Raw genomic sequence first — 519,288 nt, forward strand, 5'->3', positions numbered from 1 at the left:
AGTACCCATTTTGTCTGTATATGATTCTGGTTTTAGAACAATCTTAGTGAGTTTGCTCCAAATGAGCTTTTCTTGAAATGTGTAGAACTTTTTAGGAAGAATCTTGTTCTATTCTTAAAATGCTCTCAAGTCTTACTCTAACTTTTAGCAAAATGATTCTTCCCTAATTTCACATAACCTGTCTTGTCTGTGGTATTTCTAACAGTTTTTTGTTGCATTTTTAGCTTCTTCAGTGCTATCATATATAAACTTAGCCTATAGAATTTAGCTTTCGTGTGATGCATTCATTTTTGCACCTTGTTTAAAATTTAATATATACACAGTAGAAATAAATATTAGTAATTATATTTCCAATTTTTGAGTCACATAATTGTAAATTGGATATTTTCCAAGTGTTTATTTGGTCTTTTTCTACCAGACTCAATTTCTAGTTTTTGTTTGATAGCAGAGTTTATGATTAGTTTGGAATTACTTATAGTCTGATTAATTTGAGTAATCCCACGCAAAGAATGGAAAAGAAAAAGTTTGTAGGGAATTCCATTCCTTTTGACAGTTAGCATTGTATTATGGATGACAAGTATTTTTAGATTATTTTTGTATCATTCTTCATGATTAGCGTTCATAAAGGCATTTATACAGATGTAATACATATTTTAGATGCAAGTTGTTGGCTTTGCTAGAGCAAATAATATTTGCTAGAGAATAACATTATGAATAGAACACATGTAAAATGGATTTAAATCAGCAGAGAGACCTCACAACAGAGCTAACAATGGGAAATAGTCTTTGAAAGTCAGTATTTCTGGTAGGGTAGAAAAGTATTATATTCTTCAATATTCTTATCAATAATGTAACATAAATATTGTACTACCACTCAGAACATTTGCCAATGACAAAATGATTATGGCTTAATAAGCATTGACAAGGACAGAGCCATTATGCATAGTAATACAGCTTGTAATGGTAAGCATTGACCATTATAATAAACTACATGTTAATGCTCCTGTAGTCAAATGTATTCTTGTAGAACAGGGAAAATAGGTTATAACTGCAGAATGGATGCGATGTCCAGGAAGGAAGTGACTTTGAAAAGGCTTTAAAAATAATGGTACTAAATGACTCAACAGAAAGTCCCAGCAAATGCTATGTAATACAGGCTAAATTGGATAATAATAGAAAAATTACTTTGTGCACTGCTGAGACTAGTATGTTTTTGGTTTTGATTCTGCAGTGTATTCTCATTAATTCTAGTATTTAAGTTGGGAACAATGTTGAGGAACTTACAGAACACAGAGAAGAGCTTCAAATGTGAGTCAGGCTAGAGAAACACTTGTAAATTAGAGACTTCAAGGTTGGCTTGCTAATCTACTGAAAAAGAACTTAATAGGCTAACTGTTAGCATACAAATAACTTCACTGGATCGAGGTTTGTGTGCTAAAGTCTCTTTAACACAAACACAGCAAGGACTAGAATCTCAAGCAAAGTAAATTTATAATTGAAAACTGAAACAAGCAACCAGAGAAAGCGATGGCTTTTCTTTCTCAAAAAGTCTTCAGACGAAGTCTGAATTGCTTTACTCTAAAGTATGAGAGCTCATACAAGGCATATAACAAGTTGCTGGAATTAAAGACTGATATTCTAGGACTGTGACACGGGAATCAGAATAGCTCGTTTAAAGTAAATTTCTGCCCTTAAAAATATGTGGTAATTTCTGAATATTGTTGCTCTGATTATAGAAATTTGTTTTAATTTACTGGTTAATTTACTAAAAAGGCATGCTGAAAAATGGCTGGAGAAAAATAGCACCTCAGGAGAAATTGGAGGAGTTGAAGGGAAAATACCCAAACTGTTTGCTGTGGTGATTTAATCTCTTTTACAACAACCTACAAAACTGTTTTTACTTAGACTGGGAAAGAGCTGATGGACATAAAAGAGCGCAAGAAACTGAGCTGAATTGAAAGAGATTTTCTGTTAAATGAGAAACAGCAGTCACTGAAGTGAAGCTAAACTGAAACATAGCCCCCTCTTCTCCTTTTATTTTTTCCACTGAGATTGCCTAAAGAAGCCAGCTCTGTTTAAACTAGAATGTAAGAAAAATCTACATTTAGATCACTTATTGTTTTAATATTTTGGAAGTTTTCTATCTACTGCTAAAGATGACTTTTGGCTCTGAGGACTGCTATGTCATTTTATACCACTTAATACATATCTCCAGAGGAAAAAAATTCAAATTCTGAAATGTAGTCAGACTTGAAGCTGGATACATAGAAAATTATGGCTCAGGGCTGAAACTTGGAGATAAATACAAAGTTCTCTGCATATGAAACAACAGGGATAGAGGTTGCAGTTGGTCAGTGTCATAGTTACTCCATTTTTCTTTCAAATTCTCCATACTCTCTTTCGGTCTTTTTGACTGAAAACATAATGCTGGAACCCAAGACACTTAGTCTGTCTTTTCTGTACAAACTCTTCAAAGTTTAAAATTCAAGAAAAACAGTAACTGCAGCTCTAGTTGTAAATAGTCACAAGATCTATCTGTGGCATTTATTTTAACTATGTCTGTTGTTCCACATTATTTCCATGGAAGGTATGTTAATAACTAATTTGTTTAAAAAAACCCCAAACTACCAGTTTTTTGTAATCTGTGTTGGAGGATTAAATTTTTCTTTCTTACTTCTGCTAGAACTCAATAATAGTTGTAATATGTACATTTTTGAGTAAAGGTATAAGAAGTTTGAACACTTTAAACAGCTCTTTCTAGTAGAAGAGACTTCAGAGCCCTCCTTTCTCCCCTGTACGTAGAGAACACTGCCATCTGGAGAAAAAAAGGAAGAGAACTGTATTACACCTGATGGCAGCAAACAACTAAAAAATCAGAGTTCAGTAAGTGACATGGGACACATTTTCTTGGGGCAATCTAATAGGCTGTGAGGACAGCAGGGCATCACTTACACAAGAGCAGGACAACTGTGATTTTGTTGATGGAGTGTCCTCAGCAGGGCATCTCAGGTTTCAGGAATGGTCCATGCTAACAATAACTGTCTTTCTGAGACTGTGAACTGCCCTGAAAATGAATATGAGCCCTTGCAGCATAGAAATGAGGAAGTTCAATTTCTGCTGAATCATTTTTCTATGTCTTGGAAGAGAATAGCCATGATAGATGCAATGCAGTGAAAGAAAAGGAGCTTCTGGAGTTCCATGCATATCAACAAGTTCCAAAACTGCTATCCTTCCATCTTTATTATGATATAAAAGCTATCAAAATCCAAATACCTCCTCTCCCACCTCCTTTCAACATTATGGAACTTAATACATAGCATAGTTTTTTAGTTTGATAGTATTTTTATAATACTGTTGTTCGTACCCATCAATGGGATGATGCACACTTGCAAACCTCATAAATAGGGCTGATATCCCCATTTGTGAGGACAGAAAACTCAACAAGGAGGTTGTGACCTGCCCAAAATCACATGAGATTTAGGTATCCTAGGTATCAGAGGCTAGCTTTAGTCCACAGATTTACTGCTGCAAAGCCTGTAAAATCAAGAGTTTTCAACTTAAGGAAAAAACATTTGAAGTAAAACTGTATGTGGGAGGGAAAACATTAAGTAAATTTTCAGGATGGTTCTACCCAGTCAAGACAGAGGACAATACTTCTTTGAAACTGTCACCTCAGTGTTGCTGCTATGTCCAGTGGCCACTCATAAAGAGAAACGTAAAACTTAAGAAACAGAAAACAAAAAATGAAGACACCCATCTGCTAAAGCAAAGCCTTACTAGTTATGAAGTTCACATATGTCTTGTGTCAGGAATACCCTTACTTTCAATAGCTTTTTGGAAAACCAGAAAAGTTGTAAGAAGACCTTGAAATAATCGGCAGTATGGGGCAGTTTCCTTACAAGGATAGACTGAATAGACCAGAACTCTACAGCTTGCAGAAGAAATGCACGCAAGGTGATCTACAGAAGGCTGGTAGCATCGTGAATGATTTGGAGATGTTTAGAAAACAATTTTTAGTTAATTTTTCATAGCACCGTAGATAACAATGTACCAGAGCATTATCAGGCATGAAAGAGATTAGTATCTCTAACTGTGGAGTGAGTTTGGGTTTTTTTCAGTTCATTTGGTTTTTTTTTCTTCCAGAAAAGTAGTGTCTATTCATTAGTCAGAGAAGTGGAATAATTTTAAGGGTCTGTGAGTAGGCAGTCAGTTTTAAGTTGTTCCTAGTTCTTTCGTTCTGTCTTTAACAGTAGAATTTTAAAACAATGTTTAGCAATGTAGATACTTTTTTTTTTTTTTTTCCTTCCTCAGTGAATGCTAAGAATGTTAGTATGTTGAATCTTGATCATAAACCCAAATTCTGTATTTCTCACGTAAGGGTTTGGGGTTTTTTAGAAGTTTGCACTTATTTTACAAAAGGCATTTCCTGAGCCTTTCAGGTTAGATCTAATTCTAAGGACATAGGACATACATCATTTAGGTTTTTCTATATTTTCAAATCTTTATGACGCTACGGTGTCCTTAACTACTAATTCAGAGAAAAGAAAAAAATCCAACCACAAGAATATTTAATTGCTGTAAGTACCTGCTAACTATTAATCTCTCCTAGCATACAGTAATATAATAAATTTTATATGGATATACTGATTACCACCATATGATTATCACTCAAATTACTTATGATCAGTGCTTTTCCAGTGGATTCAAACACACTGCTGCTAATACTGTACTAAACTAAGTAATGAAGTGATTTGTTCTGGAGTTCAATTGTCAAATGCCAAAGAAGTCACTTCTCCCTCGGGAGTGGCATATAGCCTCCATGTAAGCAAAAGCTCGTTGTATGTTCCTGGAATACGTAAGCTCTTTAGTCACTATAGGATTAAAGTGATTCTTCAGTGGAACTTTAGATTTAGTGATATCTACACAAAAGATTGTTTTGGTTCAGATCTCCATCTTTTTTAAAGTAAATGTGAGTGGATGAAGGAATGCTGAAAGCTGTGGTTTATAAAAAAAAAAAAAAAAAATGGAATATGTCTGTGTCTTGAAAATGCCACGTATTAGGCATAAGGACTGTTGACAGGCCGTGATGGAAACGTGTTATATCAGATTATAAACTAGCCTACCCTAACTTCTTTGACCTTAACTCCAAAAGAGAGCATATTTTCTGCTTACCTTAAAGGTAAAATAAATAATTTTGTATTAGGCAGAGCATTATCATACAACATTGGGAGTCAGAACGGAAAGAGGCTACAAATAGGGAGGAAGAGTGTGTAATGATATAGCCACTATTTTTGAAAAAAAAAAAAAGCCACTGAGGAGACAAACTGCTAGTAGATTACAATTGTCATTCTTGATAATATGAATCTTTCTTGTGTTGTAGTATCCTGTTGTCAGTCACAGCTTGTATCAGATGATTCCCTACTGAAATCTGCTGAGGTGCTTTTTTTGATCTTTGTAAATACTTTCAGGACACATTCTTTTTAACATCAAGGTCTACATTAGATGCACAGCTCCTCTGAAAGTCTTAGTCGAGGAGCTATCATTCCTCTGAGCTACTAAGATGCTGATCACCCCCAGTAGGATTTGTGTGGAGACAACACTTCAGAGAAACACTTTCTATTAAGTACGTGGGTTTTGTTAAAAGAATATCTTACAATCATCTTCTAACAAAAAATTTATCTTGAAGAGATGTAGTTTTTTTGGTTTGGGGAAAAGATATAAAACCTTCCTAAAAATTGGTAACAATTGCAGATGTTAGCAATTTTTGTAGAGATGTGTGGTTCCATGTTAGTACTAGTAAGATCGTTGTTTCTTGTCATATCTGTTGGAAATGCACTTCACAGATTAATTATAGTTTGGTTTTGTTTAAAAAGAGTGGTGTTTTTTTAATTTTAAATATACTTCCTTTCAATTTGTTGCCTCTCTTACGAGAGTAAACAGAAGCACTAGAAGCACTTGATTTACCTTCTTATATGTTTGCTATTTTATCTCTTTATCATGTCTTTTACTCATCTTTAAAGAAAAAGGTCCTATTTTTGACTCTCATCTTATATTTTTTTCATAGCTCTGATCGTTTTTGTTGCTCTTCTCTAGAGCCCTTTGGATGGTTCTGTGCTTTTTCTTTTTTTTTTTTTTTGAAAGACAGTGACCAGAACTGAAGACAATAATGGAGGGAGGAAGCTGGTTTACTCATTTATGAGATAGACTCACAATAACATACCTTCTGCTAGCAAAATAAACTTGCTTGACTAAAGAAAAAAAAAGATTTAAAATCTCAAGACTGCTTTGTAAGCATTTAGTATTCTTGGTAGATTTATAATACTGCCCAGACTTCACACTTACACTTTTTTTTTTTTTCCTTTGCTGCTCAATATCTGATTAGATTAGGATTTTCCAAGGATTTAAAGGACTTTATGGTACCTTTCTCCCATTGAATTTCAAACTCCACTAGACTCCTTTGAATAGCCCATTCTTATCGGAAGATATTTTCCTACTATCTCTTTTGATTTGAAAGAAATAATGTAAACAACTATTTCTTTTAAGGATTCATTCAGGATTTGGGCTCTTACCTGTATATTTGTATAGATATGTATTTTAATTCCAATCCATTGCTTTTACATGGAAGAATTTATTTTAATATTGAAGATGGTGAACACTGAACTTAAGTGTGCAAGCGTGATAGTCATGTCTGGAAGAATTACCTAAAACCTCCATGTCAATACAGAAAATTTTTCACACTTACTTATTTTTTAAATTATGACCTACAAACAAATTTTGTAATTCTTAATCGGGTAAGTGTCATGGAAGTATACTTACTTGTTCCTGTTGTGTTTTATAATTATAGAGAGATATATAGAGAGAGAGTATACTATACTTTATATTTCTCATCTTCTCCATCCCTAGAAGAGAACTCCCTTCTTTTCCTCTTCCTGTTCATTAAAAAATAAGATTACTTGGTAATGCCAATGTTCATGGTTTTGGCTCGTCTGAATAAAAAATAAGTATGAAATTTCCAAAAATATTGTGTCCAAGTGACTTGGTAGAGGGAAAAAAAAGGATTTCTGATTAAAAACCAAGACCAGTTAGGTATGCAAGACTGCATCTAATTTATGCATACAGTTGCCATGACTATGTATACGCATTGGATAATTGCTAGCACAAATGACTACTGGCATTTGCACACACATTTATCCAATTAGTATGTGCAATCAAAGTAATTTCATGCACAAATTAGCTGCACAATTGTGCATGCCTTCTGCACATGTAATTGTATGCCTAATCGGTCTGAAAGTCTTGTTCACAATGTGTGTCTTGATTTTATTGCAATATAACATAAAAAACAGTGAGTTTTATTTGCAGAAATGCACATTTTGCATAACGTTAGCATTTAGAAATAACTCCAAACTCTTTTTACTAGATTGCACAAAATAAACATTTTTCTGTGTGCTACCTGTAGGCAATGTGCACTCACATTCCATAAATTAAATGACAGTTGAAAATTTAACTTGCCTTGAGTTTTTAATAATTATAACCTTAATAAATCCTATAAATTATTATATCCTTTGTGTAGAAATAAGGCCACAAAATTGCACCATTTTTGTTCTGTATGTGCTACGTATAACATTGAAAATACTACTTTATTATGAATGCTTGCATGCAAAAGAGATTAAAAATATTGCCACAGTTTGATATTACAAGAATATGTATTAAGCATTATATTTAGTTCATATAAGCATGAAAGCACTATAGAAACAAATACTGGAATCAGTGAAGTCATAATTTTGTTTGATGTAATTATTCCACATTTGATCATATACTTGAATCAGGACTTTAAAAGTGAGTTTGTTTAGTTTATAATCATATCTACTGAAATAAAATTTTAATATCTTGATTATAACAAGGAAATCAAACATCTTAGGAAGGAAGTGCTCTTTTTCTTTAAAAATACCATCAAAATGGTAAACTTTGACCAGACTGTAAAGTAAGCAGCTACCATAGAGAAATTTCCTGAACATCTATAACATACCTAATTTTTTATTATTTATAGTCCATTTAATTGCAGAAGTTTTGGCATTTCTTTTAATATTTCAAGTAATGTGGTACAGTATTTTCTGTGTTTTCTCATCTTGCCAGCAAGAGGTAAACAGAGAGATTACAGATGGAGATTATAGATTGTGGCTTGGAAAATGTTAAAAAAATAGCAACAGAGATATTGTCTGCTTTTGAATTTCCCTGGATTATTTTTTAAATACTTTCCTTGGTCTGGAAGTCCTAAAAGCTGTTTTCCAAAACTAGCCCAGGTATGAAAGAAAGGTAAAATAAGGGAGGAGTGGATCTACTTGCTTTTCCAAAAAGAAGATCTCTCAGTTAAGCGTAGGATATCAGGGAGAGGTAATAGGTCATCAGGCACTTATTGGCAGATAAGGGAAGCTGATAGTAATCTTCAGGTACAAAAGAGCTTTTCTTATCTACCTTGGATATGCCCTAACCTTAAGGCCATTCTGGTGATAAAAGTGCAGTTTTTTGCTATTTTGTCCAAAGCCACTGTTATGCCACTCTCACATTGTTCCGTGCCATTCTGATAGCGTGGCAGAATTTCCGAACCACTCTCCAGATGGGCAGCTCCCAAGTCAGCACCAGCAGCACACAGTAAACCGGCACCTCCTGGAGAAAGGCAGAATCCAGTTGTTGACTAAACCACCATAGCTACAAGGAGCAAAGCATCTGCGGCAGTGCTGGCCAGATGGACACCCCTCACGTGACTCCAGTAGCCAGTCTCCTGGCTACCTAACTACTAAGCCAGTTAGTTAATGTTTGAGAGATGGGACATGCAGCATCCACAGGGCACGCTATGTGCAGCGGAGAGCGTGCCGTAACTTTGTCTTTGGCCGTGCTTTCACATGAGGATATTCAGGTATGCCCATTTAGCATCTGGACCAACAGCTTAAAGTTACCTTCTGCTGCTTCCAGAGTAGTCAAGCTAGTGATATGAGTGCTGATGGCTATCAGCCTGGTATTTCAGATTCAAATCCCGATAAGGATGCTTTGTTTGAAGGTATTCGTGCTTTTGTTTTTAACAAAATGAAAGAAGTAATAAAAATAATCCAGCGTATTAGACAGCTAAATTGCAGAGTTCAATTTTCTTCTGTTAATACATGGTATGTAAAGGTAAGAATCCTGTAGCACAGGGCCTCTTCAGTCTGTGTGCAGGTAACTGGTTTTCAGAGAGTGACAGACATTTATGCTGTGAGTTTGTTGCCTGGGAGCACAGTCCTGTATTTACACTGGAAATGGCCAGTGCGCTAAACAAACAAAAAAATACCACAAAACCCCAATAACTCCAGAGGCCTGTAAGTGAAGTTGGTCATGTCCTCTCCTTGTAACAGATTTTGCATAGAGTACCTGGCGAATGTTTCAATCTTGGCAGGTTGTCACCTAGAAAAAGACAGTTCAATTAGGGGTACTTTGAGATGCACACTACTAGATTTTTTAGGGCTGCAAATGAACTTAGTATAAATTGGAAATACTTGCTTCTCTTGGAAAAGAGGCAAAAGTAAACATGACTCTCAGTTCCACTTTTCCAGCAATTCATTGTGTTTTGCAGTGTATTACTCTGTCTCTGTTTGTCAAATGGGATTCATAATGTAATTTTATGTTCTGGGAGAACTGGGCATATAAGGTAATTAGTACTTACAAGAAGACCATTAGCAACACAGTTCAAATAAAAGACCTCAAGGAAGCGGATGGTTCTTTACTCAGTTTCTGCATGAAGTAAATAAAGTAGGGAATTTATAAAGACTGAGAGAAATGTTGGATGTTGGCCTGAATGAGCATGCTTTTGTCTTCTGCACTAGATAAGGGGGGAAACAGTATGTGGTCATATAATTAAATATGGAAGGATGATGTGTAAAGACAAGAAAATTAAATTAGCGTTGCTGGTACAATATTATTCTGCTGCCTAGGTTTTCTTTTTGAATAATTTATAATCTTAAGAAAATGAAAACGAAATGTTACTGTCCGTATGTTCAGGGCTTCCCCTCATACATATGAAGAAAAGAGGGGGAAAAGTGACAGAACTTCTGGGGTGAGAGAGGACTGTCTGGACACAGCTGGTCAAATTTTGTGAAAATTTGTAAGCATAGTCCCACACCTTTGGATGATCTCAGGTCCTTAGTTGGCCTTACGGTTCTATGTAGCCTTGACCTTACCTATTCCAAATCCTGGCTCAGTTTTGTTTGTTCTTTTTCAATAAATGAGTACTTCTGTTTGTTCCTATATTTAATAGTTGTATGTTGCCAGAAAAACAGGCAATCTCCTGCTATTCTGCTTTTGCTGCTCATCCAAGTTCTGCGGTGGAGGTTGGGTTCCCGCCGGCAGCGCTGCCTTACACTGACATCTGCCGGGGCAGGGGCCGGGGCACCACCGCTCCTCAGCTTTCAGGGCTACGCTGTGTTTCCCAGAATATATGCCAGAGCATAGCTGGGTCCGAATTCGCTTGAATTATTGCTTGTTTCGGCAAATTATGCCTGAGCAAGAAATACAGTCCAGCGTATGAGTGGTGCTTCTGGGGGGGAACTGGGAGAAAAAGCACAAATTCTGGAGTGACGTAAGTTAAAAACACACAGCAACAGAAAACTTAACTCCTTGCAAACTAAGGTTAAACTGTATGCTACAGATTTATCACTGTCTTCTATACCACTTTGTATATATTTTAATATTATTTTCTGCCTTTACTCCGATTTAGTGTATTAAAGTGATGATAATTCAAGCACAACCTGCAAGTGGTACATTTAAAATATTTCAGTAGGTAGAGGATGAAAAACTTAATTTTACGTTGAAATTTGTGACTGTCTGCTTTTATGGTTGGTTTGGTTTTAGTTTTTTTTTAAAGGGAAAAGTAAACAAGTAAAAAATTGTACTAACTTGGGCTTTGTTGATCTTTTAGGTGAGTTAGATGTATTATGCCTAAAATGGTTTAGATGTTATTTGTCTGGCCGTGATAGATAGGGCGATTTATTGTATTTTCTGTAACAGTGTTTTAAATTAATTTGCAATGGTTTAGATAACTCATTGAGAGACTGAGCATAGATTAGACTAAAATTTTCTTTTGGTATTCATAGGTAAGATAGTTGAAATGCATTCAGTGCATATACCTACCTCTTGCAGAAATAAGTATAAACATCTCCTGATTAAATTAGCTCCATAGTCTGATAACTGAAGGGACTAAAGTATAAATGGATTAAACAAAATTAACAAAACAACTTTAGGTCACGTAATATCAAAAAAGGTTCTCAGTTGCATTATGGCCCACAAGTAGTAAGTTCATTGTACAAAATGTACCCTCTATAATATCTCCATGGAAAAGCTTAGTAGTAAACAGAATTTCTTGATGCAGTTCTTGAAATGAAGTAATTTAAGAGTAAGTAGTTCAACCAGACACAAAGAATATTGAAAATAACTATTAAAATACTAAATAATCAGATTCAAAGGACTAGTTAGTGGCATGAAAAGATAACTGAGGGCAAAATTTTGGTTTTATTCTTTAATAAGAGTTGTCTTGAATATTTAAACTACATTAACAAGAGAATTCTGCATTATGAAACAGCAATGATTATTACATAGCCATGCTATCAAAGCAAGAAAATAAAGCCACTGAGCTGTCCATATCTTTTTTCCCCTCTATGCATGCAGGTGCACAGACCTGCTGTGCCACTTCCACAACCTGAGTTCTTTCCTAGTCCCCTCCCATCCCAACGTACCAAACCAGCCTGCAGCAGCTCCTCACTCATCTTAAAGCTAAGGAGTACCAGGAATTCAAAGGATTTTTATATGTCAGGATTCTCTTTGCTTCCTTTAAGGATGATGAACATATCTCTATATACTTCACTTACAAAGCAAAGAAACAAAAATTACCACACAAGTATTGTAGTTTACCTTTTCACGGACCACATCTCTATTTTAAATTATTAACATTCTGTAATGCCTCTGCTTACAACATTTAGTTAAAGTTTAGTTGCTGAAGTTCTGTTCTCATTCACTTCTAAAACCACATGTAAAGCAGGAATCTTTTCAGTTATCCAGAGATGAACTTTTGCTTATTTGGAGCAGAAAATTATGACGAGAGCTGACTGTGTCACTGCTGATTGTGTTTCTTTAAATGAGTCATCTCCTACCCCTGAAGGTACAAAGCAAATCCTATTTCTTTCTGCTTGTTTTTTTAAAGTTGTTTTGGGAATGCTTATGACAGCAAAAGCCAGCCTGCTTGCACATGTAGAACTGAGAGCATTTTAATACTATGCTTTCATTTGACCAAAATCTGTTCTTATGGAATCTACTAGTTAGCAGAAGAGCTGGATGATTGCAGATACTGCAGCTGATGAAAGTGTGAGTTGCCTCTGGGCATATTGGATAAAAATCTCATTTAAAAAAAACCCCAAAACCAACAAACCTAAACAAAAAAACCCTGCATATGTAGCCGTTACACATTTTCAAAACTGTTTTTTGACAATGAGATAGCACATGCTATCCTAAATAGGAATCTTGCATTTATCTTAGCTCATGCACTATATTTCACTTTGAAGACTGATTTAAAAAATGACTTTTAAACATTTAAAGTCTAACCATAATGTCCTAAAATAAAAGTCACACTGATACCAAAGAATGGTTTTTGTTGCAAGTAAATACTGGAGTTTTTGTTAAGAGTATATAACCAGTGTGTTGTGGAGCAGACCGTTACTTTTGGTATTTATAAAATACTACTTTTTGCGTATTGAACTGTAAGATAAAATGTAATTTCAAATGTGAAAAATCGTAAGGTACATCCTCATAATTGCAGAAAAGACTAATCATTAGTTTGTACTGTAGGTGTTTATTAATCTCTTAGATGAACCTTACTGTAGATTGTAGGAACATGACTGTTCCTTTTAGGAAAGCAGATGCAACGTTCAGGGACTATTACAGTTAGGCCTGACTTTCATCATAGATAAAGCATAGGTATAAACAAGCAAAATAAAATCAAATTGATCTCATACTTGATTTGGAAAAGACATCCAAAATGCATGGATTCAGATTTTACTTTTAAGTTAACTTTTGTGGTGAACTTCTGATCCAGCTGAATCAATGGGCAAATTTTTGTGTGGGCGTAGAATCACTTAGAATGTATTTTGTGAGCTGAACTCAGAAACATCATTGTGCTGGTGTAACTGCTTAAGGTGTGTCTGTGTGTTGAACACTGACGCTGGTCACCTCAGTTTAAGAAAGATGCAGTGGGACCAGAAAAGAACCAGAGAAGGATACAGACCAGCAGTGGTACGAATGGCTTCTGTATGAGGAGAGCCTGGATGGCTGAGGATTGTTCAGCCTGGGAGAGAGAGGACAGAAGGGGGATATGATAATGGGCGATACAGTGAAGAAAGGATTGAAAGTAAATGCAGGATGATTAATCACAGTCTTGCTTAACCAAAAAAAAAAGCAGTTAATTATCAGTGTTATGCTTTAAAATGAGTAAAAGGAAGTACTTTTTTGCAACCTGTAAAACTTTTAGGATTAAAAGGACCAGAAGAGATTGGAAAAATTAGCGAAGGCAGAGTTGATCAGTTGTTATTCAATACAACAGAGTAGATGAAATCTTGGTCTCAGACTCCTGGTTATCAGAAGCTATGGCAGAATACCTGAGGAAAGACCACACTGTCTAACCTGATTCTTACACTCTCTCCCCTAAGGGTTTGCTACTAGACATTATAAAGACAGGATACTCGGATAGATGCAATGTGCCAGTCCTCTGATGCCCTTATTTGATTGATTACGCTAGTTCCTGAACCTTAATTCTTGGTGCTTGGAATATATTTTTCATGGGCTGACCCCTAAGATCCAAAGCCTAAACATAGACATGGTCAGAACAGAAATAAGGCTTTAGTACCTAAGAAAATTGGAACAGTCTATCACTGAAATACTAATACAAGCTAAACATTGACTGTTTCACCTGAGGTTCTCATGCACAGACTGCTATGTTGCTGGATCTGGTCTATCCAAATACAAAGACAGTATGCCCTTCAGTATGCCTTTTGGTTGTTTTGTTGCTTTCTCAGATAATATTCTTCCCTTTGAATATGCTTTACAATCCCCTCTTTTTGCTGAGCTGGAGGTTAGTATAGTGTTTTTCTTTTTTTAAAAAAAAAGTGTCCCATGAAAAATACAGGTTTTTTGCTTATCTTGAAAGTATTTCTACTTTCAGCTTTTGATCTACAACTACTTAAGCACTTTTTTTTTTTTACAAGAAAGGAACAGTAGAGGGAGGTGTTCTCTAACTTTCTTACTATCAACTGTTCTGAAGTATGTAATGAAAATCAGTTTAACCATGTGATTTGAATGATATCTGAATACAACAACTATTACATTGCGCTTTAAACATTTTGTGTTTAAAAACAGAAGTTGAAAGACTGTTGAAAGTGTCCAAGATACTTAGCATATGCTCTGGGACTGAATTTGAATGTGTTTATTCAGACACTTGGAAGGCTTTATATACATTTGAAGGGAGACAGTTCTGGTTCTATAAACGCAAAAAATCTTACCAAGATTGACTTTAAGACAAACGTTTTAATGGAACTGATTTTGATGTGCTTTCTGGATTTTGAGTCTCTGGAAAAAATGGGATCACTCTGATAATTTTTAAATTTATTTTTGAAGTTCGGATTAATTTTTTTAATGTAATTCCAAATTTTGGTCTCCTTGTGGCTCCTTGGGGCCAGTTTCTGTATACTTGTCATGTATCTCAGGATGTATTGAGCTGCAATTTTTTCCCCTCCTTATTACTGTCCTTTTCTACTTCCGTTTTCTTTCACTGTCCCAGCAATCCAGTGTGTTCCCCACACCTCCCTGCCCCGTCTTGCCCACACTCTGTTTTCTCCTGTAGTCTCCCTGCATTAATCTGCACATAGTTTTCTCTTTTGGACTCTCCTTATTTCGGGGTTCGCAGTCTCATTCTCTCTCTCCTGTCCTGTCCCTGCCTCTGTGCCTTTCTGTTCACTTACTATCCTCTGTTGTGCGCCGTTTCCCACAGACAGGGACCCTCAATTTGATACGGTCTCTTATCAACCACTTCCACCTTCAGATTCATGTGCCTCTCTCTGCCATCCGCCTTGCTGGATTTCCTAACAACGGGTCTGCTTTCACTGAACCTTGAGGGAAATAACATCACATTCTTGGAAGGTATGTAGTCTCAATCCCAACGAAAATAGGACAGTGTGTAACCATTCTGAGCAAAATGTTCACAGAAAAACTGTAATAGTTTGTGATAAACTAAATATTTACACTGAGGCTGGTGATAAAAATGTACGTGTCTGCACACCGTGTGTAACCAGAAACATACATTTGTATGAGTTCTCTTTCTGAGTGTCAGTTAAGTGGATGAAAACAGGTTTTGTCAGAACAGACATATGGATCCCTTCCCAGCTATTTCCAAAAGGGGTCTTGTCCAACCTCTCAGTAACCTCATTTGTAAAATGGAGGAACAATACCTGCTGCCTTCGTATGGTTTTGCTCAGTAATTGGGCCTTTGAAGCATGGTCTTTTGGCTTCCATCCCAGTGCACCTGTCCCTTGGTGAAAGGGTATTTGATGGGGCTGTTTGTCTCTGTCTCTCAAATTGCTGATACGCTGGTCAGACACTTTCCCAGCTGGGGAGCCATATGTCGCAATTGCTTATGTTCGGTGGCTTTGATTAGGCATTTTTCTTTCAATTAAATGAAAGTTGACAGATTTTAAACAGAAGTATCAAGAGTGTCCATTTGTAGATAAAAGGTGAAGTCTGTAGGAGCTGTGAAGTAAGCAAGCAGTGCAAGTTTACATAAAATGGGTACAAAAGTTGAGACCCAGCAGTACAGCTGAGAAGTATAACTTTTGATAATAGCATGAACATACCCATTATGAATACTGTAATGGAATTTTATAGACTAGGGAATTATTACCTTTGTTTTGCTTTTTCAGAAGAAAACAAACAATTTAACCTTGTTTATTCTTCAAGTTATGAGTTGTTTTATATGCAGATTACAGTATGACATTTATTTTCAAGTGTCTGTTCTTTCCTTTACAGATGTTTTTACACAAAGATGTTTAGGACACGTTCCCCTATTAATTTTGGGGTATGAAAGTATGAAAACTGTTGGTACATGGATGCCATTCATCTCTGTAAATTCATAGTAAAGAATGTAAAATTAGCATATTTTTTTTCCGTTTTTAGTCACATTTTTAAATTATTCCTGCTGCATTGTTCTCAGTATTGGGGGCATTGATGAATGCAGATACCTGAAGCAATCTTCCACCACTTTTCACAAGACAGAATGTTTAGATGAAACCATTTTGCAGCATAAAGATTTATGCAACTTTTACTTAAACAGTAGAAAGTATATATAGGCACCTTTTATAGAAAAGTGTCTACTTCTTGCTGGGCTTTTTTCCATTAACATTAGTAAAAAATCAACGGTCAGCCATGGTAAGAGTGAATGCTTACTACTTGAGAAAGAACACTGCATTATTTTGACTTTTAAAAATCAGCAGAGAAATGTCCATAATACTTTGTTGCTGATAGGTGAACAAGGATTATAAAAAGACCAGGACTATATTTTCATAGAATTTTCATGTGCAGTTACTTAATTTAGGATTGTACTTATCATGTCTACTTGATACAAGTCATGTAATTGCATTATACAGATACACCTTTATATACAATTTTTATTTGCATCCAGAAAGAAAATGTCATTAGGGGAAATAATTTCAGATCAGCTACTTTTGCATGTCTTCCTGGCACGTAAGTGGCATTTGACTAGTGTGGAATATCTGATAATGAACATAGCAGCATCAAAGTTTGAATTAAAAATCCACCCCCTAGAATGAGTAGCAAGGCTTAAATGATGGAAGCTAAACTGCTGGGTTTTATCTTATATGTAGTACAGAAAACTTATGTTTCATTTCTGTGATATTTCTGCAGAATCTAAAAGTTGTTTGGTTTCTTACAGGAAAAGCTATCAAGGACTGAGTTTTAACTATGTCTTTCCCTAGTCCTTGATAAATTGGATTTTGTGTTGCATGCAGGGCACTTCTTTTTAGAAGATTTAATGAGGATCTTCACAGTAATGTCAAATTAGGAATGAATGGGCTTGTGAAGAAATGCCTACTGGCCAGCTGGTAAGTGTAGCCTTCTTAATCTCACAATTTGGTTAAGGAGGAAAAAGATCTTGGATTTGAACATAGCATACTAGTATGGTCCTGTTTGGACACTAGAATCATAAAATCTGCCTGAAAGAAGCAGCTTCAGTGCTTCAGCTTGTGGCAACAGTTGCTGCTCATCCATTACTGTTGGCTGTGCCTGCATGTGGTGCTTCAGGTGGAATTACTGTCAAGTCTCTCTCCAAGAAGGCAAATTCATAACCTGACTCACAATGACCACCGGACCAAAATCTGCACAGTTTAAAACAGTAAAGAAAGTGATATTAAAAATATCCCAAACATCAGATGTGTAGGAACTCTGGAACCTCAGGCTCTAGCGCATGTTTGTTCCACATGTCTGTCAGATCTGAATGTGTTTTTTATGACATGTCAGTAGGACATGTCATTTAAGTGTTGATTTTTGGGGAATAAACATTTGAAAGTGAACAGGCTTGCCACTTGCTGAAGTATGCTTGAATGACAGCTGTTCGGTTTTTCCCAAATCTCAACATGAAAACTAGCTTGAAGTTTTCAGGAGATAAATCTGTCAGCTTTTTGATACAAAGGAAATTTTGAAGGGCTGGAACACTGACAGAAGTGGGGGTGGAAGCACAGTTGCAGAACAAAAATCAGAAATAAATATGGATTTACTTTGCACTGTAATTTACATTCTAGCCGTAATTTAGAACCCAGAGCAGAATAGGGGTACTTTAAGGCCACTTCTAGTAAAAAATATTTTTAAAAGTCTGTGGAAGTACGTAATCTACCTCCCTCACTGCATCCAGTGAAGGTCAGTGTCAAGGCAGAACGGAGAATGCAAGGTGAAGATGGCAGAGCTGTGCCTGTGCACCCTCAGCAGGGGGGACCAAGCTAGAACCAATCCTGCGCACTGCACTTGCCATCGGTTTATTACACTTGTACGGGTGATGGTATCCTCACCATTCTCAAAACCCTCAGTATCTGGTGCATGGTTATAAATTAATAATGGGTATCATATCTTTGCTTCTGCAACTGCTGCTAATGAAGTTCTCTGTGTGCAGATTTTATTTAAATTCTGCTTTTCTTTTGATCTTGCTGTTAGTATTTGAAGTTGACTGATATTTATCACTGTGTTCTCACTACCTGCCCTAGTTTCCCTGGTGCATACCCCATGGCCCTCTTGCTTAATGCTGAACTGGCAAAGATGCTGGCAAACGTATCATAGACAAGCTGATGAAGTCAGACTAATGACTTAGGCTGGGTTCTGAACTTAAAGCTTTTGCCATTTTGGTTGAGGTATTTTTTTGTTTTGATTTTCTTTGGGAGGGGTAAGGGGTGTTACACCCAACAAAAACTCTTAGTATGGAAGCAGCTACTAAGCTAGCATAGCTAGTCTGGCAAACTGAGCTTAATATTTGGTGAGCATTCGATACATCATGGAGGCCTCGAGCAAGTCAAATGAGTATTTTAATTCATAGTTTTCAGTGTATTTCTCCTACTGTTAGGTTACTCATTTTAAAAGTGGCCATATTTTACTGTCAGTATCATTTTAAAAGAAATAGCGCTCATTTCAGTATAAATGAAAGGGAAGTGTTACCATAAGACAAATTTGTGATGAGTGTTCTTCTGTTGGTACAGATGGCATCTGTGTATTTTTATCACTATAAATCGCTCACAGTTGGAGTCATACTTAGTCCAATATCTTGCTTTATGTTTATTAAAATAATCACAGTTTTAGAGATGATATTAGTCACTCAGTTCTTTGGAAACATTTGGATTGGTAGGTGAAAAAACATATTTATTTTGAGAAAGCAAATGATACAATTCTTTTCCACATATTTATAAATTTACAAATAATAAACTATATTGCAAAGCAGTGAATTAGTAGGCTGAAATATTGATTTGTAAGTCTTATTTTTCTCATACAGTATATAGCAGGTGTATGATAAATTGGGACTTCAAATAGTACCAGTAAATGCACTTGGGGATGGTTATCTATGTTTAAATACAAACTATATATTTTTTTCCCAAAAGTCCCAGTCTGTTGGTAAGATTCCTCAAAAAGTTTAGAACTTGTTTTTGATACCGTGATGACTACAGTTGCATTCCAGCCCTGAACTGGTAATAGTCCACAGCTGTACTAGCCTAGAGGGGAGGATAAGAAGATTTTAAAGACTAGGTTTTCAGCTAGAAGACAGCTACTTGGATCTAATAGATTAGGATCAAACTACCTTTTTATTTCCCTTCTTCTGGGGGTTGCTGACGACTTGTTTGGCTGTTAGCATAACCAAAGCAGTTTACAGACTCTCTTGCATTATCTGGGTTACCTGTGCTCCAGAGACGTCCGTGCTCGGGTTAGGAGTGCCCTGTCTATTCCTCCAGTGCCTGAGCCAAACCCCACAAGCACAGAATGGGAGAGCAGAGCCGTAAGTGCCTACATGCTACCACTCTTTGCTGTGTCTGGTGAGTTTGTCTAACTTGTACTATAATATCTACGTAAAATGGACTACGAATCCCTGCAAATGATGTTGGCAGCGTTCCATGTAGCAGTAGAAATGAGCTGTGAGCTGTGCTGCCCTCCGTCTTTGCAAAATGGTAAAGAGGCAGCAGATTCACTCCAAGCTTTCCAGACTATGAGCTGCAGCCTGAAGGAAAACAAAAAGAATCATGTCTTCGTTCTCTCAAATGAAAACCAGTTGTCCCCTGCTTTCCATAGGATATGGGAGGGAAGCGGGCCTGCATGTACAACAGATGCAAAGTGATGCCAACTGGTTATATAACCTATGTGACCTGATCAAGATAGACAACTTCTTACTCAGTTACTGTTTTTTTCATGATTAGTGCAGTTTTCCTGTTCTGAACCTCAGCAATTACCCAGTTGAAATAACTTTTAAAGAATGGTATTCAAACTATGAAAAATTTAAATTCAACTAAGATGTAGCCAGATAATCTTGTAGCAGTAACATTTATTGAAAACTATAAGAAAATGTATGTTTCTATAGGCAGACACACCCAACCTAACCAGTTTCAAATTTGTACACACTTGCATTAGCAAATTGTAGCTTGCTTTGCTCAACTGAAGTATGAGTCATAAAGATATCAAAGAAAATAACATCCAAAATTCCACTTTAAGAGTAACACATAATTATAAAATTGGTTGACTCAAATGAACAGTTGTCTTCATAAGCAGAATTATCTTGAGTGACCTTCTATCTAAATATGCCTTTACACAAAAGGCCAACACTTGCTGTCCCTGTTCATGTGAACCCTCCGAGCATGTCAGCAGAATTATTCAAAGGGCAGGGTTACGGAGTCAGGATGGCTTTAGCACTGCTGAGCTACTTGCGTGTAAGAATATGGGAGGTGGGCTTTTTGGTTTTTTTTGGTTTTTTTTTTTTGTTCCTGTAGTACATATAACAAGTGTACTTTACTGGATATGCCAGGAGAACACGACATTTATATTCATGGCGTAAAATGTAATTAGAAAGATTTCTCTGTCTTCACTTGATTGGTAAAATTCAGTTGCCTCTGTAATGGAGAACGGACAAGTTTTTCACTTTGTTCTGACGGGAGTAATTCCATTAACTTCAGGGCAGTTACTCAGTACTTACTGCCATGTAACTGAGTTCAGAATGTGCCCCCTCAGATTTGAAAACACTGAGAAAACAGTTATGAGAAGATCATGCTGCAGGAGATTGTAATGGGGAGAAAGGAATATTTCAGAAAATAATTTGCCTAATCTATTTTATAAATTCATATTTACACATATATACATTTATATTTACATATTTACACATCATAGAAAAAGGGACATCAAAAGTCACCCAATTCAAGCCACTGTGATGAGCTGGGATCAGCTTTGCCTAGAGCATGTTATGTGAGAAACAATAGTTTGCTATCAGGATCACCTGAAATGGAATTTGTAATAAAGTGCAGGCAGTAGATATGAATGTTTTACCTCAAGTAACCTAAAATTTGTAACAGAACTTGAGAGAAAAAATGATTATCCCGTATACACACGTATTTTCTTATCAGCTAAAAATCTTCACTCTCTTACCATTTTAATGATGGATTTATCATGCTTACCCACTGGCAGACTCAAAGGGATTTTTCTGTTTTGATTTGGTTTTTGTGTAGAAATGGATTATAATACTTTACATATTGAGGTGTTATTAATGTTTAGAATAAACCTAGATGTATTAAATATACAGTATTATCCATGTCTGTAAACACAAATTAATGTCATTAAGAGATAATTGGATATACTTGTAATTAAGTAACATTCTCTAGTGAACTTACATGCATCATACTTCCTATATTGGTTCAAATGTCATTAATATTAAAATGCATGGCAGACATCCTTCAAAAGAACACCATGCAATTGTACAAAACTTTAGTTTTTAAAAATGAGTTACAAGACAGTCACTTTTCTGACTAAAACATCATGTAGCTTTGTGTATAATAACAACCTGCATAGAATTCAGAGGGAAGAGCTGGAGCTGTAGGAGCACAGAACTGAGGTACTACTGTGCAGTTCTTTTGGAACTTCTCCGTGGAAGAATAAACTTCAAACATGTCTTGTAATGCCCTTCTAATCACGGTTACTTCAGTAAGGCACTTTTTCTGTGTATTTCTTTACTTCTTTCTTCCACTTCATCAGTCAGTACAGATACCAGCCTGCATTAACTTACTGTATAATCTTTAATAATGTCATGATGTAATGATATTATATGTCCCAGAAAACACTATGGGAACTCCATATGAAAATACTGTATAATTATTTCTTGCACTTGATTATAAATGTGGAGCGAGTCTAAATCAAAAAATCATATTTAATTCACACACACAAAATATTACTGGAGTTACAAATTAGAAGTTGTCAGATATGAGAGATCAAAAGTTGCTTTCCCCACATCTGCAGGAATGCACTCAGTGAATTGATAAGGCAGATCACACAATTTTTCTACCAAATTTTGTAAGATTGCTATTGCAAGATTTCTGCCATCTGTAACTCATTTTTGTGAGACCAGCTGTTCTTGTGTTATTTTGACCACATCCATTTAATAATTGCAAAATACATCTCTCTTTGGTTTGGATCTGATCCAAAATAAAATTTGTAAAATGACAAACTGCGACACTAGATCCTACCCTGCTTGTCCCTCTCCACTTGGAACACAGCGGCTTTTACACTTCGTATTCTGGTTTGACTCATCTGTAAATGTGAATGCATATACAAAAATACTATCAGAAGCACTTTTTAACTGTTGTTATGGTGTATTTATAGCAATAGGTTATACGATAATATATCAAAAAATTTCATTAAATATTATTGAAGGAAGGTTTTATAAATCTGCCTTAGACATCATGTAACAAAGATATTTAACATATGGGGTAAAAAGCATAAGTATTACAATGATTTAAAAATTATTCTTGGTAACTTGTTGGCTTGAATAAAAGCATATGGTGAAAAGGGTGCATAAACAAAATTATTGGCATGTATTTATAATTTTTATCAAGAATATAGTTGTTTAGACGTTTGATGTTAGAAAAATATAACATACTGGGTATGAAACAGTATTAAAGTCTACATGTGAAGTACACCAGTGTAATTCTTCTAATAATTAAACTTTCATATACTCTGCTATTCTGTTTAACTAAAATGTTATTTCTATAAAGACTTTTCTCCCTATAGGTAATGTGTACTAAAGACAATCCTAATTATTTATCTTGACACATTACTTAGATGAAAACCTATAATAATCTGTTGTTTGCTAGGATTATAACCATTTTGCTATTTATATTTGCATACATAGGCTCAACTGCTTGAATACTATGACTCACTCCATTGGTAGGTGAGTACGATCTTTCTTCCTACATTTTTTTGTGGGTTTTGGCAAGTATTTTCAAATCCTGATGCCTGACATTAACTAAGTAGCCTAATCTTCAGACGTAGTGGCTTGAAATCCATGTTGCGTTAGGGAGTATTCAGTAGTTTTAAATGTCATGTTACTGGCTTGGAATATTATATAGTTACCATCTTTTCTACTGAAGCTCAAAAATGTAACCTGTGTTGATTTAATTTCTTTGACATTAGCTACTGAAGACGGGGAATATATCAGATTGAATAGTTAATCCAGGGACTGGTTTATGTTTTTGATAATGCAGCTTGTTCTGCAGTGGCTATGGACAGGTTACAGCATGCCTATAATTATATATCATATAAACACATTACAGCAGTAGTTTCTATAGGCACAGTTCCAGGAACAATCTGGGTTTGTTCTAAATAACAAATATAACACCATTGCAAAGTGTGGGAAACAGTGCATAACATCCAGTAAAAATGCTGATGCTGGTAGGGCTATCACTTGGCTGTTATGCACATAAGAACATAAGAAAAAAATAATTAATTGGAGATTGTTAGGAAGGGGTTGGAAGTAATTGTTTTGCCAAATAGTAGTCTTGAAGATAAGACCAAGTTCACTAGAAAATTCCTACTGTCACTATTTGGCAAGAATATATGAAAGGGAGATTAATTGGCTGTTCTTTAAAATAACTGAAAAAAGCCTTTTTTTTGAGAACACCTCCTTCCTACCAGTCACTATTCCTTGCCTAATTGCCAGCTGCTGAACTAGCTGATGTTTCAAGTGTATCAAAGGGAGCAATGGACATGTATGCAGAATATGCAGAAGCGGTTTTGGTTGATTACATGGACCAAGCTAGGAGATACTTGCAGCTCTTTGTGACTATATTCCTTTCTTTTATTCTGAGAGTGAATTTTCTCTACGGCAGGGTGGCTCCTGGAATTCAGACATTAGCTTATGTTACATCTCTGCACTCAAAAATAAAAAAATATATGACGGTTTCTTTTAATGATTCTTCTCTATTACTGTTTTTATCCTTATGAAATCTGGTTGGAACATAACGGATACCTTTCTTTTCCAAGAACTCTTCATAATAGTCTAAGAAGGATTTCCTAACCAATAATAAGGTTAGCACTGGTGGTTTTTGTGCTTGTTGGAAGTGGCTCACTGAAAAACAAACATACAAAACCTCACAACAAAAGAAATGCACTTCAAATAATTATCTATTATATATGGTGTAAGGAACTGAAAATGCACAGGGAAAAGAATGTAATGTCCTGTCAGCTTCGTCATAACAGGCACAGCACTTGCTCTGTGGATAGAGTTTTAGTGTAGCTCAAGTGGACTGGGCTCACCCTTTTGTCTGAGCCCTGCAGCTCAGGAAGAGCTCAAAAGGTTCCAGCATGGTGTCAGTGCTTGAGTGCCCAGAAAGCCACTTAAGGGCAGACACAAAACTGCAGTAGGAACTGCTGAGGTCCATCGAGTCATCCTTTTCCACCCCAAGTACTTCAAAACATGCACTTTTTTTTTTTCTCTCTACAATATGAATTATGGCAAAACTGATCAAATGTATTAATCTACATTCCTGTCATCTTTTTATTGGTTTTATGTTTAACTCGAAACGTCTGGGGGATAGGGTTTAATTTAGTGAAGGCCAGTGGATTTTATAATTACTGTACTACAGAAGAGAGGAATGTATATATCTAATCCAGTTTCTTATGTGGCAAAGGAAAATGGTGTAAATATCAGAGAATGAAAGTCAAGATTCTTATTCTGGGTCTGCAACTACAATATTTTATTTTGTGGTGAATCATTTAACATCCCTTTACTGAGTCTGCCTCCTGTAATATGGTACAAAATGAAAATTTTTCCTGAATGTGTATTGACTAAAACAAAAAAAATTATTTCACATCTTTATAAGGATAGCCAGACACAATACAATGGCAGAGTATAGTTGTTTCGTTTAATGAGTAGGAACTGTGAGATTCCTTGCAAAGTTTCTCTTTAAAGAAAGAAATTTATCAGGATATGTTCCAAGAAAATATTTTGGACAGTACTTACAGTCTTGAACAGCTTGTCTATAGTAACTTAGCAACTTTTAGAAATATTGGGCATGTGATCTTGGCTTGCTCTCATAATAACTTTGGTGATGATGCTTATCATTGTTATTACTATTATTATTTTTATATAGCTGATTAAATGTCATAACACTTGGAAATTAATGTTCTATTTAATTACAATAGAAGGACAGCTGTTAGGTGTAGCGATGACTGTTCTTTATTTCATCGTCTTTGAAGTTTAACTCCTAACTCCACCCTACAAAGCACCTTCTTCCTGATTTATATCCATAATTCTCTCTGTAAAATGCTTGCACAAGATTGATGTGTATTGCCATCCACTCAAAACAATACCAAGGTTACAAATCAAAACTGTTTGAATCTGAGTCACAATAAAATTGCCTAGTCACTTATCTTTCCCAGTGCATTGGGCTAAGATACTTCTGAAATACTTGCATTTCATGCTCTAGTCTACAATGAATGTAGCATGGTCCATTCTGTTGTTCTAGTGTTATCAGACTATAAACATGTGAATTATGAAACTAATTGCATACATTTTTTTAAAAATTAGCCAGATCACTTATGTATGATACTATATTATTTTGTAACTTTTCTATATTTTCTATATAAAGACCTTTAAGGTAATTTCTGTCAGCTCACTTACTTTCTCTTTGCATTGTATTTTGCTCAGTCATTGGCCCAACGAGTAGTGGCAAAGCTACTTCAAATTCAAGAGTTATTTTCAAACTCTGTTCATATTTTAAGAATCCCAGAATCAGGTAACTTCCGTAAATTATAATACAAAATTGATCTCAGTGAGAGAAGGTGCAGAACAGAAAATGAAATCCATAATTTGTAAAGTTTAGGAAAAAAGTTGAAGATTCTCAACATTATATTTTATTGTTTGTCTTCAAATACTACGCAAACAGTAAAAACTACCATCATTACAGTGATGCTGTAAGTTTGAGTTACTGTGCAAGACTCTATTAGCACACACAACTTTTGGAGGTAATGAACTCAGCATTCTGCAACAAATTCTGAATTCTTGTGAAAGAATTTAGAAAAGGAATTACGACACCGTGCTGGCCTTCATTTTGCATATAAAGGCTCTGAAGCTTAAATCTGAAATGAAATGTCATCCTCTTTCCCGTTTTGAAGACAGCAAGTTGGAATGAAGCACTCTGCTTTAATACAGTGATGGGGCTCTTGCTGGTTTTTTATAACAAAGATGATAGTTCCTGGTTTAACAGTCCCTTGCAGGTCGCTCCCAGAGAAGGGAAGGGTCACTCCCAGCAGGAAGGCAACATCACATGGAACCAGGTAACCTATCCCTGTGCAATCAGCTCTCAAACATCCTGTCTGACCTAAGGGCGGTTCGTAACTTCTTGAGCAAACCCAAACAGCTTCCAGACTAAGTGTAGAGATTTTTGGGATTCTTTTTGAGTAGTTTTGCAACCCCTGACTAATTCTAAATGAGTGTGTTTGGTTTGCCCAAAGAGCAATAGCCTGCCAAGGTAGTTGATGTCTCCTTTTGGTACTTTTTCAGGTATTTCTAGAGTCTCTGCTTTGTTTTGATTTTTTTTTTTTTTTTAAGTGGATATTTCTTTGAGACTATTAACTTTGTTGTCTTACATTCTTTAACCTGGGAAAGGAAATAGCATTTTTCTGTCTGTTCACCACAAACAGTTCTAGAAATAATGGTCTTAAGTGGCAGCAAGAGAAATTTAAGATAAACTTGAGGAAAATACTCTGATGACAACAGTTAAGCACTGGAATAGATTGTCTACAGAGGTTATGCTGTTCCTAGAAAGGGAATGACAAACTTTAAGAAGCATTTAGGTATAGCTGACCCTGCCTTGGCACAGGTGAATGTATGAAATGACCTCTCAAGGTCCCTTCCACCTTCCATTGACGATGAATCGATAAAAGAAATAAAGTGTGCCTCATTCCTTTTCAGCCTCAGCAGAGGCTGACTTAGATTTCTTTCCTTTCCTTGTCAAGGTAGAAGTTATGACCTGATATGCTTTTATTCTGTTGGTTTACTGGTTTATTACCTATTCAGTTTGTGTGGCTTAAAGAAGCAGGTTTTGCAATTGTATGCAACAAAGATAATCATGGTGCTTTGTAGTTCTCTTTCACTTTTCTTCTGACAAAGGATCTGTACAATATGAATGAAATTATAAGTCATTCTTACAGACTTGAACTGTCATATCCATAAAAATACACCAACATATGTAAGTCCACACAGAAATGTAACAGGAACAGAGACGAGTTTTGCATCCTCAAAATCCTGTCCCTCAAAACTCTGATTAGTTGGAAAAAAAACCCGACTGTTGACTCTAGGAAGCTATACTGCATTCTTCCCTTAAAGTCTATGTCATAGACAAATTCAGAGTTTGTCATTAGAACTCTGAAATTCTTATCTCTAAAGCCAGGACAGTTTTTCCAGGTGGAAAGATGTTTAATTCACTGGGATGGGGGAATGGTAGTTAAACTCTTTTGACAGAGAGAGCTCTCTCATGTCCGAAATCCTAGAATGAAATTCTTTGCACATGTTCGTGCATTCGGTGAAATCAGAGGTCTTTGTACTGTGTTTACTGAACAGCTTTTATGAGATATAAATACCAGCACATTCTGCTAAATTTCTTACAAACAGAATGGTCTACTCAATCCCAATATGGTCCTGTGTTAGAGCAGATTGGATAGTACACTTCAATGATGGGAAATGCATTTAAATTTTATCCAATGGCATGTATGGCTTATAAATTTAGATACATTGTGGGTGTATAGAAGCTGATTGTATAGCATTATTCATTACGTGCCTTATATCAAGTTTTGGCTCCTATTCTGTTCAATGATTGCACATTAGCATTCTTCTTGATCTTTGGTGCATGAAGCTTCCTGCAGAACTGGTTTGAACTAGTCACTCCTGCTTAAAGAATATTCTTTCTTCTGTTCCTGTCATTAGAAAAACTTATTATTGATAGGTGATGATTTTCCAGTACTCTTCCCAGTTCATAAAACTACAGACTGGATGCCCACAGACCAGCCATGTTGCTGAAACAGCATTGGGAGGTGGATAGATAGGGACTGATGGACCATTTACGAAAGGCTCCTGGTGATTACCTTCTACTTTGGCCACAGGTAGAAGGTTCTTCTGTGTCTTTCTGACGAATCAGTTGAGTTATCAGCTGACTTGCAATTAAAATAATACAGTAATTATTAAGTCAAGAGTTCTGGAAGTGATAGTCTAAATTGCACTGACCGCAGAATTAGTAGCTTGTGAATTAGTAGCTTGTGGGGGAGAACACAGTTATTCTCTCTCTTCACTCTCACCGTCTGCAAAGCACATGCCTCTTCCTACTATACTGCGTTTATTTTAGCCATGTGCTCTTTGGTGTAAAACGCTTTCATTCTACTTCGTGGATAATCTTCCTTAGAGACAGAGAAGTTGGGCTGCTAGTAGTGGGGGAACACCTTTTCTGATACAGTTAAGATGGGTATTAGTAGTATTATTATTATGGTTATGGGGTGAGAATTTTACCAGTAGCTTTAATGACTGATAAGAATAGCTGATAAATGAACGAAGACAGGTATGGCATAGACCAGGTACACAGACAAAGACCTAGTGTCTGAAACTTGCCACCTCTTATTTATCCTTCTGTTTTTACTTTAGAAAAAAAAAAATCCAATATCTGTATCTTAAAATAATAAATCTTGTTTTTCAGATGGTATAAATTAGCATGGAAGACCAATATCTCCCTTGTACAGGAAGTAAACGTTTCTCAAGTTGATTACCTTCAATAGCCTCTCACGTCAGAACGGCTCTCATTACAGGTATTACAAAATATCTGATGTTGCCTTTAAGATTTTATGAAAACAGGGTAGTCTTAAAACAGTATCTTTTAAGTTTTTAAGCCTCTTTTTGGTTTAAAGCCTGAACCTGTTTATGACTGAAGGTTCTAGCTTGTTCACTGGTCTAATAGCAGCTGGGGAAGGGACCTATTTGGCAAATATTCCAAGATACTTGTAGGTCACTGACTAAAGGGACTAAATACAGCACAAATATTGCTGCTGACTTCAGCTGCCTTGAGGTTAGGGCCATGCACACGCCTCTGGATACTTCTTCCAGCAGTGTTCAGAATGCCAGTATTGAAAGAACAGTATTGGACAACCTGACTCTTCATGCAACAGAAGTAGCTTAACACTTGGTTCATAAGCTGCCGATGTAACAGATACACTGAGATTGAAAAGTTTTGTCTTTCTGAATACTGAAAATGCACTTCAGGCAGAATGGAACTACCGTTTCACACAATACGTCCCAGAAGCTGTTAACTTCTGAGAAGTTTGTAGGAAGGGTTTATGTTACACCATTGTTACAGGACAAAAGAAACTGAGAGTTAAAGCAGATTCTTTAGAACTTAACTAATGCAGCAATATTACATATCACGCATAGGCTTGTTTTAATGTGTGTGTGTAGGTACGCTTGCTTTTTAGTATGCATATACCTGAGAAGTTATGCAAGTAAAGACTTCTTGACAAATATAGTAATGCACAAATAAAAATAGTTGTTAAAGAACAGTTACGTGTGAACCAGATAGAAAGCAGAGCAGGAAAGCTGAAGTATTACCTTTGTGTGAATAAGTTAACATAGAAAACAGAATCTGTAAGATTTAAATGCATCTCTGTAAAATGGAAAAATGTTTGAGGAAAAAGTAAATAATCTGATACAAACCTAAAAGCATCAGCTAATGTAGATTGAAATAACAGCATGAATTTTAGGTATTGTGCGCATGTAAACTACTATATCTATGTAAATCATCAGTATTCCCACAACAGGGAACCTCTTCAGAGTGCTACTTGCTTAGAAAAAACAATATCCAGAGATGGTAGAAACTACTAATTTGTTAAGCTGCTTTAACTGAGGAAACAGGAAGGCAGCTAGTGAAAGCCAAGACTCTTTAATCTCTCACTGCTCAATGGACTTTGTTCTTACTCTGTAGCCTTGTATAGAAAACGTGTGTATAGAGACCTACCTTGGAGGAAGGTACAAAGTATAACATTATTCATAATAAAAGAGTAACCCTCCATATCATGATAGGTTGTTTTAAAACATTTACAACCCAACGGAATGTGGTTGTCTAGGAGAAGGTGTATGCAGGGGGTTGCACTTACAGAATTAAAATTTTCATTGTTTTGTATGACTTCTTTGAATATCTGATCCAGAAGGAAATGTACAGAAGTTGAGAGAAGAGTAACTGTTTGGAGAGGTTAAAACTAGAAAATGCTTTCTGAATCAGTTACAATACTTACCAAAATGGTGAGTTGTATGTGACCCTACCATGTACCTACATGATTCCTGAAATGTCGTTAAAATCAAAGAAGTTTGACAGTCTGGTATGACTCTGAAGCTAGTACTCCTCTTGGAGAACTAGAAGTAAAATCAACTCTGCTAGCTGATAGCCCGGGATGACTGAGCCCCTGCTTTTTCTGTCAGGAATGCTCTGTTCCCTTGTCTGATGCACGTTGCTGATGCACCACCGATCATTAATCATCCCGCTTTCAACTTTCATTTTCACTGACTCATACTGTACATAAATAAGGGTGAGATACTGAAGTGAAAGAGTTGCAAGACAAATCTCTGTGCTTCCTAAAGCCCATTTCTAACACTGGGTACATTTTACTGGCTCAAGGCAGTTACTGATTTTACTAGCAGCATGGTAATAGAGTTAGCTTTACCTTGGCACAATTAATTCTTGCATTCTAGTTTGGGTAGAAGGACAAAACAGACTGGCCAGCTGCTGTGTTTCCAGTAGGCACAAGTAAAGCAAGTGTGAGCATAGACAGTTAGTGGAACTGGGCAAAATAAAAATGCCTTCCTCAAGAAAGCCCAGCAGCTGTGGTTTTAAAACACAATCTTTCAAATCGTCAAATTAAAATTAAAATATAAATTTAACTGAAATGTTTTGATTTTGATTTTTTTCCAACTTTAAATGTAAATTAAAAGTAGTTATAAAACTAAGTGTAACAGCACAGTCAGTCCCTATCAGCACAAGAATCTCACTTTTTGAAGAATAAGTTAAAACTCGTCAGGTGTCTTGTGGACTTTAAAAAAAAAAAAAAAAGAAAAAAAGAAACATTGCCTTTCAGTGTATTCTAATACACACCACAAATCATACAACACAATCAGAAAACCAAATATTAATCGCTTTACGTAAGGCTCCTATCCGAATTCTTTCTCATGCTAGATAAACAGTCTTCACTGCAAAATGGTTTTAAAAGATAACAAAAACTTTTGTGCTTAAATGGGTTATAAAAGCCATAAAGCCTTACACTAAATGAAAGCTCTCATAAACAAAATATCAAGTCCTGTTTAAAAGAACTGTTTCATGTTGTTTATGCTGCCAAGTTGCTGATCGTGCATAAAGTTGTTCTCTTAATAATGAGTTAGTTAGAGTAACGCCCATCATCCAAAAATGTGTTACCTTGTAGGAGATCTACATTTTAATCAGCTGATGAAACAGATGTGGGAGGATTGTCATGAGCTCTGTTTCTGAAATCAGAGAAAAGCAACTACAGATTTATGGCAAAAAAAAGCGCTTTCAAGTTGGTTTCTTGCTTTCTACCTGACCAGTAAGAGACAAACTAGAAATGTAAGCTTTCTCAAAAAAGAAGGTCCTAATTTAAAATTGAATTGTCAAAATGAATATTTTTTTAAAATTAAATCTTGCATAATGTTTTACTTAAGCAAAACCAAAACTTTGCTAAATGCATTTATAACCTGGAAACTTTTCCATGTCACATAAAGACAAAACAGCATAAACTCTGTCTTCACAGAACTAGTTGAAATTTCGGGTATAAATTACAGGAATAGAGCAAAATTTGGTCACTCCAAGGAAGAGGAACTATGAAAAAAACCCTCTAAATTTCATGACAAAAAGATATATGCTTATAACTAAATATATTTAGCCAAATGATATGGTATAAAAGAGGATATATAGGTCATAACGTGGAGACAACGTATTTCAGTTTGCCTGACTGGATACTAGAACAGTGTGGCCACAGAAGCAGGTTAACTTGTCCCTATTCCAGTTTCTGTCACCAGACTGCTGGAGCTGTTTAGATATTTTGTTCTAATCTCTGTGTAGCAATGACATACATTGACCAAAGAACTGTCTATTGATTACACTTGTTATTTCTATCATCCTTCATACTTGGCCATAGAAATTTTATAGCAGTTTAATAATGTGGAGATGATAGTGCATCTGAAATTAAGTATATCTTAAACCATTCAGGTTATTGGGTAGAAAAATAGTCCATCAAATCTATAGTAGATTTTATTTACAGGTGTTAAGAACTTATTCCCTTGCTTTTAGTAGTTTTATCCAGTTTTTAAATTTTTTTAGACAAATTCTAAACTTTTCTGTTACTTGCTTATGATTTCAGATTTTCTTTAAAGACAGACCAGTCGTTTCTGTGACATGTTTTTAGTCATGTACAAGTAAAAGCAAAGATAAATAAATACCCAAATCCCTGTCTTGTTCTCCCTAAAAATTCAAGATACCAACATTTATTTTAAAGTATGTCACAATCGCAGCTCCTTTATCTCCTTTATTAAAGAGGATTGTTCCTTAGGCAGTCTGTCCAGGAGAGGGAAATGCAAATTGTTGCTTTGGAATTGAACTCATTTCCTGCTCTTTGGTCATAATGAATGTAATATCTTTCCTTGGCGTGAAACTTGAAAGTATCTAGCTCCACAGATCAGCTGTTCCTTACCATGCTCCACATGACTGCAGGCCCTTTTGCTTTATCAGTTTTCTTGGAGCACCACCGAACTATAAATTAGAACTGGCAGCATAATATAGATATCACTGATAGGTGCTCAAAACTTTTGCCATCATCAAGAGAGGAAAGTTTAGCATCGTCTTTTGTTATTTATTTTGCACTAAGCCCTATTGTTGGATAAAATTCTGTATTTAGCATACAATGTTATATCCTTAAGTTATTTTTTGCAGTCAATATTTGGTAAATGATGACTGGTAATGTTTCATTAAAATGAGACATTCACTCTTTAGCATGCTGAATAATGTCTTTAATGGATAGGAGAAAAGTTGCTCAACGTGTTTTTTTTTTCTTTGATCACCAATCTCATGAATAGTATTAATTACCTGAAACAAAGTAAATTGACTGTTAAATAACCTCAACAATTCAAATGGTTAGAACAAAAGAGTGACTTCTGCTTAAGGGTAAGTACAGTACTGTAGTATTTTGCTTCATAGAATGATATACAATCTTTTGAGCTTTTGAGTTGTTGAAGATACTGACAGCCATCACAAAAACAGTGTCCTTATAAAAGTAATTTTATTCTGCTTTGCCACTCCATGTACTGCTGTTACACTATAATACAAAGATTATTTTTCCCCTCTGCTGGTATAGCAAAAGTAGGAGTGGATTTGCATGTTCCTTGACAATTTTAGATTATAAATCTTCGTAGCTTATTAATCATTAGATGCAATTTTTAAGTCTAGATTTTTTGGTATATTCCAAGGATTTGTGTTTCTTTTTGAAGTGTATAAACTTCAACTGATAGCACAATTTATTATAAGGAACGTATTAATGGGATAAGAGAGTTTTCCTTCAAACTTACAACAGTCACTTTGTGGTCTGATCATTAGTTGATGCCATCACAGTAAATGATAGTCTTTAAAAGATACCCTAAACTCTATTTAACCCTTTCTGCTTGCTGAATTTTCTTACCACTGGAACACTGGAATGTAGAAAGAGAATTAAAATTCTGAAATCGCATGAGAAGCTTTTCAGATTCAATCTTGCTAGCTATGCATTGCAAGATACCTTATTAAAATACATTTCTAAATAAAATAATACAGCAGATAAAAAGTCATTGTGGATGAGAGTACAGTAATGCTTATATGAAACATGAAATTCTGGGCTCTGAGCAGCCTATTACTGCTGTAGTGCAAGACTCTTGGTCATGACAAATAACTCCAAGAAAACATCAGCTTAGTAGCAGTCAAAAAAAGCAAATTAAACATTAAGCTATTAGGAAAATAATAGAGAACAAAAATGTAAACATCACTGCACCATTGTATAAATCCATGATTTTTCCATATCTGGAACACTGTGCGATGATCTATTAGAACTGGAAAAGGGTCATGGAAAGGGCATTAATCACCCACAATATGGAATAACATCTCTACCAAGAAGATTGAACAGGGCTGGGTTTTTTTCTAGCCTGGAAGAGAGAGGGCTTAATGGAGAAATGATAAAGTGGTACAGAAGAACTAGGGGCTGTTGAACTTGGAGCCAGAATCAAAAAGGAGATTCTTCATGCAGCAGTAGCAGATCTGCTGAAGTTCCAGAGGACTTTGTGAGTGCAAGAAGTTTATATAAATTCAAGGGGTGGATCTGAGCAAGTCCATGTATGTGAGATTGGAGGTTACTGGTGAGAAAATAACATGTTGTCCTTACAAAATACCCAGAGTTGAAAATAGTTGGTGAGTGGGGAAGAACTGAGAGAGAAGTGTTTCACTGGCTTGTCCTCTTCAGACACTTTTTGGAATATACTGATGGTTCTTTAGCATCTGCCGCTGCTTGAGATCTAGATGGCATCTTGATCTGAACTGGTGTAGTTGTTCTTATGTTTTTAATTATAAATAGCCAGCTAGTGCTGTCCTAAAACAATATCAAGGTATTTCCTAAGAGGTGCCTTTTTTTTTTTTTCCTCATGGGAAATGGAGTATGTTGTGATTGCAGAGGCATGAAGCAGAAAGGCAAAGGATCAGACAGTACAAAGAACAACCTATCATCCTTTCTCTCAGTATTCTCTAACCTGAAATTGCTATGGAAATGTGGCAGATGGGGCTCCAGGTGCCACAGAGCCAATGCTCGCTCTACACTAGCTAGGTTTTCCCCAGTCAGACCTTTGCTCAACACTCGTCTGTTTTTTCCCCTTCCCTGCTCATCTCCTAGTGACTCCTCTAATCCCCTCTACCCTCTGTGTGTTTGCATGATTACAGACACACAAATATATCACAAGATCGGACATCATGATGTTCCAGAGGTTTCTGTATGCAGAGCATCTGTGGTTGTTTCATGAAAGAAGGAGGAATTAGAGGACAAAAGATACTCTAAAACAGGTAAACAGTTTTATTACACCATGTACCAGCTTTGCAGTCAAAGATCAAATTTTCTGTTTTCCCAGGTGTCAGGCTGCCACCTGTGTTTGCAAAAGAGTAGATTTAACTTCACTGCTTGGAAGCATTTATATTCCTTCCCCTCTCCCTGACCAGTCACTTCTCCATCCGTATATCTTCATATTATAAGCAAAGTCTAATTTCTTTCTTCTGTCTAATTCGTTCTGCCTCTGTACTTCCAGTAAAGTATTACTCTGTATTCTGCCTGATGACAAATGTTACATATCCATACAGAATTAAGAGGGGAAAAAAAGCAGTTGAGAACCAAAAGGGGCGGGGGGGGGATGGGACACACCACACACACACACACACACACATTAAAATCAGTGCAATCTGCTTATACCAGCAGTTTCATAAAAGGCAAGATCATGAAGCCTGACCTGCATAAACTAGGCTGCGACCATCACCAAGGCATTGTTGCTATAAATACATAAATTTTCAACTTCTGATTTGACAGAGCTGATCTTTTAAAAAGAGAATGATCTACTTATGGTTTAAACAGCAAGGTCTAGACACTTGCTGTCTTGTCTGAAAATACCTTGCTTCATCTGTATAGGTAATTAATGGTAAGCTTTTGTTGGTTAAACAAGAGCAGAGCTCTGTAGCCAGGCTGTCCCAGGCATTTGGAATGAGGAGAGGCGGTGTCTTGCTTAGATTCCTTTCTCTGCCAGGTGTTGTCCCACTATCAGCCCAGTCTGACCCAGGTAGTGCACGGTTAAGAGGTTAACAGGAACAAAGTGGCTGCACTGGGCTATCTGGATCAGTGTCTGCAGACAGGCACCTTCCATCAAACCTCAAGTGCATTACAGCTCTTCCTTCAAAGGGAGGATCAGAAAACCGAAGCCTCTGCTTACCAGCTGGGTCTGACTTCCCCTTCCATCTCTAAAGTCTTCCTTTCAGCTGAAAGCAGATTTTTATCTCTGCCTTATCAAGTTGCTTATGGGGTGCAACTGCCTGCCAGTTTGCTGACTTCTTAACCCTCTCTTCCTCAACCCCTTCAGACAGTTTTTCAACTTCATATGACAAGTAATTTAACTAATTTAAGTGTAGACATCAGAATACAATGTTTCTTGTAGTGGTCTTCCCAAGTGAGTATTTTTCTCTGCTATTTTATACCAAAACACAGTTTATTCCTCCTAGCCACAGCTGTCACAAGAAGAACTCATATCAAACAGGTAACACCCTGTAAGATAGAGAATGCAGTATCATTCTTGGTTTTAGATGTATATAAAACTTTGGTCACATTAAAATTCAAATGCTTTGTTTGAGGCTCTTTTCATTAACTGGTACAGATCACCGTGCATATATTACTTACTGTTATTATTTATGACTCCAATAATCCTCGCCACATCTACAAAGTTTTCCGGAAGTTATTTTGTATTTCCATTACAATAGGATGACTTAGGGCTTGCTTTCTGCTGACCCTTGTAAGAAATTTCCAAGACACTCTTTATTAAACAGGGCAGTATACTGCACGCGGGTAAGACTCCTGAGCTGGCTAACCAACAGTCTTTTCCACATTTTACATTACAGCACTTTTTTTCCCCTGAGGAGTATTGCTGTAGTTTCTGTAGTTTCCTACTGAAGCATAAACCAGTTTCTTATGGTTTGTGTAAAATAGAGACTGGGCTGTTGTATTTTATTGCCTTCCAAGAGATGGTCTTTTTGCAATTGTTTTTTGAGAATCCATCAACAGCTTTTCCAAGCTGGTGAACCAAGAATGAGGTTTTAGGAGAACATAGGTTTTCTTTGCATATAGTTCCTTTGAAACCAGTGGGATAGAACTTACCTCAAATGCTTTTTATATACACTCATATGTAAACTAGATGTCTGTTTGGGTTTAATACCTGAAAAAGTGAAGCTTTTTATATTTGATATGTCTCCAGATGTCACAGTACCTTAAAATCCTGAATTGTTGTAGGACATCCTAAAATTCATAGCTTTCCAAGTGCCTGTTGAGATCTTGTAGCCACTTTTTAATTTCTGAGATGGAGCTTTCAGTGAATGGCCACCGTAACACCACGTAAATGCAGCCAATATTGCTCCATTACATCAAAGGTGTTTTGCCGTAACATGGTACTGTAGAAACTGTTTTTTGTTCTGTATGACTGTACTGTGTGACCTGAAAGCATAGTGAGCATGTAGGGGAAACAAAATGACAAAATTAAGAATCTAAGGTTTATTATTAAGGATAATATTTATTACACAAGGTTCTACAATTATGTTATTGCTACATGACCTTGCAGAACAAAGTTAAGTTCTCAGTTAGGGCTTGCCTGATGCAGCCACAGGGACCCGAACCAAAATATGCTGGATTGAGAAACTAGCTGGAGTTCACATTCTTCTCGAGGGAGTGAGATTTTGGGTAAGTAGCCAACTCCATCCTTTCTAGATCAGCATGGTGTTGTCATCCCTCCATAATGCTCAATCTGATTGCGGAAGGCTGTGGTGCAGATGCAGCACTGCCTGCATTTAGAAAATATACCCATTTCCCAGACAACTGCTGCTACTGCCAGTAGTTGAGGGGAGAAGGTGATGGCTCCTGCAGATGCAAAACCCTCTGAGGAAAAGTTTATAACGCCCTGTGAAAAGTATTCCAGTCCTTTAATTGAGTAGCAGGCACCTCTGTGTTTACACTCCCCCTACACACGTTGTAAACAGATTAATAACAAAGGGCTGAACACCCTTTTTCTTTTTTTTTTTTTTCTTTCGCCAGCGCGGTCCCCTCACCTCGGGTGCGGGGAGCCCCGCGCCAGGCCCCGCCGCCCCCCGCGCTCCGCCATCTTGCGCCCCTGCTGCGCCCTCCCGCCGCCGCGGAGGCCAGAGGCGGCCCCGGCCGCTCCCGACCCGCCTGGCCGCCCGCCCGCCCGCGGAGGGGGAGGCGGCCGCGGGGCTCTGCCGCCCGGAGGTGTGTCCCGCCCTAGGCGCGGCTCTCCCGCAGGTACTAATCGCCGTCCTGCCCCGGCTCCCTGCTGCAGTTGCCGCCCCGCTCCGCCGCCCGGAGCCAGCGGTCCCCGAGCCCGGGATGTTCGGGGGGCAGCAGCAGCTGCAGCCCCTCACGCTGCCCCCGCATCTGCAGCAGCAGCAGCACCAGCAGCACCACTACTATCGCCGCCAGCAGCACTACAGCACGCTCCCCGCCGGCCGCCGGCCCCTCTCCTGCCCGGAGCCGCTGCCCCGGCCCCTGCCCTGCCGGGACCCGCCGCCCTGCCCGGAGCCGCTGCCCCGGCCCCTGCCCTGCCGGGACCCGCCGCCCTGCCCGGAGCCGCCGCCGCGGCCCCCGCCGTGCCGGGACCCGCCGCCCTGCCCCGAGCCGCGGCCGCTGCCGTGCTTCGAGCCCGCGCCCCAGCAGCAGGAAAGCAGCGTGGCCTACGACCGGGTGCGGACCTACGGCCCGGGCTGCCGGCGGGTGAGCACGTCCTGCTCCTCCCGGGCGGCCTCGCCGCTGGAGTGCTCGCACGGTTACCAGCAAGTCCTCTCCGGCTGCGACCCGCTGCAACAGGTACGGCGGGGACCGCCGGGGCTCCTGCCCGCCCTCCCGGGGCGCTGCTCCCCCCGCCTGGCCTGGCCTGGCCTGGGCTGCCCGCCCGCCCCGCGGCTCCGCTTCCCCCTTCCCGCCCGGGCTGAGGCGGCGTCGAAGCCAAAGGCCGCCCGGGGGGGCAAAGGCGGCGCCGGGCCGTGAGGCAGCCGGGCAGGGCGAGGAGGCTGCGGGGCTCCTGCCCGGCGCAGAGGAGGGTCGGGACGGGTCTCCAGTCGCGGGGTGGGCCCGGCCGAGCCCGTCGGTACCCGCCCCGCGCCCGCGGGTTTTCCTTTCAAAAAGTCCTTTGCCTCAGGTTGAGCCGAGAGACAACGTCGCGTGCCCCCGACGGCCTTTAAAAACGCTCCGTCCTTCCACAAAAAGGGTTTTTCTTGGAAAAAACCCACAGATCTTCCGTCCCGCCGCGGGGGCAGGGGCGGGGAGGGCCGGCCTGGGCCGCGCGCCGCCGCCCTGAGGGGCCCCTCGGCGCGACCCGGCCGCTCCCCGCGGAACAGGTCGCCCTCAGGCCTCACTGGGGCTTCTCCTTCGGCCCCGCACCCGTCGGGGTTAAACACACTAAAAAAGGGGTTAAATAAACAGATTTATTTAATCTGTTAACGGTGGGCAGTGGGTTATGAGGGGGCGGGGGCGGCCCTCGGCAGCGCCGGCCGGGCTGGGAAGGGCGGGAAGGGGCTCGCTGGGGAACGGGCGGCTCACGGCATCGCGCCCGGCCCCGCCGCGCAGGGAAAGCTTCGTGCCTCAGCAACCCCTGAATCTAGAACGCTTAAAATTAATTTCCCTTGACATTTCTCCTTTTCATTTGAGTTCGAATGGATCGGTCAATCCCACATTTGTTTCCTGTTTGGCAAGTCCAATTTGCCTTTTTTTTCTTTGTGTTGTTTTGTGGGGTTTTTTTGTTTTAACTTGAACTTCTAAATACCTTATTCTGTTGCTATATTTTTGCCCGTTTTGTCGATGAAGCAGTAAAACCCCAGCCGGAGCAGGGGCCCAGTTTGCCGCTCCTGCAGGCTGGGCGCTCCGGTTCCCACCCATGGGATGTCCACACAAACACTTCTGCTTTCTTGGTGCTGCTCATGTAAATGTAATATAAAGGTGTGTGTGCTTCACCCTTCTCTTTGAATCGATGAGGCTAATAACGTACGTGAGTAAGCGGGTAGGGAAGTGATGGAGTTCATTTAGCTTTGCTTTGAAAGCCTTCACAATGTAGTTTAGCAGGTTCGTTGCTGTGCGTATATTCAGGGAATGGCTTGAAGGTATTGATGGAATTTAATATAAATATACACCATTGATATCTTAAGTAAACCTTAAAACCAAAACTAGAAACGAGTGACTTAAGAACAGGTTTGATTATAAATACAGAAGAGCAGGTCAAAATTTCTTCTTAACCATTTGTGTGTCTTATACATTATTAGACTGTCATTAATATCGATAGAAGTGGGACTGGTGTGCTATACTCAGTATGGCAACCTGTATTTGTTTCAAGGTCACTCTTACTTGATCTTCTGTGGTATAAAAATATTTAATTATGAAAAAGAAGACGGATTAAGACCAATACAAAGTCTGATTTCATTCCAGAGCTGTATTTGCATAGTCCAATGGCTGCGTGCCTCTGCAGGATGGCTTCTGTAAATTCTGTAAAGTGAGTGGCTTCGCTAATAGCTTTATGTGACTTGGATAGGACGACACATTCCTGCTGTACCAAAGCGGTTAATCCCTCTTTTGCAAGGGCAGGAGTGTAAACACTGGTCTCTCACCTCCCAGATAAGTGATCTGCTCAACTAGGCTAGATGATAGTCTGAATTGCGTTCAATTAATTAAATATTCATTAGAATAAATACTGCAGTCCTAATCTTCCTCTACTCAGATAGTATGTACATGAACAATTTGATCATAGACTCAAATGCTGTCTCTGCTCTACGAAGTATGTTTAATTGTCAACAACTGTTTTAGTCACTGAATCCATTAAGTCGTGCTGATGAAAATTTCTTGCTGAAGTGTTTTGCTGGATTAGGCTTTAAAGACAAAAGAGGGTGTAGTTCAGATCAGGCTTTGTGTGGGTTGCAGTTTTAATGGTGGAGAGGGAAGGTGCTTAATAAGGATTATTAGGAAGTTATTAAAGAAGAAAACAGTAACAAATGGGGAAGGTGGCTGGGAGTAGACAGAAGTTGTGTATGTGGTGCTGAATGGGAGTTGTCAGAAGTGCTGGGAAGAGTGTAGGAAGTTTTCAAGGAGTTGATTCAGTTGCTCTTTGAGCAGATCATATGTAGCTGCATAAACTGAATAATGATATGATACCTAACTCGCATAGATGTTTTAACTTACCACTACAATTTTCAGTTAATGGCAGCCTAGAGCTGTAGTTTAAACTGTTGATAAGGCAAAGGGCTATCTCTGAGCAATATTTAATTTATTTCTGCAGAGCTTTTGTAGATTTACGATAACAGATGTCTACATCACCGTTGATAAACAGTCTTATTATTTAGTCACATGGTTAGTGTGTTTATGTATGTTTTTAATGAGTTGGAGGGAAGATTTGAAACTGGTGTGTGCATATAGGACACATGACTTCTTTGTGCTTCAGGATTCACTTTTCTTTACTTTTTTTGGTTTGTTTTATACTTAATGCCATGGCAAGTTTCATTTGGAGTAATTCATGGCAAATTTTGCTCTTGTCTGCTTGATCTAAATGAAGAATGTTGTTTAGAATAAATTTTCTTCCAGTATGGCTTACACGTATGAACCCTCTCACTGTGGCCATGAAAAAATATACATGAAATGGCACACACAAGACGTCTGTTGTCAGTGCAGAGGGCAGAATCCTGGAAGCCTTTGTAGGAGCTTTCTATCCATGTGAGAAATTCTGTAAGATCTTTTCATGTCTGGGCTCAGTTCTGTGATGTGCTCAGGGCTCTCGCCTACCCTTGTTAAAATGGTGTAATATTAACCAGCTTGTAAGATTTGTCTGTATTGTTTGAAACAGCCCTCAAACGTAGCCTGCCATTTCCGTATTTCAGCTGCCAAATGTAACTCATAAATTCTGATTAGATGACTGGATTGCTTGTAATTAACAAGACAATACGTTATGGATAAAGGGTTTTGACATAGATTAAATTCTCACCTTAATCGCTGGTTTGTCTGAAGCTAGGAGGAACTTGTTGAAATAAAAGTTAGTGTACTGATTGTTTTTAGCATAAAATTTGCACAGGATAACTGTGCAATCTGTCAAATAACTGAAAAATCTATCAAATGCTTATTTTAAAATTTTAAAATCTTATTTAAAAATCTAAAAGAGTAGCAACAGTCATAATGAAAGTGTTAGCATGTATCTTTTGAAACTATCCTTATAAATGTAGACCCAGAACAACGGGTCAGGCCGTTATAAATCCTAAACCCAGTCATGCCACTGAAATCCACAACAGCGCTGGGCTCTCCCCTTTAAAATCCCACCCTCCTCTTCCTTCTCTCAGTTACAAAACATTGTATCTCCAAAGCATGGTAGGAAATTGGAGAGTAGCCTGAGCTGTGCCCCTTGGGAATGATGGAAAAATGAAAATAGCCCAAGGTTGTTGTCCGTGGCAGCGTACCTCCTGCGGCACTCGCGCTGCCGAGGGAGCAGCTCTGGAGGCCTTGGAGATGGCATCTTGTGGCAGGGAGCTGCCTGTGGGGAGTCCGGGCTGGCACAGAGTCACGGGGTTTCTGGCTTCTCGGTTCCCAGCCTGTTGCAAGTCCAGCCTGCTTGGCGGGTACAAGAGGAAGGGCAGGCAAATCCCTGTTTGTAGAGGAGAGAGGGAAACGTATCTGCATCAAAGTTCTCTGGAAATGAAAGAGTTTGGGTATCCTAAAAATAAGCATAATTTTATCCAAGCAAAACATTCTTAGGTTCTGTATAATATTCCACATATGATTAGACTGTCCTTTTGAATATTGTAAAAAGATATTTCAACTTAATGCTCTAGTCTTCTCAGTTCTGAATGTATTCCTCTGAGAACACGTAGGTAGCTAGATAAAATAATTTTACGCGTTATCCTCTCTCAACTAGGCAGCGTGAGTTACGTATCCCAAAGCCCTGTGGCAGCATGATTTAGTTCAGGCAGGTTTGTCCCAACTTTTCAGTAAATTGATGTCTTCTAATTTCATGCACAATGCTCAGCTTGTTTTCATGTGCCATACAATGGTAGTCAGCTCTGACTCAGAACAATTGCTGCTCTGCCATGGATTGTCATAGCACCGGAGGGCTCCAGGACAGGCAGAGCCAGCGGTGTGAGGAGGTACTGGGAGACAGGAGTATGCCTGCTGTCAAACAGGTGTGAAGGAGGTTCCTGTGGGCATTCATTTTTAAAGTATTTTACTTTTTAGTTCAAATTCTGTAGGTGTCAGTGTGATGTAGGAATTGGGCTGTATGTTCTAGACGTCCATATTGTTTCTTTTCGGTGTTATGCCCCAATACAGAGAGTTCTGTTGGGATTGGTGGGTTCCCTTCCTTGACGGACCTACCTCAAGGACACAGCATGTGGGAGGAGGAGTAATCAGCTTTCTAAGATTTCTGCAGCAGTTATAATTTTGAGATTTCTTAATTACGATGATAGCCACTAAAACAATTTCTTTATTACTTTGATTTCTTTTTCTTGATGCTGTTATGTATGATTCACTCTTGGGAGATTTGGAAAACCGCTTCAGGCTTCCTAAACTTATGCAACAGTTTGCAGCTGGAAATCTGACCTACTTGAGAGCTGCTCGTACCCAGTTAAGTATGTCTCTGAGACTGAACTGCAGCAATATAAACTTCCCAAGCACTGCCCACGGTTAAGGGAAGAAATGATTTGTTAAGAAAATTGGAAGTTTGTACTGTGAGGAAGAATAAATAGTACGCTGTAAACTAACCAATTGCCTGATCCTTAGATTCAGTGGGAATTTTGCTTACTTGGATAAAGAACTAGATGTGGAGACTTCAGGCAGCGTGAACGATTTGGTATAACTGGTGGTGCTCCACAAAATGGAAGCCAGTGTCTGCAATTGCTTGTGGACAGTGCTGGGGGGAAAAAAAAAGTGAAAAAATCTATTTTAAAATCAACAAAACTGTTACCACTTACAGATTTCTGTAATTTAAAAAGGCATTTTTAATTCAAGAATGTTCCCTGTGACATCAGGTGTCAATTACAGAGTTTTGTGACCGCTTTTTGAAACAATTGCCACTGCTTGGCGTGTTGGAGAGTGACCTGATGTGGTTTGTTGGCAGTTCCTCTGCCCTTTCTTTTCAGTGTTTAAGCAAAATCCAAATTGTCTTCCCTTGGTGAAACAAGAAGTGTTCAAGATGTACATCTATTTACCCCAGCTGACCTTGATATGTAAGGTGAAAGACCATAAGTAAAAGACTGTCTGTGGAATAGGGACATGTGATCCTTGAAGACCAAGCCCAGTATGTCCACTTTGATGTATATCCTATTCTCTTAGCACTTACAGAAAATAAGGACAATTTCCTCAGACCTGCAAGAGGTGGTGGAGAAAAAACAAACTCTTAAAACTGAGAGTGACAGATCGCGTACTGCCATGCTGTATCTGGGTTATTCCCTTTGGGGTGGAAAGGCCCCACCTTTAAAACATTTCTAGGTGATTGTGGCCAGTGGATCTCAGTATGTTTATAGCTGATGACTATTTAGATTACTTTGGGCATCCATGTAAGCCTGAGCTCTGAGCGTAAAAGGTTTTAAGAGATTAAAGGACAGTAATCACTGAATCTTTGCTTATTTTGTTCCTTGCAGGGCACTGTTCGAAGGATCATTATCGAGAATCCTGATCAGGTAGGAAAAATGTTCAGTGCTGGAGTTCTGCTTGTGTAACTCTTCTGCCCTTAATTACCCCGATCTGGTGAAGCGCTCAGCTACCTCCAGCGGGGGATGCTCAGTGGCTTGAAATCTCATGGCCTGTACCTCTGATGGTGAGACATTGAAAATACTACAGAATCGCCAGTGGGGCTTCCCACCTCTCAGCAGTTAAGTCTCTGGTAATGTGCTCCATTAGTATTGCTAGTGGAGATTAATTTCTAACTCTCTCTTACTATGTTTATTTCAAATATTGTCTAGAGGGAAGCACAGTCACTTTGTTTCCAAATGGACATACACTCAAATGTACATATCTTAAAGAACTATCCTGAAGTATATGTGTCTTCAAATTACAAAAAATCCCTTACCATTTTTTAGTCAAAATTACAGTAATTCTGAATTTACTGTTTGACAACATTTATGAGAGTTTTTATTAAAATGTTTTACAGGAGCCGTTATCCCCATTTCTTAGAGGAGGGAACTTCTGTCCTGGAAATAATGTCATCTATGAAAAGACAATAAGGAAATATGAGCTATTAAATCCCCACCAAGTAAGTTGGTTGTTTATATTAAAAGAAAATTGAGGTGGTAGCAGAAATTTAATGTTTCTGGGTTGGTTTTTTTTTGGGGGGGGTGGGGGGGGGCAGTACTCCTGCCAACCTGAGAATTGCCTTGTTGAGGTGTAGGACATTCTCAAATGAAATAATTTCCATATGTGAAGAGAGCACAAGTTGTAACACTTGCTATATTTTTACTAAGAATTTATTATTTCAGACTAACAATGGAAACTGCTGTTGTAGCTCTAGCACTTTCAGTCTATCTGAATATTGACTGAGAGTTAGTTTCTTGCAGTAACTCCACAACAGAACAACCAATAAAAATTTTTGCAAAAAATGAATTGAAAAGACAATTATTTTTTTACTCATTCTTCAAAAAATGTATTTGGCAAAGCTGTCTGAAATTTCATCTTAGAATTGGTGTTTTGTCAATAGCAAAAATATTACTCCTTTTTTATTGCTCTGAAACACTTATTTTCAACAGGAAAGAATTTGAAATTAAGGGTATTTCAGAATGACTTACCTGGGTTTTGTTTTGCTTTTTAAAACTGAAGTTTTCATGCCATTCTGGATTTTAGATAGATAAATTAGGTGTGATACCCATTCTCTGAAGCAGAAAGGGGAAAAAAGAAAGAGGTAATTATGAATAATAGCTTCTTTCTTTCCACAGATGGTGTACAAAGAAAATAATAAAAAAAGTGTGAAGTCTAGTCCTGGAAACCATATTTCTACTTCTGTTTTGTTTGTTTGGGTTTTTTTTACCCAGGGTATAGCTAGTTTTAAGTCAAATCAGGAGTGTAGTTTTGATGAAAACTTTCCGGTCTCCTACCACATATCACTCTTTGGTTTACACTGCACTGTGGTCTTGGACCCTGCAAGCTAGATTTCTTCCAGGTGAAATGAAAGTGTTGCAAGAGTGCACCCAGTGTGCTCCCACTGCTGCCAGGCGCGGAGCCCCTTCCAAACCCGGTGTAAAACCCCCTCGGATCGGAGGGTGTCAGTCCTGGGTCCTCGCTCTGCTCCCCCAGTGTCGCTGTGGGATGCGGATGCAGCACAGGCGCTGTGCTCTGATTTTGGTGCAGAATTAGGGGTTGGTCCAACCTTTTAAATGTAACTGCAGTGTGAGTTTTAAGTCAAAATCACCCGCAGGATTTGCATTTATATACTTGGATGCAGAATGTGTATTTTTTGAAGTAAACGTGTGAAAACCATGATTGAGACCAACAATTAAGTTTGCTGAAATCAGTAATTTTCAGTGTTTTGGCTGGAATGTAAACTAGTTTCTAGTTTATTGTTTTGGTAGGTGGTTTTGTAAACCTCACTTTTCTAAGAGGCATGTGTCCCTTCTGTATTGTACGCTCTGAATCTGGAACTGCTGAAAGCATTTATAGAGGAAAATGTCTTGAGCCATTTCCTATACTAATTTTTTTTTCTGAAATAATGAAAACTGAGGAGTTCAACTCTTTTTTAATCTCTAAAATGCTTAATGAAACAGGGTATGCGTGTGTTTTAAATGAAGTAATAGAGGTCCCCATTGCCTGAGTATGTTAAGAGTAACAACATGGAACATACAACTCAGGAAAAGTGTCTCTCTTGTGCTTTTCATTTGGAGCTCCTAAACTTTGAGGTCTTGATGACTTAAAACCTTGAAGTATGAAAGTGAGAGGCAAACTCATGTTCGGTTTGAAACAAAGCAATTTTATTAGGATTATTAAAATATCTGAAACTGTCATCAGTCTTTCCATGCAAAACCACATTTCATTCATTTCTATATTCATATTAAGCTTCCATCTCGTTGTGTCCAGCAGCTTAAAAAACTCCATTCTTGTTTCTAGGAGAAGCAGTATCAGTTTTCCCAGCAGTGTCAGGTTCCCCAGCAGGCCGATCAGTGCCATGTTGTCCAGCCCTACCAGCACTCCGAGCAGCCCCAAGTCACTCACCAGTGCCAACAGACCCAGACCAGTAGCCCTTGTGAAATAATTCCAGTCTCCGTGAGCGATGACTGCAGAGGAAATACAGTGAGGAGGGTAACAGTTCAAACCTGTGAACCGGTAAGATTCTTACAATTCACAGGGTGGTTTTGTTTTGTATGCAGAGCACAAAACTTTACAGATAGATAAAATTGCTAATCGCCAGTCTCAAAAGTCTTTGTTCAAACTCATAGTAGGGTAATTAAGCACCGTACACTTGTTGTAAGTAAACAGCAGAGTTTGTGTGTCTGTTGCAGGTAACTTCACACGCTGTGATTGCAGACATTGTCTAGAACTGTTTCTCACATGCTGTTAAGAAAAAAACCTAAACCAACCTGTTCTGGGTGTTGTATCCTATTTCTTGTTGGTATAGACCGCGCTTAGGTGTACTGACTGATCATCCTTCTGTTGCCCTTTAGACGTGTTAGGTCTGGCTGGTTTGTTTGGGGTTTTTTCTTTATCTGGGAGTGTTACCAGTGATTGAGTCAGGTTTCATCTGTCAGTCTTTGTACAATTGAGTAATGTAAGGTTTATGCCTCTAGTTTTGGAGAAAAGATACATTCTTTTATAAACCTGACATACATCAATTCAGGATTGCTTTCTACCTAAACCGATCAATAAGGACTTCAAATATATTTCAGTTTGATATAGAAGTATTTGACAGAGATTCACTGGAAGCACAAAACCAGCTTCCTTTGCCCTTCATTTTATAGCAGGCTGCAAGTTATGGAGCTTCCAGGGGCTGCAGGAGGTTTGTCGTGGGTGGATACTACAATTTGAGCTGGGGGAGGGAGTGTGGCGGCCCTTCTGTCCATGTGTTCAGAGTATAGGTGGCAAGACAAACGTACGTGCTGACCTCAGGGTTAGACCTACGCGGAACCTTCCACAGCCAGATACTCCATGGACCCACGTGGGTTCGCTCAGTTTGGGTTGCCCTTGAAATTCTTTTATTGTTCACATACGTAAACATTGAACTGTGGCAACTCAAATACCATTTCTGCAGTGGGGAGTCTTGCACCCACCTGGTTTTATCTGGGTGCTGCCCACAGGTGTTTTATCCACTACCACTACAGAAGCACATTTATTAATGAGAGTTCCTAATTCTCAACGATTTCCATATTACTGCAATGATGATATTGCTGTAGAACCTACTACTTTACGTATATCTTGTTGTACAGGAAGTAATTTATTTATGTATAGTTTACTGAAAACCAAAAGATACGGAAGACTCAATACCAAGAAAAAGAACAATGTAAACAAATTGCAAATTACTAAGAGCAAACAAAACTAAATCCATCCTACTTGTAGCATTTTCGTGTTCGGCTTTCACCCCAAAGAAGGGAACTCAATTATGACCTTCTTGCATACCTTCTGCCAGGTGAATTGCTCTCAGGAAAACAATGACCAGCTGGACTGCCGCTACTTCGGTGAGCTCCTTGCTGAACTGAACCGCAAGACCAACGACTTGTACAGTTGTTTACTACAGCATGTGGAAAAGATAGGAGGAAGGTACTGACGTTACGTCTGTTCTGTCATTTCTGCACCCCAGAAATCCTGGTGTTGCACAGCTGACAGTATTGTTTGCAAGTTGGTTTTCTTTTTTCCCTGACAACTAGAACTGACTGGCTATTTTACACATTCATCTAATTTCCTGAGTAGCTGAGGATATAAAAATGCTGTAAGCCAAGTAAATTTATTGAACTTGATGCTTTTTCAAATTAGACTAATATGCAATTAAGAATTACGTATCCCATGCCTGTTTGCATGGGATACAAACAAGTATACTTACAGCATGCTCTGACATATATTTAATGATACGATTCTATTATTACATCTTATTATTACATCCTGAAGAAACAACCCAAATGTCCAAACACGTTGCCCTTTCCTTTGTTCTGTCATGGTGTTAACGTCATGGATCAGCAGATGGCCGCCATAATGCGTAACACCCAGTTCCTACATGCAAAGGGATGTTAAGCGTGTACATGGCAGAGCCCTACAGACGGTCTTTGAAAGGAATGCAGAGTCACAGCAGCCACTAATCCAAGTCCTCACGATGTTCTTACCCTTCCCTCACCTGCTTCATTCTTCCCCCCTCACTCCCAGTCTCGAGTGGTGCTTGCCAAGCCCACTGAAATAAGGAAAATGGTCCCGTAGAGGGGAAAAGTGGAATTTAAGCATCACAGAAAGAAAACCTGACACTGCAAAGTAAACACCTCGGGCATGTCAGTATATTGCGGCATAGCAGAACTATGGGTAAACCATTATTTATCTGGGTAAACCATGACCCAGCCAATTAAGAATGTAATTAACCGAACATAACTGGGATAACTGCCCAAAGAAATGGAGATGGTTGGCTGTGTCAGCTGTCCTGCTGTTAGCATTCCTGTCTCTTCAGATAGTTCTGCGTGGAGTCATATTCAACAACCTGTGTCGCCTACCACCTTAAAAGGGAGGGGACAGCTCTTCATCTGATAAAGAACCTTCTTGCTCTGTATTTTAAAGATAATCTTTTAGTAGTTGTGAATGCGGGCAAGAACTCTTAAAAGTTCTCAAGAAGCTTCCTGTTAATTGGTCCCTTGGATTTTTTCTGTTTTACAGGAACCACGACACTGAGTTTACATGTCAGGTAAGCATCAGGCATGCTCCCATCAAGCCGTTCCCTGACATGCAGTGTTAATAACAATGGTGTGGATCTCCAGGAAAATTAAGCCAAGCCAGCTTAAACAAAGGATGCGGATCTTTGCTGGTTAATGATTCCTGCTTGTTAGTAACATTCAGAGCCTGAAACCTACTGCTAGGCATGTATTTGCAAATGTGATAATACTGAAAGGAAACTTTAATAATTTGCATTATTCCAGTATGAGAGTCAAATTTTGCGTCTTTCCTGTTGTGCCAATAATGGTTTCACTGTAAAACACTTACACGGCTGCGTGTATTTTCAAAGGATCCTTCACTCTTGCCAGTAAAGCTGCTGTTCAGCAGCGTGTGCTGCCAGGCGCTGCAGTGGCTCCTCCTGCCTCTTGCAGAGGGGAGGTGAGCTGGCGGAACAGACTGCCCGTGTCTACAGAAAGCTCACGTTGGTGAGTTGGGCTGTGACAGCATCAGCAGCACCTCCGTTCTCTTTCATGGTGGAGTGTTTATGGCAGAAATACTGGTCTAGGATGATATTGCACGAAGCAATGCCACTTAATCAGTGGTGGTATCTCCTGTGACACATCGGTCATCTTTAGTTTCTTGACAGTCTTCTTTGTTTAGAAACAGGAGATTTGCTTCTATCATAAGCTGCTGGGAGTTGTTTTAGTGTCAGCTTTTATTTTTTGAGAGAGGATTGTTTTGAATACTGCTTCTAAAATAAATGTTAAACTAAGTGATTTGAATATATGCTTCATGTATCGCTTCATCTCAGTTTTTATATGCCACACATACATAAGACTTTGGAAATTTTCTGGATACACTTTGATCTATTTTCATTCCTATTTGCCTTGTACTAAACATGTTTTTCATAGCAGACACGTGTAATTAATGAAGAAACCACATTATGACCTACCAGGCAAAATTCTTAATCAAGATGTCTCCCCTTTCCTCCCTTCTTTGCGTAGACTGAAGAGATTGAAGATTTAATTCCCAAAGGACTGTCTGAGGCAACAAAGCAGCAGATTCGTTATCTCCTCCAGGTACTTGAGGGGGGGGGAGGAGGTGTGTGGAAGCCTATAGTAACTTGAAACAGTGGAAGTTGCCTTACACGTGCCAGGGGTTTTGTACATCACATACTTTGCTCTATATTCTGCTTATTCCATTTTTTTGTGTAGAGGGTGTGGGATTGTACAAGTGGCTTCAAGTGACATGTGGCAGTTGGTTCCACAGACTGCTTGTGTATTTTAAACTGAGCTTTACTGGTGCTTTCTTGCAGTTTCACTGGAAACCATCTTGGCTTTTGATCAGGTACAGGAGCACACAGACATTTCATCTTTTTGTGTTGTATAGCAATGCTTTACTTCAAAAGCTAAAGGCAAATGGCAGGTGCTTTACTGGATATTGAATTGGGTATCAATCGCCAGCTTGTAACTCAGGTCTCACCTTCTACAAACGTTCGGCTAAAAACCTCCAACATAGCACTGGGTTCTGAGGCGTGCTCATGACATTTGGTAACGACACGTAACCACTTGGGGTTTGGTTCCGTTGTGTCAGTTGTGCTCTTGCTCTTCAGCTCCGCAGCCATCTCGCCACAGGGTTTGGCTCTGAGGCACCGCGGCTCCACGCTTCTGATCACGGGGGTTTGTTCTGTGGCTCCCCAGCCCTGCGCCACTGCAGTGTGTGTTTTAGAAAAGCACTTGGCCCCTTCACGAAGTGCTCTGAAAGCTGCTGGGAGTCGGCCCCTGCCTGTGACAGAGCATTAAATCAGCACTGCAGCGTGAATCCCAGTGTCGGCTCCAGGACGCTGTGGCACGGAGGCGTGTCAGAGCAGGATCCCACCCCCGCGTGCTCAGCAGCTCTGGCTGGCTCTGCTCTCCCTGGGGTGGGGATCACCTCATCCCCCCTGGGAGCTGCAGCTTCCAGTCACCTCCTGGTAGAAAAATCCCTTTGAATGAAGCGGTGTCTGATTGCACGGCTCATCCTGCTTTAGGCAGGAGGGTTGGACAACGTGACCTCCCAAGTCCCTCCCAACTCGAGTTATTCTGTGATTCTTTTACAATGACAGTGGACACTGACACCAAAATACTTCATAAGCTCGTGTTAGAACACCAGCCCAGGAACCTGGCTCAGCTCACCTGTGTGAAAGAGCCAAAACGGGTCTTTCCTGCTTTCTGTAAGTCCAGCTGGTTTTACATTCTCACACCTGTGCTTCAAGAAAATGCAGCCAAAATGTCCTTTGGGGAACCGGATTTTGTCAGCACCCGCTCAGTGTGCTCTCAGGCCTCTTGGACAGAGCTACATGGGGTTTGTTTTTACAGCCCAGCAGGATTCTGAGTGAGCTGTCCAACTGCTCAGATAAAGACTCTGCCGGGTGTGCCCCGAGGCTCGAGTCCAAGAGCATGGAGAACTGTGCTCAGAAGTACAGGACACCCCTGGAATCAGCAACCCCTAGCACTAGGCAGTTGCTTAGTGGGGATTTACTTATATTTTTCTAGTCTAAATTCAACCATTTTGACTTAATTCCTCCTTCCAATTTACTCTTACAATATACTTCACAATAAAACCATTAAGTCAAAACTGAAATTCCCCTTTAATTGAAAAAACAAAGAACAGGTGAGTTAGTTACATTAGAAATGTTTTTGAATCCTGAGTCATGTAACAGCACCAGGGGGATAAAAAACTAGGACAGGGGCTAATCACCACATTGCTGGAGATCTTGATAGCTTTCTTCAACTCGAGTGATTGACAAATAAAGTCAAGGGAAGGTATCGGAGGAAGAGCAACAGACAGGAGGATTTCGCTTCTGTCCAGATAGTGAAAAACACATCTTTTGTACAGAATATTCAGCCCTTCCAGATGAGTCAAAACTTGAGGAATTCCTTGGTGTGTTCTTTCAAAAATCTGTTTTTCTTCTTTCAAATCTTAGAAATGTATCATGAAATGAAACAGTTGGTGTTTCAGGATGAATCAATACACAGCTGTTAACACGCAGAGAACAGTGTTAGGCTACTGTGTGCTACTGCCTCTCCTTTTCATCCAGTTGACTCCTTTAATCTTGGGATCTTTTTCCTTTTAAAGGGAGGAGTTGGTTGTATGGCTTTTTCTTATTTAAATTTTTAAAAATTTTAATTAAATTCTCTTGCCCTTGGGCTGAAAGTGTGCTTTGCCAGATCTCACAGATGATGTCTCATTCCTCCGTGGCTCCTCAGGTAGGGTAGTAATTTTTTTAAATCAGTCTAAGTGACAAAGCTCTTGAACGCTCAAAGAATGGTTGTGCAATATTAACACATTTGTTTTCCCCTTTATTGGTGTACAAATTCAGTTTGTTCTTTATTCTCTTGTTCTTTCCATTTAAAAAATATTATCCTGTGTTACGAGGCAGTAATTCAAAAACTGCCATTTGCAGAACAAAGTGCATGAAAATTTATTTCTTTGTAGAAACTGTGGGTGCTTCCAAGAATGCCATGCAGTACTTCTAAGACAGAAGTTATTTTTAGCTGTATAGCAGTTTTCTACCTCTTGTCAAGCACGTTGTAAACTGAGCTTACTCAGTAATCAGAAGTGTACATTTTCATTTTTTCCCCTCCTAGATGAGAGTGACATCGGATAAATCTTTGAGACTTGTGCTTTCCACTTTCAAAAATTTACGTGAGGAGCTTTGCCACCTGCAGGACGACTTGGGGGTAAGCTGCATTTTTCAGTTCCCACGGCCTCATCCGTTGGTTTTTGCCCGTCAGTAGAAAGTCCGTTATGATGAAATGTTAAGTTGTGAAGCCCGGGCTGTAGGTGCTTTCCGTGGAAATGGCTGGTTCATTAGTGAACTTGCACGATTCGCACAGTGGATGAGGTTTGTTGAAGCCTAAAAACCCAAATACTTCCGCAGGAAGAAGAGACCCCGCTGAGGGAAAGGCGATGTCAAGCTCTGCCTTGGCGTACACCGCGCATCCCTAGACCGTGCGGTGTGTGGGTGTTTGGAGCTGCGGGTTCACCCCAAGGGCTGTTCCCTCCGTTCCACTCGCTCCCCAGGAAGCTGCTGGTGGCCCCGAGGGCCCCTGTGGGTCCCCAGAGAATCACCCTGAGCAAAGCTCCAATGTCTCCCACCCCAGCCCCGGCGCTCAGCCCCGCTGCGAAGCTCACAGCATTCTCCTGTGAAATGCAGAGCACAGGGAGGGGAGAGGGGAGTTGGAACTGTCACCTTCACCGCAGAACCAGGCGGTGAAGTGCTCTTCGCTTTGGGGGTTTTGTTGGTTTAACAGCTACAAAGAATTCTTTCTGGGACAGGCTGAGAGTGCAGTGTCTGGGATCCCTGTGCTTACCACAACACAAAGCCACAGATCCTCCAGCGATGGGCAGCTGTGTGCTGTGCGGTTAAAAGCCCAGAGCTTTAAGGAAATGGAGGATTTTCTCAGTTCTAAAGCATCCCTCACAAATGACTCCGTATGTTGCACTCTGAATATGGGAAAAGTTTACTGAAATATTGCAGCTATTGACCGTAAACACTTTTGTCTTACAGAAGTTAGAATCTGACAGTGTCTTACTTAAGAAGGATTTGGCTTTTAAAGATTCTCAAGTAAAAGAATATGAAACTATGTTGACTTCTCTGAGAGAGAATAATCGTCAGCAGCAGGTAAATCTAAAAACCTATTTTCAGTGTAATTACATGTCAGCCAAAAACTAGCCAGTGTGCTGGCCTTGGAGTATCCTGGTGATCTCCTCACACAACCCCATCCATTCTTTCCCCTTCTCTGCTCCCCAGCAAGGACTCAGGGAGAGTACTGCCAAATGCCGCTCTCTGGAGGAACAGCTGCTCTCGCTGCGGCTCAGCGAGGGGGAGAAGGAGTGTCAGCTCAAGGAACTGGAGTACTGCAAGCGGGCCCTGGAGCAGGAGATCCAGAGCCTCAGGCTGCAGGTGACAGGCTCACGTGTTCTCTGTTCAACAGCTGTTCTCCACAGATACAGGTGCATTAATGTATGAAAATGAATGACAAAACCCCTCTTTTTAAAATAAAAAAATACTTCGTTTTCTGTAGACCTGCTCTAATCCAACACTACAGACCACCACAGATGAGCTCTCCAGCCGTTACGTAGAGATGATCAATAACTTGAGAGAGGACAAAGATCGTGAGATCCGCAGTCTTAGGGTAAGCTGTTTAACTTGGTGTGTGTGCATTCCTCACCTTGTACGACTGCATGTAAACAGCTGCTTTTTAAATTAAGGAACAGGAAAGATCTACCGTAGGTACTTTTGAGGTATCTTTTGGCTCTGCAGTTACTTTATACATAGACACTAATGATGGCTCAGAAACCCTTACGGTAGAATATGAAACTGTGATTTTTAAAAAAAATGCAATTCCTTAGATGTAGAAACTGTGGAGCAATCAGATTAGCAGTCTTTCCTAAAGGGATATTCTGTGTGTCCCGATAAAGTAAGAAACTAGCCAAAAGACCCCCAACAGAAAACAAAAATAAATCCCAGTCAAAACTGTATGTAGGAACCATCTCTCATTCAAATCACTGTAGTAGTGTTTTACCACCCTGGAAGCCAGTTCAACTTGTTCAGTGTTGTATTAGTTTCACTGATTTATAAAATGGTTAAATTGATACTGGCTAGAATTCAGTCCAGTTTACACTCTCTGAATTTACTGTGCAACCCAGCAGTCTTATCTGAAAATGGTTGGGTCTTACTGTTCATTATTTTAATGAAAAAATACATCCAGAGTCCTAGATACCTACTGACAGGTCACCTGCAAGGAGCACCAAACTCCTCCTCTTCCTAACGTGTCTTTTGCAGTCTCAGTTGTGCCAATTCCAGCAAGATATATCAAGGAGAGAAGGAAGTAACAGTGACCTGCAAATAAGGCTGCATGAACTGACATCCATGTTGGAGGAGAAAGATGCTTTTATTAAACAACAGCAAGAGGTAAAATAATACAACTTACTTCTCTTCTGAGAATTTTTATGTTTAAGCCTCCACTTACTGGGTGGTGGGAACCTACTAGGAGGCCACTCGTACTCTCCTGGTTCAGGAATTGGGGTCAGGATTTTTTTTAACTGAATGCTGTTCCTCTGCCAGTCTTTCAGAAGGACAGACTTTTTTGGGCTACTCTTTGAGAGGAATTTCTGCAAATATTTTGTTGTGACTTCAGTGAACTAATACTTCAGAAAACATGATTTCATTTGAATGTTTACTTTTGATTTTCTCAGGACCTCTTCAGATTGAAGCATGAGAAATTATCAGGCAGTCAGTCCCCTGGTGTAACAGCTATCATCACTAAGAAGTAACGTAGTTATTCACCTTTCTTGAAAATACATCCTTTTGATTTCCCACTGTACAGCCTCTGTTAACCAAGTTATTCCTGCAAATGTCTTAACCTTGCCTGTTCAACTTAACTTAAAGGGGGAACAAGTTGAGACAGGTTTTGCCATGTGGGGAGGATTCAGTGCTGAGCACTGCACGAGCAAGTGGCGGGGTGGCCAACCAGCATCGAGGGACATTTAAAAGCCTGTATGAGCCTTTTAGTTACTAGTGACAGGCAGGGGATTAATGACTGGGAGGACTTTGGGGTGAGATCAGAGTAATCTGGCCACGGGACTGCAGTTTACAGGCATGCAACTCTTCTTCCTCCAGGTACCGGAATCAGTATCCTATTCTGGGTCTGCTCTCTGATGACTACAAGGTTACGTCGCCTGTCAATAAATCCCAAACTATCGTAATTGAAAGGACTGGCGAGATATGGAAACACGTAAGTTCACCCAGGGATTGACTGTTCAGTCTCTGCCATGCCCAAGTACGCAGTTTAACTTCAAAGAAAGTATGAGCCAAAACACCGAGAGAAAGCTGTAGTGTTCATTTAACTGGGCTGCAAAAAGCAAAGTGACAGATGAAAGTCCAGGAACTGTTACTGTCTCTTGTGAGAGGGCACTAATTGTTGGGTGGAGTATAACTAAAATAACCTTCTGTTGTTTTCTCTGTCACGGAATTGCCTGTCACAAAGGAAGTGGCGTTGCTCTAACAGCAGCCTCTGCCTGTATCGCGCTGCGGCGAGTCACTCGGGCGGGAGGTTTTTCCGGGTTGTGCTCGCCGGTGAAGGAGTATTTAGGGCAGGCAGCGTTCCTCTGAACCAGGACTAGTAATGACTCCAAACTACTACGGAAATACATTAACTGCCACGTCCCTGAAACTTACACTGAGGCAGGGCAGTGACTAGCCCAGGAAATGCAGAAGAGTGGTGGCATGGTAAGGAGCGATTCACAGTAAAAACAGAAAAATGGGACTGCAGAAGGTATTTACGTTACAGGGCACGAGGTCACATTGCCAAGTCTTCCAGGAGGTAAAGGCTTAGGAGAGATCAGTGGGGCCAGTTCCTACCCCCGCGTTCTGAACAAGGGCACCACGGGTTCAGCAAGTGGCTTTGTGGGGAACGTGACCAAGAGCAAGACAATGAAGTGAGCAGGCCGGGTAGATGAAGGGTAAAACATCTGGCGAGTTCTAAGAGGCTGTGTTACCTGGAGTAGGGTTAAGGAAACAAAAGGTAGAGGTCTCTGGTAAGCAGCAGTTTATTACTGATCTCAAACTCATCCAGTTGCACTGCAACCTAGGGAGATGTCAAGGAATTAAACAGTAATAAAGAAATGCCACTCTCTCTCCTAGCTTACTTGAAAAGTTACCCATAATTTTCATTATAAAAAAATGGAAAAGATGAGTGTACTCTGCATTTGAAGAGATCAGTATCATTAAACAAATGAGAACTGTTTGTATTTTAAGTTTCCCAAGGTCTCTATCAATCCCTAGTGCAAGTTCCAGCTGAAACAAAATTGATTTGCTGCAAGATAAACTTGATAAGTTTGAGAAGTGCCAATTCCACCTTTACGCCACGAGTACTTTTCTGTGTTTATGTACTCTCAGCCAAATCTTTCTATCTGCGTTCATTATCGAATAGTAATGCTGACAGGTATCTGCACAGTGTGGGGTTTATTCTGAAAGCAAGTAGCCTGTACGTGTCTTTCAAACAGTGATTAGTTATCATGCTCAGTCCTTTGATGCGCAAGTGAAAGTACTGAAACGTTCAGTGCTTTCAGTGTCAGTCCTAGTTGTGTTAGAGAAAACTTTTACAGTAGAAATGGTATAATAATCTACGATTTAGGTACCTGGTAACTTCCTGTTCTTGGTTGTTTTCCTAAGTACAAAAATGCTTCTGTCCTTGGGTTTGTGTTTCCCGGAGCCAGGGAGTGGCACCAGCTCCGACACCTGCCCCTGGCCAAGAGCTGAGGGGTACGTCCAGCGCTGAGGGGCTGCGCCTCGCTGCCCGCCTGGGACACCTGAACAGCCAAACACAGAAGAGAAATAGATCATTAAACCAGACATGCTTTATAGACCAGGCAGCTTTGGTTTATATACAGAAGTAAGTTTGTGTATTTTCTTCTTATGTGTATTTTCTTCTAACAAGCTGCTTGTTTCTTTTAGGAATGAAAGAAATCTCTAAGCCATCAGAGCTGCTCAGAGGAGTTCACGATGACTAAAACTGCTTTACTCTCTGCTATTTCGCATCCAAAAAAAGGTTCAGTCTGACAGTGGGAAAGGCTGGGGAAAAGTCCTTCCATTAAGAACATGGAAGCACGATGACGATGGCAAGCACTGCCTCACCTCACCACGAACAACTGCGTCACCCCGTCCATAATCTGCCACTAACACTGGGGTACAAACGTTATTTGTACTTTTTCACACACTTACTTTTCGCTCGAGAGCGGCACGCCACGCTCCTGTGCGCTTCCGTTCTTGACATGAGCAACTTCTGTTCTTCAGCCAGTCCTGAAGCGACAAAAGGAAGATGTCTGAAACCTTTTCCTCTTCATACTATCGTCCCTATTCCTCTGTCCTACCTCCTCACGCCGAGCAGTGAGAGCGATGCCCGTTTAAGCCCCGCACACAGTGATGGCTGCTTTCAGGACAGACTCCCCGATGGCTGTTCCATCTGCTACTGTCTAACGAAGGAAACCCCAGGAACAACCTTCATGGGGAACTTTCAAATACCTCACTGAAAGCGCTGACCTTACACCTGCTAGGTCTGGGAAGCTAAAACACAAAGGAAAATAACTTATACCAGATAAACAACTCCTCAAAATTAGCTACTGAATTGGCAAATACCAGTTATTGAGTTCAGTGACCTTACTGGGCAAATGCTAATTTTAAAGAATGTTACTGACCTCAGAGTTGATGTATTTTCAGCTTGAACCTTTACAAGCCCCCAAACCAGTCACAAGTATTTACTTTGCTGTGCTTGAAAATTTCAAGAACTTGGTATATTTTTATATAGAAAAGCTTAGTATGAAAATAGCTCATAGACTAAATCTCATTATCAGACCAACCTTCCATTTACAATTTTTGCTCCTCGCAGGACCACAGAAATTCTCTCAGAATTAATTGGTATTAATAATTAAGCAGTTGTCTAAGCAACACTGTCCAGAGACTCAGAGGGGAAATTTTAAGCTACGCAATCAAAAGGTGCTAGCTCTGTATCATGGGGTTCCTGCTTTGCTTTATTTCTGCAGACATGTATTTCTCTTCACAAATAATACATATAGACAATGTTTAATGGTGATAAAAGGCTGTAGGCTATGTGTAACTGAAATAAACCCAAGTAAACTTCCTGAATCACGTCTGTCTGTACTGGAAACAGCTCGTGTCTACGTGATAGGCTGGAGGGGGGTGTTTCAGGTGGTGTGATACTGCCTTTCTTTAGACAACTCGTTCCTCTAAATGCATCTTTACAACTAACGGAGTCATGTTTCCTTGCTCCTGCTGCCAGCCCTGCACGCGGTTAATGCTGCGATGTCAGAGACAAGCTCATGCTCTTCATAACGGGGAGAAAGGGACAAGTGTAAAACCTGCTCCCAGCACGTGTAGCCACCCCAGATGGGCCTGCAGAAGCCAGGCAAGAGTCTGCACCATCAAACAACAATGACTTTAGCCTAGCACTACAGAAAGAGGTTTTCGTTAGTTAAAAATTAAATATCCTTGTTTGAATGAGGAGTGCCTTGCCCCTCTGAAATCAGTAATAGATTCTAAAATAACCCACTCGTTTGTGTGCAGCAGTTAGAGAGAAGGTACATACACACACAGTTAACATGCTACTGACACAGAACACTGTCAATGTATTCTGTCCCAATAAATAATGTTAGTTACACTGTCATCTAATGACTTTTCACCTTTGGCGACCTAAATGATAAAAACAAATGAAAGAGGAGGAATGTGGCACTTGTTTGATGCCATCACACCGTTACCTGTGCATAACCATGCAGTTACCCCGACGGAAGGAGACGCAAACTGATGTGCTGACTTACTGTGCTCTTTGCCACCATCTCAGCTGGGCTTGACTCATCAGAAGCGTCACACAAACCGCTCAGAAGAAGCTACGAAGAGCAGGAACACGAGTTATTAACAGGGACACCATGTGCTCTGCAGCCACTGCAAGGGTGGGAGGGTGCATTCACTGACCACCCAGCAGCACTGACCAGCGTTTCACTAAGAGTTGGGACCATGCAAGAGCGTAGCGCAGGCACTGACCAGCCTTACAGGACAGAAACGGGCCCCGGCTGTTGGGCCGGGGGTGGAATTTCACAACAAAGGCCAAGATCAGGCAAATGAACTGTTCTGCATGTACAGCTGGTGTGATGGTAAAGCTGGAAACACTTGATTGTTCCCCGTACTTGAAGAGATGGGTAACGGACATCGTATTTAAAAACCAGTTTGCCAATCGGGAAAGACAGGTGTCAATAGCGTGTTGTGTAGCAAGGATCAGCTGCTCTAAGGCTTGGTAAGAGTATTTTAAGACTTCTGTACACTGTAAATGCCGCAGCGCTGATGGCTGTAGCACCACATTTTACTCACAGATAACATGAAGCAATAGATACTAGTCAAAAAGCTAGTAAATGAAACATAATGGCCATTTGGGGCTGGTTTTGTTTTCAAATCAGACTTCTTCAAAAGCAAATTTAGTACTTTTTATTATAAAAGTACATGTTATTTGCTGTAATCTTGGCTATTGCCTCTTTTCTGTTGAGCAGAACCCAATTTACCTAACATTATTTCTGCTGGAGTTTACAAAACACATTTTTCTCATCCACTCATCTCTGTAAATGCTAGTTATTGCCCTAATTATAAACAGTACACATTAGTTAGCTTTTCACCTCAATTTCAGGTAGGTCCACTAAGCCTTCTACATTTTTTCAGGAACAAACCAGAAAAATCAAAGACAGCATTTACTTCATGTATTTACAACAATATCCATACTGCCCCGTTTGACTGTCTTTATCAACAGTTACTAAACAAAGCCTCACTGCCTGAGCAGATCTGACAGCACATGGCCTTTCTTGTTCTTGCACTGAAGAGCAGGAGAGAACTGGCTTCTGCTTTCTACTACTGACTCTTCCACACAACTCAGTATGTGGGAACAGTTTCTCTGCCTCAGCTGTAAAATAAAAGCCAGAGAGCCCTGGTTCAGAAGTTACTGACATCTCTAGCATTCTGCCTGAAGAGTGGACGTAGACATTGAATAGCACATCAAGGTAACTCACCTTGACCTTGAGAGCACTCTGCTGGCGTTCTTCCGTATTTTCTCTCAATTTCATTACCTTTAATTGTGGGCATCTGAAACCTGAAGAAAGAAAAATACAGATGATCAAGACATGAATCACTTTTAAGCACTCCTGGCTTTTAGGAGTTCCGAAGTCTGTCATTCAAATTAAAAGCCACAGTAAACGAATCTGACATTTTAGAGCTACCCTTCCATGTTTGTGAAACTCTCTGCTTGCTCAAGCAACCATGATGTGTTTGTACATCACGTACAGCACCGCAGGAGTGGGCAGAGGAGAAATCCAAACACATCAAAACCAGCTGGACCTCCTCGGTGTTGTGCTCCCAGCAGTGACCAGCCCCACAGCACACGGCACCTTCCCTACTCCTGGCACTGTGGCGCGACACCCCATCACCAGTGCTGGGGAAGGTCACGCACCCTGTCAGCTCGCACTGCTGAGGGGCCGATTGGTAAGAATTCTGACAAGCCAGGACTGTTTTCACAGCAAAGCTCAAAGCCCTTTCTGAAAATAGGGCAAAAGCAAGACAAGGAAGGCGTGTATGCGTGAAAGATGATCACATCTACTAAAGAGCACCTCTAAAAGAACAGAGATCGTGCAACTTCACCGCAGTGATGGGAGACCATTCCCAGTGTTCAGGACAAGTAATGAAATACAGTACCACCAGCTGTTATTCAATTCAACACTGGAGTCAAAACACTTGCAAGGCTTACACGTGGTAGAGTCTCTCTTTCACCTGCTTCCTACCACCACGTAGGAGCTCATCTGCTTTGAAAATGAGTAAGCAGGTCCTGCCTGGAGAGCACTTCATCCCATCCTAAAGGCTTCATCTGTTAGGGGAACCGAAGGCGGTTTGCTGCCAGCTCAGGGGAGGGAGCCAGGCAGGGCAGAAGTACAGACTATACAGAGCAGGGATCTGTGGAAGTACTGAGATACAAATTTTACTGTGATTTGACATGAAGCATTTTTTAAATCATGACACCTCCATGGTAACAATACAACAGCCATCATGAATTCTCTTAAATATTTACTGGGAAAATGTACTGAAAAGAATCTAGGAACTGTGCCTCGAACTGCTGAGGATTCAGGTGAAGATTTAAAATGCTACTTTCTAGTAAAACCTTCTGTCAAGAATACGAGCCAACTGCTTGCTTTAATACAGAATTTCAGTTACTGGGGAAACACGGCTGTAGGAGGTAAAAAAGAGGAAAAAAACAAGGTTCTACCTGAGTGTTCTTGGATGAATACATACACAAGAGAAATATAGAAAGATCCTAAATTACTCAAACATACACAAAGTAAGAGCATGGCATGTAACACCACTTCCTCTCAGGTTTCTCTTCATCTACCAGGCACATTCCTTTATTTCCCCTTCTCTAACCCCAACTTCTACACCCTCTCCTCCACAGCCCCAATGTCTTGCCTGCAACACACCGCACAGGCCTTGTTGATTCTTTCCTCCTTCCATCCATCCATCCCAGTATTACTTTTTTCTTTTTTAAACCACCAGAGCCTTCTTAACATCTTCCACCCCACTCCTTTGCCTATTCACCATCCAGCTGGACAGTTATAGGAAGCTCTGACACCCACAGCTCTACAGAAAGATGTCAGTGCTGGAAGAAGGAGCAGAAGCACGGGCAGGAATTTCAAACTGCAGAACAACACGTTAAGTCCAGCCTCAAGTAATCAACTCTAAGCAGCACTGGACAGAACCAGCAAAGGGCCGAGCTGCAGCACACGCTCACCCAGCAGTAACATAAGCTACTGAATTTTGAAACCACTGCTCAAGCAAAAAGTCTGACAAACTTACTTCTTTGAACTGTTTCAAATTTAACAACATACGGGTAGTAAACCATTAACCTTAACCTGTGTGGGTTAAGTCTTGAGGCTTTTCCTCTCTTTGAGAGACCTTGTTTTCACAGTCCTTCTTAGTTAGGTTGCATTGTCCATACGCTGCCAAGAGAAGAGGAGACAAACAATTAATATAAAGAAAGAAACGTTCAAAATGCTAATGCGTAAGCCAGCCGAAGAAAAGTGGCAACTCATCTTGAGACCTCACAGGGGACAAGGTTGTGTTTTTTCCAACCACTATTCCCTCCCTCACATCTTGAAAAACATGTTCCTCTCAGATTTTCATGTTCCAAGAATATGACTTTTTTCCCTAATTAAAAAGAAATGTCATCAGGTGGACTTAAGAGACTGTTAAACCTCAACTCCAATTTCAACTTCTGTAATACAAAGTTACAGAAATTAATCATTCATTAATATAATGCTGAAGCTGTGAATGAATTAAACTTTTATCCAGCACCCATCATCTACCTTCTATCATTAAATATGTTAAAAAAAATTTTTGTGCCCTTTACGGTATGTGGTTTTAGGGCAAGAAAAAATGATACACAATAGCAAATCTAGGTAACGAAACCAATGCCCCACAGTGTACCACGCTCTTAACAGTAGATACCACTCACTGACTTTAACTAAGCAACCACCTGAACAACTGTTCATCACAGAAAGAATTAATCCACGTACATAATTTTAAACTATCAGGTATGTAAAGGTCAAAGCCTTTCACTGCATTCCTTGGAAGAAACACTACTTCAAACATACACTGTAAGATGTAAATTTTAATATAGTTCACCAGTAAATACCAAGAATTAACAATAACATGTATCAAAACATGATCTGAGTGCAATGCTTAAACGCATTATGCCCAGATTTCATATACTATCTAAAATGCTGGCTCTCCAAAAGTCTAATTTCTGTCATTTCTAGCCCCCACATCCTGTTCTGTACCCCATGAACTGTGATGGACGCTTCGGCAATGTGGGATTAAGTCTTTCTACAAATCTGGCTACAGAAAATGTTCACAATACTCAAGTACCTGATTATTCCGTCCTTCTGCAGGGTGGAAAAATGAGCCAGCACGGATGTGTGCTTTGTCACAGAGTCAGAACGATCATCTTCAGTCTGCTATGAAGAAACTCCTTCAGTCTATATATTCAATACAACATTCAGGAATAAAGCATTAAATTTGTCAAAACCCCACAACTTTAATCTCCAAGATTTTTTTGAATGCTACAGCCTCCTCCTTTGATTGCTGGGCATATAAAAAAAAAGTAGTATAAACAAAACCCACATGAATAGGTTCATGTCTGCATCACTTCTGGTTTTTAGTGCAAAACCTACGAGCCCACTGGACAAAAGCCCGTTGGAAATCCTTGATGAAAAGTTCATTTAATATCACATTATATGCTTACAGTTGTTAATCTATTACTGATGTCGTAATTCAAGTACTCTAAAAGGAGAGGGAAATTAAGATAGCAATATTTTTAGTATTTCATTTTGCAAGCTGTTCTTATTACAGATAAAAAGACAAAACCTACCTGGCTTTTCCCAACATGTGTGAGAAGCTTTATGTTCTCTTCACTTAAAGGAAAAAAATGTCAAAGGAAAAATGTCAAAGGAATGTCAGTATTATTTTAGAAATAAGCACAAATACGTTACCTGTAACTTTAAAGGGTTAGTCACATAAAATCCCAATATTCTCCCCTCAATAGTCTGATAAATATACCTCAAGTAACCTGTTTACTTGAAATGTTATTACATCTTAATTAATGAATAATGTATAATTAAAAATATTAGGCAAATTTACATAGCATGCGACCTTCCTAAACACCATAAATGAAAAGCAAACTCCAAAAAATTTGGAGTGCAAGAGATGCGTTTTATTGTATGCCCGTTACGATGAGTAACACATTTAGAAATAATAATCCCACATAACAGTGACAATCTTATTTTACAGCGTGTACATCATTTTTTACAGCCACATAAAACACGTATTTTTCTAAGAGATTTCCCAAATTTAACTTTCTGAAGTTTAGAAATATAAAAAAAATTTATTCTCAAGGAACTGATTCTCATCTGGTGCAAAAACAAAATATGAACATTATCTGAAACACAAAGCCACAATATAGCATGAAGTTACAATTTATCATGTGAACAGCTGTGTGCAAACATGAAGCAACTAAAAAAGTAAAAAATACACATTATATGCATAACATTTATGAACAGGTTTTTCATTAAATAGCCCTAGACCAGCTTGTTATATTAAGCGCCATTTGATTTGCAGCATGCTAACACAAAGCATTGTTTAAAGGGATGCATATTTTAAATGTATACACTGTAAACTGAAGATCCACCTCCAAACTCTAGTGGCAGCATATTTTTCTGGTTAAATACTGCATATATACTTTCTTACAGATTGAAAATGCATGTTTATAGTATGGTATAGATTTTTTTAAAGAATTGATTAAAAGGTGCAATTTTATGTCTATATTGAAAATTTCCTATTAGGAGGTAGGACAATAATAGTCATACCTGTTAAGAACAATGCCCTAAAGAACTTCTAAGTACTTTGAATTTTAATTAAAAAAACCCTACATTTTTCAACTTTGTTTTTAATATTCTTTTTAGAGAAGATTTTAAAGTAGCGAGAAAAAACATTAGTGTTGAGTCACAACACTATGAGCTGCATCCATTTTATCCTTTAAAAAAAAAAAAGTCAAATTCAAAGTTAATTTTGTTATATGTGCCATACTGAACAACATTCAACTGTAGTTTCAGATAAAAAAGGGAAATTATATACATACACATCTTTAACCCTAGCACCAGAACACCACCTTTGAGATCATAACATAATGCTATATTTTAAACATCATATCCTGCAATAAAATAGGTTAGCAGCTTTGAAAACCATTAAAAAAATTACTTGTTGGACCTAAACTAATAAAGGAAACAAAAAAGTTTCCCAATGAAATTTTTTTTTTTTTTAAAAAAAAAAAAAAAAAAAAGGGACAACCCCCCCTGGTTTGACCAGTTCTGGAATTTAATTTCCAGGCACGATTCAAAAACGCTATGATCAAGTGACTAATACTCTCCTTTCAAAACTGCACAAGAAGTTAAGACTCAGTTGCCTTTGCAAACAATTTGTAAATAACCCCACCATATATCTGAACTGTTTTCATATTGGAGACAAACGCTGTTACTGACAAAATGGATAACACAATCATCTTTGTTTTGTCTTCTATAGCTTAACAATGTGTAATACTATTAGTTTGAAGACATTCATCCATCTTTCTGCAAATTTAAGACATTCATCCATCCTTCTGCATTCTATAGTGCTCTTTAGGTTCTGATAAGCAACAATCATAGGGCTATGATATCCCCTGTCAACCCTAATACTTTTTAAGACTTTTAATACAAAGAATGTAAAGTTATGATTTAATATCAAGCTTTGAAACCAGGAGAAACAGTTCATGAGATTTTTTTTTTCCCCAATTATCATATCACAGTTTCTAAATTGCTTCCTTCTTGAGATCATATATTACATTATGGCCTCTTTGTGGTGCCTCATTATATGCTGATTTTTTTCAGATGGTCTACGGAATCCCTTTTTGCAATACTCACACCTATGTGGATAGTCTTTTGTGTGTATTGATATTACGTGCCGTTTAAAGCCCGACGCATCCGTAGTGCTATATTCACAATACTGGCATTGATAAACTTTTCTTCCACTGTGGGTCTTCATGTGCTTCTTAAGTTCATTTTGCTGCCTAAATCCTCTTTTACATCTTTTGCATTTAAAAGGCAGGTCCTTGGTGTGAACTGAGAGGATATGCCCACTAAGTACAAAAGGATCTGATGTTTTGAAGTCACAGTGTCTACACTGATGTATCTTTTTACCTTTATGGGTTTCACTATGCTTTTTGAGCTCAGATGGACGATGGAAACCTTTTTCACATACCTCACATTTGTGGGGAAAATCCTTTGTGTGAACTGAAATAATGTGTCGCTTCAGGTCACTTGAATTGGTGCTCTTATGGTCACAATGTGGACACTGATGAGTCTTATGCCCTTGAAATAATTCTGTGTGCTGCTGCAGTTCTTTTTCATCTGTAAACGCCTGGGGACAGTGCTCACATTTAAAAGGCAAATCAGTGCCGTGTTTGGTTTTGATGTGAGTTTTCAGATTGGACTGATCAGCACACCTGAAGACACAGTGCTGACACTGGTATGGCTTTTCCCCAGTGTGGGTCCTCATATGCTTTTTCAGCTCTGATGGGTGACGGAATCCTTTCCCACACTCCACACAGACGTGAGGGAAGTTCTTACTATGAACTGCAAGCAGATGTCTATTGAGTAGTCCCTGCTCTGCAGTTTCATAGTCACAATATTTGCACTTGTGTAGCTTAGGCTCCTTGTCCCTCAGTATTAGTTTATTAGAGCTCAACGGGCTTGCTTCTCTGTATCTTCTTGTATATTCTGTAAACTCATGGGTTTTATCAACTTTATTTATAAGTTTATGGCTTTCCAGATGATTGTGGAAACTTACTTTTTTGTTAGTTGTAAAGTCACAGTCTGTACACTGGTATTTCTTCTTAATCATATGATCTGGATGATTCTTCATATGCCTTTTCAAGAATCCTCTGGATTTAAATTTTTTCCCACAAATATGACAAGGGTAAACTGTTAAGGGCTGTCCATCAGGACCTATTATAACAGCTGTTTTTGAACAAACAAAAACAAGTTATGAAGGAAACACATTTACTGATTAAGAAGCTTTAAATCAGCCAACTGCTCTTCAGATTCATGCACTTACACTTGCAGCAGACAGAGAATGGTTCAGTAGTTTAAAAACAACCAATCCACAGCACCTATAGTTTATATAGTTTTGTTTTAGAAACTGCTCAAACAGATCAGTAATATTGTATGTGCAGTGAATATATCCATGATTACTTTTTAATAGCTTGCAAAATTCACATGAACTGCATCAGTCCTAAGTGTACTGACTCTGAATAGCAAAAATTACTACATTTTCTATGCACAGAATTGGAGGGGGGAAGGACACAGGAAATATGCAAATCATCATTTATATTTTTTACTTCTGCACCAGCTTGAAAGAAAAACAAAAAAAGGAATAGTACAGGAGTAAGTGCCACTCCATGACAATACGCATAACCATACAGTGTTTACCTGTTTGCCATTGCCTGGCCTCTCCTCTCCTCCTTTTCTTGGTTTTTTGTTTTAGCACTCTATTAGTGCTAATGCTATCACAAATCTGCAGGTATTGTGTTGCATTACCGTTTTTGTTTTCTAATCGTGTATCCAAGTTATTTCCTAGAAACAAAAATTAGACACCATAAAAAACCTTAAACAACTTTTTTCTTTGGGATTGATGACTGGAATTGCACAGCAGCATATTTACTTTTTTTAAAAAATATTACCCATTCCTCTACAGTGAACACATACAAAAAAAGAACAGTGCCAATATAAAGCACTATCTATCTTTCCTGGCAAAAGTCAAGAATATAGTTGTTTAAACATTGATTAATGTTAAAATATATTCCTTGACTTCTCATACTTCTCAAGACATTCATTTCTTGTAAGTTATGCTGGTTGTTTCCTTTTATTTAACTTGGGTTTACTTCTTAACAACTACATTATCTCTTTCCTGACTACAAAACTATTAAAAAACCTGGCAGATCCTCCCAACTTCCCCACCCCCTCTGAACGCCTACAACACATCTAGAATTGTTTTCATTTCAAAATAGCAGAGAAAGACTGTGGAGTCCTTCAATATATACTTTATGGATAATTTTTGGCATTCACTGATTAGGAGAACTGACACAAAAATTATGTATTTTCAAAGACAGCAAGTTAGTTTTAATGCTGTACCAAGCACAGTTACATGCTCTTACCTGCCGCTTGACCATCTTCGTATCTTCTGGGTAGCCTTCTTTCATCTCCTGCAGAAAATGGTATTTTAGTCATAAATTAAAATTGTTTTTAAAGATGATGGCTTTGAAAGTCTGATAATAAGAGAAAACTAACCTAGCTAGGAAGTAACAGCTTAACTCTATCCAAACTGAGATGTGCAGTACACAATCAGTTCAGTATTTTGTAATTATGAACCCCAGGAAATAAAAATCACATCTTTGTGAATAGTTAATATCCACTAAAGCTGTGTTTGCATGCTTACCCTGCTGACTGTCTTTCCTGCTTTTCATAATTAATATGATTGTTTCTGCAAACTTTAACCTGATATATAACCTCAGATACCAATTCAGAAACAACGTTATCTGAAATCCACCATTTGTTCTTGAGATCAAAGTACTTTATCTTTCTGGAGTAGAACTAGGCGGAACACTTATCCCTTACCAGCCACTCAGCACTCATCTATATGAGGCACTACAAAGTTCTAGGAGACACAGAATTAACACCTTAAGATTATATTCCTCATTTTGGATTGCAAGTGTTTACTGCTATTGCCAAGGCTCTGTGGTTCTAAACCGCTTTATCAGCCCAACTACTGTGCTCAGAAATATTACACCAATGAATTTTAACTAACTTGCTTACTTAATTAGAACGTAAACCATGGATGAGCTGATACCCTCTTAATATACATTTAACATGCCAAAATCTGAGAAAAGATTATGAAATAAAAGAATATTCAGAATTCACAATATATCCTGATAAGACACTTCTGCTGTTTGAAGCCTGGTGGAAGAGAACAAATTACCTTTTTTCTTTTCGTTTCTAACCTGAAGGACCAACAGGCTTAAAACAGGCATATAAACTTAAATTATTAGAAACATGTTTACACTTTTATTCCTACTATTCCCTTTTAAAAGTTTTTCCCCCTTCCTCCTAGCTAATGTAAAATACTTAAGGCTATTCTTAGTTTTGCAAGATCTTCAGCAGTCAACTTAACTGTTTAAAACCACGCATTCTGTACATCTGAGCTGGAATCAAGAACAGTATAAAAATTCTCCTAACAGCTTTCATTTCTACGTCTTAAAACTCAACATATAGCAATCCATTCATTATATGCAAGACAATCAACTACTCAAGTAATTGGTAAATGTTTGACAGGCCAGCATTGGGGAAAAAAACACCAAATGTAAAAATGAAATTGTTTTCTTCGTATTGAACAGCAAAAAAACTAAGGACCTTATGTGTAAAAGGTCACAAGTGATGTCAAAATAATTTTTCAAATCACTTAACTCCACTGGCACTAAAAGGTCAGAAGGAGCTGTTTCCAAACCCCCTGGGAAAGGTGAGAGACCATCGCATTTGTACAGAGATTCTGGAAGCTAGATGAGGGAAAAAAAAATGGAAGGGATTTTCAGAAAATAAGCACACTGATTCCTACCGTAAGCAGCAGCCCAAGCAACAGGGACAAAAGTTTTATTCACGCCAGAGTCTTCCAGCTGTGTGTCAGGAAGTGATGTAGCTTCTTCTTCACCTACAATAACTTCCATATAAACTTCATCTGCTATTTCAGCACAGCCTGGATTAAAGGAGAAGAATAAATCTTTAATTTTATTCTGCTCATCCTAAATTTTCCTTCATTTAATTTGCTCTCACTCTGACTGATACCCGTTATAAATTACTTTCCTTCCTTTCACATATAGAACCACCCCTTCCCTTAGGGGATCATTGTTTATTCAGACATTCCTTAAAGAGAGAAAACATATCAATAAATACAAATCCAAACCAAATACCAACATAAACTCAAATATACAAACTTATAAACTTGTAACTGATGACATTTATTTGCCACTTGCCAGAAAGCTGATTAAATAAGGCAATTCACAGTAGGAAAACAGAAAAATGAGAAATTTGACTAACCTCATGAACTTCATCCATGGACATGTTAAATTTAATATAAATAATGAAATGATTGCATACAGTATGCACAAAGTGCATTTATCCACATCACTTTAAAATAATTATAGCCTGCTTTTTATTTTTAGGGAAGATGAGCTTAGTTTTCTACTACTTCAGGCTGAAGAATCCTTCAGAAAAATTAAAAAAGTCCTTGAGAATGATGTTTATATTGTTGTACAAAACAGCATGAGAAACAAAAATGTTTCTTATTATGCTTACTAATATCTTCATCTTCCTGAGAAGAGTCCTTAACAGCCATGTAAACCATTTTTTCTCGCTGCATTCTACCAACACCTCCTTGTTCAATTACTCCAGCTACAGAATGTCCATTGTGAAAGTCACTCTCTGTGACAATTTCTGTTCCACCTTTAACAAAAAGAAGTTAAACACATTAAGTAAATGTAAACAAAGCCACTGTTAAGATACATTTCAGATTTAAGTATTTTTTTCTTATTTACAACAAAGCTGTTTCGTAAAACTCCAATTAAATGTTTTTACATCTATGTCTGTCATAAAATCATGCAGGTTTGATACTTTGGAGCAGATAAGGAAAAAGATCTCTTAGTTTGTTCTGATAAATTCAAGACTGGACGACCGCTAAACAAGAAGGATCAAGAGCCTTTTATGTGTGCTAGCAGCCAACTCAGGTGCGACTGGAAACACACACCTGCCCATGCTCACTAATAAAAATGACTGCAATTCTAACTTGCCCCAAACACAGGCTTTAAATTACCTCTTGAGATGTGAACAGTGAATTCTTATCCCTCTTCCTCTCCCCAGATCCTACTTACTTACCTTGCAAAACCTGATTCTTAGGTAATTTTTCCTACAAAGATTCTAACTCATGTCCCAGACTCATTACATGGGACTGAGTAGTAACTTATACTGGGGTCACACTTCTCAAAACCATGAAAGAGCAAACGTTACTGTCAATTACTTCAACGACAAGAATATTATCTAGAGAGAAAGACGTTAAGGGCCTGCAGAATCCCTGGAGACAACACAATCTGAAGAGTAACGGTTGGAAAGGAGAAAATGAGAACAACTGCCCATATGGCCCCTCTCCGGGTGACTAAGAGGCTTTGGCCCACTGACTTACTTGAACAGAGGCAAAAGAACAAGTTCCAACCTGGAACTTGCTATTGATGCTTGAGTCAGAGAGAGGTGGCAGATAAATATTGATGTGCCTGCCTTCCGTGCATTGCAGGGACTGAACAGGGAGTAGAGAAGCTGCAGATTACAGCAGAACAAGCTAACACCTGGTACGCCAAGAGTCCTTGTTTGCTACTAGGAATGGTCCTGATCAGACATACTCAGCTAGGAGGCTGAGTCCAAATCAAATACATTGATCCGTCACTCCCTGTAAGTGTTCTGTAAATAGGAGGTTTTGCCAAACATCCTTCTTCCAACCAAACAGAAGCAGCTCTCCCTCTGCAATCAAAACGTGGATTTTCAGTATTCCCAAGCTTGATGAAAACTGATATAATATTAAAGTCACTGGGATGGGTGATGTCTCTATGGAATACAGTGTCCAGAGATCCTCATGCTTTTGAAGGCAATGGTGGCCAAAATGTTTTCACATCCTCTTTTTCATACTTGAAACGAATTAAGGATCCAATACTGAAAATCCCAGGGCCTTACAGAAATACTCACTAACCCTCAGCTGAATCAGATACTGTCAATTCCAAACAGGATAGTAAAATATGTAAAGTTACTTTGGCAACCTTGTGAAGGACTTGATTAATAGGCTCCAAATTTTGTATTATACTGCAAAAGACATCAAGCAACTTATAAGACAGTCTTAACTAATTCTGAACCTACCCTAAGAAAGAGAGAAAACCAGAGACAGCTGCCCTATTAGCCAGAAGTCTGATCATCACTGGAACAATCCTTTTCTGCCATTAACTTGAGCTGAAAAGATGACTTACTTCTCAGAGAAGAAAAATAAAAGCATCATATAGCTGAAAATTTCCTGAAGTAGCAATTCAAGCTACTTGAAAAACAGCATCAGGACTGTTACTAATTGGAGGACTTTGCTGATCTAATCCAGCAAAGTTCTGTCTGAAGTTCCAGATTTTCACAGCACAGCCAGGCCAATGCTAGCGGTTCATGGGAGATGAACTCCCTTCCCCACTCCAGGAAGAACAGAGTCAGGCTGATTTGCCCTGTGAACAGCTCTGGGGCTCCAGGCCATGTATGTTCCAGTGCGGCGGAGTTTCAGTACCTTAATGCAAAGGGTAAAGTGGAACAAGCCAGAGGTTTCAGCTCTGAGAACAAGTGTAAGGGGTCTCTGCTTTTACAAGTTACAAAGCACAGAACATGGGTTAGCTGTATGTCCACTTCAAAGCTCCTGGAAGTGCTGGATCTACCCTTTGCAAGAGAGACCTGCAGAGCAGTTCTGAGTTTCTTGGTTAGGTTTGGAAATGACTGTGTGCCTAAAGCCCCAGCAATCTTTCCCTCTCTCTGCATCAAGGCCACCAAAGACTGTTCAATGAGAGGCATCCGCTCTAGAGGCCTTTCTCTGCTGACACCCAGCCTTGCAATGTCAGACAAAAGCAGCAGCTGAAAAACAGCTGCAGGCACCCAACCGCTTCTACATTTGGGTTTTGGTTGCCTGCAAATAAATACTACTAATCAAAAAAGAACTTTAGACTAATACACACCCAGAATTTTACCGCATACGGGCAGCACCCACAAATGTCACATTCTACAAAACATTCCAGTCAGTGGATTACATGGAATTAAGAAAACAAACAAAAACACCCTGGAATACTTCATATTACTGGAAGACTACATAGAATTTAAAAGGTACCTATTTCGACATCATCTTCAGCTTCAGCTTTAAATATGTACACTTTGATAACTTCTGAACCAAAACCGTCATCTTTAGCAACATCATCATTCGTCACCTCAGTGCTGATTTTCAAGGGAGTGCTTCCTATATGGTCCAATTTTTCTCCAACATCATCCACTGTAAAGATAAGAGAATAATAATGAGGTTCAAACACATTTTTTTAAAAGTCAAAGTAATCAGCAGCATGACTTTCTCCACTACTATCCCCATGCATAGTAAAGGTCTGTATTCATAAATGGCCTTTACAAAACAGTTCGTCTCAAAATACTTAGAAGAGATTCCAGAAGTTCAGTACTTATCCTACTGCAACTCAGGAAACACAGCAAGAAATAGAGAATGAAGAACACTAGAGGGAGCTTGTCACCAAAGAGCACGTGGTAACTGGTTCTGTCTGAAACTATTACACTTCAAAAGCAAAAATGTATCAGTAAGTAAAATTAAACATCTATACAAACATGTTCAAAATTAGCCCAGAATTGTCTGTTACAGCTTAAGAGTCCCAAAAAGTTTCACTACTCTAAGATAGTGGTGACAAAAATTTAGTAGCTGAAACTCTTATGAATATGGAAAATAGTCACAAAAATGTGACTACATCTTCACCCTAAAGGAAATTATGATTTTATCCACTTTATCACTTGAAAACGTATAAATTAATGAAGATGATTGTATAATATACAGCTGGTTAAACGATGCAGTGACAATAAATCCAAATACTACTAGCTGAAATGGACTTCTTTACGTATGCAACTTAGTCACTCTGATTATTTGGTCTCTATATTCAAAATGCTCATTGTATTTATACAACAAAAATTACATTCAAACTATTAGAAGTGTAGAAGCAGCACTATTTTGGTAAAAAGGGTATTCACATAGATATCTACATATATATACCTCAAATGGCCAATACAGAGGCCACTGAGCTAAGCATCTTCCTGAGATATGTATTGCCAACACACTTCTCTCAGTGGATAAAATTAGCTCCTGTGCAGATGGCCAACACAAACCTGTGCAATGCTTAACACCCACTGAAGTCCTCTAAATAGAGGAGAATTGCACAAAAATGTAAACAGAATCTGAATTAAATACATTCCAGGGAAATAGCAATTTACTGCATACATAACGTTAAAATATGTGCATACTAGGTAAAAAAAAAAATCATTAAAATTAATATTAAAGTAACAACAGTGTTTCATGACTAAGAATAGAGCGTACTCAAGAGGGACACTGAGGGCTCCGATCCTGAGGAAAGGCCTGTCTTACCTTGGGATGGCTGCAGTGGTTCCCAATCCCCCTCTAAGCTTCCTGCCCTCAGTGCAGCTCTGAGTGCTCTTGAAGAGCTGCTTTTAACTGCTTCAGGCTACAGCCTGCTGTACTGAGGTCAACTGGAGTCAGTTTAAGCTTTTAATACTCCAGGTAGTCATGCAAAGTGGGTCAGAACCTGCTAGAAAAGGAGCAGATGCCTTCCCTGCACAAGGGTGGGAATCCACCACAGCAATCCCAAACTAAGCTCTTCCCACTCACGGACAGGATTCCAAGGAAACACCTATCCAACTAACACTATTTTTCATCCCCACATTGATGAACCTTCTTTCTATTTCACAAATCTTGGACTGCATCAGAAAAGTATAGAAGTTATTGAGGACAGAACTAGATACAATTCAGGTTTAGTACAAACAAGGATTCAATTTCATTTTTAGAACCTCTGAAAATTATGTATTTCGATGAAAACTAAACAAACATTAAAAAATGCTATGTTTTAGCTGTTTCTTTTTGTAAATAAGAGATTAATTGCATTGCTGACAAATATCAAAACTTGGATCAGTAGAAAAAAATAAGAACGTCCTCAGGAAAACAGGCTTTGGGTTTTGAGCAAAAAACATTCTAAATCTCTATTAAAATCAATGCCAGCAACATCAACACCTTAATCTGTTCAAATCTGACACGTACTGCATGGCGTTCACATTTCCTTAAGGACAATGAGAAAGGTAAGACTATGAACACCACAGACAAGAAAGCCACAACAGAGAACCTGGCATACTCCTCTGACACTTAAATTTACCAGCATCACATTATTAGCCCACCTTTACAGCCAGTATGGGAGTGTTACTGCATCTGCTAATTGAAATTTTTTATGCTTCCAGAATGGAGTTACTAGAAGAAAGGATTATGCACCATCTACTAACAGCAAAAGGGAAGATGCTAGAAGATACTTATCTTGGCAAAAAGTATTTCCATACATTTACTATGCTTGAATTTATTAATGACCATTTTCTTTTCTGCATGGCTTTTAACATTTATAAAAGTTTCTTATTCACATGCTTCAAAATTATAAACATACGTTTAATTTTCGTACAATGAACATTTCCACTGCACGTATCCTTGCATGAGCCTTTGAAGGACTTGAGGTAACGAACAGGACAAGGCAGGAGTGATTATATATATAGCTGTATGACTAGACATGCTGCCAAAATGCAGAAAGAATATTTAAAGGCTGTGTGGAAGAAATCACTAATTGTAAGCTGTTACTGTAATTTTAGAATTGGTAGGTGGTAGTAGAGTTATCTTCAAATCTGCAACTCAAGCAACACCAGCTTCGTCTAAACTCATACATTTTATAAACATAATGCATTATCACTTTAACACAAAAAGTAAGTATTTCCATACTGGAAGGTTATTTAACAACAGAAATTTCCTACTGAACAGTAATCACATATATATGTGACAAGAAGTTTTCTTTATGGCAAAAATTCCCAAGTATTTAACTAACACTAGGTGACAATGACTGTACACCAGTATGTATCTGGTGAAATAACATAAGGAAACACCACATCATTTTAGATAGTTGCCTTACCAGGACATCAACTGCAATACCACAAAGATTACATAAAGAAAAAAATGCGGCATTTTGCAATTTTTATAAGAACAAATATTTTCAGCCAAAAATATAAAGTCAAATACACGACTATAGCATGTATGCTCACATGCTGCATTTCACCATTTCAAGTAAAGCCCTCAAAGCTTCAATATCCTTTAAAAAATGCGGAGCCCTGTCATAGAGGGAAAAACTTACAACATTATTTTTAAAATTAGTGGTTATTCCCACAGCATCAACCATCCTGTGTATTTTCAAAGATCTTCAGTCTCTACAATTTAAGCTGAAGTAATGGAAACACATCAGGAAGCCTCTGTACCCAGGGCCTCTGGAAGCACTTTTCTAAAAAAGCAAAGTGTAATATAACACAATTTGAAAAATATAAACTGAGAAAATGATACTGATATAGACTGTCTTTTGTAAAATGTTGCCTTTTGTTTCAAATACCTCAACAAAAGACACTGAAGTGGCAATTGCTACTGCTTAAATTACTGTCTTAGATGAAGTAAATTTCACAGTTTCAATCTTTTTTAAACACATTTATATAAGGGGAAAACAATCAACACAGCAGGACATGTAATCTTTGTCAAGTTGCATTATTAGGACTTTTTTCAAAAGCAGATTGTGAAAATACTCTATTGTCTAGGGAAGATAACTGAAATCACAGCTAACCCATCAGTGCTAAATCATCTGATGACTTTTCCCAGTGATAGTTCTCAGGAACAGGAATGCTTACTTTATGTCAATGGAATATGAAAGTGTCTTCCAGATCTGACTCATCCACCAGAAGCACTACATATTATTATCTCGTCACTTAAAATTAACTGAAAAAACACAACAGAGAACCTTTGTAAATATATGCTGAATCCTCCTGAATAAACAAGGTTTAAAGGAAAACTCAGCACACTTCCAATTTTAAACTTACCTTACTTGGCTGTTTTCAGGTGTGTGATGTCCAGATTCACCGTGGATTGCCAGCTCCCACTTCATGTGATGCCTCAGCATGCACTATGCTGGTGATAGCACACCCACCATAGGAGCCCACAGGGATAACACGAGGGCAAGATAAGTCCCGTGGTTTTACAATTTTTCATCTTTTCCTAATGTCTGATATACTTATTTTATATCCCATAGGTTACAATATAGGAGTATTAATATTAAAATGTTTAGCAAATGATGTAACACTGCATTGTAATACACTAAAAAGGAGGTCGTGGTGGAACAGTACCTTACCCCTAAAGGCCAGCTCCAGTGTTGTTCTTTGGTGGGTATGAGGTCACCAACATAGTGCATGCAGGGCCAACACACGGATCGGGAGCTGGCAATCCGCTGTGGGTCTGAATATCGCAAACCTGAAAAACAAAAAAGGGTATGCTTTAAGCTACACGTGTGCTCACTCCTGCCTGGCAAAATGGGATGTACTGCTCATCATTTTCCCATCTCAGTATGAGATGGACTGGGTTCACGATCACACCATAGACATTCATTTTGTAGTAATTTCCTTTTTATAAAGTCCCTTTCAAACAGGTATTCGGGAGATTTAAAACAAGGGATCGTGCATATCCCATGCCATAGGTTATGAATGTATCAAAAAAAGATTTTTAAGTCTTATGCTTACAAGGTTGGTTTAAAAAAGCTGAATTCATCTGCACTGAGATAGCAGAATGGCAACAATCTTCTGGCAAAAATTTCCAATTACAAAATCATATGCAGCTAGTTTACAGAACTATCAAGACAAACATTATTTTCCAAATAGTACTTACACAAAAATATAATTACCAATAGCATATAATACACCTACATGGGAATGTCATCTTAAAACGGCGAAAAATCACCTTTCAGTATATTTAAACTGTAACTCCCAACAAAAGAGTGGGATAAGTTAAAATTCCACAGTCAGCTCAGCTTCACACCCTGAAACGTAGTATTTTACAAGTTCCCAAAATGTGTTCCACAGAACAGTTGGTGGTATTCCCTAAGGGCATTATCTGTCATTTTATGTAAAGTCTCCCCTTTTTAGATGGTAGATTTTATTAAAAGACAGCTAAGTATTTTGAGATTCTTTAAAACTATCATTTTGATGTGATTTACATGATAAAAAAGTTCAACAGTCCTATATATACACCCCAAAAGGAATATCATAAAATTAACTTTCTACAATATTAATATTTGACAATTTTAAAAGGTAAGCAAATAAAAAGGGTTTTAAACTGCTCAATAAACTGGGGAGTTTATTCTCCACAAGAGATTATCTTCATAAATGTAACAAATTCAAGGCTAATTTAAAAACATTAAAAAAAAAACCAAACAAAAAATAAGCCACTGTGTCAGATTAATTTTTCCTGAGAAAAAAATCAATAGCAGGTACTTTGTTGGGCCAAGCTGGCATACACAGCATAATACAGCCTCAAAACTTAACAGAGGCAAGAGACCTCGCCTTTATAAATTATCTGGAGGAGGGGACCGAGTGCCCCATCAGTAAGTCTGCAGACAACACCCAGCTGGGCAGGAGGGCTGATGTGCTCGAGGGTTGGCAGGCTCTGCAGAGGGGTCTGGGCAGGCCGGACCGATGGGCCGAGCCCAGTCGTGTGAGACTCAACAAGGCTCAGTGCCGGGTCCTGCGCTTGGGGCACAACAGCCCCGCACAACGCCGCAGGCTTGGGGCAGAGCGGCTGGAAATCTGCCCAGAGGAAAAGGACCTGGGGGGGTTGGTCATCGGCCAGCTGAGTATGAGCCAGCAGTGTGCCCAGGTGGCCAAGAAGGCCAATGGCATCCTGGCTTGTATCAGGAACAGCGTGGCCAGCAGGGACAGGGAAGGGATCATCCCCCTCTACTCGGCACTGGTGAGGCCGCACCTCGATGACCAGGTTCAGCTTTGAGCCCCTCACTACAAGAAAGACACTGAGGGGCTGGAGTGTGTCCAGGGAAGGGCAACAGAGCTGGTGCAGGGTCTGGAGCACAGGTCTGATGGGGAGCGGCTGAGGGAACTGGGGGGGTTTAGCCTGGAAAAAGGAGGCTGAGGGGAGACCTCATGGCCCTCTACAACAACCTGACAGGAGGGTGTAGCGAGATGGGGGTTGGTCTCTTCTCCCGAGTACCAAAAGACAGGACAAGAGCAGAAAGTCTCAAGTTGCCCCGGGAGAGGTTTAGACTGGATATTAGGAAAAAATTCTTCACTGAAAGGGTTGTCAAGCTCTGGAACAGGCTGCCCAGGGAAGTGGCTGAGTCACCACCCCTGGAGGTATTTAAAAGACCTGCAGATGTGGCACCTAGGGATGTGGTTTAGTGGCAGAATTGGCAGTGCTGGGTTAATGGTTGGACTCGATGATCTTAAAGGTCTTTTCCAACCTAAACCATCCTACAATTCTATGATTGCCTTAAGTTATCCAAAATTATTATGTAAAACAAAATTCTAGATTAATAATGTAGCTTCCAACTGTGATTAATCAGGCATATCACGATTATGCATATATATAAATCTAATTTGCTGAAAACTAGGTCTCAAACTGGCTTTGAAACATTACAAAAGCCATTGGTAGGCTTGAGAACACCTGACAAAACTATAAATGTATCAGACACACCTGAGGTCATCAGGTTACTGAAAGTTTAAGATGCTCTGGTCTAAGTGCAGTGATCACATTACCAATCACAATTGTCTATCTTAGAAGGAATTCCAAAGATGACTACTTACAATTACAAAGGTGCAGTTGGAAATACCGCAGTTACAGAATACAACTCATCGTTAAGTACTCTGTCAGAAAGGAGGAATTTTTCCAATGAAACAACTGACTGTAAAAATGGTGTTCTTTTATTTACAAACACACAGGAATGTTTCTGTTGTAGGTCTGATTTGCTTTTAGACTGAGGTTTTTTTGGTTCTTTTTTCACAAAACCTTTTTTGACTTTGATTAGTGACATATGGCATTACAGTAATGATAGAATGATTAAAAAAACCCACTGCTGTCCATCCTATACTGAACAAAAAATAAATACCAAAAATACATTTTGCATAAGGGACATAAATGCTATAAAATATTGAAATCATCATAATCACTAATCAGTCAAGTCCTCTGTCTTGAAATTTTTAATAAATGCAGCTTGCTGTGAACAGATTGACACTTTGACACACTTGGCATTGCCCTTTTTTTTAACATATTGCTTCTGACTAAATAAAACCTGTTTTGACCTACTCCCATTTCAGTAACTAATTTGGGTAAGTCTAAAATCTAAAATCATATATTTTATCAAATCTGTGTAACAATAAAAACTGGTATCTTGAGTATAATTTAACCACTGAAGAAACATAATATACTTAAGGTCCTTTCAGTAGCTTTCACTCAACAAGCAGTATAGGACCATACAGTTTCCTCAGAGTTGAGTGCTGCATGGAAACTGAAATTGGCAGCCACTCTCCAGTGTTAGATAGCTGATGAATTAATGCACGCAACTCCTTAATGTCAAGTTCAGTCCAGAACAGCACAACATACAATAAAATGCCTATTATAATTTTTAATACAGCTGAACAATATTTTGTGGACACATAAGAGAAAACTTTATGAGTCAGATATCTTAAAAAAACTATCTTTGTTGGATTCTACTGATTAAACCCAACAAGTTACTTTTACATGAATCTACATAACATGGTAATATACCCGTATATTTTAAAAAAAAGCATTATACTCAAAATCTGTGGAATGTTTAACTGTCCGATGTGTTTTTCTTAATTTTCAGGAGTATCTAGTTTCAGAAACACAAACATACACACTCATTCCGCAACAGCACGTCATCCTCTTTCTTGCTGTATCAGCGATAATGGATTTTTCATCAAGAGAAAACCCAAATCCAGACATCAAGAATTAACTGGGCAACAGACTATGAGAGTTCCAGTACAGAATGCAGCAGGAGTCCAGTTATAGGAACTGCTCCCCACCAGACCACTTCTACTTCTGCTAATCTCCTGTTTATATCTACCTTTGTTTAACTTACAAGATATCATTAAGTAGTCTTCAGATGTACTCTTGCCATCATCATCATCTTCTGTTTTTATAGTCACTGTGGAGCCAGGAACAGTACCAGCTGCTTGAATGACTGCTTCAGAATCAGAGTTCGTTACAAGAACTTCTTCTGAAACCATTGTAGGTGAGTTGGCTCCTGACACAGAGTCTTGCACCACATGCTCCAAATGTCCATCGGGACCCGTAACAAGGTCAGCCACAAACACCTGATCGGGAACTCTAACAGTTTCTGTTATTAGATCAGAAGTCAAAACATGATCACTGGTATCTAAAGCTTCTTCAATAGCAACATCAGCTTCCAGAACAGAATCGGGAACGATCACACCTTCTGTTACAACATCAGTTTCGGTGATGATGTCAGGTCCTTGGACAACTTCAGCTGCTAAGCCATGATCAAGAGTTATTCCATCATCGGTAACAACATCAGAAACTAGGACAGCTTCGGGGACTGATACAACAATATGGTCTCCATCAATATGAGCAGTGCCAGCCATTCCAGCCACTATGAAACAATCATGAACGAGGAGAAAAATGTTAAAATTATTGCATTAGCAATTAGTTTATCTAAGGAATGGAATAATTGTATAGATAAGTTAAAGACAGATGTGCAAATCTGTTACTTTTCAACAATCCACTTTTTGCATTTCACCCAATAAAGACTATCCAAAGCAGCCTGTATTCTTTAAATTAAGAAAAACAAAACATGCCCCTTTGAGACATAACATGGAGTTTGCCCCAAATTTAGGTTTTACAATGCTGACATGTTAAAAACTACAGGCCAGTTTGCAATGTCATCTTTAAATTCCAGTTCAAAAATGTTTTGATTACAGCAGCAATTTGAACCGTCACAGAATTCTTGCACGAGACGGGAAGTGTGGTAACAATATGTTAATTGCTGTTACAATGAAAGGACTCTCATCCTTTAGACTGCGTGGGTCTTGCTAAAAATAAATACTCAGTTGTATGCAATATTTATACTACAATTTCCAACAACTTGCCACGTTGCAAGGAATGGCTAGAAGCAGAAACCCGTTTTTCATTAACAGACTTGACTGGCCAGTCATATTTGCAGACTACTTTTCTATACATAAACCAGAATGCACAGTGAATTATTTTAACACACACATATAAATAGCAGTTTTAAGCTTAATGAATAAAACTCTCAAGAAAATGGTTCTTATCAGAATGAAAAAAAAAAAATATTCAGCACTGTACTGCAAATGCAACTATTTTGGTACACTCTGAGGGATTTTAAGTCACGGTAGAAGACATGGTCCTTCCCAGTACTTGAGAAGGTCATCTCCTGTCATAACGCAAAAACAGAGACCCACAAAAAAAGAGTGGAGATTTCTTGCTGCGCTTTCTCTAAACCCTCAGAATTGCTGAGGTTATTTAGCACTGCCATCAAATGAAAGAGTAGTCACTTAAAAAAAAATCAATTTAGAAACAAGTTTTCTTGTACCAGTACAGTCCCAGGGCTGATGTTCTTGACAGAAGATTTCTAAGCACACGTGAACATGCAGATTTAGCTAAATCTGTAAACTGTTGTCTACATAGTAAGTTATCTGTTGTCACACAAAGACATTATTTCCCACCACATTTACTGAAATACCCCAAAGGAGAACTGGAGACAGCAATCAAGGTAAGCACACAGAAGCTCAGACCTTGTTTACATCCTGTACTGGATGTTATTTACATCTCCTGTATCTTGGAGATGGAACACTAATCACCGTGATTTCAAGCAGAAGCACACTCACTACAAAACCGCTGAATTCCAGATCACCATTTTCTGCCTTTTCTAGAGCACTTTGGGCCACGGACTTAACTTCTGGGTCTTTTCAGTACTGCTTCAATATTTTGGAATAAGCAACTATTCCAAGATCAGCAACCAAAGTACACAAAGACACACACCACCTTAAAATATTGAATTTTCTCAAGAAAGTCATGCAAATGGCATTATTGTATTAGTCAACTTTACATCTTGATATCATTTACAAACATATTGCAAAAAACCTTTTAAATATTTTTAATAGTTAAAGTGTTTACCAAAATCCTGCATAATCATAGTGTGAGGCATTTTGGATTCTTGTGTTTGCAATCCAAGACTTCCACCACCTGGATCCATATTCAGCTAAGTTCATTCACAAATAACTGCAATAAAAGCAAAATCAGAATTTATGGTGAGCAGCGTTACTGTGTTGATTAGCTTTACTGCATTAATGTGTCACACTGACAAACACAGAAATGTATTTATCCAAAACTTCAAGAAAAAAACATGCCGTACTTCATAGAATTCACTTTGCTTTGTTCTTCTGTTTATGCATTTGTTTGACCTAAAATCCTGAAAATGTTTCCATCCATAAGTAGTCCTACAGTAATCAAAAGAATTACACATTCGAGTGAACCCCAACAAATCAGTAATTCTTAGTCAGGACTTAAAACACGTTTCTTTTTACGTAAGTCTGGTTACTGCCTGGCCTCGAACAGCTCTGTTTATGTTCTGCAGAATTTAACTGGAAAGTGCTTTCTATTTACCTTCAGCATGCAGGGCTACAGACTTCTACATTACTTTGTTTCCAGCAGCAGTAAGCACAAGAAATGCCTAAACCTTCTACTCCCCCACTGAACATTACAACATTTTTAAGTTTTATTAGACTCTCTCCATAGAGTAACAGCTCACTGACAACAAAGACCTCACCTGCAGTACCAGCTGTAGCATCAGGCCACAGTAACAAACCAATATAACATCTTAGTAAGCAACTGAACCTAGTTACAGGTAATTTATTACCTAGAAGCAGAAACTTTGTCAAGAAGTAAGTTAGCTTTGCTTTAAGCAAATTGTAGCTGTCTGTAGAAGTACAAGTGGGCCATCAATAGCGCCCGTGTGCTATCACTAACTACAGGCCTTACCATAACAACATATACTGGCACCCATGCACAAAGAAGTCCCCTTTGCTCTACCCCTGTCTGTACACTCTTTAACTAATTATCAAGACCGGTGATTATGGATGTGTGGAGCTGCATCAAAGAATGGTGTGGACTGTATTGGGAGTATCAATTTTCCAGGTTCTTTCACCGTTTTGTATCAGATATTTCAAAACAAATTCTAACGTGTAAATTTAATTGAACATTATGTTTAACTATAGGTAAGTTTTGAAAAAGCGGCGTAGTGCCTAGATTTAGAGAACAAAAGTGCCAAAGCTGATTTTCTCTTCCGAAGGCTGTGTATGAACCTCTCTATTTCATTTTATAAGTCTGACAAAAGGCCTGGTAGAAAATTTAATCAGCCCTCAGTTAGATTTGCAGGCACGGTGCAGAACAGGCAACAGCTAAGCTTCAGAAAGGCCAACTTATTTCAACGTCTCCACTGCTGTGATACTGAAGAAACAACAGTGCTCAACAGACTTCTCTGCTGACATCTCTACTCACTATTCCAGCATTAGGATTGTATTATCCATACTGGTTGACATTTTATTTCAAAACTGTCAGGTTATTCTAGAAATCTCATCTTCCCTCACTGTCCCTTCTGTGCTGCCTCATTTCTGCTGCTAGGGAAAAGCTGGTCCTACGCAGCTATCTGCACTATCCCCCTAATAGAAAACTGATCCTTTAAAGCTTCTGATAGTACAGACCCACCAACCCTTTGGGATCCTTCACTGTTACATCTTTAGCCTGATATTCTTTCTTTTGTTTTTGACAATTGCTTTGCTGCTTCAGCCCTTCTAATTTCCCTTAATGCTTAGGGGCCTCTGTTTCCCAATTTCTCTTTTGCCAGACTTGCCTATTTTCCTCAGTCTTTTAAAATTACACCAGTTCCTCAAACCTTGCCACACAGTCATGTCAGTTTTACTTCTGAGAGTCTCACATTCATTAAAATGAAATTCCAATTACATCCAAGAATTTTCACACATGGAGAGTAAATGTTGAGCTTCTCACTAAATTCAATTTTACCAAGATCTCCATTTCTGGTATCATATCTGTCTTGAGGATGCTGAATCTCTTTCATAAGGTACAGCTACACAAACTCTTTCAATGAAAGAGAAAGCATGTAACATTTCTTTGATAGCATTTCCATAAAATACAAGAGAGAAGGATACATTAGCATTCCTCCATGTTATTTGCATTGCTACTGAGCATTAAAGTGTGGGGATTCTGAATTATTTTGCCATTTGCTGCAACCCAGAAGACTTTTAAGCAGATAAAACAGATGAAGCGACTCCATAGAAGCAGCAAGAGTATACCAAGAGCAAGGCTTTCATAGGTGAAAAATCTCTATCTTAAAAAAAAATCTCTATTGCACAAGACTAAAACCTTGTACTTTCCTGCCCTCTCATACCCAAGAATCGGAAGTGACAGTATCACACAGAAAACTAAGAGGTTTAGGAGTTGTGGTAAGTGAATGCAGAATAAGAGCTCAACTCAGAACTACCTGGAACTGGGTGGTGCAGAGATGAATAGGGAAGTACAAACGCTTTTGAGAGTAAGTCTCAAAAAAAATAAAAACCCTTTTACTGTTGTAATAACAACCTTCATTTTGCTCTTCTGGATCTCATAAAAAGTTGACCCCTATCCTACTGCAAGAATCTGTTTTAAGTCTACGCACCTAAATCCAAAATAAGAGAAACTTCGAGTACTTTGTGGTACAAAATATTTGACAACCCTACTGCAATGAGACATACCACAATAAAGAGCTAACACAGTCAAGCAAGGCAGTAATAAAATAAGCCCAGCTGTAAGAATAAATGGCTGAAGTGCCTGAAATCTGATACACCTGTAAGCCAGAACCAAGGGATCCAGAAAGAGCCAGGACCTAATGGAACTCACACTACCGCACTAATCCAGAAGTAAACTAAACTTTGCAGTAGACCTGACATTAATTTCTCTTAAAACATGAAGCTCTATCAACACCAGACACTAGAGTCCATGGTAAGACACTGAAAATTGAACAGATCAAAGCACCTTAACGCCAGCTACCACGATTACTGCAACACTCGCGGCTCACCCGAAGAGAGCGCGCTGGATCCTTGGTACCAAACTAAGGTGGCATCGAGAAGGGGCTGCTGGCACTCGGCCAGCGCCAGGGCCACGCTGCGGGGCCGACCCACCGTATCGGGCCATCTCTGCTGCATTCTGCACAGGGAAACGGGTGCTCCAGACCTCACTCAAGCCCGGCAGAAAGCCACCACGGTGAGACGATGTGAAAAGAAGTCAGTTTTGGTGCTATACTGTTTTGCCTCCGTTTTTATGATTGTGTTAAATGCCTTTGCTTCAGCAGGTGATGCAGAATTCCTACTCCGTGCAGGCCAAGACACTCATGACAGGTGGGTACAATTTTGTCTTTGGGTTTTTTTTTTTTAATATGAAATAATACAAAACCAAGTAACAAATAATCTTAAAGATAAACAAGAAAAACTTGGAAAACACAATTTATGCTTCCTGCATCTTCACTGTCAAGGAAGAAAGTGAGCAGAAATTGTTCCTTCTTTTATACTTCTGAAATCCTCAAGCGAAGGAAGCAGCAAGCAGTCCGCAATGATGGCAAATTCAAGAAAAAGTCATGGATCCACCCCAAGGAGGTTTCAACTTAACTGAGAAGACAAAAGAACCAAAGAACTTGTATCACCTAGTGTCACTATCATCCTTTCAACACCTTCTCCCCGTACTATCTGCCCAAACCTACTTCTCTCAAATCTGTCTTTAAATCTACAATATTAATTCTTGGGGCTGACGACAACTAATATTCTTCTCGCAGAGCTACAAGAATTCCCCAACGTAATTTCTGATGGTGCCATAACAGAGTAGAGTTGGGTGCACAGACCACCCAGTATTATGAACTCACAAGCCAAACATTATCAATGGGGAAACCAGGCAAGGATTTAACTAACCCAATTCCACCCACACAATCAAATTTCAAAACAGTTTTAAGTTTTAGCTCAAAAATCAAATTCTTCCACCACTGTAAGAACTACAAAGCCACTTCAGAACCTCAATGCAATGCTCTATCACTCCTAAATTATCGTCACAGCCATCTGAAACTCTCACGACAGTTAACAAATATTTGCTATTACAAAATAAGATACAGCTCTAGACCATATATGGCTAATTTAATATAGTGATTCCAGAATTAATGCAATACTCTATAATTTCCTGACCACAGCCTTTACACTCAAATAATCCTTTTTTAATCTAAATGGATATGAAAAATTATCTTAAATTGTATCAATCTGAGATTACAGGAAGAATATGCGAGGCTTTTCCTCCTTCTCAATCAGCAATTTATTTTCAGATTATATAATTAGATGCCCAAATATACTGCATATTGTGCTACACAGAAAATTCAATACAAAGTAAAACTATAATTTTAATTTAAATTAAAATTTCTGCAAAGAAAGCAAATTATCACTAAAAGGAGTATCTTCCCAGTAGTTAACAGAACTATAAAAATGACCAAAGTTATAGGACGGCAACTTCTCTGCACGTAGTACTACGAGTACCTTAAACTTCCACTAAAACCAGAGATGGATGATGACACACTAGCAATAAACACGCTGAAGCTACACCTCAGTTGATGCAGCAGGTATCCAACCATTACTTAAGTATATTCTTCTAAACCCTCAATGCAGACAGAGTTGGATCAACTATGCAATCACAGATTTATTTTTTTCTTCTATCTCCTCTTGGGTTTTAAAGGAATGCAGTGACAGCAGGAAAACCCCTTGCTGCTAGTGCTGGAACAATTAACAAGAGATAAGGCCCACAGTTCTCCTACAACTCGATATTTTTGCTCACAGATTTCAGTAGCACAGATGATTTAGTTTCACACGCCACATATGCATGCAGATCTTATTACTGGAAACAGCAAAAAATGTAGTACAGTGATTAACTGTGGTTCTTCACAGCTTCTTTCTGTAGTACACCATGTTATACACCCACACAATCACAGAAGTGGTCTAATCATGTTTTTAAAAAAAGGACAAGAGAAATAAGGGAGAAAACCACAATTCTGTATACAGTCATAACCCTAAACTTATCCATAACTCTCTTGTCTCTCACTATTAAGATCTCAAGTTTTTCCTCTCAATTCCCCTTCTCATCTGTGTATTTAGAAGAAAATACTGTGACAATGCTTTATTAGCATCACCCAATAAAATAATATCACTTTATAACATTCCATTAATATTTTCATTGTTTTTTTAACTGTAGCGTGCTATCTTGCACCAGAAAGGAGTACATCACCATCACACTCCAAAATGAAGAATTTCATTAAACCTAAGCTGAGACCCCCAGAGCAATGTCTCAAGGCTACATTTTAAAAATATGTATGTACCTGATATTGTTTTGCTTTTTTGAAAAACACAGTTCTCCTTCTAACAAGCTTCAGGAGAAGGCTGATTTTAACCTGTTTCAGTTCTTTATGCCAATGCTCCTCCTTAAACAGGGCTCAGGTGAGACCAGGCAACGAATTTTAGAGTAAAAAAAGGGATATACGATTTCTCTATCTACATGCAGGTACAATACTGTAAATTACTACTCTAGAGGGTATGTTTTAAAAATCAAAGATAATGGTTGGCAGTTTGGGACTACCTAAGAACACATACAATAGCAACACTCAATCAAAAAACTGGTAAAGGCCCAGGCCCTTATAAACATTGCTCTTAGTACACACATTAATTTATTCTTAGCCTACTCTTCCCATAAAAATATCATAAAACAACCATTAATATTTTAATTTTTGAGAAAACTTTCAGAAAACACCCTGAATTGAGAGACCTTCAGCAGAGTATTTTGAGGAGGGGAAAAAAAAAAAGAATGCCTTAGCACTTCTACCCTTCCCAGGAAAAAAAAAAGGCTGTCATTCTTCTACCCAGAGGTACAATGAAGCTCCCAATCAATAGGCTGGCTTCCAGGCATTGTTGCCATATTTAGAATTTTTGTAACGTAAAAAATGTCTGCAAAATGGCAATTACAACTTAATAAATAAAGAATATGTATTGAGTACATTTTGTTATCTCCTAAACAGTGTGGTCCTGCAAATGCTAAGTGTCCCCCCAGTTTACACGTACAATTATTCCCAGTATGTTCAGGAGATGCATTTTCACATAAATCAGCCCTTAAGCACTCCTTTAAAATAGCAAATTTCTTCTGAATAATATTCAAGTCTTATTTACGTATAATAAAGTAAAACACAACGTCATACTTGGTCAGGTGTTTCAGATATTCATAAGCTATATATGACATTTTGATGAAAGCACAAGGATCAAGCTCAGCAATAGAGCAATGTAACACAATAAATCAACTTATATGTAGTTGAAAAATCCAAACCAGATGTTTTCTGATTATCTCTTAACATTCAAGTTCAAGAAGAATACAAGAGAATTATCCTCCCCTAAAGATGCTACAGGGGTTTGGGGTGTTTTTTCCCCTAATTTTTAACGCAGCAATCAATAGAAAAGCAACGACAAACATCCTGCTTCTGCAAAAATCTTCAGCAGAAGAACCCAATTCATAACATAATGAGCAGGTTAACGCAAGCCCTTTACAGAAAAAAGACTGGGTATGAAAAACTAACACATCCATTTTAAAGTCCTTTATTGTGTTCACCTATGAAGCTTCCATGAAAACTTACACTCTAAATCCATTTAAAATGACAAAGACAAAACCAGTGAATGAGATTTTTGCCTTACTGCCTGAAACGCGCTTAAGGCTCCTAAATCAATTAATAAAATCGAAGGCTGCACATCTACGTGTTACATCCACGGCAGTCACAAAACTTCCCGTAATAAAAACCACAGGCAGAGAGAAGGGCGACAGCCTCGTCAAGGCGCTGCAGAGCCGGGGCTGCCTGCGGCTCCCGCTGCCAGACTCGCCATCCCGCTACTCGATACGGGCTGCGCGGCTGCGGAAGAGCGCGGCCGCGACGCGCGGCCCTCCCCGCGCGTGCTCGCGGAGCGGGCGCGCCGCCGGCCGGCGGGAGCGCGGAGGTGTCGGCCGGGCAGCCCGGCGCGGGGCCCGCACCCGCGGATCGCTTGACAAAACCGTCAAGCGGCCGGCAGCGGCCCCGGGCGCCGGACGCCCCATCCCCGGGTGGGGGAGAAGCGGCCAGCGGCCCCGCCGCGCCGGGGGAAAGAGGCGGCCGAGGGAGGAGCAGGAGCGCGGGGACAAAGGAGCCCGCGGAGGGGCGGCGCGGCCGGGGGCCGCCGCCCGCAGCAGGGGCGCAGGGGAAGGGCCGCCGCACCCCGCGGCCTCCCCTCAGCCCAGCGGCCCCCGTTGTGTGCCCCGCGCCGCCGCCAGGCTCTTGCCCCGCGGCTGCGGCACGGGACCCGGGTGTCACGACGGGGCGGGGAGGCGGGGATAACCCCCGTCCCGGCGGCGCGACAGCCCGCGGAGCCGCAGCCTTCCCCGCCCCGCCGGCCGACATCTTGTTTTCCGCCATTTTCTGGCCGCCCGAAAAAGGCCCCTCAGCCACAGAGCCCGCCGGCGTCGCCCGCCCGCGCCCGCCCGCCGCGGCAGCTGCCGCCGCCGGCCGAAGCTCACCGACCCGCCGAGGGGCGGCCGCAGCCGGGCTGGCCGGCGGCCGCGGCGGCTCTGTCAGGCCTCGGGCGCGGCCTGCGGTGAGGCCTAGCCGCCTTCATTGTCCCCGTCCCCCCGCCTCCCCCCCCCCCACACCCCACACCCCCCTCCCCTCACCGGCCCGGCTCCGACGCCTCGTCTCACCTGTGCGGGTCCCCGCGCCGGGCGGCCGAGCCGCGGGCTGGGGGCCCGGAGGGGCGGGGGGAGGGAGGGAGGGAAGGGGGGAGGGGGGGGGGGGGGGGGGGATGTTCGGGCCGCAGGATCCGCCGCCGCCGCCGCCGCGGCCTGGCATTCGGGGCGGCCGGGGCCGGGCCTGCACCAATCACAGGCTGGGCCGGGCGGCGGGGCGCGAGCGCGCGCGGCCTGCTCCCCCCCCCACCCCACACCCCCCCTCCCTCCCGCCGCCGGCCCCGCCGCACGTCACTGCGCGCCCCGCGCGCGCCGAGCAGGCGCACCCGCCGCGCCGAGGCCGCTGCCCTCACTCTGCCGAGCGGGGGGAGCCGAGACGACACCCCCCCCCCCTCCCCAAACCCCCCCACAGACACCCCACACACCCCCCCCACAGCGGCGCCGTTACCGCCAGAGGCGCGGGCCCGCCGCTGCGCGTTCCCTGTTTCGGGAGGATGACCGCCAGGCGCCCTGCCTCGGGTCCTCGCCGGGAAATAATACACAAACGGCGCCCCCCCCCCCCCCCAACCCCCCCTTCCCTCAGCCCCCCTCAGGTGAGGCGTCACCGTGAGGGCGGCTGCTCGCCCAACGGCAGCGATGCGCGGGCTGGAGCACGGCGAGCAGCAGCCCCTCAGCCACCGCTGCCCCCGAGGGGGGTAGGGGGGCGAGGGGCCCTCCGGAGGTCGGGCGGGTATGTGTGTGTGTGTGTGTATGTGTGTGTGTGTTGCGGGTAAAAACCCGCCCCAGCTCCCCTGCGGTGCTCCCAGGGGCTGCCCGTGAGCAGCAGAAAGCAACAAGTGCCCAGTCCCGGCGGCAGGCCACACGGTTTGGAAATTCTTTGCTGAAATAAGGTCAGGTCCAGCCCTATTTCTGTATTTGGCATTGAATTTCAAGTATTTCTACATACAGACATTTTGGAGAGAATGCAAAAGCTCGTGTGAATAAAAGGTTGCAAAAGCGGGTACTGGAAATCCCACATGAACTGGTACAGCCACTTCTAGTTTCAAAAGAAAGATGAAGGCGCTCCAACTAGGCAGCTGGGACTGTCTTTGCTTCATTATTGTACAGGACTACGACATTAAAGACAGGGGTTTTGCTATTTAAAATACATTCTTGCCAGGATTACTAGTCTCAAGAATACAGCTGACAAAACCCCAACACTGACAGTAAGTTGGAAGAAACTCTTGGTATAGTCACAGATTTTCCTTCACATTTTTTTACATGAATACCACCATCTCTACCCAAGTAGTTCTTTTAATATGACATCGGTAGGTCTAGCAAAAAAGAAGGAAAAAAGTATCCTAAAGAATTAGCATGATACCTTAGTGACCACATCAGTAAAATTGTTCAATACCTAAAACTGGCATGTGCTTACAAGTGTAAATATGCAAACCTCCGGGCTGGAGAAGCCCGTGTTCTCTGATTTAACTGAATGGTTGTAAACTCTTAATTTTTCTAAACCTTCCTGAAACTAAGAGTATTTTAGCATATGCACACCTCTGCCTTAGAAAGGGACTTGTTAAGTGGGTGTTGAATAGATGTAGTACTGTAATGGTCCAATTTCAAACACCATTACGGAAACACAAGCAATTGTTTTGTTTTTTCTGGTTGAAATACAGATAACTCAGAAATTAATCTTTATGTTACAGAGTTTTGCCTTTACATTTACATTTGAAATTACTTTTGTTCATGAACAGCGGGATTCAGTTGCCTACATGTCTAATAGGATATCCAAAATGGATATGGCAGATACGACAACCTACAGAAGACTTGCCCTCCTCTAAAACAGCAGCAGGACGTCAGATGGAATGCCACACAGCATCAAAAACAGCACCAAGCACCCATGTTTATGTACCGAAATCAAAGTAAATCTCATTTTGCACTACACAACTATAATTTGCAGTTAAATACCGAGTTAACATGTGTTTTTCTTCCAGAATTCTTAAAAAGATTCTTACTCCTGGACTTTCACCTCTTTAGCACAGAACTCTCCCACATTTGACCCTCCTCCCCTTTTTTTTCTTTTAAGGGGTGAACAACAGAATAGTGGGGTAAAGCTGTCCATAACATGCCATACACCAAAGTAAATATGGTATTAAGAACATTCTAATCGGTTCTTCTAGCTCTAGCAAAAAGATAGGCGTTCTAATGAGAAAATCATTTCAAACTGATCAACACAATTAAGAAATGAGAGGAGAAAATACCCAAAAAAGGTAATCGCAAAACTGAATACCTGGGGAAATGGTGAGAGAGAACCTCACAAGGTGATACCATCAGAAAAGCAGAACTACAGAGAGATTAATTATCCCTTTCTTCAACAAAATCCCATCTGTGCTGGATTCTGTCTTCTGGAGTAATATCAAGGGAAATCTCAAAAGCAAAATGAGCATAAAATAGCAACAAGCAACAACAAGGCTATTGCCAACAGCGTGACACAACATTCAACATCAGACCCAACATGCAAATTTGCAGAGCGAGGCAGCAATTACAAGGAAAATCAATCCAAAGCACTGGTCAGAATCACAGAACAAAAAAACCCCACCAAGACACCAAGATCACAGGAATCCAAATATCAAAAAGTGCAGCAGTGAATCACAAAGACTGCACAAAAGCCAAAACACCACTCTGTATACCAATTTAAACTGTTTATACTTGATGGGGAAGTAACACATCACACCGTGATACCTAGCAAACAACCAGAATTGCTCCTTACCCTTCAGTTCAGAACACAAAGATTTCAAAGAATTACAGAGCTGCTCTGCTCTCCAGGCAAGAGGCAAACAACCAAAGCACAATGCTTGGCAGATAGCATATTCAAAAAGGTATTCCTTAATATTATTGTTGTTGTTAGAAGTGACACCAGAGTATTTTAAGCAGTTTCTTCACAGTTTTCTTTCACATACACCTGCCTGATGTTAATATTGATGACTTGAGGATAAGTAGTTAAGTTTATTAGGAGCAGTGCCCATCCATGTGGCTGATGTCCTGCAACTCTTCATCTGCTGGAGACTAAAGAGCAGAGAACAAGTCTGATGAGGAAAGCTTCATTCTCTGTGAAATTTTATTCATTTCAATTTAAGCAGCATGAGTGCATACCTTCCAGATAGCTCTTCTCTTGCCAGCACCATGTATATTTGACAGGATTGCCTTCTCTCTTTCTCCTATTCCTTTTCAAAGGAGTGGTGGAATATCAAATGGAACACTCAAATTCTGTGATCACTTTCAGGTTGGTAAACAGAGCTAGAGGTCAACAACCACCAGAGTTTGTTAAATTGTGGCACTACTGTAGGCTAAGAAGTGACAGGAACAAAAGCAATTCACTGACAAAGTTCACCGACACATTAGGATCTGACTTTCTGGGGTCAAAACAGTTTAAACTGATAGTCTGGGATCTAAACAGATGTGCTAACAGCATTTCTGTATGTTTCTGAAGATAACAGAGGGAGAAACATATTCACTTCTCTTGTTTCTGATAGAAATTGAAAAATAACTGGATGATAGTAGGATGCTTTTACTGAACACGCCCGTGGAGACAACAGTGGCTGAGACAAGTAAAAGCAACGGCATTCTTTCATGCTTCATCCCCTGGTGATGCCAGAACAAGGTGCTTCTTCAAGCTGGCTGTGTAGATGTTACCAATATGAACATTTAGCTTCCTTGTGCTTTATTCAGCAAGAGAATTCTCAACACTGATACATACAAGCATTGTTCTAGGCTGTCTGCAGTCTCAGAAGACATTGTAAGGCAAGTTTGCAGTCCACATTCAGAAGATCTTTGGATTCTTTTTAATGAGTTTTGGGGCCAGTGATTTCAACTATCCATGAAAAATTCCTCTCCAGCATTAGATGATTTAACAGTTGGCAAATCTGCCCTCAGTATGTGCTAGGTCCAGACTTAAATGCCCACGGGTATCTTGCAGCAGCAGAAGTAAAACCAGTGAAACTTACACACTTTGGATATTTGGTTACATTTGGGAGAAAGGAGAAAAAAAAAAAAGGGCATTGTGGCTGAAGATTAGAGAATACCAGCTAGGATGGCAGCTGAGTTACAGAGCCAAGAAAAATGCCAGCTTTGGAGCCACCCTTCCTTTTCTCTCCAGCAGGAAGCTGTACCTATTCACTAAATACTCCCAAGGAACAGGAAGCGAAATGAAGAGGTCTGAGTAGGTTTCTGGCTTCTCTACTAATGTACTTGCACAGGAAAGCCAATACAGCCTGGGCACAACAGAGTTGTGGAGAGCATGGACAGTGCCAGGATGCAGTTAAGGCATGGAGCTGTTGCAAGGAGAGCATTCTGATTTATATAGGAGAAATGCTGTATTTTCACCTTTCTAAAAACCTTAAGATTCTGGATTTGTCTTATAGTTTCACATATTACCTAATACTAAGGAAAAGAATCATTTAACATAAATGTTAAAATAATATGCTTGAGACTTTTTGGAAAATGGAAAGTATATCCAGGACTTCAGTATCTTTAATTTGTTCGTTAGTGGCAAGGTAGTCAATTTTCCATGGCTTCATGTATTTTCATTATTTTACAAAACCAGTTACCAAGAAAGCCACTGCATTTTTAAAAGCAAACTCAGCTGTTAGGATCAACAAGCCAACAAAGGAAGACAAAGTGAAAAACAAGGGACAACGGAATGGGCTCATAAGCTGAAGTTGCTACATTACTCAGTACTTCAGTATTTGATGCATCTTGGGATAGCAGGAAGCAAAGTGCCTTGGTTATGTTTGTACAATGCTGCCAGTGTCCGCCAGACTAAATAGCTGTGCCTGAGAACAGAATCTTCCCTTCTACCTAATTCTGCAGGTAATTGGTGTAACAAGAATCCAGATTCTTACTACACGGTTCAAAATTGTATGTAGTGTCTTGTTTTCTTTCTTTAAATATTGGCTTTTTAAGGGGGAAAACAAAGCAATGTCAGTCAGGGGACAACAGGCTCTACATGCTACAATGCCCTGAAGAATCTTCATAATTACAATTAAGAGGAATTCATGGTCCTACTAACAGCATTGGACTCAGAACCACGGCTCACCAGCATGTGGAGGGAGATCACGACACACAGAGGAGCAAACATCACAGATAAACGTGTGAGACAAATGGACACCGAGAAGCAAACCCCGTACCTGGCAACAGCTGTCTTTGACAGGCCTTCCTGAGGAATATGACAAAAATGCAACCCCTTCCCCCCCTTCCCCTTCGATAAGGATTTAAACCATCCTGGGAAGCAAACAAGGAAGAATAATGATTAGCATCCGTATTTGTCATTTCTCATGCTGAAATTTGAGAATAATTTTTTCTCTCTCATCAGTTTCTTCTGAGGAAGGGCAGCTTTTTGTGGTAAGTACTTCTCGTCATTTGGGCACAGGACATACAGTTAATCACAAAAGAACCCTGTGTCCTGACCGATGTGCAACAATTTACGCAACACTTAGAAGCAGCTACATGAACTGTAAGATCAGGTATTCACAAAAAGTTGTCATCAATTACACAGTAAACAAACTGGATGCTAATACCATGTTTTGTTTTATAATTATCTTTCATACCTTTTCTTTGCAATAGCCACAACTATTAGAAAGCACTAAAAGTTCTTTCCTCTGTGTCCCTGCCCACAAGGTCTTACTGATCTCTCCACATTTGGATCGTCCATTGATCATGCAGCATTCCAAGACACTTCAGATATAGGAAGCACTGGTACTTAGTATTTCTGTAAAGAGATTAGAATTAAATCAGTGGCATGACATACACTCCCAAGTATCCTTGCTATTGAAATAACCTGTATCTAATCAAACTACATTTATATATTTCTTTTATTAGCATCTGAATGTCTGTGCTGCTTCTGAATGTGTACTCACCAATAGCTTTGGGAGATTATTTTCATGTAAATAACTGAACGTATTAAGACTTTATGCACACAAACTGAAACAGGTTTTAAAGTATTTAAAAACATTTCAGCAGGGCCAGCTAGAAAGCAGCAACAACAGAACATTTTGTTGCTATTTTTAATATGTGTTTTTTTAAACAACTGAAGGAAGTTTCTATGGCCTAAAAAGGAGGGCCAAAGAAATCACAGGGCTACTGTGGAAGACAAAACATGGCCAGACAGGGCCACTTGCATTTCTCTTGACGCTGCAGTGGTCATTTTCAAGTAATCCACAGACCAAAACTCTCGAAGGAAAATCCTGTATTTTCCTTCCTACACAATTTTTCCACTGAGTTAATGTCAAACAACTAGGAATGTGGGACTCTAAAATACACATGCACACACATACTTCTTGGCATACTTAGAAAATTTTTCTACTGATAAAATTATTTTTGTAGATATTACACAAGGAAAAAAAAAGAACACCTCAGATGGGTAAATTAGGTTACAGGCTCTGATATAATGCATGACTGGCAACAGATTTACTTGTACAATAAAAACACACAGGTAATTTTCTCACCTTAATTAAGGACAGTCAAAGCACATCACAACTCCTTTTATTTATTTTTCCACTTACACTAAAGGCCCCACTTTTTTAATATTTTTCTGCAGGTGAAACATATGCCTTTCTGAACTGTCAGTTTTCTTATTGTAAGAAGAAAAATGTTAATGTTTTACAAGCAGCTTTACTCAGTTTATGGGTTTTTTTAAACTCCATTATGAAGAGAAATGCCTGTTTTCTACTGATCATTTGTATCAATTATTGGTACCTCCTGTACAGAAATAACCCAAAAGGCTCATTTACATAAACAAACTGTAATCACAGAATACTGATCTATCACGATCTGGGCCAGAAAGACATTGGTAGTTGACTAACGCATTTAGCAATTTTGAAGAGGCTGATTTTTCAGGCACAGAAAAGTCTTACAGTGTGTCTACAAATCATTCAATTGTTGGGGCAGGGGAAGTCTGCTAGAACACTCAGTTATATAAATGGTTTCATAACTTCTGGAATAAATAATGTAATTTCTCTGTACATCATGCTATTTGTACATGAAACCTATCATAGCAACTTTCCATGAAGCTTTAATAAGTTTGAATTATCAAGTGGTGGAGGGAGGGGAACAGAAACCCCAGGGTCTCAAAGGAAAGGTGCTTTCTAAGAGGGAAGTACTAATAGAACTGTTAACTCATATTTTTCATGCATCAGTGGAAATTCGGTTGCATTATTATTCAGGATAGAATTTGGAAATTATTGTCATTTTAAAAAGTTTACATTGTCAGTAAATGTAACAAGACAGCTGCTACATGAGAGTTAGCACTCTTTTCTATTACCATTACAGAAGTTTTCAGCATGACTGGAAACCAATAGCTTGATCTTTCACAGTATTCCAGTGCAATCACAAGCCCTGCTGGCATGAAAAAGCTGTATTGCTGAAATGGGCACAGAGCTTTTAGGCATTTATTTTTTCATGTCAGCCATATAAATTCCCTTCACTGTACAGTGAATTAGAACCTAGAATTCCAGTAATTCCTCTGCCAGAGCCGCAGGGATATCTCCATATTGACTGCAGGGGCTGTTCTTGGGCAGCCATCCCTCAGTTTGGTGAAAACCCTGTTTATATGAGTTGTAGTATCTAAGTGTAAATGACTCAGAAAATGAATAAAACACTGCAAAATTTATCCAGACTAGAATGAAATTAGCAGCTATGTAATATTCCTGAAGAAAACACCCGTATAGTAAAAGGTGGGTTTAGTCTTTTTATTAGTTCACATCTTTACTTAGTGACATACCACCAACCTGAATTATAATAATTTGTACTCAGTACCAAGACACAAGTTTATATAATATATATGCACAGGTATGTTCTTAATACATACCTGATGCTGTCTCCCCTCTGCATAACCTGCGTAAGGCAAATAATTGCTTGGACAGCCAAATTTCTCACACCGAGGTCGCTGGTTAGAAAAATGGTCTCTTGCTGGATCTGGTCTCCTTTATGGCTGAGGATGGATGGGACTATGAAAAAGAGAAAAAAAGAGGTTATTAACATATACCTAATAATATACTGCAAACTACCTAAAGTGTTAAACTGAAATATAAAAAATAATAAAGCTCACTACTGCAGGCATGACATTGAGGCAATAACATTAAGACATCTAAATGTTCTTTTAAGTTCATGTTACTGTCAAACCCTCATCCTGCAAACATAGATAAAAGTGAATTTAAAGCAGCAGCATATTCTTTGAGCTTTTTTCCCCCTCACTGTTACACTGAACAGTGCCATTAACCTAATTTTCTATATTGCTATGATTATTTTGAAAATGTTTTAAATTCATGATAGGAATACCTTCAGCATTTTCAATGTTTATATTGAAAAAATCAGACCTCCTTGATGGACTGAACTGTCAGAAAGGTCCAGTCTTTTCCTGCAGTAGAGCCCTACTACTCATGAGGACAATGTTCTGCTCTCATTTAGCTGCCTCGTGGTAAACAAGTGCTCTGCAAAAGTTGCGGCTAGAAGCTGCAACAGTTGATGGTGTTAGTGAGGAGGATTAAAATGAGGAAGCACAACTAAGGAAGCAGTGTTTCTAAAAAATAATGAAAATGAATAAATTTGTAATTATTAGACGAAAACCATACAAGCCTTTGGATAAATCAGTATTTTAGGATTTAGCTTCAGAAACAAGAGAACCACACAGACTTTTTGGTGATAAATTTAGTCCTGTGTGCTAGTTCACATTTAGTAATAATGTACAAAATAGTCCTAGAATTCTTGCAGGAACACTGTTAGAATGATGCAAGGTAGAGGAGAATAAAGAAAAAATTCAGAACAATAATCTTTCTATCAAAGACTCAAGCCACAAAATGTGAATAATCCAAGCAAAAGCTTAGCCATTTACTGGATCTTTGTCAGTTGCTCTGCCACTGGCAAAGCTACAAAGTCATTTTTAAGTCTCCAAACCAGAGTGTAAAGTGAAAATGAGCAAAAAAGACACAAAACCAGCAGCATACCTCTAATTCTCTAATTGACTTGGAGTTGGGACATCGTCAAAATCTTGTCTTCTCAGTCCAGCTTTTGGAATTTGTCCAACCCAGTCATCCTAATGTAGGGGATCAGGTGGTTACGCACAGCAAAATGACAACAAATTACAAAACCAGCTCACCAGGCACAGAATGTTACCAGTTGTCTTTGGTGGAAAAAAAAATGTATAAACCAATTTATCAGTTAAAAAATATATTGTTTGTTGTAGACATGTTTTCAAATGTATAAAATCAATTTATCTAAAAGACTCAGTAGAAAAAAACCTCTTTACATATTCGGATAATGCAGAAAATGCACCTCTAGGATATAACTGAGAAACACCCACCCTGGTAAGTCTCTGCACAATTAACTAAACCAGGTATTAAGGGTCTTATCAAGGCCTGGAAGTTTTGTTGAGTCTTTTATGATTAAACATTTCAGAAAGCTGCCACTCCATAAATAACCTTCAATTTATGCGAAACTGAGTGAAAAATAAACTAAACACAGTGATCAACAGTTAAGATCCATTGAATATTGTTGTTTAAAGACTGGCTGCTGTCTTGCCAAACAGAGGAAGAAGGAAAACATGAAGAAACAAAATATTCTATATTGTTCATAACATGAATCAGTGATGTTCGTTTGCTAAAGGTGTCTTTGTTTAAATGTATAACAACCTGAAGTAATTTTCAAGACAAGGCACTCTCAGGAGAGAAGCACCATTCAGGGTAGTTCCTCTGCAGGAGCTGATGCCATCAGATGCAGATTTCAGTTTCCTCCTTTGCCTCTCTCAGCTTTGGCGAGGGCTCTGCAGGCTGCAGAGCCATATGTGCACTAGCCCACCTTGTTGGCATGAAAGCAAAAACTCAATTAACAATGGGCTTTATACAAGCTCACGTTTTCATGCCCACCACATGTAGCAAGATAAGGCAGGCAGAAATGTCCCACGCACTGCCTCTGGGCTGCAGCTTGCAGTCTGGAGCATGAGAAAGTACCAAGTACTGCAGCCCTTACCCAAAGCAGTTCCTTTTACAGTAGGTTTTCTTCCCTAACAAAGTGTGCAGGATTTGGTCTAATTCACACCTTGAAAATGGTAGCATCAGTTGAACGAAGTTCAGAATTAGTTAAAAATTAAACAGCACCATCTCCTGGTGAAGGTAGGCTCATGCCTCATTGCTTTTCCCCACTGCATTTCCAAGATACTAATACTTTACAAATATATTTAACAGGAAATAATCTATGAGACTAGATTATTTTCTTTCTTTTCTTAGACAGCCTACAATGTCTTCTTCTCAGACACTATACACTCCTTAATATGTAAAATAATCACTTCACGTACTGATTGAGGAAATGAACACACACACACAAATATATTCCCTTTCATGTTTCTTTGTATTTCACATTTCCCATTCTGTTTTTGAAATCCATTTATCCATCTGTTCTTGTGATACCCATGAGTTTAAGCGATGATCTCTACTATAAAGAAATTCTTGCCTAATGAAGAAAATTGGCACGGCAGAGTGTGAGCCTAGCCAAAAAGGCAGCGTCCGGCCCTTTGGGCACCAAAGTTCAAATCCCAGCTCTGTCACAGATCACCTGTGTAATCCTATACATGACTCTGTCTGCTCTGTCTCACAGGAATGTTGCAAAGGTCCCAGTGAAACACTCTGTTACAAAGGTGCTGCAGGTAATTTAATTTCAGATTTGATGTAGGCGGTTTCTCCTTTCTAGAATAAAGTAATAAACCAGGAAATGGTTAAATATTCTAGCCCCAAACCTAACTGGGTTGTAGGCAGAGAATTTTAAACAAACATGGCTAGAACTCTGCCAACAATGCTTATGTTATGCCCTACCAGCAGTTAGGTACTATCATTCATAGGTGATGCAGCTGAGAGATGACAAAGATAAACAGCACCTTTGGTACAGCCATATCCTTCTGATCATCTACACTGATCCCCCCCCCTCCAAAAATGTCATTGGAAAGCATCGCTCACAACACGAAAAGGCAGGAAGGGTCACATTACTGCAATTTAAGCCATTCCATGAATTTTCATTCCACTTCCAATTGAATAAAATGTATTTGAAACAAACACTTCTAATTTTCATAAAGTTTTCATTTTAGGCTCTGGGCCTGCAGAACTGTGTGGTGTTTATTCACAAAGGGTCAGATTCTCAGCTAGTACCACCTGGTTTGTTTTAATTGATTTGTGCAATTACACTGCTCTGCACCAGCTGGTTACCACATACATCTTCATTACAAAAATAAGCCTGATTTCTTGTCTCTAAAGTAAACAACATAGATCAAAGCTTTACTAGGCCTCTCTACCCGTACTCTGACACATCGTACTTGCAAAATTTACTTTTGCACATATAGAATATAGGAAGAGACTAACTCAGGCCACCTAACACACTGAGAACAGCCAGTAAAAGTAGAAACAGTAAAAGCATAAAGAAACAGTAAAAGCATAAAGAAACAGTATGCAAACAGCATAAATACCTGAAGTACTAGCAATACATCCATGTAACTTTTAGCCAGCAGCATCTAAGTCATTAATTGACTGAGCTGGAGCAGAGTCTGTGGCTGCATTTGCAGCAGCAAATAAAGCGGACTAACACAAGTGGGAGCCCACCCTGACACCTCATGCACTCCAGAAGGGTTTGCTTTTCAGAGTATGTCTAGTTTGGCCTGGGGACTGAATGTTCATCAGAGACTGAAGGGTATATCCTGGTTAGTTTAATGTGCAGGGAATCAGCGTGTGCACTCCCAGGCTGCTCCAAGACATGAACCGCAGCACGTGAAGCAGGACCAGGATGGTACCTACCTGCGAGCACACATCCAGTCTGGACACCTCTGCCTCCCTGAACAGATGGCTGATTTTTTTAAAAATGAATTTACACTAAGAGTACATACTGCTGGATTATGCGTTTTATCAAAAAGCACTTTTTGGTAGGTTGGTTTAAAACTTCTGCCTGATTTCACATTGCCTAGTTCTTACATTAAAATCAGGGAATAGTAATTTCTCACGCAACCTCTCCTCATACAGAAATCATACCAATGACTCTGAAATTCTAGATGTGCTACCTTGCTTGCTGAGATGGGGGCTCAAAATTACATTCAGTAGTCAAAGTGTAGGTGTAATTAAGATTCATGCAGTGGTATTACAATGTTCCTCATACTGTTTTCAGTTTATTCCTGAAATCCCTAGCAAAACAAACTTTTTCAGAAAAATACTACTCTAGACGCCCCTTCTGAGTTCTAATTTCTCATTTAGAGATGACTGCCAAGTACAAAGTTAAAACTGCTTTTCTACATGCATTAGTTTGCATTTATAAACAAAAAATTTCATTTGTCATTTTCTTGTCCAGTCAATCATTATTATACGTTCTTTCTGTACTTCTTCACAGTGAGTCTTATTTTTGACTCCTCTGAGTATTAAGCAGCAAAATGCATCACCTTACTAGCACTGCCTTTTACCTGTTCTTACATGAACACTACACAAATCCTCATGGAACTTTGCTGATAACCCTCATACAAATGAAGAACCTTCAAGACAAATAGCCAGTACTTTGGTGAAGTGTAATTAGTAACAAACAGAACTGTGGGCATGGTTCTGCAGCAGCTTAAACCAGCTGAAGTCTGGGCAATGTACCAAACTCTTCCTCTCTGACTGGGAACTCCTGCCCCTTTCCTTGCATGGACACTGGTACCAGTAAGAGCATTCAGTGACCTAGTTCACCAGCTGATCAGGCTGAAACTAGCTCACCCAGCAGCTGGAACAGCGCCGTGACGATGCAAGGGAAGAGCTTGTAGCATGTGGTTTGAGCTCAGATCCAAACCACCTCTCTTTTCAACGCTGGTCTGCTAACTGGTCTAAAAGGAAATACCTATTTGAACATCATTTTAAAATATTGTGTTCAATGGCCAAGACTCTTGTCAATATTTATTGGTCTTATCCCTTTTTTCTTTTTTTTTTTTAATTTGTGGAAAGAAAGCCAACACTTAATAGCAAATAAATCAGCAAGCCAGATTTGGTAGTCTTGAGTTAAAGTAGTAAATGTACTTACCAATCTTTAAAGCTTGCCTGCTTAGCCCTGAAGAGGAGAAGCAACTACTTAAGAGTGAAGTTCTGCATGCAGTGGTAAAATGCTGAGTAACTGTTAAGTGCTCTGGTAAGATGATTTGGTTTAGTTTTAAATCGTGTAAACAGCGTTTTGACAGAGGATGCTATATGGCAAGCTTGTTAATTTAAATATCCAGAGGTTAATAATTAATCAGAATACCAGACTTTTTCTTTACTTCCATTCTGATTACAAAAAAGATTGCATCCATGATAACTTACCCAGCTTTTTCACTTTTACAGTAGTAGATACAGTAAAATATTACAACTATGATAACCAGTGCTACTGCAGGAAGAATAGTTACTAAAATCAAATCTAGTGTTCCAAAGGTGGTTACATTTGGGGCCCATGTACCAATACTCCTTCCAGCCCACTCTGAAGTAATCACATCTGCAAATAAAAATACTAATTTTTAGTAACATTATTTTAATTTAAAAATAAGTAATACCAAAAAAGTAAAATACTTTGCTATATAATTATTTATTATTGAATACTACAGGGGTCAAGAGATTCAATAGCTTTCCTGCTTGTCTAAAGATGTTACTTTTCTTAGTAATACACGTCTTATTCTAGATTCGATGCAAATGCACTCCGCCAGGCTCGGGGTCAACCAAGTCCAAGTTAACATTCCAGTAAGTCCAAATGATAAATTTTGTTGAGAATAGGGTATATTACCCAAGTCATGGCATGACTCAGGTCAAAGATCTTTTTGCCAGCTGTAAGCATGGAAAAGCTTCTGAATTTCCAGAATAGACTGTGCAGATATAGTTGAAATGTCACATTGCCATCTGTCATTATGACGCTGACGCACCTTCCATGAAAAAGCAGCAACACAGCCCATGTTCGATTCACAGAATATGTCCCCTCTGCTTTTAAGAGTAACATTTCTAATGGGATAAGAATATTGCTTTTTTAAAAAGCTAAGTTATTTTAATTAAATCTGGCCTTCTTTTTTTCCCCTCCCCAAGCATTACTTCCCCCGCTAATACAAAGGATGTCACTAGAATGGAATGTCCCCAGCCATTCTCATGATGGGATGTTTCTTTTGATAGGGATTTTGCATCATTTGTTGACACAAACAGTCTGAATTTGGGTAACCTCTTCTGAAACTTTGACCTTGATTTTCCCTACTGAAAATTCTTTTCTCAATGCAATTTATATGCAATACTTGTATTGCCCTAGATATGATTTAGAATACATATTTATAGTTTTAAGAATGTAGCATTCTATTCCTTTGGAGTTGCGCTAACATTTAGACAGGAGGCTAGCTGCATGTTCATAAACAACCGAGAAATTGCCTTGAATCCACCAGGTAAACAGATGAGCTTCATAATACTGCCCTGGTATTTTCTTGCTAATTTCCTGTCAAGTTTAAGGGTCAAGCTCTAAGTAAAAAACAAATATGCTAGATACAGGAACAAGATTTTCTATTCAGATGATAAGATTATTTTTTTTAAAAAAAAGGAAAAACACAACTACATAATAGAGACTAGGATATTAAGATACCTGATTTTTTTTTTTTTTACTCCAAAGAAATTTTGACCAACATGGAAAAAAATTGACTTGCCATTACACAGCATAATTCAGTTCTAAAGTAACATACCTGAGACCATAGCAAGCATGTGAAAATTGAGGATTATAGTGATTACCTACATTACGAATTACATGGCCTACATATGTTCTAAAAAAAGAAAATGCTGCACTTATATCCCAGATTTGATGCTTTGTAGCAGAGTTATGAGCTTATGCAGATTGTGAATGAAGATCAACATCTACTTTCATGAAGCACACTGCAGGGTCTAAATTTAGGTCATCATTAATAATATATTTGATAAGCTGCATTTACATACCGTGTATTTAAACCAACCAACCAACCCACCCCACCCCACACCCTACTGCAAAAAGGTTTTTTGTTTTTACATTGACAAGAAATATCAGTAGGACAGAAGTTGTCTGTGTTACTCAGGCAGGCCTTAAAGTCCTCAACTCCAGTGCAGCTGGCTGTAAATTCAAACAAAACAAATATTTATTTAATGCAGTTATACAGTAACATACTGTTAGTGGGCTGTATTTCTAATTGTATCAGAAATTTAAGTTTCACATGATGTACTCTGTAGATAATGCTAAATCTTACTTTCCAGTGACTTGCTCCTTCAAAATTCTGAAGTTATTTCAGAAATGAAGGTTCACCTGCTTAAATTATTTACTTTGAATTTGCACCCATCTTCCAATTAGCCAGTAGATTGTATAGCTTATATTATTATGAATTTTATTGCATTATTTAAGTGTGGTTCTATCTGAATTCCACTGTGTATCATCTCCGGAATGTTGGCAAAGGCTAAAAGTCATGAAACCCATTTGTGACTCAAGCCTTCTAATTATAATCCAAATGAAAACCTTTTTGTGTTTTGCATTAGGATTATTCCTTATTTTGGTCTACGAAAGGATTTGTTTCGCATTAATATCGGTTCTCCTCCATCCCTTTTACTGTGTAAACATTGTGGGCTGTAAATTATGTTCCAGCAGTTGAGTGCTTAAAGTGCTTCACAGGCATACGGCTGTCTAAAAATAACTTCCTCATCAGCAACCTTAATCAGACATCCAAAGTCACCATGTTTGGCACTCAAACCCTACATCTTTTGCTACCTGTTTCTTTCCTATGCAGGACTCAGTCTGAATGCTGTACTCATCATTTATACCAGCAAGCTACAAGCTGACCCCGAGGGTGTGGTGCAAAGCCACTGAAGTCTCTGATTTACGGAGATGTACCTGAATTCTTGACCTATAATGTACAACCAAACAAGAAACTGCAGGACACCACTGGAGACATTGAGAGAGAAAATTAAAACCGAGATGGCTGTCCATTGCAAGGCGAAGCACCATGATGATACTCAAAAAAACCCAAAGGCGAAAGATCTAAATACCAACTTTAATGAATATACCTTATTATCTTTTAGAGAAGGTTAATTCGTAAGTTAAAGCTAAGTGGAGGCTTGCATCAAGGAGGGCAAGGAGTTCAGCATATTCTAGCACCAAGCTAGAACATTTATTTGTAACTAGGAGAAATAAATACTTCAAATCATAGTGTTGACTACACCAAGACTACTACTTGCAAATTAATGATAATTCTTATTAGGATTTTGCTAGTGACCCAACTCAGTGCCGTTTCATTTGCGATATCTAAACATAGCACAAGTGAAAGTTGTAGTTCTCCTTCAGATGTATTTTTTAAATAAAAAATTCCCCAAGGTGGGTAGGGAAGGAATGATCAGAACCAGATGGAGACGCTTTGATAGGCAAAAAAAAAAAAAATCTCCAAGTTTCATTTTAAGAGTATACCTTCCATACACATATCGATCTGGAAAGAGAAGGGATAGAAGGTAAAAATCTGACTACACAAAATGGGGAGATGAATTTTGGGTAAAAATAGCCAGATAGAAAAAAAAGCACAAACATATTTTGAAGACTAAGAAGGAAGGATTGCTTTATCAGTCTACAGCTCAGAAAAGAGACTAAACTGTGCTTGCCAGTCTTTTTCTTCCCTTCATTGTGAAATGAGAATGAGAAGGGAATGAGAAAGTCAGTATATTCCAAGTAACATCCCAAAAGTTTGTCTTCCTACCTGGGAGTTTCTGATTCTCTGCTGGCAGCATCTTCTTCCAAGCCTGGATTTGATGTTTGCACCGTGAGCGTTGATGTTTGCATCATTTTCAAATTTGCCCAGCAACACCTCAGGACTGTCTTGAAATTGTGTCTCATCAAAGAACAGAGAGGAAGACATCGCAGACAGGGATGTGACATCTTTTCCCATTATAGTGTCTTCCCTAGATCACTTTTTAAAGGCTTACTAGAATCTTCCCTGTTCACCACTACCAAAGTGAGCATCTATCCCAGCTAGTGCTGAAGTATTTTGTTGTCATTGATACTGTTAAAACAATCCACAGTTAGTTAGGAATGGACGATGTGATCACAGCTCCCACACACCAATCCAAGGCCTTCTCTTGTACTGCCAATTTATTTCCCCTTTTCACCTACCCCAGTAAAAGTTGGTATTTGTTTCCTCCACGAGTCCCTCACAATGTTGTTTCCCACCTTTCCTCATTGATTGTCCTCCTCTCTGGGGTCTGCAGTACTTTTAATCTTCTCAAGTTCTTTTTATGCTTCCAGAAGTGCCAAGAATCCAAGTGCAAGTAACTGTATCAGGGAAAAATAAGCAAATAAAATGTGGAGAGCTATCAAAATGTAAACATGATTTAAATGACATCCTAAACTCTCTCAGACTACTCTTCAATGCAGCCTTCCTCTATCTGTATTAAAAAGCTCTGTCTTGGAAATCTCCTAAATATAAAAACTTTTACCTCTACCCATAAAATGCTGTTTATAATGTGTAAATACTGGAATGAATTAAGATGGCTAAATTAAAAAAAGGAAATCTCCTGATGTTCACAGTAATTAAACTCTTCTTACCTCTGAAACCGATGGTTTCCTGACCTATAACTCGCAACGATCTTCTAAAAACGTAATGAAAGCTGTATTTGAGACAAGAGAAAAATACCAGTGTACGTAACACAGGAAACTGTACTCAGGTGGCAGGATGAAGACTGCTTTGCTGACCTACACCATATTTTTAAACTTTGGTTTCTGTGGCTCCACATACAGCTTGCATATTATAAACTGTAGGTCAAGACACATAAACACAATCTAGTGACACGAATATTTGGTGTGAAAACTGAACTGTATTCTTAAAAGTAGTTAAGGACACTTCAATGCTATTTTATTTTTTAGTTGACAGTGTGATGCCTGGATGTGAGTTCCAAATCACCAACTACATAGACATATGTTGACTGTGAATAGAGTATTTGTGAGTAATTCTGTATAATAATAAACTGTCCTGCTTTGTCACAACAGCTGTTTTCTGCGTCAACACTTACTGGCTATTCTGTTTCTCTAGGACTTGAGAAAGATGAATTTATAAAGGACTTCTCCTGTCCCTCTGCTTGGAAGTTCTTTCCACTGATGTACTACATGCAGACATCTAAGTCCGCAGTAAAGGGTTTTGTAATTTAAACTCACCAAATTGTGCTGAGCTGTCTTTGGTCTTGGTTCAGTCAAGAATGATTGACTTAAAACCTGCTTTACTCAAACTCATCTTAGCAAGCGTTATCAATTAAAATATACAGCAGTGATAGCTAATTAAGTTATTTATAATAGTTCCTACTAGAAACCTTATTGCACAGGAAGTATTCCAAATGCACACCATTGGTGTCATAGGATTAAATCAACAGTCCACTCATTGCCTCAATTAATCAAAGTTAACCCCTTTGAAGTATTACTTAGTATTGTTTTGGTCAATGAAAGAAAAAAAACAAAGAGGAGAAAAATTGAGAAAACACCCTTATTTCATTGTAAATATGACTGACAAATGCAAAATAAGTAATAGTAAATGTGTACAACAAATACTTCATTTTACAAATTAAATACATCTGCCCAGAGTGCAGAACTCCTCCAGGGAAGGAGGAGTTTAACAAACACAGCTAGAGAGGAATTTATTTCTCTAGTTACTCTATATCCTGTATTCATTTCCAATAGCTCTAAAGTAGCACCAAGTATGAGGAAAATCCACACGCAGGGAACATGCACACTAACGTTACAGTCTTAGATCAATAGACAGGAAACACAAAACGGCAAATGCCATGACAACAGCATTTCTCTACTGTTCTTCATCTCTTCTGGGCTGGAAGGGATGCATTTGTTAGGGCTTTTTTCCCTAGAATATTTGTTTATTCAATTTCAGAGCTGATCTGCCCTCAAGACCTCCTACATAGTACTCGGTTTTATAGACTCACATTGCTGAATTGTTTTTCCAATATAAAAGCATCTATGCACATTTACCTGCAGATGACTGGCACCACAGTTATTTCTCTGATCACCTGACTCCCCCAATGGAAACTCTTGCTACTTTTGTACTCCTTACACAACTGTTATTTTTTTAAGTGTTGAGACAGCCTATTCTTCCATGCCAATGACTTCAGAAACTGCAGGACTAAGGGAGAAGAGAGTCAGAGGGAGAAATGGAGATCTGAACAAGGTGCTGAACAACAAATCTCTATTATTTAATTCTTCATTATAAAAATATTTTCTATTATTTATTTCCTGGGCAATTTCTTTAAAGCTATGAATAAGCTAGACAGCAGGAGTTTGGTAAGACACCCTGTGAAATGAACACTTAGTTTTTAAATTGCTTTAACCATCTTAACTATTTATTCTGATAAGCAGGAAGCCTTTAAACCCTGGAGGAATGTGGTAGGGCACAGGAGGAATATATACTCGGAAGACTCCATTTGGTGGGGGAAGTAGCCTCAGCTGCTCCACGTACTCTGACCATCAGCCCGAGCCAAGTTGCAAAACAAGTTGCAAATTAGAGAAAGCAAAAGAAAGATTCCTCTATCCCTTTGTTTGAGACTGAATGTAGCTTCGGAAAGGTGTGCAGGGCACGCTGGTCCTGAAGCTAACAGGGGTGAGACAGGAGCTAAGACGGAATCCTGTAATTGTATGCATCTACCATTACGTTTTGTGGGTTAACTTTTCTGTTTTGCAATTGTGTTTCCTTTCTGAGAAAAGAACAGAAAATGCCCCTCTGGCAAGGAAGAACGGCAACAAAAACTGACACCTTAGCACACCCCCACACTGTCATCTTGCCTTTTTATTATTTAAAAAGTCTTTTAAAAATTCTCAACATTTGTCGCACAACAGGATACCGAATATGTGATGGCCTCTGTGTGAATGATTTGACACCCTGAAGAACTATACAGGAAGAAATGCGGATACACCCAAAGTTTGTCAAAGATTAACTGCGTTGGAGTTTAAGTTAGGACAAGCATTGTTTTTAGGATGGTGCCTGTGAAATTTCTCTGTAACTGATAAAATCCCAACGTGAATTTCTTCATTTGACAGGAGCTAGGTGCTTATGAAAACATGCCAAACGCAGTTACATTAACAGCAAAAGGTAAACTTTAACCTTTACTGTTCAAAGGATAAATAACGATCTGTAAAAATCAGTGCCTAGCAAATTCTTGAAAGAATACTGCTTTGGCTGAAAGCCCGACAGCACTTAAATTTACAGCAGATGATAAGGCTGATCCTTAGCCCGCCAGGAGACTGCTTTAGAAGAGACCCCAGAATCACACTCACAAGAACAAAGAAATTAACATATACCTCAGTAGAAAAAAATTGTCTGATCCTTCTTCAGACGTAAGGCAGAAGTGGGAAGTATCAGTTCTTACACATGCTTTGTTCTAGTTGACAGGGAATTTCCCCTCTGGTTCAGCTCACAGCTGCTGAATGCCAGTACCTGACAAGCAAACACCTTTACCTAGGGCTTTTAAATTTGATTGAGACAAAAATGCAGAAACACAATTTGCAATTTTTACTCTGGTGAGATGTTCTAATGAAGCAGATTATAAACCCCAAACTATGACTTTCTGTTGGCACTTCACTGAATGCAACAGGTTTGGACCAGGCCTCACAGAAGGGTGGCGGAGGCCATCAGTAGGTTTCTCTTTTTAGTGACTACTTAGGTAACAACAAATAAAACCCATGCCCATAGGCCTAAACAGCTGTTCGCTTTCTATTTCACAGCATACCTGCTTCTTTCTCTTATTGCCTTAGTTTCTGGAACACAGCAACATCAAGTGGAAAGTTACACATTCTACATCTACAGTCTAGGTAGACTACACCTAGGCTAATTTTATTTGCTCAGAGAGCTAAAACTAAAGCAAAGTTACTGACCAAAATTAATGGTGGAAGCTGGTCAACTGCTCCTTTGCTTTAATCTTAATTCATTTCAGATCTGCTTCAAGATGGCTTTGGAGAACACTCACTCTACCACTGCAGAGGTTCCGAGGGAGGCACAACAGAAAACTACGTATTTCTCAGATATTGGTATTAGGACTGCTACAAATAAAGCACAAAAAGTTACCAGTGCTTAAAACCACGATAGCTCCAGTTTAGAGCTATTACCTGATCACAGCAAGGAAAACACAAGGAATTTCTTTCAGTTGTTTCAGTAAAAGCAGCCTTCTACAGCCCATAAACAACAGGGCAAAGAACTAATTGCAGCTTGAATAATGATGTTCTGACTCTGCCCCACAGTAAATGCAAAACTCCCAAACATGTCCCTTTCACCACTTCTGAGTCAGTGATTAAACTTCCATTTCCCTCTTTTCTCCTTCTACAACTTGTTAGTATGTACTGATATACTTGGGGATTTTGCAACACAAAATAGATCTAGCCATTTGACTTCAAAATGTAAAGAAGCTTCTTCAAATAAAAAAAAATAGTGTAACAACAAGATTTTCCAACTTTTAGATTTCCTCCTCCTTAGCATTTCAGTTCGGTTTGTACACTTGCTCTGGTCTACAAGAAGAGCACATGAATACTGCGGTAATATAAATAATACAACTTCTAGAATGGTTTCAATTACAGTCTTTCTTGACTGTAGTTTACCATCAGCACATATCTGAGCTTCGCTTCTTAGAATCCCTGTAATTTAAAATAAAAACTACACACAATCCAGTACATACTAATGCTCCTTTTAAAAATGTATAGGCTTTGTCGGACACCACACTCTTTTTAGATTTAAAATACAGTTTCCGTATTTGAATGTGATTCAGAAATACTCCAAACTTTTACTACAAGATAACTATACTGTTGCATAAAAAAAAATCTTCACAATATTTCCCAAGTTATTCAAGAATCATGATAATCTGCCATTAAAATAGCCACATCACAGAGTTTTTCTTCTTTGAAGTAGTTACACTGTAGGTTACACTATGTATTACATTATTTACAGCCCTTGGATTAGAAATTACGTTACCTGGAAGATTATCATGGAGCCACACTGAAGTAAATATATTTGCTATCTGCCTCATTCTTTTAACAGTATCTGTCATTCTTCCAGCACAGTTAAAAGCCGCCTTTTTTTCCAAGTTCTGAGCTACAACATTCTTTAGAAGAAACTACCAAGAAAAGAAAATGGAATGACTTCTCAAAATTTAAGATGCATGAACAACTGACTGCTGAGCATTAATAAGTCCTGCGTGTTACTTTGGTGATTTCTTCCAGCAGTGTATGTTTCAGCACTTTAGTGGTGAAGTTTCTTCCCCAACATTAGTGAAACAGGTGTAACTTAGTCATGTTTACCAATTAACTTTTAAATTGTACTTTAGAGAAAAGGAATTGACAATTTGCCCTACAGATGAGACAACATACAGAAGTTAAACTTAATTTTTAGAAAGTATCTTATCACCCTTTATTTTCAGGTGCTTCACAACAATATGACAAAATAAAGTATCACAATCAGTTTTATGTAAATAAAAAATTAATATCAACAAGTTCCAAATCTCTCTATATTGAATACAATCAATCATAAATAAAAAACATGCATTAAATTAAAATTATTTCTATATTATAAAATATCATCATGTGACCCAGTTCCTTAAGACAGTGGATTTTTCACAAATATATAACTTACATCATATAAAAATTACAGAATACATTCTTACTTTTATTATGTTACTGTATTATTGCATTATGAAAGAAACTTTAAGTGACTATTAATGATACATTTGAGAGGCATTTCAAAGGTTTCATTATGAATTAATAAAACCATGCCTTGCAATGCAACTTTTCCTGTGTAGTTGTGTTAATTTTTCATTGTTTAACAGCTTTGCGTACTAGATCTGAAATCTTAAAGAGATCAAGTCAGGCACATATATTTAAAATGAGGACTCACAAACACAGCACAATGTAGATCTGAATTTGCTTTTTTAAAGCCATTGCATAGCACCTTTACTATAAATTATTAATACAGAGATGTGGCTACAGTTCCTTGTAGTTATCTGGAACAAGCCATCTGTAGAGTATGATCTAAACCGTGGAGGTTCAGATGTCTGAACTGAAGAGGGCAAGCACCTTTTTAGATTTGACAAAGAAACACTTCACAAAATGGCAGCTGAGCAGTAAAGATTCACAGTCACCATTCCAGTATTTGTATGAGAGCAGATCAGTAATCTGATTTGGGTGCCTTCATTTCAGCAAATACATTCCAAATTTCTCTATAATAACCTCCATCTTTTTTGGTACCTCTAGAAATTTCTCTTATCGTGTATCTCACATGGGTGGACAAGACACTGACTGACTAATAGAAGTTTATGTTCACAAAGAACTATTATATCATATTCCAGGTTTTTACTAAAAAATTCCTTCCCACTACTAATAAATCTATGCTCTAGGGCAGACAAATACCAACTGAGAGATTGATTATGGTCTTTCTGAAAGCAGAGAACACACCCAGACAGGTGACAAAACTTTTCATACTTTTTTTGTCTCGTTTTCTTTGGCTGCAGTCAGGGAAACAGTCGTCTTTAGCTGTATCTGTTTCAGTGCCAAAACAGAAGCCTCTAATTTTAGTCCCAGCTTTTCAACTGTGTGGGGATATTAAACAAGAACTGTTGACTGAAAACAAACAAGTGAAAGATTACCCTGTCTTGTAGAGAAGAATGAAAGAGAAATCTCCACTGACACAAAAACTAAACTAAGAAGTGGCAGTAAGAGGCAAACCTTGTACTGGAATAAACCTGTGCTGGCTCACTCCTCTTGTCCACCAAGAAGAAATGACACAGCACAGGGATAGCATTTTATGAGCTCTAGAGCTGCATTCCTCATACTGTTCATTCATCAAAGTGGGTGGGAGCAGTAATTTTAAGTTATGTCCCATAAAACATATCTAAGACTTCGGAATGATGATTTAACTCTGAGGTATAGTTCTATTACAATTTTGCCCTAAGGAGGAATCTGAGGCTGAAATACAGCCTAAGGACAGCTTTGTGCATCCTGTCCATTACCAGCATGAACTTCTTGTAAGGTCAAGAGTTGAAACACAAACTGTTTGCATGAAACATCTAATTCTTGACTGCCCAACCACCAGTGATCTGCAGACCAGAGACTTTCAGTTCTGTCATGAGATTTGAGTGGTAATGCCCTTAAAGTATGGTAAGGACCCAACTAGCTTTTGGCACTGCAGGTACATTTTCAGGCCTGCTATTGCCTGGGAAGCACAGACATGCTTGTCCCTTAACAGCTATCCAAGGCAGCTTCTCTCCCTGCTCCCAGAAGACTAATTCCTGTGCATAGTTTTTCCACTACGTACCAAAAAACATCACCATGGTAAACCCCTACAAAATCCATGCAAACCTGCATCATCTTACCTTTCTTGTTGACTTGCTGTGGTAGCGTATCACTCAAAGGACCTAACTTAGAATTTAAATAGAATCTAGGAGTAGAGCAGATGGCTTTTCCTTTATGTTTTTTATCCAGAATCTGATCAAAGGGAGACAGATAATAACACAATGTCTGCCATCCAGTCTTGCACTTGAAAATGATCATTTCTTCACCATTTTCACTTCCTGCCTTATGTCTTCATCTGTTTCCCTGGAAATAGTATATGAAGCCCAGCCATCTAATTTTTCTACTCCTCTCTCTGTGATGGAACACTAAATGTGTCTTGTCCAGGAGCTCTGTGAAGATTGATTTAATATCCTCTGATTGCTGCCTGAATTTTGACAGTTTCCTGGGCCTTAAGAGATGATTAAAGAAATAAAACACATTAAATTCTAAGTCAGCTGTCTCAAGCAAGTTTAACAGAACTCTTCTTCTTTAAACTTCACACTTTACTGACTTACTTGACCTTTTCGTTGGACTCTGTATAACAAAGTCCAACACTCTGCCTGAAATTTGGATTCCAAAATATCAATACTTATCTGTTTCTGAACCATCATAAAAGCCTTACTTACTCTTTTGCTCATTCACCATTTGTGCCCTGTGCACACTCCATTGTGCACTATCCCCTCACAACTTCTGCTAGTCCCACAGTGACACCAGGAATTCTGTTTGCCTGTATTTCACTAGTCATTTGCCTTTGCATTAGCAGCCTTTAGATTAAGGAATCAGGTTGTGAAATCTCTTCTTATCGAAAAGAGGAGCAAATAGCCCTTCAGTGCTGAGAATGCACTCATATGAAGCAGCATTTCTTTTCAGGTCTAAGTCTTCCAACCAAACTATCTGTTTGTATAGTTTGTTCCTGCTTCCCCTCCTCAACTTTACAACAAAGCACATTTTTTCATTAATTGAAATATAACAGAATTCAACACATTGAGGACAATCTACCAGCAGCGTCCTTTTGCAGTTTATGTGTTAGGGGAGTGCCACAGCAGATACAGATGAGATCACCTCTAGGCAGCAGGCTGATCACCACTGTGTACTGATAATGAGTTGTACTTTGTTCAAGGAAGACCACCAGATCTACTCCAACCCTTGTAAGAGTGTTTTGAAGAGAAATGGAGGATGAACAGAAGTAGAGTGATATACACAATGATAAAAGTGGTGTTTGAAAGTTTCATCCTAGGAAACTTAATCTATTTCTAATTTCATTCTTATGGAAAAAGACAGAATTTCACAAAAATCTTACCACGATCAATGCGGATTGCATACAAACTTCTGGAAAAAAAAGTTGGCTCCCTATTACTTCTGCCTATTACTTGTCAGCGCTTTAAACCTCAAAATTACAGAAGGTTTCCAATTTCCTAAACATTGCTAATGCATTCTAGATAAATTCAAACAGTATCAGTTTCATGGATTAAGCAATTTGCATACAGTTCTTCACAGTATTAGAAGAAGGTGAGAACTAATGCATAGTCTATAAAGGATGTTTTAGAAATTAGTTGTGTGTTTCCTCCCAACTTAAGTGACATTTAAATATACAAGCAGCATGCAGGACAAGAACTCATTTCCATTCACCTTTGTGAAAGAGGCAAACAACAACACATGACTTCGCAATGAAAAAAAAGTGCCTTGTTTATACAAACATTAAAGTTAATGCTATTTGTAGAACAACTGACTTTTTAAGGGTACTCAGACCAATAAGAAGTAGCACTTCATTCCAGAGCTGAAAGAAAAAAGACAAAGCAGCCTCTGCAAACCCCACCATCACATTCTTCTTTCAGATCAATGAACAGCTGAGCCTAAGTATAGAGATACATGTACATTTTCAAATATCCTTTGTGAAGTGACATTTATTAACAAGCTTGGCACAGAGAAACCTCATTGTGAGAAGACACTGACAAATCTCATTTTCTCAGTGTCTCGCTAATGACACTGACAATGAGCGAATTCTCACTGCTTGTAAGTAGCGAGAAACAAAATAGTCACTAGACAGAATCACCTAAGTCAATAATACAAATTGGGATGTAAGAAAATATCTGATGAAATTATGCCTCACAGAGTATGCATTGTAAGAGTTACTCCTTCCCTTCTTCCCTCCCCCTTATCTGTGAAACTTTGCAAAGATTTGTAAGCAGATTTGTCTTAGCTTCTAGTACTGTACATATCCACATCTTCCGGGCTGGACTGACCATGGTCCACAAGTTTTGGATCAGGCTTAAATTTTGGTGTCTTCACTGTTCCTGTTAGAGATATTAAAGAAATTAATTTTAAAAAAATATATATTAAAAATATATCTATATTTTTGAGCCATATTAAAAAAATCTTATTGACACATTTTGAGAATTACTGTATTTACCAAACACTTACAAAAGATCAAAATATGTATGTTCTAGTTAAAACTGTGTAAGTGATACAGGACAATGAAGGCATGTTGTAGTTATGAGCACAGAGCAGTAGATGAAGAGCAGGTCTTCCTCCTACTCTTTACAGCTTAATACTACTTCCTGAACACAGCAGGGTGAGAGAAGAAATAGTGATGCTTTGCCCTACACATGGAAAGGAAGGGAAAGTTTGGGACATGGAAAAAGATCTCCAGTCTTTCTTCGCCCACTGCTCCCAGGAGCACAGCTGTGTCCCAAAACCAACTGAATCAGTATCTTCCCTGAAGCTGCTGCCAGATGGAAGAATTCCAGATGAAGACAAACACTCTTACCTAGTTTCACTTCGTGACTTCCAAAAGCAATGAACTAAGTTTACTAAAACACTGAGCCCTCACACTCATCCTGCATGAGAATGCATGAAGACTGACATATTTAATGATACTGTAATTCCAGAGGATCTAAGAGAATGTAAAGGCAGGTTTTCTAGGACTGTGCCTCTGCTGCTTCTCCAGCTACATCAGCTGGTTTAACAAAGGCTGTTATGTTCTCCTAAAAGCTTTGCCCCATTTAGACTAGTGAAAATAAAGTCTCTGACTCCACAGATTAATTCAGGGCATGGACATTTTTGGCTGTATTAGGGACATGAACTAATTCCATCCATGAAAGCAAAGACAGAAGATATCTATATCCATAAAACCATTAAAGACAGTCTGGCCTGAAGCAAATGTAAAAGCAGATCAAAGCATTCCACAAACTAAATCAGAAAAAACTACAGGTGCAAAGCAAAGAAAGATGTGAGTGTATATTATAGTGAAAATAAAAGAAAAATAATTAAAAACTCCATCCAAATATATTCTGCTTGCCTTCCAGAAGAAAAAAAAAATGTTCTGGTACAGAACACAATAAAAAGAAGCAAGTTTAAGTGACGAGTAAAATTCAGAAATTGCCCCTACAAAAGGTTAACAGTGTTTAAAACAAATTTAGTTCTCCTTTAATAGGTAATTCCACTATTTCTCTTAGTAACTAGCCTATCAAAATATTTGTACGATAAATATGCTGTTACATGATCTAGTTGATTATCTCAACAACTTAAGATGAACAAAGAACACCACTGCAAAAAACCTAGCAAAATAAAATCCAATGCTCCATTTTGTCAATTATGCATTCCTCTTTTACCAATATCTGGAGATATAGAACCCAGACAGAGAAATGAACAGTAATTCAAATTAGCTGTTTTCACAAAAATCCAGCAGTAATCCTTTAAATTACACTTATGGTATTCTGACAACAGAAGGATAATTTAAAGTAGGTCTTTAACAGAAGTACTTGATGGTATCATCTCATTGCTAACAATACGGGCAATGGTCCACACCACACGGAATGAAAGAAAACATCTGAGAGAGGACAACACATATATAAAGAATTCTGATATTGTAACAGGGTCCACAATGAGAAAATGATCACCTCCCTGAGGCTCTGAAGCATATACTAAATGACAGTGTGTACAACACGTTCTCAAGAATAACATGCTATGACAGACTCCTCCATTTTAAAGCAAGGGTAACTACAAAATTAAGTCAAGTAATTGGATTTGCAAGTTGCCCTGAGATTACACTTGAAATGTTTAATTCACCTGATGAAGGCATTGGGTCTTTATTACTCCAAGACTCTACTGGAGAAGATTCTGTTCTGTTAAATGATCTTGACTCAATAGCAGACTCAGGTTTTGTACTAGAAATTTCTTTCTTTTTCTTATCTTCTTCTGTAACTGATTTTGACTCTTGCTGCACCTGTGAACCAAACATTAATAAAAAAATGCACATGGGTATATGCTTAATACATTATTTCAGACTTGAAAGCTTATTTTTTATGAAATTATTTTCAGATATGACATCATACAATGATACTCAGATAGTAATGTTAAAGTCAGCTGCATGCAAGGGACACAGCTGGAAAAAATAAAATGCATGAAAGAACCCCACAGTTCAGATAGAATAACTTCAAATTCACATGTAAGGAAATTTACTTTGTCATGAGCATATACTTAAGTCTGATACTGTGCTTTTACCCGAGACCCTCCAAGTACTTCACAAGGAGGTCACTGTTCATCTGCAGACGAGGAACCTAGTCTTACACAAAACTGAAATTGCATTTAGTTTTTACAGGACACTTACTACCCTTAGTTAACAGAAGATGGAAAGATAAATCATGGTAACACCCTAGTAATGAAAAATAATATATTGTTTTGGGAACAGGCTTCACTCAGGGAAAAAATAAAGTTGTTATATAAATGCCGCATCAATTCTTGTTTCGCTATCAGTTTAATGACATTTATCTGAATCTCATTTTCAAAGCTCAGAATTCCATTTGTGCTCCTCAGTGGAAATAAAAGGTGATGACTGCATACAAATGAACACCATAAATTTAAAGCAAAATACTTCTAAATGTTAATATAACTGAGAAACTGTCTTTTTTTAAAAAAAGGCAAAAAAACCCCATCACTGTGCAAAGCTGAAATGTTACTTAGGGGAGTACTACTTTTGTCAAGGGTTTATGAATTTCCGTTGAAGAAAAACCCTTTCAGGTTGTAGAAAAAAAATGTTTAATTCTGGGATGTACTAACCCAAATTCTGTATGTAATTTCCATGAGGTTAATATTTCCCTTTACTTAGTGCTGGCGAGGCCTCACCTGGTTTATTATGTCCTATTTTGACCACTTCACTTAAAAAAAACAAACACCACAAACCACACACAAAAACCCCTTAAAAACAGAAAAATAAGAGAGAAACTAGAGAAAGCTCAGAGGAGAATAAGAATTATATACGAGTTAGAAAGTCTGCTCTATAAGAAAAGGTTATACTAGGGAGAAGATAATGTCAAAAACTGTGATCAATTTTGTATACGTAACAGGTCAATATAAAGAGGTTACTGACCATTTAGTCACTATGGCTGCAGTGAGGACAGACAAGGAAAAAAAAACCAGACATGGACAATTCATATCACAGGGTAATTAAAACAGACTACCTGGAAGGGTTAAATATAAGGGTTTCCTACATAAGAACAAGCTAGTCATACCTACTGTAATTCTGTGTGTCTATCTTAAATTCAGTGGTCTGCTCAGGACCAAAGCTTGAATCAGAATGGATTATTTTTGTCAAGATTAAAAATGAGTTAGAAGAGAAACTCAGTCTTCTCTTGTGCATCTTGCATGTATTGTGGGACTACATAGGGGATCTCAGTATCTATTGGTCTGAAAGGTAATAAATATGACATCAATTAAACACTGAAGTTACAAAAATATCAGAGGGGGCTTAGTGCCTCACTTAATGCAATTAGTAATCTTAAACAGTGTCAGCAGAATAGTACATGACCTTCTAATTTACTTTTTTTCTCCCTTTGAATTTATGGGTTACAGGAAAGCCTACCTTAGCAACATCTTCCTTTTTTGCCCATAATGATCGCACAGCTTCATAGGTTTGATGGCTTGCAGAAAATAACTTTTTCCCTGTTACCTATTTTTTTAGAAAAAATGTATTTTAACAACAGCTTTAAAAATACTGAGATACACAGACCATTCAAATGAAATGCATATTTGCATGAGAACATGCTTGACCTCGTACTAAGACATTTTTATCATCTACTTTTCAAGATCTAGTGCACATTTCTCTTACATCAAGCAAATCTTAAATAACGTTTACATTGGTACTAGAAATCCACAGGCAGCATTCACAGGCTATATCCCCCTACTCAAAATGAAAATAAAATCTGATCAGCAAGCAGTGTTTTGGCAATGTCAGCACAAAGTTTTCTGTCAAATCTGATCATTTAACTAAAAAATTGGCAAGTCCTAGAACCAGACACAACTAGCTAAACTAATCAATTTCTAATTGTTCAACTAATAAATCTCATAAATTTAACACAGAAGTGCTGTTTTGAAACTATAAATACAAAGTTCATCAAGGAACTACGAAGAATCCTTATGAAGTAGCATGTGCTTTTCTAAATAGGGAAACACTGGAAAACTATAGAGGAGAAAGAGATATATAGACTTTATATCCTGCTTTTCAATTCACTTTGTATGTAGAAAAGTACTATGTGAAAATAATTCTTGCATACAAAATATTAAGTATACTTCTGCTTTTCTAAATGAACAGCTAAGACATGTTCTAATCAGGCAGAAAACGGCAAGATGACAGTAATGGGAAAACAAGGAATTCTAACAGGAAATGCAATTGTACAGTATCTCAAATTGCCTATCTATCAAGTTTAATAAGGCTTTATTTTTTATTTACTTTTATTTCAACAAGATAAAATAATCTTCATTTACTTGAGAAATGAAGATTAGAAGTTGAGAGGCTGCATTTTTATATTCAGTTATTTCATCACACCTGTGATGCATTATATGTTTTAATGAAGATGCATGTGAATTCTGACTCCTAGTCCCATGATGTTTCATTCAAGTGAAATGGGATTGCTATGACTAAATTCACTGTTAATTCAATATTCAAATACAAGTAAACTTACCTTGGCAATCACCACTGACTGAGCTGGGTAACAAACAGAAATTCCTAAAGCAGTAAGTCCCAATGGATAAGCAATTTTCTTAAATCTAGAATCTGTATAAAGCCAAATATTTCAAATAATTATTCACTAATGAAATGTAAAGCTAAGCAGTTATATCAGTTAAAAGCAACTGTTTAACCATTGCTTACATCAAACTTATCCCCATAAGGGCTGGAGAAGAGAATACAGGGTGTAATTATAGTTTAGGGCAGTTACATTTGCAGGAGATACTGATATTCTGAACAGAAATAGTCCCAAATTAGATTTTCCAGTGTTGTGAAAAATAAGAAGAACGTCTGTGTCATTCAGGGGCTGCTGTGGTTCTTCACCAGCTCCACACACACACTCTCTGGAGGACACAGATTGCAGCCCCTGGAGCAGCCAGGAGCCTGGAAACTGGGGCCTCTTTGTTCAAACGCAAGAACAGCTGGGCCAGGCCCAGGTTCCTGTTTGTTGACAAGGAGCCCTGATGACAGATTCTCAAGCCCAAGTCTTTTTTTTTTTTTTTAATCTGTCCACCAAAAAGTAACAGGGATACAAGATAACTGCTTTTACTAATATGCCAATATTCTGATTAACTTGTTTACTTTGTGAAATATTCAGATAGACACATACTCAGGTACTGCAGATTAACATTTTGTAAACAATATTTCCTGGCAGGTTAAGTATTAGTCCTCTAATATTTCTCTTGAAAAGAGAGGTGGCTGTATCTATTAAATTACCCTTTTGGCTTCAAAGCTGCCGAAACCATGCCTTCCGCTGTGTATTCTCTTGTACCCGTTTGCCAGATGCCACTCTTTAGCTTCTTTCCTCTAAATTCCCTTAGTTTTTGCTATATTCAGTAACCTTAGCTGTTCATTTGTCTCCAATTTCCGCCCATATACACAGGTTTTGAAAACCAATAATGAACAGACTCAAAACAAGTGTCCTACTCTGAATTCCTGTTGATTCCACCATTAAAAACGACTATATAATCCTGCTCTGTGTGGTCTTAGCCATCTTCTAAAAGAATTATTTAATAATATCCCTTCAATTTATCAGGAAGGATTTTTTTGTAATACTAGTTACACAGGTTTTTGTCTATGTTTCAGAAAAATCTTTTGACCATTAAAATTACTACATATTCAACACACCAATAACGAAAATAAGCAAAACACCCTACCTTTTCTTGCCAGCACTATGCCAGCTAGGCCTGATACTGTAATTACGCCAACTTTGGGAAGAAATTCTGGTGGTGGATTCTTCAGGTAAACATAAGCATCTTAAAATTAAAAAAAAAAAAAAAAAAAGAAGCAGCATAGCAATTCAATATTAATCCTTTTGTATTATTTCCCACTTAAGAAATAAAGATGGAAGTAAAATTATAAATATCCCAAACTGAAAACTGTCCAAGACTGGATTTTTTTGTTAATGAATGAAGATGCCTTCTTTTCCAGGTGCACAGTCTGCAGTCTGTCCTCAAAATACAGCAGCAAAGCTAACAATATTTCCCCTTAGATACTTTTTTATGTCTGGTAAAATGTTACTCCTTAATAGAGGAAAAGGAAAGCAGAGTTTTAAGTTTTGATTTTACTTTGAGTTAATATAGATTAAACAAGACAATACATATTTCGGAATCTCCAAATATACTATTTTTATGGAAAATAACTTCTATCTATAGTTTCTGATATTGAACTTAAATGCAAATACTGCCTGTAACTTGTGCTGGAATTAAGAAGCCTTTTTTATAATTAAGGGAGGTTGCAGAATTTCCATCCCTGGAGACATTCAAGACCCGACTAGACAGAGACATAAGCAACCTGCTTTGGCCCTGCTTTAAGCAGGTGACTGGACTAGACTATCTATAGAGGTGCCTCTACAGAAAGCTCTATGGACCTATAGACGTTCCAACTTCAATGATTCCATGATACTGTGATTTTAAGAACAAAACTAAGACCAAAGGAACAAGAAATACTATTTAACTGGTCATTCCTCACACTTGAGGAAAGATAGGAAAACCCATACTGAATTAACAGTGGTCCCAGTTTTTTCCCCTCACACTTGCAGAAAGTTTTCCAGTACCCTCCCTTCCACCCTTTCCCTCTCCTCTCCCCTGTAACCAGAATTTGCTGTTTCAACCACCCTTCTAAGTGGCAAGGGGAAACAACAGAAAATGCTCAGTTCAAAAATATGTGACGTGCCTACCTTTTCCAAATTGAATTGAATCCATTATTCCATTTTTAACAAAGACAAAAGCATCCTAAAAAAAACCAAATAAATGTATAATCTTTGTAAAAGTAGATGTTTTCAGTACAAAACTACTCAGTTGATACATACAGCTCAGCACAATGAGACAAAGAAATATTATGTAACTTAAAAAAAACAGATCAGTGAACTTCTACAGAGGCTGTGCTGAGATCTATACCCTTTTTGACTACCATATTTATATTTTTAAAACTTCCATCCATATTTAATTTCAAAAAATCTCTTTAATATAGCAAGATCACTTTCAAAATCGACATCTCGGGAACAAAACTGTAGGGTAGCAAAACATCTGGATGCCAACTGTATAACATAAGAAAATTCAATTATAAAATACAATCTCCTCTTCCCTAGAGAGACTTACCCATTAAAACTGACTTTGTCTTCTAGTTTGTAAAAACGGTGCTCAGTTTTGCTGAAGACAAGCAACACTGACTTGATCCAAGACGTGTGCTCAACTAGTTTGCACCACTGCCTTCAAATTGCTCAATTTATTTAATTACAAGTTTTTCTTTATGCAGAAAAAAACCCTTCTACTAGCCTATTATTAGTATCATTGTCCTCAGATTGCTAATCAAATTGAGTAGATACACATTTTTTAGGAGATTAATGAAAAAGATTATCATGAGTTATTTCACTGAAATAATTTGTCTGCAGTAACACAGAATTTGTACCACCAGAGGTCACTGCTAGTCAATTTCTGAATCACTTGATGACCAAGGGCATGGAAAAGTTGGATACAGATTTATACCTAAATTATTTCAGTTATGCACTCACTGACAAATTTTTCACAGACCAATGGAATCAAAATTTAAAGAAAATACAGGAAGACATTTTGATTTCCTTGCCTTTTTCAAATAATAGCATCTATTTTGTTTGTAAGAGAAAAACAACAGCATAAAATTTCTTATACCAACAACAGCCAGGGTAAAAAGTTGTGGTTTACCAGCAGTTAAGAGAATTGTGACAGGCATCACATTTTCATCTATGTCTAGAATATTCAATAACAGAGTGGGGAGGTATTTTTGATGACTAGTTAGTACTAGCCTGCTTTAACAGTTGTACTGGATGCACTCAGTTTGCCTTTCCTAAAGTACCTAAATCAGGTCTTTTAACCCATCCTTTGGATGCATCTCAATCTCCCTCCATGGAATTTCAGACTCCTAAATGCTATCAAGTTCTGCTAGCAAGAATTTACCTACGTGACTCTTGCTGCTGAAGAGGTTAACCAAGAGAGATTTCTGAACCTGACACTGTGGGTTGGCTGAGGTCTAGTTTAGCATTGACTGAAACAGACCTCTCTGATCTCACTGCCTTTTGATTTGGAAAACAGGGAGAACGCACAGGTTCCCTGTTACAAGCATGGTAGAGAAAAATGAGAGAAGGGTTCATTTTTGCCTCTTAAATAGTAGGTGTATGCTAATACAAGGAACTGCAAAAATCTTCAGGGTGAAGTATGCCGGTTTTTCAATGTCTCAGTCAAGTGCTGTCAGGAATTGTAGGAAACTTTGGATGCAGGTATTTCTTACCTTGCACCATCCAATATAGCGGCCCGTTGTCTGTCTTACTGAAGAAAATTGCTTCTGCAAGTAACCAGGCTGTTCTTCAATGTATTTCAATTTCAGAGGTGGTGGACAGTAAATTGGAAGCTGGAAAGAAAAGCATAACAGTACCACAGGGGCAGAGTTTTGTATACTGATTAGTGTTTACGCTGAAGGGTGTTTTGAAGACTGCAAATCCTTAGTGTTCCCATTACCGCAAACAAAACCTCTGTATCAAATTATGCTCTTTTATATTTACAAAGTTACTTTACACAAGTGTGGCTACAGGTTAATTCTTCAGAAAACTCCAACTATTGTATAGGTTCTAAGAAGTAGAATTACTGACTGATAAAAATAGCTTTTATTCAGAGAAAGCATGAGCAAGAATAGTTGGAAGATGCACGCATGTATTACTAGCAATTGTACAACAGAAAAAGACGATTAATATCAGTATTATACTCTTACCTTTTCCAGCTTCAGTCTGAAAATAACGTAGTAATGAAAATGAGATAAAACTTACTATTGTAACACTTCATGTTCTATTTGTGCTATAGTGGTCAGTTATTCAGGAGGTAATTGTTATTATCACATCCTACTTAGCTATGTATTTTATTTACTGAGTAACATAATTCAATGGAAAGAGATGGTATTCTGCAGGTTCTTCTACTATTATTTTAAAGACTGACAAACAGTAAGATTCCTACCTGATTTGGCTTCACCAGCTGACTTTTTGATTCCTGTTCTGTTGCCGCATATACAGTAATACATGCAAATGGCAGACCAGAAGAAACAGCTGCCAGCTTTGCCACCTGCGACAGACAGATGAAAAAAGGGAGTCTTAATACAGAAATAACAAATTCACCCCAGCAAAGTCTGGATTTTACTATTGTCTTGTGCTTGATCAAATATGGGATTAAACAAGTCACTTTTAAAACCTTTTTAAAACAGTGTGCCTTTTAGAAACCACTTCTACAAAGATTTTTTCAAATTACAATGGTAAAGAAAAAGCTAGAGATCACTGACAACAACAGTTATGTCTAAAATACCAGGAAGAATTTTGCGTTCAAAGCCATGTTGATGCTTCCATCATCCCTGAAGTTCTAATCTATTCAACATACAGGTACTCCAAGTCAATGAATGACTCTTGTTTCTGCAAAAAGCACCTCAACTTTATCTACAGGAATTCTCCAAGATGTCACACAAAATGTCATCTCCTTTCCAATTCAGAGAACAGTTCAACTACCGTCTGTTTGGAATAACTGCGTGTCGACAACAAATGAAAATACACAGCAATAACTGGAATTAAGAACCACCTGCTTAACCTTTTGAATCACGTATGTTACAATGTAAATTACAGAAATATAGGTTTGGTCGTGAGTGTTTGATGTCTACTTAGAACATTAATGTGGGAAGAAACATCGTATATTACACAAAGCTTAAACTCAAATACAGCTTCACATGAATATTTTTTAAATGACTGCCTTAAGATGACAGCCAGAGCTGGCATTAACTACACTGGCATACCATATTTTTAAAAACTTGCCACAATATGTTGAAGCATCTGCCACTTCGATAGATTACAGTTTCTTATACATCAGTAAAGACTTTTCTGTTCTGTTCTCTACCTGAAGCATTTCTGAAACTTGAAAAATGTGAAAACAAGTATGAAAAACGTTCCCATGATCTGCCTAGAGCTGATGGTGGTAGACTGCCAGGAAAATAGAAAAGCAGGGAAAAAAACCACCCTGATTTTGGGAAATACCTTAAATTCCTAGTATGAAACTCTACTATATCCTCATTGTTATCCCAGCTTTCAGCTGGAAATACCCTGTCAAAGGAGTGGGGTTTACTCCACAGCATTTAGTTATAATGATGAAAACACAATGAACACGAAGAAACGCAAAAGCACCATCCTGAATTAGCTCAGGTTCATCAGATGTCAATCACGTGCAGATTAAACTACTCAAGACAGCAAAACACCACCACTTCTAAAGTAATTGTGCGATCACCATAGCAAAACTTCAGAATCATACAATCACGGTGAAACACAAAGCTGTGGGAGAGTGGAGGAGACAAAGGACGCTGCAATGATGAGGACTGTTAGGAAAGAAGGGGCAAGCAGACAATGTCAGAGCTGAAAGCTGTAGGATACAGCTAAAAATTATTCTTCAGCTGCATTTTCTGGCACAGGGGCTAAGGGGAGGAAGGGTTACTTAAGGTTTCTCTACACTGATGGTCTTTATTAATATATAGTATTCCTGCTCTTAACACAGAGCCAGCGTGCCCCTTCCCTCTCCCTGAAGCATAAACCCTTCTTGTCAGCATAATTACAGCACCACCCTAAAAGCCTGCCAGGGGCAGACAGAACCCCACCACTTTTACTCTTCAGGCCAGGTTGATGTTATGAAATTTTTTAACAGCTACATCAGCTGGAAGTGTCAAAATCCCCCACAACTCCAGCACAGCCAGGCTAGCAAATCTCAGCTGGCAAAGCCACTACTGCAAATGCAACCATGTTGACTAGCATGTACTATTCTCTTAATTTACACTAGTGACACCACAAAATACTTCACCTTTGCAGATGAAGTATAAGAGGCCTGGGGGCACTGAACAGCCACCAGACAGAAGCTGGAGATCCAACTCTTGCTGCATCGGGGGTGGCAGCCAGGGGAGACGGGGACAGGATGAAGGCAGAGGCTGAGCGAGCTCCTCCTCCCACAGAGGCTGGCAGGCGCGGCAGCCACTCAGAGGCAGGACTTGTGATAGCCACTGCCCATTTCCTCGGCCGTGGGAGCAGACACTTTGCAAGTTAAGCCAACAACAGGTCTGGATTGGGGGGGTGAGGGTGGGAATACCAAAAATCATGTTACTAAAAAACTGTGTCTTTCCCATGTTGACCTAGCTATGCTGGCAAGCGTGGACACGGTCAGAAGGAAAGATGATGGTGACAGCTCTTCCAGAAATCTAGAGAGAAAAGTCCTACATATATGAAAATACAGCCATGCTGATACATGTATGTTGACCAGCATTGTGAAAAAAGTTCAGTTAGCCACATGTTGACAAAAGGTTTAACGTATAATGTTAATTAACGTTAAACATCAATGATTTAACACACTTAGTACAACTCATGTTACGACTGCTATACTGAGGAGTACTTGTCATTTTTCCTTTTGGTGCCTAACGTGACCACTTCAGCAGAAAAAGTCACCAGGAAGCTCTGTCGACTCCACTGTGCCCAGCACAGGAGAGCAGCTCTCCCAGCACTGAACAGCCCCGGGATACAGAAAATAGGTGAGAGAGGATGGCAATAATCAAAATATGAACCAATTAACACAGTAACTGTCTTTCTGGTAATGTTGCTTAGAGCAAAATGCTAGTCTGAGCTACAGAAGATTACTGATAAAGGGACACCCACCCTCAACGAAGAGTCTGTATTTTTAAAGCATCATTAAAGGAAATGGTTTAAAATTATTCAGATTGCCTGTTTCAGTACACGATGCTACCAAGACAACATCCCAATATTCAGTAGATACTAGAAGAAAAATAAAATTTAGAAGTGAGAAACCATGAAAAAGTTATATCCTTCACTTAACAAATTTCATTAATTTGTTCTAGAAATTCACAACAAGTTCATTGTGCTAAATGTAAAAGAGAAAGCTGTACCAGGAATGATGAAAGTAGTCCAATTTCTGACTGACAGTAGTTGCTTCCCTTTTGGATGCCTGAAGACAGATGCATAAATGTTTAAAAATCCAAGCGAACAGCTGTACTACCTAACATTTACACTGGCACAATTATTCCAAGGTTTCACTCTTTTCTATTGAAATCACAAACAACTGAGGTGAAAGAAAAGCAACGTCACCTTGACTACATAAAAGAGGCTTCACTACTTTGAGCTGTCCATCCTATTCCTTTTCCTAATGACTAGGTATATTAAAAATACCTCAATTAGCTAAGTTGTTTCTTCTTATTATTTTATTAAAATTACTTCAAAGGATATGTATTAAACAAGGAAAATCAGCTATTGTTTAGCTAAAGCAATTAACAGATATTTTACCCGTGAAATCTTTTAAAAGAAGTTATTGAGAACTAAGAAATGCCAGGATCATGTAGTTATATCAAAGCCTCGGAAAGAAGTACAGAGAAAAACACCTTCAAGAAGCTCAAGCTGTAAAAAATCCTGGAATTACATGGTCAGCCAGTAGAATGGCTCCAGAATGTCAGTCAGTAACTGATTCAAACCAATGTTCTCTTTAATAAATTCAGGAAATATTTATTTTTTTTTTTTTTTTAACTTGAAACAGTTCAACATCTGCTCTCCATTTTACTACTAGTTCTGCTTTTATATGAATTAATGCTCTGACCTAAGCCCTATGAGACTAACAAAAGAAAATCACCCAGTCCCTAATGGCAGCAGATCTAAATACCAGCAGTTATAAAAGCCACGAGCCCAGATGACATCTTCTGGAGATTAATTCAGTATGAACATAGATCTAAACATCACCAGAATTGCAGATATTAGAAACAACCAGCCTTAATGCTCTGGATGGAGGCAGGGGGGAAGGTCAATGGCAAGAGTCAGAAGATTTCCAGTAATACCAGTGCCACGCTCCTGACACTGCCATCACGCTGCAACACGTACCACCAGCAAGTTGGTTTTTCCCCCTGACATAAAAAGCACACTGGTTATTTCAAAGCACTAAACAGTGCAGCCTAACAGACATGGCATTATTTTTGATGAGAAGACTGAAGAGCAACTATTTGCTGAAGAAATTTATTATATGCTCTCTAGCAGAAAATTGTTACAGATATGCCTTTTAATAGTAGAGCTAAACTAATCAAAATATAGTAATAAAACTGTCAAATGTACTTGGGATAGTTTTGGCTTTAAGTGTTTGCATTTCAAACAATCTACTTCAAAGTGTTAGAATCTTATCAAAGATCAAAAATACAGATTCTATAAAAAAAAATTTAAAACTACATCACTAAAAAGAATTCACTGTCTTCAATAAAAAAGATGCAGAATACAAACTAAAGCATAATAAAGCCATATATTTAATTTATGCTAATCTCCAAGACATTAAGTATTGTTTCTCACTGAAACTCTGCAAATTCTGTATCCTTGCTTCAAGAATTGGAGCACAAATAAGGAAACTTGCCCTGAAGGTAGGAACAAGCCTCAAAATCAAAACAGGTAATCAAAGGAGTATATGCAAAAACCTGATGCATGTATATATATAAAAATACATGTACCTTCTCTATCATAAAATCAGAATCTACTAGCCAGAATAAAATAAGATTAAAATTTTAGCAGCTACTGGATGTCGTATTTTCAGTGGAGAGCTGTTACTCCAGGAGTAAGAAGCACAAGTTTATGGTTTTCTGCTACCATTTAGATGCCTTGAGGTAGAACAGAAAACTGTCTTGGATTCTTTTATTTTTCCCAGAAGTTACATAAAACATGAAAATTGTCAGAAGTTTGCAGGCCAAATCCTGGATTTTAATCTGGATATGTGTTTATAAATCTCTAATGACAACTGCAAAAAAACCCACACACAAGTGAAACAAAGCATCATTCCACTTCAACTCAACTTACTGATACTCCACAGATTTGTTTTTAATCTTTGTTTGCCAGATGGTAACCCACGGAGAGTGAAAACTTAAGAAAGAATAAAACTCTATTAATTTTTCATAGTAAATAATAAAGAACACACTTAAAAGTGACATCACTTCACTAAAGGTACTGAATCATTCCAATTTATGTACTAAACTGTATTACTTCAAGATCACCCAGGCATACAGTGAAGCCAAATACAGTTTCTTTTTTCAGGTACTTGTCTGATCACAAACTAAGGTAAAAACACTTCATTTTCATTCCCTTGGCTGTCCTCATTTGCATAATCTTTTTCTTTGCAGACACATACACATTTTAAATGCTTTGCCAAAGTAAATATGAGGATATATGTGAGAGCAACCTATTCACCAATGTGACTATGAAAACTGCAAAACCTGTCTAAATGTTTGAGAGAAAGCCTAGCTCTTGAAAGGCACATGGTTCCGTTTAAAGACACTGTATTATCTCTACAATTAAAGACATTTTAGATACTCATGACCCTGTTAGTTTGTAACTGTATGATTTTAACATCCGCATTTTAGTGATGTAGAACACCACACTTTACTACCAAATTAGTATCTTGATATTTCATCTCTCGAGTAAGGAGGGGAAGGTGTTTCAGAAGTTGTAAGCAGACGGAGAACAGCCAGAAGAGAAACACTACTTTTATTCCCTGCCGTACAATTTAACCACCCTCTCAAACCAGCTCTCTCTACCTCAAGTTCTGCACCGGAGAAAGCAAGAGACCGGTTATTTTCCTACTCTTCCTTCATCTGAACCCCCGGTTACAGGCTGAAGGGATGTCCCCACCCCTCCGGTTTTCTAACCCCCCCCCAGGCTGGAGCAGAGCCGTGCTGGAACCAGCCCCAGTTCACCACTGGGAAGGGCTGTGCAGGGTGACCAGCGAGGGCTGGGCCAGCACCACCCCAACGCCCCGCTCGGCCCGGCGGGCCCATCCTCTTCCCGCCGTGAGCACCCCGCGCTCTCCCGGGGCTCCTCCCGAGCTCAGCGCCCCCCAGCCGGTCCCGCGGGTGACCCGCGGGCAGAAGGGGCTCCTTCCCCCTCCTCAGCCGGCGGGGCGCGGGGTGCCCGGCCCGGCTCCGACGGGCGCTGAGGGTACGGGCAGGCCGCGCGGGGCCGGCGGGCAGCGCTGCTGTGGGGGCTCCCGAGGAGCCCTACGGGGTGTCCCCGGCTCCCCCTGAGGCCGCGGGTGTCCGTGAGCGGGAGGGGGAGCCCAGGCCGAGGCAGCCGCAGCGCCCTCCCTCACGCAAGGCGGGACTCACCTTGGCCGCCATGTTAGCGACAGCCCCGCGCGGGCGCGTACGGCGAGTGGGAAGGGCCGAGCGCTTGGCGAGGGGGGGGTGGGGGGGGCAAAGGCGGGGCTCCCCCTCAGCCCGGCCGGGCCCCGCGTCCCCCGGCAGCTGCCGAGCCCGGAGCCGCGGACAGCGCCGGCTCCGCCCGCAGGGTGCCCCGTGAGGGGCCGCGCCTGCGCTGGGGGAAAAGAGCGGGAATTCCGGCGGGTGGCCGGTCCCTCAGCGCCGGGGCAGCCTGACGGGAGCGAGGCGGGCGCCTGGGCGTCGGCGGGAATGAACGTCGCTAAATAAGCAGCGGCAGTAGCGGGGAGGGGGGGGGTTTGATGGCTTGTCAGCTGTCTTTATTTAATCCTGCCCTACAGCGTGCCTGCCATTTAAATGTGGAGTTTTGTGGGGTCTCCCTCAGTACGGCCCCTGCAGTGCTCTCAGCGGTAGGTGCCTGTAACGGAGGCAGCGCGCAGGGGTGGCTGTAGTAGAGGCTGCACTCTGGTCATGAATTAACATCTCTCTGATACTTTATTTTTTTTTTCCTTTTAGCTCCTAGAGAATGTTCTACCCCCAACATTTACTCCAGAATACAAGATTACTACTCACGTTTCAGTCAGAAAAGCGCGAATCCCAAATGTCCCCGCCTGAAAACATGAAATGGGGAGAAAACCCCATGCAAGCAGCGTATGCTTTGACCAAGGAAACCCCCAGAACAATTTTCTGAGGGCTGTTGGTGTTCAGGAGCCACATCTGGAGCTGCTGGAATGGCCTGGGAGGTGCGGGCAGCCCAAGGGAGGGATCATCAGCTGGCTATAAACTCTGTATCTGCCCACTGATGCTGGACCGTGATTATTCATCCTAATTACAGGTATTGGAGAACACACACACGCACAAGCACAAAATTTAAGTGCTGATAATTCGTTTATTGAAGTCCAAATTTACAACTGAAGTTTACAACTTTTTTTTTCCCCAAAACAAAAGCTTTGTTTGAATTTAGGAAGAATAAATGTTCTTTTTAATAATGTACAGACTATATCTCTTAAATAAGTTAATATCTTTGAAAAAAGAGCAATATGTTCCTTTTTTAATGTTGCAGTGCAACTTACAACTTACACGTCTGTGCAATGTACCATGAGGTATATGCCCAGTGAGCAACACACAGTGAAGTTTTCCATTCATAAATTTTCATTGTAGACACACAAAAAGTTAACAAGTTAATCTGTGATAGAAAAAACGCAGCCGGTTACAGTAATTCACACAGAACTCATCTGAAAAGAGGGAAAAAAGAAACCTAGCGTTCATTGCCTATATAAACTATTGGATCATCTCTCAACATAGACAAGTATAAAATTAAAAATACTGTTGTGAAACTGAAGAAATACTGTATTATCCAGGGGTTGAAACCTAGTTTTACCTGTATTAGTCTAGAGCAGTTAATTTTCTCTCTCTGTAGCGTCAGTGAGCTGAGGGACTTTACTACGGTATCGACAGAGCATCTGCTCATAAAAGCGCTTAAGCGAGATGGTGAGTATAGAAAAGTTGCAGAATGCTCATAAACTGCGATATAACTCAGACATTTTCCCTGGCATAGGCAGGTGGTTTACCATTACCTCTCAGATCATCTCACAGCTGATTAGAAAAACAAGGCTGAAACATGAAAGATTACTAGTATTTGAAGCTTTGACACTTCAAACTTTTCAAGATGGCTCTAAAATATTTTTCATAATGACAGAAAACATATATTTATTTTAGAAAGAATCATCCACAACATAACTTTGTGATAAATAACAGTTCTGCCTCTAATACATATATACATACTGCTTGTAAACAAAAAATGCCCACAGGTCATGGAGTCTCCATGATTTTTATACAAGGCGCTATAGATTTTTTTGTTATTGAAAACAGTCCTAGTGAAAGTTTGGTTTATAACCTCCTATTGCTACAGAAACAGTAAGAATGTTTATATTTACAAAGAAACAAAGACCATGGAGACCCCATAGCATTATTTGCTAAAGATTTTAAGTTAGCGGGGTTTTCAAAATACACGTTGTCAGCATGTTCAGGTTTAATAAACAGTACAGGTTGAACACCAGCAGTACGATACTCTAGTGCTTTGGTATTTCAACCCCTGAATATACAAAGACATTACTACAGCCTACTTCACAGTTTAATGCAAGTAAAGTGCAAGCCATAGTACAAGGGTGTCATACATTTTCATACGTGTAAGCGTTATCTAAAAAAGGCTCTCTATACAAGTTTTATTAGCTACTTTAGTAAACTAGACAGAAGTCACCTATGGCCCAGCAATTAATGGTCTTACAAGGATATTTTCTTTGTAATACAGTATGTGTCAAATGTAAAAAGTTTATTTATACTAGTGCATTTCTCTTATATCCTAACCTGTTCTCTTTTCAGATTTCTAAGCTGAAATCCTTGTTTCTTAGTAAAACAGAAGTCTTAACTGGTGACAGGGTCTTACTGGTATTTTGGCCAGTGAACACGATTTGTTAAGACATACTTGTTTCATGGTTGCTAGTGAAAAAAATGCAACAGAGCCAGTATGTATAATGTGACGTCCTTATTTAATCTGCAGCATTCAGACAGATGCATTTACAGCTAGTAAAAAGATCTGTATTGATACCCTCAGCAATGCCTGAGAATGAACAATATTCTAGAAATGTGAGGACAGGAGCTAGCTGGTCAAACAACAGTTTGTTGACATATTTTATAATTTTTACAACATTGCTTTCTTTCAAATACTGCTCATACAGTGGCATTAATGCATACAGCAAAGTCCCTAGTTGTCACTTTTAACACTTGCTTGTGTCTGATAAAAATAAACTGTCTGGCCTGCATTAAGAATGAATATGGTTCTTTTCCTGAAGATAATGACAGGCAGTATCTGTCTGAATTTTTTAAATACTTTTATTAAGAGTAGGTCCTGGTAGTATATCAGCTATCTCGAAAACTGATAAAAGATCAAAGGATATTATATGTAATCCTCATGCTGAATGTGGAAGTATGGTATAAACTGTAAAACACAGAAACTAAGCTTTAAAAAGATGCTTCTTCATCTATGAGTTGTATCAAGAATAGAGAGTTGCCTGCCTACACATTGCTGAATGGAACTGATCAGAATTCATCATTATGCTTATATGTAATGGGAGTAAAGAAAATAATTTTTAAAATCGACTAAGAACACACAATTTACTAGTTTCTGTTTAAATAGCAATGTATATTCCATTCATCAAGTGATTTGGCTCAGGTTTGACTTTCAGATGCCTGCCCAGCTAATGCCCGCCGAGAGCCTCAGCCACACAGCGTGAACTCGGCTGGGTAAGAGCAGAGGGGGAACCTATCCCCGCAGTAGTGTGCCTGAAAAAGCTACTTGGAACCTTAGCTTTAATGAGGGAAGCATTCTAGAAGAAAAAAGAGCTTTTTATTACTTAATATAAATTAATTAGCTAATATTGCTTCTTCATTCTTTCCTGTTATTACCCATTTTTTGTACTAGTGGTAAATAAACATAATTTGGCCACAGGGAAGGTGGTGCATTGTCTCTAATGAGATTTTAAGCTCAGTGGGCTAAGGCATGCGGTATGTGGAAGACCTACAAGCCTACAAACCCCAAGCAAAAAGGCATTGCTATAACCTGAGCCCTTGTCTTCCCTAGAAATGCACAGTTTCCCTAGTGTGAAAACTAAGGAGAAATTAAAAATCCTTTATGAGACCAAGTTACCACTTATTTCTCACATTATGCTACATGAACTTGGGTGTACTATAAATGGTGTTTTCAGGGCTGAGGCCCAGGGATACAAACAGACCTGTGGTCTCTTAAGGAATCTCTCCAGGACTGAGTCCAGAGGCAGCAGTCAGGATCTCTGCAGAGATACAAGATTTGCTTATGCGAACAGATTTAGTGTTTAAACTGTACATAAAATTGTATGGTAGGCATCCTTTGTATTAGTTTTGGGGGTAGCTGGCAGGCATTGCAGATGGGGCTTAAGTTGTGTTGATCAGTTGTGCTGCATCTTGCTTTCGCCAAGGATTGTTTGAAACACCCCACATTTGCAGCACTTGGGCCCCAGTTGCGTGAAGAGTTTGTCCAAACCGTTGGGGAAATATCACAAAATAGCTCTGCCTGGCAGAGCTGTCCCACCCCAAGGGGCCAACAGCCAAGGTTTACCAGGATGTAAACAGCCCCCAGATATATCACCTTGGTCATAGGTACCACTAGTTTTTTGCAGAAAAGAATGCTTTTATCACTTTGGAAGACAATTAAGACTACATGATGAAAGAATATGGCAAATAAGGTATGTGATGGGCTTAGGTCTACTTTGTATTACTTGAGACAAAGATAAGAGAGATAAGAATTTACTCTGTTTTCCTCAGATTTGTGTTGAAGAATTTCTACCAGATTCTTCATTTTTCTTCCAGAAGTCCCATTAACATTCAAAGTGAAATCTTCAAAAGGTCAGCAGTAGAATTCTGCCATTTTTGATCCAGCTGAGCACTTCCTAATGCCTCTTTAAAGTAACCTCTTCAAAGGTGCCTTCACCATCCTTCACAAAACTTCGGATCAGAGAGTGAGTGTTTTGGCCTGGAAGGCTATAATTGCTGAAGACAGTAAGAATAAAGTTAAGTGCCCATGTACATCTAGCAATTCTCTGCAACACTCATTTCTTTTTCCTTGGAACAAGCAAGTGGTGCACCACATTTCTAGCTTAAAACCGAGCAGTCTAGATCTGAATATTAACTGACTTATACTTAGAATTCCCTGCTTGGAAAAGATGGAAAATCTCATCCTCCGAAATCTTTTCCTAGCAATTGATCAGTCTTCCCTTAGGGTGCTAAAGCAGTTCAAGAAGCGCTAGTGATGTGTTTGAGAAAGTACAACTGTATCAGAAGCTGATGAAACCGCAGGGTGGTTTTTGCCCACGAGGTGAAGCACCCTCCTGTGTCATGGAGGGTAGAGATGCCCTGTACAATCCTGCACAGCCCAATTACTGTGAGGGCAAACGTCACAGAGCGTGGGCCCAGTATTTCTGCATTAGTTGTACTAAAGAATGTGGACATACAGACTGATGACAGCCTCCTTCTCCTCCTTTCATTATTTCTTGTTCGTATTAATTAGAGTAAGCTCAGGAAAGTTTTCACTTAAATTAATGAAACCAAGAAAAAGGTCTCAGTTTTCTCAGGAAGTGCCGCTGAGATAGCTACTAAAATAGCTTTCAAAGATTCGAGATCTCACTGAATACAGAATAGTATTAAAAAAGGAGGGGGATCAGTAGCTTAGGGGGAGCATTAAATCAGTTACACTAAGAAATAGGCGGTAACAAAAGGACTAAGTTTGTGGAGTCACAGAGAAAGTCTGCTGGCTGAGGGACATTTTGCCTGCAGGAATTCTGAATGAAGACACTAAATTTAATAAGATCTGGATAGATAAAATGCATCCAAGCAATCTCTTCATGTAGTTGTGTATGCTAAGAACCGAGCTTTATCTAAGCATTCAGGCAGGAAATCTAGTAAGTTAATAGAAGTATTGTACTGGTGCTGTTTATTTCCCTTGATGAACCCAACAGCAAAGTATTTTTTTTTTCTCATTTAAAAATATGGGCTCAAGACTACCACAATCATTTCAGCTGCATTGTAGAGTGTGTTTAAGTACCTTTCAGTCCAGGAGAATTTGATATATTTTAATATGTAAACAGGATTTGCTGCATCAATTTTTAAATACAATATCTGTATTGCACTTTGCATTCCAATTATTTCAAATATCATGAAATTCCAATTAATTGTGCTATGGTGACTTTGTACATTACTTTCTATAGTACAGCTCGATTAGTACCTAGAACCAGAAAGAAAAATTAGTGGTAGTAAGGAGTTGAGTACACATGCAAAAAGTATGACAAAATTCTTGTGGAATGACATTTCACAAATGCCAGCTGACGTTTGTGGAAGAATAAAGTCTCTGTATTGCTTAATTTAACAATTAGATTTTGCTTGCTCTAAGGCATAAGCAATGCTAGACAAATCTTTCAAACTCTTCTGCCTGTTAATCTTAACTCCATTATAGGAAATTTCTCCAGTGTATATCAGTTCATCTTATGAATGTCTTGTATAATTTATCTTGCCTGTTCAGTGCAAATCATATTTGATGAGAACTGTTCTCCAAGAGCAGAATACAGACTCATGACTGAGAATTTCAGAAAAGATGAAATCATGACACTGAAAGATTTTAAAGATAAGCTGAGCAAAAGTATGATCTCTCAAGTTCTTATCTCATCTACTCATATTTCAGAAATATATTTTTTTAACTTTCAGAAATGAAAATCAAGATTGTCTATTTTCCTTACTATTTGTGCTATTTTTGAGAAATATATTTTCCTAATGATGTTTGTCACTTTCAGCTGTATCTATAAGTAGGATTTTAGAAGAGAGATATCTTGTTTCATTGTTTACTGGGGACTTCATTGAATATGCTCAGTGGAAAATTGTCGTTTCTGTTTTGAGTTACAATCCAGTGGCATTTGAAATCCTTTTTGAAAGCTATTTTAAAATCAGGTAGATGTTTTTATTATGAAAACACAAGCCATCCTTTGAGTTTGAAACAAAAGACATGTTTAAATTTCTTTATGGATTTAGAAAATTCAATCTATTTAAGTAATTCTGTGACCATTTACCACTGCTTGCATGTACAGTATGAATTGGTTTCTAAATGGCTTCTGTAATTTACCCCATTGCTTGCTTTACTATGTAGTATTTCTCCTACATCATATGAAGGATAGTATTAAAAAATAGTGAAATATATAACTTTTAGAGATCTGATATGAAAAAAAGCTAGGCAAACTCTCTCTATTAATGCTTCCAACTACTCAGTTGTCCAGTAGCTACCAGTAAATATCATCCAGTAAATATATTTCAATTTATTTCTACATTTTGCATGAATACTGCAACTCCAATATTGGTGAAACCTGTGGTGGCAAATTGTTGTTCTCTGTTTCCTCTGGTTTTTATTGCCTCAGGTGCTTAGGCAGAGGGTGAAGTGCATGTTTAATATTCAAGCAAGCTACATACAATGTGATCCTGCTCCTCTGAAGTCACAGGAGTTTTGCAGTTTACTTCAATGGAAATACGATTAGGCTCCAAGCGTGCATTTAAGGAGCCACTGTCTTCAGTGATTCTTAAGTATGGAGTTAATTAGTCTGTTGCAGCAGGTGAAACATGCCTTCATGTATGTTCCATCCAACTGTTGTTATGTGGTTGTTGCAATGATGCTGTGACTCAGTTGCCTGTGTGATGCAGAGAACTCAAAATAGCCATAACACTACTAATAACGGCTTATATTGCTATAGACCATTATTTGTTTAATCACTGCATCTACCGTGGTTCAGATAAAGGCCAGTGCAAATGAGAGTAAAAAACAAATCTGAATTGTGTTTCTTCAGCTGCTATATTGGGTTACATGGCAAGGGTTTGGTAGCGGGGGGCTGCAGTGGTGATCTCTCTGAGAAAAGACCAGGGGCTGCTCCCACGTTGGACACAGCCAGTTCCAGCTGGCTCTAAAACCAGCCAAGTTCAACCCACCACCACTGCTTTGTGGAGAATGAACTAAACAAACAGGATACCTTCACCCAGCTCTGGCTTTGTGAATAATTAAATCTCTTCCTGGATAGTAGGACTTCATTGAGATAATGTTTTTTCCTATATTATATTGAATGGTATGAACTTTACAGTTCTTGATGTCTGAGAGACAACTAGGTTTATCTTGTGAAAAACTTAGCAGTGAATATCTGTGTTTAAGTGAAATGACATCAATTGTATTCACATCCCCTTTGTTCTGCCTTCTAGAGTTATTCTAGCAAGCATAGTCAAAGAAAATTGTGAATGGATGTTTGAAATTTATGTTCAGTAGCATTCAGAGCAATCTTTTTTTTTTTTTCTTTTTTTTTTTTTTTCTTCCCAAGAATACAAGTATTTTCTCCAAAATCTGATTCTTAGAAATCATTCTCATCCAGGCAAGGAAGTGAAATACACTATGTGACTTGTGTGTCTTCCCAAACCAATCAATACAGATTGGTTTTCAAATGATGTATTGAATAACTTCACCCACTTGCTAATGTACTACTAACAGTTAAAAATTATTGCCAGACATTACATAATTTTGAATAATTTTCTCAGCTCTAGATGTCTAGATGTCAGTCTATTACAGAATTTAATAGATTAGTTCAGGATCTTTTTTCAACTTAATTCTTGTCCTTGAAGCATCAGAGCTTTTTTGAATTTTGTGACTCACAGTCATGTGTCACTTAAATTCACAGTGAAGAAACTATGAAAACCTGCAGTACGTACCATATTCAGCGCAGATGTTTTTCTTTCACCATGAAATACTTCAAATTATATTAAAATCAGTTTAAGTTGCAGCATTAGTGAACAGCCAACATTGTTCTACTCATAGCTTAACCTCTGTGCCATACCTGCTCGCTTGTGTCATTCGTTTTAAAGGCAGGCACAGTATGTTACAAACACAGTATCTAAATGGCATGTACAGTATGCCCATAGGGCCAGATTGGGATCTATTCGCTAGATGTACAGTGTACATTTTAAGGCACACTATAGGGATTGAGTTTACATTTTGATAACTCCGTCCTTTTATTTGCAGAAATGGTCACTACCTGGAAATGTTGCAAAAATAAACGTTCATCTCTAAGAGTGGCCAATGTATTTATGTTTTCATTTTATATTTTTCTCAAGAAAAAAATGTGTGAAAATGTGAACTTTAGGGCATTTTAAAAGTAAATGTCAACTACCATGTTACATTTTATATACATAGATATGTCTTTATATATATCTAAATATATAAAATGATTGTAGGAGCTCATACTATAAGCTTAGTTTTAGTACAGTACTTTAAATATACTGGTATTTATTTTCAGTTACACTTCTGCACTGCTTCTTTCTAATGCAGAGCTTGGTACGGACATTGGTTGATAATAGCAAACAAAAAAAATTAATAAAGAATATTATTGTCTATCATGCAATGTAGTAGGCATCCTGTGGCACTATTCTCTTATCCAATTTATGTACAGTACTGCTGAGTACATTATCAATAAATATTACAGTGTTTGTCTTAATCGATTTTTCATGGCACCCAGCAATTATTCAGGATATGAGTCCTGTCACACGTGAGTTTCAATGAACGAGTGTGTATGTGTCAGCATTGGTGCTGAGGTTGCAAGTTCAGAGGCTCCATTTTGAGATTTCACAGCAGCACTGTACTCACAAATGTCCAGGAAAAACTCATAGTTCTTTAGTTTCCAATCTTTAAACTTCTTTGATGTTAAGTTGGGATCATCCAGAAGGCTGTTGATAACTGTGAGGTCCCCTTCCTTCGCCTGTCAAATTCCAGAAGGACACAGTACATGTCAAAATGAAATTTGTGCCACATTTTGTATTTCAGCACTTTATTTCTTCTTTCATTTTAATGCGAAGTGCTAGGGAAACTACTATGGACACTGGAATCTTTTACCAATATTCAGGAACTATTACAGCTTAAACTGTTTGGCAACTCAGTCCTTGGCACTTTCTACAACATGCCTATAAAGAGTGCCAAATAGCTTTTTTCCTTAAACTGGAACATTTGCTTTCAAGTATTTTTAGTTTTTTCAGAACTTAATTCTAAAGCTACAAAGAAAGCCCCATCCATGGAAAACATTAAGAGATTATACTTTTACTGGTTTATATTGCTTATACACAAAATTAATGATAAAGCCTTACTTTTAAAGTGCTCTTGAGAACTCTGATGTGGTGAAGCTTTTCATTGACAACTGGATCATTACATCGCTTTACAAAAGACTTGCGGAACTCCTGCTTCGTGGAAGGACGCTGCTCTCCAAAAGCTGACAAACTAGCTTGTTCCAGAGATTTGTACAGCTCTTGCAGGCCATCTGTATTTTCTCCAATTTCTTTTATGTTTTCTGAAAGAAAATAAAGAAACTTAACTACAAATCTAACCATCCAGATGAGGTCTCTAAACTCAGCAAGCAATACTGCAAATTCATGTGTAAAGTAACCCTATAACACAGGCTTCCAATTTTTGTTTTCATAAAACAAGAACATTTTGATTAGCCCCAAAGCTATATTCTTAGCACTATATTCAAGCATTTCAAGTACAAACTCCTGGGTAGTGACTGATGAATTTGCCGACATGTAACAGTTCAACCACAAAAACCTTACTGAGAATAATGACAATATTGCTCTGGCTTGCCATGGCAGTAAAGAGGACCAGAACATCTCCAAAAGCTTACCTTCTGCACAGAAACTATTATGCCTTCTAATAGGAATTTTTTCTTCTAGCTTCTCATCTGTTCCTTCTATGGACTTTACATGTCCCTTACCCCTGACATCTCTGTTACGGGGAAGGCTTTGACTGCGTTGCTTCTGTGGCCTGCTGTGAGAGCTATGTCCCATTTGACATTCCACCAAAGGGAAAGGCCCTTCCTGCTCATAATTATGACGCCTTTGTACTGGTAGCGTTGCTTGTCTTCGTTTGTCCGGTGACATTCCAGGCCGGCCACTCATGTACTCCGCATCAGGAGGAACAGTCTGAAGGAAATGGAGCCCTGAACTGGTTAACGGAGTCTCTATCAGATCCTGCCACGAGCGCCTCTCTCGGTAGGGAGGTCTGCATCCCGAGGAGTGTGTGCTTCCTGCTACATCTTGGCGAGAATCCTCGGCCGAAGAATGAGAATATGTTGATTCACTTGAAAAGTGTCGACCGTGTTTGGCTTCAGGGAATGGACTTGAAGAATTCACCTGAAAAGATACAAAAGCATCTGACTATAAGATGACGTTTTGAACAGACCCAAGAAAATGACTACAGTGTAGAACATTATATGATATATACTAATAAAATGGACTGATGTGTGTGTTTTGATATGTCATAATATGAACCTCTGTAAACAGAACATAATTATCAGTGAGAACTTTTATGCAATTGCTATGTTTTAACCACTCCCTATTCTTGTTTTGCACATTCTCTGCCCTTGAGCAACTCCTGCTGGAAAGAACAATACAATACTGGCACAGGTTTCCTGAAGACCTGCCCAGTCTACACTCGGTCCAGCAGTGTGCTGTGAAAACATGGAAGTCCCCAAAAGAAACCATAATTGGATTTCCTTTCTCTTTTTAGGGGATAAGTATCCAGCCAAACAGAAAAAAAACACTTCAGCATCCAGGAAGATTTTTGAATTTTGGGGGACTGCTGAACTTCTCAAATGATTTTAATTAATTCTGCTGGGTCTGCATATAATTTTAATTCAAAAACAAAGAGAAAGGCAAAAAAGTGAAAAAACAGAAAGGGAGGGGCTTAACCTGTATCCCAGTTGATAAAACAGCATCACATGGGTGAAAATCAGTCTGAACTTCACCCATGTGATGCTGTTGTCTCAGTCACTCTTTCTTTGGTTCTGGCTGTGAGAGGATCGTGTCATTCACGCTGAAGAAAAATCTGAAAGAAAAATAGAGAACAGTCCTATCTGTGCTTAGAAACAGAATAATTATCACAGCCTGTCTATGTTCTGTATAAATAGAAATGTTCTTATTTGCTACTAGAGCCTCTCCACATACAAAATGTTTTTTTTCCCCTCAGTTATCAAAACCTGGCTGTATGCAATATATTAAAAGTACTTTTACCAGCTATTTAACATCTTCTGACACTAACAGAAAATACTGTCACTACTATGGTATTGTACACAATGCTTCACATTGTAAAAAACCCTTTGCCTCTAAAGATATGTTCTTAAAAAAGTGTTTGTACTAAAACATGATTACTGCATGAATATGATCTGATCTTAATCTCTAGCATCCAGTATCCAATATTCATACTTGAAAAACAGTCTCAGTTAATACAAACTATCCCTTCCACCACATTCTTTTCATATTCTGCATCAAAGTCAACATTTGAATATTCTGTTTGTCTTATTAGGTGTAGTCTCCTAAATCCTACAGAAAATATCATATTTACAGTCTGGTGACATATCTGTGCAAGTAGACATTCACCTCTCCTTCCTTTGTAATTGACTCGTCGTGGGTCTTAACTCTGGAGGAACTGCAGTAATTTCATTCTTACAATGAGATCCATCTTTGTTCTGCCTTTATGGTAATTAAACATTCCAAAACAAGGAAAATGCAAACCCAAGGCGCACAGATATTTTTTGGTGACCTACTGTCAAATGCAATATTTATAACTCACTGAGGGTGTTCGATGATAAGTGTCACACAGTGTTGAAGAGCCTTCCTGCTTCAGGGTTAAAGAGCCGTCCATGTCATCCTGGTCGCTTTCACTCCAGTAATCTGCTAACAAACCATTCGGGGTTTTACTCATGTGCTTTTCCACAAGAAAGCAGGTCCCGCATTTTAAAATAGCATGAGGATGCAAAAGTAAAATTTCACAGTCACCTAGGTGGTTTGGCAGTCCCTAAGGAATAGACTTGTGAAAATGTCTGGCACTTAAGATACACAGATATGTAGAAGAACCTTCAAACGTTTTAGGATAGCATTCCAGAAAGCAGGTTAGGCACCTAACTCCCACTGTACCTAAAAAACAGCTTCTGGTCACAGACTTTCAAAGAGAAAGTTCATTCTGGATGCCAGAGTAGAGCGGAGCCTCAACACTTCATTTAATTATGTCAGCATGACAGGTTCCACCATGGGTGATGGTGAAAAAGGCAAGGCTGGCAATCGAGCTCAAGAGATGCAAAAACAGTTCTAAAGCACATATTGACCCATGTTTGTGATGTCTTCACTTGCTGTAGGGTGATGACCGCACCTGATGGCTGTGAACTCGGGGATCATACCTCACCTTGCATTCTATGTATCGCTTGTTTTAAATATTTCTTAAAAGTATTACTCAGGATTTTATTTTCTTTGGTGGTGGCACCAATATAGTTCTTCAAGGATAAGAATTATTATGAAAATTGGTATTTTAAAAGATATGGCATGTATGTTAATAAAGAAGTCAGTTATGACATCTCCACCTTCGTTCAAATAATGGACAGATATGTACTCTCTGCTCTCTCCTTTTAATTATAATCTCTGAAGCATTACCTTCATCTGGATGAATATCCTTGTCATCAGGTGTGTAACCAATTGCTGCGAGACCCAAACGATTCATCCATCTAATAGAACAATAAAAAACAAGGAAGAGAGATACTTAAAAGGAACACCTAGTGTAAATCTGAGGACATACACGTTCTTAACATTTGGAAAAGTCAGAGACAATGCTCAGTCTAAAATTGAGCACAGTTCAGGCTGTTAAAAACATGATTCAGATGTGTTCAGTCGTTAACAATTTTAAGTGAAGGATGTTCCAGGTCATGTACAATGCAGTAATGTACTTCTGGACTTCTAGTCACATCTGCTGGAGGATGTTTGCCTAGTGCAATATCAGACATTACATTTTATTCTGCTGCCTAGAAAACTGAAGAATCATGACATCAATCTTCCTTATGTCATCAAGAAAATGTGGAGCATACATACCAATATGCTAACTTTAGCAATGACTAAATGAAGTTTTTAGAATAGTCTGTGTAGAACAGAGAATGTCCAGCTGTCTCCACCTTAAGCAGAATCATATTCTCTCCAAGATGCATCTGCAAACTATTTGTGTGGAATGGTTTCCAGACACATTGTGTAAAGGAACATATTGCATCCATTCCGATTGCTACTTCTAGTGATTTCAGGAACTTGCCTGAATTGCCAAAATACTATAAAATGAGATAGAATTATTATAATAATTGCATGAAAACCTGTATTAGCAACTAAGTTGTATTACATTTGTATACTCAAAAAGTTAAAACAGACTATGACAGTGTTCTGACTGGTTATTTGCTAGTCTAGATTCATGATCCTGGTGATACAAATGTTTAGGCTTGCTGAGGTGTGATATCAACATTTTTTTAATACAGAATCTTAGGTTTCTAAAACAAGACTTGGTAAATCGAAAGTATTTTAATATTTGCATTTCACATTGATATTCTGTTTTCTTTGTCCCCAAATGCCCTTGTTTCATTAGGAAAATATTATAGCTTATTTTGGGGAAAATACCTTTAGAGTTTTCTTTATACAAGATTACTGGATGTTTATACAATATATAATTGAAGGACAGGAAAAAGGAAATTAACACAGAGAGGAAAGCCACTTCTTAATGTTCAGCGAATGGAAAATCAAGACTCGGCTTATTTTCATCAACAAGGAAACATAACCAAAGAAAAGAGCCCTATTATTAGACATCTGTAATGATTGGGATGCATTCTTAAGTATTCCTTTACTCAGTGACTAATTTATTTACTACGTCATTATTTTCGTAGTATATTGCACGTAAGTGTTTTCTAGATGTGGCTTTTTTCTTTTTTAACACTGCAACATAAAATTTGTTAATAATTATTATCTTGGTTAATGAATCATATCATGACAAAAGCATCTTTCAAAGACTTCAGGAAAGACATTAGTATACAATACATACTATATCATAAGGACAAGTTTTCTGTAGATTAAAGCAAGAAAACTATTCAGTGTAATTCTTCCTCACTTGTACTAGAACAGAAAAAAAGCTTCTAAGGACATATGTGAATGTATTATTGGTCTAATAGCATAGTATATGGTGTACACAGCAAGGAGGCAGAAAATGAAGGAAGAGTGCACTCTCCACTAAAAATAGCACACAGTTCAGCATGTATTGATCTCCTGGTCTAAGCAACGCTTTGCAGTTGCTCAGAGCAACGATCTTAATCTGTAATATTGGATATAACACTGACTCATTGTATAGCCTTCAGCAAATCGTTCTACATATCTTATGACTTTCATAAGTATCCAAAGGGGACAACAAACATTTACTTCTTACAGGGAATTGTTATTGGTTTTAATTTACTTGCAAAACTATGATAATATAAAGAATTGTACAATAATACCGCTTTGCCTTTCAGTATTAAAACAGAAGTGAGCAAACTGGAAATAAAAATGGAAATGATGATTAGTTGTCACAAAAATCAGCTGCAGGGTTAGGACTGCTTACAGAGACATTGTATCAGCATGTCAATAACTCATCATGAGGAAGTAAATTTCAAATGGATTAACAGGTTTACAGAAAAGCTTTTCTACGGTGCTCACCAGCATAATTTCATTCAGCAAACGGCATGCTGATCACTTGACATTTGCTTCTTTTGAAAGGCATATTCTTTATTGCAGTAATTGAAATTACATCATACCCTTGCTCATTATTAAGCATTTGTATTCACTATTTTTTCAACAGTTGTTCCTGAATTTCTAAACTCATCATCATTGGAGCAAAATAGTTTTAGTCATCCTTTACCATATGGCTTGGGCAGTTAAGCAGAATGCCTCAGCAACTTCAACTAAGGTTCTGCCTAAGAACCAATGATAAATTAGGACTCATTACCATTTTCAAAGTTAAATGAGACTCAGCTATTTGGTGGTCAGTGCATGGAAATTTATATTGTGTTAAATTTCTTGCCAAATTTATCTTGTTCATAGTTAATTTGAGGGTTTCAAATGTTGGAAGCTTACATAGATAACAGTCAAAGTGTTAATATTAATCTTCAAGAGAACATAGATATTTTTAGCCTACACAGAGTATCAGCTTTATTCATATGGCAGTGTCCAAATCTGGAATTAGCAGAAGGTAATCTTCCCGCTCTAAGACTGCTCAGATTTTTCTCTTCCAAAGGGCAAGAAGATCCCCAGCTACTGTTACAAGTACTTTTTTACCTTATTTACCACAATTTAGAGTTAGCTCTTTGCCAAGACAACAAAAAGGCTTATCTGATGACATTCAGTGGCTTATAATGATAAAATCTCTTATGATAAAAGAAAAAGAATCTCAATTTTAGGTTTTGTGTTTTTAAAAAAAGCACGGGTGAATGTTTTTGAGATTAATCAGGAGTTATAGAAGTGCTGAGATTACAGATCCTTTTCTCACAGTTAACATTTTTTTTTTTTTCAAGGAAGTGCAAACTCAGTTCAAAAGGAATGCTGTGTAAACTTGATGAATTTACTTGATGAGCAAACCACTTCCATTTTTAAGAAAACAGGCAGTCAAGGTTATAAAAAGTTCTCTGTGGAAGGCTTGGAAACTCAGCCGTTTGGTTGTGAACTCAGCACCGAATGCCTTGCAGGCAAACATCAGGTTTCAGGAAGGCAACGGGAGTATGTGTCAGAATTGGACTCTAGGGGGTAGAGGACTGCATGTTTAATTGAAGGTCATGCAATGCAAGACTATATGCTACAGCTGACAAGCAGCTATAGTGAAAAAAACCCAGGAGAACATTTGTCTAATTTGGTTTATATAGCTGTACCCCTCATAGCTCTTTGAATTTCACGTGACCACAAAAAGACATGAGATATTCTGGCAGGTACATGTATAGCAATCTTACAGGAACATCTCTGTATATCTTGGGTCCTTGAGGCAGATAGTTGGACTTTCTCCCCCCCCAAACCCTGCCTTTTTCCTTTGATAATTTTAACAACTCTTGATAATTAAACAACTTACACAGCACGTTTCACTAAGTTTGAGTCTAGGCCACTCAACGAACTACAGGGTTTACATTCTAGATAGAAATTAGTTGTGATGATATGGAGCCATACTAAATATCCCAAGGATAATTTGCTTCAACATTTTACCTTCAAAATTGTACAACATTTTCATAAGATATAGTATCTATCTTACTGAGATACATTGTAATAACTTACAAAGGATCAAGAAAAGTATTAATTATTTTTTATTGCCTGTACTTTAGTGAACCAAATGCAGGGAAAGGTAAGCCTCAGGTGAAGTCATCTAAATACATAAGTAAGTTTTGTACTTTGTCTCAATGGTTTAAATTCCAAATAAATCAGACTTGGCTTTAAATAGTTCTGTTGATTACAAACAGGCACCATTGTCATTGGCAGCCCTATTTTATCCCAAAGCATTGTAGGAAGTTTTAAGTTAAATTTACTGAGATAATTCTGGTTAGTACCAGGGGATTACAGCCCAGGTCCTCTTCCAAGAGTCTGATTCTACCCCCAGGCCTGGAAAAATGATGATTACAAAGGCACTGACATCAATGATGAACTAAGTAGCTGTGACAATAATCAAAACTTGATATTGAAGAGTGAGTCATGCTTGAAATGCCCTGAATTGTCAGGAGTCAGGAGCACATTCTCTTCCTGATCGTTTAATAAAAACACTGGAAAATGTTAAAGTGAACCAAACCATCAGGAAACCAATTTTGTATAGCTTCATTGTCCTAACAGACTACATTAAAAACAAGAATATGCCATTACTTGTTGTACAAATGCAGTAAGTTTCTGGTCACTGACTGTTATAATTTACTCCCACCGAGTATGGTGATGAGCCAGTCCCAGGCCAGTGTGAGGTTCTAGGATTGAAGGCAACAGTAGTTTTTACAGTGGCATCACACTTCTCCCACTTGGCTATTCCATTCTACAGTCCAGACTAAAATAGCACAAGTAGAAAAATCAAAACTATCTCAGTTATAAATTTGAGAGAACTATTACATTTAGCATAGGAGAATAAAAACTGAAGGCAAGAGGGTAATAATTTTTTTAAAAAAGAGGTGCAAGGCTGTTATTTTTAGGGTTGTAGTTAAAACCATTCCATAAATCCACAGAGAACAGGTCAGGAAGTGGAGAGTTTCTGTGGTTCAAGTAAGTTTTATTTACTAATATCCTCAATGCTAGATACAGTTTTTGCATATACAAGATGGCTGGTATATAGAAAAAATTATTTAATTCAAGTGAAAAAGTAAAGGATATGTCCTGAAAAGATGTAAATTCAAGAAAGATTCTATCCACTTTCACTATTTCTTTCTGTTAAATTTTCCCTTAAAAATGAAACCAATGAAATACTGAGGCATTGAAGAATAGAATAAGTAAATAGTTATATATTTCCTATCTTTCTTGCATGTTTTCATCAATTAATACTTGCACTGTCGTCTCAGGTTTGTATTAGAAATGTTTCAGTGCAGGAATATCTCTTTCTTCTCCTTTGAGATTGCATCTACACTTGAGATTACTGTGTTAAAAGGAAAAAACAGAACTAAAGTAGAGGTTAAATTTGACTTAATCAAGTAATCTTTAAGTCTGTTAAAATATAGGTTCCCTTGAACCATTTATTCCATATGTAGGATTTATCCAGTGCAATTTATATTTAATTTCCAATTAAAAACTTTGTGTTATAATTTTTTTACATCACTGGGATAATCAGATTCCGGAATTCACTGTAAAATTCTTTGCAACACAGAATTATATTTTAAAATTGATTTTGTACTTGGTATGCTGGCTTCTTCCTGACCAGTCTTTTTTACTGGACACCAAAAAAATCAATACATTTTCCATTTTGGCTCCTAAGGTACAGTATTTTCATTATTTTCTATGGTTATACAGGTAAGATATTCATTTAACAGAATAAAGCTCCCTATAATAGGTATGGCTCAAATGATGCCTCGATTTTCCTCAACACAAAAGAAGCCCAAAATCGTAACTGATGTCTCACAGTGAAATATAACACTGAGCAGAGTCTTCTCAATGAGCTCATCTCTCTAAATATATCAACTCTCAGCAGCCTGCATTTCTACTATTTTATTTGTCACAGTTGCTGGAATTTGTTAAGTAAAATCATTCATGGGATAAACTGTAAGTACTCTCTGATTTGATAATTTGACATGACTCTGTTGATCTTGTTTCATGCATTGTCTTCTTAGATTTGTCAGGCTGGAAAAATATGAAAAAAGCCCCAGACAGCTTAAGAGTTGACAAGTGAACCATGGCAATTTATGCCGTCTTTGCATGTGCATCTACCTCATGCACTTAATGGGAATTTTTTTTTTTTAACTTCACCCTGTCAACCAAACACAAGACTATGCCTTTGTACTCGTAAGTCTGGTTGGGTGTTTTTTTGTTTTTTTCTCCCCGTGGATGATAGACAAAAAAGTTCACTACTTCTGTAGCAAATAAATTACCCTTCTGGTAACAAATGAAATGGCATCTTATTGTATAAATACAGTTGTGTATCATAGAGAATACACACAAAATAACTTTATGATAGACTATAATTTCAGCTAAAACCAATAATAAACCCTAAGGAAATCTACCAAAACAGTCCCAAAATCTCACTCAACTGGGACTTCCCTTGCCCAATTTCAAGCACATTTACAAATGTGTTCGTGACAGCACTAACACTGCTTAGGCAAATCAAAAAGGCATAGTCATTGTTATGGCAAGCTTGGAGTTTCAAGCCGATACTTCAAGGAATCTATGAAGATGACAATAAGATATTTTCTTTATTAGTCAAATGCGGCTACTGGATTTCACCCTACCCATAAGACCTTTGTCCTATTGGATTTACCATATTAATCTGGATAATTCACCGAACTTTCTGGGCATCCACCTAAAGGCAAGCACCAGCTGCTGCAGGCACCTATTGCTTCCTACACTGACTGTGACATTCTATGTGCTTCAGCATAGAATCACAGAATCATCTCGGTTGGAAAAGCCCTTGAAGATCCTCCAGTCCAACCATGAACCTCACACTGACCGTTCCCAACTCCACCAGATCCCTCAGCGCTGGGTCAATCCGACTCTTCAACCCCTCCTCCAGGGATGGGGACTCCTCCCCTGCCCTGGGCAGCCCATTCCAACGCCCAACAACCCCTTCTGCAAAGAAATCCTTCCTAAGAGCCAGTCTGACCCTGCCCTGGCGCAGCTTGAGGCCATTCCCTCTTGTCCTTGCGCTGGTTCCTTGGCTCAAGAGACTCATCCCCCCTCTCTGCACCCTCCTTTCAGGCAGTTGGAGAGGGCCATGAGGTCTCCCCTCAGCCTCCTCTTCTCCAGACTAAACCCCCCCCAGTTCCCTCAGCCGCTCCCCATCAGACCTGTGCTCCAGACCCTGCACCAGCTCCGTTGCCCTTCTCTGGACACGCTCGAGTCATTCAATGGCCTTTTTGGAGTGAGGGGCCCAAAACTGAACCCAGTCATCGAGGTGCGGCCTCACCAGTGCCAAGCACAGGGGTGAGATCCCTTCCCTGTCCCTGCTGGCCACAAACATGTGGTTGCCCACTACATGGGCAACCATGTAGTATTCTCCAGACAGTCTTTCTACCATTCTTACAAAAGTACAGGTAAGGGATGAAAAGCTGTAAAAGTGTATCCAAGCCAGGATTTCTTAACATTTAAAGCATGCTGTAATTTTACTCAGTTATTCAAAGCTTTTACCCTAGCTTTCACCCAATGACTGGCCCAAAAGAAAGCTTTGGAGAAATGAAACATTCTTTATGAACAAGGCAACTGAGTTTAGTACGGCCTGAAAAGGTATGGGTGGCGTTTTTTGGGTTTTAGAGGTGAACTTTTTTTAAGAGACAGGATGAATTATTGTGAAATGATGTAATTCTACTTCCACATACTCTTAAAGAAATCAGATCAAATAGGCCAAACAATACTGTTAAATACCTGAGTTAATTATGTATATTACATATTTCTATTACTAAAACTTCAGATATTGCAGTGTTAACTTAGTATCTCCAGTATAACATCACAATATGTGCCTGTAATGCATGTTCATTCATCACAGAGAGATGTACAGCACTATAATCACGAAATCTGCTATATTAAATGCGGTTGAACCATCTGACTCCCAGAAGAACTTTACCAATTCACAATGGTATTATTTACAGCAGAATTTGATTAAGTTAATTTTGTAATTTAAACTAGTACAGAAAGCCAATGCAAATCCTAACTCCTGCGCGTTAGGGATAAATTCACACCTGAATGCTAATTTGGATTGCATATTGGATAATTGCAATTGTGTATTGTGAACTCCTTTGAACTCCTCTAGTGCAATGCTATAAGCCAGTGGTTCTCGAACTGTATTCAGGAGGAAAAGGTAATTCACAAATTCATGGCAAGTAGTCCATAAATCGTTGAAAGGAGGAGTTAGGTGGCTAGCCAAAAAAAAGGAGATTTTGAAGACTTACAGCTCTGTACTAGTACTTCCCAGTGTAGTATTTTCCCCAGACAGAGCACTGTGGCTCTACTATTGCACTGTTCATTCCCATATACATCATGGTTTCATTCAGCCTCTGGGGCCTCCAGCTAATTCTGATCAAAAAATTGTTTTACGTGTGCTGCAATTTATGAGCTTTTATGTGAGAACAATAAAATAGAGGACTGAAGTGGCCTTGGGCACCAACTATTTTTCCTGGATTTGAAACAAGTTTATAGGAGCATAAAGGAAGAAGGGGAAACCTGCTGTTTATGTTTACTTACTACACTATTGGGAATCTCCATTTCAGGGAGTTCTATTTGAAAAGTACCTTTCATGTTCTGCAGAATTATCTCCTTGCTTTTCATTGGGTAAGGCACTGAGGAGTAAGAGCTCTTTAATAACTTACTCAGCTCTATTTGTTAAAGAACTCTTAAATTAGGACAGACAGATATGACATGATTACTCTTCTGCTCACTTCTCCAGTAATTCTTGTTTAAGGGGGTCAATGTCTAATAGGGGCTTGTGTCTGAAATCTTTACTTGTCAAGATCTTTTCTTAGGTGTTAGCTTATTTGTAAGGGAAGACTGAAAATAAATTAAAACTGTAAAAGATGCATTAATACTGGCCCACCATCTGTTTTGGTCAAGATCTGTCAAGGAGATTAGCATGCCCAGAATTTAAGGAAGACAGCTGAATGAACTTTAGTAATAAATAGGATGATTTAGGGAAAGCCTTGAGTAACTCACTTGGTTATATTGTAAACATAAAAATACAGAGGATATGCACCCTGACATTTGTTTATAATCAATAGAGATTTAATTCAGAATACTTCAATTTTCAAACAGTATCCGTCTAAGAAAAATATTGTGTTAGAATCTTCCAAGTCTTTACTTGGAAAATATTGGGAGTGACCCTTACAAAATCAATCATCATTCTATTCCAGTAGGTAGCAGATATTTGTTATATTTTTTGATTGAATGCAAAAGATTTATGGGAGTTATTAAAATTGCAAAGTTAACCCAGTTATTCAAATCAAATGTGAACAAATTATTCAGCCTAGAATAGGAACTTTTTTTACTTTAATAGTTGGAGTCCATAAGGAGATTGTAAATGCACTGCACTGCACACTTCAATCACATGAAAGTTTTAAATAAAGTAGATATTGTTAAACCACTGAATATTAAATTCAATGCTAATTTCCTTAGGAGCATTAAAGCCATAAACAGGTTATGCATGGTATGCTAATAGATGAAACACTTCTGGGAAATAAGGCCTTTAACAAGCTTGGAGTACCTCGTGACCGTGGCAAGCAAAAGATGAGCTCATCAATTTCATTATTAATTCATTTCTAAGAACACAACTATGCTCATGTAAGACCTGACAAAACAGCATGAGCATTAATTTTGCAAACCAAAGTCTGTCTGCACCATGCAACACAGCAGGCAAAATTCAGCTGCAGCAGAGTAACTCTATCTGCTACATAGAAATCAATTACTACCCATTGGTATACAATTCTTTCAACAGCAATGCAGTATTAAAGGCAGATTAAAATATTCTGGAGAGGAAAAAAAAATAGTAAACAGTGAATCTGAAGTAAGAAACTGTAAAAACAGCTGTTAAAACAAAAGCTGGTGGTAAATGCAGTTGGCAAAAGGGTATATGTTCCCCACACAGTGACTGAAGAAACGCTATGTTCCTCTCCATATTAAACTCCTTTACTTTGCAGCATGAAAGATCTACCCTTCTGTCAGCATAGAAAATCCAGTTAAATTTCATGGTGACAGCAGGAGTGTGAGATACCACGCAGAGTATTTGCCCTATTTCCTCAGATTACATGGCTAGCAATTTGCTGGGAAGACAGAGATTTGTGAAATTAGTATTTTAAGTGCATTTTTCATCTATGACTCTTGCTTATTCATTTCAAACTTCACACAGGATATCTGGGAGAAGGAATTCCAGGCGGCATGTAAAATGCTGTGGGGGATGTCCAGGGATTTTACAGAGGTAGCATAGTAATCTATCATTTGGGTTGGGGAGTGAATTGCAATTACGCTACAGGAACAGCATTTCTGAAGGAAAAATACTGCAAAAAATACTTCAAGAGAAAGTTCACCCTTTGGCTTCTCTCATGGGGACCAGACCCAAAAAGTCAGGCAAAAGGCTCTCATAAATTCCAAACTAACATGGCAGTATGATATGAAAATACATTCTGGCACTTTTCCAACTGTTACTCTCCACGAAGGCTGTAAACTGTCATAAAGACAGTTTCGTTGGCTCCCCAGTGTAGAAAAATCAATAAATATTGTAAGAGCAGTTTATTGAATATATGTCAAGACTTCCTGGTTTTTCTTGAGTCAGAACATTTTATGGTATAATAGAAAGATATGATCAATGGTGCTTCAACAAATCATAGTGATCAAAGTAGCAAAAATCAAGGGAGCGACCATGCATAGTTAAAAATAGCAGAAGATCCTCACCTCAGTTTTGGACCAAACAAATCTCAGCCATATTACATAACTGAACAACAGAACATTATTAATTGGGAAAAGTATTTTTCAGCAGATTTATGTCCTAAAAATGACATCTAGCTACAGTGAGATACCCCTGATAGCTGAACCTCATCATCAACATCAATGGATGATGAACTAGCCTGAACTGTTTTAACACAGCCAGTCTTACACATCAATACAGTGTTTCTTGAAGGGCCATGTAAGCCCAGAATACAAATGTTCAATTTAAAAATAATTTTTAGGCATTAGTATTCCAAAGAAAAAAGTCCAGCTGTATCTGGAGGTAGTTGTGTCCTTCTAAGTCTGCGAACAGAAAGAATTACCTAAATCACAAAGTTTCAGCAGTCTACACCAGGAAAGATTTAAGCCTTCAAAGTATGGTAACATTGTCCCATGTGTCCTTGCTTTTTACCTCAGCTGGGAATAAACAAATTACTGATGTAACAGGAGGAGGTAGAACATTTGAATCTGTCTTTGAGGATCAAAGGTACCTCCCCACCTTTATCTAACCTCTGCCTTCATCACTGAATCATGAAATAGAAGCACAGAGTGATTTAGGTTAGAAGAGATCTCAGGAGGTCGTCTGTTCCCACACCCACCCACAGCAGGGCCAATTTTAATGTTGGATCAGGCTGTTCAGGGCCTTGTCCAGCCAAGTTTTGAATGCCCTCCCAGCACATCCAAGGACATTTACAGCAATGCCAACAACGGAACTTTGCTAGCCTCTGTTCCTTGTTGGGACAGTGATGCCATGAATAAAATGAATTACTACTGGGTTTTTTGTTGTTGGGGTTGTTTCTTGGGGATGGGACAGTTTGTGGTTGTTTGTTTGTTTTTTTACCAAATTCTGGTGTGAAAAAAATGCATCTCATTAGTTCAATCCCATTCCTGTTAAAAAAATTACTTCAAATTGCTTTTCTCTGGTTTTAGGTCATGTCACATTACTGTGGATTGTCACTAGAGCTAACTTTAAAATATCTTATCCCATCATGTGGGTGTACTCTTAGGTATGAGCTTTGGTATGTATGTGTTGTTTTTATGTACCAGAAACATTTATCCCACATTAATATTTCTAGCCTTGGTCAACAAAAAATTAGAAGTGTGATAAACTTTATGCTCATTAACAAACAAAAATTCAAATGAACATAGATGAGACCACCACAACTAACTTTCCTAATACACCTTTGCAGAACTGTGACACGTGGCTGCAAAATTTCAGCAAGTGAGCCACACAATGTAATGTATGTACTAAAATTAATGGAGGACTAAGTGAACTAAGTACTGAGAACACTATCAATCAGCATTACATCATGCTCCAAGAGTATATTCCTATGTGAGATGAAATAATATTTTCAATTATTGGAGTACCATGATAAAGCATATACCACAGTAAAGAGGAAACATATCTTACCTATTCATTTCTTCAAGGCAGTCTGTTGCAAAGTAGAAGCTCTTTATTTTGGGGTGGCATGCTTTGAAGGCACTATAAAATAAGCACAAAGAATAAAAAATACCTTTTCTTTCAAACAGTTTGTCTACAAATATGCAAGACTGAGCTGCTCTATGATTCTTCAGGATTTTCAAGTTTCATAGGCATTTTGAATCTTCAGTTGGAATTTTGCTGGATAAACTTATACTGATCTGATGACATCTACATCTGCGAGCCTAACTGATACTTTGCAAAAATTTCAAAAGCCCTTGAATGACTTAGAAATATAAATGCTTTCAATAACCACTGACATTATACATCGAAAAACTTCTTGGGTGAATTTTAAAATCTTATTTGGTATATTTAAGTACCTCTTAGTTGTATTCCAAAGATCAGCTAAAGGAATGAGAGTTTGATCCCACCACCTCTTCTCATATATAGAGGGCTGCCAACTTCTGTATTATAACTGTCTCCTATCTTTATTGTAACTTTGATTCTGAAGATACACATCAATTTATCCAAATTTTATTTGATGTTAATAAATGATGAAGAGAAGGAATATAAAGATGAATATCCAGCCAGTAATTGCATTCAACTGGAGACAACATTTACAATACAGCACACTCAAATTTCCTTTACTTAGTCATAAGACTGTAAAATCTCTAGAATAGACTCAAATAAAGGAATGTTTCCTAAATTTGATACAATATATTTTTAATCCCTAATTATAATCTTCACTCAATTTGAGTTTAACAGAAGCAGTATGGAAAGTTCTAAGGAATATCAGTGGCAGGTTTGCTTTGTTTGGAAGTAGATTAATAGTAAAGAAGTTCCTTAGACAGTCTTAACTCTTTAGTCACTTTTAATTCCAGCAATTGCTTTGTCAAGTTACTCTAAAGCCAACCATATCCCAAATACTTTTCATCTTAATCTACTAATCTTTGCTGTGTTTTTCCTGCAGTCAACATGAGTCATTAGTAGTTAATGCTTCTTCATTGCTCCTTCATCTTCCACCTAGCAAATAAGAGTTGCGAACGTTTAAATTTAAACCTTTTGTTTATTGTTACGTTATACGTATCTCATTACTTTTATTGCACAGTCTGTTCTCACAGATAGCTTTTGATTCAAGAAGTCCTAGTTGTTTAGGGGTTCCCCCACCTTTAGTGATTTTAAATTTATGCAAAGGTTAATTTATAGAGTGAAATTCTTTGAAAAGTGCAAGTTAAATTAGGAATCACTGGAATAGTTTCAAAAGCATATGACAACAGATTTAACTTAATTTTAAAAGTCTGTACTGCTTTACTGGTGTAACTAGTACAATGTTAGTAATCTAGTATACTATATTCTTGGCTACATTGACCTGAGGTCCTGCATAGTAGCATGACAAAAGGCAGCTGTAAGACTGACATTGCTCTGTGTATTGCTAATATTCCTTCTCCTTTCTCAAATGGCAATTCCGTCACCAGCCGCTTGGCCAGCGTAAGTCAATTCTATCTGACTGATTTCACAAGACAGGGTCTGATTCTCACTTTAGCTGTGTCCAGACATCACTACCTTGCACTGTAGTCTATTCACACTACGTGCATGAGAAAATAATCAAGCTCAACATCTGACAGCATGGGTGATTTTGGTTCACATAAAAATGCTTTTTATTAATGCTTTTATATGGTATAATCCCTCAGTTGAGCGGTTATTTGAAAACTGCTAAGAACAATAATCATATTTTTTACAAATTTTTTGTGTGAATATAATTAAAAGGAGTACTGCTATCAAGGAAACCACAAACTCAGAGCACTAAAGACTATTTTGATTAGTTGGCAAATGTTAAAAAACCACCACACTATCATTCATAACATTTATGTTAAAACACTGACATTTAAATAGTAATTACCAGATGTAAGAATAAGATTAGGAATCATTACACATGGCTTATGAAGAACCTGTGATGCAACATCTCCACTATCAATAGCTTAAATGCAAATGAGTGTTTTATTAATTACTATGATTTATTGCAGTTTTCAGAGACAAAAATGAAAGCTGAAGAAGCTTCACTTGGGCGCACTGATTTTCTCTTATATATTATTCATACTAATGCGTAGAGTAACAGGCTTTCTTAACAAAAGTTCTACAGAAGAATGAGATAACAGCAGAGCTGAACTTGTGTGCAGTTTCCTTTGTCATAAGACTAGAAGTATATTAAAGGTAACTTTACCTTTGCACAGAGGGTCATCATAAAACATCTTAACTGCATAAAAGAAGATTTGAGAGGTATTTAAGTATTGTTTTGGCATCTGGAAATTGATAATTTCAACTGTAGATCCTCATCTCCCTAGCTACTTGTAATTTTGCAAAAGAAATTTGTGTGAAATTTGTGTCAATGAAATTTGAGTACATAGGAAATCCCGAATAGGGAGGAAACTTTTCTGATGCCCACTAGATGGCATACGCTTTTTAATTATATCTACTGACTGTTAAGATTTTAATGCTTAAGATTTTGATTATTATATAAATATAGTTTTAAGTATACTCTGATCAAACTTATGATTTCTTTTACCCTATTTGTATAATGTGATTTTAGTGTCAAATATTCTTATAATTCTTAGTTTCCTACTTCTTAATGTGGAACTTTTTACTCCCCTTATGCCAGCTGACTCCCAGCAACTCCAACTGCTCTAGTAAAACACATTATATCCGTCTGTGAATAAGAAATGTGAAATAGTTCTGTATATGCCTGTATACACACACATATATCAGAGTGGTACGTCACACATTGTTAATTACACACTAATTCACAAATACTATACCTCCTTACAGACCTTAATTTTTAATACTCAAAATAGAAAGTAATTACTAAACAAATACTTCTGCATTGTTCCACTATTTAAGCATGATATGCTTTTTTCACAAAGTATCTTTTGCTGCAATGTCAGTTTTCAGTTGGTCTGAACTCTGTGCAACTTCTCCACCTTCTAGTGTTCCATTTGCCCAACCATCCTCCAGTTCTGAGATTTAAGTATTGGCTTGAACTGGAGAGGATTATGTGGTGGATCTAAAGATTCTAATCCTCTTGATTAATCCTGTTAGAGTATCACATGATGGACTTTCTGCTTGTAAATAGGATTATTTTCCTAGACAGGAAATTTACATACATAAAAGTATTAAAATGCTAATATTAGGGTTTCGAAGTCAGCCTTTTAGAAGTTAGACTATGTCAGAGTTAGTGTGATAAACAGAACCTAAATTTGGCTCCACTATGCTCATGTACTGTGATACAACCTATGATTATGTATTTGAACATTACATTCTCACAGGAACACTACCTCAACTGCGGTGGACATGCTAGAGAGGTGAATCAGGATTATGCAACAGATAAGGCTACTTTCTGTAGGACCCCTGTTCCCAGTTGTTACGGAATTTGTGAATGTGTCATAAAATGCAGAATGAGCAAGAATTTTTTCACGGGTAAATCAACTAAATGCTGAAGGTCTTCCTGCTTATGTGGAGTTCTCACATGCCCAGTCACAGCGAACCAGACAATAATTGGTTACTACATGAATGTTCCTTAATATCTTTTTGCCTGATATTCTGATAATTTAGTGAAATGGCGAGCACTTACAGCTGCAGTAATGTATTGCACTGTTACGTATTTACACACTCTGAAGAAAATAGGTCTTTAATGTTATGAAATGGAAATCCCAATTCTGTGGAAACTTTTCATTTAAATGATTTGCAGTCCTGTTTATGGGCTACAAAGTGTGACAATAAATACATCTTCATCTCCCAGCAGTGTCACAAAGATAATTATTAGGGAAGCATTTAGATACATTAGCATTAAAAACTGCAGAAAAGTCTCCAGGGAAATAATTCTAGATGTATAGAGAAATACAAATAATGCAGAAGAAAAATACCTGTATTTTTACCTTTGGCTTGTTTTGGAGGGTCCCAAACTGGATGCAGTGATCTAGACGTGGTGTAATGAGTATCAAGTATAAGAAAATAATCACTTCATCTACTGGCTGCGCTCCAGCTAACACAGCCCAGGAGGTTGTCAGCCTTCTTTCCTGGGGGGGGGCTGTGGGTGGCTCAAGTTTGGTTTGCTGTCTACCAAGACTGTCAAGTTCATTTCAGAAGTAGTAATAAAAATTACTGAAACTGTAACAACCTTTAGGATATAACTTCATGCCTACCTATACTGTATCGATGACATTTATATAGAATTCTGACTGCACAGTTTCAGTATGAAGTGCCAACAGTATGGCATACGCTCTCATAAATTTAAGACCTAAATCTGCTTTAATTATGCAACGAAAATTTTCACTAGGTGGAAATTGTTGTAAGTTCAGGCAAAGCACTAGTTAACGGTGATTAATTATATACGTAGTTACATTAATCTTTAGTCTTGTTCATCAACTCAATCATGGGGCATTGTAATTATCAGTATCTTTGAAACTAACATGATATTCATGTCATGCCACATCACACAAACTGAAATAACTAAGATTTCTAATACAGTATGATAACTTTTAATCATGAAGATGCAGGTGTTGCCTAAAAGCAGTGGAAAGTTTTTCGGTGTCAATGCAAGAAACCTCCTCTCTCAGGAACAAGGTCATTCTACATCCAAATATAGCCTGGGGAGCTAAAACAGTCTGAGATAATGCCATGATTCGTATAATAATCAGGGTACCTTCATTAAATGCGTTAGTGAGGCAAACCATCAAACCACACAGACTGATGCATTCAATTACAATATATTCTTGTGAAAGCTTTCTTAAGACTATTTCATTCAATATATCCCATGGACATTAGTAACAGTCATTCTATAAAACAGCATTCCCCACCTGACAGAACAGTGGAAAAGATAAATCTATTAATTATTCAAGTAAGACTTCATATTCTTTTGTTCAGTAAGGTTTGAATATTTCTCATTGATGGCTCTGAAAATAACAGAAATTTGAGGTGAAATCCAAGCTGAGTCCCAAAATGTTCTTAGTTTGGCTTTTGAGAGAGTTGAAAGAAAACTAACCCTGTGATTTTAGCTGGACTTCTTTATGCACTAAAATACTGAGCATACCTTTCAGGCAATTTTAATTTAAAACCAAATGAACCTACCAAAGGGAAAAAAAAAAAGGAAAGAACTAGGTTTTTTTCCCCCCGTCCTTAGTTACTGTCAAGGTAACTGCTTTACTAGGTTTTGTATTAATGTTAAAATGTACCAAATAATATAGAAGTGAGTAAGAACACAACCAGGTTTATATTTTCAGATTTCAAACTTGCAATGAATTTTAGGTTACATTCCAGCACCTACTAAAGCTCCACTATTAAATGAAAAAGGTATCCTAAAGTGGAAAGAAGTGAGAATTGATCCTATAAAATCTTTCTTTCACTCGCTCTCTGAAAAGGAGGCAAGGAAATCCTAACTGAAATATTTCCCTCTAATCTAGCAGAGAGAATAATGAAGTGTGAGTTAGAACTTTTACAGAACATGCTGGGTCAAAATGGGTCACCATCACCTTAATTTTATTTGTAAAAGGAATGCAGAAGGATCAAACCACAGGAAGTTGTCCCTAGGCTCACCAGAACCATTAGCTTTTCAGCAGATAGCAGTTTTCAGGCAATGGCAATCATGCCTAGTCCCGTCCTCGGTGAGACAATACAGAAGAGGGTAGGTAAGCGTTTGGAAGCACGCTTACTGAGGCTGTGGGTTAGAGCCGGCTCTAACACAAGCAGGGCCCTCCCTTCACATATACTGGACGTACTGAAATGTAAGTGAGCGCAACACTGGGTTTACTGGCTCTGCAGTTTTCAGAGCAGCAGGTAAAGCAGTGGCAAATGTAAGGTGCACTTTTTATGATGGGGGAAATATACAAATGATAGTGCATGAAGGAAGAAATCAAAGGGAAATTCAGCTCAGCGAACAAAGCAAATACTATTAACGTCTTCATTAGACTTTTACCCCTGGATCTACCTATTTTTGAAAGGATTCAAAGCCTGAAGGTACTCATTTTTCAGTAGAATGCAAAGTTGCAGTTAATCGGACTTCTTCCTGTGTACATACCCTACAGAAATTGTTCTCTAAGAAATGTTCTGAGGAAATGTGTTCTAATGCTTCAAGCAAAGCTCTGGAAGCTATTTCTAGCTGTGCGCAATGACCTTCTGTTTGATCTTGGTTAATTCACTGAAATCTGTTAAGTGTTTTATATTCTAACAAAAGGGGATTCTTCTTCCTGTATTTTTGTTCAATATCATTATTAATATCTACTCATTCCTCAGAGGAATTTATAGTGCGCAGTTCATGTTTAATTTCTACAGTGATACCCTCAGCTGAGAGGAGTAATACAAGTATAAATGCACTGTCTTCTCATTCTCAGACAGACAGTAATAATATCTCCAGACAAGAACAATTGAAGAGGTTTGATTTTCTCATGAGTAGTCTGTATTGTAATTCATATTTTCAGTAGCTTTATTGTATACGTGTTTATAGTCATAAGACTTTTATTCCTCAGATCAAAACCACATTTAGTCACTGGAAAAGCACAACAAAAACTCAGGATGCTTATTTATAACTAGGAAAGCTTTAGTAAGAGAGTATCTTTAATGCTATGCTATGTAGCTCCTCATGGTAGCAAGTTTTAAAAATCCAGATGCAGCACACAGAAGACACGCAAATAATACCAGCAAAGTGCTAGTCTCAAAGCGTTAGAATTGTTCTGTTAAACCTGCTGTTTGGCAGCTATGAATTCCAACCCCAACACTGCTTACAAACAATTTCCAATGAGTGTCTGTTATTAAATACGCCTTAAGGGTGGCAAAGCTTAGCATATGCTTTTTACTGGGAGCATAATGCAGTAGTAGCAATATGCACATAAGCAATAACGCAATGTTCATTTTGCATATGGAACCTAAATATTTTAGCAGTTGAGAATAACACAATATTGGGTAAATAAGCTTCCTCCACAAAGGAGAAAATGGAGATGATATTCACCATCCCTTGCTATGATATCTTTAATGGTATTTCTTATGGTAATTGTTTCTTGCACACGATTCTTATCAAGATAACCATACTGAACCTAAGAAAGTTTGCTCTCTTGGCTAACGTATTCATTATTTTTTACTTTACTCACTTAACTGAAGTTGTAACTGGTCTATCTGGAAAGCTGACCAAAGATCCAATTCTTTGTAAGAGAGTTTATGGAATTTACATTAAATTGTAGCTTTTATAACAGAGACACTAAAACTTAACTGGTCCTATTATGTATTATTTACAGATTTCAAGGTTTTCTGTGTAACTTCCTGCTCTAAGCTTTGAAAATTGTCAGTACTATGTATAGTATACTTCCAAGAGCAATAGCTTAATTTATAAACATAATTGACAATTACTTACTGTTTTCTTCTGCATTCAGTTGCTCTATCTATTCTGAACTCAGGTAGACTAATGAATCCTTCTGCTTTTTCATCCTATGGAAAGAGAAGGCGAAGTGATAGTAAAGAAGAACTTAAAGAAGAGAGAAGTGAGCAGTAGCCACTCGGGTCTTATGCTAAAGACAACCATCCAATTAATTGAAATACTGAACATATTTTCCCCATGATGTTTTTACTTAAAAAAATGTATTTACTTCATCATACAGTGTCAATAACTTTTATGAAGTAACTAAACTGCCAGTTTCTTAAAGGAGCTGCAGTCAGCCTAATTCCCCTTTGCTGAAGATTACAGAAAACTTTTCAGCACCAAATCCAGCACCTAAAATAGCATTCAAGACATCAACAACTACAGAGAAGAATTCTGTTTCATCATCACATAGTCTACATTTTAAAACTGTTTTGTGGATGCCTCCTTCAAAAGTCATGATCGTGCAGACCATCTGCCCTCCTAATAATAATTAAGAAAGTTCCTACAGCGAGCTCACCGGTGATTAAATGGAAAAGTAATAACTAGAAAGTATCTCTTGTTGCTTCTTGCTCTTTTGAAGTAATTTACCAGGAAAAGCAAGGAGACATATTAACACCAGTCAGATTTTTGAAAAGTATTAGCAAGTGTACTACGAATTATGGTTGGGCTGTAAACAACAGACTGAAAATCAGTAGGAGACTTAATGACTACCACCTTGCATGTAACAATGTCAAACAAACAAGATGTACAACACAAAACCTGTATCATCCATAGTCTGAAACAATACTGTTTTGGGCTGACAAGAAAATACTAAAACTGAGGATAATTATGTAAGTAAAATTGTCCTCTTGAAGCAAATGGAAAATATGAACTAAAATACCAAGTAATCAAAGCAGGCTGTACACAGACAGTTTAGTTCAGGCACTGAAGCTCAATGCATACAAATGGAAGAATAGCAGTCTAACGATTTTTGGCTTCTCCCCTCCATTATTTTTCCTACATATATGCAGATTGCACAAGCGTAGGCCCAGTGGTTTTCAATAACATTTTGCCAAGAACAGCGTTTTACACGTGAAAAACTGCAAACTCCAGACTAATTCAGCAAAAAGCAAGAGGAACATCTATATAAGAATAACTTAGAGATAAAGAGGTCTACAAATTCAGATTTTCACATCTGCTTCACATAATGCTTAACTAACACGAAAGGTTACACTGGATACATCTCCCCACACAACTGAAACTAAGGAGAGCTGCGTGTGAACACTGTGTTAGTCCAAATAAATGTCTGTGGAAAACTATTAACTACTAATGTATTCATTTCTTTAAGAGTGCCATGAACATCTGCTATTTTATTAAGCTTGTACATGGACTTTGGAGACCTTCAAAAATAATTTAAATTGAAATATTTCCAGCTAGAGCAAACCAAACCTGGCAGTTAAAGGGCAGTTCACTGACATATGCTACCATGTAAAAATAGACTTTAATCAAGAGAATTATAAAGGTTAAGGTTTAATTTTTACTTTCTCCAAACATAGAGTATACTTACATTCTGGTTTGTGTACCAGTACAAGGATGAATCCTTCAGAATAAACCAGTACTTTTTCCATTTCTGTGTGAAATAACCTTTGGCATCCTTTTTCTTCCATAGCCAGCCTTCACAATCTCCATGCCCCAAGTCTTTGCAGGAAATCCGTCTTCTGCTCCCACTCGTTACAGAGCTGCCTGAGAACGCGACAACAGTGTGAGACATCTCACTGAATGAAACAGTGAAAGAACTATTCTTCTCAATATAAACGCACCACGAATTTTTAATGATGATTCAATTCAAAATCCTTCAAGCCAAATCCTCTCCAGTTTCAGGGAGAGGAGATTGAATGGACAATTTCCAAATTCGACAATGCTCTGCAATTTTGGTTTCAGCATGAATACAAAATAAAAGGGGCCTGTTTTATGCAATGGTTTATTTAATCTCTAGAGGGTTCATTCTTCTTAGGGCTGCATGTTTATCTGATTAAGATGAGCATCATCATTCCAAAGTAAAACTGTATTCATTTAGCCTCAATCTGAAACTCAGAGCATGATATAATCTGTATACAGATGTAAATATTACTTCTTCCGGACATCTTCTGTTACTACTTTTAGCAGTAGAAGGCCTGTCAAATTCTGGGCATTTTAAAACTCAGTTTTTATAGTCATTATTTATAGTCAATAAATAAAAAGATCATCTACTTCCATAAAAATGCACATGCTTACATTTCTTCTATCCTGAATTTAACTGAACAACAATATTTTAACTTTACTGCATCCTGTTTAAAGGCACACCACCAGGAAAAGTTGAGGGTTTTTTGTTGTTATTTCAATACATCCTAACTGAAAGCCTGAAAATTTTAGTGTGCCTTGTAAATATCAATAAGAACTTTTTTTCTTAATTATGGTACCATTTTTCCTGAAAAAAAAACTCTGTAGGAAATTTCCTTAAAAAATTAGACACTTTTCTGTGAAAAATCAAGTTTATATTCCTAAAAGAATTATATTTGTCCTACATCTGAGAAACAGTGAAGGCATTTAGATAACATCAAAACACCATCCTTTGTTCTGTAACATTCTACAACCCAGTTCTTAACATTTTGCTCTTTTTAGAATAAGATACTGTGCTGTGTCCTGGTCAGGTTTAGAAGTATTAAAAACATATAGTACAATAAAAGGAAAATTTTCATAGAAAGGAGACTAAACCAACAAATAGAATAAAAAGAACTCACTGACCATATACTTTCATATGAATTTATTATGCTGTAACTAGTTTTCATATGTTCATTGTTTCTCAAATAGGCCCTGAATGGATAGAGAGCAGAAGGAAAGGGCAAAATGTACAGATACTATCTTTCTTCTACGTCAGTCAGTGGAAATTTTACTACCAAGTCTAGCAATATTATATCTTATAACACATTTATTTGGTATTTTAATTTGGTATTTTATTTTGGTGTTTACCAATCAAATTTAGAAATATTTGAATTAAGTTGAACTTTGGCATTTGACCCAGGTCACTTATTATCAGAGAAGAAATCTCATACTCTAGTTTCAAAACCTTAACTCAGATGAGTTACCTTTTGACCATTTTCTGCTTTTTACCCTGAGGGAAGCGTAATGGAATGACTGTAAGGAAAAAAAAAATAATTATGAAAAACCAGTGCAGGCAAGAGTAGTAACACAAAACAGCTGGCATTCACTACCATCTCCATGGTTATATCAGGGTTAGTTATCATAGGATCAGTTATCATGGGATCTCATTTTTCTCTTACTACTGTTATAAACATCATAAAGGAAACAACACAGTGCTAAATCTACAAAATAAAATCCCAATTTTTTTCAGTTATTAATTACGATTGCAATCAAATCATTAAGGATTATTTGCATGAATGGTTATGCAGTACTTTGAAAACTAAGCATATAAACTCATATGAATGACCTAATAAAATTAATGATACTTGAAATTTGTTGTAAGTATACATAAGATAGTTCTACAAATATTCATTCAAAAAGAAATATCCACCACAAATATTATACAGTTAATGTGTAAAGTCATGTGTTTAATGACATGTTGAAGTCACATTCTTTAATTGTTTCCAACCACAGGAAACAATGAAGTTTGTTAGGTTGGTAGGTTGGCAGAACAACTCTGAGGAGAAAACAGTAAAATCTTTCTTTTCTGGCTGAATTATAAAATCATTACAGATTCTTACGAAAACCTTAAAGCATCTCATCATTTAAACCTTTGAAAAACAGGGATACTACTCACAAGATGGTAAGGATTTACCTCAAGCATGTAAGTGTTAGGGGAAAAATTACAGGTCAATATGACGAAGTAGCTGCCTGATTGGTAACTGGTGCTGCTATTACCAGTAGAAAAGCCAGCAGATATTCACAGTGTGATAAATCAGCAGATCCAGGCAAAGGGTAGCATAGAACAAGTCATCTTTTTAATTTGCTTGATTTTTCCTTTGTGACAGATAATACTGTAGAGGGTCTAGAAAAAGGGCCCCTGAGTCACTGACAGGGATCTCTCCACGCTACCTTAACTAGTGGTAGGACTGCAGATAATTACCTTCTCCTGGAGATCACCTGACTGCTCACCCTACCTTGGCAGCTCCTCAGCACAGGGTCAGAAAGCAAACGCATGCTATGAAAGTCCTTATTAACAACTGTGGTGCAACATATTAAATAAGTGTTTAAATGTCACAATATTAAAATTACTGAGGATTATAATTAAAATAAAAATAATTTAAATTACCATTTAGGGTAATGAAGGATTACAGTTTAAGCACTATAGAAAAGCAACAGCTGAAAACAGGTCTCCAACTACAGGAGAGACAAAGTTTTCTTTTAAACAGAAGTGGAGGAGAGGGGAGTTGTTTTGCACATGCACAGACGTATTTGTAACCCTTCTGCAATTTAGCCCGTTTACAGCGTTAAACAGCATGAACATTTTCTAGTGACTTGCAGAAATCAGCAATTCTTGACTCCTGAGAGAGCTGACTCAGAGAACACCAGCTTTCTGTGTTCTCTTTATCTCAGGCTGTTCTCCCAGTCAGCCACAGTATATGGATGCTTCACAAAAATATTGTAATTCTGACAGGTGACAAGCTCTGTAAGTGTATATGCATTGTATCACCGTAAGACGGTACATATTCCCCATTTAACTTGATAGCTGCAAATTTATCTCTTTGTTTTGAGCACTAGAGAAGACAAAGATAAATGCTTGCTTCTGTGCTATAGGGAATGTAGTAAAAAACAGTCAGAAAATAAAAAAAACAAAAGTAAGTCTGTGAGAAAGTATTAAAGATGCACAGCAACATTGGGTTTTTATTGATGTATTGCAAGCCACAGCAGCAGTACTGGTCAGTCCTATTGTGCCAGCCGGAGTTATGGTGACTGTGAATGAAACAATCTGTTCAACGATCCTCTTTCTGCATAAAAATGCATTAGGACAGAGCAGGAATCTGTTTCTGAAAAAGAGATCACCCAATTTGTCCACAATTTAGGCTAAAAAGATATAGTGATGGAATAAAACCCTATAATTAAATTAAATTTAATCACATATGAAAACTGTAAAGAACTGCAAGAAAAATGGAACAACGGGAAGATACACACATTGGGATACTCACCAGAAACTGGTATGCATCAGTCAACACACAAGTTTTAAAAATAATGAAAATACAACAAATCAAGGAGAGCTGAAAATATTCGCTCTTCTAAAAACATAAGTTAATTAGTCTTACTGTGTTTCATTTATGCACACATACAATGTATTCAAAGCAAGAAAACTAGAGAAAGTGAAAGGTTTGCAATACTTTGGGAATCAGTACTTTAGCACTGCTAACTTACAGAATTCAAGCTTCATATTCTGCGAGATAAAGGTACTACTATATAATTAACTTTGTGGTAAACACTGTAAGAAAATAGTCAGAACTTGCAACTTCAAAATGACTCAGAGTTGCTATGGGAAACAGACAGATTATGGGAGAACATACTGTGGTTGTCAGCATTTAAGTTCTCATCTCAAAACCACACCACCAAGTAGAATGTTACACAAAATGCATGCCCTTCCATCCCAACCCAAAAAGAAGCACACTGTGGAAAAAAAAGTGACAGAATTGAATCTGTGCTACATGAAGCTAAATTAATGAGACCTCAACATAATCACAGTGTAGTAGTAGGAGTGCTGTCACAAATCACCAAATGACAAGTTATGCAATGTTTAAAAAATGCCCTGCAGACTAGAGATTCAGCTATGTGTCAGGAGGAAGGAAACCGAGCCTATTAATGCAAAACTGGTTGCATGTACCTCTGCTATTTTGAACCTTAGGAGGTTTTAAGGAAAGCCATTAACAAGTTCCAAACACAGCCAGCAGTGCATTCAGTAGCAAAATCATAGGGCACATGGTGCCAATTTCCTCAAATTATGTGGATTAGATTATTTGCAGCACCAGAATCCTGGGGAACAGCCACAGGTCCAAGTGTTCTCCAGGGGAGGGAGCAGGCAAGGCAGGACTGGCAGAGAGGGGCAAGTGTATCAATAAACACAATTGCAGGTTTTCACAAACGGCAGAAAATTTAGTCATAGATCTTCCACTATTGTCACTGGCCTTCAACCTCACTTTGTAAATATTTGGGAGGCAGAATGACATCTGGCAACTTTTAGAAGTTATTTAGCACCTACTTAGTGAAAAACACGCTAAGTCAAAATGAAGAAATAGCCATTCTATAAAGGAAGGTTCTGTTGTTTGTCCTTTATATGACATATTTGCAAAATACTAAATAATAAAATAGTGTCTAGATATTTTCCATTGAAGACCTTCAAAACTGGTACCATAAAAATCTGAAAATCTTAATCCCATATCTCCCTTAGTATTCATATTATTTAAATATTTTATGAGTTTTTAAAATTTTCTTTACCTTCCCTCCAGATGTCCATTCTGACCTAGACATTTTCTATGATTCTCCTCCCAAAACTAGTACACACTTCAGAAGACATACTAAGGTTCCTACTAAACTTTAAAAGTACTGCCTACACACTGACCTGCTGTGGTTGCAGTAGCCAATTTTCAGAATATGGAAATTATTCCTAGCTTTTTATTTTCAGATGTTTCAGAATATAGACAGATTTCAAGGTTTGTGATATCTTAAGTATTTTCTAAAAATATGACAATCAGTTGAACTGTTGGGGATTTTTTATTTATTTTTAAAGTACATTTATAAAGCATTACCTTCCTCATGGATGTGCTTCCTTGATGGTCAATGGCAGAACTTGCATATCTAGGACAGAGAGGAAGAAGCATGTCAAATAACCACACACACAAAAATAAAATCATCTGAATAAGTAGTGCATACATACACACACGCTCTACACATTTCCAAATGTATGCTTACAGATGCAATCATTATCAGTCCTGAGTCAGAGGAGATTTCCGGACTGCAGTGAAAAGATGGAATTTAATTTTAATTAAAATTGAAATCATAAAAGTTAATAGGCAAGACTTCGAAGTTCTGAGCTGTCTAGATTACAAGGATTGCAAGAAACAACTGAAAACCAAAAAAGTACAACATTTGGTAAAGGAATGGACAGACACCCAAACCACTGCAAGGCAGATTTTGTCATTAATGCTCCATTTCCGTCTGCCCATGAGAATGCCATAAACGCACTTCAATCGTGCTGAGCATTTCCCCCCTCAGTTTCTGGTCTGTTTTTTTAATCCCGTCTTTGACCCATCTGGAAAGTGTTGGTTTCAATGCTTCTGTTCTTTCTCTCAGTCAATCCACAATATAATACATCTGTGTTTTTCTCTAAAAAGTCCTTAGTCAAGTTTTATTTGCTTCCATGCAAACACAATAATGTGTCTCTTTACAGTAATCACAGACTCTTACCTGCAAAAATATTGTAAAGTCATAGAAGCAGTCTGCAATCAAGCTTTTGAAAGCTCTTCAGAAGTTGGCATCTTATGAAGGGTCAGGAATAGGTGTTCTAATGTACAATAATTTTTTTATTTGGGAACAGTTTTAAACAGTCTGCAGGAGTTGTTTTTTGCTGTTTGTTTGGTTTTGGTTTTTTTTTTAAGATTTTATGTCTATAAAATACTCCTCCCCAAATCTAATTATTCCTCAAATATTCAGATCTACAGATCACAGAAGAAGAAATACTGATCTTTTCTTCTCTTTAGACAAGTAAAGTGTCTGTGTGAAAGTGACAGAACCAATTAATTTAGACATAGGGGAACCACAATATGTTGTCAGTTCTGGTTGAAATACTCTGGATTGTATTTGGTTGAGTTATTCCTTCACCTTTCTTTTCAGGAAAACAGTTGTCACAGAAGTGAAAAGGAAAAGAAGCTGGCGGGGGCGGGTGTGGGTGGGGAAGGAATGTACATTGATAGGCTATAGTGGCCTGAACTGCTATTTCTCCAATCAATTAAAACAGTTGATCTTCTACTAAACACTTGTTTTCTTGTTCATTTATAATATTGTTTTTTAAACAAACTGCAGAATCTAGAAAAAGGAAGACCAATCACTTATGAGTAACATACCAATTTAAAAATAAATAATAACAAATCAAACAAGTATTTCAGGGTATTTGCAGAAACATTCATTGCATAATATGACATAAAAAAGGCAAAATACTAAGCAAATAACTGCAAGGCTTTAAATGAAATTAAACTTTGTAATAAAGCTCATTCTAAAATACTTTTTCTATTATACAATTTTCCTCAAATGGATTTCTGAGGTATTCCCATTTGACAGAAATGTAAAGGATTTTAGCAATGTCTATTCTGAGTTTTGATATGGTCTGCCTAGCTGTGTGTCATATGCTGGAATTCCTGTGGATAAAAAGGTTGCCTCCCTCCTTATCCATTCTTCAGAACTTTGACTAAATTACAATTTTTAAGCAAACTGAAACGAATATAAAAAGGGAAGAACAATTAGAGAAATACAGGTACTAAGAAGCAAGCACAGACCAAGGTTAAATAGAATCCATCTCTGGTCTCAGTACTAGATGCATATTGACTCAGTATTCAATCAGAACGATGATGCAGAACATACAGCTAAAGTAGAAATGTTAACCAGAATGAGCTAAAAAAAGATGGAAAGTACTTTGACCTAGGTGGAAGCAGAACAGTGAGAATTTAAAGGACTCGAGTAGGTGTGCTAACTTCCAACTCACATCTTAAAGGACATGCAAATGAAGTGCAATTCTAGTGATAAGATTTGTAATCAGGATTTCAAATGAGGAACAGTGTTGTATGATTAGAAAATAGTGGTAATGAATCTCTAGAAAACTAATTAGAATGGAAAAACCTAGAAGTATGGGGGATAGCAGAAGCACTATATCCCAGTGTAGTGTGTTTGATAAAAGCTGTAAGAATGAGAATGTAAAGACATACCTGGTATAAGATTTCTAATGAATGCTGAGAATTGTCACCTACCAAATACTGAGTATGTGAAATCAACAGTGTAGCTGCATACATCTCGGCACTTTTGCTATCAGAGCAGTGATATCCATTTAAGAGCATCACCAGAATTCTGAGTATCCTGCACTTTCTGTTCACACAAAAATTCCTTTTATAGTGAACAGAAGTGACTTGCTATTTCTTCACGAAACAAGTATCACTAAGCAAGTGCAACTGTGAATACCACCTCCATGTTGACACTCATTCCTCCTTTCCTTTTGAGGAACATGGTTTCATTTTCTGCCACAGAAAGACAACAGCACATCTTTAATTGTCCCACAAGCTCTAATAAGGAATAGTGTTTTAGCTTGTAAAATTTATAGAATGTCTAGTGAAAGCTAGGGCTGATTTAAAGAGCTGCATACAAATTAAGCATCCCTTGATCACAGAAGCAATGCTCAGAAAGAAGGTCAAATAATATGTCTCTTACAGATTATCAGTGCTCTTAATTATAACATCCCAAGTCTCTATTTTGTTCAGGGTCATTAAATCCATCACTAAATGAAAGTTATAACTGTATCAGAACAAACTGATGTATCTTATTAGATTGCTATCATTTTAGCTTCTCCACAGGTGACAGGGTACAGATAATAAATTCCAATGAATGAATAGAGTCTAGAAACAAAAATAATTACTTTGAGTGTTACTTACCTTTCTCCTCATCTTTGGTATCTGTAATAGTTACAATCTATATTGTTGACTTTTTTTAAGGTCCTACTCTGGCAGTAATGGATAGGATTATAAACTAGAAGTAATATAAAATGATTCTAGTTATAACAAACTGCTAATATATATTTAACATTGATTAAACAACAATTTTAGACACTAATCATTTCTTTGATTTGCATTTATCTATTTGACCAAACAGAGCAATCCAAACTCATCTTTTGCCTATTCCAATTTGCAGTAATTCTTTAATCTGTAAGAGTTTCCAGTAGGTAAAAAAAGACAACTTGCCAGAATTTACTTCTGGAACAGAGATAACTGGGTCTAAATTACTGGGTAGCGCATTTCATGTTCTGTCATGATCCAACATGCTCTGAGCATTCTGACTGGGGACCCATGTGCAATGTCCAGATTGATGCACAGTTCGTAAACAGACTGTTTTGAGAGCTTTTCTTGCTAGTCCTCTGTAGGCTGGCTCCTGTTTCATAAGGTTACATAAATGTAGGAGCTCAAGTACACAGCACAGATGATCAAGAGATAATTTCAAAGCTGTTGGTTAAACATTATGGACAACAGCAAAGCCTGCATTTGGAAATACACTGTTAGTCCCTGCTGCCACCTGGATGCTTAGAAGCATACGGTGATTTGAAACACAGAGAGCTTGAGTAACAACTCTGTTGATCCACAGCAGCTATGAACAACTAGAAAATGGCACCTATCATCCTGCTCATTTTTACTTGGCAAATACTTGGGAGATGTACATTTCTAGATGCAAGGGGGATGCGAAGCTCTCCTCAACCTTCACATCTCACATTCTGAATTACTTCAAGTGCAACCTGGTTACACTCAGGGTCAAGGCAACCATAATTAACTCGAGGAAAAAAAAATAAAATTCAGCATATATTTGTGCAGAAAAGTATTTTAGGTACAATGTGAAATTTCCTTATGGCTGGTTCACATGAACACACATGTAGCAATTTGGATTGATCTACCTGGTCACAGGAATGCATTTTTAACCACCTTGCCTGGATTCATGATTTGCGTTTAGGTTATTAGAACCTCCATAGCTTATGTAATGTATTCCTGTCACAAGAAGTAAACTCTCACTGCAAATTAATTATTGAGTATTTTGTAGTGAGATTTGAAATCCCTTCTCAGTTCCATGCTGGCTCAGCTACTGGCTCAGAACTACGCTACAGGCATTACTTGATACTTCAAGTCACAGCCAGCTAGCTTGGATGGATCTGTGCTGTTCTGCAGTCACTGCAATACAGGTGTATCTGCACATGCAAAGTTGTCAGAACAATGTCAAGACTAAAAGTTATTTTCAAAATATTTATCTCTTCTTACCTCTCCAGCATTAAACACAACTAAAAAGAATAATTTCCAAAGCCTGCCACTTTGTACAAGATTCAAACAATTTTTAAGCATTAATATTTACGACAAAATGTGTTATAAAAAAGAACCTGAGCAGCATTTTCACATGGAAACTAAGTGAAAATATTGATAAAAACTGTTTATGCAGCTAGCAGTTATGCAATGCACAAATGATCCAATTCTTTCTGCCTTCTCTTTCCCTTGCAGCCTGTGTGGTTAGCTAGGCAGAGTTAAGATCTTCAAACCCCAGGTCTCTGTAATGATGTCACGGTTACATTACGCACACACGTCTAGAATCCACAGATGTCAAAGTTTCCTATTACTAGAAAAAAAATCCTTCTAAAGTAAAATGAAGATCAAAGAACACAGTGAACTCTGCTAAGCATATAGTCAGATGTTTGTTTGCAAAAAAGCTGCAGCAGCAAGTACACGTTAGATGCCCATTACCCCCTTCTCATCTGTGAAACAACAGCAACGAGGGTAAACTGCTTCCGGTCAAAACCAAAACAAATTGGCTGCTTCTTTAGGAAGCATTTAAATTTAGATTGCCTTCCTAAAACCTCAGAACCCTCACATATTTAGTGATTCCACCTCCAATTGCAGTGTAATTTCCTAAATCATGACACCTGTTCAGTAGTGAAGAATCATAACTTGCCTGTGGCTGCCCTACTTTTCTAGCCACAAGAAAGCTTAAAAGTAGAGCTCAGATTTTCTGCACTGGTCAGACAGGACAGAGTTTAACGTATAAGGACACTACCTTATAACGAGGGGTGTGGGTGCTCTGTGTGGATGGTGAAAGTCCAGCCCTGCGCATAGTGCTGGGCCAAATAAGTGATGTAGATGTGCCAAAAGAGTTTGGAAGAAACTAGAGTTGTAATGCAGAAATACCTAGCTTGTGTTCTGCTCAAGGCTAAAAAAGAGCTGCTAGACTTGCTTTACACTCCACTCATTTGATGAGTTAAAAAAGCTAGATATTCATAGTAACATCCTGTAGTCTCGTATTTCTCACATAGCTGCTAGTGTTTTCAGTATATATTCCCTGCAGCCTGCAGTACATTCTACTGTGTGCAAGAAATGTCTTTCTTCTAGACATTTTAGACCTTTTTTCTTTTTTTAAATGAACGATGCAATCATATTATGGAAACTCTATAAGCAACTGTACAGTTAATGAAGGTAATGCTATTTCATCCAAATATGTGAATCTATCCACACTCCCCAAAACCTAACTATATGGGATAAATATCAGAAATGTTTTTATTTTGGTTTAAGCTGTTTAAACTCCTTAAAAGAAGGTTTTTAGGAGCAAGAAGATAAATTCTGACTGGTTAACATTTTCAACATATCAAAAAGATATAATATGGTCATGTTTTGGACCTGAAATTTAAAATGTGCGGGAGAAGGATTAGGAAAGAGAGAGTCATTCTATAAAAGAATATAAAAGAATAGCCTTTTGCTATGAAAGTTTGCCAAAATTTCATCAAGTCATATGTCCCTGGAAAATATCTCTTGGCAGATGTCCAGTAGAGACTTGTGTCCCGTCCACCAAGGATGTTCCATCTGGGTTGTAATGTCCCTGCCAAACTGAGCATGTGCAATCCCCCCAGAATAATTAGGCACACTTTGCTCTATGAAGAACAAAATTCCTTTGCAACTCTTCCTTGTGGCTGCAAGAAACTATGAGTGTGGAGAAGGAAGACAAGTAAGGGTTGAGAAGTGTGACTTTTTTGGGGGAGGGGTCTGCAATTTCTTTCTCTTGCACAAAGTCAGGTAAGAAGGACCTGAGGGAAAGAGCAGCCATACTGGAATGAAGAGGGTGAGAAAAGAGTGACAGAAGGGAGGAACAAGTGTGAGGGAAGAACAGCACAATAGCACCTGGTGTGAAAGAGTTGGGAGACTAAGTGAGAACAGTAAATACATAAGATTTAAAGAAAACAGTAAGTTCTGAAAACTCCAATATAAGAGGGTAAAGGCAAAAAGGTAAAATCCAATTGTTTCTTAAAAACAAACTGAGAATGGCACACTTTCCCCTGCCATGTAACCCCTGCCTTCTACAAGATGGATAATGCTTTGGCTCTGAATTGGAACAAAATACTAAGCGGAACTATACTTATTGTAAAAATAAGAATCAACATTTAGCTGAGGTAATGGCTGATGAGGTAATGGACTACTAAAATGGTGGCAATGGAGAGACAAGACTGTCTTTTAGAAGATGAAGTAGAATTTTACCCTAGAAAAAGTCTTTAGAACTCCATCTTTACCTCACTTTCATCTCTATAACAGTGCTACTCAATTTAGCTGAATGCCATTTTAAACATGTGCAGCACCCTACAACTGGGGAAACATCAGTAAATTCTTACCATTCTAACTGCCTTTGAAATGAACTACGATGTTTAATACACATATAAAGAGGTAAAAATGCTAACGATCCCAAAAAATCAGGCACGAGGTGACTTGCATTTAGAGATCAACAACTAATACTGTTGTACCTCAGACTTCTAGCTGTAATGAAGCAGTATTTATACCATTGAATAAAATCATCATCAATTGTAAATACTTTAGATTGGTGAAAGTACTCTAAATGTAATTTATTTTCTATTCAGTGAATGGTTTAGCTTCTTAAATAGATTTAGGCCATATACAGGATGAAAAAAATGTAAAAAAGAATAATTATACATATGAACAGATTCCAATTAATCTTAATTATGATGTACTATGATACCCAAATATCTGTTATTTCAAACTTATTCTTTTAATATGACTTATTGGATGCAACTAGAATATGAACATACTTCATCAGATAAATGGCAAAGGAAAGAAAGACAAAATCACTATTCTATTCATTAGAATTTGTTGATTGAATTCAAATGTAAGGGACAAACTGAAGTCCCCATTCTTAGAATTTATCAAATATAAGCCACAAATATAAACAGTAATTTTTGTACAGAGTGAATTAGCATGTAGATGTTCACTGAAAAATTCTGCCTATTATTTAAAAAAAAATCATGCTAAACATGCATTATACTTTTCATTCTCAGAGTAACTCTGAAATAGTAAATTTCAAAAGTAAAAAAAAAAAAAAGGATGGGGGAAAACATCTACTACTTTGTAGTATATTTTTTCTACCTAGTAATCTTCAATGAACTTACATCTGAGGTATTTATTCAATCTTTGCAATCTATATTTGTATTTGATATTAGCAAATGAAAGACATTTACTAAATGATATTAATGCTAGTATCACTAAACACTGAAAATTTTCACCTCAAATAATGCAACTAAATTTCTAAAAGTAAACAAGTAAATATAATTCCCAGATAGATTATGTATATATTTAAATACAGAATAACAGAAGTAATTACCTTTCAGTATCTCCACTGACTGTGTCCCCTGCTCTCTGTAGAAGAAAAACAAATAGTATTAAACACGACTAAAGACTATACTTCCTTGGTGCACTCAACACAGCGGTATCCGCAGCGAAAGAAGTCACAGAAGTAAACCACAGTAGTCTTTCTGTAACTATGAAAAAGGAAATGGAAAGTTTATTTCAATTTCTAACTAAATGTTATTTCACAATGAAGATCATGTTTAGAGCAACTTGCATCTGCACTTATAAAATAGTTTCAGCTGCTCTATAATTGCGATCAAAGCTCTTTAAAATAAGGGAGCTAAAATTTGTTAGAATGTCAATGTTTGCAAAACTGTTAATATTTGAAAGGGAGTTTAAGTGTAAAGGACAAATATTACAATGTATAATACAGAATTTCAGAAAAACAAAGTGTCATCAAAACACTTTAATACCATTCGTACACAGCTTTACACAACTTGAATTACTACACTGGTTATTCCTCTGAGGTTTGGAAATGAACATGTCTTTTAGTAGTAAGTGATTCAAGATTAAAAATAAAATCTTAAGACTGGTTACTTTAAATGATGCTTTATGATGGAGAAGTTTTCCCACAGCTAAAAAACAGTTTCTCAACTTGAAAGTACAAAAATGTATTTTTAAAAATTAACACGTATTCGTTTATAAATGCTGAAATCTGCACTTGAAAAATCTTTGACTATATGCTTTCTGACTAACCGAAGAGCAAATGGATTATTTCTTTTAAGTATAATGTTTGTCTTTTAATACCACCACTTCAGGCATACAGAAAGATATTTAATTACAGGTGACTTCAGAGAACAGTTACAGAACCGAACTGCCCGCTGCGCATGTAAAAGACAGGAAGTCTGCTGGGTCTGTTTAACCACATGGGCTGTAACACAGGTATAGGCTAACTATTTTTAAGAAACCTTTAAAACGTTCAGGGGACAAGCATGCATTTTGCCACCTCCCTCCTTCACATATCTCCCTGGTGTATCCATATACAGAATCATTTATTATCTTTTACCATGCCATTCCTACTACAGGTAATACATGATTTGCCACTTGATATTTTGGCAATAGATGACGTTGGTAATAGATGATTTGCCACTTCAAGCAGGCAGAAAACCCTTATGTGATCAAGTTGCCCTGGTAATAACTAATAAGCTTGGAGGGGATTGATGATACCACAGTAATATTAAAACGTCTAAGGAGTCTTGTTCACCACTTACTTGCATCTAGTAAGATTAGACTAGTTATCTAATCTAAGATTGGAATGACATTTTGCCCTAAGCAGGACCATGTAGATCTACACGACTACTTTTTCTTCTTTTCTCTTAAGCATTCCTGTTATCCAAAGCACTCCTCATATCCAAAGGACAACCAGCCTGCCACAGGAGCATGGTGAACATATAGTAGAATTATTAATGGAAAAGATTTATTTCCAGACTATCAAGCATATGAAGATACTGACAGCCTATATAATGTCAAAAGTGGCTCACTACATCAGGACGTGAAGTTTCATAATGATCACTGTAATGATCATAGGGCAGAAAATTAAAGAATGCTAAGCACCTTCCTGATTTTGCAGCTGGTACATTCTGTGACATGTTCATGTTTTGAACAAAATGTTGCCACAGTGAACCCGCACTCAAGCCCAAGAATATGTCATGGCAAAACTGCCTACAATACAACATAAATGAAACACACTTAAAAGTTTTCACTTATATAGTCTTTCCTGTCTCTTATCTTCCACAGTAACTAGGATGCTACAAATTGTACAAGTAACTTTTCATTTTCTCTTGTTGCTACATTAAATACTAGCCTTTTACTTCTCTGGTAATGGATTCAGCTAAAATATCTTACCAAATGTATCAAAGATGGTTACCATTCAAATAAGAGAACTTAGCTGATGAAAAGTAATAAAATGGTGCCCTTACACTTAAAAGCAGGGAGTTCTCCTACATACCTTGTTGAAACCAGGCAAAGGTAGGAGCTCCCCACTGAGTAACTGAGTACACAAAACTATAACAGGCTTTCTTGAGTGTATGAACAACTTAATTCTCCTTAGAGTACACTGAAATCTAGCCTAAAGAACTTACAAAAATTAGAAATATTGATATTTTCTTGAAGCAGACTGTAAGAGATAACAGCCTACATCTAAAGCAAAATATCTGTTTGAAGAGCTTCAGTAAAATGCTGCATAATGTATGTCAGATTTCTGCTGCTGCTAATGCACTGTTAAATATGAGTGAACCAACCTGATCATCCCCGAAAATACTGTGGACAGCCTAGCAAAATATTGTGTGGCCAACCGAGGAAAAGAACTTTGACAGCAGCACTACCCGTGCTACTGTTATAAAAATAGAATTTATTCATACTAGAAGGCTCAAAGATTTTTTTTCTCATATTCCTCTGCCTTCTAGTGTTACTAATTTTAGCAACTAGAAGTGGGAATAATATTTTAGTTGGTTTAAGTGTCTCCCATCCTATTTCTTAATCAGTAGAGGTCTTTCTTTTCCAAAACTGTTCCCAAAGTAAAAGCAAGGCATTTCCAAATCAGAGTTTATTCACTTTCTCTCCCAAATGGGACTCATCCCACACTCCCTTCCCTGACAAAGCTAAAATAATCCTCCCTGTTCACACTGTGCTGGCCATCTTCTTTTCATCACCTGTAGTACAAATTTTCACTACCACTACAGAACTAGCCCAGTTACTTATTTCCTTCCAAAAGAAATGCACAAAGAACACCTATATCGTGGGTGATCACCTTGGATTGTGGTTCCAAGATGCCTTTTGATCAGATATATTCCATTAGTACAGCTGGAAACAGTTGTTAGGATGTTGTGAACTTGCATATATTAAACTGAAGAAGACATACTAGCGTGAAATGTGCTTCTGTTAATAAAACGTGCTTTTCTAGAGGTCTTTCTTTCAACACCACTAATTTTTAAAGATACTGAATAATCTAACTAAAGCACAGTCTGTAGTAGGGAAATTTTACAATGGTTCTATAATAGTGGGAAAAAGAAAAAAAAATGTTTTAGCTGTTTAATTACTCAGATTAGGCAAATTATAACTGATTATTAGTTCACTGAAATGTCTGTATAGAGAGGGAGAAAACAGTTGATATGAGCACCTGAAAGGTAGAAAACATATTTATGCCATTTAAGTTTTTATCAAATTTACCAGAAAAAAAAATCTCTGCTCCTGACCGACTCATTAATAACATACATATTATCATCAGTATTAAGTAAGGACACTAGGGATTACTACAGATATACACATATATATGACCTTTTATTTGACTGAATTTTTATCCCCAAAGAATCTATCATTGGAGTAGAATCTAGTTGCTAGCTTGAAATGCCAACCTTATAAAAGGATCTCTGATAGCATGTATGGAAAAAACTACACACTGGCATTTCTATAAATGTGTACATATAGCTATAATTAATTTCCTTGTGTAATTGTAATTGCATGCACAGATGCAATACTGACAATGACTTATACGTGGTAAACTCCTATCTGCAATTTCAGCAACCTTATATATAATTTTTTTTGAGCACTTGCTTCTTAACAGTTCCTAATATTTAGAAAACAAATTGCCTTATCTTAGTTCCCAAACTAAAACTTTACTTCTTCTTACTAAAAGGCCAGTTTCAGGAGTCATAGACATGTGGGAGGCTCAGGAGGCACAAGTCTTGTCATTCTGTCACAGACTATAAAGCACAAATTCTGTGAAATTCAGGTCACTGGCACCTATCAGCCTTCTTCAGTCAGCTTCACATTTACGTAGCTCGAGGGATTTCAGTGGATCTGCTTCTGACTTGCACAAGTAGAACTGAAAGGACAATAAGGCCTATACGGTCTAACAAGCAGATCTGATGATCCTCTTCCAAAGTAAATCCTGGAAAAACTCCTACTTACCCCCAATTTCTACAAATAACTGAAAACAAAAAAAATTATCTCCTTGAATCAGGATTTCAAAATAAAAAGAAATATTTTCTCCTAAGTAAAGAAATTACATAAATCACAGAAAACAAAACAACCCTGAACTGCAGAGATAGTGGGAAAACATTCAGAAGCCATTGTTTACTTGTTGTTTACTAGTGGAAGAGACTAGAATAGTTGGTAATAACACTAGAATAATTTGATAATGAGTGTTACTAATCTCAGTGGTCAAATGCAATATATTAATTCCATCTGGATATATAATTTATTCAGATGCAAAAAAAGATTCTTTTACCTTTATTATAAATACTGTTCTTCCATTCTCCTATACTCAGATATTCAATTCCCTACAAACACAGCTTCTGCTTCCTTAACTCACATATTCATTATCTTAAGGATTTCTTTACATTATGTTTGTTCAAAAGTGAAATAGTAGCCTTGTTGCCACGGGCTTTACTTATCTCTCTAGCTCAGTGAGCTAATGCTTAACCCATTGAATACACTTGCAAAATTATTATGCTCAGCTAAAAACGAAAGCAGCCTTTGAGGTTTTCCTTCCACTCACTCTTGAGAGGAGAGATAATAGAGGCAGGAAATAACCTCAAACAACCTACCCATGTACAGTTCAGAAGTACTCAATTTTTATGCTGAAAAAACCAAGATGACAGGTGAGAAAATTAACTAAACACTGAAGAAAAATATCCACTCAGAATTTTTAATTGTGTGAACATCAGGTTGGCACATAGAAACAACAGAGAAAGCAGCAAAATTGCAACAGAAAGGAAGTTCTATTTTTTGCAAAATGTTACATCCAAAAAACCCCCCTATTCCAGATAATGCATGAAGTTAAAAAAATGTATTTTAAAAGAATATCTAAAGGAAGACTGCCTTGTGGCTAACAAAACTTATCCTATGCAGTAAAGAAAAAGTAGTCCAAAAGACAAATCACAACCATGGATAAACTGTATTTTATGTTGTCCAAAGCCTGCATTTGTCCTTATCAATCCACACTTTTAATTTAAGGGAAATTAAAGAAATTTAAGGGATGTTTAATCCAAACATCAAAGGCATAAAAACTAAACAAATACATTCATACACACCATCATCACCCCCCAAAAAAAACCCCCAAAAAGTTCTTTTCTTCAAAAACTAGGAATAAATACTGTATTCCAAAGAAATGGGTGGGGGGTTTTTGTCAAAGAAAACCAACATATGAACTTGTAAATATCTTTGTGTTCTCTGAAATTCTTTACGCTTTTACTGGAACAGACACCGGATATGATTTTGTTGCAATAAACTAACTAGAACTACTGAGTTTTATGGATGAGCAATTATTCCATGTGGTATACTAGCAATCTTAATTTCACACAAGATGTATAGCAACTTAAGCGCTGGTGGACAAAGAGCAACTGATGTCATCTACCTGGACTTGTGCAAAGCATTTGACACTTCCCTGCGTGACATCCTTGTCTCTAAATTGTAGAGACATGGATTTGAGGGATGGAGCACTCGGTGGATGAGGACTGGCTGGGTGGTCGCATTCAGAATCGCGATCAACAGCTCGATGTCCCAGTGGAGAGCAGTGACAAATGCCGTTCCTCAGGGGTTGGGACTGGCACTGTTTAATAGCTTTGGTGGTGACACAGACAGTGGGATCGAGGCACCCTCAGCAAGTTTGCTGACAACACCAAGCTGTGTGGTGCGTTCAACATGCTGGAGGGAAGGGATGTGCCATCCAGAGGGACCTGGACAGGCTGGAGAGGTGGGACCGTGCAAACCTCAATATTTGTTTGCACCATGCAGATACATGAGCTAAATTTGGTCTAACTTACAGAGTCTATACACGGTTTTCACTTTGCAGTATACAGAGTATAAAGGGTACCAAAAGTTCAGATTCAATGGTAATTTCACCTCCTTAGTGCACTGGAACTCATAGGCAAAACTTTTCAGCATATAACAGAACTTATTTTATGGAATAAGTTGCTCGGGACTAAAACCTGACACAAATCTCACTCTCTTCTTGCTTCTCCTTACTGCAAATAGGTGTTTTTTATAGAAATCAAGGACAAGCATAGTTCTAAACTAACATTGTTTTAGGCCTTTTTTCCTGTATTTGGGTTGATTATGAAGTTCTTGATTACTGAATGAATGTGGAAATCTAAAGACCGTTGACATTATTAACAAAAAATAACATTTCTTAACCTTTTATTTCCCTTTATTTTCCCTTGTACTGTAAAATGCCATTTTGCTTTTGAACTGTGTATAGATTAATGAAGAGTGTACTTTAGAGAATCATGTCTGAACTGTAAAGGAATACATTATTGGACGTTGCTACTGAACGATCCATCTTACAGTACTAGCTAGATACTTTCCAGCTCAAGCTGTCATGTGCACAGTTATGGTACAGTACAAATAAAAAATAATCTTATCTTACAATCAGTGCAACTGGACAGAATCAGTTTGAAGCTATGGAAGCTAGAAAGGCTAATGTTAGCTTCTCTGAGCAGCTAGATTCCACATAAACATCCTCACAGTGATTTCTCAGCATGCCTGCAAGGTAGGGAAAGAAGGTTTTCCATATTACAAATACTTAAATAAAAAGCAAAGATAGAATTCATTCAGCGATTCAGAAAGGAAATAAAACTCTGAAGAAAGTAATTCTCATCCTTGTCAGTTAGCACAGTTTTATTTCTTCCTGCAAAACCAGGAAGGAAGAAATAAAATATGAGCACTTTTCCTACAAAATTGGCAGTAAAAGATTCCTCCTTCAGTCATATGGAGCTGAATACATATGATTCTCCCTGACTATCTTAATTATTGTACTTATCATAGTAGCACTCAGACTGCCTATCACCCAAAAAAAGTGTCTGGAACATCTGGCACATCCCAGCATGCATGCATTACAGAAGAACAGATCTGCATTGTTTTTGCACACATTTTAGTTCTCAGCATGTACCATTAAACTTTATGTCATTTGTCAAGCTGCCTTCTGCAGCTCCAAGAACAGTTAAATCACATTTACATCATTCTGTGCTAAAAGGCATGCATTACCAACTTCCTGTGATCAGCAGGAAGAAAACGAAAAGCAAGTTAAGCAAGTTCTGTGAAACAATGACTAACACTAAACTACTATAATGCTTCAAATTATCTTTTAAAAGTGACTACTGCCATAACATTCTCGATAACTACCCTAAAGCAGCCATTTTTTTCTAGTTTACTATGTAGAGAATATTGCAATGGAAGAATCCATCTTAAAATTTGTTAAAAATAAAGTCTCTTCAACACACTGAATTCTAATTCACAAAAAATTTAGAAGATTCAGTAGTTTACAATCCAGTTTCTTAATATATGATACTACAAAACAAAATATCCCATTACTTTGTAGATAATATGCCCAGAACATTTATCACCAAGTAAAACCAGATGAGAGCTCATTATCTTATTTGAGAATTTAATGTAGTAACCAGCAAAGTAAATTTCAGAGCTTCAGAAACCAGTGCAAACCTGAGGCAGTAAAACCACCAGGTTGAACACCATGTGGATTTTCAGACTGGGTCTGGAGTAAGAACTCCAATATTCCTTTTAGACAGAAGCTGGTTCCCATAGTGTGAAATGTAACAGAGCAGCAGAAAAGGTACAGTTCACTAGAGTTTTTTAAAATCCTGAACATTAGTTTAGAGATGGAGAGTGTTCTCCATTCAAGACTTTGTGTTTTGTTTTACGTGGAAAAACACAAAGTGAAAAATTTCACATGTATATCTGATCTATTGTACAGGAGTCCTACTTGACAAGTTAATTTTCTTCAGAATGAGCTCTGGTAATACAAAATAAATACACATTCAGATTTTATCTCTATTCTTGTAAGCTCGGAGTCTATTCCAATAGTGTAGTTCAGCAATGCTATAACGGATATATTTTTGTATATTTACATATGTCTCACTATGTAGGCTTTATCTGGTAAACAGTGTCACTTCAAAGTGAAGCATTAGTAAACATAGTAAGTCATGTTCTAAGAAATACTCTACTGATTGATAATCAGTTATAACAGCCTTGTTAATTGTAATTCATTCTTCCTCAAATTCTGTGACATGCATCACAGAACTGCATATCAATTAAATTAGTTATATCCTGAAAGGGGCAGTGTTTCTTGACAGTATTATTTTACTGCAACATAGCTTTATGCATCATTTTATATCCTGGGCATACTGCCAATATTGCATTACCTAAATATCCATTTTATATAGTAACTCTGCATCCTCACAGCAACTTATGAAATCAGTCTAATTGTTTAATTTTAGGTTCCAAATCAACATTCCTTCCAAAGCATTAATCTAGTGGTGAATCTATGCAATTACCAATTTTGTAAAACTTCTTATGTCTGTAATTTAAACTAATGTTAAGTGCTTTTTTTTTTTTTAAGTGTGTATTTATGTAAGGGCTTAGAAAATAAAGCAATGACAAAGTGACACTGTGTATCTCGATTTCTCCTTCCATCTTGTTTGCTTACAAGACACTATCACCCTCCCTTTACTAAGGATGATTAAGATACTATTTAACATTATCATTTCCATTTCCCAAAGCATTTCTCTGGGTTGAATTTTTGATCTATATCCAAAAGTTGTTCTGGGCATGTGTTAAGTGTAGAGGGATTCATGGAAATTTGATTATAACAGTTCTGCAGTTTTGACTTCTATAAAAAAACCAAAACAAACCAAAAAAACGAAACCAGTTTTGTCATCTGACAGTACTGCCTCTGCACAGCTGAAAAAACCCAAAACACAGTCTAGAAGAGCAAGGAAGAGATAAGCTGACCTCAGACAAATTATATATATATAAATATATATATATATTTAATACAAAAGTAGCAAAAACAGTTTTATGGTTATTTGGTTAGATAAAGTTTAAAAGTATTTTTTTTCAATTAACCTTAGTCTTGTAGAATGAATTCTCAATAAAATACAATCTCACTATCCAAATAGGTAAATATATAAAAATGCTTATGAAAATCATGGCAACACCTTTAGATATTAAGGAATTGAGATGATCTACTTAAAAAACCTAAATTTCTATCTAGGAATGCAACTATCTGTTATTTTTCTTTTCTTTTTGGTACCAAAAAGCCATTATATGTTCTTTGATATTTAACATTTTCATTCTGGGTAGCTATCTTTCAGGATAGATATGCCAAACAATTTTTTGCTTCGCTTTTCAGAATTCTTTCAGTATTCAAAGTGGAAAGATGTTGTTAATACGAATGATTCTGCACTGGCAAGAACCCACAAAACCTGTGTCAGCAACTTCTGTATATTTGTAGACTCAGTTCCTCTTGTGTATTTATAAGACAGTTGACTAAGTGCCTGAGATATTCCAATTCCTATGACTATCTCCCGAAGGACTGCAAAGGTCTGTGTCTAATCTTGTTCAGAAAATTTATGGTGATAAAAGAATTTATACCGCTCTGTCAGTCCATGAATAATCATTTTACATGTGCCCTCCTCTGTAATTACTGCATATTATAATAGAGTTTGTGAAACAGGTATTGCACTGACTTTTTGGGTAGACCAGCCACTACATGTTATGTTATTTCCTCCCATGATACCACCTTTTTTCCAGTTTCCTGCATTTCCTTTAGACCCTTTACAGTTGACACGTTATGTCATTAGGTTCTTTTTTCATATTCATTGTGTCATTATACAATATCATATTACTACTTTATCATATCCATTTCAAGGAGTTGCATTTCTTTTAATACACAATGAAAGCCACTGAATGAACTGTTCCTAGTCACTGTGACTTACAAACAGAAAACAAAAAACAATAATTTAACAATAATTTAATGTTGACAAAAGTAATTTAAAACTGCATATTATAATATTGCAGACATTTAAGATAAAATAACATTTCTATAATGTGAAACTGGTTGTTTTTCTGTATAGAGCGATTTGCAAACTGCTATACAGAACACAAAGCTCATATGACGGTATGGAAATCATGAAGATAATATATCTTTGGTTCTGAAATCATGATGAATATGTGGCACATAAATCTTCAAGAGAGACATCATTTTTATTTCTGAAAGAGTATCCACTTCAAGACTGTCAACCTCTGACAATTTTGGTGGGATTTGTATGTTGCCCAACATCTGGCTCCTTATACTTTCCCCTGAAGGTATGAATTTTACCATTGCTAGGCTGGAAGGGCAATAGATCCAATTAAATTTGGTGATTTTGTAACAAATTCTAAGCGGTAAATTTTGGTTTAACTGAATTAAACAACAACTTTTATCCAACTTTGCCAGGAAATTTATTTTGCCTTGGAACTTTAAACAGAGGTTGTGTTGATGATTAAAAATAAATCGTGTGACAACAGGCCTGACTCTGGAAATATAACCAACAACTACCATTATATGAAGGGTACAACTAGCATCTTACCCCATATGACCCATTACCCTTTCTTCAGAAGTCAGGTGATTCAACAGACAATCATCACTCTTCCAAAAATTAACTAAAACCACTTGATTAATCTACCAAGTTATGAAATATTGTTCAGTTTTTTGCAGACTTGCATAATAATTTTCTGATTCATCCTAGTAAACTAGCTACTGCTTTTCTCTCTGGATTTTAAAAGCGCTTTTTTTGACTTTGTGATCCTGATAACCTCTGTAAGACTTTATGGACAGAATAAACATCTCTTGCTGAACAATCACATGACTCGATTTATAAACTACTTGACTTTCTCTAAAGTTGGGGAAAAAGACCTTCCACCTTTTCCAAAAAGACTAACTTCAAGTGGCATAGGAAAGGGAAACTTAAATTTCCTGAAGACAGAAGAAAAGTATCTGATCTTCAGACTATCAAACGCTAACAGCTTGCAGCAACAAAGATCAATCACTGGACATATTTCACCCCTGAGGTGAACCTTCTCAGATGATGCAAATACAGTCATCTCTCAAGATTTTGCTCAGAGAGAGAAACACCAAGTAGAAGTCCCAAATGCAAAAAAGTCCAAAACAACTTGCTACAAATCCTGCTTTTTCACCTACCTCTTTCTAGGAGGAAATTCACTATGATCAGAAAATAAGTACACCTTTGAAAGTTTCCATACCGAATGTGAGGAGGAAATAGACTTTTTCTCAGTAAAAAACTGTAAGTTTTGAACACAAAATACTTTGAAGCTACTACTCTGTGTCATGAGAATGGAGCAGTCTGCTTCCAAATGGTAGGACCACGAGTAAAATTTAAGAATGCCTCTTTAAAAGGCAATATACACATACAAAGCATGAACAGTGGGGACTGATCTCTGCAAGGCTACTGATTATTTCAGGACATCCAAATCAGTACAGTGAAATTCTGCACTAGCCGACAGTCATGAGAATCCAGTGCTTTTTCATGGTGGCTACAAGAACTGGTTGGTCATTCATCCAATGATTTATATCATCTCCATAGTTTTTAGTCCAAAATATTTCCTCTATTATCAGTATGAACAAATTCACATTACTAGACTGTGGCCATGGTACTGCAATTTAAACAAACAGTAACTCCATTAAGCTTGCCTGTTTTTACAAGACATAGTGATTGAAGTGGAAATATAAAAGCATGTAAACTAATATATAATTAATTATTATCAGAGTCTGAGTATAGGATGCTTATGAACCTTTGAAAAAATAATACAGTCAAATTAAACTAAACTGAGTGAGACTGAGTAATTAAGAGCACTATTTTAGTTAAAGCATCGGATATAAAATTGTCCTTGCCTTGCATTTTTCCATTCTGTCTAGACTGTTCTTATGTGAACACTATCGTGATACTGACATTAAGCAATTTTCTTGGACTATAAAATACAATGTTAAAACATCAAGTAGAAGAATATGCCTTTATACCTGTATCAACCCTAAAAGGAAAATGTTTTAGTGTTTTTCATGTACTTCATGTAATAAGGTTTTTTGTTATGTACTTACGTGATAAAGTGGAACTGTATTGTTTTCTGCTAGTGAAAAATTCAAGATATCTTGCTGTCCAGGCTCAAGCCTAACATTAATAGTAGATGTCAATACAGATGGACTGATAGGATAGTTTGGACTGTTTGTGTTTTTGCCCTTTTTTCTTGACCTATGACCTGTGTCTCTTTTGTTGTCTTTTTGTGTCAAAGGCTCTTCTTGGATAACCAGTATCTTGTCATCACTCAGATACCGCAGGAGTGAATTCTCAGAGTCAGTTGTTGGAGGGAAAAAAAGAAAAAAGAAACATTAGTAAGAGGAAGCAAACAGAGAACCATTTTGGTTGCATCTATATTGTCAGCTTCGTTAATTCCCCACTTCATCTGAAGCCATTTCCTCTGCAGACAAACTTATTTGTACCAAGGTTCCAATCAAGAGCAAACTAAGTAGTTGGCACAAAACCTAGGCACAGAAAAGATGGTGATGCACACCCAGGTCCTTGCATGATAGATAGTATGAAGCTAGTCCACATCATATGGCTTGTGTTACAAAGAAAATATAAATAAAGCCAAAAGGTTTCAGTGAAATGTCAAAGATCATCACTTGGTACTATTAAACTGGAGAGCCATGTGAACGTCAAGGGAATCGTGAGGGCTTGCACTGGACTCAGTACCACATGTACTGATACCCCCTGCCATTTGAGGTGAAAGTGAGTATATATAAAATATCTGTAAATTGTATCAAGCAGGGAGCATCTCTGGGACCATTCCAGACACAAGGACTGTAATTTCAAGGAATGTGATAAACTGGAATAATGGTCTTAAGGAGATGTGCAGTATACTTGGGCACAATTTCAAAATGGGAACCCGCCAGGCAACAAGTCTGAGGAAAGGAATCTGTAACAGTGAAATACAAACTAAACATAAATCAACAGATTTGGAATAAATCAGGAAAGGCTTGTGCCTTAAATGACATTCATTTTCTCTTGGAACGGAAGTTTACTGAAAAAGGTGGTTTAAAATCCTGTATTAATTTTCAAGATTATCAATTCCATTTTGCCACACGATAAGTAGTCAAGTTGAACTCCTCTCAGCTACCCACACTGTGCCTAAAAGATTTGGAAAAAATAGTATTTTTTTAAGAATCTTTAACAGTTGGCATAAAAATAAATGTATTTGTATATTTGAAGAATATTCTTTTGAATTATATAATTGCTTTTTAGCAGAGGAAAAATGTAAAAAAGGAACTTTGTTATCACTGTGCTTCTTCCAAAGTTCATAATACCCACTGGCATCAATAGAAATTTGTATGATTAGGACTGCTAGTCTGAACACTGACAGTACAATTGCTGATTCTGGTTTCAAATACTCATTCATACTAATCAAAATGTGTCTCAAAGGACATTACCTTACATCTGTAACATCATTTATTGCTTTCTAGAACCGTAAAGATTAAGAACTGATTGCTATTAACATGTATCTGAATGTTACAAGTCTTTTTTCCCTTGATGTTTATTTTCTTTTATACTGGAATTAAATAGAGTAAATCCCTCCTACTAATACAAATGTTTTAATTTTCAAAAATAGAAACACAAAAAACCAGTTACTAAACAGGCTCTTTTATATTGTCTGTGGCACTCAAGAAAAATAGATTTGGTTCCTCCTTCATGCATTTTAAGCAACAAAGAAAAAAAATCTTGGAGAACAGCAGAGAAAAAAAAAAAACACTCACCTCTGCTTCCCCTCTTGTACACGTTTTGTTCTTTTGACTCCCCTATCCAACTGTACTCAGTAGGCATAGAAACAGGCCTTAAATCCCCTGGAAACAATTCAAGATAAACCAATATAACTTTTGAAGACTAAAAATAGAAGACTCTAGAGTAAGCAATGCCTATAAATTACAGGCATGACATGACCCTTCAGAGCAATCCTTTTTATCAGCACCTATACATTATTAAAGCTGTAGCATTCAGGATCAATTAAGCATCATTTATGCAGGATTCTTCTCTTCATTATACTGATCTGAAGGAAAATACCACTGACTTTGGTGAAAATACTTGTAAACGTAAAGCAGATTACAAATTTAATTTTAAACTCTATTCTGTAAAAACTTGCTCACTCGTTAGATAAGTGTTTTGGAATAAAGAGAGAAGCACTTTTTAAATGGACTAATATGCTTTAGTAAAACTAGAAAGATATTAATACAGATGCAACATTACATATCTATCAGTTAAACGGTAAAACCTATCTGACCTGGATATCACATGGTGAGTAATGAGGGGATCTCATTTCAAGGAACATTAATTTCAAATGCCTTAAAAAGAAAACATGGAGTGCAGTTTGGTAACAAAAACAACAAAAAAGAACTCAGACATTAGGGTTTTAATTAATACAATTTTATGGCACTATGGCTGTCAGCTATTAATGTGCTGACGTTCCCTACTATGGTATCAGTAGAACATTGATAGCAGGCCATTAAAGGAGGAATACTACAAAACCGACTATAAAGCATTAGTGCTTTGGCCTTGTCAGTGTGCATTACTATCACAAAACACAGAAACACCCTCTAGATTATGGGTTAAGTTCTGTCTGACCCATAAAGCCAAATATTCCTTTTTCCCCATATGACAGTTGACTACATTTAGTGTATCTTCTTAGCACTCGAGCAATTTTTTTTTAAAGTAGTTTGCTACTGTTCTGTTTCTAGAATAATTACAGAATTAAAATGTGAACAAGAGTTTCTTTTATCAATTTCCCCAAGCTGATTAGAGTGACAAAGTATCTTCTGTGGATTATTTGTATGCTAGTATAGTTTTTTATTCGTCATTCTTCCAAAATACAGCTTTTTGGCTACTAAAACGTAAGGACGATTTAAGAACAAAGAGGTGTATAAGATAAGTATGCTTCTGGATAGCAGGATTTTCTGAAAATTGAAGGGATAACATATACCCAGAGTACTGTGATTTTCCCACTTTCGCTCATACCATAAAAGTTAGCGTAAAAGTTAGTTTCCAATTGTATGGAAAATATAGTTTCCCTGTCCGCCTAACAGTTGAAACCACCTTTAACTACAAATGTATTATTCAACTTCTAATCTCAAACTTGGCCTTAGAAGAACAATGTTAATTAAGAAAAAAACCCCAACAAATCAAGCAAAAGGAAGATCAGTAATATGGAAAAGAATGAGAAACAAGTAAAAATTATAAATTAAAAACCAAAAATATGAAAATAATAATGCACTTAACAAATGAAGATCAACATAATAAAACTTGGTAGTATTTCTGTAAAGAGAAGAAAGGACTGAAGCCCTGAAGAGATTTGTAACACAAATGCCAGATGCCACAGCACGATTGACATTTAGGAAATTTAGGACAGGAAACACACAAGCCAAAGAAAGGAACTAGTGATTTTGCATACTGCTTATGTTACTTTCAGGTTCTTTCCCAAACAAACGTAACCTATAAACTGTTTTGAGATTTCAACTTGGGTATTTTTCTGAGGAGTAAAAAAATTATTGTATACAAGTAGACCAGTATAAATTGAAAGGGAAAAAAAAAATATTTATGATGTTTTTGCCTCTAACACATAAACAGAAGAGATATGCACTGCCACAAGAGCTTTAAATACCATAGCATGTTTTACCAAGAGTGTAAATCTTGGTAAAAAATAATCCACTGCACTAATGATAAATATAAGCTTAATTTTGACAAATGGTTTGAGAAAATGGACTTATTTGCCTTCTTGGATTTTGCATGTATTATCAATACTGAGGGTCTCACCTGCCTGAGTATCCTTCCACTTACCAGCTGCTACAGAGACTGGTTTCTAATAATTGCTTTAATTCTGGTAAATCTATGGCAGGAATTTCTCAAATGTGATTTGTGTGAGTCCTAGCAATGCTCAGCCATGAAAGACTTCAGAAGTTTTATTTTCCTTACTTTGCCCATGGCTATCTGGTTCCAGCATCAGATACAAGTTTATTGGATCTACCATAAATCCTGTCTTTCCACTAAAAGACATATTGTCACTTCGATGGTTCAAACACACATCTTTAAGTCAAAAAGTACAAAATGTTCTACTACAGTAGAACAAAATTTGGATTTGGAAGTCAGTTAATTGACAGATTAATCTGTAGTTTAAAAAATTCTGGTTTAACATTTGGTTTTGAAACAAAGGCATATTCCTCAGACTTTAAAATCAAATTCCTTCTAGATTTCCAAAGTTACAGAAAATCAGAACTGTCCGTCATAAACACAAGAAAAATCTTGCATATTACTGGGATCAGGCACAGAGCCCAACATTTTAAGTCATCATGTGGCATGAATTTATGAAAGCAAGCCAAATACATCCATCTGGCTCCAATTTTAATCACAGTTAAGATTTATCTATCATTCTAATTTTATTACAAAATGATGTCACTTATCAGGGAGATAAAGACTGAATATTACTGGTCTTAAGATGGAATCCTACCGTTCAGTGTTACAGCTCTTTCAAGAATCATGCGTATGGCTTTTTTTACTAAAAATATCCTACATATAACAAAGATCTATTAAAATTTCCCTATTCTGAAAAGGTAGTGTGTATATATACAAGGTCCTGTCCATTTTACAATTGATATTTTGCCATTTTTTACCATAAATCCAGCTGTAGTTAGCAAAATCCTAAACCAGGACAAAAGGTCTGTTTAATTGATAAGCATAAGATTGCTTTCAAACTGTTAGAATGATGAAAACAGAACAACACTTGGAAAGCTAGATGAACTATCACTGCAGCTGGACTTAATCTGAAGTATCCTTGCAGCTGACATTTGCAGACTTGAATTCTACCCTCTCACTTCTTGAAACAGCAGTGGAAATTCCTTAACTGTCACTCATTAGCTGATCTTAGCCAAAAGGTAATGTGGTTAAAACCTTAACCCAGGTAAGCTATGTAAACTATGCCATAGATATCTCACACATAGTAAGAGAACCTCAGCAACCATTCATTGACAGAGGAAAATACTTATGCATCTTAACTATCAAAATCTCTTTTGGCACCCGGGGCTGTCAGCTGCCCTCTCTTCTAACATTTATGGTGGTAAGAACGCTGCAGTCTGAGGAGAGCGATGAGAAAACCACATTGTCTCTAAGTATTGACAACTGAAACAAGCATGGGAAACTACATTTAATAACATCCATGGTATCAAATCCTGCACCAGACTAACCAGTTCCATGGCAGACCAACAGAATCGGTGCCTGGAGTGCTTAAAGACTTTTCTTTTTTTCCCCCAACTGTTTCCCATTTCAGGTGTTATTGGATCTCTCACTATAACTGCCTTTGGTACTATCTCCATTAAACTGCAGCGTGTTTTTATCACCTGTGTTCTTCACAGACACATTTTTCTTTACTAATCTGAGCCTGTGAGAGGTTTTCCCTTTCCTAGATATCAAAGAAAAAAAAATAGGATCTATTTTTAAGAAAATGAGAGAAAGGAAAAAACTCTTAGTCTCAGAGTAGGTGAAGTATTTATTGATGGCATCACATATATATTTTTATATATATATATAAAGATAGCATCTACCCATACAGAATGCTCTGATCAGGAGTCATCATGTTCTCTGAGGCTCAGAAATAATGCCATTTGCAAAACCAGATATAATTACATTTTTTAAAAGAAATATTTTATCTTAAATCTCTTTAAACTTTACGAAAATAACTTATTGCCTTGAAAATAAAACCACTGAAAATATATGGAGAATACATCACTGTATTTCAGTAGTATTCTAAAATTCACCAAACACCAGCCAAATCAGTTTTAACAGATAAGCAAAAAAATTTTCAATCTTCAGCAATATGTACATCTTCATGCTCATGTACAAGCACTTATATGTTGGTAGACCTGTATGCTCATATGCATTTACATACACACAAGATTTCTATTAAAATCCAGAGTTAATGATTTTTTTAATAGCATCTTATATATTTAAGCAGTCCCCATTCCAAGATTTTAAAATATATTTCTAGTATTAACAAATGCATTGTAGGATACTACTCATGTAATGATATCCATTTAATACAGCATGGAATTTTGGAGGGCCTTACATCTTATAGATACTTTCATAACACGCGTAAGTCTTTTCAGGCCCTCCATTGAAGTTTAACAGCCCAGAACATTGCAACTAGAATAATCTCCAAGAGCTTGTAAATGAAATTGAGTAAATCAAGATGCTAGCTGTCCAAATAATATGAACTAAGCATCATTCAAAATTTTAAGTATGCACTGCAGAATAAACCTATAAATAACTTCCACACTCCTGGTCATGAATGTTAGCTTGTAATTATACCAATTATTCTTTCACATAAACTTTTGTCTAGTATTCAGAGCCAACAGGTCATGGTCTAACAAAGAATGACAGATATTTGGGGGTGTTTCAGTGTTAATAGCACAATCTGTAAATTCAGTCCATTTAAAAATGTTAAAGAAATTGAGTTTACCGTGAGTGGGTGTTTTTTCTCTTCTCCGCACTCCTGCAGCTCTGCTTCTCTCATACTCAGGGCCCACAGGGTGGCCTTCACCTTCAATTAAAGTGTAGTATTTCCCACTTTCATGCTCCAGAAAATAGCTTGGAGACTCAGAGCCTTTCATTCCAGACTTTCCAAATTTGCTGATGTCATCACATGACATTATTCCAATTTCATCCCTAAAAAGAGTAAACCAGAAGATTATGGAGAAATTAACAATTTTATGATAAAGCTAAAGCATACAACTGTCTCTCCCAAATGCTACAAATCAAAGTTCTATAATTGAAATGCTATATGTGAGAACTTTCATAAAAGCGATTCAATTCAATAACGTAATTGTAAACTAACGAATCATTAGGTTCCATTTTAATTGTAAGGTAAACTTAGTCAAGAGTTTTCTAGTATCTGAAAGGGAGCATAAGGAATTGGTATAACACAAGAAGTCAAGGATTTCCCTTGTAGAAATGCATGCTTTAAAATAAGATACAAGTGGTCACATAAAAGTAAATAAATCTAAATGATTAAAGACTTCTTTAAATGCTTTCTTGGTTTAGGACTAAAACCAGGTTTTGCTCAACTTGTATCTAGCCAAGTGAAAGCTAAGTCTCTCAAAACAAGAGCATGCTGCTTAGCATATTTCTAGCTCTTAATTTTACTAAATATTTAGTTTCATTGTGGGGCTTTTTTTTTTTTTTTGTCTGTTTTTTATTAAGCTAGTGAAATTAAAGTGTAAAATTTTATTTTTCAAAACCTCACATTCATTAGGACATAAGTACCTGGGGCCATAAAGTCCTGACATAGGAGACAGAATGAAAACATCCTGGAGTGCAGAGTTCTCCATTTTTGAGGATATACCCATTGTACTTGTTGGTGTTGTAGAACTGCTTGTTGGACTGGTTGGAATTACAGGCTGTAAAAAAAAGAAAAAAAAAAAGCACATGAAGAATAAATTAATATTTTCTGTGCTACAAGTAACAATGAAGCCAATGTGCATAACTTTAAGAATCTTGACCTCTTTTTTTGGATTAGCCATTGTTTTGAATTACTGAAGTTTCTGCTAAAAAGATGTCTACTGAAACACTGTTTTACCAAAGAGTTCAAGACTAGTTACAAAAGAAACTAATAAAAGACCAGTGAAATTAATTTAAAAGCCAACTCATGGGAAAATCTGAGACTTAGAATCAAAATATGATATTTTAACCAATGCAGAAAATCAATTACATGGGGATGAAGGACATACACTATTAAATGCCATTAATACAAAAATTAATTACAGAACTCTGTACTTGTACTTAATGAAAGTGTTCATAACCATAATGTTGGTTTCAGCAGAAGATTTATTGTTAACAAGGACAGAATACCTTGATTTTTTTCAAGAAAACAGAATTCATAGTCATCTAATGTTTCTTATTTTTTTTACTGAATCCATAGGTGTGATGATTCTACCATCAAATATAGGTTCTATAATGACTAGCAATGAAATAGAAATTAACCTAAACAGTAAATATGAGAATCATAAATATTAAAAGTATTAATAAAGTATGGGGGTCTTTGAGGATATATTTTTTTTAATTTTTAAATGAAGTTAAACATGTCTTTTTTTCCTTAAATGCCACAGGGAAGCTCAAGTCAATAGCTATAAGGACTACAACCAAATATTCTGTGCAGGATACAAAGATATATACACAAAGAATATTTTTCAACCGAGGAACAGTCTGTATTTATGTTCAAGAAATAGAAAGTATTTTTATTTAGTATCATTGTTTAAATTTTTTTATATGAAAAATTCCCATTCAAATACAAAATTGCGCTTAAATAGATACAACTAATTTTCTACAGGTGGAAGGAAAAGAGTGACCTAAAAATTGGATGAAAGCTACAAAGAAAAATTATAACATTTTTCTAAATACAAGGTTTTCTATCTTCTAGAGAGAAACACTGAAATTATTTTTATGTGATTCAAAAAGTAAAAGCAATCCTAAATACCAAAAAAGGATGTTTTTTCATGAGAATATTGGTCTGCATAAGGGCCCAAATGATACTACTCTTCTATGCTTATTGTTAAGTCTCTTATACTCCAATCAAATGTCTTGGAGTTTTTTATATTATCAATATAAATAGATAAGAAGTGACTGCCAAAGACAAGAATCATTCACTAGTTACTTTCTCATATCTTTAGAAATTAGGACCTACTGCCTTATACACAGTATCAGCCACTACATTTAGAATACTACCATTATTTCTGCAGTTTTGGTGTGGCAGTATTAGTAAAGAGACTAAATATCAGATATTCTAGTAATCCCACAACTTACCTGCAACTGGATATGGTTTCCCAGGAGCCAAAACATAAATTATCACCATCACAGAAAGACGAGCAGAAACTCCATTTCAGAATCAGAAAAGAAATTCCCTATACCAAGTCTCTCACGAATAATTGCTTTTCAATTGTATACTCAGTGGTTGTCAAGGTTCCAGGTTAGTCAATGAAGTTGACAATAGGAAAAAAGGGTGGGGAAAGATAATATGACTGTTCAATTTGCCCCCAAAGAAGGTGATATCCATGCTATTCCTGATAGATTTTAAAAAATCTAACCTTATAGCAGTGTAATCTTTTCTGCTTTCCATACCAGAAAGTGAGAACTTTCCTTTTCACTTTTCCATGACTTTTTATTTTATTTTACATTCTGAATACTATCTGTTTCCCCTTATTTTGGCTAGAAAACAAGAAAAACTCCCTAATTCTTCCACTATAGGGCTTGTTTTCTAAAACACTAATGAATTGTAGTGTGCGCTGTTCTTTCTCCAACTGATTAGACTATGCGTACCCAGTGTATACTCGGTTTACTCAGTACCCAGCTGAGACTGTACTAACACTGAATAAAGCACAACAATTATTTCACTTATCTTGTGGTTTATATTCCTATTTATGTCTCTCAGTCAGGTATTTGAGTTTCTTCCAACATGACATTCAGCTTTTTCTTTACTGTAATTTCCACACTATTTGGAATTATTGCCATATTATTCAGCTGCTACATTCTTTAAAACTACAGTTGATTATTTCCAAGAAGAATACTTTACACTTGTCCCTCTTTAATTTCATTACATTTTTAGAGCTTTTTCCTAGTTTTCCAAACCAGAATTTCCAAATTTTTTATTACCAACCCAGACTCCATTGCATTTGCAGACCCTCCTGGTTTAGCACTGTATGCAAATTTAGTAAGCAGATCCTTCAGGTTGTCAGGAAAACATGGAACAAAGCCACAAATATCACCTATCCATTGAATACTAAATGATAACGTCCTTTGTTAGTGAACCATTAATAGCTATTTATTAGGCAAGGTTATCCAATAATTTTCCACCCATTCAATCTCAATTTCACATAGTCCTTAATTCTCTATGCCATACTTATGGGAATGTCATGAGAAAAGGTATTAATATCAGAGTAAGATATACAGCTTATCTCCTACCTACCAGACCAGTTAACTGCTCACATAAGAGCATTAAATCTGTTTAATGATTTCTTCATAATAAATTAATGTTGTTTTTACTCATCTGTTATCTTCCAAGTGCTCACAAAATGTTTGTGAATATTAAGTGACTGACTTATAATTCCCTGGCTCTTGCATTTCCTTCTGAAGACAAGCATTATCCTTCTGGTTTTTCTAACCTTACTGTAATTCATTCATCTTTCACAATTTCACAATAAATACATTTGAAAAATAATGGTCAATGGGACTGCCCCACCCCCAAAATACCAGCTCTTCTTCTTGCCTTTTGGACTGGCATACTGTAAGAGCTCACCCACTGAGTTTACAGAAATACATGCTCTCAAAGCTCACTTTCCCTATATAAGGGTTCTAAGTTTTTAAGAAAATATACTGCTTCATGATTGCTCTCAGATAAGCTGTCTCCTGCCTTCTCCCTCTCAGCTTTATGTTATCCACCTTCTCTATGAGAAACACCTGTCTTCACAGTGCTTTCCAAGAATTTGCTGGCCATTATGTCTTTGGAACAATGCTTGGTTTGATCCCTTCCTCAAAGGATGCACCCAATCCAAATAAACCATATTGGGCGATTCTGCTAGTTACTCACAAGAAACCTTCACTCATCTGGCCTGGGAGTCTTTAATGAACTTTCTCCTCCTCTGTCATCATTCCAGCAAATATAATTCTTCTATGATCTGGAGCTTAGAGTGAAGGTAGCAAAGATGTATACCTTCACTCTAAGCACCAGATATGTCTGTGATATCAGATATGAAATTTCAGTGGTTTTAGCTATCTGCAAAACAGCACAAGGATCTTCTAATATTATTAAAACACTAGTTTAATAAGAGTATTTAATATAACATTTCAGTATTACACCAAGTCAAAAAAGGCAATTTTAATAAATAGTAAATATCATCTCAACCAGGACTATAAATTAAATGATGTAGTCAGGCCTTTAAGTCTTATATCTCAATTCCAGTAAAATTACTTGAAGTGATTATGCTGACTGTGTGTGTGTACAAATGAATGTTTGATGAAGTGTGTGCAAATACACGCACAGATGAAAAAAACCCCAAGGAAAAGTTATTTGTTTATAGAAGACTTCTGAAAAGTGACACTTTAGGGTATCTGCTGTTGTTATTCAAAGTTTTTAATGAGAATAGCTAATTATCAGTAAAATGATTAAGCAATGCTGAAATAGCAGAATAAAAATGAAAGACGAATGGTAAATTCAACACTCGTCAGAAATAAACAATTGTTTGCCAAACAGAAAAATTCAAACTGTTTCAGAAACAAAGTAGATTACTGTGATTCTGTGTGCGTTTTGCAAATATTGGGGACAATTAAATATTGTATCTATTTTAAACGTGGTGTTCAAAACAACAAACATGACCCCAGTGCATCCTGCAAAAAACAGCAGGAGAAGATGCAGGAAGCTGGTAAAGCCCGGTGGTACAGCAACAAGAGGCTTGAACATGGACATCCCTTACCTTTTGAGGGGGTATGAAGATTAAGGATGGGGTACTGAGTCTCTGCTTTCTCCCTTGAAGGAATAAACTCAATCCCCAGAATTCCCCTGATGGGTGAATTCACAGAAAACACACAGGCGTCACTCTTCTACATGGATTGCCTGTGTTAAGGGAAAATGGGGCTTTGTAACTGCGTATCACCCTATAAATTCCTATGGTGTGTAATTTTTGTCAGAATAGATTAATTCATGCCAGTGATACAGATGACTAATTGGACAAGCTACTATTCAGAAAAATTACATGTTCAATAATACAAATGCTACTCACAATAAGAAACAGAACTCTCAATATTGCTGAGTATTTCTCACATACTGCTAAATTGGTATAGCTGTGCTGTAAAACAGCAGGTATGTTCTCAGTGTTTTCAGGTCTTGTGGGTTTTTACTTTTTTGAAACTTGAAATATAAACCGTTTTTGATGTGTAAATAATAATTTTTCTCATCAGAGCAAGAGAATACTATGAAATACATGTGAATACAACAGAAGTCAATAAAAGCACGAGTGGTATTAAGATGCAAAGAACATGACAGATCACCATCTCCTCTGATACAAGACATTTAAGAGAACAGAACATGACTTATTTGCTGCATTTCCTTTGTCTGAGGTGTTAAGAGTCTTTCCTTGCCCAAGATATTTCTCACTCATAGTGAAGTAAATGGGCAGCACATAATTTCAGAGTTCATCTGACCAATTCTATCAGGGTACAGTACCTGAACTATGAACTGCAAACTGAATTGAGTGGTATACAAGAAGTGGTGTACACCAACTTGTTATTTTCCTTTTTTCACTCTACAAGCATCTGTTCTCATAAGGCTATAGAATTTTGTACGAAGCAACACCTTTCCAAATTCATATGGTTTTCAAAATCTGAAATGAGCTACTTAGCTAGAATTATTCTGAAGGTACTTATAAAGCTGCAGAGCCTAATGTTTATTTTCTAATATGTAAGAATTATAAAATTGTCACTGTTGACATAAGCTTTACTACTCATGTCAGCTGACAGATTCTATCTCTCAAGCTAAATAATAAAATGTTTAATGTTCTGGATCAAGTAGTTGTAATAGGAAGGATTATTCCAATTAGAAAATTTCTGCAAATAAAAAGAAAAAAATACAATAAATGTTGTATTTTATTTGAATGAAGATGCTGGTATGCTCACTTTTCTAAAAAACAGAGCACTGTTTGCCATTGCAGATGAAAGAACCATTTTATATTCAGGGGGAAGATAATCACAGAGTTTAAAAATGAAAATAGTCTTCTAATATCACATAATGCCAACTAGAGACAAAATGAGAAAATGGTATGACTGACATGTTGTCTCACTGAAAGATAATTGTAGCATAAAACTTCGGCATATGTTAACATTCTGCTGCTGTTAATTAAGCATCAAGGGAAACTATATACAGCAAAGAAAAGCTACAATGAGACCAAGAAATAAATTTTATAAGGATTCACAGATTCTGTATCATTAACAATTCATAAATTAACCATGTGGTATAATTTTAAACATAACTACTGTGGAAAAAATTATGAATAATACCTGTAAGTGCCTTGAACAATAACAGAGCGCATGATAACTTTTATTTTAAAAATTCCTGCTGCGCACCAACCTGAGTTAACAAATATTATTTCTGGCCTCTGAATTTCAGGTTCTTAAATCCTGCTTCCTTTGTTCCTCCCCTAACTATGTACAGCTTTTGCTTTGTTTTTACCAACACTAAATCAGAATGGAAGAAATGCTCTGCATGTGTTATTTGTCATGGTGTGTTACATACGTGGATACATATATGGATCCATATAATGTAACACACCATGAAATATAACACATCCATATACGTTATCCTTTTTTGTGACAGTCTGACATTTACTGAATTGTCTTCACTCTTGATCTACTTTAACTGAGATCTTTTTCTACAGATTGTTGCTTAACTGATCATTCCATATCCTACATTCATGCAGCTGGTTACTTTTGTCTGAGTATAATACCTTCTGTCTATGCTGAATGTATTCTGCTTATTTCTGAAAGTCTGTCAATAGCCTCTGACAGCCTCTGATCTGTAAGAGCCAATTTAATCCATTAGTGGTAGAAAACTCCAGAAAAACAAATAAATAATCCAAGAAGCCTTCCTACCAATTCAACAAATTAAACTGATCTAGAGAGTCTAAAAAATGGCAAAGTCAAACAAAGGCAAGGACATTCTGCAGCCAAGAACAGGGAGAGGGAAGTGAGATCACTGCTTTCTAGTCCAGCAGCATCAAGCTGTTATGTCAGCTGTCCAGGAAACACAAGCTTTAGTATCATCTTGAAATTTAATCATGCTAGTTCCAAGTCATTAATGACAATAATAAATAATACTAGATCCAGGTGAGAACTGTAGGAAACAGGCAAAACAAAAACTGTGTCCTAAAATGTATCCAGGTCCTAATACTTGAGCTTACCTCTGTGGCATGAAGACTAAAGACGACCTAAAAATGCTAAAGACGACCTAAAGTTGGTTTTCAACATCTTTTTATTTTCCAAAGTGATTTATGTTTTTACTTAAATCCCTTACAACACTATTCTCTAACAGAAGAAACATATCCTATGAGGATGACACTTAAAGCACCGTTTGATCCTCAGGGGCTCTTGTGTTCTGGGTCATCAGGAGAAGACATATCACAAAAATAGAAACAGTTGATAATTCCACAAAAATAGCTTGGTGCACTTGCACTTATTTGGCTACCATGACAAATGTTGGCATGTCTTGTGGAAAATACCATGCCCATATACAGTACATATTGTTTTCACACTGACAAAACTTCCAGAACTAGTGCTGCTTGGGAATTATGATCCTTGAATGTACTAATATAAAGAGAGGATCTCTGTAGAAGCTCTGTTGCAAATGCATTTCCATTTTGCTGTCCCTGGAGGCTTCAGACGAAGTTCACAAGTAGATACATAAACAACTTGCTAGAGCAAAGAATGTTTGTTATTCCTGCACCCTTATGGCAGAAAAATCTGAAGAGTTCTGAATCTCCTCTGGGTGTTATAATGCCCCTTTCCTCTCCCCCAGAGGTAAACCCAAGTGTCAGCACTCCTGAGCTTCAAGGATTACACAAACTCCTTAAGTGAAGCAGCTGCATAGGATTTAGGGACTGAAAGACTCAGGAAGTCCCAGGTGGGAAGGAAATTTGCCTGGATAGGCTTGAAGGGTTTGCTTTGTTTTGTTAACTTAAAAATTATTCAGAAACAAATTGATGTATCATGTGTTCCAAACAAAACAATGCTGTGAGGTTTGCACATTATGAAAGTTATTACAGGATATTATATAGTATTAAAGATAAACATGCATAGTTACTAATTTACTCAAAAAACTTGCCTTTAATAATGACATTTTACATTCAGTATTTTTACAGAGAGTCAGTTTCTCCTACATACGTTGATGATGTAGGAAGAACCAGCTGTGATGTTCACAAATTATTTTTTTATATCAACAGGTTTTCAAGGAGTAAATATGCAGAAAATATCAGAGGTTCTATTAGCATTGCTACCAAAAACTCAAACTTGATGAGAGATGTGGAACAGAAGCAGACTTTTCCTGAAATTTAAAAGGTCTGACACGCTTGATTACAAACAAGTAGTTTTGACAGACTGTGAAATAATGGAAACAGGGAGGCAGTGTTGCCTCTGCCAGTCAAAACAAGCTACTGAACCTTAGGCTGCCTTGTTCTTCAGTAACACCATCTGTAAGCGTTCTTTCCTTTTATGAGTTCCTGTGGCTCCCAACTTCACAAAAAAAAAAGGAGGAAAACAATCTCATTGACACATACAGTATTGCCACACATATTTATCTCAGCACCTTATTTCAGAGGAATTTGGGACTTTTTAGAGGCTCCTGTTCCTTTCACTGCAAAGAGAAATTCTAGTGTTTTCTCCTGAATAAAGTAAAGGATTTACCACAGCACCAGCATTGCAACAGCCTTCTTACCTGAAGTGCAAGAGGCTTCCACCTCACATTCTTCAGAAGGGCAGGAGCAGAAACCAGGGTATTCTGTGGACGTTTTTTCAAGGTTAAAATCACTCCATTTGGGTCTTCCCGCAATGCATTTACTAGGTTCTTTAACTGCCAGCCAACCTAAGGAAAAATTCCATAATTGAAATTTGAAAGCTTTCCGTTTAACTTTAAATGTGAAGGAAGTCTTCCATTAATTGAAAAGGTCTATGACAGCCTACTCTTTGCAAACATAAGCAGTTTTTATAAACTCCGATTACTTTTATTGGACTGAAATGATGCTGCTGAAGCTGGATTTTTATTTATCTGTTTCTCAACAAAATAAGGCGTAAGTGAACACTGTTTCCCTTTTAATAATTTTAAGATCACTGTGCATTTTAAATCAAATGATGAGGACTAGAAGTCATGAAATAATTTCAGTCTGGATCCTGAGTTGAAACAGGCACTGCTGAGGAGGAAGACAGACTATGCTATAGCAACATATGTAACATATATGTAACAGCTCTAAGATCCTAACTGAAGATAAATGATTATTTACTTGATTTATCTATACAGCCACTGGATAGAGTTGAGTAATTCAAGTTATTAGAAACTGTGAACACAGCCATAAAAAAGAACGTTACTAGGACTGAAAGGATTTCATATGTTCAGCTCACAAAAAGCTACTTAGAGACATTTCTTAATCTTCTTGGTTATTGAAATATGAATTTAGCATGAACAGTTTATACATGAAAACATAAAATGTTTTTTTATGGGACTTTTTTTTTTTAAATGGATGTTTACACTATCTATTATTCTGAATGGTCGAAGAGGTTTTAAAACTGAATAATAATATAAATGACAGTATATAAAGATGTTTATGATAAAAGTAGTTTCTTGCACATTTAAGTGCTGCTGAATTTCTATCCATATTTCCACCCACAGGCACATGAGAAAAAAAAAATTAAAAAAGGGCATCAAAAGAGTCAGATATGTAAATTCAGAAATGAAAGTCAAATTCATAAAAATTCACATTTTTCTAAACTTCAACCAATTTTTCTCCCAAGTTACACCACTGAAATCAATGGAATTGTACTAGTTTAAATAAGAGAATAAATTTGGCTCCATTCAGCAGTCCTTTTGCCCTTCCTATGTGCAACTGATGTATTAGTTTGTTCACTATGAATAAAATAAGAAGTTCCTACCACTTAGCACTTCCCAGTGAATTATCATTAAAGTTGCTTTGCCCTATTTCCTGAGTAATGTTATTATTAAAGAAGTTTCTTTAATATTAAAGTCTCAAAAAATGTATCCTCTGTAACACTCAAATTAGTACTGATAGACAGGAAAGTATCACAATGCTTCTAGAATTTGCTAAGATTCACTCCTAAAGCTTGTATTTTTTTGTCAATATGTACTTGTGACCTGATCTGGATAACCAGACTTACACCACAAATTTTGAAATTTGTCTCTCTTCCACTAGCGTCAGAAAAACTAAGCATACAGTTTCTCACACCTAACCTTAGCCCCAGGTCCCACGGGCTAAGCTATTGCCTCCATTTAGTCTCATCTTGTTATTTTCAGGAAGTATACCAAGGATCTCGCTGAAGTCACTCAAATGAAAAGAACATGCCTACCTAGAAAGGAAATACTGGAAAGCGTGTCACTTGCAGGTGACAGGTTACTGGTTCCCATTCAGCTCTGGGAAGCAGCAAGGCACGTGTAGGTATTTATAGGGAGGGCTGTGGAGGATTCTCCTAGCCTGACTTATTTGCTGCTTCTCCTATTCACACATGATTTCTAGCTTTGCCACTCAAGGAAAGTTTATAGGTGCAGGGTGGACTCTCCACTTACCCTTTTAAATATTGCATCCTTTTAAAGACACCTCTTGAGTCAGATTTTAGTTTGAACACTGATGGTTACTTCCTCCCCACAGTTCTGCTAAACAAAGCAGTATGGATCCAATCCTGTACAGAATATTGTTTGCAAAAGACTATTTCTTTCACAGAAAGGCTGAGCCCCCAGCACCTCTAAAAGTGCCTGTATTAAATTATTCCCTTCATTTTCTGTTCCAAACTTGGCAGATTTTTACAGTAGTAATAAATGACCATAGTAAAGACCTGTCATAAATGTTATAACTACCACAAGTCTTAAGCCCTCGTGTCAAGCAGATCTGTACTGAACAGGAATTAGAATGCTGCGTCTGTACAGCAGTTCTCCAGACACAACCTTACTGAGGCCAAACTGCAGAGTCTTAAACATAAACATTTAAGAATGAAAAGTTTAGGGAATACAAGAGCAGGAACTGTACAAGTATATGCAAGCATTAAGTGCTGTTGTATTTGCTATGCTTTTTGACTGACTACGTTTGACCTGTCAGAGTTCATGATAACATTTTAATCATAATTGCCCTCCTGACCAAAGTGTGTGTTCCCACTGCTATTAAACAAACAAGAAAAAAAAAAAATTAGGTGCTCAAAATCAGAGCAGTCTACATATATCACCACATTATAACACGTATAGTTTACTTCCTTTTAGAGGATGATAATATCTGATTACACATGAAGGTGGAGGGAAAATAATAAAGGCAACCTTGAAGAGATTTCAATTAAAATCCTCTTAGAAAGGCTGAGGAGAAGTTGGGATATAAACTGTAAGATTCTAGCCTGTCTCCACAGTGGGCCAAAGCCAGAATCCCAAGCGTGAACATTTGGCTTGGAAAGCACTGCAAAATGTGTCGTAATTCTAAAAAAGGATTTTAATAGCTTTTTAAAGTTCTATTCTATTTTTAATGTTGCTGTTCTATTGAAAACTTTCTAAAAATGCACCGGCCACAGGAAAGCAGAAAATGGTAGCAATTATAAACAGGCCACAGCCAAACAAATCCAAATATGTCAGCTTGCATTCCAAACGAGCTCTTCTAGTTTGTGCTTTGTTTATAAAATGACAGAGGCTATATATTTTTTTTACTCAATTATAGAATTAAAAATGAACTATTTTTGATTTTTATAGATTGATGTAATTTTCAGAATGCTGAAATCTTTAGTTCCATGAGCTCCTTTTAGAAAAGTATGATAAATAATTAATTTAGTGATAAATTATTCCAAGGAGAACCTTAATGACAAAACCATTAAATACCAAGATCTATTAGAGAACAGTCTGCAGTCATTACTACTAGGCGATGATAAAATGCTCTTAGGAATTTGGACACGTTATTAGAAATTGTAGTACTAAAAATATCTTTGAAAAAATAGAAGTCATTACAGTGGATTAAAAAATCTTAGTTGAAAACCAGTCCTTGAGACAGATTTTAACATTTATTCTTAAAGAATCAGTCTTTAATAGCAATTACTAGCTTCTAGCTATAGTAAGATGTATTCAGCAAGCAAAAGGGTATTTTGCTCTTTTAACATTTTTAGCATATACATTCAGTTAATCAGATTATACGATATGGGTTAAGATATTTCACCCATTAATGGAAGTTAACATTAAAATTAGGCTCATGAAGGTAAAAAAAGACTAATATGATACTTTTTTTATTTTCCCAAATAAATGAAATTGGAGCAATTGGGATACCCATTACATTCAAATCAACAAATTCAGGAGGACATGATTATGTCACCTTTGCACATCATTTGCACATGCTCTAGTCATGGTGCAGTGTTCTCTGCTAAATGTATTTGCATATTGAAATATAGTGCACTACTTTTTATCTCTTTATAAACCAGGCCTACAAAACTTATAATGTGGAAAGCCACATGCCTGCTGTAGTCTTACTTTATAGCTCTGAGAACATACAAAATACAGTCAGGTGCCACCATGAGAATTGCTACCACAGTGATACACAGAATTTGTAAAAAGATTAGAATCACAGAAACTTTGATATTTACTGACTTAAAATGCTTGACTTTTTAATTTTAGCCAAAAATACTTTTTAAAAAAAAAATTTAGATGCTAAATATGGAAGAAACCTAGAAGAATGCAAAACAACTCACTGAAAACAGCAAGAGGCAGGCAGAAGTTTAAGATTTTGGTGGCTTACACTTAGGATTACTCTAAACAATAATTTTTATTGGTTTGTAAGTTCTCAGTGTGGAAAGAAGGGCTCCAGGGAAAAAATTCTGTACTACTGCCTACATTAAAGGATTTGTTAGTTTTCTCATAGAAAGTGCAAGCCAGATAATTAGTGGAAACTGCAAAATAGAACAACTTTAAAAATAACAGTTCCAAAAATATTAATCTCTATAACATGAAATTGCTTTACCATAAAAGTATAATGATATAAATATCCACAGTGCTGTAGTGATTTTGTATACCTAAACCCAATAATTTTGTAGCTGGGACTGCATAACTAATTTGTTCAGAAAAACATAACTCATTTTCATTAACCAACAGTAAACTAGTGTGTTTCCTAGTTCTTTAGAGCCTCCCTATATGGATTTTTTGCCTTCTCATTTAGATCTAGATTTGTTTGAATGGGATTTGGAATGCATACTACCAGCACTAGAGATTTTGGCATTTCTATAAATCCAAACTCTGTTCATGCTGGACAAGCACTTTTTCTCCTTTTTTAAAATAAAGGCTACCCGGTCAATGATAACCCACTGATTATCTGTATGAAAAACAAACTAATACAAAAAATTCTTAATGTTACAGACACACAGACAAAAAGACTGAAGAAAACACAAACCGGTGCATTTGTGGATAACTGCACAGGCATTAAGTGCATGATATATTCGTCTATTAAAAGGAACTGAAAACCAGCTCAACTGTTGAACATGATGGTGCTTATCAAAGGATTCCAGTAGTCAAAACCACCACAACAGTTATTCACCTCCATGCCAATTTCTTCAAGACATATGATACATATTGGTTATGGTACAAATTTAGAAGACACAGCTCAGACAGTGGAACTAGGAGTGTCTAGTGGGTAGAATACCTATATTCCTTTCTCTGCTTTCCCTGAAAATTCTGGGGATAAAGCAGAAGCATGGTTCCTCAGTTCCTTCACTGCCTTATCAAACCCTAAACATCTATCAGGACTCTGAAGAATTAAAAAGTTCTAAGAAATGCAAAAATACAGAGTACACCTCACAGAAGGAAGGTAGGTTACACCTTAATTTGTTTGTGAGACTTGTGCATATTTTACACACTGTATCATATGCCAGCTTTAATATTACCTAGGATGGAGAGACACAGCACATTAACTAAACAGGAATTTAAGAACTACCTTGATCTGAAAATCAACTGTACGCAATATTTTCGAAATATCAGAACATACTATATTGCACATCACCTGAAAACAAGTATTTCTGCTTTGACTGCAGTAACCCTTACATGAACCAGGACAGATGTTTCCCCTCAAGGCTCTTCAAATACATAAGCAAAGCCATCTGGATACTTATTTGAACCTTAAGAGTATGACCTCTTTTCATATTTGCATTTAAAAAAAAAAAAAAAAAAGGAGGCTTGTGTAAATTCAACTTTTTGTTAAGGAAACAGGCTATCTTCCTTTCGTATTTTAAGTCTATAATTCACTTTGCCTCATTAGGGAAATTAATCAAGGGAATTGGTTTGATTAACATGGAAATCAGAAAATATTATTAGACAAAAATGTGCTGGAAGATCATAAGACTACTTTCTGTCACTGCATGGGAAGCTTATCATTAACACCTGTAGCTGATTCACTCTTCTTATTAATATCTTAACTGTTACTAATAATTGATGATGGAAAAACAAATGTTCTCCTATTATCGTACATAGTTATTTTCATTAACTAATGGAGAAATAGAGCAAGATTCCAAGAAGATGTAAGATCTGCTACTGGAAGACATGCGTTACTAAGCCTTTTTGAAAGGCAGAATCCTGAGAACAAGTAACATGTGGCAATTTGTTTGGAAACAGAATGACATCTTTAGGGGGAAGAAGTTGTAATTCTCCTGACATCTTTTGTCTTTCCTTTTCCTACTCGTATTTCACAACGCACAATGTGCTGAAACACAGATGGTGTGACCTGACACTACATTTACAGATTTACCTCCATCTAAAATGAGCTCTCATTAAGACTCAAATTTACAATTCAATAAATATACTCCTAGGATATTAATTCAATAAATATCTTAACACCAATAAATTAGTGCTGAAATTATTTCATTGTGCCAGGGGTTCTGACACACTTAAAGCATGTAATTTGACAATGAACAGTGCAAAAGGGTATTAGGCTGCTGATCATGTATTTAGAATCACAGAACAGTTTGGGATGGAAGGGACCTTTGAAGGTCATCTAGTCCAGCCCCACTGCAATGAGCAAGTTGCTCAGAGCCCCGTCCAACCTGACCGTGAATGTCCCCAGGGATGGTGCATCACCACCTCTCTGGGCAACACATTCCAGTGTTTCACCACTCACATCATAAAAAAATTCTTCCTTATATCTAGTCTAAATCTACCCTCTTTTAGTTTACAGCCATTACCCCTTGTCCTATCGCAACAGGCCCTTCTAAAAAAGTCTGTTCCCATCCTTCTTATAAGCTTCCTTTAAGTACTGAAAGCACAGCATCCATCACTCCAAAGAATAACCTTATCAAGTATGGGTATGTAACTAGATTAGTTAAAAACAACAGCTATTTAGAGATAACCTGACAAACATGTTACACCACAAAGCAAAGGTGTTAAATCTGAAAGAGCCCTTCTAGGCTACTACCTCCATTTCTTTACTCTTCTACATAGCTGCAGGCTACTATAATGTAATCATTTTCATCAGCTCCTCAAACACCATCTTAGACAGACCTCTGGAATTCTACCAGATTTACTTACAGATGTTTGTATGGATGCTTGCTCTTACACAACATTGTTTTTTACCTTAAAGAGTTCTTTCTCTTTAGCTTCTGTCTGTTAAGGAAGAGGAATTCTGTCTCAGATCTAGCTGGCTGGGTTAACCAAATTGAAATCCTTAAAAAAAATTCTCTTCATATGAGACAGATGATACATTTTCTTTTTTAGTCATTATATTTTTTTAATGTTCATATGTAACTTCACACCTTTAATGACTGTAAATGACCCGAACATCACACAGTATTTCACACAAGATATTACCAATGTCAAGACAATGGCATTAAAACTATATTTCTCCTGGAAACCTGTTCCTGATTAATTCCAAGTTCATCTTTGCCATTTTCAGTCACATCACTTCTATGGCGCTCAGTTGATTTGGGATTAATTACTACATTCTGACTTCTGGAGTCTTGCCAGTTGCTCCTGAATAACATCTAGCTTTCAACAGGAATTATTACTAAAAGCATTATTATTGCTCTCTGTCCCATCAAATGACCTTCAAATACTAATCCTCAAAAAAAAGTTTTCATTTTTCTGAAAAGTCTGTTTTTCCTAGTTTATCAAACACATTGCTCTACAGAAGTAGATCAAATATTTTACAGGTGGTCAGGCAGCTAGATCAATACTTATTTGAATCTGCAATATTTCTGTTGTCTGAAAAATTATCAAACGTAGAATGTTAACACAATTTAATACTCACAAATTTATGCTGCATTTCACCTAACTTGCCACTTTCCTTCATGTCTTTAGTTAGCCTTTGCTCTCTAAATCACCTACTAAATCTTGTGAAGTATTGACTAGTAAAAGTTTTGCTTCTTACATTTCCCCAGCATACAGTGTTATCCTAAAGCAGACAATTCATTAAAAATCCTTGGTTAGGGACTTGCAATTGAAAGTTTAAGTCTCTTCACTAAACAGACACGTAGATGATTTGGCATTAAATTATCCAACTTTGCTTTCATCCTGAATATGTACATACCTATATATTTGTTATGACTGTTGTTTTGTTCTATGTTAGATACTATCCTTTTCATGGAAAACTGAAAGAAACAAGTGTTTCTTGGCTAGTGACTATTCTAGCTTTAATTTTAGCCTATTTTCACTGCATGACAGTCCCATTTCTGTGACTAAAGAATCATGTCTCATATATAAGACAGCTTGAAATAAATGACAATATGAAATTTACTATTTCAACTAAGCAGCAGAAAATATACTACCCATGGAACCTAAGGTGTAATTATTAATTTTGCAAACAAATAAATGTGCAGTGGCATACTCAGCACTTCTGTATAATTTTATAAGAGAGGAAGTAAAAAATCTAAAAGGCACTGGCAGAACTAGTGCCTGTTGTTACTGTAGGGAAAAATAAAGAGTGAGTGTGGTAGTACTTTAGAATGTATAATTTATTCTTAAAGTTTCTTATGCTGTTTTATTAAAATCTAATAAGCAAGAAGGACAAGCACAAAAGCAAATAAGGAAATTGGATAATGATTAAATGATCTTAACAGCCAGTGGTGAATCGCCTGATTTAATTAATTTCTAGCTTAAAGTACTATTATTCTTTCTTTGATCTTTATAATTGTATTGCAGAGTGCTCCTTAGTTAGACCAGATTCCACATAGGAAGTCTTTTTTTTCTAACTCTTTCAATTGTTGCATTATATAATTTGTAAGCTGCTTTCCTTTGATACTTTCTGAACTTTTTCTTTTTTTTTTTAAACTCTCAAGTACATTGAAAAGTTATTTTAAAAGTAAAGTAAAATAAGTGGTATTGTTTTGTTAATATTTTTAATATATTTGTTAATATAACTGGTTTCAGGGGGGAAATGTATTAATATAGCCACCTCTTGGCTATCTGATATTTCTTAGTTAATACAGATAATGCTTTATATAAAATGAGTATATTAATTGTAGGTAATAAGAATAATTTTGAAAACATACAGCCAAAATATTCTACTTACATCAGTCCCAAAATGCTTACCTCCACACATCCAGCAATTCAATGGGACTGGCACTGACAGCTTACTTAGTCCTCTGCTATTGCTATACAACCCCAGAGAAGTGCCTCCAGGATTAGAAATGCCATTTTCTGTGCTGACTCCACTCAAATGCAGGGACAACTATTTCCAAGTCTACATCTTCTTAAACCTGTTTAAAAGCTTACTCCTCTCACAGTTTCTAAACAGATAATGATTCTTCTCTTAAAATGGACTTCCTGATGGAGTCAAACTTAAATTGAAATAACAGTGGGGTTTTCTTAAGGAAAAAATAAAAGTGTCCTCTCAGTTTCATTTTTGCCTGTGTATGAATGAAAAACGAACACAAGCCTTAAAAAGAGTAAAGAGCTAGTTGGTAATAGTTACATTAATGTAGTCTCATTTGTACTCTTTTACCACAGGAGTACTGCCCTACCCATGAATGAATGCTTTCACCAGACAGCTCTGCAACTCAGTGTTAAATATGCAAAATATTACAGTTGGGAATTTAAAGAGGTTGCTGAGGAGGGTCATGCGTTAGGATGACAAACTGGAAGTGCTCAAATTATCAAGCTTACAAAAAAAAGAAGTGAAGAGGTAATTTGATTGCATCCTGAAAATACCTAAATGAGAAACCTGCTTTCCAGTCTGATGGATAAAAATACATCAAGATCAAAGGACTAGAAGCTTGTGCCAGACAAATGTAGACTACAAATAAATTGACTTTTTTTTTCCAGCAATGAGAATAATTAACTACCGGAAGAATTTATGGCAGGTTGTGGGAACATCAATGCAAGTTTTAAAACTCAAATGATCCTATTAAATGAGTGAATATGAATTTATCTAGAAAATACATTGGCCTAGTTCAGATTAAATGATACCAGTAGTCAGTTACAGGACTGGAATTTATCAAAAGAGATCCATATTTTCTCTAATCAGGAAAGTATTTTCACTAGTGGCAATACAAAATTCCTCTATCTAATCATCTTCAGAACAGGTTCTTTCAAAAGACATTGTGTTGAACTGTATTTATATTTGATAAACAACCAAAATGCTACAGAAACTTTAATCTTAAGAAAATGTCTTTGTTAGAACCACAAAGATAAAATCTGTTGGATGCAGAATCTCTGCAGAATACAAATATCTGAAGAAAGTCTATTTCTGCATTTTTACACTGTATAACTTAACATGCTTTTTATGAAAGCATGGAGACTTCCTTACCAATGAACAGGTAAAAGCAGGAATAAGAAATAACATGAACACTTATAGTTTTATTACCTAGGCTTTTAATGCTTTACATAGAGTCTCTATGGAAAACTAACTGTAGACTGTAGATTTCACTGGATACATATATTGTAAATACTATTTTAACTATCTATCTTGAAAGTTCTGTAACAATCCAGGAAGTATTTAGGATACTAAATGCAATAATTTGCCTCTTCACAGAGCAATGCTAAATGCTTCATATGAAATGAACTGAACAGAATAATACATTAAAGAAATAAAGAAACACTACAGTTCTTTCAGCTCCAAAACAAGGTAAAGGGGAAAAGCAAACCATCATAACTGGTTATAAATCAATGCAAACTTCTGCTGCAATTTCATTTCAGAAGGAATGAAGATGTGACATTTAACTTAAAGTGAATAAAATATTGAATGGAAGAAAGCAAGCAAGCAAGCATTTAATCTCCAGTCCAGAAATCAAACTAAAAGTAGAAATGGCACTACCAACTACCAGACAAGAAACACAGCTGGAGAACACTGTGAGAGAAGTGAGAAGTACAAAGCAGCTGAACAAGCAAGCTTTGGCTAGGTATAATTTCAAACTGCTTTGTATTTTTCTCTTTTACAGTTTTACATCTACTAGCACTTGCTTTTGCTAAGCTGTGGAGTCAAAGGCTGGTATATGAGGAAGGGTTGGGTTTGTGTGCCGGGTGAGCAGAACAGTTTACAGCTCTGAAAAACCTGTAAGACCAATGGAGATATACAAGCCTTTCTTTTGTAAGGTTACTCAACTGCCCCCCCAGACATTCATTTCTAATGGGTTACACCTCATTTTATGAGCTGGTCTTGCTAGTATTAAAATATTGACTACATGGAAATTTAATGAGCTGTTGCCTTTGAATTATTCTAGTCCACTAATGGAAATAATGGTAATGATATTAATCACCACAACTTGTGATATTTTGGGTGAAGAAGGAACAGAGCTAAGTGTAGCTTGCTGCAAGACGTACCAGAAGTGGCTTAGAGGGCACACTTAAAGATCAAAGGGATACTTAAAACATTAAAACTTCCAGTCCATGAGGGGAAGAGGGTTGGACATATACCTCTGAAACATGTGAACACTCCATATTACTGTCTGAATTTCCAAAGTCACAGTGAAGACAGAATGAGACTTTCCCAGGCATTTCAAAGGAAGAATAAATTTCCAAAAGAAACAGCTTGCCATTTATCACTTTTCTTAGCTTGTTATAAACTTCAGAATGAATAATTAATAGTGGGGTTTTTTTAGAAAAAGGTATTTTATGCCGCTTGACTCAGCTGTTGGTACTGCCCTTAAATGGAAAGGGATTACAAGTATCACACACCTTGGGCCTGTTGCAATAACACACATGGAAAGAGATGCTATCCAGAAAGCCAATTATGAATTGAATGAGGGGATTTCACCTATGGGAGTAAAGATTAAATCAGGTCTATCACTTGAAAAGTATGTTTGATGGAGAAAGCCAGTCTAATGCATATTTCAACTTGTAACTGACAACTCATAAAACCCCTCTAATATAGGTAAGAGCTGCATGTTGCATTAACATTTAAAGTGTGAATTAATGTTATACTTCTTTTCAAGGGAAAATATTTGCTGTCTAATCATAAGATTTTAATAGTCATATTTTCATATTTCCACCTGTTGTGGTTTGAGCCTAGAGGGAAACTGAGCACCAGGCAGCCCCTTTCTCACCCCTTCCCCCTCAGGAATGGGGAGGAGAAAATAAAGCAAAACGCTCCGGAATCAAGATCAGGATAGGGAGGTATGAGTCACCCGTTATGGTCACGGGCAAAAGACAGATTCAATAGGGGAAGAGAAAGAACTTTGATTTAATTCAAACACTAACAACAACAACAACACTTAACAGACATGGTAAGAGAGTGAGAAGCATTATCACATCTTAAAAACACCTCCCCCCTCTCCTGCCTTCTTCCCGGGCTCTGCTTTGCTCCTGATTTCTCTCCCTCTTCCGCCTCAGCGGTGCAGGGGGCAGGGAATGGGGGTTACAGTTGGTCCACTGCTCCTTCCTCCTGAGGGCAGTGGGGGGGAACTCCTCACATTCTTCCCCTGCTCCAGCGTGGGCTCCCTCTCCCAGGAGACAGTCCTCCATGAACTTCCTCTGACGTGAGTCCTTCCCACGGGCCGCAGCCTTTCCCGCGCTGCTCTGGTGTGGGTCCCTCCCCTGTGTTGCAATCCTCCCAGCGCCAAACTACAACAGCAGGGCCTTCTTCCCAGAGAGTCCTGGCCTCCTTCAGGTGTAGTCACCTGATCTGGCGTGGGGTCCTCCACAGGCTGCAGGTGTCATCTGCTCCACTGGTGACCTCTGTGGGCTGCAGGGCACAGCCTGCCCTCTCACCACGGGCTGCAGGGGGGTCTGTGCACTGGCACACCTCCTCCCCTTCCTTCTCCTTTCTTCCTCTGACCTTGGTGTTTGCAGAGGTCTCTCCTTCACAGCTCCTCCTCACAACTGCAACTCCTCGTCCCAGGTTCCCCTTCTTAAATACGTTATCACAGAGGTGCGGCCACCATCACTAATTGGCTCGACCTTGGCACAGAGGTGGGTCCAACTTGGAGACAGGGGAGCTTTGAGAAGCTTCTCACAGGGGCCACTGCTGTAGACCCCTTCCCTGCTACCAAAACCCCACCACACACACAAACCCAGCACACCACCTTGCACAAGTGACAGATAGAAAGAGATTTCTTAACTTTGCTGCTGCTGTGTTTGGAGATGGGGTTCAGCAAGACAAAGTTAAATGGCTAAATTATAAGCACTTCAGGAAGTTATCATTGTCATTGTCGATGCTACTCATATATTTATTACTCATGTAATAAATACAAGTGTTCCTTTAACCTGCAGTTCCAGCAACACTGCTTCCATTCTTCTGCAACATACAATTTATTTTCTTTAAAAGGGACAGTCCCTATGACTTAAGATAGTCCTGGGACAAAACCTGACTGCCTTTTTTCAGTAATCACCAACATTGGAACTAACATCAGTTACAAGGCAGCAGCTTGTGTCATCAGAAAACAGGAAGAAAAATATAATCATTCAACCTTGGATGAGGCTCTGATAGGCTTTTAGATAGGCACTCTAATAGGCTTTTAGAGCTCGATTACAAATAATTTAATCTAGAAAATAAATAAATTATTAATTCTTCAGTGAACTCATGTGCGTTTTAAGTCAGGATACAGTTCTATCAACACTGCAGAAACATATTATTCCTGTATTTCTACATAAAACAAAATGGAGCTTTGTATACATACAGCTGTGAAAGGAATCAATGGTAGGCACATTTAAACGTGCGCAAATCGTGTACTGCAATACCTTAGGCTCAGCATGCACTTCTGCATACACATGCTTATGTGATTTTAAAGAGATTAACAGTTTCACTAACTTCATAAAACTGCTCGTCTGCTTAAAAATAAATCCGCTTGCAAGAATGCATGAAAGCAAAATCTGACAGATTTCTATCAACACTAGTCATCTATGCTTTTTTCCCCCCAACAGGTTCGGAATATATGGCTGTTACAGCACTTCTGTGTTTTAATCTGAATCCCATATTATACAGAATGCAAAATCATGTTTAAGAGAAAAAGTTAAACTAGCTGGCATATCCATAATAGAAGTCTAAGAACTTCAATGAAATATTCTGGGATCTCCTTATATAACGAGTATGATGTTGCACAGCAGCTGTGCAAAATGTAAATTTGGCTTAATCCTTCTGGGCTGGTTACTGACTCAACTTGTACCTTTTTTTATTAAGCATAAGCAGTGGTTATGATATTTTAAAAGCCATAAATAATAATCTAGTTTGGCAGTTATCTTTTAAGAAGAATTACTACCTTTTTAGCAGTGGGAATAGGCAAAGCCTGCAGAACAGAATTTCCGAAATACTTACCACAGTTTGATGGTTGACCTGGATTACCTCATCACCAGCATGGATTTTCTTACACTGGTCAGCAGGAGACTAAGGACAAGATATAATAATTAACTTTACATAGAGGCTGTGGAGGGGGAATTGAAGAACACAATTAAAACAACGAATGTTGAAGGAGGAAAGAAAGCAGTGCCCAAAGAAATATTGTTATCAAATAACAATAATTGGTTGTATTTATAAAAACTGTAGTTATAAAGAATTATGTTTTTTCTGCTTGCAGATGGCAATTCGATGAAGTAATCTAGAAATCACACTTCTATTGCTGGTGAACAGCTTTTTTGACTGTTAAACCATTCTACCTTCTTTACCTCTCCGTGGGGAGTACGAGCAGTCACAGTCTCGCTGGGAATACACTGAGTGAATTTACATCACGTAGAAGTAAATCTGTTAGGTCAACAAATACTGAGCTTACTGCACAGTCAGGGACAGGGCTGGACCAACCATGTGTGTAACGAGAAGTCTCTCAGTCCTTTATATAGCATCTTTACTGCTTAAGTGTGCTGAAGATACTCTGCAAATACACTACAGCTCCTGCACTTCCAAGACAGCACTAGGTTAACCATTTGAACACAGAAAGTGGTAATTTACCAATGGATAATATTGGTGACAGACTAGTTCTTCTGGAGATTTTATTTTTTTTTATATATATATATATACACACACACTATTCTATATGTACCATTCACATAATTTTGGGATTGCTGAGCTGAAATACTCCTTTATCCTAAATATAGCTTATTCTGATCACATTAAAATGGATTAAAACCCATTGAAAAGCCACTTGAACACGGCCAACTGCTATTTAGCAAACCATTTTTAAATGCTTCATTGAAACCAGACCTTAAATCTGTAAGACAAATTTGTAATGCATGCAGGAGATCAGCAGTCATACTCAGGAGTACAGAATTGAGAATTCAAGGCAATTTACTTGCATTGTGCACTAGCTTACAAGAGCGTTCCACTGACGCAGAGTACACCGACTTAAAATTCAAGAGAAAATAACCAGAAAAGAATAAAAGAGCTGATACATCACCTTGAGAAATAACTCTCAGTGGAAGTTGTCTATTAAGGAAGTAGATCAGCTAGGAGACTTGGACAAGGCTGAACGTTTACTCCACTTGTTTGATATGGAGTCAGAGAGCTGAGGACAGATTGCCCCATCTCAAACAATGCAGAAACTTTAAAGCAAAATAGTCTTTGAGTAACAGTTCAAGTTCCTTGTCCAAGGAAGTAGACTCTTAAGAAAGGCAGAAAAAGAGCCACTTGCAGCTACAGAGAGTGGTCTAGCTCTAAAACTGTTGGAGAAGTTCCGCACAGAAAAGGAGTTATGTTATCAAAACTTAGTTCAGTTCCTGGATGCTTTTTGGAGCCAGCTTATAACATAAATTGCCCATGGCACAAGAGCCAGGTGTCAAACGTGAAGAAAAGATTTGTCTGAACTAAAGTTGATGTGCAGAAGCTTATATTCATGACCTCACTGCGTACCGATCAAGACTTCCAGGAAACAGGCAAGAGCTCTTCAGCTGGACAGTCCTCACCAACCTCACCCATTATTTCCATCCCTTTTGTGTATGAATATTAAAAACATAAGACAAACAAACAAAATGAACAAAGACAAGAGAAAGCAATACAACAAAAACACCAACTGTCACTGGGAGGAAAAAGACTGCAATTACTTCTGAATAAAATGCCAGAGACACATCTATGAGGAGGTCAAATCACTCCAACAGTCAGCACCTGCTGACTAATCAATAGATTCTACAGCCTACACAGCTGCTGGAGAGCAGGAGGAGACATCATTAATTATTCTATCAGTAAGGAAAACCCAGCCAATAGAGCAAATAGTCAATATTTGACACTGATTCCAAGTGTGTTATAGGTGCTATTCCAAGCACAGCTTTTACCGTCAGCTTACTGCCTGCTATCATTCCTAACCTTGCTCTGCCCAACCTCCCTGACACAAGCTGTGTTACAACTCCTCACCTGCTTGTTCTCTCATAAGGGCTTTTGTGTCTCCCGTAGCGGGGAGTGCTGCCCTTGAGCTCGACTACCTGGTTACAACAGCCAGCTCACAACTACAGCCGTCCCAGTCCTTCTGCACTAAAATAAACAGGATTTTACCAACGTACTTTATAGGATGGTGTGAAGAACTACCTGGCTCAAGTGTCACTTTCTCCTTTTAGTGGGAATTTGCAGAATTTTGGCAGCCTGCTCTTCTGCACAGGACTAAGCATGTAAAAGAAAGATATTGCTAGAATTCAATGTGAATACAAACTTGATCACTTTAAACAGTGAATAAAAGGTAAGCAGGAAACTGAAGTCAACACCACCATTCATGTTTAACTTCATTTGACATTAGTTGGAAAAGCAAAGGCCTGGTTCTTTCTCTTTTTAGCTCCTTTCCTGACTGTGACAAGGCTGAGCTAATTATTATCTTTCAAAATTAAACACTGGCTCTGAGGTCAATTATCCCTTCAAAAGAATTGAAAAATCAATTTGCTGAAATGCCAGAAATTAAAGGTCTTGAAGCTGGTTTATCTGCACATGTGAATACACTTTTAGCAAAAACAAAAAAGCAACTTCATGCTGGTGTCTTACCAAAAAGTTTTGACATCTAAATCTTAGTCAAAATAAAAATAAGAATTTTAGTGGCTGGCAATTTAGTAACTCCTGTGAATTTCAATTATAAATATATAAATAATTTCCCTACAAACTGCATTATATTTCTAAAATGAATTAGAATTACAGTAAAAAAGTGGATTAATCATAGCATGAGTAATTCAATCTATGAATAAAATCTGTTGCAACATAATCAAGATGGATAATTCATGTGTTTCAGGACCCAAAATAGACATATAGTTATTTTAAGACTCTTAAATGCTGCCAATGGTGTTAATATAAATAAGCAAACAAATTTTAAGTTTAATTTACATTAGACTTGTCCTCAAAAGTTGTGACACACAAATCATCAAGCTTTCCATGGGTTTACACTGCCTAACAACTGAGTGACAAAAACTGTATGATGCAATACTACTCAGTATATATAAATCAAGTAGAACAAAATATCGCATATGAAGCTTACCCATATGGGCCAGCCTACTACTGATGTATGCCAGCAAGTATTTACATCTTTGGCTAGCTGCACAGTGCTAATTTTACATTCCTTGGGTGTCAGCATTACATAATTTCAATATTAACTTTATAAAATCTAAACTTGCAATTTATCCAGCTATACGCTGTTAAACAGATCCAAGATTGAATGAAAATAGTGTGACTAAAACACTATATGAAAAACAGAAGGGATGGGTCCTATTATGAAGTCTGTCGTAGTAACTAGATTGCAGCAGTTGAAGTAAATTTATTATTTTCAAATTTATAATTATGAATTGCAAGTCAAGTAACAAGAAGGATATTTAGAAGGTACTTCATTGCTCTTGTCACACTGTTTAGTTTTTCTGTGATCAGTTATACTGACTTATGTGCTGCAGCATTTCCGTGTGCTTTTGGTTCAGATTTGCCTAACACTTCTGGGACTACAATGAAAATGATAATTAATACATTTTTCTTGATTTCTTCTCTATTTTTACTACAGGTGATGGAAAATATGAAAATACAATGGTACTGAACTCCTCCTAATACAATTCTTTCAGGAATGGTCATTTTCATAAAAGAACATTTTATACATCCTGACACAACAGTCATTTGGATTGTTAACTAAGCTTTTTTAACATTGTCAAACCATCCATCCACTTCTGTGCATGTACCAAAACCTATTTGCTCCTTTCCACAATTTCTCCCTTCTTAGTGATGGTCCTGTCAGTAATTACTGCTAGCTTTGAAAACTTTCTGGTTTATCAAAGATTATTCTATAACCTGTCTAATATAAAATATAGTATTTTAAATTATCTTTCACCATTACCCATGTTTTTTACATCCACCTATACTGCTCATATTGTAACTAGTTTAAAATTTATTATTTTACAACTTATTTTTTTGAATTGCTTAGACATACAGAAGCTACTCATTTTCTATGAGTCAACCCTAGTACAGGCATCACCTCCAAAAGTCTAACTTTTCTAACATTATTTTTAAATTAATTTGGTAATAAGAAAAAAATAAAAATCACCAAAAAAAATTACTGTCCATTGTAAGAAGAAAACAAAGAACTCTTAGCAAGAAAGTATTCATCATTGTATGACAATATTTACTCACTGCATAAAGTAAGCTGACTGCACATATTAAGGACTGCTCAGATAATAACTACGCTTAATAATAACTGCAATTTTCTGACTACTCTGGTCAATATAAACACTTGAGGCACTTTTTTCCCCTATTATTTCTAATGTTCTGTTGACAGAAAAATACTTCTTTTTTATATGAACCTGAACTGTCCTATGTTCTGAGAGATTTATCTGAAGTAGAGAGCAAAAATTAAATATAACAGATATCATTTTAGATCATTTAATCTAAAAATTAAATAAATTATTAATTGTTTTAGACTAATGATGATGCTCTTATGTGAGAAAAATTTACTTAATATAAAGGAAAACACTTTTGTGCCAGAGAGAACATATACATGAACACTATCAGAAAGGTGTATTGGAAGAACAATTGAGGACAGATGTTCAAGCATTTAATCTTGTTGCGTTGTTAGTTATTAGTAACTTCATCATAGATATTTTTCTATGCCTACTTTCAAGTGTCCTAAGTTTCTACAAAGATAATTGATACATGTCCAGAAAAGATAAAGAAAAAAATATTAATAAAAAGTGGCTTGATTTAAAGCAAATTTTCATATTACAAAATGCACCGCAGATATACAGAAAATACTTACATGCACGATAAGAGTAGTTTAGAATAAAGAAGCTTACATTTTCAGTTGTTCCTGTGATTACATGTAGTCCATCATATGTTGATTTGATATACATTCCCTGAAAAAAGAGCAAGAATGGAAATTAGTATTTGTAGGAAACAAATAAATGTTTGCATGATAATTTAAATAGTATGTTTATTCCAGTTTAAGGACCATAGTATTTGAACAGACTGGAAGGAACCATGGTCAATTAATATTTGCAAATCTAAGTTAAACAAATATGTATCAAAAGCCATTATAAACAGCATAGTTTTCTCACTTAATGTTTTTTTTTATTCCAAAAATAGTTTCTGGGCCAAATTCAACACTTAATATCAGCATAAAAGCTCGTTCCTATTCAGTATTTGAAGTATTTAACATGACCTCTTTGATTACTAGTGACATAAAAGAAGTATCAAAACTGAAACCACAAAGAGGAATAGTCTTTAAACTCAAATGCCCCATCTTCAGAGAGTTACTGATTTAATAAAAATGAAACCATAGCCTAACTCAGCAAATACATGAGCCAGTGCTCATATTGCCAATGTATGGAGAAAAATGAGCTTGGTGAACTAACAGGAACTTTGTAATTAGTCCAGCAATAATTCTGCTTCAAGGAGGCAATGGACATGATAACAGAGAGACAACCTAAGTAGGTCTCTATCTAGCTGTACAGACACACACACAGAGCCTTAAATGTCAGAGAGACTCAATGGCTTGTATTCTTGCCTCTCAGGAGTAAGGTCATAGCTTCACATCTCTCCACATAGTACGGTTATCCATCAAATTTTGAAATCTAATTGGTACATTGTACTGCTGATTCATTATCCTTTCAATAATTCTGCATCACCTTGTGCTGTCAAAATGGAAGTTTAGAGCTCCCAGCAATAAGAAAGAACATTTCGTTCGCAGAAACCTATTTCAAAACAGTAATGAAGATCTCCAGGCTAAGTGTTTACAAAAAAACACACGCACAAAAAAAGAAGAGGTAAAATTACTATAAAGTTAAGATCACATCACTCTGCAACTACCTAAATTCAAGGTTATAGAGAAGATGGAGTCAAACTTTTTGAAAATGCACAGTGAGAGGATGAGAAGCAAGGAACACAAGTTGGAACTCAATTTAAAAAGAAAAAAAATATTTTTTTTTTCCCCGATTTTATCATTAAGATGATAAAACACTGGAACAGGTTGGCAAGGCTGTGGAATCTCTGACTTGGAGATGATCAAAACTTGAGTGGACGAGGCCCTGAGTAACCTGCTCTAGATGGATTTGCTTTGATTTTTCATCCGGAGAAAATGTGACTTCTACCTTAATGGAAACTAATTCCATCTCAGCAAGCTTTAACTTTATTTAAATCTTAAAAGTAAAGACTGGCCAAAACTGATAAGGATGCTTAACTCTGCTGCATAGGAAACTCCATTTCAGATTTTACTCACCATGACTACTTGTTCTCTTAAATAAGACTGCTTTATAAGCTATTTCATTTGTAATTAACAAAGATGTCCAAATTAAATCTTGGAAGCCTTGAAATCACTTTCATAAAATGTCATTAGTTGGAAAAAAGAAGTTTCTGAGGAGTCTTCCACTGTTTCCTTCTATACAGTTGGCTTAATTTTACCAGTGGTCGCTATTCTACTGTTTCTGGAGTACCTTCAACTGTTATTGACAAACACCTGATTCTCTCTTTGCCAACTGAAAGCCATAAACAAGAGCACCAGGTATGAAAAACCCCAAAGGTTCTTACTGAGACTTTGAGTCTCCCTTAAAAATCTTAAATAGATATTTAAATCCATCTAGTTTGTGTTACGCTAGATTTCCACAGTGAACTTTACACAACATTGCTGCATCCATCACAGAAGTCTGCTATTTTAACACATAGTAGACTTCAGTAACACATTTCCATCCACACTTTTAATATCAAATTTAATATCACAGTTCTGGCACCCTAATTGTTTTGACAAGATTCATTCCCCACTTAACAAATCAATAGACTAAGATTTTTAAGGCCAAACCAGAACATAGTTCTAAACTTTTCACAAATTTTTTTCACATATTTCTTCGTAAAGTTCTTAGCTTCTTGTGAAGCTATGTGTATTTTTGCAAAAAAATCAAATTATAATATTATGTCTTAACATATGCCATCTGAGCGACATAAACACTAATCACTATGAATTACCCTATGTTTTGCTATCTGCTCTTTCATCTTAGCTATTGAACTTTAAGAACAAAATATATAAAAATAAATAATTTTAGTGAATGACTCATGATCTTTGAATTATCCTAGAGCTTTCATCCTTGTTTTCCCCAAAATAATGAGAGCTTGTTTCTTGTTGACCATTACAGTAGAGCTGTATCTCTTGACATATCTGTGTTACCTGAAAACCTTGGAAGACTATTCTATCTAAAAAAATATAAAAATTATTATATATTTTATTTTATATAGTTCAGGATGCAAGGTATTTTATATAATATATACATATAACACATATCTATCATATATAAAAGCTCCAGAAATATTTTTCTACATGGGAGAAAGTTTTGAGTATATTACTGAAATCAAAATTGAACGTATTCTCGAAAGGAACCTCCTGAAAAACATACACTAATTCTGAAAGCAGCTTTATTTAGTCTCTGTCATCTGTTCTAGAGGCCATACATGTTCCCTGCTTCAAATCACTCTTTCCAACCCTGTAAACATTCTTCCCTAAAAATCCCCTGTCCTTGATATGCTGTCAGCAGTTGCCTATCCTTTTGCAACAGCTAATGCAGTGTGTAAGACCCTGTTCACTCCAGTTCTCAGTTGCTCTCTGTTGTAGGAAGGTTTTTAAAGGACAATTTACCCTTCAACATGAAAAGACACTGACACTTAGGAAAATATTATTTCTAAAAGACAATCTGTGTCAACCCTACTTTAGTGACTGGTATGCTTCATCCCCATCCTCACTTTCCTTTTTAAAATCAGCATTTGTAAAGATAAAGACTAGAATCTCCAACCATATTTCAGGCAGTACTGGCACAGGTTAGCAGAACCCCTCAGAAGTTGAAATTGCTCAGATATATATATACACACACAGTAGTTTATTGATATAAACAAAAGACTGTAAGGGCGTCACTTTCACCAAACTTCCAGTGGAAAATGAAAATACTCTGTTGTATAAGAAATGTCCAAAATAGCAAAACTTAGTCATTTAGAGAGCTATTAATTCTGTGAACCCAGAAAAAGCACACGCCAGTATTAACAGTCTGAACGAGGCAAAGACCTGGACCTTGCTCTCAATTTAATGGGCTATTGGCTACCTTTTTGTTCATCATTGTTTCATTCCATTTCCACTAATATAAGCATTTTTTAATGGTTAATAAGCCTAAAAAAATGGAAATAAATTCTGAAAATTTTTCTGTCAGATAACATAAGTTCCAGGCAAATACTACTGTGGAAGAACTGAAGCAGCAAGCCTTTTTCTCAAGTCCAGATATGAATAGCCAAGTAGATCCAGTTGTGACCACTGCTAACACTTCTGGAACTGTTTGAAATAGTTATTTAATAGTTATTTGGCTCAAAGTAGTCATATTGATTCAGCATACTCAAGGGAGTCATATTCTTCTGTAATGTATTTTTACATAGGCATAATTAACTTGTAAACTAATTTATTAAAAGAGAATCCACATATCGACGATTTTGATCCTATTAACTTCTGTTATAAAACCTGTTGGAAAAGAAGATATCTCTTGTGAGCTATTCTCATATAATTTTTTACACAACTGCTTGCAAACTATTTCATAGATTTCAGCCATATGAGCTGTCAAAGTAAAATAGCAAAAACCTCAGGCTAAGACTAAATAAGAAGAATGTTTTGTCAGTGGGTTTCACAGACAAAAAGCACATAAATGAGAGAAATTCTGAATCCTGGAATCAATCCTAGGGTCTGGATGGGAGGCTTTCATCAGGAAGTGGCTTTTTTTCCTGTTGTCTCCGACCTCCCTCTGTGTCTGGTCCCTCCTCTTCAACACAAATGGCTATCCCTCTCAAACAAGTTTTCTTGCCTGTTCAGTCTCCATAACACAAACCTCTTCCCCTTCCCTGCCCATCAGCTCTAGTCTCTCCTGCTCTGTTCAGTGTCCCTAACCCAATCTTCCCACAAGCTTTTTCTTCCACACATCCAGTCCCAGAATCAGTATATTCAGACAGAAGGGATGCAACTCATCTGCTTAAACAGTGATATCCAGAGAATATTCAGTCACTTCAAAGTAACCAGGAAATATGCCTGTGTTTGGCAGATAGCACAGAGAACCTTCTGGAGTGGCAACTGAAAGATGGGCATCTAAAATGGTACCAGACATCTACATCTACACAACTGAGTCCTGCTGTAGAGGTTTCTCCTATCTTTTTCCTTCCAGTTTCAGTTGCTGCCCTCTCCACCCAGCTCTCTTCCTTCCTTTCTTTCTACTCTTGAGGCTCACAAATGTCTAGTTCCTTGTCTAACCAGTTTCAGGGCTTTCCTACCATATCCTTCACTAGCACAACCTATTCTGTTCTTTCTACCCAAGTAACTCAGTTCCAAATCTTCCATCCTATTACTGGTCTATTTTCTGCCCTTACAAGCTGAATTTCACTGGAGTCCTTTTTCAAAATGATTTCTCCCCTTTTTTTCAAGAATGGGTTTTTATCCTGTCTAGTTTCTTCTTGAATCCCACCAGTGATCTCAGAGCACAGAATAACGACAAACTATATCCCTTATCTCTGGGCAAGAGTTGAGTATCCTCACACAATCTGCGAAGATGGCTCAGACTAGTCAACAGTTAATGAATTAGAAATAAAGAGTTGCTCTTTAATAACTGTGACATGTCGGGTATGAAACTCCGAAGAATTATACTGATATATGAGAGGTGTTACAGAGCAAGGAAATGTTTCACAAGCTGTTATATCAAGAACCTGACTGTTCCTGCATAACTCTGCCACTGTCTCCTAATGAGGGAGTGACTTAAAGGTTTTTAATTAAAATCTGACCTTTGAAAACATATGGGAAGGAATCAGCCATTTAAAATCCCCTTCTGAAAAGGCTATTCCCCAGAAAACAGTGTTGTAAGTGGAATTCCTTGAAAAATTTCTTGCAGAATCATCTGGTTAATTAACTAGAATATAATGATAGCAGTGTGTTTTTAAGTGTCAACAACTATTCCCAGGTTTATCTGTGGATATTTCAGACAATATTTGAAGATCTCTGAATTTTGCAATGAGACTAAACTCTTAGTATGAACATTTCTGGCTCATACTTCCAACAATTCCAACTGTGGGCCATTACTCCTTTTTGGGTAATAATGACCTATTATTAGATGATTCATGTTTTCATACCATTTCTTTGCCAGAATATGACAAAATACTTCTGCATGAAAAATTCAGGTATTGAAAACTACAATAAAACCGTCTACGCGTTTCAACAGTACTTCAACAGGGAGAAGAGTTCAGGCTCTACTTGCACAACACAATGAAGCATCAGTAGCAAAGATGCACGTTTGTAATGCTATAAATTACTGGGGAACTGTTACATGCCCTGATCTTTTGCCCCAGATGTAAAATGGTTCTTTAACCTTGTTTTAACTAGCAAGTTTGGACAGAGGCATACCAACAATTGACATGACAGTGCTTGAAGAAGGTGGCTGAAAGAGTTTTTTGTTTAACTTTCATGCCATTAAAAAGTCCTTCTAGAAAATCTTTTTTGGTCTGCCTTGTATGTTGCAGTCCTTTGCCCAAATTTATACTAAACACCTCTACTTTATTTCCTGAAATACAACTTCCACTTTTCAAAAGATTTATTTCTAGTATCTTCTATTATTCTTCTTCATAAGCAGAGTTTGGTTTGTTTTGGCATTTTGGTCTTTTTTGAGATCACACCCTCCTTCCAATTTATTCAGAAACTCTAACATAGGTGTGGACTTTTTTTAAGTCTTTAAGATATGACCTAGTATTTTTACCTTATTTATTGCTGTTTTACATTTCCTTTTCACTAGCTTACTTTTTTTTTTTTTAATAGGAATCCTAAACAAATTCTCTATTGGCATTCATTTTCTCTGCATAATAACAGCTCTGTGTATTTATCTGACCCATCTTACTCAGATAATGTATTCTTTCTTATGCTCCTTTTACTAAATCCTACCTAAATAGAAACCCATTGACAACAACAAAGGTAGGCTATGAGAACCTTTATGTCAAGCATGATGAAACTATGTCAAGTTTCTGTAAGCTTTTAAAAATAATCTGAAATAATTAGATTAATACCCTAACAGTTTTAGGACAGCCATGTGTATTTCCACTAAATAAGCTGCCTTCATAGTCTACTTTTCCTTCTTGGATTCTCTTGCAATTCCTTTCTTGTAAAAACAGAAAAGATTGCTTTCCATCACCTTAAATTACAAATTCCACATAAAGAAAAGTACTATTTGAATGGATAGCTGAACATTAGATAGACGAATAATCCTTAACAAAGAAGGGTCTTTGCATCTGACAGCTTGTTTGTTTGGGGTTTTTTTTCTCCAATAATTCACAGCTGGTCTTATAAAAAACTTTATTCCCACAATCTTTGCTTCCCTTAAATTCTTAAATGAAGCAGAAAAAGTTCCCTCTGCAGAAAATTAACAAAGGTGTGGATATAAGTAGTGTATATTTTAGTGTGACAGATTACACTGTTTCTATCAGCAGTAGGAAGCTCAGACACAAGAGAGAGCAACAAAAAAAAAAAAAAGTGAAAGGAAAAGGAATAAAGGTATTACTGAATTCCAGAAGTGAAACATTTCTCAGGCATCAGAAGATAAAAAACCAAACAATAAATACCCAACAGCCTGCCTGTTTAAAATCTCCTGCTTAAGAGTAATCATTAATCTCATCAAAGATGATTAAAGTCGCATGCTACACAGAAGTATCTTTAAATATCCGTACAGCACATCAAGTTCAGAAGATTAAAAAAAAAAAGTTTAGTCCAAAATAATACTGGCTCTAATGCAAAGAAAAAAATCTTTTTTTCTCTGTAGAATGAGGAAAAAAACCCAAATCTCAAAAAATGCTCCATGCTCCCATCTTACAGACAGTCTCTATATCCATCACCTCAACTAAAACATGGGTTCCCTTTAGCCTGCCTTTGTTTATCTGACAGCAGAACGGCTCCAAAGCTGGCTCTGGGCTTAGTCTGAGGTAATTAATACCTTTCACCTACCCTCACCCTCAAGGATTTAGTAGCAAGCTTAGGAGCTGCACCTCTTCCCCTGCAAACAATAACACAAACTCTTGTCTCAGGGGCCTATTGCTTATGCTGGGTCCATCAAGTCAAGAAATTTAAAGTGGGTGCTGCTGCACCAGCGTTTTCTAATCACTAAACAGAAATTCTGGGACTCCTAAATGTAGAACCTGGTCTATGGACTTCTGAAACATAGTAAATTCTGGAGGAGTAGATTTTTCAAATACCACATTTTTGAGGAAGATCTTGCCTTGTACTGAGCAGTTATGTGCAGTGTCTAAAAATTAAAATCATGATGTAGTGTCATTTACCACAAGTTATTGTAACATCTCAAGGAACTTTAGCATGCAATGCAATGGAATGGAAACCTATCTTCATCTAAGCAGAAAGAAAGGTAATTTGTAAAAAGCATCTGTAAGTATAAAAATGATCCAATTTCCTTTGTTGTGCTACAATTGACACTATAAATAACCCACAGAGTTGAAAAACTAAAAGCCAAGGAAGGGAATTTTCTTAAATCATGAAGTTAAAGTTATTTTATTCTATTTTATTTCACAAAAACTTATGTATGCATGTTCTCTTTCTGTCAGAGCTGACAGTGGTTCTTACAGTCTAATACTTTCTTAGTACAGGAGTTTATTTCAAGTTTGTCAGATTGGCAGTTTGGAACAAAGTTTTGCCTTCCAGACATCTTATTCAGGCTGATCATGCAGTACACTTCAGATGTAAATAGTATTACCATACCCAGTACTACAATAATTCAGCAGAAAAAGTGTTTTACAATTTTTAAAGTTACTTTAAATTGAATAGAAAATATATGGAGGCTGTTTTAGTACTTGTCACTGAAAATTCAGTGACTAAATAGGGAAAAGGAGGAAGCAATCTGACTGGTATGTGTGACCGGTACAGCTGGGGAAGGAATGGAAAAACCCAGTATGTTTCTGGAGGCCAGCAAATGCCTGCAGAGATCAGGATGCAAACACAATCATCAGAACTTGGAATGGAACCTAAAATGTGTGCTTCCCAATGCAAGTTCTTTTGTCCAGCAAACTGCCATGAAACTACCAGCAGAGAATGTATTCTGGGGAAGGCATGAGATAAAAATATTTTTTAATGAAGCAGACTGAAAAAGAAGATACTTTAGAGAGAGGAAAAAAAAAAAAAAAAAAGAAAAAGAAGACTATTAAACTCATAAAAACACAAACTGACAGTTAGAAAATGTTAGACCTGAAGATACACATTCAAATGACATACAGTCCCTTTGTGAAAATGCTTTATGATCCAGAATGTATTTAAACAATTAAACACACACACACTGCCCCACAGGAGTTCTGACTCCACGTAGTAACTGTATGGACTTGGACCTGGACATTAATTTAGTTTATGTGTAAGCTTATGCAATGTCTATAGGATTTCTGGCTCATTTGTTGAAGAAATTAGAAGGCATACAATAAAAGCAGTTTTGCAAATGGAGTTTTGAAAATAGAGAAAGGCTCATAATTAAGTCAACTGAATATCATTCCAGATAACTGAATTCTTATATAATCTGAGTAATTTACAACACATTTTTCACCAATGGCAAATAACTGTGTTCATTTTCTAGGTGCCAACCCTATATGAAGCTGAAGCTAGAGTTCTCAGTAGCTCCAAAAACATTAGCTACACTTAAACCAAGAGAGACTGTTTCAAACTTATGCTATAAAAAAAACAATGTTCTGAAAAATTCTGTGCTAAACTTCTCCTGAATAATAGATTTCTGGTGATTTTGACACAAATTGCTCTGTGCATTAGATTCCTATCTATAAAGCTGAAAGTACATTATTATTTTCACAAGTGTGTTGTGAGGATGAATTAATTAATGTCTGTGAAGCACTCAGTAAGGCCATATAAAAAAAACCCCAACAACCTCACGATGAAATTAGTAACTCAAGGGAACGCAGAGCTTCGCTGAAGTGTGGTAAATAAGACCTCAACCCCTACACTGAATGATAAGGATAAAAATGGAACTCTGAATACTTTCCATTCAGTGAATAGTGCTCATTTTTCTCTTGAATGGAGCAGAGATCCTGTGGAAAAGAACTGCTATACAATCATGAGAAAGCCATTTGTAATTCATTACTCTGTTCTATATTTGATTCTGATTAATGTTTTCTTTTCCTTTTCACATGAATTTTCTTTTATTCCCATTTTTAGTCCTTTTTCATATTTTCTTCTAAACAGAACACAGTGTCAGCAAAATTGATTATAAAGGAACTTTCCAACCTAACATGTTATAGCGCCTTCATAATTAGGCACAGAAAACTCAGTCATTCACTGTGATTTCACTTCATCTAAAAAAAAAAAAAGAAAAGAAAAAAATCGACGGGCAATTTTGATTGCAGTATTTGTCTTGTGTCCTCTGTCAGCAGTGCCCACTTACTGCAGTTTTGTTGGCTATAAACTTATGGGTACACTGCGGATGGAGAACTATACCATGGTTCTTCGATAAAATCCAGTTACGGCATTATTACAACCCAGGCCCTGCCTGCCCAAAGTTCTGTTAGAAAAGAGGGTGGTCTGAAGGACAGTGTGGACCACATGACAGCCAACAACTCCCACCTTGGTCACTCCTGCCTTAAAGATTTAAATCGCACTCTGACACCATGACAAGCTACTTAGACCCAAGCAGTCTAACCCAAGCAGTTCAAACCCAAGAACTCCTGAAATGAACCTGCCTATATTCCACAGCATTAAATTTTCAGCTCCCTATAGGACATGACATTTTTGAAGGAGGCTGCACTCTTTCTGTCCTCCACCAGTCTACACCCCTGTCCTAGATCTAGAGCTATCACTGAATGGGAAGCACTAGCAATGCCAAGCCCTGCTTGTTATGCTCCATCACCTCTGAGGAAAATACATCCCATCTACCCGTGTTCACATTCTCTTCAGCACTGATAGTGAACTTTCTTCTAAGTAGAGCAGCAGAAACACATGACATTTCTGGATAAAAAGGAAAACTCTACAGAGATCCAGACTGCTAGCATGCAGGATATAGTAGTCTTAATGCAAGTCAAAAGCACTGATGGATTTACAGCATACATACTACACAAGCTGTAAATGATACTGACCCGCTATTTCCTGGATATTACTGAACTAACCCAGAAATCAGACCAAGAGGGGAAACTGGGCCACGAAGGCAACACATTTGGCCATTGGAATGCAGCAGCACAGCGAGCAAATTGCATCTGTCTTCAGGATTACATACTGGGCTAAGCATCTGCGATGCCACAGAATTAAAATTAAATGTTTTATGCTGTTGTAATGTTCTTTGTTGACTAAATCAGTCTAAGAATAAAGTAAACTTATGTAGTCATACAAAACCCCCTCATGTTATTAAAATACATCATTCTCTAATTAATATGCATACTCAAAATAATTATGCGCTTGTAACTTTGACGGGATTTGCATATGATGTTCATTGCTATTCAATGTCAGAACAAAGAGTAAGATATTGAAATAATACAAAACATTTCAACTAGCAGAAATTTAAAATAAATCTGTAAATCATGCTGAATTACAAAGAAACATGCCACAAAAAAAAATTCCCATAATCCTGAGAATGCAGCTGAAGACAGTATAAGAGATTGTACTGGGGAAAGCAGCCCATCTCTTGAGAAGAATGTGCAAGAACATCCCAGGGCCTGCAGCGCTACCTTACACCCTAGCTTCTATTAGATCTTAGGTTCCCAAGCACAACCCCTAACCCATAGCCTACCAACATCAGCATGGTTGTAAAGTAAGGGAGTACCAAGGGGAGACAGAAATCTTTACCCACTGACCTCTAAAGCCTCACACTTTTTGGTTGAGGGATTTTTGTAACAGTACATTAATATTTAAAAGTGGTAGCCAAATAATTATTAAAGTATCATCTCTGAAGAAAATTTTAATGGTGTGACCCATGACTAATGTGGAGCAGCCAGGATGTTCAAAAGACACCTAACTAGTCTGCTCAGTGAACAATTTACAAATATAAGGGATTTATTTTGTTTCTTGATTAATACTTCTGAAAGTTTTATTTGAACTGAATCATCAGGGAGGCATATAACTATTTTTATCCAAGACCAAGAAACATACCTTCCACTAATAATTTTCAAAGCACATTAATGATATTTAGTTAATTTTATTTGTATATGTATGTATTTGGGGATTACTTTGGTACATTCCAAAAACTGCAATACGGCTATCAAAGGACTATAGCTGCTCATATAGTTACGAGTTGCTCATGAAGGTAAAACAGGTGTTAATTTAAAAAAAAAAAAATTACTATCCTTTTATTTAGATAAAAGTTAATTAAAACCAGTTTCAGAAATCTGATTCAGTTTACCAAAAAAGTAGGTGACTGCATGAAAATACATTTTGATTTCTTGATAAATTAAAAAAAGAAATCACCCTAAAGAACTGAGGCTTGTATTTTGTATTCTAACAGTTAAACTTTAAACTGCTTTGCTACTTACCAAACCCTCACTGGGCATAATGCTGGTGAGATGAACTACCTCAAGATGTGCTGACTGTGACACCAGAGAATCAGATGAGAGCGAAATGATGTGGTCACAAATCCCAGACAAGGTTTTACACTACAAAGAAAAACAAGTCAGTATAATTCCTCATATTAAACTGAAACTACTAGCGAAGAAGTTCTTATTCTGAGAATTAACTGAGAATAAACAGATAATTTTACTTCTTAGCACTGCAAAAACTACAAGTATATGAAAGTCAAGAACAAGAGGTTAAAGGAACAGAAAATATCCATAAATGTCAAGAAAATGTACATGCATGTACAGTTCTTCTCATCAAATGATTTTACTGTGCACTGAGAACATCTGTATATCTAAACTATTTCTCCACTCCAACTACATGTACTTTAAAAAAAAAAAAAAAAAGAACTTCATCTTATCTCTCGTTATAATGTATTATTATAAATACAATGGAAGTTGAGTAAAATATGTAAAAATAAATGCCTTATACACCAACTTATACACCTCATGCCTTAACAAAATGCCCTAATAACCTATCTTGGCTACCAAATAATGACAGCAACCCCACCAACAGTGATAATTAGGTGAATTCTGCATTATACAACTTAGAAAATTTTTCCTTTGTTAAAAATTACACTGGCAGAAAGGTTCCTTAGTTAATCCATTTCCTGAAGTAAAATTCTTATGCATCTTTGAACATATCCCTTAACTGATATTCTAGATCACTACAACTACGCAATAATTTTATGTTATCCTGCCTTCCAGCTAAAGATCTCAAAAACTTAATGCCAATCCACACAAACACCTTCAGAGGAGGAGCCCCACTGCATAGATGGTAATGGTGATACTGACAGATTAAACCTGTCGATCAAAGGCAAGCAGTAAGTCTATGGATCAGAAGGGAACTGATCTGTACTCTCAGGAAATCTTCACGTGTAAAGATTTATTCCCAAATTTGCATGTGTTGCTTAAAGTGTGCCTTCAAAAAGGCTATGCCTAAAAATATTTGAACCTAATCTGAAAGCATTCATTTAGATGAATTTCAGAATGGTCTTCCGGTCAAAGTTGTGCTGTAAGCATCTATTTTCCTTTGGGGACTGGACTCCCATTTTCCCTAATTATAGCAAATTCTAGTGAAATCTCTTAGGGGAAGTTTTATTTCAGGCATCTGCAAAAGCATGAGGATTTCTAATACCTCATTTGACACTATACGTATAAGTTAAAGAAAGTTGTCACAATTAATAAATTGACTGGATTTATAGATTATATTTCCATTCACTGTACAGTTACTCATCTGGAAATCCAAGTACAGCTCTGTAGTATTGGACATGGACGAGGCATTTGTATTTTGTATCAGGTGCAAGATGCAAAGCATCCCATTCAGGTATGCATGACTGCATCTAAAGGTCTCCGTTACCAGAAATATTTCTGGTGGTTTCAGCTTTGGGCCAGAACCCCTAAACAAAACTTTAGGTCCTGTCTTCTCCCACCAGAGATACAGAAACTGGCTTGCTCAAAAAATGTACTTATGGCTATTCTACATATGAACTGATGGCTGACCCTGTCCATGAGAATATGCTTTCATCCAGCTTTTGAATGACCATCATATCAAAATATTGCTATGATTTTGAACTGAGGCCCTCTCTTATGCCTTAACATTTAAGACCATATGTACAGATTAGCTGCAGACTAAAGCCCAGAGACACCACTTTCTACTTTCTGATGTCACAGGTGTCACTTGCTCATACTTCTTCAGTAAATAAACTTTGGAACAAAATAAACAACAACGAAGTTTTCAATCAAGTTTACTCTTATGAATCTTTAAGATCTCCCCATGATTCACAAAGTTAACTAAAATCTATGTAGGATTTTAGCATGAGGAAAATATTCAAGAAAACTATGTTAGAATAATTAAAAATATCAGTTTGCTGTAAAAGTAGTTCAGCAGATACAAGAGATGTAAATACTGCAAAGGCTGAGATAGTATAAATGGGAGCAACTGAGCAGAATTTATGAATAGCAGCACAGGGTCAGGAAGTAATGCGTGATGTGGCACTATCAACATAAGATAGTACATTAACATATGCTAAAGTATTTTTGGCATAGAAAAATAGAAAGGACCAAAGTCTTGTGTACTAACTAGTGTTGTGTTCCAAACCCACAGAGAAGCAAAGTGCATACTCTCCAGATGGCGCAATACTACCGCACTTAAGAAAATCTCAAATAAAAATGGGTTCTTCAAGAAGTTCAATACCTGCTGCAGAGGAACTTTACATACAGTTTTACAGGCTGTCCAACTCCTAAAACCATTTATTATGCCTTTCTCAATGGGCCACGACAAGAACAGAATCTTTAGGAAACCACTAAGTCTTGAACAAGCCATACAAACTTATACGTCCCAAAAAGTATTTTTAGTATGGCAGCCACTGCTGGGTCTGTACAATGAATGTAAGTTAATAATCTGTATTTAGAGCTAAAAGAACAACTAGCAGGTTGTAACTTTTAATTATCATAGCTATGCTATATTAGTCTAAAGAACTGACGCAGTCCTGATAACCACATTTTGCTGAACAGATATCCAAAAAAAAGAAACCTGACTCTCTGACATGCAGTTTAAGTGATCCTAAAGATCACTCCTTCGTAATTTCTCTTTTCCCATAATACCTGAGTTGCAGAGTAGACATGGTCTAGTCATATGACTGCTGAGGGAATGGCAACTGTGTACCTGCAATCACATCTGAGCACATGCTGCCCTAGTGCAGAGCTCTGCCAAACAAATCCACACCTCAGGGAATCCATCCAGTAACCAATGGAGAAAGTCAATCATGGATAATCATTTTATAAATCTGTCTTCACTTGTAAGTATATCTTTCTCAATATCTTTCAGAAATAAACAAAAATTCCATGTTCTATTTAAGAGTTATAAATTCTATCCCTTACAAATATAAAATTTTACTTTAGAGCATCACAGTTATTTTTTTGAGTATTTAATTTAATTTTTAGAAATAAAGTTGCTATAAGAGACATGAACAATTTACAAAGCTTATTCTTAAATTCAGTATCCTTGAAGTATTTTTTTTTTTTTTTTAACATGCTGCGACAAAGATGGTGATTCTTTTCACTTCACCCAGAGTTACAATGATAAACAGGTTGATCCTCAGAGCCTGTATGTTCTGGATCTGGTAGTTTCAGGTGATTTTGCTCAGGCTAAGATGAGTCTTACTGCCTCGTGATCTAGGCTCCTTCAGGTTCATCACGCTTTTACTGCTGAGCCTATGGAATACTTAAAAATTGAAACTTTTCTCTCTTCTCTTCTATTTTTTTAGGCTTCCATTCAGAATGGGTAGAAAAGTCAAAAGTAACATTCCTGCTAAAGATGTATTTCTAGAAGTCATATGCAGTTAGAACTGTGGGTTGAAAGATGTGTATATATGTATGTGTGTATAAATATATATATATACACTCCAAATCCCAGAAGATTTCAGGTGCTTTTAGAAGTTCTTTTCAGAATCAGGTTTACAACAGTAAGCTTTTGTAAGCTTTTTTCTAACAGTCACTGCATGCTTTCTGAATTTAACAGCACATCAATGTTTTATGACAAATTTTAATCCCTACTGGAAGCAGAGTATGTGTAAAGGGTTTTAAAAACAGGAGGAAAAAAAAAAAAAAAGGGAGTCAGGCACTTTGTTAGAGCTTGTCAAAAGCTTATCTGAACTTGTAAATCCTTTGAGGTTTCCCTTTCACCATAGGCTTTAAATCTATCTTAGTGTCAGTACAAGTCTTCAGTGCCAGTACCAGGAAAATATAAAGTATTTGAACTTAAAGGCCAACATGTAATCAATAACTTTGTATAAGATTCTTCCATTTCCCTTTGTCATTAGGTTTTTTGAGTGCTGAAGGCACAAAGTGCTCAGTCTGACAACCAGTAAAGCTAGTAATGCGTCAGGTCTGATGGATCCATTGCTGGAGTTCCACGCCAGCAATCCTAGTCAGAGTTATACACTAGTAAGAGTACTGTGAAGCTTCTAAAACAGTCTAAGAACAATAATGATGTATTTGTAATTAATGGTAGGCATAACAGAGAGCATTACTGCAGGGAACTGTGTGAGGAGAGTGAGAGGGATTATCTGGCCTTGCCTGCTAAAATAAAACAGGCGTAAGTTAGGGAATACCAGAAGAAAGCTGATTCTTATGCCTTAAATTTGAAAAACTTCCAATTCAGGAAAGAGTAAAAAGGCTTGGTAGAAATGGCTCTTAAGTGAATGACACCATCTTCCATAAGCCTCCAGTGTTCTGAGAAACTGGAAACAAGGTCCTGGGTGAAAAAATATTTTATTAATATTGTTTGGTTAGCATCTCTCCATTTCCCTGTGCTGATGCAAAAAAAAGACGTTTTGGAGTGTTCAATCTAGAGTACTGGGATAGTCATTAAACTGGCTGGCAGGAAGCACAACTAATGTACTAAGTTGGTTTCAGGGGGTCACAAAACATGTAAGCTGATATCTCTCTTGATGGTCTTGAAAATAATTTTTAACTTTTTAACCATTTTATCTTATTTATGAAAACTTTAACTTTTAGCAACTGATTTAATTCATCAGAAGTTTTAACAAATAGTAAGGAACTCTATTTTCCTATAGTAGCCTTAATTTTTTTTTTTTTTTTAATCATTTAAGTGGATGGAGTAGAATTACAGAATACCAAAGCAGAATACTTAGATTACTTACCACATGAAGAATTTTATTTTCTGTTTCATACACTGTACAATCCTGTGGTAAAATAAAACAAACAAAAAAAATGCACATTATTTTAAAAGTCTTAGTAAAAAAGAAAAGAAGGCTTTATGCTGATATCTATCTCTTACAGAGGTACCTGTAAAGACAAATGATCTCTTGATTTTTGTCATGACCAAAAGGCTACTTTACAGTCTTAGGAAACTTGACTTCTCTTGTGTCTGGTTAACCTCAGGGATCTATTCTTTCCTTGACAGGACAGATTCATGATAGTGAGAAAAAAGGAACTGAATATAATTAATCTGGCATGTCAGAATTTCAATGATGTGCAGAGCGAGAGATACATTGCCTGGCCTTAAATCAGGCAGAATGTTTGTTACCTGTTCTACAAGTTGTGTGGGGGGCAGACAGTTGTGTCAGACCTACCCCTAGGTAGACTGTGTTACTATAAAGCATGGGAAGGAAGAGTAAACAGAGAGTATTTTGACAACAAGTAAAATGCTAAAGATGTTAAACTTGGTGTGTCCACACCGTCAGTTTGCTTTGCTCCATCTTTTGCTTCAAGGCCCTGATTTTCTACACCATCTGCAAGGGACAAGAAACAGCAGTGGTCCCATCTCCTGGGAGAGGTCACGTAACTGCTCTATCTTTGGACTTTGTAAGGCAAAAGCCTCACCAAAAATGGATAGGAAAGGATATGGGCTTGCTCATGCTGAGCACTGGTCCAGGGGTACCCAGGGGGTTTCACTGCCTTAAGGCTTCCCAAAGAACAACTCCATCCCAGCATTCCATTACACAATATTGCTGTTAACCAATTTAAAGTAGGCCTGAAAAACAATATCCCTGATCAACCTCTTTGTTTGCTTAAGACTTGTAACTTCTAGAGCATTTTCCTATTTTAGCTATCATTTTAAGAATAATAAATCTTATCACTCAATAACTCCATTACTCCTTTAAATTGTGTTTTGATTTAGTGATATTACAGTGGCTAGAATATTACTTTTTCTTCATGAAACTAAGCATACAGATTCCTAAAAGAGATGTACTGCCTCTACTGCCTTTTAACATTTTGAAGGTTTCCTCAGTACAGTCCTCTATAAAGCAAGACACAGTGATGACAAGCCAGTATTTAACCCTTTTTTACAGGAGAGGGCCCACGTGCAGAGGCAGCTCTACCAAACTCCACTCCTGCCAGTCAGCACTCCAAATCACCACACAGTCTCTCAAGTTATATTTTACTAAAATGTAAAATTAAAAGGAGAATACAGAAAACTCAAGTTTGCCAGACAGAGAGAGATGAGAATACACTTCCCGAAAAACTAGGTCACCTCTGAGGCCAGCCACAGCCAGGGCTGCAGCCGCCATGGCCAAGCTCCCTCTTCCCGCAGCCCCAGAGCTCCAGAACCTTCCACCGCTGGCACGAGGCAGGCAGGCCCCCACACTCCTTCACGGTGAGCACCGGCCCGCGACACCCACCTGTCTGCTGTAACAGAATCTGGGCAGAAAATATTTCTGAGGTGTCCTGGCATCTCCCCGTGTTCAGGGAGGCTGACACCCCGACCTGGTGGTGGCGGGAGGCCCTGAGCCCTGTGAGGGAGGGGACAGGGAGTCCTGTGAGGGGGGAGATGAGGAGCCCTGTGAGGGAATGGACGGGGGGGGGGGGGGGCGGGATAAGGAGCCCTTGAGCCCTGTAGCCCCGTGAGGGAGGGGATGAAGAAGCCGCCACAAAACATACTGAGGACCAGGCAGGGTGGGATCCTCACCTCACCAGGGGCCTTGTTTATCATAGGAATTTTGTCTATAATGCCGTATTGGCACTGATTGTTTACATTTAAGTGAATTAATGGTTAAAACCAGAAAAATTATGTTGAGAAATTGCTAAATACTTCTTCAAATATTATGCCACATTGGAAAAAAGCTTTCTACAAAGCAAGATAAGGATTTAAAAACATATTTTTAAGAATGAGAATATGACAAGTAAAAAAATACTGTCTTGTTTATTTGTCATTTTTCCCTGAATAAATTTTAAAGTAAAATCTAACTATACCTAAAAGATCCCCTCAAGTAACTTAAGATTCCTCATAATTCTCAAGATTTCCTCTGTCCTGGATCTTAATATGTTAGCAATAACAGTTAATTGCTTTAAACTTCCCATGCAATAATTCCAACATCTCACTCCATTTACTCGACAAGTAGATTAGCTCTATGTCCAGCTTAGGCTGTGGTACTCTTTGCAAGAGAAATAGCAGCTCACTGGCAGATCTCTGCTCCTCTTTTTGAGTCCAGCAGCAAAAATCCTGGGCTATGTCCTGTCCACTGAGGCCACGCTCAGCTCTCAAACCTTATTCCTTGGGTGCTGCTTTAAGGATCTTGTCCCTCAGCCCACCTGAGGCTGCTGCCGAGCAGCTGTAGCCTGTCCCAGCCACTCAGCCCTGGGTACAGGTTACTGTCACACCCTCAACTCTAAGGGTCATGTTTATTTTGCAGGATTGGCACTTTTGTAGAGAAATTAATTTCTAAGTGAATACAGTTTAAAGAATATTGTTACAGAATAAGAAAGTTAAAATCAGATGATTGTGAGTGCCAAGTCACACAGAGAAGAATTTATATTAGCATTTCATGGTCAAGTATCACTTTGATGTTTCTTCTGTATTCATACTGTTATTTTCTACAGCACAAAAAGAGAATTCAATTAGTCAGTCTGGTTGGCAATGCCCAAGGCAGTTTTTCCTACAAGTTTTACACACTTCAAACAGCACATCCACCATCTTGTTTTAACCCTCTAAGTACCAAGGGAACAAAATGATCACAGCAGGGCTTGCAGCTTGACTTCAGAGCTAATGATCCTTTTTAAATGCTTCCTTTAATTTCTGTGCTAGAAATACAATATGAACTTCACTCTGAACAAACTTAATTACTTAAGTCTTCTATTTTTTGACCTGATGTATAGTAAAACTGAAATTTTACTGTTTTGTAGAGCAGAATTAATGTTAGCCATACTTATGTTGCACATTCAAGATTAGATTAGCATCAGCAATGTTAAAGGCTTTGGGATTCCTTCCAAAATAGATGCATATTGACTTTTTTTTTTTTAAATACATCAGTCTAGTTTACCGAGAGGTTAAAAGCACTTGCAATGTTATACTAAAATATTAAGATATGTAGGTCACAATATTCTTCTGATTTATTTTTCTCTGATATATAGCAATGCACTAGGGATCTCATTTTAAAAAAATAATATTTCAGGACTAACATTTATAGAATTTTGATGTATTTTTCTTAGAAAATAAATAATAGTTATAGTGATATTATTTCTGCATCCTCCATAAACAAGATGACATATTAAAAATGTTTTCTCTTAGAGTTTAAAAAACTCTTAAAAAAATTAGTAGCTGCATTCTATTTCCCCTCTGTAAAATGATAAAATACAGGAATTACAAAAATAGTCACAGCAGGAGTATTATGTACAAGCCAGCTTCTGCACTACCTGAACATTCTACCTCTCAAAGGTGCAGTACACCTTCATAACTCTGATAAAGCAAAACAGTATTCTTTTGAATATTCATAAAGAGAAAAGGTCAGTAGGACCTGTGCTCACCCACACTATAGTCATAATTTTAGTTTCTAATTCCCAAAGAAAAAAAATGCAAGTACTACTGAAATTTGCAGATACCATAAATAATGTTTTATGACAAGTCTTGAGGACAGTTAACTAACACATAAAAATAGTAATACATGTAAAATATTTAGTTCATTAACTTAGTACAATAAACCAGCATGAGTTAAGTCAACTACTGAAAAGAAACAGAGACCCTGTAAAGGAGCAGCTTGGAAGAAAACTTAAAACTTTGTGATGTTTGCCAGTTGAATGCCATTTCCCAATAGAACACTGCAGTAAAGATCTTCTGCAACTTTTGAATGGTGGATGTGAAAAAATGATATTTAAAGTTATATTGCTTGCATAGATAAAATCAAACACTCTTCTGGAATTCATGCATTAAAAAGAATGAGATTGCTCTGAAATTAGGCAAATATACAATGGTAAATACACTAAAGTAACTTATTTTACTTGGTTTAATTAAGTTAAAGACTTGATCATAATCTATATTTAGAAAACAGTGAACAGATGTTTGATAACAAAATGTTCTTTAGCAAATGCAAGCAAAATAAGATTGAGGGGCTGAAAGCTGATGTCTGCAAAGTTCAAACTGAAAATAACACCCACGTTTTTAATGGCAGTTGCTGAATCACAGAACAATTCAGGTGGAAGGGACCTCTGGAGGTTATCTAGTCCAACCACCTGCTCAGAGGAGGGCTAATTTAAAAGTTAGACCAGGTACAGGAAGCTACTAAGAAAGAAAAATTTCTATCAATCGCAGTATGAACTAGATAGCTTTAAAAAACATGTTTCATCCTAAACACAAAGTATTTGACTAAGCACAGGGTAAAAATCTGTGATATGGTCTCTGAATTTATCTCAGTAAGGTTAATTAAACATTAATAAAAGGGAGAACAAGCAAAATTTTGTTTGGTTTTTGTTGGAAAAAAAATTAGCGTGAGTTGTGCTGACATTCTTTGGTAAGACACAGACAAACGTTTTGTTTAGAGAATGTTTATTCATGCAGTTTAATGCATGTATCAAAAGCATCTATCACAGATTTAAACATCTTTGACATAACCGGGAAAAAAATAGTCAGAAAACCAACTTCTACTAGAACTAGTGAGCTCTTTCTACGTAATGAAAAATTAAGCAAATGGCTACATTTTATGAACAAAACTCCAAACCTATTCTTCCCCAGCTATTCCAGTTATCTTTCCCCCAGGGTAGCCTTGGCATGACCAAATCCTGATCGAAATTCAGTTAAGTTAGTCTGGTGGGGATTAATTTTCAGAGCAAAAATGAGAGCTAGTCTACTTTGAAGCTAGAGCTATACTTCAGCATGAAGTCAGAGAGCTCAGACATTGCAATACTCTGATCTAACATGCTTTTTTTGCACATGATCATCAACACATTTTGATGGAACACTGCACCTTAAAATTAGGATGTTTCCGCAGCTTTCTGCATAATGCTATTCTTTTATAGTTTCCCTGCTTATTTTAACGAAGGTGAGATTGTGAGGGATAAGAAATCTGAGTAAAGTACATTACTAAGCATAAATGGACAGGTATAAAACTTCTCTAAAACTAGAGAATAAAGATCAATATTCTTATAACCAGTATGAGAAGATACTATTTGCAGATAAACAAGTGACTGCTTATTCATTGTAGCATTTACATGGTACGTAGATAATAATACCCAACATTGCAGTTCCTCTGTTAGGATGAAATTTTGAATGAAGATCTCATCTTCACACTAACACAGAGAATGAATATGGCCTAAAATCTAAAAAAATCTGCTTCCTTATTAGATCTAAGAGTATGTCACTCAGATACACACAGTATATCCTAGCAAGAAGATTTATAAGCAGTGTCTATATTAAACTAAGATTACATAGCAATGCCCCCTATTTAGCAGAAAATTCACCTTGAGTAGCAGCTGTAAGTTATCCACACAAAGCATCTTAATTTTGCACAAGATAAATCTTCAGGTTGAAGATATTCCTCACTCAATGTGCCAAACGCATAGCCTTGACTGCTACTTTCACATTGACTAAATTAAATACCTAAAATATGTATCATTCATAAAACAAGGAGTATCTGAAAGAATCCAAGATCTAGGTTTCTATTAGTTATTCAGATTATCAATTCATATTTTAGCCTACAGTTAAGACTGCAATTCTGGTTTAGGTGAGACATTTTTGCTTTCATACATTAAGATCAATTTTCCTCAGATTTAGTAGCAGCAAAACTGTCTCCCTATGAATGATTTTGTTTTATCTACTCTTTCTGGTGCTAAGTTTAATATACTATAAAAAGCTCTTAATAGATGACTATCAAACAATTCCAATCTGACAATAAGAAAAGACAAAACTTGATTTGTAACTAACCTGAAGAACCAACTAAACATTTTTCATATTGGAATGCCTTGAAGTTTATGTGAAAGATAGATTGTTTTTAAGTTGTCAAAAGGAGGACAGCTTTGGGAGTGGAGATGAAGAATTGAAGAAAAAAAAAAAAAAAAAGAACCAAACTATTGCTGGCAGAGGAGAACTGAATTTCATCTGCCAAAAGCAGTGAAATAAACGACAGAAATGGAGACAGCAATTCAAAATTACACTATTTTCACTTAGACCACAGGGAAAAAAAAAATCAAACTCACACAAAGTGCAATAACAGCTGAAGGGCAGAATCAGAATCCAAACTTTTTATACTGTAGAGAAGTTCATTTTGCTTATTCTGTAAATCAAAAATAGCCTAGTGCTATAAACACCTTGTAAGAGAAAGCTTAATAAAGATACATAAATAATTAAACGCCTACATAGGAACTTTTAAACCAAGAAAAGAGAAAAAGGATCTCTGTTTTGCACTGCAAAAATGCATAAAGGACAAAACTTCTAAAAGGAATAAAGCTGAATATTATAAATTAAGGGTAATAGTGTAAAATACAAAGATTGATATTTATCAGCCTTAGTTCTTTTTTTCCAAGAACTAAAATAAAATTGAAGAGGAAAAAAAGTTTTCAGAATGCTACTACTCCAGGAAGCCTTTTAAATTAAATGAGTTCTATGATTGCTCTACTGTGAGGTTACAAGGAAAACTGTGCCAGCATAGGACAGAGGCAGGCAGTGGGTCCCTGTGTACTGGAGACAGGGCTGGTTTAAGATGCTTAAAAAAACTACAGCCTTAGCTAAGCTTTCTTATAATCATAGAACAGTTTGGGTTGAAAGGAACCTTAAAGCCCATCCAGTCCCACCCCCTGCCCTGGGCAGGGACACCTTCCACCAGCCCAGGTTGCCCAAAGCCCCGTCCAACCTGGCCTTGAACCCTTCCAGGGAGGGGGCAGCCACAGCTTCTTTGGGCAACCTGTGCCAGGGCCTCACCCCCCTCACAGGGAAGAATTTCTTCCTTAGATCTCATCTAAGACTCCCCTCTGTCAGTTTAAAACCGTTACCCCTTGTCCTATCCCTACCCCCCTGATCAAGAGTCCCTCCCCCCTTTCCTGTAGCCCCTTTCAGTCCTGGGAGGCTGCTCTAAGGTCTCCCCAGAGCTTTCTCTTCTTCAGTTGAACCCCCCCAACTCTCTCAGCCTGTCCTCATAGCAGAGGTGTTTAATTTCTTCTTGCTTTCCCTCCCACAACACTTTCATCTTTCTCTTTTGCTTCATTCTAAGACAGCCCTGCCTGTTCTCAAACATCTCCACGTACTCCAGTATTTTGTCTCATCAATATTTTTATCCACTTACAAGAGGAAAAGCTCGCTTCGCTGTACATATTTGTATTTCGGTCTTTTTGTACCTGTGTGACCTTGTCCTACTTCAGGGGCAGACACTGTCAGAGACTATTATTACTTGTGTATTATGTAGCTACAGATAATAATTTTATGTACCTGTGGGACTGTACTATATCACAATTAATTAATGAATGCCAGTGATGATAATACTACTACTCTTATTTGTTCCATATTGGGTTTATTTAATGTTGTGAATATTTCTTGTTAATCACTAAACAACTTTCATGCAACTGGCTCTCCTTTAAGTGAAGAAGTCACAGTACAGGTCCTGGATATATTTGTACGTATTGTAAGAACTTGTCCATGAGAGATTTTTGACCATTCATATTTTAATCTGTAATAAACTGCTAGAAGTGGTTAAGCTGTTTCCCACTGTGGCTTTGCTCTTTTGTTTAATAATTGCATGACGGTAAATCACCTGACATGAAATTGTCTACTCAAAAGCAAAGTGGATTATTTTTAACTTCACACTGGCTTTCAATCTATCCAGGCATATGAGGATAATCAAAGTCCAAAAGTGTTCCCATCACTCCCAGAGAAAGAGAACATGCAAAGAACAGAGAGGTAATGCTAAAACAGTTTTTCTTGTGAAGTAAAAGCTTAGCAATGTTTTTATTATTGTAATTTTTAAGCAACAGTATGAATAGGACTCAGCCACTCCTACCTGTTGCACAATGGTTGTTAGTTCCAGGCACAGTTGAACAATGTTGTTTTTCAGCAGTGAGTATTCTGTCACGCTGACAAATGGAGACCTGTCACAAAGGAAGGACAGGTTTATACAGCATTAAGGATTATAGCTCCCGTTGACTGTATAAGCAGATATATGTAATATAGAGATCACAGAGATGTGAAACACCTAATCATGACAATCTCCAGCAGCAAGTTACACAACTTTTGTAAAATGCACCTTTGAAACAAGAGACAATGTAGGCAGGAAGGATGCAAACTGGATTTTGGCCAGAACATCCAAAGTCATTCTTGTGGAAATAGGAGCTTCCAAATAATTGTAAGTAGTCCAGTACAGCTCATTAAAAAGGCAGCATTTCTAGTATGACATCGCTCTTGAGCAGCAATTAGCACCTTAATTCAGAGAGCAAAGTAATGCTTACTTAGTCTAACAGCTTCCTGCACACTTGGATTTTCTTTAGGCTTTCCGAATTCTAGCTGAATCTGACCCTATCTGAATTTATAAGAACTGACAAGGTCATAGCCTGAGAGAATATGACTGCTGGCATTAGGTTAGGAAGATGTCACCAGGATTATACAAATTCTGTAAAGAAGGGTGATTCACTCTCACTGTGATTTCTCAGGTGCCATTTATACATTGAAGAGCATTCAGATTCAAGATAAAGCTATCCATTGCTATAACTCTAAAGAAAGAAACAAAACATAAATGCTCCGATGCTATTTTATGCTTTGATTTCTGTCTTTCCACAGTCAAAATTTTGACTAAATTTATTCAGAGAGAATTTTAATCAAATTCTCAGTTTGTAGACAAAAAAAATCCCAGTGGTTGATTGTTGAGCATTAACTAACACCAAAACTCTACCTAACACATCAATTCTACTCTTGATAAAAATGTTAATAAAATTAATTTCCAGACTAAGTACTATAATTTATTTTGAATATTCTTAATTGATTTGCTCCACTCCAGCTTTTCTGTGCCTTTCTGATGGCTAAAGGACAGTTCAAACTCCACAATCTTTTCTTCCTTACCCTTCTTTCTGATGATGTTACCACTTGTGGCAGTGAGATGTCAACTTGGAATAGCAAAAAAGTATTCATTTCACAAAATACTATCAGACTGAAAGAATCTGAAAAAGTAACTAGAGAAAACTTTAACACCCTCCTGACAGAAAAGGGTACTACATTTTGCCTCCAATATTTGAGAAATTCGCAAAACAAAATTTAGAGCTAGAATTACAGAACTGCCATTTTAGTATTAGAATAAATGAAAACAAGAGAAAAAGAAAGAACAAATACAGAACAACCCAAAGAATTATTCTCATGCATAAAGGATGAAGGAATAGTAAGTTACCTGTCCAGCCAGGCTAGTAAGTTCTTGGCAGCACCAATCAAGTCAACTACAGAGGTAAGAAAATCATTTGGCAGTCGTCTGGAGGCCCTGCCATCATAATGGCCACTCCTCCTTCTACCCGTTATAAAGTTCTGAAGATTTTTGGCTGAGGCATTCAGCTTGTGAGACAGAGTTCTCAGGTTTTCGGTCTCCAAACCATAATTCTGAGGGGAAAGAAGATACACAATTAAGTGAAATAGTGTGTTTTCAGCTGTGTGAACAAAACTGTGAGGTTGGACATTCTGAAAGGTATTGGCTGAAAGGATAGGCTAGTTATGGATGCCTGGTGTTAGGCCAAGCAGCAGGCTACTGTGTGGATGACATAAAGGATGTGTCTGTCATTAGCACGACCAGCTCTGCTGACACCAACACTCACAACGCTAGCGTCCCCACACCCCCTGGTCCCACTAAGTTGCTGAGGGGAAGGCAAAAACAACCCCCATATGCTGGGTCTCAAGGTCTTTCTCATTTTCAAAAAGTGAAGGTGAGTCGGTCTGCTATCCCCGACCTTCTACGGTTCAGTGTCAGAAACCGCTTGGAGTATTTGTTACCGCTGAGAGCAGGTCTTTAGCAGTCCCACTGCACTGGATCTCACTCACTCTGATTTGTGTTAGCACTCTACCAACTTGCAATAACTTAGCCTTGGCAGAACTTCCCTTTTACTTATGCTCTGAATAAGATATAAAATCTTATATGGCCTTGGTGACAGGCTTTTACAGGAAATTTCTTCCTGAACCCTGCTATTGTTGGTGAGCAGCTGTCCCACGTGTAATGTAATATGGGAACAGTCAAACCAGGTCAGAGCAAAGACGTGGTACTCCTGTTTCCAATGACTGCGTAGGGAAGAATCTGAGAACGGAACAGGCATGTAGTAACAGCTGTTAGTAGTTCAGAGACTTCAGCCAGTGACAGTGTCTTCAGATTTAACAGTTCTTAATGGATTTTCTTCCATTGTTCAAATTCTGATGGGGCAGGGGGGCAGTATTGAATCTAAGTAAAGTTTTCCACACACAACTCCCTTTTCCTTTATTCACATTCCTTCATCCATGTCCCTGTCCTTTTATCACCAAGCCAATTCCCCACTTAGACCCAGGTAACAAGCACAGAGATATCTCATCTCATATACATTAAATAATTCACTCAAATTCACATAGAAAGTCTCAAAGGCACTGAATTGAACGCAGATTTCTTGCTGCTACAACAGGATGTAGCATATGAAAGAATTTAATGAGCATTTAAACAAAATCAACTTTCAGAGTATGGATTGATTACCCACTATTAATTTCAAGTATGTATGTGTTATAGAGGATGACTGATTATCAATATCATGTTAATTTTTCTACCTAAACTTCTTCCTCAAAACAGAGAATAATGAACCGCAAACAATACACAATATTGATGGGCACTAATACGGATATTTGTACTAGAAATAGTAATTTCTAACAGCAAAAAAGGAAAATGTATTGACCAATACCAAGCTTATGAAATGGGTTTGTATGGAAGTCAAACAAAATACCAACAAACTCTTGGTAAAGTTGTTTGGACCACTTACAGCTGGTCCTTAGGCCCATGCCTTCTCTGCCGGCCATTCCCCCTCTCAAAGTTCACTCTGTAAAATAAATCTGCCTCCAGCTTGGAGGGCAACTTACAAGGAATGGAAACACTTTGCTATCTTAGCTCACTGCAAAGAACTTAGATTTTAAAATAATTTTAGATACTAGGGACAGAATTAGTTTCATTGTTATATACCTATCATGCCTGAATTATCACAGTCAATGAGGTTTGGAAACATCCAGTTTAGGACTGACTGAAACAAATGAAAGTTACATTGGTTTAGCTACAGATGAGAACAATTCTCCTCTTCATTTTTCCAGAACAAATATTGCACAGTTAGCAACAGCATCACTAAAGTCAGTCATTCTATTTTGGAAAACTTTAAAGTTAAAAAGCAAGTTGTATTTGAAAGTAGTATGCCATCTGTTTAATATTTGCAGCTAATCTTTCTTTTATTAAAGCACTGAAAGAATTCTCTCCCCTGCTCTATTTTTCTCTCAACTTCTACTCGTGCCAAGATGACGAGTAGGTGGATGTACTGGGATGCCTTTTCCAGCTAGCAACCAGCTAGGCAGTGCTCGGTTTCCCCTCAGACAGAGTTTGATTTTGCACGCTCAACAACACATTACAAGGGTGATAAACCAGATCCTCCTGGTTTTATTTCCAGGTCCAACCTTGCTTATCCCTGCGGAAACAAGTAGAAAACGTTTCACCCAATAATTCATTATTGCATAAAAGCTCTGGAAACCTGTCAGTTTACTTTCAAGAGAAGCTAAGCAGGAAAGGAAACAGTTTAACAAGCAAATCTATAAAAGTCGGAAAGCATGCTAGATACTAGCAAGTGTAATCAGCTGGAGCGATCTTTTCAAGTCATTGGAAAACAGAGAATTGAACAGAAAATGTGTTTGAGGAAATCCACCTAGTGAACAAGTGTATAAATTACATGCCGATGGCAGCTTCAATTAATGTTGATACAAAACTTAAAATATAGCAAAGCATAGATAAAATACGGCCATAAAGATAATCAGAAGATGAAAGGAAATTTTTCAGCACAGTAAAAGTGCTGATGCAAGTTAGTGGTTTAGTTGAGACTTAGCAAGACACAATAAAGGGGCAAAGATAAAAATATTACAAAAATGACAGCGAATCAATATCTCCGTAGAAGACAGACATTGTATTGCTCTAAATTTAAGCTTGCCTCAAATCCAAGATCTTCATTTTTAAATGAAACAACCATAACCAACTATAAATTGGGAAAAAGAGTGGTTAAAATTAACCCTTGAAAGTATCACCTCTGAGCACGTCATCCTAATTTTCTGCACCACAGCTCACCTCATGCCAGCTGCACAGGTTGCTCACCCCACTGCCGCCTCCCACGCAATCCGTCTGCCAGGCTGAAGCTCTGATGCCATGAAGCCCCACAGGCCTCACTGTGGCAGCACATTAGAAAACTTCTGAAGGAAGCTAAGGCCCCTTTTGGGCTTCCCTAGTCAGCAGTCAAGGTGACGGGATATGAAAGAGGTTGTTCCAGAGAAGAAAAGAGCAAACAGGTGGGTCCGCACAGAAATTTAAACTGGCTCAGTTATGATTCATTGAACGTGCTTGAAAACACGGGTGGACGAGTGGCAGCTTACGAGGGAAGTGTGTACCTGCCTTCTCTGTACATGACACGGCAAGAAACCAGATCTCTTCTAATTCCTGTAGTCATCCCATCTGCATGACGCTCACTGAGATAGTCTCGAACTTGCCAGACTAAATCATTATCACAGCTACCATATCAGAGCTCAGTTTTCACAGCCGTATATTCTGCTCTCACTGTGTTAAGTAGGTGCTGTTATTGTGAGACACACCATAGAAATGATGCTCCCGAGCCCGAAAAATTCTATCTCCTGGCAGGTGATTTCTTTCTGGCACAGTAAATCCTAGATATAATTTCTGGTTTAAAAAGAAAGAAAAAAACCCAAACAAACAAACCACCAAACCTCTAAAAGGGACAAGAGGGTGCCATTAGCATAGGAAGATTATTTTTCATATCAAGAGTAGGGAAAAAAAAAAAAAAAGCATTACTCCATTCCCTGGTTTTCTTTCATGATGCTTAAGGTTGCTGCATAGTTATTTTTACCAAATTACTCAATTAGTGGAAATGAACATACAGGTTTGGAGACTAAATACTGACTATTAAAGTGACCCCAAATGCTGTTTGTCTAGTAATACACAGGCATAGAATTTGCCAAATTATTACAAAATCTGGATCACAAAAGTGCTTAGTGAGAATGGAAAGTAGACTAAAGCTGCCTACACTCCATTTCAGTCAAACGGACCCGACAGGTATGTTGCAGAAAGGGCCAAAAGAACAGCACAGATTGAACACAGGAAAACATGACTGGTAAATCTATCAAACGTTTACTTAAGCTTCTTCACAGAGAAGCAGTGTTGAAACAGTAGGAAATTCTGTATATCCACTGAGTGTAATATATGACAGCAATATCACCTTCACACACACACACAACAAGTGTTACGTAGAGATTATCTGATCTGCTCAGCGACAGACTGATTCAGTAGTATATTTTAGGTTGGAGCTCAGCGATTCCTGATGCCCTATTCAATGACAGGAGTTGGAAAGAAGCATTTCAAGAGGTAGAAATTAAACACAAATGTGAGATCAGAGCCAGACAAGCTTATTATAGAGGAATATCATTAGCAATAATGCCAAGATGAAGCTGTGCTTAAAGTGACACTTGTTAGTGAGATGTACGACTGACTTAGGTTTAAGGATAAGTCTGCTTGCTGCCTGTAAAACACAGTTTTCAATTTTGGCAATTTCATTTTCTAATTCTCTGATATTCAAATTATCATTGAGGAATTCCTGCCATCCCCCTAGTTCCCCTCTCCTGCTCAGTTTGAGATGCCTGTTTTGGTGTTCCTAGGGATTAGGGTTATTGTAGGGTGGCGAGAGGGAAGAGACAGGACAGATCGCCTCCAGGGCTTTTGCAGTTGATAGGTTTTTCTAAAGTACAGAAAAAACAGGTGGCTGATGCCAGAAGTGCTAGAATTCAGAAGGCAGAAGAGAATACCATTTTTTTTTTTGAACAACCTGAAACAGACTGTTGTTCTTACTAGCGCAGAGTGGAAAATATGATAGAACTTGTTAAATACTCCATATAGTTAAAAATGCATACTAGAAATTCAAAAATAGGAACTCTGCCTCCAAACAGATATTTATTCCTTTTTATGTCATAAATCCAAAATGCAGAAATAACTAAATACACTGTGACAATGAACCTTCATGCGCTGTGTCTGTTCCACAATTCCAGCTAAAAACTCTGCTTGTTTTATATATACATTCTGGTTTGAAGTTCCATTTTTAAAAGACAGTGGGAAAAATGGGTGCATTTTTTATCCATCTGACAATATAACACCTGTGTTTTTTACATATTCAAAGAAGTAGAATGAAAAAAGTCTTCAGCTGTGGCTTAGGGTGTTTTCATATCTTATTGCAGGTATGTAATAACATCACAAATTAGTATTTCATGAAAATGTTATCTACTAAGATAAAATAGGCCAGATATTGTAGCAAACGTTAAGATAAAAAATAACAAGTATAATGGAAAAAAAAATAAGTGCTAATCAATTTTTTGTAAACACTAACACCTGAAGATCAAAAGCAGAGCAAGAAATTACTGCAATATAAGAAGAGTTTATTTATTCTGTGGAAAAAAACCTCATTGTTATATACTTAAAGGTACTAATCTAATGAAATTGTTTTGCTATATGTGACATACAGAGGTAAAAAAACGTATGCACATTGAAATATATTTGACATGGGATGTAATTTTAGCTAAATAGTTTATATTGTATAAGTAATTACTTTAAGTTATCTTAAAAACAGATTTATTGTTAATTATAGTATTTTTTCTTGATGTCATTCATGTAAGTAGTCAGTATAATATATGTATAAATATGCATAAGCACATGGATGCACACACAGCTTTTTCTGTAGGTGATATTTGAGAATCTTACAATTTTCACTAAACCGTATAGTTCAGAGAAATAAAAGTACGGAGCAGTAGATCTGACTGAGGGGCTTAAAGGAAACAACCCTGACTGAAATTCAAGCATCTTGCATGAAATTCACCATGTTAAGGCATTTAAAATACCACAACCTAAATATTGTGCAACACTCCCCTTTTTATGTTTCATGCATAAACTTAAAGAATCCCCCCAATTTATCAGTCCAACCCAGCAGTGGGAGCCACGGCTGCAGGTCTCAGTTTCCTGCTCCCCCACTGCCCCCCCAGCCACCCCTGGAAGCAGCCCCTCTGGGCTCACGGCACGCTCCACTCCTCCTCAGCGCTCAGTTTCCCAGTTGCTTTAAGCTGACCTATTTGTGAACTGCCACGGAAAGATGCTGCCATGCCCTCTGCCCGAGTCCCAGTACCGCTGTAGAGTGAGCAGGATCAGGGAATTAATTTAAAAGCTCAATCTTCAGGCACATCTTCCCCACTACAGACTGGTTTTCGACCCATTCCCAGATTACACATAAATTGAGTTAAAGTTATTGTGGACTTGCAACATCTGATGCAGCACTGGGGCGATGCTCTGCCCCTCCTCTGCTGGGAGAGCAGGTCTGGCCCCCACCAGCCCTCCTGCTCCCCACGGGCTGTGGGTACGGCAGCACGAGACCTCTTCCCACCTGCCTCCCTGGGACTAGGAGGACTAGGAAAGAGAATTCCCCAAAGCAGCTCTGGGCTTTTGGAATCTCCTTTGGGAAAACACAACGTGCCAGATGGGATCCCACAACTCCCTGCTGGCTGCATCGTTGTGTACGCTGCTCCTGCAAAGGCCGTATCTTCGCAATGAAAATTACAGTGTTTGTGATAGCATATAGTCATTTAGCACTTAATGAGTATAAACAGGCAAACACAGCGTGTTTAATAAAAGAAAAATCCAAAATAATCACACACTATGATTTCAGCATAAATAGTTCTGACGCTTAAATAGAATGAAAACCTTCAAAACACTTTTTTTTTTTTATTTCCTTTCTGGAGGTATGTTTTTAAAGGTTAAGAGCCTAACAGAAAACACAGCAGAAACCTGATTCTAAAATACTTGTCTCTGTAAACATTTCTTTGATTTCATCACATAGATGTTAAAATTTTGTGGTGATATTTTTATGATACAACTTAAAACTGAAGTTAACAAAGTAGTATGAAGTCAAAGTATGTGAGGCAGTGCATTTCCATCAGGCATGTAATTTTTTTCCTCTTTAAAAAGAATCTACGAGCTGAATATCTTTTACAGGAATAGCAACTAGAAAGAGGTAAATTTTTCATGTAAATCCAAAAGGTCCTTTCTTTGAAATTATCTGAATAAGTAAACAAGTTTTACTATAACATTTAAAAAACTAAATTAAAAGTGTGTATTAAACCTTGGTTCCACAGAATATGACCCACTTTAAATATTTATGACAGATTTAAAATAAAGTGCTAAAATATCTAGATTGGTATTCTATGTGAGCAGAGGTGACAAATTCAGCTGAAAGAAAGAGTAAGTTATACCTTGTAATTAGAGTATTGTATTTGGTAGTGTTAAAGTTCTGCTGGAGTGGTATGAAGATTGAAACAAAAATTACTTGGCTTGCAGTCTGCTAAAAGTTTTGGTATAACTAGGGCTTACAGCATACTGGGCTCTCTTTTTTTTATTGACCTACCACTTAATTTTTGATGCATTGTACTAAATACATTGTATACCTCGTCCTGGGGCAAGCTGAGTGCTTCAGTGCCTGTCACCATTTGCTGATTTCCAGTGTCTGGACTCAGAGCCGAGATCTTGTTTGGAATCAGAGAACAGTTTGGGTTGGAAGGGACCTTAAAGATCATCCTGTTCCCTGACCCACATGCAGGACCTTGCACTTGGCCTTGCTGCGGTTCACACAGGCCCACTTCTCAAGCCTGTCAAACCCTCTGGAGGGCATCCCTTCCCTCCAGCCTATCAGCTACACCACTCAGCTTGGTGTCATCCGCAAACTCGCTGAGGGTGCGCTCAATCCTGCTGTCTATGTCATTAGTAAACAGTATTGGTCCCAGTAAAGACCCTTAAAGGACACCACTTGTTACTGGTTTCCATTTGGACACTGAACCACTGATTTTAACTCTTTGGATATGGCTATCCAGCCTTAACCATCTAATAGTCCATCCAATCCATCTCTCTCCGACCTTAACCTAAGAGCAGTCTTGCATGATGCTTAAAAATGTCCTCCATCTAAAACCAACTAACAAAATCCACTAGTGATCAAGAGATTCAGCATACAAGTTCAGGTCTAGAGACTGGAACCTAAAACCTAACATATTTCCTGAATGGTAAAAATGGGACAATGATTATAATAATGATAATAAAATGCAAGTTTTGAGAACACATTGAAAAGTTAAACAAAATAAATCAAAGAAACAGTGTAAGTTTTATTAAGGAAACTGTCAGATGTAGTCCATACCGTGCCAGACTCGTCACTGCACAGTAGCATTTTAATTGGGTAATAATCATAATCACATGCTCTATGAGCAAAGGAATGAGTCATTGGAACAAGAGGCAACTGAACCCAACGTGACCTAATTCTCAGAATGTCTTATCACAAACCCCCACTTCACAGTTTAACTTATCTGTCTGTAGTAAATGTCTAGTGGAATTAATATTATAATGGTCGTTCCAGTTACTTTCTAGCAAGGAGATGCTGTACTGCACACCAAAATATATTACACAGAATTTTGATATTAATCAGGATCCCAAATTGCAAAAGAAGCCTAGATTACTAAACAAAGTGGCTTTGCTCTGCATTAGGGAAAGGAAGAAATAGAGGGCACGTCTGGATGCATGCTACTTAAAGTAAAATATTCAATAATTTATCTATTTTAAAAATATATAAAATCTTAGCCCCTGTTTTGCAAACTAGAAATGTATTAAGAAAACACATTCCATCTTAATGGCTGGGGACTGCAGTTCAAGTAAAACATTGCCCAAATTTGTTTCAGCTTTTTCATTAAAAGCTCTTCTCATTCTAAATCAGTAAATTAGGAACACTATATAATAAAAAAAAAAAATCCTTCTCACTATCTTTAATAACATTTGCCTATCAGTTTATTATGACAGTTAAACTGCAGTATTATAACCTACTTTATGTGCATAGAACACAATGATATTTCATAAAAATCAAAGTATAGAATTTATTAATAACTATGGTAATACTATGCAAATATGCAACATCATAATACAAATTAGACTGTACGATCTGAAACACCTTGATTCTTTTTGATGTGTAGCTTTCCTCCCCCTTGCGCTCACTTCCATTATAATTATCCTACCTTTCAGAAGCAAATTGTGACACAATTCTTTCTTGTCTCCTGAGTCTATAATTTGGGACTTGTCACAGTGCTTCTAAGCACTTCATATACCTTCCTATTATCTTGTAAATAGATACATTAATTAGCAGATATTGTGCTAAGATTAAATATTTTAACCTTATTTTAAAACTTAAGATTTGCATTATATTTTTTATTTCCAGAAGGAGCTTTAGTATTTCCATTGTAGTTGAGATATATATAAATGTAATAGAGCATAAAGTGCCTTGAAAAATATTTTACTGAAAAGGGCACGTGTTTCTGACTTCAGATAAGAATTAGAACATGGTAGTCTTTCCTTTAAAACCTGCACCATAAGACCAGCCTTGAGCAGTTTTTTTTCCAGAATATGGTATTTAAATAAATTGTTAAATTTATTTTTAAGTGTTAAGAGAGTCAAATGACTGGACACCTGGTAAGAGGAACTGAGTTAGAGAAAAACAGAAGATGAGGTTATATTACTGCAGATACCTCCTCTGAAAACATGAAAAATATATGGCTAGACTGGACCTTGAAACGACTATGGATAAAGATGATCAAGAGAAGACCACAGATGTAGCATGCAGATTTGTTGTTCATGGATCTCAGAAGGGTCACTGGTTATAACAAGACTTGACCCACTACAGGCCAGGCTAAAACTGCACAGTGTACTAGTTTCTATTATGAAATGGCTAGGGTGATCAAGAATTAACCTGTGTTCTTATCTCTCGCCTAAACATTCAAGTAGCTTTTACATTGTAGCTCTTGCTACAGATCTCTGAACAAACTGCATAAAGCCTTCTTGGTCTGCTTAATCCTAATGAAGTCAGTATGATTTAAATTGTGCAATATCCAAATACTCTAACTGGGGAAGCTTGAATAAACTGCAACATCTTAATGTTTCTTTTTCTGTATGCATACATATCTATCTGTGGAGAGAAAGAATATATTACTATGGTGCAAGTATCTAAAACACAAAAAGGTGTGAGAAAATTAAACTCATTACATATAGCACAGGACTTTAAAAATGTCCTACAACATTAAACAAATCAAAACACAAGTATCTGTCAGGCTAATCAGTGTGAGAAGTGTGCATTTTCTTAAAATGCATTTTAAAATTATATCTCACCATACTATGTGGTCACACAGTATGATCCAGCACATTATGACCCATCATCAATGTACTTTTGGTTAAAATCTATGAAAATATGAAATCTGCTGTTCAATTAGGTAGACTGCTTATTGCCATAATAATGTCAAGTATAGAAAAAGTGTACTTTTGTGCAAATAAAAATGTCTCGATCACAACATCTGGTCCCAGATGACTTAGGCCACTGGTCTGAGAAACTTTCAACATACAGAAGGTTCACTTTGTAATACATCTGAATATATTTTTAAAGATCATGCCCCTCTGAATCTGCTGGGCATATTCAAGGAATACCTTAATATCACTGTTTGCCTTTTTAAAAATGTTTTCTGCCTTTTATTTTCTCTACTCCTTGAAGAGATTTTAATTTTTGTTAATATCTAAAGTCTTCTTATATTCTTCACAGTTTTAATTACTCATTCAGCAAGTACTTGAATTTTTTCCTGTTTTAAAACAGTCTAAATACCTATATCTTGCTCTGTATCTCATATATATATATTTCTGTTTAATAAAAAACTATGTAAAGCTGTAACCTAGACTGGAGATGTGTGGCAGGGACTATAGAACAATAGTAGGAAAGAATGATGTTTTAAGATTTTATTAAACAATATGCAGTCAAAACAAATTTTTATATTTTCTAGATCAAAATATATGATCTAGATGTAATAGATATTTGTTATATTGAAATCATCTGTCATTACAAAGAGAATAGGACTAAAGCTATATTGGGGATTAGCTGGTTTATATATTCTACTTTTTGCTTGGAATCATCTAAAACATTGAAACAGCTATTTGTCTATTTAATGCCCATTCTCACAAAAGCTTTAAGAAAGGAAACTTTTAAGATAAGGGATTCCTTCTGAAAGGAGAACTCGTCTCTCATTTCAGTTGTAAAGCTGAGCATGGTCATTTACAGTGCTGAACCATCAGTAGAGTTCTTTCTGTGGAGGCAACAAACCATCAGGTTCAGAAACAGGAGCGACTGATCCTAACCTATGCTTAAAGTTGTACTTTAGTTTATCTGAAAAAGGATGCTTTTACTACTTTTCCTTTGAATTTCAGCAGCAACCCTCTGAGCTGTTCATAACTGCTCTCCCACTGTACCTCTAATTCACATTTTCTGCTCAACTCAATCTTCACAAAGAGTTTAGATCAAAACTCCCTGGAAGTGAATTTGCATTTAAAAAATTTTCTCCATTTCAAAATGTATTTAATGCTCTCTCATATTTTTTGAGCAAAACCTTAATATTACAGCAGCATGCAATAATGAAATCTTCTCATAAACACACTAACCTAAAATGGTGAATGTATTGCACCATCCACACGTCATTTGTCCTCTGTCAAGCCAAGATCTGTGCCTATTTAATAGCTTCAATGTCAACTCTCAGAAAAAGCACCAGGAGGAAAATAAAGGTGTGGCAGCACTTCTTTTCTGATACGCACAAAAGCAAGACCTGAGAGGATGAAGTAAGTTAGTCTATTTTGTGGTTTCTTTTCACGTCACAAGATAAATTGTTTCCAATTATTTACTTCAGTATTAAGTAAGGACTGATCTGCATATGGCTTCAGTTAAAAACCATATGTAAGCCAGCCATCTGTGATGGCTTGACCTCTTCCATATGTGTACAGAAACAGGGTATGGTGGAACATGCTGATTGGGGATACCACGATAAATAAACAAGACCAAAAGATGACCCAGTAGATATTACCTCCAAAAATATATTAGACCATGATCTGCTCACTTTTAAAAGTGATTACCAAATATTGCCTGCATTAGTGGTTACTATGCCTACAATTGTTTCCCAGCGTGTGCCATGCTCCATGCTACTGCTGACGTGTTATGTCTCTCTTAGAAGTACCTAAATTACACCCAAATTCTTCTTTAAATTTCCTGTTGCCAATCCAGGGAACTTCACCAGCTTTATTTCAAGGAGAAGAAGTCTCAAGCCTTTACTATACCTGTCCAGTACTCTCTTGATCTTTATTCACATGCTGCACCCTTCTCAGCAGTATCTAATGGAGCTGTACGTGTGCAGTACACTGTTCAATAACCACAAGCCTTTATTTTTTACTAAAACCTTGTGACCAATTAAACTTTGCTATTTATTTCATAATAATCATAGTTTTGTGTAAGAACCAGCCATCCAATCATAGGAAGTCTCATTTTCTCAATTTTTTAAAGTACCTTTTAAAATGAATTATAAGGCAGAAATGCAAGATTACAGAGGATAAGAGGTTCAGTATGTAACACAAAATTAGAATTTTAAACAGTGGTGAATTATTCAAAGTTCAGAGGATAAATGATAGGCTTGTCTTCTGGAAATATAATGTTGACACTGACCATTTCACTTAGGTCAGACAGTTAGCTTAGGTTCTAGCAGAATTGGTAGTTCCATGTAAAAATTATATCAATTCAGGAAAGTTATGTTACATATATTCATAACAATTCAGAGAGAAGCATACAAAAATTAAATTAGTAACAAGGTTCTTTTGAATGGGCATTAATGAGAATATGAAAAAAGCTCATTTATCTATTTCTATCATGAATTCTCTGAAGGCTGCTCGAGAAAGTCAGTCAACAACAATTACATGAATATGCATGTGCATACATTTATATTTGCATGCATATGAATTTATCTGTAACAATAACTGATCACAGATAAATACTCAGGAATTCAGGCAGCTTATAGCAATTGATATTGTAACACGGAGTGGTATGAAAAATAACTTACTGGGAATTTATGAAAGAAATTTCTCCTTACAAATGAGAAAAGCAATTTTCCATAGGGAAAAGTGTCATCATTCTCAGTTTACAGTGACGTACTCCCTGTATTTCCTTCATGGAGAGAATCTCTATGGTATAGTGCTTGCTACCAGTGCAATACAACATGCACTGCATCATTCAGTACAGATTTCAAATCAGGATCCTGAAGAAAAAATGAACTATTGCTTTCTGCAAGGGAAAGAACATTTTGCAAAGGAAAAAACATAAGCAATAAATAAAATGTTATTGTTTGCAGTGAAAAAAATCTACAGCCTTAGAAAAAAATTAAAAACTTAATTTTAAATGTTCATAATATTCATAAATGTTCATATATCTAGTTATTTAAAATACCATATAAGTAGTAGTGCAATTATTTTTCATTAAAAGACAAAGAATTACCAGTGTATTTCACATGGGCCATTACAGACAAAAATGTCTTTGATATTTGAAATTTTGAACACATGAACAAACCGAGAAAATTTCTGTATAACACTGAGCTTTCAGGTTATTTTAAAAAAAAATTTAGATTTTACATTAGTGGAATAATACTTTTTTCATTTAATGGGGAAAAGTTAATCTGTTCTTGCAATAGTGTGTATTATTCTCCCTTTTTGTTCCAAAAATAGAATCCTGTACTCTCTTTAATCTAATATACCTTCCCCCTACTATTTAATGTAATTACCTAGGTCTGAATCAATATTCCATTAGCTGGATTCAGTCAATGGCCTGTCTTTTGCTGCCTGCATTATTCTAGTTCTAAGGTTTTCAGTGCTGGCACACCACAAGCAGAAGTTATCACAACATGAGCAAACCAGGAGTCACACACAGATGTTTATATGTGCTGCTTTAAAATCGCAGTATAAGGAATAACAAGTCGTTCAGGGAGCAGTGGTACTGTCCCACTGGTTCCCAGAGCCCCCCTTCACAGGGCTCCACGCCACGCAGGGACAGAGGCTGGTGGCAGAGGCTGGGGAGAGCCACCCCTGAGCTGGCTGCAGGGGCCACAGGCACGGACCATCACGGGCCAGATGGCTGATGCCTCTCCAAGGACCAAGTGCATTTTCCCCCAGAAAGTCACTGGTTTACGATACACCCTCTAGTCACCTACTGACTCCTACAGCACTTGGAGGGAATCCTTGCGGGCTCCCTGTTCTGTTGAGTGTGGTTGAGATTGGCTAAAACTTTCAAAACTTGTTAAGGTTGGTAGAGGGACGAACTAGTGCAGACACAGGCAATGCGATCACCAACACCTCATTGGCTTTGAGAATTCTTCTCACGTGGATGTTTCTGACACCCAAACATGTATGGGAATTCAATCAGCTCTTTTAATAAAGCATGCTAAGCCCGAGTTACGAAGCTCAGCTGGCTAACGGATTTAAATTATATATTAAAATGTTTAATGCAATAGTATACAATTAAGTGGTGTTATGTAGCAATACACCAGACCCATATCCTAGTTTCTAACAGAAAGCCTAAAAGCCCTCTGTGCTGCTAGTCATGATTTTAGAAAAACAATGTTTTCCTTCCATATGCCCTCCTTGAAGTATTATTTCTGTGTTTGCAATAAAAGATCAGAAGAGATACCATTGAGTGCTCCAGAATTTAGAACTTAAAATTACCAAGTTTAAGTCCTGCACAAAAGGATTGTGGTTTAGTGGCATTTTTATGAAATCACAGCATACTTTGTAAGATCTGTATTTTTACACTTTCCTGAATGGAGCACTAACTTCTCAAAATCTCATGATGAGAACAGGCCACCGATTTCCAGCCATGTTTATTGTGACCATGATTTGAAGTCAGTGGTAAGAATTAATTAATATGAAGCATGTATCTGTAATGGTCTAATAAGTATGTAGAACTTGCAAGACAACAGAACATAGAGCTGGAAAGTTACCAGTATTGAAGCTGCACTTTTTGTTACTGCTAGTTTTCCCCTTCTTGTTCATAAAGAATTCAAGCAAAAAGGATAAAGACTAAGCCACTGACATGAGACCTGATTTTACAAGCCTGAGCACAGTAAATTAACGTAGATTTGCATCAACAACCAGTAATTATGTTTTATGTCAGCCAATAAAGAGCAGAATGATGAATTCCCACTGTCAGAGCTCCACTATATTCACCCACAGAAAAGTTTTACCAGTTCCAAAATTTGATGTGTCTACCAAAAATTTAAAAAACCTTAAATGTAGTCCACAGTCAAATCAGAGCAACATGTCTGACTAGATTTACAAATCTGGCCAGTGTTTCTCCACTGTCTGAAATCAGTGTTACCTCCACAGCTCTCAAAAGCTCTTAGCCAAAATTATCTAAGTTATCTAAGCCATTTTTCATTAAAGTTTCACTGTACTTAATTTTGCTGCATACATTTACATGAATCTGGATATTTTGGCTATACAGCTCTAAAAAAAATGCCAAGTCAATGCCCCCTTTTACACAAAAGGAAGACCCAGTTGCCTAGTGTTAAGCACCATGTAATACTGTTACCTGAAAAGCATATTTACATATTCTGTAGCCCATGGCATTCTATATAAAAGCAGGGACTCTTAAAAGAAGAGGTTATGACAGCTGACCATTTTGTACCAGTGTTTTTGTATGACAGCTTTGTTAACTACTATTATAACATAAAAAACACCATTACAAAACCAGGGTGAGCTAGAAAGTTTAACCTGACTTGCGCCCATTCTCACACTACAATTTAGAGCTTCATCCCTTCAAGGTGGTCAACACTTGCCTCTTATTCCTCTACTTAGTCTTGCAAAAAATTAAATGCCCACTTTCCTCAAAGCCCTGTGAAAACATAAATGAATTCTCAGCTCAAAGTCCTCCACAAATATCATCCGGAAAAGGAAAAAGAAAGGTGTAAAGCACTATTTTATCTCAGAGATTAATGTTTGTGGTAGCATTGATGAGAATCTCTCACAAGATTTCTTTTTGTGGAAAGCTTTAATCAAATACACCCTAATGTTATCAAAAGCAATGCAGAAGTCTAGCAACACATTTTATCATGAAGTAAAACATGACACAGGACACAAATATTACAAGCAACTTTAATTTCTTTAGTGTGGAAAGAAAATGTGAGTCCTCTGCTGCAAAATCTATTCATGTGTCACTAGCAAGCTATTCCTTAAACTTGACATTGACATTCTAGGGAAAGCAATAATTCATATAAATTAATTGGATATGTCAATTCTAATTAGCCCGCAAAGGGTAGGTAAGTATCCTTAAGAGACCACCAGGTATCTCTGCATTGCTGCAGACAGATAAGTATCCAAATCTTGGCTAGTCTGTGACTTGGGACACAAGAGAGCTTACAGAGAGCAATTCAGAATATCGGAGCAAGGCAGCAGGGGAACAAGGTTGAAAACCAAAAGCTGGCCTTCCTGATTTTTGCTGTCCACTATTTTGGGCAAACAAGACTACTATGCAATAAAGGATGCCTTCTGAAACACAAAGAAATCAAAGCAAAAGAAGCAATAAACATTCACTTAACTCTAACATGCAATGTTATGGCAGCTGGTTTCAACAGAAACAACCATGAAGGGAAGCAGTGTTACTATATAGGTTTTTCTTTTATCACTGTGCACGGAAAACGTCCATTCCTTTATCCCTAGTAGTAATTGCAATCACTATCATCAGTCTTGAAAAAAATGAACATCCAGAAGGGCTGAAATTAAACAAAACCATTGTCTTCCAGATCTAAACCTCAAAAGAAAACTAAATGATGTCAGAAATGAATGTATCATGAACATTGCCTAAACCAGGGGTAGATGAATATACACAAATTATAATGTATACCAACACTATTTGGCTTGAATTTCAGCCAGTATTTTCCCTCCTGTCCTGGTCTACAGCATCGGACATGTGTGGTTTTTCAGCACCATCTCATTAGCCTACCTATTCATTTGCATAAATTTCTGCTACTGCACTGGCCTAATAAGTAGCAATGCAGTTTAATTGTACATATTACAGCACACTGTTCTCTACCAGTGAGTGACAGAAACTCATAATAGGAAAAGGAATAAAACATTCGTTGACAGAATACAACCCAGACACATAACCAGACATAAAATACAGTCATGGATTATTATAAATGGATTATTTTATAAATTTATAAATGGAAATAAGTACATTTATTTTTCAGAAGCATGCAGTAGTTCCTGTAGTAGCCTATTCACCAGCCTAGCCCGGAATGGATTAGGATCCTCATTCTCACTGGTACTTAAACAAATGTATTTTCAGAAGAAAATTACAAGCTTTGGAACAGATTTAAGACTTTGAATAGAACATGTTTCTCCTTATTTTCTGAAAAAGAATTATCATGTGACAAGAGGAAATCTTTCAACTATGTCAAAAGACAGGAAAAACAAAAGTCTGTTTCCTCTCATTAGCCTGTTAATATTGTCTTGCTTTACAGGCAACTGATGTACATAAACTCAAGGAATTAAGATAGGAGTCAATACACCAAATTTGTATTTTTCCTGAAATTTGTTTTAACATAAATTCAGCCTTAAGCAGGAAGAACAGAAATACTTATAGCCTGATTTGGTAGCCTAATACCACAAAGATTGGATGCATTACTTGTGCAAAAGCATTAGATGGGGTCTACTGGGAGGCACCTGCCCTGCAGTCCACCCTCCACTCTCTTCCCCTTTTGGGCTGTATTTGGACCGTAGCTGAAATATGAGTAAAAAGCAGCCAGCCTCTCTTCTATCTCTACTATAATCAGCTCATTTTATGGCAACAGACCATATACATAATAAAATACCTGAATAGGACCATTTCTGATCTGTGCTTGGATACAAGATACACAGATATCATATACCCAGAGGGTTCTGGGCCTTCATTAGAGGTTATGTGGCCTTGACTGTTCAGGCACGGTTGTTGTACAAGAATGATAAATTAATACAGGATAAAGTTTTCAAAACAGCTCAAGCCTAAGTGTCTAGTGCAACTTAACAGACAAAACACAAATTCATAAGTCACTTAGGTTCTATGTTCCCTTTAAAACAATCCCATGCTTGGGTACCTCAAAAGTTTGCCTCTTAAGCTTTTTTGCTACCATTGGTGGTACTGCTACAGTATTCCAAAATATCCTTACTGTGCAAACAATAGTCTGGAAAACATGTCCTGCTATGGAACGATTGGTGTAGAGGTAGTGGTCCTCAAAGAGAAAACTAAGACATCAAGGAAAATCACCCTCTACCTTGTACCTACTTCTATCAACTCACATAGCTGCCTTTAGACCTGGTAAGGGGACAGTGGGTGATTTTACAATTAAATGATTTCATTTGTGCTAGCTAGTCAACACAAATAATATGTAATTACATTCAGGGATCTCCTTTTTCAGCATACCAGGTTAGTAAGACCTTGAATTCCTTACTTCTTACCAGTACAACAAAATCATTATTTATGCACGTGTGTAAAGTACCTTTTAGACTACTGTGAACTGTTTGGACAAACTTAATTATCTTCCTTCAATGACCCGATCCTAAAAGATTTTTAAAAATGAAAAAATTGGCAACAGACTTTGAGAAAAAACAGACAATCATTAAGAAAGTTTATTTTTCCAAATTGCATGATCTGAAAGGCTAAAAAAGAATGAAGCAGCTAATTAGGCTAAGCAAAAGATAATACATCCTTTCTAATATGTGAAATAATTAACTAACCCATTCGATAGTATTAATTCAGTGGTTTGGCACAGCATAATAAATAGCACTGGACTGCCAGAAGTCGAACTTCTTTTCCAACTGAGATTAATAAAGCTCTCTGGATGCATATATGTTTGTATAGACAAAAATAATGTGTGCCAGGTTTCTCATTATACCGAGGAGATGGAGTATCTCCATCTCTCACTAAGAGAGATGGCATTCCATTTCAAAGAAAGAAGATTTATTTCCATCTATTTAAGCATCAATATATATACAAAATGAAGATTTCAGTCTAGAATAATCACCTCTGAATAACTTTTGAAATATGGGGGGAAAATAAGTATCTGACATATCAAATGCCTTGTTAAAAATGAAACTTGATTACATATTAGGTAAAGTAAGAAAAAATACTTCCCAATATACTCACATTATTGACAAACCAAGAAGTGTATCAGCAGAATGAAAGACAAAAAGGATCTCAAGAGAAATCGTTGTAGGTATGGCCATTAAAAAGTAGTATTAATTTAAGCAAAACTTGAATAATTTTAATTCAGAAGAAGCAACCTTATGTATTCATAGAGGGACAGCTATGAAAGACTGGCTGCTTCACTTCAGCCTGGCATACTTCAAAATAAATTATTGCAAACCGCTTTCCATCTGACCAACAAATTACTGTTACTGCTGTAATTTTGTTAAAGAGAAGCCTAATAAAGAAATATATTAGAAAAATGTTAGGAAAGAAAAAAAAAGAAAGTATATTTGTTTGCTAGCCATGTCCCAACATTTTTTAAAATAGTAGTAAATATGGAAGCAAATTAAATTCACGCCAGTTGTTATAAACATGTTGACCCACAGGTGACTTTATTTTGCCTTCTAGCAGAAAAACTATCATGCTTGGATTGCTAGCTTTTGCAGTAACTGCAGGGAGAAATTTTCTAATCTTTATTTCTCCTTGAATGCTATCACGGCATAGTGCCTAATTTCTCTAGCTGAATGCCTATGAATTAACAGTACTTTTAATTACTTTAGATACAATCTATATTTGAGCATGCTTTTCATTTTACATTCATTTTTCTTCCATTCATTATCAAAGTCTTTCTTCACACTCGACTGTTTATATTTTAATTTGTGCAGGCTTTAACAATATATTGACTCCAATATTGTCCTAATTAAATTAAATTTACTTGCGTAGATTTGAACAGCAACCCCTGTTGACCTCAGAAGTACTCCTTTTTCTTCTTTCCAATATATTTTACCGTCTATCAAAGAATTACTTTCCTCAGGCCCTACTACTTCTTCAGAGTCAGCCTTTGTGCAACTAGTCCTCCAATACATACCAGAATAGTATTTCAGCTTTAATAAAATTACAGTCCAAATCCTAAATGGCCTGCACTTTTAGCCCATAGATGTTATTTAGGTCACTTCAAATAAATAATTGCAGAGCAGCTTCTGACCACACTAGTAAGAAGGGACTTTGATGTTTAAGACAGGATATTTTCCCTACAGCCATCATTCCTAATTTTCTTCATAACTAAAATACTACTCAAAAATGTCTTGCTAGGATGGCCAAAGAATTACTCACCTACGTCTTTTCCTTTCATAACACAAATTCAACTCTGAGCAATCCCAAGAAAGTGCCAGTACTTTCTCTCCTACAGTGAAAGATACTTTCACCTTTTACACTTCAATTTTACCCTTTCAAAAACCAGATTATTCTAGCATTTTAAATAATTTAAGGTAAAACACATACTTCTATATCACCATATTACCATTTCCGTTATGCACAGGTGTATCAAATACTTTTATTTTTCCCTTTTTACATTTCTTACATCTCCTTCTTTCCTACTGCAGATTGTCTTCTTCCAGTGTAGAATCTTTTCTAGATAGGAATCTCATATGTAATGCCTAGTTAAAGAATGCTCTGAATTCAGCTTTCTTTCAAAAGAAAAGTTATGATCTGTGATTGTACATATTAGTCATATCACTTCTGATTTTATTCAGAAATAACATGAAGGTTAGAATCAATTAACCAAGACATAATATTGGGTTGGGGTTTTTTTTCATGCTTATTTGTGAAAAGTGGATAAAATATCAAGGGCAAATGTGTAATAGCAAATCTTCACTGCCTTTAATAATTTGAGAGTCCAGTTAAAAGGTGGAGCAGAACAGGGAAGAAAAAACCCAGGAATTGCCTCCTTTATTTTTTGTTTCCTCTTGCACTTGAACCCTAATTATGGATCAGCATTTAGTTACGTATATGCTGTGTAATGGTTTGCACCACTGTGATTGAAGTGGAGACATCACGCTTTGATGTGTAACCCCAAACAGCTACTCCCCACCCCCCCAAAAGCCAGTGGGCTGATGGCCAGGCCCTTAGGGAGTGCATATGGAAAATATGGCATCGCAACATGAACTTTCAGTGTGTTCCAAGAGCTTGAGCTAAGACAGTCAAATGTCTCTTGGTTTCCTGAAGCAACATAGCTGTTCTCCAGCTCAACTCACGACCAACATGCAGCTGAATTCCTGATGCATCACTGAGCCTAAGCTTACCTGAGAGATTTCTACAGTACATTGGAGATGCTTCTGTTTAAAGCGTTACACAACCCATCTAGCTAAGATGGAGTAGAATATCCTGCCTGAAAGAAATAGGTCATGTAACTTGGACACTGTCAATTGCCAAACATAAATCAATTAAAAAATCCATGTACGGAAAAAAAAATGAAAAAAAAAAAAAAATCAGTGCTCATTGGGATGGCCCAGTGAGTGGATGATACGCAGAGTACAAAGCAGTACTGACATATATTGATATAAACAGGAATGCAGCTATCTGATCAGACGGGAAGAAAAGACGGCGTGCACAGCATTGCGGATGCTCCACCAGCATGGCACTGGGAGCACACGCCATGCTGAGCGGTGCAAAGGGAGGGACTGTGAGAGCAAACCATGGCTCCTGCTGTTACCACCCCTCCACATGTGGAATTTTAGACTAGATTGTTTGAATTGATGTTTCCCTTCATTTTTTTTCATTACAAGCTTTGAAAAAAAAAATTGTTAAAGTATATATGAACCTACAAAAATACTTCCTTTGTACACTATGCACCCTGTCCATGCGTACAAACACACACATAATGCACTAATGTGCTGACATCTCCCTGACTGGGGCTGTATTCTAACTGCCTGTAAACTCTATTGTTTGCTTATAACGAAACTCAGGAAATCAGTGGTAAAATTACATGCTCCTTAAGACATTCTGATTCAAATTATTTCTTATATGTTCATTCCTGGTTAGTGGCATAAGCAAAACACAGACAGCCCTAACACCCCCTTTTTTCAATTACTTTTTACATAAGGTCTTTCCTCTGTTTTTTTAGACTAGCTAGTCTAAAAATTCATTATGGTGATGAACTCCAATTCACAGTTTTCACTGATCACTTAACCAGCAGTCAGATTTTAGTGCAATAATCTATTAATGTGTCAAGTTTACCACAGAATAAGAATACAATTGTAATATTTTAGAAGTGTATTTTGGTTCTGAATAAAGGCAGCATCAGGTCTCCTACCATTCAATTATTGTCATTATTTAAAAGAATTAAGAGAAAATCTTAATTATGCTTTTTGGTTACATAGTTAAAATTCTTATAAATTATCACAGATGTAAAATAGATATTATACTTCTAAAACTTTTACTAGTGATCCTGTCTCAGTAAGAAGCTACAAGAATTGAAGAACGTGTTGTGCTTAGCAGCAAGGCAGGAATGTCAGAAGCAAGAGAATACCCCCAAGAGCAGAGCTGCAGGCAGCAGACTCACTCAGCAGAAAGTACACAGAATGGGCAAGATGATAAAAATTTAGAAGTGGGAAAAAAAAAAAAAGCAGGCATTTTAGAGACAGAATGAGAAAGAAGGGTAAGGACTTAAAGGCAGGAGGCTAAATAAATGATACCAGGAGCTGGAAAATCCCCATCCTGCTTTAAAAGAAAAAATAAGGTTATGAGAGAGCACAGTAAGAGAAGAGCCGCACTATTGACCAGCAGCAGGGCCAGCATTTAAGAGGTACAGTTTCTTTGTTTAAAAAAAGAAAAAATAATAATACTAAAAAAAATCAGCAAGGGTCCTCCTAATGGGCACACTTGACTGAAGGGAGTTCTTTTTCCAGAGGAAATTTCTTGGGTCTGCTATTTCTGACTAGTGTCAAGGCACAGAACTGCGTTGTTCTTTAGATAACATAGTGGGGTGTTTATGTTCCTTTTAGGTGGAAAACAAGGTTTCAGAGGAAAAACTCCTAAGTTCAATTTTAAATATATAAAAAATAAGGATAAATTATATATAAAGTAAGGATAACAGTTTGCACAGAAGCAGAACTGATAAAGTAGTAAAATACTGGGACTACTGTATGTAATTTACCTACATAATTTTACTATTTTACTTCTTTGTATTTTCAATATCCTTACACCTGTTCACCTACACAAAGTTATTTTTTCTTTAGAATTAAGTTAATACATTGTGTTTTATTAGCTGGTATGAATTAAATATCAGAGAAAAAAAACAATTTTCTGATATCAAATACTTTGTTAAGAGGCCAACTGAAATAATAACCTGTTATACAAAAAACCAGTGTTCTTCCAAATTTGGATGCTTGCAGGTTGCTAAAAAAAAACCCTTTAAATTGACACACATGTCTGTATTTTAGATAAAGTCAATTTTATGATTCCAGTCTTGTCTTAAAGCTCATTTTAAACAATCTTCCAGTCTAATTAGCATTACCTTCTGGCTCCTTAGTACCATCCTTTTGAATGCTGGCATGGTTAAAAGACTCAGGTCTACTTGGTTTAGTACAGTGTGGCAAATGTCAGTGAAATATGAGGGCATATGGCATGTAATTACAGAACCATATGGATGCCAGTAGTAATAGTCAACAGTATTTGAATGCAAGACTAAGAAAGTTAGAGGAAGAGCAATAAAAGACCATCATACATAATCATAAAATGGATATATATAGTTTCTTTACAGCTGAAGGAAGCCTGTACATGTCTGCCCTTTAATGAAGCAAAGCCACTGTGTCTGTACAAGCATATAGCTGTAGAGTGCGGTCTACGTTATTTTAGTTTTGGTTTGGAAATTTATAACCCCAGATTATTGAGCAATGCACGAAATCACTTACCAATGCACATAGCAGATCAACTGCTTCCAGTATCAGTTCTTGGTGGCCAATGCGAGTGACTCCCAGTTCCTCAAGCTCTTGATGAGTGATGTGTAGCAGCTGTTCGCCACTGATCTTCTCTCTTTCAAAGTTTTTTATGTATTGTTGGAGGCAATCATCAAGGCCTATTTAAAAAAAGCCAACAATGCATATTCAGAGAATGGAGACAAACAATCATAACTCCGTAATTCACAAATATAGAAATTTCTTGGGAATACACATACAATTCCTTGGTTGGATCTATTATGGAAAATATGCAAAAAAATTATAATTTAACTTATATAGTATAACACATACTACTAAAGAGAAAAGTTTATATTATTGACATTATTTTCAACGTTCTTAAATATTTTAATACTAATTAAGGTACTTATCAAGGAGGCAGGGGGAAGGACAAAGAAGCACAGTGACATTGTGGAAAACCTTTTTCTTATGATGTCATGGAGACCTAAATTTAAGTTTAGCTTATGATTAGGAGCACGGTCTTCCTGGAATTCCTCTTGTAGAACTCTTCAAAGCCATACTCTGCGGCTATCGCTGATTAGGAAGAGTGGTTTTTAGGCTCAATAACTACCTACACGAACTCTGCTACACCCAGTGCAAATTTTTTTTTATACAAATCAAACTATCCAACTTTCTGAAACTCAACAACATACAAGTGGTTTTGTTACAAAACCTTCAATTAATAATACAGTTTTGCCCATGTGGTAAGAATTATTCCATTTTGCCCTGAAACTTGATACGGTAAGAGTAACAATAGTTACTCCATTTATAAACATACCTTCTTGGATAATATTAAATTATTTAATTCAATCTAATAAAATTGGTCTATTTCATTGTAATAGAAAATATTAGCTAAACACATCACTAACACACAACACTGCAGCCTGACTGAATGCCAGCATTAGTTAGTGTCCAGAGATGAATTTCTAGAAGTTACAGGAGGACTTGGTCAGAATAAACAAACCACCTGCTGCAGAATTGAAGGCTTGTGGGAACTGAAGTCAGAAAATGTGAAATGTAAAACTATCCTGTAGACAAAAATAGTTTATACTGTCCATGTTTTTCTATTCTCAAGTTTTTAAAGAGCGTATCTGAGAGAGATCTGACACCTTATATTTGCCACATTAAGTCTCAATTAAGCCAACATAATTCAGCTGAGACACAAGGACTGTGACGACACAAGAACTCAATAAAACAAAACATGGTATTTGTCTTCTGTTCCATAAATACAAGGGGATATGCTGCAGTTTCCTTCAATTAATTTATCTTTCAAAATTATTCAACTATTTACTCTGTAAACTGATAATCCTAAATTATGTTATAGCGCTCATTTATCATTTGCCAAGTAATACGCACAGCTTTATAGTCACATACATATATCCCATACAAAACTAGATTAGTGATATAAAGTGTCATATTTTATGTTATCCATAAATATGAGGTAGTTTGGGTTTTGTTGTGTTTTATTTGTCTGGTTTTGGTTGCTTGCTTGCTTTTTTTAAACTCAAATCAGCAGTAACTAATACCTAAGCCTTTTCTCTGTTCTGGAATGGTCTGCAAACAGAAGACCATTTCTCTGCATCTGTTCATGGTTTTAAATGATTTAATGAATGATTTTATGTAAGTGTATTTCAGTTTGGATCAGTTGAAAACTGGTCACTGCAAGTACCGTAATTATTATTTAACATTTGAAATTCAGGGCCGTTACACATTTCTGTTGCTTGCTTGCTGAAGAACAAGTCTTAGAAACTATTTCAGAGCAAATTCCAAAACCCATAAGTTCCAGATTTGCTTTTAGTGAATATTTGCCTAAAACTCATCAGAAAAAGTCAGTGAAACCGATACCAGAAATTATTTTGAACAAAAGTGAAGCAAATTAATTTAAAAATTTAGTATCAGTGGCCACAAATAGGCATTTGTAGCAGTAAGAAATATTTAGAAATGAATGTGACATCGTCTGAAAACTGTGTAGCCAGATGTATTAAACGTGTCTTTGAGCCAGAGAGAATGTATGACAGAAGAGCAAAATATGAAATTTGTATTATTCATACTGCTCTGTAATAGCTCCCCAGGGCATCTTTAGAAGGCGTTTACTTAATGGTGCAAACAGTACGGCAGTGGACAACAGAACACAGAAATATATCATTGAAGGGACCAGGCTGTCTCATAGCATGACAGCATCTAATAAATAGGCACAAAAAAAGAAATATTTGTCCATTGCTCTCTGCTTTTCTATCTAGGAGCTAGGTATTGCATGCCATTGTTCCTTTTCCTAGGATGTAAAATTTTGTGTTTGATCAGTGTGAGTTGTTAGAAAGCAAGAATTTAGCAATTGGTAGTTTCATTCTTTATTATCATGGCTATAATTGGTTTTAGCATGAAAACATCAAAGATGCAATTAGAGTACAGAATGAGATCATTTTGACTCACCAAAGCCAAATGGAATATTTATTTCCTCAAGCCACTTAGGCTTCATTAGTGCCCTTTATGCAATTTTCTTGATATAATTTCTGTTTACAGATAGGACTTAAATTAGTTAAGATTCGTAACTACAAAGAAGTAAGGGGCATTATGCAGGTAAATAAAATTAAATCACTATGCCAAAATTACACATTATCAGTGTCAGTTAGGCAAGAAATATAGGCTTGAAGTTCTGTTTCTCCACATTCTTACTTCTTTTGGGTACAGTTTGTAACTAACCAATATATCCCTCATAGCACAATTAATTCAAGGTTTAAACATCTATGCTTTATTTTAAAGCTGAGACTTAACATCCATGATGAAAAATCTGCTATATTGTCTCCATTTTTAAGTAAAAGAAGGCTTATTCCATCCACATGGACTAGGAAAACTTTCTCCATGTGTGAAGGGTAGAGGAAAACCAAGCATCTCTGATACATTGACTGCAAACTATGATTTTGCAAATAAGGCATGTAGTAAATTGCCTAAATCAAGGAAACAAACAAAAAAAAAAAAGGAGGTAGAAAAAAGGTAGGGAGAAAGGACAGGAAAATAAAAGCCAGTTACTTTAAAATGTTATTTTATGAACTGCATGATTATGTAAAAAGGGATCATTAAAACAACAAAGCAAACCAACACATTCTAAAGAAAATTATCTGTAGAGCTAGCTAAAAAATCAGATTTAAGTATTAACTCAGAGTCGACATTACAGAACAGATGCTACATATTGTGGGCAATAAGACCCACTGAGATCAAAATTAATCTTTCCATTGATGTCAACAAACATCAGGGTTTTTTTACATTAAAAGCACAAAGATAGTTGCCATGTTATGTAAAGATCTGTCCCTTTCTCTCTGGCATTAGACAGGGATATTGAAAAAAATTACTATAAAACTAACTGAAGGAAAAGCACAGGTTTTTGCCCTCTATGCAGGAAGTCAAATTATGCAGACAGGGCAGCTCTCACAGGGGAGAAATGTGGTGACGATAACTTTGTCAAGTGTGATTCATCACAAAAGAAAAGTAATTTCCAAGTTAAAAAGTCTGTCATTTCCAATTTTTCATAAGTCTCTCCATAAATTACACTTATTCTCTTCTCCCTTTTCATATATTTTAATCCATTTTTGTTACTTATTGTAAACTATGCTGGTTTTGTAACCTATCCTAAAAATTGCTGCCCAAATGATGGTTTTGTTCATACTACATCATTATTCCCAGAGGAAAATACACAGCAGCTGGCTGGAACAGAACCCTGGCTGTGAAATGGAAGAGTTACGGAGAGGGCAGACAGGAAAGGTCCTTGCCAGTTCAGCCTGTCACAAACATGACTGCTCTCACGAGGTGATTCTTCTGACAGAAGAGGGTATACAAAACGATACGCTCTGCTATAAAATGCAGCGTTGCTCATTCTGCTTTTATGGTCTAGGATGAAAAGAGGAGGAAAAGAGCTCAGTGCATTTACCACTCCTGCAGTTCAGCACTGATGCGAGAAAGTGTTAGAGCCCACTTATAGCCAGTTTGGCAAAGAAGTCAAAACCACTTTGATTAAGGGTCCTAATGAAAGTAAATTTGAAAATAAATAGGAGAATACTAAAATCACAATTGCACAAAGGCTTATACACAACGGCAAATTTGAGGTATAGATACAGATGTCTGTGGAATCTGGGTCTAAAGGACAAAACCTGAAAGTCAAGGGAATGATCTCAGCTCGTTCAGAAGGATTACACTTTGGTCTGCCAAGAGCAAATTGATATTCCTATTAATGTATCTCATTTGACTAATAAAAGCTATACAACAATCCTATCTCTGTTGCTGCAGAATGGTGACTTGTGAAAATCAATAAATCAAAGTGAAACGGGGACAAACTCAATTTTCAAATGTTGTTGTGCTGGATGTTGGAGGAAATCCACTAAAGCTGCTGTGTCCTTCAGTGAAGATAAATGCAAATGGTGACTGTGCTTATTTGGGAGGGCAGATATGTTGTATAACATGACCACAGTGCACAACGGGAACACGCTCGCACCAGCACATCCGTCTCAGGAGCGCGAGCTGAGTTGTGAGCCACCAGGGTCATCTAACATTTCAAAAGAAAACTGATTGTACTGAAACTACCTCTGGGTGACAAGGATAAAAAAGGACAAAAACACTGCAAAGAAGGGAACAGAAAAGGTAAGACAACCAGAAACTCTGGGCACTTTGAGAAAAGGCTTAGACAGGAAGACTGCCGAAGTAGCTTTGGAACCATAAGAAAAGAAACATATTGTTTGATTCCTGCTGGTTTTTGCAAGTGACCTCACACATGACCTTCCAAATATACAGGATGGCACCTGAGACACCTCGTCTGATTCCACCAATGGCTTCTCTTCCTAAAGAAAGCAACTTGCAAGTCCAGAAAATTAGTTATTTGCAAGCAGGAAAAAAGGAAACACTCATTTCTGTGCTGGAAATAATCTAATTAATTGGGGAAGGCAGCACAATCTTCTGCCCCTGTCACAACCTTCAGGTCACACATGCAGACCTGCTTAAATATATCCAGTGTTTAACAGCATCTACAGGCTCAGTCCAAATAACAGTTGTTACACAAAGCAAAAAAGTTGGGGTTTGGATTTTTTTTTTTTTTTTAAAGTGGTATTTTCTACATAAAGCAATATTTTGCAGCTAGCTAGAAAGATCTGGAAGAAACTGACTGTTTGGCTAACAGAGAGAAGGAGATGGGGAATGCATGCCTTCTCCTAAATGTAATTTTATTGAATACACACATCAATTCATGGGTGTTCCTGATCAAAAACCCCTTTGATTTATTACGTTGATCTTAGGCACAGTGGATCTTTTCCAATTCTTATGTAACTTGTAACAATGACAATCATCAGGTGGGTTTTTTGTATCAATGACATTAAAAGCTTTTTAAGAATTATTCAGTCCAAATAAAGAAAAGGCATAATCCTCAGGACCGTGTTCACACTGAGCTGACTCTCAAATATTACCTATTTGATCTTAAGCCCTCTCAGGAGGGAAAAAAAAACCTTTAGAGTGCCTGGAGAAAACGACCTTCATACCCCCACAATTCAGACAGAGACAAAGGGAATGTGTTTGAAAACACTCTAAAACACCAAGCTTGGAGTGTTTCAGACCTAAACTTTCCTAAAGTTTGGAGTCTATCTCAAAACTAGGGAGTATCATGCAGCATTTGCCATCTTTAAGCCTACTTGTTACAAACCTGATCTATAGCAATATAGTAGCTAGACTCCAAAATTTCATACTAAAACTACATTAAAAAAAAATCGTAAGTCATAGCATGAATGCACAAATACACAAAAAGAAAGAATTAAGATTATTCTGAAAAAAAATAATCCCTCAATTCTGGCATTATCTGACCTTTAAATGCTTGACTGTGCAAGTATAATGTGTTTAAATGTTGCTTCCCGGATGAGTTTCCTCTGCGTCACTGTAATATTCACACAGACACAGATGGACGTTTTAGATGCAAATACAGGCAGACTTCTGCTACTTGAATTTACAGATCCATCATCTGCATGAACAGGAACTAGAGCGGGATGAGCGCTTTGAATGACTGTTTCCCAGACACTGACTGACATCAAAAATGTTGACTTCCATTCCAGGCTTCAAAGTGGATGGAACTTCACCGGACATGAACTCTTCCGCTTGTGTCAGACCACTGGCTAAGACTGGGCAGATCCACAAGCTACTTCTCCTGCTCCTGTCGTCCTCTCTGACAGAGCCAGGCTCCACATCCGCCTGCCAGAGCCCTCTGCAGACATGCTCAAGCGCCAGCATCCAGCCAGCACTGGGGAGCTCTTGTCCAGCCAGACCAATTCTCCCACTCTTGGCTTTTCTTTCCAAGGGCTCCCTCTCCTCAGCCTCTCCCACCCCCATCCTGCATCCCACACACCAGCCAATGTCACCGGCTCAGTCCCAGCTACAAGAACCCGCTCATCCTCCTAATTCTTATCACAAAATTCTCAGTTTTTTCCCCTAGCAAAATCTTGCATATCTTCAACTCCATTTACTGCCAGCTTCCGTTTCCAGATGTCCCCTTTTTTCTCCTTCCACACTGTCTCTATTCTTGTGTTTTCTGTGTGAACTAGGCAGCTTCGTCTCCTCTGTACCAGCAGGGAAGCAGGGTTATGAGAGCACAAGCTGGAGGGAGATGGAAGCTTCCAACCGTGGTTCCTCTTCTCTCCCCAGAACAGGTCAGAGCTTCATTTGCAACATATCTCCTCAGCCACAGGTGTCTTTTGTAAAAGGGACATAAGCCTCAAGAAAGGTAGAAATCTGTTGCAAGTTCCTAAGCATATGAATGCCCTCCCCGCCCTCCAAGTGTCCTCCTCTGAATAAGGGCAAGCATCACAGCCACTTCTCCAAGAGTGCATGTCTGAGACACAAACCAGCCTCCCAAATTCTACCCTGTATGCAAAACGAGAAGGAATACTACATCACCGTAACTTTATTTAAATCTTTTTTTTTTTTTTTAAGCATAGCCAAAGCAATGGGCTCTCCCATAATCTCAGTGTCTATAATCACAGCCCTTTTTGGCAGCAATTTTCCAAGGTAACTATATTATCAAGACAAAAGCTCTGCTGAAATTATTAATATTTTAAGAGTTCAGAGCATCTGAGAAGGTTTTGTAAGGGGATGTGTCAAGTGATATTAATAACAAATGAACAAACTGCTGCATTTATAAAATTTGATTTAATGATATGCCATCGCCCTTAAATTGACATTCGTATATATGAAGTAAGTGACTTAATATAGTTCTGCCTTCATTACCTCTGACTGAGTAATAGGAAGTGAAGACATTCTAGCTTTTTCCTCAAAAATTGGCAGGTGTTGTCAAGCTGTGGTATTATCACAGAAGGAATAAACAGCATTTTCTAGAAGCTTGCTGGAACTAGACCTGACCTTAAAGATGTTTCTAGAAGAAAAGTGTCACCTTCAGGGAATGTATCACATTTTCAGACACAGGAACATGCTCTTTGCTGTCACATTTCACAACAATCTTAACCTCGAGATATGCCACTGATGCTGTTACTGATGAATTTCCCATAAAAGTGATAAAAAAACAGAAGTGTCTTTATTAGCTCTTTGTGTTAATGAAAATTTAAGTCTTCCCTTGGCCTCATTAATTTTCTCCTTGATGAAGATATAACAACAGCCTCCAGTCATTTTTGAAGCAGCATGGCTGAAGAATGACCTGGAAGTGCTAGCAAGCCTCTAAAAGCCAGCACATTCCTACCCCCCATTTATTTGATAATATGCTTCCACATGCCAGTGTGACTAAGCTGAGAATACTTGGATGCTGAATCTGCCTTGTTACATTTATTTTAAAAGAGAAATGCTCTGGCCAAATGCAAGGCAAGTACTTCTATCCATTTCCTGCTCTGGACTCATGTAACACATTGCTTTCCTTTTTTGAGTTTGATGAGAATCTCTTCTGGCAGAAGTGCTGCTTCCAACGTAGAGCGGAACCCTTGTACACCCACCCTGCTCCTCGTGCTTCGTACGACTGTGTGCGCGGCCGGGTAGTGAACTGGGTCAGAAACTGCTCTATGGTAACTTCACTCCTTTTTGTTACCAGCTATTTTTAACTGGCACAAATGAGGTGGAATACACCAGCGGATGAAAGAGCAGATGCTTAAGCTGGCACCACTGCCAACAAACATGCTTTTCAAGCTACACTATAAGAAAGCCACATATGATAATTCTTCCCTTCATTTTCTCTTTTATCTGCTGAGACAGCAAATTTATGATCACCATCCCAGCCATTGTTTCAGACAGCCTGAGATTTGTATCTGAATTCTAAAAAACTTGTAGTATTAGCTAAAAAGACAACATAAAATAAATTCCTAAAGCCAAAAATAGATTCATATTCAGAAGAATCTTCAGCTACTCCTTTTGATTTATACTCAAACCAAACTGCAGAACCGGCATAATTAAATCCTCAAATTTACCCAGTTATGAAAAAGCAGTCGTAACAATTCTGGTGATGACTGAACATCTCCAGGGTCCGTATCAACAGTTAGAAGAAATAACATCTACCCTGTGCACATGAGAGGTAATGTTGCTTAAAAGCAGAGAATTGATGTGACCAGGTTTTGTATCCCTCCTATTTGCAATAAGTGCCAAAGGTTGTCTTCCCATCTCCCTGCACTGGAGGGTAGTGACAAGGGTGATCCAGAGAGCCTGTTCCAGGTCTCTACTTCCAAGGTGTTGTTTTTGCAGTAAACGTTAATCTGCTGCCAAAAATGAGGGCAAAAAACCCCACAACATTAAAAAAAACAATCCAAGAAAGACAAAACAAACACCACCAATAAAAAGGAACCATTCTTAGGTGGAAAGAAAAATATTAGGAAATCAAGTACCATTTCCTTCACTGGAACCTAAGCACATTGAGGTGACTTTGTTTCAGACTCCTGTTGTCTCCATTTTAGAAAGGTCACAAATTCTAATATGGAAGGAACAGCATTAACAGTGTTCTCATATATAAGGACTGATCTTAAAAGCAAGAGCACTACAACAAATTAATATAACTCAAAGCTCCTTTCTTCAGCTTCCAAGGATTTATCCACCTTGCACTTCCCATAGGAAAGTCTTAATCACAGACTGACCTTCAAAAAAACTACAGTCTGATATCATACAAAAGTAAACAAAACTATCATACCAAACAAGCTTTGGTACAAGTAATACAGAGATATGCCCCACTTCTCCCTGCCTTAAATGAAAAAAAAAAAAAAAAAATACTGATGAGCTATATAACAAGTCTGTCTGATCTAATCAATAGAGAGAAAAGAGTGACTTGTTGGACAAAATTCATATAATCGTGAGGCAGACATTTAAAGGTAGGTGAAATTAATCCTACCCTAAAAGTAACTCTGATGAGCTTGCAATAGGGCTTTAGATTAAATTCAGTTCATATTCAAAAACATCCAAGCAGAGCGTCAAAGATGCTTCAGAACAGTGGCTTCCCTGGCCAAAACGCATAAAAAAACTGAAATTTTTTGAGGCATATACAATGCTGCAAAATGTTATCAACAAAGGAAACCTGTAACAGCATAGCCGGAATCCCCAGATCGCACTCTCTGCCAGCAAGTGCTAACACTTGCAAAAGTGGTAGTAAGGGAGCTGACATAGAAGAATCAAACAAAAAGTGCTACAGATGTTTCAGCGCCAAAATATATTAATTCTTGTTTGGGCTTCACTGACATATTTTACAAAAAATCCCATCTATCAGAAGAAGAGCCAAATCCAGTGCAGACATTTAAAGTGAAAAGCTGAAACAAGTAAGATTTTTGCTCAACACAATTTCTTCAGCAACTATGAATCTACAACCTAATTCACAAGTAATAGTTCAAACACCTGCAGGATACAAATCCTAGAAGTAGAAGGTGGCCTTGGCATTTCCTCGCAGAGTTCTTCACACAGTTGCCAAAAATCACTGGGAAGCAAGCTGCTTTCAGATTGCTGTAAGAAGCATAGAAAAGGCTAGGATTTGATTTTTTCCAAGAATATTCAGAAGATTTTTTTGATAGCATCTCCTGGTCAACTTCTTGGCAAAAGCTGTGGATCGGCTGATCTGGGGTTTCACACACATCTCTCATTCCTTTTGTTTCAAGGAAACACTGAGGACATCATACGTAGCACCGCAGCTCTTGTTTATGTTGTCCTGTCACTTTCTAAATCCGGATGATCTTAAACTAGGTTCTTTACTGAAGCAGTTTGGATGAATTAGCTCTAGCAATCAGTGGTTAGCTCAGTTAAAACTCAGGGAGTTGTCAGGAATTGTCAATTAATTAATTGTCAGGAAATTCTCAAATCAGGAATTAAAATTTTTATCAATACCAACTATGTGAAACTAGCAAGAGTAGGTAAATGGGAAGAAGTCACAAGAGAAAGAAAAATCAAACTGTAAATCCTGCTGAAGAAAGAAGCTTTTCTCTTTGCCCACATTTACCCATTTTTATTCTACATATTTATGTTACGTGATGATGCCAGATGAATTTATTATGGTTGTTATTGAACAGAATGAGAGCTAGAAATTTTTATTCACTACCACTTTTCATGCAGTATCAGATTAAGACAGATTAAGTCTCTGGCTTCAACTACATGATGAAAAATATTACTACATCTTAAATCACTATTATTTTGTGTTTTAATTCTGAATTCTAAATGTTTTGCTATTTGATCTGGCCACAGTTTATCCAAGATTAAATACTTCTATGAAAGTAACATGAAACAGGCAAGAATTTTATCATACCTAAAGAAATATACAGCCAAAAGTCCATGAATAAAATACGATTACATTTTAATCTGCTCCACAAAGCAATGAAGTTATTGGTAGTTCAGTACAAAAAAAAAGTAAAATCAAGTGATTACAAAACATTTCAAAACCGTAGGATATCACTCACTTGTATGTTTGAAATATTACTTTTTAATATGCTTAAGATGATTAAATCTTTTACATGGCAGCATGCAAAAGAGGGACATCAGTCAGGACTAGCACCTGAAGTGTAAATCTCTGACTAGGAAGCATCAGACTGGAAGCACTACAGAGTTCCCACCTAGACCTACACACCCTTGCAGCTGCAGAGGCCACTACTGCCAAAGGATAGCATGGGAGAACTAAACCATCGTTCTCAGACCACTCCTAGTTATTTTTCTGTTCTTCATAAGCAAACAGTTGAAGCTTATTTCTCAAGACATCAGACAAGGAGTAAGAGATACGTAATAGAAATATGCCAGTAATAAAAGCTGTCCATAAAACCTCTAAATAGAGCTGCTGGTGGAAAGGTAAATGTATTAACTCACTAGTGCAGACCCAACAACCCGGAGCAATGCACTGTATTAACTGAGCAGGATAAATTAATTCTATGTCAGCAAAAGTAGCACAATATGAAATAACGTTTCCAGGGACACTCCTCACAGCTTCTCAGGGAGCAGGCTGCTGCGCTGCTCTAGCAGCCATTCCCAGAAAGTCTCAAAAAAGAAAAATCTCTTCCAGTTTCTTCTATTTTTCATATATGCCAGAGAACTAAACATGGAAAGATATTAGTCAGCTCCTCAAGCCACACTTAGGAAGTGGTTTGCTCCTGTCCCCACACTTTCCCACTACACCTGATACCACAGTCAGCGGTGGGAGGCTGGGACAGACAGACAGTCAAACAGGCTTTAGGTGTCTTCTGGTCTTGGAGCGTAACCCTGAGGTACCGTGGCTGGGAACCTCCAGCAGGATCAAGTTATGCAAAGAGTAACACAGAAATAAGAAGTTACTGGGAAAAGGGAGTATACAAATAAATTAAAGAACTACAGTTCCCTGTATACAATAAAATAGCTATGATAAGAAAAAAGCAGGGAAGTTAAAACTGAAACAATCCAAAAAGGTCAGAAGAGCGAACTAGATGTGACTTTCATATTTAAGGAACATTTTGTCTTTAAATCATTACGTGATTAGCTTTTTCTAAATTGCCATTTTTCTGAACTTCTAGAAACATGACACGAAACAAAAGACAACTTCATTTCTTAGGATATTACTAACTCCCAGTGAAAATGCATTGTGTCACCCATCGCTGTTTTTTCCTGTGATATCATTTGGTAAATCAATAGGTAAATCTGGCCACTTCAGTGTCTCTCAGCAAATATAGAAAAAGCTCAGTGCTTGGATCCAAGAGATTTTCTCTTTCCAACTTTTATATATTAGTAAAAGCAAAAAGAAAACTTGAAAAGCTTTTATGTGAGTGTTATAATACCTAATCCCTAAAGAAAATATTGCCATTATAACAAAGGGTTTCAGCCCACAACTAATGATTAAGCGCTTACAAATAGGCTATAGCAGAGGTGTTGCGGGTTGGGGAAAGTGCTGAGATGTGCAGGGCTACTTGGAGGAATTTGTTCCACAGCTGGCCCATGGCATATTCAATCAAAAGAGCAGGCAAAGAGCAAATGTAACTTGCTTGCTAATTCTACAGACCACAGCAAAATTTCAGGCTGCTTCATCACTAAGAGGATTTAGCAAACAGTGAGCTACAGTTTGCTGCTTCACTATCTGGAAATGGAAGCCCAGTACACCTGTGTTAAGAGGATTGCACAGGTAAAGGGTGGCAACTTCCATCTTCACTTCAGCCAGAAGCATAGATGCATTTTTATGGCATAAGAGGATTTGATTAGTAGTTTTAGTTGCCGTTGTGCTGTAACTGTAAGGTTTTCCAGAGGATGCACAACTTGGGCTCAGTATGGATCTAAGAAAAACAAACAACTGTACACACACACACTCACACTTCACCCCCCCAAAACCCCCCCACCAGCAGAAACCATTCTTACCAGCTGACCCTTAAGTCCAGGCTTGTTGAACCTCAGTTCAAAAAGCAAAACAAATACATGAGAAGAGTTACGGAAATGGATTCAGCTGTGCAAAATCGTTTTAGGTTGCATTATACACATTGCACTTCTTTAGGAAAAAACCCACAATCTTAATTTTTATTTTTTAAAAATTAGATGCTAAATGTATTCTTGCCCTGAAACAAGAACAAACTATTGACAATTTTCAATTTGCAAATGCATGTAATTATGTTTTGTACCTATAAGATATATTATGATTCTTGCCTTTCAATGCTTTAAAATACCTACTTTAGATAAGACATCTCTATCATCATATCCCTCCCTAGTTCATGGTCTCTGTAATTAAGAATTTGAAGAGTATCAGAAACAAAAAGGTGACATTTGATCTCAAACACAGCAGTTCTTTAAGATTTAATTTGCATTTTTCCTTTACTATCCTTTTGTCAGATTACAAGTTATATTCTCAAATGTAGCTTAAGTAACTTGTTAATGTAGATTAATTGACAGTAATATTCACAGTGTTTATTTTCCCTAAAAATGTATGAATGGGACTGGAAAAATTCCAATTATGACGACCTTTAATGCACATCTAATGATGTTATTTGTTCACTATGACCAATTTGCAAATCCTAACTTAAAAAACAAATCAGGTACCTGCAAACATGCTAAAAATGGCTTACAAAAATTGAACGTCCTTGACTTACTTTAGTCATTTTCAGGGACAGGATGAGAAATTAGCATTTCCTCTAGAGGGCTTCAGGGTCTGTATTATTTCACAAGTCATCTAAGTTATATTGCACTAAGTGACTGCACTACTAAGGGTCAGAAAGGCTCATTGCTATTCTGATTGCTCCTGCTTTGGGAAAAAAAAAAGTTACAATTAGTTAAACACAGAGTTAACACTCTGTTGATCATATCATAGCTAGCATCCTCGCTTTCCAATAACACTACAAGAAACAAAGAAATGAGATGGAAACTGGTTATATGATTATTTTTACTAGAAATGCTGAAGTTGATCAATTTTCACATTATGTTTTCTTGGAATATTACTCCTTAAGAGGAACCAGTCCTTTCTTTAAAGATTATTTCAATACCACACTGATATTAATTTAGAATTTAACAGGACATTCTAAAACAATGCATATACAAAACTCATATACTAAATAATCTATTCTTTTAATGTTTCTCTAAGTCTCTATTGTGATAATCTTGATAGCCAAGTTTCTGATTCAAAGAATTTATATAGTAATAGAAAATTTAACTAAAATTTGGGACTTCAAATGTCTAACCGTCTCAACATTTCCATGTCTACCACCAGAGATCCTAGGCCTGATCAGTCAAGATAGTTCTGTGCCATATTCTGTCTTTGTTTCTTTCTATTCTTTTGCAAAACTTGTACTTTATATGTCCACCTTACTACTGAGCCACTGCGTTATTCACTACCTCTCAGCAGCTCTTACTTTTCAAGTATCTGATGTGTCAGCTGTACTTCTAAAGATGATATATTTCTCATCTTTTCAGATATAAAAATGTCACTAAAGGTGCAGTTCCATAATGGGCTTAAGCCAATTTCAGACCATGCTGCTGCCAAAAGAGGCAACAACTTTTCCTCCCCCCTCCTCTTGTACTGGCATTAGTAATTTTATGGCAGCACGGTGAATCAGATCAGCCTGTTACAGCAAACTGAAGGTGAAGCATGCAGAAGGTGAAGGGAAGCTCAACCTTTTTTGTCAACTGCCTGTGAAACAACTTTGGTTTGAAAATTCAGCAGCTAAAGCAGTCATTTTCTGCTCCTCTCTGCCTCTCGCTGCTTGCTGCTACCTCCAAATGTCTTTGTGGCTGCATGTTGAGCTCAACTGGGGAACTGATCCATCTGAACAATAGCCCAGGAAAAAAGGAAAAAAGGTTATTGTCTGTCAGGTGAATATTCTCCAATCCAGCTTACAATACAGGCATAGAAAGCAGAGCCAGCATTCCCAGGAGACAGGGCAAGGAGGAGCTGCAGGGACACAAGAAGCGTGGAGGTAGAAGGAAGTGGACAGAGCAACAGCTATTCAAACCAGGACTGTCACAGAGTTGTTTGATTGACTACATCTGTGTAAAAAAGCTTGGAAAGGAAAGATGATCCTGCTGTACAAGACTGCTACAACTTACTACAGCAAAATTTTAAAAATGTATTACAAACATGGAGCACAACAAATGAGTCCTTTTCCAACAGGCACAAATCGTTTCAGTACCAAGTGTCTCTAGTGGGACTGATGGTCCTTTGTATATAAATATGAAGAAGGAAAGGAGAAGGGAACTGAACACTATGTTGATGAAACAGTAAGATGGTAGAAAGTTAATTTTGGTATGTTGCACTAGGAATTAAGAAATCATCAGTTAAATCCCTGACGGTTACAGGAAATCTTCTTAAGATGTATCTTATGTTTAATTTCGTATCTGAAACAACACTCAGACTGTATAAGTCCCTAAATCAAGCACATTTTCTTTTAAAATTGAAATCTAATTAGAGTTAGTTCCAGTTTTATGTTTGTCAGATAACTGCAGTCTGTGGACATCCTAGTACTGGAGTTCCCACTAGCAGATCCCCCTTTCCAAAAAAAAAAAAATACTGGGCACACAGCTATTTGAAAAATAATTTTTTTTATGAATTCTGGTCTGACCGGGGGGGTCCTATTCTTGGTACCAGTCATTATTTAATAGAGGAAGCACTACAGCAATGATTTGTGTGAGGGTGGCCTTGATCCAACAAAGAACTTAAGTGCCTGCCTCACTTCTCTGTATATTGCTAATCCTCCAATTGATTTGCACAGGAATATTCACATGATTCAAATCAAACTTAAGTGCATTGCTGGAGCAGAGCCAGAGTGCACTGAACATTGCATGACTGAGCCCACGATGGCCAAAGGTTTGGAGATGGTCCCATTCAATTTCGCAGATCGAAATTCATGTCTCTGTGGAAGGACATCACACAGAAAATTTATACCTCACTTAAATCTTCCTCCATTTTGAAAAATCCTCTACGAGAATTAACATCTCCTGTGATATTTACTGATATACATGTGTGCTAATTTTCTCAGTAAAAATGTATTTTGGTAGCGTATTTACATTTTCCAGTACTTACAACTGCACCACTCTTGACATCTCTACCACTCTAGGATAGGCAGTGACATGACTTAACACCTACTTGTAAAGAGATCATACTCCTTTCGATACTAGTAGGTTGTTTGTTCCAGAAAAAGAGATAACCACTACACAAAATTTCTCATTCTGTCTCATCATCTATATATTGCCTTCCTCTGTCATAACCTTTTAATAATACTTTGAGAAATTTATTATAAACCCTTTAAAATGATACATAAATACAAGTTTAATCAAGAAAATACTATATAACCTTTTAGGGACTCCAAGTCATGGCTTTTCAGTTGACTGAGAAGAAAATCAGGAGATGGGAAACATGGGAACACTGGTCACATTCAACAAAGTGAAGCTATTGATCACAAGAAGATGATGAGAAAAAATTCCCCCAGACCACAACTGATGGGTTGGGTCAGTTCTGAACAACTACAGCCAGTGAGGAGCCAAGAGAAGTGGAAGTGGCCTGGTTTGCACTTTTCAGTGCTTTACAAAGGGACAAGAGCATGTGATAGAGCTGAAAGAAATTACTATTTCCATTCTCCCTAGACAAGTCTCTCTTTGCAAGGTCAGGTTGGTATGTACACTGAGTCTGAATTGAAACGAGATTTGGTTCTACAGATGGAAAGACAAAAGGTCAAAACAAAGCTTCTTTTTCAAGGACTGAAGGAAAAATCCTTGGAGACCAGAGTGATAACTGATGGTACTTAAATGGATGTTCTCTTCATCGGTTTTATTATTAAGCACATTCAGACCTTCAAGAAGCAGGTGCTCAGCTACATCCACCTCTCCTTTTAGAGCCAGGAGGACACCATTTTATCAGTACCAGTGGTTATTGCCACCAAACAGCTGCATAAATAGCACTATAGGAGTTTGGAAAGTGAAGTTCTATCACAAAACCGTCTCTGACAAAAACACACACACAATGCACAACACCAATCCTCTGACTTCAGTCTTGGAGTAAATGTCATCACCTGAAGGTCACCAGCACTTCGTGTCTAAGCTGAGATACAGAGAACACTGAGCTATATACCAATGTTTGAGATGAGGACTGCACATGCCATGTGGATATTGCTAGGGCAAGATGATCCATTTCTGGTTGTCTCTGACACAGGTATCCAATTTGTAACAGATGTAAACTCTTACTCATGCTACTTACTCAAAGATGGAAAAACAGGGTATCTGGCTGCTGTGCTGGCAGAAAAGGTGTCCCACAATACTGACACACTTTCAATAGCTCCTTTAGATCTGGTAGAGCCACTGAAGTGAAACACCACATTTGAACAAGCAATCCAGTGTTGTAGCTCATCAGGGGGCAACTTAAGGCATTTTTCCCCCCTTTCCAGCTATAAATGCCTAATCAAACCCTAAAAATTGGTGATATGGTCTTGTAAGGGCTATCTCTGTGCCACTTAATTTCTGTGAAAAAAAGGGGGGTGATAACTAGGCTGAAAACATGTAATGAGTTTATTTTGAATGTTGGGAAATTTTCATGTTTTATTCTGAAACAGGTTGTTACATCTTGCTACTACAAAGTTGGCAGTTCTGCTGTATTTTGGATATACTGTGAACACATTTTGATTTGATTCTGGCAGGCTCCCAGTTAAGCTGAATTACAATGAATGCCAACACATCACAATTTCTTTCAGTAAACACAAGCCACAGTTTCTTAGGCAAACGGCCATATGCCATGTTCTCGCACTATTCATTTTTAACCCAAAGAGCTGAATCTAGCCGTTGCTTGTGAAGAAAAAGAGACAGTCAATGGAGCTCCTCTTGTAGTTAAAAAAGCTGCATTTGACTCAGTGTCAAATAAAGATCTGCATGAAGCTGCACTGTACAGCTATATCAACTGGAGAATGGTAATTCCATTTCCCAGGACTAGAAACAAAGGTGACAGCAGGAAGGTGATACCTCCTGTTGTCTCTATTTTCCTCTGTGTTTGCTTTAGTCGGGGGGGATTGGCTTCTATGGTCATGCATATGTTTCAAAGCCACTGAAAACCATCAGTTGCTGCTGCAGGGAGACATCTAAGCATGCCAGTTTGAGGAGTGTTTTCAGACTGAAGTAAATTCCCTTTGAGAATACAGAAATTTATTTTAGAGAGAATCTTAGAATTTTAGTTAAAAACGCATGAAGATGACCAACCTAGGTAGGGGCATGGCCAGAATTCAGAGCTCACCCCCTGTTGAGGATCTCATTTCTCACAAGGAATATGTGACATGAACTTCCAGCCAACTAAATATGTAGCTCCACAAGCTTGAACAGAAAGAGTTTTCTAAAAGTCTTATATGGATCAAAATATTCCCAATACTTCTTTATTTCTTCAAGACAGTTCTGACAAAACTCTTCTGGTAAGTCAGTGACAGGCAGAAGCACTGTGAGTGGATAGCTCTTTTGTTAATCTTTTTAAACCTAGCAGAAATGACAACTCTCTTTGAAGCCTGTCCAACAGACAAAACACAATGGAAGAACTCAAATTCACCTGAAGAAGAAAAAAAAAAAGGGAAAAATTTCTAGACTGGAATGTGTTCCACAGTTGCAATCACCTTCCTGCTGCAAAGGGTGGTGGTGCTGGTCCCTGCACATTCTGATCCCCTCTTACATCCGCACTCACAATTGCTAAACTGTGCAGGGACCTGTGAGAACTCACCAGCACGAGTGAGAATAAGTTTTTTACCCTGCTGTAGGGCAGCGTATTTCCAGGATAATGGCAGAGCCACTGCTGTCTGTGACAGCAGAGTGTTAGATGAGCTTAAACTGATGGGGAGTCTGCACCACTGGGCGCCGGATGCAAATCTGCTAAATTTGCAGTCTACTCTCCAGAGATGCTCCAAGGTTAGCTCTGGCTTCTTAGCATGCAAATCCTGAAGAAGCACAAGTATATAAACCTAAAATATGTAGTATTATTATACATATTATATGTATTATTAGTAATAATAATGTCTTTATGTAGCACTTTTTTGTTAGCAAAGCTCAGAGCTCATTATAATTCTGTATTTCACAGGTAGGAAAACTGAACCAAAGAGATGTAAAGGAATTTTTCATTAAATCACACCAAAGAGCACTGGGAGAACAACAAATAGGCCCCATGCCTTTTCAGTTTTCATGCTTGGGCTTAATTAACTGGGAAAAGTTAAAATCTTCTCTAGCCAGAAGTGAAAGGGAGCACACACACTACCTAATCCACCACCAAAATCTTCATGGTCTCTGAGAGAATACAGGAAAATTTATGGCATACACTTTACCCTTTGTTTTTTAAAACTAGTTTTTAAATATTTGTAATCAGCACTGTCAAGCCACATTTTCCTCTAATGCATTGTAGTTCACAAGTGTTCATAATCAAACTATGTTCAACCAAAATGAGATATGGAAAATTACATCCACTTGGTCTACCGCATTTTTATCACATTCTTCATGCCAAAAAATTCAAATTACTATGTATTATGTATTCACACATTCTGTCGCTTGCTCTTTAACTCTACTTGTTTTCCCACACATCTCTTGTTCACTTTGCAAATGCCGTCTTAACATCTTTGACTTTTAGTTCTCTGTACTCCTATTTCTTAATCTCGGTACCTCTGGTTTTGGACTACCCTTCTGTTTATTCCATTTGATTCCTAATTCCTATTTCCTAACTTGCAATTTCTGTTACCATTTCTACTGATGTGCAGCTCAGTGGCTGCTGAGAGCACAGCAATGATGCAGACATATTACAATTTGCAGACTATCCCCTTTTGCAATCCACTCAATTCCTTTCTAAACAATTTTAATTCTGCTCTGCAAGTATGTGGCATTCACATTTTTCTCCTCCCAAAACAGCACATCAATGTTATGTCAAAAATCCAAAATTCATCAAAAGCTTTATTAACAAGTTAATAAAAAAAATAATGAGTTATATTTTATATTTCTCCCAAGTTTAGTTGTGCCCTAGCATAAAAAATGTTCTCCGTTCTTGATTTTCAATTATTTTAATGCAAAGCATTCTCATAATTCTCCTACAACCAGTTCTCTCACTGCAGTAAATCCGCAGGACTCCATCTCTCTGCATTGTTTCAATCTCTCATCACTAGATGGGTCAATAGAAGAGTCACCTTTCAACCCCAGGGGAAAAAAAAAAAATCTTTGAGAAATTTCAGGAGGAAGTACAACCTCTCAAAAATACATGCAGCATTTCACTCCTGTTTCCATAACTGAAAACCGTCCTGGACAAACATATGATAAAACTCTCGTTGCTGTTGCATTGCAGTAAGCAGAATGGCTATCAACTGCTTCTGCAGTTATGGTGCTGCCTTAACCACGCACCTTGATGAGGGAGAGTTCATTTTCAGATTGCTACGCCCACCTCTAATGCAAGTTCTGTCTGTTCAGAAGTGCAAACAAGAACATAAATGTTGATGTGGAATATCACTGAAATGTGTTTAAGAGCACCAGACCTCGGCTGAAAGGCTTCTCATTCCATGTTCATCTTCCAGGGAAATTTGCAAGATTTCACTTTGCTCACCTCACAGACACCAAAGGGTAGAAATATGAACAAGGGCTGCTTAGAACTTTAACTCATTTTATTTGTATGCTGCTGGATTTGCTGCTATACCTTGAATTTAAAGGTAGAAACTGATTACAAGTTCCCTCAAATTTACCCTTATCTCCCAGTTTCATTTTGTAAAGTCTAGTTATCTCACACATGCACAAATACCTTTTCTCTTTCACTCTTACACTCATTACCCTTTAACTACTCTGGCCTTTTTGATCTTAGGCAGTCTTGCTTCCCTCTCTCTTGAAAAACATCAAGTCTCTCTGGGAATCCACCTCCAAACTCTTTATAGCTCCTCCACCACTTTACCTTCCAAGTCTCATGGCATATTTTCTCTTTCTCCTGCACACATTTCCTTTCTGATGGCTTTTTAAAATTGACTTCTTTCACATTCCATCAAAACCGCTCCCTTTCATTTTCATAGTCATAGCAGGCAGTGTGCTCATGAAACACATTAACAATAAACTTAAAAGGCTGTGTCAATAAAAAGACTGAAACATTGTCTGAACAGAACTGTACAACTTTTGAGAACTAGACCACTAGAAATTGAATGAAATACAGTAATACAACAGGTCATGCCATCTGGGAACTATTAACAGATTACTGCTATTGTGTGGAGAGTCATCAGTTAGAGGAACAAAAGAGAAGAAAGAAAGAAAAAAAGAGAAGTGGAAAAGCAAAGAACCTGAGTGCTCTAGTGACCGATATGACTTCCTGACAGCAATAAGATGGGGCTGTGAGGAAGGGAAATACAAATCTCAAATGAATTGGGAGATAAATTTTCAATATTTTAATTTACTCATACTAAAAATTACTCAAAGATCTGTGGTGATTTCCTCCTTTTCTATTGTAAATCTGTCAAAGTTTTCTTAATAAGCTTTATTACTGCTAAGCAAAACCATGTTTCTTCAATTTTGCCACAAACATAAATGACTTGAAGTGCACTCAAAAAGCCGGTTGTCTTCATTATTTTATATTTGCTCTTTTTATTTCAAAAGTCTGTAATGCCATACTGGATTCTCTTTACACCCAGAGCCTACAAGATGTGTTACCCATCCACATTTGGTTTGCATATTCTAGTGCCTCTTTCCCTACACAAAACTAATATCTACAGTGGCCAAAACAGAGAGATGCATCTTACTGTTCCATCCATTGACAGAATGGTTAGATACAGAAGCGTGTTGCTTAATTTTCCTGAAAGGATGTGAAATTTCATTCTTTATTTGACAAATAAGATCTTAAAGTTCAAAATCAACTAACAACTTTCTCACAGCACCACTCAAAAATTACAGTTACTGCTTCTAGGTGTTTTATGCAGTGCATCCTGCTCCATCAGCATTTTTCACTCTCATTTTCTAGAAAACAACCTCAAAAAATTTACATTAACATACTGAGGGTGCTCTGATTTTCTGCTCAACTCACTGCAATTCTGATTTCAATTCACGATTTATGAGAAATTGCTGGGTTTACATCTAAAAGTTCTTTGGAAAAAATGGAAAGGAGGACTAGTAGCACTGAGGACATGACGACAGAATCTCAAGTGTTACTGATCAACAGGTTTTTCTTTATGACAAACCTGTACACAAGAAAATAATAAAGTGGAGCTGCGTACAACAAGTGAGGTGTCCCATAGGGACAGTTCTCTTTTCTGGCTACATCTGCTCATACAAGCTTTCAGAAGAATTATCCTTTGCCTTGTCAAGTTCCAAGTGCCTTAGGAGATATTTAATTCACTGCCACTGAATTTAGCATATATGCAACTAGCAGTGTAAGTTGCTAGCATAATTTCTGGGTTAACCAGGCACATTTCATGACACATTATATTAATACAGTGTAAAATTGAGAATTGCCACATTTATCAATTTTATCAGAATACCGAAGTTATCACATTTTTCTAGCAAGTTTGCAGTGCTTGTTATATAACACAAAATGATCTGCTATTACCTCAGACTTTATTTAACTTTAACATACTTTTTTCAGGCCTGTGAAACTTTGTGCATAACTATTAAGACTACTTTTGTTAATGCATTTGTGATATTTATAGACCTGAAAGTGCAAAACACTTTGCTCAAGTGTGCAGTTTTGCCACGGAAGGAAAAAGTTTCAGAGTGTAAAGAACAAGAATTGGAGGAAGTAACCAATAACTAGAAGGGGGATTTTGTTCGGGTTTTATTGTTGTTTAAAAAAAAAGTTAGGAGCTATGTCAGTGATTTCAAAATTTAGTATAAATTAATTATTTTTTTTCCAAACCTTATTGATCCTCAGGTCTCACACACTGAAAAATAACCAGTACACAAACACTTGTAGATTTGGCTGCTGGATTATTTAACTTTGGTTTCTTGTGAGGGTTTTTTTGCCCCCTATACATGATGAATTAAAGTCACAGTTGGTATTTATAACTGTAACGTTAAGACAGAATGCCCAGAAGAATTTTTGAGAGTGAATCAAAGGAGTACACTGTTAAGAAGATTATGAAGCACTACTTGTAGAGACCCAACCATTATGCATCAAAGACATTCTGCTGTTACAAAGAGGGAATGTTCATTAATGCTCATCTGTTATTATGGCAGTCATGTCAGATTAGTTTCATCTGTCATACTGCCTTCACAGCAATCTCCTATCAATCAGATATGTCACAGAGGCTGAAATGTTCTTTTCCTACACACACCCTGAATTCTTTCATTTTCTTCTAAAACCTACCAAAGACATTCATAGGCAGCATGCAACAATCCAGTAACAGCAAATCAAATTGGAGATCTTAGTCAGAAGGTATACAAGCAGATTTTCATTTTACGTATTTTTAAAGCCGAATCAACTCCCAGAACCTGCTTCACAGGATGACCACTGAAACTGCAGAGGAGTCATCAATGTTGTCAAATCTAGCATTGGCATTATTGCATAAATCTGCCCATACAGTCTGAACTATTTCCATCAATGCACACATTTTTCACCCATCAAAAGCATGAATAGTTACACATTAAAAATTTCAAACACATATATACCTGGAGGAGTAAAGTTTGAATATAAGGTTTTATACAAGGTTTACACCTCCTCCACCTGAAAACAGTAAAAGATAGGAAATACAAAATTAAAAGTTCAGACTTCATTTTCGAAGGAAAGAGTCTCCTCATCCATTTCTCACAAATGAGGCAGGGAAACAAATTTATGTCCTTATTTAGTGAATTCTAGCAGCATTCAGCTGCAGTTAAACTTGGTCCATAAAAATTAAGAGAATCTTACTGTGCTAGGAGGGAAGAATTACCTATTAAATCAGAGTCAGAAGTCTGTCTTGGGCCAGTAGTCTCCCTCTCTCTCCTGGTAGCCAGCAGAAGATATTAAACAATATCGCACAAAACTCAAGTAATCATGGTGATTATAGTCCATAAAACTGAAGCCTCATCACTTATTCCTAGCCTTCATTTCCTATTTTTAAAAAGTTCTCATTCACAAAAGGATTTCTCCTCCCCTCCCTCCCCAAGAAAATTTTTATATCTAAGGTCTTGATAAAAGTGTTCTGAAAATGTATGTGCAATACCATCAACTAGATCAAAGATGCTTTTATCTGCATGGTCACCTACTCCCACAAAGAATTCTGATAGATTTAAGAGGCATGAGTCCACTTATAAAAGTATTGATTCTTCCCAATGTATTGTATTTATTCCTGTAACTCTTAACAGTAGTTTCTACCAGGCTTGCCTAGCAGGGAAATCAGATTTATTTCTCTAGTATACCACAGTCACATGATAATTCCTTTTAAAGATTTCTCTCTCATTTGCAATTTTCTACCCTCTGGTACTAGGACTTATTTGAATAAAATATTATATATCAGTTATCTCACATTTGAGGTTTTGGTGTGGTTTGTGGGTGTTTTGTTTGTTTTGGTTTTAGAACTTTTGTACTTATTTTAGTAAAACAGCTTGTAACAATTTCTTATTGCCCACCAATTTATTACATAAACTGTCTGCTAACACTTCACTTTCAGACAATGCTCCAGACACATTTCCTGTAAAGAATATCCTCCTGATCTCCTCTAGTTAGGAGCTATTTATTTTACCTTCTATTTTCAACTCAGCAGACAAAAGATAAATGATGTTATGTATAATACAGTTTAACAGAGGAGCATATAATGTTCAAATTAGGCAGTAACTTGTAAAACAGTTGTGATGAATACTGCACTTGAACTCAATCATGCTCTTTTTTTCAGTATTTTTCTATACTGTGTACAGGCCACAGCTTCCTAAATGGATGTAGATATCCAAGTACTGAAATGAATCATTAGCAGACAAATTAAACTTGTTATCGAAATGCAACTCTATTGTTAACAGATGAAAAATGAGTGGATCAAATGACTGCAGCAGGAAAATCTAATAACAGCTCATCTGTGACCCGTCATCTCCTGCCACAGCACTTAATTCATAGCAATATATACTCACCAATTATTTTGTACCTGCATGTATTTTTAGACTCTAAAGTAATTTCAGGGTTCAGCTATGCAACTTAATTTCTGAATTAGTGGTTTCCAGGGAATGTGCTATCAGAGTAATAGGCTGAAGAAAAAGAAAGGGGGAAGAGGGAAGATGGGAACCTTCTTTGAAAAGCATGAGATGGGTACTTTCAAGGTTTGAACATGAAAAGATAGGGAAAAAAGGAGAGTCTAAAATTCAGTCAAGATGTTCCCACCTCTATGCTGAGTTTATTTTGTAATTCTTTGTTCTGACAGAAGTAAGAGAGGAAGGCGACAGAGGGACCGAAGTAACAGCACATGAGTTCTCCATATTACCCATTTCCTCCATATTACCAATCTTGGCTGTTGAAAGGTTTCTAAATTTTGCTTTAAATATCAAGAGACATGTACGCCTCATAACAATATTTGATAGAGAGCAAGCCAATTTCCAGTAAACAGATACAGTAACGACCTTACTAAAATGGTCCTGCTTTTCAGCAGTCTCTTGAAATTTGAGTTTTCCAGCAAGCAAGGAGTAAAAAAATCCTACTTTTAAACAGAAATTTTGCAATCCAAAGAATTCAGCTTTCTTGCTCGCTAGCTCTCAGAGGTTTCACAGGTAATATTCTGAAGTAATATGAAACATAACAGAATGTGGAAACTGTGAGTCAAAGGGTGAAGCACAGGACAAAACCACAGCATACAGGCTTTGGGGTTTGTGACTTGGTTTGGCTGTTAGCCCAGTTAACACATGAGAAGCAAAGGTCTGTGCAGATGCAGAAACACCTTGAAACTCTGCATACGTATGAAGATGTGATCATCGCAGAATCATGAATATGATTTAAAGTAAAATCTCCTATAGAGATTTTATTTATGTATATTTCCTATACAGGCTATTTGACTTTTCTGAGCTAGATTCTGTATCTGCATGACATGGCAAGCAAAAGAGGAAAGGGTGACACAGGTAGTGAGCTGTAGGATGACTGTATAACTTAGCACTAGATCACACAATGGAATAACTACAGCAGATGCTAGGACACTGCAGTGCATGGTGCTTGGAAAGAGGGAAAAAGAAATCCCCACCCCAAGGTCCTTTCTTCCTTAAAATAAATAGGAAGATTAGACAGAAGCAACATCACACAGCACAGGGAGCAGTACAGCAAAGAGGAACTTCAGAGGGAACAATCTGCTGCTGATATGAACCTGGGATAATCCTTAAAATGTTGATTTAAAAAAATATGCTTTTCTAAAAAGGAGAAAGCACCTAAAAAGCCCTTTTACTTCTTGACTGGCATTTATATGAATCATAGCAGTGTGAAGAAACATGGATTTGTCAGTTATATTCATTACTTCTCTGCTGTGTTGTGATGACTTTAAATGGCTCATCTGAAATATCGGTCATTCTCTAATCTTCGAGCCTTTAAACTATAACTACAGAAGTGCTACAAAACTATAGCTTCTTCCTGACTCAGATCTGTACTTCAGTGTGGCTTTCACTTTTCCCAGGCATCAGGGAGCAGTTAGAGCCGATTGCTCCTTGAGGGAAGGTGAACTGGAAGCCAAGGATGACCCCAGCACCAGCCAGGGCCCTCACAGGCCCCAGCATCTGAAAGCAGTGGGCAGAACTGGGTCTTGGTAGCAGGGTCCATCAACAGTCACAGACAAAACAAGTCATGAAACATCCTGGGAGGGCAGGCGGGAACAAAAGGAGATGGGATGAGAGATAAGAATAAGGGGTCCAGCCAGGAGACAAGCTACCTACAGCACAGGTCTGAGGTCCACCCAGGGAGCAGGGCAGGAGACCAGCACACCTCCAGTTTAGGCTGGGCTTCCCCCCAGGCGAGGCTGCTCAGGGAATTAAAGCTTATTAGCACCCCATGGGCCCTGACATTATGAGGCAATGGTCAAGGCTGGTACTGCTGGTGGCATGTTGGATCTGCCTTCTTTAAAACGGGAATCTGAGATCTCATCTAATACTAATTTAACCAATTATTAAGCAAAAGACACACACTGTCTGGGAAAGAAGGAACACTATCTGTCTGCAGTATAGTGCAAATTTAGCATTCAAAGCAACGTAGTGTCTGAGCTGGGGATAGTATTTTGATGCAGCCATGATGGTCTAAGCATCATCTAAAGACACCTTTTCTAGAAATTTTTAATTTGCCAGGCAACTGTTGGTATAAAAATAAATTAGTAATGTGCAAATTCATAATGAGAAATGCTCTCCTTTGAAAATGCATGCATATTTAAAAAGAATTTTTGATAATATACTAATAGATATAAACATCACTTTCTTGAACCACAGCTGATAGCTGATATATAAAAGGAAGGAACTGACAAATTGAAAGAGAATCACCACACAATGGAAAGTAAAATCTACAGGTATCAATGGGATAATAAATCTTCTGATACCATCTGGGAGAGCCCTGCAGCCATCACACCATTATTCAAAGTATTATTAATGTGAGTGAAATCTTCATAGGAAGATTATCCTCATCTGCCTGTAAAATACATAGCATTCTGTGAGAAAAGCTCCAAAGTCTTTTGTGCTCAGCTTTCCACCACAATCTCCTATTGATAACTTCTGCAAGTCAGAGCCACCCAGGAATCGAAAAAGGCTTTCGCTTGGGCTTTCTCCAATGGAAGAAAAGAAAGAGAAAAAAAAAAAAATCTTTCTTTTCACTCCTGGTTCAATTTAACCCTGAATTGGCTCATTTTTATGAGAGTCAAAATACATGAGTCAAAATGCAATGCTTGCCTCAGTAAAAGAGCACACAAAAAACTTCATGTGCATATCATTAAAAGGTATGTCCTTCTCTTTTACAAATATTTTGAACCAATTTCTGTGATCTACTATAAGAGAAACCATTTACAGCTTCACAGCATTTTCAATTCAGTGAAGTAATTTTTAAACCTTCACCACAAGTCTCTCCCAAGTACAGGTCCTGAAATCACTGCTTCCAAAACATCTGGAGCCAAAAACATGGAAGAGCATGAAGGCCACTATTTCTCTGTGTATATTATTTGCATAATGTTATTTTAATCAAAGTATTTCTTAAAATGACATTTCACAGCTTTAAATTTATTGTAAAAATATCAGCCAATGATTGCTTTTACCAACACACTAAGAGAAGCCATTAGTATGATTTCAGTTCTGTAATCAACACACACTCTCAGCCACACCATTCAGTCTGACTCATTCCCTGCACAGACTCTAATTAACTTCCAAAGGAAAGCCAGGGGATTCCTGTTCGAGTCATAATGCTATTGAGACATTATGCAAAACTTCACCTCTAGGAAATGATCTTGTCTAACCCTGATTGCATCTTAACAATGCAGAAAGCTTTCTAACTTGATCATGAAGAGAATATAATCGATCTGTCAGCAAGAATGTGGGAAGGAAGATATTTTTTTTCTTTTAAAATTAAAGTATATCTGGAAAAATGATTGAGAAAATACCACAGATAAAACTGGATCCTATATTAGATGCTTTGAACCTATACAATATATTATATGGTATTCAGTTATCAAAATGGGAAGCTAGTGACTTCACACTCCAAGCTTCTGAAACCCAGCACTGCTGAGGCATTGCTGAGGCTGCCATCACCAACAGGCTTCCTCCATTAGCAGAGTGGGAAAACAAAAACAAATCTTATATAACTTACACAATGTCACTGAAATAATACGACTGAAAAACCCACCTTAAAAGCCCCAAACTATGATCCCTGAAGAAGTGGGGGGGGGGGGGGCAAGCATTTTAGATTTATTAAAAAATACTGAAGTGACATTGAAATTAGTCTTTTAAAGAGAGAAGCAGGCTAGGATGTCTAATTTCAGGTTTGGGGGTTTTTTTATATTTTTTTCTCTCAACTACATAAGAGACACTGTAGTCCCTTGTCCCTTTCCTATCCAGTTCCAACATCCTTGTCTGCTTCTGCAAGAGTAAAAATCCTCATTTTCACATTTGAAGCCATTCTTAAGCCCCATTTAATTCCTTTCTTGTATCATTATAATCGTATCAATCTTCTTTTTTCATTGCTTCGTTTGAACCAAGTTTTTATATATCTTCATTATTCCTATCCATTGGCAGGTGATTCATATTTGACATGCAATTACCACAATTTCATTCTGTCCTTCATTAAAAAAAATCTCAGCTGGTATTAAACATAACATCACTGTAACCAAAATGGACAGATTACAGAAAGATCAGTAAAAATGTAAATAATGATGACATCAGGGCAATTGTACAGCACAATCTGGATCATTTAATAAGTTTGACCCATTCAAAGAAGAGCATTTTTTAAATGACCAAATACATTTTACGCATTCAGGAATGAAGACTGTAAGGCAGACTTTCAGAAGGGGGGCACACATCAGGGAAATCAGATACTCTGAAAAAGACTTGAGATGGTCCAGTAACCTAATATGAGCCCCAGGATATAATGCTGTGGTGAAAGACATAACTTGATCCTTAGATAAATATGTAAGAATGTCCTGACAGAAACAGGGGAGTGATTTTACCCTGTATGTACTACGGGTGAAGCAGTACTTAAATACTGCACCCAATTTGGATGCCTACCATTTTAGGATATTAAAAAAAAAAAAAAATCAGAGAGGATGCATAAAAGTATTACAGGATTTAGAGGAACATCATGAGATAATCTCCTCAGTTCATTTAACCTATCAAAAATAAGATACAGCTACAATTTATTCAACGAAAGAAAATATCAGGAACTGAGGAACTTTAATTTAGCACTGAAAGACTGGTTGAAAGTTAAAGCCAGACAACAAGATGGAAATTAGGTACTTTAAAAAACAAACAAACAAGAGAACACCAAAACCCCATTAGTGAATGTTATTAAAGAGAAGAACAAACACCCTGGAGAAGTGATGGATATTCTGTTCTTTAGTATTTTCAAGTGTACCTTTCCGGAAAAATCTGCATTAGTAAAATAAGTTACTAGACACAGTACTTTGCAAATGGGTACCAGATTTTATGTAGCATAAAAACCTTTCCCATCATCTCAGAATGCTGTTACTGGAGTTGTTATTCCATCAGTTGTACTTTTCATAATTTATTGATGACATAATTATTATTTCATTACCACTATTACTATTTTTAATACTATGTGTAGTTACCAGTTTCAGTTTTTTCTCACTGCAGACCTGCAAGAAGATAAAGTCAACTGCTGCAAGCCTTAGGAAAAAAAAAAAATATTAGAAAACCAGGAGTGGAAAACCCCAAAAGAATATGGAGAATATACCAGGAAAAAAGCCAAACAGCAAGTGCTGTGCCCCCACTACTGCTCTATAGGTACTGTGGAGTTCTGATTTTATGAACATTATCTTGCTCAATCAAGAATCTTAACTTTTTTTTTCCCCCAACTTAGATTCAATGTTTTTGTTGATCCTAAGCTACACTTTCATCAATGCTATTCCATGTGAATAAATCTAGTAGGTTCCAAACTGTGCAAAACACACAGCACATGAAGGTAGTTAGGTAAACCCTCCAGGAGTCTTAAATGTCAAAAAGCAGCTTTCTGTCTTGAAAAGGCGAACATTACAGGGACTGTATTAGTCCACCATATTTATTACTACCAGTTCAGATAATTTGCAAATGCCAGAATAAGTATGTGGACTCCGAGCAACGTGCTTATGCTGTTTACCTACAACCAGACTATGGGGTTTTAGTATCCATGTAGATATGCTCCCATTTAGCAGATTTTATGAAGTTATATGGATAAAGAATCTGAACAATCTGGCTTCTATTCAATATACTCTTTGATTTATTTTTGAAGAAACAAATGAAAGAGGGGGGAAAGGAAAAATAACAATAAGAGAATGAGGTTTTATAAATCGTCATCATGTTAAAGAATGTGTGTGGAGTTCAGATTCTCTTAGTATTACAATAATAATACTCTCTTCATTGCTTTCCAATATAATCTGGATTTATTCTAAGATCCTTGGAACATTTCTTTCTGCCACTTAAACAAGACTCCCTTGAGACTGAAATGATGAACAAGTGTTGCAAGACTCCAGAATGGGGAAACAGGTTTTTTGGGGGGAGGGATTTGGTTTTGGTTTAGGTTTTTTGTTTGTCTTCTGTTTTTTTAATCAAGTACAGATCACTACAAATCCAGTATTTGCTTGGAGTGACACAGTTTTAGGGCACTTTGAAAGAGTCTTCTATCGGGTTAGGACTGGAGCTTGATTTTTAAAAACAGACTGTAACTTGAATTTTCATTTGCTGATGAAGCACAAAATTTTACAGAATTCAGAGTTCTTAAAAATATGTTGACTTTGCTCTAATTAAGGATGCAGGTATTCTGCAGAAATCAAGCTGACAAGCAAAACTACACAAAGCAATTCACATCATTGGCAAAGAGCACCAAACATTACAGTGATACGAGATCAAAGCAAATTCTGCTGTACTTTAAAAATTTCAGACAGATGTACAGACCAATCTGTTCACACAAGAACTTCAGTATTAAAAAAAGCTGGTAGACATTTTATTAAGTCAGTTCACTTGCTTTTCTTACAGTTTTATGCTATACTAACCATTTGCCCCAGCAGCTGGGGATCTGTACCAGCCAGGGTGGCACAGAGCCATATAGTCCCGCAATTCAAACACAGAATAAAAAAATAACTTCTTTTTTTCAATTGGTATTGTCATACCATGAATTTAAAGGCTCTGAGAGATATTTCCTCCAAGAGATTCTATGCAACTTTTTCCTCCTCCATCAGCAAAACCACTCAAAAAGGTCCCTGCCCTCTTTGCAGGGCTTGTGACCCATCTGTTGAGCTGGTAGGAGTATGCATGCAACTATGTTGTAAACAGGACTAATGATATGATCTAGCTTAAAATTGACCCTGTAAAAAGAAAAGGGGGAGAGAGGCATTTTTAGCACAGCGATTCCTTTCACAGGAAACCCTACATACAGTTGTTATTAGCACAATCAGGGCAATTGGTACCTATTCAATTGGATTAATCTGTATTTAATTAATCTCACTTAAATTAAATGTATCTAAACATACAGGAAACTGTATTTTATGTGTTCATTGAGCAGTAAAATGATGATCTATGCTCTTCAGCACAGATTAGTTCATGTGCATGATAAAAATCTATGCATTACAGTAAGTACTAAATATGACAAAAAATGGAATATAGCTACACTTGTTGCTGAGAGGGATGATGATTTTTGTTAAACAGCTAAATTTTGAGTTTTGAATTATGGAACTAATTATTCCACTTAATTACATAATACCTATTAAGTTTAATATTGTGTGAAAACATGACTAAATTTTTGTATGTGAGAAAATCGTTTACTATCCAAACTCCTTAACTGAAGCATCAATAATCATAATCTCCACCTGAAATATCATAATCTGTAAAAGTCACCATTATGCCATAACTAAGATGCAGAAAAGCTTATAAAAACAGGGTGTGCTAGCGTTATTTAGGCTGTAATACAAAAAATACAAAACCAAGCTTCATTGGTTAAAATAAAGCCAAATTGTCTAAATAAAAGTCAAAAAGCGGGAAAGGGTGCTTGCTCGTTCTTTTTGGCTGAATTCTTTAACTGTCCCCAGTTATAGCCCCAGTCTCCTCAAAGTCTCATTGCTATACCTTCTTTGTTCACCCATTTAATTTCAAATGCATAGCCTTGGTGCTAAAAACATAAATTGTGCATATTTGCCAACAAGATAAAAATGCAATAATGAATAGGAAAACCCAGTACAAAAAACTCAAAATACACATTTGCAGGCAGTTTTGTTTGGGATCAAATACAGTATCTAATATCTCGATGTGCTGTATAGGAAAGGAAAATTTGCCACCAACTAAAACAAGCATAAGCCCTAAAAAGTCAGCAGTAGAAAACATGAAGCCATCTGACTTTTCAGACATCATACATGACTATGGAATTCTAAATGTAGGCCTACTCTATACAAAAAGATTTTTTGTGTTTGTGCTCTCTATTATCACACACTGATTCTTCCTCCTCAGGTTTATATTCTCTTTACCACAGTTTTGCCATTGATACAATTAACAATTAGGTTCCAAGGTAATGAACTAGTTACGAAAAAACTCCCACCCAAAACCAGCCAGTGAATAATGAATGACAGTTCTTCTGCCTAAAGCAGCTGAGACTTTCAGATATTTTTCCCAGGAGGCTAGTAGTAGTTAAAGCCTAAGGTTTTAGGAAATAACAACAGAACCAATAAGACCAGTTGCACTCAATGTCACAGTCAGATGCCTAAGGCATCAGCAAAAGGTGTACATGGACATGGATATTCAGCACACGCTACGGTGACATTGGTATTGAGTTCCAGATCTTCAAAAGGGATTCCCCCAAATAATGAAATGTGCTAAAGAGCTGTGGTGTTCTAGAAAGACCATAAACCAGCTACAAGACTGCAACAGATTCAGAGTTAAGCTTTCATAAGCACCAATGAGCACAGTAATGTATCAGAGCTTTAATCCCCTTTCAGCCACACACACAAAACACAAGCTTAAGCCAAAATTTCAGAAGAAAGTTACAATAAAACTTCCATCACGCAATGTAAAACAATAATGGCAAATATCTGAGAAGGGCAGCAGCTGAATGTTTCATATTTCAAGCAAAATTTACTAACTCCTTTCTAGCTAATAACTGTGATATGAACCAGAAGACTTCCACAGTAGGTGACTTTACCTGTAAGGAACACTCATGTTCTTAAAGGAAAAACAAAACCCCAAAACAAACAAGCAAAATGCCCTTATGCAGAACTGGACACTGAACAGGTTATTGAGCTAATAAGGGCATTCTGATACAAGTGATGTACAGCCCAAGCTGAAATGAAGTCTCTATTTCCAATTAAATCAGCAGTCACTCTGGTTTGAAAACTGGCATTTTCAATGAGACTTACGTTTCTAAGTTGTTATTTAAAATATCTTCTCTACAAACACTGAAGTTACAGTAACATCAAAGAGTTATCATATATGATCAAAAGAACACATCTCACAAAGCCATACTTAGCAGTGATGAGAAGAAGTTAATTAATATGGCATGCTGTCACTGAAGTACAAAGCAGCAGATAACTTTATTTAGACAGAACTGAAAGTTTAGGAGTTTTTTGAATTGCAATACCAGATAATTTTATGTATTATTAAGGGTAGCTTCTCACTTAAGGATACTACTAGATAATGCATATACAACTAACAGACACATGTCTAAAACACAGTGATCAGGAACATTTATCCATTTCACACCTCAAAAATTATGGAACTAATTTTTCTATAATAGCATATGTTATGGCATAAATATGTGAAATTACGTACATTGGAAAAAAGCACTCTTAAAACTAAAGAGATACAAAATAATTGTAAGGAAGAATAAATTATGTATTATTTGTATGTATTAAAAGGATGAAAAATCCATTCAGACTTTGTAGAAGTCCTCAACTCCAGTGTTGTGATTAACCAAAGATAAATTGATACTTTCATAGTTTTTCCAAAATATTTCTTAGAAGGACTTCACCCTATTCATCAGCTGACACTATCAAACATAACTGAAAGCATTTGAAATGGAAAATTCTAGTGAATAACGCATGTAAGACTTAACATGACGTACCTGTTTTCTTCTTTAAACATCCTGAGACCTATATAAGCTTCTGCTGAGAGAAAATGTAGGGTAGGTCTCCTGATTAGTAATACATCTGAGCGTCTACTGAAACCAAAATGCATTCCCTAGTGTCTCAAACTAACCAGCACAATCTTTATGGCCATATATATGTAGGGTTCTATTGGAAATGAAACAGGTATTTTTAAAAAGTATTACATAAAAAAAATAATCTCCAGAATGGCTTTACAAAGTACCCTTTTTAGCATCAAAAGTAGCTTTGTGCTTAAACTAGCTTAAAAATGAAAATTCCTATAATATAAATGTTTAGGGCTTGGTGCTCCAAGTCCTTAAATACTCTGGTCTAAGTCTAGCTAAGAAACACTTAGTAGCTAAAGAGGTAACACCTGGGCACTTGCACTGATTACAAAGAATGACCACACTTCTCATGCCTTTAGAGGAGACCTGCCTGAATTTATCCTTTCAAAAAAGGAGACTGGGCAGAACCACATACTGGAGACAACAGTCTGCAACCTGAAAAAGGTCAGTCCTTCATTTCTATTACATCTGAGATTTCTCCAGCTGATCTGATAGGAGGATTTTATCATTAGCACGTCATATTTCATAATTAAACAGGATTTCAAAAATTACATTTGAACTTTTAATAGAAGTGGATACATCAACCTGAGAATCAGCTTCCCGTTATATTATTAGCAAGCTCATTATTTACACTTCCTGAATACATTTTCTTGTTAACAGAGAGATCTAAAACTGGCTTATTGCATTCATCTGAAATACCTGTAGCCACATCCCTAAAGCTAACTTCATGCCAGCTTTTTTTTAAAAAAGCAAACAAAGAAAAAATATGTAGTCAATAGCTTAGCAGGAAAATGAAAGAGTTTTCTGTATTCAAAACAAATCAAGGCTCAGTTCCATGTCTGAATAAGCACAGAAAAGAGTAATATAATATCTAATGAGGCACTTGGTAAATTATACATACTGCTCCTTATTTTGGAGGGAAATGTTGCATAAACATAAACATAGAATTCTCCAAAGTATAATGCTTTACAGCTTGTGCATTAAAACTAATGTCCAGCAGAATTCCTCAGATATGGGACATAAATGTCAGTAGAATTTGCCAAAACTGTCTGCAGATGTCTGCTGGCCATGCAATCAGGCAGTAAGTCAGAACCAAAATGGTATTTAATGCAGCCATGAAAAATCAATTACACAGGACCCCTGTCTTTTTCTGGTTTTGAAAAGGTGCCAAAGTTCTCTATACTGTTGTGTTATTTTCACTCATCACTTCCCATTGGCCTTGTAAAAAGCTATTTATTCCTAAATTCTGTCATTATATCTGACTCTAATTCCCCACTTCTACCTTCATCTGATTCTTTGTGTAGATCCTGCAAATCCTCTGAAATTAGCAAATTGCCCAGAGTCTTCACACTATCGCAGTAATTTCAATTTCTCTTCTACATTCTAAAAATATTCCAAGGCTGCATGGTAAATTTAAGCATATTGACAACAGGCTTCCTCTTCCTTAAAAAGGAGTAGCTGAAGCCTGCCTGAGTGCCTTCCTTTTCACAGACCCCTCCAGAAGGGGTCCAACTATGAACATTAATTTGGCAATTATTCTATTAACAATTACATTTTGCTGCATTTATGCAGAATTAAATATAAATGCATGCATCACCTCTTATATGTTAGGAATTTTTTTTTTCAAGTTTATTCACCTTTGCAGTTCTCACATATTGACCAGAAACAAGGGAATGTATGGACTGTAAATGCCATACACTGGTATGTATTAATTCATAATTAAATAATTCAATTATTTCATTATGTGAAAATATAGCATTGTATCACTTACACACTACAAAATGCAAAAAGAAATTTTCCTTAAGGAAATCCATTGTTTATACCCATTATATTCTGCAACACAATAATTCACAACAACAAAATTAAAATATTTAGTTTTTCTATTTTCACAGGGTACTCAGTAATTTCCATTAATCAGGCCAATGATAAAAATGTGCAAAGATAACCTTTATATCCTAAAAATAAAGAGGTATAGTAAATGAGTCTACATGTACCTCAAAGACTGTTATATTTATAGACTGAGAAGGTTTCTGTCCCAACTTCTAAAGTGGAACCAGTCAAGGCATCTTTAAACATACATTTTTAACTAGCAACACTTCCAAATTGGGAAGAGACTGTCTGATGGCTACAATGAAAAGTGTTATCAGCAAAAGAAATATATGGTTGTTTCCAGTGGCAATAAATACATAATCCTACATACTGCCCTGACAAATATGGTCCACACTACATGTTTTACAGATAAATAGTCTGAAAAAATTAAGCACCGTATCAGCAGGCAGGAGAAACAAACAATGTGTAGCACAAATACTAGTTCATATTGGTTAAAATACATTATAGGTATGTAGAATTTGAAATGTGGCAAAATGTAAAAATGTAGAAAAAAGTAGCAAAAATGTAGAAAAAAATGTAGAAAAATGTGGTTCAGGAATATTTTCATTTTTGGGGACAAAAACATATAATGGGTGCCAAGTTTATTTTCCTTTATTCTGATTCTATGTGTTATTCAAGAACTCAGATAATAATGAAAATATACAAATCTCAACTGAAAAAATACAAAAGTCTTATTCAGCCAATAATACTTTCAGCAAGACTGATTTTTGACTTTTAACACTATAAAAACTGCTTTTAAAGAGTATTGTTATTTGGTTTTCCTTCAACAACTGTCCAAGTAATTTGCTCTCCTTAACAAAACTCAGGAGTTTTCCATAGCTTTGCCAGAAATGGCTTGAATTAAAAAAACATGGAGAAGAAAAACTATTCTGCATACCTTAGTCAATCTTTTTAATTCATATTTTATGTTCTAGATAAGTCCACTTACATAAAATGCATTAAAATGAGCAAATATCTGCTCATTCCCCTTTCTAGCCTTTCAGATTCGAGCCAACACACATCTGAAATGGTTTGCAGCATGCTTTAAAATTTATATTTTTTGGCTTGGTTTCAAGCTATCTTAACATAGCTGGAAAATTTGCTCAAATAAGAAGCTAAAAGTAAAAAATAGATTAGGAAAAAGTTACACTTAATTTAGAATTTCTCTTTAATTATCTCTATAAAAATACCAACTGGAACAATTGCATAACTACTCAAAACTCAACTCTTTCCCTGTTAATGTATTTATAGAGAAAATACTATAATCCATGAAAACAGAAGTTAAAGTTTGCGTTCACTCTTTTTAGTTCTACTGAGAAACTGGGAAACTAGATTAATATTACATATTTCCTTCTGTTTAAGATCTTGTAATAGAGCTCTCCTTCAAACACACCTACTTTTATACAAATTTTGTTGTTCAAAACCCCCTTCAGAGAATACTAGTGCTACACTGCTGGCATGAACACACAGGAAAAAACTGGAGCATGAATAACTCCTAGAATCACAAAGCCATTAAGGCATCACCACCATCTACTAACTGGGAGCAAGTTTTAGAGATCTTTCAGAAAATATATAGGTCAGCATCTGTCATTTAGAGCCCTACTAGACAAAGCTTCTAACTATCAGTTAATGTTTTAAAACAGGTTTGTCAGCTGGGACTGTTGCTATATGTATCAAGCAGCACAAGGTATATATTTACATTCAGCTAAATTCTCCTTCACTGAGTACATTGCAGATTATTCCCCTTCTTCCTTCCTCCCAAAAATCCCTCCCCCCCCCCAAAAAAATCAGCTGCAATACAGTTTGTTTGCTCTCTGGGAATAAGTTTTGCTCAGCTTTATGTATTTAATTTCTGAGCCAATGTGGCAATCCTTATTTACTATGAAGGAAAAAATTGGACATAACTGTTTATGCTATAAAACTAGGAAGTTTTACAAAGTGGTAACCTCTGAATGCTAATCACTGGATGCATTTGATTCTTAATATTTTCTTAAAAAGGAAGTTTTAAGCTTCCAAACCTAGATTTGATTGAGTGTCTTAGCATTCACTGAACCTCAAATCATTAAAAAGGTTTTTGTACTGTTAAATATGACTGCAAAAACATAAGAATAAGATGCCAAGCAAATAAGAAGGAGAAACTTGTTACCATCATGCTGTTCAAACTAAATTTTCATTCCAGATGAGAGACCATATACGGTCTTTAGTCACACTGGCAAGACTGGAATAACATTGCTACCAGGACTCTGTGATCTGGTAGTCGTTCTTTAGGGCTAAGGTAAAAAGTGGCCATGGAGGAATGCAATGACTTTCTGATTATAAAAAGTGAAATTACTCCCAAGAGATCAATCCACAGGAAAGATGTAAAATTACTACCACTGTAAGCTAATAAAACTTTCCTCTGCTTCAGGTGGTAGAGAACTGTACTTCAGGACTAAAAAAATCAAGGCTGCAGTCTTAATTCCCTACATCTGTATGTCCATAATTAATGTATTTCTGGAAATTGTTGCACTGATGTCTGCAGTGTAGCCTAGAAATAAAATGAGTGAGCTTAAAAACTCTGTAGAACAACAGAACCAACCTAATTGTTGTGGGTCAGTTAACTTTGCTGGCTGCCAATTTATCTGACGTTATTTTGGATTTGTGTGCACTATGCTGCAGTTTTCAGTACAGACATTTCATTTATTTACATTATATTGATTCCTTCCTGAATGCTAAAAAGCAAAGCAAGAACATTCTTTAAAATAACTAAAAAAAGACAAAAGCAATCCCTAATCCAAGACCGGTCTTAGAAAAACAGTATGTTCAAGCTGAAATGATCAGAGTAGATATTGTCAACAGTCTTTATAGCGTTTTAAAGTGTTAAATCTGCCTATTCTAGCTTTACAGTTTGTACACCATTTAAGATTGATTTGTAAGAGCTATTTCTCTGAGCAGCATGGTTAGAGATTCAGTAAAAGAGTACTGCCTTATGCTGCATTTGGAAGATTTTCACCACAGCAAAATCTGGAAATACTTTCTGAGCAACATTTAAATCCCATATAACCCTCATTCAGACCTATTATCAGTGCATATTTGCAGATAAAATCTGACCAGCTATTTGTTATACACTTTCTCCAATAAAAAATATCTCAATATAAATTCTTGGCAGGACTGCTGGCACATGATCCAATACAGACACAGCTTTTGCGCTAATGTACCAATTTCAGCAAAGAGCATGATTTTATGCTGGAAACATTTTGGCTGGTGTAAGCCCCTGAATAGGTTATTTTCTTATAAAAGTGCTCACACTCGAGTTCCATACTGCTCTTTCTATAGCAGAATAACAAAAAAATTACATCCTGATAATGTTGTCCCTATAAAAAGGAATAACCCATAGGTCTAACCAGGATGTGGACTGGGCCAATGTAATGTGTTGCTTTGAAATTCCAAGGCATATGGTAAAATAGCCCTTTTCCCCCCCATATGAATACTACATTAATAGCTTGCCTATCAGGCCTCCACCTTGCACATTTGGACTATTACTTGTTTGTTTACTTACAGAAGTACAATCTTTTTACTTATACAGAAAAATAATGGGTATAAGATTAGTATTTAAAAACTGCTATATATATGCCCCGGAAGCTCCTATTTAAACAGTATATAATCAGGCCTTTGTTTGATCTCATTTCCCTTTTTTTCCCATCCCAAGAGTCCTTTCAAGTGTTAGACAAATCTCCTCCAGTCTAACATCAAAACATACTGACAGGAATAAGACTGCAAGGCTGCTAGCTTCTCTCAAGCAATGCCACCCATTGATCCATGAATAAATGTTCCAGCTTCAAGGCACATCTCTGCTGTAAAGCTATCTCTTTTGAGATTCAAAGAAGAGCTCCTTGTCTGGTGCCTGGAGATCTGAAAACCTGCTGTAGTAACTGTGGGAGTCAGAACTGACATCAGGGTTTGCAGGGTTCCGTAGGATTTACCATCTCATTAATTTACAAAATAATAACAGAACTTTAGAAGAATTACATATAAGATTCAAACACTTTATTTTCACATGTTGGCATTCTGTTACATTTGTTACATTTAATAATAGCTTAAAATAAAAACACTACTTGTTTTCAAATTACACAAAATATATATATTATAATCCCAAACCGAAATTGCAAAGGTCTTGCTTTCATTTTATTAACAAATACTTTTTAGTGATATTGTACCAATAACTTACCTAAAAAATTACCAGAGCATTGTACTGCCTACAGTATGCTAGGAATATTGATGCTGTTACTAAAGTCTTTTAGCAATTCTGCATTTAGAAAATCTTTTAGAAATTCTCTAACAATAAAACCTTTCAGGTATGTGGCTTTGGTTTTACTTCCATGTAATGAATAGAACCTAAAACATGCAACATCCTTCATTTTGCCCCAAAAGCCGCAGTAGAGTAGTAGCCTAGCTTCTTACTCGGACCTTGTTTTAAATCCCACCCCAGGATTAGCTCCTGGAAACTAAGTACATCTAAGAATAGTAGTACAAGTGCTTCTGAATTATCTTCTGGATCTTAAATATGAAGTAAACTTATTTCCAATCTCTATGGCATTCACAATTTCAAAACCTTACTACTACTGAGCTATATAGGCTGAAAAAATGCTAAAACATGTATAGTTTAAGTCGATATCTATAATAACAACATTTTGCTGACATTTCATGCCATTATTTTATTTCATGTCAAGTGCTCCAGTTCGTAAACAAAGCTGAATGAGACAGTCTGAAAAAAATGGGGGAAAAAAAAGAAAAATAAAAAATATAACCAGACTCCTGACTGAACCTTATCTGAAGAGTTGTGATGAACGCTGCTATAATATATCAAATGCCAGTTAACAATAGTCTGCTGAAAAAGAGCTGGCTTTGGGATATATTTACTCACGTCATTCTTGGCAAGCATACAAAGTATGAGTCAGTCCTGGAACATTTATACTACTTGTTACAGTTAAAAAGAGACTCAGGTCTGACTATTAATACCCAACTCACTTGTAAAAAGATTTGTTTTTCTACATGAGTGTTTCCTAAATTCTGATGTTTAAAGTATATCTTAATTACTTTTTAAAGAAAAATACTGTCTTGGAAGCAAGAACCTATCTGTGAAGCAAAAATGGCAATGATGTGCATTGACTGAACCTGAATCAAATTTAACTGATCTAAACAGTGAAATTGAATATAGGTTGAAACTAAGCTGCCAACCTGTTTCTGACAGAGGTTCTAGCTCAATTCCCTCAAACCTTCTACAACAGCTCCTATATTTGCGGAACTGTCAGTAGTTTTCCAAGGGAAAATGACTGTAAATTCTATTCCAAAATCACACCAAGTTGCCAGAACACCAAACGCAATCACCTTTCAATTACCCAAAGTAATTGAGAGTTCTGGTAACACAAATGAAGCAAAAAATCAGTAGTTACACAAACACACGCATATTAAACTGCAGAGAGCACCGAAGAATCAGGAACACCGTGGACTGTGAAGGCAGAGATCCCACTGCGAGCCCTGACCTAAGTCACGAAAGCCACGTATCGCAGCATTGCATCAAGTACAGCTACTCCGCTTTCACGCCCACGCAGCTCAAGGGGAACCAGCTCCATGTTTCTGCACCTGCAGCCTGAATAACTGTGAGGTGATTGCAGACGAAATCAAAGAAAATGAGCAAGCTTTTACTCTCTGCAGAGCTATTTATCACAAAAGCCTAACTGCAGTGCATATAGATTGTAAGGAACTAGAAAAGAGATGGAAAATAATGGACTAGTGCTTTCCTCAACAGCTAAAAATAATATGATTTTAACTTGAATATACCTCATCATCGTCTAGAAAATTATATACACAAAAATTTACAACAAATACGGAGTTTAAAATGTGAATTTGCATTTTATTGCATTACATTCTCTCAGGACATTAGATAATTGTAGAGTTATTCATACTCGATATATGAAGAAACAGACACATACCAAATATATTAGGGCTGAATATAGGTATTTTTTTAGTCAATAATATCCAAGGGAGAAATTACAAGTACTTCAGTGAGCTGTTCCTTTTGGCAGAAAGCATATAAAACTGTTGGGAAGAAGATTATAGTAGGAAATCAAGGTGCAGATGAGGTTAGAAGTGAGTGTGCGGTTCGTTTTTGTTTAACTGCCCGTACTTACTCAATCTGTGTTCAATTCAAGAAACTAAATAGACAAAGCGATGTGACTGACTACTATGATTGTAGCAGCTCCTCATCAATATTTGGAAAACAGCAGTATCTCATTCACACATATTTGCACAAATATGTGTTCAGTCTCACCACCTTGCATCTGTTTGTCCTACTCACACCCACTCACGTCAGCGAGTGTTCATCCCACATAAACATTTGCTGGAATTATTTCATCCTTAGCAGGCTCCATCATAAATCTATTTAGCACAGTATACAAATAGATAGGCATGTACGTATACATTACTTGCAGCAGCGGCTCATCCTCCCGCTCCAGGCCCACGTCCAAGCCTCCTCCACACAGCCGTTCATTACACTGCTCTCCCTGCTCGTTTTGTGCACAGTTCAGGCCCTTACACGTTGTTGGCTGATGTATATGTCCTCCTCCTCAGACACTAACCTGAATTTCTACCCTCAAACCTCAATCCCAGGCCACAAGGAGGAAGCTCAGAAAAAGGAGCGGGGAGTCTCTTGTCCCCAGGCCCTGCCATCCCATTTTTGCTCACATTCCTGCTCTCCTCCACTCTCCCACCACCTCTCTCTGAGCTGTACTGCCCCATGGGCCCAGGCCATCGCCAGAAACATGCCGCCCTCCCAGACCATCCATCCTCCATCTCCACACTCCCATGGAGTGCCCTTTACCTCCCCTATTCCATACCAGCCCTGCTCTCCGTCGGCACAGCCATGCTCCCTCATCCTGCCCTCTCACTGCCCCACCTGGGCCTCAGGGGCAGCCCCATGCCCCCTCAGGCCTACCACTGGCAGCAGGTTGACCCTTCAGCAGAGCAGCCATTTTGTGAGGAGCATGTGGTGAGCCCCGGTGTGGGGGTCCCACAGACTGCCCTGAGGGGAATCCCCTCCTCATCCTCCTTCCTCATGGAGGGCAGAGCTGCTGTCCAAAACATGCCCTTTGAGGTGGGGAGGAGCATCTGGGACGCTCCTCTCCGAGTCCCTGTGATGCCTCAGTGGCTGGGACCATCTGCATCCCATCCTTGAGGCAGGCTTAGACGTAAGGGAGCCCCGAATTTCACCTCAGCCTCTGCCTGCGAGCAGTTGGGTTGGTAAAACTGCAGGCCTCCATTTCCCCACATCCCAGGAGGGTCACACACAGACATATGGCTGCATTTCAAAGACAGGTGTGCATTGGCCTCATGGAATTGCTTTGTTGCTCCCTTCTCTCCGAATAGGAACATAAAATTAACTGTAGAAGGCAGGAAATGTTTATGGATGGATCTAGTTTCTCAACAGCATTATATTTTCTTAAGTATACTTTCTATTGTATATTCCATATCCTATACAGTATATTTTAGCACAGCAAAATGCATAGATGTTGTTTGCATTAATGGGTTATTTAGGAATGGAAATCTTAAGGAAAAGCATGCTGAGGCCATAGGGATTCATATTAGTTTTATATATTTAAAGTGGTTTCTTGATATCATCTTGTTGCTCAAGCATAATGTGGATTATTTAGTGTGCAATACTATAAATTTTTTTAAATGTACAATTATGTAATTAAAATTATGTTTTATAGCCAAACAAAAAGTCCACTATCATATACTGACATCCATATAAAAATCAGGAGCAAGTTTTACTCAAGAGATTTTGTTTATCTTGAAGACCTAGACAATTAACTAAATGCCCAAGTGTGTTATGTAATCAGTGATGAGTGCTCCTGCTTCTGCAAAAAGATCTGGAGGTGGTAGGGAAAAAACAGTTTTACAGAACTGTCCCCTCACACAGGTTGCTCCGTGTATTGGAGATCAAAGAGACTTTTGAGTCTTTCCAGACCAGCTTTCTGGAGGCTGCAGGGAGAACTGGTTCATAATCTTCAGGCTCTCTTCTGCTCTGAAATGTTTCTATATGGTCAGGATATTGGATCTATAAGGCATGTATACCTCAGTAGCAGATTGCTCATATTTCCTGAGTGCAGCTCAGTGTTAGTCTGGGACCTATTGCGTAACATAATCATTGAAATATGGTTTCTTGGAGCCAAGCAATTTTGGTTGTATATTTAAGATAGTACTGTTTGCACATAGACATATCCTTTTCAAAAGCCTGAGAGAATCAAAACAAAATCTATTTTTTAGAAGAAAATAAACACTGAATAAATAAGCAAGCCCCTTTAATTAGAATTTGTCCAGTGTTAACATTTACAACATGCTGGGTAGATATTGTGGACAGATTTATGGAAATTTAATGGCTGATAGGTGAGTACCACTCAGCAACCTACTTCAGCCTGGTGCAGAAATGCTGTCAGACTCTTGACATGGAGTTTCTTTTCCTTGGATTTTTTAAATACTGCTTAAAAACTTAAAAATGTACAAGACAGAAAATAGTGCTAGGCAAATAAGATAGAGACCTATACACTGTCTTCATGTTTCACTTGCTTTGATTTAATTTGCTTTCAGATTACTTTGGGAGAAGCAAGCTCGGGACAAAGGAATTTGTCAAATAGAAAAGGAAAAGGCAGAAGCATCCTATATCTCTTATGTGGAAGAATTGTACTGGAAAGAGAGAGGTAAAAACTAAATCGTCATTGCTCCTGCACTCTAAAGATGATGGTGGGAAACTTAAACAAATACAAACATATTTGCCTTTGGATCAGTTCAGGTTGCGCTAGCATGTCTATAATTGAATCTGCCTAATTTAAAAGCAGGAAGATAAAACATTTGACATTATCAAATCACAGGAATATGTGTATTAATCTCTGTCAACACAAATATGTATGGCACTATTGAGATATAAGAATGCACACACACATATATATGTATCTTTGCAGGAATCCAAGAAATATGTCCCTTGGTTGTGCAGCTCTAAGGATATTAATTCAGTTTCTGATATGGATATGACTATGCAAGTTATCAATAAGGCATGACTGCACTATCGGACTGAATTAGATTTATTGTTAAGACTTTTTCCAAAGACTGGGTAGCTTAGTACTCAACTCTCGCTTATATATTTATGCTGGTCCTTCTTTCCAGACAACTTACCTTTTCAGTGCTATTAAATATTTATATGCTGTCAGGAGTAACAAGATGAAATAGTAACTGACATTATCAAAAATAGTAAAGACATATTTAATCTTACTTCTCCACTAGTTTTATGAAAAAGAGACATCATCTGCTAAATAATTTTGTCAGTTTTTCCATGGCCAAGGACTTTGCAGAAAGCATGGAAGTTCAGGACAATATTATTTTCCATGGAGTGAGACAATTTCACAATTATTGATTTATTTTTCTATGGAGCACTTCACATAATCACTGCCATATCATCCATATGTGTTCTCAGCGGCACACTCCTGAGGTCATAAAATTTGAAGTTCACATTTTTGGAGCCTGGTAAAAAAGAAACAATCTTTCTACTAAACAGTAATGTCATTGTTCTTAGAAGCCATTTTGTGCTGATTTGGCACTGAAAAAGACTCCACCTGTTTACCAAAATATGTTCTTCTAAATTACACTATTATATAACATAAAATCTAAGTTTGAAGAAGAAAATTTTATTTTAAAAAGCATGTCTGATTTTAAACCACAGTATCAATACTATGCTTGTGTTGATTGAATGCAGTGTGACACAGTATTTAAATGACCATTCACAGAAGTGACAATCATGTCTAAATTTTTATTCCAGGGAACAATGAATGCAATATTGTTCTATAGAATATATGGGTAAAATGTAAATATATGTAATGAAAAAAATTTTCCTGTAGGAAATGTAATATTTTTTGAAGAAACAAGCTTTATGAACTCTTACACAAGTATATACTGCTTAGGGGCTAGAGACATATATACACAACTAAATGAAATATTTTATATAAGTTGAGTTTATCAGAAAATGATACCTAGGACTTAATTGTATATGCAAAGTTTTTAATACAGACCCGTTATTTGAATGATGTTCTTGCTTTGCTTTCCTTTTCTACCTTGGGCACCTGAACCAGTGCACTGTAGGAATAAATAGCATATTACAAAGAAACAAGAATGCAAAAACAGAATATCATGTTACAGGACTACCAACTATTTTATTATGTTTAAATTTAATATGACTCTTTAGGACTAATTTCCTTTGCCAATTTTCAAATACCCATATATCAGAACTGCAAGTTTGAGCATTATCACTGGGCCAGGGTTTCATGCTGCCCCTTAGCCTCATTTTTTGTGGTCAGAGATATGTATGATATTATTCCTTTACAGTTATTTGCAACTGGAAAAAGTAAGTCTAATATCTGAAAACTGACCTCTAATAATTTATGCTTTCATTGCTGCTGTGTAGTGTTAGTCTGATGTTAAAACCACAAAACTTTAACTTACTTGTTTTATCAATGTGATCTAGTTAACTATTTGTGTGTACATCAAACCAAATGTACTGCTTTTTTCACCAAACCTTTTTTCTGCATTTAGCAGAAGCAAACATTATTTGACTCAGAATAATGAGTTATAGTCATAATTTTCATTGTTTTCTCTATCCTATTCCATAAAGATGATTTAACCCAGAGAAGGTCTTTCTAACTTCAGCGTTATTCAAGGGAGTTGCTGACAGGTAGTTGTAAATTTAAGCAATTATTGACTAAAGCACATTGGCCTTATTATCATGTGACAGCATTTGGGGTTTTTTATGAGATTAAGTCTTAAACTGTTTACAAAACAATTATTTTAAAATTGCCATAAATTCAGTATTTTATTTTGCTTTACTCTTCTTAGCTCTAGTTCTCTTTTTTCATCATGCCCTCTGTCTTTGTTGCACATGTTGACCGTCATTGATTTCTAACTTTTTATATAGTTACTCATTAGAATATGGCACATAAAACTGTCCTTATTACCTTAATAACTAAGATCCTGCAAATTATGCCACCTTAAGCTCTGTCAACTAAAAAGATCTGTTCAAAGGCAGTATTGCGGATTTAGGCCCCAAACTAATACAAACATGTAAAAATTTACTGTTAGACCCTGTGGGTCATTTTATTGCTACAAAAGGAAAGAAACAATGTTTCTTTTGAAAACTCTGTTTTGTCAAACAATATTTATTTTACAAGCTACTTGTAGAATATTTCTGGCTTTCATAGGTATAAAAGACAATGGCTTTTTAAATTATTAAACAATTAACTAGCTGTCCCTTACTTTTGTGACACCTTTATGAAACCAAATTGTTCTTTTGTTAACTTTTGCTTCAGCTTTGCAAAAATAGTCTGTATAAAATTGTCCATATATGCATGTGAATTTGCATTTCATAGCCCCTACACTACTCCATTCATTGCCTTAAAAACCAAGAGAAACATGGTTGAAGCCACCAAAGTATGAAAGAAAATAATTGACCCATTTATTTCTGGTAGACTTCATTTTAAAAGGTCAATTTGAATAACCTGATAATTTGATAAATCATGAAGACCGGTTGGTATAAATGCATAATAATTGTGGTACAACCTGTGAAACACATTTCAGGCACATAGCCCTGATCAAGTTCCTGATTGCTAGCCACTACCTCATTTTGAGACTGGCTGCTGAGCTACTGCGATGTGACAGGGCTGTTGCAAGCAATTTTCGTGTGTAACCCATTGGACTGAATTTAAATAACCTGTGAAAGCTATCTAAACAGATGCACTTTATCAACTCCAACTGAAGAATCCCAATGACGTTTAGTAGGTATGTCTTCATATAACTCGTGCATAGCATCTCTCATAGAAATAGGTTTGAAAAGCCAGCCTGCATGCTTTTCTTTCTGTAATCTTAAGAGAAGACAGTGCAATGAGTCATTCCTCTGCTGAGCTTGAGACTGTTCAGAATTCATTCACTGACTCTACCTGGAAAGCTGACAAAAAAATCAGCACAGACTCAATCAGCTCCACCTCCTCTCTTCCTCCTTTTGTAGGATTCCACTCCTCTGTTTAATTTTTTATGTAAACATTACGGTTGCCTGTAATAGCTCTCGCTTTTGTGTCAGTGGTTGCAATACTTCACTGTCTCCACTAATGTACTGGACAAACGAACCAAGAGACCGTATTATTTCCTAGGGACTATCCTTGTCAGATCTCAAGCTTCCACCACCCAGGCCAGGTACCCTCAGTGTTAGTATGAATAGCAGAAAGCTTGTGAATAGCCTTCAAACCTAAAGATTCATTAGAAGAACAAAGTAAAATTCCAAACCCATCTAAATGAGTTAGGATCTGAGTCCAGAATCAGATGTGCAATTCTGGGTGTTTCAGTGGTGTATTAAGAGGCACACAATCAGCCCAGCATACAGGTGGGTCACCAGGTTTTCATCATGTTTCTTTGCCCTCTTTCAGAGGTTATTCATCCTTCCCCCACCAGATCTCTTGGTAGAAGCACACGTGTGGTTTCTCCTTAACTAGACTGTCAAAATATTCCAGGTTAAAAACCCTACCATTAAGTGTTTAAACTAATCCAGATAATTTTCAGAATTGACTTCCCACAGGAACTGATCCTGAAGATATGTAGCTGCTTGTGAACACTGTAGTCCTCTTTGGCTGGTGTAAACCAGCATGTATTTACAGTTGGTGGCATGTAAATCCCTGAGGTATTCACGTGGTTTTTAGCATGCTGCCTCTCATTTTAAAGTTTTTATGTTAATCACTGTGCCTGCTGGAAATAAAATATATCAAGATCGTTTTTCCTCAGTGAGTTAACTTCAGTTCTTCAGTTCGTTCCCGAGTGTTAACTGTTTCTGAGTTAGGACAGCTTCTCCTGATGGCTCTGTATTCATTCTAAGAAACAGCGACTGAAATGCTGGCAAGTTATTTCTGTAAATCCTGTCTTGATAGAAGTTACCAATCTATACAGGCAGATATTGTCAGCTGTTATTATTGCTTTATTAGATACAGTTGTCTCTCTGATTGCCTTCAGTATTATGCATATCATTCTTTTCTCAATTCAGATGCTGATAACTTAATGCAACAGTATAATTTTAGGCATTAACTGCATGACCTTATGTGTGTTCTTTTCCAGTTGCAAATATGATCCTGTTGAATCCCCTAGGTGCACTGCCGAGAGCTTGCTCTCATGATGTAATCTTGCTTTTTTTGTCCTTTACAGCCAACTCTTTCAGTATCTTATTGATTACTGTTCCATTGTTTAAACCTACCACCTTTCACAGTCATGCATTATGCATCTGCTTCTCTTGCTTTTAATATTCTTATCTAATACTTATATACTTATCTAATATACTTATCTAATGTTCCCTTTTTTTGGCAAATGTTACTGTTTTCATTAACTTCTTTATTCCAGAAAAATGCCAGATATGTCTGTCCTCTGTAGTGTCTCTTTTTTCCCTCCCTTAAAACATGCAGGTGTACAGTCTGGTTGGTTTGCTTGCTGCAGTGATCTTGATAGGAACTGATTGTCCTTCATTAAGTACACTCTTTCTTGCTTCCAGCTTAAAAGTGAAAGGTGTTCACTTTGTGTGTAATTCAGACTGGTGGGAACCTGAGTTGAAGTTCATGTTTTCTGTGTAAGCAAGATCCTTAACTCCCCTAAGTTTCAGGGGACTCATACATCTTAAACCTATTTACAGCTTTTCTTATCTACAGATGGAAACACTATCGAGCTGTCTGGGTTCTTGAAGTGGAAGAGTTGGAAGGGCTATGAGCTAAAGCCTTTTTTGTCATGTAATTCAAATTTATGTTTTACACTGACTGTATTTCCCAATGTCATTAACACTCGTGCAAACCCATGGGGTCCTTCTTTGCAGACACTATGAAGTCTTTTAAGTGTTGTAAGATAATAGACCTCTTTGGCAGCTGTAGATGCCTGTTATTAAGAGCGATGATTTGCTATATGTTGAGAGAGGTTTTCAAGTGGATGCGATTTACATAGCATGTGCTGATGTGCAGTTTGCGGTCATAGGGAATGATACTTCTTTGTATATGGAAGAACACAGCTGAAAGGAATAGCAAAGGCTGCAGCGTGCCGTGGCTGAATGACTTCTTTATACATGGTAGGAAAAATCCCCTGCCATTTTGAACAGTAAATCAACTTCAGTTTCATTTGGTTTTAATCAATATATGGATATATTTTTGCAAAGTCACTGTGTGGTCCCAGTCTATTCTAGTCACCCTTTCTCTGTCACAAGCTTCATGAGATTTCTGGGCTCAAGTAATTCTACTTACTATTTGCTTTTATTTTACAAACAGCCATGATATTAGATGTTGCTATCTTCATGCATCTCTTTTTCAAAGATCTTCTATGACCTCATAGCTTAGTTTAGGTTTCAGTATTTTTTAGAGAGCAAGCATAACACATCTGTCTACACAAAATTAAATTTAATTGCTATTAGTCCATGTGGTTTCTGATATTTTTTTTTCCTTTACAGTAACTTGATGTCCTCCAGTGCTGGGGGTATCATCATTTCAGGCAAATTGAGCCCCCCCCCCCCCCCCCCCCCCCCCCCCGATACAGATGTTCCAATAATCATAATGTAGATATTTTTATGCAAATATTTGAGGCTGGTTATAAAGTAAAGGAAGATATATTCCTTCTTTAAGGGACATCAGAAGTTTTCAGCATTAGGTATACTCAGTGGACATTTTGTCCATCAAGGGATCATTCAGGCACCACTTCAGGGAAATACAGACATTTTATTTAATCTGATTCTTATGATTCTTATGATTTTGAAGTTATTCACACAAACATGGAAATCAAAGGCAAGTGGATGAGACAAACACAGTTTACTCTCCTACAGAACAAGGCACCTATGGGGATAAACTAAATGTGACCCTGAGAGCTGTCAAGAAAAATTAACTGGTCAAGAACCATCTAAACAAATTCAAATTTAAGCTGCATAAAACTAAAAAGAGAGGTCTCTCAGCTGTCATACTTAACATTTAGACCTACAGTGTTTAAGGAATGAGATGTACCTTCAAATTTTTTTTCTAAAGGACAAACTTATTTAAAAAATAAACAGTAATGTCTGAAGCATTACTGAACTCTTGCCAGCAGCCAGAATGAACTTAAAAAGTCAGGAAAAAAGACTTTTTTTGAGATGGAAATTAATTCAGTAAAAGTTATCATAACTGCCAAACTAGTAACGTGATGACTGTGAATTTATGTGGTAAACAAAACCAATCTTAATTTTCCAGGCAGATGAGCCAAATGCCACAGAAGATGATTAAATCACAGGTATTTCTTTGGAGCTAAGTTCTTTTGGTAATTTCTCATGCAAAAAGATACAGTCTATATTCTGAAAATCATACTTGTGAAATTAAATGTGAAGAAATATTGGGAGGCTGTAAAATGCTGGTTGGCTGTTAAGGAGAAAAAGTTTTGGTGATTATGGTTCATGATGGGACGATTTGATAGAGATACTTATGCAAATTCTGGTAACATTCTTGACCACATACATTGTATAACATTGACTGTATCAAAACACAAGGAAATTAAAGATCCAGTTCACATTAAGACTGCAGTCATAAAACCTTCTGGAACATATTTCTCTTAGATGGTCCTAACCTCTTTTGAGCATCTCACCATTCACATTCTGTAGTAAATGTATTACAAAATAATAACCATGCTCATTCCACAACTGCTGAAAATACTGTGATAACCAGATATTCCAAACTCAAGCTAGCAAGTCAGCCTCTGTAGGTCTGACACTTAAATGTTGCTGACAGTCTCACTAGTAATGCAACAGGGACCTAGCTACTGGGCTCTGGTAAGGCAGTTCCTCTGTGCCACTTAAGTACTTTTCTGAATTGTAAACGTTCCTCATTGAGCCAAATTAATTCAGGAATTAACACCACAGTGAAGATGTTGTAGATACACAGTAAGAGCTACTGACCACAACAGTGCACCAGATGTATCTGAAGCAAACAGTACTGGTTTTCCAGCCAGTGTCTGACAGAAAAGCATGCAACTGGGTTATAATTGTGCTGAAGGTTACCTTTAAATTTATTGCTTTTCTTCTGTAATTGATAAATGATAAAAGATGTATCTGTAAAACCTATGCAGAAAAGTACATTCTATCATTTTTTTCTGAACTGACCTTCCATGTAGTTGTCATCTATCAAAAGGGACAACCACAAGTGTCCGAAAGAACCGCCAGAGAAGTCCAACCCCGATATGCCAGATACTGTACTGTTTTTCTGAGAGGTGGTGTTCTCTGATATTTGAAATCCACTTTTTTCTGATTCTCAGTACAGATAAGTTGTTCTGTACAGCAGTTGTTTATCTGTGCCTCCCCTCGTGATCCTCCTGTCATTTCTTTTAGCAGCTTCGCTCGTAAAAGCCCACTTGCTGGATGTATTGATTTCTGCTGTAGTTGTTCCCTCGAGCTTTGTGTTATCACTTTTATGACGCTTATAATAGCAATCCTCTTCTGCAAAGTGGAGATCCCATTTATAATTTATGTATTTACCTATCAGAGCATTCACATGTTTTTGGTAGGTTCTGTTCTCATTCAAACTGTGCCTTTGCTGACATTTTGCCTTGATCGAAGAAAGTGGAAAAATGTTGTGACTTTGACTGGACTTTTGTGCATTTCTGAAGACTTTTACGAACTGGTGATTACAAGGGTTGATTCAGCTTCAGCTGAACTCCAAAGAAGACTGAATTCAGCTACTGAATTCAGGATGAGCAAGATCAGACATTTTAGGAAGAGAACATAAACATCAGTCCGCATTTAGGCAGTATTCTGGGATGCTGTTTCCTGTGTTTGAAGCACTCAGTCTTCTGAGACAAAATGTAGTGAGAAACAAGCCTTTGCAACTCTGTCTGTGTAAAATAAACAAGAAGAATGTCTTATAGAATCAAATTTGTTATAATTTTATTCCTTCCTCCCTTAATTGCTTACTTTCATTTTCTCCTGATGGAACACTGAAGTGAAAATTGTGTAACTCATGTAATGTGTTAGTGTTCCACATTCTAACCATGCCTTTTAATTTTGTAACAACCATTAGTGGAAGGGCTGACAAATAGAAACCTGAAAAAAAGTGACAGAATAATTTCTCGCTCTTCTTTTTCTTTTCCCTTGCTACCTACAAAAAGCAAAAGAAGTATGTGAGATTACATCAGCCAGGAAAAAATAGAATCAAGAGCAAGAGATGTGATGGAAATTCCTATAAAATCTATTCTGTGATTAAAGACATCATAAAGCGTATGAAGAAACACAGGGGATTGCCTGGAGTTTTCTTATGACTTGGAGGCGTCATCACATGGTAGGGCAGACAGCTGTGTCTTTGTGAAATGGCAATCTTTTCCAATATATTTATTACACCAAAAAAAATCATATGCTCTTCATTTAAAAAAAGACATAGTCTGGGTAGCCTGTTTTTGAACTGAAGGACAAAAACCCAGTGCCTTCTCTAGATTCATGAACTGATTAAAATATATAATGCAGAGAGTGCCAAGAGAGAAATGAGCAAACTTTACATATTGAGTTAATGACTAACACTCAGTGTATTTCTTTTTGTCTTAAAGGTCTGTGCAGTGCAGAACTGAAAATAAATTAAGCATAGGATTTTAACTCTATTAAATTGCTAAAACAAGTATTTCTGAGTGTAGGACTGGATACGAAGAGAGTTCTCTGCTTCCACATTTTAAGATGGGAAATAAGAGAATGAGAAAAGTGACAAGTTTCTTAGCAATATTAAGCAACATACCCCTGAAATCATATTTTGGACATTACCCATGGCTTTAATTCTGGAAGTTCCACACCTATAACTAATGCACAAAGAAACCATTATTTTCACCTTCTCGATGGTGATAAAAAATATCGTTCACTGGAAATATGAAAGTAACCTGATATCCTTGCATGAGAACAAAGTTTCCTGGTTCTGTTTTACCACCAGCAAAACTGTGTCACTTCAAAAAAGGCATAGAGATCTCGCATGTGTCTCCTCTCCCACGCCCACATGGCTTGGGGGCTTCAGCTACTGCTGTGATCTCAAGGGTAGTACCCCAGGCAAAATGTATGGGAGTCTGTAATTAAATACCTGGTTAGGTTTCAGAATTCAAGGTTGGAATTTGTGATAGAGTGTTAGATTCTGAATGTAGAAAGGAATACTGGAAGTTTGGCTGAGGAGATGTGCTGTCCTATTAGAATAATTTTCTGCCCAAAATTTCAGTATTTCCTTGCAAAACAAAGAATATTAAAAAGGAAGACTAAAGAGTTTTGATAAAGTTGATGACAGTTAGAGCTTTTGTATGGTCCAGGGAGTTCTATGGCAGAAGATTCTTCATTTTGCTGTAATTCTCCTTTGTGGTGCCTACATTTATTGGCTTAGTGCACATGCTGGTTGAGGAAAGATTTTTCGTTTTGTTTTGATGTTTGTTTGATCTTTGCATCTTCTGGTTGTGAAAATGATCAACATTCAAGGCCAGTGCTTTCTACAGAGTAACAAAGTATATTGCAAAGACCCAGCTACATCTTTCCAAAAGAGTTGGCTGTTCAAACACAATGTTCCAGAATTGTCCGTCTTATTTGATGTCTTCCTCAGCCTGCTCCTCCTCCTTTCCAAATTTCATGCTGATGTAAAAATTTTTAAGGATAACATCAAAGAAGCCTGTATGCATGTCAATTCCACAGTGATACTTAGCACGTTGCTAGCGTTTATGTTATGTAAATGTAAGAGAATCGCTGTTTGAGAAAAGCTGCTACAAAGCAGGTAGTGATTTAATGAAAAGCACAAAGATTGAAAGGGGTTTGCCGGAGCCCTGTGTGATGTGAATGTTAAGAAGCCCATTCACGTCATCAGCTTCCCTGCTGTACTTTCTATTCTCCCTCCTTTTTCAAGCCAACTTGAATACAGGGAACTGCGTGCTAAGGAAAACCTTAAACTAAATGTGTAATCAGTCTAGCCACAATCAATGCAGCACAGTTAATAATTTTTATTAACTGAGTTAGTTTTTTGGTTTTTGCTGTATCTGCATCTCTTTTGAGACTGGAGCACGTAAGACATATTTAGAATGGGGTTACTTTTGGAAAACTCCATCTATACATGAAAAATTAAAACTCTATCTAAGAGGCATGTTCAGGTAGTATATATTTAAATAATCAAATAATGTTTAATGCACAGTTTAACATGCAAGTTTAGCACTGAGGACCTGACTCTTCTCTTGAAGCAGTGAAAATATGAACTAATGCAGCTGAAAAAAAATTTACTAAAACTGTAAAAACCCTATTAAATAAGAGTTTGACAGAGTCAAATTTCTGCTCGAACCACTTACGGGATTACAGCCAAGCTAAGCCTATAGGTGTCTGGACATACATGGGAACAGACAACTGATCACCACAAGAGCTTTTTAGGTTCACAGAGCCAGCATGGTTTTTGGCTCAGCAAGTCTACAAATTTTATGCTAATTCTTTTTCAAAAAGATAAAAAAATGCCTTTGCCATTGGGGCACTGCAGTTCCACCAAACACTACCGGTTTGTTGAGTTTGTTTACTCATAAACACAATAATGTACTAAGTAGTACCATATTCTAGCAGTAGTCCCGTTGATTTAAGTGGACCGTTCAGTGCACGTGCTGTTGATGACCTGTGGATGAATAAAGTAGTTTTAATTGTCTGATATGAAAAATTAAAGTGGACTTTCCTTTACATTTTGTAAGAGAGAATTCCTTGTTTCTAAACCAGATTGTTTTGGTAAGCAGTTTTTGTAAGCAATGCAGTATAAATCCATTAACAGTTGGATGCAGTGGTTCAGAGTGAAAATGTACCAGTGATTTACCTTGGTAGGAGTGACAGGAGAATGAGGTGTCACAGCCCTGTAAGTGGGTTCTTCCTATATATATACTGTCATTACTAAAAAGTCTGTTGTGACTGCTGCAAAGTAAAACTGTCTAACCTGTTGCATCCTTCAAAATAAATGAAATATCAAAGCCAAGATTTTAACACTGGAAAAAGTAGGCTGGATAGTAAAATATTCCCTTTATTAAAATTTTATTTGGCACCACATGATGGAGGAAATTAATGTTTTTATAGAATTTTCTGAGGTTTTAATCTAGCAGTGTTTCTTTTACAGAAGTAAATAGACTCTAGTATTTAAATGCATTTGAATTCCAAGGGATTTGACATTCCCAAGTGTAATTTAAGCCTTTTAAAATTAATAATTTTTTAATAAAAATACAGAATATATGATAGTATAATTACTTAGGATGTCTTGCCCAGTGTCTAAGAAGTTTTCTATAATCTTATCCACTTTTCTCATAGAAAAACTTTGTTATATCAAGAAAGAGGATATCTACCCACATACTTTTATTTTTTCTTATTTACATCTTGTTTTCCTCCCCATCCTTCTTAGCCTCATCCTAATGCAAATCAAGGAGCTAAGTTGCATGCAATACTTTAATTTCAAGCCTGATTTAACAATGTTGCCAACATTGTCAAATATTGGCAGTATGTATTTTTACCACTAGATTCCTTTTCAGCCATATATTTCTGCAGTGGCAAATTTCAGCTAAAGTCAATGGACACTGATTTCTAATCGCTGTGTAGAATTTCAGTTTTCTTCCTGACTGACCTGCTTAAAATAATTAGCTTTTTCCTTATGCTGAGCTGACAGCTACCTGAGAAACAGCAGGCATTCTCAACGTTAATAATGCTATGAAGCCCAAGGCTTTTTTTCTTAAATTACTAGCATAAAGAAGATTGCAGCAAGTCATATTTGTTGAATAAATTGTGAAGATGTTTTAGCTTAACAGAATCAAAGATGAAATCAAAATACACAAAAAAACAGAACAGAGAATGAATATTATTTTTCCCCATAGGCTCTGGTTCACAAAGTACTTGGCTTATGATGACCAGACTATGTGATTTTGTTTCCGTAAATGATTCCTGGTTAATACTTGGGCATGAATTAGTATGTGACCTATCAAAGATACCCGTAAGGGTTGTCTGGCCTTAGACATGTTCTCCATTACGGCTTGGGGATAACTCAACATAGTATCATTAGGTGAAAAATCATCAAATATATGTATTACTGAATCAAGATTCATTATGTTCGTGCTGCACGTACACAGAATAAGAGGTAGTTTCTTTAGCAAAACAGGTTCGTCTCTAAGTTCCCAAGGGGTAGAAAGGACAGCCGCAGGAATGACTCTCTCAAGGTAGCAGGGAAGCTCAGGGACCATGTCAGAATTATCACCTCGATCTTCCAAGTATACACCTGATCATTTGCACCAAATCTTACATCAGTGCATCTGTACTAAGTAAATCTCCACTACGTCTTGACACTGCAGTGCAATACGAATCCACTACATGCTCACATTTAGAAAAGACAATTTATCACAGAAAAATCAGTACAACATAAAACAGTTTCTGAAAATTAGTTTTGACAATAGATATGTAAGTTATTTTCTACTTTGAGCATGTTTCAAAATAAGTAAACTCAGTAACTTGACAAGCATTGCACATGCTTTCGGAGAGCTGCGAGGCATAACAGGGACAGTAAGGAGCTTTCATTCAAGACGAAAGCACATGGAGCAGTCCTCCTGAAGGCCTCGATTCTATCATTAAAAAGACATTTTTGTTGTATTTTTGTAACAATTAGCTAATGATTCCCAACCCATATGCTTGTACCAGATGCCTGAACCTTCACAGGCCAAATCGTATTTACTCCTTCAGATGAACCATTTCATATTACTTAATAATGATAGTCAAGATCATTATTTTAATTCTCATCACTTCAAATCCAAACACAGCAAATATGATGAATAATTTACTTCAATTTTTTCCTTTGATTAATGGGCTATATATGTGCAGAAAAATGCTTCAATCCTGAGGATGTGATTTCCCCAGCGAAGCCATCACTAGCCAGATCTCCTCTCCTGGAGCAGTTTCCCTGCACTGTGGAACAATGATGGTGATTCTGAAGTGTAAGCACCCAAAATGAAACTTTCATGTGCTACAGGCGCTAACGGTAACAACTGCCATTCCTTTGCCTTTCACCATGTCTCCCTGTCGCCATTAAGAGTTGTTGCTTTTGAAATACTTATTACCTGTAAAGCTCAGAACCTTTATCTGTATCATACTTGGTTTGAACTTCTCATATCTCTTTCAGTCCCTACCAACTCTGCCTGTCACTCTGGGTATTCTCTTTAGCAATCCAAAAATGCCCCCAATCATGCAACAGCAGAGTTCTGTGTTGAAATACTGCTATATGGGAGACACCGGAGCCTAAAAAAAAGTTAGTAGTCCCCAATGTATATAAGGTTGCCATTACTCTTTAATAGTAAATACTGCTTTCTCCCAGGTTACCTGATCTGAAAAAGAAAATAACCAGCAGGATGCTGATCATGATCCTACATTTACATAGTGCCTTTCATCTCAGAAACTGCTGTAAAAGCTGCACGAGGACAATGTTACCCTTAACTGAAATGCCAGCTGCGAACTGAAATGTGACTGTGATTTAAAACAGAAGTGAACCATGCAATACAAACAGTGAGAACAGAGAGTGCAATCTACTTCCTGGCTTGCAACAGGAGTGCATGAGGGTACAAGTTTTAACACTGTTTTTCAAAGCATTTTGACGGCTTTCTATCACCTCAGTCTGTTAGAATCTCAGTTTAGATCACATTAGCATGTACTTTCATTGGGATAAAAATGGAAATGCCATCAGGATGACTTGGTTTAATACAGATTTAGAAAAAAGATCATTTTCTGAGTCACAAATATCATATTTACCTTTACATTAGTATAGCATTTCCAATCTGATGTATCTGCAAACCAGTGCCAGTGCATTTGCATATAAGCAGTACTTTTCCCTTTCATTAACAATTGCAGTTGTGTAATTACCTATGCGTTTTTTATCAGAAGTCATACTTGCATTTGCCCATAACTGCACTACAATACTATGTCTTCTTTCAATGGATTTCTAGTAGGTTTTTTTTCAACTCCTGTTAGTATCCTTCTTGTCTGTAAGCATTTATTGATTTTTAGAGTCAAACCTCTGAGTTAAAAAACAGAAGCGGGAAACAGAAATTGCACAGAGGCAAAATGGAAGATAATGAACATTGGTAATAAGCATGGCTTTAATAAATGTTGCTTCTTTGCTAGTTGATTCTACCAAGAGAAGTCTTGGTAGATCTCTATAAATTTTAAATCAAAAAAAGAGAATATACCAATGCATGACTGTACTGTGATCTAGTGTCCTTCAAGAATATTTCCTAATTTTACTGCTTGATCAGTTTTATTACCTTACCCAGAACAGCCAGTCTGCAAGATATACTGACATTTCTGTATAAAGAATGCTACACTGTAATAATGGGATTTACTTTTACATAGCTGTTTCTCATTTACTAGACTGACTCATGGGCCAGGTTTACCTGTATACAAGATTCACTAATACAAGCTCAACTTCAGTTACCTTTAGGATATCTATTGCAGAAAACTTAGTAACAAGATATGCTGTTCTTGTTCTGTTTTACTGTACAACTGGTATTGACAGTCATTTGGATAGAAAGCAACACAAATGACAGTGCATCCATAGTCTATAAATACTAGTGAATTTCTAATTTTTCAGTAAAAATGTCACATAATGCCCCTTTTCTAGGATTATTACAGATAAAGAGATTGCAGGATGGACCTTAAGGAAGACCACATGCTTTCTTGAAATACACCATTTCTAATAATTTTGAGGCATCACAAGAATTTATCTCAGAGACAACTGGTCATCTAGTAATGTAAATCAAGTTTGCAGAATAATCTTGCCTATAGAAATTGGTAAAATGACCTTCAGACTGAAATAACACAAAATAAGCTTACCTTCAAACTCCTCTGTACTTCTTGGATGTAATTTAGAAACCTTGTTTATTTGTAACTCTCCAAAGAAACACAGTTCCTGTTTCAAAATGTACTTTTTTAGAGTAAGAAGTTGGCCAATGTTTTAATATATCCACTAAATGATTCTTTTTTTTTCTGAGAAATATGTGTTCTTTCTCTGCACCAAAACCAAAAAATGCAAATTCTGTTATCATTTAGGGAATGCTTAATCATGGAGCTTCATTACCATGTTCTGGGGATGGTAGCTGCGGAGCAGAGAATGCTACTGGCTCCATAAAAATTAGTGATGGTCTGATAGACACCTATAATTCATTCTGGTATATCCTGAACTACTACAAAATTATAATAATTATGTTAGTATTTTATGTAATTTATGAATTTTGTATATAATTGTGTCCTTCTCTTAATCATCATCATGAAACTTTCTCAACAGCATGAAGACAGTAGTCCAAGGTGTAGCTTGCATGAATGCCTACCAGGGTTAACCATAGATGCAATTTATTTGCTTCTGCTTTTTCACAACTGTTGTTTGCTTCATTATGAGAATAAATACAGACTGTTCCAAGATGGCATTAACATGGCTTAACAGTATGCTATCAGGTTTAATTTTGGTGGTGACATTGTCTTTAATGTGACAGCTTACCAGTTTGCAAGCAAAAACTGAAATATTGTCTATCATTTCCCCTCAAAAGACAGGATATTAATGAGATTTGAAAGAATAAATTTTATGAGAGTTTCAGCAGTTCAAATCGGGTGACATTAGATGGTAAAAGAAAAAAAGTGCACTGGGGTGAATCATTTTGTACGCCCTACAGTCAGCAGGCCAGTCTGCAATTACACAGAAGAACTTGACAGCTTTGTTCGCATGGAATTTCTGCCTGGACGTATGACCTGGAAGCTGGAGATCTATCAAAGACATTAATGGGATACTAAAATACCTTTGAAAACCAATGCCTTTGAAAAAATGCCAATGTTTATGTGGAATTAATTAATTCCAAATGCCAGGATTCCTTATGTATCAACATCCTTTTACTGGAAAATTTGTTGATAAAAGAAAACGGAAATATACAAAATATTTTAAGAACAAAGCATGCTATTTTGACTCTAGAGGACCTCATAAAGGAGACCTTATTAATGAAATAACTACAGAACTACCTTTAGATATGTAAAATTTATGGAACTTAACAGTGCAGAGAACATGCAAAGGGCAGCCCACAATAAAGAGGGAATAGAAAAGTTTTTTTTCACATTCTAAGTGATGCTGATGGCTTTTGGAATGATTCAGAGATTGAATTAAAACAATTTTATTGAATGATCATTTGAGTAATTTGGTTTCTAGTTAAAGTATTTCCTCATTGCTGATATGCAAATAATGATTTCTGCAGCTACCACAAAAGATATTGATAATTTGTCCTGAAAATTATCAGAGAAACAAGAAATAGTTCATAAGATGCCCCAGTGTATCTTTCTTTCAGTGTGTGATGGTTTCCTTAGCACATTTCCTAGTGGTTTTAAGTCCACTTTTGAAAGTCTCAAGAAGTGTGTTGCTCATTTTTCTCAGAAAATTATAATTATTCAAACTTATCCTTTAACTTTATCTAGGGAGAGGGGAGAAAAGGATTTTATCATCCCCATGTTGTTTCTCCCACTCTTTTCTTCCATTGCTCTCCCTTTGTTACCTTCGCCTGGATTTGGAATGCAGTTCATTTCCACAGCACTGCAAGCCTCTCTGAGATATATAAGGCCAGAGCTAGAATTTTTTGATGTTAAATGAATGAATTACTTCACAATCTGATGCTTACTCTCCATCTGATTATGAAAAAGCCAAGAAACATACTGCTAGAGAGTCATAAGAATAAACAAGAGGAGAGAGAGGAAAAGAGAACAGGGGAAGCTGGTGGAGAGAGCGAGCTGTAACATGCTCTTCATTCAAGTGATAATTGCTGCGTCTGAGTTGTCAGGCTGATGACACCACTGTCTGTCTGAACTCAAACAGAGGTAGTTTTCCATGTAAACTAAACAACTGATGTGTCAAATTAATCCTTTCTGTAGTCGTAGTAGTTTCAGTACAGTTATAGAAGACACAATTTCTGCCCTAAGAACCCCTGAAATCTGTACTTTTTCTAGGCTTTGTCTGATGTTTAGAATGAAGAAGGTGGACACATTTGTAGGGAATAAAGCTGAATATATTTTGTAAAATTACTGTCTGTTACATTTTTATTTTAAACATATCACCTACACTGTAACTAAAATGCACCACAGTCTTTTTATAATTCATTTTTACTGGAGAAGACTTGGTGGAGAATTTGAGCAGGAAAAACCAAACATTGCATTAGCCTTGAATTCTATGTGCATTGCTATAGCAGGCCAACAAGGATACTTGTTGGGAGCTGTCTGAGTATTAGTTAATCAGAAATAATTTCACTTTCATTCATCACTAGAGCTCTTCATAAATATGACTTAATAATTTTTTCATCTCTCTGAATCCTATAATAATAACTCATGAAGCTCTGTCTTTCCAACTCCTGTCATCACTACAACAGCACCAGGGGACAGGGGAAATTTTCATCTTTAGTAAAAAAACGAAACTACAAAAGTAGCATTTAGAAGATATCTATAAAATTATTCTAGGGGGAGAGGATGAATGTACATAATTGCTCAGCAATATTCTATACTACTGTAGTTTATTAAGTACAATGCTTCATTTAACAGTGTCACTAATTTCATCAGTAGAACTGCAACCTCCATTTCTGTCAACATGGCAGGACAGCTGTTCTCAGAAAGTATGGCATTAAAAGGATGAAGTTCTTTCCTTTTTAGGTTTTAAACCTTTGTAGGTGTTAAATCTATTGTGCAAAACACCTGAGGACAAATTGTAACTTACTTTTTACTTTCCTGGCATATGCAAGCATTGTAATATTTATCACGCTTCACGCATTTTTTCCTTTGTTACAAATAGAAATGCAAGACATTAAACCCATCAGAAAGAGATGTATGGAAATTTCATTAGGTAGGAATATTTCTCTACTCAAGCACATGAAGCCTCCATCTGACCCACGGTGTACATTTAGGAGACGACCTTGAGGACAGACCCAGAAAGCATGCAGCTGCCTTCCCACTGGTTTTGAGACAGGAACTGGAATGGAACTTTGCCTGACACTCCGCCATCTAGACTGTTTTTCTGGCATGCACTAAAATTTTCTTTCAAAAAGCAAAATGTTTCTGCTTTCCAACTGAGGTAGCCAGAAATACTGCAACAGTGAGATGTGCTGCTATTTTTCTAAGAAATACATTTTGCAAACTTGTAAAAGTAACTCTAGGGTGTTACACACAGAGTTCTCAGAGTTATGGTTCATGTGTTGGTGTCACTGCTGCCAAATCAAGGAAGAATTTAGAATCAGGAATTAGGAGGGCAAGAAAGTGTCGTCAGGATTATGTCTGGGAAGAAACCATGCAAGTGTATTATTGCTCAGCAGGATCCAGTATCTTTGCAGTTTTTTACATACAGTACTTCATTTAATGTGATCTGAAAGTGTCATCTACAGGATCCAATTTATTCTGAATTTTGCTTCCTAATATAATGCATTGTGAAATAAGGGAGACCTGGAGAAGGTTGATCTCTTCTGAATTTGCATTGCCACTCTGATCTCCCCGTAGGGGTCAGAATTTGAAGGTGGGGATTTTGCATAATGTCTCAAGAACATATGGTAAGGTTACAAGACACAGCAATGCATGAGAATTGTGTCTGACTGCCTATATTAAAGTTCAAGACAATAAGTAAATTTCTTTACATAATGACCTGGAAGATTAGTTACGCTTGATAAATGTGACGAGACACATTAATTCAGCTCAGACTTTTCTATGCAAGCAGAATTACATTTCTCTAAAAGGTTTGAATGTATCTGCTTTATAGATAGGGAAATATGGAATACATTCCTAAATCTCCAGATAATAAATATAGACCATTAAATTGCTAAATGTTGCTGAAATCTTTTATGGAGATAGTGCTAATCCAGTCAGTTCTTGGAAGATATATACACCAGTTTCTAATTGGTCCTCAAAAAGGTGCTGGTAAAAATGAGGTGATAGTGATAGGGATGCAGAAATACCTTGGCCAAATAATTTCCATAGAATATTACAGCTACACTTGATATATGGAGGTCTTTGTACAATACTCTACTCAGCTTGTAGGTCAGTTTGCCATGACACTAAATAAGGCTGCATGGTTACCAGGAAGGCAGAAAATGGAGTAAGGGACTCAGCAAAGTGTTCCGTTGTCCGTCCAGGCTGCCAGTGGTACACAGGTTGAATTAAAAGTGATGATAGTTAAAGCCTTAAGGGTACTGGGTCTTAGTTAGCCCGCCAGTCTTCTGAACTCTGTATGGTATCTTAATCTCTTAGGTTGAAAGGAACGGGACAGTAAAAGTGAGATGGGTATATTTGCTTCTGGTGCTGAAACTCTGATGAATTCCATGTCTTCTGCCCTCAGGAGGCTATGCCGTTAGCTTCTTATAAAATACGACATTAAGATTTTTCAACTTTAGACATTTAGAATAGAGTATTGATTTAATCTTGAATACTTTGTCTCTGACTTGGTTTTGCTAGGCTTTCACTAGTTAAGTATTTTTCCTGCTATGCCTAAACATTATACATATACCTTGATTACAATGTATAGTCAATATTGACTGCATCTCCTTTCATTTTCCATGTGTACAGTAGGTGATAACAAAAACATGACATGCTTGCCAGGTCTTTTGGCCAGTAACTTTTATCAATACTAATTCTTAGTGATATGCAAATATTTTAGAAGAAAATGAGAATTAAAAATAATTTCAAGAAAATCAAGACAATGGAAGATAAATTAAAAAAACTAAAGAGGAAGCAAAAAGTTAAAGGAAAGAAAAATCCAATGTATCCTCACATCATAATTACTCATCATGAGAGCAACTCACCTGTGCTAGACTTCCTTTCCAAGAGACAGTGAACTGAGATCCTGAACTTTTAAATTAAGTTTGTGTAAGATTTTTTTCATATTCTCTCCTAAATAAATTGTAGTCACCCCCCTAATCCAATCTTCCCATTCTCAGAATATTTGAAATGCAAATTCATCCCAGGCATCTCCCTGTGTCTGCAGCTAGTATAGTCTTCTCACACAGGTATTCTGGAAACTATAAACCACAAATCCAGAAGGAAGCTAGAGCTATAATCTCTTTGGGACTGTTTCACATGTTTCAAAGATGAAGGTCACACACATGTAAGAAACCATCCCAAGATCTTGTCTGAACTGGCAGAAGCCTTGCGATGAGATTAGGCCATTCTGCTGGGGACAGGCTGGGTACATAAACCATTCTAGAGGGACATTTGTCCGAGCTCTTCTCAGTTGTGTTCAAAAGCTCCTACAAAGGAAATGGCCAAACCTGCCCAGAGAGCTTATTCCAACACTTAACTGTACCTAATATTGGGAACCTGTTTCTTGAAATCTGACTTTAGCCACTTATATTGCATAGTCAACTCTGAGGTGTGCTCTGCTGACCTTTTTAAAGCAAACAGCTTAAAAAATTCAACAGAGTAGCTGTTGCCAAAATTTATTACTGGAAAGTATTACAGTCTGAATCTTTTAAGATGAATCGGAGAGGACAATTCTGATTCAGTGACTTTATAGCAACAACTGGAAAGGTGGTACTAGTGGAACACGGTAATCCATGGGGGAGCCACAACAGTAAATTGTTTGTTTCAGTTTTGAAATCGGTGAGAGTAGAAGGAAAATGATGAAACCTTTGCTTTAGAACTGCTTGAAAATTCAATGCTAATTCTGAGGACGTCTCTATTTGTGACTCTCAGTTTTCTTCCAAACCTATTTGTCTTCAGAAAGAACTGGAAAGATGTTATAAACCCTACATTTTTCTAAATAAGATATGACCTGGGTTATCTACTCAAGTTTCAAATTGTACCTTGTGAAGTCGAGTTCTTGCATTATGGGATTCTGAGGTCATGAAGGGTGATCAAGAAAGCTAAGTATCATCCAGCTCAGTACCTATAAGACTGCTTTTGCACTAGATCATAATATTTAGCTGTGTCTCCAGTATGCTCTAAGATTTCATATATTACATTCTGTAAATAGAGGAGACTCCCTGGTTATGACATATTCTACAGAACAGGTAGTGATCTAATGAAAAGCAAACGACGTCTGAGAAGGGGTTTGCCGGAGCCCTGCGTGATGTGAATGCTAACAAGTCCACTCACGTCATCAGCTTCCCTGCTCTCAGCTCCCCCCTCCCTCCCTTCCTTTCTCTTTTATGAGCCAGCTTGAAATCAGGGAATTACATGCTAAGGAAAACCCTTCAGCTAAACATATAATTATTCTGCACAGGATCAGTGCAGCACAGTTAATCAGTTTACCAACTGAATTAATTTTTATTTTTTCATGTCTGCATCTCCTGTTGAGAGTGAAGAAATTCTAGATTTAAAGGGGAAAACATGGCTTACAGTTGTGAAATGAGTATCTAAAGCTGAACATTCATTATGAGAGAAACCTCCACTGCAGGCTGTTTTGGCAGACAAACCTTAGTGACAGTCCTCAAGACTTTGAATAACTGACTCCATGTGGAGTTATTACTTACAGGTACTTACGAAATAACTGGTTTTCTATTTTAATTTTCAGCTGTTTAATAACATTCCATTCTCTGAAAGTCACAGCTGTATTTCATTGTGTTGTATTTCATTTCATTGTTTTGAAAAGTTACTATTTATGTGGACAGAGGTGCCACTTCACTGTAAATGAGATCACATTTTAAATGACCTACTTGTAAAACTGCTTCACTTAGGAAGTACAAAACCCTAAACGCTGTTATTTGTAAAAGTACAGAGAATACCTTTTAGATTCTACTTACAAGGAAAACACAAACTATCATGCTTTTATTAATTCTAAGTGCAAATAAGAGTCAGCAGTAAGACATCATATCTCCCCTCTGAGCCCCAAAACCCCCATATTCTGTACAGGATTACGTTCCCTAGAGCATGGATGGATATTAAAGTCGGTGGCCTTTGGTTTAGGTGTGCTGACTCTGATAACCTGTTCGCAACTGCAAAGTGGCACTGAGTTTCACAGGAAGTTCATAGACCAAAAAGCAACCAAAGTCTCCGGGTAGAAGCAGTACAGATGTAAATATCGAAGTGTAGTTTGCATTTACTCGTGTTAATATGTTACACTTAATCAAAGGAAAAACTGACCCAGTTAGAAAATTCTTAATGTACTTGCAAACTTTATGGGTAGTATTTGTTTTCCCAACAGTGCCAACATGGAATTTGAGCATGGCAAAGTTCTTTCACTTAACGTACCTTTTAGGTCCATAGTACATTCCCCAGGAAAACATTTAAATTATGTAAGAAATGGGTACATACCAGGAGAAATACTGGCTCATTTTCTGAAGTGAAAACCCTTTAGAGAAATTTAAAGTTTTGAAAAATTTGGAAAAAAAATAATAGTGACTGAAAACTGTTGTTGAAAATATCTTTACAATTAATGTTTTCTGCTCCTTTGAAAACTTTCTTTTTAACTACAGTGCCTTCTGCTGTGTATTTGCTAAACTTTACCAAATATTTTTGTATAAAGACAGATTCTTTGCCACAAAGGTATCTAGAGTCTTAACTTCTAGATCCTCTATAAGCCTCAAGAATCAATTTCTAAAGACTTGTATGGCCTTTTCAGGTTGTCCACGCCATCAGATGCAGTTCCCAAGTTTAACTCCAGTTGAATGCATTCCTAAGAAAGGAACTGTGGATAAATACAAGATGCCAACTTGTCATAATAATGTTCCTTAAAGCCTACCAGTTTTTACTTCTTTGGCAAGTAACATTTCCTTAAGGAAAAGAACAGAAGGGTGTCTCCTCTTGGTTGGGGCTTACGCTACAGCTGCTTCTGGTAATAGCACGCCATAACCAGGAAGCATTCTGGGTAGCCAGGTCTCAAAATATTAACATCATTTTTGTGGCTTTCTTCCATCTTCGATTATTTGATGTTGCTGGTACTTACTGCTTGTTAACTTCAAAACATGTACTTTGCTAACAGTTTTTAAAAGTAAGTTACGATACCTTAAATAATTATGATAAATTCAAGTTAAAAAAGACATTAGTATCATTTCCCTATGAAATATGCTATCATTTACAATTTTTACAAATAAAGCTAATTGACTACATATTTTAAAGCCAAAAAAAGGTATATTACACTTGCAATATTTGTTACATTGTTTATTAACATGTTGCTTTTATAGCAAAGATAATATTCCACATTCATAGCATGGTCATTTTTCTAAAATGTCTTTACTATATCTCTTAATGCTGACAAAGTGTACCTTTCAGTATAGAAGACATACGTAAAAGCTGCCTTAACACTTGAATATTACTACCCACGCAGACCTTCGACCTCCCTAATGTATTAATAGCTATTTATGAGAATGACTATAGCTAATGGAGCTCACATACAGAATATATAAAATACAGGCAAACAGTGGCCACAATTGGGTACTTTTTGTAAAGTAAGGGATTTACAAGTAGTTTTAAACTAATTCTAGTATGCCTCCATTTGGGTATGTTAGATCTTTGGCCACAGCTGAAGTATGCATTCATGAAGGTAAACACGGGGATAAAAAAGGGGCTTATGATATTAGCATGGTAAAAATGGACAAATGTGCAATTTTACTGTTTGTGGGTCTGTAGCACTCATGTTACCAAGGAAAATACCTATCTTGTGAATACTTCACTGTTCATTGCTTTATACTTATTTATGCTTAAGCCCAGAGGCACACAACTAACAATACTGTCTACTCCAGACGTCCCTATGGATGCAGCATGCAGTCTCTGTATAGAAATGTAACTGTCAGGCAACTCCATACATTTTAAAACCTATTGTCGTATGACCTTCTTGCTTCCCATGGTATGCACTACCCGTTATGGATTCCTGTTACCCAAGATGTAATGAGTTTACATCAAAAAGCATAAAAAAGTAGCAGGAAGCATTTTTAAATTTAGCAACAAGTATTATATATATTTGACATTTAATTTACGTTATAGTTCGAGTAATGAGTTAAAACAGCATAACGATCTGTCCACTTTTTAAATCTTTTACGCACTGAAAATAAAGGTGTGGATCAGAAAACTCTGCACATACATTAGGAATCGATTTCAAGTAATGACATTGGAGTATGGGAATCAATCCTATATCTAATGGTTTGGGACCCATCCCAATGACCTGCTTAAGACCTCCCAATTCACCTGAGTTCACAAACACCTGAGAAACAAAGTACTTACATTCCCTTAGACACCATTAGCTTCAGAATACTGTGTGCTTGTAGAAGAATAGTTTGCTCATGTAATGTGTCTGATGAGCACCTAAAGAGCCCAATTTCAGTTAAGTATGGAGACGTATCTCAGCAAAATGAAATCAAACCCATTCCCTTATTAATGATAATACTTTGAATGCTTTAGGGATGTTATAGTGGGCATCCAATTCAGCCCTCTAATAAGTTCAGTAATGACATTACAGGAATTATTTCCATGAGTAACGTACAAACAAAATAATGGAGATCCCTTGTAGCAGAAATTACTTGTCTCTTAAGACAGACAGCTCATCAGAAGCGATGTATAACAACAGTAATGCATCCTACTGTGGAAATGCATTTTTCCCCACTCAGGAGAAATTTCAAACACTTATCACGAACAATTCTTCACCCTCCCATCCAACCCAGTCTGTTTGCAGCACAGCCGAGCATTATAAGGCAAAACATGTCACAGCTTATGGCTGTGTTGTGAAACTGCAAATGTGCAGGGAAATCATCATTCCTGTCAAGTTCTCAGGAAGAGTTTCCCCAGCGAAGCCGTGCTCAGCCCTGCGTGTCCCCCTCGCGTCCCCCATGCACGGCACGGGCTGCACTGTCCACGGTACCGGTGAGGGACGGAGACGCGGGTGCGCTGGACACAGCGAGAGCAGCTGGGAAGCCTGGACAAATCAGGACATGTCACTAAGGGAGCAGAATTCCTCAGTCCAGCCGCCGGCACCTTATGCTCCTTGTGGTACCCTAAACTACACACAAGTGCTGCACAGCCACTGCATCAGATCACCTGATATGAGCAAAACAGACCTAATCAGGACAAATTTAAAGCAACCAAACATCACAACGTTACACTGTGCAGTGCATAATGGAGCCATGAGGCACAAACACTTTATGTCTGCATTTATCAACAAATGCATTTGATCCCTACTCAGTTCTCAGCAGAAATTCCAACAACATGCTGCACAGCTTAAACAGCCTCTCTCCTCAGTCGTGTCTTTAAAAACTACTGTGCAAAGCAGCATAGGGATTATTAAAACTGAATAAACTCTTCCCAAAACAAAGAATACAAGAGCAGATATGTAAATTGCAAGGATCCAAAGTACAGACAATACATGGTAATAAATGATCATACCTTTCATCCAATCCACTACTTGCTTGGGCGTCCACTTGCTAATAGGTTCCATAACGAGAGCCATCATCAGATCACTTTATCATTCACACCAAAATCAGAAAAAGGAGAGAAAAAATGTATCAGAGCATGGCTGGGCTAAGAGAGCTGTAGGATTTTACAGTGCAGTCCAAAGAGAAGATGATGCTTTGTCCCTCCAGGTTTCTCCTGCACTGATTCAGTAATGTATAAAATTACACTGCTTGATCAGCTCTGGCACCTCCCCCACTGCACACAGCCTGCAACACACTGGAGCACAGAGCCAGGAAATGGTGCAGTACGTATAGACTTACTTACAAAAGCCTCTACCCAGTGATCTACTTATTAGACTGGCACAAATATAAAATTATATTACACAGAGAGCAATTCAAGCTGGAGCTATTCCAGACACTGAGTTTTAAGGAGCTTTATTCCAACAAGCTCTGGGATCTTCATCAGGGAAAATATCACTACTGTAACTTGATAGCAGATTGTCTTGGCTTCATTGTGAATATGCTGACTGTCACTCCGTTTAAAGTGAAGATAGAAATATCAGAATATCACTTGGCATCTGGCAAAATGCTGAGCATCTCCATCTTTACAATGCAAAATGTTGCTGGAGTCTTATACTATATAATCATGTAATTCAGAATGTCACAGTATAAAAAGTCTTACCCAAGAAAAAACTATTGGAAGAAAACTCTTTTTTCTGGCCACATTCAGAGCCAATATATTTCCTCCTATGAGCTGCTCATTTTACAGTGAAAGAATGACAGCATCAAAGAGTCAATTTTTACTACTACAGCACTTTAATACAGACAAGTATAGCAAGTATTTTGATTCAAAGCACTGGGACCATTAGTCAATCTCTCCCTTTTGTTATGGAAAAAAAAATGTTTATAATACTCTTAATACTGAAGTTTACTACCCTTCCATAAGATGAAGGTGAAACATTTTAATGAGATGTGCCAAACAGTGCTTTTTGGACCCATTTGTGACTCTTTGTGCCTCATGCAGCACAAGTTCTGCATCATGTGGTTGAAGAGGTGGGTGCTTTCTGTTTGATCCATTGTCTGAGATGTGCAGCTCCACTATTTTATCCTGGGGGAAGAAACTCAGACTCCAGAAAAAAAGACAGAACAAAGCAGTTCCACCTTTCTTTTCAGTAATGTCTCCTCTGTGCCTTTTCTTCCTGCACTGCTCCAAGTTCCACCAGCACATTTGGGTAAGAAGATGATATTGTTAGCATGCCTGCCTCACTCCACTAGAGCTGTGTTCATTTAGGCAGGCTGAGATCTGTCCTTCTCTTTCTCATGTGGGGGAACACAAAACACAAATGGAATATTTATGCTGTACTGTTTCAGGGTTCTTCTTTAAGTCCATATAGATCAGGCAGACAGGCATTCTTTTTTTTCCCTCCTGAAATGCCTCCAAAGAGATGTACCCTTTTCAGTTCAGTGATGCACTCTATCCTTTTTTATTTTTCTTTTGCTTTGGGAAGTAGTGTGATTAGTATTCTATGATGTATTTTGAGTGCTCAGAGCACAGATCTCCTTTACAAAAGGATTCACATCAATTCTCCTTCAAGAAGGCTGTTTCCAGCTGAACAGCATGTCAGCTTCCTCTATGAGTTTTGGGAGACCACTTTCAGTAGCTTTAGTTCTGTCTAAATAGCTGTTTACAATGGACATAATAATGACAAAGATTTCAAATACACAATACTTCTCCTTTTAGGCAATAGTGCACTACAATCGAGATATGCAGAATAAATATTTCTGTTAGCTATTGGAAACTGTACAAGCTGTTTGTTTTCAGGCTATGTTTCTTAAAATTATTTTCACAAATATTTTCACCTCTCAAATTCTTTTTATGGACAAGCATGGAAGAATGTAAGATATGTTGTGTATGAATGTAGTATTTGGACACAATTACATTAAACAATCTTCATTCATGATTGTTTGGACTATTTCTCCAATTCCTGTCATTTGACAGACATGATGTCAATGCCCTTTTGTCTCACGTTTCCTACCCATGCTTGACTGGGCAGAAATTTTTTGGTATATTTTGACATATTTTTGAAAGAGGATGGAGCCTGAATTCAAAGCCCATCAATGTCAGTGGGCATAATTCCATTAATTTTAATTGTCCTTGGATGACCAAAGAAGCCCAAAGCTCTTATTTTGGAATCAGTACTTCCATTTTCAGAATGAGAACTTTTTAAAACTTTTTCATATCCTGTTACTGAGGGTCTTCTCCACAAAGATGGTTTGCATTTTCATTTATTCATACTGTTACTCACCACCATGGTGCCAGTTCAGGCAGTAACTATAACTTATCTGAAATACCTTGACTATTAGATAATCTCCTGTGTTTTTCTTTATTATTACTAGCCACAGTTTGTCAGTATTTTGGAATTCTACAACCTTTTGGACAACTGTCTACTTTTTGTACTACTTCTTGGAATGAAATATTTAAAGTTGTTAAGAACAGTAACTCTATTTCTCTCCTTGAGCAGATGATTTATGCAGCTTCGTTATCCATTGCACAGATCGGTGTGGATAGCTGTAGTTTGTCACCATTCATTCTAACCCCAGACAAATGCTCCTTTAACTTAACTCATGGATATGTTCATCATAGCAGTCCGTGGAAGATTGTACCTCGGTATTTCCTCTGCTTCTTGCTTTATTTCAAGAAAGATTTATTCCTTACACCCTGTCATATGAGAGTGTCACAGAAGCATGGGAAGCCTTGTCTAGATCAGAAAAGGAGCCCACAACAGACCACAGATCTCAGTAATGGATACAGCTGAGCAATGGCTAAGGCCAAATGGAGTCCAGATGCGCTCAGACTATTTCAGTAACCACAGTTCAAGTCCGTTCATAGCACTTTTTAATATAGGTTGTCCAGTATGCCAGCTGAGGTAATGACTCTGAAATGAGTAATCATGGAAGAAGCCACCCATTGCACTGAGCTATCATTGTTATTACTGACACGGTTCTAAACATAGCTGTGCTAGAGTTAAATCACCTGGCTTACAGATATTGTCAGCTATAGGTCACTGTAGTAAAATCAGGTTTGAAAAGTCACTAAACGAGAAACTTTTTTTAAAAATAAGCAAAACTGTGTAATCCTTAAAGCTATTCCATGTGTTTTTCTGTCAATTTATTGCAAGGCTTCTGCCTAAATCTATCCCCCAATCTACCTTGCATTGCTTCCTAATACTGACATAAAAGAAACAATGCATTCCCATGATTATGCTTTTCTTCCAGGCTGAATATAGCAAATCAACAGAAAAAAAAAAAAGATCAAGGAACATCTTTCTCACTATTATTCTATCTAGGTCATGTAAATGAGAAATACTTTCTGACTGAAGTCTGCATAGGCATTGGAGCAAAGTATGGAATTTGAAACAGAGAAAGGAAACAGACCTTTCACTATATGATGCAGTGTTGTTGTCAAAGGCCTATATAAAATAATCTGGTAATTTCAGGCTATCATCTTTGACAGCAAAGACCTAAGGCTGAATAGACTGGTTGAAAGGTTTCGAGTACCTCCTTCACAGCAATAACACTGGTAGTTCTTCAGCTTTTGAGCACTGCCCAGTATCTCTGGGATTACTAATTAAACCATCATTCTCTGTATTTTCATGGTCACCGTGGGAGGCAGTTAAATGTTCTTGTGTATTTCATGGCCAGTGATAACTTTGCAATTAATGGTTATGCTCAAACCCAGTAACATAGTGTAACGGTCATATGTTTCTTGCAGTTTTCATTTGGTAACAAATATTCTCATGTTTTTTGATGAAGAAATAACCATATGTTGTGAACTAAGTCCTCTACAAGCAGGTTAGTTTAAGAAAATCTTGACATGGCATTTGATAGCCATTATGGAAAACATAAGCATGCAGTTTCAGGTTAAATAAGTAATGAATCCCCTGAAAAAGTGGTATGTAATGTTCTACCTTAAGACATTTATAATTTATATTATTAATGGACATATAAGCAAAATCTCTAAGAAAATGACTGTTGAACTCTTAGTTGTCGTTAAAGATTTTTTATCATGTAATATTCACGTATTATGCAGCTGCTTTTTGGGGAAAAGAACTTTTTAAAATAAGAACTTTTTTAAAAAACAGAATGTGGCTTAATTACTAGTTTTGATCGGTTTTGTTCTAAGGTAGGTTCTTCCTGATGCTGCTTTCTGGCAATCTCTTTGCATCGTAACCTTTGAGACTCTCGTGTTGCAAAGATGGAGGGCAAGAAAACTGCCTTTGGTGAATCTCTGTGAGCAGTAAAGTTTGTGCTATGAGGAAAAAAAAGCCCCAGCTTACATTTGTGATAGCATCAACAGACATGTCTGTGTAATCATAAACCTTTGGTTTGCTTAACCCTGAGTTTACAGGAGGAAGGGCCGGATTTTGTCTGTCCTCAGGTAAATTCTGAGGAGCTGGAGGAGGCTTTGGGCAGCCCCCCCCCACCAAGGGCGGGAAAGAAGGGGTGAGACCACTCCCACCTCCTGTCAGCAGGCAAGCGCCCCATGGCAGGTCAGCCCCGCTGCTTTAGAAACAGGCTGGGCCCCCGAAGGGAGAGTACCTTGTGTCCTCCCCGACGGACGCGCCGGCCGGTGCTGGGCGGTGCCGCATTAGCCCTCACGCTGCCTCCTCCAAGGGCCCTGAGGGTGAGGGTTGAGGGGCCGCCGCGCCCGCCGAGCGCCAGGAGCCTCTCGCGCCTCTGGAGCGCCACCTGCTGGCGACGCGTCGCCGGGTACGGGACCGGGACCGGCCCCGTGCCGCGAAGGGCGGGAAGGGCGCGAAGGGCGGGAAGGGCGGCGGGCAGCGGGGCGGGCAGGGCCGGCTCCCGGGCGGGCAGGGAGCGCTCCCGGGCCGGGTGCTCCTCCGGCAGTTGAGCGGTAACGCCGGGCGGCAGCGTGCCCGAGGGACTTCACCTTGCCATGACTCTCAGCACGGTGTGAAGTTCATGAAAATTTTGAACTTCGAAAGCAAGACTTTTTGCCTTATAAAACAGGAAGCAAGCAGTTAGTTCTACTGCTGGTGTTTATTGGTACAACATTGGCTAGTTTGTCTGGGTTTTTTCCCACAGGAACCCTCTGCAGTATCTGCTATTCAGTCACGGGTATTGTAGTAATATTCCAGCTCTTACATGCACCTTCATTAGAAAGTTTTATTTTTCATGCTCCATTAGGTGATATAACTTTTATTAATGTGCATTACTGATAATATACAATACCTTACATTAATTCGGTATCAAAACACCCTTAAACAGTTTGGAAATCAGGGCTAACATTGCAAAAATGCAAGAAATACTCAGTTTTTCAGGACTATAGAGAAATACTTCATAATCACTTGCCAAAAAATACATCTTGACATTGCTGAGATGTTTTCGTGCAGTGCTTTTTTCTTCATATACTTTAGTTCACAAACCTCCTGTTCTGACATCTGTTCAGAATAAAGTCCTCTATTTAGCCACAAAACAGATATACTATGGACAGAGGCAGTGCAAATTTCATCCCATTTCACTGTCACTTTTATGATAATATCATCTGGGTTTTTTTCAGAAATTGCCCTTTAGGTATGTTACAATTCCTCAACATCGATAGAGTTTTATATAAGATGGATTCTCTAGATTACATATCTCTAGGAAAAAATGATCACTTCCTGCAGCCATATTTCAGAGTTTAAAATGTACCCTGGGTTAATGTCAAAGTTATCTGAAACCATACAAAAAAATTAACATAAAGAATATAGTTCTTCTCTACTATAAATCCACTGACTTCAGTGAAGACAGTGTGAAGTTACACCAGGAATAAATTTTACTCATAGAAGATGAACTATGTGTTGCTTTAACTAGGACTGCAAGTGTTTTTCTGAACAGAGAATACTGAAATATTTTCATACTAATGGAAACAGGATCTGTTTTTAGTCTGCTCGCTAATATTGCCAACATGTTTACAGTCTTCCAAACAGCTCCAAATAAGAGGGCACGCTCAAACCTGTGAATCACTGCGGCAATCTTCAAAGCATAGATACAAGAAGAAAGCACCTTGAGGAAGTGCCTGTCAAATAGGCTTCTACCCAGACAAGGAAAAGGATGCTTTCACACAGACTTGTACCACCAGAACTAGTCACAGCTCCCTCTCTGCAGAAGAGTAAACTTCATGAGGATACAGATACTTGGGTAAGGCTTAACTTTTAGCTGCTGGAAAACCGAGAGGATTGGTAATATAGATGCCTCATCTGCATAATTTATCTCTTCAGTTTGCTGTCATCAGTTTGGTAAATGGAAAAACTGCAGAAAGATCCTTTGTTATCATTTTTCTACACAGAATTCCTCTGGGAATAACTATAAAGTTCTGCTAAATTCAGAATTGACTGGCCAGCCTAACTAAGTTAAAGAGAAACAGGAAAATACCTTGCAGCAAGTTTATTTGAGTCTCACATATAACTTGTTACCTTCAGAGGGGATCCTGTTGCACTGGGCAGACAATTCTATGCTCAGTTTTAATTCAGTTTCCAAAACATAGGGCTTATAGTATCAACTGTCACAGGGTCAACACAAGAATTTCTGAAGGCCAAACTGGACAATCTCTTCCCAAAATATGTTCCAGCTTAACAGAAATTGTCAGTGTGATGCCAAAATTATTATACATGGATCAATGGCTTGTATTATGTAGGTATGCAGATCAGACTACATTTTCATAACTCTTCTTTTTGGCCCTAAAATCTTCGCATTTATGAATTCTAAAATTTGAGCAGCTGCTAACTCTAGCTTCTTTTAAGAAAACAAAATATTAGAATATTTATTGCTATTATGTTTCATTTCCTGTCAATATATCCATATTCATTTCTATACAATATAATTTATAGCTGCGTTTCCCCTTCTAGTAAATAAATGGAAAATATTTATTTGATAGAAACAGAAAAAGTGTTCAATATACTTCCTCTGTAAGAATCATATAACCACTTATAAGCAATAAACCATCTGCTTCTCACTACATTAGGTAAACCATACTACTTTGGAAAAAAACAATAATAACGGGAAACTTGACAACAGTAATAAAACTTCCAAGCTATTGATATCAGAGTCCCTTGTTATTCATTATTTGCTGGCTGGAAAGTAGGCTCTGAAACAAAATTGCCTGTTGATTTTCCTAATGCATTCAGGGAACTTGGTCTGTATATTCTGTGTAACGTTTATTATTTGAAGGAAGCGGCCCAGCAACATTGCAAGTGGGACTTGTTTTGCCATTGAGGGACACTCGTGCTGGAGGTAGAGGAGAGACAAGCTCAAGTTCAAGCGTACAGGAGAGCACTGGGGTGCCATTTAGGCAGTGATGGGGAGAAAAGACATTGTTTCTTTTGTGCTTCATCATCATCATCATCTTCTCCTCCGTCATCCCATGGTAAAATTTGCCTTATGGAAATATTTGAACAGGGGCTTAAATATTAAAAGAGTAATTTTGCCCTGCAAAGATATCTGATGAGGTCACTCAGGATGTGCTGGCAAGGAGAATGTCAGATTCATAAAATTATAACAATTATTATTATGCCGTCTTCATTTTTCTGAGTGATTTTTGGTCCAAGCTTGTCTTTCATGTTGCCAAGTGACTGATGACAGGCAAAGCTTTTTGTGAAGGCATTCTCAAGATGGCTTTTTCTTTATCTTAGCATCTCTGCAAAGCCCTGCTATTATTAGGTCTTTCTAATGCCTTGGTTAAGACTTCAGAGATTATGCTCCTACTTTATACTCCAGTAGCCTCTTCATTCACGATGTTTAGTTAGACTAAATATTTGCTTGGAGGACTGGCTGTGCCATGACTACAGAGATATTCCCAGCGCGTGACTAGAGCCAAATTTTTTGTTGCCTAAATATTGTGAACAGAAAAAGAGATATAATAATCTGAACGCTAGAAAAAGAAAATTCATGTAGGCTGCTAATACCTGCCAGACTCACCCAACATCAAAACATTTGCTGCAGCCTTCACCATGTTTACTTCAGAGAATTTAATATGTGAAGCTTCCTATACTGCCCTTGATAAGTCTGTGAATGACTGGTGGATGACACGTCGGGTTTAAATGCAGAGCTGGAAGATTTGCATCCTCTCTGTAGTAATACACCAACACAAGTAAAACTAATAAAAAAGGAGGATGCAGAATAAAAAGGTCTCTTCCCTTCAGTCTGTCTCCCCAAATTAACTTGCTTTGATGTTAAAAGACACCAAGAAGATGATGATGATATGTCCTGTCGTGGTTTCCACTACATCCCAGCAGCATGCTCTTTGCTCTTAACCAGGAGCTTTTGAATTAGCATCCAGCTTTCCTCAGATTAATTTGTCAGGACTCTTCCTTTGCTCTTTCCATTCCACACAGCTCTGCTCTCTTACATGCAACGGTAGCTTTATTTTTAAAGAGCTTGGGAAGCAAACAACATCATGTTTTCCTTTTCTCTTAAAAATGCACTTGGACAACCTGAAACCATTTTAGATGGTGACAATACGTGCTCTGATCAAGCAGAGGTAGGTATAAACTAATTACCAAGAACTGGAAAGCTCCGTAGCAGTGTTTCAGAGTCAGCTTTCATTTCTCTCTCACTCTCCTGTAGTCACAAATTGCATGAGCTCAGCTCCAAAATAAAGACTTGCCGTCCAGAAGCCTTGTTTACAGCAATAGGTGTCAGAACCCCCCTGCCATCTGCAGCTCCTCCTACCGACCCGCGGCATTTCCTCCCTTCTGCCGGGTGTCTCGACAGCTCTGCAGCCAGACGTCGTCCTTTTGTTCCCTGTGAGAGGAGGACAGTCTCAGCAGCATGTTCTTCAGCCAGCAAAGACCATCTACAGCCCTGCCATTGAAATCTGGGAATAGTCTTTTCATCTTTCATTGTTTCAGGGGTCTTCAACAGATACAGCAATTCTTTAAATACTCTCTGATTTCTGATGATAGCCAAACTACTGAGTGTTTCCTTAGCGCCCATGTCCTCCAAGTCCTTGTAACAGCTATTTTCAGGGCACCATGAGGAGCCCATCTTCTCTTTTGCAGACTCTTCAGGGTGAGAGAAACCTGCATTTTTAGCTCTTCTTTTCATGGGGCTTGTTTTGCCCATGAGAAAGATTAGAAATGCTCCCTAATGGCTGCAAGTATCAAAATACCCAATCCTAAAAAAAGGAGCCAAGACTCTTTTAATACAGATATGACCAAGCCTTGCCCCTGGACTCCCACTACATGTCCATCAGCAATTCCCCATGTCACTGAGTTTTACTATTTTTGTTCCTCAAGCTTCTGTTAGTTTCCCAGTCGAATTCAGTCCACCAGCTGCAGGACAAAGGTTTTCTCTGAAGGAAAATATCTCCTGCAGTTCAAGTTGTTGTGTTTTGGGTTTTTTTTAAGTTCAGTGCAGTAGCAGCAGCAGCAATTTTTGGCTACAAAACCTCTCGGTAGGTGGTTAGCACTGTGAGCCAGTGCTGTGAAAAGGTGAGACAGACAAGAAGCCTGTTAAGAACTTGACCCTTATTTCACGGTCCCTGTAGACAAGGCCCTGTGCCTTCTGTCTGGAAGAGCTCAATGATTTTAGTGACTATTTCACTCTATTTTCAGACTGGATTCAGCTTCCAGTCCTCATGCCTTCTTGGGTCTGCTTTGTATTATTAGGGAGATTAAAATAAAGCATCATAAATGTAGCTCAAAAACTTCTCCCTGGGTTTAGCTGAGACCAGGGCTCCCACTGCTTGACTCAGCTCATATTCCACCTCCTCGCTGACTTTGAACTCAGTGACAATTCCCTCTTTTATTTGGGACGGGTGATGTGAGTCTGGAGACGGTGCTGCAAGCAGCAGAGAGGAGTAAGAGGTGCCAGCTGAAGGCATCATTGCTCTCACCTACAGCACCAACCTCAAGTTTAAATAAAAATCTTAGCTGTATATTCCAATATTCTCTCCCTCTTCATCTTAGTTCCTCCAAGGCTAATCTCAGGAGAATAACTTTTCATCATACAGGCTACCCATTTAACATTTTCTTAACTCTTTGGTGAAGGGGAGTAACTGTGCAGCTGTCTTAAATTAATTTGAAAGAGTTAGAAAAAATATTAATCTATCTTAAAACTACTAATACTAGTTCTATCTATTATTTATGAATTCATTTTGCATTCTAAACTAAACCACACACCATTACTTATGTTTAATGCTGCCTGCACGTTTTACTGAAGTGTCACACTCACCACATTTCTGCATCATATCTTCTTAATAAATGTCTACAGTTTTACAACCGTGTATCTAAGAAAGTTCTTACACCTTTTGTATAGCTCACCAATTTTGTTGTATTGCTGCTTTCTCACACTACATCATCATGAAACTTAGCAGAACATTTTTCATGTAAATTGAATGTTCTCCCCATATATACAGATATTTATAATCTAGGGGAAAAGCTGTTTTAGTGGTTTTTTACAGCACAATTCATTTTCATGAATTTATTTGCAGAGAATGCTAGGATTAAAAATAGTTTAGACTGAAAACTTTGTTGAAAGCTTTTTCCCCTAAAATGCTAAATTACATGATTTCACACTTAAACAAAAACCTGTATCATTTTGAGCTCTGAAAAAATGACAGAAAAAAAGATTAACTTTGAAATATATTAATTTATTGCAAATAGCCATGTAAACTGGATGCTAATACATCTTTGATGAACTTTCCTGTTAGGGTATTATTCTGGTTAGAATTCTAATATACATAATAGAATGTAAAAGTTAATTCTTTTGCTGTTAAAATACCACTGGCATCAAAACTTTTCAGGAACTGTGACTCATGTTTTTCCTATCTTTCCAGTTTTGACCTCAAGAAAGAGGGATCCTTTGGTGATTTTACAACTTCCTAGTTTCCCATTTGCTATACTTTCATCTCCATAGGCACAGAGTTTCTTTGCAAATCTTGCTTTATTGAAGTGCTTTATTTAAGTTAACTGGAGGATATTCATCCTGGGCTTCTTTCACATTCATTCAAATGCTTAAATAAATTTTCTGCAAAGAGTTATCAGGGACAGTTTTTAGAAATAAAATATAAATCCTTTGTCTTAACTCCAAATCTCCAAATAAAACATAATTAAAATGTCCAAAAAGAACTCTTCAGATTAAAAATTTAATTTCAAAGCAGTATACATGCAAAAGTAAGGTGTTTTTCTGGACAGGCTCCTTGGCAATACTTCAGTCCATGGTCTCAATAGCTGAAGTCACCCTGTCACAAAAAGAAAAAAAAAAAAAAAAAGTATTTGAGATCTAGTAGTTGGAGTTGCCTAATGAAAAGGAAAACTTTATATGGCAATTAATTTTGTCAGTGCAATTATTTTTGTAATTGCACTGTATATTATCTATGTATTTTATCTAAATGCTGTCCAAGTATTTTAAATAGATAATTTGGGAGCTGGAAACACAGTTTTCTATCTAAATTCTTTAAACCTTTGTTGTAAGCCGGGGATACAAGTGTGAGTGGCTAATGAGGACATTTTCAACAAGGACAGCTAGGCAAAGATATTTGAATATTTTGGCTTTGGACATTTACCCAGCTGGCGCGGTGCTGTAGGATGCAGTGTCTGCCTTGAAGGATCTGAAAAGGCCACTGGCTGGCCACCCAGCTGGTGCCTGGTTTTCCAGGCACACGATCTGACTTTAATCTAGTGTTTTGCCAGGATTTGTCATAGAAAAGATTTCAAAAATAGAGTACTGTATCCTGGTTAAATGACATTTTCTAAAAATATCAAACCAAGCTTATTTTCCAAAGACTTTCTCATCTTCACTCTTACTATGCCAGCACAAGGAAGCTACATTCTCCTGTTATTTAAATGAATAAGCCATTTGGTTCTACTCCTTCATTTAAGAATAATCTGAAACTTTTCAACACATATATTTGAACATAAATACATTTTGTAAGTACAAAATGAGATTGTAAGTACTTGTATGCACAAGTAGTCTGGCTTATAAGAACAGTCTTGTGATATCTTCCCTAAACTGAAGGGGTCTTTTGGCAACCAGCAATGATCCCATCATATTGTTAACTGAGAGAAGAATTTTGCTTTTTTATACCAAATCCAGATTTGTATTGTTGATTAGATTTGGATAGCTCACTGCTTGCATAGGCTGTGACCCTGTTTGTTGAGATAGCATTCTCAAATTCTTACATTTATCACAAACGTATGAATTTGACAGTAAAATGTTCCCCAGGCAAATAATTTTTTTATGCAGAAAATAAGCATTCCTCCTTGTACAATTTTAGCAGTATCAAGTTAATAGCTTTAAAATATAACTGGATTTTAATCTCAATTTCCATGCACTGCTTTGCCAGTGTAGCACCTAGAAAGTGATGCAAAACCAGGGCAAGCTTTCATGGCCTCACACCAGCTTACTCAGTGCCTGAGTTTAGTAAGTCTGAGAGTTTGGCACTTCAGTAACCGAGAGAAAAGTTTTAACAAGAGCACAAGGCTCAATATTTAAGAAGACTATATCTGCAGCATACAGATGTGACAGGGAGAGGGCTGACAGAAAACAATATAGAATTAAATTTCCATTTTCTGGAACCTAGATCCTCACCTTTTATGGGCCTGTTGTGCCAGTCTTGTGATTAAAAAACAGTAACTACTATTTGAGTATTCCTTCCTACTCAGTTGCGTCCCTTCTCTAACCGTCATTTCAGCTGGAACACTTTTCCTAGTTGGCTTAGGAAAATAATACAATTCTGTATTAAAAATTATCATAGTGAAGTTACATTTCTGTCCATGAAGAATTTTGCTGCTTGGTATGAAAAATCCTTTGGGCTCATAACTTCCCCTTTTCTTCCTACAGATGTAAAAATGATGGGCTGTATCAATCAGAATGTATTCACGTATTAATACCACTTAAGCAAAGCATAAGGGCCTGGTTTGACTTGGAAAGTGGTTATGCTAATTAGCTTAAATTTGCAAGAATTTGACTCAAAAGCAACAACTTGACATTTAGTTTGAAAGGTCTAAATGTTTCTGTAGAGTTCAGATAACAATATTGCTGGTAAGACATTCTTTTTTTTTGCTTTCCCAAATGACTCTACAAATACAAAAAAGTTCATTTGCAACTGTTTACCTAAAATAAAATGACTTACATGAAGGCCTATCAGTGCAGCTGACACAGATCCCGATTAAGTCGAATCCCTGGCAATATAGAGTCTGCCACAGAAGTTGGGCTGTTTGCTTTTTTGGAATCCTCCCTGGCTTTAGATGCTTTCAAATCTTTTCTAATCCTTGCTGAAGGGCATCGCTAATTAACCTGGGAATGGTGCTGTGCTACTGCTTTTGCAAACTACAGTGACATACCTGCACAGTATCGAACCGTGTCTGTAGATGTATCAAGTAGCTCAGGGAAAAATATGTTTGCGGTATGGCACAAAGCCACCTTTCTCTCCCCCTTTTTAAGACATACAAAGGATATCTCTCCTACTGCAAAGCATCAGAGACACGCCGTTTGCTGGGCTGCACCTACGACATCTGATTGATGACAAAAATTATTAATTTATTTATTTGCCATGCTTTATAGTTCCACAGCACGTTAGTTCTTCAAGACATTCATCGCCCTGTTCCATTGCCCTGTTTTCCCTTAGCAAACAAAGTGATACTTGGCATCTCCTTTGTAGTCCGGGCTTCATGTTGCTGTTAAAAAACTGTGCTTTGAAGTACTGCTTCCTCTGAAATTGTACAAGTATGATATGGTGTTGACCACTGCTTCACTCGCCATTTTTTCAATTCCCAGAGTTAGGAATGGATTAGTTAATGGAGCTTAAGCTCCGGGGCTTGCAGCACAGTGCACCCTTTCATTAGCTGCGAATCCAAGATAAACACAGTGATTTAGGTCCACTAAGCAAATCCATCAGCTGCATCGCATGACAGGTTGCTGCTGCTTTTGCCTTTGGATCTTTATTGAAATAGACTGTTAACAGCTACTATTTTTTTTTTCAATATTATGTCAAAAAGCTTGTTTTAATATGATGTGTTAGGTCACAGTGGAGGCGGCAGCTCCCAGGGGCCAGGAGTAATGGGTGCTCCCCACGGGGCAGGGTCTCCCAACCAGGACTGAGGTGCTCTGGGGGGGCTGGCAGGGGGTCCTGGGCTACGGGGTTGGGAGAAGAAAGACATCAGAAAGAACAAAATGACAGTATGTCAAAATTGTTAATTTAAAGGACAACTGAGTAATTCCAGGTGAGCTAATCAGCTCTATCCATCTATCCATATATGTACTCAAATAACCCAAGTTGTTGGGTCACACATTTGTTTGAATTTTCTATTGGTATTTTTAGAGGAAACCAAGAGACAAGCTGATTAAGCAGAGCAGATCCTAAGTGTTGGTGGTGCAGACCTTACTCTGACGCAAAACTGTTGCATTTGAACATATGCTGGAAGGGCAGCACGCTCCAAACGACGGGTCTCAGTTGCATCTCAGAGAGTGGCCTGAGCACGCGCGTCACTGGCTGTGCCACCAGCGAGAAGGCAGTTTACACACTGTTCTCCACATATTACCATCAGTATGTGCTGGTGTGGTTTTGCAGTTTGGGATTTATTTAGGAAAAGTCCATTTTCAGAACAAAATACATGGTAAATAAGACTCCATTTAATGAAATGCAGAGTTGCCCTGGTTTTATTCACCGCAGAATAAAAGTGCACAACTTCCACCTTTGCTGACACTGACATATCCACTGATGTGATGCTGCTTGCTTTTACTCATAGTCATTTCAAATAACATAAAATATTCTCCTAAACTATATCTGAGAATAAAAAGAAAATATTAATGAGCTTATTGAAACATGAAGCCTTAAATAGAGCCTTGTTTTAAAGTTTACCAGTGCTTTTCTGATCTTTAATTCTATTACTATACAGAAAAAAAATAAGGTGGAATGAGAATGAGTGATGAAGAATTGTATTGGATGAAGCAACAGGATTCTAAGACAGAAGACTTCACGGACAAAAGGAATCAAAATGTCCATGTGAGTGTAAAATATATTATGATTTTATAATGAAATGTATGAAATATATAATGAAATACAGATTTTTCACTGGAAAAGACAGAGATCAAAATCAGTTATTGATACTGATGAACACTGAGGATTAACAGTAATTAAGGTTTCATAGCTGGAAATTCCCTGGTCAGCAATACATTGATACTGTCAGGAAACTCATATTCCCACAGGTCATTTTTGGTACATTAAAACATGACAAACACAGTATTTCTATCATCTAAAATACTGATTGCTTGAATTACAAATGAGTGGATCACCCTATATGTGAGTTACTCCTGTTCTGTAACGCAGAACATCTATTGTCAGCCATTGTCAGGAACAGGATATTAGGCTAAAAAGGCTTTTGATATGATCCAGCAGACTTGTCCTCTATTCCTGTATTCTTATCTTGCTTTAAAAAGGAGACAAGTCTATTTCTGCACCAAATGCTGCTTTCAAGTGCATCACCACAGCAGCGTTGCCTTATGATAACAAGCATGGGTGACAGCGGCTAGGCCTGTATCTAAAAAAGATTTGGCATCCTGTCTTAACTCAAAGGAGATAAAAGGGAATTTTCTAGATATGGTTGTTCAAGAAGAAGCATCTATTAGGAACCCAAGAGTACAAACTATATTGCCAGTAGATAGATGCAGCGATTGGGAAAAGTATATAACCTTCCTCTCCTCTTAAACTTCCCTTTAATGTTACATCATTCCATTGTATCTGGACTGAGATTAAACAAGAGTATGTATGGAGGAAGTAAAACAAGTGGAAACAATAATGTAGTCCTACTCCAAGTAGGACTTCATTTAAAGAAATTATTTAAACAAATAGTGATTAATACAAAAGCTCCTGCAAAGCTTTGAGATTACTATCTTCTTTCATGAAACAAGTACTTTGCATTTAAACAAATTCCTCTGTATGTAGATAAAATAAAATGACAGGGTTAGTATAGAGGGAAAATTATTTGGCATCAAACCATCAATACTTCAATTTTATTGTTATCTCAAAGACAGAGATGGAAGATTACTTTGTAAACATATTTCTTAATAGGATAATTTTCTAATGAGTGATACCAGTTTGTGATAAGATTTAATCTTACACAGTCTTTTTGCAAAATATATGTGATGCTATGGGATCGGACAACGTAGGATATTTTATCTACAAAAGACAATGGCTCTCTCCCAAGGAGGACACTTCAACTCACATACTTGGTCTCACCAAACCTCAGGAGTCATGCTGTTCTTTTAGAAATAGTCACAAGAAAATAATTTTTGTGAAATAGTTAAGGATGAAAAAGTGTTTTATTGTAGACCAGAAAAAAAAACCAAACCCCAAAGCTTTGCTATTCTCACATAAAAAAAAAAAAAATAGTACACTGAGGAACTGACAGTTTAGGAATGCAGCTGATTTTCCACTGCCAAAAATGTCAAGAGGCATATCAGTGTGACCTACAGCCAGCCTTTTGAAGATGGCAGATGGTGGAGTTAATTGTGATACGGAATGAAAGGTGAGGAAGAATTTAAACGCTTTGATTTTACAGCCTAAAAATTTTAAGACAGTAGCGCTCTTTCGTAGTGTGGAACAAGTGCTTTGTAGGACAGTTGTGGTGCGACTGCATTCTGAATTACAGGATTATGCAGTAAAGGCTGCAACTCTGCCTTGGCTTGAGCTCTCACTTGTGAACAGGGAAGGGATCTCACCCCTGGACTCGGCACTGCTGAGGCCGCACCTCAATGACTGGGTTCAGTTTTGGGCCCCTCACTCCAAAAAGGCCATTGAATGACTCGAGCGTGTCCAGAGAAGGGCAACGGAGCTGGTGCAGGGTCTGGAGCACAGGTCTGATGGGGAGCGGCTGAGGGAACTGGGGGGGTTTAGTCTGGAGAAGAGGAGGCTGAGGGGAGACCTCATGGCCCTCTACAACTCCCTGACAGGAGGGTGCAGAGAGGGGGGATGAGTCTCTTGAGCCAAGGAACAAGCACCAGGACAAGAGGGAATGGCCTCAAGCTGCGCCAGGGCAGGGTCAGACTGGCTCTTAGGAAGGATTTCTTTGCAGAAGGGGTTGTTGGGCGTTGGAATGGGCTGCCCAGGGCAGGGGGGGAGTCCCCATCCCTGGAGGGGTTGAAGAGTCGGGTTGACCCAGCGCTGAGGGATCTGGTGGAGTTGGGAACGGTCAGTGTGAGGTTCATGGTTGGACTGGAGGAGCTTCAAGGTCTTTTCCAACCTTGATGATTCTGTGATTCTGTGAACTGATAGATGGATTGTCCTGGGTTCATCTGGGATCAAGCTAATTTTCCTTCCTAGTAGCTAGAATAATGCTGTGTTTTGGATTCACTATGGGATTTGATATGAGAATAATGTTGATAATACACTGATGATTTTAGCTGTTGCTGAGAAATAAAGGACTTTTCAACTTCCCATGTCCTGCCCATATGCAGGTTTACAAGAAGCTGGGAGGGAGCATGGCCAGAGCAACAGACCCAAATTGTCCAGTGGAATATTCCATACCGTGTAATGTCACACTCAGTATATAGATGAGAGTTGGCTGGGAAACTGGCTCTCTTGCTTCCGGGATTGCAGTTTTGGGATCCTCTCTTCTCTGGGAGCGCTAGCCAGGAACGGGCTGGACATCGGTCGGCAGGTGGTGAGCAATCGCATTGTACATTGCCCATTTGCCTTTTCTATTATTATTATTACCATTATTATTATCATTATTACTATTATTTTAATTATTCGGTTGTTTTTATCTCAACCTATAAGTGTCCTTACCTTCACTCCTCCAATTCTCTCCCCCATGCCTCAGTCTGGGGAGGGCGAGCAAGCAGCTGTGTGGTGTCTGGCTGCCAGCCGGGTTTAAACCATGACATGGATCAATCAAGCATGGATGGAAACTGTCTCATGGATTTCCTTAGCTCCTTAGATTTGGTAGTGCCAGAACTGGCATTTTAGCTGATCTTGTACTTTTGGAAACACAGGAAGGTCCTGTGAGGGCTATGGGTTTAGCAAGAGGTCCAAAGGGCTCATAGTGGGATTTATACTGTTTTAGTAGTCCAATGCTGTCCCTTCAGGAAGTGCTTATGGTAAACAGGGTTACCATTTGCTCTTCCACTTCAAAGAATTTCCTCTAAATCCTTCAGATTTTCACTCTTCTTCAACATGAATGTGGAGCTATTGAAGAACGTGAGATGCTTTGTACTGCTCTTTTGTTTGTATACTTGATCTTGCAGCTTTTGTCTTCATCTCTGGTTTTATGATACTGTATCTTTTAGAATTAAACCTACGCTATATTCCATCATTTGACTTCTTTCCCTTTCTATGGCTTACTATGACTGGGGAGAAAAGTTAGCTTCGCTAAATCAAACAAGGTAACAGAACCAGGGAGAAACACTTGAAGAAACTGCTGGATGATGGCTATTTCCTTTATTCCCAAGGATTCAGGACAACCATTGTGCTTATCCTATTTTTAGAGGAAAACCCTCACTTTTCAGGCCCTTTCAGGCCAGTCAGGGATACAGAAAAGAGGTGAGGAGCCAGTGGCAAGGGGGATAGGGCATGAGCTTTAGTGGACATACAATAAAAGTGTGGATCCACAGTTAGAAAAGAAGGAGCAGAGGAATGTGTGCTTGTGGGAGACCTGAGCAAACGGGAAAACCTTCTTAACCTCTGGAGGAGAGATGTCAAACAAAAGGGAAGTGCTGCCTAACCTAATAAATGCTTTGAAGATTTAAAGTCATCATTTTCTCAGTTGCTTTTCCAAAAAATCATGGAAAATAAGATCTGCTTGTGCATCACCTTTAGGTGAATCACCTTGCCAGTTGAATTGGGACCTGTAATGGGATGTTAAATTACCAAAAGAGGGGCCTTATGGGTTTGCCAGACCATTTGTACTGGTACTTGCTATCACAAATAAACGTCTGCATGAGTGAGATGAGAGCTGTACCCATCTTATTTTGTTCCATGCATCTCTAGATTGGATCTGTGATACTTCAAGCAGTAGAAGGAAAATTGGGAGTATGACAATGTAGGAAAACTGAAGTGAAGCAAGTTTCTATAATGTTCTGAAAAGCAACAAAACTCTGAAGAGTTCACTCAAACTGAAAACATACGGCTGCATCCTGGCCAAGAAATGAAGGCATCCAAAGGAAACCAAATAGCTTCAAAAAGATTTACTGGTTATGGGGTATAAGTTTTTATTACTTTAGAAAATAAATACCCCTCCTTTCAGGAAGTCTGTAATACTGAAGTCTGAAACAGTACACTGGTGGGTTCTGTACAACAGCATCACAATCCAGAAGAATATGGGATTAATTTGTAAAGGCTTCGAAGAACAGGTCAACTGCATAGGCAGGGAAAAAAATGATGCATTCCCTCTCCGTTTCTTTGCTTCCTCCCATCTTTACTGGTTTTGTTTTTTATTTTTAAAATATTTTAATTTTTTCTCTATACTAGGATTATTAATGGGTGGAAGATAAATATTCAATAATTATAGTCCGATTTTTTTTTCATTTTTGGTGTATAGCATTTTTATATGTTCCTCAAGTTCATAATTTTCACGGCTCACTGAATGAAAAATTATCAAAGGTAATAAAAATAAAAGGAAACAGCCTTCCTGATTTTCATAAAAATATCCCAAGCAATAAAAAAGTGGAACAAGTCCCTAAAATATATACCCAGCCAGGCTCTTTCCCATTTTTTTTTTCCACAAGCACCAGCTGCTTTTTGCATACTAGCATAAGGAACATATTTGCAGATTCAGTTTATGGGAGCTTTGTTTATGCACTGGGTGAGGATTAACAACTAATTTTAATTAATGTGGCAAAACCAAGTTCAAAGAAGACGGAAAATTTGTAAATCTTGCAAGACCACTAATTCTGGCTGTGAAAAAAAAAAAAGATGCTGCATGGAATTTTCCATATTAACATTTTTACTAAGGTTTACACAGTGTAATTCTTTCTCCATCTCTATTTCACAAGGAACCTCCTGATTTAGCAGATCTTTAGTTACACCCTTGTGCCTCCCAATCTTTACTGTGTCTTTACAATCTTTCCGTAAAACAGACAAATATCACTGCTGCCATTTCAAGTGTTCGTCAAGCAGGAAACCTGTGAAAGAGCAGACAACTAAACCAAAGGACTTGCTTCTCAGAGCAACTTATGTTGGCATCGATATGAAAAGAACGGCACACACATGTTGATGGAAACATGTAGATGAATAACAGGTAACTTGGATTTTGCAAGAATAAATCACGTTAAACCGATCTAACTTTCCTTCATGACAGAATAATGAGCCTTGTGGAGACATGAAGCAGTAAATGTGATATATCTTGACTTCAGCAAGGCTTTTGGCGTGGTCAGATGCAGCGTTCTTGTAGTGAAGCTGAGGAAACAAAGCCACAGAACTGGCTGAGAAACTGCTCAGAGAACTGTTATTATAGTTTCCCAACAAAATGAAAGGAGGAAGTGGGGTTTTGCTGCGGTCAGTCTTGAACCCAAGGTTTAATAAATCTCTTCTGAGGGTTTAACTTATCGAAGATTCAGGATGAATGTTAGCATTCATCCTCCTAATGGGAGGACGGTCAAGCACTAGATTAACTGCAGGCTTTTCAATATTGGATTCTCCCATCCATTTTCCTAAGCAGATGTTTGACACTGTTCTTTTTGGGGCCAAGGGGGCAGATTCAATGACAAGATGAAGTCCTGTTTTGGCTGATGCTACATAACTACATGATTTACTGTTTTACAGCAATGTAATAGGCAAATTACTCATTTGAGATCAGGAAGCATCACACCAAATTGCAACACAAATTGCTGGTGAAACACTCTTGTTCTCCTTTCCACCCTGCTTTCACCCCCCCGCGAGGCCGCTGACTCTGTCAGGTCACCCTCAGGTCTGGCTTAGAGATCGTGTCCTTTAAGGCATCACCAGAAAACAGCACGATGAATCCAGTGAAGCTGTCCTAAGAAAAGTTTCTGTTAAGTGAGTTGGTTTTGCCTCATTGGCTTTCTTAGTGCTTTCTAGATTCAACAGAAAGCCAAGAAATGGAAGTAGCAGCTGTTGCTCTAAACTGTATGGCCAAAATCCCTCAGGTTCATCGCCCGGGGGTCACACACCAGCTCCTCTCTCTGGGACGCTTCTGGGGCGTCATTACAGAGACTTCTCTTACCTGCACGATCTGCGAAAAATCTGAAAATGGTATGAACTGCTGGAAAAGGGAGAGGGTCTGGGGATGGGGGAGGAGAAGAATTGTGTGATTTTACAGGTGTGTTCCTGTCTGTGGAATACGAAATGGGGCTTTTGACCTCTTCCCTATCCCATGTGGGAAGCAGGGAATACCTACGCACAGCGCTTAGAAACCAGCGCACGTATTCCTGAGAAATGCCTTCTCTGCCACATAGAAGCTGTAACCCATACTGAGCTAAGTAACTAACAGTAAGCTCAACTAATTAGTTTAATGAGCTAATATAAAGTAGCTACATCAGAGAGTCTCACTTTGATGCTAATTCCCTCATGTAAGGAGTCCTTTTATGTCCCGGGCTACTGTTTAAACCACTGGACCAATTTGCCAGCCCCTGTTAATTTAAATCTGTTATTAATGAATGAGAAAGCATGTGGATCTGGTTGCAGTAGAAGAATATTTGTTTTATTTCATCCTGCCATAGTTCTTCCCCCAAAGTTTGTCTCATTGAGAGGCAGTACCAGGGAAGGAAGTAAATAGTATGAAGTTCTTTCTGGAGCTTGTCACTCTGCTGCTGCAAACAGCAGCAGCTTTTTTAACCTATACATTCAGTTTACTCTTCTATATTGTAAAGTATGTAGTGTAGAGCGCATCTCTTCTATCCCCCTCCTATCACTAGCATGAATGTATTTTCTCACATTTCCTTCACCTCTTTTTTCTTTTCATATTCTGCTTGCTGGATATAGACTTTTCTGCTTAAGCTCTTAGTCTTACCTTTTATACTGAGACAAGTTTCTGTTACTGCGATCTAGAAATCTTTTATGTGGTCACAAGTCTGCATATTAGTTTCTTTGATAACTTCAATACACAGCTGATGTCTCCTTTAAGAACAATTCTATGATTTTTTGGTATAAACTATAGAAAAAGCATCTGTGAGCCCATTGTTAGTCAGATAAGAGCCCTTGAAATATTACCATCTATTATTCAACATTTTAAAAGAGTTTAATAAACTGTGTTTTATCGAACACCACTGTATCTTTTTCAAAGGATTTTAGAGAGACTGTCTCACCACTTTTTTTTCCCAAGCCCCAGACAATGTGAGAAGAAAACATATCAAATTTCTTTGGAATCTTTCCATAGTGAATTCCAAACCAATATTTTCTATAAAAGTGGTGTAGGGTTTTTATGGTTGCTCTATTTAATTTTTACAAGGTGAATGTTGATGGCGCACAGAGGAAGGGAATATATCTAGGGGAAGAAGCAGCGTAATACAAGATTTAGGGTTTAAAATACATGGACTATCCGTAAGATCCTGTTATTAAATTCAGGGTGTTTACTACTGCATCTAATCCAATACAACTGGGAGCTGCTACCCAAAGGGATCCCCCACCACCATCCTCAGCTCCTTCCTCACGCTGGTTTTCTGCGGTCGATCAAGGAACTGTGTAGCAGCAGGAGAGTTGTAACAACGAGCTGAGCCAGTAGGTAACCAATCCCACCCGGAGAAACAGAGAAACAGCTGGCCCACCTCCTTCATCCTATTCCCTCTGCACCACACAGTTACTGGGTGTGATACAAAGGAAGTATCGTATCAGTATGTCTGGTATATTATCCTAATTTGTGGAAGTGTGCAGAACTCTCAACATCAGCCACAGCAAGATGTACACGACCAGAGGAAAGCTGGCTTGGTCCGCCCTCTGCTTTATAAAGCAGGAAAGCTGAAGTGAAGACTTTACTGAAACAATTCAAGTAATCTAAGATCTTTAGCTCAGATTAAGCTTTATTAATTGATTGATCGACTTTCCAGAGCAGTGAAGCAAATGTAATTGAAATGTGGACAGACCATGAACTACTATTCAGCTATTAAAGGACGCTCTAGAAGGACGTATTCTATTTGTGGATGACCAAACATTCAGCACATCTTGCTGCTGCATGGAAAAGCATGGACAAAACTTTAGGTGGTCGGAAACAGAGTTAAATATGTCAGAAGTCAATGTTAAAATTTTTAAACAATATCTTAGTGTAATTTTAAAATAAACGTACACATTGACGGCTTTTCTCCTCCCTGCCTACAAATAACCAGTAACAATAACAGTCCTGCAGAAGTGTTTACCAATAGTTCTGATTAAAGTCATTGCACAAAATTAATCACCTCTTTTAATATTTTAACATTGTGACTGACAGTGTAAACTATTCAGGATAGGGACATGGCATATCTAGAGGCTTTGTGATTAACACAAGGTCTCAGATCTGATTCAGACTTCTTAGTGCTTCTACAGCTGAGCCAATAAATGACTTTACATGATTTCTATCGCATAATCTGTCAGTACGGATGAGCCGTATCAGACTTCCTGCGTGTTTGTTGACTATATTTCCTTTCGGATGGGAAACCCAGCCCAAAGGAGGGCTGGCGCTGATGCACGTGGTTGTACCGCTGGCTGCTGTGATAACCCAGCGTTAGGAGCACGCGTCAGTGGTGGTGCGGTGCTCGTATAACGGTGAGGTGTCCGGCCTCCATGAGGCCCTGCGCTGCTCACCTGAGAGACTGACATTTCCTTTCTTCCCAGACCAAATGTTATTCACCCCAAGCAATAAAAAGTTTATTTCTTGACGGCCATAACGTTCATGTAATTGAAATCCTGATCTTTCACGGAGCTTTTCAGATTTTGCCAGACACACCTACTCCTCTGCTCAGAGCAGCACAATAAAAAGGTTGTTAAACAGAGTAAATTTTATTTAACTGGTTATTCACTCTTTATTTCTCTCGGAAAACACTGGCATTGCTTTACACGCACACCATAGACACCTCCATGGTGCCCACTGTCACCCACCTACAAGGTGTGGGATGGGCCAACAAACTGGGGGTGCCCCAGGCCCCCAGCTGAGGGAGCTGAGGGCGCTGAGGGTGCTGAGGGAACTGAGGAGGATGAGGGAGCTGAGGAGGATGAGGGAGCAGAGGGAGCTGAGGGAGCAGAGGGAGCTGAGGGAGCAGAGAGAGCTGAGGGTGATGAGGGAGCTGAGGGTGATGAGGGTGATGAGGGAACTGAGGATGATGAGGGCGATGAGGGAGCTGAGGAGGATGAGGGAGCTGAGGGTGCCGAGGGAGCAGCGGGCGCGGGGAGTCTGTCCCCGCCCTGAGAGGCTGCAGGGCAGCGCGGCGCTGCCTCCCGTCGCGGCCCGGGGCGCAGTGTCGGGCGCCGGCGCTGTCTCGGCCCGGGGCGCTGTGCCGGGCGCTCCCCGCAGCGGCCCCTCGGCCCGGCGGCGCTTGCAGCGCGCGCCCCCCCGGGCGAGGGGCGGGGGCGAGCACTGTCCCGGCCGGCGCTGATCTTACGCTCCCATTGGCCGCTGTCTGCGCTGACGTCACGATCATGATGAGAATTAATGATCGGAGGCGCTGATTTCATTGTGTGACGCCGGGACCGACCCAGCCGAAACCGGCTGAATCCGGAGCCCCGAGCCCCCCGCACCAGCCCCGCGCAGCACGGTAAGCCCGGCGCGCTGCGCAGGGGCGGTGGGCGGGCGCGAATCAGTCCCGGGGGCGGGGGGGCGGAGGAGGGGGGGCGCAGCCGGGTCCCCGCCCGGGAGGGGCGCGGCGGGCGGGGAGGAGGAGGAAGAGGAGGGTGGTGGTGATGGTGATGATGATGATGATGATGATGCCCCTGGGCCGGCGGCCTGGCGGTGGGGGAGGGCGGCCGCGCGGGCTCGCGCTCGCAGACCCACCTCGGGCGCGCAGGCGCGCTGCGCCTCCCCCCGGCGGCCCCGCAGCGGCAGGCGTGCGGCACCCGCCGCCGCCGCCGCCGCGGAGGTGCGCATGCGCACGGCCGCTCGCCGCCCCGCGGGGAGCCCTCTGCGCTTGCGCCTGCGCCGCGCCTGCGCACTGCTGTGCGGCCGGGGAGCCCCGCGGGGCGGTGGGCGCGCATGCGCAGGACGGGCGCTGAGCTGCCCGGGGGGACTGCGGGGGTGGGCACGGTGTCACTTCCCGCTTTTTTCTCTTTCCCCGAGCCCTGGGGAGTGCAGGGACAGCTCCCTGATGCGGGGCTGGTGCGATTGAAGGTTTTGGAGGAAGGGCAAGAAGAAAACTGCCTCATGGTGTGAGGCCTGTGGGGTCAGGGGCACACGGACACCCCCACGTGAGCAGGGCTGGAGGTGGCCAGCAGCAGGGGATTGTCAGAGAACACCTCAAACCTTGTTTTCCCTAAGGACTTACACCTCTCAAAGGCCATATCAGCCCAGTTTTGGTGCCAAACACAACCAGTCGTGGTGGCGGTTGAACAGGTCTGTCAAATTTTAGCCCTCAACTTTTCAGAAGGGAACGAGGAGGAAGAAGTGCGGTGGTTGTGCACTCTGTGGCACTACAGGCCTGGGGAGGAGTGACTGGAGAGCTACCAGTCAGAGAGGCACCTGGGGGGGTTGATTGATTGATAATGAGCCAGCAGTGTGCCCGGGTGGCCAAGAAGGCCAATGGTATCCTGGCTTGTATCAGCACTAGCATGGCCAGCAGGGACACAGAAGGGATCTCACCCCTGTACTCGGCACTGGTGAGGCCGCACCTCGATGACTGGGTTCAGTTTTGGGCCCCTCACTCCAAAAAGGCCATTGAATGACTCGAGCATGTCCAGAGAAGGGCAACGGAGCTGGTGCAGGGTCTGGAGCACAGGTCTGATGGGGAGCAGTTGAGGGAACTGGGGGGTTTAGTCTGGAGAAGAGGAGGCTGAGGGGAGACCTCATGGCCCTCCACAACTCCCTGACAGGAGGGTGCAGAGAGGGGGGATGAGTCTCTTGAGCCAAGGAACCAGCGCCAGGACAAGAGGGAATGGCCTCAAGCTGCACCAGGGCAGGGTCAGACTGCCTCTTAGGAAGTATTTCTTTGCAGAAGGGGTTGTTGGGCGTTGGAATGGGCTGCCCAGGGCAGAGGGGGAGTCCCCATCCCTGGAGGGGTTGAAGAGTCGGGTTGACCCAGTGCTGAGGGATCTGGTGGAGTTGGGAACTGTTAATGTTGAGTTGATGGTTGGACTGGATGATCTTCAAGGTCTTTTCCAGCGTAGACAGTTCTGTGATTCTGTTTGGGGGGAATGGTGGTGCCAGGCGAGATCTCACCTCTGGAAGTGCTTGTGTTGCCTGTAGGCTTCCCCTTCTCTGGGGGATAACGGGCAATCCCCAACTCTGTCTCCCTGCATTCAGTTAGCTTAGGGCTTCTGATGTTATAGGTAAGATCGCATGTAACTAACCAAAAGTAGTTCTATATCCTCCAAACTGGAGTCTTGAAGCCCCTCATACCTTCAGAGTAAAACTGCATTTTAGTATTCCTTTCCTTTTTTCTGACATAGGTTTTAGAAATGCTTGCATACGTGCTTAATTTAAAATGTAGCTAATCCAGTTGAAGTTAGAAGTCTCGTTTGCATGAATAAAGTGGGGTGGGATGGGATGGGATGGGATGGGATGCATAAACTTGCAGAGTTGCAGTCATTGGTTATTATGTTACTCAGTTACAGAGGGATGTCTAATTTGTCCCTAATAAAGGGCTGAATTGTATAGGTGGAACTGTAATACAGTGTTACGAAGGCTGTACTTAGTGGAGAGGGAAGCAGTTGTGCTGCGAGTCATGGATATTTAAAAGTAGTTTTACGAGCTGATGTGTATATTACACTTATCCAACCATAAGCATAATCTACTGCCCTTTCAGTTGTGCAGTAGTAACTAGTTTGACCTGTGTAGGAGAGAGGTAGTAACCTACAAATACAGATTATTAAACATCATTGCTTGGTGTACATTCAGTATCTCCACACATGGTGTGTAAGTTGGGGGGTTGTTTTTTTTTCCTTCTATTTGGGGTGTGCAAAAAATTGTGAGCTTTTGGCAGACATAGAAAGTGAATCAAGTGATTGCTGGTACAGTTTCTAAAGCTGTAGTAATAGTGTCCCTACTGCAGACTTGTTTTATTTATGTATACAGTAACTTTCTTATTATAGTTGCAGTTTTGTCTCAGATTTATATTGGCGCCGAGTCTTGTTATTTCGTACCACTGGAGATCTGTGGAGGGAAAGAAAAATTTTCCCTTTTATTATTATGTGTTAATCCCTGACAGTTTTATAGTGGTTTATACCATATAGATTTTTACACTTAGTTACTTTGTGGTGGCTTGTACTCAGAATGAATTAATTTTTTTAATTAATTATAATTTCACATCCAAGACTAGTTTCTGTTACTACTTGAAATGAGAGGAGTATTGGTTTTATTTCCTGTTTTTCAAATCAATGTAGTTAGTGTCGTATTCTATAAGGATTTACCTTGTAAGTGAGTTTACTTGGTTCAGCAATCTTAATATTTAGAGACTTTTTGAGAGTAAGACTATAATGCTATACGCTGTAGGCACACTTTAGACCACAGAATTTTTTTTTTCCTTCTTATGCTGCTGCTTTTTTTTGCTTTTATTTTCCCTCCAGATCTTTCAAGTAGTCATTGCAGAACAGCTAAGTAACTCTTGAATTTTTTTCTTCTAACCAGGGGATCAGTAATACCCATTTTCTTATTGTTGTTCTTTCTTTTGTGGTACTCCCTGACACCAAGTTGTTTTCATTAGTGTCTAAAAATGCATCTGTGGGTTTCACCAGGTCTCCCTGGAGAGATTCTTAATTTTGGATGTTGAATAAGGTAACTAGAGTGGAAGGACTAGGCATTTCCAGCAAACCGTGTGGGATAATTGTTACATTAAGTACCTGTTTCAGGAAGCAAATGCACTACTGCTTCAGAAGCAAACTCGGCTTCAGTTTTTCTGTGTTGTCCTCTCTTCACTTGTGCTCGCTCTTGCCACAGAAGGCAAAGGAAGGTGGATATTGTGGAAAAAGTTGCTCAAGCAGCTAAAGAAGTCTAAAGAAGTTCAGCTGTAAGAATAACCTTAATCTCACCTGACAAGGAGCCAGCGTGACAGGTCACAGTATGTTAGTAGGATTGTCCTTCGGAAGGCTTGTACTCAGCATTCTCGGAGAAACTGAAGGGCGTGGAGTTCCCATCATCGTTCTCACTTACCAGCCTCGGATCTCTCGCATGTCCCCAGTGCCTGACTTAGCACTCGGACTGCATTTACAGTTCCCAAACCGTGGCATATAGCGAAGGGATTCTTTTGCTACTGTGATAAATTTTTTAAATTAGCATTCAGTTTAGAAAGGGAATGAAGAACGACATCTTTATATTGATGGGTTTACAGAAGCTTGAGGAGTGGTAGACCACCAAAGTGGAAAGTTGAATGGTTAGATGGCCTAGGACACGGCAGGGGTGAAGGAAGTACTTACAGGAAATCTGCTTTTTCATTTGTCATAGATTATTCTCTGCACTGTCACACAGACAGCACCATACTCGGCCAAGGCTATCTTGTTAGCAGAGCAGGCAGATGTTGAATCCTTACAAATAGTGCTTTGCCACCTCTGTCTTTTATTGAAGTGAAAAATATAACTTAGGTTCATGGAATTTCAGTTTGCATAATGCTTTGCCTGAGTTTTATTAAATTTCACAGAGTTTTTTTCTGTAACAAAAACTCTTTTCAGTGTCAATGTGTTGCCAACTAACTGGACACTGGGCTTCCCGAAAGCTCAAATGCTTGTTTTCTAAGCTTGGCAAGTCAAGATCAAAGCGAAATTGTGATAAAAATCCATGTGGATTTCTAACTTGAAGTCTGAGGTTTAAGACAGAGGTGATAAATCGTGAAGACACTGGAGTGCTCCGTAGGTATGCAAAGTGGGAAAAGGAGTTTATTTCCTTTGAAGTTGCTGAGATTTTTTTGAATATACTGAGTCCATTATGAAGGTGTATGACCTGCTGATTCCCTTGATGCTAATGTGGCTACCTTAATGTTTAGTAATGTCAGCACTTTGTAAGTTATTTCTCATATTAAAGAAAATGTAAGAATTAACGTCTTGTTCTGTATAACTATGAAAAGTGGTGCTGAACAGGTAATACTTCTACAAAAGAAAATCAGTGTAATCCTTTGATGAACATACCCTGTGTCAGAGACAGTAACTTTATATTCTTATAGATGTTTGACTGCTCAATGTACTCAATGTAGATAAATTGCTAGGTCTGACAGGTATGGAAAGTGAGCAAAACTTGTTGCCTGTGAAGATGGGATGTGCAGGGGCAGCACTTCATGGATTAACATGACAGCTTTGGACTTTGTGGCTTTCTAATGGAGCTTCCATTGTAACTGGTTTATTCAACACAGGGCACTGTTTTAGATACTCTAAATAAGCACTTAAGAACTGCTGATAGCAAACTGATTTCCACCTGGACTTTACAGATGACATACTATCCGTGAGCTTTTAACCTGCAAGAGAAGGAATATTGCCAAATGTGCTACACACTAGTGTGAAATCAGTATGCCAGATATTGTTGTGTCCTACAATATTGAGATTGAATGCTTGGAGATTATTACCGCTATTTCTACTACTAATAGTAATCTTGTTATCTTTTACACCTAGTTAGAAATTATTATGTAGGCAGTTTAAAAGCAAAGAAACGATGAGTCTTAATTTCCTTTCTCTTGTTCTGTGTAATCCAAGATCTTCATGCAAAGTTGTGTTTCCTGCCCAGCTCTGACCAGAGCAGGTTGTGCTTTGTCTGCAACCCAAACAGTGAAAACCATCCTGCAGCTTCCTGGGGGCGGGATGGGTTTATTGGGGCTTTATTTTGGGCATTAGTGCTCTGTGTTGAGGTTATCTATCGCTTCTGCACTGTCCGGAGCTTAATGTCTGCTTGCTAATATCTACGTTATACCAAGCACCTGTAGCTTGGTAGTTCAGAGTATTATGGGATGTAATAGAATGCCTTGTTGTAGTGGACCTGTGGTCCCAGTAGTTTGGTTAGTTTGCTTTGAGTTTAATATTTTGAGTAGAATTTGAACCAAGTTTTCTGTTGGGCAGATGTAGCTCACTACCTGTGTGTGCTCTGGATTATTCTGCAATTTACCCCTAAATTTCTGTTGTCTCTGGTAAAAGGCAGGGTTTTTAAAAAAAAAAAAAAAAAAAAAAAAAAAAATTGGCAGAGCAGAATGAATAAGATTGATTTACGTAGCAGGATAGCTAATGATATTTTAAGACTATTTTAATATCTCTTCTGTAGTTTTGGTAAATATGTGTGTGGATAGGCAGGGTAGTAGGAAATTGTACAGAACTGTCTATTGACTTAGGATTCAGTATATTTAAAACACAAAAAGCATGAATGAATTCTCACCTGCTTGTTTGAAAGTTTAGATGTTGGAATGTAAACTTAAGTTATGACTCAGCTTCCATAAACCTATGTTTGCAGGGTCCTGCAATCTATTTGTTTAAATCAGTTTCTGATGGCCCCTGCACAGATCCTTCTGAGCTGAACTTGACTGGATTTGAGGCAGACGTTACTAAGGAATCTTACCAGTATTTTGGTTGGCAGGTGTAGTTTACAGGTGGTTAAAATAACCTGCAAAAATGAGTGGTTTATTACACCACATCATGACCTCTCTTCAGCTTAGCTGAAGAATGCATATAGGTTTATCTGAAGATCAAGAGATTCGTCAAAGTGCTCCACCCTGTCCTTATCTAAACTACAGATGTCAGATACAACAATGGAAGTGTTTTAACACAGAAGTGACTTTGGATACAGGAATCTACATGATTAAAAAAATATGTCAAGGACTTGACACACGTCTTTGTCTGCAGGTCATCAGGTCTGATTCTAAAAATTTGTCTTGCAGTTGAAGGAGTCTTCATTGCAGTTGATGAACTATTTGGAGACCGTGCTTCTTTTTGGTGAGCCTCTGTATAGAAATGCTGGAGCTATTGGATGACAGCCTTCATCTGGATCTGGAAAGATAGAAAGTTCATAACTATTTCTGATGAGGTCATTTGTGGGAACTGATCTCAACTAAATAAAACAGGGACCACTGGTACTGAAAGAGTAGCAGACACAGAAGTGTAAGCTGGGTCCTGCCAATCGTGCTGGAGGAAGAAGAATCACAAAATTATCTCTTGCATATTCTTTAAAAGTAAGATAAATCCATTGGTGGCTGCATCATTGTGCATATGCACATGGGAGGTCTGAAGACAGTTCTTAACTTTATAAAGTAGATTTTTATGAACTTTATTGATTTGTTAATGGGCTAATAGTTGTCTCCTCTGTTGCTTGCTATAAATTTCTTTAACCAGCAGAGTATTCAGAGCAAGATTCTCCTTCGTCCAGCTCTGACTGTGACTGAATGCACGTTCTGAGGGAGGCTTAACTCAGGCAAAGCCTGACTTGTAATGCTGTATTTAATAATGCACTAGGTTGAGAACGTAAATAAGAATTGGGAACAGAGTTTAAAATGGGATTGAAAAATCATCTTCTATTTTAAGTATTATTGGAAAAAAATGAGTACTTTTTACAAACTGATAGTTAGTGATTTGTCTGTTGTTGACGTTTAGAGGAAGATAGACTCTGAAGTCAAAGCTCTGGTGTAACTAAAAACTTGGTAGCTACAAAGGATTCCCTCATCCTCTTTATTTTCCTGCAAGGTGGTGGTGTGGTTCTTATTCTTTAGTTTGTTCTGTGTTATTTTGATACATGTACCGAAAGTGTTAAAAATAACTTGTGGCTGGTGACTTTTTTGCCTTCCAAGACACGAAAAAGGGTGTGGTGTCTCAGCCGGCGGCCTCCTGTTTGGCACAAATAAAGGCCCATTCCGGAAATTCTGTGATGATGGGGCTCTTCTTTTCTGACATATAACCAGAGGATTATATTCTTTGCCTGTATTGACCATATAACAAGAGCATAAAACTTGAGTTTGCAGTTAGGGAGTCTGTTCTTTGCCTTTTCCAAGCCAGGGCATGAATCTTCATGCGTAACAAAGCTGTGTGGTTTAACGTGTTCATGCAGACGAGGCTGCCTTGTCCTTGGCCACTTCCCGCCTCATCCCTGGCTCGGAATAGCCCTGGGCTGAGTCTGGCCGGGGCATGGCCCTGGCGGGGACAGTGAGGGGTCTGTCTTATGGCCTGCCATGGGGCGATGCTGCTCGCCACGGAGACCACACTGTTGGGAGCATGTGGGCCTGAGGGCAGGCTCGCAGGGGTCCAGTGGCCTGGAGCGCAGTGGAGGGGCTACTCAGTCCCTGTCTGCCCTGTCCCCGCCCAGTGAAGCTCTCTCATGGGGGCACCCGGTGCTGAGCTGGCTCGGCAAGCTGGAAACATCACCTGAAGAGTTGCTGTTAGCCTGGGAGGAGCGTGGGTCTCTCCCTTCTGGTTGAGTGTGCTGAAGAACACAGCACTGCTTCGGACAAAACGAAGGGGCAGGAAGGCATCCCGAGGTCCTGCAGCCAGCATCGGCTTATACCCCTGTTAAAACAACCCTTAAGTGTTCTTAAAAAGCCTGATTTATAGCCTCAGGGTACAGTTTCACAGTCGCTTGAACCTTTCTAAATGCAGGCTGTGGTCTGGGTGGTCCCTCCTTTCTGTTAATATTAGAGCATTGGCATTCTGGTGGGCTGGACCACAACTGACTCAGGCCCTTCTCTTTGGTTTTTTTCTCCCCGAGTTGGTCTTCAGTTCTGGTCCTTGATCTTCGTGCCTTTGCAGCTGGGAAGTGCCGGTGCTGACACAGCAGGAGTAGCATGACCAGCCATAAAGGAGTGTAGGATTTTTGAAGCTTGAGACAGTGGAAACTTTACTTGTACCAAACAGCCACCTTTATTTTATCTCAGATTTTGTGTCTTTTTTTGTTGTTGTTTTTGGGGCGGGGGAGCAGGGGAGAGGAACAGACCTGCTGATACTGTTGGAGCTGCTGGTGTTACTCTGTTTTGCCTAATGCCTTTTTTGTTTGTTTGTTTGAAGACACTTTTTCTTTGAAACTAGAGGCTCTTGGTCTTAGCAACACAATGTAGTATTTATTTATTTATGAAAGGCTGTCAGTGTTGTTCCAAACATGTAGTTCACCTGTTCAACTTGAGTCTATCACAGAGGAATCACTAATGATGACTGTAACAGGTTTTTCCTGAAAGTAAGTAAAAGTGTTGGTAAAGTACTCTGTAAAGAAAACATGTCAACACTTAGCGTTATCACAAGCATTAATGAGAGCCTGTGCATTCTGCAAGTATTACAGTTTTTATTCCCAACTTTCAGAGTATCTTCTTTTATTTTTAGATGAATCTGCGTTCTGTATTTACTGTAGAACAACAAAGGATATTACAGCGTTATTATGAAAATGGAATGACAAATCAAAGTAAAAATTGCTTTCAGCTCATATTACAGTGTGCACAAGAAACTAAACTGGACTTCAGTGTAGTCAGGGTAAGTACTGAGGCCTTCCAAATTTGTATGTTAAAGTTATACACATTCATTTTTTACATAAAGTATCTGTAGAGGACTGGAGTCTCTAACTTCATACTTGTCTTAAATCGGATTTCAGTATGCGTGTGTGACATGTTCATTTTTATCCAGTGAGCCTGTTTATAGCTTGTTTTTGCTGAAATGTCTTCACATGATTGCTGTATTTAGCAGGGGCCTGGATTGCACAAGGAATGATTTTTTGTTTGTTTGTTTGGGGTTTTTTTTGGTTGTCGTTTGTCTTTTGTTGATGGTGTTTTGGTTTGGGTTTTGGTTTGGGGTTTTTTTTGTTTATTAAATTGCAAATTAGTTTGCCCTATAGAAACCTTGTGCAATACATCGTATCAAAGAAAGGTCACGTTATTAGGAAACTATTCTTAAGTTAAATTTCTATAACCTAATGTATTTGAGGGAATAATTGCGGAAGTATTTCTTTTGACACACTCTCACGCTTGTATGCCATGTCACAATCATAAATATTGTGATCCCTCATGGTTATTTACAGTGAGTACATTCTTTTCTTATAAAAGAAGAACGTCACTAGTGCTAACAGGAGCTCTTCCAAAGTCTGTGAATTCCATGGGAAGGGAAATAATAATCCCTTTGTGAAACACTAGACAACAAAATGGCTGTTGTCTCAGAGCAGAAATAGAAATCATGAAGCATTAGCTGAAAAAATAACAACTGTAGTGGAGATACCAGGAGTTGCTGCAACACTGGACACTGAAAAGGAAGAAGACCAGTCTAGTGTTTTTTTTAAGTGGTGTACCAGTGGTCTGTTGCCAAGGGCAACCCCTCCTGCTCCCTAATTGTTACCTGGATTCCCCTCCCTCAAAATACTGTGGAAATACTAAAACTTACTTTCTCAGCTCTAGGTGGTGGGAAGCTCTGATAGTCAGCCAGCAATTCAGACTCCCTGGAACAGACAAACAGTTGTAACAGGAATCTGGGTGCTGATGAGGCAGTCAGGGCCTGTTTTTCTATTTTTATTCTGATTGAAGGACCTAGAGGAGGCAGCCAGTCTCTCCCCTACTTGCAGTCCTCATTCACTCTCCATCTTCATATTTCCCTGTCCCTCTCAGTTTCCCTCACTGCAATAACGTATCATGGCATTTTTCCTTTAGTTTTCTTCCCTTGCTGAGCCCTTATTTGCAATGCTTAAACTTTCTTCTTACTTGTGAAGTGCAATGGAAACAGACCCAGCATTTGTCCTCCATTTGTCATATTTTTGCATGATCTTACCTTTCTTTTCTTTACACTCCTCCTTTCTGCCTCTTCTAATACTCCTATTTTTTTATTTTTTACTTTTTTTTCCCCTCTAAAACTCACGAACAGAGATTAGTACTTTGCACGATGTCTAGCAAAATGATACTTGGGTTGCAGCTGGCACTTGCAGATATGACTATAATAGGAACATGAATTCCCTAAATGTTATAATTCAAGTATCATAACTATGAATATATTCTTGACCTGAATCAGGATTTCTATAGCCTTGTCCCATAGAACTACACCCAGTCTTTCCACTCTTGAGCTAGATTGGAAAAAAAAAAAAGTCCTATTTATGATTTGATGTAAACCTCTACAGATTTTGTTACTGCAGTACATTAAAATATGTTCTCCCTTTCGAAATTAGGAAATGTGGTAGAGTTACTCCTGGGAAAAAAACCCTGGCCCTCTTCAAATTTAATAGAGATGTATTCTAGCTACATCAGGTTTGAATGGCCTGGTTTCGTTCGTTAATATTAGCATACTTCTGCTGGTTGCTTTTTCTCTTTGCATGAAATGTGAGCAATGTGACTCGGTAAAGTGCAAAAGTTCTCCAAGTCTGATTTTCACAGTATTGCTGAGTGCTGGGAGCAGTGATCAGGGAGGTTGTGCGGGGTTCTCCCCACAGTACAACAGCAGATATCAGAAGATTTACAACTTCATTATTTTTTTATACCTCTTGAAAAATTTCCTCAGGACACTATTTTCAGATTTAGGATGGACCTTCTGGTTAAGGCTAATAGCCAGGCACCACTGACAGTCCCTCTGTGGCATGTATCTGGATTGTGGGACAGTCTGAAGTTCCAGCTCTGCCTGAGTCAAACTGGGTCTCTTAAATTCCAGGTAATTTTCTTAACAGCTGGACTTTTGATATATCATCTCTTCTTGGAGCTTCTCCTGCTCCTAAATCATAGTTAAGAATTTCAGTAATGCTTCCAGTGTTAGTGAAAGTGCTCCTGAAACCTGCTAGTTGGGGAACTTGATTGTAACAAAGATTCATGTCCCTTTTCCTAGGATATTTTGTACTTAATAACTCCTTTGTCACATCCCAAATCAATACCGTGACCATCAAGCTAGTAAGAACGTGGAGCTTCTCTTTCAGTCTAAGTTTTAGATAATTCTTGTCAGTGCTGATGTCTCACAGTGCTAAATATGGGAGGTTTTTGTCCTTTCCCTTCTCCCAGCTATGCAATTCCTTCATTCCTTCTCTCCTGTCTTTCTTCTTATGGTGATCATCTCTCGCATTTTTTCAATTTCAGAGTTAAATTTGCTAACCTTACCAAAACTTTTGTTCTTTTTTTTTTTTTTTTTTTCCCCCAATTCAGTTTTATGCCTTTTGGGGGAGTTGCACTCACTGATCCTTCAGCTGGGTGCTATTGGATAAACAGTGGGAGTAAGAATCTGGGGACACGGTCAGGAGAATGGGACTCAGCAGTGGCAAATCTGACTTGTGCTGTGTCATGAAACTGTACTTTAATCCCAAGTGAATAGTAGTGCTAGGAAATAATTTGCATTTCTCTGAATGCATTTCTTTTCAGGAAAGCTTTACATGAAATGTTAGCAATGTGACTTGATAAAGTGCAAAAGCTCTCCAAGTCTGATTTTCACTGAGGAAAAACTTCAGATTTTAGTTCTATACAGTTGGAAAAATTGGGGATGAAATCCCTTTTCCTGGTCCAAAATTTGCAGTGTCTCAATTATAATTTCTATCTTCAAAGTTTACTGCCTGAGCAGAAATACAAAAAAATAACTTTGATTTTCTAAACTTGTTTTATGCGATAGAGTGACTTGAGATCTGTGGCTATAATTTCTGTATTTAAACTTGCTTTTGAGAAGAAAAAAATTATCACTAGTAACTGAAATTTTACTGCATGCAACAAATCAAGCCTCAAATTAGGCATTTTGTAAAATCTGACAGCAAAAATGAGTAGAATGGAATGGAGACATCAACATACTTCTGTATGGCAGCGATGCGTATTTTCCTATAGAACAATCTGTTTACTTCCTTAGCAGGTATCGGTATGTGAAGAAAGCTTTCCTCCTTTCATGTGATGAGATGGAAACCCAAGATAGGTACTCGGTGCAGTTTGCTTGTTATGGGGTGAGGGAGTTTATTGATTAAGCATCTGGTTTGGGTTGCTGAATGTTGAGTTCTTGCTTGTTTTAGGTGTGCAGCAGATGATATCCAGAGTGGTGCAGAAAACTGTTTCACTGTATGTCTGTATGCGTATCGGATCCTTTTCATAACCAGCATAAGCGGATGCAAAAAGCTTATTTTTTGTTCTTTGGCACTTGCATCTTGCTCGCTCGTGCCCTCACATTCAGTGCAGACGTACTGTGGTGAAAGAATTGTGCAAGTCTTGTCTTTCTGATCATGACAATTGCCAGGAATAGTTAGGTGGTACTTACACTTCCAGTGTTAGAGCTGATGCTTCCACCAGCTGATGCTCTCTTTTTCTTGAAATACTGAAGTTAATGTTTCCCCTTCAGTTCTTTTAGCTCTATCTTAATGTGTTACTCGCAGGACTGTGTGTTTAAAACAGCAGTACATTTTAACCTGTGCACAACTGCCATAGTATCTGCATTTTTAAAATATTTTTTCCTCTACTATCTTTTACACAAAATGATATATACTGTCATTGACACTTTCAGAAATGTCCGTAATAGCAAACTTCTGTTGGAATCTAATCCCAGTAGTCCTAATCTTGTCTATCAGTGTCTTTCAAAAGCAGGTTTTGACATCAGATCTTGATTTGTGCATCTGGCAGAGAAGGGATTAGTCCATAGGTCTAAATACTTCACAAAATCACTTTGTAGTTGTCTAACAGAGAGAGTTCTTTCTTTTCTACCTCTCATCTAAATTCAAGAGTTGGCAGGTTCTGTTCAAGGCAGTTTTGAAGGTCGTATCTCTCAGTTACTTGGTTATAAAAATTTAGCTACATACCTCAGTGATGGTTCTGCATCCCAAGATGCTAAATATCAAAAACTTAAATTTAGGGGAATTAGTCACTGCGGTGGCAATGAAATAAATTGTAAGGGTAACTTCAGAACAGGAGGCACGATCCAGTCTCAGGATTTTTGAGAAACTGGCGCTTTGGAATTGAGACTGGGGTTCTCGTGTGTTAGTGTATGAATCCCAGGCACGCGGGGCATGCATTTCCATCCTGTGTTGTTCAGATGCTGCATAATCAGTAAATGATTTACATATTATTAAACTTAGGTCTCAACTTGAACACTTAACATTTCATCAGATCTGCTTAAAAATGGAATTGCCTGTTTTTTCTGCTTATTTAATGCTTTGTTTTGTGTTTGTTGTCATTGTTGTTTGTTGTTTGCAGACGTGGGTTGGCAATAAACGAAGGAAGATGAGCAGCAAGAGTGCTGTAGAATCTGGAGGCACTCCCCCAGGGACTGTCCCTACTACTCCCTCAGTACCTCCAGAAGCAGCAGTTAGAAATGTGGTAAATATTGCTCGATCCCAAAGTCAGCAGTCTTCTTGGACCTCTTCTAATAACGATGTAATAGTTACTGGTATATACAGTCCTGCTAGTTCATCCGGTAGGCAAGGATCCACCAAACAGACAAATGCTTCAGTGGCAGAAATACATAAAACCTCTATTCCACGACTGCCAGGAAAAAGTGATACAGAGTTTCAGCAGCAGCACATCCCTATAGGACGACAAGTACCACATTGTAAAAATGCTTCCCTATTAGTAGGGGAAAAGACTATTATTTTATCTAGGCAAACAAGCGTACTGAATTCTGCGAACTCCATATATAGTCACACTAAAAAAAGCTATGGTGGGTCATCAGTCCAGACCGCAGAGTTGGTGTTACCTCAGAAACCGATGATATGCCACAGACCCTGTAAAGCTGAACCCGTGGGATGTCAGAGGTTACAAAAACCAGAACATGCAGCTCTCGCATCACATGTGCCCCCTGGACAAAGGGCTAATACCAGGGACCCTTCTTGTAGCACGCAAAACCTGGAAATCCGCGAAGTGTTTTCGCTGGCGGTTACAGATCAACCTCAAAGAATTGTGGGAGGAAGTGCCACGCAGAAGCACTGCTCGGTGGAAGGCAGCTGTCTGTCCATCGCGATGGAAACTGGGGACGTGGATGACGAATATGCTAGAGAAGAAGAACTGGCGTCCATGGGAGCACAAATACAAAGCTATTCAAGATACTGTGAAAGCAGCAGTTCTGTTCGAGTAGAGAACCAAAGCGCAGCCTTGTCTGGGCCAGGAAGAAATGTGAGCTGTAGTTCACAGATGGTGAATGCCAGGGATGTGCCTGACAATATTCTGTATCATAACAGAGACTACCACTTGCCAGCACGGACCTCATTGCATACAACATCCAGTACATTATATAACAGTGCTAATCCATCAAGAAGTACCTTTTCTCCTCATTTTACATCTTCAAGTCAACTGAGGCTGTCACAAAACCAAAATAATTACCAGGTAATCTGTCAATTTATGTCTGTCTTCAAACCTTGAAGACAAGGTTGTAGATAAGTACTGTTTTCTTTGAAAGTTGGTAGCTAGTAAGCGACAGGTTCACCTTTCTGCAGGCTGGGCAATGTTTACATCTTTCAGTAGAGCTAATTCCTTCGTAAACAAAAGGGCAGGTAGGGCTATGGCAGCGCTGTAGCTGTATATACAGCGGGTAGCTGTGTATTAAAGATGAGTGTGGGCTTTATAGACTCACTAGATAAACTTTGGTTACAAGAGGATCGTGCTCAAGTCTGCGCTGTCCTGCCGTGGCTCGCCAGCGCGTGTCACAGCGATACCCTTGGTTGTTCCTCTGGGCATACGTGGCACGGGGCAGAACCTGGGATCCTGCCGTCAGTTGTGTGCTGTACAGTTGCTTGCCCTTATTACTGTCAGCTTGGATTAGCTCTTCCATCAGCACTGCCTGCACCCCCCGTGCAGTTGCCAATCTCTTGGACCTGTTTTCTGTAAGGGATTAGGATCTCCTGTGAGGTAGTTAAGATGATGGGAGACATTAAGTGACCAAATATTCTTCCTCTCCCACAGCATCTAATTCAAATATCGGTTTTACATTCAATCCCATTATTTCCTCATCCTGTAATAGAGTCCCTTCAGTGATACTGAGAGGGGAAAATTAAATGCAGGTAATTGAAGAACTAAAAGGTGTTCAGAAGAAGCTACAGCACTGACACACTTACATTTTCTATTTTTTGTTTTAACTAGAGGAGAGATAATGGTGCAGGAAACATCCAAATTGATTTTTTTCATGGATTTTTATACTATCTGGCACAACATAGTCTAGAGACACTGAGATAAAAGTCTTAAGACTGACAGAATGTGATACTGTGTGTGTTACCTTTGTGCATTTGCCTGTTATTACCTTTTTAATTTATCCTGACAGTGAACCATGTAAACAACATACCATCTTTTCTTGTGCATTACTTACTAGTATAGGGAGCAATACTTTGTGAAGTGGTTGTGGGTTTTTTCTTTTTTCTGACTTGTTCCTATCTCATGTGAGGATTTGAAAGAAAGCTCTTGAGTCCAAGTAAGTGTCGCTTTTCACCAGAATTATTGCTTTTCTTGGTAAACCTGAGGTTTGAGGAGCATATAGACTCTGGAGTAGATTCTATGTAGTGGGTGGGACATCTGCAGTTCTTATTTATGGTCTTTTCTAAGCTGAGCACTTTAGATGAGCTGTTCTTTCTCCCTTCTCTCAGATCGTCTGTCAGTGTTTGCTATTACTGTTCTTAATGGAGTTACAAAATTCATTAAATCCTGTTTGCTTTTGACATCCCAGTTTCTTAGGAGAAGCAAAGCTGTAAATATGCACAGCTCTTCAGTAAAGGGCTGGCAAAGCTGCTGAAGTGCATACGATAGAGTTAAGGAAATTTTTCTTAAATTTCAAGTGAAATATATTATTGATACTTCCAGCTCTGTGCTCTTGGTACGTTATTTCACTCTTGAAAAAGCATCAGTGAGATTTACTCTGTACTACTTTTTTGAATTTTTTAATGAAATTTGAAATAACTGATTTGGGATTTTTGGGGGTAGGGGCAGAGTCTTTTTAAACAGCTAGAACAGGAGGTGACATTTTATCTGTCTCTGGTGTGATATGGATCATAACAAGGAGATCTCTGTAACTTTGTGTTGTTTGTTTTTTTTCTTTTCCCCTCCTGTTATAATAATGTACCTATTTTTTTGGTAAGTGAGGAATTCATCTGTACCTTGTTTGACTTCCATCAAGTCTGTCTGTCAAAGACCCTGTTTTATGGATTTGGGAATGCACCTTGGCTTGAGGGAGCTCCTGTTTCCCGTGGTATCCCTTGCCCTTCCACAGTTTTCAACCTTGGAAAAACTGGGCAGGTTGCTCTTAATTCACTTACTGCTGTAAGCATGCATGCTGTGAACCTCTGAGATGACACTCTTTAGTATTAGAGAATTTCTAAGGGAGGGCAAAAGCTGTAGGGTCAGGGCATGTAGCAGCACGGCTCTGTGGAAGCTGCAGAGGAATAGTGTCCTACAGCCTGGCCAGGTGCCGTGGTACCTTGAAAGGACGATGCTGATTTCTCCAGATCACTTCGTTCCTTGCTGAGAGTTTTTAGCACGTTCCAGAACAATGCAAAACTAATTTCTGTGTCTTAAGAGGTGTTAGTGTATGGCAGTGACACTGCCAACACTCCTTTATCATGTTGACAAGAAAATGTCACCTACTGCCTTCAAAGTCATGTGTAACAAAGAGCGTACCCTGCTGTCGAAATCATCAGTTCTGCACTAGTTTAACCCCCTCCTCCAAATCCTCCCTTAAATTAAGTCCAGTATAACTGGTATTTCATATTTCCCCTTATAGCTTAATAACACTTACATATTAAGCTTCCAGAGGCATAGATTTTGTAACAGGTGCTGTTTGAATTCTTTTAGAATTATGCAGGATGACACATCTCTTGCATGTCATCAGTTTCTGTTAATTTTATTGCCTGTGTTTAGCTAATTTATCCATCAGCATAGGAATGAAAATCCTTAAACTTAGGGAAATCTTCCTAAATTTAAAAATAGATTAAACCTAAGCTACATGATTATTGCAGTAGTTAAACATCCAAGCAGATGCTTCTTCAAAGTCAGAACTGCGTGATTTGTGTTTTGATGAAGTAATTACTGTCGTACATTGGTGGGGTATCTAATTAGCAATTAGTTATAGCTTCCTTACTGATTCAATTAATCAAATTCGTGTTAGTGTAACTTAAGAGTAAATCTAATAAAGTGATCAATTTTAATGCCTGAGCAGTTTCAGTAAACAAATTGTTCAACCTACTTACTTTTCTTAGTGTGGCTTTAATTGTATTGAACTAGAGAGGCTATTCTTGCTGGTCCTCAAGGCTGAATCATGATTTAGTCTTGGTTTCTTCCCCCCAACCCTAAAGGACAAAAATACTGTTGAAAGTATGTGTATTTTTAATTACTTTGTTATACACACTGAAGCACAGTTATCTAATTTATCCCTGTTTTCTTCAAGGGAAAATCCTGAGCCTTGCAGTCAGTATGTCAGAATAGGATATAGAGATAATATTTATTTATTTATTTTTATGATTCACTTTAAGGATGCTGCTTCATATGAATAAGCTGCAAGTTTGCTTTATTTAAGGAAACGGGACTATTTTATTTTTTTTAATGTGTCAAAGTGATTTGTTTACTTCCTTAGAGACTTTTGAAGACAAGAGAAGGACTTTCTCGCTAACTTCGGGTAGCACAGCTTTTTGCTAGGGCAGGCAACATGGTCTTCTCTGAAGAGACTTGAAAAAATGTTTCCTAACACTCATTCTTGTAACAGAAGCAGCGTTACCTTTGTCACAGGAGTTCCTCCACTTTATTTCTGGCATTAAATACTTCCAGCTGCATGAGTGGGGAGAACCTGTGGGGCTCTGGGGAGGACAGCAGCTGTGAGCAAGCTGCAAAAACACTATGTATGGCCTCAATTCTGAGACACACAGCAACCAGGACTGGGTTGGGGCTCATGGTTTGTTCCAGTCCACTGAATTTGGGACAGTAAATCTACAGGTGAATCGGGAAAAGATTATGTAGGGACCTCATATAGTGTAACCGTTTTAATTAAGGTGCAGCATTGGCAATACACAAATGTTGCAGTGCCTTTGAACTTTCTCTAGCATCTGCCAGAGTTGCTGTTTCTGAGACAAGCATTGCATGTTGTCATTTTTGCAACTCACAGTAGCTGTCCCAGTTGGATTAGGACGGGAGTCACCGCTGTGCATGCAGGATAACTATCCATCTCACTCAAAAAATAAAGCCCCCCCCAAAAAGCCCCAACCCTTGTGCCTTTTTCATAGAGCCAGTTTAGAGTACTCCCGTGCATACTCTTTCGAGTAGTTATATTGAGATAAACTTGATTGTATTTGACATCATACCTGTCAGAACTTGTGTACATTTTTCTTCCAAGTAACTGTTAATGCTCTGCCAGACTGATTGCTCTATTCACATCAAAAAGCACTTTTTTCAGTAGCCCCGCTTTAGAGAAGCCATCTGGGTGGATACTGAGGACACATTTACAGTGGATTCAGTGGTGTGAAGCTGTTGTATTGGATATAGAATTGTAATAGACATAACTTGCTTATACAGAACTTTTAAAATGTGTGTGTGCAACTAAGAAATTAATATTTTAGACACAAAAGCTGATGCAGACTTGCCCTTAGGAGGAGAGGGTGTTCATTTCTAGCCCCCCTCAACTCGCTTTGTGCTGTAATGAGAAAGTGTCTGACCTTAGGTAACCTCCAAGCGCTTCCAGCTAAAAGCTTGAAGAATAAAAGTATCTTATGTACTTGTACACTAGACAAACCGTACCAAGCATTCTATATTTGGTTATGCTCATGCTGCAAGATTCATTAGTAGAGCAATTCGCAAATACAAAAACTATTAGCGTAGTTTGATACAGTCAGCAGAAGTGTGTAGATACTTCTTCCTCTCATATATAGTGTGTGTAATGACTTGAGATTGATTAATCTCTCAAGAGCTATGTTTAGTCTCTCAAGCATTGCTTGTCTGCAGCAGAAGATGAACATGGAATCCTAAATAAGACTAAAATATTCCAGGCTATGACACATTTCAGATGGCCAGGGAAAACAGTCCAAGATTATTACTTAATAAAGTTTGACCTCTGGGAGTGATGGAGAAGTAACAGGAATCAAGGCAGCTAACTTTTGCCTTCATAACCCTTCCCCTTCCTTCTCCAACCTGATGTCCCTGTTTTTTCTGGTAGTATGCAAGTCCTTAACATCTGACACTGAATAGCTCAGTCACTAACGTGACAGTATTTTTTCTGAAAGTTTAACCAACGTAATTGAAAAATATGTGATGGCAGTTCTGTCAGACATTGGCCCTTATCTAACTCCAGTCTGCTTAATCTTACCAGTTTTGTGACAGACTGAAAGTGAAAACTTGTGTTCTGAAATACAAGTTTTGAGATAGCAAAAATATAGAAACACCCAAGTTGCCATCGTGTTATCTTACCCTCACCCAAAGAAACAGTGTTTTGGTTTTAGCTTTACAGCAGTAAGTCAAAGTGTGACTTTGTTTTGCTTTTAAATCTTAACCTGTTTTAAAGACATTCTTATCAGAATTGAATGCACAATATTGAAGTCTTGTGAAAGCTGTTCAGTATTAGCTATCATAGCAACCTAAGCTGCTGTTGTTTTCTGTTCTGTTTCCTCCTTCCCCTCTACAGATTTCAGGAAACCTTACTGTGCCTTGGATTACAGGTTGTTCCAGAAAAAGAGCAGTAAGTATATTTCCATTTAAGTATCTAATGCATCAAGGAATGAAAAGTTTATAAAAATGCATTTTTAAATGTCAGTTCTATTTACCTTGTGTGAGGTTTGTTTCCCTTTACTCTGTGACTAATACAAACATTGTGTGCAGATACAATGTTTCAGTTAACATAAAGTTGATGTATATCTTCAAAAGCAGGTCAAGGTCATAATCCTGTGTCAAGTAATGTGATGCCCAGATATATGAATGGTGCTATTAGCTGAAATATATAAAATCTGAATTGATAAGGACTGAGAGTTTAGAGCTCAGAGTACATTTTTTATATTGAAAGTGAAATGGTTGTTAATTGAGGCAACTGGATGCTTAAGAGCGTAATTCCCTCTTCAGCTACTCTGCACATGCACAGAATTAGTCCATGCTATCTGTAGTAACTTTATCAAGTCTAATTTTATCCACATATAATGTCATTTCACATTAGGCAGAGTCAGCCAGGTTGGTGTCCTCAATTCACAAATGACTCCAAACCGTAACACAAGGTATGAAACAGCTTTTGTCAGGAAGATACCTCTGTCCAACTCCTGTGTTTGATTACCGTTCAGCATTTCCATTCAAGAGTAGTCTGCTAGCTTCTCTTTGAAGAACATGTCAATTCTGCTTGTTTACCATGAAAATACACCCTAAACCTGCAGGTTGGATGGTACAACCAAGCTCTCAAGAGGCTGTTGCGTCCAGCTATATCAGAAGCAATAACTAGGGATATGGCTATCACGATAACCAAACTTATCCCGCCAAACCCCCCAAACCATTGAGCTCTCAGTGTTGTGTGTGCTGCTTTGGCAATCATGTCTAGGTAATGGAAGAACCTTTCCTTGCCTTCTCCTCCCTGCTGCACTCAGTACTTTTTTATTACTTGTTTTTGGTTCGGTTTAATCTTCAAAAGGTGTGACTTTGGTAGTGCTTCCTGTATAAGTATGAACCTAAGGACCATCACATTAACTGTGTTTTCTCTCAGACTTTTGCTAAGTCTCAACTGTAGCACACTTCTAGTTTCTGCAGACTTTGATAGTATCACTTATTTCTCTTTATATAGAGAGTACTTTATAAGAGCATCTCCTAGAGGAACCAGTACTTTTATACAAATCCTGTTGCTCATTCCATCATTTCATTTTTTTTCCCCTAAGTCCTAGTTCTCTTGAGTAGCCTTTTTTAACTGCAGCTCTTTTCTGGAAGGGCACCTTCCCTCTATCACTTAATGACCTTTTAAAACGCCGAGCAGCTGGTGAGCATCCTAGAGTACAGTTTCAGTGTTTGGCTGAGCTGATTTCACAGCACATCACTGTTGAAAGGGGGAGGCTTTTGCCCCCCCCCCCCTCCCTCCTGGTGCACTGCCAATCCATGCGGAGCACTGGTGCTAGTATCTAATTGCAAGGTAATCCAGGTCAAGCATCTGACCTGTCGGATACCTATTCTTCTGCTGAGTTTGTCTTTAGTGAGTTGAATGCACTTGCTGGGGATCAGCTGAGGGCTGGAGCCAGCTCGCAGGAGGCACAGGAGCACCTGAAGGAAGTGGGGCACAATGCTGGCCCCTGCTTTCCAGCGCTGGGGAGGTTGTTGAGGCGTGGTGGTAATGCCAGATATCTGACACAAGCTGCAGGAGAAATTTCTGCAATAAGTTTAAAACCTTCAAGGATGTGGAAGTGCCTGTTTAATAAAGATGGTTATTAGGGAATTTTTTCCTTAGACCTTTACTCCTGTGTCTGTCTTAATCAATAAAATGCATAAAACCCATTGGTTAATACAGTCTGGTTGTCAGACACCTGTTTTCAGATCTGTGGAGGCACTTTCTCCAATTTGAATGCATAATTAGCCTTCGTAAGGAGACAAGTTTAGGAGTTGGCACTCTAAAACTGCTGTATACACACAGGTGTAAGACAACAAAAACAGAGAAAAAGCTCCTACTTCCTAAGAAACTTCAGTTTCAAATGTGAAATTCTTTTGAAGAAAAAGCGTGAGGGAACAGAAATAGAATGGATAGAGTTGTAGAACTGCGATTATGGCAATTACTGCCATTCAAACAGTAAAAAGGCTAATCTGTATTTTGTTTAAATTGGAGAAGATTGTCTTTTAGATGCTCTGAATTTTTAATCTTTTGCCTTGATGTTTTGTTTTCCTTGCCCTGTCCTTCAACTGTATCAAAAGAAATAAAAACTGTGCAGTTCTGCAGAAACTCTTTCTAGTCTGCTCAGCTATGCTGTAAGATGACGTAATCTTGACTGTTAATGAATATTAGTCTAGAAATATCACCCTCTCAGTTATTCATGAGAATGTCTTTGGAAATTAGAGTTCTGTATTCTGTCATGGTGCATGTGCAATTGGCCTTTACGAATGCATTGATTTTTGGTTTTTCACAGGGTGGTGGAAGGATAAAGATTCAAAAATAGCAGTGAAGATACTGGTTGAAGAGGGGTGGGGGAAATATCTCCACTTTTGTCCTTGCATTTAAATCTTGAGTGTACTAACGGCGCTTCAGTTATGTGTCATCTGATGTCTTGGCATAATGGTTAGCATTTATGGTAGATATAACTTGGTATGCTAACTATGAAAAATGTTTGTCACGTAGATGTTGACTCTAGGTAAGCTGTTCCTGGCTTAGTTATGAAGTTTTCTTTTTGGGGGAGAGCGTCGGTTTGGTTTTGCTGCTTTTTTTTTTTTTTTTAAATTTCTAATTAGAAACAGTTCTTAATATCAAGTCTGAAACACAGAGTCATTAAGATAGCAGGTTAAGATCATAGAATTATTTCTGCCCATCACCCTTCAGAAGCAGTATAGTAAATCACATGGTATGGAGCGCGTGTAGTTTGGATGGGATTTTAAATGAAACTTTTGTGTTAACGTCTGGGCTAGTTCATGCGAGTTTTCAGTGGAACACTGTCCTCAGTGGAGAAACTCATAGAGGAAGTGGTCTTGTATTTTCCCCCTGCCTGGAGCAACACTGCACTGTAGTGATGGCTTTGATGCCTTCTTGAATAGTATACTTCTGCACTTTGGTGGAACCTCTACGTAGGTAGGTTAGCTGTAGATCTTCAGCTTGGGGTCTCTGGCCTCTCAGCTGGGCCTGTGTTCTGGGGGGGGAAATACCTGAAATGAGCGGAGAGTTCCTGTACTAAATTTTGATTTTTAGATTGCTGTTTCAACATTGCCTATTTGAATAAAATTCTGGAGATAGTGGCATTAAAGTGTTCCCCTCAGAGCCCTGCCTGTCACAGAAGACTACAGTGTGTAGTCTTGTAGTCTCCAAATGCACTTTGAATCAGGTAAAAGGAACTGATCTAACCCCAGGTCAGTGTGAGACCTGCCACCAGTTGTACTGGACATGCGTGGGTGTGGGGAAGCCAGCTGGATTGCGTGGAGGAGACTAGGTAGGGGAGATGAATCAATATAACTACTAAAGAAAATACCACATTAGACTGTGGTCTCAAAGTCTCATGAAAACTGTTGGCTGCCACAGTAAGCCTACGTGTGCTGGAGAGAAAATATCTTCAAGTGGCTGTTAAATAAAAGGAGTACCCAGAGGGATTAAAGCTACCTGAAGTCAAAGTGTACCTCAGTTGTACCTTTTGTTTTAAAACTATACCAGTATTAACTTGTGACCTTCTCTTCACCTGTTCACATTCCTCTCTTCTCCTAGAAGGGCAGAGGGAAGAAAACTATTTTAGTCCAGTTGGTTAGAGCATGTCTGAGTGAGATAGTCAGAGTCCTCAGCAAGAGAGACAGACAAGGCAACCTGAAGATTTCCACAGCACTGAATTGTGAACTCTGTCCTTGTTCATGCTTTCTATGTCATTTGGATAACTGGTTAATGTTTTTCCTCCTTCTGTGAAATATTTCACCACGTATCTCAAGGTATTTCACTTTGTTAATATTTAGATGATAATAACATGCATAGCATGTCATGACCTTCTTGCTGTGAACAGCACCTCTTCACTACTCCCAACAGTGATCCTTCAGTTAATGCAGAGGGAAGGCAAGTCTTATCATCGTTTCAGACAAAATACATCTTTTCATTATATGGCGTGCTGCACCCAAGTTCCACAGATCACCTAGGCTTCTTGTATGCTGTGATCCTGCAGCCTGGCAATATGTCGTATCTGGCCAGGAATTGGAAAAACAGATTTTCTAGTCAAATATGAGGAAGACATTAATAGATTAAGTAAGAATCATGATAATTACTGTTTAAAAATCAGTTGACTTTGAGGCTGAACATTCACTATTTAACAAGCTAGTTCAAAATCTCAAGAAGGGAGAGTTGTCAGTTTGTGTGGATTGAAGGTTGGTTCTGAAAATTATGGAGTGAGATGACTGGAGTTTAGAGTGTGATTTTTTTTTTTTTTTTTTTTTTTTTTGGCTAGACTATTCTAATTGCACTGATATGTCTTTTTTCTTTTTTCCCTTTTTTCATTGTCTTTGCTGTGTTTGGTTTAGAAACACATATTAACAGAATATATGTAATTTTGGCAGAGTGTTGAAGCAGCTACAGCTCTTTTCAAGCTGTGGTACTATGAAATATTTATCAGTTCTGCTTCCATTGGAGCAAACTTCAAGCTTACCCAACCAGTGGGAAAAGATGCAAAAAATTTCTCTTCCAGAAATCAAACAGTTTGTTCTCTAACAGTATGTTAGCAGTAGTAGTTTAAAGGTACCTTCAGATACTGTTTGGCTTGCAGCCGATTTCCAAACACCTTTTTGCCTGAAGGCTCAGCAGCTTGCTGCTCTATCTTCTGCTCCGAATGAAGCTGGTAGTAGCAACTCTCTCCTAGCTGTTTCCTTTGCCAGGGGCCTTCAGGTACATTTCTTTGCCCTAAGAAGATTGAAGGTGTCTTCTGATGGGTACTTATCTGCTCACATGATGTCAATACTCTGGGAAAGGTAGTGTCTAGATGGCAGCTCTCTGAATCGCTCTGGTAGCTATGGCCACCAGCTGCCTTTCGTTTTTTTCCCCGGGGAGAATCATGCATGGCCAGGAATCTTCAGGGCTTTACTGTGTGGAAATGCAGGCAGAGTGCCTGTCTGCAGAAAGTACGGTTCTTTCAAAGGTGCTTCCCATTGCACTGTTGCTGCATGGGCAACATGCACTGTGTATGAGCATCAGGGTCTAGCCAAAGCAGCAGGATTGGTTCTGTAGCAGGAGACTGGGTATTGCTGACAGGGGAAACAGCTTGGTGGCAGTTGTGAGACCTGAGGTGAAAACCTCAGACTGAAGGAACCTTTAATGAGGTTAAATATGCTGTTAATGTTAAGGGAAAATACAGACCTTCAGAATTTATGTATGGGAAATCAAATCAAGAAATAATAAACTGAAGAGTAAGTGTAATATTAAATGGTGCAGATGGGAAAGGGGGAACAGATATATCATGATTGATTCAGAAAAAACTATTATTACATACAAATAAGATCTTGAGATATGAATTGATAATCCTCTGAAAAAATCAGGTAGATGTTAAGTAGTGTCAGAGTTCCAAGAGCTGCAGGCTGGCATCATTAGGAATGGCGAACAAAGCAAAATAACACTCTGCTTGCATAGAAGAATCTAGGATCTGCTCCTACCTTGAATGCTGTGTGCACGTCTGATCTTCCCGTTCCTCCCAAAATACAACAGAGAAACCATGACAGCGATCAAAGGTGCAGAACAGCCATATAGTGAACTACCAAATGGGCTGTAGCTCTTCAGACTTGAAAAGAGGTGACTGGGAGGGAGTGGAGGAGTGTGATGGAGAGCTTTCAGGGTATGAGGAGTGTGGAGAAGCAGCTATGGTCTCATTTGTTCCAGTAGAAAAGTAGGTACCAAACCAAGCTAGCCTTAGACTGGGTTGAAAGGAGATTGGACGTGTCTGTTTAGAGTAACTTAAAGTAAGAAGTGCCTCCAATTTATAAGATACTCTCTAGCAAGAGAGTATTGGAGGTCAGTGTCACGGTTTGTCCTATTTTACTTTTTACTAAACTGTAAAGAACCTTTAAAATGTACCAAAAAAGAAGTATTACTCTGAGATTTCTTGCTGTTTCTCCATGATAAGAGTTTCTGAGTGGTAGTGACTAAAATTTGTTGTGAGGTTTGTTTGCTCGAAATAATCATTACCTTAGAACATTCCATCACAGAGCATCAGAACTGAACTGTTGATTTAATATGATTTCACTGCAATTTAAATGAACTTAACTTCTGTTAACAGCGTACAGTGCTCAGCTGCAGCATAAATGCAGTAGTTATTACATTTATATTAAAGCTCTAGTTCTTTCCTTTTTTAACATCTTTTATTAATAATCTGAAGATTGTGTATAGCTTTTGTGCATGTGGCCTGAAACATTTTCAACTCATGCATAAAAACTGATCTAAAAAAGCAGGCTCTAATAAAAGGCAGGATAAGGACACTCCACTGCAATGCAATTATTCATACCAATTATAGACACCAGATTTGCACCACAAATATTGCATGCACAGTGGGTATTATGAGGGGCTCGGCAATGTGCCAGGAATGTCTATAATAAACTGGGTCATCTCTTATAAGAATGTTGTTATTACACTTGAGAGGTCAGGGGATAAGCAGGGTTTAACCCTGTGCTCAGCAGAACTGCTGATTCAATTTGCTCGCAAGGATTGCTTTTCATTGTGAGTTGATAGTCTATTTTCTGCTGGAAGAAGCTTCTCTCTGCTTTTCAAACTATGGACAACAGAACTGGGAAATGTGAAGAATTCAGCAAACGGTTAACACTGCTGAGGATAAAGCTGAGCCTCGAATCAGCAGGCAGGGGATCTGAAGAGAGGAAATGAGAATTGTATTCATAATAGTTGTTATAATGAAGTAAAAATAAGAACTGAACTACTGGCTTGTGTTCAGCAATGGAAAGTATTGTCCTAAATACGAAGCTTCTCAGTATTATCTTTTGATATTTTCTCCCTATGCCAACTGATGCATAACCATGAATCTTATGATATTTATGGGACTGTGGGTTTTTCCTCTTCTTTCCTCAGTTCCTCTGATGATACTGAGCAATAAAAGGTTGCTAACTAAATTGATGGTAGTGTAGTTATATGGTCAATGTAGAAATTCTACCCTTTATTTTCTCACAAAAGTCACTGACTTTTGTAAACGCATTATGTAATTTTTGAGCAGCTTATAATACAGGAGTCAAACTTAGGTATAATCTTTGTCAAGAGGATGATCCTGTAATTGAACGCAGTTTGTGATTTCCCTAAGAAATTCACGAAAAGGCACGTGGCACAGTCAGTTATACAAAGGTAGTTAGTCTGGATCTAAATTTTGGGCAAGCTGGAAGTGTTATTTATTTACATTTAGTGAGCATAAGGGTTGAGACTGATCCCGTTACGATGGTGCAGCAAGTAAGTAAACGATCTTCCTTTGCACTCGCTGAGAGACCATGAAGCAGCTCCCACTGACTGTGCGTGAGCATGCAGGCAGACAGCTCCTGCGGTTCACTCCACAGGCGGTAGGTAACCTGCTACCCTTTTGGCAACTGCTTTGTGAATCAGAGCCCTTAAATATCGAGAATCGTTCTTTCGGGGCACTGGTAAAATTTCAAGCCCAGAAACCTGATAGATTCTGTCTTTCATTGCTGCAAAGACCGACCAGCTGGATTACAGTCACGCTGCCAAAATGCACCTTTCTGAAGGCAGCGCTTTCAGCTTCTCAGAGGCTCAGTTCCTACCTGCTTGGCTGTGTTCAATAGGTTACTCAGTGCTGATCTGGGTGGAAAAAACTGACAGAAATGAGATACAGACTCCAAAGTAGAAAAGTTCAAGTGGGATGAGAAGTACTAACTGGAGAATACGCTGAGTTTGCAAGGGTGATTGAGTCAGGCGTCTCAGTAGGGCTGTTCTCCTCAAGCCTGAGGGGGACCTGACTTTTCATACCATATTCCATTTACATGCACTTATTTTTCCCCTCAGTTCCGTTCCTGCTTTCTGGACTCTTTCATGTGGTGTGTGCTGTGGGTTTTTTGTTTTTTCTTTCATATCAGTTGACTGAAAAAACTTGTTCTCCATTTCCTGCTCTGGCCTGCGATTGGTACCAGTGTGATTCATGTGCTGCTGCACGAGCTCTTCGGGAAGGAGTGAAAGGATAAAGTACCTGGTGTGGCAGTACTGCAACAGCAACAAAAAGCAAAAATACATATTGTCATCTGAAACACTAGGGGTTATTTCTGACAAGGAGGTAAAACAACAACTCTAAGTTCTTTTTTTTTTTTTCCTCTTTCCATTTTCACAGTAAGTGGCTGCAAAAGACTTCTTTGAGAAGGTAGCTACAGGAGAGGTCCCATGACTTTAAAACATCTACTTTGATCTAAACTGTTGACACTGACTCTACAACCCTGGTCTTGTAGAAAAATTATATAGCAGTTGTGAGGTGAAAACCACTGAATACTGATTTATCCAATAAGATTTTTATTAAAACATTTGTAGTAGTTCATCAGAATTAATATACATCCACCTAAAATGGCCAGGTGGTTTTGCTAAACACTGCTTTCTCCATTTAAAATCTTTGTATTTAGTAAGTAAAAGCTGAGCAGCCTCTGCACCTTTCCCACAGTACCATCCCTTCGGTAACTCTGTCTATAGTCAGTTATTGTGTCTTTTGTCTAATGTGGGATCCTTCTGCCTATCGCAAATATAAAGCTTTTCCATAACGAGTATTCTTGCCCTGTATTCTTTCAGTACAAGAAACATTTTCTTAGATACTGGAAAATCATTTGGCAAGCAGAAATCTGAACTTACTCCAGCATCAGCTGTACGTTCTTTAGTTTTTGTTCTAATTTGGCTGTTGCGATAAACTAGGTGAGAGGAGACAACACTAACCAGTGTTGCTCCCTTACATCTGCAGCAATATTAGGCAGATTTCCTTTTGCTTCTCTCATTTCACCCCTCTGCTGGGGAGGGAGAATTCCAGGGGAGCGTGTTCCAGGGGGTTTCTTTAAGCATATTAAATATGAAGAAATTATCTATTTTCTTTTCCTGATAAGTACAGATCGCAATAAGCTGTGTGAGTGGTGGATTTTTGCAGCAGTGTTGTCAGTGTGAACTCTCCAGAACCAACAGCGAATGTTGCTTATTTATTAATGTTTAAAAAACACTCAGTATACTTTAGAAGGTGAAGTTGCCCTGAGCGTTCAGGAAAGCGGGATAGGCCAGAGTGACTTGTTTCTTTGTGTAGTTTGAGTGTTGCTATCACACTTCTTTCTGCCTTCCCTTTCCTCAGCGCTTGGCTGCTGCTCCCCGACTGCAGAACAAGAGCTCTTCCCATCACTTTCAGAAGTTACAATCTATTTTGCCAACAGCTGTAAAAGGAGATACTGCTGCAGCGATTCAGGAGATAACTATACTTTTGTTCTTTAAAAATGGCTTGTAGGTAGGAGGAGCTCAGGTCAGGCCACAGAGAAAACCTGCATCTGCCCAAGGGTGAACGGGCATCAGGGATTGAGCTTTGCTCAGCTGGGTGCTCTTGAGGTGAAGTCCACTTTCTGCACATCGCTGCTCATCCTAGAGCAGCCTTGAAATGTGCCAACTGGATTCATTTTAGATTAAAATAGACTGCGGCGTGCCATCTGGGAGCGCATCTCGTGTGCCGTGGCTGCTCATAGGTGCTCGGTGTGTGGCACAGGAGGTGAGCGTGGCGAGCCCGTGGGCTCCCGCACCCCCTGCCTTGCTCTGCAGGGATGCTCCTGGCGTCCTGCACACCCTGCATAAGGCGTCAGCTAACGGATGGGCAGGGGGGAAGCAGCTTCTCTAATTCTGTACTTGAATGTATGGAGGGATAGCCAGGAAAAAAAATCTGAGTGCCTGGTAGCAGTTGATAATGGATTGTATTTGAATATAACTGGCACTTTTTGTTTTTACTGGAGCACCTGCAATTAATTTAGGGAGATGGCATTTTGATACCCCTATTTTATATTCATACATTAAGGAGATATAAGTGCTTCTAACATTTTAAGAAATAGTCATTTTTAAAAGAAGAAAATTGCAAGGATTACCATATTCTGAAGATTAACAAAAATTAAAATTGGTAACTGTATTGTCAAATGATTCTAGTTCTGCAAAATTTTTTTACTCTATTTTAAAGTTATTTCATTCTAACTTTTAACAGTCTTTTAAATGACCAAACCCAAATTTCAGCTACTGAAATCATGATTACGTCTTACAAAATTCAACTGTTGAAATAATGACAAATTTGGCACACGTGGCTACAACTCACTAGCTCAGACTTTACTGTTGCATTTATGTACTCCTAGTAGCGGGAGAGATGACAGACATGGCTTGGTATAAAGAAGAGGTAGATTTTAGTTAAAATTCTGGGCTGAAAGCTTTTGATAAAGCTTGCAAGTTCTACTAGCGAATGATACTGTATGCCCACAACAGTTCAAGAAGTGGTAGGATGTCTAGGATTTGTTTTTCAGTGTTACTCCTTTTATCAGTAATCCACTATCACATATTTTGATAAATGTACACAGAATTAGGGAACTCACAAGTAAACAGTGGAACCAATTTCAACTCTGAAGCTTACCAAATAAACATTAAAGTATTCCCTTTAGGAACGCAGAATCCCTTGAATTATGCATGTATTGTAGTTTGCAGTAAGATAAAAGAACTTTAGGTGGGGGAGGGTGAGAAACTTGAAATGCCTTAAGGAATAATTTGCATAGATTGGGTGGAGAGAGTAAACAGCACAAGGGGAAAATGTTCTTTTCAGTAAGGCCTTATAGAATGAGATAAAACAAATTTAAAAAAATCAGGTGGAGTTGGAACAAAGCTGAAGCGCTTTAAACTTGCCTTAGCACTGCCATTGCCTTTAAAGCAAATCCCAGGGAACTCTGTACTGCCCTGGATTAAAAAAAAACCCAAACTTTAAAAAAAAAAATTCTTAAGGGAAAGTTAAAAGAGAAGAAGAGCCATGGAGACAGTATAACATGTGTGTCTTACTGTATGCAAGACCTCTGGAAATTAAATGAACAGCATAAGCAGAATTTTTAAAAATCTAACAGTATTTTTTTTTTATCTTACAGTTACAGGACCGCACACAATTTAGTGACCGAGACTTAGCTACCCTAAAGAAATACTGGGACAATGGCATGACCAGCCTGGGCTCAGTCTGCAGAGAGAAAATTGAAGCTGTGGCTGCAGAATTAAATGTTGACTGTGAAATAGTGCGGGTAAGAAATCTAGAGTCTTGCCTTATCTTGTCGCAGAAGCAAAAATAGGACAGATGAAAGCCTTTAAAAATTTCATGAGGAAGCTTGAAATAGATTTCACGTATTACATAATGAATGACCATGTTGGGAAGTGCTCTCTCGCTCTTTCTGCAGTCTATATATAGAAAAAAGCCCTCAGGTAAGAGTCTTATTGATCAGCAGCAGAAGTAGCACTACGAGCTATTTGACATTCTCTTTAGACTTGAGTAAGATTTTAAGTGAAAGTGTTACATTTTTTAGGGATATCCTAGAACACTGAAAAGTTCTATTTATATTGCTATTAAGATACAAAAAAGCCTTTCTAAATATTAAATATATTAATGCTTATAGGAAAAAATCAATGTAAACATATGAAAGAAAAGGCTCAAAAATAGGAAAAAAAGTATTTTACAAGACTGTCTTGAAGCCAGGTTGAGATGTGATAGAGGGCAAAAGGGTTCTGCGAAGAATTCTGGGCCACTTCAACTTGGTAGTCTGTATAGGTGTCGCTGAGGAAGGATTGCTTTAGAAAGTACAGGTTTGATGTAGAGAACCATTCCACTTCGTCTGATCCAGAGATTGGGAAGTTTCGTACAGCATCAGTTGTTGCCACTCCGTTCCCAGTTATCAGACATGCACCATCACTCTCAAAACTGTGGGTGTCTTCTTCGCTCAGAGTGTTTCCATTCTTCAGAAAATAGTCCAGCTGTTTTTGCAGTCAGCACAAAAACATTAGAGTCTTCCTTTCCCTCATAACAGGCATGACAATTGTGACTAGTCCTTTCAGCCTTCATCCTCTTTTGCCACCTCTTTCTTAAGATTCTGACATTGCTACAAAAACGGAACTAGGAGCCCTTATTTGAAACTCTTTTGTGGAGGTCTCACTTGGGTCGGTATATCAAAATGGCACCAGAGCTACTTTCAGTGTTGAACACTAATCTGGTTATTTACTTGTTTGTTTTCTGAGCACATGTGAATTGCAAACAATTAGGTTGTACTTTTGGAGGCTGAAAAGAATTACTCTTCTCTGTAGCGAACAAAGCTGCTCCATATTTTCCAAGCTCTTCACTTTGCTTTCTGAAAGGCTTCCACTGACAGCATCTCACAATGGACTCCTGGATATGAAATACCTTGTTCACAGGGCAGTAAGACTGACCCCTGTGCTTCGCCTCCCTTTGTTTCCTTAAGAACATCCTTACTGGCGCAAAGAGGATGACAGTACAAAGTTCTGTCCACATCTTTCAACAGCATCTGCTTGAAATGCTTTTGTCTTCAGGGTAGATGTACTAGGCTCTGATCAACTCTCTGGCATAATCTATTAGAACATACACAAACGAATGAACAAAAAGATTTCTTTTCTTCATAGTAACTGGTGTTGTTACCAGCATCTGTCCTACCTCTGCCTCTGGTTCCTCTGTACACCAGACTTGAGAATTGTAGCAAGAATTAGGTGGAGGTTGGTCCTGCACCATGCTGCACTGGGTTTTAGGTTTGTAGGGGCTGAAATAATGCTACAGGACACATGTGATCTTCAGTTGTCCTTTCTCTAAGGCACACTGTGTGTGTCCCGGCTGGAGGACAGCTAGTTTCCATCGTGCACTCTACATTTCTTTCGGGATCTATATAGGCACACCATATTGTGCCTCTCTCCTTACCTGCCAACCTGCATTTTCTTCAGTAGGAAACACTGATGGCTGGAGGTTAGTGTGCAGCGTGGTCTCCCCCTCCTAAGGAGTGAGGAGGCAGCAGTGATGCAGTCAGCTGTGAGGCAGGAGTGAACCACAGCATCTCCACCCTGTGCTGCGCACTCAGCCAACAACAGTTGGACTGAGGGACGCTTCTGGAAGAAGCTCTCTACTTTCAGTGCTTGTACTTTGTTGCCTTTGTATTTCACTGTACCTTGAATTCTAGGTAGTGTGCAACTGCAACTGTTTTTCCATTTGTGATGTAAAAAACCAAATCTAACGTGTGTAAAATTGTACTATGTGTATATATATAACACCAAGTAATTATATATATACACATCAAATAATAAAACAAATATAATACATAAATAATAGAATTTTATATAAATAATATATATAAACATATATAACTGTAAAATATTTATATATACATACCACTTGTTTTAATTCAATTAAATACATATCCCCATTTTTCCCTTCTAATAGCTTTTTTAATGGAAATTCATTATTTGTCCAGATAAATACTGCTTTTCCAGAAGTACAAATGATTGATCCTTATGACTAGTACTGGCTTGAAAGATCTCCAGTACAAAGAAAGTATCAAATCTGTTTTCCAGTACAAGGAAAGATAATGTTTGCCACTATGCGTAGTTCCACTGGATTTGATCTTTTAACGTTGAACAGGGCATTTTATTCCATAGGTTTTGTACTGCTAGTAGGAGAGTAGACTTGCAAAGTGACTTGTACCTTAACATCATGCACATTTGCACCCTGAAATGTCTTTCATATGTTCCCAAGACACCAAAAAAGGGAAATAAAAAAAGTTATGGCATATTTAAATATGTGAACTCTGGCCAGTACTTCATTAAACTTACAAAACATTTGTTTTGCATACATTGTAATTATTGCTGACTGCATTTTTGGGTTTTTTTTTTTGTAGTTACTTACACATTTTTATTTATATTTCTCTTGACTAATTTTATTCATTCATACCAAAATAGCATCCAAAAGCAGAATATCCTTCTTGGCAGCGAGACATTAGATATTTGAGAAAGACGGATGACAAGTATCAAACTCCTCAGAAATATATGAGGAATATAAGAAAAATGCATGACAAATTTTTATTTTTTTATTAATAGACCATAAAGCTTTCATACATAGGAGGTCAAAAGCTACTCCTAAGCACCCACGATAGGCTAAAGACACCTCCTCCTCTTTCCCAGCAGCTCATCAGGTGAAAGCTGGATTATTGAAGGTACTGCTTCAGTCTCAGTTTAGCAGCAAAATCAAGCAGCTGCAGCAGAAAGGCCACTCATTCTTCACAGCTGACTATGGCTCTTCTTGTTGGGGGCTCTAGGCCTAGTCTGGATCTGGTTTATGATCGAGAGAGACGTTGGAAAACAACTCAGAATCTTCCATCTTTATTTTTTCAGTTAAGTAGGATTTGTGAAGGTTCCAACCTAGAATCTTTCTACCATGTTGACACCCTAACCTCAATATCTGGAGAGCTGTAATCATGCTTTTTAAGTGGCTCCCTGCCAGTCTAGTTATAAGCTGCCTGAGGGCAGACATATGATGGCTCCTTCTGCCTGGATTCCAGCCTTTCTTCTCGCTCTTGCTGGTCATCTGCTCAGCTGAAGCTGGGGAAGTTGCTGCCGAGTTCATTGCAGGCTGCTGTAAGTAGGCTTAATGAGTCTGATCACATGCACTTTACAGACGGTGTTTGAAGTTTTTAAGGAGATAATAATTCTAGTTCTATCCCTAAAATAACTAAGCTCGTTTCCTACATAGAACTACTAGTCTGCTCTTACACTCATCATTGTCCTGTTCCAGAATATTCACTGTTAAATGTAGCATGCAGGATATGGAACCTTATTACTTTCCCATTTTAATTTGAGACACTATAAAAATATGTTCATGGTCTATGACATATTCAGTATGTTGAATGAAAGATTTCCTGCTTTGGAAGGTATGTAAAAAGATAAGATCTACCTCTCCCAAATGCCTCAATTTTTTGCTGAATTTTTTTAGTAAAAAAGAAGGAGATTCACTTTTAAATTTTATAGTTGTTAGCACTACTCATTACCATCATAAGATTATGAGAAAATTTAAAGAATGGCAATACACTGTTTGGAAAAAGGAGACATAGGTCTGGAAGGGGTCGCTTGTGTGGGTTTTTTTCTTTTTTTTTTCCCAAACTGTATATAATGTACGAAAATATCTATGTAGTTTTCTGTGTAACTGTTTTGCATTCCTCAAAGAGGAAAATCAGCAAACTGGGAAAGCAAATATCACTCAACAAAAATGATTTGCCAAAAATAGTGTTAAGCATGTCATCTTTTAGCTAAAGAGATTCAGCTTTAAAAAACACTTTTTTTTTTTTTCAAGGCTGGCACAGCATGAAACTTGTAGTTGGGAGTGCTGTTAACATTTCTTAATTTTTCTATTTGATAATCAAAGTATTATACGGAAAAAGTTTTTTACTAAACTTTTGCATGCTATATATCAGAACTCTAGTTAAAGAAAGTGTGATGGGGAAGAGGAGCAATGCAGGTATTTCTGAAATAAGGCCAGAGTAATGGTTAGTGTATCTTTAGAGAAAAAAATCCTATAATATTTTAATGTGTTTGGTGAACTCTGTTGGAAAGTAGGGAAAGGATGTGCATTTTGCTGTGCCCTCATCATATGTTTTCAAAAATAGGAACCTGCCCATGCTTTCTAGAGATATGTTTGATTTTTAGCAATCCAGAAATTCCAGCACTAAGCATGATTCAGAACCTAGTAACAACCATGCTGTGCGTACATCGTCATCGCAGTAACCAAGCACACTCTGTATGGTGACAGCTTATGTGGCCAAACTCCACCGTTGTCCATCCTGGGCCAGCGTGTGGTCGGGTCCTGGAACAATGAGGATGGTCCCGCTGGTGCTGTCAGTGCTGCTCCTATTTACTGTGTTTTAGATGGTGTGGAATGGGGAGGAGAGCCAGGTCAGGAAGACTGGAAGTTAGCAGTTAGCAGAGAAATTAATTCCTGACTCTGAGAAGGATTTTGGGATGCTGGTGGAGAACTGACTTGTGTGGAATGAGGTGTCTGGGGTACAAGAGCTGTTAAGCAGAATCAACATTAGATGAGAAGTCAAAAGCCTGAGTTATGCAAGGGAAGGGAGAGAGTTAAGAGGTGAAGAGTTGCAGACAATTCTTACTACATCATGTTAAACTCTGGTTTGAGTCTTCAATAATTTTTAGTGTAGACTTTATCAGAGAAAGCAAGTTAATTAACAGTTATATAGATCCACTTGGAGAATTTTGAATGTGATGATTTTTTTTTCTTTTTTGATACTAATTTTTATTGATGTAAAATGAACTCAAAGCATCCATACCTGTCCGATCATGAATGGGTTTCCAGGTTCCTTGGTCCTGGACCTGTTTCGTCTCCCACCACTGTTCACAGTATGCTCTTATATACCTTACTGCAAGCAGTGTTTCTTAAAGACTTGTCTTCAAACCAGAGAGGACTGAAGGATAATGCTCTGAACTTAATTCTGCCAAGCTGTGTTCTGTCATCAAAGTGGAGTGATGTAGAGCTATCACCTTGGACGGTTTCTTCCGTGCTATAGGAAATCCTAGAATGGATGGGCCATTTGGGTCATTGGATGCTTTAGTCGCCTTATGGAAGTTGCAGAGTGGGAGAACCCGAATCAAAGATCTTATGTTAAATTTATTGATTAATTCAGGTGGGGAGTGACTTACAAGGGCACCTAGTCCTACTCTTCGTTTAGAGTGAGATTGACTTCAGAGTTAGGTCAGGTTTCGCAGGATGTTGTCCGGTAAAATGTTGAATATCTCCAAGGTTGGAGGTGCGAAGACTCCTATGGACAAACTGTTCCAGTGCCTCACTGTAAAGCATTATTTTTTTTGTTTTTCTTAATTCCAGTCAGAGCTTCCCTTGCTGTGACTTGTGACTGTTGCTTCTTTTCCTTTTGCTGTGCACTTTCCCTTTTCCCTGATATTGGAGGACTGAACCTGGACACAGTATTCCAGAAAGCAGCCTCATGAGGGTCAAATATGGGGGAATAATCACCTCCCTTGAATTGTTGGCTACCCTTGTTCCTGTAGTATAGATGTGCTAATTTCACTTGGTTGTGGGCCTGTTGCTTTTGTTATAGTTTCTGATATCATTCATGTTTATTTCTCTTACAAGACTTGGATTGGGAATCGAAGACGGAAATACCGTTTAATGGGGATTGAGGTCCCACCCCCTAGAGGAGGTCCTGCTGATTTCTCTGATCAATCTGAATTTGTTTCTAAATCAGCACTTAATCCAGGAGAGGAAACTGCTACTGAAGTGGGGGATGATAATGATAGGAATGATGAAGTATCAATCTGCTTATCTGAAGGAAGCTCACAAGGTATTTGAAAATGCAGTTACTACTGTGCATATATTTCTAATTTTGTGCAGTGTGCATGCTTTGGATTCTCTGTTGTACACGATCAAAAATGTCTGAAAGCATCTAACAGTCACAAGTTACCTCCCTTGGCTATGTTGAAGGTACCATTTGGTTTCTTTCTTCTGCCTCTATACAAATTTTGTTGGGTTTGTTATCACAAAGCTTGCAGAAACCTTTTATCATAAGACGCCTGTTTTGGAGATTCATCTGAAATTAAATGACACAATTTGCTGGTGGAACTGAGAGATGGACAGACAGTACAAATGTGCAAGTCTTACTTCCCTAGGCAGCCAGGTTTTAAAAAATGCAGTTAACTGGCCAGTTCTACACAGCCAGCTTGAATATCCATTCCTATTAGCCTGAATCACACCAGCAGTTCTCATAAACACCACTAATGCATGCGAAGTTGCTCACTTTGAGCTGACCAGAGCTATGGATTTACAGTTTTCCTGATATTAAACTCATGCTCATGAGATACGTTCAGAAGATATATAGCTCAGACTTGGTCTTGAACTAAAAGAACTTCACAGTATGTCAGAGCATAGCAGAACTGCCATTAAGCTGTCTGCAGTGCATTTATGGTCTCTGACAAGCAAACACAAACCAACAGAAAAGATCAAAGTCAGTAGCAGGGGACTACTCAGACTGCACATACAGGGTGTCTGTGTGTTCTCAGAAAATTGCATGATCTTGAGTGATAAGTGTCTCGAACTTAATTCCCTTTTACTCCACCTCCCAGAACCGCGTGACCACATTAAACCCATCTCTCCCTTTCCCCCTTGTACACAAGCACTCCGGGCCTAGGGCAGATGAACTGCCACTTGGCGCCTTCACTAGATTCACAAGCTCAACTAATTGCTCCCAGTGCTTCTGATTAGAAGAGATCAATAAAGCCTTTGCTCTCTAAACTAAAAGAAAGTCTGATCTAGTGCATGCTATTGCAGCTTAATGTGCCAGACTTGATCTTGTCATTTTGACTGAACAATTTAAAGGAGAGAGCTAGAAAAATGGAGAACTGCTAGGAATGAATTTGTGATAGCTTTGTCATATTCTACTATAAAGAGAATAAGATGATAAAGAAATGGGTCAAGTGATTGAAAGCCAAGTGAGATGCAGAATCTAAGAGTCCTTGATTTGCCTGAGGTGTGGAAGGAACTGATTTAGTCAGATCTGCTTGAAAGAAAATGGTGACAGGGGAAGAGTCTGAATTCTCTGTAGCTTAAAGTGAGGAATAACACTACATTTATTCAACAAGGCTTTCAAGATAAACAAGATAAGGCTGTAAGATTATGAGTAGATTATTAGAGTCAAAGCTTAAGGAAGTGCAAGAAAACTATAGGATTGCCACAGCATCCAGGAATCCCACTTCCGTTCCTTTATTTTACCACAAGAATTATTTCTATTCATTTCTCCAGTTCAAATGAGTAGATTCCACTGCTGCAGCTCAGCTTATTTTGAACTTCCTGGAAAATATTTCCACCAATAATCATGTGTACTATTCAGTCACAGATATGTGATTGTTTTAATGTAACTTTTGGTCCTAATTTATAAAAAAAAACCCACAACAACAAAAAACACTCTCAAAGACAGGAAAAAGATATTTTTAGTCATCTAATTAGAGTGAAAGTGTTGATGGCACTTGCTTTTAAAATGTAACGTGTAAATATTAAAAAAAAAAAAAGCTGTACTCTGATGCAAAATTAAGCATTAAAATTCTCATAATGCCTTACCTTTTTTTAAATGTATGTTAATTGAATCCATACTTTGTGTAAATGAACACAGCTCTGTGGAGGCCATTATAGCTGTGCCAGTTTATATTAGCTGAGGATGAATATTTAAAGAGTTGAAAGTGCTGTAGGGAGTTGCTTCGTTTGACTGTTGAATCCAAGCGGTGACTGTCAGGGTTACCGAGTGGCTGATGCTTTAGACTGTTTCAGAGTCCCTGAGGTGCAGATTCAATGACCTTCATTCCTCCGAGTGTTAATGATGGGGTCATATATTGCTCCCTGCTTCACAGTTCTCCCATTTGAACCCATTTGCTTTTGCTGCTAGCAGAAATTTTCCTCTGAACTTGTGACCAGTGGCAGTTTAAAATGATTTGAAACAAGTTCAAATAAAATTTGCTCAGTTTTGAGGTATTTAACTGGTAGAAAAGTTACTTAAAACAATTCACTGTCTCTGTATCATCTGGCCTAAATATTATCCTACCCTTGCAAGTGTTGGTAATCCCCAGTTAAATCCTGTTACCCTGTGTTTGCCTGGAAGTGCTACACCCCTGCCTCATTATCTGCCCTCTTTCAGTATCCCACATGAACACTTGCTGCCCGTTCACTCACCATGCCTCTTTTCCTCTTTAGATGTGATAGCTGGACTGTTTGACCCTTTTAATGCAAGCTCTGCCCTTTGCACAACTGTGTCATTTTACTAGCTCTTGGAAGCAGTGTATTTCCAATTAATAGCCTTAAATGACATCATTTAAGTTTTTTTATCATAGCTGTCTTGCTCTGTGTTTTATTTCCTGATGTGCTGTTTCTGTCAACCATTTTCTTCTTAACAGTATATTAATGTGGAGAATTAAAGTAAATCTGAGAAACATATTTAATGATAGGCATGAATAGGCTTATCTTTCTTGTTTTTTCATGTTGGCCATAGTTAGGGCTAATAGAATCACCTAGTGCTTGTGGTTGAAATTTAAGGATAAGATTTGCTGCTTTCAAGTGTGTAGTTTGGTTATACATAAGAGGGCAGCTTAGGTTCACTAGGAATAAACATTTGCAATACAAGAATTAAATAATCTGCTTGATCAGGTTTTGGTTCAAAACTGGTCTGCAAGGAGGAGGTAGGATTCTGATATGTACCCAATTATAGGGTACAGGATACATGCAGGATTTTTCATGTAATAATTTATTTTAGTTTTTAAAAAAAGTTCTGCAAACCTCTGATGTGAAACTGTTCATCACTCTTGAATATTCCAACCTGAACCTAAAAATAGGAAGGTTTGGGTACATTGCAAGAGAGTAGCTGATAGTTTTCCTGTTGCTTCAGGTAGCAATTGACATGATATTGGCCTGAAATACTTGTGATATGATGGCTTTTTCAATAAGACATACAGTATTTTTTATGAATAGACATTGATAGTATGACTTTGCTTTTGTATCTAGCAGATGTGACCTATTTAGTGGTAAAGACTATTAATGTTTCTTCAGCATAAAATTTGAATGAAATCTGAAAAACTATAATTTATTTCTGCAGAAGAGACAAATGAAGCTCTTCAGAATGAAGAAATCGGTCACAAAGATGATGACCAGAATCCAGTATCTACTGATAATGTGGTACGTATACCTTTCCTTTTCCACTAATGTGACCTCCTTAATTGCTAATGTTGAGGTGGTTGTCCAACACTAGTGTTTTTCACTAGGTGAAAACTTCAGTCGAGTGTGCTAAGAGTCCTTGCTAACTGGGTGAGCACTGAAAGGAACTGTGCTAAAAGTACTAAAGCATAGAGCTATGCACATTCAATAGAAGTTGAATTATACAGCTTTTTCTGTATTCCAACAATCCGGTGTTCTTTTTCTGGAGTGCAAAGCACAATGCTTGGGCAGTGCTCTGTAAGTACCTAGTATAGTAAAATAGTAAGAATAAAAAACCCAGAATAATACTTGAAAATGGTTTTCTTTAGCTTTAAGAAAGTCAGGTATCTCTAGTGCTTCCTCCCCATAGCTCACCTTGAATATGTGAGATCAGACTGGGGTGGGTATGTACTTTCCATTCCCATACCCTTGACAGGGCATTATTTAGATGTTTATTGTTTTCTCACTTGCATTCACATTAAGTCAAACGCAGTTGTTCTTGCTGGTTTTAATTGACTGCAGTGAGACAAGGAAGGAAAGACAGAGGGAGGAGTCATGGCAAATAATGCAATATATCCCCTTTGTTTAGCCTGCCTTCTCTCAAATTAGAAGAAAGGAGAGGAGGAAGAGGAGAGAAGACCCCAAGTGGTAGGGTAATTTTTATCTTAAAAGTTATCTGCAGAATGAACAGGTGATGGTTCCAGTTCCCAATTGCACTCTTACTGCAGTCAGAGGTTAAACGGCAGTAGCTCAGAACATGACAAGCGCATATCTGTTACATTAATCGTATGCAACCTGGAATGGGAGAGCAAAGAGGAGATTCGCTTCCCTCTCTATATATAGAGAGGAGAGAACATTTTCTTTCTTTTCTTAATATATAATCATCTTTTGCATAAACTGAAATCCCACAGCTGTATTTTCTGTGGTTGCCTGAATAGAAACAGCTGCCTTTTTTCCCTTCCGTTTACCTTAATGGCCCGCTGTGACCTTAGATATAATCGCTCTGAGTTTCAGGCTGATGCATTTACCATGGAGATGCAGAATGTAAAATGGCAAAGGTAAAAGATTTGCAAAGATGATATCCGAGAGACTTAGTTCTTCACTCTACGGGGGGGAAAAGAGTAGTTCTTTCATACTCTTGTCACTGTAACAACATTTTTTTAAATGTATGCAGTTAAAATTGGGCTAGCGTACATTGGACTTGCATAAGAGATACGGTTTTCTTTGAAATTCTAATCTGTTCTTTCCCCTACTATTTTAAAATGTATTATTGTAAGAAAGATAGTGTGAATGTTTGGCATTTATTTAGAGACTCTTTCCTCAAGCTGAGTCTAAAACCAGAAATATTTGAATTGCAGTGTTACTCAGGGTATGATATAGCAGCAGATCTTTGTGACATTAAGCCTTTGAAATGTTATCACTTCAGCTGGGTTGTCAGACACTGAAGCACAGAAAATGTGGTTTACACTCCCTACCTTCAGCAGATACTTGTGAGCTTGGTGGGTACTACTAGTGAGAGACTGTTAACCTCTCTAGAAGGATTTCTCCTTGGTGATTAGAAGGAAATTTCTGATGACTGGTCTGCAGGCAGACAGAAGACACACACATATGCTGCAGAGAAGAAACCTCCTCTAAAATAACACCTTCAGAACTAACCTTGAAGAGTATTGTGTTAGTGTGGTCCCTTGCCTACGTTGTATTAAACAGTATACTAAAAAACATAGTAAAATTGCTTTAACTTATTTTATAGTCTCATAAGTGTTTACAACTGTCAAAACAATGAAAAATAGTAAAAAAAACCCAAACCCCTCTTCTTACAGTACCACTGCTTCCCTCTCAAATATAGTGAAATTTATAGCTTCATCTGGGCAGTCATCCTTCTGAGTTCTTGTTGAAAAATGCCATTCTTATCACTGTCTAATTCAAATTTATTCCATTTGAGATCTAGCTTAGATATGAATAAAAATGAAAATCTCATAGGTGCACTAAAAATGTGTACATTTTGTGTTTTCTCCTATTGAAATACCTTTTAACATTATTTTCTTACATAAGAAGGTTTTCTGTTGTGAATTAAAACAACATGCAAGTGGTAAATCACGTAAAAGTGAATCTTTTAAAACTTGAGATACGATGGGAATATATTTCTGAGTTCTAAGGAGCATTAAGCTTGGCCTTTAACATTGTAATTCAGGTGTCTTTAGAAACACAATATAAAAAGCACCTGAGAATTTTTGTGAATTAAGTGAAAATGTCCATGTGTTTGCATTTGGAACTGTCCTTTATATCAACATCCTCTACTGTTTAGGGCATTTGACTCACACTATGGCCAAAGAAGGCCAAAGGAGACCTAGTAATTTTTTTTTTTTTTAGGCAAGAAGTAGGTCAGTTAGGACTTGCCATAATGTCTGTTTTGCTCCAGAGGAATAAACTTTCATAGCCTTCTTCGCCTTGCAGGAGGTCTTCAACAAAAGGCTTACAGAATAAAATGCAGGCTTGCGCAGGCTGTAATGAGATATAATATGCAACTGAATGCCAAAAGCGTGGTGATATATAGCCCCTCCTCTGTAAACAGCCTTAGTCACCATGGCAGCAGCTCTGAGTACCGACAGCTTCAGTTTGGATTCTTCCTGGATCTTGTGGCTGAGGTGCATGATTGCCATCTAATGGGGGCTACACAATTCAGAATTTCTCATGAGCAAACAAAAGGTCCCGTTACCTTCATCCTTTCATGCCACTTTGAGATACAGATTGTTGTTTGCTTGTCTAATCTATGAATTTGAATATTTGGAATGAACCGTTTACTTCTGTTTCAGAAAATAGAAATTATAGATGATGAAGAAAGCGATATGATAAGTAATTCTGAAGTGGATCAAATGAGTTCTCTTTTGGATTATAAGGTGAGTAATTGGGCTGTATGATATCAAGCAGGATAGCCCACAGAAAGTTCAGATGGGTGTATCTGTATCAGCAACGGCATGTGGGAGCCTGCAGCTCCTCTGCTTTTATGGTGGTACCGCACATCATACCCTCAGTCACGTCTCCTCATGCCAATTACAGCCAGATTACCTGTATTTCAACCCAGAGGGAGGCAGGAAAAATCCCATTTCTACAGAGCAGTTACATTACTTTAGCTGTAGCCATCTGCAGCTCCCATCGCATGTCCCAGACAAAGCAATTTATTTAGCCTCTAAACCAAAACTTTCTTTTTGTGTGGGAATTGTTCTTTGGAGTGCTGCAGCACGCTTTTCCATGCAGCATGGTGCTGCCAGCTCTGGAAAGGGATATGACAGCTGGAATCCTCTAATAAAATGGGGGGATCTGAGAAGTCATTCTCGCCATGTAGTGCAGAACATGTGTGGAAGCAGGAGGTGTGGGAGGGAGGAAAAGCCGTTGGATACCTGACAGCCGCTGTCTTCTGCCAAATGGTAAAGGTTATGTGTGTGTTACTGCTCTCCTGAGAGTTGCCACAGTTCTGAGTTGGATACTGAGCGTGTTTTTACGTATGTAGCTGACTTTTTTTTTTTTTTTTTACTTAGAAAACAGGTATGCTCTCCTAAAGATAATCAATTACCAAAATAATAAATAGATCATATTTTCAGAACAAAAAATTACTCCTTCAAGCAGTGTTTTCCTGGTAAGGGCAGTGGAGAATGAATATGGAGAGGGAATGACCTTTTCTTAATGTCACCTGTCACCACAGTGAAAGGCTTGTTGTGACAGCATGCCCTACAGAACCTTGTTTGTTGGTTTGTTGTTTGACATTAGTGATTAGTCTTTGTTGCTTACGTGTTTTCTGCATAAATCTGAATTCCTTCTTTGGCTGGGCAAAATCCATTGTTAAATAGGCAACTGCTAAGTTTCCATCTGAAAGAAATGCATTCAGCTAATTTTCTATGAAAGCCTCAAAATCACAGCCCAAATATTTCTCTCTTATTCTCAGAGCTGTTATAACCTGAAACAGTATGGTGAGCAATGTTTTGACTGAAGAAATGTGAATTTTCTGGGACACCCCCCCCCCACCAACAACCATTTTTAAAGGCTTGCTACAAACCTTCCCATTTGTCACATACTCTCACCTTTTCATATCAGCTAAAGTTGAATTACAGCCGGTGTAGCAAATGTGAACATGAATATCAGAGCATAGTTCTATGGGTTTTCTTTAAAAATATATTTTTATTGTTAAAACAAAATGCCAGCTTAAAAATTCACTATTGAAATTTGCTTATGCAATTATTTGCTGCCACCAAAATCAAGGAACATACTGTATGCAAAACTGTCAACCTCATTAATCATATGGTTGCATAAGCAAGGGTGGGTTTTTTCTTGCCTCCGACATCCCTTGGTAAACGCAACACTTCACATGAATTATCTGTGAACCTAAGTGCTTACTTTTGATGTGTACTGAGCATTGCCAACAATTTCTGTGTGCATATTTATTTCATTATTATCTTAGAGGGTGCACATGTGGTGCTACTATGCAGACACTTTTTGGAAAAATGTACAATGACTTTGATCTTGGAAAGTGAACTGTTTATTTAGGTTACATGATCTTTGCAAAGGTAAACAACCAGAGAAAATTAATTTTAGCTCTACACTAATCAACAGATTTCACATTTTGATCTTGCATGGCAATCAGTTGATAAGTTTGAAGGAGAAGAGATATTTGGAATAAACTGAAGTACATCTCAAATCTGAATTTTTAATTAAGTTTGTTATTTTTATATTAAGTGATTTGCAAGTACAGTAATGCGTATGTATGGAAAGGTTGGAAAAATGCCTTTTTAGCCACAGCGTGCACATCATTAATATTTTTCTATTTTGTAAATACATTCCTATTTATTCGGTAACCTGAGAGATCGTGGGGAGGTTGGTGAGCTGACACTTTATGATACATGTCAAATTCAGCTGCACTAGAGGATGGTATATTTTAATATGTGGTAACTTTGAGGAATTTTCAAGTTATTTTCCCTGATCTTTGTGTCAAGCCTCCTGCTGTAATATTGGAATTTGGTTGCTGTCAGTTCTCACAGCCACCCTGCATTTTCAGGATCACTTCTTCTAGGAAGAGCCCTGGGCTTTCTTTTAATTTGTTTTGAAATGGAATTAGAGGCCATCCTTATAAAATAAAAAGCAGTGCTTCTTTAAAAGGTTCATGTAAACTTTGGCCCAGGTCATTAATGCTTTAATGACAGTAATTCTGAAATGCCATGTCTGTGTGTCACCTGGTTGGCTCTCCCACCTCCTGTGGAGGATAATGAGAAACGAAATGGCATACATGCATTTGCAGGTTTAGGGTGACACTACTGGTCATTCATCAGAAACTTCTGTTTGTACCCAAAGTCTACATGTATTGTTCTGTAATTCTGTAACTATAGAACTTTAGGCTGTACTTAATAGTTTTGGCAGGAATCATAATAAACACATTTTTACTCATTTTCACTAAAAACACTTAGTTTTAACACAAGTATGTTTAGGTGTCATTAAAAAGATGCAGTGCTGTTTATTATTTCCAGAATTTTACGTAATTTCCCCCCGCAGAATGAAGAAGTCAGATTCATTGAGAATGAGTTGGAGAATCACAAACAGAAGTATTTTGAACTACAGACGTTTACTCGGAGTTTGATACTTGCTATTAAATCAGATGATAAAGAACAGCAGCAGGTAAGTCTTGAGGTAGGTTTTAATAATGGAAGTTGTTTGTTATTTTGTGTTCTGTCACTCCCTTGGTTTTATTCTGTAGTGCCCAGAGGCTCAAACTATGTTTAGGACAGTGTTGTGCTGAACATCATACAAAGAAAAGCTGAACTTTAAACAAAAGAAGGATCTTGCAATCTACACAAGCAATGACATAGACAAAGAAGCGTGACTTTTGTGAAGGGACAACCAGTGCACCCGTGTACACTGAGGGACTGGGATTTGTCTGTTGTTAGATCTAAGATGCGAGAGCTAGGAAAAAAGGCCAGGCTTCTTCAGTTTCACTGCACTGCGTTTAATACCTAGCACTTCTTTTAATGCTTGGTTGGATCATGTCTTGTATGAGGTACCATTTTGTGCTTTATTTAGGAAGAGATTTTGTTGCTTTTATTTTTTTCCTTTTGTCTTTAAGATACGTCATCTTGGACAATGTTTTTCCTTTCGATATCAACACTGACCTCTTTTTTTTTTAGCCATCCAGTACCAACACTGACTGAAAAGCTCAACAGAGTTTTTTTCACTTTTTTGCTGACATAAAACATATACCTAATACTGTATTGTAATTTTTTTTTACTTATAGGCACTGCTCTCAGACTTACCTCCTGAATTAGAAGAAATGGATTTCAATCATGCATCCCCAGAGCCTGATGATACCTCATTCAGCTTGTCGTCTTTATCGGAGAAAAATGCCTCAGACAGTTTGTGATTTATTTTTTTTAATTGACAAAAAAGAAACCCCACATAATGTGTAGGTTTCAAGAGAACGGCATTTTGCTATCCAGTGTTCTTCAGTCCAAAAAAAGAAAGCCCAAGGTGAAGTAGACTTTCCTGAAGGATGACTGTAGTATGTCACGGCTACAGTTTGCACTGTCAAGAAATTTCGAATGTTGTTTTTGGTAAATGAAAGAACTGTGTAAGGAAAGGTTTCACTTTTAGCAGTTTGGCCTTGATTAGGATAACTTCTGACTTTCCAGAATAACTCTTGCTCTGTAGCAAAGTCTTTTTGAGCAGGGATCCAAGAATGGAAAACAAATGTCCTGTTATACAGACAGCTAATTCTTCAGAGTTGCTTGCTCACCAGTCCTGTTTATTATTTTTTTCCCCATTTTTACTCAGGTAGGTGGACTAAAAATTGGGGATCCAAATAGAATAATGGGCTTTTTATGAGTTGTGTTTGAAACCTTTTGAAAATCTGAAATTAAACTAAAGTGTTTTTCATTATGTGACTTCAGATTGTTGAATCTTCCATTTTCTGACCAAAACAGCTGAAAAAACTTTGAAAGGCTAACTGAAAAATTTGAATTATTGCCAATAAATTATTAATGTAAAGAAGCAGTCATTAGTGTTGTAACAAATTAGATGGATATGGGAAAACTGATAGCTGCAGAACGCAACTTTCTGATACTCTCACAGTAGCAATGGGATTAGATGTTTACACTATTCTTTAGGGTTTTATGAATGTAGTTACGGTTTTTATTTGTCAAAGTCTGAATGCTAAAGTTCTGTTCATTGTTTTCGGTATTGATGATATATTTTTCCACAAACTTTGCTCCATTTTATCAAGACACTGTCATAAATCCACAGCTGTCATTGTGTCCTGAAAGGTATTCAAGTGTTTGCAGTTGAGTTTTGCAGATCTTCTAAATGTGACCTGGTTTTGAAGTAGCTCTGTCTGACGAATTTTTTGGCAACTGCCAGGTGCCATTTCTAAACTGTGAGCTTGTTTGCAGGCAGTGGCTGAAATGAACTTCTTCTTTCCCACTGCTGTTGACATTGAATCCCTTTACTCATCTGACTAAATGGATGTGCAGACACATCCAGATAAATATAGTAGGGCATGTAGGTGCATGCCCATATTATTGATGCTTCATAACTTCTAATCTGAATATTCCCCAGCAAGCATTTTTGAAACAGATACCTTCACAGTCTGGTTAAAAGCCTGATCTTTCAATTTTATGCCAAATAAGAATTTACTCTGGTGAATCCTTTATTCATGCAGTACAGTACGTAATCCCCTTAATTTCAGTGGGAGGTCCAAGGTGTAGCTCAGAAAATACAGTGTTGGGGAAATAACACCTTTTTTTTTTTTTCTTCTTTAATATAGGGATTAACTCACAATTTTAGTTTTTTTCCATCTGGTCTCTTCCTCCTTAATCACTTCTACAGCTTTTTTTTTAGTATCTGTAGTGAGTTTTCAGGGGTTTTTTTGTCTCTGTCCTTGGGCATGGGGAGCGTTTAGCGATATTGTTAAATGCCAGCTGCAGAAAGGACAGTAGCAGTTTTACAAGCGGTTTTAAAAAACAAAACAGTTTCACAGTTCTGACTATATACAATTCAGTTAGTTCCCAAAAGACCTCTTACCATCTATTCTACAGAGTAACCCCGCAAAAGCAAGCTGTTGGGCAACTGTATTTGAGTTTAGGCATTAAAACTGAGAGTGGAATCCCAGGAGAGAGGGAAGGCACTCTGTGTAACCAGGAGGTAAGTGGAGGCTACTCATCCTTTCACTGCCTGAGCTGAAATGTCGCATCCTGGCTGGCAGACATGTCCTTACAGCCTTACTCAAAGGAGGAGCAGTAGTTTACACGCCTGTTGAAATGACCACCTATCTAAAATTGAGCTTTGTGAGCAAATGTCACAGTACTATGCTTCAAATGTAAGATTGAGCTCAACTGTTATTCTGCTCACTCTGAAAAAATATAAAGGGTTTTCTATACTGGGTTAACAATGCTTTCTATTTCTGTTCTCTCTAGATAGGAAGTTTGTGCCAGTGACAATGAAACTTCTTGTTTTCTGTGAGCTTTGCTGAAATAAAAAAAAACATAGTACTGTGATTTGCCACTATTTGGACCCTATTTTCCTGCTTCTTCCACTTTAAATTCCCATGACAGAAGGCAGGATACTCTTAATGAGAGTTCTTGATTTTTATGATCAATTAAGTCATCCACCTTTATACAAGAAAAACTTTAATTGATGATTCATATTTTGCTACATCTTGCTTCTATTTCATATGCCAAACAAATGGAAGGAGTTAATTTTGAATGAACTACTACCAGATTCACACAATTCTGTAAGTCCCATTTCTCAAGGAAGCTGGAATCCTCTAGGATGTGCAGCTGGAACTTCAGCTGCAGTCAACGCCCCCGTCATCCCTATGGGCATGTTGTTCTTTGGTCCTTTTCTCTTGTAGGGTGACAAGACAAAACACAGCCAAGTAGTCATGTTGTCATACCCTGAGACACTTGACAGTATTACAGGATTCTCAGGAAGAGTATAAATCATATTCCTGTATAACAAAATGCTGTATAGGATAATACTGTTCAGCTGTTCTGCATTTTTTTTTCAGTATCGGTGTATATTTCCTGCCATACATAAAACAAAAATTTTAAGGATATATTACCATTACTGGTATTGTAAATCATTGCAGCAACAATAGTTTTGCAGTATGGTGGCTGAAGAGCAGCTTGTGAGGGCCTTTAACATAACACTTAACCATCCTTGAGAGTTCTGAAAATACATATCAAGTATCGCTCTTCAGACTAGCACCGCACACGTGCTCTGTAATTTAGAGGGTGGTTTTGGTTTGCTTGTGTCCCTAACAGGCAACATAATGTGCTAATTGGGTTTGCAGATTGCATCCCGGTCCGTGTGACTTGTTCAGCTAGGACCTTAGAACAGCACGAGAGAACTGGGGGCGTTCCTTTCCAGCCTGGTCTCAGTAGCTGCACTGGCAGGGTCACATGCTGGTACACAGGCATCGGGACACTCGTTTCCAGATGAAGCTCTGAAAGTTCTTCAGATGATGGAAAACGATGGGGATGGCTCTGTAGGCCCACGGCACGTTAGGATTCGGTTTGTTATTTCCTCTGTTCATAGGATGATAGCAAAAGCCCGCGTTAAGTGCTAGTTCATCATCTGCATAGACTTTCCATGACCGGTAAAGCTAATACTGTGTTGCGTTATGATGACAGAAATAAGCCCCCCTTGCTGTTTCAGTGGTTTGGCTCTGTAATCGGAGTAACAGCTACAGAAGTGCCATGTATTGATGTTTTTATCATCTCTGCTTTGTCCATGAAAGACGACTTCCCCCAGCATTGTTTATTCCTAATGTATCTGTTGGAACATGAATGATGAAGTACGTCTTTCTGAAGCAACCAAAGTGGAAAAAGGTAGTTCAGAACAGACACTTTAAACCAGAGACAGGACTCTCGCTCTCCTTAGGGAGCAATGAAAGTCTTTGATGCTAGCAAGCTTGCTTATAGTTAAGAAAGCTGTTTCCTGAAGCTATGCCTCCTTTCATTTCCCTGCAGATGATGCTTCTGTCAAGCCTACAGGTCTAACAAGGAGTGAGTAATAGTAAATACTCTAATAGGTGAATTTTTGGCAGATTTAAAAGTACACGAACAGATGTACCATGCAAGTGTCAATTTTCTTGAGTGCTTGGTTCTTGAAGCAGCACTGCACTTTAATCTTTCCGAGTATTTCTTTTTCGCTAAGGCAATAAGAAGTCTGAAAATGACAAGCAGATCGTGGGCTTTGCAGTCCTCTGAGTGAAAAAAGGAATGTACTGGTTATATCTTCATCTTCTTAAATTGGGAAGCAGCTTATCAAGTCCGGTCACCAAATGGAGACAGCTTATATCTACTGTTGTGGTTATACAGTTGAAAGGATAGGACAAATCAACAGTATCGTGAACATCCTTATTGTGGAAATGGAAATTACTGCTTAAAATCGATCAGCTATCCGATTTGGGATCCCTCTTGCACTACCGTATTAGTAACATTGAAAAGAAACTAATGCACAGCACTAACTTTTCCCTAGGTACTCTAGTCGTAGCTGACTGTTGGTCTCAGGATACTGGTAGCATAAGGAAAGACAATAATATGCATAAACGGAATAGCACAGAATATCTGAAACATGAAGAATTCGTAACTTGTAATGTTACAACCAAAAGCTTGATTTACTACCTCCAGTCCCGCTGCCCAGATCCTTCAGGTCAGCCAGTGAACTATGAGGCTGCTTTACGTGTCAGAAGGACTGGCAGCGTCTAACCTTCAACTTGCATTTCAAGATTCTGCCTTTTCTGCCCCAAATTGTCATAAGGTTGAGTAAGTTGCTCAGTTGTGAGATGTCTGATCAAAGTTAGAGGGTGGTTAGTGAGAAAACTCCAGCTAGTTATTAGAAAAAACAGAAGCTGGTTTATGGAGTTTGATTTCTCTACAATTATATTGTAGCACATTGGCCAAATGTGGAATCGTAAAAGTTGCGAGCGAAAAAAAGAATAAGCGGAACGACAAAATTGGGTTTTTCCATGGCAGAATAGGGTTTTATTCTGATTAAAGAGTATTTATTTATCTCTGAGAGGCAGCAGCTGACACTTTGGTCAGAAGACGACAGACATGAATGGGGCAGAAACTTGGGCTTGTGGTTGTTGTTCTTGTTTTTAAACAAATGAGCAATCCTCTTCGATAAAAGAGACGCTTAAGAATGTTCCTGTAAGGAAAATGGTTTCAGGTCAGTGCTTTGGTTCTGGTGAACATTTTACTGTGTTACTGAATTAAGTCAATAATTCTTTACAAATTCTGTATTACATTTTACACACACTACCTCTGAAACATGACACCACCTTTAAAACCACACAGAAAATGTGAAGTTAAGCATTTTTTTAACGTTTTATAGGCAATAAATTATTTGCAACATGCATCCTTCAATTTTGTGCTTGTTTTTTAGTTGAGTGTGAGACATTCACTTTGTTCTTTATTTTAGTACTATTTTTATGTATTTGTCGTAAACACAATCTATGGACAAGGAAATAATAAATATGTGACATTAAGGAGAAAAGATTAGCATATGTTAATGGTAGTATTTCTATGAAAGCTGAAGGATGATGCAGTAAATGGGCTAGCTGTGCTATTTTTGGTACAGTTACTGTAAGAAATGGATATTATCCTTTATTCTGGTACTAAATGTTGTAACATTTCTCAATGCATCATAGATTAATTTATCAGAGAGAACAGTCAGTAAGTCTCAGCAATGTAATGAAAAGGAATAGGATTTTACATTTTCTGAGACGTAGCGGTTCATAAATATGTCCTCACAGTTTTGTTTCAGCTATTGTTTCTTTTTTTTGCATAACTATATATAAAGTCCTTGTAGCAACAATTTTGATTTGCTTGTAAGCAAATGTTAAATGAAAATGAATCAGTAGCAAGCTACAGTTTGAGTGTAAATGTAGACCATGTTTTGTAGTCAAGTTTCATCTTAAAAGAGTCCCTATAGTTTCCCCCATCACATCTGTCTCTCTGAAATACGTGGTGGGGGGTTGGCAGAATGTACAAGCCCCTTCAGCCTGGGGATGGGCGGGGAATGAGACACGAGGAGGCATTTCAGTTGAGTAGCAGAAATTAAGATCCTGGGGTTTTATTCAAGAAAATGACAATAAACTAAAAAAATTTCTACACCGTGGGAGACAAGAGCTTCTACTTTATCTCCAGATTTTGTGAAATACAGTTCAAAAAGGCGCTGGCAAATCCACTGAATTGTGTTGGGGAAAAATTGTATTCTCCAATGGAAATTATTTCTAGACTTACTGAGTGTATACAAAAATATGCATATTTATAATGTGCATAGACACACTGAACTTGATTATCATATTAGCATCTGCAAAGGTATTTTCACTTAAAATATTACTGTAATTCTTCTAAAATATATTTTATTTGCTCTCATTTTTATGTGTTACTATATATTGATTACATAGTTTTGAAATTTAGTCAAATACATCCATACAGATACTCTTTATAGTTTAACTCCTTGCAAAACTGGTAACTTTCAGGCTTGGAAATTTATTAAAATTCCCATAATAATGGTATTTCTAAGTGATCTTGAGAAATAAACTGCTGTATTTATGAAAAGGTAATGATAATCTGCCATGATAATTTCTGCTTTAGTTTCACCAAAGTTATCAGTTCGATTTTAAAAAAATATTCCAAAAGTTTAAATACTGTTGTATAACTTGGATGTTTTCCTTAGCCTACAAAACATAAGATAATTGACGATCTTAAAACTTGTATCATTTCTTTCTGGGCCAGTTTGTTAAGCTTTGTAACCTGAGTGGATTACTGAGTTTCTCTGTGAAAATCAATATTTATATTGCATTTTTATTATTTGTATCAGTGTGTGTAGCAAAGAAACTACTACAAATCTTAAACTGAAGTACCTCCACTATGGTCCAGGACATATGATCTTGGCTTATTTGAAAGATGGATGCCTAGTGAAATATTCCATACATTTGTATTGATTTTTTTTCTGTATATATAAGGGTATTTATAATCTTGTATTAACAGAGTCATCATGAGAAATGCTTATTTCCTCCTTTAGAAGCCTGCTCAGCTATTTTTATATAAAATGTTGGTCTTCGCCTTAATTTTTTTTTGTGAAAAGTTGTGCCATAGATATTTTAACTTATCTACAGATAGTTTACAGAATTTGCTTTGACTTGTCTTTAGTTAATTTTTTTTTCCCTCAAATTGTTCTAAATTGTTTTCTCCTCCAAATGCGTCTCAAGGTTGGTTTGCTTTCTTAATTATTTTTTTTAAGTTTTGGAAGATACCTTCATATGCATGCTTTGGTAGGTCAAGTTTTTCCGCTGTAGTTTATTGTTTATAGTTTAGCAAAACCTTTCATTGAAAAAAAAAAAATAAAAATGGAAGTAATGCTTGTACAAATGTATCTAGAATGGCCCAAACGGTCAGAGTAAAGGGCTATTTAGCATTGGTAAATTTGTCTACTAGACTCAAGGATATTTTTCTACGTCTGTCAAGTTTGGGACTATGGAGAAATTAAATAAAGGTTAACTAACTCCTTTTCCTATACGAAGTTCTCAGTTTCTGTATTTATTATTGCCTGGTAAAAATTCAGCCCTGTTCAAAGTATCAAGAACTAAGTTAAGGCCAGGGCTCAGCGCAGGCGCGTTCACGTTCTGCTCCCTGATTCTTCAGTTTTCACTATATCACTGGGCAATAGGAATTTCTGAAATAAAACCATTTTCCAGTTCTCTAGCTAGAATTTAAGATGAGGCAGTTAATATTTCTGGCAGCAGTGTGCGAGGTGAACAGCGGTCAGGGACTGTCAGCAATTGGTCCCTCCCTTATGCTGGACTGCAGAGTCCTTTGCCATCCAGCTCCTGCGCTTAACAAAAACAAAATCATTTTTACCAAGGTACAGTTCTCAGCAGTTTACACAGGTTTCTGTGTTTATAAAAACAGACTTGGGAAAACAACATAACCTCTACTGGAGTTTTGTAGCAACTAAGACCCTGTGTTTACTTCAGATCATTCCTTGCAGAGTTTCTGTTTGTTTGGAATAGAGCCGGGCTGTGCTGGGCAGGGACACGGCGCTGCGATGCCCATCTGTGGGGGTCGGGGAGGGGAAAGATGCTGTAAGAGAGAGACTGTTTATTGGGAGGAGTTAAGACTATTTTAAATTAATTATTTATTACTCTATGGAGAGGCTTTTCAGAATTATATGCAGAACTTGCAACCCTCTGTCCCAGGAACACTTCTGAAATGTTCTCCCTTTCCAGAACATGAATTTCTGTCTAACAAAAACAATTCACCTACAACACTAACAGCAGCTCAGGGTAATTCAGGTGAACTGTTAGTGCTTAAGTGTTTTGTGTTGTGGGGGTGTTCTAAGTTATTTTAAAGATAAATGTGAGCTCTCTGCTGTTAATCATGATACCGTTTCCTAGCACTTACTCCAGAGCTTAAATACTGTGGCCTCTGACTCCAGTGATCCAAGCGATTGGTTTGACACGCTGATGGAAATCTGGCGAAAAATTATTAGTGCTGATTACTGTTTGCTTTTTGAGCAAATGTAGGTGATGAAAATAATACCACAGCTGTCCTGAAGAGCTTACAGCGTGCTACCACGACTGAGGGAAAGAATTTGAAGTTATTTCAAGACCAGGAGTAGAGAGAGAAAAATAGCTGCAAGAAATCCCACGTACAACAGCTTTGGCTCCTGGCTGCTGCCCTCCCAGGCTTGGCACCAGCCCACGGGCATGTCTAGGACTGAAAAACTTCTGTAACTGCCCCGCTCCAGACACAGGTGCACAACCGAGGTCTCGCCCTGTCGCGGGTTTATTCCAGACTGCTTTTGTTCCTGCAGGCTGCCAGATGGCAGTGTAGCCACGTCCAGACCTACAGACACACGCGTGCTCACCTGACGCTTTGCTTTTAAGCTGCAGATCTGTATAAATCGGATTACGAAACAAATCCTATATGCTCTGAAGTCCACCGAATTAATCCAAAACTTGGAGCTAAGGCCACATCCAGCTTCTGAAATGATGGCTGCAGAGGAGGAGGTTAAAATAACAGAGAGAAGCAGACGAATGCAGGGGAAGTAAATCTGACACTAGCGATTTAGTAGCAAATTTATAGGTGATGCTGAACTTGGATGTTTTGGGGAAAAGACCCCCAGTGGGGATGGCGCCTGTAGCTGTATTGCCACCTGGTGGCGAAAAACCCCAGTAATTGGGGAAAAAAATGCCTTTTTTGTCCCCACACCTCATATTTCAGAATAAACAACTATTTTTATCTAAATGAAAAAAAAATCTAATATTAAAATAAGGAATGTGGCATTTAGTAACGAGGAGATTGAGACCAGGCTGAATGTGCAGCTTTAACTCGACCCTTTAGTTATGAAAATTACACTAACGCGTGTGTGTGTAAAGGAATAAAGTCAGACAGGTTTGATAGGGAGTTTTGTACCCTTAATGATACTTTCAGATTTGACTTCAGTTTTAATTTTTGATAAGATGATCTGCAGAAGTTGAACCAGTGCACTAAACTAACCAGATAGTCATAAACTTGTTTGATTTTCTGTGAATTCAGTGCTGTGCAGAAATAATAATGAACTAAGATTTTGGCACAGTATCTAAAGAGACTCGTCATGAGTATTTTTGCTAAGCCAGGGAAGAACAACCAAGTGTGTATCAGGTACACAAAATTTCCTGGATCTGTTCAAACCTGAAGGAAACTGTTCCCAGAAATTCAAGTGAAGCATCCAGGGACTTGCAGCCCGGCACGGAGCCTTCCAGCCGTTTTGTATTCCCTCCTGTCTGAACACTCTTTCTACAAGAAATGCCTGTAAGAGAACTGCTGTCAAAGAGAAGGTACAATATTGTCTGCAGTCATCTGAGGAGTCCTGCTGGGGTGTATAAAGAGCTGAAAAACTTCCATAACTGTTGGGTTCAGCCAGAGAGAGTTTTTTTTGCCAGGAAAGAGGCTGGTGCAGGGGGACCGGGGAGTTGCTCTGAAGAAGGTGATAGTCTGAACCTCTGGCCATGAAATGCTGCTCAGGAGTGGTAAAAATCCTCCCCAGACCCTCTTTTCTTGTGCCTGGTGTGAAGGCAGGAGGGCTGGGTCGGGCCCTACCGCTGTGGCTGCTGCTGTGGCTGCCCCTGCCCCAGGTGAGATCCCTTCACATCCGTCCGGGGGGGTTGTGGGGCTTTACTCTGCACCCCCTCCGCTCTGACCCTGCAGACTGAACACGTGTCGCTGGTGGAAAATCATCAGCTGGCTTCATGTTCCGGTTTAGTTTCCTCCACAAGGAATTAGGTTTGGGGGTCCCAAAGCTGCCCTGGGAGACGAGGTGAGGTGCAGCAAGCAGGGGCAGCTGGGGCGGCCGCTCTGTCCTCCTGCTGTGAATGAAAACGCTCGTCTGGCTACAGGTAATGTGGGATTTATTATTTTTAACGTGGCTGAACAGAGTGTACACGGCTCCGCTGGATGTTAGGATGTCTGAGCTATAAGAGAGACAGGTTGGGGCAGAGATGACTTTATATATAATTGTTTGTTTGTCTCATACAGCAACTTCATCCACCGGACCTTCCCCAGCCTCGGCTCCACGTCTCGGCACATCTGTCTGTAGGAGCCAGCGTCCCCCACGCCGACACGAGTGTGTTACGCAGCGCACGCAAGCTGGGGACATGGAAAGATAAATAAATCTTTCATAGGGAATGATTTGAGCAGCTAAACATGAGCTATCCTGGAGCTGTTCTCCATGGGGAGCAAGAGTGAGGGGGAATAGTAATGGAAGAAAAAAAAAACACAGGAAAAGTTTTTTCTATTTACTTGTTGTTTGTTTTATTTTAGTGAGGAAGAAAGGAGGAGGAAAGGAGAGGTTCTTTTATTCCTGCCGAGGAGATTAGAAAAATTTCAGACTTCATCTAATCTTTTATCTGATTTTTTGGTTATTAATTTCTTTTGCTGGAAATCTGGAACAATCATAGACTGCATCAAATTTTTCACTAAATAAACAGCTGAAGTTTTTTTTGAAAGAAAAATTTTCACTAGCCCCAATCTTCCCACAAGAGTCTCCTCTTCTGTTTAATGTGAAATTTTCAACTAACGATCTGTTACCTCTTCCTTCAGAAGGGTTTTGGGTACAGCTGACCTCACGCTGCAGTGATGGGGAGAGGAAAGGATCTCACCTACTGACACTTGCTTGAACCTGCGTTTTGGTCTGGAAGGCCTTAAAAACAAGACTGCAGTGTTGCTGTTTGGGCCCGAGGCCAGCGGTATCATCTGCCCGCTCCCGCGGGGAACCGGCCATGCAGGGCGAGCGGAGGAGCTGCGGGTAAAGCCCCGTCTCAGGCACCAAACAGAAGTGAATCAAACATAAGGTGATTGTTCTCCCCACTCTGCTGGTTCCTTGTTTCTCCCATATCACTTAATTAAATAATTACCCAGCAAACCCCTCCGTCGTGCAGAGAGTGTGCATGTGCTGTTTACTTGGTGTCTCTGTGTTTCCACGCCTCTGTCCCTGCAGCAGCCAGGCCGTGCACACCCCGCAGTCCCTCACCACCCGTCGATGGTTCCCAGCTCTGCCGAGGCAGGAGTGACACAAGGGCAGAGCTCTCCTGCACCCTTCGAAACCGCAAAGAAAAGCCCCCGCAGCAGGGAAGCGTCGTCGTTTTTGTGTGCGCAGCGGGAGCCTCTGCCAGGGCTGAGCCTCTCCCCAGGTCAGGGACGGGCCTGGGGGATTAACAAGGGAGGGGTGTGCAGACCCCCCGAGGGGAGCTTGCGGAGAACCCCCTTCCCAAACAGCTTCTTCATTTCAAATCAGAGGATGTTTTCTTTTCTCCCTAAGCTGAGTTTACTTCTGAATAGCCAAAGCCCTATTAAAAACCTTTCTTTCTGGTCTGAGGCTTACAAACCGGAGCAGTCTAGAAGAGAGCAGGCAGTGGCAGCTCTGTCTCCCGTGGGCTTGTCTCACCCTCCCAGGTGACCACTTGGTTCAGAAACCCAAGGCTGTGGCTGGGTAACGGGTGCTTCTTTCCCCTCGTTATTTCACAAGTGATGCTGGTGTGAGCTTCTTCCCCAGAAGCATCTTTTCTCCCCTGGGTGGGCGCTGGGTAGCCCCCGGTGCAGAGGAGCCACCAGCCCTGCTGCAGCTCCCAGGGCTCCCTCAGCGCGGGGAGGACAGAGGGGTGAGAGCAAGGCCAGTGGCGAAAAAGGTAGTGAAGGCTGAAGGGAGAGGGAACATAGACTGAATAAGGGAAAGAAAGGAGAAGTAGAACAAAGCGTGAAAGATGAGAAAGCTGGTGAGAGGAGGAGGAGATCAACGCGGGGGGAAGAACAAAAACCCGATGGAAGCACTTGGAACAGAGGAGAATTTAAAGTGAATTAAAAAAAAAAAAAAAGACAACCAGCAAGTGAACCCCCATCAAAGATGGACGGAGCCTGTAGCAGGAGAGTAGCAACCGCACCAGGAGGCCACATCTCAGGATGGCCAAGTCCTTAAAATGGCATCTGAGAGCAGATATTCGCCGTCCGACGCCGTGCGCAGCAGAGCGCCGTGCCGTACAGGTACACCCCATAAAGACAGCAGGTTATTTCACCTGTCTTTAATATTCTGTTAATACTGTCACGCTGTAATAGTTGCAAACCCATTGCAACCAAAATCCCTTAGACCTTATTTCCAATAATAGTAAGTAAATGGCTCACTGTGATCTGAACTATAAACAGATTTCATGATTTCTGCCAGAAATGTAATATTGAATTATTTCTTTATGCCCACATGTCTTTCCTGGTTTTCTTAATTCTGCCAAATATTTAGCTCAGCAATCTCTCCTCTCAGCAACCCACACTCTCCTAGCTACATAATCCCATTTTTGGACCATTATTTAAAATTTCAGCTTTTCTACAGAGCTGGCCAAAGAAGCAAAACTGATCTGAGAGGCATAAAACAAATGAACAAGTTCCGCTCTTGTTTGTGGATCAGGTTATTCGCTCCTCACATGAAATCTGGAGTGCCAAGCTGCAGGGTTTGGCCCCAGCCAAGGACCCGTGGGTGAGCCCGGCCCTCCCGGTCCCCACAGACCCCTGGCACAGGGTCCTTGTTTTAACCCTTTGCGGGGTGAATCCCCTCTGAGTGTGCCTTGTGCCTCCCCGTTAAGCTCAGCGCCATGATAAGAGGATGGATACATTTTTCACATGCTCTGTGATCACATTTCAGACATAGATGGTTTTCTGAGTTTCATTTCTTTAAAACATTAATTTATCTAAAATTTCTTCTTATAAAACCCTGAGTGCTTGGCTGGAAATGTCCTTTCTCTCTGCCATCAGAGGGCTATGAGCTCGCTCGATGCCTGCTATGATCTGTTTCCTCATCAGGAAACAGGATGCACACACATGATGATTTTCAGAGTATGTGTCACTTATTTCTGAATGACACGTAGAAAAAAACAGTAAGAAAATAAGCCCTGCTCAGCAATCAGCTAATGAAAAACCCCCAGTTTTGTGCAACCACTCAAAGAGCTGTATCACCTTTGTATATTATGTTTCAATTATTTTTCCCCCATTTAAATCAACTTTCAGCTGAAGAAGCCATCTAAGATAAGAGATATGAAATCCCTGGCTGTAGCTGCTTGCTCCGTGCCCCGAGGTGTCCTGCCGTAGGGGGGAGCAGGAGCGGCTGGGGCTGACGGAGCCGATCCCCCGACGTGCTCCCACCCGAGATGGGGACGGGGACAGGGACAGGGATGGGGACAGAGACGGGGACGGGTGGCATCGCTGACTGCTCGCTGCTCCCACGCTGAAGCAATGTGTTGATTCATTCTGTAATTGATTTGGGCAACTCGAGGCAATTGGTTTCCAAGATACCACATCCTTCAGATATTTAAAAAATCATAACTCTGGCAGTATATTATATTTAAATGTCGATGTATAATGTGTGTGTGTATCTATATATACACACTCATAGGTCTCTGTGTGAATTGAAAATGTAGAGATGGGCAGGGAAGTGCGTGTAGCTGTTGCATCTCACCCGAAGAGGCTGCTGGCGGTTGGTTCAGTGGGTGGCCCCTCTCTGAGTCACCGCACAGTCAATAGCTCAGCACGGCCTTAGAGGCTCCCGTTGCCTCTGCTGTGCTGGGGTTTTCAGTAGAGCTCCAATTAACATCTGACCACGTGCAGTTATTAAAGAGCAATTTCAGATTTTTCTCTAAAATACAGGGGCAGCGGCCAGTTCCAGCTCAGCGAGGTGCATTTTGTTTGCTGTTTCTGCGTTCCTCGCTGTCACCTCCCCACCTCCACGCTAGTGAGCAGCCGCCTTTCAGCGGTGAACGCTTGGCTTCCTATAGAAAAGAAATTTCTAAAGAAGAGAGGAAGCTCTGCTGTGATCTCCCTCTGGCTTTCCAACAAAAGATTTGTTTAAATATTGGTGAAACTGGTTGAATATTATGACTCCCCGGAGCTGCACACGCATCTTTGTGAGCTCTGCTTTTTAATGCATGAAAAGAAAACTTGTGTACGTAGAGGAAGAGGGGGAAGCTCTGAAGCAGGCAGGAGGGGAGGGGATACCCTGGCAGGTGGACGGGGATGGGGACACACAGGTCACCCCGTCTTGGACTGGCTCTGCAGGTGCAGCTCAGCACTGGGCAGGAATGAGGGGAAATGCCCAGAAAGGCAGTTCCCAAACTCCCTGCTTTTGGCTTCTAGAGCAAGAGCAACGCTTATTTAAATCTTGAGGTCTGGCATGAGCCAAACTTAGGCAATGCAGAGTTTTGCCTTGTTTTGAGGCCAAGACAAGATGTAAAATATGTTAAGAACAGAGATAAAGCAAAGACTTGGATGTGTGTCCTCCCAGGTCTGTGACCATCACAATTTGGATTTGAATTTAAAGTCGGGATCCAAGATCACCCAAATCCTCCTTTCATCTGTCTCTTGGGCACAGGTAGCAGCAGGAGACCACAGAGGAACCATAGGGGAACAGGACTGAAACACCTGGAACTACAGGTAATAAAGAGAGATTAAACGGATAGACAAAATGTCAGGGCAGGTACATAATGGAAAAGATAAGCCTGTAAAGCAAAGACAACCTGTGAGAGAGGGTCACAACCCCACCAGACACCAGAGACAAACATACAGGTCTTGGCGGGGGGGGGAAAGGAAGAGTAGCAGGGAATCAGACTCAAACCACAACAGCCTCCTCGTCGGGGTGCGAGGGGGGCTGCTCTTGGTGGATCAAATCAGAAATAGGGTTGGAGAAGTCACCTGAAGAGGAGCGTGTCATCCTGGACTGCACCGGTTCGGCTTGGCCCGGGTTCAGGAGGAACAGACTTCTCGGTACGAGCCCCGGTGCGGTCTGTGTGCTGCACGCCGCCTTGACGATGCTGCCCGTAGGTGTATCAGTGGGATGGAATGACGGCTGATTTTTGGCTCGATAAGGAAAAAATAAAAGCCAACCTTTTTTTGTTTGGTTTTATCCTCGCTATAAGGTACATACTGTGGAATTTTCATTGAAACGCTTTAGGACTGTATTACATGTGAAATATAAAATCTGTGCACAAAATACTAATTTATATTAAAAGCAGTACAGTAATTATAAGCAGAAATTCAAATACAATCCATTAGAAAATTTCCTGCTCAAGAGGTTTTAAAGGCTCTTTTTACCCTTATCTAGCAATAACATTGAGTTACTTATTATTTTTCATGCCCTAAAAAATTCACAATGATGAGTATTTTTGCTAGAAGTATTTCTTAGTTCAAGGAAAAAGATCTTGGACTGATTCAGCTCATGCTCTGAAATAAACTGACTCACTCCAGTTTTCTCTAGCCAAGATCTGACCTGATAACTTTAATTTACATTTTTTGGGTGTCTCCTTCAATTGGTTAGTCATTTAAAATATAACTATGGGGTTATAAATGTGTATTTCTTATTTGTAGTAAAAGGAGGGGATTGTACTTGTAAGTGGCTCTTGCAAGAACCATCCGGCACCGGTGGAGCCAGCGTTGTGCCGTGCTGGTGGGAAGCAATTCTGACCATTTCCAGCTCAGCCCTTGGCTGTAGCAAACCCTTCTCAGATGCTCCTTCTGAGAGATTTCTGAATGTGCTGCACCGGATTATAATAACCCACGTGTACGACTGGAGCTCCCCGAGGAGTTTGAATCTCTCTGGAAATCTGAAAGATGACGCAAAAAGGTTTTCGCAGCTCTCTATGAAATGGATGCCAGCTGAAAGATGGACAGTCTGGAGGCAAAACAGCCGGTTCTGTAGCACTCGATGTGCTTAATAATTTTCAGCAGACTCGAGAAGAAATTAAAACACAAATTGAGAAGCACTGCGCTCCTATGGAGATAAAACAGAAGGAAGATGTTTTTAAATAGAGAGTGGGATGAGGATAAAAACAAAGAAGCGTCAGGGCTGCGTTAGGGCTGATCAACCTGCTTGTCATTTGGGGGGTTAAGGACCCCGGTAAAACCTCAAACCATGATTTCCTGCTCAAAAACATTTTGAGGGAGGAGGGACTGAGATTCTGGGGGTGTGTGTCAATAGAAAATAACCCAGTAAGTGAATATTTCAATAATGTTGAAATGAAATGCATTAGCAGTTGTGTTGGCAGGTGCTTTTCAAAAGAACCCCCATCCTGTGCAGATTACTCACCTGCTCTGAGGCCGGGCTGTTTGGTTGTGCTCGGCAGCCAAGGTGTTTTGTAGGTGAGTTCTCTTTTTTTTCCAACTGTATAGAGGATAATGAAACGTAGGTGTCACTTTGACATGCCAACAGCATTAGAAAAGCACTCCCAGAGTCTCAAAACAACTTTGGAAGAAGGCAGAACTGCGGGGCTGAAGTTAAACAAACAAGCAGACAAACAAGGAATGACAATTTTCATTCCCCCGAGCTTTCTGCAGCCATCGGTGGGTTAAGCAGCTCTATCAGTGTGACACGAGGGGAGTCAGAAGGAAATGCTGAGCACTCAAGGCGACGTTTTATGGAGGAAAAATCTTTCAGGGAGAAAATATTTACGGCAAAATGTTCTCCTGCATAGAAAGATGATACAACGTGTTTACCCCACCGAAATCGTATCTAACTTTGTGATGGGACTTGAGCCCTGTGGGAGTCTTGTGCTGGTTCTGCGCTCAGATAAGCATCCTCCTTGCTCAAAAAAAATGCCATCTCTCAATATTAAATGGGTACAGTTTCATTTGTAGCTGTTAATACAGATAGAATCATTTCTGAGTGAAAACATCTTCCATCTAGCAAGCTGAATAAGAAATATTAATAGCTGGATGTAAAATGTCTATAAAAACATAAAAAACTTTACACCTGTCTTAAAAAAATGCACTAAGCGATGAGGACTTTGTCATAACAGAGTAAATACGTTACTTCTGTTGCTGCAAGCTTAATTATGCTTAATCACCCATTGTTTGGTGATTCAAAATTTAGAAGGGTGTTTTGATTTAAATTTTTAAGAGTTCTCAGACTTCATGTGCTTTAGAAAAGCACCATCAGAAGGCAGTTGTGGTACTCTAAAATACACAATTTAGCACTAAATTTGAAGTTGCAGAGCTGCTCACCCAGCCACATGCTGCCTGAAGCCCTCATTGCTGAGCTCAGTGACAATTTTAGCTTTCATTTAACAAGGCTGACTTCTTCTTTGAGTTGATTTGAACTTCAGCCCTTTATCATCTGCCTCTGTTTATGTGCATTTATACATACTTTAAAATTTTAAAATTAATATTTCAATGTGAATATCTAAAGTATTTTAATTCTGACTATCTCTTTCAACAGTTCCTGTAATTACAAGGTACGTCATTCATTTTAGATTTAAATATGCTTCCTTCCCACACAAACCCAGCATTATTTCTTTTTTTCTTTATATTACTGTTAGCATATTTTAAAAGTTGTTATTTTTTTTACATTAAGAAATCAGATCCTCCTTTTTTTAAGAGTCCTGCCCTGGTGCTTTTTGGTGTCCTTCCAAAGATGGTACTAGATTGTGTTGGTTGCAGGAAAAAATATCAAGGGCTCCTCCTCCTCCTCCTATGAGAGAAAGGTGGATGCTCAGAATTACAAGTTTAGAAAAAAAACAACCACCATTTAATGAAAGTAGCACTTTATTTCCCCACTGTAAGATACACTGGGGGTTCTAAACGCCAGGGTATTCAGCATCTGTCCAGTTACCTGATGGGTTCAGGATCAGCTGAGCTACGTTTGTGGCTCAAAAGTGGAAAGGTGCAAAACCAGCCCTAGAGCACTTTCCGGGGTGCAGCACAGTGTTAGACTGAGGGGTTTATTGGTGCACAAAAGTAATTTTGTTATGTATTAGCTACACTGCTAGGATAGGGGTGAGCCCGCTTATGAACTTACCCAAACTTTAAAGAGAAACAGCACTGCCAGGTCACTATGAAATTTCATTTTGATGCAGCCTTTGTCTTTTCCCCTTTCCCACGAAGACTGGCCAGGTAGCAGCAGCATTGCAGCAGTGAGGCTCTAGATCTGGCTCCTTTCTGCTGTGTTCTTTAAAGTCTTGCCCTATCAGCTGTGGGGCTCAGTTCTCATTTGCTTAAACTCGGTGAAACACCAACTGGTGAAATGTTGTAAACTTATACCAGGCTGGAGCTGACCTTTCGTAGCTTCAATAGGGTTTTCAAGGTACCCCCTACCAGCGTTATTCTTGCTGTTACCAGAAGATTATTTATTGTTTACTGTGCAGTGGTCTGCTGATATTCTGGTTTGCTGGGTAATAGCCATTCTTTAAAAGTCTGACCTCATTCTATTAGATGCTTCCTCCTTTGAGTGCTCTCATTTCTCACTGAAGCCAATACACAACATTTACTAAAAAAACCTCCCATTAAAGGCGGTGAGAATCTGCCTCTCAGATGGCATGGACTGTATTTTTTCCTTATCATTAAGAAGTCTGTTCGTCTGTCATTTTTTACTGCTCTCATCTGTTCTGCCATGGCTACTGATCGATGCCTGTGACAGCTCATCATTAAAAGGAGAAGCAGCTCTTTCAGTGTCAAAGTCAACTTGTTGAAAACTCTTCATAATCGCTTGTCCTCACAGATTTATGGCAAATGAGAAAATATTACAAGGAACTGGGAACAGTCACAAGTAATGTCCTTTCTCAACTTGGCATTCAGCTGCCCCATGACCACTGCCTTTTATTAAAGCAGTAGAAGAAACAAGATAATGAAATGAACTGCAAAGCATTTTGTGGCATTTCCCTGTATGGAAGATGCTGTTTAAAGATAAAGTGCCATTGTAATTGCTGCTGCACGTTTGCCCTGGGAAAGCACAACGTGACTGGGATAAATAGTTTTGACTTTGCTGGTAGTGCTGCGTTACCAGATAGCACTGACAGGACTGTGCAGTCAACTCCTGCAGTTAAATTAGCAAGACAATTAATAAGCAGTTCGGAGAGATGGTACGTAGAGACCCTGTATTTAATATGTGTGTGTAAAGGCAACTGAGAGTAACGTGAGGTAGAGGCACGCTTCAAAGACAAACTTGCATCTTTCCTTCGTCTTTTAAACAAACCAGTTTGTGACTGTAAAGGCTTCTCAGCCTGACATCCAGCCTAGCATAGAGTTTCAAGTAAGTTCTAGTCACTTACCTGCTCATTTGCATACAATGCTGTTATTGCTCTAATTGTTTCTATTCTTGTATGTTTGGTATGTAAAAATGCAGTAAAGCCATTATGCAGGAAAAGAAAAGGAAAGTAGTTGAGATGATTATTCTGTTATCAGTCATGACTAAGATGAAGAGAGATATACTAGCAAGACATTGTTCCTAAAATAGAGATCTTGCAAACAAGAAATGTCAGTCAAATGAGGTTTAAATTAAATTCCTGATAGCAATTACTTACAGAATGATCATGCTCCCATTGAAATTATTGTGAATATTGTCACCATTTTTAATGGAAAAATAAGTTGGGCTTCAGATACTGCTTCAGATTTCGGATTGTCCTCAGCTTTTACCATGTGCTCATATCCTGCTGAACCCAAAGTCACGCTGCTACGAAATGCATACTTGGCTGACCGGTGGCTTTAAGCAAGACTCTTTGCACAGGATAGTATGAAAACGAGTTAAACTGAGAAATAGGCACTTGCAGGAAGTATTGAATGGCCACAAACAAGTGACCTCACTGGGAGGAGAACTGATGAAGTGAAGAAATGTGATGTGCGTTCCAAATAAAGAACTGATGAGTCAAGTTGTGTCCCAATTGGAACAAAAGCAAAGTCAAGATGGCTTGAAAATAACCTTGATAATAGTGGAGAAGAAATAGCACTCAATTCAAGTTATGTTGACCCCAGAAGCTACAAGAACAGCAGTGGCTTGGGAAGGTACACTGATTTGTCTTCCTCCAGAACTGGAGATTCTTTAAGTACTACTGCTACAGCAATTATCTGAAGACCTAAACTAATATTACCAAAGTGGTATTCAGCGACCTACTCTCTATTCCCAGTAATGTATCTATTACTCATGCAGTCAAGTCTTTTTGTTCCACAATAAGGAGAAAACAATTTCTAAATATATGATTTTAAATCAGTATCTTTATACTGCAAGACACAAACAGCTACCGCTGAATTATTTCTGACAGCTACTAAGTCTCTATTTAATCTTCCAGGTTGAGACATTTTTCTAAGCATGGCTCAGTAGGAAGTTAATTATAATCTTCCAAAATGGGAAGAATTTTCACCTGAGATGATTAGGATACTGGTTTGAGGCATGATATGTGGGCTCCTAGCTAAAGTTAGGAACTGGCAACATCTTTGGCTCTGTATCATTTCAGAAGTAACACCCTCTGCTGTCACAAAAACTTCCCTGAAGATTGAGATCATGATGATTTTGGATGCAATCAATTCCTTAAGTATTCATCATTGTTGATACATGTGCACATTGGAACATCATGGTGGTTTGTTCTGTGCTCTGAGGCAAAATTCACTGTGAATTCAAGTTGAATTTTTCAGGCTTGGTTTCAGCTTCAAGGATTAAATAGGTTTGAAGAAATATAATGAAGCAAGTTTTGGAAAAATAGAGAAGTATGTGAGATTAATTTAAAAAAAAAAAAAAGAATCAAGTGCTTGTGGTAGATTTGCCATCTGTTGGTGTATGCACACTGCTGCAGTAACTTATTTCAGTATTTAATTACGTTTTCTGACCTGCATTTGGCTCAGCTAACCTTAGGAGTTTATATGAGAAATACAGTTGCTTAAGTTTTCTTCAGTAGTCTTTGGAAAGAGCTGAATTACCAAAGAAATTCTTGTTGGTGATTACTTAGAATGAGGTTTGATAAAGCTGGGCCTTTGGGTTTTTCACTCATTACATAGAGGCTGGAGTATTTCTGTGGTTCTCTGATGGGCTTTTCTAAGCACAGACTCCAAAACTGTATGCAAAGCCTGAGGATCTGTCTCCGCAGTGTTGCTCGTGGATGTAAAACAAACTCCCTCCTTACTCGATCCCTGCTTGTGTATCCAGTCCTCATGGTAGGCCTGTAATTTCCTGAGTCACTTGTCATTTCCCAAAGGACTTTGATAGCTAATGACTGCTCATTGCTTTCTTTTCTCTTTGTAATTTGTGCGTGTTATTGGTTGTTATTTTATATTTACTTCCAAATTGCAAGTGAAAATGTGTACAGAGAAACTGGAATTTCCCCACCCTTCATTTAGGAGTGACTAAACAGCCCAGGAATCTTCAGCCTGGGAAACAGAGCAGAGCGCGGTAGGATGGTGGAGGTGGGATATATACCATGCATAAAATCAGGAACGATGTGGAGAGGGTGATTAATCACTGTCCTTTACAATATAAGGGTAGGGAACATCAGATGGAACTAAGCAGTAGGCTCAGAGTGAGATACTTTTGTGGTTAGGTTTGGCTGTGGAACTTGTTGTGAGATGTTACGGTTGCTGAAAATGTAGATATTCAAGAAGGTTGGACAAACTGGTAGAAGAAATATCCATCGAGACTGTTCCCTGCAAGAGACCACCCTTGGCTTATGAAACCCGAATAGCTAGAGGCTGAAAACAAATTCTGGAGTACTCTTAGCTACTGCTTACTCTGTTTGTATTTTCTGTCTGGCATCTGCTTTCTTGGCCAGCGCTGGAGATGGGATACTGGGATCTTTAATTTGACTGTACGTAGCTTTTCATTTGACGATATAGAACTTCTGAGATATGTCAGCTGGCTGGTTTGTAGCATTCGCTCGGATTTGGGGGGAAAAAATTATATTGTAGGACATTTGAATTCAAAATGCATTTTGAAATGAAGAACTAAAAAGTTTAAAGTGAAAAAGTTTAGATAAGCATCAAAAAAATCTAGTAGGATCTCCATTCACTGTGCCTATCTGCAGTTTTCATCCCCTACTGTCAAAGCAATGTGATCAGCAGAGATAAATTCATTGTATTTTCCATATGGATGAGATATTTCTTTAGCTCATTTTGGACAAACGTGGCAAAATTCGTTGCTAAGTTTGTCCTGTGGTTCTAAAATAGCCTGAAAGAAAAGTGTTTGCTTTGATGGTGAGAATGAAATCGTGAGTATCAAGGATCTTTCTTAAGGTGTTGATCTAGGAGCATCGTCTCAAATTGGTTTCCTTTTTTATCCGTAAGTGAGCTTTTAAAAACTTGCTACAAAAGTACGAAAGACATAGATGGAAAAATATAATCATAAAGCTGAAGCAGGGATTCAGGAAGGGCCTCTTCATTTGCACTTCACACATTCAGCATAACCATAACTGAGCAGAGAAGTGATTCTTGCTGTTCCCTCACATGACTTCTCTTGCCTTTGTGGTGTGGGGCAAAGCACACAATAAACTGTTTAACAATATTGAACTGTTTATAAGGTATCTTATGCCACATTTCTGTGAATACACACACACACATGAGCTCAGCTCTATTTGCATTTTTTAAATATCAGTATATACAGGTGGGGTATGGACTCTCATGTTTCTATTTCATATTCAGACAGTATTGACTGAAGATTTTGTCATGGTACTCTTCCATAACTTAATCCAAATACATATAGATGTTTGGTATTGTGATACTAGTTTCTAAAATTGTGAAAATCTTCCTGTAATATTTATCTTATTAGAACCAGAGCAATTTACACTGTGTGTAGAGGATCTCCACAGCTTCACAGCCGCAACCGTGCCTCTGAACTTGTCTTACATCCATGTGGGAGCACACCCTCCAGAGCACCTCACCCTCTGCGTTCCTCCTCTGGAACAATTCTGGCTTAGACACAAGCGTATAACTATACATTTTTGATGCATCAGGACAGTTCTTTTTCCTTCTCGTATGAGAACAAGTTACGCCAACAGAAGCATGCTTTGTACCCACGTAAATTCATCCACACAATAGGAAAGAGTTGTACTGCTCTGACTGTGCAAGTGTTGTTCAGCTGTATTGTACAAAAGATTAAAGGTGAAATGATGATGAACTTGAACAAACTTGCCCTTGGAAATTAACTGTATCCCCCCCAAAACCACCTTCACAATCAATACTAGAGTTCACAGTCTGCCTTGAACTGAATCTACAAAAGCTAAATTTGTACCTGTTCCCTTTCAGGGGCTTTTACCATCACAGTCAAAACAGAATAAAAACATCAGTCTCAGCTTGGGCAGTTTCCTCAAACTTTGCTTTTTGTATAATTTCCTTCCTGAGATCTCACTGAACTAGATACTATTCACATATTCCTATATTCACACTGTTTTTTCTGCTTTGCTTTCCAGGGTGGAGCTGCGCTGTACTTGCCATGGTTAGCGTGGTTCAGATTCCAGTATCATTAACTGGGAGGAGGAGGGGAACAAAAGACACTGGCTTGATGATAATATTCTTATTTTTCCTTTCTTGAAAAACATTCTGGCCGAATGAACACAAAGTTTGCAGGATTCTTCAGAAATAATCTTGTTTAGGGACAAAATTGGTACAGATGGACAGAAAACTTCAGAGGGAACAGAGCTCTGTAATACGCCTCTCTAAGAAAAGCCCTGCTAGGAACGATATGCCGGAAATGCGCAGGGATTTTTTTAACCTCATAAATAATCTGTTGTTCATATTTTCAAGCGTATGACTGATACTTTCAGGAAAACTGAATGAGCAAACTAAGCATGGATGTTGCCAGTGGCTGCAGCCCTGAGGTCTATAAAAGGGACGACAGAGCGGTTGGAGTTCACGTTACTGACACTGAACAAACCGAATTTTGGCTGCAGATTCCGTTTATTATTATTATTATTATTATTATTGTAATTCCTTTCCTATTAGGCTTGGTAAAAGAGCATTCTCAGCAACTTTGCGATGTCACAAATTTTAAAGTGAATAAATATTTAGAAACTGGTGACTTTGAAACCTTCATCTAATAACCTGACAGAGGAAAAAGTGGTTACAATGTCACGCTGATCATACAGTGACCTGCTGAGGAAGATAATGGGCAGAACCTGCTGAACAAATTAAGGTATTGGAATGTAAAAAATATTCAGCTGAAAACTGCGCACCAAATGAGATCCGATATCCTCATCTGAAAACTGCACACCAAATGAGATCTGATAGCCATACAGTCATGGACACGGGCTAGAAAAAGGTACAAAAAATATCCAAATATATAATATTTAAATATTAATTTGGAACCCAAGACATGAGGCCTTGGTTCTCCTAAATTAATGACTTGCTATTATATTTTTGATGCTTTATTTCTCTGTAAAAATCATTTGGGGGGGGTGTCTTGCTAAGTTTTAAGTTTCAGTGACATATCGTTGCTTTTTTATTGAATACCTTTTGCTTCTTTGGTTGCAAGACCGAGAGTAAAAGACATTCTGAATTTACCTTTTCTTATTCAGTCATTATTTTATCTACATATATCATAATTTCCCTTTTACAGTCTTTGATATGAATAACAATCCTAATTTCTTTGATTATTCCTTTTCTCTGAACTTCTCAAATATTAGTGTTAAGACCTCATGGATGCAGAACACTTGTTTGCAGTCTCTTATTGTTTGAGGCAATAGGAAAGGTCGGACGCAGGGAAATGGCATCTGCAACACAAGTTTCAGACACAAGTTCTTGCTGAGCACTCAAGCACATTCAAAAAGTCACTTCTCACTTGATTTCCTTTATATTTAAATTAAGATCTGCCTCATGGCACCGCTCAAGTACTTACATATTTAATCTCACAGAAAAGATTTGGCCATTTGGCTTCTCGTGGATGCACACCAGTTACGTGAACAGAGGCACTGGGGTAGGTAGCTGTGTGTGAAGCAAAGGCCCGTGGAGCTGGGGCTTGTCCCTTTGTCTCCTGTCACTTAATTGCTTTAAAAGCTCCATGTTGGCACAATCCTACTGTGACAAAAATGTTTAGAAGTGACCTAGCCTAAACAGTTCTAGATTTAAAATGTAAATTCTCTCTCGATATTAAGTACCGGTAACTTTGGTCCTACATTTTCTTGCATACTTTTTATTTTCTGAAGGGTGGATGTTCCTGGTATACATACTCCCTGTTTCAGCCCAAAGCATTTGTCTTCCATGGTTGACTTACAGACCTTTAAAAATAGGTTTGCAGTGGAAATGCTGACATGCCAGCTGGCCGTTGCTGCAATGACACATTCACAATAGGCAACTCTCTTCAGCAGGCTCGGCGAGAGGGAACTGGTAATGGTTAGCTTTGTGAAACAGGTTGCTCTAATCAAGGACTACAGCAGCACAGCATCTTACACTATATACTTGTTTGTACGATGACTGACTTCTGAGTTAAAAAAAAAAATCAGCACGGGAAAGCATTCTGGACTATGGGCTGTACCAGCTTGTTCTCTCAGTTGTGCTAATTTCATCAAAATTATTTGGCAATTAAGAACGGTTTGAGCCTTCCTTTGGTAGCTATATCTGAAGGGCAGGGCTTACTAATAAGTCATGCAGAGTGTTTAAATAAAAACTCAGTGTCATTGAGGCAGTTTTCTATCTTTAAAAATACATACTTTTGATAGTATCATCTAGTGTTTTCCAGCTCCTAAGATCAGTGATGGAGAAGTGTTATTTTTTCATCCATGGTCTTTTTTCTGCCCCCTCAGGTTTGGAAATGCTGTGGTGTTTCTCTCTAAACACATGCTTGGAAACAAAGGAGTCCATCCCCTTGGTGTTTGTAACCACGGTGAAGCAGGCTGCTTCGCTCCCTTGTAGACGTGCACACAGCTTATTCACGCTTTTCATCTCACGAAGAACCCAGGAGGAACCAGGCTATGGTTTTCCACTTTCCAGCCGACTATGCTGCATATCCTGCCACCTCGCAATTCTGAAAAACAAAACTAAACTTCTCGGTTTTTTCCCCCCACCTCTGTCACTTCACCGGGAACGGCTGCCTGACTCCTCACAGCCGCGTTATCCAAGGGGTCCCCCTTTTTTTAGAAGGGAGCTGCCCCCCAGGTGGGCCCGCCAGCGCTTATGAGGGGAATTCAAGGCCCCTGAGGGAGGGACCGCGTGTTTCTTTGTGGGCTGAGGGGACAACAGTCTCACGCCGCCGGGGGGGCTGCTCCAGTGACTCCACACAACCGCTCTTTTTACCCCCATCGCTGCGTTTTCATGGTCCCCGAGGCCCTCCCTCAGTTTCCCCTCAGGCGGAACGTCTGGGGGCCGCCCGCCCCCGGCGTTCAACCGCGCTCCCTCAGGCGGGAGGGCCGCGCTCCCCGGAGCCGCAGGACGGCACCCGGTACCCCCCCCCCCCCCCCCCTTTCCCGGTCCCCCTCAGCCAGGCGCCTCCCGACCCAGCGAACGCTACCGGCGCCGCGCGCGTCACCGCGCGTCACCCGCCCCCCCCCGCCGCCGCGCCGCCGCCGCCCTCCCCAGGCAGGGGATTCTCCGGCCCGCCCTGACGTCACCCCCATGCCGCGCAGGCCCCGCCCCCGCCGGCCGCCATGTTGGGGGGTGTGCGCGGGGGAGCGCAGAGCGGCGCCGCCCCCGCCGGCCGGCAGCAGCAGCAGCAGCCGCCCGAGCTCCGTCTCCGCCGCCGCGCTCGATGGGCAGGAGGAGGGGGGGGCTCGCCGCGGCCGCCCGCCGCCTCTGAGCCGGCTGAGGGCCGGGGGATGCGCAGCGGCTGGCGGCGGCTGCCCGGCTAGGGAGGAGAGCCGGGACATGGTGCCGTTCGCTCCGCTGGAGGACGCGGAGGAGCCGGAGCCCTGCCACAAAATGGAGCTGTACGTGAGCGGCGGCGAGGTCAGTGTGGGGCCGGCGAGAGGAGGGAGAGGGGGGGGAAGGCGGAGCTCGCCGCGGCCGGCTCCCCGCCGGCACCTGCCTCCGCGCTGCCCGGCCGCCGCCTGGGAGCGGCCGGGCCGCGGCCGGGGCTGGGGGCGGAGGGCGGGCAGACCGCAACGCCCCCGGTCTCCCCCCCGCCCCTCCCCGGCTTCACGGGTCTCCCCCCCCGCCCTAGTCCTCGCATCGCTGCCCCCCGTCTCTCCGTCGCCGGATCCCGGCGCTCTCGGCGGCGCCGCCGCCGCTTCCCCGCCTCCCTCGGGATCCCCCCCCCCCCCCTCCCGGCCCCTCCTCCGCCTCCCCGGCGCTGCCGCCCGGGCACCTGGCCTACTCACGCCTCGTCCCTCCGGAGCAGCCGCGCTGGGACCGGCCTTCCCGGGAGCTCGCCCCGGCCCGTCCCGGGAAGGTGGTGGTCTCCCCCCTCCCCACCCCCCCGCTCCCCTTCAGGCGCGACCCGCAGCCCGTTCCCCGCCGCCGCGGGAGGGCCCGTCCCCGCGGGCCTCCCCCGCCGCCCCTCGGCGGCCGCTGCCGCCCGGCCCGGCCCGGCTCCGGGGCTCGGGAAGCGGCGGCAAACGGGCGCGAGCGGCGAGGCAGCGGTCACACGTGTGGGGTGCGGGGAGAGCCAACTTCGCTGGGCAGGGTGAGGCGTGGGAAGGAGCGGGGAAGGCCGGTGTGCTTTGTGTCGCCTTCTTAACGGCCTCCGTGGCCCAGTCGTCGGTTCCCGGTTAACACCCAGCGCTGGAGGTTTGCTGTAAACTCAGTTTTATGGCCGTAGCTCCTGTGGAAAGTTGCTTTAACTTCTGAAAATTTGATTGTGCTAATCTGGATGCACAGCCAGGTAGGTCTTCGCTAGGAGAGATCCCTTTGCTTTTTCATTGAATAACTATAATTATCATACACGCACGTAACAGAAAGAACCAGGAGTGTGTGAACTGAGGTTTGGGTGCTTAAACGTCGTAAAGACCGAGGAATGACTTCGAGAGTGTCTTCGAGGTACTGCTTAGCACTCTAGGTGCATCCATAACCAAGTACCAAATGCTGTTTAAAAGAAAATAAATGGCAAAACTGGTTACACTGTAATGATGCGTGCATCTCGGCAGAATGTGACCCTCAAGTAGTAAAAGTTTTGCACTTTTAAATCAGAAGCGTAGGATTGCGTATCAAGTATCGTCAAGTATGACAAATAAAAGATTACACCTAGGTGTATTAGACACACAAAAGATGTTATCTAAATAAAGCTTCTTAAAACTGGTCAGACTTGCTTTCCATGATGCAGTAGGCTTTTCTTATCGTAAGTAAAAAGGTCTGTAACAAATTCATCTCCAAGCACAAAGTGCACAAAACAAGCGTAGGTTAAAGTCTCGGGAAGAGTGAAAGTATGTCCTTTAAAGGATCATGTTGAAATTTTATTCTCTGATAAAAACTTATCTTGAATTACTGGGTTTTTTCCTTTATAAGAATAAAGCCATGAGGTTTAAAATTTCTTAGTGTTTTTTTTTAAATTTTCTGTAGTTGTGTCTACAGAGTGCCACTTCCAAGTACTATAATTACTGGACGTGCATTTCTACACCATGGCTGCTACACTTTAGCACTTTAAAATATTCTAATGATCTAATAATACTTGATGCAGTCCCTGTACCTTAATATTAGAGAAATCTTAATTATGTTAGTGAAGCTACAGGTAAGGATTAAAAAGTCAGCCGAAGTATTAAGGCTTATTTGTTAATCTTATGGTTTGTAAAAATAGTATGCTGTAGTGAAGGGATGAAGCTTATTGAAGGTCTGAGAACTTTCTTGGCCCTGTTGGTCTGTTCTTTAATAATATTGTGATACATTAATGTTAAAGTAATCAGACTTAGCGTATTGCAGCTGAAAGGTGAACATTTGTGGTTATTGTGCATCTCGGTATTTTTTGGCTGGATAAATACCTCTCCACCGAGGCTGGTGCTACTTTTGGAGTATTGTGTTTGGTGCTGCTTTTGTGTACAGATTTTTGCCATAAATATTATATTGGCAGTTGGCAAGAGTGGCTGGAGAACCAGCCCTGGCTCCAGCCCAGCAAAGCTCAGACAGGTATTTCTGCTGACAGCGGTGACATTTCAGTTATCTTTGAATACTTGACTGGGCTAGGTCTAACAGAGACGTGAGCTCGGCAATGCGCTGCTGTAGGAGCCTGGTTCTGAAGTCACGCTCCTCTAGCCCACAGAGCACAGGACAGTGGATGTCCAACTGAAACAGCTCTCTGTTTGTAACATCTGAAGGCGACTGTTTGCAACAGTCATTCTTTACATTGTATTTTCCTCAAGCCTGTACATGAGCTACTTACTTAACAGGGTCTGTTGAAAACTATTTCAGTCGTGCTCTGATTAAAATGAGACATCACGTTCGTTACGTCCGTGTTACATTTGGCTAGCAGTGTTTGAGACTTCATTTATATCAAAACCAGTTTCTTCAAGTCACGTATGAAATTCCCAAATTACATTAACAAATGCTTGGAATTGTCATAACACTTTAAGTGCATCTCAGGGATGTGCAGTACTTTTCACTTGTTGGAATTCCACATTGATGTGATTTTGGGATTTAACAAAGGCTTATTTTATGTTAAAATGAATTTTGCTTTCGTTTGGATTCTTTACTTATGCTTAACTTTATGGAATTAATTATAGCCTATAGTACTTACTACAACCTTATGTTGGCAGTCTGATAGATCTCGGTGACCTTGGCCTCACTGGAACTAGAGTCACCAGTGTTACTGTGAAATAGTCCTGCATTTCAAAGACTAACTTGCGTTTACTGGTGCTCTTGTCCATCCGTTGTGGCACAGGAGGGAAAATCAGAGAAACTGTTTTCTCCGAGGAATCTGCTTGTTGACTAAATTTAGGATTGCGTCGTTAGAAAGAAGTACATTTCCAGTGAAGCAGTGCTTGTGTTGACAAAGTAAAAACAGCTAGCAGGGGAAGAATGTGATCTTGAAGGTAGGAAACAAATTTTCATGCTTCAAGGCATAAAAAGAACATAAACTTTTGGAAGAAGTTTAGGACTGATTTATTTTGCCTTTTTTCATGTTGGTGGTCTTTGAAGTGCTGAGGATTATATTTTGGACCATTCACTGTGTTGTTCCTGCCTGTTCTTACATTCCTATGACAGTGTCACTTGTGAAACAATTTTGTGACTGTGGGGATTCCCTAAGCCTAGGTAGGAAGGGTCGGTGCTTCAAATATTGAGTGAACTTCTTTCCTCCTAAATATAGGATTAATAAGTATTTTCACGATAGTAGAAGTAGGTATGAGGATGTTGATTATAATCAGCTGTTGTAGATTGTTAAAATATGATTACAGTCTACAAAGAAACAGTAAAAGTTAACACTTTGTTGACCAGGCTGAATGAAATACAAAAATACTTGAGATTGGGCAGAACACAGTAATTTTGGAATTTTCTGCCCATTTAATAGAAGTAGTCTTGCATTTAAAAGGAGAAGTGTAATTGACCGAAGTGCTTGCTGTTTGCAATATGTGAATATTGTGAATTGCATAAATGCGACCTCGTACTGAAATATTTATTTTTGAAAGAAATACTTCAGAAACCAGTTGCTTAATTGGCTGACAGTGACAAGGAAGACAAGGCTGGAACAAAAAAGTGACTGGAAATGAAAGTATTCTGCGAGAAAACTGGGCTGCACTGAAAGTTGCTGCCTTCCAAAAGGCATGTTTGTGAGTTGAGCTTTGCTGCTATTGTACATAATCTGTTGCCCATGCCAGTTTAAATAAATACATCTTTGATTTTGGCCAGTGTTTTCAGTCCATCCTCTTAAGCATGTTCTCAGCTTGGTCTGTCAAAGGCCACTGAATTTTGTCAGTGTTAGGAGTTGCATAACTCCTTTGTGAGTAATTACTGGCAGTGACGTGAATGACTCAGCTACCTAGTTCTGTGCATCTGAAAATCTCCACAATTAGGTGGTGTTATGTTAAGAAAAGAAAGTAATAGTATTGTGTGTAACTTGAATTAAGTGCCCTCAGCCGTGGCAACAATGTACAGGTTTTTTTTAAGGCAGCTTGTTCTTGTAAGTCTTTATAAAAACATTTTTTTTAAAAAAAAAGCACATTAATACTCTTAAATGGAAAACAATTTCTTTATGCATTGAAAAGTGCTTTATACATCGAAAAGTGCTGCAATATAATAATAATTATGTTTTGGTATACCACTTCTGAAGATCGTTTTGGAAATCTGCTATGGTATTCTGAGTCTTGAAAAGGAACAGGGGGTCTGTTCGAGGTGGCTCACCTTGGTTCCCACAGGATAGCTTGGGAGAGACCTCACAATAACCCTAAATCAGAAGAATGGTATGATTTGTTAACTCGTAATATATAGAATTTTAACATTTACATAGATGTACTACTTCACTATGTTAAGAGTAAAGTTTGAAATGTTGTTTTCATCAAGTTTCAATCTTACCCTTTTCCATTATTCTTTAATCTGCTGTTTAACACAATCTCCAGAGTGGCTGCTTTATGCCCTTTCATTATGGAATTAGTCTTTTTCCCAGACAGGCAGTAGCAAAAAGATCTCAATCCCTTTACTAGTTCAGTGATCCTGGTGCTTATGGTTAGGTTTGTGTCTCGTTATAGCTATAACTAGTCTGAGACACACGTAATTCTCCCCTGATTTCTGATAATGAGAAGGATCAAAATGTTCTCTAAAATCAGTAATTATATGTTGCTGCAGGTTTGTTATCTTGTCTGAATGTACAATTTATTTGCCACAGGAAAAAAACTTTATAACTTTCCCTAGTAATTGATTATGGGTTTAAGTTTGTTTTTTTTTAAGGCAGGTGGCCTTATCTTTCTCTTTTATTTGGTATGTTTAAAGAGAGTGTGTGTGTGTTACCTGGCCTCGTCCTTTTGTGAGAGGGTTTGCAGGACAGGCTAGCACAAGGTTTGTGCCGGTGGTGAGCGGGCGAGAAGAAAATTCAGCACAGACCTGCGGAGTCTCATGTGGGCACTGCCATCGGCAGGACATCCTTCCTCTGGTCACATCGTGACAGGGTGGGACTCGGCTTTAGTTGGTGTAACTCTGTGTTGGGTAACACTAATGACACTGCTTCGTCTTCCGCGTCGTGGGGTTGGCTGCTCTACTGGGGGAAGTTGTTCCTTCCCAAAAGCATCCAAGCCCAGATGGTAAAAAGCACTAAATCCAGCTTGGGCACCTGCGTGCAGTAACAATAGCTACTGCTAAAAAAAAAAAAAAACCCACCAAAAAAACAAAAAAAACCCCAACAAACAAACAAACAAACAAAACCAAAAAAACCAAAAAAGGGACTGTTGCCTGGAGAAGAGTTGTGGGTGTTTTATAGGAAGAACAGGTGCCTTTAAGCTTCAGTTTCATTCACAGTGTCTTTTAGACATTTTCAAAAAAGAATAATAAACCCCCTCACCTGTTTGTGCCCAGAACCCCCAAATTTCTCAGGCCTATCTCAGCAAATAAGAATCAGTAGGCCAATGTGTTGCTAATTAAATTAATGATGCAAACTCTCTGCAGATGTAATTCAGAATAAATGAGGAACAAATGTGGTTGTCTTAACAGCATTTTTTTTTCCAAAGGATTTCTTTTCAAAGTCTTTTCAAAATAATTGGGGTTTCTAATGTAAGCTTGCACTCTAACATTTTGAAATAAGTACTTAAAGTAATACTTTTGTATGTGGGGAAGCAAACTGGTTAGTCTTGTGTTCGTTTGGAAGAATTGTGAGGTGTAGGTCTGGTGGCTGTAGCTTAGTAACTTGGAAAATTAAGTGAAGTGAAGGAGGAACCGTGGAGAGTGCAGAAGCTTTTGTTGATCCTCATATAGACTTTTACCTGTTTGAAGCCAGTCTAGATTATACGTGAGTGGTGATGAATAACACTTTCTACTTCTAATAATATTATCATTATAAAATTCCCAGTTCTGTCTATAAAATTTTTAATTCTGTTTGAATGCCAAAATGAAAATGCGTAGAAACAGGGCAGAATGAACCAGAGTTACATCTTCTACTGTTTTTGCTTGTAGTTAGGTATTTTTGCTGACCATTTGTCTAGCTTCTTTCGGCCAAAACCTATAGACCCACCAAACAGTAATGCATTTACCATGTAAACAGTTAAAAAATCCTTAATACTGGGGGGGAAGGTGGTTCAAATCTTTGGTAATACTGGGATTCCTCTGTTCTGCTGTAATTATCAGAGGGAAAAACATGTGCAATAGTAGTTAAGCCTTTTACCAGCCCGCAAAAGCCCTTTGGATATTCTCCCAAGGTAATAGGGTATAGTTCCAGGGAGTCATGGGATCCATCGCAGCTATTTAAATCAGAAGGCAGATTACGCTGTGTTACCTCAGAGGCAGTTTGGCATTGGAGGATTGGATCGGGTCTCTTAGCCTGCACCTCTGGAAAAGTAAGTTTCTTACCTGCCAGGTGGTCTGACCTGAACTTTGTTCTCAATTTTTTTATATTGTTGTTTTGGTTATTTTTACACTAATCAACAATGTGGAGTACTTTCTGTAATTTTTTAAAACTTGTATTTGGAAAGTATTGATGCTGTTTGCCTAAATGTCTCAGTTTAGTTTGTGTGTTAATGAAAGTTAATATTTAAAATGTTCAGTTAGCTGTAGGACTTCATACTTGAATCATTTTGCTGTTCAGTACTGCTGAACGACTCTCCTTTAGAGTAATGGTACTCGCTTCCTTTCACCTGTTCTCTTTATAGTGATATGTGCTTTCTAATTCTCAATAATAAATTAAATTTATGTATTCATAGATATTTAGTAAGTAATGACTTAGAGGTTAAAATAGTTCTGTTCTATATATGTTTGTGCATACATATTCATGATTAAATCACTAAAAGGGGTCCCACTTGCAGAAGCCGAATTTTGTATTTGGTTTTCATAGAGGTGGGAATTAAGTATTAATTGTAACTTTTTTCTTTTTTGCCTAGTATGGGGGACAGTGGAAACTTCTAGTTGCTGAACCTTGGCCAATATAAGTAACTGAACAGAACAATAATGATTTGATTTTTGTCGTTGAATTTTTTTTAACTGAATAACTAACGAACTACTAGACTTTGGTTGCAATCCAACAGGTTTGTTGTTTGTTGTTTTATTTAATGGACAGTGACCAGAGTTCACAAACAAATAAGGCAAAAGTGTAGTCGTGTATATCAGGCAATAAAAGTAGATTCATGCACTTGAACATAAAATTCTTTGGACTAAAAATTGGCAGGCATCCCAGTCTTTGTAGTTATAGAGAGACTGGACAGGAAAAAAAACACACATGAGCAACAATGAAGGGAAAAAGTGTACAGTAGGAAATTGTTAATTAAGATGACATTTGATTACCTGCCATAAAAATCCAATAACTTACTATATTTGATTTGCTAGAAAGCTGAAAGTATGCTTACATGGCATGCCCAGGAACTGTGTAGATCACATAACATGCTGATTTTTGGTTCAAAACCCCATTCTGCCAGTGACAGCTTTCTGTGTCTGATTGCCTGGAGTTAAGCTACTGTCTTCAGTGTATCTACAGTTCTTCTGGCTGGTAGTATTGGTTCCAGAGCTTAAATTTAGGTAACAAAACTTGGAAAATGTTGACCATATTTAAAGAAAGGTGAAATGCACGCTAAATTCACTTCACATTAAAGTCCATGAGTGAAGAATGGTATCATGTTTCTGAGCACCTGGAGTGGAAACCCATTTTGTTACTAGGTCCAAGTAGGGTTTTTTTGACAACTTTGGTGGGCCTCATTGATTCATGCTTGAATGTAATCTGGTGATACTGTGAAAAGAAATTACATGGCAGTGAATCATATGAAATTAGGTTGGAGTTCATATCTGGTCTGAACTTTGGAATTACTTCTTGATGTTTTCAATTAATTCATATAAAACAAGTATTGTGGGTGTCTCGTCCCTCCCAGTATCTAATTTGGAAAAAATATTTATGCAAAAAAGAAATAACTTACGTAGTAAATTAGTTAGTTAATAGCATTGGTTTCTGTAGCATATATGAGGTTTCTGAATCCGGGGTAATAGGCTAGTGATTTTTGGCCAGGAGAAAATGAGGGTGGCAGTGCATGATAGATATGAATGATGAACATGTGTTGAATGTGCAAGTGCTTGGTTAAACTGCCAAATTGTAGTTCATGTGAAGAGTTTGTTTGTAAACTGTGGTTAAAATAAATAGAAACTTAGAGAAGAGTGAAAGTAATCAAACCCTCATGCTACTTTCCTTGATTTTTTTTTTTTTTGTGAGGATATAGTCCAAAAATAAGTGCTAGTATCTTGGTACAAAAATTTAATTTTATAAGAATCATTAATTTAGGACTTGGCTCTTAAAAGCTCTACTTGAAATCAAGAGTCCTAGAAGAAACCTGTCCCTTCAGCCCTACCCGTTTGTCGAGTTTTCTGTTTTGTTTTTAAACAGGGGCATGGTCTGTGTGGCATTTCAAGATTCTTTGTAGTCCTGTGTTTTACCAATTCACATACGGATAATCATAGTGTATTTCGGTGTCTTAGGCATGTGTTTTAGATAAATTCAGAAGTACGAGGAAAAAAAAAAAAGTCATTACTCTGTCTACCTTAACTGGTTCAACTTCTGATTTCAGGGAAAAAAAAAAGTAGCTTGAGTTTCCTTATGTTTATTTCTAGTTCGTATCTTGTTGGGTGAGATCTATGCCACATGAAGGTAGTGATGCTGAACAATTAACGTGTAAATAAATTAGCAGTTATCACTAGCAAAATCCATAATTGGCTTTACCCATTTTGTTGGGTATTTCTAGTTTTTAATTAATGCTTTTCATGTTTAAATAGAGCATGTCCTTTATATTTCTGTATTTTTCTTAAAGTTTCAGTTGTTAGGCAACATTAAATTGTTTGTTACTTAGAGCTTAAACTAAGTAAGATGGGCAACTGCTAGCAAGTATTGTGATCATTTCTGAGCATGTCACTTATTTGCTTCTGTGCGGATGCATGTCATGCTTTCCTGCCTCTGAAGGGTGTTACTTTTGAAATTGATCCACAAATATTTTAGTATACAGATCTACAGTTTCTCAAGTACTTCATTAAAGTTTGAGTATTCTGTTTGCTAGATATTTAAATAACTTTTGATGCAAGCACATTTTTAGAGGAATTAATTTTTTAATGAAACAGGTAATTATTTTTGTGCATACGAATTCTGTGATATGTATTCTTCATTCTACCTGCTCTTGCACTTTTCCCTCATGCCCCAAAAAGTCTTGAAATCACGTTGGAATCTTTTCTCCTTAAACTGCAAATTAATTTTCAGCAGCAGATTTTAGGTTTCTGAAAAGCATCTGCAACACAAATTTTGTGTGTAACAAGAATTTTATGTTAGTGTCGTCTTATATGGATGCTATCCATACCTTTTAAAGAAGGAAATTTAAATTATTTCCAATTAAATAACACTGTGGAATGGCATTTACAAAGGGATATGCTAAATGATACATAAGGGAGATGCTAAATATAACTACCAAGTAGTAGTGTTTGTTTGAAACTACAGTTTTAAATTAGAGCAACAAGAACACCAGTTTTCATTTGTGCGCTCTGAAATGTAAATTGGTCAAATTATGAACTCTGCTTATTTGAACTTGTTGGGTCTTAATGTTGGTTTTGTTTTTGTTTCCCCCCTCCCCCCACCTTCTGTGTTCCCCTTCCTTCCCCTCTCCAGCTAAATGGCCTTAAAATGGCAGATGAGCCTATGGAAGAAGGTGAACCGTATTCCTACCATGTAAGTATATTTGACAGATGTTCAGTTTAGACACTCATTAGCATGACTCCCTTTTGAAGCAGAACTTATGCATTCCCTGCTCTTTAATAACTTTTGAGCCTATCATTTTATTTGGCCAGATCTCAAGAGGCTCTAAATCTTAAAGATGATTTTGAAAATTAGTACCTGGCTAGGAACCGTAAGTGTCTTGTTTGGGAAAGTTTGCTGCAGGAGGCAGTGTTTTATGGGAAACAGATTCTGTGTGCTGGAGAGAGCATTCACAGATCCCTCAATCTCAGAAAATGCTCAGTCCAGCCTTGCACCTTTCATACACCATGTGCTTAATGTTGCTTTTATTACACTGTTACCAGTTCTTCCTTTGTATTTTTTAATGTAGTTACTGTACATTCATCTAGAAGGTACTTAATTCCTCCTATTTTAGAACAGAATTAATTTTTACACCAGTATGTTAATTTGGCTTTTATGTAGAAATATCACAGATAAACTGTGTTGAGCATGATTTTTGTCCAGTGCTTTGGTGATGTGCATATGTAGGAGATGCTGAAGTTCTGTATGCTGGCTAAATCTTGGACTAAACTTTGGGCTAATTCTGTATGTGGTGAAATGCCTGACTTTGCAGGGGAAAATTGGCCATCATTTTTCAACACACCCATCCATGTATTTTTGAACAGGACCATGGAAGAAGGTATCAATTAGATCTTATTGCCAGCTGTAACCACTGCTTTGTATTGCAATAATAACTTTTTAAAGTGACTTGGAGACGAAACTCTTGGGGGTAGAAACGTGGTGCTTAAACATTTTCTGGTGTGGAGTAAGTAAATTATCAGTGTCATAGTCATCTTACATGTAGCAAAGAAAGATGAGCATTGGATTGTCTCAATCTTTCACTGCACTTGAACCAGGAGGATGTTGCTGAGCTTGTTTGTTAGGTGCTTGGAGCTACATACCAGTCAAGCTGTAACGAAGTAAGATGGCACAAAGCCATAACCGATTGTGGCGGTTCTTTCAGCGCTTTGTCTTCTGTTGAACCTGCTGGGAATAGTTACCTCTTGTGCAAGGCGGCTCAGTGGGAGCTGGTACCTGAGCCCTGAAGTAGGTTTAGCTCCTCAAGCAGCAGAGCACAAAATCAGATAACCAAATTTGCAGTTCATGGAGGCCAAACTAGAAATAAAAATGAAACTGGCTAATATATGTTAAACTCTTTACCTGCTCATTTCTTGCTGGTGATGCAGAGGTCTTTTTATACTTTGGTCATGCTAATTTTTAGTACTTTAATGATAGTTAAGTAGGTGAAATTACAGAGACATCTCTTGTGAAGGTAAAACACTTTATAAAAAATAACTCATTTCATACATTTCAAATTATTCTTTATTTGCATGGAAAACATTTTTCTCCTCAGTTCCCATTTAGAAATGCTCTGTCAGTCTCCGCAGCAACCACATGTGATGTCACAGGCTAATGACTCAAGGTGGGTGATAAACAGAAGAGCAGGTGAACTTTTAAAGATCTTTTCTCATGCAAAGGTTCATAGTGTGAAGGAATACAAATTAGGATGGTGAAGTAAAAAAGCTTCTTAATAGAGTATTTACATATTTCATAGAAAGAACCAGCCATTAAGTCTGTTGTACAACTTGGTGTATAACTAGATGACTTGCTGCTTTCATCTTGACTTGAAATGCTAGTGCTCCTACCTGCCTTAAATTCCAGGCATGTGTTTAAAAAAATACATAAAAATGAAGATATGTGCATCTTTCCTATGAATATGTATATGCATAGTCAACAAGATGGATGGATGAAATGAGGTTGGGATGTAGACACTGTATCATCAGTGTATGTCAGCTGGGTTTTTTGTGAACAAAGAGGGAAACAAAGTAGCTTAGAATGTGGATTAAGGAAATAACTTTGTTACCTAGCAGTGCCCTGTGTTAAGACCTACCTTTGCATGGGAAGCAGGCGAAACAAACAGGCCTTTTCCAAAAAGAGTATGAAATAAGAGATATAGGGGAGGGGAAAGGACTCCTATGCAATAACAGCTGGACTACGGTTTGTGAATATACTAATACATTAGTCTGAACTCTTTCCTCCTCTGGACAAACAAAGCAATTGAGACATAGACAGTCAATGCAGCATGAGGATTGCCCCCCCTTTTAATTGTTACAGTAAGTATGTACACGTTTAGATGATCAGACTTCTATCCTGCATCTCTGTGTAAACCCACCTACAGAATTTAATTTAGATACTTCTGTATCAAGTCTGATAACACTGATTATAAGTTTTAATGCATGGTCTTGGGCAGCAAGACATTCCATAGTCACCCTGACTATAGAATGATGTTATTTTTCTTTCCTAAAACCAACTGTTTCATCAAGTGGTCAGGTCTTTTTCTGGTGTTTGTACTTGTCATTGAGGGAGAGCAATGCACTGTAGGTTGGCAGGGTGTTTTTCTTTCACCTTTCAAGATGAAGATCTAAAGAGAGGATAGGAGGACAGTTAATCGTTTGGATACCCTAAAGATGTCCAAATCAGGTGGGATTTTCTGTTGCAATTGGGTTGTATTTGCAGTGTGCAAGAAATTAATTGGTGTTCTTGACAGGGCTGAGGGGTGCTGCTCCTTTTATGTGTGTGAGCTCTGGTTGCTGTTGTAGGCCTTAGCATGTAGTTTGTAGTTTCAAGGGTGCTTAGGCCTTAGCACGTGGTTTGTAGCTTCAAGGGTGCTTATTTTAACATCTCACTTGTTTTGGCTCACGGAAACTCCTCTTGCAACATAAAAGCTGCAATACATCATCTGATTTGTTTTCGTCATGAATGTTTGTCTTTTCACAATTGTAGCTGCTGTGCCCTGCTTTGCTAAAGATGAGAGTAACAGGAAGAAGTCAACAGAACAGTAAATCTTTTAGCTACCTGAGAATTACCCTCAGCTTTCTGAAGGTCTCCACGCAGGATAGTCTTTCCATGAGCTCTGCACCCCAGAGCTGTGTTTCTTCTATTGGATGAAAGATTTCTCAGCATTCTTAAGATGACTCATATTTTATTCATGCTCTTCAAACGATGCATGTTCCTCTAGCTACAAGTGGATGACCATATTTATTATTTGCTGCCGTGAAAAGCAATAATTACCTAAGATGATGAAATTAAATTTAGCTTTCATTAAGACTCTTTAAGGAAAGGGCAAGATGTGAATAGTAATCACTGGAAAACTACTAAAACAGAGGTGAAGCGTGGAAGGATCATCTTAGATTTGGTTTAAAAATCTGTATGTTTGTTCCTTTCATGTACGAAAATCCGTCTTTGCTGTAGTTATATTTATGACAAAAGGACATGAGCATTCTTTTGAGAATTTTACTTCAGTTTAGAATTTTTAGTTGCATCTATTTATGAAAGGATGGTTGGAAAAACTTTTTATTTGGACAGCTTTCTTTTATGCCTTATTAGAATTTCAAATATTTTTTTTTTTTTACAAAAAACAAACCAAACAAAAAAACCCCCACAAAACAAGAAAAGAGCAGGCATTTACATGCACTTCTAATGACAGTTGATTAATTCAGGCCTATTCATTGTTGTATTTTGTTTGCCTTGAAATAATAGGATGAAGGAAGTGTGAAAGAAATTCCTATTACACACCATGTGAAAGAAGGATGTGAGAAAGCAGATCCAGCCCAGTTTGAACTGCTTAAGGTTCTTGGACAGGGATCATTTGGAAAGGTAAGAAAACAAACTTGGTTTTCATCTGATGTCCAGTTTGAACCTGCTTTGTCTTCCATTACTTCTGTAATACTAAAAGGTTAGGTATATATAGATACGCTTGTGGAAATTGCCGTGTTTTGGAGGAAGTTATCCATCCTGGTTTGCAGTTGGGTGGGGAGGACAGGGGGGGGGTGTGTGTGTGTGTGTTCGTTTTTACTATGATAACATCTCTGACTTCATGTTTTTTAGAGGAAAAGCAATGTCTCTTTCCGTAGACCTGTCCAGATGTTCAGGAAAGGTAGTGCTGTACCAAAGTTGCAGGGAATGTTTGAAAAGACACTGACAAATTGCATCATTTGCCAGTCTTGCTCTGGTGCCAGGGGAGCAGCAGTTATAGCAGGACACCAAATCATATCAGACAGAGAGGCAACAGCCTCAGTCTCTAGGCAGAAGGGTCAGTCAGTAGCGAATTTAAGGATGTCTGCCATGGGAAGTTACTTTAACCATGCAGAGAGGCATGTTTGTGGTTCATCTGGACTGGCGTCTGCAGCTTCATGGGAGCAGTGTCACCAACAGCAAGGGATTTTACCAGCTGGGTTATACTTAGGGGTGGCTTTTATGCGACATCTCTGGTGTTGACAAGCTCCATTTGCCTAATGCCATGGCTATTTGGAATAAAATCGTAGTGTTTTCAAAGCCTCAAGCCTTTATTGCAGCATCTAGTGAGGAATCAGAACGAACATCTCTGTTCCACATAGGTTGCCTCACATCTTCTGTAGCTTAGGTTGATGCTTGGGAGGCACCAGTGGTGTAATGGACATCGATAGACACTTCTGGGGGAGGTGGTGATTTGTCTGTTAATGATGGTACTTGACATGCTGCAAGTGTTTGACTTCTTTCAATGTACGAAATCTGTATCGATGTAGATACAGAATGGCTGTGGTAGATTGGAACTTGAACCAAAGTAACAGTAAAGTAAATAACCTGGGAAATGTATTTCAGGTTTTTTATTTTGCTGTATTTATCAAGTGATCTACAGCTAAGAGACTAAGTGAACAATTATTCAAATAGCGTATAGAAGAAACGTGGCAATTTTTTTTGTTAGAGTAATTTCTTTTTGTAATGTGCCACTTGATGTCAAGTTGCAGAAATGAAATTAAAAATAAAATGTCTCAGTTACTAATTTGAAACACATTAGTTGAAATATTAATCCTAGTGTATAAGAAGCTAATTTATTTTTTAAAACCAGACTCTTAAACTAGATCTTTTACAACACAAAAAGTAGACAGTCAGCTTTACATGTGTTTCCATTTTCATGTTGTTCTGCTGGTTTTGTCTATCTCATGGCAGGAACAAACTTCTGCATAGAGTTGTACAAGAGGGGGGGAAAAATTTAGACATTAGGAAGGCGTTCTGTGGATAAGTGATAGTTTAGAAAATAGACTTTAAAATATTTCTTAATGTTTTGCAGATTACAAAACATTTCTTTATCTGGTAATGCTGGTTGCCAATTCCCTCATACACTTCAGAGCCTAAAAAGCTCTGTGCGTTTATTACTCCTGACTTGAGATGTCTTAAGCTATTTTAGGGTTCAGCACATCTGGTACAGACATCTTAGTCTGGACTCAGACTCTTACTTCAGAGAGTTCAGACTTCTGAGAGCCTAAGGAGTGTTCTTGCTCAGTCCCACCAGCTTGGCGAGACATCCGTTTTAGAGATTTTGAAACCTGGCAGCACTTGGTTCAGGAACCAGCTTTAAGAATTAGATGACGACTGCATGCACATCTGGGCAGAGCTCTTTTTATCTAATATTTGTTGCTTTCTATTGAAAAGAGAAAACAAACAACAAAGATCAATGGCTGTTGCCTTCATGGTGTTTGTTTTCTCTCACCAGTTCATAGTTCCCAGGGATCTCCCTCTGGGTTTGGCAACATATGGTTTGTTTGCTCCGGCCTAGTATAGAGCTACAGCCCATCCTCTACTGGTCTTTTTCAACATCTGTGCAGGATTTAACACTGCTTCACAGAAATAAAGGGTTAAACCTCATGTCCGTTACTGAATGTCTCTTCAGCCTTTGAGAACCTTCTAAGGCTTCAGCACCCTGTCTGCTGAAGATGATCTTCGATTGGCTTAGGTGAATCACTGCGCAACGTGTGCCCATCTTGATTTTGCTTTACAGTTGAACAACTGATCGTTGCACCTCCGCAAGATGCAGGATTATGGAGACTGTCTGAAAATTAGATAGATGGTGCTTGAGTAGTTTTCAGTGGCAGCTATTTGGGTCCTTACTAGCTAGAATTTGTAACTTGTGAATTCCCTACATTCTCACAAGCTGCTAGTTATTAAGCACTAAAATATTTGTACATGCCTATTAATATTTTACTTTTGTGAGTGTATAAATCTACAGGTGTTTTCTTATTTGCTGGTGTTTGAATTATTTCATTTACTATTTGAGCATCAACATCAGCGAGAGGAATGCTGTAGGTAAATCACTGGGCAAAACTTAAACAAAACAAGAAGTATGAAAACCTTGAAACATGATGAGATTTTTCTTCTAACCAGAGCTTAAAATTAAACCAACCCCTCTCCCAACCCTGTACAACTTAGTGACGATGTATGAATTTCTGATTGCACAGTGAAAAAGTTGACAAGCTTATTTGATTATTTTTTAAAACAATTTCTAAACCCTTAATAATTTCCAATGAAGTATATATGTGAATAAATTTAGTGTTAGTGAAAAATCTGAATAAGGTGGGATCAGAGAGGCAGTTTCGGGTAGCTCTTGGCATTCTCTTGTGACTTGTTTGCACTGTAAAAAAAAAAAAAAGTACATTCCTTATAACTAATAATTGCTATTGCAAGAACAACAACTTGGAAACAGGAGCACATACCAAACAATTTTCTAAATTGAAAGACCGAGTACTTAGAATATTAGTCAGAGGTATATGTATTTGTACTGCATTATTCTATCTAATATTATGCTTTTCTTAGTGTCAAGTTATACACCATCTATCTTTAAAACTCCTTTGGAAAGAAAAGAGTAGAAAAACCTGCTGGAGTTGCTATTCCAGAGGGGAAGGGTGCTTTGATCTTAAATGGTGAGGTTTCCTTGCCACTCTTGTGGAATTCATGAATATAGCCTGTTATGTATTTGAAACTTGGGCCTTAAACCTCAAAAATCACTTAGGAGGTAGCAGACCAGGTAGAAATGTTGTTCTCCAAGAAAATAATGTAAAGAAGCACATATATATGTAAGTACTTATCAAATAAGTACTTATTTAAATGGCTTGCTATAGGTAAGAATGTATAGTTTATGACCAATCTGAATACTTCAGAGAGCTTGGTGGTGCGTGTACCTCTAATCTGTGCAAGGGAATGCAATTTTACCTTTCCTTTAAAGATGTGTATTTAAGGAAGAACACTGAAAGTTGTCTGAAATTAATAGGATGTTTGTGATAGTTGCTTATTTGGTTACTAAGCTTGCTTATGCAAAAAGACTTTGAATATTTGGCATCTTTTCATTCTTCAGAGTTTTTGAGGAATGGGATGGGACTTGGGACATGCTGTCTTCTTGCCTGTATTAATGAAGTTAAAAGTAAAGACGTAGTAATCTTTTTTAGTCAAGTTTATATAAAAGTGGTATTTATATTACCAGGTCTTCCTTGTACGAAAAATAATTGGTCCTGATGCTGGGCAACTTTATGCAATGAAAGTATTGAAAAAAGCTTCTTTAAAAGGTATGTGTATCTTTTGAATTGGAACTTTAGAAAATTGTTTTCAGTGCACCTATGTGTCTTAAATGAGTCTTGTAGATACTTGTTTTTAAATTTTTTTTTAATCTTATTTTTCAGTGAGTTCTCTGACAGTGGCTTTTTTATAGAGTAACTTGTAAGTTCATGTTTAAAAATTATTTTAGATCTGGCAGAATGGCTTTAATTATGTGGTATAAAATACTCTTTCAAATTTTAAAATTGCATTATTTAATTCTGTTTAGTCTTTTCACTATATTAAAACAAATTAATTTCATAAACAATTTTCCTTATGTCTTTTGTTAAATTAGAACTCTACTGTAGTTAAAATTGTTAAGTAATTCCCTCTCATTTATATGTGGCATAGCAAGTGAACTTACTGTTTTGGCTTTCAGAAGACACTTTAATGGATGCAACTCCACTGTGTGTAAATAGGGACTGTTAGTAGTTGAAGAAGAAAAAGTAATCTTAAAAGACAGAAAATATATATTTAGTACAGATAGTACAGCAGCCTGGAAGTGTAGATGTGAGTTTTTTTCTTGAAAGTAATATGGTTTATCACAAAACACTGGGATGTTTTGGAAAAAAAATGTAGACATGAAGAAAGCTGGGGCAGGTAAGAAACAAAATAGTTTTGCTGTCTGAAGGCATGTGTTTTGTGGAGACTGAAAAATTAAAAACAAAGTATCAAGGAAAAGTACTTCTTTAGACAGCAAAGATTTTCCTTATGCTAATTTCTGCTCTATTTGTATTATACAAAATACAGTTGTTTCATACTAGTATTTTTTCTTTTTTTCCTCAGTTCGGGATAGAGTTCGTACAAAAATGGAGAGAGATATATTAGTAGAAGTAAATCATCCATTTATCGTCAAACTGCACTATGGTTGGTATTTTCTTGTTACAGTTTCTTTCAATATTTGAAGGCATAGCTCATCTTGTTCTTTCTCAGTTTTGTAGTGTCCATCTTAGTGCCCAAATTAGGTTCTTGCAAGTTTAAATCACAAGACTAAAAAAGGAATGTAAATACACACGTATATAAAAGTTTTTCGTTAAGTCCTTTTGAAATTAAAGATATCCTGGAAAATTCTTACAAGTTCTGCAGAGATTTTTTTACTTTTCATTGAGTAAAACCAAAACACAGTAATTCACGTACTTGGTGTTTCCCTGCTTGACAAAGGAGAAATAAAAGAACAGTATTTTAATGATCTCTTATGACTAAGGTTGTCTTCTGTGAAGAAGCGAGTAATCGTTCAATAAATTACCTCACGTGCTGCTGAATTATTTCAGTTCCATAACAAAACTGTTGCCTTTCACTGAAATTTCCAAGTTGTAAAAGCATTCAGATCTGTTTTGTAGATCATCTTTGTCACACAGCTATTGATTTTATTTTTTTTTTAATTTATTTTAAAGCCTTTCAGACTGAAGGGAAGCTATATTTAATATTGGATTTTCTCAGGGGAGGAGATGTATTCACGCGATTATCCAAAGAGGTAAGTACCTAAAATTTTATCTCCGCTTGGTGTTAGATGGGTTTTTTGTCAGTATAGGGTTGTCTCTATAGCTGTTTCACTCATATTTCTTGTTATAGTCAAGTTTTTAAGAACTTAGTTGGGCTGCCCTTACATATTCTAGAATATATTCTATAACCTTAAGAAACATGAGTGTATATTGATTAGTAGCCTAAGTTTTAATTTGGTATCTGCAAAGTACAGTTCTTTTGTCTAAAAATGTTTTGTTGCCTGGAAACCTAACTGAAGTAAATAAGATTAAGCAATAAAGAAAGGGGATGTATAGTTCTCGTGCTCATAGTCAGCTTAGGTGCTCCTGGAAGCCCACATCTGTAAGAGATTTCTGCTGCATTGTAAAATTTCATAATGCTGTAATACAAATCCTAGTGCCTAATCTCACAAAGTGTGAACACTGAATATTTTTGAGACCGCTCCCCTTCATCTAATATTGGCACGCAACTAGAACTTTCATTTCTATTTTTGTTTTCTGGAGAGAGAGCTTCAGAGGAGGGAATATGATGCAGCGTGTTAGTATTTTTTTTTTAAACATTTGTCATCAAATATTTATTATATGTTACCTTAAGTATTATGAACATGTTTGTAAGACTTTTGTTTTCTTTCTGCAAACCTTTCATAAAGATCTAAATTTTTAATGTCAGTTTCTCAACAACTTCAGAGTAAGAAAGCTTTTCAGTGTTTTCACAGTGTAAATATGTTTATATTGCTAATGCATGGGAAAACCCATTTTCTCAAATGAGAACTGAGTATCTGGCTGATTTTTCATGACATGGAGGTGGTTGTATCCCCAGTATGTAAGGTCATGAGACAGTTTGGTTCCCCCCCCCCCCCCCCGCCATGCTTTTTGTAAAAATAAAGCTTTAGTTTAGGAACAGGCAAAAGAGAAGGAAGAATTTAAAGGGGGTTTTGGTTTTGGCTTTTTTTTTTTTATAAAAAGCTGACCTAGCTAAAACAGTGATCATGTCTGAGAATGGAGCTCAAAATTAATTAACCTTGAGGCTAAAATGGAGGTCAAAAGCTTAAACAAACCGACTGACTTGTAAAGGGTTTTGGAACAGTAGGTAGGAAAGAGGTCAATCTCTGCTTTGATATAGGATGTCTAATTATAGCGGAAAATCTGGTATAGCAGGAAGAACTATTCTTTTGCACTAACACAGCTGGGATTACCAAGTATGCAACTTTCTTAAATAAGGGATGGAAGTTTATCCATAATAATACTGGTTAGGTGGTTGAAAGAGGTATGTATTCCCTTTGGGAATAAAGAAATAATAATAGTCAAGCTTTCTTAGTGTTAAGTCTCTACACGTTTTTTGGGAAGACTTCAGTTACCTTCTGTGATCACTTTCAAATGCTTACTGTGTGTATAGATAGCGCAAAAAAAAAAAACCCAAAAACCAAAACAAAACCAAAAAATCAGGCCTTTTTATTTTCTGATGGGAAGACAAGATATTTCCAAAAGTACATGATAAAACAAAGACAGCGGACAACACACATGAAGGTAAATTCCCCATGGCATTTCATGCTTTCCACACAAGGATTGTTTTAAATTAATTGGGCTTAGTATGAGGTTATTAAAACACTTTTGTTGGTCTTTAAAATCTAATGTGGGTTTGAGAGTTTCAGCTGTGGAAGTGAAATGAGTATATAATGAAGTTTTCATTGGTAACATTTAATGAAGTTGACTTGCATCATGTTTAATTTGACGCAGAAAGCAGTTTTAAATGAAAATATTATTGGGAGATTATATATTACCATTTAGCATTATTGTATTCTGAGGTTTGCATTTGGGCTACTTGAAGGAGGAGTGATATCCAAGGGTTTCCCCTTGCTCTCTTGGATATAGATGAAAAACAGTATCAACCATTGCTCTTTAAAAAATCAAGGTGAAACTTTGTAGCGTGACAGCTTTATTGTTCACACAATGTTAATACCTATCATTATGGAATATTTTTGTTGCCAGTAGAAGAGATTACACGTGCAATTTGAAGTACAGATCAGTGTACTACTAAAGCAGTAAGCCCAGTTACCTTAAGTCTTGTTAGCTATCTACTGTGCAGTTGAGATGGCTGTTCTCCTTGTTCCTGCTGTTTTCAACAACAGTAGTTCACTTAAACCTCAAATTCAATTCCAGTAATTTAAAGATTGCTAGCTGCTTCAGTAATTTGTAGAACATGACAAGAGATAAAGCAGGTATGATTCTTGCATATGAAATTAGAAGCAACCTGTTGAGTATTTAAGATAGAAATGCATCTTTTATGCTCTATAAGCAACAGCAGTCGGTTTGTCAGTGTCTCACTAGGGTTCTTTAAATCTCATTTCCTAAGAAGAGCAGAGTAGGTTCTTCAACTCCCACTGCAGATTTTCATGTCATTGTTATTTTCACCAAAGTGTTTTATTTTGCATACTTTTTTCTAAATTACTTTTTTTCCTACTGTTAATATGAATTCGGAGACAGTTTACCCAATACAGCAGCTGTATACTAAATTTTATGATGCAGTGGAAAACAGTCTGTGTAGGATTGCAGCAGAAGGAGTGCTGGTGGTCAATAACACCAAATATAATAATTAAATTCATTACCTTAAGTTAGCTAACGCTCTGCAGGAACTGCTGATGTCTTTAAGTACTGCAAGTAGTTTTTTTGTATACCTGATGATTAGCCTGTATTACTATATCATTTCTGTTAGGTGAATTCATGAATTGCAAGCTCTTAAGGTACTTCTAAAACTAACTTTGAAATTTAGGCAGACAGGACTATTTTTTTTAGATTGCAGTTTTAAAAACTGAAGACAAGATCAGAAGGTAAATCTATACAGTTCTTATTAGGTTATGTTTACAGAGGAAGATGTGAAATTCTACCTCGCAGAACTGGCCCTTGCTTTGGATCACCTTCACAGCTTGGGAATTGTATACAGGGACCTGAAGCCAGAAAAGTAAAGTAAAATGTATTTTACCACTATTATGTGTATTTTGCTTGTTGCTTTGCATTTTCTAACTGTACTGAAGTAAAAAAATACAAATATTTTTGTTAGACTATGTAATCAAATATAAAATATAAACAATGTGATTTAAATGAAACAATATTAGCTTGTTAAATTCGTAACAAGTTGAACATCAAAATTGTTAACTATTTTATATTTTAAATGTTGTATGTAAACGTTCTTCTTTATGTGTATTGGTGAATGTGAATTTTAATTTTCAGCATTTTGCTTGATGAAGCAGGACATATCAAGTTAACAGGTAGGTAACACTTACTAGTATAGCACTTTCTGAATGTATTTCTGTATAAGCTTTTAGTTATAAGCCTAAGATATGTATCCCAATGTCCATGCAGGTTCCATGGAAGTTAGTTTTCCTGTTGGCTAATATTTGCATAGATCAAGTTGCAGTCTTAGCAGCGATATTGCTGTAAAATGCAGGTCCTAATTGCTGTGGTTAAAATAGAAGAAATGTAGTTGAAAATACAAAACCAGACATTGAATGTATCTTTTAAAGGAGCTTTAGTTCAGGTGGTGGTACGTTAGTAACTAAAAATGTCCACTATTCCAGTTAGAAAGTGAGCTGTATCAAGATTTACTGTTAAATGTCTTTTAACTGAAGATCAGGAGGTGTTAGACCCAGGCTGAAGTTGCTGACTGTGAGACTTTTAAAAGGGAGCAGAGGTGCTTTTGGCATAAAATGATTTTAGTGCACAATAAGACTTCTGAAATACTACTCTTTTTTGTGTGTGTTTCTGGATTATCACTTTTAAATGCATATAAAATTGCAGAAATGTTCTGTGAGGAACAATTAAATACATCTATTTTAAGAAATGATATGTGCAAAAGACTGTTTAGAAACCAAATTACTATAAATTTATGAAAGCTTTAAATTACATTTAAGGTGATGCTTTTGTATTCTAAATTTCATTATATATTTTGATCTATAGTTATTGTTATTAGATTCCAAGAAAAAATGAACTTTTTTAAACTCTCAGAGACTTGATGAAATAATGGTGATGGAAATCATGTTTATACAATACATAATTTCTAAAATTCTGCATTATATATTTTCAATCCTAAAATTCTCACTTCCTTCTGAAACCGGAAAGAATAATTGATGGGATTATTGATTAGCAATCATTTCCCCTTTGAAAAAAGGGGTGCTTGAGAGCCTCGTCTTGAGAGTTGGGATAATATGTATTCAGTGGCATTGTTCAAACTAGGAAAAAATTATATTCTGGGAATAAAGTGACTACTGAACTTGAGTCAGGTTGCAGAACCATTTTGTCTTATATAACAACAATATTTTTAGTCTGATTTTATTTATTCATCGTGTTGTAATACTAGACCATGCAGACTGCATTCTCTTTGATACTCATTTTTATTTCTATCCAATTTTTTTGTGTGAATAAAGCAGGCAGTAAACAGAGAATATGAGAACTTTTGATTATCTTAAGGTTCTAAATGTGTAATATTTCAGGTACTGAGTTATTTTGAGTAGTAATATTGATGGCTTATCATCAATTTAATATGACTTATAGAATGGTTTTGGTGGTATGTAGTAAACCAAATGTCTGCTGTATCTCTAGATATCTGCAGTTTCTTGTTTCATGAAGAGCTAGGGTAATCACATAATAGTCCTGAAAGCAGACAAACAAAAGCTGTCAACGCTTGGATTTTGAAATACCTTATAGAGTATTGATTTTTTTTCTGAAGTTCTTTACTGGCTGTATTCTTGTAATGCTGTTGTTGTAGACTTTGGACTCAGCAAAGAATCAGTAGATCAAGAGAAGAAGGCCTATTCTTTCTGTGGTACTGTAGAATACATGGCACCTGAAGTAGTAAACAGGCGAGGGCACAACCAGAGTGCTGACTGGTGGTCCTTTGGTGTTCTCATGGTACTGTATGCTTCGTTGCTTACCTTGCTTAAGGTCACAAATACACTGCGTATGTCTAAGTGAATGTGAAATAATGTAGTTAGAATAAGCTTGTCCAGATCTAATTGCAAATGCTCGGGAAAGGGGAAGAGCAAACTCAATAACTGAATTGCTACTGAAGTAGCAACTAATTTGAATAAAATTGACTTTTCACCTGCTTAGCCCTGTAAGAAGTACTGATCAGGAACATAAAAATCATAGGTGTAGTCCATTAGTAGTTTAGAGCAGTTGTAGTCAGTGTGAAACTTCAGTTTGTGTATTTATTTCACATGTTACTTGATAGTTAAAGAAGAAAAAAAACCCTGAAGACTTGGTTTGGTGCAATATTAATTGCATTTTTGTAAGATTAAGCCTGTTGAATGAATACTAGAGTGGAGTAGTGAAATAAGCCAGTAACTGCGAGCACTTATGCTATTGCTGTGATGTGTTAGAGCATCAGGCTGAAATATGCATATTCATATTAAAAGTAAAGTACTGGTTAGAATTTATTCTTCTTGCTGTTTTCAGAATATGACAACTTCTAAAACTTGGTTATGGAGAGGATTTTATTACTTTAATTGAAGTAGCTTGTGGATGTAAAATATTCCTACATCATCATTACATTACACTTGCCACTGTTGTTAGCATGTAAACTGCCAATGAAAACAAAGTTTTAGATTTGTGAACTTTTTTGATAATTAAAACCTCAAGCCGGTATGTCTAATGTAGTGGTAGGGCAGAGTACAGTACTTAACACTTTGAGCAACTGGGAGAAGAAGTGTTGATTTAGATTTGTTAATCTAATTTGTTCTTTTCAGTTTGAAATGCTTACTGGTACACTACCATTTCAAGGTAAAGATCGAAATGAAACTATGAATATGATACTGAAGTAAGTATATCTTCTTACTTTTTGGAAAATCAGAAAATGTAATTTTTAAACACGTTTTAACAGCTTGTTATAGCTCCTTGTGTTTGAAGAGCATTAAGCTAGAACAGGAACAAAAAAGCGAAGCCCCCTGCAACAAGGTTTAGATCCCAGACTGTGCAAATACTGTTAAATATCTGCAGGAATTAAAATCTTAGGGATGAACTTGTAGGTGTGTAGTAAAAATAAAAACAGTACAGTGAATTAGACCAACATTTACCACTCGTGCGGTTATGCTCTCTTGTAATAAAGCATTACAGCATACCTTATTTTGTAAGCAGTAGTTAATCGGGTGTTGCTGTGTGTACATATATATGGAGAGAGCACACTTACGTGCTCACATTTTTCATATTAAATTACTTCGGTTACAACAGAAGCTGCGTAACAAGACAAACTGGGTAAACTGGTGATTAGTAAGTGAAGTTGTTGGGCAAATATGTTCTCGTTTTTATTTGTGCATAGTTAACAAAGAATTTCCTTGAGACCACATGCAGAGCCTTGGGCCTTTTGAGGGGGTGACAGAGAAGCGGGTGAGAGAGAAACTCTGTTCTTACCAACACACGGCAGTTTGAACTTACCCTGAGTATGAGTTTATAGTGATACTGCCCCTGGAAGCGGATGGCTTGGATCACTAACCTCACTTGGAGCTCTAGGTGATGCTACAGTTCTGCAGAAGAATTTCTTGCCTTAGCATAATAGTTTTCACAAAATAAGCTTGATAAAGTCAGTCAGCTTTTATATGATGGCTTAATGAGCTACTTCTTGAGGCTCTTGCTTCAAGAAGAATATTAGCAATCACTTCAGAGGCAGGTAATTTAGAATTTGGTGTCTCTTCTGTCATTGATTCTGGTAGAGGTATTTTGGTGATAACTTCCTGGTGACATGAAGATATCTTTGAAAATACCTGTTCCTGAGGATAATTGGTTTACTCTGTTTTAGCATAAAGCTTGTTTTGGGGACTTGGGGTTTGGGGTTTTTGGTCTGGTGTGTTTTTTTTGAAAACCACTCATATAATGTGAAACTTAAAAGCTGATGAGTTCAATGTGTACACTCTACAAGACTTTGGAATAGATCCTCAATACATCAAATTGTGCAATGAAGTCTATGTAGACAATTTTTAGTAAGATACATTTCTTTCTCTTGTTCTCTGTTTTCCTTTAGAGCAAAACTTGGAATGCCTCAGTTCCTCAGCCCTGAAGCACAAAGTCTTCTGAGGATGTTGTTTAAAAGGAACCCATCGAACAGATTAGGTTGGTTCATTTATTTGGATCTCTGAAATAAAAGTAGTTAGGTTGAGTTTGATTATATGAAGAAAGTAGTTGCTAGAGACTCTTAAGCTTCAGATAGTCAGTAAGATTTGGGTTTAGATACCATTTCTTGTTAGCTTGGATCATGACTTCCTGGGTTTGGCTAATGAATGACTACTCTCTTGGACCAGTGACTCTTAGTAGTGAGCCAAAGCTTTGACAGTGTTAGAGCAAAGATATCAGCACCCTCTATTTATGGGCCTCTTGTACTGTTTGCCTCCCTGATGAGGTGTACACTACTTAATTGAGTGTTTTACATCCTTGGAACATTTCTGTATTTTCAATTCCCTCAAATAACCATGTCTATGCAAAATTTTTAGAAATGAACTGATTTTTAGTGCAATCTTCTTCAAAGACTTCACCCAAAAGTGTTTTAATTACAGTATTTTCTTTGTTCAGGAGCTGGTTCAGATGGAGTTGAAGAAATCAAGAGACATCCTTTTTTTTCTACTGTTGACTGGAACGTAAGTACAAAATGATCTGAATGATAAAGCTGTTTGTAATTTTTCTGTGTTGTAGCGTTTATAAGTATTTGCATCTGAATAGGGCACAATAAACACTGCAGTACTGCTGACTTCTACTATAATCTTAGAATCTAAGAGTCTAATCTTGGCATCTGGAGCTGTAGTATTTATGGTATAGAAAGTATTAATTATAAATTGTACATTTACTTTTTAAATTAAGAGTTGCAGCATTCTAAAGCTTAAATTGTCTGTTAGAGCAGACGGTTTGTAGCTGGGAGAGGGTGCTGGTGTTCCCTGTGTGCAAGAATCCTTCGTTTCAGTAAGTGTCCCTCTAGTACTTCCATGCAGGGCACAAAAATTCTCTGTGACTGTAATTCTCTTTGACTTCTCTCTAGTTAGCTACAGCACATTCCTATTTTATCAGTCGTATTCCATTCACAGTTCAAGTATTGACTCTGGTGCTCTGAGATGATCAGAAGTCTGTACGAGTTCATGATTGCTTGCTTAAATTTTTAACAAGCACCTTTATGCTTTTCCTCTGAGGTTCTCTAAACTTTTGAGATGTGTTTCCCAGAAATGTTGACAAAACTAAGATGCTCTATATCAAATAAATCCACTTGGAAAACACTCCTTTGCTATAATGCCTACAAAAGGATAGACACAATAAATAAGATGTCGCTGTGCTGACAGGTCTACTTGCAATGCTAGCCAGTACTGTGCTCAGCTGTTTCTGTAAAGCCTGTTGTCATTATCCTTCTTTTTATCTCCTGTATTTACTTCTGAGAAGGCGGTTTTCTAGCTGTGTTTATTCAGCTTCTACCATAGAGCCCTGATTAGCAAGTAGGGTTTTCAGTAACAGCAAAACTTCACGGTTTTATGAGTACACTTTGTAAGAGAAGGCTTGTTATGGCTTGATTATCTGTTTTTTGGTTGGGTTGGGTTTTTTTTTTTGCTAAGGGACTGATGTTGAAATAAATACCAGCAAGGAAGTTTGAAAGATCTGCAGTTCTAAGTCTTTGTTTTTTCTTTTTTCTAACTTTTTTCATTTGACAGTGCTTTGTATTTATTTCAATATGTTGGTGTTGATGACCACTTCTGAATTATAGCTCATTATTTCTATGGGATGAATTCAGGACCATCTTCCTTGTTTGTTTGTTGGGATTTTTTTGTTTTTTTAAATTGAAATATGTTGCATGTTCTTGTGCAGGAAGATTAAATGAAAAGAACTGCAAAAAATAGGTCTGAAAGGATGAGAGAAATGCCAAGAAAATGTTCAGAACTTCCTGAACTTTGCATGGGGCTTCAACATCATTTGGCATGAAATTTTCTCCTCCTTAACTGTAAATGATCTCAAATCAGCAATAAGTCTCACTTGGGCAATGCATTTTTCTAAAGCATGTTGAGTGAAGGAGAAAAAAGGAGCCATTCTTTCCCTCTGTCTTAGTTCAGTAGATTAGGAAAAACCTGGAATAGAGCTTTGAGAACTGGCAGTTCCGTGCCAAGAGGGACATGCCTGTCATCTGTGAGAGGTCTTTGTCTGGGACCCACAATAGAAAGGTAAAGACTGTACCCCATATCTTCCCTTTGGGGTGGTTTTTTAGAGTGGTGATGAAATAGCTGTGACCCAGGTCTGAGATGATGATAGAAGGTAAGATGAGCTATGGCTATTCCATGTTCTTCTGAATAAGCCAAAGATGAACTAGTGATAAGTAGCAGCCTGCTGTTGTAGTTTTAAAAGTACAGACCTGGTAAGTGAGGCAGATTCAAAAGAGTAAGGAAAAAGCTGTGTGTTGTTGGATTTGTAATATTTCCCATAGCCTTTCAAATCAAAGGTGCAAGAAAGTAGCTCAGTTTTTCCATATATATTTGTGGTTTTCTACTTGCTATATATTATTCACTCTTTCAGAGAACTGTTTTAATACAATTGTAACACTTGAGTTGCTTTCCCTTTAGCTTGGCAAAATTACAGCACCTGTGGAAGTTTCATTCATTCTTAATGATATGACTTTGTCCTTCTACTTCAGAAACTGTTCAGAAGAGAAATTCAACCCCCATTTAAACCTGCTTCTGGAAAGCCAGAAGATACCTTTTGTTTTGATCCAGAATTCACAGCAAAAACACCAAAAGGTAATTGTACATGGTTATATATTGGTGGGGTTCATGGGATGAGAGGGGTCAAATTATTGTTACAACAACAAGCTTACCAAGAGAAAAAGTCAGTGACAAAACTAAAAGGAAAGGGTGGAACAGGGTTCCAGTACTTTGAGGGGAGTATGTTCTCCTTGGTGGGTTTCTATTCTTTGAAATATTCTAAACTTTGATCCACCAACCAAAAAAAAAAAAAACAACCCAAAAAAACAAACCAACATTAACAGCTGAATTATGGTTTCTAGTTATGGCTTAGTCAGAAATGCAGTGTTGAGGGGGGAAGTATCTTGTACTAAAAGTAAACTAAATTTGATTCTGGCAGTGATTATTTTTAGGGTCAGTATTCCACTGAAAATGACTTGCTTTAAATGACTTTCTTGAGCCTATTCATTATTATCATTATTAAAATTAAAACTAGCATTACAGTAATTTTTTCCTTGAGCTGTTCTCCTCACTACCCATGCTGGGTTTGACTTTACTCTTGAGAAAACAGTGATTCAAAGGCAGAGAAGGGTGGGAACAATGAACAGTGAACTGGGTGGGTACCTGTACTACTAGGTCAGTTGCAAATACATCTCAAATAGTTTCAAGAAGCTTATGAAAATTTATCTCTAAAATATCCCTTAGATTATTGCACTTTGAAAATTTCCAAGTAACTGAACTTGGAAACAAAGACAGTAAGTGCAAACACTTACGGCTTAGTAGGCTTCAAGTTTCACTTCAGGTTTTCTTTTGTGAATTTTCCTCTTTACTGCTGCATCCAACTTTTAAAAGCACTTGTCATGTTTGTATGGAGAATGTCTGTGGTTTTAATAGGCTACACAGAATCATCAAGTTGTGCTTACTGTGAGATTTCAAACAGTGAATTCAGAGGTGCACATAATCTGAGGAAAATGTGGTTCTAATTATTCAGTAGTATTACTAATTGAATATTCTTGTATTGCCTCACTTCTGCCTTGCCAGCAGCACATACACCACTGAAGTAGCAAAATCTGTGGGCACTCTTCTTTGTGATGCAGTCCCTGAACATAAGGCTATGATCTTTATTTCTTTCTCATAAGTATTGTTGTGCTTCAGTAAACTTCTTCTTAAAAACATGTATTTGTACATTAGTCCCTGCAGTGTTTTGCAGTTTTAGATAAAGCCCAGGAATACTTGCTTTGTGTGTGTTACCGAAATAAGAGAATACAGATAACTGACTTGTTTGGTTCCCTTCCCTCAAAATGTTTCTTCCAACATATCTCTCCTGAATGTTAAAAAATAGCCTTGCTGGGATTTAGCCATCCTAATCAAATGTGTATGCCACTAGATTCTCCAGGAGTCCCACCTAGTGCGAATGCACATCAGCTCTTCAAAGGATTTAGTTTTGTTGCAACTACTACTGTAGAAGATCATAAAATATCACCACTCACCAATATACTGCCAATAGTACAGGTAACATCTTATGTTTTGGAAAACTTTTTTGACATGCCAAAGATTGATCTATATTTAGTGTTTACAGTCTGTTCCTTTTTGGCTGAGGAGACTATTATAAAATGTGCATTATTAAAATGCTTCCATGGGATATTTTTAAATTTTAAAAAGCAAGTTGCTGTTTTTCTGGAGGCAGAATTCAAAAGAGAAAGCATGGACGGGCAGAAGAAACTTTTGCTGTTGGAAACAGTATTATGGCAAAGAGTGTCTTGTTGCTTTGGGTGACAGCTTGTGTGTGTTTGTTTTTTTTAAAGCAACTTCATGGAAACAGCGCACAGTTCACTGACGTATACGAACTGAAGGAAGATATTGGTGTTGGTTCCTACTCTGTTTGCAAGCGATGTATACACATAGCTACAAATATGGAGTTTGCTGTAAAGGTACTTTTGAATAAATTTCACTGTGATGGTTCTGAAATTATTGTGTAGTACACTTGTAAACTTAAACACATGAATTTTCTAGTTACTGTAGCTGTTTATGTGCTGTGAGAAATGAAAAACCATGTTTTCTTCATTTGTTTAAATTGTGTATTGGCTTCTGAAGCTGCTCTTTTTGTGGGTAAGGGTATGGCCTTGAAGAACTGGCTTTGCAATTAAAATCTTGAAGCCTGAAAATACTGTACAATGATGAGCACATGTGAAATAAAAGGAGATTCACAAGGGTGGAACTGAGCTGCAGGGAAGTAGTGATGCTTCAGACAGTCCATTGCATTTCCTTGTCCATGGGAGCAGAATAGACCTCATGAACAATACAGTTTTAACTGGTAGCAAGGAGAGAGCAAGAAATTAATAAACAGTGGGATATGAAGCTGGAAGATGAATTAGTCGTGATTAGTATGAAGTAATGAACTCTAGAAATTGTTCTATTCTGTCTTGAAGTGAGAATATAAATTCAAAACATTTTTTTAAGTAGAATTTGTTTAGCCAAATTGTTTTTTCTTTTGCTATATTTTGCAGATAATTGATAAAAGTAAGAGGGATCCCTCGGAAGAAATTGAGATTCTTATGCGTTATGGACAACATCCAAATATTATTACTTTAAAGGATGTATGTACTTCTTTCTCTGTCACCTCTTATAACAGAGTAGTCAATAAATACAGATGTAGGGAGTTTATTGGGATTTGTGAAGTTTCTTTTACATAGTAAAATTTATTAGGAGAGCAATATATATAGTAAAGTGAGTATTTCAAAATATGGCTTTGTCCTGATACTAATTTTTTCTAAATGCTGTTTAGTGAAGTTGAGGTGAGAAATGATGTAAAGGTTAGAAATGTCCTATTTCCTCTTATTTCAAATGAGTAGCTAATGTGTTGGTAATCTGAATCTGAAAAAGCAGTTGCATGTTGTCCTGTGTATGCAAACTGCCAGCAGCTAAAAACTGTCCATGGAGGGGACGAGCAATAGGGAGTGGTAGAGCTACTCTCCTCTTACAACAGAAGTTCCTAGACTGAAAAATTTAATTCTGAGTCATGAATTGACAATCGATTACCTCAACATCTCACAGAATGACACATAAGCTTTCTTGTGCTTCATGCTTTAAGGCTCCTGAATTGCAGAATTAAATTTTTCAGTCGCTGCTGTTTGTGCTTTCTGTTCATATGTGAATAGGTGAACAATCTGGTCTGTAATTTTCACATTTATCAAGATGTATAATTATAGATGATCTTTCTTTAATATACGTGTACATTTATATACGTACGCACTTGTTAAAATTCTCATCAGGTGTATGATGATGGTAGATTCATATACCTTGTCACTGAACTGATGAAAGGAGGAGAGCTGCTTGATCGAATTCTCAGACAGAAGTTCTTCTCGGAGCGGGAGGCTAGTGCTGTATTATACACCATAACTAAGACTGTGGACTACCTGCACTGCCAAGGAGTGAGTGATTTCTTCTATGACATAGCTCCTTTCACATTTCTTAGAATTAACAAATGCCTTTTGTTATGTGCTTTGGTTGGCTTGTTTTTATGGCAGAAGGGAAGAAGATTTCTGAGTATTTTATGACAAAGGTGAATAATATAAAACTCATCCTGTTATTCTGGCAAGCCCCTTTGACTCTGCTTTTGCAGTTTGTGAAACAGTAAATATTGTTCTCTCATGCTTGTTGGCAAATGGTTATGTTAGTTCCAGTTGCATTATGAGCCAGCTGTCTTTTTTTATGACATTACTTGAACTAGAATCTTTTTTTACTTTAAAGTTATATAATTGTGTAGAACTGTTAATAAGTACACTAATCTAGAGAATAGTTTTTATAAATTGCAAATTACATACAAACAAATGTACATGCAACTTCTAAATGATAGATTTAAAAATTTCTTTGTTTAAAGGTAGTGCATCGAGACCTTAAACCTAGTAATATTTTATATACGGATGATTCAAATAATGCTGATTCTATCAGGATTTGTGATTTTGGATTTGCAAAACAACTTCGAGGAGAAAATGGACTACTTCTAACTCCGTGCTACACTGCAAACTTTGTGGCACCAGAGGTATCTTAAGCTGCTGTGTGTTTTCTCTATGCTGTTTTTGATGCATCAAGTACTTAAACTTTTTAGCAGTGCTTGGGCGGGGCGGGGGGGAAATCTGCTAGTTTTCATTAAATGTAATTACACATACTTTGTAAACACTGGTGCATATGTTTACAATAAACCTGATTTAAAAATAGCAAAATCCATCCTCAAAAATAAGATGTAAGCCTGTTGAGAATCTTGAGATGATGTTCTGGGAACAAGAAATACTGTTGATAGTTACTGTAACCTGTATATTAAAAAACAATCAAACCTATTAAATTATACTGGGATTGATTTCCCCTTCCTTAGGCTGTGTAGTGATATTGGTTTGGGGTGTTTTTTTTAATATATGAAAAATCTCTAACACTCTTTGTTTTATAGGTTCTCATGAGACAGGGATATGATGCTGCTTGTGACATATGGAGCTTGGGTGTTCTTCTTTACACAATGTTGGCAGGGTGAGAAGTATTTCTTAGCTTTTTGTTTACCTAAAATTCCAGTATGCTGCATGAATCCATGCTTTCATTAAAATTGTAAGAAATTACCTCATTAATTTGAATGTAGAATGACAGAGACACTCAAGTGGAACAGGAAGCTATCAGTAAATGCATACATAAACTAGGCTTATCTTACAGGTAGGCTCAAGGCTTCTCTTTCCTATAGTACATGACTGGTGAGGGATGCCAAAGACTCTCCCCAGTTTCCAGGAGAGAACTTAGTCTGTGAAAGTATTTGGTCGTTTTCTTTCTCCTTCTGCCTCTTGTCCACCCCACCGTAGTATTCTTGTAGTCCACCTTCTTGTATCTCCTGCAACAGGCTTGACTCCTGGCCCTTTTGCAGAACACACTGGCTTGTAACCCCTTAAGTTTTCTAAACCTCAAATTTTTCATTAAACACTATGAAGTGCTTAATGGCTGAATGGTAAAAGGTTTTCTGAATTTTGTTCTAACAGAAGAGCAGATTTTTTTTTTTTTGTCTTAGATAAATACCATCTACTGGAATCTGTTCCTCTTGATAAATTTGTAGTTTTTCCATGTAAAATCACCACCACTACAGTTCTGTCATTAAAACTCAGATTGCTGTATGATTTAAGTGCAAGTATGCAGATATTGGGCAGTACACTGCTTGCACACTTGAGAAACATTGTCTGAACAAAAGGTGTGGCAGGTCAAAAGTATGGGGGAGGAATGGTCTAGCGTGGATTCCATTCTTTCCATTTTGTTCTTCTTAAGCTTATCAACTGAAAGTCTAGAACTAACTGGCTGGGATAGCTCCTAAACCTCTGTTGATGATGCTGATTGATCTTTCTTCTATGCAGAGCTTTCGAAGTACTAAGAATACATTAAGCTTAATTATTACTATTTTTCGCAAGCTAATTTGAAACCTAAGGGGTTTTAGGATGTATCTACTTAATCCGAGTAAGATTCGGGGTTTATAGTTAAAAATAAGTTGGTACTAGCCTATGATCATAGGACATGCCAGAACATCTTTAAAAGGTGTGTTTAAGTGATTCAGATTGGTTTTCAGATTTGCTGATTTGGTTCTTTTGAGTTTGTCACAGTAGGATTTGTAGAAAGTAAGCTGGATTTACAGGAAACCCTGTAAACTGTTACAAGCCTCCAAAACCTTGTGGTTTAAGCCTCCCAAACTCAAGTAAAAAAAACTGTCATGAAAATTCTTGTAGACTTTCCCCAAATAATGTGCGTATATTGTGCTCAGTCTCTGTCTAACTAAATGCACATACCCTAAACATGATGTTACTCCAACTCTATTGGGCCGTTCTGTTAAGGTGCTCTTCCAGGTTTGGATTACTTTACATGTTCTGGTAATCTACCATAATTTGTGTTTGTGAGTCACTTCTATTTAAGTTGAAAGTCTGCACTGATTAGATTATTAAGATACTAACTTAAGACAGCTTTTTAGTCTGTATTTCTCATTTATTCTACTTGGTTAACCACAACTATGGGGAAAAGAAAATAATATAGTTTTGAAGATTAAATGTTAATATAGGAAGTATTTAATAATGTATAGCGTGTTTCTGTCAGCAGTGGCACATCTACTCAGAATGATTTACGAGATTTTACCAATTTCTTGCAGCTTCTTACCCATAACAAGGCATTTTGGGGTTTTTTTGTCTTTCAACAGCTATACACCATTTGCCAACGGTCCTAATGATACTCCAGAGGAGATCCTGGTACGGATAGGCAGTGGAAAATTCTCTTTAAGTGGAGGCAACTGGGACACTGTTTCAGATGCAGCAAAGGTGTAAATGTGTTTTGTTTTGTCCTTATGTTTTTGTAGAATTCAAAGGAACATCTCATGAACTTTATGAAATAGCCTAGTCTAACACAGTAGTTTGCTATTATTACCTGCAAACTTTATTGCAGGGAAGGTCATCTCATCCAACCTCCCGCTCAAAGCAGGGTCAGCTGTGGGATCTGACAGGTAGCTCAGGGCTTTATTCAGTCTGACTTTAGAAACTTCCAAGGGTGGAGACTGAACAGCTTGCCTGGGCAGCCTTTCCCAATGCTTGGCTGCTGTGATGAGGAAAAAGCTTCTAATTTCAAACCAGAACATTTCTTGTTTTACTTTGTCCTCTATCTCCATTCCTTTGGCCATGCTGTCTAAAGGAACGTCAGCCGCCTTGGGTGCCAGGTCACACTGGTAGTTCAGGTTCAGTTTGTCTACCAAAACCTCCTGATCCTTCTCAGCAAAGCTGGTCCCCAACCAGTTAGTCTCCACCCTGTACAGTTTCTTCCTTTCTGGGGTCCCTTTGGGTTTGGTGCCTTGCTGCAGACTTGGCAAGAGTGCACTCTCTTCCTTCCCCCAGGTCACTGATAAAGATTTTGAATAATATGGGTCCCAATATAGACTTTCCTAATCATCAGTATTTTTTTAATGGACCAAAATCAGGTGTTTGTAGGATTCCTTAAATGACAGGATAACTTTTTACAATTATCTGTTCTAGTGGCTAACCAGTCTTGCATTAATAGGTCAATTTTTTTGTAGTATAATTTCTTAAACGTTGTTCGGCACTGAAATCATCAGGTCTTTTTTCTTTGTTAGTACTTTCAGCAATTTAACTAGTACTTTAACAACCAAATATATCTGGATATCTTGCCAGAAATCTTGTTCAGCTTGATTATACAGCTTTTTATTTAAAGACCACATCTCTCATCAATTGCTGTATGAGCTCTCTGGGTTTGGTGCTGGCCTGGTCTGGAGGTATCTTAGTTACCCATGTTACCTTTATAAAGCTCGGCATTAATATTAAATCTTTTCCTGATCTTTTGGAACTGCACTATTTGTTCATTTTGGTAGGAGTGATTCAGAATACTTGTTGGCTGATGCTGTCTTAGCACAAGTAATTCACTTCTGTATATTTAAGAATGCTTAACATTTTGTACCTAGAACAAAGAGAACATTCTGTCGGCTTGTTCATATTTTGTTTTCTTTCAAGCTATTCCTGTCTCTGTTCTGTGCCCTGCCCACCTAGCTCTAGCTTTGACCAACACTGTAATTAGTAGCTTATTGCTAATGCTTCTAAACAGGCAAAACAGAGTGTCCACTTCTGTTTGCTTTATTCTTTATATAGCTCCTTAAAGGAAAAATGATATACCAATCACTATGTATGAATTCAATTGTAATATGTAGTCAGCAGACCCCAAATGTGTAGTATGAACGAGGAGAGATGTTTGCAAGTAATAGCTTTCTTCTATAAAATCTGTCTGCTAAATTTTAATATTATTCTTAGTCTTTTAAAGATTATATTAATAATAAACTGAAACGTGAAACGCACAAACCGTAAGTTTCTTTACAATAAAGGCTTGCTCTGTTAAACTGATTAAATAGTACAACACATTGTTTTCAGACTTCTGCAGTGTCAAGGCACAGAATGATCCAATTTGTCTGCTGATTTGTGTGTGTATGTTTTTGCATTCTGTTAATCCCTGCCACATAGGGTACTTATTTCACTGCTGCCATAATTATTGTGTTAAAGTCTGTATAAGATTATTTTAACTGAATAACATGTGTGTGTTCCATTTTTATCTAGGACTTGTTATCACATATGCTTCATGTAGATCCACATCAGCGGTATACAGCAGAGCAAGTATTAAAGCATTCGTGGATAGCCTGTAGGGACCAGTTGCCACATTATCAACTAAACAGGCAAGATGCACCACATCTAGTAAAGGTAAAACAACCTGAAGGCTGAATGTTGCGTGAGCTGGTGGATGCACAATGAATTGGGTCGCTCTTAGAGCTACAGGCAGAACTCACTTTTTTTCTTTAGAAATGAGCTTTCTTTTGTTTTCCCAGCCACGTGCATATTTAAGTTACATAAGCAGACAAAGTATTTGTAAACTAATTTTTTTAACCTATGTGTGAAGGAAGAGATTTTTCTGAGTGTTCGAAGATGAAGGTAGCTTTGGTCATATAGAAACCTGATAAGAAAGTTATCTGAGACTGCCACAGGTCTCCTCACATTCTTATTCAATTAATCTTTTGGGATTTGTTTCTGTGACTGGCTCATATTGTGCTTTCCTAACATAAATTAATAAACTACACTGCAGTTTTTCCACTGGTATTTTATTAGTTCTGTAGCTCTTTCTGACTTGACACAAAAACATTTTACTGTATGCAGGCAGCTTTTAAGTTGACTTCATTAGTTTTGTTGGGTTCAGAAACAAGGACCTATGATAGCGAGTCTTAATTGTGTTGTCTTCATAAATCAGGACCTGAATAGCCACTTAGGTGGCTGTATTTGATAAATTGGTGCTAATGTTGCTTGGAAGATACTAATTCTGACCTGTGTTAAAAGGTTACTCCTACATCTAAGGTATATAAGAGAAGTACATAGGAAAGAAACAGAAATGTCAGACACCCATGCTTAGAAACCTGAAGGATTCAGCAATAAATGTTTTTTTCAAAGCAAACTTTAGAGAATGTGTGTGACCTGCCATAAGTCCTGTTTTTTTTCCTAGAGTTAATTAAGAATTTAATATTCAATGGCTTTATTTTCTGATAAAAATGACCTTTACAGCCTTTTATGTATTTTGTTGTTCTCTAGGGAGCCATGGCTGCTACATATTCTGCACTGAATCACAAGACATTTCAGCCAGTGTTAGAGCCTGTTGCAGCCTCAAGTTTAGCTCAGCGACGGAGCATGAAAAAGCTAACATCAACAGACTTATAGATCCACTGGGACACCTTAGCAAACAGAAGCAAGGGGAAAATCCAATAAGTGGCTCTATTTTGCCTGACCTGTGATCAAAAGGCATCTATGGTTTCCTGCTACACTACTTGAATTCTGTAAAAGTCCTTTTTTTAAAAAGAAAAAAAAAAAATCCACAGGTTCATACTGTGTTGTTTTACAAGCCGTATCTGTTAAATTAATTTAAACATCAGGTACACCATAATGAATTTCTCTACACTGTCCTTTAAGAGATCTGTTGCAAATATTGTTTCACATTCTGTATAGTTTTGCTGGGTTCATTTAAAAAATGGTTTAGGGGACCGTTGCCAATGACCAAGTTGTACATAAAGTGTCAGTGTAAGTTTTCTTCACACCTTTAGACCCTGTTGTGAAGGACAAATTCTTAATTTTGTAATTGGGCACTTAATTCATTCAACTTAATTCATTTAACTTGTTCATTACTATTATGAAAAGCTGACTAATGTATTGTGCCAGTGTTAAATGCATTAGTGTTAATTTGGAAGGTCTGTGTTTGCATGGTGCCAGTAACTGATAAGTTTATGTGAAAATACAAGTAAAAGGGATGTGTAAGATTCTGCACTTTACCCATAAACTAACTTAATTTGATCACTTGTGACCCAAAAGAAATGCTAGTTAAGAAATGGCCTCTTACAGGAAAATTAACATTTCTAGTTGTTACCACGAATGGTGTTGTGTCCTGCACTGAGCTGAAGAAAGTAAGTATGTGTATAAACTGTCAAAATTAAGGATCTCAATAACATTGGTACTCCTTTAAGACAACATCATGCAATCCAATCCTTTTTGTTACTTATGTTGTCTATGGATTAGTACAATGTGTTACTGTTTCCTCGGCAGTCATTTCTACTGAATATACCCAATATTAAGTAAGTTCGGCATATAAGACAAACTGACACTTTATTATAACAAACTTGGCACGTGGATTTTATTATTTATTTGATTTTTATAGAACGTTGCTTCTATCCAAATCTCTTGCCGCATGTACAAATATTACAGAACATAAATGCAAAATTCTATTTGCCTAACTGTAGGGGTAGCTTGGGAAAATAAATAAGCCTTGCAGTGTGCCCAGATAAGGGAGTTCTGACCAAGAAATTTCACAGTTATGGACAAGTTACTGACAATATCCTGTTGCCAGCACTCACTTGCCCTCTCTGTCTTGGTGTTAGGACTTCAGCTGTTTCTAAATGTGGTGATGGGGAGGAAATTAATTTCAGGGCCAGAATTGTCTTGGGATTTTCTGACTCAAAACCAGTGCTAACTGCTAGTAGGCAGGGGACTAATGCATTCGGAAATGATGAGCTTAAAAGTATTTTCAGAAGTTGTAGATGCTACTGTGCAGTTATACTGTCATAGTAGGATGATATCCATTTTAAATACTGAGTATATTAGTGACCAGCAATTAAACTGTGAACAGTTAGAGAATCCAAGTGACCAAAAATCAAATGTAGTTCAGACTGATTTGCCATCATTGAATTTCCTGTTCCAAATCCCTTTGGTAGCCAATTACAAGACACCAGTGATGGCAGAACTTGGCATTTTGAGACAGGAAACAAAGCTTTCAGGAGAATTCTGGCCCAACTGCCAAGAGTGGTGGTAGTAACTCACATCTTAAAAGGCAGAGGGTGCTGGTTGTTTTTTGTTTATACCTGTGAATTACTTGGTGGCATTGGAAGTACTATTAGATAAGCTGCTTTCTTTTGTTGTGGTGGGGGAAGATGGAAATTATCTGGCCAAATAGTTAGGTATGAATATATGTAGATTTGAGACTTAATGAATATAGCAAACATAGGTGTGCTATCTGTATCATGCAGAACATACCCCATACTAAATTTGAGTGTTTGATAGATGTTGGAAGCTTTAGGGGCCGTTTGTGCCTAGTTTTGAGGTGCCTGTTTGGAATGCTTGAAAGCTTATCAAAGAACACAACTGCTTCCTGGAAAGCTTATTGTTTAGTACAAAACCTACCCCTTATGCAGCTGGTTCATCCTTTGTTTCATTACTGAAGACCTTTGCCAGCAAGAATGCCTGTAAACCTCTTGTCTACAGTCTACAGCTATAACTTTTTTGCAAATTTACAAATGATTGCCAGAAGAACTTGAATTCGCTCTAAGGAGGAAAAAAAAAAAAGTAGTGGAAATAAAGCCCCCTTAGCCAAGGTCAAGGTATAACGTGGGTTGAAATGTAGCGGTAAAAGCTGTGTTGAGGATAGAGGGTAATGCAAGGTGTGGAACACAACTAAAGTGTCAAACTTGAATTGTCTTCAGCTTTCCCGTAAGGTAGCAGCTGGTCTTTAATGGCTTTGTTCATGAATCATTTAACAGTGTTTATATTGGTATTTTCTTTTAGCTTGCTTAGAAGCACCACATTATAAGCACCTTAAAAGCGTTTTGCACAAAAGCAGTTGTAAGCAGCAGAAGGTACTTAAGTTTTTCTTGGTGTGCAACACAAAGGTGGTAAGAGGAAAAGTACACAAACAAGGTGGATATTCTTATTCTTAGCAAAAAATTTAAAACATCTTCTGTAAAGTTATCCCTACTGGTTCTATATCATTACTGGCCTCTAGTGCAAGTGGTAGTCCTGTGGTAAAAGCAAAGTTTCAGTGACTGCAACGTTACAAAATTGTCTTACCACAAGGAAAACATGGACAAACACCTTTGTTATATCTGACTAGGCCAGCATACCCTGGTATGCCAATTTTAATCCTTAATTTGGGGCAGGGGGAGGGGGGAGTTCACTTGCTATGAATATTTCAGCATATCAGTCTTTGAAACATTTGGATATGCAGGGATACAAAAGAGGTCACTTGCAGTTTACTCTTGCTATTTAGTATTTAAGTCTTTGTGACTTCTTTTGAAATTTCTTGCAGACTTCTCATCCTTTTTTTTTTTTTTCCAAACTTTGGTTTTGTTCAATTAAGCAATTACAGAAAAGTAGCATGGGCTGCTCATGGGTAATCAGTTAAATGTCTGAAGTGGAAGAACACTTAATTTGAACGTGCTCTTGGCTGGAGTGAAAGGTTAGTGTACATCGTTTCACTTTGATATCTCTGCACAGTTCAAGATTAGAAACTAGTTATGATTTTACTATCTTACTGATTTACTTTTTAAAAAAAAAAAAAGAAATTTTTACAAAGGCTTATACTTACAAAGAAATAGGCATACATACTATGTATTTAGAAGGATTTCCAGAGAACTAATTAATATCTTAAATTATGTAACATTTTGGATATGGTTTCTGTTACTGCCAGCAAAATAACTTCTACTCTGATGTTTGATAATGGCAATTAAAAATAAGTGCTAGTTCTCAAGTGCACGGAGAGCCTGATACATTCTCACTAAAGAGAGTAGATGCCCACAGACATCAGCTATAGCTGGAGCAGGCTCGTGATGTGTTTTGTTGTTCTTTCACCCCTTGGATATCGCAAGTTCTGTCTTATCGTTCTGATAAAGTGAGGAACTCTACTGTATTCCTATGATGTATCCAAAAACTATGCAGTGGCATCAATATCAGCCAGTGGTGCGTAACAAAGAGTACCCATACTGGGAGCATTATCATGGGTGGGTTCATTTAAGCCACTGTTCTGTGGCTTGTGTAGTCTCAGTGCTGTTATTAGCATGTTGTGTGTGTTTCCCCGTTATGCTTAAAACTAGTAAATTCTCGTTGATCACACAAAGACCCTAAGGTGTAGGTGGTCTAAGTGTACTGTCCGTTTGAGGGCCTGTGTTGTAGTAGGGTTTAAATGTACTCCTTGCATCCAGAGGAGGCATCTAAAACCTCACCCAAGTCAATCATATTGAGCCTGAATTGAGTCTTCCATGTTTTAATTCATTTTTCAAAGCTAATATTCATATATCCAATAGTTAAAATTACCTCTAGCAAACTTCAACAATTGGAAATTATTTGCAGTGACAGATTGCTCATCCAGTACTCAGCACTGCCCTCAAATGTTACAATGAAAAAGTTGAAATAGCTGGTAAGAATGGAGTTAAATGAATTACACAATACTATAGTAATTATTGTGATTTGCATCAATGAAATTAGGCTAAAACAGCAATGCAAACACGGGGTTTTATGTACTTCTGTAGCACTTAAGTTTTTCAATCCTATCCAGAGTTAGAAGTTTGCAAATATTTGTGGGAGGGCAGGTTTTTCTTTCTCAAAGTTTTCAGAAGGCTTCTGAAGCTGTGGTAAGAGTCCTTATGTAATCCTATGGGAGCTCTATATGATTAAAAGAAAAAAAATTTCTCCTTGAAAGTTTATTCAAAAACTTTCTTGGGTGTGTATTGATACCCACTGGCAACACGCCTACACTGTCATTCATACTGTACCATCCTTCTGCATTAACCCCCCCTTTAGTTAAGTACATCCTGAATACTGTTTGTCCCTACTTCGGTGTAATGTTAAATGTTTACTCCCCCAAATTATGTTGTTGTGGATAAGCCTACATTTTCCTTTGGGAATAGAAGAATGAATACAATTTTAAAAAAAAAAAAAAACCCACCCTTAGCCTATAGGTAGAGCTGACTTGAGTATTATAATAGTTTACATAATTAGAAGTCCCCCCCCAAAGTAATCAATGACTGGTTTTCTTGATATTTTTCCCATGTAATGAAAGCAAACTTTTTTGAAAGCTTTAAAAGATATCTAATCGATTATGTCTCTTAATTATTAAGGTTTGGGCAATAGCTTATTACCAATAGTGAGTTTGAAGAACATTGCATCCTGTTTTGGGGTTGGTTTTTATGTGAGAACTGAAAAGATGCTCGAGGTGGATCTCCTTTGCAGGACAAAGTGTTCCTATTTTGTGTGTTTTGCATTAGGCTTATGAGCAGCGTTTGCTAAGTAATTGCATTGTCATAATATCCCAAGCACTTTGGCATCTTGCACTGATACTCTGATTAGAGCTAAAACTCTTCTGGCACGTGACTGGCTATAAATCTCAATATATGAAAGGGCATTAATTGAAAACAGTGTGCAATGAATTACATGCTCTGAGGTACTTCAAAGATGAAACTATACAAAAGGTCCCCGTTATCAGATATTGTAACTGTCATTTCTTTCTCTAAGCATATTGTGGATTTTGTATCATATTGTATTTATTTCATTTAATTTTAAAAAAATGTTTTCTTTAAAGCTCTGTATATATTGACATTAAAGTTTGCATTGTACTACGTTCTCTTCTCCTTGTAAGGCTGAATCTAGTAGTGCATTGTATGGTATGTTGTTTTTCTTTGCACTGTGCTGCTAAAAGATACTATTGCCTTGAATTACGACATGCCAAAGACAACCTCAAAATTGTATTTATTTTTGTTAAACTTTGTGAATAATGATAAAGGTACAGTTTTAAATAGCTGGCAGTTCCTTGAGTACTAGAATAAAAAGGTTGCAAATTCATAATATTTTATAATTGACAAAAATCCATCATTTATGATTTGGAAGTTCACCAACTCCTTTTTTTAAAATTGATATAAAAGCCAATGAGCGAACATTCCTAAATTAAATGTACTGTGAATTGCATTATTTGGTAAACCTTGCCAAAAATCTCGCATACATCAAGAGCTGTTTATAAATTTATACTCACAGTCAAGTGTTTCATGCCACACTTTCAATAAAACATACATTCACCGATAGGATTGATGTATTACTTCAGGGTGGGATGATCTACCTTCTATATGTTTTTCAGGTATCTATTCAGAGTTGACTTTATAAAGAGGAAATAATTTTCCTGTAAAAATCTGGTCCTTTGAAAATACCTTTGAAAACTGTACTTGCATTTGGAGTGAGAGCAATCCCATCACAAAGGGTGACTGGCACACCTCAGAGTTAAGGATGTGTGTCACCATTTACCACGCGAGGTCTCGGGAGCCGCGGCAGACGGCTCTGCCTCCTGACACCGCTTTGTCTTTGGATTTGAGCAGAAAAATTGCTGCAGATTATTGAACTCTTCTGGCCTATACACGAACTGTTACTGCGATGCCAAATGTTGCTTGATGCCCTCACCTCTAGGTGATGGAGCAGCTCACTGTGCAGCCCATCATCCCCATCATGGGACAAAAGTATGAAATTTTGATATAAAAGCATGGATAAAATTGCAAAATCTGGGTTTAAAGTACTTTTAAGGTATTTGGTAACTAGTGTTGCTCTTTGTATTCAGGATGGGTTGCAGATACCTTATTTTTCAGCTACCCCATCAGTCCAAATACACGGAGAAAGGTTTTATCCACAATTGCCTGAAGTAAGTCCAGCTGGATGATGTTTGCTCACCCAAGCCCCTTCTTTTTACAAGCTCTCAGGCCTGTCCCCTGGTGGAGTCACCTGGCTCTCGTGACACCCCCAGACAAACCCCTCAGCAATTTAGGGAAGGATCAAATGCTTCAGTATGGTTTGGTTGGGGTTTTTTAATGTTTTCATTAATGAATTGGTAACTGAAATGGGAAAGAAAAAGTAGGAGCTAAATGAGGAATAAGCTCTTGGTGACAGAGCTGTTCCCTTGCCCCTGCCCAGCAGTGCCAGGCCCCAGTGTGCCCAGGGGGCTCCCAAGGTTGGGCCAGAGGTTGGTGGAGTGGTGGTGGTCCTGGGGCTCCTCCTGCAGCCTGAGAGCAAACAGCAAAGCCGTGCCTTGAGCTGGGGAGAGGTGGGGGACTGAAAATATATAGCACATAACCTGTGAAGAAGTTTATAAGATGGTGGTGATTTCCTCCACTTTATTTAAGGTAGGCAGGAAAGGATAACCAAATTGGACAAAAAGATTAATTTTAAAACAATAACAACAAGCCCCGAAAACCCCAGAGTCTCAGTGAGTTCTTGTAGGCTTCATGAAGATGTTTGGGGTGGGAGAAGCAACAAGACATGGATTAAAAAACAACCAACCTCACTCATCAGATGCCAGTGAGTGTTTTCAGAAACCAAGGACAGGCACAAGCAGAGCGTTAGTAAGGAAACTACAGATTGTCTTAAGCTCATCCTGCTCGTTTTGCTTTCCTGCAAATGTTGGTTCTCAGCAGCTGTTTTCCTTCCCTGTGATTCATCTCTGAAGCTTTATGGCTGTAAGAGGCACCTTCCCACGTCTGTCTTTTGTGCTTTATGGGGTAGAAAATGTTTTAAGGTGAAGAAAAGGCTCTCAAAGATACTTAAAATACACTGACTTCAGCTGAGTAGCTTTCCAGAGGTAGTCACCAGATCAAGTTCACATCATCAACAGCACCGTGTGTTACCAGGCCGGGCATGGAGGAGCTGGGATGTCGAGGAGACCAGAGTGTGCTGCTCCTCGAGCATAACCTGGTCAGTGACGGGGAGCAGCAGGTAAGGATGGAGACCGGGGTTAAATGACACACCAGTCTTAGCAAAAACCCTGAAGGAAGAGCTCCCTTTTGAGACTGCTCCTTGTCTTTATGAAGTGGAGGTTAAGATTTGCTATTGAATGGGATGCGTTTCCTTTCTAGCAGGGCTGTGGTGGGGCAGCACGTGTGCTGCTGCTGTACCATCCCCTGCCTCAAATCAGTTTTGCCTGAGCATGTGGCAGGAAGCAATAGCGGGTGTCTGTGGCACAGACATCCTGCCAAAATACAGATTTAACTATTTAATTTTTACCTAATAATTTTCCCCAAAACTTCTGGGCAACTTCTTTTAAAGAAAAAGGCCTGTTCTCGTATGCCTCCTTGAAAGACATGTAAGAAGACTCTTTTGCCAGAGGTATTTCACCATGTTGAGTCCTCAGTGACTAAAAAAGGTTGAATTTCCTAACACTGGCTAATAGTGCAAATTGCTTTATTCCTCAACAGCTACATTTCTGGCTCCTGTGGCTGTTGGCATCCAGGTTTGTGTCCTGGTCTCTGCTGGTATGGCTGGGATTCATGACTACAAATGTCTAGATTCCACTTAAAGGGATTATATTTCCTTTTACTTCTAAAGGCTTTTGAGGGGAGTTTGTAACTCATTTGTGGAGAGCAGATACAGGCACTGCCTGTTGCTAATCTGGCAGCTGGATGTACTGAAAGCCTTAAAGCTTGTTTGGAGGTCTCTGATTAAACTGAATGTTGATAATGTAGCAAGGTGTTACAAACAGGTAATGTGTTGTCTTCCACTTATTTTGGGCTGAATTTAGTAGTTTCATAGGTGAGGTTAGTGGGTGAGGTGAGGCTAGCAGTTCGAGGGAGGGGATTTTCCCCCTCTGCTTTGCTTTCCTGAGACCCCCCCGCCCCGTTGCAGTGCTATGTCTAACTCTGGGGCCCCCAACATCAGAAGGTCACAGACCTCCTCTGGGTTCAGAGGAGGCCACAAAAATGATCATAAAATTAATTTAGCTGGTCTGTAGCTATATAATATACAAATAATAATAGCCTCTGACAGTGTATGCCCCTGAATTAGGACATGAGGTGACACACAGGTACAGAAAGACTGAGGGGAAATTAGTTTTACAGCGAGCTTCTCCTCTTGTAAGTGGATAAAAATATTGATGAGACAAAATAGTGTTATTGGAGTATGTGGAGATGTTTGAGAACAGGCAGGGCTGTCTTGGAATGAAGCAAAAGAGAAAGATGAAAGTGTTGTGGGAGGGAAAGCAAGAAGAAATTAAACACCTCTGCTATGAGGACAGGCTGAGAGAGTTGGGGGGTTCAGCTGGAGAAGAGAAGGCTCCGGGGAGACCTTAGAGCAGCCTCCCAGGGCTTAAAGGGGCTACAGGAAAGGGGGGAGGGACTCTTGATCAGGGGGGAGGGATAGGATGAGGGGTAACGGTTTTAAACTGACAGAGGGCAGATTTAGATGAGATCTAAAGAAGAAATTCTTCCCTGTGAGGGTGGTGAGGCTCTGGCACAGGTTGCCCAGAGAAGCTGTGGCTGCCCCCTCCCTGGAAGGGTTCAAGGCCAGGTTGGATGGGGCTTTGGGCAACCTGGGCTAGTGGAAGGTGTCCCTGCCCGGGGCAGGGGGTGGGACTGGATGGGCTTTAAGGTCCCTTCCAACCCAAACCATTCTGTGATCCTATGAGAAAGCAGCTGTAGGTGCAGGGGTGAAGCACAGCGCGGGGGCTGTGCACCAAGAGGATACAATTCTTCCATTGCTCTGCTCTTGAGACACTGGTTCTAGTTAGGTGCAGCTTCGCAGTGACCTCAGGCCTACGCTGAGCGTCGGTGACGGGTTCAGCTTAGGCTGCGGCTGTCGCAGCGCCCGGCGGGGCTTTCGGGGTGTTTAACGCGCTTTTTGCTCGCTGAAGCCTGGCCTCTGGTCGCTGGGGCTGTCGGGGTGACCGTGGGGCTGCAGCCCCCCTGTTTACTGTCCCCACAGCCCGGCCGGTGGCTCTTTGCTTCGGTACACGGCGGCGGTGCCTGCGCTCCCCGCTTCCTCCGGGAGATGGAGGCAGCACCCCGCGCCCGCCGCCCCGCACCGGCCCCGCGGCCTCCTGGAACCCCTCGCACGGGGTTTTTTATCCGATATGAAAACGTTTAGAGACCATTTACATAGCCAGGATACATAGGAAGGGAGACAGGTTTGGAATTCAATTGCATTTTTTTATTGTTATTTTTTTTTTAACCTGCGGCTGTGCTGTTGGGAACAATCCGCTGTTGTGGGATCGCCTCGGTGTTCATATCGCAGGAACATGAGCTGAAAGGGCTTCGTCCCTGCTGTCCGACAAACAACCCTCTGCTACCCTCGGCTGAAGAGAGGGGAAGCAGGCGCAGGCAGCTGCCTGCCCAGCCTGCCTGCGGAGGAGGGCTCGGACGCCGCTCAGCGATCCGCTTCTGAGCATCTCCAGGGTTGCACTACGGCCTCCCTGGCAAGGTTTTCCAGATATTAATGATGTTGGGGAAGGAGGAGCAGAGGATGAAGCATGGTGTGGCCAGGGGGGCAGCAGAGCCCACGGGAGGCCGTCACACGTGACCCGCGGGGACACCCCGTGTACAAATGTTTGGGCAGTGCTTGGGTATGAACTTGCCTCTTCGAACGCTTCCCCTGCTCTGCCTTAGCAGATGAAATCGGTGCAGCCGAGTGCAAAAGCTTCTGATCTGGAAATAGGAGCAAGAGGCAAATTTGGAAACTTCTGATCTGGGGCAAAAACCTCAAAATCCGCAAAATAGAGATTTTTTTGAGGTAAAGAGAAATATTGTGAGGTCAGGTGTATATTTTTAGTGATTTTTGAAGCTATTGAACTCTCGTAAAAGTGGCTTAGACACCTGTATGCTGTTGAATACAACTTTGTACATGTTTACTATTTTGATTAGGAAATTTATTGCAATTTAATATGCTATGATACTCCAGGCTTCAGCATCTGGAGTAAATTCTACAACAGGAAAGCTCATTAAATCCTGCTAGTAAGACAACAACTTAGGAATAAAAATTATTTAAGAACTTGCCTTGCCATGTTGGAAAAACACATTATCTGGTTTGCTGAAGGGCGATGAAGAGACACCACTGCCCTGTGTCACCATGTCCTCTAAGGGCTGGTGTGTGTGCAGGGAACTGTAATAACTCACTGCTTGAGACTTCTCTTAGGTGTGTGTGATTTCTTATAGCTTAATTTATACTTATTTATATCAGAGGCTGCCTCTGCATGAGGCACATGCATTTACTTCTGACACCAAATATGTTTTCACTTGTGCCAGTCTTAAAATAAGTGTTTTTATTGTGCTGCTCAGGCTCCACAGTGCAGATGGAGGAACAGAAAATGTACCTAGTGCTAATAATCAGCTTCAGTTAGCTAATTCCCCCGGCACCAAACTGGGAACGTATCCCTTAGCAGTCTTGCTAATTCTCTGTGCCTCATGGAAAATGATCAAACTCGAAAATAGCTGAAAGAATTAATTTAAATGCACTGGCAATGGTTGTTGGTGATGGAACATGCCACAAGAAGGGCAAATTTGAGGAAATTAGTAACGTAACTGAAAGTTCCCAGCAAACTACTGACAAAGGCAATGTAAACTTGGTTTCAAATTAATTATTGCAAATAAACATTTGAAATGCTACAGGCCAAATTAATATTTCAGAATTCTTCACTATTTATTACTGTGCTTAATTTTCTTACTTAAATATATTTTGGGCCTAAGGCTGTTAAGAATTTAATTTTTGAGGTACTTTAATGAATTATAAAACATGTTTTAAACAGAAATGAATAACTAATAAATGCCAAAGTGATTAATTTTCTGAAATGTGGAAAGACCTTTGTATTTAATTAAAAAAATTGCCCTAAATTGTTGGAAAGTAAAAAGAAAGAAAATACAAAGTGGATCAATTGAAGTTTTGATTAACTTCCTAAATCACAAATTGTTTTCCCTTTGCTGTGGCATGGCTGGGGTGGGGAGGCACCAGCTCTTGGTGCTGTGTGGGGTTAAGCCCTACTTCACTGTGAGCATCTCCTGCATCCCCTGCACGCTGCCCCGGTTCAGTGTTGTCAAATAAAGAATTGGTAAAATGATGCTAGTGGTGAGACTGAAAAAAAAATGTAGCAAAATGAATAAAAAATTATCATAATAATCCTTTTTTTTTTTTTTTTTTTTTTCTAAAAGGCAGGAAAAGAAATTCCCTCTGGAGGAGACATCTGGATGGGTTGCTGGTGTAGGCTGTGTGAAAGACCAACGATTCGAGAACTGCTCTGGGTTAACTAAGGTGTGTTTTTACAAGGGGTTGTCTGCAGATGTGGGGGAATTAACTGTGGCTTAACACACAGAAGCAACTAAAAAGACTGGCTTAGGTTAGGGTGTGCTACCAGGTATCAGACACCCAACTCTACCTTTAAAATATGTGACCTACAATAATTTGGGTGCCTTTTGGGTTACTCTTATCAGTATTTGCTTCTGCTTTTTGCAGGTCACCTTGCTACAGGGGACAGCTTGGGACTGAGAGTGGTAAGGTTGGATTTAATTAGCAGCACTTGCTCTGCAGTAGTTACCTGATAGAGTTCCCAGTGTTTGGTTGGATCTAGGATGCTCCTGAGCCTATTTGTTAGCATTTGGCAAAACATTTCCTATAATGCAAACATAATTCTGTCTTGTTTTTAATGAATAGTGCTCCCTCTTCATCGTTTCCTCATGGTGCTGTTGGGAAAACTGTGCTATAGCATATCTCAGACTTCAGGGCTGACTCTGTAGTTTGTTTTGGCTTGAGTCAAGCTTCCCACTGAACTCTGAAATACTCTTGTTGTGATGCATCTTTCCAGCTGGGACACATTTACCTTTTTTATTTCTGATGGAAAAAAATTGAATATTGAAAAGCAGCTCTGGAAAGTAGATTTGAAGCTGGTAAACTTCTCCCCAGCGCTGAGGAAGAGCTGCTGCATGGTTCAAGCCGTGCCGTCCTTGGGGTGGTGGTGATGGTGCTGGGGAAGGTTTCACTCTACAGGAATTTGTAGACCTGTTTGTCTCCAGGCTGTAAAACAAGAGATGTCAACCTTTTCTGATGACATTATCACTTAGGTGGGTGCATATCCATGATTTTGAGCTCTTTGCAGATTATATTCTTAATGTTAAGCCTTGCTGGTGGTAGGACCCCCCTCCCGCAATGCCAGGACAAGATCTGCACCCACCCACGGCACAGCAAACCCTGGAGCTGCAGATCTATCGATTAAACCAGCCCCTCCATCCTCTGTATAAATAAGCAAGATGGTTGGTACAGAGGAGGAGTGGACGAGCAACATTCAGTCAGTGCTGACATTTGGGGCTCCCTTGGATGTTGTCCCCTGGGGACAGCAATCGGGGGATGTGCCACAGTGGGGGCCCAGGCTCCCCCCCACCCAGGTACCCCCATCATCGGCGAGGGTCACCCAGAGAGAAAAACAAGTTTAATTCACCCTTTCAATCAAATCCCATCATCCAGAGAGAAGCTGTCTTACCACGGGTGCAGTCCTGGATGCTCGGCCCCCTGCCTGTCTGCCTGTGGCTGTGCCCCCATGGGTGCCCAGTGTTTCGGGGGGATCCCTCCCGGCACCCTTCAGCTGAGCGCTGGCTCTCACGGGGCTACTGAGCTCTGGGTGAGTGTGAGCGACTCCGGTTTAGCCTGGGAAAGGTTGTGTTGGTGAATCCTTCCTCTGGCGAGATGCTTTCCAGGTGGAATGCCAGCTCCTGTTGCTCCCCAGCTTTCCTCAGGGGTCACGGTGGGGAGGCAGGAGGGTGCCAAAGGTGAGGGGAGCAGGGATGGGGTTCTTGGGTGTTGCTGATGATTTTCTGTATGTGGGCTTTGCTGTGTGGCTGGAGCAAAGGAGCCATGGCTGGAGGAGGTGGCCAAGGGGGATGCTGGCTGCACACACCCTCGTTTCCTCCTTTTCTCTGGAAAAAACCCAAGGATTTGCCTCTGCAGCAGCCTGAACGGTGACCGGGGTGGGTGCAGGAAGGAATCTGGTGTTGGCAGCCATTGGATGCGAGGCCGAAGCAGCGGCCATCTCAGTGGCCAGAGCAGGAGGTGGCTTGTTTTGCTCAATGGTGGAAGCCAGGAGGTGCTGTTGGCAGGGCTGGGGCTGGTACAGCCGTGGGCTCCGTACCGATAGCCACGACGTGCTGACCACGGGTGGCTGCGGGGGGTGGCTGGCACCAACGTACCCCCACTGAGGCACCCCCTGGGATGGAAACGCTGGTGTGGTGGAGGCTGTTTGACCATCTGGGGTCTCAGGATGATCCTGGTTCTGGAAGATAATTTGTTTGTTGTTATTAAACATTCCCAGGCTGCTCATATTGACCAACAATCTCCCCTGTTTGTGCTGGGCACGATGACCTGCTCCCTTCCCCGTGGTCCTGGGAGACCAGCGTGTTTTGAGTTTGATTTTAAATCAGGGAAGCACAGTGACCCTTTTAAATACAGTAACTTTATGGATGTGTGACAGCTTTGATCAGGGTTTTGTCCCTGGCTGGCGCGGCTTCGGAAACGCCAGAGAAAAATTCATTCCTGGCTGTCGTGTTACAGGAAAATTTGTGATATCTGAAAATGATACAGAAGATAGAGACAAGCATAGAAAAAAGAAGTTTTAATTTGCACATGACACTCTGGTCTAGACATATTTGGATGATGAAAATTTTCTTGTAGCTTTTAAAGTCAATAGGAAAAATATGTTCATTCTACACATTTTTAATGTGCTCTAAACATGTAGCAAGTCATGTATTACTAATGACTAATGCTAATGAAAGTAATACCTGCATACTCTTGTAAATAAATATAACAGTGCTTAAATATATTTTGCTGACTTAAAATTACATTTTTTGGTAAACACCAGCTAAACTGTCACTCTCTCCCACTGCAAACCCATTTAATCTGTGATAGTGTTGCCCAGGGTAGCTCAGTCCAGAGCTGAAGAGGTTTTGTGTCGTGCAGTTGATCTTTGCCCTAACCTGGGAGAAGACACCTGATTCCTCCTTCAGCTGAGGACAGTCTGTGTGCCTGTGCTCATCCTGCTTTGCCTTTCGAGGTTACTTTTCTTTAGGGAAAGTTGCTGCTGATGGTGGTACACTCCATCACATGGCGTTCATGGCATGTCGGTGACACTATTTTCTTCTGTGTGTCCCCAACCCATGTCATATCCTTCAGATAAGGCGACACAGAAGTGGATACAACCTTGCTCTGAAACCCAGCTAGCTGGCTGAACAGTAGTTTAATCTATTTAAAATTTGTGTAACTAAACTTTTCCTGAAATATCATGACATTGAGGATACATGATTTTATAAGCTCGCATTTTTCTGACCATTTTAATGTGTTTGCTTTTACTTAAGTGAAAAAAAATAGTTCTAAGGACAGAGAGGTTTTCCTGGTTTAGCTGAGCTTTTAATTTAAATTTTGAATCTGGGGCTCGTGTAATGCTTAAAATTATATGAGCCTCATCTTGACATGGGGATTTATGTTCACAGCTTCCTGCACGTTGAGATGAGAATACCTATCATTAATTTTTGTGGCTTGAAACCGAGCTTGATTTAGATGCTTTCTTCCCAAGGGACAAGACATTTTATAAAATCACCACAGTGGTAATTGTTTGGAGTTCAGAGTGAACTAACTTAAATTTCACATGAATCAATTGTGTACTGTAAATGATTTATGCCCTAGCACATGCCTTCAAATGTCCTTACAAATTATATGGAGCTAAGAATAGGATGATTTGCTGCCAGTGACACTTTGTAGACTATTCAGCAAAAGTGTTTGCTTGCAGATCTTGTTATAGGAATGTCCTGCTCATCACTGGGGTCAATAAAGCACAAATTCCGTCTAAATTTTCCTTTGAGTGTGCAGAAATGCACACATGTGCGTGTATATCCCAGCATCTCTTCTACAAGGAGTTACCTCTTAGCAGGGGTTGGTTTTACACCTTCCAGCCACCATTCCTCCTCAGCAGAAAACACAAAACCTTTGAGAATCAGAACTGTAGATGCTTAACAAGGCTAGAGGCCTGACAAAGGTGTCCCTGCTGGTTTCCAAAGGTGTGAGCATCACGGGAGAGAAGTATTATTTGGGATGCAAAGATAAAAAGCTATATGCAATTTAGTGCTTGGATGAAACTAGAAAGGGAAATTTAAAATAAAACATAAAACAAAATTTCTTACTGGATTAGAGGATAAAGTTATCACAAAAAAGGGCGTCATCAGGAGAGAAACATTAGAAAATCAGTCTAACTGTGAAATTTTGCATTTCTCGGCAAGTTTCTTTAACCTGCTGTATTTTTGCCCTTAGTTTTTAAGCTAGGATTTATAGAAAAGAGGTAAAGTCCTTTTTTTCTCTGTGCTTTGAAATTTTGTAAATTCTTTCTACTTTGAAATTATTTTTCTTTGGAGCCTTTTGAATGCTTGAATCGATTTCTGTTTCTTTTCTTATTAATGAAACCATTCATCCAAGAAAACTTTGGAGAAGAGAGATCTAATTTACAGACCTACCCTAGTGAAAAGAAATAAGGTGAACAATCAGCCGGACCATCCAAAGGATTATTACTGTTTCAACGTAAGCTATTTAAGAAAATGTCTGTGGGGAAATATCTGGAAATGTAATAACTTAATCCTAAATATCATGAAAACAAAGCAAATAACAGTATATTGTAGAGACTGAGAACATGAGCAGATACAGACACTCATCCAGGAGGTTTGTTTTGGGCAGACAGAAAGTTTTTCTTTTGCTGCAGTCTGGCCTTGAAAGAAAGACTGTCCTGAAGCTTGCCATGATGCCATGCAGGTTGCTGGTTTACTGGGAAAAAGCTTTTTTTTTTTTTTTTTAGTGTCTTGACACTCTAGTACTTACATATGATGTACTTTAAGGCCAGAGGGATGATCAGTCTTAAAGGTGATGTTGAATTCAGTAGTGTTTGCTATGACAAGTGCTGAGTTTCTGGCTGAACTAAGGCTGACACTTACGTATAACTTCTCTTCAGTTTAAAGATTTCAAATGTCAAAATGGCAAGGATTCTGCAGCCCCTCTTTCTTGGTACATTACCTGATGTTTTAGAAGTGTGAACCTTTCTATCTGGGTTGTATTGTAAGTATATCCAGAATTACATAAGCTCATTACAACTGACCTAAAAGTTTGTTTGTTTGTTTATTTATTACCTTTAACCAACCGTTTTCATCCTCCCTTTAATTAGCTCTGCAAAAATGGCTTCTTTTTTTAGCTAATATCAGAGAGGGTACATAAAGCTGAACACATGAGATAACTTTAAGAATTGAAGAGATGGATGCAGCAACAGAGAGAGGAACAACCAGCAAGCCTGGTCCATGCACACTAAGTTTTTGCCAGCATATGGAGGTGGCCACAGATTGGACAGAAGATGCCCAGATGCTGGCCAGCTGAGGGCATTTTGAAGTCCCTTGTCAAGCTTTGTCACTGATCGATGGAGGGATCCTGGCAGAAACACTCGCTGGAGGATCGTGTGCTACCACACTGCAAATCTCTGCTCGCTCAGTACCTACCCTTGCAACACACCATCTCCCGAGTCGAGCTCGCCCACCCGCCAGGAGGGAACAGAGCCAGCTGGGGTGAAGTCTGACTTTGTTGTAGAGATGTCAAGAAAACCTGCACTCTGCCCATTGCCAGGCCTGTGCAGAGCAATTATTCATGCTGGAGACCCAATGCTAGGAGACATGGGCTCAGAGAGAGGGAATGTCTAGTACTGGTAGGACGAGATCATTGTGCTGCAACTTGAATGAAAGGCATTTTTTTTTCATAACAAAGATAAGACAGGCCATGAAAGACACTTTTTTCCACGAAGGAAGAAGGCGTTATCCTGCTTAAATGATTTAGACAGACTTTATTTTCTAGGAAAGCCATGAGTCTCTTCATGGATCATTGTCTCCAAACTGAGTTGCTCAGTGAGACCTTTCGTCTATGGAAAAGAGACCCGAATAGTGTGAACTGAGCTGGTGACCTTCCACCACTGTAAGTCAGGAGCCATAGAAATGTTTGTCAACACTTTGAAAAGGAGCGGTTGTACTTGAGATGCTTTCCTAGGAAAAAATCCTCAGTATGGAGCTACAATGAGGCTAGATTTTAGCACAGATCTACCAGGACACAGAGGTTTCTTTTCCCTTTGAAATAAAATATGAAAGCCAGCTGGGGTGTCTGAGCTTTTGGGATATGATAAAGAAAATACTCAATGCATCTCTTCTTAGTTTTAATTCAGGTAAGTTGAGCTTTGCAGATGATTAGTTTTCTAGAAGCCACACAAATATACTTTGGATACTGGGAGAAAATGAGCATGAAAACTTCTCTATATGAGAACTTGGTTTGGTGGTTTCCCATTTGGGGAGTGATATGCACTAATTTGCAGAGAAAAATCCCCAGGTCCCAACTCAACCAAACCATGAGGCCACCAGCCCCAAAGGCATTTCTCCACTAACGGAGACAGGATCTTGGCTGATCTGCATTGTAGCTTGGTTTTGGTCAGATGAAAGTCTGGGCTTAACGCAAAACATATCTCTTAGTTTACTTCTGATAACTTGTGGTCCTAGACTGGTCAAAAAACAGTGATTCTTCCTCCTGCAGAGACAGTTACTTGAGCTAGGACTTACTATTTTTTCTTATCTCCCCTTCATTCCCCCATTCTTAACACACATAGAAAAAAAGTTGATGTTACTATAGATTGAACTGTGGGTTAACATCAGAGTGTAGCACATATTTCCAGTAAACAAGGTTCCTGCCTGTCATTTTCAATACTCAGTAATTACTGTTTAGTCCAAAACTTGTTTTTTCCCTTTTTTATTTGTGAAACAGGACAGGTAAGTTTTTGTAAAGTTTTTGTGAAGCAGGGCATCATAAGATGTTTACAACTCTACTACATTCTTCCCCATCGGGCACATTTCCCCACTCAGTCAGTGTCTGTGTGCACTTCCTCTCCTCCTGTGGACGTTTTCTTTGCTTACGTCACGCACTTGCCCTGCCAGATGACGTCATAAGGAGATGGGATTCCTGCCAGGGATCCTGTCCGGTTTCCGCATCTGCCATTTGCTGTGCAAATGTGAGAATTGGGGATGTGAATCTTTCATGAGCAGTGGAGCAATTTGAGGTCAAAACCACGTTAAAATAAGTTCTACCATAATATAGTATTTTGTTAATATGGCAAGATTAACCTACAAAGCTCATTTATGCCTATTGTATCAACATGAACAACAGATGATGGGAGAAGATAGGTGTCTTGCTTGATCATGACCTAACGCCAGTCTTTAATTTTCTACCCCTTAATAAATATTTGTGGTTTATTGATAGAAATGAAGGAGAGGTGGGCATTAGTTGGATTCGTACTAGTCCTGGCGTGGTGCTAAAATCCCGCTGCTGTCAGGCATACCAAGCAGGTCTGCTCAGGCATACTGTGTGCTGGGACTGATTTGATTTGTATGCAAGGCTGCAGCCAGGGAAAGCGTTGAACAGTTGCCCATGGGATGTCTGAGAAATGTCTTTTTAAGAAAATCTGTATGAAAATAGAGGAAATACACTGCCATGTAGAGGAGGGTTTTTTTCTGTGTGAGATAATGTGATTTTTTTTCTTTTTTCAGAATTGACTAGGCCTAGTTAGAAATTGCCTTGTTTGAGTTTGTAGGCAAGAACATAATTTACTTGTATAAATGATCCGTAATGTTAATTCCTCCTAAATCATCGTATTGGTATTAGTAAGTTAGCAAATAATGACTCAAAACCTGCGTGGTGACTCTCGACCTCTACATAAGGCAGTATACAGAGGAAAATTAGTTGATCCATCTCTGTTGTCTGACAATAGGATGTGATGTGAACTGAGTGGTGTTTTTATTCAGAGACTCATGCCTGGGATGATTTGCTTGTCCCTGGAAGAGGCAGCTTCAGAAGACGCTGTCTCAGTGCTTGGGTAAACAAGAAGCGTTGAACTGGCTTTTATGAGGAAAAAGCAATCTTCCCCTTAGCATATGCTAGCACGTTGAAATTAATAGTAGATGGAAAAAAACGAGCAGCTTCTGCTTCCTTGCATGAAAATCATAGGAGTAAAGGAAAATAATAGTTTTTGAAACTTTTAGTAAGACTAGTGTTATTCATGGACTAGAATACTGAACACCCTGATGTGGGTATTGTGTATGAAAACCCACTGAGGGTCATGGGGGACTCTCAGGGAAGAGTAGGGAAGAGTAGCCATCTGGGAGGGAAGATTTCAACACCAGCCAGGCTTGTCTTGGCAGGTTCCTCTCAACTGTATCTTCTTTCAAAATCTTTATCTTGCTACTTTTGATATTTTGCCTCACTAGGCTTTTGTCCACATACTGAACACAAATGAGAGCTGCTGTTAGTCAAGTAGCTCTAATCCACACAGGTAGGAACTGTGTCTTCCCAAGAAATATCAAGCTGGATGAGATTACCTGCTGGTTACCTGCACTGTTCTTCAGGGGTTCTATCCAAATCTTATGTACCTCGTACAAAGTCATATATGGTTAGTGTCTGACACCCATACCATGACAAAATCTTTCACAAAGGTGGATCATTCCATTAATTCAGACTGAATTAAATGCTGTCTGATCAGAATTTCCCAGCGGGTAGTTTTTCTGGGAGAGCAGCTGTGAAACAGAGCAGGGTAAAGTTGATGTTCTTGCTGTTCTGCTCAACCTATGAGCCTATTGCACTCGGCAAGTTATATTTCTTCACCAGCAAAGAATGTCCCATCAACATGCACTGAATGTTTTTGTGCAGTATTGCTCTTACTGGTGTTTTTCTGGACTCCTCCTTTTGCTTCCTGGTCTTCTATTTCATCACTTAGAAAGGTCTTCAAATTCGGTGAAAAAAAGATCTATTATGAGGTATAATAAGATATTGAAACTTGAGCTGTTGTGAGTTTAAAATTCAAGTGATTATTTTCCTTCTGTCATACAAAGAAAATTGCAAAGCATATCCAGAAATGAGTGCGTATTAAGGGACCACAATAGTATCCAGGAGGTGCTTAGTACACTGTTTTAATTTAAAGAGGACGGTGACTGCTGAGATATGTGCCTCAAGACAATTTAATGGGTCTCTTTTCACTGTTAGCAATCAGGTGTTTGACAGTTGCAAAATGTTTACTACAATGACAAAAGCACAGACTCGACTCTAAATATGCCTGAGATGATGATGAGCCTAATGAGACTCATGGATCAAAAACTCAGTTGCCTGTTGGCAGAGAGAGGATTTCAACAGCACCCTGAGTCTGTACATTGGATGTGGTGGGAATGACCATCCTCCTACATCTGGAGGCCAGCGGGGTGGGAAATGGGTCTGCAGGCAGTCAACTGTGCCATTCCTCCTCCCCTGACTCCTTTACCACCTTTGGTGACCTTTTACAAACATTTTCAGAATTTCCAGTACATTTTTGTCTGCCCCTTTCTGTTATTTTTAAGAATCAAATAGAATTTTTGGTTGGTTGAAACGTTTCTGTTTAGGACAATGTACATGTTCAATGCCAAGTATGTTACAGAAAAAGAAAAGAGTTATTTCTATGATCTTTAAGGCCCCTTCCAAACCATTCTATGATTTACATTGAAATATGTTGTCTTGCACATAGTGTCACTTGTGTTATAGACCTGAAAATGTGTCTTTAGTGCTTCTTAGACTAAAGTGGAAGATGTGGATTTCCATTAGTGATTTTCCAGGCTAGGTTTTCAGTGGTTTTTTTGAGAATTTATGAAATGTGTTTGCAGAACGTATTCTGTCTTACATGGTCCAAACAGTTACTGATTTCACAGGGAGCTTTGCAACAAAATTGGTCTGGTCTTTAAGAAAGTTGTGATACTTTCTTTTTCTTACATATTTTGTCAAACTATCGTAAATTAGTTTTAATGTATTACTTTTTTTTTTTTTTTTTCCTGTCGTTCCCTGTGGTGTGGTTAGTTCTTCAGAAGAATCACTCTTGACCATGGGAGGGGAATTACTGCCTGCATCTAAGATGTCTGGTTCCTTCTTTGTGCTTTTATCTTCCATTACTTCTTCATCCAGGATTTCAGCTCCTTGGAAAGTTTCGTAAATATCTTCAACATATCTGGGGCGGGGGGGCGGGGGGAGGGGGAGTGGACTTTAACTTAGCTCTCAGGCTCAAAAGCCTTATGGTTGGAGTTTTTTTAAATAGGTTTACGTTGAAAATTTTCCCATACATCAGTTTGTTTAATGAAATAGTAGCAAGGTCCTAAGTGATATGCACATCAGCCTCAGGTGGAAGAAAACAAATCTGATTTCTCCTGAAACTTTTTCACATGTCCTTCTATAAGTTAACAACACCTTGGGTATGTTTTTTGAACCTGGCCAAAGCCAATTAACATTGTCTTGGCCTTTAATAAGAAATAGGGAGGGAAGTCTCCATTCCCTTGTAATATTGCTGTATGTATTCCAGTAATATTGCTATATGTAAAAATAAATTGTTTACATTCTATTATAGATAATTTCCTGAAAGTATAAGCATAGCATGTGAACATACCTGTTTTCTTACCTTAGCAGGTATAAAAAGCAAATTTTAGTTTTCCAAATAAAAGGTTTCACTCTAAGCACTCTTAATAGAGTAAGGAAAGCTATTTCTTGCTGCTAGTTACTGTTCTGGAATCTCCATCACATATAGATGGAGATGGCTTCTTGGCCAACAGACTTCAATCCTGTGAGCAGGCTTGAAACTGAGAGCAGTGTGATTGGTACACGCAACGTTATTGCACCATTAAATGAGAAAGTGTTGTTTTTATGACATTGTACTTCACGTTTCTGGATTTTTAGAGATCTACTCTAGCCAATTCCTGGATATTGTCTAAGTGCAAAAGGGATTTAACACCCCTACGAGCCACAAATCATGTTGGACCACGTGAGCACCAGCTGACCGGGGAGCCCTGCGCCAGCAGCTGCATTGCTCTGCAGGCAGGTACCTCATGCAGGTTTTAGTGCATCTTTGCCTTACAGGTGTAAAACTTTTAGGTTGAATGAGTTATTTGCATTAAAGGTGGTAAATTATTTTATGCTCCAGATGGGGAAAAAAAATTGGAGAAAAAGACATTTTCTATGAAATTTTCTTTAGATGAAAAAAATGTGATATTTCGTTTTGAAGTGATGTTTTGAGCACAGACACATCTAGTTATGAAGACTGATCCAGGGATGGTTATGACACTGTAATAGTTCTATCACATATTTTTTGTACCCGTAGGTCATGATTCTTCAGGTCTGGTGGTTGGGTGGGTTTTTGTGTTTGGTGTTTTGCAGGAGGATGTTGTGGTTTTGTTTGTTTGTTTGTTTGGGTTTTTTTAAGTTCTTTAAAAAATTAACACTTCTCTTTGGTGGCAGTGCTGTGATGCATTGAGCTGATGAGCCTCTCAGGGCATGAACGGCCTGGCTGGGTTCCCCAAAGGGCTGGGGAGCAGCTGGATGTGACCAAAACCTCCCAGCTGCCTCCTGCCATAACCCCCTTCCTCTCCTTTCCCAGCTGCACACCAAAGTGTTCACAGCATCAACTTTGGATGGGCTTGGCAGGTCAGACACACAAAAAATACACCTACATCCATACATACCAGTGGCAACCTTTCTTCTAATGTCAAAATCCCTAAATCAGGCTGTCATATGTAGCCCAGATATAGTTGCAAACAGTTGTCTTTAGATGTAATTTATTGTAAGAGGTGATTATATTCACAAAACAAAAGCTGTATTGGAAGAAATATTTAAATGATAATCCTTGAAACCTTGGACCCCATCGCTGCATCACAGAGCAGATTAGCTCATTTATTTTCATTGTACAGTGCAATGAGCAACATTCATGCTGAAAAGTAAACGAGATTTGGAAAATGACTGCATCTGAATAACTGTAAATTTTATTAACAACATAGATTTAAATAATGGCTTTTCCTGTATTTTTTTATCCTGTTTGTATCCCTGTCTGCTTGCCCAAGTCTGTAAATCATTCATTTGATCACTTGCTCAAAATTTATTAAAATTGATTACCATTGTTTTCACATGCAGAATGAATTTTCCAGATCATCTTCATCACTTTAATCCTCAGACAACTCATGCCCTGCAGTGGTCAGGTGGTGGGATGCTCTGGCACGAGCGTCTCCCTCATCTACAAAGGGTTGAGCATAAGGGACCACCTTTGTGGTGCCTGGGGGTTGGAGAAGCAGCTACGGGGGCTGCTGGGGTTGGGACCCTGACCAGACATGGGGCTCCTTCTGCAGCCTCCTGCCCCCCGGGTGCGCCCACAGCCATAGCCTCGCGGCAGCCTGCCACGCTTCATTGTGCACAGAGAGCCAACAGATTACAAATGTGAAAATACTCAGTCACGGGCATTCAGGGATAATAACTATAGAATCGTTGCTTTGGGGAGGAAACAGGGTTACTCTGCTCAATAACTTGTATCTTTTTAATAAAAATAGATGGAAATTGGTTATGTTTAAAAAAAAAAATTGGACGTAGGAAGTCTGTGCACAAATACATCTCAACCCATCAGCACCTGAACCTCCATCTATAGTAATTAAGAGGTTCTTGCAGGGAAAGATCAGATTTTGAGCAGGGAAAGAGGATGAGGGGACAGAAAAGCTCTGGCAGCTCCACTCTCCTCCTTCACGTGCAGGGATGGAGGTGGGAGCTCTTCCTCCAAGGCCTCTGCCCTATGTCAGCACCTCCTCCCCAGGAAGGAGTCAGGCTCCACTCCAGCACGAGGTGGCTCTCCCCGTTGGGAACATGGTGACTTCACAGCCCAGGCCAGCTGGGTCTTCCAGTCTTCAATGGAAGGATATGCCTCCCAGCACAGTGAGGATGGGAGCTTTTGGAGAATCAAGCCCACACAGGAGGCTTATGATGCAATCCTGAGAGCTACCAGACTGCTGCTACTGCTGGTATCAGCTTAGAGAGTCAAATGCCTGGATGTCATCTTGCTGTAACATTAAAAGGAAGCTGGAGTCAGTCATGAGAGACTCTATCGTATGCAGGAGTCCCCCAAGCTTGTCAAGAAGGTGCTGAGCAGATACCACCTAAAGGTCCCCCCAGCTTTTAATGTTCTTTATCACAGGGGAAAGCTAGCGTAACCCACGTCTTGGTTTGGGCTCCTAAAATTTTATTTCTCAAGTAATATAGAGCTGCTTTCTCCTGCCTGCGGTGCTGGTGCTCAGCATGATGCTCTGAGCAATACCTGATGGGGCTGGAGGGCAACCTCTGAGCTCCCGCACAGCAGTGCCGTGGAGGGGCAGAGCTAAGCCACAGCGAGGCATGGACTGATGTTCAGGAAGGTAAAGGGATGGACAAATAGTTGCATGTATTTAGGGGGTAAAGTTAAGGTGAACAGAGGAGGATGTGTATTACAAGGCAATGGAAAATAAGTTGACTCTAAACTTTTCCACGTTCAGCATTTTTGTATAAGAAGGCTCAGAATTTTGCAAAGAAAGCAGATGTAGGCTTGCATGGAAAGAGGCTTTTCTTGTGAATTATAAAATAATGATATTCTTTTCATTGCTAGGTATCCTTATTTAAACAACATTTAGCTACTTAAGATATTAAAATTAATCATTGCAGTTTACATTAGGAAGTTTTTTGTAATACTTCTTTTTTTTTTTTTTCTTTTCTCTGGAATTTGTTTTTCAAAGGCTGCACAAGACTTTGAGGCTTCAAAGAGCTCAAGGGAGCTAAAGGGTCATCTGTCTTCAAAGCCTTGCTCCTGCTTTAGGTTCACCCTCCATAAATGCCCATACCCAATGGGAAATGTTTGGATGTCTCCTTCTGTAGGTGGATGGCTCCCTGCAAACAGTTTTGTGTTTGACTGAGCTTCTTTCGAGCAGCTATTTACTTCATTCCTTATTTCTTGTTTATGAGGAAAACATAAAAACGCTTTCTGCACTTAAAGTCATTCTGGTAATGCTCTAAATTCTATGCTTAAGGATGCATTTAATTAAAGATTGACTATGGCATAAAGTGTAGGTTAATTAAATACCAATCAATTCCTGTATAAAATACATATAAAGGGGCTTTGACTCAGACAGTAAAATGAGTCTCCAGGAGGAGATACCCCTCCTGCACGCTGTGCAGCTGAAGAATGACTTCCCACACACTTTTCCCCACTGTATTTGCCATTCAGAATACTAAAGTACCTGTATAAAAGCTCTGTTTATGGAAACAAAGCCATGGTTTGACCTGCTCCTGCTGTTCAGAAGAGATTTCACTGAGACTGTTCCATTGATTTCAACCAGATCCTCACTTTGTAATGGTGATGTTGGTATAATTAGACAAAACTCGGTTTTAAAAGTGTTTTTTTTAAAAAAATATTTTTAAATCCTTGATTTTAAAGATGTTCAGAACTTTTTTTGTTGGATGCTTATGTTTAAGTTACCAAAACTAGATTCTAAACATGACAGTTTTACTGAGGAGGAAAATGATTATTGAAATATTTTCATTTTTAAATACATGGTTCCATTAAAAATACTATTGTTTTTTATTTCCCATAAATCCCCTTGAATCAAAGCTTTTCTCAATAACAAGTCTTTTAGAGATGTCCATCCCTTTTTTAGAAAGCTACTTTACATTGCTATAGCGATGTCCTTCCAGGGAGCTCAAGACACCTAGTCAGCATGACAGGACTTCTTAGAAGTATTTTTCCAGTTTTGCAGAGGTAGAAATGTGAGCTAAATGCCTATGAAGAACTTTCGTAGGATCTAGCAGCACCTTGCCATGCTACACCCAACCACAGCCCCTGGCTGTTGGCTCCTTGCTGTGCTGCTTTCTCCTTCCATTGTGGTTCCCAAAGCTCAATGACTTCTACGCTTGCAGGTCAGCCTATGTTCTGCTTCCTGGCTTGGTGGGTTTTCTAACTAGCTCTGAAGGTGCTTCTCTGCTTTTCTTTGTGTTCCTTCTTTCCTTTTCCTTTTATTCTGTTTTGTCTCTTAAATTGTCATCTCAACTTTTGCATTTGCTCCCTTCTTTTTCCATTTTGTCTTTACCCCCTGACACTGAATTAGCAAATGTCCAGGGTTGAGGTGCCTCTTCCTACACCAGCTTTGAGCCAGCAAAGTTGAAGAGATCGCAAAGCAGGCGGAGATGAAGCCCTCCTGGCCTGGTGACACTGCACGGCTCCTTGGCATTGTGCCTGACGCATGCATACGAGGTACAGATTGCAAAAACGAAGTTGCAAGTTAATTGTTCTTTTTGCTGAAAGGCCTCGGTTAGTTGCTGTCATTACACTAATTTTTAGACTGTCTTAGTGACCTTCGTATCATATTAACAATATTATATTATGTTAGCAAATTGCTCAGTGAGAGCTGCTAGTCTGATTGCATTCTGAAGGTCATTAATATGATATGAAAATATTATTGTATTCTCTGCTTTCATATTTTATTAGTGATATGGAAAGCAATAAAGAGGCTGATTTTTGCTGGGAGGTTCCCCAGGGAAACATGCTCTACAGCAGTGGTGTCCCACATTGGCTCCTAATCCAATCTCAATGGGAAGTTCAATTTCCTCATCATTAATTATTTAGCTGTATTTAACTGCTGTAAATGCTCAGATTAATTTTTTTAACTGTTGAGTTTGATGACCTCTAAAGACATTGGTCTTAACCAATGCAATATGAAATGCAGTTGCTTAATGCAAATAGAAGCTAACTCTTCCACGAGGATTTGTGTGAAGGCATAATAATGCCAAATTTAATTTTTCTGCTATAAGAGTGAAGGCTTATTGTATTACTACCTTTGGTGCAATTCCGTATTGCAAAATGAAGGATGAAGGCGACTGCGGCTGGGACGTTCCGTTAAGGTAAGCCTGGCTTGGGTGGCCCCTGGTGCAGGGTGTCCGGGTGGTGGCACTGGGGCTGTCCCCAGGGCACGTTGCCAGCGGCTGGCCCATGTTCCCTTCCATGAACTTCCCGCTGTTTGACTGCTGATCGACTGCACCAGCACAGGGGAAAGCTAGCATCACCCATGTCTCGGTTTGGGCTCCTAAAATTTTATTTCTCAAGTAATGCAGGGCAGTAAAGTCCTAACACACGTGCGCGATAGGTAGAAATGTTATCAGCCACCTAACAGAACCAAACGTGAAGGCAGTTTTTCTCTAAGTACAACAAAGTTTTAATCTTGAAGAATGTTAGAAACAATAAAGACTTAATAGAAAAGAAAGGTCATCACTTGTAAAGACAAATGATTTTTCAAGTTAACAATGTATTATATTAGAATGACTTCAGTTGAAAGGATGACTTTGTTGTTAAGCAGCCACAGTCAGGTGCTTTAATGCTTTAAGAGCCTCACGGTCCCTTAACTTGCCCTTAAAATGACATATAACAGCAATTTATCAAAGGTTACCACAACAATATTGAATTATAACGCAATAGGGTCCAAATGTTGTTTTTTAACGTAATTGTGCCAACTAGTATGTTTTAATGTTTGAATTTATGCTTTTTCCCTGTCACAATATGAGGCTGCTTTGAGTTCATCGGCTTCGGCAACACGATGGCTGCAGCACAAGTGACATGTAGCACCTCAGATCCTGGGAACACGCTTCCAAAACAAATTTATAATTGGCTCGTTTGGTGGTAAGGGATTGCAAGAAAATTAGTCTGGAGGTTCCCGCAGCCTGGAAAAAATCCCAGCAGGTTTCTGTGCTGCTCTGCTGCAGCACTACAGCAAGCAGCAAAAATGGGTTATATCATTCAACAGAAATCAGTGCTGAGGGATATGGTCTGAATTTATAACAAGTGCCACTATGCGGTGGCGACAGGCCTGCCTGAAGTGCTCAAAAACATCTGATTATTTAGTTTCAAATAAATAAAAACTAAGTCAAACTTCCACAGCTGTTGAAAGTTTTCTCTGGGCAAGGAGTGAATTATAAAGCTCAAAACCCAACCAAAACAGCGTTACGTGCGGCTGGGACCTGACTCAGAGTTTGTGCGTGCCGTCCCCATGCCTGCACCAAACAGATTTAAAACTGTTATTTTTTTGCCCGTGACTGGGAATGGAGAAATGGCATCATGTGGAGGGAGCGGGCCCTGCCGCCGCTGTGCAGTGCTGCTCGCAGTGCTGTAGATGGCAATGCTCCACCGGCGCTGTGCAGTGCCGCCGAGCCCCGCACCAGCACCACCGGTGCGCCCCAGCACCACCAGTGCACCCCAGCACCGCTGCTGTGCCCCACCGCCCGCTCCTGCCACAGCTGTTCGCTCACAGAAGGCTCCACTCCTAATTATTTATGTAGAGAGATGAGGGTGGCCACTGCCCCCCCCACTGCCACTGGGTGGGGAGCACTGGGGGCACGGAGGGGTTCGGGTATCCACCCTGGTCTGGGCACCAGCTCACCCGAGCTCCAGGGAGAAGGGGCATCGCTTTCACTGGTGGTACAGTGCAAGAGAGGAGAAGCAGTGCTGGTGTAACTCCATGCCCATGTATTTTTACCGACAGTGTAACTGTGGTGCTTCTGCTTCAATCTGTCTCCTCTCCTGCCCAGGGCAGGACAGGACCAGAATGGTGGGAGATGCCCCAGAGCCAGGCAGGGCATCACCAGGCGTGCGGTTCATGCTCATGCAGGATACATCCACGGCACAGTCTGTGGCACTGTCTGGCCTTAAATATGGGGCTGTAAAATTCAGTGAAAACCTGGGACAAAACAGCAAAGCCACACCGAGCCCCAGTAGGAATTTTATTAAAAATAATAAAGTCTTTTGGTGTCTCTTACAGGACAGAGGAACACATCAAGCATGATACTGGTTAACATTGCCTGAGACAGCAGTTTGAGAGTACTGAAGGTAAGACCCTGTGCACTGAGCTATATTTCATCTCGGATAGAGCCCTTTAACCAGCAAACTTGTTCTGGGAAAGTTTCCAATTCAGACAATCTCTTGCGTTGTGGGGTGGTGGGATCTCTCATGCTAGGAGCATCAAAGGAGTCTCCGGAGACATTTTAAAAGAGGACAGGAGCCTGGGAGGGAGACTTCAAAATCCTGGCAAGTCTACAAATAAAATACACTTCGGTCTTAAATTAATGTACAATATTATGAAACTGTCTCTCGGAGGTTATTCCCAATGTGGAGTTAAAAAACAAACAAGCAAACAAAAAAACGACCCTGGATGGTGTCCATGAAGAACAAGTGCTCTGGTTCCTAACTCTGAAGGACAATATCCTCCAAAAATGACTTCTTCGGGAAGGTTCCACATCACCAGGCTTTATCTGCATCCTCCATTTAAAAAAAACCCAGACATCCCTGGTCTCTGAAAAAAAGAGAACTCATCCCTTGAGCTAAATCACCAATTTATGCGAAGGCTTCCTCCGGCAAAGCCTGCACGTGCTCTGCCAGGGCCGTATCTGCTCTTTGGACCAGTGCTGCTCTTTCAGACGTCACGGGGCTCCGTCAGAGCACGACTTTGCTGCTCCGGGCTCATCCTGAATAGCAAAGCCGAGCCGAGAAAGCCGGCTCTCCCCCTCCAGGGCCTCCATATGGCTGGAGAGCAAAGTTGGGCTGTGTCTGTCTCAGAAAGCAAACAAGAAAGGCAAAGCAAGAGGAGAAAAAAAAAAAAAAAAAAAAAACCAAAACCAGAAAAGACCAGCCAATAGAGCCTGGGCAGGCAAAGAATTAGAAGAAAAGATAATAATAATATTATTAAAGACAAAATTTAATTAATAGGCCACTAATGAATTTTATAAGCACCATAAAATTGCCATAACAGCCTAATTGCTTTGCTTGTCTTGCCAACAGCCAGTGAGAAGATGAAGTGTTATAATCCCCTGGATTTCGATGTGGGAGGCAGCGATTAAGGGGACGTGCTGGGGTGCCGGGGTCTGTGTGGGCAGTGTCACTGCGCCAGGAACTGGCCCGTTCCCCAACAAGGTGACCTGCTGTCCTTTGAACGGCTGCCACCATGGAGGAGCGTGGCTGGGGGCATTTGCAAGGGGAAACCAGTGGTGCGGTGGCTTTGCCCGTGGATACATGACAACAAACAGTTTGCAAATTAATTTCCACTTTGCCATAATTCTGGAAGAAGTATGGAGAAGTCATGGTTTTATTGCAGCTGCTTTCATACTCTCTTTCAAACCTTCTCACCCTCTTACTGCCCTTTTATTTTTTGACTTAATACCATCACAGGGTTTTTTTATACTTGCTTACTCTTTGTAATAACCACATACCTATAGGAAATTACTTATAGTAACTCAGAATATAGAGACATCAGTTTCCAAAGCCACCAGAGCTCCTATTCCTCTCTACTGCTTGATGCCCAATAGAAGAGCTCCCAAACACAGACACTCAATACCTCCTGGGTTTTATTTAGCTGGGGCTGCCTGGTGTGGGTGTGCACGGCCCAGCCACCTCTCCTGTCCCGGGGCACTATTCAGGTGGCATCATGGTCACACTTCAGATAGTTATTCAGTGGGATGGGTGTTTTTCCTGTGCTATTCTTGGCAGTGTTACACACTTGCCATAGGTTCTGTGACAAGCAGGGACCCCTCTCATTTAGGGATGGGGAGAGGCTGCTGTTAGGTACTGGTTCTGTTTTCAGGAATTAGTCCTTTCTTTTCTAAAGGTGGTAATCGAGCAAGATCACATCATCATTTACCATAACTTTATTGCTAGATGAGATTTCATCTCATCCTATTATTTCTGAAGAGAAAAACAAATAGCTGTTTTGGGAGATACGGGTTCTGTATGGTACAGCAAAAATTCTTTGGCTCTTATTTCACATAATTTGTGCTGCTGACTTTTCTGACTTTACATATTTATATTCCTTCCATTTGTAACAAACATGTTTTTTCAGCACTTCTTTGTCGTAAGGATGATGAGGATTAACTAAATGCATCTAAACATAACCATAAAAAAGGGGAAAAATACATTGCATGAGCAAACCTGATACTCTTCCCAGTTCATTAGAATTTAATGAAGAAATATTCAGTGCCCAACAGGGGAATCCTAATTCATTATGTCTTTTGAATTCTCATTAAGCATATGTACAGTGACTACTAGAAAACTGCACCCTTTAAGCTCTGTTGTCAGTTACACTGACTAATAAATATCCATTATACTTAAATATTGATGATAAGAGAAACTAATGGAAATTTTATTCTTGTAATTAATTTTCACTGATTAACTCTTGATGACTTTCCAATGTTGTACTGGTGGTGGCTGGATCAAAATCATTGCACTGGAGAGGTGAGAGAGAAGCTGCTCTAAAAATTGTTTTGAAGATGGAGAAGAGGATGGACAACAGCTAAACCCCCCTGCAATTGCAGCCTTCTCCCTATCTCGAGGATATTGCTCTAGAGTCGCAGGGTTCTGCTGCTTTGTTATAAGGGGAAAAGCTTCTTATCCATTTAAATGGTGTCAACTGATTTTGGTCCAGTAACCGAATGATGATGGAAGTTGTCTACTGTTATCCAAGAGGTAATACTCTGCCAGTTTTCTACCACTCTTGGGTGAATGCTTTTAAAGGAAGCCTGTGTCAGAAAACATGATATCACTAAACGCTTCCAACTTCTTATTTAGCTTAAGGCAATGTTTAAAAGCTGCTTAATCACTCAGAGCTATATTTTAGTTGTATTATTATAAGTGGCAAAGGGGTTATTCATTCCTATATCTCTTCACAGTTATTAATACTTTCATCTTTTACCTTTACTACTAAAAATGGCTAATAGCTCTGAAATAAGGAATCTCTTGGGGTGTTTGAGTCAAGAAATGCCTGGTTCTATTACAGCTACTTTCCAGAGGACTTTTTTCTGCTGTTCCTTGAGGTTCAGCTTTGGTAGTGCATGAGGAATATATAGGAGGCTTTTGTCTGTCAGCTGCTCTCTGGGGGATGCCAACCCCAGTGAAATCCCCAGCTTGTGAAGTCTTGATGATGCAGCTACCAGAAATGGTTCACTGGTGTAGGAGAGGACCTGGGCTCAGGGACAGGGCAGAGGTTCCTCCACACAGGAATCGGGATACATGCTGATTGAGGCAAATCACTGGTGGTTCAGGGACTGAAAAGCAGCTGATAAACTCAAAATTGGAGATGGGGTGGTAATAAACGCGCCATGCAGGAGCTACAACTTCTCTGAAATGTGGGATGAACCATCCCTTGTGATCCTGGCCCCAAAAGGAGCGAGGGGTGAGATGAGGAACACTTGTGTGTTATTTACGACCGCAGTGCGGAGCTCTGGCTGCTTGTTTGCGATGACTTGCCACTTTGGCGTTAGATCAAAGAGAGTTATTAAAGGAGCACAGCAGGAAAGATAAAAACGGCTGTTGCAAAGGAGCATTTCAAGCATGCAGGCGCTGAGCGCTGGGTTCCTGCTTCGACACTGGTGCTGGAGGTCGGGGCCCTCACAAGGTACAGGTGTCTGGCTGGGAGGGGAGAGAAGGACCCTGGCTCTCCCTGCAACCGTAAGAGCATCTTCCATGATATTCTATGGAATTATACCTTATATTAGACCATATAGTGGCCTTCCAGTACCTAAAGGAGGCCTACGAGAAAGCGGGAGAGGGACTTTTTACAAGGGTGTGTAATGATAGGACAAGGGGTAATGGCTTTAAACGGGAAGAGGGCGGATTTAGATTAGATAGAAGGAAGAAATTCTTCACTATGAGAGTGGTGAGGCCCTGGCACAGGTTGCCCAGAGAAGCTGTGGCTGCCCCCTCCCTGGAAGGGTTCAAGGCCAGGTTCGACGGGGCTTTGGGCAACCTGGGCTAGTGGAAGGTGTCCCTGCCCATGGCAGGGGGATGGGAATTAGATGATCTTTAAGGTCCCTTCCAACCTAAACTATTCTATGATTCCATCCCTCATTGGCTTTGCAAATGTCATACATTGTTAGTCAAATACTGGAAAATTATAATGTGTGATTGAAATTATCTTGATTGGGGGATCACAGAAGTTTTTATAATATTCACTAAAATGAAATCCATACTCAAAGTAATTCTTCATAGCAGAAACTTTTGTATATCTTAAAAGATCTCACAGCAGGTTCTTTACAAATGTTCTCAACAAATTTCTTCCTGATAATCTCGTGTATCCTAATTCCCTCAGGAAGATGATGTCAGCCTCCAGAAATTTTGATTATGTCCTTTGCAGGATAACTTTAAGTCATTTAATGTTTTCACAGTGGTGATAACTCTGTCAAAACAAAGTGTTCTTTGGTGCATGTAAAAATAATCTGCGTATCTGATCTGAAATAAATGGGAGTAATTAGAAAGTTGATCCGAAGCAGACTGAAGTTAATGGGTGTCTTTCGATCAACCTTGGTGGCTTTTCCAAAGCTTCCCATCACCCCTGCAGCAATCCGGGTGAGCTCTCTGGTGGTGATGGAGCTGTGTGGCCATACATTGACTCATACTGTCCATATGTTCTTCACTGAAAGGGTTGTCAAGCACTAGAACAGGCTGCCCAGGGAAGTGGTTGAGTCACTGTCCGTGGAGGTATTTAAAAGACGTGTAGATGTGGCACTTAGGGATGTGGTTTAGTGGCGGACTTGGCACTGTTATGTTTACGGTTGGACTTGATGATTCTCGGTTGGACTCGATGGTTTTTTCCAACCTACATGATTCTATGATTCTATACTGTCCTAGGCTGAATTTGCTTTACCGCTCCAAATGATATCTGCTTTCCCAAGACGTAGGGATTCTTCTCAGGTTTTTATTGCTTTATATTAGATTTTATTTTCCTTATAAAGGTGAAAGTGAAAGTATTAAATCTGTGTATAAAAATAGACTGTATTTGTTGGTGTCTTCTAACCTACTGACTGCTCTTGACATGCCCAAACTACACACGCACACTCTCGTTCTCCCGAGCTTTAGAAATTAGTCATTACTTGTGTCATTTCAGTGACAAATCTCCACTATAATGAGGTTTTATCCTTTTAAAACAAAATAACTTTTATTAATTCCTTGAATTAGTAATTGAAGTCTTGACTTTTAAGGGGGGCAGGTGTTTGTTGTGATTAATAGCACACATTCCCTGTGTATCACATAACTTTACTAAATCTCAGTAATGGTGTGGGGGTCAGTGTCACTGTTATTAATAGTAATGATAATTATATCTTCAGGAAGCTGTCAGAAAAGTATCTTTTGTATGAGTCAGAGCAGTGTAAACAGACTGTACAGGCAGGCACTACCCTTTCCATCAATAGGTAAACAATCTTTGTTAAGCTCATCTTGATAGTCTTATTTTGTTGCCACATTTTAATTACTCATCCTGTCTGTTTATATTCCATTGCGTTTTGCTGAAGATACAAGCTTTAAAAATCATTGGTATTTAGGAAAATCCAAAGCTGGGGTGATGCATGCTCAGGTGCTAATTTATTTACATCAATTAATTTCAGGCCCCTGATGTAAACCAATTAGTATTCAACACTTAATGGAGTCATTATCTGTCAGATTAGCTTTTAGAAATGCTTGTCACTGCTACAGGACCAGGCAGCAGAACTTTGCTAATAAAACTAGCAGAATTAATGGAGTGAACAGCATAGATAATGACTTAATGTGGAACATACAGTATAGAAAAGAGACTGAACAACTGTCTTCAAGAAATGAAGATATCATTGAGCTAGCTACTTTATTCCAAAAACGAGCTCAGATGGTGCTCTCCAGAAACATCAAAGGTGTCTAGCTAAGCCTTTACAAAGTTACGTTTCATAATAAATAATTCTCAACCTTTGTGCCCTCACATACACACAATCTACCTTTCTAGATTGATGTGGCACGCAAATAAATGCTTCGCATTGTACCCTCCCTACTGTGACTTGAAGCTCTTATTTCGAAAGGGTTAAGAGTTCATGGAAGTGACAATACCCAGGTTACTGAGCTGCTTCTGTGGGTGTTGTCCGCAAACAGCACAGTGTACAACTTCTCCAGGTGAGACCTACTTTGTGAAATGCACTTACCCCCTAACTTCAGGGGACTGTGGGACACTGGAAAAAAAGTTATATTTGAGAATGTCAGGCAAGAGATCAAAATTCTCTAGGCGGGCAAGACTGGCATCACACCTACAATCATCTGGTGAGATCTATAAACAATAAACCTCCAAAAAGCATCCCTACAGTTACGTATGTTTTCAGAAACTTTCCTCACAGGTGTAAGGTGATAGTGTTTGCCCATTGTTTTGTTCTTCTAGGTAAAGTTACCTTTTTCGTGATTCACCAAGGCAGTTTTTGCCATTTTCTATTTGTGATTTGTGGTTAGCCTGGTTATTCTAGCGCCTCAGTGAAAAATTACACCCCGCTCTGTGCTAAAGTCGTCCTTGCATGGAAGGCAATCACAAAACTTAATTCCAGTTTAAGCTTTTAAAGAAGAATACAAGTGCAGCTTAAAAAAATCATACATCATATATTTGCATAGTAATCCTGTGATTTATGCTTTACTGAGAACTGTGGCACGTACCCGCATATGAGTGCGTGATAACTCTGACCTCGCTTGCTGCAGGGACAGCCCTGCACCTTCACTCTCTCATGTGTCCTGCTCTCGGGGATCACAAGTGGGTTTGGGGACCCTGGGGTCATGAATGTGTTCGTAATTGCATGGAATTCCTCTATCATAAATATATATATATATGACTGTATGTGAAAAAAAGTCACTGCAACTGATTATCTAAGCCGCGGTGAAAATATCTGTATTCC

At 38.3% G+C, this 519,288-nt stretch overlaps 7 protein-coding genes and 1 long non-coding RNA gene across 17 annotated transcripts; 4 read left to right on the top strand and 4 right to left on the bottom strand.

The window, feature by feature from the left end:
• Positions 1-38,182: 38,182 nt before the first annotated feature.
• On the top strand, positions 38,183-59,485 carry POF1B (POF1B actin binding protein). Its single transcript, XM_074834802.1, has 15 exons — positions 38,183-38,814; positions 44,610-44,648; positions 45,119-45,220; positions 47,062-47,277; positions 48,575-48,705; positions 49,798-49,825; positions 50,799-50,873; positions 53,424-53,516; positions 54,347-54,460; positions 54,590-54,742; positions 54,864-54,974; positions 55,625-55,753; positions 56,038-56,111; positions 56,462-56,576; positions 58,298-59,485. Exons 1-15 carry the CDS (start codon positions 38,338-38,340, stop codon positions 58,301-58,303), a joined length of 1,863 nt encoding a protein of 620 aa, XP_074690903.1. The 5' UTR covers positions 38,183-38,337; the 3' UTR covers positions 58,304-59,485.
• Positions 46,904-64,968, bottom strand: LOC141927624 (uncharacterized). Of its 3 annotated transcripts, XR_012624545.1 has the most exons (9): positions 64,809-64,968; positions 64,307-64,416; positions 61,408-63,378; positions 60,175-60,243; positions 58,565-58,642; positions 57,982-58,152; positions 57,340-57,428; positions 48,565-48,676; positions 46,904-47,228 (listed from the first exon to the last, which is right to left on the bottom strand). XR_012624545.1 is itself a non-coding variant. In XM_074834803.1 (8 exons), the coding sequence occupies exons 3-8, from the start codon at positions 63,279-63,281 to the stop codon at positions 57,199-57,201; spliced, it is 585 nt and encodes a 194-aa protein (XP_074690904.1). In that variant the 5' UTR covers positions 63,282-63,378; positions 64,307-64,416; positions 64,809-64,968; the 3' UTR covers positions 55,715-57,198. The 3 variants fall into 3 exon arrangements, 2 of the variants coding, with proteins under 2 accessions (XP_074690904.1, XP_074690905.1); XM_074834803.1 differs by lacking the exons at positions 46,904-47,228; positions 48,565-48,676; positions 57,340-57,428 and adding an exon at positions 55,715-57,339 and having other exon boundaries at positions 61,408-61,487; positions 63,236-63,378; XM_074834804.1 differs by lacking the exons at positions 46,904-47,228; positions 48,565-48,676; positions 57,340-57,428 and adding an exon at positions 55,715-57,339 and having other exon boundaries at positions 61,408-61,487; positions 62,139-63,378.
• A 160-nt stretch (positions 64,969-65,128) lies between these two features.
• ZNF711 (zinc finger protein 711) lies at positions 65,129-92,113 on the bottom strand. 4 transcript variants are annotated; one of them, XM_074834798.1, is made up of 9 exons: positions 92,043-92,113; positions 83,942-84,046; positions 81,867-82,397; positions 73,967-74,125; positions 71,374-71,520; positions 70,637-70,774; positions 69,183-69,230; positions 68,458-68,601; positions 65,129-67,986 (listed from the first exon to the last, which is right to left on the bottom strand). In XM_074834798.1, the coding sequence occupies exons 2-9, from the start codon at positions 84,018-84,020 to the stop codon at positions 66,809-66,811; spliced, it is 2,424 nt and encodes an 807-aa protein (XP_074690899.1). In that variant the 5' UTR covers positions 84,021-84,046; positions 92,043-92,113; the 3' UTR covers positions 65,129-66,808. The 4 variants fall into 4 exon arrangements, with proteins under 4 accessions (XP_074690899.1, XP_074690900.1, XP_074690898.1 ...); XM_074834799.1 differs by lacking the exon at positions 92,043-92,113 and adding an exon at positions 91,610-91,822 and having other exon boundaries at positions 68,566-68,601; XM_074834797.1 differs by lacking the exon at positions 92,043-92,113 and adding an exon at positions 91,610-91,822.
• A 21,863-nt stretch (positions 92,114-113,976) lies between these two features.
• Positions 113,977-133,664, bottom strand: APOOL (apolipoprotein O like). Its single transcript, XM_074834805.1, has 9 exons — positions 133,605-133,664; positions 127,412-127,516; positions 126,696-126,815; positions 125,110-125,164; positions 124,088-124,186; positions 122,887-122,978; positions 121,788-121,874; positions 119,996-120,152; positions 113,977-118,221 (listed from the first exon to the last, which is right to left on the bottom strand). Exons 1-9 carry the CDS (start codon positions 133,614-133,616, stop codon positions 118,124-118,126), a joined length of 825 nt encoding a protein of 274 aa, XP_074690906.1. The 5' UTR covers positions 133,617-133,664; the 3' UTR covers positions 113,977-118,123.
• Positions 133,665-134,524: 860 nt separating this feature from the next.
• On the bottom strand, positions 134,525-347,413 carry LOC141927626 (connector enhancer of kinase suppressor of ras 2-like). The gene is made up of 25 exons (XM_074834806.1): positions 347,175-347,413; positions 276,235-276,398; positions 252,553-252,755; positions 251,179-251,266; positions 243,121-243,162; positions 238,376-238,495; positions 226,672-226,731; positions 221,762-221,830; positions 207,790-207,936; positions 199,584-199,717; positions 198,781-198,986; positions 194,039-194,125; positions 192,686-192,690; positions 192,329-192,574; positions 180,413-180,447; positions 172,777-172,825; positions 169,117-169,165; positions 167,559-167,734; positions 166,007-166,080; positions 158,605-158,676; positions 146,730-146,800; positions 145,876-145,976; positions 143,930-144,437; positions 143,400-143,599; positions 134,525-143,017 (listed from the first exon to the last, which is right to left on the bottom strand). The coding sequence occupies exons 1-25, from the start codon at positions 347,239-347,241 to the stop codon at positions 142,802-142,804; spliced, it is 3,189 nt and encodes a 1,062-aa protein (XP_074690907.1). The 5' UTR covers positions 347,242-347,413; the 3' UTR covers positions 134,525-142,801.
• Positions 347,414-353,251: 5,838 nt separating this feature from the next.
• LOC141927759 (uncharacterized) lies at positions 353,252-364,830 on the top strand. Its single transcript, XR_012624571.1, has 3 exons — positions 353,252-353,383; positions 362,083-362,189; positions 364,640-364,830. It is a non-coding gene; the product is annotated as an uncharacterized LOC141927759 (long non-coding RNA).
• A 6,936-nt stretch (positions 364,831-371,766) lies between these two features.
• On the top strand, positions 371,767-426,017 carry HDX (highly divergent homeobox). 3 transcript variants are annotated; one of them, XM_074834807.1, is made up of 10 exons: positions 371,767-371,860; positions 380,517-380,663; positions 385,304-386,428; positions 391,692-391,745; positions 402,803-402,949; positions 408,853-409,060; positions 412,352-412,431; positions 415,263-415,346; positions 417,988-418,110; positions 418,724-426,017. In XM_074834807.1, the coding sequence occupies exons 2-10, from the start codon at positions 380,517-380,519 to the stop codon at positions 418,847-418,849; spliced, it is 2,094 nt and encodes a 697-aa protein (XP_074690908.1). In that variant the 5' UTR covers positions 371,767-371,860; the 3' UTR covers positions 418,850-426,017. The 3 variants fall into 3 exon arrangements, with proteins under 3 accessions (XP_074690908.1, XP_074690910.1, XP_074690911.1); XM_074834809.1 differs by lacking the exon at positions 391,692-391,745; XM_074834810.1 differs by lacking the exon at positions 380,517-380,663 and having other exon boundaries at positions 371,788-371,860.
• Positions 426,018-445,380: 19,363 nt separating this feature from the next.
• Positions 445,381-488,982, top strand: RPS6KA6 (ribosomal protein S6 kinase A6). Of its 3 annotated transcripts, none has more exons than XM_074834811.1 (22): positions 445,381-445,631; positions 455,374-455,433; positions 459,019-459,135; positions 462,773-462,854; positions 463,669-463,749; positions 464,277-464,356; positions 467,216-467,322; positions 467,592-467,629; positions 469,126-469,268; positions 470,105-470,175; positions 471,373-471,461; positions 471,918-471,982; positions 474,007-474,109; positions 475,440-475,564; positions 475,858-475,983; positions 476,560-476,649; positions 477,325-477,483; positions 477,933-478,094; positions 478,497-478,573; positions 480,261-480,378; positions 482,170-482,310; positions 483,187-488,982. In XM_074834811.1, exons 1-22 carry the CDS (start codon positions 445,551-445,553, stop codon positions 483,310-483,312), a joined length of 2,241 nt encoding a protein of 746 aa, XP_074690912.1. In that variant the 5' UTR covers positions 445,381-445,550; the 3' UTR covers positions 483,313-488,982. The 3 variants fall into 3 exon arrangements, with proteins under 3 accessions (XP_074690912.1, XP_074690914.1, XP_074690913.1); XM_074834813.1 differs by having other exon boundaries at positions 445,381-445,612; positions 467,206-467,327; XM_074834812.1 differs by lacking the exon at positions 445,381-445,631 and adding an exon at positions 446,243-446,505 and having other exon boundaries at positions 467,206-467,327.
• The last annotated feature ends 30,306 nt before the right edge of the window (positions 488,983-519,288 follow it).

This window comes from Strix aluco, chromosome 10, assembly GCF_031877795.1.
Source record: "Strix aluco isolate bStrAlu1 chromosome 10, bStrAlu1.hap1, whole genome shotgun sequence".
NCBI classification, from domain to species: Eukaryota; Metazoa; Chordata; class Aves; order Strigiformes; family Strigidae; genus Strix; species Strix aluco.

What these genes read in the sequence shown, in the direction of transcription:
- POF1B (XM_074834802.1), top strand. Translation starts at nt 38,338, where the DNA reads ATGTTCGGGGGGCAGCAGCAGCTGCAGCCCCTCACGCTGCCCCCGCAT. An exon ending in AGATTCGTTATCTCCTCCAG is followed by an intron (nt 50,874 to 53,423) that starts GTACTTGAGGGG and finishes TTCCCCTCCTAG; the next exon opens with ATGAGAGTGACATCGGATAA. An exon ending in ACCTGCAGGACGACTTGGGG is followed by an intron (nt 53,517 to 54,346) that starts GTAAGCTGCATT and finishes TTTGTCTTACAG; the next exon opens with AAGTTAGAATCTGACAGTGT.
- LOC141927624 (XM_074834803.1), bottom strand. Translation starts at nt 63,281, where the DNA reads ATGGTTTACTACCCGTATGTTGTTAAATTTGAAACAGTTCAAAGAA. An exon ending in ATTTGAAACAGTTCAAAGAA is followed by an intron (nt 61,488 to 63,235) that starts GTAAGTTTGTCA and finishes TTCTTTCTTCAG; the next exon opens with GTTTCAGATGCCCACAATTA. An exon ending in GTGCCGCTCTCGAGCGAAAA is followed by an intron (nt 58,153 to 58,564) that starts GTAAGTGTGTGA and finishes TTGGCTGTTCAG; the next exon opens with GTGTCCCAGGCGGGCAGCGA.
- ZNF711 (XM_074834798.1), bottom strand. Translation starts at nt 84,020, where the DNA reads ATGGATCCAGGTGGTGGAAGTCTTGGATTGCAAACACAAGAATCCAAA. An exon ending in TATGATTATGCAGGATTTTG is followed by an intron (nt 82,398 to 83,941) that starts GTAAACACTTTA and finishes ATTGTTTCATAG; the next exon opens with TGGCTGGAATGGCTGGCACT. An exon ending in CGAAGATGGTCAAGCGGCAG is followed by an intron (nt 68,602 to 69,182) that starts GTAAGAGCATGT and finishes TTTTGTTTCTAG; the next exon opens with GAAATAACTTGGATACACGA.
- APOOL (XM_074834805.1), bottom strand. An exon ending in AAAAGGAAGATGTTGCTAAG is followed by an intron (nt 120,153 to 121,787) that starts GTAGGCTTTCCT and finishes TTTGGTTCACAG; the next exon opens with GTGCAGCAAGAGTCAAAATC. An exon ending in AGACCCAATGCCTTCATCAG is followed by an intron (nt 118,222 to 119,995) that starts GTGAATTAAACA and finishes TATCTCTAACAG; the next exon opens with GAACAGTGAAGACACCAAAA.
- LOC141927626 (XM_074834806.1), bottom strand. Translation starts at nt 347,241, where the DNA reads ATGATGGCTCTCGTTATGGAACCTATTAGCAAGTGGACGCCCAAGCAA. An exon ending in ACTGGTACACAAACCAGAAT is followed by an intron (nt 166,081 to 167,558) that starts GTAAGTATACTC and finishes CTCTTTCCATAG; the next exon opens with GATGAAAAAGCAGAAGGATT. An exon ending in TGCCTTGAAGAAATGAATAG is followed by an intron (nt 146,801 to 158,604) that starts GTAAGATATGTT and finishes TTGTTCTATTAG; the next exon opens with ATGGATGAATCGTTTGGGTC.
- HDX (XM_074834807.1), top strand. Translation starts at nt 380,517, where the DNA reads ATGAATCTGCGTTCTGTATTTACTGTAGAACAACAAAGGATATTACAG. An exon ending in TTGACTGTGAAATAGTGCGG is followed by an intron (nt 402,950 to 408,852) that starts GTAAGAAATCTA and finishes TTCTCTTACAAG; the next exon opens with ACTTGGATTGGGAATCGAAG. An exon ending in CAGTATCTACTGATAATGTG is followed by an intron (nt 412,432 to 415,262) that starts GTACGTATACCT and finishes CTTCTGTTTCAG; the next exon opens with AAAATAGAAATTATAGATGA.
- RPS6KA6 (XM_074834811.1), top strand. Translation starts at nt 445,551, where the DNA reads ATGGTGCCGTTCGCTCCGCTGGAGGACGCGGAGGAGCCGGAGCCCTGC. An exon ending in GAAAAAAGCTTCTTTAAAAG is followed by an intron (nt 462,855 to 463,668) that starts GTATGTGTATCT and finishes TTTTTTCCTCAG; the next exon opens with TTCGGGATAGAGTTCGTACA. An exon ending in ATATTATTACTTTAAAGGAT is followed by an intron (nt 476,650 to 477,324) that starts GTATGTACTTCT and finishes AATTCTCATCAG; the next exon opens with GTGTATGATGATGGTAGATT.